Source organism: Aethalodelphis obliquidens, unplaced genomic scaffold (assembly GCF_003676395.1).
Source record: "Aethalodelphis obliquidens isolate GAN/ISIS:26980383/991018 unplaced genomic scaffold, ASM367639v1 scaffold9, whole genome shotgun sequence".
Taxonomy (NCBI): Eukaryota; Metazoa; Chordata; class Mammalia; order Artiodactyla; family Delphinidae; genus Aethalodelphis; species Aethalodelphis obliquidens.
The window spans coordinates 37934187-38501672 of NW_020837953.1; the positions used below are offsets into that span (position 1 = coordinate 37934187).

The 567486-nt window shown below is 48.6% G+C and overlaps 8 protein-coding genes, 1 long non-coding RNA gene, 1 other non-coding gene and 3 pseudogenes across 38 annotated transcripts in view; 8 read left to right on the forward strand and 5 right to left on the reverse strand.

The window, feature by feature from the left end:
- Positions 1-51476: 51476 nt before the first annotated feature.
- On the reverse strand, positions 51477-54805 carry LOC113622116 (uncharacterized). Its single transcript, XR_003433407.1, has 3 exons — positions 53885-54805; positions 53010-53152; positions 51477-52001 (listed from the first exon to the last, which is right to left on the reverse strand). It is a non-coding gene; the product is annotated as an uncharacterized LOC113622116 (long non-coding RNA).
- Positions 54806-60988: 6183 nt separating this feature from the next.
- CAPZB (capping actin protein of muscle Z-line subunit beta) lies at positions 60989-196749 on the forward strand. Of its 6 annotated transcripts, none has more exons than XM_027109949.1 (10): positions 60989-61189; positions 122373-122462; positions 154978-155099; positions 161481-161594; positions 177597-177738; positions 178109-178225; positions 190785-190850; positions 191499-191575; positions 192957-193069; positions 195895-196749. In XM_027109949.1, the coding sequence occupies exons 1-9, from the start codon at positions 61187-61189 to the stop codon at positions 193057-193059; spliced, it is 834 nt and encodes a 277-aa protein (XP_026965750.1). In that variant the 5' UTR covers positions 60989-61186; the 3' UTR covers positions 193060-193069; positions 195895-196749. The 6 variants fall into 6 exon arrangements, with proteins under 6 accessions (XP_026965750.1, XP_026965751.1, XP_026965748.1 ...); XM_027109945.1 differs by lacking the exon at positions 60989-61189 and adding an exon at positions 62351-62455 and having other exon boundaries at positions 195895-196732; XM_027109948.1 differs by lacking the exon at positions 60989-61189 and adding an exon at positions 65275-65346 and having other exon boundaries at positions 195895-196732.
- LOC113622366 (40S ribosomal protein S24 pseudogene) lies at positions 148258-150057 on the forward strand (annotated as a pseudogene).
- A 4605-nt stretch (positions 196750-201354) lies between the features above and the next one.
- SLC66A1 (solute carrier family 66 member 1) lies at positions 201355-216804 on the reverse strand. Of its 2 annotated transcripts, XM_027109951.1 has the most exons (8): positions 216765-216804; positions 211381-211600; positions 206607-206736; positions 205861-205948; positions 204901-205043; positions 204638-204730; positions 203866-204051; positions 201355-202343 (listed from the first exon to the last, which is right to left on the reverse strand). In XM_027109951.1, exons 2-8 carry the CDS (start codon positions 211542-211544, stop codon positions 202272-202274), a joined length of 876 nt encoding a protein of 291 aa, XP_026965752.1. In that variant the 5' UTR covers positions 211545-211600; positions 216765-216804; the 3' UTR covers positions 201355-202271. The 2 variants fall into 2 exon arrangements, with proteins under 2 accessions (XP_026965752.1, XP_026965753.1); XM_027109952.1 differs by lacking the exon at positions 216765-216804 and having other exon boundaries at positions 211152-211491.
- On the forward strand, positions 212098-212169 carry TRNAK-UUU (transfer RNA lysine (anticodon UUU)). Its single transcript has one exon. It is a non-coding gene; the product is annotated as a tRNA-Lys (tRNA).
- Positions 216805-216966: 162 nt separating the features above from the next.
- On the forward strand, positions 216967-223964 carry AKR7A2 (aldo-keto reductase family 7 member A2). Its single transcript, XM_027109966.1, has 7 exons — positions 216967-217345; positions 220336-220523; positions 220700-220804; positions 221536-221632; positions 221898-221997; positions 222586-222715; positions 223535-223964. The coding sequence occupies exons 1-7, from the start codon at positions 217018-217020 to the stop codon at positions 223694-223696; spliced, it is 1110 nt and encodes a 369-aa protein (XP_026965767.1). The 5' UTR covers positions 216967-217017; the 3' UTR covers positions 223697-223964.
- An 8343-nt stretch (positions 223965-232307) lies between these two features.
- Positions 232308-246229, forward strand: LOC113621461 (aflatoxin B1 aldehyde reductase member 3-like). The gene is given in 8 exon segments (XM_027108290.1): positions 232308-232313; positions 238151-238524; positions 238526-238581; positions 241494-241681; positions 241858-241962; positions 242627-242739; positions 243009-243108; positions 245811-246229. Coding segments are annotated over 8 exon segments (1110 nt in total). The 3' UTR covers positions 245979-246229.
- A 346-nt stretch (positions 246230-246575) lies between these two features.
- MRTO4 (MRT4 homolog, ribosome maturation factor) lies at positions 246576-252327 on the reverse strand. Of its 3 annotated transcripts, none has more exons than XM_027109967.1 (8): positions 252057-252327; positions 250111-250169; positions 249116-249219; positions 248558-248639; positions 248215-248282; positions 247826-247977; positions 247376-247452; positions 246576-247269 (listed from the first exon to the last, which is right to left on the reverse strand). In XM_027109967.1, exons 1-8 carry the CDS (start codon positions 252082-252084, stop codon positions 247120-247122), a joined length of 720 nt encoding a protein of 239 aa, XP_026965768.1. In that variant the 5' UTR covers positions 252085-252327; the 3' UTR covers positions 246576-247119. The 3 variants fall into 3 exon arrangements, with proteins under 3 accessions (XP_026965768.1, XP_026965769.1, XP_026965770.1); XM_027109968.1 differs by having other exon boundaries at positions 251999-252066; XM_027109969.1 differs by lacking the exon at positions 252057-252327 and having other exon boundaries at positions 249116-249241.
- Positions 252328-252382: 55 nt separating this feature from the next.
- Positions 252383-276636, forward strand: EMC1 (ER membrane protein complex subunit 1). 12 transcript variants are annotated; one of them, XR_003433408.1, is made up of 25 exons: positions 252383-252521; positions 255051-255175; positions 255864-255929; positions 256168-256261; positions 257123-257251; positions 258232-258358; positions 258908-259057; positions 259355-259522; positions 260031-260102; positions 260464-260526; positions 261173-261295; positions 261976-262072; positions 262386-262508; positions 263137-263145; positions 264186-264385; positions 264534-264683; positions 266011-266172; positions 266511-266630; positions 269709-269846; positions 271709-271882; positions 272395-272605; positions 273512-273596; positions 273926-274020; positions 274933-275021; positions 275244-275360. XR_003433408.1 is itself a non-coding variant. In XM_027109953.1 (24 exons), exons 1-24 carry the CDS (start codon positions 252406-252408, stop codon positions 275421-275423), a joined length of 3012 nt encoding a protein of 1003 aa, XP_026965754.1. In that variant the 5' UTR covers positions 252383-252405; the 3' UTR covers positions 275424-276636. The 12 variants fall into 12 exon arrangements, 11 of the variants coding, with proteins under 11 accessions (XP_026965754.1, XP_026965757.1, XP_026965756.1 ...); XM_027109953.1 differs by lacking the exon at positions 273926-274020 and having other exon boundaries at positions 274933-275062; positions 275244-276636; XM_027109956.1 differs by lacking the exon at positions 273926-274020 and having other exon boundaries at positions 262389-262508; positions 274933-275062; positions 275244-276636.
- LOC113622504 (uncharacterized) lies at positions 269414-269531 on the reverse strand (annotated as a pseudogene).
- Positions 276637-288748: 12112 nt separating the features above from the next.
- On the forward strand, positions 288749-415771 carry UBR4 (ubiquitin protein ligase E3 component n-recognin 4). Of its 8 annotated transcripts, none has more exons than XM_027109972.1 (107): positions 288749-288946; positions 296050-296147; positions 297385-297488; positions 298260-298389; positions 298503-298642; positions 299152-299254; positions 299372-299513; positions 299670-299794; positions 302786-302910; positions 303523-303582; positions 303683-303873; positions 307198-307297; positions 307433-307570; positions 308033-308150; positions 309026-309213; positions 310132-310291; positions 310410-310495; positions 316527-316696; positions 317959-318241; positions 318878-319013; positions 319966-320045; positions 320546-320674; positions 321406-321588; positions 321726-321848; positions 321942-322171; positions 323498-323619; positions 324614-324711; positions 326159-326316; positions 327089-327298; positions 328156-328257; positions 328578-328678; positions 328928-329126; positions 329500-329688; positions 330111-330174; positions 331704-331895; positions 332435-332505; positions 332596-332743; positions 333168-333395; positions 334058-334228; positions 335642-335824; positions 336693-336851; positions 337196-337348; positions 337810-338037; positions 338336-338493; positions 339429-339600; positions 339847-340048; positions 340891-341054; positions 341497-341713; positions 342570-342786; positions 344720-344783; positions 345445-345579; positions 346578-346752; positions 347456-347539; positions 347630-347770; positions 348958-349079; positions 349744-349855; positions 351765-351892; positions 352014-352191; positions 352655-352759; positions 354273-354428; positions 355137-355311; positions 361887-361983; positions 362864-362971; positions 363412-363528; positions 364723-364932; positions 366458-366607; positions 367852-368079; positions 368835-368913; positions 369385-369630; positions 370956-371124; positions 371649-371793; positions 372376-372461; positions 373178-373265; positions 373527-373720; positions 375340-375579; positions 375994-376132; positions 376859-376984; positions 377099-377227; positions 378006-378349; positions 380026-380116; positions 380456-380540; positions 380720-380847; positions 384224-384353; positions 384477-384634; positions 385377-385486; positions 386208-386349; positions 387035-387116; positions 387686-387859; positions 389881-390002; positions 390964-391161; positions 391830-391910; positions 393794-393881; positions 394402-394529; positions 395413-395520; positions 396044-396163; positions 396824-397014; positions 397453-397626; positions 397990-398089; positions 402084-402302; positions 403215-403328; positions 404322-404464; positions 404928-405053; positions 406144-406338; positions 408561-408785; positions 412033-412123; positions 412829-412991; positions 415379-415771. In XM_027109972.1, the coding sequence occupies exons 1-107, from the start codon at positions 288771-288773 to the stop codon at positions 415441-415443; spliced, it is 15645 nt and encodes a 5214-aa protein (XP_026965773.1). In that variant the 5' UTR covers positions 288749-288770; the 3' UTR covers positions 415444-415771. The 8 variants fall into 8 exon arrangements, with proteins under 8 accessions (XP_026965773.1, XP_026965772.1, XP_026965774.1 ...); XM_027109971.1 differs by having other exon boundaries at positions 288750-288946; positions 351762-351892; XM_027109973.1 differs by having other exon boundaries at positions 288750-288946; positions 351762-351892; positions 354291-354428.
- Positions 415772-451503: 35732 nt separating this feature from the next.
- Positions 451504-451903, reverse strand: LOC113622427 (metallothionein-1E pseudogene; annotated as a pseudogene). Its single transcript, XR_003433512.1, has one exon. The product of XR_003433512.1 is annotated as a metallothionein-1E pseudogene (transcript).
- Positions 451904-525437: 73534 nt separating this feature from the next.
- Positions 525438-567486, forward strand: part of IFFO2 (intermediate filament family orphan 2) — a 49260-nt gene continuing 7211 nt past the window's right edge. The window contains exons 1-5 of one of the 2 annotated variants that reach the window (XM_027109979.1): positions 525438-526432; positions 559405-559465; positions 560704-560799; positions 561967-562107; positions 563459-563598. In XM_027109979.1, the coding sequence (XP_026965780.1) occupies positions 525777-526432; positions 559405-559465; positions 560704-560799; positions 561967-562107; positions 563459-563598 (1094 nt within the window). In that variant the 5' untranslated portion in view covers positions 525438-525776. The remainder of the gene's footprint in view (positions 526433-559404; positions 559466-560703; positions 560800-561966; positions 562108-563458; positions 563599-567486) is intronic. The other variant, XM_027109981.1, reaches the window with a different exon arrangement.

Consider the following 567486-nt stretch of genomic DNA (forward strand, 5'->3'; position numbering starts at 1 on the left):
TGTTTCTTTTATTCTCCTAATGGCAATCTGGACTGAGCCTTCTTACTCACTCTAACAGATAAGGAAACCATGTCCATGGAGGACATGGAATTTCAATGCAGGTCTCTCTGACTCCAAAACTGTGATCTTCCCAGGACATCACAGTGACTGTGGTTCTGCCACTGCCAACCCTTGTTCCTCCCTCCCCACCCTCAGTGAGAGGGACACTGTAACACTGGAGGTGACCTACCTCCCTTGTTTCAAAGGAAGAAGATAAGCTAACTCGAGGCTGAAGTTTTCTCTGAAATTTTATGACTCTGATCTTTTGAACCATGAATAAATAATTTTTACTTTTAATATGGTTAAACATAAGATCCTCTTAACCAGTGAATAAATATATGTTGAACACCTAGTTTATAGAAGATGCTGCGACAGAATGTTGGAGGATTTGGAAACGTATAAAATATAGGCAAATCGTATAAAATCACTTTCACGGTTAAGATTAATTTGAATTCAGACATACTAAAAATTATCCGACTTTCAGTTTGAAATTTGTTACTGGTATTCACAAGAGAGGTCAGGGCGGGATTTGCCAGTAGGGGACTCACTCACCTGGAGGTATTAAAATCTTGAAAATGGATGAATTTCTCAAAGAAGATGGAATTACAAGGGCTAAAAATAAAGACCAGGATAGAGCCTTAAATTATACCAATTTTGGGGAGCTGCAGAGGAAGTTAAGGCAATGACGCCCTAGGGATGAAAGAGGAAGAAGAGACAAAGAAAGAGAAGATGAATAAGAATAAATAATAAGTTTAGAAAGAGCACACACAGAGCTGCAAGAGGGCGAGGTGCCCAGGGCTTCATAGAGGGCAAGATGAATGGGAATTTTTTTAAAACCACAGAGTACAAATATCAAGAGGGCAATGATTTTCTGCAAATGTCACATCTTGAGCCAGTGGTGAGAACAGAAACCAGAGAGCAGAGAGTCCGAGACAAATCGAGAAAGCTGGTTCATTGTACAGAGGAAAAGGGAAGGAAATCAGATGCATACATAGTACTCAACATTCAAAGTGGACTCTGAGGGAATTCTGAAGGTCCAGTGGTTAGGACTCAGCACTTTCACTGCCGTGGGCCCGGGTTCAATCCCTGGTTGGGGAACTAAGATCCCGCAAGCCACGCGGTATGGCTAAAAACAAACAAAAAACAAAACAAAACAAAAACCCAAAATGGGCTCTGAAAGGATTAAATGCCTAAATATGAAAGGTAAAAATATATGCTGCGAATGAACAGAACATAGGAGGATATCTTTGTGACCTAGGCAATGGAGACAAATCCTTAAGGAGAGAAATCTGTTAGTTTGGTTACATTGTAACTAAGGAATTCTGCTCAACAAATGACACTGAGAGACAGTTAACAGGCAGATGACAGACTGAAAGGAAATATTTGCAATATCTAAAGCTAATAAGAGTCTAATATTTAAAATGTACATGGTGGAGAAAGACTAATTAGGAGTTTGGAATTAACATATACACACTACTATATTTGAAATAGGTAAACGACAAAGACCTACTCTATAGCACAGGGAACCATACTCAATATCTTGTAATAACCTATAATGGAAAAGAATCTGAAAAAGAATAGGTATAGATATAGACATATAATTGAATCACTTTGCTGTACACTTGAAACTAACACAACCTTGTAAACTAACTATACTTCAATAAAAATAAATAAATAAATAAATAAAAATAAGGGGGGAGGGAGAAATGGAGAGTTGCTGCTTGACAGGTATAAAGTTTCAGTTATGAAAGAGGAATAAGTTCTAGAGATCTGCTGTACAACGTTGCACGTACAGTTAATGACATTGCATTGTGCACTTAAAATTTAAGAAGGCAAATCTCATGTTAAGTGTGCATACTACAATAATAAAAATAAATAATAAAATAAGTCTATTAACAGTCAAACAAAAAAATAAAATAAAATGTATGTGGAATACCAGCACATCAACATGGAAAAGACAAACTCTTCGTAGAGGATGCAGTGGTGTTTGCCCAGATCCCCCACTTCAGGACTGAGGCACTCTCAGACAGAGTGGTGCCTTGCCCAAGATCAAGCCCTCTTCCTAAAGGCATCTTGCATCCAGTGACCGGTCAGGAAGGAATATAAATGCCTTAGCCTCCTTGCCTCAAAGCGGGACAACTCTGAAAACCCATTTCAACTGCAGAACTCCTCATGGTTCTGTCTGAAACCTTCAGAGCAACTTCATCAGGGTGCAGCTTCTCCCTCTGCATTCTGATTCTGACGGCCCCAATTCTGATTCTCTTACTCAAAGGTTTAGTTCCTGAGAGCACCCCACCTCTAAAGTTCTTAAATGCAAATTTCAGATTCAGAATCTGTTTCACAGAGCACTCAACCTATGTCAGTTGATACTGGAAGCAAACTAAAATGGGATTTTAGAGCTGGATCACCTGCCAGTTGCCTGGCAGTTAAGACCCCGTCAACGGTGGTTTGTAGAGTACCAGGAGCCTCTGGCATGCAATTACGGGGCAATTTTAAGGATTTTCACAGGTGGTGAACTGGAGTGGGGTATGAGAGGAAGAGAATGAACTGATGGGTGCAATCCATCAGTTTAAAGACTTTGGAATTGGATGGCTATTGCTGGAAGCTACCAATGCACCTGAGAAAGACAATGAAAGGGGGAGAGTGATTCATCACCAATAAAGGGTGAAATCACCAATGTGTTCCCTACCAAACCCAGACAGATCCTGGAAGATGCTGTGGACTACTGTAAACTCCACCAAGGAGTAGCACCAATTGCAGCTGCTATGCCAGATGTGGTATCTGGGCCAGAGCTGATAAACACAGCCTCATATACATGGTACAGGGTCACTGATCTGGCAAATGCATTCTTTTCCGTCCGTCTCAGAAAGAAGGACCAGAAGCCGTTCACGTTCACATGGAACAGACAAGAGTATCTATTTACAGTCTTGTCCCAGGACTATGTCAACCGCCATTTGTCTGGAGGGACTTGGACTCCGGATCACCTCATGAATAAAAACCTATCCTTGCCCTGGGTTATTTCATAGTCTAGGGAGAAAGACAGAAGATAACAGGGAGATCAGAAAACAATCTACTCAGGGAGTGCTTGTACTAGTCAGGACTCTTGACTGCAAGGGACAGAAACCCAATTTGAACTGGCTTAAACAGTCCCAGGCTTGAATCTCATTGATCTGGCTTGGGTCATGTCCATCCCTAAACCAATCACTATGGCTCGAGAATGAAATACTCTGATTGGCTAGGCCTATTCACGTGCTCAGTCCTGGAATGAGGGGTGAGGTGGGCTTAAGATCAGCCCACTGGGCTGAAAGCAAGGAGGGGATGGTTCCCTACAGGACAACTAAGGGCAACTAAGGAATTGAGGCTGATCAGGTAAAAGAAGCAGATGTCCCTTGGAGGGCTCAAGCAGAGCAGCCATCTGCCCTGGGAGTCAAGGGAGGCTTCCTGGAGAAAGTAGACTTTTTTTTTTTTAATTGAAGTACAGTTGATGTACAATATTATATAAGTTACAGGTATACAATATAGTGATTCACAATTTTTAAAGGTTATACTCCATTTATTGTGATGCTAAAATATTGACTATTTTATAGTAGCTTATTTTATACCTAATAGTTTGTACCTCTTAATCCCCTACCCCTATATTGCTCCTCCCCCTTTCCCTCTCCCCATGGGTAACCACTAGTTTGTTCTCTATATCTGAGTCTGCTTCTGTTTTGTTATATTCACTGGCTTGTTGTATTTTTTAGATTCCACATATGTGATATCATACAGTATTTATTGGAAGTGGTCATGTGACTCAGACCCCAAGGAACAAGTAGGAGTTTGTCAGGTGGAAACGATACTCCAGGCAAAGAGACAGGCTTGTGCAAATGCACAGAACTGTGAATGGGCATCGCATGTCTAGAGAAAAAAACAGTTCTCAGTGGTAAGGGATGGGGCTGGAGAGCTACTTAGCTCACCTTAGGGAGGATCTGTCTAGAGAATGGCAGTATAGACCTATGTCCAATACATTGATATGAAGTTATTATTGTCAAATATTAATTTGATTCTCTCTAGATCAGTAAAGGGGCCTTCGTGTGAGGCAGAGTATCTAAAGTCTAGAATATTAGCTGCTGTGGGCAGAGATGTTTGACTCTTGTTCAGTGGTGTATCCATGTGCCTAGAACAGTGTCTGGCACATGGTAAGAGCTCAATAAACATTTGGGTAGTAAATGTCCGAATTTAACTTTAATAGTTCGATTAATCGTATTAGACATTCCATGAAGTCCTTGAGTAAAGGAATAAGGCTGGGAAAGCTTCATAAAGACAAGGGCAAGGAGTAGGGAAATTGATGGGGTTGAAAAGGAATAGAAATAGATAATAGTAATAATTCATTAATGTTAGCACTTACTGAGCACGTATCTATTAGAGGTTGCTTGTACTAGTCAGTAAATATCTAAATATCCTATATTCATTATATCATGTAACCCTTATAGCCACACTATGAGGCAAGTATTGTGCTCCCCACTTACACAATGAGGAAACTGAAGCTCAGAGAGGTTAAGTGAGTTGCTCAAGACCACACAGCTAGTTATGCTGATACTCAAACCCAATCTGTTTCTCTCTAGAGCCAAAGCTCTTAATAAAAATAAGTCCTTAAGAAAAATAAAGCAAGCACCTTTTACATTCCGGGTACTGTTCCAGACATCATACACTTTCTACACCACAACACATCCATGCTGGTGGCATTGTTATCACCATCATGCCTTATGTTAAAGACACAGAAATGAAGGCACAGAGAGGTGAAGTAGTTTACCTAGAGTCACATGTAAACAAGCATCACAGGCTGGATTTGAGCCCAGGCAACTACTTCCAGTATCCAGACTCAAAACTAATACCACCCTGCCACTTGGGTATGACACTGTCCTGATTCAGACGGGCATTTAGGCTGCAAATTATGATACAGTTTGTTTTGATGAAATTAAGACTTTAGAACTAACCCTGAGGGGACTTCCCTGGTGGTCCAGTGGTTAAGACTCTGCACTCCCAATGCAGGGGGCCCGGGTTTGTTCCCTGGTCAGGAAACTAGATCCTGCACACCACAGGGAAGATCCCTTGTGCTGCAGCTAAGACCTGGCATAGCCAAATAAATAAATATTAAAAAGAAAGAAAGAAAGAAAGAAATTTCTCTGAGTTTGAATGCCTGATTTCCCACTGACTGGCTGGGTGACTTTAACCTCTCTGAGCCTTAATTTCCTCACTTGTAAAATGGGAATAATAGTCATGTCCACCTTGCAACTGTAAGGATTAAGCGAGGTGATGTCTAACAAGTTCCTGGCATGGCTCCTGTCATGGCTCAAGAAATTTTAGTGCCTTATTTATCTTTTTGCTTCCTGTCTTGTCAAGGATATTGAATTTAGATCAGAGGTTTTAACTCTTTTATGCCATGGACCTCTTTAGCAGTCTAGGGAAGCTGATGCAGCCTTTCTCAGAATGATTTTTAGATACAAACAATAAAATTCATAGGATTACAAAGAAAACTAAATATAATGAAATACCATTATCAAAAATGTTTTAAATTTGAATTTGTGATATAGTAACATATGTGCTTGTTAATGCAATGAAGCATGAGACCGAGTGGCAGGCTCTATAACTACTACTAGTTCAAAGCGAAGTGGGTAAAAGACATTTGGGGATAATTTACAGCACCTGTTATGTGAAACGAAAATATCTGATTCCTACTGATGTCAGTTGCTGGTCCTGCTAAGTCTACTGGGGTTTGTTGCCTGGCTCATAATTGAAGGAAGTGTTAAACTCAAGTAAGAGGATAGTGGAAAAAAAAAAAAGTTGTACTTTTTTTTCCCACCCAAGTTCACAGACCCTTGGGTTCAAAACAGCTGGTCTAAAGGAAGGCGGTAGTGGGGAAAGTCAGGAATTGGCTGGTTTGTTTGGAAGCTCCTCATAAATGGGCCTCTTCGGTCATGCTTTTGGATGTTATTTATTTGGCCCTGTATGGACAGAAATCACACATCTCAAACTCACTGTGTCTTCCTTGCTGCTCCTCGAATGTGCTAGGCAAATGTGGCCTTAGAGGGCCTTTGCACTGACCTGACTGTACCCTCTGACAGTAATAATCTTCCCTGAAACATCAGCCTCCTCTCTCTGACTCTCACATCTCTCTCTCTCTCTTTTTCTTTTTTGGCGGGGCCACGCACCTTGCCGGGATCTTAATTCCGCAACCAGGGATCCAACCCCAGTCCCCCCACCCTCCCACCCCTCCACAGTGCAAGCTTGGAGTCCTAACCACTGGACCGCCAGGGCATTCCCTCTCACACCTAAGTCTTCAAACGTCCCCTCCTCCATGAGGCCTATCTTGATTACCCTACCTAAGTGTCTCCAGCCCTACCAAAACCCTTAGCCTGCTCTAATTTTTCTTTTGTCCTTAGCATATACCACCTATCATGTTTCATAATTTACTTCTTTATTTTATTTTCTCTTCCTCTCTCCTCCACCCACCCCCGACTAGAATATAAGCTCCGTAAAGAAAGGGATTTTTGTTTTGTTTTGTTTTGTTTTTGGCCTGGCGTGGCATGCAGGATCTTATTACTCTGACCAGGGATAGAACCCATGCCCCGTGCAGTGGAAGTGCCCAGTCTTAAGCAGTAGACCGCCAGGGAAGTCCCAAGAAAGGGATCTTTGAGAGAGTTTCCTGACTGTCCCGGGTCACGGGTTAGGACTTTGTGCTCTCACTGCCAGAGTCCAGGGTTCCATCCCTGGTGTCGGGTAATTAAGATCCGGCAAGCCAAGCAGCACAGCCAAAAAAACAAAAGGAAAGGGATCTCCGTTTTGCTCACTACATGACAAGAACAGAGGATGGCGCGTAACAGGTGCTCAATAAATTGAGTCCATCAGCAAATGAAGCCCGGTTGCGGGTTGCGGGTCGCGCTTTACAGTGAAACAGCTCAGACCTGAGAACCAGAACCGGGCTCTGATGTTGGCTGCCACTGCCAAGCTGGGCTACTCAATCTCTCTCAGCCTCGGTTTCCCCAACTGTAACACAGGAGTCAAAAGCCCTGTCTCACAAGTTTTGAGGGTCCATTGAGCCAGTCAGTAGAAGGCTGGCATTGGGCAGGTGTTTTATATACGCTAGTTCCTGGTCCCCTTTGGATCTGAAGGAGGTAACTTCCTCCTGTTGGCACTGGGTCCTGGGAACTCCCGTAAGAGGGCAGGGCTCTTGTCCCTCGCCTTCGTTGTGTTCCCAAAAAGGCTCAGAATAGAACCAAAGTCTCCTGGCTCCACTTTTGTTGTAGCCAACAGACCACACGACCACTTTTTTCCTGTCCACGACTTTTCTTTTGAGGTGGAAAGTAGTCGTTGGAATAACTCACCCAGGGGCAGGGAAAGGAAAAAACAGCAAAAATTGTTTTAAAAGGGAGTTATACAAGCATGTGCAGGAAAACCCCATTGAGGGACATAAATGCTGATTCAAATAAGGAGGAAATATGAAATTTGACAGTTTTCCAGGCCTTCCCTGGTCCTAAATTTCCTCTCTTCCATCACACTTTTTTTTTTCTCGCCCACAAAAACAGGCATTAAGAAAGATGACAGGTCAAAAAATAGACCATGGAGAACAGAGGAGGGAGTTGGAAGTCGTTGATCGGTGTGAGTATAAACGCTACTCCCTATCAACACCAGCCTATTCCCTAAGTCATGATGGGGAAAGGCAGGCTCCAGCAGAAGCTGATGTCTCCCTAGGGAAGGAGAATGAATTCTGGATCACTAACGGAGACCGTTTTCCAGGGCTGCTTTGATCTCCTGCCCGAGCCAGGGCTGGGGACCAGCAGGCTGAGACTCCAAGGAAAACCGGACTTCACAGCAGTTTCAAGCAGCTGTCTGCCCACAAGGGCGTGTGCCTGCAACTCATCCAGCCCAGCTTGTGCCCTGCTCCTGGGACCTTGTCCTTCGGCCCCCAGGAGTCCTGCCTCCCCTTTTCCTCCCACCCAAAACGCTGAGTTGGCGTCTGAAAATGAGTAAGTGTGAAGCGAGACTGCACATTGGTCTCTGCTGAGGATTTGTTTTTGCCAGACGGCTTGGTGGAGAAGATTGCGTTTCTTGGTTATTTTTAAACCGGGATTTCTGGAATTTGATTTGGAAAAACACAAAAACGAAAACTGGAAACTCAAGTCATGAGAGCCTAGTGGCTCTGGGCATCCTCTTTAGGTGGGCTTGCTACTCCCTAGAGTGGCCAGGAGCCCAAGGAGTGTGGGGCTGGCAGACAACAGAGATGCAGAGGGGTTCCAGGCAGTTCCGGAAAGCACCCCTGCTCTCCATCCCAGGTGAAGAAAATGCCACACTTACACGACACCTCACTTCTCGCCCTTGCTGCATGCCAGGCTCTGTGCTGGATGGTGATGGACAGTCTTGGTCCCTGGTCATTATGGGGGCTCGTCTTTTAGATGAAGAGATTGATGGTTGCAACATATTTATGATAGGAGCTTGATGGGGGAAGATACAAGGTTCGAGGTGGCGCTGCTAAACCTAGCCCAGAAGGATCCAGAGACTCCAACTATGAAACCTGAAGAATGAGTGGGAGTTAGCAAAGCCCAGCCAGAGAGGACTATGGGTAAGAGAGGGGTGTGGTGGGGTGGGGACAAGAAGACAGAGGCTTTGAAGACAGACAGATTGGACTTCTAGCTCTCTTCCTCCCCTGACAAGCTATGCCATTTAAGCAAATGCGCCTCTGCCTTCTCTGTACCTCATTCTCCTCATCTGTAAAACTGGGGATAATCTGAATCCTTTACTTAGAAAAGCTAACATTTACTAAGCCTGTACTGGGTGCCAGGCACTCTTCGAAGCATCTTACATATATTAACTCATGATAATTTTGAAAAAAAATAAAAATTTGACTCTCATATGGGTATGAAATGAACCCATAGCAAAGATTTTATAGAATCTGTTAAGTAATGAGGGAACCAGAAAGACGTTATGAATAGTTCAAAGGAGAAATCAAAGTACCCCGACAATTATAGTGAGATAAGGAACAATGAAATTAATTTATAAATAGTTACAAAACTGGCAAAGTTGGTCAATATCCACTAGAGAATAAATAATAAATTGCATTCCACTGGACACAACTGCATTTCTATAGACAAGAATCATTCACATTACTGCCAGTTTTCTATAACTTACAGAGCTATAAAGTAGTTCAAAGATAATGAAAGGGAGAGATAACCTTTCACTGACAGCCAGTCAGGACACCCAATATATTTCAGGGTCTTTCTGATTCATCCGTATGGTCTCCCCAAACCCCTTATGGTCGTAATAATCTCAAAAATTATTCTTGATCACAAAATAAAGCTGGTCTCATTAAATTTGTACTAATTGTTTACACAAGTGCAGTGAAAGTATTAATTTGTCATACAAGTCTGGTAAATTTGCTTTGCAAAATTGAAAGCCATACAGTTTGGGTTTTTTTTAGATTATTAGCGGTTCTTTATTTTTTTTAACATCTTTGTTGGAGTATAATTGCTTTACAATGATGTGTTAGTTTCTGCTGTATCACGAAGTGAATCAGCTATACATATACATATGTTCCCATATCTCCTCCCTCTTGCGTCTCCCTCCCACCCTCCCTATCCCACCCCTCTAGGTGGTCACAAAGCACCAAGCTGATCTCCCTGTGCTATGCGGCTGTTTCCCACTAGCTATCTATTTTACATTTGGTAGTGTATATATGTCCATGCCACTCTCTCACTTCGTCCCAGCTTACCCATCCCCCTCCCTGTGTCCTCAAGTCCATTCTCTACATCTGCATCTTTACTCCTATCCTGCCCCTAGGTTCTTCAGAACCAATTTTTTTTTTTTTTTAGATTCCATATATATGTGTTAGCATACGGTATTTGTTTTTCTCTTTCTGACTTACTTCACTCTGTATGACAGACTCTAGGTCCATCCAGCTCACTACAAATAACTCAATTTCATTTCTTTTTATGGCTGAGTAATATTCCATTGTATATATGTGCCACATCTTCTTTATCCATTCATCGATGATGGACACTTAGGTTACTTCCATGTCCTGGCTATTGTAAATAGAGCTGCAATGAACATTGTGGTACATGACTCTTTTTGAATTATGGTTCTCTCAGGGTATATGCCCAGTAGTGGGATTGCTGGGTCGTATGGTAGTTCTATTTTTTAGTTTTTTAAGGAACCTCCATACTGTTCTCCATAGGGGCTGTATCAATTTACATTCCCACCAACAGTGCAAGAGGATTCCCTTTTCTCCACACCCTCTCCAGCATTTATTGTTTGTAGATTTTTTGATGATGGCCATTCTGACCGGTGTGAGGTGATACCTCATTGTAGTTTTGATTTGCATTTCTCTAATTATTAATGATGTTGAGCATCCTTTCATGTGTTCGTTGGCGATCTGTATATCTTCTTTGGAGAAATGCCTATTTAGGTCTTTTGCCCATTTTTGGATTGGGTTGTTTGTTTTTTTGATATTGAGCTGCATGAGCTGCTTGTATATTTTGGAGATTAATCCTTTGTCAGTTGCTTCATTTGCAAATATTTTCTCCCATTCTGAGGGTTGTCTTTTCGTCTTGTTTATGGTTTCCTTTGCTGTGCAGAAGCTTTTAAGTCTCATTAGGTCCCATTTGTTTATTTTTATTTCCATTTCTCTAGGAGGTGGGTCAAAAAGGATCTTGCTGAGATTTATGTCATAGAGAGTTCTGCCTATGTTTTCCTCTAAGAGTTTTATAGTGTCTGGCCTTACATTTAGGTCTTTAATCCATTTTGAGTTTATTTTTGTGTATAGTGTTAGGGAGTGTTCTAATTTCATTCTTTTACATGTAGCTGTCCAGTTCTCCCAGCACCACTTATTGAAGAGACTCTCTTCTCCATTGTATATTCTTGCCTCCTTTATCAAAGATAAGGTGACCACATGTGTGTGGGTGACCATATGTGTGTGGGTTTATCTCTGGGCTTTCTATCCTGTTCCATTGATCTATATTTCTGTTTTTGTGCCAGTACCATACTGACTTGATTACTGTAGTTTTGTAGTATGGTCTGAAGTCCAGGAGCCTGATTCCTCCAGTTCTGTTTTTCTTTCTCAAGATTGCTTTGGCTATTTGTGGTCTTTTGTGTTTCCATACAAATTGTGAAATATTTTGTTCTAGTTCTCTGAAAAATGCCACTGGTAGTTTGATAGGGATTGCATTGAATCTGTAAATTGCTTTGGGTAATATAGTCATTTTCACAATGTTGATTCTTCCAGTCCAAGAACATGGTATATCTCTCCATCTGTTTGTATCATCTTTAATTTCTTTCATCAGTGTCTTATAGTTTTCTGTATACAGGTCTTTTGTCTCCTTACGTAGGTTTATTCCTAGGTATTTTATTCTTTTTGTTGCTGTGGTAAATGGGAGTGTTTCCTTAATTTCAGCCATACAGTTTTAAACAATTACAAATTAACTTTTGTCTGGAGATTTTTATAAGGGATCTCCACTTGGAATTTTTAAAGGCTCTATTATATGTTATTCATAGGTTAAGAAACCCAGTCCAAGAAACTTTTTTCACCAGATTTCTCTCATCTGTTGTACCTATAAATTTGGTTGAATTCCTCCTTTTGAGGCCTCCCAAATATCCCAAATATCATTCCTTAGTACCTGTAAACCAGGTGCCGGACCAGTTTTCTTGGAGCGCTCTGTAGGGATTAATTCTGTAAATACAGCCAAATTTGAAAGCAAGTCCCCTAAAACCAAGTTACCCAGCAGAGTTTATGATTAACCTCTCTACCCAAAACTTTATTCCCTTTCTTGTCCAGCCCTTGCTCTCCTCAAGATTGAGGAGTATCAAAGAAAAGGGGGGATTGAAAAGAAGCGGGACTCTGCAGGGCCCTCCCAGGTACAAAAGGCCCTCCATGTCTACTGGTTCTTGTTTGTAGAAAAAAGGCTGTAGTCTCCTAGGCCTTCCAAAGAGCAGACTCAAGCAGTTACTAATTAGAGACGTGATGGGATGCAGAAACAAAAGAAAAGCAAGAAAAATAATAATCCCTTAAACAATAGTTCAGTGATAAAACAGAGTGCCAGTTCCTCCTCAAGGGAGAGACATAACGATCTGACACATACCTTTGAGTTGTTCTGCAGAAACTAAGACCCCCCACCCAGGTGGAGGATGGTGACTAAATGCTGACCACAAGCATGTAGACCTCAGATTGATTGGAACCAGAAGGTTGATGATTAAGATTCCTGAAACATCACCCTGCTACCTCACCACCAACCAATCAGAAAAAAGTCCATGAGCTGATCACACACCCTGCAACCCTCACCCCTAATTTTTCCTTTAAAATTCCTTCCCTGAAAGTCTTCAGGGAGTTTGGTCTTTTGGGCATGAGCTGCCCATTCTCCTTGCCTGGCCCATCAATAAATGCCGTACGTTCTTTCACCACAGCACAGTGTCACTAGATTGGCTTTGCTGCCCATGGGCAAGCAGACACAAGTTCAGTTCAGTGTCAAATTTTATTCCCTAAAATGTCTTGTTATACCTGATTTGAGGAGCATCATTCTCAAATATGACACTCCTTGGTGTACAATCAATTTATCCTGGCAAGGAGGAGGGAATATTCTTATTAAAACTATGCAAATAATTCTTGCCATGAAAAGTAGGGGTACATTAAGAGTGTCTAAATTCTGCAAGGTCAGTGAATGTTTAGTTCCACTTACAAAAGCAGAATCTACTAAGTTGTTATGGGTTACAGATGGCTTAAGAAGAAAGACAAAGAGCTTCCTTGTAAATCTAGAAAATAGAACACTAAAACAACATCAACAATATTCCAAACAAATAACTACAATAAACTTTCCCTTGTCAGTCGATTCAGTCCTATGTAATTAATTCTAGTTCTGCTGACTCTTGAGGTAGTGTCTTAGGAAGCCTTCTGCTTGACTATAGCGTCCTGGAAATGCTGACTCACGCCACTGGCAGAGCCTAAAAGTTGTCTGAGCCGGGTCAGCTCAGCTTTGAGTGTCAATAGTTTGAAGTATCTGGTACAGCCCTTCTCCGTGAAGCTCTGAAACTCTCCTTTTTTGTTGAGAACACAGACTCTGGTCTGTGGCTTACAGCAGGGTCTTCAGGCAAGCCTCAGGGATATCGTAGATGGTAATGACCAAAATGGATATGGTCAATTGATTACTGATAATTTTCCAATGTGAAAGTTCTGATGAGAGTGCATAATAAGAATCACGAAACTGACAAGGAAATTTCGTTGTTTCTGGCACGTAAAACAAAGATAATCAAACATTCAGAAAAGAATAAAATTTAGGCAAACTATCTCTAAAGATAATGATTAAGCCTGTTTTCAAACAAGTCAGTCAATGTTACATCTGATTCATAAAAATGGATAAACATAATTTGTAGAGAGGAAAAAATCTTGAGAGATAACGTATAATAATCCTGAGACTTTTTTTTGTACCAGGAGTATCTGTAGATGCCTACAGGTCTCTATTCTGTAAGTCTGATGTGCATTCCACTGGTCTAGACCATGCTAGATTCAAATTAAAGAAAGAAGCCTTGGGAATTCACTGGCGGTCCAGTGGTTAGGACTTGGCGCTTTCACTGCCAGGGGCCTGGTTCGATCCCTGGTCCCTCATGCCACACGATGCCGCCAAAAAAAAAAAAAGAAAGAAAGAAAAAATAAAAGAAGGAAGCCTTACCCAAGTATTGTAGCAGAGAGTAAACATTTTAAAAAATATCTGAGCTCATGACTGATACACTATACTATTGTTGCCAATATCAGGCAAAGCACTGATAGGACTCTGATGAAAGTAGGAAAACTCAACAAAGCTATTTCACAATTGTTCTAGTTCTTAAGAGAACTGGTTCATAACAGTGCTTTCCTTGAGGGTAAGAACATACTATGGAGAGCAAAGACATTGTTCCAGGGACTTCTCATAAAGGATACAATTTTAAAATATTTGTATAAATAACATTTTTCCTAGACATATTTAACCTAGAGAAAGCTGAGCATTTCTTCTGATTTGACGGCTCTTTCCATGCAACTCTTCAAGCAAATCTAATTATTTCTAGCATCTTTTTTTATAAAGTGAAAGAACAAGGGACCTCCCTGGTGGGGCAGCAGTTAGGACTCCGAGCTCCCGATGCTGGGGGCCTGGGTTCAATCCCTGGTCAAGTAACTAGATCCCACATGCATGCCACAACTAAGAGTTTGCATGCCACAACGAAGGAGTCGGCAAGTCGCAACTAAGGAGCCCTCGAGCCCCAACTAAAACTCAACACAACCAAAATAAATAAATAAATATTTGTTTAAGAATAAATAAAGAATAAAGTGAAAGAACAAATCTTTGTGATTTTTCCAAAGATCCTATGGGAAAGCTCAAAGATCATTTTAGACGTAGCTAACATCTTGAAATTTTATTTTACTTTTTTTCGATCCAGTCTGGGAAGGCAAAAATTCAAAAAAGTTATCAGTGACGATTTGGACATTCAATTAAGAGAGGATCATGAGTGTCTATCATTGTGATAATAAAGCATTTAAAAATAAACATAGACGGTAACAAGATGGTAAAGAAGATTCGCTTTTTCGTAAGTGAGGAATCATGGTTCTTTTTTTTTTTTTTTTTCCCCTTAAATAATCGATACAATAAAATCAGAATAAATCACAGAAACTTATTAAGACATGGAAAGTTTGCTATATAGACAATTATACAGAAAGTAAAGAATAACCTTTCATAAGCAGGTGAAAGCACTTATCAGTAAAGCAAGGAAGCAAGTCTGTCAAGATTGAGCAAACTTTCCCATAATTTTAACATATTTCATAGTTTCTTTTCAGACTCAGGTGTCACAAACCAAAGCAAGTAAAATTTATTTATATATATAAATGCTCTTTTATATTCTGAATCAAACTGACACTTTACCTTAGCACAGTGTTTCTCTTTCAGTGGACCCACAAGGCCAGAACAATTTTCATATTAATGCTAAGATGATATTTATGTTAACAAGCAATGAGTACACCTTTTTTTTTTTTTTGGCTGCATTGGGTATTCGTTGCTGCATGCGGGCTTTCTCTAGTTGCGGCAAGTGGGGGCTTCTCATTGCAGTGGCTTTTCTTGTTGCAGAGCACAGGCTCTAGGTGCGTGGGCTTCAGCAGCTGCAGCACACGGACTCAGTAGTTGCAGCTCGCGGGCTCTGGAGAGCAGGCTCAGTAGTTGTGGCGCACGGGCTTAGTTGCTCCGCTGCACATGCTATCTTCCGGGACCAGGGATCAAACCCGTGTCGCCTGCACTGGCAGGTGGATTCTTAACCACTGCGCCACCAGGGAAGTCCTGAGTACATCATTTTTACCTTCAAATGAATCAATATATTACATTTTAAGATTTGTTAAAAATTTTTCCCAGCCTCAAATTCCAATATGGTAAATATTAACAGTTAAAATTTGCATAAACAAAATTTAAAAATTATATATAAAAAATAAAATCTATATATTTAAAAAAATTTCATAAACAAAAGCTGTTTGGAGTCCTCAATAAATCTGAAGAATGTAAGGAGATCAAGAGGCTCCCCCCAAAAAGCCTGAGAACACCTGCTCACATACATGTTATAGTTCTCTGTTACCGCTGCTCTTAGTGTCATCTCAACCACTCATAGAATTTTTACTTTTAACCAAAGTTTTACTTTTCACCAAAGTAACTAACTTCTATGTCAAAGATAACAATAGGGTGTGGGGTAAGTTAAGGAAAACCTGTCCGCTTTACCCAAGTATTGCAGCGGACAAGCAGAGCTTACAGTGCAACTTTCTACAGTCACAGGTATCTCTTTTACATGTTTTAAAAATGCTCATTAATGAAACCCAGAACATAACCTTTATATAGCATATATGCAGAATATATAAACTTAAAATCATGCTTAGTTAACAATGTTTCAGTGTTCTATCTTAGAAATTATTTAGGTATCAATGATTATTCATTAAATAACTCAATTTCATATCAGTGCAAGGTTTTCAGTCATCTGAAGATCTTGGATTAGCTAACATACTATAAGACATGATCGCTGTTAAAATAAGATTTGTCAGAATAATGATTCAATGCAGTTGAATACAAATTTACCTTTCTTCATTCTGTAAATGCTACACAGGAGTAACGTTAGCTGCATTGGGTCTTCATTGCTGCACATGGGCTTTCTCTAGGTGCGGCGAGCGAGGGCCACTCTTTGCTGTGGTGCACGAGCTTTTCACTGTGGTGGCTTCTCTTATTGTGGAGCATGGGCTCTAGGTGCGCGGGCTTCAGTAGATGCAGCACTCGAGTTCAGTAGTTGTGGCTTGCGGGCTCCAGAGTGCAGGCTCAGTAGTTGTGGCGCATAGGCCTAGTTTCGGCTCCGCGGCATGTGAGATCCTCCCAGACCAGGGCTCGAACCCGTGTCACCTGCATTGGCAGGTGGACTCCCAACCACTGCTCCACCAGGGAAGTCCCAAAGAAAATTTATTAAGCTAGTCTTATTTGCCAAAGATTTATCTTAATTAAGTGCATTTGAGTTTTTAAAACACTTCTGAATTTCCATAAGAATAATTTTTTTTACTTATCACACAATTTCAGTATTAGAAATTCAATTTCCTCATTTTATTCAAATTTTAAGAATATTTATAATCTTTTTTTTATCTCTGTAAGAGCTTCAGAAGAGCTCCTTTTCTTTGAGTCTTCATAATCTCATTTATTAAGACCCTCTACAGATATGAAAACTTTACACGCTTACACAACAAGAGATAAGGGCCTTTCAGTATTACACATATACAAACTTACAGAGCTTTAGATCTACAATTTTGCCAAGAATCAAGAATAAACTCAAAAATACATGAAACTGATTGGTCAAAATCTTAATTGATTTGAGCTCAAATAAACAAACAAAAAGACTAACAAGCCAGATTCTCTGCCTCTTTCTCCAGAGAATAGATTTCTATAATCATTAACCCTTTCACAGAGATCAGTAAATGTGCTGACCATAAAAATCAAAATCCCAATTGTTGCTGCCACTAAAGGGGAATAATTTATTGACTGTAAACAAACCAAAATAAAAAACAAAACACAAACTTAGTAGAAAGAATATATAGAAACAGAGACTTAGCAAAGTTAAATTTCTATTGCTAGGTGGGATCTATCTCTGAGAGCGAAGAAAAGATGTGCCTGTACTTAAACCACCCACAAGGTACTTTGGTAAAGGCAGTTTACCTGGCTCTGTCAGGTGGATCTGTTGGATATCTCAGTGGAACATTCAAGGCTTATTTTCAAAAAAGATTAAATCATGACTCTTATACAGACACAAATGAACATTGACCAAGACTTTATTTCTTTTTTAATATTTATGTATTTATTTATTTGCCTGCCATGGGTCTTAGTTGCGGCACGCAGGATCTTTTGTTGCAGCGCATGGGCTTCTCTCTTGTTGTGGCGTGGGCTCCAGAGCGGGTGGGCTCAGTAGTTGCCCTGCGGCATGTGGGATCTTAGTTCCCTGACCAGGGATCAAACCCGTGTCCCCGGCATTGGAAGGCGGATTCTTAACCACTGGACCACCAGGGAAGTCCCTGACTGAGACTTCATTGAACTCATTACACAACGAGGGAACTACTAAGAGGTTACAAGTGATTAAAAGCAAAATTCAAAGTATTACATTTATAGTCAGAAAAGGAATGCTGAAATGACTTTACAAACAGATGCAAACTGACAAAACTTGTCAATATCCTCTGGACAAAATTTCACTTCACCAGACACAATTTGCATTTCTACTAGCAATAATTATTGCATTACTATCAGTTTGCTACAACTTAGAGAGTTGTAAAATACCTCAAAGACAATGGAATGTGGCCTCCCCTGGTGGCGCAGTGGTTAAGAATCCGCCTGTCAATGCAGGGGACACGGGTTCGAGACCTGGTCCAGGAAGATCCCACATGCCGCGGAGCAACTAAGCCTGTGCACCACAACTACTGAGCCTGCGCTCTAGAGCCCGTGAGCCACAACTGCTGAGCCCATGTGCCATAACTACTGAAGCCTGCGGGCCTAGAGCCTGTGCTCTGCAACAAGAGAAGCCACCGCAATGAGAAGCCTGCACACCGCAACGAAGAGTAGCCCCCACTCGCCGCAACTAGAAAAAGCCGCGCACAGCAACAAAGACCCAATGCAGCCAAAAATAAATAATAAATTTATAAAAAAAAGATAATGGAACATGCCAAGAACGTTGATGTGTGAATTAATCCCACTAATGTTTTTTCTACTTTCTCTCTCGCTTTCTTTTCCCCCTATTTCAAAGTCTTTCACAATTTTTCTCTACATCTTTTAAGTAGGCATTTAAAAAATTTTTATTTAGTTTTGGTTGCGCTGGGTCTGCGGCGAGCAGGGGCTACCCTTCATTGTGGTGCAGGAGCTTTTCATTGTGGTGGCTTCTCTTGTTGTGGAGCACGGGCTCTAGGCGCTCAGGCTTCAGTAGTTGTGGCACGCAGGCTCAGTAGTTGTGGCGCATGGGCTTAGCTGCTCCGCGGCATGTGGGATCTTCCCGGACCAGGGCTCGAACCTGTGTCTCCTGCATTGGCAGGCGGATTCTTAACCACTGTGCCACCAGGGAAGTCCCTAAGTAGACATTATTATTATCCCTATTTTAGATAAAGAGAACTCAAGAGAGAGATTGAGCCCAAGGTCACACACCTGGTAAGAGGCTGAGCTGTTGTGAAATGTACCTAAGATTTTATTTTAATCAGGTATGGTAAGATGACAGACATGGAGACAACTGCCCTTGAAAGAAGAATGTATTCCAATTCTCAAGGGGAGTGGGGCATGACAGCTACACAGGGCTGTGTGGGAAAGCAACAGGGTCAGTAAGACAGAAATAAAAGCATCGTCAAAAGTTTTTATTGTGGGCTTCCCTGGTGGTGCAGTGGTTGAGAGTCCGCCTGCCGATGCAGGGGACACAGGTTCGTGCCCCGGTCTGGGAAGATCCCACATGCCGCAGAACGGCTGGGCCCGTGAGCCTGCGCGTCCGGAGCCTGTGCTCCGCAACGGGGGAGGCCACAACAGTGAGAGGCCTGGGTACCGCAAAAAAAAAAAAAAAAGTTTTTATTGTGATTTTCATGGGAAGGAAGGAGAGAGGCAAGGTAAATCAGGAACGGCTAGTTTGAATAATTTCAGCAGGCTCCAGGCTATGGGGTGGTCCCTAGTTACCTGGTATCCAGCCCTGGGGTGATTGACAGCTGGGGCAACATTGACTCGGCTGTGAGAGTTGATAAAGGATATAGTCAGGTGTTTGGTTTTGGATTGATTGGTTTGCATGTGAAAGGCGGGTTTTTAGGCAAGTTGTTTACTATCTCTAGGAATTAGCTAGCCCTGGGAGGGGCAGTCTCTCCGGGATTACCAAGGCCCTAAAATGTCAAAGCATCATAAAAACAAAATAAAAACATGATTAATACATGAGCCTGAAACTGAACTTCAGCAGACCGTCTCTGGAGTGTGTTTCTACCTTGCACACTCTACTGCCTTTCATACGGTTATTGTGAGTACTCAAATGGGGTGTAAAGTACACATATAATACTTAGCACATTGCCTGGCACTTAGTAAGTTCTTTATAAATCACCAGGACGATTATGCAAAGGCCAAGAAGTGGGAGAGAGAACAGGGTGTATTCAGACAACTAAGCAATTCAGCATGACTTTATTAAGGAATGCTAGGGTTTAGGGGTGTGAGGGGATACCGGGGAGAAATCTAGCTGGTGTGGTAGGAGAGGCCGGCCACGTCTTGGAGGCCTTGTTAAGGAGGATGGAGTTTACCCTGAGGGCAAGGAAGGACCACTTAAGAGTTGTAAACAGGCTCAGATTTGTTCTTTTTAGAGAACATCTTTCTGGCTGCAGTATGGAGAATGAATTTACACCAGAATGACAGTGGAGTCAGTAGTGCCCAGCAGAACTGGAGGAAGGTTTGATCTCCCCAGCAACCATTCAGCACTCCCAGATTTTCATTAGGGCCTCTGCCTTTCCCCTATTCTCAGTTCCTTTGGTGGTGGGGTGGGGTGGGGAGTGGTTCTATCTCCCCCAGGGGTGGAGAACTTGACCACCCCGGGCCCAAGTGAATCAACTGAGCCCATTCCTTGGACCACTATGATTGGGTCCATGAGAGGTCCAATAAGAGCAACTATCAGGACTTTGACTCAGACTATTGGGAAACAAACTTGTTTTTGAGTGCAGAGCTTGAATCTGAGAGGATATGAGGGCTGGAGCTGCAACCACCTTGCCACTAAAAGGAGAGAGCCTCGAGCTACAGGGGGCCATGGCCTAGAATAGAATAAGGCCAACCCAGTGGGAAACAGAAAATGAGCTCCAATGTCATCATTTGAGCCCTGAATCCAGCCATGCCTGAAGCCACTTACCTCACTGTTCACTCCATTTTTTGCCAAGCCAATTTGAGTTTGGTTTCTGGCTGATAGAATGAAAGTAAGTGAAAGCATATGGCTCATTGCCATTCATTCCCTAATACTGACTAATCAAGAAAAAAGAAAAAAAAGTGCAGTCCTACTTCCATAGACTGAATGTTTGTGTTCCCCCCAAATTCGTATATTGAAATCTAATCCCCAGTGTGATGGTATTTGGAGGGGGGGGCCTTTGGGAAATAATTAAGTCATGGGGGTAGAGCCTTCAAGAATGAGATTAGTGCCCTTATAAAAGAGACCCCAGAGAGCTTCCTTGTCCCTTCCAACATGTGAGGACAGCAAAAAGATGAGGGTATATAAACTAGGAAGCATGCTCTCACCAGATACCAAATCTACCAGCATCTTGCTCTTGGACTTCCAGCCTTCAGAACTTGGAGAAATAAATTTCTGTTGTTTATAAGTCACACTTTAGAAAGAATCCAAATGTCCATCATAAAGAAAATGGAAAAATAAATTATGGAATTTCTATACAGTCAAAGCTATTCTATACAATGGCAACTCAAATAACATATATAGCCCTGCACACAATGAAATATGACACAACCTTTTAAAAGATTGTCATAGCTCTGTATAAAGACGTGGTGACTTGTCCATGATATATGAAAGAAAAAAAAGTCACAAACAATATGTATGGTATAATCCATTTGTGTCTAAGAACTTTATGTTTTAGTACATACTAGAATATCCACCAAACTGTCAATCGTGGTCATCTCTAGACAGTCAGCTCATGGGGAAATTTACATATCCTCCTTTATATATTCTTGTAATGTTTTATTTTCCTAAGACATTTATTACTTGAATTTAAAACCTAATTAAGGTTAAATATTTTTTAAAGTAATGAAGTTACAGTCTATATATGTGTCTGCATTCTTTTAACATTATAAATGAAAAATGGCTCAAAATGTTCTAAAAACAATGACATCATTTTAATAGATAAAGGGAAGTTGTGCAAATAGCTCAGCAAATGTCTTCAGGGTCCTTCTCTCCCAATTCTGCAGACTTCAGTCAAAGGAGAAGTTTACATTTCTAAGGGGAGCATGAGAATTAGGCTCTTTGGCCTTAACAGAGCTCCAATACTAGCAGATCAAAAGCTAGAAGTTCTGTCTTCACGTTGACAACATCCAAATGTTTAGAAACATGAAGAAAATGGACTGACCTTTCCTCCTCTTGATGCAATTGTTTTGGCTTTGAGCAGGAAGTACTTTTGCATCCTATTTCAGGGTTTAATATCTGACCTAGAGATACAGCTCCTACTAACAGAAGAGGAGTTAGAGGAAATGAATGAACAATTAGTTGGGAGGGAAGAGTGAATAAAAAAGTAAAGACCCCTTGGTGGCAAGTAACAGAAAATCCTACTCAAACTGGCTTAGGCCACTTGTATCTGACAAGCCCACTAGCTTCAGGTATGGCTGGATCCAGGGGTTCAAAAGTATCAAGATTAATCTCTCTATATCTCTTTATTGTGGAACTTTATATAGGAATGGTCCTCCTACGTTGCGGCACTTTCACCAGCAGCTCCAGTATTACATCCTATTCTCTCTTAAAACCAGCCGGAGCATGATGTTCCATTTCCTTAGCAGTCCCATTGACTTGAATTGGTCTCAATTCTCTTTTGTCTGAATGGGGTCATGTTCAAAGCTGTCACTGTGACCAGAGGGGTAAAGTAGACTGACAAGTGTAGGCCTGGTCAACGTGCCCATTCCTGGAACTGGGGTGAGAGTTATGCCAATCAAGTCATGTGGACCGAGAGTGGGGGAAGGGTGGTGTCCTCAAAGGAAAATCAGAAGAGGGAGAAGGTTTCGGAAAGAACAGATATAAAATACAGGAATAGTCAAGTGGCTAGACGGGGCTTCAGCTCCATTTCAAATAGTGGCAAGTGCTATGAAGAAAATAGAGTAGGGTAATGGAGACAAGAAAAAGAAAATCTTGCCTCCTTGTTCTGCAACTAGTACACTTTCCCTGCTCTTGAGGTATTTTGGGGTTTAATAGGTCAATGCCATCAGCTTTTAGTTTTATACTCTGGAGATTCCTTGGGTGTGAAGTGAGGGAATTCGGGATCAATATTCCAGGGGTGGGGAAAGAGGTTCATTTTCACACGATAGGGGGCTCCAGGGTCCTGAGCTTCCCAGGAACTTCAGTGAAGCAGTGCCCTGGGTCAGGATTCTTTCATTTCACATCATCCCTCCAGTGCCTCTCCAGCTTCAGGCAGAGCTCACGGTGATACTGCAGCCCTCACAGAGTTGACTCGATATGATGAGGCACAGATAAGGAACAAGTCAACAGACATATAGAACATGTTTGGTGGTGAGAAACGCTATGACAAAAGATAAAGCAGGGTGAGAGAGAAAGAGGGTCACAGGGTGGTCAAGGGAGTGCTCTCTATTGAGAAGACATTTGAGCAGAGACTGAAGGACTTGAGGGATGGAGCTGAAACCTTGTACCTCAGGTTGGGACTTGAACTCATGAGGCCAGGACTCGAACCCAGCCAAAACCCTGATTGGGATTTGAACCCACGTGGCTAGGACTCGAACCCAGCCAAAATCCATAGTCTTCCAGCTGAGATCACACACCTGGTTTCAAGACTTAATGAAGCTCAGTTTCTTGATGTCTCATCACAGAAAGAATTCAGTGAGAGACAAAGTGATGGTAAGAAGTGGATTTATTTAGAGAGAAACACACTCCACAGACAGAGTGTGGGCCATCTCGGAAGGTGAGAAAGGCACCGGAGTATGGGGTTGTCAGTTTTTATAGGGGTGGGTAATTTCATAGGCTAAGGAGTGGGGGGAGTATTCCAGCTATCTCAGGGAGGGGCGGGGATTTCCAGGAAGTGGGCCACCGCCCACTTTTTGATCCTATTGTCCGTCTTGGAACTGTCATTTAGCTTGCTGATGTGTTACAGTGAGCATATACTGAGGCTCAAGGTCTAGTGGAAGTCGACTTGTCTGCCACCTTGGGCCCATTTGGTTCTAATCAGTTTATGTCATGTCCTCAGGCTACGTCATTCTTTCAAAGGTTGTGTCCTGCCCCCTTCCCTCCTGTTTCAGAGCCATGCAACTCTCTGGGGGAGCAGAGTTCTGGACGGAGGGAAGGGCAAGATCAAAGACCTTGAGGCCAGAGGATGTCGGTGTTGTTGGAAGAACAGTGCAGAGGCTGGTGTGACTGGAACAGAGTGAGTGAAGGGAAGAATGGTAGGAGGGAAGATCAGAGAGACAATGGGAGGACAGATCATGCCCTGGTAGGCCATGGTGACAACTTTAGCTTCTACCCTGAGTTAGACAGGAAGCTGTTGGACAGAGTGAGCAGAGGTGTAGCATGATCTGACTTTGGGGTTTTGGGGGGGTTTTTTGTTGTTGTTTTTTTTTGGCCATGCTGTACAGCATATGGGATCTTAGTTCCCCGACCAGGGATCAAACCCGTGCCCCCAGCAATGGAAGCACGGAGGCTTAACCACTGGACCTCCAGGGAATCCCTGAGTTTGGGTTTTAAAGAATCATCCCACCCACCAACCAACCAACCAACAGCAGAAGGAATACTCTGACAGCTGTGTGGAGAACAGACTGCAGTAAGCAAGGCTGGAAGCAGAGAGGTAGGTCAGGCATCTGTTGCAATAATGCAAGTAAGAGATAATGTTGGCCTGGACTAAGGTGGCCACGTGCTAATAGTGAAAAAAAAAGTGGCCTGGGTCTGGATGTGGGGCAAGACAATGAAGGAACCAACCAGGTGTACCTTGAGGGTCATATGACAATGATGGGGATATTTGTAATTATTCATAGGACATCCGCAGACTTTTGGCCAAAGGGCATCAAACTCCCACCTTCCTCCTATTAATACACCAAGCCCCCTCTGTTGGGACTTACTTGGAGTCTTACAGGACAGGCTATTCCTGACACCCTTACTCACACTTATAAATGGAGCTGAGAGGGCCAGATCCTTCCACCCTCTGTCCCTTAGGGATGGGCCTGTTACATAAGCTCAGCCAGTGGACTCTCCAAAGACAAAGAGAATGGAAAAGGGGTTGGGAACCCCAGATTCATCACAGAGACAGCACTTGAACATGAGTAGCATAGCCTTAGCTATGGTTTCTGCTGCCCAGCCTTCCTCAGACAAGGCTACCAGTGCACTGCACAACTCCAATGGGGCACAATTTCATGCTATCCTATCTTAGTCTAGGGCAGGGGTCAGCAAACTTTCTCTGTAAGTATTTTAGTCTTTGCGAGCCATATGATCTCTGTCATAGCTACTCAACTCTGCTGTTATAGTGCAACAAGGGCCATAGACAACATGTAAAGTGATATGCATTCTGGGTGCAGTTGTTGTTCTCTGCAGCCCTGATGGAAGAAACCAGCAATGTTGTAAGAAAGAGGTAGTTCCAATAAAACTTTATTTGTAAAAACATGTGGTAGGCTAGAATTGGCTGGTAGATCATAGCTTGCTAATTCCTGGTCTATGGGAAGAGTGTCTTCTGTTACAGGAATTGTACAAACATGACTGCCAGGCCTTTGAGGTCCCTTTATTCCTGCTGGTTTTCTAAGCTTCCTCTTGATTCTGTGAATCCCCATATCCTTTGTCTTAGTCAACTCAGGCTGCCATAACAAAATGTCACAGATTGGATGGCTTAAACACTAAGATTTATTTTCTCACCATTCTGGAGGCTGGAAAATCCAACATCAAGGTGCTATCAAGGCGGGTTCATTCTGACACCTCTCCTCTTAGTTTGTAGGTAGCCTCCATCTCACTGTGTGCTCCCATGACTTCTGTTTTGTGTGTGCTGAGTGTTAGGGGAGAGAGAGCTAGCCCCCTGGTGCCTCCTCTTATAAGGGCACTAATCCCATTGTGAGGGCCCCACCCTCATGACTCATCCTATCCTAATTACCTTCCAAAGGCCCATCTCCAAATACTACCACATCGGGGGATAGGGCTTCAACATGTGAATTTGGGAGGGGCATAAACACACAGTCCATAACAGCCTTCTAATGAATTTTGGTTTTGCTTAAGGTAGAGTCAGTTTCTGTGGCTTGCAACCAGGAAGCTTAATTGATGCAGCACTTAATTTCATTTAATTCTGTGTGGCTCTTAGGAAAGAAAACAAGAAGGGAGAGTGAGGGTAGCTCAAAGTCCCTCATTCCCACTGCTGGAGAAACAGCCTAAAGCAGATTACAACTAACAGAAGTCATTAGTGTCATCTTGATTTATGATACATCCGTGTGTTTAAGAGTTTCCTCACTACATAGTTTAAACTTCCTACCTCTTTCTTAGAAGGTTCAATCAGGCCTGCAGTGAACAATAACTGCCCCTAGAGCTAGTTCATTCATGGTCGCAGCCTTCCTCCCCACATCCTCCCCTCATCAGCTGCTTGGCTGTTAGAGCTGTGTGTTTCCTGTTTACAAAGAGATATGAAATATATTAGTTGAAGAGTCCACCCCTAGTGTTTCACTGCTTCCTTCTGCTTCACAAGATGAATTTCACTTGGCCCTGGAGTTTTATTCGACTTTGGAAGTAATGGATTTGATGATGTTTAGAAATTGATGACTATAGAAGACCATATCTGTAAGGTGCTCATTCATGTTATTCATTTGTGTTTTATTTATTTATATAATCTACCCTGTTCCCAAGAGGGTTGACTAAATGCATGCTGTGTAAAAGATTTAAAAAAAAAAAATAGGGCTTCCATGGTGGTGCAGTGGTTAAGAATCCGCCTGCCAATGCAGGGGGCATGGGTTCAAGCCCTGGTCCGGGAAGATCCCACACACCACGGAGCAACTAAGCAAGTTTACTACAACTACTGAGCCTATGCTCTAGAGCCCACGAGCTACAACTACTGAGCCCACGCACCACATCTACTGAAGCCCCCCGTGCTCTAGAGCCAGTGCTCTGCAGCAAGAGAAGCCACAGAAATGAGAAGCCTGCGCACCACAACAAAGAGCAGCCCCCGCTCGCTGCAACTAGAGAAAACTCGCACGCAGAAACGAAGACCCAATGCAGCCAAAAATAATAAATAAAATAAATAAAGTAAGCGATGAAGCTGGGACTAAGCAAAAATTAGGGGAGGGAATATATCAGATGAATTAAAAGGCAAATGAGAACACAAAGTTGCCTTAACACATAATGTCTACGGTTCTGTGCAGATCTTAGAGATGTACTACAAATCTTGTTCTGAGCTTCCTGGCTGGCAAAGCAAATGGGGAAACGCTTTGGTGTATAATTGATAATGCCTTTAAGATCGAAACAAACTAAATTGTTCAGATAATGTGGCTGGTTCTAATTTTTTACTTACATAGTAATTGGTAGTTGAATAGGTACGTTTTGTTTGGGCTCAGAAAACCAAACTTTTTTAATCCCAGGAAATGCTATATACTTTAAAAAAATTATTTATTTATTTATTTGGTCACACAGGGTCTTAGTTTTGGCTGGCCAGCTCCTTAATTGTGGCATGTGTGCTCCTTAGTTGCAGCTCACCAGCTACTTAGTTGCGGCATGCATGTGGCATCTAGTTCCCTGACCAGGCCCCCTGCATTGGAAGCTCAGAGTCTTAACCACTGTACCACCAGGGAAGTCCAATGCTATATACTTTTTTTTAAAGAAACAATTGGAATTTCATACTTTTTAAAAATTTTATTTATTTTTGGCTGCACTGGGTCTTCGTTGCTGCACACGGGCGTTCTCTAGCTGCGGCGAGTGAGGGCTACTCTTCGTTGCAGTGCGCAGGCTTTGGTGACTTGTTGCAGAGCACAGGCTCTAGGCACGTGGGCTTCAGTAGTTGCAGCACTGCATGTTCAGTAGTTGTGGCTCACTGGCTCTAGAGCACATTCTCAGTAGTTGTGGCACACAAGCTTAGCTGCTCCGCGGCTTGCGGCATCTTCCCGAGCCAGGGCTCGAACCGTGTCCCCTACGTTGGCAGGCAGATTCTTAACCACTGCGCCACCAGGAAAGCCCCCAGTGCTGTATACTTTTGATGCCCTTAAGAGAACTCAAGAAAAAAAACTTAACTTTTCATATCTGATAAATTAGATTTGCCCACTCTCACTGCAAAATAATCATTTCTTTTACAAAGAGCCTCTTTAAAACACTTAAAAGATTTAAAATTTAAATAGTAATACTGTTGCATGTTTAAGTATATGCTTACAGCTAGATTTCTAGCAGCCTTCTTGTTCATCCCTCCAGTCTAATAAGGAAAGATCATTAGCTTTTTAAAAATTGTAGTGAAAAACACATAATATAAAATGTATCTTCTTGGGACTTCCCTGGTGGTCCAGTGGTTAAGACTCCCTACTCCCAATGCAGGGGGCCTGGATTTGATCCCTGGTCAGGAAACTAGATTCCACATGCCGCAACTAAAAAAAAACAAACAGAACCCGCGTACCGCAACGAAGATCCCACGTGTTGTATCCTCTTAATCATTTTAAAGTGTATAGTTCAGTAGTGTCTAGTATATTCACATTGTTGGGCAACAAAGCTCTAGAACTTTTTAATCTTGCAAAACCAAAACTCTATACTCATTAAACGACACTCTCCATTTCCCCCACCCCACCCCCCAGTCCCTGGTAACTACCACTCTACTTTCTGTTTCTATGAATTTGACTACTCTGGGTACCTCATATAAGGAGAACCATACAGTATTTGTCTTTCTTTGACTGGCTTATTTTACTCAGCATAGTGTCCTCAAGATTCACCCTTGTTGGGACTTCCCCGGTGGCACAGTGGTTAAGAATCGGCCTGCCAATGCAGGGGGCACGGGTTCGAACCCTGATTGGGGAAGATCCCACATGCTGTGGAGCAACGAAGCCTGTGCACCACAACTACTGAAGCCTGCGTTCTAGAGCCTGTGCTCTGCAACAAGAAAAGCCATCGCAATGAGAAATGAGAAGCCCACACGCCACAATGAAGAGTAGCCCCTACTGGCCTCAACTAGAGAAAGCCCGCGAACAGCAACGAAGACCAACGCAGCCAAAAATAAATAAATTTATTTTTTAAAAAAACCACAATGTGATACAACCATACTGCTCATCTATTAAAATGGCTAAAATCCAAAACACTGATAACACCAAATTCTGGCAAGGATGTGGAACAACAGGAAGTCCCATTCATTACAGGCGGGAATTCAAAATGGTACAGCCACTTTGGAAGACAGTGTGGTAGTTTTTTTTTTTTTTTAACAAAGCTGAACATAATCTTACTGTAAGATTCAGCAATTGCATCCCCACAAATGTATTTGTATTCATCCAAAGGAGTTGAAAAATTATGTCCATGCAAAACCCAGCACATGAATATTTATAGCAGCTTTATTTATAATTGCCAAAAATTAGAAGCAGGGTTTCCCTGGTGGCGCAGCGGTTGAGAGTCCGCCTGCCGATGCAGGGGACACGGGTTCGTGCCCCGGTCCGGGAAGATCCCGCATGCCTTGGAGCGGCTGCGCCCTTGAGCCATGGCCACTGAGCCTGCGCGTCCGGAGCCTGTGCTCCGCAACGGGAGAGGCCACAACAGTGAGAGGCCCGCGTACAGACAAAAAAAAAAAAAAAATTAGAAGCAGCCAAGGTGTTCTTCAGTAGGCTGGACGGATAAACATACAGTGATACATCCAGACAATGGAATAGTATTCAGTGCTAAAAGGAAATGAGCTCTCAAGCCATGAAAAGACATGGAGGACGCTTAAAACGCATATTGCTAAATGAAAGACGCCATTCTGAAAAGGTTGATTACTGTATGATTCCAACTCTATAACATTCTGGAAAAAGCAAAACTATAGAGACAGTAAGAAGATCAGGGGTTCAGGGAGCATGGGTGTTGGAGGGGATGAATGGGCGGAGCACAGGGGATACTTAAGGCAGTAATAATATTCTATATGATACTATAATTGTGGATACATGATATTATGCATTTCTTAAAATCCAAAGAAGTGTTTAACAAAGACTGAACCCTATGTAAACTATGGATTAATAGTAATGTATCAATATTGGGTCATCAATTGTAATAAATGTTCCACACCAATGCAAGATATTAAAACTAGAGGAAATTGTTATGTGTGGTGGGGTGAAATGGGATATGTGAAAATTCTCCATACTTTCTGTCCAATTTTTCTGTCAACCTAAAACTGCTCTAAATAATAAAGTCTATGAATTTTTAAAAATGTAAATGGGGGAAATTCTCTGGTGGCGCAGTGGTTAAGAATCCACCTGCCAATACAGGGGACACGGGTTCGAGCCCTGGTCCAGGAAGATCCCACATGTCACGGAGCAACTAAACCCCTGCGCCACAACTACTGAGCCTGCGCTCTAGAGCCCCCGAGCCACAACTGCTGAAGCCCATGCGCCTAGAGCCCATGCTCTGCAATGAGAAGCCCTCACTAGCCACAACTAGAGAAAGCCCGCGCACAGCAACAAAGACCCAACTCAGCCAAAAATAAATAAATAAATTTATTTTTTTTTAAAATGTAAATGGTATTGTGGTTAAGACAATGCTATGTATCTTCCTGAGAAGATCACATTTACCAACTCTCTTAGAGTTATTTATGTTGGACCCAAGTGACTGAGGTCTGGGGAGTGGAATGTGGGTGCAAGCCATGTCAGCCATCTCCAGGCCTGGCCCTTCAAACTGTGCCAGCTCACCATCCAGTTTTTTCTTCCTTTTGCAAAGACCTTGATCAGATGATGGGAAAACAAGACTAAAGAGGGCTGCCCAACCCACACTGGATTCTGTATGAATGAGGGGGGAAAAAAAACCCACAAAAAACTGTTATTTTGTTAAGCCACTGAGAGTTTCAGGATTTATTTGTTACCGCAGCGTAACATGATATAGCCTGACCAAAACAAGTACAGACAGGCTTGTAACAAAAACAAACAACAAGAAGAATGCAGTTCCCCTACCTGACCTCTCCTCACTTTCCAGTCTTATTCCCCAGCTGCTGCTTAGCAGGTCCTTTGGGCTTTGATGGCCATGTTTCTACGTATGACTTTACTTCTAATTTTTTATGTCTCTATTTTAGACATTATCACTTAACTTCCCATTAGGGCAGATGATTTTTTGAGCATCCTTAAATCATCAGGTACCCTGACTCTCTGCTTTGCATCTTCACCAGGTGATAAATATGAAATGTGGGGGATTAAATCCACGTTCAGTTTTGATGTTATTCAGAATATGCAAATGTAGAACCCTGATGAGCCAGATAGTGTACTATCGTGTTTCCTTTCTGAACAGTTCTTATTTTATTTTTATCTGTATTTCGACTTGTCTTATATTTGGTTTCATTTGCTTAGTTTTTGTGTTGTTTTGTTTTGTTTTAGTCTATGTAGTAGGAATTCTTCCTATACTTCGATAGCAGATATTTGTCATTCTTCCTGGCTGCACAGATTTAAACCCTTCCTGCATTTGGGGAATTCCCCCTTAGGAGACTTGTGGGAAGCAGAACTTCCTTCATAGACGTGGAACATTCTAGATGCTTACTTTCCCAGCCTCTTGCAGCTTAGGGCATGGCCACTTGCCTTGGGCTCCACCCATCAGATGCACACATTTCTTTTTCTTTTTTTCTTGTTTTTTTCTTTTCTTTTCCTTTTTGGCCGCACCACACGGCATGCGGAGCTTCCCTGACCAGGGACGGAACCCATGCCCCTTACAGAGGAAGCGCTGCGTCTTAACCACTGGACCACCAGGGAAGTCCCATAATGCACGCATTTCTGACTTTGAACAGATAGCTAATGACTGGAGAAGCAGAAAATACAAGAAACCTTTTTTGGGGTAGAAGAAGTTGCAGCAGGGCAGCAGTGCAAGACAATGACGTTGTACCATCCCCAGGGACCCAGCAGTATCAGATCTGCAAGCTACAGTGCCTAGTACTTGGGGACAGTGGTGGCATCACCTTCAGTGTACCAGTTTACAGACTGCTTTAAGGAGTTTCCTGTAGTAGGGTAGCTATGATGAGTGTTCTCTAACCCTCCTGGGATTTTATGGACCACCTGATATTCTTTGAATAAATTCCCTGTCTCCATAAGTCAACTAGAGTTTGTTTCTCTTAGCTTGCAGATGGGGACGGCTATTGCTATAGCTTTCTTTCTTTCTTTTTTAAATATTTATTTATTTATTTGGTTGCACCGGGTCTTAGTTGCATCAGGCAGGCTCCTTACTTGCAGCTCACTGGCTCCTTAGTTGCGGTATGAGAACACTTGGTTGCAGCATGCATGTAGGATCTACTTCCCTGGCCAGGGATCAAACCCGGGCCCTTTGCATTGAGAACACAGAGTCTTAACCACTGCGCCCACCAGGGAAGTCCCCCGCTATAGTTTTCCACATGGTACCATGCAAGGCCGACTTCCTAGACGTATGACCCATGCAGTTCCACAGGGCCCCATTCTCAGAAGAGCCCATGCAGTTTTTCTTTCTGTTTTTTTATTTTATTTATTTATTATTTATTTATTTATTTTGGGTGTGCCGGGTCGTAGTTGCAGCATGCAGGATCTAGTTCCCCAACCAGGGAGGGAAACTGGGCCCCCTGCACTGGGAGCATGGAGTCTTACCCACTGAACCATCAGAGAAGTCCCCCACCCAGTTTTTTTAACACCCTGCTTTTACCATCTTGAAATTCTTGAAATTCTTAATAAGTTTACCAAATTACCATCAAATTACCGTCTTGAAATTCTTAATAAGTTTCAAGCCAGAGGCCTTGCCTCTTTAGTTTCATTTTGCACTGGGTCCTGTAAATGACGCAGGCAATCCTGGTTGCATGGAGTGGATGATGTGTGAATTTCCCTATTTTTCAGGAGACCTCAACCCCGGAACCCTCTGCCTTCCTATACCCATCTAACCTGAGCTGTCTGCACAGCTGTCATGCTGTCTTCCTTTTGCCATCCACTTGGGAGTTTCCCTCGCTTTTGGTCTGGGTTGGAGCCACTGTCTCCTGGATACTCGTCTTTGTCTTGTGTTTTCCTCTCATATGGGTGGAATACATCATCAATCACTTTCTGAGAAAAAGTGCATAGGAGGTAAAATTTTTGAGAGTTTCTAACCCTTCAAACCCTATTGAAAACATCCCTGGTTATCCTGAATAAACATAATCTGCAATTATGTTTGTTCTACCTCACATGTGATTGATAGATTGGCTAGGCGTAGAATTCTATCTTAACATTTTTCACTTACTGTTTTGAAGGCTTTGTTCCTTTGCTTTCTAGCTTCTATGTAATTTATTATTTAGAAGTTCAAGGCCATTCTAATTTCCAAGTCCATACATGTGGCATGTGTCTGGTTTTTCTTTTCTCAGTCTCTCTCTCTCTCTCTCTCTCTGTCTCTCTGAAAGCTTTTCGACCTCCAGGCCAATGCCCACAAGTTTCCTGGGGATGTTCCTCCAATGTCAAAATGTATTTCTTCATACTCCATAGGGTTCAAACTAGGAATAATAATTACAGAATCTCCCTCTTTCATTCAACAAACGATTTATTGAACACTCACTGAGTGCTGGACAGACTGCTAAGCCCTGGGTTTGCAATGGTCAATAGGGCAGATAGGTCTTTTGCTCTCAGTGGAGTTTGTGCTATAGTAAACAGAGAAGTATGTGTAATTAGATCAAACAATTGCATATTTTGGTACTTACTATGAAGAAAAGATAGTGTTGTGAAAGTGAGGGATGAGGGTGATCAAGGAAAGTCTCTCTGAGTTCTGAAAGATGGGAAAGAGGCAGCATGTGAAGAGCCAGGGTGGAATGTTCCAGGTAGAGGTTTCTACATACACCAAAGTTCTTGTGCCAGCCTGTCAGACTCACCTGATTAAGATTCCTATTACTTCTTTTTTTTTTTTTTTTTTTTTTTTTTTTGTGGTACGCAGGCCTCTCACTGTTGTGGCCTCTCCCGTTGCGGAGCACAGGCTCCGGACGCGCAGGCTCAGCGGCCATGGCTCTCGGGCCCAGCCACTTCGTGGCATGTGGGATCTTCCCAGACCGGGGCACAAACCCGTGTCCCCTGCATCGGCAGGTGGACTCTCAACCACTGCACCACCAGGGAAGCCCCCGTTACTTCTTGAATCTCATCTCTAACTCTCTTCCAGCCCCTCTGGCCACCTCACTGTTCCTTGAACATACTGGACACGCCCCAATCTCAGGGCCTTTGCACCGAATACTGCTTCTTCTGAGAATACTCTGCCCCCACGTGTCTGCCTGGCCTGTTCCCTCACCACCTTCAAGTCTCAAATGTCACCTGCTCGTTGAGACCATCCCTGGTTACCCTGTTGAAAATTGCAAATCCACTCCTCAGCACCTCTGATACCGTCCCTCAGCTTTATTTCTTTTCCCTTTGTCCTGATTCTCATCCAACATACTGTTTATTGTTGTGTCTTGTTCACAGTCTGTGTCCCCTCACTAAAATGTAAGCTTCCCCAGGGCAAGGATTTCTGCACATTTTGTTCCCTGCTGTATCCTCAGTGCCAAGGACAATGTCTGGCACATAGAAGGTGCTTGATAAACATGTTTCGAGCGAGTGGATGGCTCTGAGTGTGAAAAAGCTTGGTATATTTGGGCAACAGAAGTCCAGTGCATGAGACAGGGTGAGCAGACGGGGGAGGACAGGAGAGGAGATTGGAGAGGTGGGCAGAAGGCAGACACATGGGCCTGGTGGGGCATAGAAAGGTGGGTGGATTTTATCCAAAGCATAATAGAAGGCCTTCCAAGGGTTTTAAACAGAGAAGAGACATTATCCAACCCGAAATTTTTATTTATTTTTTAAAATTTTTATTTATTTTTTTTTACAGCTTTTTTTTTTTTTTGCCTTTGCCCTGAGGCTTGTGGGATCTTAGTTCCCTGACCAGGGATTGAACCCGTGCCCCCTGAAAAATTCCCTGAAAAATTTAAAGGATCATTGTAGCTGCCATGAGGGCCCGGACTTAGGATAGGGAGTAGAAATGGGGACATGAGTTAGGTGGCTACTGCAAAGTCCAAGCATGATGGCAATGCAGATGGTCAAAGTAAACAGATTCCAGATTTGATAGAAATCTGCACTCAACCCTTGTCTCAGGATCCTTGCTAAAATCCAGGTGTAAGTTTACTTTTACCTCTGTTTAGGAGATCTTCCTTTAAATTTCAAGTTTGGTTTCATGGTTAATGATCCAGTTAGACTCTAAGAGAGATCGAAAGGGGATAAATTAAATCCTGCCAGCCCTCAGAAGTTAAGACCAAGAAGTCAGAGGAATCCTTGCCCTAGTCTTCAAAGTCCTTAACATAAGATTTTCTCCCCTCTGCTTGGCCCATGGCTAATCATACTTCCTTGGTATTCCTTGAATCTGTCCTGACCTCTCCATTTCCAAGAAGCAAACCCTTCCTTGCTCTCTCCTGCTCCCAGTTCACCTGGTATGTAGATCAACCTCTGCTTACTGCTCTGCGTTGAAATTATTCACTGGTTTGCCTGTCTTCCCAACTAGACCGTGAATTCTTTGAGGGCAAGGACCTTGTCTACTCATCTTTGTGTCCTGGTCTTGTCTACAGTGAGTGGCACATAGCAGTTGCTCAGTAAAAGACTGTTGAACTTGACTGCCATCGCCACACTGACCATGACCTCAGGGCAGCTCTACTGCTAACATCCTCATTGTGAGATAAGAAGAGCTGGCTTGTCTTTATCAGCCCTGAGCCCTCAACCTGATCAGTCACAGACACTCTTTCCAGGATCTTTTCCACATTAGGCAGAGACTTCCCAGATGCAAAGGCCTCTGACAGTTCTCTCCAGCAAGTGCCGAGACTTGGCTAGCCAGGGAAAGGATTCTGAAGTTGTCTACAAACAAGGTGAAAGGATTAGCTGCTGTTAAATCAGCATGGGAGCTGTCAGTAAGGAAATAGTCTCTCTGAGACGGACCCTCCTGAAATTGATAACGTGATGCTCAGCTACTGACAGGGCAGAAGCCTGCTTATCACTGAGTCTGACTCTTCCTTCCCAGCCAGGGATCCAGTGGCGCCCATCCCACCGAGGGCTGGTGCACAACAGATGTCAGGATGCAGCCCACTTGAGATCCCAGGCAGGGAAGGGTCCTTCAGTAGTTAACAGGCATGGTCTAGTAATAGTAATGTCACAAGAAAAGTGTGGGTTCAGGCTTTCTGAATAGTGTTAAAACACTATGTAGAATGAACAGTCAGAAGTCTCCATGGGCCAAGTATTATTAGAAAAGCCTTTGTTTCAAACTTTTGTCAAGAATATTCATAAAAAGTATATTATTATCTGTTGCTTTGTAACAAATTATCCCCAAACATAGCCACTTAAAATGGCACTTACTGGGACCTCCCTGGTGGTCCAGTGGCTAAGACTCTGTGCTCCCAATGCAGGGGGCCCGGGTTTGATCCCTGGTCAGGGAACTAGATCCCTCATGTCGCAACTAAGAGTTCACACGCCACAACTAAAGATCCAGCACGCCACAATGAAGATCCCGTGTGCTGCAACTAAGACCCGATGCAGCCAAATAAATAAATATATTTTTTAAAAAACCCCAGCACTTATTATCTCATGGTTTTTCTGGGTCAGGAAATTGGAAGAGGCTCAGATGGGTGGTCCTTGCTCAGAGTCTGGTGGGGATGCAGTCAAATCTTTGACTGGGGCTGCATCATCTGAAGGCTCGACTGGGGCCGGGGGATCTGCTTCCGTGATGGCTCACTCACATGGCTGTTGGCAAGAGGCCTCAGTTCCTTATCACATGTACCCCTCCACAGAGCTGCTTGAGCACACTTATGACATGGCAGCTGTCTTCCCCCACAGCAAGCAATCCAAGAGGGAGACCAAGATGAAGCCTCCATGATTTTTATGATCTGGTCTTAAAAATTGCACACTGTCACTTCTACTTTATTCTATTTGTTAGAAGCAAGGCACTAAGTTCAGTTCATAGTCAAGGAGGGTAATTAGGGTCCACCTTCTGAAGGGAGTGTAAGAGTTGCAGACATATTTTAAACTGCCTCATCCAGTCAAGAAAAAACAAGAAGACTGAAAGTCTTGAAGCTGCTAAAATTTCTATCACATTTAGGTCAAAGGGGATTAGGCATGAAGAACAGTCCCAGACCAAAAGTGATGGCGAGTTTGTTCATTCGTCCATCCATTCATTCATCTATTCATTCCACAGCTACCCATTAACACCTACTGTGTGCAGTTGGGAATCTGGACTATATGTTATAGGGCTCATGAAGAGGCACAATTATAATTAAAGTGACAGTTGCTGACCTTTATAGAGCACTTACAGTGTGCCCTTGCTGCAGAAAACTTTAGATCTAATTATCTCATTTAATCCTCCCAATAACCCTTTGAGGTAAGTACTATTATTGTTCCCCATTTCACAAATGAGAAACTTAGACTTGGAGTGAAGTCAGGTACCATCAAGAGGTAGAAACCATGATTTGACCCAAAGGACTCCGATCCCAAAGCCCTTACACTTCTACTACTAATAGTGGTCACAAGTATTGTTCCTGCTTTAATTGTCTGTTCCTGTTATGTGACTGAGGCTGAGAGGTGGAGTGACTTGTCCAAACTTGTTTTGGCAGAGCTGGGCTGCAAAGCCAGTTCCTGAGAGTTCCAAGTCTGTGCTCTCTCTCCACTTGCATCAAACCAAGTCCTTTCTGTCCTGCTTCCAGAAACAGCTAAGATGGGAAAGGGCCCAGGGGAGCGGGGAGGGGTGTGGGAAGGGGAGAAATTATCGCCGAGGCCTGGAAGATTTTATAAGCGTGGCTTTCCCCTGGTTGGTGGAAGAACTCATCAGCATCTCTCCCAAGGCTGCTGTGGAGATGCCGTGGAATTCCTGGTGGGCCTGATGAGGTGTTGCTCTGCCCAGGCTGTCAGCCAGCTGGCCTCTCAGAGAAGCCCCTGCGGGGTGTGGACACTCCAGACCCTGAGCTGCAACAAGAAATGATGTCAGATGTGGCTGAGCATCAGGCATGTAGCTAAGGTGTCGTGTGTTGTGCACGTACACTCAGGGCATCCTCACAGCTGTAGACGAGTCTGCACTAGCTATGATTCCCATTTTACAGAGGAGGAAGCTGTGGCACAGAAAGGGTGACTTGTCTGTGTCCACACAGACATCCAGGCTTGAAGTGGGTTAACTAGGGTTCAGAGAGGGGGTGAGCCATGAATAGTTTAAGTACAGGGGCCGAGAGTGAGGGGGTCTGGAGGCACTCCTGCCTTTGTGGGCCTTTCCTTCCGTAAAAAATATTTAAAATCATATTTTAGGACTATGTTGGAATAAGGATGAATCAAATCCAGACTCAATTCGTTATATATTTATTATCATTATATTCATTTTTTTCTCTCGATTTTAAAATAAAAAATTGGGAATTCCCTGGCAGTCCGGCGGTTAGGACTCCACACTTTCACAGCCAAGGGCCTGGGTTCAATCCTGCAAGCTGCCGGCATGGCCAAATAAATAAATTTTAAAAATAAAATAAAATAAACAAAAATTAAAACGATGTGTGGGCCCCTAAAAATATCATGGACCTCATGCAATGTGCCTCTTATGTCTAATGGAGAAGTCGGCCCGGTCTGGTGTCCTGATTCCCTTGCTCACTGACCCTGTGGCCTTGGCAGAGTTACTTGACCTCTCTGTGCCTCACTTTCCCTCCCTGGAATATGGGAATAAATGGCAGAATATATTATAAACGGTGATAATGAGGATGACACGAAGTAATACATGTGAAATGCTCAGCAAAATGCCTGCCATGATTGAAAATGCCCACGCTGAAGATTGGGGACTCACCGTCCTCCATAACTGTGAGGCTCAATTCCTTATAAACAGACAAACAAATAAATCAATCCATCCTATTGGTTCTCTTTCTGTGGAGAAACCTGAATAATATAATACACTGTCATGATAAATTTTTGAATAAAATGTTTTCTCCTACAAAATAAAAATAATACTTGCATATTAAAGAAAATATTCCAAGACAACCTCTGCTAACATTTAGGTATATTTCCCTCCATATTTTCAAAACAAAATTTTAACACAGTTGAGCTCTCTATAATTTTGTTTTTTTGCTCTTAAAATTGAACATTATAACAAATTACATTTCCTCATATTATTACAAACCTTGAAAACATAGTCTTTTCTGATTTAAAATAAAAATAATACATGCTTATTGTAGAACATTTGAAAAATACAGAAGAGTGTAAAGAATAAATGAAAAGTCTCCTGTGATTCCACCACACACTAGTATGTTTTTGTAATACATTCTAGTCTGTTTTCTTTTCATGGATATAATATAATAATAGATTTATTCTACTTTTTTATATTATAATCTCATTAAATATTCTTCAAAATCTTATTTTTAGATGGCTTCACAGTTATTATATGAATATACCATGAGTTTTTTAGAATACATATCACCCCATTTTGTTTTTTTGTTTGTTTGTTTTGCGGTACGCGGGCCTCTCACTGTTGTGACCTCTCCCGTTGTGGAGCACAGGCTCCGGACGCTCAGGCTCAGCGGCCGTGGCTCACGGGCCTAGCTGCTCTGCGGCATGTGGGATCCTCCCGGACTGGGGCACGAACCCGTGTCCCCTGCATCGGCAGGCAGACTCTCAACCACTGCGCCACCAGGGAAGCCCTGTTTTTTATATCACTCTATTTTTTACATAAATTTACTTATTTTATTTATTTATTTTTGGCTGCATTGGGTCTTCGTTGCTGCGCGCAGGCTTTCTCTAGCTGCGGCGAGCAGGGGCTGCTCTTCGTTGCGGTGCGCAGGTTTCTTATTGCAGTGGCTTCTGTTGTTGTGGAGCACGGGCTCTAGGCGCGCGGGCTTCAGTAGTTGCAGCACGCGAGCTCAGTAGTTGTGGCGCATGGGCTTAGATGCTCCATGGCATGTGGGATCTTCCCTGACCAGGGCTCGAACCCGTGTCCCCTGCATTGGCAGGAGGATTCTTAACCATTGCGCCACCAGGGAAGTCCAATATATCACTCTATTTTTGAACTGTAAAATGTAATTTTAAACTGTAAGTATATAATATAAGCAGAGGCTCCATAAATCACTCCACCATTCCCCTCTGTTTGGACATTTAAGAAGACGCAGTAAATATTAAAAATACCAGATGATTTCTCCTCCCCACCAGTGTCCTGCAAAACTGGTCCATTTGTCCAATTTACCCCCAACCTCTTTCCTTCTGATCCCACACTTCATACTTGCTTAGCTACACTTGTCTTTGTGTATGGGATGAATGAATGATCATAGTGGGCAATAAACTGAATGCCTGCCGGAGGATCACAGATCTTAGACTTTATAGGCAACGAGGAATGAGCAAAGACTTTTTAATAACAGAGGGCCTTAAGCAGATCAGATTTGTTTTCCAGAAAGATCAGTCTGGTAGGAAATGAACAGTAGGTGTAGAAGGGAAATGAAAAAGGCAGGAAGTCTAGGTAAGAAGTTTTTCAATTGAGAGGTGAGAGCAGTGGAAATAGAAATGAGGAGAAAAATGAGAGAAAGACATTCCAGATAAAGAAGAGACAAGGCTTGGTAATCAAAAAGGAGGGAGGAACGTGGTAGAGAGGCCACTAATAATTGAGGATGATGAAGCCATTGAAGTAAAACCCTGCCCTTATGCCCACCGACCCCTGGAAGGGCAAGCAGGTGGAGTTCACTCCCAGGAAGTTCCCCAGCCAATCACAAACATCCTCAACATCAAGACGATGATGTAAAACATCTTTGCTATTCCTATGCTCTCTGCATTGGTACCTTCTCTCCCACTTTGCCTCCTCTTTCATCTTCTACCCCTGGCCCCCCCGCCCCCCCAGGGCCTCTGGCTCCATCGAGCCACAACCCCTTGTGGTTGAGGCTAAAGAGACTTATTTCTCTCTTACCAATATTAATAGGTTCTTGTAGATCTTTGCGGCATTATTATGATAAAAGATCTCCCTTCTCATCTCCTTCCAGGATTGAGAATGGAAAGGAGCAGAGAGAGTGCAGGGCCCAGGGAAACCTATCCTGCCACACAAGCAAGAGAGGAAACACAAAAAGGACCAGGTTAGAAATTCATGACGCCAATTTCCACTCGATGCATTGCTCTTTTGGTAGCACAGGTCTTGCCTGCCACAGTCAAGAGGGAGGTTCTGTTGGGCAGAGGGTGACGTTTTCTTGGCGGATGACGTCAATTGTGGTGACTGGAGCGATGCTTTTGAGTCTCGGTTTTTCTACCTATAACGTGGCCTGAGTATTACCAGTGTTTTTGCAACTATGCCTGAAGGTAAACTTTCTCTTCAAGATCAAGTTCTGCTTCCTGATTCAAGCAGTGGTCATCTTCTCTGCCAAGAGGCTGTGTCTGGGGTTCCTTGACCAGGTCCTCGCTTTGCCCTTATTCTTCATCAACGTGTCTTTTGGTGTGAACCCCCTTTTCTCTGGCTTCAAGTTTCCATGAGGCAGGAGGTCCATCACAGTAACATGTCAGCGGCTTTTGGTTCCTTCTCTTACTGTTGTCCACAGGAGGAGGAGTAATGATCTGATTGGCAGGTTTGGGAGAAGGAACTGGACACGCTCAGCTCAGTGCCTTCTTCCTTTCTTCTCTCTAGCAACACACATCTTCTTCTGCTCCTCCAAGCCTTAAGTCCAACAGGAGCAGGCTCTACCCCTGAGGCACAGGTCTGTGACAGTCCACTGCCATCTCAAACTGGGTGGCTAAGTCTGCCTAATTCTGAGGTGAAGCATTAGAAGGCCCCTTAGACACCAAAAGCCAACGTTTTCATTATGAGCTTTATTGGTAATAAAATTTCTTTCATCTCTACCTACTTGATTCCTGTCTTCCCTTCATTTTGTTCCAAATTCAAGCAGGAAAAAGTGGCATGTTATTTACTGGGCTTTCCCCAAACCCTAACAGTCCCAGTAGAGACACATCTAAGATGCTTATAATAAAATTAGAGAATTGGATCTCCTAATAAATAGAAATAACACACGTTCATTTTAAGTCTAACAACAGAGACGACATATAATTCATTATAAGCCTAGCAACAAAGTGATGGGATTTCCAAAAAAAAGTTGTGTTCTTCCAATCTGTAGCTAAAATATTTACATGGGGCCCTGGTGATACGCAGGCAGTGGTTTACAGAGCACAGTCTGTTCAAACCAAACAGTTGCTCTATTCCCGATTTTGGAAACTCGTCAAGGAATCAGTGTTTACTTAGACAACTTGGGCCCCAAGCAGCTCTTGTGTAGGCTGGATTCAATCCAAGGAGAAGCCATGGCTCGGGAACATTCCTCCTTCTCCCCTGACCATTAAATCACAGACCTCTCAGCTCTCCAGGGCCCTCTAGAGGGCATCCAGTCCAGCCTCTGGTCAACTGTCCAGTCCCCAGGCTGGGCTACGTAGACTAAGTTCTGGTTTAGAACTGGCCCTTTGGCGCCCAACCTAACGAGTAATCCTGTGTGTGAATGCCTTATTCACTTAACTCCCAAAGAGAGAGTATAGGCTTGAGGGCAAAGGATTTGATGTTTAATACGTAGATGACTTGAATTAGTCTGGAGCATAATGCAAGGGGTGGGCCAGCTGTGGGAAACAGACAATGGAGAACCCAGGAAGGTCAAGTCTGAGTGTCCAGGAAACAAGATCTGCTATTTCTACCCAAAGTAAGAAAACAAGCCCAACATTATCGAAGAACAACAAGCACAAGCATGAAGATCAAGAATAACGCACAGGGCTTCCCTGGTGGCGCAGTGGTTGAGAGTCCGCCTGCCGATGCAGGGGGACACGGGTTCGTGCCCCGGCCTGGGAAGATTCCACATGCCGCGGAGTGGCTGGGCCCGTGAGCCATGGCTGCTGAGCCTGCACGTCCGGAGCCTGTGCTCCGCAGCGGGAGAGGCCACAACAGTGAGAGGCCCGTGTACCGCAAAAAACAACAGCAACGACAAGAATGCACAGAAAAAGCACATGCCACTGTACCTTGGCTCTCAATAAGAGATAGTAGTTATTGTTATTACTGTTCTCACTGAGATGATTTTGAAAAATAATGAGATTAGCGTGTGGGTAGGCCCAGTGCAAATAACAGTGATGGAGTTAAAGTAGTGAATGCCATTGTTTCTGTGTGCTCCATCCTTTTCTCTATTTGGCGACTGCCTTTTCTTGATCTTACATGGTTCTCATAGAACCATCAGCCACTGCCCCTGTTGGTACAGGGGTGGACAGTGACTTAGGCGTGGCCAATCTTTTCTTCCAATGTGATTGGTCCTGGGATAGGCTGGTTACCCAAGCAGGCCAATCAGATCCTTCTATGAGATTTGGAACCTCCCCACCATGAGGCATGTTGGTGTAATAGAAAGAGCATGAGCTTTGGTGTCTGAAGGTGTGGATCCTGTCATGAAGTCAGGCAAGTTTCTCTACTTTTTTGAGCCCAAATATCTTCATCTTTGTATATGATGGAAGAAAACTGACCTCACAGGGTTGTGACGATTAACGGAGATAAAATGCACACAGTGCTTGGCACACAGTGGACATCAATAAATGGCTCCCGTTGCTAACATTCATGGTAAAAACAAGACTCTAATTAACCTTCTCCATTCACCCACCCTGCCTAATCAGTCTATGCACTCCGTGAAGCACTTTGATTTAACTGTAATTGGGAGGTCCTACCTTTTAGTCGGGAGGCATCGTCTTTAATTTTCCCTGACCCTTGAGTTCCCTGGAGTGTAGAAATGGGATGAGAGAGTAAAATCTTAGGATGGAAAAGTCATTGTCTTGTCAATCCACTGATAACAAGTGGCTGGGAAATCTTTCTCCTAGAGTTCAAGAAATGGTCTTCAGGGGCTTCCCTGGTGGCGCAGTGGTTAAGAATCCGCCTGCCAATGCAGGGGACATGGGTTCGAGCCCTGGTCCGGGAAGATCCCACATGTCACAGAGCAACTAAGCCCATGTGCCACAACTACTGAGCCTGCGCTCTAGAGCCTGCGTGACACAACTACTGAAGCCCACGTGCTACCACTCCTAAAGCACGCACACCTAGAGCCCGTGCTCTGCAACAAGAGAAGCCACTGCAATGAGAAATGAGAAGCTCGTGCACCGCAGCGAAGCGTAGCCCCCTCTTGCTGCAATTAGAGAAAGTCCACCCGCAGCAATGAAGACTCATGCAGCCAAAAATAAATTAATTAATTAATTTTAAAAAAAAGAAATGGTCTTCAGTCTAGATGCTGGAGCAGTGCTGTCTAATAGAACTTTCTGCTATGATAGGAACATTCTATATCTGTGCTGTCCATTACAATAACCACTAGCTGCAGGCGGCTATTGACCACTTGGAATATGGTCAGTGAGACTGAAGAGCTCAATTATGTATTTATTTAATTAATTTAAATTTAAATATCCACATGTGGCAATGGCTACTACATTGAACAGAGCAGCTCTAGACCAAAGCACGGCATTGGCAAACACAGATGTGGGTGAGGATAATACCCAGTGCCTTCTTGGCCAGGAACATGTGCAGGAAGAGCTACAATTTATAAGTGGCAGGGGACAGGGGGACTCCAGGATTGCAGCAGTTGGTAAAGGAAAGTCATCTCTCTAGTTAGCAATTTAAAACAATGTATTCTGAAACCTAGAGATTATCATACCAAGTGAAGTAAGTCAGAGAAAGACAAATATCACATGATATCACTTATATGTAGAATCTAAAAAAAAAAGATACAAAGGAACTTATTTACAAAACAGAAATAGACTAACAGACATAGACAACAAATTTATGATTACCAAAGGGGAAAGGAGGGGAAGGGATAAGTTAAGGATTTGGGATTAACAGACACATACTTCTATACATAAAATAAATAAACAACAAGGACCTACTATACAGCACAGGGAACTATATTCAATATCTTGTAATAACCTATAATGGAAAAGAATATAAAAAAGAATATATATGTATACATATATATATATATATATAACTGAATCACTTTGCTGTACATCTGAAACATTGAATATCAAGTATAGTTCAATGAAAAAAAAAACAATGCATGCTGGTGTATGTGCTCTATTGCAAAGCTACAGAACTTCAGAGAAGACTGTCTTAGAATATTTTTTTAATTTGTAAATTGCAAAGTAATTTAACCACATTACAGAAAGATTAGTAACCAGAGGGGGGAAAATCCCTCTAAATGCTACCCCACAGTTGTGATTATATTTATATATTTCCTTTCAGTCTTTTGCACATGCTTGTTTATACTTCACATGCTCATTTATGTAGTGGACAAACATTTAGAATTAAAACCTCCATGGATATACATTTTGTATCCTACATTTTCCATTTATCACAAGTATTTTTCTGTGTCATCATATTCTGTGTGTAATTTTCAATAACTGCAAAATATTCTACAGGTTACACCCACTCTATATAATTCATATAACCATCCACTGATTTTTGTATTTTTTAGGATGTTTCCAATTTTCTTCAGAGGGTTGGTGGGACAGGTGTCCTAAGGCACATTAACTCCCCGCCCCTGCATATTTTGTAGAGCAGGGACATGAGCTTTGAAGGCAGGCAGACCTGGGTTTAAATCCTGGGCCTCCATCACTTAGTAGCTACATGACCTCTGAGAAGATTATTCATCTCCCTGAGCCTCAACATTTTCATCTATAAAATGGGAATAATAATACCTGCCTTTCAGGTTGTTGTCTGGTATTTGTAAATTGCCTCCCACACTGCCCAGAATCTAGGAGATGCTCATGAATTATAGCACTATTATAAATATTTTTAGATTATAATTTTTTTTAGAAAGTTCAATTACTAGTAGTGTTTATAATCTAGTCAGTGTTCTGAGGACCTCTCGATTGCAAGAAATTTCCTGATTTATGCTAATGAGTCTCATGGCCCATCCCACCTGCTTGGACCAGAATCCCTGTCAACTTAGACGCTGGGATGTGGAGGGTCCCTAAGGCTTAGAGAAATGCGGGCTATGGGGAGACTCGGGGGAAGCACTGGGGGAAGCTGCAGAATGGGCTGGAGAGGTGGGCAGGAGGGGGATTCGCCTTTCACCTACTAACCAAATGCACAAGCTTCCCCTTTGGCTTTTGCTTCTCTCCAAAGCTCTTCTTTTCCCACAGCGATGGGTGACGTGCTGAAAATGGGGAACATCGAAGTGAGGGCGGAGGAGGAAATAAGAGGATTTACGAGATGTGCTTTCCTGCCAGAGCTGGCCGCCCCGGGGTGACAGGTAAGGCACTATATTTGGAATTCTGTCCCTCTCGGGACTTCTAGTCCTGCCTGAGCTACCATGAGCAAATTCCTAAGCCTCTGCGAGTTGGGCTTTCCTTGTTGATTAAATGGGGATGAGAATAATAATGTCCACACGGAACTGAGATGCTCCAATAAGAAAGAAACAATAGTGCCCAGTCCTCAAGCATGGAGCACCTGCTAAGTACCAGGTGCCAGGTGGGGCGATTCACACCCATCCCAGTCACAACAGTCCCCAAAGGCCGGTGTTGTTATTTCCACTTTACAAGGAGGAAATCAGGGCTCTGAAAGGTGAAGGCCCATGCTCACCCCAGTGCACCTCCCTGCTTTGTAAACTGTAAGGCCCTGGACGGTTGTAATCTGTTGCTATGACCCTCTAGAGGTCTTCTTAGCTCATTCCCTGGAGAGTTTTGCTAGAAAGTTCTTCTAGAGGATTGCAGAGTACATTGAAGAAACTGATTTGACATGTATATGTTGAGCGCCTACTGTGTGTTAGGCATTGTTGTGGAGACTCAGCAGTGAATGCCACGGATAAATTATTCTCCAAGAGCATACATTTTTGTGTGAGAAGGCTGATGGATTAAAAAACAAGTTAACACACCATTGTAAAGCAATTATACTCCAATAAAGATGTTAAAAAAAAAAAAAAAAACAAGTAGGGAATTCCCTGGTTGTCCAGTGGTTAGGGTCCTGCGCTTCCACTGCAGGGGGCACCGGTTCGATCCCTGGTCGGGGAACTAAGATCCCGCATGCCGCGTGTCACAGCCAAACAAACAAACAAGTGTATAATATGCCCTGTGATGATAAGTTCTGGGAAGAAAAATAAAACGGAAGGGTGATTTTATGTCCAATGGTCAGAGAAGGCTCTGTGATGACAGCTGTGTTCACCACGCAGATATTAGCATCTACAGGGTGTCATCTCCATAAGGACAGAGCCCTGGGATCTTGTCTGTCCCTGTAGCCCCAGTCCCCAGAAGAAGTCCTGGTTCCCCATAGGTGGTGAATAAATATTGATTGAATGAGTGAATAAACAAACAGCCATCATCTCAGACCTGCTGGAGAAATGTCCACGGCAGGGTAGGCGCGGGGTTTTGGATTCAGTTCCTATCAGCTGACGCTTATGGAGAACCTTCTGTGTGCCAGGCATTGTTCCAGCCTCCGTGGCGACAGAACAACCCTTTCCTTCGAAGATCTTCGCTCGAGATGATGGGGGAGCTTGCGATCTAGGAGTCTAGAAGAGAAGGAAGTGAAAAGAATAAGGGGAGAGCAAGGGGTTAAGTGCAAAGAGTAAGAGTTTCAGGGTCAGGAAGGAGTTCAGCAAGTGTATTGACTGACTTTTTTTTTTAGTGCAAAAAATAGCTAGTTCTGCTTTTCGGACTGAGGCTGGCTGAGTCAGGGGTTCAAAGAAAAGAGCATGAGGATGGGAGTGGCAGTTGTCATCTGCAGCAGATGGTAATGCCCCAGAGACAGATTTGTGGACTTGAAGATGCTTCCCTCCACCCCCTCTGGCCCAGGAATCAAGGTCAGGGGCAGACAACCAAGCTCAGTTCCCTGGGGTCCCCATCCCAGCCTCTCAACCAGGCCAGCCCTTCCCGAGAACATCACCCTTGCTCCACCCTTGGACTCTACATCAGGCTCAGCAGAGTCTCAGAGGCCAAGGGTGTGAGAAGAATCATCCCAGCGTCTGTTATGAACCATTATTTCCATTCCTTTGGCTGTGCTTTCCCCTGAGCCCCGAAGACACTAGGTCAGTGCTGCTTTCAGCCCAAACGTCTGACATGCCAGGCCTTTGTTCAGCCTCACAAAAGAAGGGGATGATTATTAAAAGAACAGACTTTGCATTCCATATTTACCCCAGATGACATTGCCTTGATCCCTAAAATAACTCCAGATCGCCCGGGTGGAACTTGCTCGTCCTTTTTCATCTTGCTATTTTGCAACTGTTTATGGAGACCATCACCATAGTGATATTATCAGAGAGGGTCAAACGAAACTCCAAACCCTTGGGCTGTTTTGGTTTTCCTTTGTACCTTGGAACATGACTTTTTCCCCCTAGAGCAGCTCTTTCATTTCTTTTAAGCACTTTTCTTGGCTCCAGGTCAGCAGCAGCGCTTTCTAACTGATTCCCATCAGTTAAAACCACAGAGGTGGTCCACGCTGAGATGAGGGATGGAAGTACTTGGGCTGAGTTTCCAAACTGGAAACCATATTTACCAGAAATCTCCTTTCTGTCAGATAAAACTTGGGTCAAAGTTTCAGAGTGTTGAAAGAGGCACTAAATAAACTAAAAGTCTAAAGAACCTTCAGTGTTTGGTCCAAGGAACACGGCTATAGAGTTCAACAAATAAACACAGCTGGCGTGGGGAGAGCCTTTAGCAAATACTTATCTTCTTGATTATTTTTTTCATAACCATCATCTTGGCCAACAGCCTTTATTGTAGCATTCTCATACACTGCTGGTGGGAGTGTGAATTTGTAGGACTTTTCTAATAGAAAACTTGGCAATGGTTAGGAGAAGCCTGGATAGTGTGCTTTTTCTGTGAAGCAAACTTCTACTTGTGGGTTCTAAGAAAATAATTAGGGATGTGAGCAGAGGAATACATATGAAGACGTTTGTTGCTAACAATGGTGGAAGAATGGAAATAACCAAAGTGTACAATACAAAGGGATTGCTTTAAAAAAATCACCATCTATCCATACGATGGATGCTAAACTAGAATTACAAATTGTGCCACAGGAGAATCTTTATTACGTGTAAAAGATTCATGATATGTTCTCAGATAGGAAAAAAATGATCCCATTTTGGTAAAACATGTATGTATATGGAAAGGAAAAAGATTAGAAGGATAGGTTCTAAAAAGATGGCAGTGATTATTCCTTGGATAATTTTCTGGTTTTGGTGTTGTATCTATAATTTTTACAATGAGCATGTATTTCCGTCGTCAGATGTTTAAAAAGCTATTTTAAAGAAGAATAAGCCACGGTGCCTTTAAAAGCACCTCTGGGGACTTCCCTGGTGCTCCGGTGGTTAAGACTCCGTACTCCCAATGCAGGGGGCCTGGGTTCCATCCCTGGTCGGGGACCTAGATCCTGCACGTGGCAATGAAGATCCCCCGCGTGCCGCAACGAAGACCCGGCACAGCCAAATAAATAAATAAATAAATATTTACATATTTAAAATCACCTCTGATGGATTTTGTGGGCAGAAACAGACTCCTATTCCAGGAGCCTCCCTACATAAAGCTCGTAAGATAGAAAGTGCTCAGTGATCTCTTATTGTGGTTGAAGATAACGAATGAATTGTATGGTACCTGGGACCGATAAATATTTAGCAACCATGGGTTTTCTGCCTATTTAGAGTTTAAGGTCAAAAATATACAAGGCTGACATAACCAGGCATAAAACACACACACAATGTAGTAAGACCGGCAAATGCATTTACAAAATACCAAGAATCGTCTGGTGCTCCGTAATAGCAGTGAGGATTGTTGGGGGCAGGGGAGGGGACCATCCATAAAATCAAAGAGCACACGATATGCCACCAATTTATTGCCTGTCTTATTTAAACCTCATGACAATTGTACGTGGTAGGTATCATACACCCATTTTACAGATGTGGAAACTAGAATATGGAGGTTCAGTCCCCTGCTCTCTCACCATTGCAGAGAGATAGAAGATGCAATTATTCAGCTAGAAGAGATGGGGAGCCCAGCTTATGACTGGAATGGTTGGGACAGGAAGGAAGGAGGAAAAGGAGAAGGAAGACCTATATACCTCTGTGGCATGGTCCCCAAAGTCTTTTACCGGACTGGTAAACATTTAGGTTGCAGGCTGGAGAAAATAATAATTTTAGCTACCCTCCTTTAAGTACCTGGGCACGATGTCAATATAAAAATGAGGATTACAGGATGTCATTGCATCCAACCTCACTGGCCTGTGGGAAGTGGTAGACGTGCTGCAGGAATATGTAGCACAAATATGCCAGGGAGCAAATTACACAGAATCCTAGAGTCTGTCATCATTATGACCATCACTCAAAACATCTAAACACCTCTTTGTTTGGGGTAATGTGAAGAAGTGAAAAAAGGACAGGCTTTTTGCATCAGACAGAACTCCATTCAAATCCCGGCTCACCTTTCTGTAGTGATGTGACCTTTGTCCATCTTCACTGGCTCTACCTTGAGGTACCTGTGGAACCTTAACACATTTATGGAAATCCTGCTTAAACATTATCATCCCAATCATTTCCTGCTATGTTGGAAGCTATCATGGGTAGCTTTTTAGACTTGTACGAGTCAGGGGGAGTGCTAGCTGCTGAAACACCTTCAGTGCTTAGCGGCTTACAGCAAAGGTTTATTTTCCCCCTAAGACACAGTCTGACTGGATGTTTTCAGTAGACTCTCCTGAATGGAATACAGGCTTCCTCCATCTTGGAGCCTCTGCATTCGGCTGGCTGATGAACAAAGAGAGAGGGAGAGTACGGCGTAGGTCCCAAGGGGCATTTGATGGTCATACCTGGAGGTGGCCCATTTCACTTCCTCCCACATTCCATTCGTCAAAGCCCCGTCACATGACCACAACCTAACTCAGGGGAGGCTAGGAAATGTAGACAGTGCTTGTGCCCAGGAAGAGGAAATGGAAAAGGTGACCCTGTAGCGTGGCAGTGCTACATACCTGTAGCCATCACGAGTAGTGTGGGGCAGAGAACAAAAGGTCATCAAGATAAAGCCTAACAGAAATGCCATGCCAGTTGTCCAGGCAATGGTGCCTGACAGAGAGATATCTTTGGTGATCAGAGTTTTCTCATATAGGTTTTAAACTGGGCCAGATCTTACAGGATCTTAGACCAAGTATGTCTGATCCTATCTGGCAGTTTTAAGCTATAAAGAAGGTAGCACAATGAATATTAGAAATGGGTCCCATCACCACTGGCATTGCTGAATCACCCTGTCCCACCATGCCCTGCACTTTTCCCCTTTGCATTTGGCTCTCAGTGTGCTTACCTTTAGACTTGGTGGTTCATTTTCTCCACTTAGTCACTTTACCTACCAGACTGAACACTTGCCACACTTCTCCACCTTTGGCCTTTGCTTTCCTTTCTGGCCAAAATATGGAGCCTTTCTGACTACAGGGGCATTGATTGCCTTAGATAAATAGGTCACCATGTCTAGCCTGGTCTGAGGCATTAACAACCTCAACAAGGTCCTCGTATGCTCTGCACTCCAATGGTTCACTTGAACAAAAAATAAAGCTGAATGAAAATAAAAACAAAAATAAACAAATGGCTATTTCTCCAAAGAAGACACACAGATGGCCAAAAAGCACATGAAAACATGCTCAACATCACCAATTAGAGAAACGTCAATCAAAACTACAATGAGGTATCACCTCACACAGGTCAGAATGGCCATGATTAAAAAACCTACAAACAGTAAATGCTGGAGAGGGTGTGGAGAAAAGGGAACCCTCCTACACTGTTGGTGGGAATGTAAATTGGTACAGCCAGTATGGAGAACAGTATGGAGGTTCCTTAAAAAACTAAAAATAGAGCTACCATATAACCCAGCAATCCCACTACTGGGCATATACCCAGAGAAAACCATAATTCAAAAAGACACATGCACCCCAATGTTCACTGCAGTACTATTTACAATAGCCAGGACATGGAAGCAACCTAAATGCCCATTGACAGACGAATGGATAAAGAAGATGTGGTACATATATACAATGGAATATTACTCAGCCAGCAAAAGAACGAAATTGGGTCATTTGTAGAGACGTGGATGGATCTAGAGACTGTCATACAGAGTGAAGTAAGTCAGAGAAAAACAAGTATCGTATATTAACACACATATGTGGAACCTAGAAAAATGGTACAGATGAACCGGTTTGCAGGGCAGAAATAGAGACACAGATGCAGAGAACAATGGGCTTCATTCATAGGGCACCATATTCCAGCTCTGTTCTAATTGCTTGTGATATGACTCATGGTCCCTGCCTCAAGGAGCCCAGAGAGCAGTAGGGGCAAATTACAAGTGAAAAGGTGTACCTAGTACAGCATTTCCACGGGAACACAAAGAAAGAAGCCCCAAACTCAGCTTTTGAGGGGACAGGCAGAAAATACTGCATGAAGGAGGAGGTGACCATTCTTCTGAGTCTGAAGGGTTAGCTTTAGATGCATTGTAGAGGTCATCCCAAGCCTAGCGGGCAGCTGGCCGGCCAGCTTAATAAATTAAATATGAATTCTCCCAAATATGCATATTAAAGCTCCAACAGCTGGCCCACATTTGAGAAGCTTTTCTCTAACTCTGAGCAAGACCTCGCGGATGGTCAGGATACAAATACTTCCAGTCCAGCAGAAGGCAGCTGTGAGTTCTCCCAGGTACCTATTAGAAAAGCAAAAACAGGACTTCTCTGGTGGCGCAGTCGTTAAGAATCCATCTGCCAATGCAAGGGACATGGATTTGAACCTTGGTCTGGGAAGATCCCACATGCCATGGAGCAACTAAGCCCGTGTGCCACAACTACTGAGCCTGCGCTCTAGAGCCTGCGAGCCACAACGACTGAAGCCCACGTGCCTAGAGCCTGTGCTCCGCAACAAGAGAATCCACCGCAATGAGAAGCCCGCGCACCGCAACGAAGAGTAGCCCCCACTCGCTGCAACTAGAGATAGCCCGTGCACAGCAACGAAGACCCAATGCAACCAAAACTAAAAATAAATTAATTAAAAAAAAAAAGCAAAAACAAAAGCCCCGAGAGGATGATGTCTAACCTCAGACAAAGCATCCCCTTGGCACTGATGATTTTGGAGTGTGTTTTTGTTTGTTTTTTGAATTTTATTTATTTTATACAGCAGGTTCTTATTAATTATCCATTTTATACATATTAGTGTATAAATGTCAATCCCAATCTCCCAATTCATCACACCACCGCCCTGCCACTTTCCCCTCTTGGTGTCCATACGTTTGTTCTCTACATACGTGTCTCTATGGGGTATGTTTAAAAGAAGTGGAGTGCTAATGGTCTGATTCTCTCCACCTTCTTGCTACGTGTTCTTTCAGGATGCTGCGGGTGGGAAAAGTTGATCTTAGTGGTCTAGCTGAGGCTGCCTCCTCTGTAAACCACACAGTGTTCTGTCTACAGAGGAAATCAGCATTTTGTGTGCCTGTACTCATTCCTGCTTAGGGTTCTAATGATGAGAAATTTCTGAGACCCAAAAGGAGCCTGTTTTGATCATTTGCATGAGCTTACCCAGAATGCATGCTTGTAGTGACCATCTGGGGTTTTTTTCTGCTCTTCAGCATCCCTTTCTCCTTCTTTTGTGAATAGTACCCTGATTCCCCTCCCCATTACGTGGGAAACAGTTCCCCTCCCCCATTACAGGGTCCCCATACCTGCGAGCTCCAGGGGTGGGGACGTGACTGAGGCCTGCTGGTAACTGAGGCCGTGAGCGTGGATGAGATTGTCTAAGGAGAAGATGCAAAGTCAGAGGAGGAGAGAACCCCATCATTTAGGGGTTGCGTAGAAGAGGATGAGTCTGCAAGGAATGGAGAAGGAGCAGTCAGAGAGGTAGGACTGAGACCAGGAGAGTCATGCAACATCATGGAAGCCTGTGAACCAAAGTGCTTTAAGGAGGAAGAAGTGACCAATAGTGTCAAGTACTCCTGGGGAGTCAAAGGAGCTGAGGATTGAAACATGTCCATGTGCTTTTCGACATGGAGGTAGGGGTGACCTGAGGGTCATTTCTGTGGAGGAGAGATGGAACAGAGGGGAAGTAGAAGTGGAGAGAGGAAATACTGACAATTCTGTAGCTGAGAAAGACAGGAGATAGGGTGGTGGGCTAGAGGGATCCATGTAGGCTTTTTCCTTCTTTCTCTTTCTTCCTTTTTTTTTTTTTTTTAACATATGAGACACTTATGCATGTTTAAAACCACAGTAATCATCTAGTTGAGAGGGAGTAATTCAACAATCTGGGGAGAGATGGGATAATTGAGGTGCTTGAAAAAAACAGAATCCCCGAGCGGGAATATTGTTTACTGCATTTCCCACATTTACCTGATGGACCATCCCTCTTCAGGCAGAGTTTAATTAGTGTTCTGCAGGGAGCACTGTGGCCCAAATTAGGTCAAGGGCCTATCCTCAAACCAAGGCCACACTTTGGCTTCAGTCAATCAGGATCCTGTCCTCAGAAGCTGGGGGTGGGCTCAACTCCGCGCAAACTAAACATCTGAGAATGAGGAAGGGTTAAGTTGTAGAAAAGACCACTAACCCGGCTGAAGATGGGGAAGATGGAATTACCAGGCGACGTATCTTCCCTCCCGGTACTCCTCCTAATGCAGATCCTTACATTGAATCCCACTAAAACTTTAGTATATGGAGGTAGAATGTTCAAGGGATATGGTCAATAAAATTAAAAAATGAAAAAAAGTAAATCAACTATACTTCAATAAAATTTTAAAAAACAGATATGGTTTAAACCCCTTGTCTGTAGAAGTCAGTGTAGTGAGGGGTCAAAAGTTGGCGAATTCTAGGGTTCTTTGCTATCTCCAGAGACACAGTGAAACATCTAAAACCACTGTTAGTAATCTGAGAAGATCCCCACCTCAGCGAGCACGTTCTGGCCTGTTAACATCAGAGGCGATTTAGGAGCTAAACAAGCCCCAGCCCCCTGGAATGACCGTGCATTTATTAAGCCAACATTTCCAGCTGTGGAGACTTAATTGAAGGAGGAAAGATAGAAACCATGTTGGGCAAATGTCTGGGTAATGCCCACTTTACGTGTCTTATATTAGCTGATGAGCATCACAAAAGATTCAGCATATGGTGGAAGGTTGATTGGAGCCTCCGAGGTCCTCAAGATTGCTTCTTCCTTCCTCGGGTGATGGTACTATTTGGTGCGGGACTTCTTCCCGCCCTGCCTCAATTCAGCAAACGCTCATGGGCACCTACTATGTGCAAGTTGCCATGCTGTGTGCTGCTATGTACTGTAGTAACATCGTCTTTTGCTGTTTACAAAGCACTTTCCTACATATGATCTCCATTTAGTGATTCTGAGAATTGAGTTTGAGTCAGAAAGACCAAAGTGAGGATGGGTTCATCCACTTATTTTTTTTTAAAGGTTTTTATTTTTATTTTTTTGGCTGAGCCATGAAGCTTGCAGGATCTTAGTTCCCTGACCAGGGATTGAACCCACGCCCTCGGCAGTGAAAGCACCGAGTCCTAACCACTGGACCGCCAGGGAATTCCCTGTCCACTTATTATCTGTGTGAACTTAGGCAAGTCATTTATCTAAGCTTCAACTTCCTCTTCTACAGAATGGTAATAATAGAATTCCTAGTGCAAAGGACTGTTGGGAAGACTCTGTGAGATAATACAAGAAAAGAGCTTAGCACAGAGTAAGCACTCAATTAAACGTTGCCATTACTTTATTATTCATTCTTGGTCCACTTATTCACACAATAATCCTATGATGCAGATGCTATTATCTTATTTCACAGACCTTCACTGAACACCTATTATGTTCCAGGAGCTGAAGACCCACAGTGACTAAAACAGCATTTAAATACAGAAAAGAAGGGACCCCAGAACTGAGTCCTCAGCAAAGGAAGCAGAGGCATCGAAGGGGACTCAGAGGAACCCTGAGTGCCAAGAGAGGTGTAACAAGGAGGAGAGCGGCCAACTGCAATAATGTCAAGAGGTCAGGGACTTACCTGGTGGTCAAGTGGCTAAGACTCCGTGCTCCCAGTGCAGGGGGCCCGGGTTCGATACCTGGTCGTCTAAGATCCTGCATGCACAATTAAAGATCCCGCATGCGGCAATGAAGATCCCACGTGCCACAAATAAGACCTGGCACAGCCAAATAAATATTAAAAAAATAATAATAGCAAGAGGTCAGCAGTAAGACAAGGCCCCAAAGTGACCACTGGCTTCTGCAACATGAAGTTTCCAAATCAACAAGTGGAGGCAGAAACTCGAGCCAGACTGATTTAAGGAGAAACTGGAGTTGATGTGGAAACAGCCACTGCAGAGAACTCACGAGGTTTTGATGCTAAGGGAAGCAAATAAATGGGGAAGGTGCCTGGAGGGAGATGTGGGATCAAAGAGCTTTTTGTTGTTAAAAACATTTTTTTAGAATATTGGGGCTTTTTTTCTTTTTTTTTTTTTTTTGTGGTATGCGGGCCTCTCACTGTTGTGGCCTCTCCCGTTGTGGAGCACAGGCTCTGGACACGCAGCCTCAGCGGCCATGGCTCACGGGCCCAGCGGCTCTGCGGCATGTGGGATCTTCCCGGACCGGGGCACGAACCCGCGTCCTCTGCATCGGCAGGCGGACTCTCAACCACTGCGCCACCAGGGAAGCCCTGGGGCATTTTTTAAAGCAGGTGGGAATGATCCAGGATAGGGGGAGAAATGAGTGACTAAGGAAGGGAATCCAAAGTAAGGAACTAGAAGTATATTCAATAGCCTGTGATGAACCATAATGGAAAAGAATGTATATGTATGTACAATGAAGTCACTTTGCTGTACAGCAGAAATTAACACAACATTGAAAACCACCTATACGTAAATAAAATAAAATTTTAAAAAAGCACAGGGAACTATATTCAGTATCTTATAATAACCTATAATGGAAAAGGATTGAAAAAAGGCATATATATACGTATAAGTGAATCACTTTGCTGTACATCTGAAACTAACACAATATTGTAAACCAACGATACTTCAATTCAAAAAAAGCAAGCAGGGAAGGCAGAAAACCTGGGCAAGATGCAGATATTTGGTAGAGGAGAGGGTTCCTGTCTGACTCTATCATGTCTGTGAAGTATGAGGCAAGCTCATCTGCTTAGAGTGAAGGATGAGAAGGGGACAAAGGAAGAAGACTGAAAAATCATCCTTGTAGGGTGTGGGGAATTGAATACAGCAGGAAAATACAGTAGGAAGGCTAGGCAGGACTGGGGATTCAGCTGAAATTCATGGACATCAACTTAAAGTGACATCTGCCAGTTTTAATTTTCCAGCAATATTCAGATATTCTGATACAGGTAAAGAGTAGGGGAAGAGCTGGGTTTAACTAGAGCTGGGCAAGCTAGAAGGAGAGAGAGGGGCAAAGGGGTTATGGGGTTTTGCAAGGAAGTGAGTATATTGATTATGACTGAGTGGGTGAGGAGGGAAGTGAGTACCAGTGGGAAAATAAATGCAAAAATCTGGCAGACTCAAAAGGTTTGCAGGTCTGGATGAGGTTGAAGAAATGCTTGTGTGTGATACTGCAGTAAAGATGTTAAAGTCAGATTTGAGATTTTGTGATTGTGTTTTCTGAGATAGTGCAATTCCTGGTGAGAATGAGTCTGCTTTAAGACCATGGGAGTGGGTATTTGGGGGCGGGGGAACTCAATGGTGGGGAAGAAATCGGTGAGACGTCAATAAGATTTCTCATGAAAGGGAACCCTCCTACACTGTTGGTGGTAATGTAAATTGGTGCAGCCATTATGGAAAAAAGTATGGAGGTGCCTTCAAAAACTAAAACTAGAATTACCACATGATCCAGCCATCCCGCTCCTGGGCATATATCCAAAGAAAACTGTGATTTGAAAAGATACATGCACCCCAATGTTCATAGCAGCACTATTCACAAAAGCCAAGACATGGAAGCAACATAAATGTCCATCGACACATGAATGGATAAAGAAGATCTGGTACACACACACAGGAGTATTATTCAGCCATCAAAAAGAACAAGGGACTTCCCAGGCAGTCCAGTGGTTAAGACTCTGCACTTCCACTGCAGGGGGCTCGGGTTCGATCCCTGGTCGGGGAACTAAGATCTCACATGCTATGTGGCGCGGCCAAAAAAAGAGAACAAAATAATGTCATTTGCAGCAGCATGGATGGACCTAGAGATTATCCTACTAAGTGAAGTAAGTCAGACAGAGGAAGACAAATGCCATATGATGTCACTTGTATGTGGAATCTAAAATATGATACAAATGAACTTATTTACAATAGAAATAGACTCACAGAGAAAACAAACTCATGGTTACCAAAAGGGAAAGGGGTGCAGAGATAAACTAGGAGTTTGGGGTTAGCAGATAAAAACTACTATATATAAAATAAACAAAAAGGTCCTACTGTATAGCACAGGGAACTACATTCAATATCTTGTAATAAACTCTAATGAAAAAGAATACCTATGTGTATAACTAAATCACTTTGATGTGTATAACTAAATCACTTTGCTGTATACCAGAAACTAACACAACATTGTAAATCACCTATACTTCAATTAAAAATAAAGAAAAAAATAAGATATCTCATGGATTATGCTTACGGATGCTCAAGTCATAAAGTAAGGTGCAGGAGGTGAGGTGGAGGTCAGTTCATGAGAAAAAGGAGGGGTGGCAGGTTGAAAAATATGATAGTATGAACTTCAAGGAGATTAGGTTTTGAAAAGAGGAAAGAAGAAACAGTACTAAAAATATTAATGGCGTTTGCCTCCTACCCACAGGCTCTCAAAGGCAGCTGTGTTTAATGCCACATGCCCCCATGTTCACAGCAACAGTTGACTGGTCAAGGGGTGGGATCTGACCTGTGGGCAGCCAAGCTGTGGGCTGGCCAGTGACCTGTCCAATGAGATGTCATCATTAAAGATGAGATAACTGGATTCTGTCTTGGGACTTGAACTATGAAACGCAAAAGAATCTGCCAGTTAATAGAATGAGCTGCTGCAGAGAATAAAGGAGGGACAAAGGTCACCAGGATGAATCCCATGCAGGCTGAAATGTTGAGGGAATAGGGCTATAAGCAAGCTGAGGATGCCAGACAGTCAAGAATGCAGCAGATGCATCAAAAGCAGCAGAAATGGGGATGTGTGAGAGAGATGGAGTAACCTGTCTCTGAGTTCTGGGTTGGCTCCTGAGCCCGCTTATTATGTGGGAACTTAATTTTTAAAGGTTTTTGAGGAGGGGAGCAACATAATCAGACCTGGGGTTATGAGTGTGGGCTCTGGTCCCAGACTGCCTGGCTTTGAAAAAAATTAGCTGTGTGATCTCAGGCAGGTTACTTAACCTCTCTGTGCCTCAGTTTCCTCATCTGTAAAATAGAAATAACAGCACTGCCCTCATAGGGGTGTAAGGAGGATTAAATGAGAAAATACAGGTAATGCATTTTGAATAGCAAGGCTTCCTTTCAATCTTATTTTCTTCAATTAAACAGTTCAAATGTCACTTCTTTCACAAAACTTTCCTTCATGCTTTTATCTCTTAGCTTCCAGGAGGGACACCACCTTCTCGTGGTCTTCCTCCCTCCTCCTAGGTCACTATTCCTTCTCAGGCTCCTTGCTGGTTCCTCTTTCTCTTCTTGACCTCTTCTCTCTACGTTGATCTCCCAAGTGAGCTCACCTAGGTGTCTCGTGCTTTTAAGTACCTCAAAATATCATTTATTAGCTGACAGTTCTCATAAATTATCACCAACTCCAAACTTTCATATCTGATTACTTGACATCTCTATTTAAAAATCTCCAAAAGACATCTCAAACATAACTTGCCCCAAACTGACTGTTACCAGCTCCTGCCCCTACAATCTTCCACAGATCGATAAATGGCAAGTCCTTCCAGTGCTGATGACGCTAAAATTCTTAGCATCATCCGACTCCTTTCTTCTTCTCATGCCCACTAAGCATCTGCGTCTCTCTGCTGTGTGACCTTGGTTTTACCTCCCTGGGCCTCTGAGGATTAAACGAGTTATTATTTGTAAAGTGCATAACAACATCCATCACATAGAAAGCCTCATATAAGTGCTTTTGAAATAAATAAAAAATGCCTTCAATACAGAAAGAGCTTCCTAACGGCCCTAGTCCCCCTACAGTCCATTCAGAACACAGCAATCTCCTGATCCTTTGAAAGGCCAGGCCAGATCCTGTCACTGCTCTGCACCTCTTTGACCTCAGCTCCTGGGGCTCTCCCCTTGCTCAGTCTGGGCCAGTGCCTCCTTGTGCCACCAACACACCAGGGACTGTCCCCATCGGATCTTTGCCCCTGTTGTTCCTTGTGCCTCCCTCTGATCAAATGTTAGTTCTCTGCTGGCCCCACTTTGCTAATCTGCCTGCCCGTTCCCTCACTCTGATTTTTCCTCCCCATCTCTATTTTTACTTAGTAGCTGGTTGTCTCCCCTCCCCGGGTTCAAACTCTGCAACAACACGGATGGTCTTGTTCATTGCTCTATCCCTAGAGCCTAGAACAGTGCTTGGTACACAGTAGATGCTCAATAAATACTTACCAAGTGAAAATTCCAAAGTGCCACGCCCTTTTCTGAATTCCCGTAATACAGGTCTGAATCATTCTTGTGGTACTTACCTGTATCGTTTTTTATGCAGTTTACAATTTTATACAGTTTACAATCTTTATACAGTTTTTCAAATAGTTTACAATCTTTATACAGTTTACAATCCCCTCACGGGTGACCCGATTTGAATCTCACAAAAGAGAGAGAGAGAGCAAACTAGGGAAGGCAGTTATTATTAGCAGGGCCTCCTGCCTTCTAGACCAAGCTTAACAAATATTTGTTGAATGAAGAGAAAAAAAAATTTCTGAGTCACTCTGTGGAATGAGGCAGCCCCACTCGGCAAATGGGAGGGTTCTCTGTAGGACATGTAAAAATACTCTTAATATCTAACATTTATTGCGCCGGTTTTTCTCATTTCTACCTGTGTGGTCCTCACAGCATTCCCGTAGCAGGTAGCTGTGAGAGCATCTTTATGTCCTGTCCTGTTCACCTCTGTTATCTTTGGTGCCTCAAACAAGGCCTGGTATGTGGTAGGTGCTCAGTGAGTGATGTGGGCCGAGGCTCCTTTTTTGGAGCTCGGGCCCAGGTGCAGCGACTTGCTCCAGGTCCCACGCGGAGCAAGTGGCAGCGCTGGGATTCCATCTCAGGTTCGCTCACTACTCTCTCTCTCCGGGATGGGCCTGCCCCGCGGGCCGCACCAGTTCCGGGTGCGCCGCAGGAGCGAGCGCGTGCACCGGGTGGGGCGGGGAGGGACTGACCCCTCCCAGCCCCAGCGCCTTCCGCATCCCCGCCCGGAGGCCGACGGGCACCGTCCCTGTGCCGCCCCGCGCTGCTGCACCCACAGGGCCGGGCGTTGGGTCTAGCAGCGGGTAGAAGGTACTCCCCCGGCCCGGACTCCTGCCCCCACCACTCAACCCAACCCCGCGCCCCGAGCCCTGTGCCGGCCCACCCATCCTGCGGCCGCCCACCCATCCTGCGGCCACCGCGCCCCGCCCCGCTCCACCCGCAGTCCCCGCCCCTCACTTCCCCGTTTCGGCGCTCCTCCCCCCGTGCCGCGCTCCATACTTGGCGATCGCTGCGGCCCTGCGTGCTCATTGGCCGAGAGCCGGCTGCGTGGGGGGCGGGCCCGGGCCGGGCCGGGGCGGGGAAGGAAGGTGGCGGCGGCCCGGCGCGGGAGGAGGGAGGTGCTGACCCGGATGTTCACTCCTGGGCACCCGGGGAAGTGGAAGCGCCGGGCCCTGCTGCGGGGGGGAGAGCCACAGACGCCGGGACCGGGACCGCCGCCGCCGCCGCCACAATGGTAAAGGCCCGACGTCCCCCTCCCCCAGGTCCGGGGGCCCCGCCGGAGCTCGCGTCCGCCTTCCCCCACCCACCCCCGGCCCGCGAAGGGTGGGTTCCCCCGGGTGGGGGAGGGGCGGGGTCCCGGAGCCCAGGTAGACACCATCCCTGCCCGCTCAGGAGGGGGCGGCCGGCCTGGGCGGCTTGGGTGGGCAGCGACCCTGCCTCCCGTTCCCAACCCCCGCCCTTGGCTCAAGCTGGGCTCCCACACTCCCCTTCTGGGGCGAGACTAGTCTCCCGCGTAGCCCAGGCTAGACCCTCCTGGACTGGTGGTCCAGGCCAGGCACCCCCTCCGGGGACCCAGGCGTAGTCCCCCTTTCTCCTCCCCATGGCCCGGGCTAGGTCCCCAGCCCCAGCCCCTACGGCCCAGGCTAGGCCGTCGTTTCTTCCTCCCAGGGTCCAGGCTAGGCCTCTGTCCCCCACCTACCCCCTTCTCCATGGCCTCAGTCCGGACCCCCGTTAGCCCCTTATCCATGGCTTCAACCTGCATTTGTTCCCCTGTTCTCCATGGCTTCAGCCTGAATCTTTTCTTCTCTTCATGGTCTTAAGTCTGGACCCCCTCCCCCTCCTCCGCCCCTGGCCCCCGCCTGGACGTCACTCCCTTCCCCCCACTCCCTGGTCCGTTTCCCAGGACTTCTCACCACTCTCGGCGTAGCCTGCGTCAGCCTCACTCTGTCCGGGGCTTTACCCTTCCTCCAGGGCCCGGCTCCCTGCCCTGCCCCTGACCCAGGTGGTCCCCTCCGCTCTACCTAGGGCGAACCTTCTTTGCCGCCCCTGGGAAGTGAGAGTAGCTCTCCAGCCCGGGTGGGGATGGGGGTCCCGAGGCTGTGCGTTCTCAAGTTGGAGCGGTGCCCCTTCTGGAAGGCCGTCTGGGAGCGAGCGAGGGCAGGGCGGGCATCTGTATGCCGGGAAGGCAGCGCGGCGCTCTGCGGGCGCTTCCCGCGGCCGCCGCCTGGGTGCCGCGGGGTGCGGTGCTGGCGGAGCGTCCTGCTGGGACCCGCGGCGCCGGGGCGTGTGCGAGAGCCGAGGGATGAGGATGGGGGAGCCGCGGGACGGGGATGAACGCACAATCGCCCTTGTGAGGCCGCTGCCGTTGGGAGGCCCCCGGGCCCCGAGGCCAACAGACGGCCCGGACACAATGTACCCCAGCAGGCGCAGCCTCCCTTTCCCCCTCAGCTGTCAGCTCGTGAGGGTTGGAACTGCTGATAATGGAGGTGCCTCGGATCAGGTGAGCCAGACTCCGAGGGAGAGCTCGCTCCACTCGTGCTGTTTGTTTTGGTAATGAAGGCAGGTACTCTGGCGGCGCTCTGACCGGCCCGAGGTTTCACCTAGGCCCCGACCAGTGAGTCCGCCCTCCCTCCACTTTGGAACCTTCTGCAGGGCAGGCCCAGCACCCAGGTTGGAAGAGCCCCAGGGCTTCTGCCTCACGTGGCCAAGGCATCTTTGAAGGGTGGACTGAGATTAAGGGTGGCCACCTGCTCCTCTGGCCCGGTGCTGGCAGGTGTTTGCATGTGGACTTTGGGCCCCAAAGAGTTTTGGGGCTCTAGGTTCCTTGTTTAAGGAAGGGATGTTGCTTCTGAACTAGGCTGACTAATTCAGAGTGGCTGAGTTTTTTCTTCATGCCTTCCTGTATGTTGATGAAAAGCGTGGCCATTGTTATTGGACTTCTCCGATAGCAGTCCCAGGCCTGGGTGGGGAAGGACTTCTCCAGGACAGTTTTGGGTGAGGACTTGGAGTGAGGTTTGCTGTCAGGACAAAAACAGGGGAGGATGGTTGGGATGGCCAGGTGGGGCTGCTCAAGGCAGCATCTCTGGCAGTGGGGGGGGGGGGGGGAGCATCTTGCCTTGGCCCTCAGTGCCTGAGTCTCCAGACCTGATGGGAAGATGCCTGTAATGACCCAGAAGGAACAGGATGATACATGAGGCTTCTCAGGAGTCCTGTATTTGGGTCTTACCTGGATAATCTGTAAGGACTGTGGAAGGGGTGGAGGAAAAAGGCTAACTTTTCTGTGGGGAGTGGGAGCGGGGCGGGGGGCTACTAGGTGCCAGACACTGTGCTCTGTGCTCCACTTACTTAATCCACACAGAACCCTTTGAGGGATGCTGTGTATTACCATTTTACAGGTGAAGAAGCTGAGGCTCAGGGCATGGAGGAACTTCCTCAAGATGTTGCTTAGTTGACGGGAGCACATCTGATAGGCTCTAAACTGCATCCTTTCCGTTGTCCCAGGCTGCTTATGTGTTCCTGGTGATGCAGGCTTATTTAACGTGAGCTCTTTGAGGGCAGCGGTTTTTGTCTTTTGTTTTGCATGTCTGTATCCCTGGGGCCTAGAACAGTACCTGGCACTGAAGGAAATAGCTTGGGGTGTGTCTTGAACTTAGCCACTTGGATTTCATACTCATTCTCTCAGTAACTCGTTCTTAGTATCCCCTAGGCTTGTAGGTAATTTCTGACTGCTTATTGTTCAGTTTATCCCCTACTTGAATATTCTGTCTAAGAAACCAGTGTAGACAGTTGGAGTAGGACAGAAGTGGTGGTGTGGGGTTGCATAATAGGTAAATGTATTAAAACCACTGTGGTTTTATTTTCAGTAGGGTTGATGGTAGAGAAACCAGCTAGATCTCAGTTATCCATCGAGGGAAACAGCAGTTTGAGAGTCTAAAGTGCGCTGGACTTTGGAGAAAACTCCGTGATTTCTGTTGGCATCAGTTACGAATGCATAAGCAAATGGAATTTACTTGCATTCTCTTAGCAGGTAATGATCTCCCACTATCTGTAAGTGCTTTATAGTTTCAAAGCACTTTTCCTTACCCAGCTCTAGCTTCTAATTTAGGAATTATTGTCCTAATTTAGAGTTATGATTCTGATGCTGGATGGTGGGGCTGTAGCATGCAGGGATGGGCCAGGCCCCCCTCATGAGTTGTCCCTCCAGCTCCCAGATGGTTTGGCCTGACAAGAGATGATAGGAGAAGCCTGTTATATTGTTACAAGGTGGAACAATACAGTTGGTGTCTTGGCTGGTCTGGTGTAGACCTCCTGGTGTAGGTCTAGACCTCCTGGTGTAGGTCTAGCTCCACTCAGACCCCACATGTATATGCAGCCTTGTTTATTTAAACCCAACTGGCTGCTCTTTGGTGGAATGCTTGAAAAAAGTAGCCAACGATCCATAGCTTGAGATTAAAGAGATGCTAAATCATGTTTGTTTTAATAAATTTATTTATTTTAGTTTTGGCTGCTTTGCGTCTTTTGATGCTGTGCACTGGCTTTTTCTCTAGTTGCAGCAAGCAGGGGCTACTCTTTGTTGGGGTGCACGAGCTTCTCATTGCGGTGGCTTCTCTTGTTGCGGAGCACGGGCTCTAGGCGCAGGGACTTCAGTAGTTGTGGCACGCGGGCTCAGTAGTTGTGGCTTGCGGGCTCTAGAGCGCAGGCTCCGTAGTTGTGGCGCACAGGCTTAGTTGCGGCGTGCGCGGCGTGTGGGATCTTCCCGGACCAGGGCTCGAACCCGTGTCCCCTGCATTGGCAGGAGGATTCTTAACCACTGGGCCACCAGGGAAGCCCTAAATCGTATGTTTGAAAGCAGATATTCCTATTTATAACTCAGAAGTCCTGTTCTTCTTTTACATTCCTTGGGGGAGGGGAGAGGACAGATGACTGACAGCACAGGGAAATGGTGGCTGCGCAGGTACTTTGAACCTTGAGACTCCTGCTTCCCAGGCTGCGAAACTCTTGGCATTAGGCAAAGACAGTGGTGTGTTAGGAGTTGCTTGAAGCTCATGGGTGTATTTATGAAGTGCCTTCTCTGTGCTGCCCTATGTGCTCAGGACAAGGAAGCCTGGTAAAAAAGGCAAACAGGTCCACGCCTTCACAGCTTATGTTGTTCGGCAGGGAGGCGTGTCACTCTTACCTACAGGTTAAGGAAGCAGAGCCTTGTTTAATGTAACTGCAAGCACACTTGGATGAGATAACGCAGGAGACTTCAGAGAAAGTTGGGGCTTGTGCCCGGCTTCAGCCCCGGCCTTGAGGAGCACGCCTGCCCTTGTTTGGCCGCCACCACTGAGGTGAATGGCACTGCATACGCGGTCTGTCCCCTGCAGACCAGAAGCTCTCCCAGCCGGGAAGGTTTGTGCCACAGAAGTCCTGCCCTTCTCACCTGGGTAGCTACCATTGATTGAGGATCTACCGTCATCCAGAAACCTGAGGTAGGACTTAGGTCCTACCCCACCCCATGATGGATGCTCGAAAGCTTGAGTGGCTGGTGTGAGGGGCGGGCCTGGGACTTGGCTCTGGGTCCCCCCGACTCCTGTCCCGGAGGCTCACTCTGTTTCTCAGAAACAGTGAGAAGTAGGGCTCACAGTACAGGCTCTTGTCCCATTTCTCCTGGAGGCAGATCCCACCAGTGAGAGTGGGGTGTGGAAGTCCAAAGGGTACAAGATCACCCACGTTAAGACCAGCGAGAGTATTGCCATTTCCAAACTAAGGCTTTTAGAGATCAACGCTCTGGTGTGAGGACGTGGAGCCTTGCCTGCTGCCACGAGCCCCGGCATCGCGTGCGAAGTTAGGACTTAGGAGCCAGACAGCCTTGGGCTAATAACAGTACCTCCTCATAAGGCTGTTAGGAGGATTAAATGAGATAATACTTGTCAAGTGCTTTGAACAGCATCTGGCACATAATCATATGTGTAGTGACTATTATTATCACCATTTACAGATGAGGTTCAAAGGGTAAGTGGATAGTCCCTTTATAGCTACTAAGTGGAGGAACTGGGTTTTCTGACTTCAGAGGTAGACCCGTTTTCTCCACTGCTTACTGCCTGCTGAAGGGATATTTGGAGTTTGCTTGGCTTTGGGCTGTGTCTTGAATGAAGAAAGTCCCTGATAGAGCCAGAGGCTCTACTCCACCACAGAAGACAAGGCTCCCTGTGCTGCTGTAGCCTGATGCTGTATCTCAGGCTCTGGGTGCCTCGTCTGTGCCCGGTGGAGCCCCTTTTGAACTGAGTCCTTGCCCTCTTCCGGGCTTGGAAGAAGAGGGACAGAGCCTGTGAGTTCCGTGAGAGCAGGGACCTTGTCTGGTTCCCACCAACCACCCAGCACCTTGCGCGGGCCGCCTGGCGCTTGGTAAGCGCCTCATAGACGCTGAATGAGGGAGTGGTGAGCACTTTTGTCTTCTGCCTGTGCCACAGAACGTGGGCTTTGGGGTTGGGCTGATCTGGCTTGGAGTCCTGTCTCTGCGACTCAGTGTGTGACCTGCAGTGAGGATCTTACTCTCCCTTGGCCTCGGTTTCTTGATGGGTAACGTGAGGATGGCATTTTATAGGGATACTGGGAGAAAGAAGTGAAAATTGTAATGTGCTTAACCCAGTGCTTGGCGCACAGCAAGTGGTAGCCAGGGTTATTGTTTGTCTTATTTTGCATACTACAGAGTAAGGACACGAAGAGAAGCCGTAATCCCTGTCCTCTAATCCGGAAGGGGAGGCGAGGCGCATCCAGAAAATGAAGTGCAGCAGGGAGGGAGGGGGGAAGGGAAAGCCTTCAGAAGGGCCACTCGTCTGCCCATCCCTGCAGGCTCGCCCGCAGGCAGCCTTGGTGGGGGCTGGGTGTGAACCCGGGGAGACCTTGCCCAGGCGGAGAGGATGGGGTGGGTGCAGGGGCCTGGAACAAGAGCAGAGGTTGGGGTGATGGTCGGCCTTGTGAGTTTGGGGCCCATCCGCAGAGTGGACGGCCAGTGGGGGCGCCTCGGTCTCAGGAGGGAGTTGTGGAGTGCCTGAGTTGCTAAGCTAAAGAGTTTGCGTTTGATCTGGGACAGTGTGGAGCCAGTTAGATATTTGACAGGGCAGGTAGAAATCTGAGGAGGCTGGCAGAGTCGTGGTATTTTAGGAAGAGTCATCTGGCGGTGGTGTGCAGCCGGGAGGGCCCTGGAGGGAGACATTCACAGGCGTTAAGCCTGCGAGGTTCTAAGGGTCCTGGCCGCCCTGGGGATGGATAGGAAGGGGTGGGTGAGAAAGATAAAGATAGGAAGGCAGAGCCAGCCGTGGTGATTTACCGCCTCTGGGCTGAGGGGGAAGCTTCTGCCCCCAGAGCTGCCCTGTTCAGGCATTTGGAGAGGATGCTTTATCATTGACCCAGCAACTATTTTTGGGCAGTTTAAATCCCAGATAGTGGTGCCTGCAAAGCCTTGATATGCTACTAATGCCTGAAGGGGGATTTCAGTCTGGTTAGCCCAGTGTCCCAGCCGCCCAGCCCTCCCGCATGGGCAGGTGGCCCCGAGTCCCGCTCAGCCTGCACGGCCTTCACGTCGCCCTCATCACGCAGGCCCGCCTGCCTCCGGAGCCCGAGCTCAGGACGCTGGGCGCCTCTGCCGCTCACGTTTGTTCCATCAGGTCATTCATTCCGTGGACGCTCACGCAGCAGCCAGACCTATGAGAACACGGGTCTTCAAGTTAAATGGAGGAGGCAAATGGCAACGGGCAGGTCTGAGATTCTGCCTGACTTGGGCATCAGTGCAGGGGCAGCAACACGTCCCTTCTCCCGGCTTCCTCCTGTTCCCGCTCCGCGGCTTTCGGACAGCTCTGGATACCAGTGAGAGAAGCCTTCGTCTGCAACTTTCTAGGGATACATTTCCAGTCTGGTAGTCCTATTTCTTCTAAGGTAGCAACCCTGGCGTTTACACCCACCTGCCCCGGGGGTTTATTGTGAGGATTGAGTGAGTTTGCATGTGGCAAGTGTAGACAGTGCCTGGTACTTCCGTTGGTGCAGCAGGAGTGATTATTTTATTAACATGGATGGTTGATAGATGGTGTTGTATTTAACCTCCCAGGCAGCCTGGATGCAAGTGGTAGTGGCCCCCAGTTCTGCTGAGACCCCGAGAGGCAGAGTCCCCGGGCCACGGCTGGCGATCTGAAGGGCTTCCAGCCCAGTGCTTTCTGGCCGCAAAGCTGTTACCACACTGCAGATTGCAAGCGGTCGTTTCCACTGGCTCAGACCCCTAACTTCTCCACCCACTGCTTAAACTGCTCCGCGAAGCTTCCTCTTCTAGCACTGAACTCAGCAGGACCTTTCTGAGTTAGAATCATGGTTATTTAGCGGGATTTGGGCTAATTGCCTCAAAAGTTTCCATGAGATTTGGGCAGAGGACTCATTACGGTTACCAAGTGAAATATCTTTAGTTTAAAATGTTAGGGTTATGTAAAGATGGTTTTGCACATACTGTTTCTGCTGGGGTCAGTGACGAGCAGCCTCCCACCAAGTGCCCTCTTCCCTTGTCAGTTGCAGCCCTGAGAGGCAGACAGACAGTTCAGGTCTGGCTTGCTCACATGTCATGCTGCTTCTTGAGGCTTCTTCATTATGAGGCTTTGACCCTGAAGGGGTATGTCGGAGTTCACACGGATGGGCTTCCTGCATGCAGTTTTATGCTCAGAAACTGAGAGGAGGAGTGCTTTGTCCACTGCACACTCCTGGTGAAAAGTGATTTAAGGTACTGTGGCCCTGAAAGACCTGCTCTTGAATTTGTCTATTGGCTTTGTTTTTTTATCAGTCCTTGGCTTCTCTGCTGAGCGCAGCTTGGTCAGTGCGTGGTCCCTGGGGCTGGATGTGGACCCAACACAGCAGTGCAGGCTGGGCCACTTCAGGTTCTTGGCTCTGTGAGAGTTTCTTTCTTTCTTTCCTTTTCTTTTTTTTTTTTTTTTGCCACACCACGCGGCATGTGGGATTTTAGTTCCCCAACCAGGGATTGAACCCACGTCCCCAGCATTAGAGCAGAGTCTTAACTACTGGACCACCAGGGAAGTTCTTCTGTGAGAGTTTCTGATGTGTACTGTCCTTGCTTTCTTCTGTTTCCTCTTCCAGACAGCTCCTGTCTCGAAATCTCTTTCAGCCATAGTGGGTATGGAGCCCTGGTTGTCCTGGGATTTGAGGCCTCTGACTTGGTCTTTTTTTTTTTTAAGCACAAACATCATTTGTTTTTACTTTTTTTATAAATGTATTTATTTATCTTTGGCTGCGTTGGGTCTTTGTTGCTGTGCGCAGGTATTCTCTAGTTGTGGCGAGCAGGGGCTACTCTTCGTTGCCGTGTGCAGGCTTGTCATTGCAGTGGCTTCTCTTGTTGTGGAGCACGGGCTCTAGGTGTGCGGGCTTCAGACAGGCTCAGTAGTTGTGGCTCGTGGGCTCTAGAGCTCAGGCTCAGTAGTTGTGGCGCATGGGCTTAGTTGCTCTGCGGCATGTGGGATCTTCCTGGACCAGGGCTTGAATCCATATCCCTTGCATTGGCAGGCGGATTCTTAACCACTGTGCCACCAGGGAAGCCCTCGGACTTGTCTTGAGGAATAGGAATTGGAGGTGCCCTGAGACGACAGTCTTCCTCCCATAGGTTATCGGGTCTCTCTCCTGGACTCTGTACAGTACCACCTCCCTTCTGCCTGTGTTCCTGCCGGATGCACAGGCACTCTCTAATTCTCTCAACCCCAGCTCTGTGAGGCCTGTTTCCTCATCATGCAAATAAGGAAACTGCAGCTCAGAAAGGTTTAGTAACTTGCCTAAGGGCCCTGGCTAGTTAGTGGCAGAGTCAGCGTTCTGATCCAGGTCCATCCGCTCATGCCTGTTGAACTCTGCTGTCCTGTTCCTCTCACTCATGGACCCACCAGGAGGCTTATTTTACAGACGAGGAAACTGAGGTCGAGAGGTTCACCTATAGGTCCAGCCACGGAGGCTGAAGAAGTGTGGGTGTAGCTTAGAAGTTCGGAGGGTTTTTTGGTTCAGGTTGTTGAAAAGGAAAGCAGCTGGAACCTTCGGTCTGTTTCTAGAAAGACACCTGCTAAACCGTAGGGATGCACCTTGGCTTTCTGGGCAGCACCGTTGTTCTTGGCATACATCCTAGTCATTGTGACAGCCCCTCATTGACGACACCATACAGGGTGCCCTGGACTTTTTCCTGTGAAGCCTGTTCCCAGCCTGGGCACCACAGACAGCATCAGGTTGCCCAGGAAGCTGAGGGGAAAGACCATACTGGCTGTTACAATAGTCATATGACCTTGAGCAGCGTGAGCTGGTTACCCTCACGATGCCTAATACGTTCTGTCTCTCGTCCTCGGAGGGAAGACAGATGCTACATCCCCTGCTCAGAGCTGTGAGTACTGTCGCCGTGTTCCACTGTTCCTGGCCCGTGGGCCAGGGCTCCATGGTGTTGGATTGATGAAGGTCTAGTAGGTCCTTACTGAAGGTAAGTGCCCTCCCCGCCACTGGGTTGAACCACATGAACTTGCTGTTTTCCTTGGTCAAAAATGGCTGAATATCAGCATTGCATGTGGTTCAGCCTAATACAGACCAAACTCTAGGGCAGGGCGATGCCGGAGTGAAGCTTTCTAGCAAATGTCCAGATCTCCTTTGGGACATGGGCCCTTGGCCACACCTGGCTTCTCAGGACATCAGTGTTGGGCTCCTAGGAGGTCTGTGTCACTTGAGGTGGGCGTAACAGGAGTGGAAGGAGCTGAGTGTGGGGTCTGCCCTGGGGTTGGGTCGGTGCTCTCCCTCTGGTCGGGCCACTCCTGGCGCTGAAGGCTGTCGGAGGGTCCGGCGGTGGCGGGACCAGGGCCTGGTGGGAACGGGGACCCTAGCTGCGCCGGCATTCACTGCAGCTCCGCCACGTGGCGGGCGCTGAGCAGTTGGCCCACAGTCACACACCTGGCCGTCCTTGGAGTTGAAGGCAGTCTTGATTCTAGAGTCCAAGGCAGTGAAGGGCAGGTTTTGGAGCCTGACCCCCTGGGTCGCGGTCCAAACCTGCAGCCTTGGAGCTTCCTTCACTCTTTGCCTCAGTTTCCTTGTCTCACAGTGAAGTGGTGGGAATAAGAGGATCTATTTCTGATGGACTTAATGAGGATTAAATGGGTTAATACATGTAAAGCCAGACACAGGAGGACATTAACTACTTTTATTAATAGTACTGTGTTATTACCAGCAACATGGACTCTTGGCATGTTATTAGAGCCGAAAGAGACTTGAAATGTGTAAACTCCCTCTGCTTTGTTTGGAAAGAGTTGGGACTTCGCATCTGTGTCCATCTCCCAGAGGAGGCGTTGCCTCTCCTAGAGCTCACTGGAAACACACCCTGTTAGTACAGGCCTTGCCGAGCACGCACCTGCCTCTCCATGAACGGGTTGCTTGAAATGGTGCTTTTGTTCTGGGTTATAATAAAAGTCACTCTTCTGGAAAATGGCTTAATTTTTTTTTCTTTCTTGGCATGAGTGGCCAACCCTGGAGTGCCAGTTACATATGGTGCCCAGCGCCTCTGAGGGGAGCAGGGCAGGGTGCTAATCAGTGAGTCTCATTCCCCCTCTCCCCCGCACCTGCCCTGGATGTTCTGATCCATTTTCTCCTTTTCTGAAGGTGACATGTTTTCCCAGGGGCTCTCAGCTGCTGCTAACCAGGGTTGCATTTGTGAACTGCTACAGACCCACCAGAGTTCACTGCCTCAGGGGTTTCATGTTTTATTTTTAAGAACATGTGTTTAATTTTAAGATATGTAGAGTGTTGGGGTTTAGGGGTATAAGAAAGAGGCAGGATACAGTGGGGGAAAAAACGATTGTTGGAAGGCAGCCTGGTGTAGTATAGTGGAGGAGACCCCTGGACCTGGCTGCTTGGGGACTGTGTGAGCTTGAACTACCTACTTCATCTCTCTGAGCCTCAACTTCCTCATCAGTGAAATGGACGTAATATCCTCCTCTTCACAGAGGATTAAATAAGAGTAACATACATGAAATGCTGTAGCTCAGGCCTCATATGATGGCGCCTCATTATCTACAGCAATCTCATCATTTGTCTTGCAAATTAGCACCATTCCATAGGGAAGAGAATTGGATTGACTAAAAATCCCTGTATTAAGGAGTACTGTAAATCTGAAATGCGGGTGTCATGACGACACTAAGGAGAGGCCCTGACCACCAGCTTCCCAGGAGCTTGCTCTCGGGCCGCTCCCTCACACAGAGCAGGGGCCTCTGCACGTTGGCTTAGAGGAGTTATCACGCAAGGGGACTTGCGTGGTGTCAGCCTCTCTATGCTGAACCTTACAAGTGCCGTCTCATGTTATCTTTCTCATTGCCCTGGTCATGCCCCCATTTTGCAGTTGTGAAAATGGAGGCCAAAGAGGTTAGAGTGAATCTTGTAGAGGATCACACTGTTAGTAAGGGGCAGGGGTGGCCTTTAAACTCGATCCTTCTGATTCCAAAAATCCAGCCCTCAGTACACACTGGAGGCTGGTCCAAGGGTGCATTTTCACGTACAGAGGAAAGTATGAGTACTTTCCTCTGAACATCTAACAAATGTTCTTTAGTACTTTTTAAATTCTTTGCCACTCAAAGCAGACTGTTAGGTGACTGCTCCTAGTTTGGCTTAGATGCCTTGGAGCCCATCTTAAGATGCGGGAGAGTAAGCATGCAGTAGTTGCAGTTCTTCGTTTACAAGGAAGCCTCGTGTCCCTCATAGAAACTTCTAACCCACGTCAGGTGTGGAATTGCTTTTGAGGCCTCGGGCACTGTTATAGTCTTTATTCCTCCCTGCACCATCTCCTCTGCTCTGTGCACATCCAGGCGGACTCTGAAATAACGTAGCTGTCAGGGAGCAAGCTAGCATTTGAACTCGGGACCAGCTCTGTGCCCTGGCTGTGTCACACTGCAGCTGGGGCCAGAAATGAGCAGTGAGGCAGTGGTTGCCGCTCTCCTAGATAACTAGTGGATAAGTGATTATTCCAACCCGAAGAGGTAAAACCATACAGAGGTACTGAACAAGGTTCCTGTCCTCAGAGGGGTTAGAGTGCCGGGCTGTGGGTGTCAGCATCTGTCCACAAGATGGACAGGGTCTCCATGTCCTTGGGTCAGGGCAGCCTCTATTACTTGTCATCTCGTTTGGCACTAGGTGATGTTCCTGGGAAATAGGTCCATTCTTCCCAATTCCTTAACTACCTTGATTACTTCATTCTTTCCTTTAAATAACCTCCTCCAGAGGCATTTATCCAACTGCTAGCTAGAATTCCCTTGTCCTTTTGCCTCCGATAAGGCTGGCTTTATAGGGCTTTTGTGTTGATGGACTATTGGTTTATTTCCTTTTTTTTTTTCATTGAAGTATAATTGACAACACTGTATTAGTTTCAAGCGTACGACATAATGATTCAACATTTGCATATGATGGACTGTGGTTTCTGAGCTTGCTAAATTCCAGATGGAGAGCACACAAAAGCATCTTGGGAATTTTCCCCCAGATCCTGCTTTTATTTTGATTCTGTGGGATCTGTTTGGTACATATTGATTGTCGAGGAAGCATTTCTTGAAACAACAGACAAGAACTGGTTGCTGTGGTCCCCAAGGATGGGCCCTCCCATCATGTGCCTAATTGGCAGAACATGGACTTATAAATATGTGGGACCTTTGTGAGCTCAGAGTGCTCTGTGAGGCTTCAGTCTTACTCCAACGTCCTTGTGTGGCATTGGATTAACCGCTACAATTCTGTGAGCTGAATTCCATTACATGCCAGAGTCTCTTAAGGAAAGGAAAAAAAAATGATTTCTAAGTCTCAGGTGATGGGCTGTGTATTGGAACAAGTACAGCCAGATTCCAAATCAGCTGAAGCATTCAGCAGGCCCTCCGAGTCAATAAGGAGAGGGTGGCGGTACATCTGTTACTACATACTTTACTTAGCACTTTACATGCATTACCCTATATTTAGTTTCCAGAATTCTCCTAAGAATGAGGTCTTATGAATTTAGGACTTTATGTAAATTTGAAGATTTTACGAAGATTGCTAATAAGTGGCAGAGCCAGGACTTGAACCCAGCTGCTCTGACGTTATAGCCTTTGCCCTTCACCTCTGCTGTGTCATGGAATTTCACCACTCACACGGGGCTTGTGGTTTGTCCGGATCCCACAGTGAATCACCAGGCAGCTGGGACTAGGGTCCTCTGTCTAACACTCTAGAATCTGGACGCCACACTCTGGAGTAGGCCATTGTCTTTTCTGCCACATAAACTCAGGCCCATTTTTATTTTGTTTTATTTTATTTTATCTTTATTTATTTATTTTTTTGCCACACTTCGAGGCTTGCGAGATCTTAGTTCCCCGACCAGGGATTGAACCCAGGTCCTCAGCAGTGAAAGCACGGAGTCCTAACCACTGGACCGCCAGGGAATTCCCTGAAAACTCATCTTTGAATGTGCTTCTCCAGTAACACATTAGAAAGACCACGCTTTCCAGCATGACCTGGTGAGGGAGCTTCATGGCGGCTGGGTTGACCAGTGCAGAAAGCCAGTACCCTGAGTTAAAGAAGAAATCTGGGTACAGGTCCAGATTCAAACCCAGGTCCTTTTGGGAGTTCCTGCAGTGTACACAGGAGACATGAATGGCAGTGACAGAATGCTGAGCAAAGTGGATGTTCAACAGTAGGTTGAAACGGCGGTGTGTCTGTTCAGTGGGATGTGATGCAGCTGTTCAGATGTGAAATAGCACAGTGTAGTGGTGTGGGAGAGGTGTGGGAGGGTGCGGAGTGGTGCGGGACGCTGCTTAGTCTCTTCTGTCCTCAGACTCTGTAAAATGTTCACGTCAGAAAACCTACCTCATGGGGTTGTTGTGAGGATTCAAAAGTGAACCATTTGTAAGCCCTTCACTGTGCTCTCTGTTCCTTGCAGTGGATATCTGTCTATATCTTTACCTGCGCGCGCGCGCGCGCACACACACACACACACACACACACACACATACGTGTGTTGTATGTATTTGTCTCCCCTCCTTTTGAGTCACTTCCTTAAGATACCTCCTCAGGAGTGGGGTTGTGGGGCTAAAGAGAACAAGTGTTTTTCTCTCCACACATTCTTCCCGTCACTTTGCTCTAACAAGTGCTGTAGCCTGTACCTCACCCGTGTCCCCCAGGGCCCTGTGATGTGACCTCACTCTCCCTGCCTGGCAAACTTCTCTTCTTCAGTCTGGCTCACTGTTCGGACCAAGTCGAGAGAGCTCCTTGCTTTCCTGCAAAAATGTCCTAAGAGAGAAACTTTGTCATTACCACAAGCAGAAAACCAATATTAATTGCCATGAGTAGAAAGTACACATTGAAATAAACTTAGGTAACTGTTGATAATAAAAGATGCTCGTCTGTGGACCACCTGAGACCATCTGGTGACCCCCTGGTGTCTGGCTCGTTCCTGTCTCTGGGCCTCAAAAGAACCTGGGGAAGGGAAGATGATGGCTGTAAGGGGTGTGTGCAGGTGCCTTGAAGAAGGGGTCTGGCTGAGGAGAGTCAAGGCAGGGACCCCAAGGGAGAGGTGTTTTGTTGGAGCCAAGATGAGAGGATGCCTTTGCCAGGAGGACAAGGGGCGGGTATAGACATGGCAGTAGAGAGAACAGCATGTGCCAGACACAGACGCCATGTTCGGGGCAACCAACAATAATTTAAACTTGTGGGAGCCAGAAGGGTGGGAGAGCGCGATGTGACTGTAGGGAGACAGGGCCGCCTCGCAAAGCAGGTCCCACGCCAGGGTGGAGGCTCGATTTCGATTTTGCCCTTGTCCGTCTCAGCACCCTCTCCATGGCCCGAGCAGACTGACAACACAGCCTTTACCCAGGCAGCCCAGCAGTTGGCTTTCTTTCCTTGGGTATTATTTGCTGTCAGTTCACTGCCCGTCCCCGTCTCCCGTACCCGCCCCCCCCCCCCCCCCCGCCTTTCTTTGTCATTATTTGCTGAGTGTCTCTTGTGTGCCATGCTCTGTGCCAGGTCCTGCGACGCTGGCCTGAAGAAAAGGCGGTCCCTGCCTCAAGCTGCTCACAGCCTAGGGGAGGAGGCGCATGGCCTTCTAGTTGGGCGTGAGCACCAGTGGCAGGGACCCGGGGAAGCTTCCTGACCTTGTTCCCTGATATAAGGGATCCCTTTGGAATCTGACGTTATTAAAAGAAAGTTTGCAGTGTTTTCTCTTTGTTATAGAAGTAATGTATTCGGGGACTCACTGCCTTGGGCCCGGGTTCGATCCCTGGTCGGTGAACTAAGGTCCCGCAAGCCGCATGGCGCGGCCAGTAAATAAATAAATGAGTAATGTGTTCATTATAGAAAAGTTGGAAAATACAGGAAAGAAGAAGAAAAAATTGCCCATAATCTTACCCTGCCAGCAGGTACTGTTTACTTTTTGGTATATTGCTTCAGCAGCTTTCTGTCTATATAGTTTAAACGTTTTTCATGTGATTGAGTTCATATTGCCTATGCTATTTTTTTTTTTTTTTTTTTTTTTTTTTTTGCGGTACGCGGGCCTCTCACTGTTGTGGCCTCTCCCGTTGTGGAGCACAGGCTCCGGACGCACAGGCTTAGCGGCCATGGCTCACGGGCCCAGCCGCTCTGCGGCAGGTGGGATCTTCCCGGACCGGGGCACAAACCCGTGTCCCCTGCATCGGCAGGCGGACTCTCAACCACTGCGCCACCGGGGAAGCCCTTGCCTATGCTATTTTTATATCCTGGTTTTTTTCACAAGGATTTTCTTGTTATAAACCCTTCAAGAACATTTTAAATGACTAATACGTCAACTGGTTGATACTGTTACTTACCATTCCCCTGAAGTTGGACAAGTAGAGGTTTCTAATTTTTCTCTGTATGTTGTACTGTTCTGAGGGTCTTTGTACAGCACTTTTTGTTCTTTTTCCTAGTCTTATTGTTATGAGGGCTCCTGTAGCTTGTATCTGGAGGTGTGAACCTGCTCTCCCTGCCTGTGTGTATACAGTCTGTTCTTGTTGCTCTGGGTTGTCATTCTGTAAAGTCACCACGAACACTGAGTTAGCAAATCCTGAACCATTATTCCTAGGGGAACATGGTAAGGTTCCTGGGATGCTCTGGTGACAACATTTTTATCATCTGATTAATACATAACCGGAAAAGACAAATACTGCATAGTATCACTTATATGTGGAATCTTTTAAAAAAAAGTCAAACTCATAGAAACAGTAGAAAATTGGTTGCCATGGGTCAGGAAATTAGGGAGAGGTTGGTAAAAGTATGTGAATTTTCAGCTCTAAGATAAATAAGATCTGAGGATCTAATGTGAAACATTAGGAAAAAAAAGACATTGTTTTATGTGTGTTTCTGCTTAAGGACACCTTACTTCATACATATTGTTGACTCATCAGCCATGGCCGACAGCTCTGTAACTCAAGTCTGAACACAGCTTGTCCAGCACGTGTTTTCTCTGTAAGTGCATCACAGCCCTCTGCTGCTTGGGACTCTGGGCAGCACTGCATTGGGGGCCGTTTTTAAACAGCAGAATCAACAGCAAGGTGAAAAGTGTGGCACTAAATAGACTGTGAGAAGGGGGCTCTGTTTACAGCTCGAGAGCTGAAACAAGAAGGCAGAGATCGCCTCATTCACCCGCAGCTGGGTCGCGCACGTCCAGCGACCCAGATTCTTCACCACTCTGCGCGTGTCTGGATGACTGTGCAAGTGCCCTGAGTATTGATCTGGGGGTTACACATACACCTTAGCAAGCGGGCAAATTTGCAGAACGGAATATGCAAATGAAGAGCATCGGCTATTCACGCCGGGTGCCCACCAAGCCTGGTTTGTGGCCCATGTTGTACGTACCTCGTGAGGTAGAGGTAGTTACAGTGAGGCTGCTTTAAAAATAAGATTTTAATAGCATTCTTCCACAAATTTTGGGGGTTTTTTTTGTAGGAGGGTGCTGTGGAGGAAAGTATAATCCCTATGAGTATTTGATACCTAGTTTTCTAGTAAGCCAGTGAGTCTTTCTCAAAATCTAAGAAGGCTTGAGTGTTTGCGAATCGCTTTTTTCCTGTCTTAAAACGTGTGTGCTCCTGTCTCTTGGAGGGGGTCCAACTACAGCTTGATGATAAGGCCCTTGGTGTCCCTGGCGATTTTAGATGAGCATCCCATTCTTAGGACCCACAGGGGTGGGACAGGCACAGCTCTGGAGAGTCCGGCTACCCTGCAGTGTTTTCCGGCTATACTTCCCAGCATCTGATGTTGGTGTGGAAACGTGTGAACCCAGATTGTCCTTTAAACCAAGGCAGCCTTGGTAATTAGCATTCTTTTGAGCTGGGAGGCTTTGAGGGGAGCTCTTGGCCCCCCTGCCCTGGAATTTCAAAAGAAGCGTGCAGCAAAAGAGAAAGGAGAGTCACTGAGGCAAGGAAATGGGTTAAACACTGACAGCTGGCTCAAGTATAGGGAACAGAGGGAGGTCACCTTGACAGTAGTCTTGGAGTGGGGACTACTTAGGACTCAGGACGTTTACTCTCCCTGAATGGGCTCATGTGTGACGTTTGGACCTTAGCGTGTTTGGGGTGGGAAGACTGTAGTGTAGGCTGGGTCAGCTTGGCGGGGGTGGGAGCGGGGAGCGAGGCACTTTGATGTCCTGAGCTGCAGGGCACTCAGTCCCTGTGCAAGAGCTGAGTCACCTGCGGGGACCAAGGCGGCGGAACTCCACACCTCTGTTGTTCCCCTGGCTTCCTCCATTCTCCCTTCTTTCGTTTCATCCTTTCCTTTTACTCTTTCTTGCTTTAGCCTGCTGCCAGAGTGAGCCCAGGATGGTGTAGGACATGTTCCCCTACTTGGCCATCTACCAGCACAGTTTATTATTATTTATTTAATGTTTTTCTTTAAATTGTCTTGAGCCTAACACCTCAGTCTACCCTAAGTAGAAAACATCTGTAAAATCACACGTTTGATGTGGTAGTTATATTTTTTCTATGCATATTAAAAATAGGTAACCACTAGGGCTTCCCTGGTGGCGCAGTGGTTAAGAATCAGCCTGCCAGTGCCCGGGACACAGGTTCGAGCCCTGGTCCAGGAAGATCCCACATGCCACGGAGCAACTAAGCCCGTGCGCCACAATTACTGAGCCTGCGGTCTAGAGGCTGTGAGCCACAACTACTGAGCCCGCGCGCCTAGAGCCCGGCTCCGCAACAAAGTGAATCCACTGCAATGAGAAGCCCACACACCGCAACAAAGAGTAGCCCCTGCTCACCGCAACTAGAGAAAGCCCGCGTGTGACAATGAAGGCCCGAACGCAGCCATAAATAAATACATTTTAAAAAAATAGGTAACCACTAAATTGCATTCGTCCATATCCCTTCTAACACCTCTCTCAAACCCTGGTGATCTGCATACCACACTCTGGAAAATGCTGGAGGGGCAGAAAGAGCAGTCGCTCCAGGAGTCTGGAACCCTGAATGCAGGCCACATCTTGGCCCCTGACTTGCTGTGTGATGTTGAACTATTCCCCTCCTGCCTCCTGGCCTCATTTTCCTCATATTGGGCTGATGAATATCGGCTCTCTCCATGCTGAAGAGTAGTTGCAGGATGCTGTTCAATGGTACCTCCGTGGTTCCTGGCTTCTCCGACAGCAGCTCAGGACTCTGACCTGGACATGTGATTCATTTGTCTGAAGAAATAGAGACTTAAAATTTTGGAGCTCAGGAACATTTTGTCTTCAAACATGCTTCTTACTTACATTTGGGTTTCAGCTCTCACTGCTTGTTAGCCAAGGAAGCAGCTTGATAGTGTAAGGGTTTTGGAGCCCGGCAGCATCGTGACTCTCTCCATCCTTCTGGCTCCTTCTCTCTGATGTGAGAATGGGAGACCCTCCTGGCAGGGCTCTTGTGCTGCAGAGGAGGCCAGGCGCACAGATCCAGGTGGTGTCTGATGTGGGTTCCCTCCCCAGCCTCAGCCTGCATGGGTGTAGAAGTTAGTGTTGCCTCTGTCCCAAGAACAGAGTTGTTCTTGGACAGAGATGTAAAGCTTGGCTTCTGGAGCCAGGCCGCCTGGGTTTAAATTCTCACTCCTCCACTTTCAGCTACATAGCTTGGGGCTTCATTTAACTCTCTGGGACTGGTTCCTCATCACAGAGCCTATTTGAGGAAAATAGTTAAATAAAGCAGGTAAAATGCCCGCTGTCGTACCTGGCACGCAGTGAGGGCTCCATCCGTGTTGTTGATTCATCATAATGAATGAGGTGCTATATGCCACGTGAGTAGTAGCATCTGGGATATAGTAAGTGCTCAGTAAATGGTAGCTATTGTTTTTCTAACATGTGACAGGAGGCCCCGGAGTGCTGGCTTCGGGGCCTAGAGGACAGGGCTGGTCTTCTACCTGCAGCTCTGATTGGATCAGACTTTTCATCCTCCCCACCCCCACCCCCTTTAAGCCTTTCATGCCTGGAACCCACCCACAGGAACCCGCCATTGGACCACACTGGCCCAGCTGAGCCTGTGCACGAAGCCCTCCTCTGCGTTTGGCTTTGAAAGAATTGTAACTCAGTTTTGGAAAAGGCAATACAGTCACAACTTTCAGAAGTGAAAATACGTGCATAAAACTGTGTGTAATGACAAATCTCCCTCCTGTCCTTGTCCTCATTTGCCCAGTCTCCTCCAGCTTGCCCCTCCCTCCCTAAACCCTTAAGCCCTGGGTAACCACTGTTAATATTTCTAGGGTCTCTCTTTGTTTTATTTATTAAGGCATTATTTACATATACTGAAACTCACCAGTTTTGAAGAGGACAGTTTAATGAGTTTGGGTAATAATCCTGTAACCTCTACCACAGTCAAGTTGTAGAATAGTTCCCTCACCCCAAATACTTTTCTCGTGCCCCTTTGTACTCCCTCCCCTCTTCCCTCACCCACTTCCCTAGGCAACCACTGGTCTGTTTTGTCACTGTGGTTCTGCCTTTTCTGTAATTTCATAGAAATAGAATCACAGTACATAGATTTTTGTGCTTGAGTGATTTCACTTAGCATGGTTTTTTTTGGAGATTCATCCATGTTGTTGCATGTATTGCTATTTTGTTCCTTTTTAGTGCCGTATGGGACTCTGTAGTATTCCATGGCATGGGCATACCACAGTTTGTCCATTCACCAGTTGATGGACATTTGGGGTTGCTTCCAGATTTTGGATGTTACGAATAATTTTGCTACAGATCTTCACTGGTGAGTTTTTGTGTAGACATTTTCTTTTCTGCCCTCATTTCTTTAGATATAACAAACAAATACAAATAAATTCTGTTTCTCCCCCCCCTTCTTTACATAAAGGGTGAAATATTATAAAAACGCTTCTGGCACCCTGTGTTTTTTGAAAGGGCCTCAACATCATATGAGAAGATCATAGCCAGTCTCTAATTTGGGCTTGTGTCCTAGCATCCTAGGAACTAAGGGTGCCAGGTGGTCTTCCTGGCTCCTGGAGGGAGTGCCAGCCTTCTGGGACCTCGGAGAAGGTGATGGAGGTGGGCATGGCTGCAGAGAGGTTTGCTCTCTGGGTCTTGTTCCATCTAATAGGACTTCTGGCTCTGTGGATCATCAAGGAGGGCAAGTGTGAGGCTGTGCTGGGCCTAGATGGGGTCACGTGAGTATTTTGGCATCAGAATTGTAAAGGAAATTAGCTTATGCACCACCAATCACATCCTGTTGCAAAACCACAGATTCTTAGCAGAGGTGAATACCTGCCCTTTTACGGCCCTTCTGTGTGAGTGAGGCTGGGTGGGTGGGTTGCTGACCTGTTTTGAAGAACGTTCAGTTTACTGACGTGGAGGACAATGGTGCAGATTCTGTGTTTGCTCAGAGCACATTTTGTTAAAGGTCATACTTTTACCTGTCCCCAGTCCCCATTGCCTTCTAGACCCCAATATCCCTCTGCCCCCCAAGGATATACTGTTTTGAACTTTTCAAGGGAAATTAGGCTTGATAGAATATGCAGATTTGGATTAAAAAAGGAAGGCTAAGGAAGGCTATTGAGGTCTTTACCCTCTTTTCTTTTGGTAGTGCTGTTAGCAGACAGTAGGATTTAGGAAATCACATCCACCGTTTAAGTAAATAAAGGATACATCACTTAAGGGTGTCTTCTCCTGGGGCTGTACTGTCCACTAGAACTTGCCGTGATGCTGGAAATGCCCTCTATCTGTGTGCTGTCCTGTAATTACTAGCCACATGTGTCTCTTGAGCCCTTGAAATATGTGTAGTGTGATTGAGGAACTGAATATTTAGTTTTACTTGAGTAGCTTAAACGTCAGTAATCACATGTGGCTACTGTATTGGACAGTGTGGGTCCAGATGAATGTTGACTCCCATTGAGAATTTTTCTTTAATTAGAAAAATTATTCTAGGGACTTCCCTGGTGGTCGGTCCAGTGGTTAAAACTCTGAGCTTCCACTGCAGGGGGCACGGGTTCAGTCCCTGGTCTGGGAACTGACATCCCACATGCTGCACTGTGCGGCCAAAGAAAAAGAAAGAAAAAAAATTATTCCAGATAGAAACCATAGGGAATAAATACCCTTACACTGGACCTGTTGTAAGTGATTTTTAAGCAGATGAGGTGAGTATGTTCTTTCATATGGGGTATTACTTATATAGCATGTTTACTGGGTGCCCACTGTTTATAAGGCCCATGGTAAGTGCTCTATTGGATAATCAGAAGTTGTCGAAGTTACTTACCCTCCTTGGGTAAGTAAGGTGTCCTCATCTGTAATGAGAGTATTGGACAACATGGGCTTTTTGAAGTCCTTTCTTGTGCAGTCATTTTTATGGTCTTGTCTTTAATAGCAATAGCATTTATTTATTGAACACCCCTGTGTTCCAGGAATCGTATCCAGGACACTAAGTAAATGCATTATCTCATTTAAATGTAATGATTTAATCTTCATTTGGTCCCAGTGAAACTAGGTGTTATCCTAGTTTCATAGATGAGGACATTGAGGCTTGGTGAGGTTCAGTAGTTTATCTGTCGTTACGTTGCCAGTTAACTGTACAGTTCAGATTCCCACTCGGGTCTGCCTCATTCTGAGCTCATTTTCAGTTAAATCTTTGTTTATGCAATGGCTGTTTTAAAAAGAGATCTGTTTCGTTAAACATTTACAGTTCTTGTTTTAAGTAATAATTGAATCAGTTTTTTTTTTTTAAATAGACTTTACAGTTATGCTTAAGTCGGGGGTTTAGGAGTGAGGTGAGCAGGTGGCGTGGGTGGAGGCCAGCTCACCTGGCAAGACTCGTGTTCCCCTCCACGCATATCCATGAAGGGCCTGCTTTGAACACGCTTCTGCTGGAATGCCCTCTGGATGCCTAGGCTGGGCAAAGCTCGGCTCCTGCCGGGAGCTGCAGGCAGTGGCGGTGGCCTGGGAGAGGGGGGAAGAGGTAGAGCTTGGACCTGAAACATTCTCTTGCTCCCAAGTGCCACCAAGCAAGGGAGGCCCACAGAAGGGCTCATGGGTTTGGAGCCTGACGTCGACTCTGCCTACCACCTGCTTTACTGGCTGGGCGACCTTGTGCAAATCACTCCACCTCTCTGAGGCTGGGTGGCTTCACTCCCACATCCACCAGCAGTACTTCTGGAGACTCCCATGAGCCACACACCGTTCTGGGTGCTGGGAGCCCAGCAGCGAGTAAGAGAAGCTGTGCCTTCGTGACGCTTCATTCTGATTGTTCCTTTTCCCATCCTTGATATAGGGACGGGGACCTGCCTCATGGCATTGTTTGGAAGAGTAATGAGATACCGATTAACCCAGCTTCCGGTGCCCTTCCCCAGAGCTAGCTGGGTTGGTTCCTCAAGGCTAGTACCCTGTGTCAGTTAGTGCATCTTTGGCTGGAGTCCTTGGCTGCCCAGTTGGGCTGCTCTCGTAGCTGTTCCGAAGGGGCTGGATGCTCCAGCTCAGCAGAAGGGCAAATGGTGCGGCGGAAGCACCTAGCACGGTGCCCAGCCGTGGCGATCTCCGGTACGAGGTGTTTCTTTCTCCAACCCCTTTTTTCCCTTTTTCTGGATAAAGAAATTCTACCATGTGGGAACTGTGTAGTAGGGGCTGAGAAGCTGAGCGAGGAGTGGTAGGAAGTTTAAAAAAGAGGTCAGTCAAAGCAGATCTCCCATTCTCTCTTATTTCCTTAGTGTTTTTCTGACTACAAAAGCAATGCTTATTCTATTTGAATGAACAACGTAGAAATGTGTAACTTGCAAAGTGAAAGCACTCCTTAATTCCACCCCCAGAGATATTGCTAAGAGTTTGATATACATATTTGTCTAGATATTTTCTACACATGTGCTTATACTGTAAAAAAAAAAAAAAAGTTCCATCTCTATAGACGGATATTCAGTCTGCCTCTTTCACAGAGTGACTTCCTGTCCTTCAGATCCTGTTTTCTGGGCACAAGGAATCAGGGTACTTTGCTGAATAAAATCAGCCTTGTCCTGAGGCCAGAAAAGGGAAGTAAACATCCTCTAAGCAGCTGGCCTGGAGAAGTGGGTCCTGGTTGAAGATGAAGGAGGCCTTTGGAAGGGCAGGCAGAAGTGAGGGGAAATCCAGCAGGGACAGAACTTTCCCCCCATCACACCCTCCTACAAAGAATCGCTCGTGTTTGACTTTGCATCCTGACTTTCCTGACCCGGCGAAGGCTTTCTGCAAACTGTTTGAATTTATAGCATAGAAGTACCATCATGATAGTGGGTGGAGAACCTGCCTGCATCTTTCAGAATTGGGCTTAAATATGGTGAAACCTTCATTAGGTGTTTTTTTCTATCAGCTATTTCACATCCTTTTAGAAGGATTTCTTTACTTTTTTGGATTATAAAATTCTAAAGGTTGGCTTTTAGACCGAGCAGCTCGTTTGCCCACGTGCGTGGAAATGTTTCTTTATATTAAAGAGTGGGTGGTGGTATAGAATAAAGATAAATGCTATGAGTGTCTAAAGTTATTAAAACTTCTTTTAATTATAAAACTATTAGATTGAACCATATGAAATTGCCATTTTTGTAGGCCAGAAGTGGGTGACCATTGGCCATTTCATATGGTTCAACCTAATAAGCTTCATTGGGGGAAGTTTGGATCATAGAAGGAAAAATCACTTGTAACGGTTTTTAAAAAAATTTTTTATAAGTCCTTTCTTTTGCATAAACGTGATTTTTGACTAGTTATAGTCATAGGCTACATATTTTTTTTTATCTTCCTTTTTCAAAATATGACCAAACACTGAGATACCACCGCACACCTGTTAGAATGACCAAAATCCAGAACACTGATACTACGAAATGCTGACGAGGACGTGAGCAACAGGAGCTCGCATTCGCTGCCGGTGGGGATGCCAAACGGTGCAACCGCTTAGAAGACAGCTTGATGGTGTCTTACGAAGTAAACCTACGGTTAACTAAGCATGTAATCCAGCATTTGTGCCCCTTGGTATTTACCCAAAGGAGTTGAAAACTTAGGTCCACACAAAAATCTTGCACACGGATGTTTATAAAGCAGCTTTACACTCCAAGACTGCATGTCCAAAACTACAACTCTGTACGTCCGAAAACTCTACACTGCCAAAACTTGGAAGCAACCAGGATGTCCTTGACCAGGTTGAATGGATAAACAAACTGTGGTCCATGTAGACAATGGAATATTATTTAGCACTGGAAAGAAATGAGTTACCAAGCCATGAAAAGACATGGAGGAACCTTCAATGCATATCACTAAGTGAAAGCAGCCAGTCTGAAAAGGCTACATACTGTGTGATTCCAACTATATGACATTCTGGAAAAGACAAAACAATGGAGGAAGTAAAAAAGATCAGTGGTTGCCAAAGTTTAGGGGAGAAGGAGAGAGAGGAATAGGCAGAGCACAGAGGATTTTTAGGACAGTGAAACTAATCTGTATGATACTCTGTAGGGTGGATGCATGTCACTGTACATTTGTCCAAACCCATGGACTGTAACCAAGAATGAACTTGGAACCAGGTAATGTAAACTGTGGGCTTTGGGTGATTGATAATGGTGTTGTCCGTGTAGGTTCATCAGTTATAACCCGGGTGCCACTCAGAGTGGTGGGGGGTGTTGATTAATGGGGGAGGTTATGCCCGAGTCAGAGGAGAGCTACATGGGAACTCTACCTTTTGCTAAATTTTGCTGTGAACCTAAAACATCTATAATAAGTCTATTAAAAAAATTAATATTTCTTTTGCCTTTTTCCACATTACTAGGAAGTCTTCATAACCATGATTCCTTAGTGGCTGCCCAGTACTCCTTAGAGAAGAGAAGGTAGAGACAGCAGTAACTTCCCTGATACTCCACCTTCAGGTCACTTCCAGGGTTTTGCATTATAAACAGCGTTACAGTGACTGTGGTCCTTGATGCAGTTTTCTTTGTCTTTGGATTCTTTTGTAGGATGGACTCCCAGGAGTAACATTATCGTGTCACCGTATGAACGCTTTCACAGCTCTTGATAAATACAGCCAAATTGTTTTCCAGAAAGTGTCATGCCAAGTCATAAGGCCACCAGCAGTACGACTGTCATTTTATTGCTTCCTTGTCAACCTTGGGTGTTTTTCTCCCTTGATTTTTAATTTAATAAGTAATAAATAGTAGCTTATTTTTCATTTGTAGGTTAACAAGTTTGAATGTTTTTGTCCACATACGTGCTTGCTAGTTGCATTCAATGTTGTTTCTCCCCACCTTCGAGCCTTATGTGTGTATATGCTTGACCCAAGTTAGGGAGTTATCAGTAAGTAGTACTGTAAGAACAGAGCTCCCCAAGTGTATAGGGTGGATTACACAGCCGCCCCCTGAGCCATTGTTTGGGGAGTAAGAGGTGCCTAATTAGTGTGGATCAAGGCTGGAAGCAAGCGCTGTGGGCCTTGTCTGCAGTCTCTGGGGCCCAGTGGTGGTTTCTGTGCTGCCTTCCACCTTTGGCTGTTTCGTGAACCCAGCTGAAATTTGATCACGTTACAGTATGTCTGAAGGGCCTTATTAGCCGTAAACCTCAGGAAATTCGAAATTAAAGAGTCCATTAATCCCAAGGCCCCTCCCTTTGTAAACGGCTCTAATTCCCCTTTGGTCTGCTTTATTTTCCTGCTGTGCTTTAGTTCAAACAAGACTTGGATAGAATGACAGCCTATTTGCTGGAACTTCCTGCCTTTCTGGGGTTAAATGTAACCCTTCAAGGCCTCCCCTCTCGCCTCTCCCCCACCCATTGAGCTAATCTCTGAGTAATAGTCTGGAATGCTGGTCATTATTCCATTTCCTGGATGAAAATCCTCGAGTGCCTTAAGGTGTCTATAATGACCCTTAATGGGGCCCCTTACCATCCTGTGACCTGGAGGGACAGAGATGACCTGTGCAGTGGCACCTCTTGCTGAAGTCGTGGTCGAGATTAAGCATCCCTGTTTCTTCTCCCTTTAAAATGCTAGCGGTCTTGTGCTGGGCTTTGGATTCCTGTGGCCTGAACAAGAATCATAGAGCAGTCAGACCGCTGCGTTCTCCCTTCCCAGGTAGACCACAGGGGCAGCTCACGTGAAGTACAGTCTGTTTGAGGATGCCGCATGGTCAGATGGGCTGATACTGAAAGACAGGCTGGGCCTGGGAGTTGTGGTGTACCTTTCTGTACAGCGCAGTTGTGCCTGGATGGGAGCAGCTCTGCATTCCTCCTAAGGCAGTGTATTTGTGAATTAAGGGTACCTACATGTAAGGGAACTCAAGACTGGGATTTTGAGGCTGGTGGTGCTGGAAAGATGTTCCTGTATGCCAGCCTCTGTGAAACTAGAGATCTGTTGCGCGCGTGCGCGCCTGCGTGTGTGTGTGTGTGTGTGTGTGTGTGTGTGTGTGTGTGTGTACGTACTAGCTTCTTACAGAATATCTGATCCTGCCTTGGATTTGCAGCGGACTCTCTTCTGAGAAGTTTTATTAGCATTCAAAAATTATTTTTGTATTTCTTTCATCTACTTCTCAAAGCTCTCACTTCTCTCTCTAACTCGTTCGTTTCACCGTATCTGTTGCTCTTTTGAAAATTATGAACGTTGCATGTAAGAACCCTATAAAATGCTGGAAAATAGGTCTTTATTTTTCTTGCATAAATAACTGGCTCTGATATCGTGACCTCTTCATAGCTTGGAAACGAAGTGTCTGGTAGTCCCTATGGTGCTAGACTTGGCCGTGGCTGTGGACCTCTGCGTCTGCCAGCCCTTTGGGAAGGATTTAAGATGAGCAGCACATTCGGGCCTTGGGGCTGATGTCTTCTCTCTCTGTAGCTCCTCGGCGACTTTTGGATTGCAAGTCCAAAGGGCCATCGTGGCAAGTATATGATATCAGTGAACTGACCTGGCTGAAGAGACCCAGTAAGTGGCAGGGCCGTGACAGACAGACATAGCATGGATGTCCTGCTTGTCCTAAACCACCAGTGTGTTACAGGATAAATTAAACTGTGTGAAAAACTAATGGGCCCAAGCTATAACGTGAGGATCAGGGAGGGATTCCTGCTCATCTGGGCCTCTCATCAGGTGGGCGTGCAGAGGCCCTCTTGAATTGGCTTCTTTTTTAATTTTTTTCTCGGTTTTGCATTTTTCTTATAACTGCAGGTTTGTACCTGTTGACTACCCTTGTCTCATTCCACCTTCCGTCACCCCCGCCTCTGGTAGCCACAAATCTGATCTCTTTTTCCATGAGTGAGATTGTTTTTGAAGTATAGCTGACCTACAACACTCTTGTTAGTTCCTGGTGCACAAAACAGTGAATTGATATTTCTGTAAATTTCAAAATGATCACCATGATAGTGATAAGTCCAGTTGTCATCTGTCACCATACTATATTGACTATATTCTCCACGCTGTTCCATTTCCTACCTCTGACTCTTTTTTCTTTTTTACTATAGGATTTTTAAAAATTGAAGTATAGTTAATTTACATTGTTGCATTAGTTTCAGTGACTCATTTATTTTGTAGCTGAAAGTTTGCACCTCTTAATCTCCCTCACCTCTGTTTCTCCTCCTCCCACCCCACATTGGCCTCTTTTAGAAAATAAAGTTTATTTATTGAGTTAAAAAATAGAAATGGGGAGAGACTGTCATCAGACTCTTGCATGCTCTTGGTTGGCAGTGTTGGTGTTCAGTGCTCTCCTGACACGCTCCACTTGCTTGGTCTGCAGTTTGGCTTCCTCTTTGCAGGACGGTTCCTTGAATTGAATTCACAGTTTGAACTCATCTTCTCAGGCCCTCCTCCTTCTCTTTACCAGGAGTCTATCCCTGCTAACACCCGGGAGCCTGGGGAGCTCTAAGCTGCGATGGGGCGCTCACAGCCGTCACTTAGAAGAGCCGGGCTTCACTCAAAGGTGGTTTGCCTGGGCCTTCCAGCCTCAAAGCTCTGCTACTTGAATGCGTACTTTCAAGTCATCTGGAGAAAACTGGGACACGTTTCTAAAATGCATTCTCGAAGCTTTTGGCTCTTATGGTAAAGAACGAAAGTTTGCAGTCCGACAGCCTGGATTTCCCGGCCCCCCTGCAGTGTGGCCTGGGCCAGGTTCCCTCCAGTCACTGAGCCTTCCTGGTGGGTTGGGATGATCGTGTGAGCCTCGCAGGGTTCTAAGGATCGAAGGAAGGTGGTGTGTAGATGTGTAACATGTAGAAGACAATTAATAGTAGTTGTTAGTAATCGTGTGTAACTTTCCAAGGTAAAAGCAGTAGGAAACCCCTTCCAAATGTCATTTGCTTGGAAAAGCAAATGTCTATTTTCTGTGGAAAAGAGTTTTTAAAGACCAGAGTGTAGCTATTTTAGGGTGAAACAGGCGGCCTTACAGGACAGACTTGCTCTTTGGAGGGTCCGTCGTAGCGGCTGGTACCTCGTTCCTTGTGGCCCCCACGGGCTGCCGCCTCCTCGCAGGTGTGGGTGAGATGGAGCTGCGCTGCTGGCCTTGCCTGTCCTTTGTGTGGCTTCCCCCATCCCTCGGTTATTTCTAAGCTTTTATCCAGGACCTCCTATGAGAGGGCCGGGCCCTGGGGAGCAGGTGCCGTTGACACAAGGTGCCCGCCCTCCAGGAGCCCCCGTCTCTGCAGGAGACAGAGCTGTGATCCCGGAATGCGTGAGAGGCAGCGCCCGGCGTGGTGGCCAGCAGCGCAGTGCTCGAGCTGGCTGCCTGGGTGTGAGTCCCGCGTGTCCTTTGTTCCTCACTCTCCTCATCTGTAAAAGGGGAGTAGGGTTGTTGTTTGGGGGGTGAGCGAATACATTTCTAGGGCTTCTTTCACTGCCTGGTCCCCAAGAGGGACTTGGGAATTGTTTGCTGTAAGCGTCATGAGAGGCAGCGTTCACCGGCAGGGTGAGCAAGACCAAGGCCCCGCTTTCTTAGCAGGAGGATGGACGGTCATGAGGACTGTGAAGAAACAGAGCAGGGCATGTGCTAGGACCTCGGAGGAGGGGCGGGCCGGGAGGGCAGGGAAGGCCCCATCCCTGGGCAGCTGAGTGGGGGCTGCTGAGCGGGAGCCAGCCACGAGGGCATCTGAGGAGGGGCAGCTGGGGTCAGGGCAGTGGGTGGAGGAGAAGGGTCAGCTAGTGAGCAGAGCACCAGGTCGGGTTGCCAGGTCAGCAGGGCTGGATCACACAGGGCCTCGTGCACTAGGCTTTCTTTTAGTGGTAACAAGGAGCCACGGGGTTTTAAGCAGGAGAACACTGTGGTCTTACTTATGTTAAAATAGGTTATTCTGACTGCCGTGCAGGTAAAGGATGATGAGAGGCCAGGGTAGACGCAGAGGGAGAGCAGTTAGGATGTCCAGTGAGAGAGAGGGTGGTGTAGTGGAGGCGGACAGCATTGGGGTTTGCTTGGAATCATAGGACTTGCAGGTGGACATTGATTCCAATTAGGAGGTGCCTGGGGTTTGTCTGGGTTGAGGGACGGACACCTGCGGGTACCGTCGCCATGAGGCCTCCCGAGTTGCACATGCAGACTCCACATGCAGTGTTCTTCCCGCGCCTCCCCGCTGCGTCCACGTGGTGGAAGGCCCGCCAGGACCCGGAGTCAGCTTGCAGCCCCTCCCCTTCTCGGTGCTCAAGCAGATAGCAGAGTCATTGATTTCTCCCACGAATATTTATTCACTGCCCGTGAGTTAAACGCTGTGCCGGGCCCAGGTGATACAGAGGTGGCTGAGAAGGACAGCCCCCTCGTTCTCCTGAGCCTGTAGCCTGGTGGGGGAGATGGACGCCAGCCAGATAGTGGCCGTGCCCAGAGGGAGGCACACTGCTGTGGGACAGAGGGACGGGCCAGGAGGGCCAGGCTTGAGCTGAGGGAATAGCAGCGGGCAGAAGGAACAGCACGTGCAAAAGCCCCGAGGCAGGAAGGAGCGTAGTGAGTGTGAGGGCTCAAAACGAGAACGAAGAGATGGGCGGGTCTGTCTTTATCTTGGGAGCCCTTGAAGGGTGTAAGCAGTGAGGGGTGAGTTTGAGTTTGAGTCTGGAAAAGCTTTCTCTGAACCAGGTGTGGAGAAGGGAGGGGGCTGGCACAGGTGTGGGTCCGTCAGGGGACGACAGGTAGAGCAGGTGAGACCTGATGTTGGCTTGGGTGGGGGTGGGGTGGGCTTGGTATTGGGGATGGAGAGAAATAATAGTAAAAGAATAATTATAGTAAATAATAAGTTAAAATGCATCCTGTTATTACTGACACATAGTGAAATGCTCAGTAAATGTTAGCTGTTATTTATATGATAATTACAGGTTTTGGTAGAGGAAAACCCTGAGGTTCGCTTTACATAAATCGGGGCTGAGGCACTTTTGGGTCATCCACAGAAGTGGAGGCAACAGTAATTGGATGACTGAGCGAGCATCACTCGCTAGTATTTCCAAACTGTCCTGTGCAAGAAGTGCTCACTTGTAGCCGCAGCCTTGTCACTGAGCAGCTGTGTGACACTGGGAGCGCTGACACCACCAGAGCCTCTGCCCCCTTTTCTGTAAGCGGGGCTGGTGTTACCTACCTTACAGCTTTGTTTGAGGGTCCAGGAACTTAGCTGGGAGTGCTCTGCAGGCTCTTCGGTGCTATGCACATGCGGGGTGGGATATTATTTTGCCTGGTATCATGTGGTCCTCTCCATCCTTCTACCACGTATTAGTTGGGAGTTGGAAAAAAAGGCTTTTATAGTTACCATTCATAGGTTTGTTCACTTCCGCTCTTCAAGGCTTCTTGTGTGCCATCTGGGTCAGGAGGTTCTTTTCCTCTCACCCGTGGTCTTCGTTTCCCTGTTCCTTTCCTGTTTGTGCCTCTGCCCCCACCACTCTCCTTCCTTGATCCCTCCCCTGCCAAGAACCAGCGCCCAGAACCCGTGGTGGGTTCTTCTTGGGAACTCGTGCTGACTCTGTGGGCATTTCTGAGCAGTTCACCTGCTGAGGTTGATGCGCTCTTGGATGAAAGTGTTGTTAAGGTCTTCGAGTAAAATGGGAACAGCTGGTCATGATGAGAGGCACAGTGACAGTTCCTCCACATGGCTGATTTGCTGTGTATCGGTTTGCACTGCAGTGTGACACCTATAGGACAGTGATAACTTTTACAAGCTTTATAATTCAGCAGTCTCTCCGTGGCAGCAGGAATGAGTCATGTAGCAGCAAAGATAATTCTTGCAAATAATAAATATCCCTTACTATTATTCCAAAGACAGGCATTTGGTGGTGGTGTCGGTGGGGTTTTTCATAACCTCTTGTGGACTGCTGACTGGTCTTTTCCAAAACAAACATGGCAAGTGTCTGCATTTTAGGTACTTTCCCTCCCTGGCCCCTTTATCCTTCAGATGTGCAAGATTTCCCAACACAAGCCTACATATCAGCTGATACTGCAAAAGTGTAAAAGGATAGTCTTTAAGGGTTTTTGCTTCCAAGGGGTCTTGGGCCAGCTTCCCTGTTGTTGGATTCAGTGTTCTTGTTTGTGAAATGACAGGGTGAACTTTGAGCATCTCCAAGTGCTCTCCCTCCTCCTGCTTCAAGGTGGATGATCCTGTCGGGTGGCCTTTGCTCTTAGACCGTAGAAACACTCCAGAAGTATATAGTCAGTAACGTTGACTTTTTGTGTGTCAGACAAACCCTAAGGGTCGATATAATGAACTTAAAAAAAATTTTTTAAGAAGAAAAATTCTTCTGCCACATGTGGTCAGCCCTGGTAGGAGGTCTGTTGGGGAGATTGGGGGAAGGACTAGAATGTTCATCGGTTTGGTTTCCTAAAGCAGGCCCCCCCCCCCCCCCCCCCCCCCCCCCCCCCCCCCCCCCCCCCCCCCACCAACGGGTCAGGAAGCAGCAGCAGAGCGTGGTCGTGCTGTGGCCTGGCTTACTATCAGCCTCTGAGGGCGCCTCTTGGGAAGTGCTCCATTGTACAGTTTTGCAAATGGGCACATGTTCCCAGACCGTAATCCACAGTGATGTCGTCACTGTTACCCATCTGAGCCTCCTGAGGTTGAGCTTCTTGTCCTGATTGGGAGACCTGGGTAGGGCCAGTGTCCGTGGGCCAGGTGCATATTAAAAGACCACCACAGGACTTCCCTGGTCCAGTGGTTAAGACTCTGTGCTTCCACTGCAGGGGATGCGGGTTCGATCCCTGGTTGGGGAACTAAGTTCCCACAAGCTGCACAGTGTGGCCAAAAAAAAAAAAAATCACCACACCCCTCTGACCTGGAGTGTACCAAAATGGCAACCAAGTCTTCCTTCCTGAATTCAGTGCTGAAAAATAGACTGCTCCTAGGTACGGCTTTAAGAAGCGAGGGCCAAAGCTCGCTCCCAAGACCATTAGCATCAACCTGTCCGTGAACTTGGACTGAGTTAAGGACAGCTGGAGGATAATGGAACCAGGGGGATTAGGTTTCGAGTGTGAACAAAGATACTGAGAACCGCATTGTAATCATTTCAACATGAGGTGTGCACTCTCTTCCCTGGACCCTAAGGAGTCTGAAATCGTTGAAAAGAAAGGGAGCAGCCCAGAGAAGAGGGTGGTGATGAGAAGCCCCAAGATTGTGGTAGCCTGTCCGTCTCCACCTGGAACTTGCCCTGGAAGGGGTGTGGGCCCTGAAGGTGGGCAAACATGACCTGAATCTTGGTCAGCCTCTTCCAGGCACCATAGCTCTGGGCAAGCTCCTGAACCTCATTTTCTTCCCTTCATCCACCAGGGAGTTAGGAAAAGTTGACTCGAGGTTTGTTACATGCCTAGTGGGGCGGCCATCAAGAAGTGGTAGCTGTTCTTATTGTGAATAACGTTTTGGGCCCCCTGGAAAGGATGTAATGCTATTATGCCGGGTTCTGTGCCAGGAGTTCTACCTGTGCTCTGATTTCATCCGAACAAGTCTCTGAGGTTGGGAGTGGTCCTCCCATTTCACAAGTTAAGAAACTTGTGCACTGGTGGGGTGGGTGGTTAAGTAACCATGTGAGGGTTTCATTAGACTTGCTGGCACTGATTACTGACAATCCCTAGTGCCGGCACACTGAGTATCTTTTTTTTTTTTTTTTTTTTTTTTGCGGTACACGGGCCTCTCACTGTTGTGGCCTCTCCCGTTGCGGAGCACAGGCTCCGGACACGCAGGCTCAGCGGCCATGGCTCACGGGCCCAGCCGCTCCACGGCATGTGGGATCTTCCCGGACCGGGGCACGAACCCGCGTCCCCTGCATCGGCAGGCGGACCCCCAACCACTGTGCCACCAAGGAAGCCCCCCTTCTTTTTTTTTTAAAGAACATATAAATGATAATAGTTATGGTCTCCTTCTGATTTTGTAAATTGTAGGAAATTAGAAAAATAGCAAAGTACAAAATAAAATCACTTTAATCCCATTACTTAGACAAAACATTTGTTATTTTGGAGTATTTCTCTCTGGTCTTTTATTATAATTTAATTTTTTGGAGGGTATATACATGGTTACTACTATGTCTGTATTATATTGTGAGTGGCAGTATTGCATGTACTCAGACACATGGCTTCTGGAGCCATGCCCTACCACTTACTAGCTTTGTGACCTTTCACAAGTTCCTTGACCTCTCTGTTCCTCAGTCCTCTCATCTATGAGATAGGATTAATAACAGAAGCTGTCTTATAGGCATGTTTGTGAGAACTGAATGAGTTAACACATGTAAATAAAGCACTTAGAACGGGGTGCCACCCACAGAAAACCCTTGGGCAGTGTAACTCGTAATCACCATTTTTGTAGATCATCACCTTTTTCTTTTTAAGCCTGATTTTAGCTGTATCGTAACATCACATTGTGTAGATATGTCACAGTTAACATTGAAGACGTGCTTATTCCTTCGTTCTCTTGGGCGTGTGGGAAAAATGGCCCCAAGACAAGGTCCGATTTCCTAGCGTCTTCAGTGTGAGATGCAGTGGGGCCGTTTTGAAATCCTCTCCCTGTGTCCACAGATCCAGGGCCAGACTTGGAGTCACCTCTTGTCACACCAGTGCATTTCTTTTTATTGGCTGTCGTCAGAATTTTCAAGCACCTAGACCCCACTTTGTTCTTTTACCCCGGGTTCCGGCCTTGGGACGTGCGGCCTTCCAGTCCCACTTGGTGATACACAGGTGCACTTCGTGCCTGTCAGCTTTACGTGCCTGTCAGCTTTACGTGCCTGTCAGCTTTACGGCCACTCGAGGGTCGGGGCTTGTGGCCGCGGAGCTGCTGGGACTTCATCTGCAAATGAAAACCACCTGGCCAGCTGCTTGGGCCAGACGGAAGCCAGATGGAGAAGTCAGGAGGGACACCGGGCCGGGGCCTGGAGCAGCGTCCTGTGTCCTGTCATCCTTCCGCTGTCCCGGCCTCTCCAGCTGCAGATGGTGGCTTGTAACCGTCATCTCCTCCAGAGCCCAGATGATTCCAGGATACGGGGCTCTCCCATCCGGGCCCTGGCCAGCCCAGAAGATGTGACCCAGAACCTAGAAAAGTGTCAGATCTGATGAAAGAAGAGGAGCAACAGGTGGCTGAGTGGCCATGAGGGTGGAAACTTTCACTGTTGTGGTGAAGGGAGACGGCAGGGAAAGTAAACAGCAGAGTTACTGGAATCCACACGGCACACAGGTAGGAGAGATTTTTGATGTGAGCAAGGCCAAACTGGCAGACCCTGAAAACAATCGTCCCACGCCCCCGCCCTCACCCGCCCCCATGTGTTGGCTGACAACAGCTGTTGCAGACTAGGGAGTAAAGTTGGTCAGGCCACCAGGCAGCTCCTAATGTGAATCATTTGCAGTTGAATGAAGGATAGAAAGCATAGGTTAGAGAAGGTGAGACACTTTGCATCTTTCTTTGGTCCACATTGTCACAACTGCCCCAGGTTTTGTTCTGTTTTGTTTTTGTTTTCTGTGGTATGCAGGCCTCTCACCACCGCGGCCGCTTCCGTTGCGGAGCACAGGCTCCGGACACGCAGGCTCAGCGGCCATGGCTCACGGGCCCAGCCGCTCCGCGGCATGTGGGATCTTCCCGGACCGGGGCACGAACCCGTGTCCCCTGCATCGATCGGCAGGCGGACTCTCAACCGCTGTGCCACCAAGGAAGCCCTGCCCCAGGTTTTGATTTGTGGTTCAGAGAGGAAAAGTTTAGGAGTTTTTACCTCTGGGCTTTGTGGATTAATGAGGTTGCTGGAGTGGGAACTAATTATTTCAGTCTCTAAATGCTCTTCAAAATAGTGGGCATATTTCTGCATAAATGTGAGTGATTTCTTAGGTTAGATTCCTAAGAGGGTATGAATAGTATAAAAGCTTTGCATACATCGTCGCCAGTTAACTTTCTAAGAGAATCGTCCTCTCCTGCAACCTTTCAGGCATCCCAGTTGCTTTTCTAGTCTGTAGTCCTTGTGCCTTTTATGTAATGAATGATCTTCCACTCACCTCTTGCAGACGGCTTATTGTCATATTACTCATTTTTAACTTTGGCCCATTTCTTTTCACCTTTGAGGACTTCCAGGGAGTGACATCCTGTCGGGGGCGGCTTTAAAGTTTCTGTTGAATGAGAGTAGTGTTCTCAGTTTTCCTGCACAGCGGCATCCTGAGCTCCGTGAGGCATTTGGGCCAGTGCTCTGTCTCCCCGGCCACTTGTCTTTGAGGCGAGCGTGGCAGCTCAGCCTGAGCCTTGTGCATGGCTTTTCAGGACCGTGCTTTTCTGCGTTCTAGGTACACTGGAACTGACCTCCCTCCTGCCCCGTCCCCCGCCCCCCCATTATCTGCTGAGCCTCTCCATGTAGGCTGTCTGTCCAGTGATTCTGAGAGGCTGCCGGCTTCCTCTCTTCCTACCACATGGTCTTGCCATGTGCTCTTGAGAGAAGCAGGGAACAGAGCCGCGGGCGGAGGTGCGGCAGCCAGCACTGCCAGCTCCTCCAGAACTGGCGCTGTGTGTGGTGTTTGGGTTTTTTTTTTCCAACTGCTTTGTAGAGGTGTGACTTAACATATCATAAAACTCCCTGTTTTTAAGTATGTGTTTCAATTTTGTGATTTTTTTTTTTAGTAAATTTAGGGTTGTGGCGCCGTCCCCACCATCTAGTTTGACAACACCTTTATCGCCCCAAAAAGATCCCTCCCACCCATGTGCGGTTACTCCCGGTTCCCACCCCTGCAACCACAAATCTTTCTTTCTGGACATTTCATACATACGGCGTCACATGGATTTTTTTTTTAATTGTTTTATTTATTTATCTTTGGCTGCGTTAGATCTTCGCTGCGGTGCACGGGCTTCTCATTGCGGTGGCTTCTCTTGTTGTAGAGCACAGGCTGTAGGCACACGGGCTTCAGTAATTGTGGCTCGCGGGCTCTAGAGCGCAGGCTCAGTAGTTGTAGCGCACGGGCTTAGGTGCTCCGCGGCATGTGGGATCTTCCCGGACCAGGGCTTGAACCCGTGTCCCCTCTATTGGCAGGCGGATTCTTAACCACTGCGCCACCAGGGAAGAAGCCCTGGATTGTTGTTTTTTGGTGGTGGTTTTTTTTTTAAGGAAATTATTTGATTGTAAAAATAATGCTTGTTGGAAAACATCTGGAAGAGCAGAAGCCAAATTATCATTAGTAGTTACCTTTGGGGAGTAATTACCTCTAGGTGGTGGGATTATAGGAGGACTTTTTATTTTCTGTAATGCTTGAATTTTTTACAGCAAGCCAGTATTATATTTACAGTCGGGAAAAGGTGTATATTTCATTTGTGGACAGTGCCAAAAAGTATAAAGAGGATGAAAAAATAAGAGTCACTGAAAATTCCCCCTCTCCTGGATAAAACCACTTTTACTTTTTTGTGTTTTTCTTTTTCAGTCTTCTCTGAGCATATTTTTAAAATATAGCTTTCATATTTAAAATTTTGCATCCTGATTTTTCTCATTGGCATCACAGAAGTCTTTTCCCCACCTAACTTAAAACACCTTTGCAAACTTCCTGTTAGTGATTTTAAGTGGTTCGTCTTTTTTTTTGGCTGCTTTGCATGGCGTGCAGGATCTTAGTTCACTGACCAGGGATGGAACCTGTGCTCCCTGCACTGCAAGTGCGGAGTCTTAACCACTTAACCACTGGACAGCCAGGGAAGTCCCTTTTAAGTGGTTCATCTTAATGGTTGTACCATAATTTACTTACACTGGGCATTAAGGTTGTTTTCACTTTTTGCTGCTATAAAAAGTGCTGAAATGAATGTCTTTGTAAAAGCTTTGTGTAAGACCTCTGCAGAATTCTGGGCCAGGGGGTTTGTACCTGAAGAAAAAATTTTTTCTCCCAGTTTGGAACTGTTTTTGCAAAATCGCTTTCTAGAATTCTTCTCTGAATTTCTACTCCTTGAAATGACTTACTTTGACCCCAGGATTTCCTGGAGATGGCTCCTTTATGTCAGGTTGCAGTACAGGGCGGAAATGGCAGGAAGATAAGTGAAGAGCCAAACCAGGGCTCCTGAAGATGGCGGTGCCCTTAGGAGCCAGGACGTCCTTTATCTCAACAAAATCTTGCAGTCTGGACAGTGTTTAGGCATGCTGTGTTTTCTGTAAATAGTCCTTTTCTGTTGATCCTTGGTTTTCAGCGAATGTTTTGGTTGTTTTAAGAGGGTCCAAAGAGATTTTTGATCAGATTCAAGCCAGAGTTGCCGAGGGGTGGGGAGGTGGCAGAAGGGATCGGAATTCCCTGGCGGTCCAGTGGTTAGGACTCTGCACTTTCACTGCAAGGGCCCAGCTTCAATCCCTGGGAACTAAGATCCAAAAAAACAAAACAACAACAACAAAAAACCCAGAAGGGGCAGCCTCTGGGGACACACAACTAAAGGAGGGGGAGGTCGAGGCCAGTATACATTCCCCACGCCCTATCCCCCCCCCACACCCCACCCCCTTGCTCGCAGAGGTTCTTCAGAATCTGAACAGAGGTTTTAAACCTGGGATGTTTGGGGCATGAGAGGGACCTGTGAATCCACCAGATATCTTATTCAAACTTCTGTATGTATGTGCATTTCTCTGGGGAGAGGGTCTGTGACTTTCATCACCTTCCCTCTGGCCTCACAGAGGGTAAGAAGCATGAACTGCCTTGGAGGTTTGGTGTCTTCCTTAACAGGGAACACCGTGTCTGGTGCACACCCAACGCTGTGGGCACCACACATCCACTGTGTGGTCTTGGTCAGGTGACCTAGCCTCTCTGCGCTTCAGTTTCCTCATTTGTGAAGTGCTGGGCACATAGGAGGCACTCATATTCCCATCAAAATTATTACTTGAATTTTTGGCTCACGAAGGTTTTAAAGGCAGCCATGGACCAGAAATTGACCTGGGTAACCTTCTTTTTTTCTTTTTTTTTTTTTTTTAATATGTATTTATTTGGTTGCACTGGGTCTTAGTTGCGGCAGGCGGGCTCCTTAGTTGCGGCAGACGGGTTCCTTAGTTGCAGCATGAGAACTCTTAGTTGCGGCATGCATATGGGATGTAGTTCCCTGACCAGGGAACGAACCTGGACCCCCTGCATTGGGAGAGCGTAGTCTTATCCACTGCGCCACCATGGAAGTCCCAACCTGTGGGTAACCTTCTGTCTCTCACAGCTGGGCCCAGAGTTGGGCGATGGTGTCTGTGGTTCTGTTATAACAGTATCTTGTTTATTTTAAAATAAGGAATGGATTTTTAAAAATCCTTTGATAAAAGTAAGACATGCTCATTGTATAGGAGGGTATAATTATTATTTTTAAGTGTTTGGGAGGGGGAAGATATGAAATCAAAGCACTGCTAGATGGCTGCGTGTTCACCCATCTGAACACCGATGGGGTGGGTGAATGCAAATGACGAAGCCTTCTTTTAGTGCAGTTGGTGTAGAGTTAGTTACCCCAGCACGAAGGAGCTGTATTTTTATGGCAGCCAAACTAAAGCCAGAAGCAATGGAACTTTCCTGAAAACAAACCAGAGTTGAAGATTCTGGAGTGTCTGGTGGCATCTTTACAGGAAACCTGTGAAAACACAGCTTTCCAAGTTGAAGGGGTCGTGGTGATTTTTGAGGACCCTTTGGTGTTTTTGGTCCTTGAAGCACCTGTTCTGTTGCAAAGCTTCATCTAGGGTTTCCTTTTGCTCCTCCTTTAGGAGGGCTTCCCTGGACCAAGTGCAAGCAAGAGGCAGTTGCCTAATGTCTGGCAACCATTAGACTCAAACAGGCCTTGAAGTCTGCAAGAGCCTGGCTTAGATGGCACCTGGGACTTCACGCAAGGGAGTGGTGCCCGATTTAAATTTTTAAAAAACTTTTTATTATGGACAATTTCAAGCATATAATATAATGAACCCCATTTACCTCTTGCCATGGCCAGTCTTGTTTTATCTATACCCACCCACTGTACCCTCTCCCAACTTAAATTAGTTTGAATCAGATCGTCTGGCTTTATTGTAATGAGCAGTCTGGGCCTCTCCATTCTGAGAACAGAATTCTCCTACACACTGTACCAAGGTCTCATCGACCAGAGTGATCACTGACTTTTGTTTTTTGAAAATTGTCAGTTTGTATACTTTTCAGCCCTTTTTATGATTAAAAAAGTAATGCATGCCCATTACAATTGGAAATCACAGACAAAGCTTAAAGGTATATGAAGCCCTCTGTAATTCCACCATCTGGAGACACCCATAGTGATGATTCTGAAGGGGCCCTTTGGATGCCTCAGGGCTGCGGCCGTCTGTACCTTCTGCTCTGGCCACCCCCCGCCCAGAATCATCATCGTTGCCTCTGCCTCTTTGGAGCCTGGGGAGGGTCTGATGTGGTCCTCTGCCGTTTGAGTGAGTTGGTGACACACTCGCTGCCAGTTGTACAGAAGGGTTGAGCACGCCCATCACCACCCTCCATCAGTGGCTCGTTCTTTATATCCGTGGTTGGTGCTCAGGGGATGAAGTTAAAGGGATGTGCTGTACCCCACTCCCACTGGGCCGACAGAGCCTTCTGTTTCTGCCTTGAAACCCTTCTCTCCCTGAGCTGGGCGGGTAACAAAGCTGAGTCCCAGAGAGAAATGTAGCGCTCCCAAGTATACCTCCTGCACTCACTCCACTTCCAAGGAAAGTCCTCAAGCAGATTAACTCCTGGTATGCTGAGGCCACCCATGTGCCACGTGTCCCCACCCTCTGAAGGCAGTGAAGGGGTAGACCCCAGGCTTAGCACAAGTGCACAGCCAAGAAAATGCACAACAAACTAACTGGGATTCACTCTTTCAGAGTTTTCAGCCCTGAGTATCATTATGTGTATTTTCTAATTTCATTATTCTTTGAAAGCATGGTTTTAATGTAATAGTCTGTCTTAAGGATGAACTAGAGTAAGTGAGTAGAGTTGGATGCAGTGATAGCTATCCAGACACTAATTCTGAGTCACTCTGCTTGGGGGACCTCAGCTTGGGTGTCTGCAGACCTTTCCTCCTTACCTTGTTCACTGGGGTACAATCCACACGTCCCAGCAGCGTGGCTTCGCATCCAGTGGTTGCCATCCAGAGCAGTCGGCCTTAGGCTAGACCGAGATTTACCCTTTCACTGTGAGGAAAGGTTGGACTGAGCTACCAGGGTTGCATTTCAGGAGAAATGCTTAACCTGTGTAAGAGCAAATTGTTGTTCCATCACCGTTCCCAGCATCATTTCTAACAGATATTCATTACGAATGAATCTTGTATTAAAGTGTTTTCTGAATGATTATACCTTGAAGTGCCTTCTGAGCAGTTTACTGGGTGTGATAGTAACGTGTGTGTGTGTTTTACCTCAGCTGTTGGAACGTTTGGTAGCCACCCCTGCCTGGTTGTGCTCCGGCCCTGTCCTGCTTTCTCATGCCTGGGCAAAGGGTGTAACGGCAGCCGGAGAAACTGCCGAAGTACTAGATGTTAGGACCTTGATTCCATCAAAAACAAAACAAAAACAAAAAACCCAACAAACCCCAGGGGCTGAATCTCACAGGAATAAGATTTAAGATGAGTGGCGTGCGGTAAAACACTCAGCGAGTCAGTGGAATCAACCCCAGGGACACCCGATGGTGAGGGGTCCCAGAACTGTGTCACATGCAGGGCACAGGCAGACCCAGGAGTGTGTGGCCAGGTGAGGAAGGGTGTGATGATTTGCTTCAGGGGTTTGAGGGGATGTTGCTTGGCCAAGAACTTGTACATCTTTGGATGGCCCTAGAGGACAGAAGGATGGACAGCGGGTGCGTTGCAGATGTTCATCCAGTGCCGTGTGGAAACAGGCTGCCTTGGAACGTGGGGAGTTTTCCCCCTCTGGTGACGATCAAGCAGAGGCTAAGAGACCCAGTCCTTTAGGGATTTCCTAAGGGGGTCACTAACACTCTGAAATAATGGATTCTTTTAGAACAAAAGACCTTTAACTCAAAGACTTTACTAGTTGATACCGTCTTTTCCCATGTTAATGCGAATGTGCACGGTTACGTTCTACAGGGAGGAGGTGGTGGTTAAGACTTGTATTTCTGTAACGTAGAACATTTACGTGAAGCGGGTGGTTTCGTACTTTATCTCGCCTTTCCACTGTGGGAGCTTTGCGAATACTTCCAAGGGGCATGTTGTTTCCTGTCTCTCTGATGGGCTCGCCTCTCATCCAGCGTGTGCCACCACGCTCCATACCTCCTTGGACTTCTGTGGTCTTGGGTGGAACCCACTGGTTTTTACATCCTGCAAGAAAGAATCCTGGCCGATGAGGAAATCTGTTTTCCATCACTGATTGGAAATGGATTCCTACCCCTGCCCCCTTGCTCTGGATTTAATCTTCCTATGAGAATCGGCTAAGCCATTTCCCCCCATCACAGGACATCCCAGCACTGACCAGCGGCCTGCCGTTGGTTGCAAGGGAAGCCAGAAGGAGGGTGGGCAGCCCTTGCTGGTGACCTTGAAGGCTGCTCAGGGCCTGTCAGCCTCTGGTGGGGACCTGTCTGTGTACTGACTTCTTTGAACAGCTCAGCGTGTCTGAGAGCTGAGATCCTATCCTGGGCTCTCCCCGGCCCCCTTGCTCCTGTGCTGAGGCTCACTAGGGAAGCCGCACAGGGAAACGGAAGAGGTAGGGCAGATCTGGTCTGGGTTCTGGTTCCGCGTGTTAAGCTTGGACGGGGCCCCGGATTCTGCAGAGGGCGCGGGAAGCCTCTGGGATCATCTCCCAGAGCACCTCAGTGCTGAGACCTTGGGAAAACCTCCTCTTTCACTCAGCATGCTCTGGGTTTCCATAAGTTTCCTTCCTGATTGAATTTTCTCATTAAAACCCGCATTCCCTAAGCTGTCGGGCAGCAGTACACTTTTGAGATGGAGGAAGAGTGGCCGGCTCTCTTGTTTCTTTTCTTTTCTCCCCCACCTTTCCTGAGGTCTCACTGAAGCACTCTCAGCGGCACATACGTAAAGTGTGCACAATTTGATCGTTTCTAGTTGTTTTATGATAACATGTAACATCTGCCTCCCTGCACTCCCCTTCCTCCTGCGTCTGGTCCTGCACTCCCTAGCTTTCCAGGCTCTTAAGAAGCAGCGATCCAGCTGGCAGAGCTGGAACAAGTGTTTCCATAAGCATTCCCACGATCCTTGAAGTGAGGAGCGTGACCTCGGAACCATGTGCCGGGTCCCCTCCCCTGATGGAGGAGGAGGTGGGAGGTAAGAACAATACTTGGATGGATGGATCCCTGTCTGGGGCACAGCCGGAAAGCTGAGCATTCGTAGGCCATCCAACCACTGGCGTTCTCCTGGGATTCAAGGGTTAGAGGGGAAAGTGAATTGATTTCTACCTTCACGTGAGAGGCAGGAGCCAACAAAACAGTCCCCTTTGCTTTTGTAAAAAGCTCTGCAACGGTGCCTCCCATTCGTTTTGGTCACAGAACTTATGAGCTAAGTATAAGAAAATTGGCAAAGTACAGCAAAGATGTTTTCTCTTTGTGTCATGAAGCTCTCCCGTTGCTGAGTTGAGGCTTACTTTGCTGAGGTCCCTGGTAAACAGTTTATTCGGTTTCCCTGGGCTGGTGGGAACACGGGGAGAATGCCTTCCTAGCTTTGGAAACCTAGGAGGGTGTCTTGCTGTGACAGGATCGGGGACGAGTTTCACTGCCCATTGTGTTTTGTTTCTAAATCGCTTTTCCAGTTGCAGATTCTCCATTTCATATCAGGCCTTTCAGACTGTGCAGAAGGGGTGTGAGCGTCTTAGGCCGGCTGACTTTGCAGTCTGTATTTATTCCTGTGACCCAGAGACAGGAAGTAATTGACGTTACCATTTATTTCCTTTATTGGAAATCAGCAAGCATCCCACTCAAAAACTTATTTAGGAAAGTATGTCTCCTGGGGCTCAGTGGCGTGCTGTGCCGTTCTGACTGCAGTTTTCCTCTGTAGGTGAGGAATGTCCGAGCTGGAGGTGATTAGGGTAATAACATCCCAGCCCTTGAGCCGTTCAGCACCTTGTCCTCAGATTTCTCCCCATCCTGCCCTCAGAACACATTGAGAGGGCCTCTGGCCTGAGGCAGAGGGACATTTCTTATATTCATGGAAGACCCTATTACTCAGGGAAGGTTCCAAATTACAAGACTGCTTTTTATATTTATTTATTTATTTATTTATAGCTGCGTTGGGTGTTTGTTGCTGTGCGCAGACTTTCTCTAGTTGCGGTGAGCGGGGGCTACTCTTCGTTGCGGTGCGTGGGCTTCTCATTGTGGTGGCTTCTCTTGCCGCAGAGCACGGCCTCTAGGCACGCGGGCTCGGTAGTTGTGGCTCGCGGGCTCTAGAGTGCAGGCTCAGTGGTTGTGGCGCACGGGCTTAGTTGCTCCGTGGAATGTGGGATCTTCCCGGACCAGGGCTCGAACCTGTGTCCCCTGCATTGGCAGGCGGATTCCTAACCACTGCGCCACCAGGGAAGTCCCAAGATTGCTTTTAATGAAAGCAGTCAGTCAGTGGATTTCTGTATCTGGATGAGGTTACAGTTTTGTCTCCTATGGAACAGAAAAACACTATTCTGAGAAATTGAGTGTCCAGATTCATAAAGAATTATCATGTAAGCCATCCTTGAACTTTGGCTCTGTAGACGTGCATGTGGAAGTAGACTCAGCGCAAATCACCGAGCCTGGTCTAGCCCTCCTTTGATCAAACCACCAACCCGTCAGGCTCTGTGGGCCCAAGAACTCGCTGGTGCCGTGCCTGGATGCACACAGCCCAGCCCTGTTTTCTAGAGTTTGGCAGAAGGCCAGAGAAGCCTTTATTTTGAAATTTTAGGTTATATCCTTCTACCTTTTTCCCCTTCCTCTTCTCTGTTGACTTAACTTGTAAAATGTATGCAGTGACTATGTCCCAGGTATGTGTTAAGTGTTCTATGAGCATGAACCCCACTTGATCTTTAAAATAACGCTATGAAGCATGTGCTGTTTAATTACCCTTTTTTTTTGTTTTGTTTTGTTTTGTTTTTTGCGGTATGCGGGCCTCTCACTGTTGTGGCCTCTCCCGTCGCGAGCACAGGCTCCGGACGTGCAGACTCAGCGGCCATGGCTCACGGGCCCAGCCGCTCCACGGCATGTGGGATCTTCCCGGACCGGGGCACGAACCCGTGTCCCCTGCATTGGCAGGCGGACTCTCAACCACTGCGCCACCAGGGAAGCCCTAATTACCCTTGTTTTACAGATGGGGAGACCTGAGGCTCGGAAGAGGTTAGTCACTTGTCCAGGGTCACACTGCTAGAACCTGGCAGAGTCAGGATTTGAATGCAGACCTCTCTCTCAAACCTGTACTGTTAACTAGAGAGCTGTCCCTCCCTTGCTGCTCAGCTATGCAAAAGTGTATGTTAAGTTCCTCTTCTTTTGGAGCCTCGAAAACAAAGAGGTGGCTTCTGTGCTCCTTAGGATGAGAAGGGAGCATGGCGGCAGCAGGTGGCCTGGCTGCCGGCAGTACGGAGTAGGCTTTGGGGTCAGCCCGCCTTTGAAGCCCAGCCCCACTGCCATTACCTGTGGAACCTCACGGTGTTGCAGTTTCCGCATCTGAGAATAACACTAGGACTTACCTCCTGGGATGTAAGATGAAGTGAGACAGTGGCATATAAAGCACTTAGAGCAGTGTTTTAATCCGTTTTAGCTATTGTTTTTATTAATGCCTTCTGAGCCCTTAAGTCCGAGCCTGCCATGGAGTAACCGCCCAGCGACAGGCGTTGTTGGCAGTGGTTGTAGTGTTGCTGGCAGGGCCTGCTTTGGATGGTAGAGGGAAAGGTGGTCCTCGTAGTGCTGTGCAGTGTTTGAGCTTAGTCTCTGGTTTTCAGAAAGATATCTTGGGAGTGGAACTTGTTGCTTCCCTTTCTTTAATTACTTTTGCTCACTGAAGGGCTTTAAGCTCCTTACTCAGCCACCAGCTTTCTTGAGACGCAGCACTCAACGTTTAGTTAAGGATGGAAGGAAAGAAGGTTTTGAGCTTGTGAAAAATGTCTTGTTGGCAAGATGTTCTCTAAGGAAACTTGTCTGTTGAGAGAGGAATGGTGTTTTCACTCATAAAGATCGGTTTCCTCTGACTCAAAAGAGCGAAAAAGGAGCGGCCGTGCCCAGTTTGATTTTTCAGGCTCTTGTTCCATGGCTACCCACTTGCATGCCTTCAGGTGATGTTAACCACAGAAGTGGGGGGAGGGGTGTGTGTGTGTGTGTGTGTATATGTGTGTGTGTGTGTGTGTGTGTTAATGCCATGTGGGAATGTTAGAGTCCTGTGCCCTCTGAAACTAAACTCTGTGGAAGAGGATGGTGATAGTACCTATTGTTTAATTGAGCACTTAATATGTTTCAGAAAGTCTACTAGTTTCTTCACACATACTTTATGATATTGTCCTGAAAACAACGCTGCAAGATAGGTATTATTGTTAGTTTCATTTAACAGATGAGGGAAATGAGGCTCTGGAAAGTGAAGGACTTTTCCAGACCTCCATTGCTAGGAGGTGGCAGTGAAGGATTTAAACCCTTGTCTGTCTGACTTCCAAGGTCCTTTTTGCCACTCACAGCCCAGCAAGGGGGTCTGTCTTAGGTCTTAGATATCGAGGCCGGAAGGACCTTGCTTTTAGGCATCTCCCTGCCTGGTGGGTCCTGACACCTGGAAGTTTTGTAACAGGTCTTAGGTTAAATTTACAAATTAATCACAGACTGGTAAAATGTTGCCTTGTCCTTCACTGTCACCAAAGGCTATGAAGTCTTTGGGGATGTATTTGGAGGTCCCAGAGGGCCCAGCATTATTGCGGGAACTCCCTTGTACTGTGATGTGCTGTGCCCGTGGTTGATAGTGTAGAGTGTGACCCTGTAAGAAGGAGCTGCCCTTGAGCTGGGTAGGGCAGGCAGGGATTTGGGGGGGTTTCCACGTTGATTCGCACTGGCATCTGATATAAGAGCTCAGGAACCCAGGGAAGAAATGGGCCAGCTGTTTTGGTTGACGCGTAAACACTGTGTTCGTCTTTTCCTCAAACCTCCCTTTGGATATAAGTTAAAAGGCAGGGGCTTCCCTGGTGGCGCAGTGGTTGAGAGTCCGCCTGCCGATGCAGGGGACACGGGTTCGTGCCCCGGTTCGGGAAGATCCCACATGCTACGGAGACTAGGCCTGTGAGCCATGGCCGCTGACCCTGCGCGTCCAGAGCCTGTGCTCCGCAACGGGAGAGGCCACAACAGTGAGAGGCCCGCGTACCGCAAAAAAAAAAAAAAAAAAGAAGAAAAAAAGAAAGAAAGGCAGCACTGCCCTCTTGCAGATGAAATACTTAGGTTGACGGAGGCTTTGTCTCCTCCAAATCCCTTAAATCTTGCTGCTTTCCCATCATGACTTGTCCATTTGTGCTGTTTGCAGTTTGGACCCAGGCTCTCCCCCACACCTCTGGAAGCCATGTGCATCGTGTTATTGGCGGAAACCCGTGGCCAAATGTTACGGATTTCATCCAGGCCATCTTATAACTCAGCTTGGGGGAAGGTTTACGTGAATTGGCTGCTTCTGCTCTGAGAAAGGGAGGATACTTTTCTCAGCCTTCGTCAATGAACATGTGGATGATGTTTTTTCCAAAAAAAAAAAATTCTTTAACTCTTCTTTGGAGTATAGGGACACTCTGCTTTAATCATCTTTGACTTTGGTGAAAGGCTTCTTGAATTTCTTGTGCCATTGAGGTAGAAGTGGCATGCACGACATCCACTGAAGACGTCTCAGGATCTCCCCTACTTCTGTGTACAAAGTGGAGGGATTAGTCTCTTTTTACATGAAGCCAGCCAGGGTCCTGCAGAGGCAGCAGCTATAGACATCTGTGAAACATCGATGATCAGACAATAGGTAATGGCACCTTGCAGATCTTCTGAAGGGGTCCAGGAAACCATCAACCAGAGAAACTCTCTGAAAAAGCCTCTACCGTTTTTGAGAAATCCACCTGTCAGTCATAGTGTTTGTGAGAATAGAGTCTGTGACGCAGGGGGACAGGAGATTTCAGAATTTGGTAGGAGGTAGAACTGTCCATAATTTGCCCAACCTGGAAGAAGAGACTTCCTGCCCCTGTCTGATTTTGTGAGTTGGCAAGTTGTTCTCCAAGTCATTTGAAATTAATTTTCTTTTAGTTTGGGTTGGTTAACATTCTCTAGAGATTGTTTGGTCACAGGAAGCAAAACATGTTTTGTTCCGTGTCCTTCTCTGTTATTCAGTGCCCAGGATCTAGGACAAGTCACTTCACCTTCTGAGCCTTGGTTTATTTATCTGTAAAGCTGGGATAATAGTGCCCATCTCAAGGAGCTGTTGGGATGCTTGCCCAAAAGCCACACGTGCAGTGTCTGGTCCACAGTCGGCCCAGAAAGTAAGCTAGAGAAAAGAAGATGTTATTAAGAAAATCGTAAGGAGAAGAAAATACACTTACAGTACAAAATATGTATTTATTGAAAAAAATCTGTGTATAAGTGGACTCACACAGTTCAAACCCATATCGTTCACGGGTCAACTGTGTAAGTATTCTTAATGATGCCATTGTTAATCCTAATATACAGTTTTATTTTAAATTGTATTTTTTAAAAAAGTAAATCCAGTCCCATTCTTCACTTTTGACTTACAGTTAAACTGTAAGCAGATGGAAAGCGCCAAACTGTATAATAAATAGATTTGTTTTCTGGTCCTGGCTCATGTTTAGTTGTATGGTAAGTTTTAATTAGTTATGGATAAGTCTGGGCCTCAGTTTTCCTCATTAAAGAAAAAAAAAAGAGGACTTCCCTGGTGGCGCAGTGGTTAAGAATCCACCTGCCAATGCAGGGGACACGGGTTTGAGCCCTGGTCCGGGAAGATCCCACATGCCGCGGAGCAACTAAGCCCACGAGCCGCAACTACTGAGCCCACACGCTGCAACTACTGAAGCCCGTATGCCTAGAGCCCGCGCACGGCAACAAAGAGTAGCCCCCACTCGCTGCAACTAGAGAAAGCTCTCACGCAGCAACGAAGACCCAATGCAGCCAAAATAAATAAACAAACAAAATTTTTTTTAAAAGTTGCCAATTAGATGGTTTCTAAGATCCCCTTCAGCTTAACATTTCTGTGATTCTGTTTTAAAATCTGGAGAGGTAGAGGGGAGCACACCCAAGGTAAAATGCTCCAGTTCACCCAGCTGGCCTGTTAGCAGAGCCAGGAAGAGTACGTGAGAAATCTGGCAGACGGAGATCCATCCGGAGCCGTGGGTGTGTCCGCTGTCATCTCACCTGGGGTGTTTCCCCGGGTAGACTCATCACCGCTGCTTTGTATGGCAGAGTCATAAAGAGCAGGCGGCGCTTGCCTTCAGATTGGTGCTGATTGGGAACCGAGTTTCCATGCATAGAACGAGTCATCAAGCTTTCTGAGGTACTGGCGGGGCTCGATAGAGGTGGAGGATGCCGGAGGGAAGGGGCATCTCTCTGCTCCCAGGGCAGGTAGAAGACCCCAAAATACACTGCTCACCTTGCTCCGAGCAGTGACTGCTTGAGCGGTTAGAATGTGCTTGCACCGTTGTGCCTCCTTCAGGACCCCGGTTGGCTCACTCCTCGTTGAGAGTTTTCGCCGTTCCACCAAACTCACCAGGTAAACTTTGTCCCTGCAGAGAAGCCATTCCCGGTTCTGCAGTTACAGATTTGGGGAATGTAAACATTGAATCAGTTATCTGAAACCGTTTTTCTTCCTCAGCCCGTAGCAGAGATAGAGCTCCACCTCCTGAGTGATTCATTTTGGATCCTCCACTCCCTGAAGGGACGTGTAAGGGAAAAATCAGCGGATGGCTGTTGTAGTGTTTGACACGGAGCCTGAATGTAGGTTGCTAAGTTTTGCTCCAGAATAAATATATCTTGGAAATTCTCATTGCTTGATGGGGAGTCAAGGTAATTTTTGGGGTCTCTGCTAGGACTGTCCCATTTGTACGTTTCTGATGGCCTCAGCTGGGCTTGGGAACACCGGTAACTAGGGAGAAGGCGAAATGGCGGGAATATTTCCTGGTGCCATTCCGGACTGGAGAGATGGGTCAGAGGACTTTGGAAAGAAGGCCAAACAAGGAGAGGATAGTACAGAACAGAAAAACAGCGGGCAGAGGATCTTTTGTGGGTGAATATGGACTTTGGGCAGCTCTTACTACTGTTTTCTGCCCAGGAGTTCTGTCCCTTCTCCCACTCTGGTTGTAGGGGAGCCGTGCACTCCTCGTAAACAGGGCGCGGTTGCTGTGAGTGGGGGAGAGTTGTGGCGTCTGCTCTCCTTTGCTGGTGCTTTAATGACTTGGAAACTGAAATAACACTCCGCCAGCCTTTCTAGAGACTCCTGGCAGCCTAAATGGAAAACTTGTGTAAAATGAGCAAAAAATCAGGGAGGAAAGGACCCTTGAGCACCCAAAAACTATTATGTTAAAGTGCTAGCAGATACGCCATGTGCTTCACATCCTGGGAGAGTTCCCAGCGCTTGTAGAGGACGCACTGTGGGGATGCCCTCGAGGGTCAGAAGCTGCGCCACACATGTCACCTCATTCCCAGCGGCCCCGCAGGGTGGAGCATTGTTAGGCCCATGTTTTAAGGTTTGAAAAACTGAAGCTGCAGGGGATTAAGTGATGACTTGCTTACTTCCACCCTGCAGGTTAAGTGGACGAATAGGAACTTTTATTATTGGATCACGTCTGTGCCTTTACAGGCTTAGACTTCTTTGAGAAAAGGACGAAAGCTGTGGGCCCTTAACCTTGAAACACACACACACACACACACACACACACACACACACACACACCCTACACTGTCAAGGTGCTCACAAACTGTGGGACTATGACTCTGGACCCCAATTTATGAATCTGTGATTTATTCCTTCTCTCAAAGTTGGAGTTTTTCCCGTGTTCTTTTGTTTCTTTTTGTTTTTAACAAATAGGCTTCTAATTTCCTAACCCATAGCAGATTAGATGAGGGAGTGTAGCTGATGGCCCGTCCAAGAGGTAGAAAAATTTAAAACACAGACACAGGGCCATGTTCCAGGAATGGGCACTCCTAACGGTGTCCTTGGCCAGTGAAAAGTGGTATGACTGTGTTCATTGCATTGTCCTCTGTGTAAAAACATGGACCTTATAATACATTTAAGAGGGAGTTCCATCTTTTAGGATTAATAGAAAGTTGGTACATTTGTGCCTCAGTATATCCACGGGGGATTGGTTCCAGGACCCTCTGCAGAGACCAAAATCCAAGGACACTCAAGTCCCTTATATAAAATGTCATAGAACAATGATTACAGTCGGCCCTCTGTATCCGAGGGTTTCGCATCCCTGGAGACAGAGGGCCAGCTGTGCTTTGCTTATCTGGAAGAGGTCACTGGGAGGAGTGCCCCGTGCCTCTGTGATAATGGGATAGCTCTAAATATAGAGTAGGAGGGTGCAGTCCTTCTTTCTTGCATCTTTTTCTGGCTGTCTTCTTCCCTGGGTCACGAGCTCCTGGAGGGCAGGGACCACATCTCAGTAGTTCAGCTCTGTGTGCCCAGTGCCTCCATGTCACCCAGCAGTTGACTGAATCAAGTGGAAAGATGGCATGGGTGTAGTAGCAACCTCTCATCATGATACAGGATCAAGTGCTGATTCTGCCACTGACTGTGTGACCCTGCGCAACTTTCTCTGAACCTCATTAGCTGTCTGTAAAATGATGGGGCAGGGCTTAGATAAACTTGAAAAGTATATCTGGACCTAAATTTCTGTGATCTGGCAGATTTTTTTTTTTTGACCCAGAATTTTATTGTGTCAACAACCTGGTTTTCTTTTCTTTCTTTCTTTCTTTCTTTTTTTTTTTTTTTTTTTTTTGGCCATGCCATGCAGCTTGCAGGATCTTAGTTCCCCGACCAGGGATTGAACCAGGGCCCGTGGCGGTGAAAACGCTGAGTCCTAACCACTGGACAGCCAGGGAACTCCCCTGGCAGAATTTTTGTTTTAAAGCAGAGACTCGTAAAGTGATTGTTTTCACAGTGCTCAAAACCACATTAACCCAAGGCACTGAATTAATTCACCTTGAAATGGTTAATTTTATGTTGAAGATGACCTTGGCCCAGCTGTGATGATATACAGTGGACCCCAAAAGGTAAAAGGAGGCTTGATCTGCCAACTGGGCTTTCACTGTGGTTTTGATTAACTTGGTATAGGGTTTTGGATTTTCCCATGGGAAGGAAAGTCATCCCAAGGGAATGCTTGTGTTTGTGTTTGGTGAGCCATCAGCCTCCATGTGCTGCTGTCATCGCTGTGTCCCTTCCAGAAGATTCAACCAGAGGGCACTCAGTCAGTGGAAGAAGCACTTACCTTTTTATTCATCCAAACTATGCAGTTTTGCAGAGCGACCTACAGATGAGTGGTTGGCTGGGCTGGCCTGTGAATCTTCCCCACGTGGCCCCCAGGACAAGCTTTTCCTGAGCCACGTGGCAGAAAACAGATTCAACTATTAAACAGAGTTGCTTGTTGGGTCCCAGATTATACAAGACAAACCATGGTTAGATTAGACTCCAGAAATTTGTGATAAATCAGCCTGGGCTCCAGTGAAGTTTACCTTTGTGTTGTCTGTGAAGTATTTTCTAAGCCTCTTGGGAATGTAAACGAGTGAAGGTCTTGATGAATTTAAGAACAAACTGTGAAGGCCTCGAAGCTTTGGTTGGTTGTTTATGTATAGACAGATGCTATGATCTGGGGACTTCCCTGGTGGCTAAGTATCTGCCTGCCAATGCAGAGGACACGGGTTCGAGCCCTGGTCCGGGAAGATCCCACATGCTGCGGAGCAGCTAAGCCCGTGCGCCACAACTACTGAGCCTGCGCTCTAGAGCCCGTGCTCCTAGAGCCCGTGCTCTGCAACAAGAGAAGCCACCGCAATGAGAAGCCCGCGCACCGCAGCAAAGAGTAGCCCCGGCTCGCCACAACTAGAGAAAGCCCGCGCACAGCAACGAAGACCCAACACAGCCAAAAATATAAATAAATAAATTTTTTTTAAAAAAGTACTGATCTGCCTCAGCCAGTCACTAGAGCAGGCCACGTAGGACTTATGCTCGGGAAGCCAAGCGGTTTGAGTTACTGCTTGTCCTTGAAATTACAAACATACACACACCAGCGAGGCTGTAGCATCATCTTCTAGCAGGTGGTCCCCACTGGAAAACTTAGTCATCTCAGACTTCTCGTTTCTAGTAGGTACCCTTGGCTTGTCTGTCCCGCCTCTTAGAGTCTTTGACCCTCCCGTCCTCTCCAGCCCTACAGCCAGGGCCCTGGGTGCTTTGGAGGCCCCTCTTCTGACCCTCTTGCCCCCAGTCCCGTCTCTGGTCAGACTGCGTCCCCACAGTCACCAGAGGCATCCTTCTGTATCTGTTACTATTGCATCTAACAAAGTCACTCCAAAACCTAGTGACTTAAAATAACAGTAATCCTCACATTATGCACCTCCAGTGGTTTTGGGGGCCAGAAACTCAGGAGAGCCTTGGCTGGGTGGTTCTGGCCTGGGGTCCCGTACTGTTGCAGTCAGACAGCTGACGCTGGAGCAGGGGGCTGGCCGGGCGGCTCACTTGAGAGTCACAGGGTCTCTTCACGTGGCTTTTCTACCTGGGCTCCGTAGCTCTTCCTTACAGCAAGGCCGCCTCAGGGCAATTGTTGCGCTGTTTACATGGCCGCTTGGGGCTTCAGGCGTGGGTGTTCACCAAGCAAGGTGGAAGATGATGCTCTTTTCTGGCTCAGAAGTGACAGAGGTGAATCCTGCTATTCTGTGTTGATACAAGCAGTCACAAAACTCCCCATTCCAAGGGGAGGGGACGCGGACTCCACCTCTCAGTGGAGGAATGACAGTCACATTATAACGGGGCGAGGGGGTGAGAGCTTGCTAAGGCCATTTTTTGGGAACTGTGATCCGCTTCACCTTCTACGACACGACAGTATTCCTCTCAGTCCTCTGTGGGAAAATCTTCCGGGGCTCCTAATCCCTTCTGGAGAAGCACGTTTTAAAGGCCACACAAGCTGTACCTATAAAGTCGACAAACGCAAGACGGCTGGGAGCACCGAGGTTTTGTCCCCAGGCCTTGGAGCTCCGCGGAGCCCGGAGCCTGCTGAGGACGCCACTGCCCTCGGAGGGAGGGTTTGGCTGTAACCTAGCCTTGCTGTGGGCCCTGGACCAGGGCCACACCCCACTGCGTTGCCTTCCTCCAAGCGGCGCCTCGGCTCTCCTGGCCTCTCCTTGTCTCACTGTGCTTGCTGCCTCCGTGTCTGCCCGGGGCACCCCTGCTTAGCCCGTGATAACCGGTGCGTGTACCCCCTCTTCTGAGGCATCTTTTGCAGTTCCCTGTACCACTCATATGGACCTTTGTGAAACGTTTTTCATTTTTGTGGATTGGTGTGTTTATTGTATTAAGCTTTTTTGAGTTTATTGCAGGTTGGGACATGTCCTGTTCTCTGCATCCCCACCTGGGGACTGAATAGCTGTTGTTAGGTGATGATTTCCAAATTAGTCTCTGCCTTTTTAGTTCATTGAGTAGGCCAAGTTTCACAGTTCTGCAAATTGCTGGCAACACTACCCAGTGTCTGAAAATTCCTTAGTAGATTTTTTAAGCTGTAGTGTTTTATTTGATTTCTTATGCTGAAAAATTGTTCTAGTCTGTATTAACAGTTGTTTTACTTGTTGTGATTTTTAAGCAGTTTGTGTGTTTCTTCCAGTCATGTGAAAAAGGAGCAGAAAGTGAAACATTCCCCAGCTCAGTTTATATTCTGAAAAAACACAACCAAAAATCTAAACCGACACCTTGAAGCCTCACCAGCTTAAAGCAGGGGAGCTGTCCCCTCCGTATTCTGACATCCTAACGAGGACTTATCTTCTGTCTTTTTCTGTATAGATTTTGACTACACCATAAGTTCCTGGAGACAGGGACTTTGTTATGTTAACCATTCAGCGTCAAAAACAGTGCTTGTTTCCTAGGAAACCCTCAAATAATTATTGAATGACTAATTGAATGGGCAGAGCATTATGGAGAGTGAAGTGAAATGGTCATTCTTTTCTTCCCCTAAATTTTATTTATTTATTTGGCTTCATTGGGTCTTAGTTGTGGCAGGTGGGGTCTTTCGTTGCAGTACCCGGGCTCTTCGTTGCAGTGTGCGGGCTTCTCTCTGATTGTGGCGTGCGAGCTCCAGAGCGCATGGGTTCAGTAGTTGCAGCATGCGAGCTCTCTAGTTGAGGCACGCGAGCTCAGTAGTTGTGGCGCGACGGCTTAGTTGCCCCGCGGCATGTGGGATCTTAGTTCCCCGACCAGGGATTGAACCCTTGTCCCCTACATTGGGAGGTGGATTCTTAACCACTGGACCACCAGGGAAGTACCTCATTCTTTTTACTATTTACCTTTCAACCTGGAAAACGCCACCCATGGAAGGTGGAACTGGGAAAGCTCGTTTTATGAGGGAAGTGTCTAGGATCAGTTAGGGTTTCAAAGGAGCCATCACGTGGAGAGCCCTTGGTCATGGGGTGGCAGTATACAAAATAATGGAAAGCCGGGAAATCCTAGGAATATAATTGATACATGAAGAAGTGCACATCAGTGTATTGTGAGCTATGCCTCATCTCTGCAGCTTCTATGTCCCATTGCTCTAGACATCACACTTGCCTCATATGATCATATGCCTCACATGATAGGCTCTTTTGTGGATGGTTCCTTGAGGGTCAGGACTAGGTTTCATTCACTGGGCCTGATTCAGGGCCTGGCCAGTGGCCGGCACTCAAGGCTTGGTTGTTGAATTGAAACCTAGTTGTTGGCCTGCAGGGGGCTGTTGAAGGGCATGGTGGGTGTGGTGGGTGCGTCTTCGCTTAGACTGGGATACAGTGCACAGCCCACTAGAAGGACTCTTAGAGGCCCTCTCCCCAAATCCCAGACCATGAGGTTAAGTGAGCAGACTAGCTTGCACAGACATCCAGTGACAGGGCAAACTTTGGACTCTGAGCTCCTAATTCCCAGTTTCTGTCCTTGTTTGCTCTTGTTTGTATTTTTTTCTATTACCTTTAAAAAATATTAAGTACAGTGAAACAGAGAGCTCAGAAATAAACCCATGCATATATGATCAATTAATTTATGACAGAGGAGGCAAGAATATACAATGGGGAAAGGACAGTCTCCTCAATAAATGGTGTTGGGAAAATTGGACAGCTACATGCAAAAGAATGAAACTGGACCCCAGTCTTACACAATACACAAATATCAACTCAAAAATATTTAGATCCTTGATAACTATAAAGGAACATATTAACATATATGTAAGTTTAAGCAACATGATATTATGAACATCCTTGAATCCATTATTCTGTGCAAGACTTAGATGAATAGCAACTTTCGTCTTCCCCTAGTGGCTTCTTGCCTTATAACTATTCTTCTCACTCTTCTGAATTTTGTATTTAACATTCTCTTGTCTTAGCTAATAAGAAAGAAAGCCTTGCTATATTGGTTTAAAATACAGACATACACGCACACTGTGCGTGTGTGTGTGTGTGTATCTAAATAACAGTTCAGGATTGCTGGGTTTTGAGCATCCTAGGTAGTCCCCTTGGACTTGCTTCCCCTCCCCCACCATCATTCTATTTCTGGGGCCACTCATGTTGTACGTAGCTGTGGACCATCCATGTTTTCTTCATTCTCTTGTGCTATTTCCCATTTGGGACCCTCAGGATTTGGGATGACCCCACCCCCCCACCCCCCAAGCCAAGGGCTCCGGTTAACTCTAATTTTAACTTTTTACAAGCTGTCATTAAGCTTTCCCATGTTGCGTGGCTTATGGGAAGCTTTTAGTCATTTTCTAATTTAATGCTAGTTAGACATCCTTAGCCTTAGAAATTTGTAGTGAGTATTTCCTATTAAGATTGTTGGGATTAATGCAAAATACAGGTTAGACCATTTTGCAGTAGTATTTTAGTGCTTTCAACTCAATCCAGTCAGAGGACTGTCCAGAAGGAAGCCTTCATGCTACCGGCACCCTTGGAGGGTGTGGCCGTGGTCAGCGTATTGGGGTTGGGGGCATGTGAACAGGCTCCTTGGAAGGGTTAAAATAGTGTCTTTTCATGTTGATCTTCTCTGGTCACGTTACGACTTTTCTTTTCCTAGATAATACACTACTCAGTTTCTAGTTAATCCCTTCTGAACATCCCACTGTGTTCTGGATTAAAGATTCAGCGTAGAATTACTTTACTGCTGGTGGGAATGGAAGATGGGACTGCCATCATGTATGCCTCCATATCGTTTTCCATGGTGGCTACACCAATTTACCTTCCCACCAAAAGTGTAGGCGAGTCCCTTTTTCTCTACATCTTCACCAACATTTCTTGTTTCTGATCTTTTTGGTGATGGCCATTCTGACATGTGTGGGGTGTTGTATCATTGTGGTTTTGATTTTCGTTTCTCTGATGGTTGGTGGTGTTGAGCATCTTTTCATGTGCCTGTTGGCTATCTGTGTATCTTCTTGGGGGACTGTCTCTTTTTTTTTTTTTTTTTGATATTGAGTTGTAAAGCTAATTATATATTTTGAATATTAAAAAATGATTCAGTGTAGCTAGGCTTATATCTAAAATTTTTTTCTAGTTCTCAGGAGTATTGTTAATATCCAGTTGAGACAGTTTCCAAAGACCAGCCGTTTTTAGGGTTACAGGTAGTCTGTGAGTTAGAATTGTATGTAAAATGTTCTGTGCCGTTTTCTGGGGCCTTAGCTTTGACCAGAGTTTGGGAGTCTGTAGTCCCCAAAACAATCCTTTTAAACCAAGGTTTCTCCAACTTGGCTCTACTGACATTTGGGGCCAGGTTGTTGGGGTCTGTCCTGTACATCGCAGATGTTTTGAAGCATCCCTGACACCTACCCATTAGATGCCAGTAGCTGTCTTTCCAGACAGTGATGACAACCGAAAACGTCCTCATACATTCCACATGTTCCTGCGGGTTGGTGGGGAGGGCGAAATCAATCCCAGTTGAGAAACACTAATTCACACCTTTGAAAAAAAGAAAAATGACTTGATTTTTTTTAAAGCAGTTTTAGGTTCAAAGCAAAATTGAGCAGAAGGTACAGAGATTTCCCATATACTCTGTGCCCCCCACACATGCATATCAGCTCCCACTATCAGCATCCCCTACGAGAGTTACAATTGATGAACCTACATTGACATGTCATAATCACTCAAAATCCATAGTTTTCATTAGGGTTCACTCTTGGTGTTGTATATTCTATGGGTCTGGACAAATTTAAAATGACACATACCCACCATTATATATAGTATTACATAGTGTAGTTTCACTGCCCTGAAAATCCTCTGTGCTGTGCCTACTGTCATCCCTCTCTCCCTTCCATCCCCTGACAACCACTGATTTTGTTACTGTCTCTATAGTTTTGTCTTTTCCAGAATGTCATATAGCTGGATTCATATAGAGTATGTAGCCTTTTCACATTGGCTTCTCTCACTTAGTGGTAGACATTTAAGTTTCCTCCACATCTTTTCATGGTTTGATAACATTCCCTTGTCTGGATGCACCACTGTTTCTTTATCCATTCACCTACTGAAGGCATCTTGACTGTTTCCAAGTTTTGGCAGTTATGAATAAAGCTGCCATAAGCTGTTGTGGGTAGGTTTTTGTGTGGACATTAGTTTTCCTCCTTCCTTCCTCCCTCCCTCCCTCCCTCCCTCCCATCCTTCTTTCCTCTGCACCAGGTCTTAATTGCGGCATGCGAACTCTTAGTTACGGCATGTGGGATCTAGGCACGTGGAATCTAGTTCCCTGACCAGGGATCGAACCCAGACGCCCTGTATTGGGAGCGTGGAGTCTTAGCCACTGGCCACCAGGGAAGTTCCCGGACGTTAGTTTTCAACTACTCTGGGTAAACACCAAGGAGCGTGATTGCTGGATTGTGTGGTAGGAGTATGCTTCGTTTTGTAAGAAACTGCCTACCCGTCTTTGGAAGCGGCCGTGCCGTTTTGCGTCCCACCAGAGTTACTGTCGCACCACCTGCCTTTCAGCTTTTGGCGATAACAATTCTGGATTTCATTCATTCTAATAGATGTGTAATGGCACCTCGTTTTAATTTGTATTTCTCTCGTGGTGTAATGTTGAGTGTCTTTTCATGTGTTTATTTGCCATCTGTATATCTTCTTTGGTGAGATGTCTGTTAAGGTCTTTGGCCCATTAGTTTACACCTTTTAAGTAGTTTGACTTGAATCATTTAGGGTTTTCTCTTCTTGCACGGCTAAGGGAGCACATAGCTGTTTATGGAGTTTGAATACCTAGCTCCAGATGAGAGCAACAGGAAAGATTTCTGGGTTGGGTCGAGTGGGGCAAATGTTATAAAATACTTACATTTTAAAAATTGAAACACGTGTTTGCACACATACACAGAAAACACTCCCAGTCCAATGTGTACTACTGCGTATTAAACAATTCACAGTTATTAGTCAGATCGTTCCAACAACCCTGTGAAGTAGATACTATTCCCATTTTATGGATTATTGACCTTAAAAATAAAACAGCCAGTTATTTTACCAGTAAAATGGATTTATTCAGGAATTGCAGAGAATTGCAATTCAGGGATGGAATAGCAAAGACTATAGGCAAGTTCAGAAAACAAAGGAGAGGAACATTATAGAGAAAAATGAAGTTGGGGTGGGGGGGTTGCTTAGAAGGAATGTCCATCAGAGGAAGGCGAGAGTTCAGGGTGGTGATGGCTTCCCATTGCCTGGGCTCGCTGCTGGATAAGGAGAAATCTTTCCTCCGGCTGGCAATACAAGGTCCCTCTCTTCCTGTTGGGGTGTGTAATTGATGCCTAGTGCTGGTGCTCGAGAGCTCCCCCTTCTGGCCTCCTGACTCCATTTTAAATGTGGTTTCCTTTATTCAGTTTCACAGGATAAATAGAGGTTCCTGGAGGTTAAGAAATTTGCCCAAGGTCCTAAGTTAATGAATGGCAGAACAGAGCACTGAATATAAGTCTCTCTAGTGTTAAATCAGTTTATCTGTGTTCTTGACCCTAGAAGTGATGTTAAAATGTCTTCCCATGTCAGCTGGCCACACCCATGTCTCCGTGGCCTTGGCTGGCATAGAAGGCACGGCACAAGTAGGGAATACCTGGTTGCTAGAATGTTTCACTAAGGAAAACAAGTGCTCTAAGGTTTCTGGAGTGTGTGTGTGTTTCTTTGCAGGGTATAGCCAGTTTGTTGTGTGTCCCAGAATAAACTGTCACTGATAACCATCTTGAGCAGGGGACAGGTTTTTTGTTTTTGTTTTCTTTTCCAAAAACAGCCTGCTGTATATGCCACATCGATTACCTGGGAGTGAAACTGCTTCCAGTTAACTTATGTGTTATGTGTTACGTCTCTGGTGTATACAAAGTGGGTCCTTGCGTCCCACAGCCTGTTTGTGGTTGAGTACCTTGAAGTGCAGATGGTTGGATTCAAAGGTTATATTTCATTACCGCCAAATGTGGCATTTCCAGGATTACCTTGTATACTTTATAAAGATTCTTAAGCGTGTTGATGTAGGGCTTTCAGAAATCCTAAGATTGGTCTGAGCAGAGCAGATTCAGGATACAAAATCAGGTAGTGCCTCTGGTTAGTTGTGTTGGGGGCTCCATGCGCCTTACTTGCACTTCTTAGTGTTGCGTCCAGTGGTCTTCATCATTTTACTGGGCCCACCTTTCCCACCTTATTTCTGGTTGCTCCTCTCGAGCCTCTGGCCTTCCTTCTGTGTTACAGCCCACTGTGCACTGAATCAGTACTCTGCACCCTACCAGACGCTCTACCGGTCTCACCCCCGCTCAGTTCCTTCCTTCCTCTCTCCATTACTTATTGCATGTTTACGGTGACTGGCACGTGGTGGCTCTCAGTAAATATCTGCAGCATGAATATCAAATGAAGAGATTATCCTGAGAACGAGGGCAGTCTTTATCCTCCCGCGCCCCTGCGGCAGCACCGACCCCGATTTACACACTTGTTGGTCACTTTCCCAGCGAGCGCGAGCTCTCAACTGTAGATGTTTCAGGTCTTGGTCTGTTTTGCCGGGGCCTGGCACCTGGGAAGATGGGCCCAGCCTCAGTAGAATGACTGAAGCACTTAAATGTTTGTGCGCATCTTGCCGCTTGTTCTTTGCCTGGCTTTGTCCCTGGCTTGGAGCTCATCAGGGAACCTGGTCAGGTGACATTTCCTGACATTCATGTCCAGGTTACAGCAAAGAACAGTGCCTAACCTGCTGCTCGAGCCTGATCACTGCAGGACCAGTTGGGAGTTAATACGTTTGCCGGTCTGGAGAGCTGCTGAAGGAAGTTGATGAGGCTTTGAGACGTGGACTGAGCAAGGCAGCTTTCCAGACTCTCCAGCCCACTTCCACATGCTGAACTGTTTTTTGGATGCCTCCACTTGAGACAGACACTGCCATCCAGGAGGGACTGGCTAGTCTCCCGCCAGGAGCTGTGCCAGAGGGCCCACTGCAGACCTCTTCGGTCTCAGGGTACCTGGGCAAGCTGCAGCTGCCAGAATGCTTTTGAAAGGGGGGTTTTGGTGTTTCTACTGGCAAAGTGACCCAGACACTCCTGTTTCTCCTTTGACAGAGTGATCAGCAGCTGGACTGTGCCTTGGACTTGATGAGGCGCCTGCCTCCACAGCAGATCGAGAAAAACCTCAGCGACCTGATAGACCTGGTATGTGCCTTGTTCGTATGGTTTTCTTTGGGGCTGGGGCTCGTACTAGATTGCTTTTGTGTACCCTTTTCCACACACAATTCAGATCACACAAGAAACCTCCTCTGTCTCCAACTAGACACCACCACTGGGTTATGAGATTCCTCCAGAGAGGAGATGGCTTTCCTATGATTGTCATTCTTTCAGTGCCACCTATGTCAATCGAGCCCAAGACAGGAGCTCTAAAGTGGATACTGCCTGTCCCTTTCCCCCAGCTGCCTTCTTTTCACTCTTAGAAGCTTACCTTTAGGCCTAGGGAAGAAGAGGCCCCACAAATCCAGCAGGTGTTCAGCAGTGCCTGGTTCCAGGCTTTACTAGTCTCTTTGCCATTGTGGAAGTTTCTCCAGCCAAAGCAGTACAAAAATCTAGCCTCTCAAATGCTTTGGTGGCTTCACTTCTATTTTGAAATGGCATAAAACACAAAAATGGGCTTTTAAAGAGCTCATCACATCTACTTTTTAAAATATTTATTTGTTTATTCATGCATATGTATGGAATGATAGGTCTCAAAATGATGCCAGAGATTAACTGGCACCATAATATTACTTGAAAATGTTCAGAGTATTCAAAAACACCTATAAAGCTATGGTAAATAATGAAAAGAAGTAAAATAAAATCAGGCCCCAAGAGCCAGCCTAGTTAGTAGATCATTTGGCCAGTGAGTTCTGGCTCCGGGTCAGAACCTGAGCCCTCCCAGGTCGTCCTCTGTTCTTTTCACTGTGTTCCCCATCTTCTTGGATGTCATTATCAATTGCCAACCATTGCTCATCAACTAGATGTCTTTTAAAATAGTAGCTTGAAAACTTGTTCATATGCTGTAGTGATACATTTAGTTCCGTTGGATGCATTCAGAACAGTTTTACTAGGGGAAAATGTTACTGCAGGAGACTCATGTCATTCACAGATAAGATTCTCCGCAGCAGTCTGCAAGGTTCGTTGTGCAACTATTTGTGTGTTTATAGAGACACAGACTCCCAATGAGAGGCAGCTCTTTGAACAGAGTCGAGCCTGTGGATGGAGTTGTCAGCTTGCTTGCTTTTCCATGTAATAATTCAGGCAATGAGGTGGAGGAGGTTTCTCAAGGTACATAGCCCTGATGAGAAAGCCAGCTACAGGTGCTTGTGATGGAAGCACCAAAGCTACCTGCCCAGCCGTTTTAGATGACTGTTAAAGAACAGAATGCTGAACTGTGATGCGAGCAACCCACCATATGCTCCGAATGGTGTGTGTGGGGGGGGGGGATGCCACACCCAGAGCCCCAGGGCAGTGGGGGAGGGCGATGTAGATGGCTGAAGTGGCCTTGATGTAAAGAAGAGGTCTGGCTGGCAGGCGCTTTGCTCCTGTCACTTCTTGCCCTGTGGGGTCTGATGCTCTGTGGCTTGTTCTCAGATTTTTCTGGGGGTGCTGTACGTACATTTGGAGCTTTATGTGAAAGATCCTGATTTTTAAACATTGGCTCAAACATTGGATGGTCGTGTGAAATGTGAGTCAGAGAAACGGTCTCTGTTGGGAAATGATGGAGTATAAAGTTGGATGGGTAGGAGGTATCCTTGGAAGTCGGCAGGAGGGCTTGGATTTGATGTGGAATTGCTGCCGTCAGCCCACATCCTGCACTCTGGACACGGTGTGTTGTGCTAAGCGTTTTCCTCGCGTGGCCTCATTTAACTCTCAGCAATCCTGTCAGGTAGCACCGCAAGACGCAGCCTGGGAAGTGCGGTGTGGCTTGTTTTTCTTGGTTGGAGAGTTTTGGTTGAGCAAATGCGGAAGTGGGTGGGCAGAAGCCGTGGGTAGGATCAGGTCCCTAACCTGGTCAGCTGCAGAGGCTGATGCTGCGTTTCCACTGAGCATGACAGTGTGCCCGGCTGCGTTTAAATTTAGTTTGCCAATTCAGTTATTACTGTATTTTAGAAATAGACCAAGAATAGAAGTAAGAGATGAGCAAATTCTTCTCAGTAGACTCTTCTTGGTGTTTCACAGGCTATTTTGTTCTTATGGCAACTGAAGTGTTTTCCTATAGCCGTGTCGCTTCTCTGTGACTCGCTCGTCACTGTTGCAGAGATGTGTGTGTAGCTACTTCTGTGGAAACCTGGTCAGCTGGTATACCAATTGCTGTCTATACCAATTTTACTTGGGCTCAGCAGGGAAATTACAGCATTGATGGTGAATGAAAGAGCCGTGTCAAGAGCCGTCCTTCACCTTGGCCAGATAATACTGGGTGAGAGAATCGTCCTGAGGGTTTAGTTTGCAGGAGGACACTTGGACCCAGGTTGACATCCCACACTGTATCTGTTCCTGATGTGCGATGTGTAGTATGTGACGTCCCAGAGATGACTGTCAGAGTGCGCTGTTTTCCCACGTGTAACATTGTCATCCGTAGAATGTGGCTGGAGAGGGGGTGGAGGCAGATGTAGGTTGTGGGGTCGGCAGCTGCCGTTTGTTGAACACCTGCTGTGTTCTCTGGACTGAGCTGGACGCTGCTGTTGTGTTATTTCTCATTTCATCTAGTTTTCACAGTACCCCTCTAAGGCACATAAGACCGCTGCACCTTTATTGGATGATGTAGACTCTGAGGGAGAAGCAGGGTGGTACTCTGGCCAACCAAGCAGCACCGGGAATCCTCCTGCCGGGATAACTGCTGGGTACCTTTAGGTCGAATCACTTAACACTCAGAGCAGCAGATTAAATATGGTGTATCTCCCTCATCTGTCTGTCTTTCCTGTTTGGGGGGAAAATGTTAAATAGTTTAATTCATTTCTAATCTGAAATATTTTAAACATAGATGTATTATGGAAAATAATTTAAAGTTCACATAATTAAAAGAAAACCAGAGACTTGAAAGACGTTCCCTACTTTGAGCCGGGCCACTCAGACTGCGCAGTTCGCTCTGGTCCGCTGCTTCCTGGAGAGCCTGGAAGGCACCGACTTGCCCTCGCCAGGTTGTGCAGGACCCGCCTTGAGCCCCATCTACCTCCAAAGGCTGAGCAAGAGGCCATGATGGATTCCCATCATCCAGGATGGGCCGGGGAGTTGGTATTCTCATTAATTTTTTAATTTGAAGTATGATGAGTTTCGAAATGGAAGTGGAGCCTGACTTTTCACTGAATTAGGGTCTGGTAAGGCATGGCCTCGTTAAAGCTATATTGACATGCTTCAAAAGCCGTTTGAGGCCCCTGCTATGCACTGTAATGCATGAGGAGCATTTGGGTTGGTTTTGTAGTCCTGGAAATTACTCCTTTGAATGTTTTTCTTTCATCACTGCTATTTTTCTTCCATTTTCCCTGGGAATGACTGGTTTTCGTTTTGTTCTGTTTTTTTGCTGTTGTTTCTTTTCAACTGGATTTGCAAAATTCTTTCTTTCCTGTAAGAGTCCATTCGTGCTGAGTGTACTGCTGTGGCTCTGAAGTTCACTTGTAGTTTTAGTTCCTTCCCAAAGCTGTAATTTTAGAAAACTCGCCCTGTCACGGGTCTCCTAGAAGCAGTGCATCCGGGCCTTTGTTCCGTGTAATCTGGGATCAGTCAGACGTTTTCAGAGCGGCTAACGCCCTGGCCCCGGTGCACAGCACTGCAGTCACTCCTCCCGTGCTCACCTGCCGCAAGTAATGACGGGGAGGTGGAGGTTGTATTCTAAGACTGACGAGAATGTCCGGATTTGCCAGCAAACCCCATGAAGGGAACGGCCTCGCTTGGATGTCGGCGCCAGAGAAAATGTGGGGAACTTACCCGGTCCACCAGTGGTCCAATTACAAGAGAAATGTGGCGTATGCTTGGCAGCTAGGCCGAGGCAGCCCGATTTATCAGGCCAGATCGGTTTTCTTTTCTCTTCTTTCCACTGTCAGAGCTTTTGCTGCTTGGAATTATGATGCCTGCTCTGATTGGTGGGAAATGACCTTCCTTTGCAAGATGGCCAAAACATCATTTTATTACATATTAATCCCATTGTGCTAGAGTGAAGCCAGCCGAAATGCGTTGTTAAGCTGTTTCAGAAATACCCACAGGTCCATGTGGGCCAAGAATCATATGACATTAAGATGCTCCCTCGGCTTCCTAAACTTTGACCTTCTATGGCTTTACTCTGCACACTGGCAGCAAGAGCCAGAACTTCTCCACTGGGGTGTATTTTGAGCCCTGAGCTGAGGAAGGAGTTTGTTTCTGGAAATTGGCACCCAGCAGGCCGCCGTCCTTTGCCTTTTTAAGAGCAAACCAAAAATAGACCTAAATCTGTTTAACCAAGTGGAAGAGTCTTTGCTTGCAAATGTTGGTCACTTTTTTTTTTTTTTTTTTTACTATCTTAACCTGAGTTTTGGCAACTCAGGTTAAGTTTTTTTGTTTGTTTGTTTAATTTTGGCTGTGTTGGGTCTTCGTTTCTGTGCGAAGGCTTTCTCCAGTTGCGGCAAGCAGGGGCCACTCTTCATCGCGGTGTGCGGGCCTCTCACTGTCATGGCCTCTCTTGTTGTGGAGCACAGGCTCCAGAGTGCAGGCTCAGTAGTTGTGGCTCACGGGCTTAGTTGCTCTGCGGCACGTGGGATCCTCCCAGACCAGGGCTCAAACCCGTGTCCCCTGCATTGGCAGGCAGATTCTCAACCACTGCGCCACCAGGGAAGCCCTCGGTCACTTCATTTTTTAATTCCTTCTCGCTACTTTGCTTATAGCCACCCGAAGATCCAGCTCTTGGGTGTCCCCCAACGAGAGGGAAAGCACCCAGGCCATCCCGCCAGGCCTGTGGGTTAGAGGTGGAAGAGCCATTCTGATGCTCTGACCAGGGAGTTGAGAACTTGATCGGTTTTCATTTCAGCATAGTTCTTTTTAGCAAGCAGAATTGCCCTCCAGAAATAGAAAGGGCAGCCTCAGCAGTGCCTGTGCTTTGAACAGCTCACAGAAGCTGTCCGCCTGTAGGTACTGCAAGGTCCGCAGGGAGATTACCACTTGACAGACTAGAAGGCTGGCGTGCACGGGGCGCACCTAGACGTGGGGGATCCTGAACCAGTGAGTGGAGACCTCCAGCTGGTGCTGCCAAGACCTGCTCTCCGTGCGGGAATTAGCCTGTGGAGCCAGGCTCACACTCCTTTGTGACTGAAATTGAGGCTGATGTTATTATTTAATAGTCATTAATATCATTGATTATCTGTCTCATCTCTGCTAAGCATTGTTAGTTTCCAGTCCCTAATAGCTGAACCTAGGAAATCTGGAACTGATTTTCCCAGTGATAGCTGTGTGGGGTAAAACTCACAACTCAAACTCAGCTCTGTCCCCAGAGGTTGAAGATGTGCCGGGCCCGGGGACCTTAAGGCCAGATGTGATCTGGTTCATCTGTGGTCAAGAGGGACCAGGCCCGTATTTTCTTCTTGCCTGGCTTCCCAGTTACCGTCACTGTTTAAAATAGTCTCGTACCAGCATGTTTTCCTCCTTTGTTTCAAAGACAGCATTTAAAATGTCTTCTTTCTGAAGAGATCTTAGACTAAATAGGCGAAAAGTGAGTGGATTCAGTCAACACTTACTGAGCACCTCCTATGAATCCGACACGGTGCTCGACCCGGGAAGAAGTGCAGCCTTTCTTCCTCGTCTTCTCTTCCACGGGGAAAAAAAATGCTGGGATCCTAGAGCTTGATCCGTGATAAAAATGACCTTGGCCGGATCCTCTCAGCCCTTGGGTCTGGACCAGCTAATCAGCTCTGAGGACAACTGTCAGGAGTTGCAGAACTGAGTTATTCTTCCTACAAGCATTTAACATCTCCCTGTGCCAGACACCATTCTAGGTGCCGGGGGTACGAGATGAAAGGCCTGGCTCCACAGAGCTGATGTTTAATGCGGAGTTCAGGCAAGATTTTCTGGAAGGCGGGAGGCTTGGCCACGCCAGCTTTGCACGCTGTATCTCCCTCACAGATCACAGCAGGCACGATTATTTGTCTTCACTTCTGCATAGAAGTAGTCTCGGCTCTCCGGTGAGTTTCGCCCTCCCTTCTGCCTCCTTGCTGGCCACCTTCCGCCTGGCCTCTTACTGTTTCTCAGATTCTTTTCCCAAAGCATTCCTGACAAAGTGTTCCTGACAAGAGCAAACACTTATCTTTGGAGTTTTGAGGGCAAAGCCAAAAGTGGCTGCCTCCAGCAGAGAATTTTATGTTTTGTCTTTTTAAAAAAGAATTGCACCCCAGTTCATAACATGCCCACATGCAAGACATTTTAACATAAAAAGAACACTTTCTTCACCGAAGCCTTGAGTCCAGTTGGCGCTCCAGGAAGTAGGGCACTCCATCCCAATGCCCTGGTGCTCTGGGGCCTTGTTGGAGATGCTCAGCCGGGCTTTGTGACCGGGCCTGCCCACAGTGTTTCGTTTCCCTGCTGTCGGCCCCTGGGAGCCGAGGGGAGAGGGGCTCCCGACCCTGGTGCCAGGGCTCAGTAGGCCCGCCAGGCCCAGGCGAGTACCTGGGCAAGTTGCCTGTGGGTTTCTGTTGGAGGTGGGAGCACTTGGCTTCCACTCTTGCATCTGTGGTGGGGTCTACAGGGAACTGTTCTCCCCCAGGCCAGATGTTGTCTCTGGAGCAGGCGCAGGGGAATGGATGGAATAGTCGGTAATTATGCAGGGACCCCTGAAAACAGTCTGTCGCACTGATGTTTCTGAGCTCGTTCTGAGCTTTCCTACAGGCAACTGTGCTGCAGTTTCGGTTTTACAGGGCGGAAAAAGCATTCCAGCCAAAGGCCCCCAGCAGTATTTTAATGAACTCCATCCCTTGGAAAGCTGTGGTGAGCCTTTTCATGCAAGCGTTTGCTCTTTGAATGGCCCGCAGCTGCAGGGACTAAAGCAAGGCCGAGGGGGAAAGCAGACGCCGGCCCTCCGCCCCCACCCAGGGCGTCTCTGCGGAGGGAGGGGGCCCTTCACGACCCCAGCCTGTTGCTGAGGCGAGGACTCTGCCACCTGAGGGTGATTATGTCAAGGTGCAGCTAGGCAGCCCTTCTAAACTAGGACTAAATGTCATGATTTGCTTAGAAAGAGGAAATGGGGCTTCCTGGGGGGCCCTCACCTGACCCCCGCCCCATAGGTATGGCCGGAAGTTATTTGAAATTCTGATGAGTTCTGTTATATGCAGAATAATAGACCCTCATTTGATCCAGTTAAGGAGGACGTGAATTGCCTCCTGAACATGCAGTCCAGACCTGTTAAAACTTGAAACAGAATGAATAAAGGAGAAGAGTACAGGGTCATTTGCTTTCTTGTGTGTGTGTGTTCCTCAGGGAGCAGGGGCGGCTTTGCTCCCGGAGACTCTCCTGAGCATTCTAGAACAGTCGCAGCAGATTTCCCACTATGGCCGCGGGCTTGAAATTCTCCAGAGCTAGGTAATTGGAAAGTTAGTTGTCTCCTATCCCCTTTAATGTCAGCCACCCAGTGGTATGCTTTTGTTATTTTTCATAGGATATTATAGAGTTCAAAATAAAAATTATTTTTTGTTGGGTCTCAGATTTAGAATTTGCTTCTCCCCTCTTTTCATTCTTCATAAAATCTTTTTCAGTGGATGACATAGGAAAATAAATTGCTTTTTGTGGAGATCCATCAGATGTCAGAAGCACTGATATATATGGTCCTCGTTATTAATACATTTCATCCATTACTTGTTTAATCTCCACGGCCACTCTGTGAAGCGAGTGGCGGGGGTGGGGTGGGTCCCCTTTTATAGATGAAACTGAGAATGCCCCAGCACCCGATGAGTCCCATACCTGCTCCGTGACCGAGAGGAGAGTCTTGTCTGTTGAATTGCTGTCTTTAAAAGTGAAAACATTACAGTATGTCATTTCTCATAGGTCCTGCTAGGGCCAGACTGTCTACTAAGGTGAAACTATAAAAGACGTTTGTGATGGGGCAAGGTAGGCACCGTGGAACTTGTTAGGTACCTCAGGAAAAAAGACGTGTAGAATCTCTCTTCTGTCTCTCCTGGTATGAAGCCCCTTCAGAGTTTGATGAGCAAAGAAACTGATGCCGATTCTGCCTGGCCTGGCTCTCGGAGCAGTTGTGCCGAGGTGACTACCTCCACCCCCAAAACACACACACACACACACACACACACACGGTGTGCACTGTGTGTGTTGGGGGGTGGCGTGCTCCTTACAAAAGCATGTTGTGCAAACCCAAGTAGTATGTCCCTATCTCTTCTTCCAGTTGATTAAGCCAGTCTAAAAATTTTAGGAAAAGCAAGTTCTTGCACTGCAGGATCTAAAGGGATGGGTCCGGAAAGTGACTGCTTTTAAATCGAATGTACCAAAGTCAGCATAAACCGGTTAGAATATATACGGTGCCAGGGGATGGGAGGGCAAAATCCCACTTGTAACAGTAGAACAACATGCCACCTAGGAATAGGCTTCCCACAAGGCAGGTCGGCCGTGCGTGAAGAGCTGCACAGGTCGGAAGTAAGGGCAGAGCGGATGCGGTCCGAGAGTTCAGAAACAGGCCCCGGGATGTAAGAACTTAGGGTGTATTACAAGTGACAGTCACCGTTCAATGCGAGAAAAGAATTGATTCTTCAGTAAAATTGCTGGGACAGCTAATAGTTTTGAAGGAAAACAAGCTGAATATCTATTGCACGGCATGTACTCATACTCCTGATGGATTAAGGAACTAATATTAAACGAACATGAAAGAATCAGAGGGAAAACGTCAATGACGTTTGATGTTGAGGTGGGGGGGAGCCTTTATAAGGCATAGAAGCTAATGCCAACGTGGTGGCTTTGAAATATGCAAATTTAGCTTAAAAGTTTAATAAAAAAAAACCTTAAAAGGCAAAGAACAAACTCTGAAAAATAGTTGTAGCCTCTGGCAAAGACCGTATCTCCTTAAATCTTCAGAAAACACCTTCTGAGGTTGTTGCTGTCATCCATCCCTACTAGGCGGAAGCAACAGCAGGGCCTTCGGCAGCTTGTCCAGGGTCACCAGGTAGTGGTGAAGGAGCCAAGCTGTGAACCCAAGCAGCCCAGGGCCCTCAGCCGCTGTGCACCGTTGCCTCCACTAATGAGAAAAGTAGGAATACTGTGGGGGGCAGAGCCAAGACGTACAGTGGGGGGGCCATGCAAAGGCCTAATCCACAAACGAAACAAGATAGGCTGGCTGGGAGAGTCTCCTTCACTGCTGACCCCTGTTTCTGCTCAGTGGATGGATTCTGTTTCCTCCTGGATGCAACTTACACTTTTCCTGACTTTCATGAAATTGGTCAGCTCACCTTGGTGTTGAGTCTCTTGAGGAACAAGGACAGCGAACAATTGAGGAAACATGGCGCATTCTAATTACCTTCTAGGAGCTTCTCCTCCAGATTGTCACGTTAAAGGTTCTGAGAAGTCCTACAGTTAGCAAAGGAAAAGGGAGAAAAGAACCCATTTTCCTTTAACTCAGCATTTCTCTAACTCACTTTCATGCAATCCACTTTGGAAAACACTGGTTTCCTGGAAAGGTTCATAACCTACACGTCAGATGACCTGGATTCTAGATCCTTTTGGGCAGTGGTCCTAAGTGTGATGTTTAAATTTTCATAACTGTTTGGTAAAGTGTCATGGAAAGAAACAGCTTTTCTTGTTGCTTTTTTCAAATAGAGAACTAATTCCTTCAATAGGAGAGAGAAAGCGCTGCGTACATTAAGCAAGTCTTATTGGAAGCCAGGAGACCTGGGTTGTGGCTTTGGGTGCCACCAGCTTGCTCTGTGACCAGCAGGTCTCTCTGGGTCTCCGGCTCCTCCTCTGTGAAGTGAGGGCCAGATGGTCTCAGGCCCAGGATCTGAGTTCTGCTGCCCAGCACTAAAAGAACATCACCATGGATACCCTGTGTCGATGTCACTACTTTCAGGGTCCCCTTTTGCTGGCAGAAGAGGCATCGATTTCTCTCGGGTCTCTGAGAACATAACCTGCCCCGAAGGGTAACTCTGGGGAGAAAGGCGAGCAGGTGGGGCCCCTGGCACCCCCCCTCCCCACCCCTCCGGTCAGGCAGAGCGAGGCGGACCCAGCTTGAATCCTTCCTCGGCCGCCTTCCAGCTTTGAGAGGCAGGTCACCTCACCTCCCAGAGTTGCCTCCAGTACACAAGATTGGCATGAGAAACCCGCGTTCCCGGGGCAGTGAGGGCTTGGGAGTGTGTATGAAGTGCTAACGTGTGCAGGAAAGACAGGTGCTTAAAAAAATGCTCACTGATGCTTTTACTACCTCCACTGGCTTCCTAGGACCTGTTGGCTTAACCCTCGGGTTCTGCCTGCCTAGGGGCTGTGCCCTGATGTTCCAAGCAGCCTTCCTGGCTGTTTTCACAGGTGGACACAGCCCCAGCTTTGACTTGCGTGGGGGTGGGGTGTTATGACCCAGCTTACGATTGTAAGGACTTGATTGGTTTCACCTGGAGGGGAGGCGGTGCCGAGGCCCTCCATTGTAGGTGGGCTTGAACACCCACCGCTCCCTCACCCGCCACCTCTCCTGAGTTCTCAAGTTGGGATCCCCGCACGGGAAGCTGGGAAATGCCGTTGCCCACGTCCCCAGAGCCGTTGGAAGGGGCCAGAGTCAGACTGTGGCTGACGGGCTTCGTGACTAGTAATAAGGCCTGTCCTTCCACAGAGGCGGGGGTAATCTGAGAGCACACTTCTTGGTCTGCCCTGGCGGGGCGTGGGTCTCTTCCACTCCCCTTGCTCATTGATTGGGCGGCCACTCTTCTCACTGCTCCAGGTACTTGGATGGTCTTACGAGGTGGAGAGGGGCTTTAAGGTTGATCTCACTGTCCAAGGACAAGCCAGCTGTCATTGTCACCTGCCAGGTCATTTGACCTCATGACCTTCACTCCAGCCATCCAGGGGTGCCACCCAGGTACCCCCCTGTATATCATCCAGTACAGGCCAGCTGCGAGCTCTGAGTCCCCAGGATCCCTTTCTCTATTATCCAGTGTCGTGCTTTCTCACGCCTTCACTTGCATTCACTTTACACTTGCATCTTATCAAGACTGCTCATTTCTTGTCCCTGGCTTGAACCCCCGGGGGTCTCTAGTTTTTATCCTCCTCCTTCCCGCTGCCAGTGTAACCCCCAGGCACCCCTTTTCTCCAGCTGGAGAACCCCCAAGTCCATACCTGAGGGTCTTTCATAGGGAAGCGGCAGTGGTCCTCTATTCCATGGTTTCTGTCCCCTCTTGAGCCTCTCCTGAGTCTGCTTCTCGTGCTGGGGAAGCTGTTTTAGCATCTCACCCGCTCTTGCCTGTTCATACCCCCGGTGCGTGTGCCACCAGCCAAGGAGTGGAAGTTTGGGGCGTGGGCTGGAAGCAGAGTGCCCAGTTATTTTGCACTCTCCTTCGAAACAGATTGGTTATTTAATGGTTCCCTTCTCCCCGTCCCCCACCTCTCCCCCTTACCCCGCCATTTGCCAGGTTAAAGCAGCCTGTTTTCGTATACTTGGAGATCAAGCTTCTGTAAAATTCTTGGTTAGGTGTTTTTAGGGCAACTCTTAGTCTGAGACCGGATGGCCGACATGTCTGCTAAGGAGCAGTGGGATGTGATTCAGTTGAACGCCTTGCAGTCTGAAGCCCCAGCCAAACTCTGCTCTCATCTTCATCACGTCTTAGCTGTGTGTCCTCGGAGCCTTGACCTGCCCGTCTAGGAGGTGGGCCTGACGACCCTGACCTCGAGAACTAGAGATCGTGTGTGTGAAGCTTTAGCATAGTACCTGGCTTAGAGGGGCTGCACGGGGTTCTGAGGTCACATCAGATTTGCACGAGTGCAGTGTGGTCAGTGTGCAAATGATAATAAAAACCGTGCTGGTCTCCTGGCTTGAATTGATAACCATCAGATGCCAGAGGCTGTTCTAGATGCTTTACACATTGACCGCAAGGTTAGTCTTCTGTAGCCCCATTTTACAGAGGAAGAAACTGAGAAACTTAATGAGTCGGTCAGAGCCTCACAGCTGATTAGTAAGCAGCAGCGTCAGGGTCCGCAGGCCCATCCAGTCAGAATCCTGCCCTTCTCCTGCCTGCTGGCTCTGCCCGCAGCTCCCCTTCTTTCCCCAAGGAGAAAGAACAGCTTTCTCTTTGTCACTGCAGGTCACCAGCGGACGGCTGCCTCTGAATGCAGATATTGTCACAGTAATTAGCACCAGCAAGACGCTCTTCAGTCTTTACAATGGAGTGTAGCTTTCCCCTTCCCACATTGACAGGGCGTCCTGTTCGGGTGTCTGGTTTAAGCCGAGATCCTGACGGAGACGGAAGCGTCCACGGTAATGCTCACGTGGACCCCACCTCCAGGCAGCGGCTGCCACCACCACCCAGCGGCACCGCCGTCCCTGTTTTTTTGTTGTTGTTGGGGGATTGGAGGCGGGGGAGGCTTCCCATTGCTCGCATAAAGGAGTAAGAGCTTCAGAAAGGGTGCAGGGGTGAGGGATGATTCCGCCCTCCTCCATTTTTGGGTCAGTGGCCCTCATCAGGCCGGACACTTTTTATTCATTAGTCGGACGGTTCACGGTTGCCCCTTTGCCACATCTGTTGCTGCCTTCCTGGGCCCGTCTCACTCACAATTAAGGTTCATTAGAGACCCTGTCAATCACAACATGCACAGAACCTGCCATGAGAGGCCTCACGAAGGGGCCGTCCAGCCTGTGGCCCCCCTTTGCACATGATTACCGACCAAACTCTGGACGTGTGGTGAGCAGGAGAAGAGGTATGAATGGCACTTGTGACACTCCAGACTTTCGGGTCCTAGCGGGCCTGTTACCTTCTATGTAATTGAAACCTTCAAGCTAAGAGCAGAATTGATGTTAGAGATGGTGGTGGTAGGAGTTATGTCAGATGGAGGCTTTGGAACAAGTATTTGACAGCAGGCTACTCAGAGGAGAGATTCGAAGCCAAATAACAGAAGAGATTTAATTATCGTTAATCTCCCTGTCCCCTCTTTCTGGAATGTACAGGCACACTTAATTACTGTTGACTGGAAGCTTAAGTAACACTCTGGGTTCAGAACAGAACCCTTTAGGAGATTTGCCCCAGGCTGAAAACGATTATCCTTCACTCGAGTGGGTTTTCCTCTCTTTCTGACTGTGTGTCAAAAACAGTTGGGAGTAGGGATGTGCACCAGGCAATGTAAGCTGCTCACCTACTGCTGCCTCCCCAGCATTTTCCTCCCTGTTTCACTGAGCTTCCTGTTTCTCAGCACCGTGTGTTAGGGAAGCCACATCTCCAAGTTGTGTCACGCATTAGGGGTTGGCTTAGAGCACTTCCTGTTGATGGTGTGCTGTAATTTTGTACTATTAGCACCCAAGGGCCCTCTGGATTGGAAGCACCTGTGGGATGTAACCGTGCACGTCCGTATCTCCAGACCCTGCGCAGTGCCTGGCCATGTCTTCGATGCTAAATAAATATTAGTTAACCATCCAATAAACCCGCCCATCCCCGAACTCTGTGAGGGGAGGAGGCATATCATGCTTCCTATGCTGCGTCATCTGAGGCGGAGAGATGCAGGGAGACAAAGATGCTGTGAAGCTGAGACGTAACACGGGAGACCTCAGCCCCGTGTGCCCAGGGCCGGTGGCCCTGGCAGGTGCCAGTACTCGGAAAGGCGGTAAGTCATCTTGAGTGTTTAAGACCACGGGAGCCTGAGCTCGCGGCCTCTGGGTGTGCCCTCAGTTATCCAGGTGACCTTGAGTAGGCGACTTCAGTTCTCTGTGCCTCAGTTTCCTCGTTTATACAAGGAAGCGAATGATGACTTTACCTCATTCTCAAAGAGGGCAGCTGTGAGGACTGAGAAGCGTGGCTCAGGGGCTTGGGGTGGTGTCGGGTTGCAAGTGAGCGCTCAGTATCAGTGCTAACTGCTGTGACAATGAAAAAGAAGATGCTGGCCAGCTCTCCTTGTGGCCGTGATGACAGCAGGTAGTGAGTGGAGGAGGAGTTCAGTGACAGAGCAGCTTGAATCCTTGGCCTTGCCGTTAGAGTTCAGCTGTCCTTTTAAGGTGGAGTATGCCCCTTGCCGGAGTGCTCTGCTTCTCCCAGGGGGCCCGGCCCGTGGGTGAGTGCTTCCTGATCAGGCTCTAGGAGATGCTGCCGGCTCCCCGCCGGGAAGCGGGCAGTGAGGCGGTCTCAGGCCTCCTCAGTCTTGACGCCAGCACCTCTAGTACTTAACCTCGTGGGTCTCGACAGTGAAGGCCTTAGTAAGCAGGCGTGTGACGGCTGGGGGTCCAGGAGAGAGGCAGGCCCCAGCGGCATTGGGTGTGGCTCAGACAGTTGGAGACCAGTGGAGACCAGTGGAGTGCCCAAAGTGGTCACTTGGAAAGAGCGCTGCCCACCCCCGTCCAGCCTGTCGGCTGAAGGTGTGTTTATCCTCATGTTAGAGCAGTCCAGTGAACACTCTTGCTGCTACCCCACCCTAGATCACCGGCTGCCCCTGCCAGCCTCTGGACCTCCATGCCTATAGCCCCCCACCTGCCCCAGCTCGCTTTCTGCAGCCAGAGTAGCCATTCCACACGTGGTGCCGGTCATGACCCTCCGCGGCCCTTCACGGCTCTGCAGTGCCATCAGGGCCGAGCCCAGACAGCGGTCTGGGTTTGAGAACCCTTGAAGGGGCCCCGTCCACCCCTCCTGCCTTCCCCACGGACCCTCTGCTCCAGCCATACTGACCTGCTCTAGGGTCTCCCAGAGGCCCCGTGGCCTGTCTTGTTGGGGCTTTGTCTGTGCCGTCCCCTTTACTGGGAACACGTCTCACACCCACCCTGCTTGTCTGGCAGCCTGCCGCTTGGGCCCCACCCCCCACCCCCTCCCACCTCATCACCCGGCCACGGCGCTCTCGGCGGGAATGGCTTAATTATAGGAATCTGCCGCTGCCCACTCAGCTCTCTGAGGGCAGGGATCTCATGTCTGCTCTGTTCACCTTTGTATCCCCAGTGTGTGGCACGTGATGGACACTCAGGGAAGGCTTGTTGGAGCCCCTGCTGAGTGCTAGGGCCTGAGCCGAAGCCCTGGGGTCAGAGCGGTAAGTGCAGTGAGGTTTGTCTTCAGAGCTCGCAGGGTCATGGGGCGGGAGGGGGAGCAGATACCCAGGTGGAGCCACTACAAGGATTCCCATGAGAGGAGCATAGAGTTCTGCGGAAGCACCACCGAGGGGCACCAGGCCCACCCTTGGTGGGTGGGTTTCAGGGAAGGCTCCTCGGCGTAGGTGGAGCCTGAGACAGCCTAACGGGGCGCTAGGAAGGGAACCAGCCAGGCCGAGACTGAGCAGGGGCAGTGTGTTTCCGTCCCGATCACAGCCCGTGAACTGATGCCCAATGAGCCGTGGGCACTGGCTCAGGCCTTGTGGATTGCTTGTCAAAAAGCAGGTGATGGGCACACACTCCAGTTTTGCTGAGGATCAGCTGTTGGTTGCTCCTCAGACTTTCCAGGTGGATGAGGGAAGGGACGGAGATCAATTGACTTCAAGATTAGGGCTGGGAAATGGGCCTTTTTCTTAGGTTACTCCACGTGCCCGTCTGCCTCTGGAAAAGCCCACATCAGCCCTCCCCTGGGAAGCAGTGAGCCTGCTGGCCAAGTGCTTTATGGAGCTGCCAGTGCCACCCGCCTTTATCTTGTCTGATCTCACAGAGACCTGGGACTTTCTGAATCCGATCAGTCAGGCGTTGTGTCAAGTCCGGGCGCCTCCTTTGCAGCTCTGGTCAGTAACGGCTGCTGCCCCTGAGGGAACCCAAAGTAAACTCGTGACTTTCCGCTTTTCCTGAGCTCTTAGATTTTGGTGGTGGAGCGGGCTGCAGAGTCTATGCCTTTGTTTCTGATCCTTGTTGCCCTTACAACTTAAGATGTGGTAGCTCTTCTTGTGACTGCTGGGAATGCTCACACAGGGTGTCCTCCAAGGTAGAGTTGACTTACCTGTGCCCAGTGCTGCACTGAATGTCACCATGTCCCAGAAGAAGAGTATCAGCATGGGTGTCGGCTGTTTGGGGAAAACCATTGCTTCTGCTCCCGCCCCTTGGGAGTCCAAGTGGTCCATTTGGATGGAGCAGGGGATATCATTTTTGCATTTTATTACAGATCATTTGCCCAAGTGCAGGATATTTAAGTCCACTGGAAATACTGGTGAGAGTGCTATATAATAACGTGCAGAAATACAGTCCCTAGGTCTGGGCGGGGGGGGTGTGCCCAGGGGTGAGTTTTCCCTTGAATCATGTTTTTGCCTTAAAACTCCTTGACAGAAGAGCTTTCCTGTGTGCTGTCTGTGGGAAGCACCCTTAGGAAGGAGAAAATCCAGCCTGTCTTCTCCCACAGCCCGGTGGTCCTCTCCTGTTGCTTTAAGGGATCACCGGGACCACTGAAAGGTGGCAAGGGGACAAGACCACGTGCTTCCTTCTGGGTGAGAGTGTCAAGCAAATTGGAGCTTGTTGATTACCCCATTGCTTTCCACATTCTTTCCATTCCGGAGACCACGGGGAGATTTGCCGATGCCCCACAGGCTTTGCAAATCTTTCCCTAATTAAAGGGCCTCCCAGCTGCGTGCATAGCTCTTCTGCCTCAAATCTCTGCCCTTTGGTGTTTGTGTTTAAAATTCCATCTTTCCGAAATGTTTGCCACTCAGCAAGTCTCCTTGAAAGCCCCCACTCTTGTCTGAGGGAGGTTTTTTTCCTTTTTGGCTTTCATTCTGCCTCTGTACAATTTAAGTCCCTTTGGAGTTGCGTGCACGGATGCTCTTTGGTTATTTGTCGCTGTTAACCTCGTTGTCTGTATCTCACCACGGCACTGGGAGGTGGCAGCGGGTGCCGCTGGTAGCCATGCTGTTGTAACTTCTAGGTGGATGAGGACAAAAGAGCTTCGTCCTCCAGTGCTTCTGTTTAGTGGGAGCCGTGCTGCAAGGCCAGGGAAGTACTTTAGAAGGAATCTGACCTAGGGAAGGATCGGGATGTGTTAGCAGGAGGCTAAGCTCTCCCCAGGTGAAGAAGATACCTGGCCCTTGTCAGCTGGAGCCGGAGGCACAATTCATCAGAAATGCACAAAGACCCCTTCCTTGGCCTCGCCCTAACAGAATTCTCCAGTAGAAGGTCTGTCTAGCACCTGCCTTTCAGGAACTGTATGGCATCCTGTTGCTGGGGGCTGCTCAGAGAGCAGAGTTTTGTGAAATGCTCGGAGAGCTTCGGTGAAGAGGTCTGAAGAGTCTCTCTCTAAGTTAGATCCTGCCCTCTGGTTGATGAGAAATACGATACAAGTGAGTTGGAGAGAGACTCCACTTCCCAGGACCAGAAGAGGCAGAAAGCGTTTCCTTTCTGAGGGCCGTCAGGAAGCCCTGCGAAGGCTGGCAGGCACTGGCCCTGGAGTGGGAGTGCCCAGGTCACGCCCTTAGAGCATGTCTAGTTTGGGAGAGAGATTTAAACCCTTGAGCAGAGCGTGGCACACTCAGCCCGCTTTCCCCAGCCTTGGAAGTCGGCCAAGAACAGGGTCAGTGAGGAGCAGCTGCGGGTCCTGCCGGCTCTGGGTTGAGGCCACCCGGCAGGAGCCTCAGATCAGTGAAGGGGACACTCAAGTTGATAAAGGTCTGTGCCATGGGGAGCAGGAAATCTGGGCTTCCCTTTAGGGAATAGAACTGGGGCAGGGGCCTCTGGGTGCAGGAGAGTACTCCTGGAAGAGAGAAGGGGTGGTGGTAATTTGGCTTTTACAAATAGAGAACTTTCCTAAGAATTTTAAATTTGAACTGGAATTCGGGAGAAAAGCGCATGCAGTCACAAGCATTCTTCTTCCCCTGTCGTGGGTCATTCACGTGTGTGCACCTTGGAGACAGGCCCAGGGCTTAGTCAGTTTGAGGTCTCACCAGGTACCTTGCTCAGTAGGCATTTTGTTTTAGGAAGAACGTCACAAACTTTTGATGAGTTCATACAGCCATATCCTGGATGGTCGTAGAGATGATGAGTAAATAAACGAAGTCTTGCGCTCTGAAACTTCGTAGGATCTTAACACTGAAATGAACCTTACTGGTCATCTAGTCTAGTGGTTTTCAGACATTTTAAAAATTAGTGGAGCCCTCTTTTCAAACTAAATCTTTTTTTTAATAAAGTTTTTTTGGGGGACTGCGTTGGGTCTTCGTTGCTGCATGCGGGCTTTCTCTAGTTGTGGTGAGTGGGGGCTACTCTTTGTTGCAGTGCGTGAGCTTCTCACTGCAGTGGCTTCTCTTGTTGCAGAGCACAGGCTTTAGGCACGTGGGCTCAGTAGTTGTGGCTCGCGGGCTCTAGAGTGTAGGCTCGGTAGTTGTGGCACACGGGCTTAATTGCTCCGCGGCATGTGGGATCTTCCCGGACCTGGACTCGAACCTGTGTCCCCTGCATTGTCAGGTGGGTTCTTAACCACTGCGCCACCAGGGAAGCCTCAAATTAAATCTTACAGCAAACTTGAATGGATCATGTTGGGCCCAGACTTCCCCTCTTACTCTTTTACCACCTTGAGCCCCACCAAGTGCCTCTCCTCAGCCTTGGAGAACCATGACATCCATCTTGTTCAGTTTGGGTCCATTTTATTTTATTTTTTTTTTAAGATTTTTTTGTTGTGGACCATTTTTTTAAAATAGATCTTTATTGGAGTATAATTGCTTCACAGTACTGTTAGTTTCTGTTGCACAACAAAATGAATCAGCCATATGCATACTCATGTCCCCATATCCCCTCCCTCTTGAGCCTCCCTCCCCTCCTCCCTATCCCACCCCTCTAGGTCATTGCAAAGCACGGAGCTGATCTCCCTGTGCTATGTGGCTGCTTCCCACCAGCCAACTATTTTACATTCGGTAATGGATTTACGTCGATGCTACTCTCACTTCGCCCCAGCTTCTCCCTCCCACCCCATTTCCTCAAGTCCATTTTCTGTGTCTCCTTCTTTATTCCTGCCCTGCAACTAGGTTCATCAGTACCATTTTGTTGGGGTTTTTTTTTTTGATTCCATATATATGCGTTAGCATACGGTATTTGTTTTTCTCTTTCTGACTTACTTCACTCTGTATGACAGACTCTTGGTCCATCCACCTCACTGCAAATAACTCAATTTCGTTTCTTTTTATGGCTGAGTAAATATTCCATTGTATATATGTGCCACATCTTTATCCATTCATCTGTTGATGGACATTTATGTTGGTTCCATGTCCTGGCTATAGTAAATAGTGCTGCAGTGAACATTGTGGTACGTGTCTCTTTTTGAATTATGGTTTTCTCAAGGTATATGCCCAGTAGTGGGATTGCTGGGTCATATGGTAGTTCTATTTTTAGTTTTTTAAGGAACCTCCATACTGTTTTCCATAGTGGTTGTATCAGTTTACATTCTGCTGTGGACCATTTTTAAAGTCTTTATTGAATTCGTTACAATAATTGCTTCTGTTTTGTGTTTTGTTTTTTTGGCCCCGAGGCATGTGGGATCTTAGCTCCCCGACCAAGGATCGAACCCACGCCTCGTGCATTGGAAGGCTAAGTCTTAACCACTGGACCGCCGGGGAAGTCCCTGGTCCATTTTAGAGATGAGGAAACTGAGGACCAGGGCAGCTATGGCTCATCTGGTGATCTAGCCCCACTTCACTGAAGACCCACCTCTGGCTTCCAGGCTGGTGATGCATCCCTACCATGTGCTGCATTAATTTATTCTCACCTAGAAAGCTCTGGGTTGTAAGGATCATTAGCCAGAGAGATACAAGAGTGAAGAGAAAGATAACCCTGCCCCTGGTTCCTGATGCCCGGCGTCACTTTTTACTAACCTGAAACTTAGGTCATGTAACATATTCTTATCTGCTGGAAAACCCAATTAATTTTTTTGTATTTGCATTGAACTTACAGTTCCCTGGAATATGCCTGTGCTCTCTGCCTGGAATATTCTCTCAATTCACCTTTTTTTTTAAACAATAGAGATAAAATTGTGATTATGTAGATACAATTCACATACTATAAAATTCACCCTTTTAAAGCGTGCAGGGGCTTTTCAGCATCTTCACAGAGTTGTGTGGCTGTCAGTGTTCGGCGTTCCACGCTGCACTCCTTTGACCAGATGGGCACTCCTGCCTCTCAGTCCCGCCGGCTTCTCTGTGACCTCTTCTGCCACATACGTGCTTCAGTTTTCATAACTGAGCTCAGGTGTTAGCTCCTCAAGACATGTACCCCGGCCTCCCCTGCTCCTCTTCCCCTCCAGAGAAGCTCTGGGCAACCCCCCTCGTTTCCATAGCATCCAGTACTTCCCCGGTCCAGGGCACAGAGCATGCTGGGGCTTCCCTTGTGCCCCGCTCTCTCCTATTAGACTTTGAGGATGGGGACACTGTATTTAATCCTTCATACGTTAGGTAGGTTTTCTCTGGAGGGTTTGGGTTTTACTTCCTAATGAGCCAAAGTGGAGAAACAGAGGAGCTCTTGATCCAGGAAGACACAAGACAACGAAGGGGAGACATCCATTACTCCTGAGCGGATCTGACTGTTTCCCCAGTAGGAAGAGTTGCAGATTTTTCTTTGGCCGTGAGTGGTCGTTTTCTCTGGCTGACTTGGTGAAATTAAAACAAAACCTTGATGAGACATCCATCCACTGGAAGGAATCCAGTGTGAAACGTTGTGGCCAGCCAGCCAGGATGATTTTTGTGCTAAGGGGGGAAGAAAAGCCACCGACTTGTTCTGGGTGTCCCTCACGTTAACGTGGCACATCAGTGCTGGCCCCCACCCCCGCTCAGACTCACGTGCCACACACGTGCTTGCACGGCATGAACGGTTCCACTTGAAAGGGGCCAGCAGCATCACTGGGATTTTGGTGGACTGTTGCACCATCTGGGTTGTTTAGAAGTCTGTGGTCTTGAGAGTTTGGAGAGACTATATGGTGGAAAGACCCAGGACTGTGGCATGTGACTCAGTGGTTGCGTGGCTCTGAGCCTCGGCTGTTGCCTCACGAGGTCCTTGGCCTCCCCGGGTGGCTCTGAGGAGTCCTGGGGTGGGATTGCATGGGTTTCCTTGAATTCTGGCTCTGCCACCTGCGAACTGTGTGACCTTAGCCAAGTTATTATACTTAACCTCCCTGTGCCTCAGTGTCGTCATCTGTAAATTATGAGAACTTGGCATAAATTAGGATAACAGTAGCACCACTGCTTCGTACAGGGTTGCCACAATGATAAAATGAGGATGTGTGTTCCGTGCTTAGAAGAGTGTCTCATGCATAGCAGGCACTTTAAAAAAAAAAAAAGGTTTGCTGTTGTTAGGATAATTGCTTTAATAATACTAATAACACTAAAACGGTAATACTAAAACAGATGGACCCTCTGTCCGGCCCATGAAGTTACATTGTCTTTGCAAAAAGACCATGTGATAAACAAGTTGTTTTAATGTATTTTTCCCTGGTCTTTTTCCCAGAAAGATTTGAGGTGATTTGTAAGAATGCACCCAATGCAATAATGCTTTTAACACAGCCTGAGAAAGCAGGACCGCAGGCCATTCGGGAAGAGATCTCCACTCTGTCCACGCGTGCCTTCCTCGCATAGGGGAGGCTATAGGCCCAGCCTCAGGAGGCGCCTGCGTGGAGTGTGAGGGGCAAGGGCCGGCCCCACAGGTCCTCGCAAGGTGGTGGTCCACACCCCAGGGAAGGTGCAGGAGCTCGAGTCTGCATCTGCCTTGGGAGGCCCTTGGTCACAGTGATGCGGTGCCGCCCCAGGCCATCACCCTCTCACTCTCACCCCCACCCACCCAGCTGGTCCCTAGTCCAGCTCTCGGAGAGGCGCTGAAGAACATTGGGGGGGCGCTTCCCACTGAGACAGACATGGGCTTCAAAAGGTCAGAGCTCTACCTGAGTGGCCCTCCTTTTCCACAATTCAACCACGGTCCCACCGGCATTTAGGAAGCCCTGCCAGCCTTACGCTAGGCCCAGGGCCGTCCAGACGTCTCATCCCTGCCCTGAGGAAAGACACCCCATCCCGAATCCATGCGGCCTGGAGCCCAGTCTTATATAGAGCGGCAGGGGCGTAGCCCGTAGATGAGGGGCATCACCTTCGCTAAGGAAGCTTTGGGCATGCGTAGAAGAGGACCTTGAAGGATAACTGGGGGTCACTAGGTAGCACCAGGAGAAGGGCAGGTGATCCTGGTGGAGAGACTGTCAGGATGTCGGCTGGAGGGGTGACTGAGGGGATCGTGGGAGAGCCGCGGGGCTGCGGCGGAGGCTGGGCCCAGGCCGGGTCGGGGAGCTTCACCCCCGCGGCCGTCCAGGCCGAGGCAGTTGGCTGCCCCGTGTGCAGCAGCTCCTGAAAGCGGCCTGGTGGCTGCGCGAAGCCCTCAGGAGCCAGTGCACATGGCTTAGACCCAGTGAGTTTTCTGCCTCTGGCTTCTTAAAGGTGCTCGTGTATCGTGCCCTATCCCTCGGGGACCAGCCCTTCCTTCATTAAGAGGAGCGGGTGGCTTAGAAATACCCCAGCTTCTCTCGGCGCAGACACAGGTGATGTGGTCGCTTCTGGCCAGGGAACAGTTAATTTAATTAGGCTCCAAGCACCTGGTTCGTCCCCTTCGGGAAGCGTAGGCTTACATGTGGACAACAGGAGCCTTGTGTGTGCCCCTGGATGACCCACATGTAGTGATTTCAATTTCCCCTTTCAGTTTGTCTTCTCTTTGTCCTGCCCCCTCCTGACCCTTCTTTAGAAAAGGCTTCTGGCTTCTTACTCCAGCCTGCAAGCTTCTAGAAGGCAAAGCTTTGGGGTATGAATGGCTGAAACCCAGCCCAGGAAGTTTGCCTTTGTTTATTATTTATCTCTGGGGTGGTTTGGGGCACCTGCCTCAGAAAAGAGCGGCGGGAGGCTTATTGTTTCTTGAGAAAGCTCTTTGTTGTTAATGGCACATGAAAAATTGATTTCTAAGCAGAATAGAACATGTGTTGGTCAGAAACGCTTTCCTCATGTTGGCAGCTTCCCATGTGTTAGACCCTCAGTGATGAGACCCGGCTGGCAGTATGTGGCCCTCAGGAGCCCGTGCCGGTGGCCCGAGTCTGAGGGGCACGGCTCGCACACGTTATGGTGTTGCCAAACCGGGAGGTTGCTCCCTACACTTGTCGTGTGCATTTAACCACGTTCTCCTTCGAAGCGCATTTTGTAATTCGCAGGCTTCAAGTGAAGAAAACGGTCTGAACTTGTACTTAAAGTATACTGTTCTCAGAGTCCAGTGATAGCTTAATTAGAAGAGAGGCCGGATCTGAAACACGAGGAGGGCCGGCGGCCCTGGGGTCAGGCTGTGCTGGGTGGTGGCGCTGGCAGTGTCGCGGGTCCCTGCCCACAGCGCAGGAGTCGGAATGGGCGGGCAGGGACCGTGCAGCCCCCGAGTTCCCCCCGATTCTCTTCCTTCTCCACCCCCTCTCCTCGGAGCCCCACTGGAAGGGGGTGTGGGAGCGGAAGCTGCTCGCCTTGCCAGCCCAGCGGGGTCTGTGCTCTGGAATCGCTGGGTCAGAGTCTGGAACTCAGAGTCCAGTTCTGCCCTGCCCCCACCTTGCCACCTGTGTGAGGCGCTTCCCTGCACTTGGGTTTTCCCATCCACATGGTGGGGAGGGTGGGGTCCTGGAGGGTGAGCAAGGTCCCCTGGGCTCCCTCTCCGCTTCCTCAGGCAAACCCTCTGAGTGGGTTTACAGGATGGGGTGAGGTGTCCCCAGTGCGGGGCACGCACACTCGGAGAGGCGTTACATCAGTTCACTTGGAAACTCTGCTTCCAGGGCCCAAGGTGTTTCTGGTGACAAGTAAGGTCCTGGTAACAAAGCTTCCGCTGGGCTGGGACTTCCCTGGTGGTCCATTGGCTAAGACTTCGCGCTCCCAATGCAGGGGGCCCAGGTTCCATCCCTGGTCAGGAAACTAGATCCCACATGCCACAACTAAAGATCCCGCATGCTGCAACCAAAGATCCTGCACGCTGCAACTAAGACCCAGCACATCCAAATAAGTAAATATTTAAAACAACAACAACAGAAAAGCTGCTGCTGGGCAGTCGTGGGGAGGACTTTGTTTCCTCCACCCCGATGGGGGGGTGGGGCCGGGGGGGGGGAATCCCTCATCTCCCATAGGCTCCAGAGGCCGCCTGGGCCCACGTTCACGGATGGGTCTTCAAGTGCATCCTTCTTAAACCTGGGAGTCTGGGGAGGAGGTGGGAGGGAGGCTTTAAGAAGTTTTATGAACAACAGTGTGCTGGGGCTTGCCATCACGTTTAAAGGGGCCCACAGGCACTGCTCCACCTGGCCGAGGATTGCAGCACACAGATGCTTCTCTCTTCTACTCTCCTCGGGGTGGGGGCGGGGGGAGCCTGGGGCCGGCTCTTCGTTCCCATCACAGTGCCTCTCCTTTCCTCCACTCACGTGTCGGCCCCGTCCACCTCCTAGACCACCGAATCCCTGCAGTCCCCCTGCCATCCCCATCAGGTCCACGTCACAGCCCTCGCCACTCTCAGGATGGCTCCTCGTGCCTTGTCTGTTTCCAGCAGCTGGAGCGTGCTTTGGGAGAGCAGGGCCGTGCCCGTCCATCTCGTCTGCCACTGAATCCATGGCACCTGATGGGTGCCTGGGGGTGGGCAGTCAGGATCTACTGAGGTAGGTGTTGTAGCCCCCAGTTCTGAGGTTTAGGAAGGTTTCACTCAGCCAGGAAGTGACAGACCAAGGATTCGAACTTGTGTTTGATTTTGAGTTTGGTGTTTTCCAGAATGCCACCCTGTAGGTTGTGTTTTCTGACACAGGCATGTGTGTCACTGAAAGCACTCTCCTTATTTTCTTTTTTAATTTTTTATTAGAGAAAAGCAGGGAAGGTTTGGGGCCTTGGAAAAAATAAAGGGAAAGGGAACGGATTGTAAGCAGAGACCTCTGCTGGTCACGGGGAGGGAGCCCGGCATCCTGATGCTTTGCTGTCTGCCCGGGAGTGAGGCCAGCCAGCACTCTGCCCAGCCATGGTTTCAGCAACGTTACTCATCTGAGTGTGCGACCCAGCGAACACGGTCTGTTTTCGATTCTTATCTCTCTGGTGGCGGGCTCTCAGCCAGCGGGCAGATCAAAAGACGGAATGTGTTCGTTTGGCCATTTTTTTAAAAAACTGAGGTACAAGGGTGCATTTCTTAAAGACGAGGGCGCCGTGGATTAGATTATCCATGGAGTTGAACTGGTCTGGCTTTTGTGCTTTTTTAAGGGTTCATCTCAAGTTTCTTTTTCTGGTTGAACAATTTTTTTCAACATTAATAACTAATGGAGAAGGGGAAGAGGCAAAGTAGAACCATATGGTGGCCCAAACACAAACCTCACTTGTGGCCGGAAACTTCTGATTTGTATCTCTTTTCATGTGATCAGCTGTTGGGCTAGATAGTAGAAAAGGATTCAGTTTGAGGCAACAGTAAGAGTGAATGTAATTTTTATTTAGTTATTTTTTATAGCTTTTTAAAAAATTTATCTGGCTGTGTCGGGTCTTCGTTGCGGCGTGTGGGATCTTTAGTTGCAGCGTGCGGGACCTTTAGTTGTGGCATACGGACTCTTAGCTGCGGCATGCAGGATCTAGTTCCCCGACCAGGGATCGAACCCGGGCCCCCTGCATTGGGAATGCAGAGTCTTAGCCACTGGACCACCAGGGAAGTGGAAGTCCCTGTAATTTTTATTTTTTTAACCCAGATATACTGTATGTCACATGTCTTTTCTTAGACACTGGCTAGTAGCTGTGTGACTTGGGGCAAGTTACTTCTCTAAGGCCCTATTTTGTCACCCCCTCCCCCTTTATTTATTTGGCTGCAGCATGCGGCATGTGGGATCTTAGTTCCCTGACCAGGGATCGAACGCGTGTCCCCTGCAGTGGAAGCGCAGAGCCCTAACCACCGGACCACCAGGGAATTCCCTCGCCCTTCTTTAAAATAGGGACAGTAACCATATCTATATGCAGGGCTGTTTTGAGGATTAGAGGAGGTGGTGCAGACTCTTTTCTTCCTGGCTGCTTGAAGATCAGCCGCCATCATGCCATCACGAGCAACGCAGTAACTGTCCGGACCAGGAAGTTCATGACCACCCGACTACTTCAGCGGGAACAAATGGGCACTGACGTCCTTCGTCCTGGGAAGGCAACAGTACCTAAGACAGAAATTTGGGGAAAACTAGCCAAAATGTACAAGACCACACCAGATGTCACCTTTGTGTTTGGGCTCAGAACCCATGTTGGTGATGGCAAGACAACTGGCCTTGGCATGATTTACGATCCCTTGGGTCACGCGAAGCAGGATGAGCCCAAACACAGGCTGGCAAGACATGGCCTGTACGAGAAGACCTCAAGAAAGCAGCTAAAGGAGCGCACGAGCAGAATGAAGACGGTCCTGGGGACTGCAGAGGCCAGTTTGGTGCTGGCAAAAAGAAGTCAGCTGGAGATGGGACAGCAGAGGAGTAAGATTCTGCGGTGGGTGTGCAGATTTGTCGTGAGAGAATTAATAAAGTAAGAGCTTTTACGTGAAAAAAATAATCAAAAACTCAAGGCGGCGACGCACGTAGAGTGTACGCAGTGCAGTGCCTGGCACCCCCGCCCCCTCCTGGTGACCTTCTCTTTATTCTCGTTATCGTTAAAGGGTCACCTGAGGCAGTAGCTCGTGGCATGCTAGCCCCTCTCCTGCCTCTGCCTTCTGGGTTTTTTCCTCTCCCTGCCCTATTTCACTTTATTCCTGTTTCACCCGATCTTTCCTGTGGCCCTGTGGCCCCGTGGGCACTCGTGAGCCAGCTGGTGGTGCCGGTGGTGAAGGGCGAGGCAGTCCCTGCTCCCTGGGGTGTGGCCGCAGAGGGGCAGTGGAGAGACCGATGGAGGCGTGAACTTCACCACCAGAACAACGGCGGGAACGCTGTCTTGGCCAGTGCAACGTTGTTTAGTGTGCCATGTCACTTGGAATTAGGTTTAAATCCCCCCAACAGCTTGGATTGGTCTGACACCTTTGGTGTTATATGAACATTCCTTACAAAGGCTGTTAAGCAGGTCAGATGGGCAGTTTGGACAGAAACTGTCCAGCCCTCGGATGGTCGACACCAAGCACTTGTTCTCGCCAGAGGCCCTCCTTGGGTCCCGAGGCAGCGGAGCCTATGACACTCACATCCCGGAGTGAACTCCCGGCTTTGTTTGGACCTGTCCTTTCATTTAAATTGCTGTGCAAACTTGTGATCCATGAGACTTAACGTGATTTCTTCCACTGTTCTAAGCATTTGACATGACTAGGAGGTGGGGCGAGGTTGGGTCTGTACTGTGACCCTACATCATAGGATTGATACCCACTTCCACCAGCACGCCAGAGCACCCGCCAGTGTGTGCGTCACTGGCCCAGGTCTGGAGAACCGGCCTCTGCGGGCACCCACCGAGTCAGCGCTCAGTGAAGAACGTTAAGTCTTAAGGAAGGAGTAACCTGATAGTTGAGGCCAGTGTTAGAACAGCCGTCCCCAGAGCATTTAGGATTCAGTTGATATCATCGTCACTGCAGGAATTCCAAAGAGTGGGGGCATCTTGATAAGGAAGTTGGAGTTTGGTCTGGGCCCTGAAGGGTGGTAGGATTTAAGACTATATGGGGATCGGTTGCCAGTTTTTTTGTGTGTTTTTTTTGTTGTTGTTGTTACTTGTTGTTTTTGCGATACGCAGGCCTCTCACTGTTGTGGCCTCTCCCGTTGCGGAGCACAGGCTCCGGACGCGCAGGCTTAGCGGCCATGGCTCACGGGCCCAGCCGCTCCGCGGCACGTGGGATCTTCCCGGACCAGGGCACGAACCCATGTCCCCTGCATCGGCAGGCGGACTCTCAACCACTGTGCCACCAGGGAAGCCCAGGTTGCCAGTTTTAACAACCAATATATGTCATGTGTAAACTGGAGACATACTAAAACATTATTCATTATGTATCTGAAATACAAATTTAACTGGCCAAATGCATTGTTTTATCCAGCCACCCTAAATGGGGAGGATTTTTAAGTGGAAGAACGCGTGTGCAAACTCGTATGTCTAGAAGCACGGAGTAGGACAGTGTGGTGGGTTGAGAGGGTTCAGGCAGAAGTGCAGGGGTGGGAAGGGGGGTGGGAGCGAGACGGATTGGCGGTGGTGCCAGATCATGACTAACGCGCCCATGGCAGCTGCTCTGGTGCGAATCTGCGAGCACACTGTGTAGTCCACACCTCTCGTTCCACATGACGACAATAATGTTATTTTTACAGAGCATTTTATCTTTGATCAAAGAAACAGGAGTGGTGGAGGGAAACAATACAAGGATATGGCCCAACTTGGGAGTTTATCCAAAAGGCGAAAATTGTACCTGCTGGGGTGGAGGATCATCCAGCCGTATCACAACCAGGTGCTTTTCGTGGTGGGGCAGGTCATCCGTCATCCATGAACTCTGTGTTTTTCTGTGCACAGCCGGAGCTTTGTGAGTTACAGTTCAGATGTATGTTTTCCTTAGGTTGGTTAGAACCTGGCCGTAGATTTTGCAGGGTCCAGGCACAGGTCTTCAAGGGTGGCTGGATCTGGGTGCTCAGGTACTATCTCCACAGCCCTGCAGTGCTCAGAAACACAGGGAGGTACTCTCCCGCTGCCTGCTGCAGCCCAGGCCCTGCACCCCCAACCCAGCTGCCCTGGCAGAAAGGAGGTGAGCCGTGTATCCCTCCATCGCCCCTGGAGAAGACTCTTCCCTGCATATGCCAGGGGCTGAGGCCCTCTCGTTGCCCATGCGTGGTGGTGGAGTAGGGATCAGCCTTGCCCAACCATATGGTGTGAGGAGCTTTGTGACCAGAAGAATAGGAAAGGAGGCTGGGCAGGCAACAGGAGTGGCCATTGATGACAGCTGGTACCACGGATCGGCCCCTTGCGCCGCTGCCTTAATCTGCGTTGTCTGTGCTTCGAAGGACGTGAGTTACAAAGTGGGGAGTGGAGTCCCTTCTGGTCCTTTATGCTGGCCTTGAAAGTACCCAGATCTGCTTGGACAGGTAGGGAGGGCTGGATCCCATTTTCTAGAAAAGTGGCTGCCACATTTTTTGATTTCACAGGCCAGAGACATTTAAAAGTGAAGAGGAGGAATAGGTCATTGGTTGTGAACCTTTAGAACAAAAACAAGACCTATCGTTTCATCAAGGTACGGACACCTTAACACCAAAAAAAGGAAAAAAAAGGGCATTCTCAAAGGATGAATACGTTTAACCATATGAAGAACCTAATAGTGTCTTGATTAGAGGCTTTCTTTACCTGAATTATTTGCGCTGAAGCAGTGAGGCTCTTACAGTGGCCCAGCAGCCATCTGTGTCTGATGCAGCTCACCTGCTGTGTTTGCCGAATGAGCAGCCTCGGGCCCAGCCCAGGTCTCCATGGCTAGTTAACAGCTGAGCAGGGGCTCGAACCCAGCTCTCTCAGTTCTCAGTCTCGCACTGCGCTGTGCTCCTTGGGGTCGTATAGTAACACGGACGCCAGGACTTTCACGAAAACTCCCGCTCTCTCTGTCTGCTGCTGTGGAACCACATCACAGGTCATATTCCTGGTTGCAGCCACAGTGAAATTGTCATTGGTATCCATCAAAGTTTAGTTCTTGACTATACACTCTTCAGGTGAAGATCCTTGCTACACACCAATTTATTAATTTAAAAATAAAGCCAAGGGCTTCCCTGGTGGCGCAGTGGTTGAGAGTCCACCTGCCAATGCAGGGGACACGGGTTCGTGCCCCGGTCCGGGAGGATCCCGCATGCCGCGGAGCGGCTGGGCCCGTGAGCCAGGGCCGCTGAGCCTGTGCGTCCCGAGCCTGTGCTCCGCAACGGGAGAGGCCACAACAGTGAGAGGCCCGCGTACTGCAAAAAAATAAAAGCCGATTGGCATTTAGGAGGCTCCGTATTGTAAAACTCCTCCCTTCCTCCTTCCCACATACGTCAAGCACTTGCTCTGTGTCAGGCACTGCCCTGGGCACTGAGGATTCAGCGGTGAACAGGATCAAAGCCCTCGCCCTGGTAAAACCTACATTCTAGGGAGAGAGACATGACCACAAATGAATTTAAAAAATCATTTCAGTTAGTATAAGTGCTGGGAAGAAATTAGTGAAATACTTTCGGTCCATGAATTAGCCTCTTGGATAGGAGTGAAGTCAAGCCTGTTTATACCAAATCCCATTATCTTGTAAGCTTCTTCTGTTGGGGGACTTAGCCACCCGCAGCAGGACTGGCGGGAAAGGGTCAGCATGGCTCTGGGCAGAACTGGATCTCAGTGGTGCATTTTCATCCAGTGCCTGGGGCAGTACAGCAAATTCAGGTGCAGTCTAGGCTGGGGCTGCTGTCTAGGCCGGAGCTGCTGTTCAGACCGGGGATGCCGTCCAGGCTGGAGCTGCAGGCTGAGAATGACAGGCAGCAGTGGTGTTGGGGACCGAGGGGGAGCAGGGGCATCAGTGCGTCGGTTCCTGATGTGCACGCGTTGCCCTGTGCTGGACGCTACGCTGGGTACTGATTGCATCATCATCACATGCAATCCGCAACCGGGTTAGTTTTTCTTATCCCCACTCTACAGGTGAGGAAATGCAACTTGGTAGAGAAGTAAAGTGACTTGCCCCAGGCCAGGAGGCCAGTGAGTCGTAGAGTCAAGAAGTCTAACTTCAGAGCGTGTTTGCTTGGTCTTTACGTAATACTCCAGGATAAATTAGGCCAGTAGTGTCAGGGCCCCAGCCAGTTAGAATGGGGTTCTAGGCAAAAGTCAGGGCCCAACAAGTAAGGCAAGGAATCAGCCCGACAGAATAGTGATGCCAGGGAAAGGCTGTAAAGTGATAGGCGGGCACAGAGGTGCCCAGGGCCCTTGCACTTGGCCAACGACAGGAAAGCAAGGCCACCTCAAATCCCAGCTGCCTTGGGTGGAAGCTGTTACAATCTTCCTTGCCTTGATCTGGCCTTTTTTTTCCAGGTGAAGGGCGCCATAGCTGAGCAGGGGCTGGGTGGGAGGGGGTCGTTTCCCAGCAGACCGTGCCTTTGGCCTGTGCTCTTCTTCCTCTTAGCTGTCCGCTAAACCAGAGTTCCGGTCAGAGCGGGAGACACCTCTCTCTACTGCTTTCTTCTTGTGTGGGCCTTGGGCAACCTCACGACTCCGGGCCTCAATTCTCTAATCTGTAAAACGTGGATAATAACTACTTCACAGGATGAGTGTGAGCTTCCAATAGTTTCCATCTGTAAAGGGCCCAGCGTAGTGCATGACGCGTGGCAGACGCTTGGTATTCTCAGCACCAGGACTAACTGAACACAGCCCCATTTTTGTTTGTATGTCTTTCTGCTTGGGGAGGTGGGTACACAGATGGGTGTTGCATCCAGGAGGAGTTCTGAAATAAGCACGTTGTCGACAGGGGTTAATGATGTGTGTGTCTCGTGTCGGGCGGCTGGCTGCCCGGTGCTGCTCGGTGTATGAGAAATGGCTCTGAGTCACCAGGCAGGGTCACCATCTCACAGGTGTGCCAGACAGCGCCTTCCAGGCTGAGTCCGGAGGCACTGCCCCATCAGCAGAGATGCCTCGAGAAGCCCACGGAGGCTGGTGGTCTCCGAGGTGACCGTGTCCCCATCCGTGCCTCTCTGGTGGTGGCGGGGGCCTTCCGGGGGAGCACGGGAACTGCTGTGACTGGCCACCCCTCTGCTGAGCTGCTCTTCGGGTGTCTTTGCCACATGATTTAACTTTTCCATTTGGAAGGGTTATTGGTGCAGTTGGCAGCCACTCGTCGGGTAAACGATACGGTGGGGCCTCCGTAAACCCGGGCCCATGAAATGAATAAGTCAGCACATTGAAAATATAGCATGGAAGTGACTCAAGCCTGAAGGAATCCATTTTGGAGAGCGCTGCCCTCCCTTCCTGGAATATTTCGGTGGAAATTGATGTTTGAGTTGGGAGGAGGAGGCCAGAGGCCTGGTTCCTAGCAGGGCTCTGTGTCCGATTCAGCAGCATTTGCCCTGAGATTCAGCCCTGCCCGCCCCCCACGCGAGGGCCCCCCTCCTCAGTGAGGGGCCCAGGAGGGTGAGCCTGAGCACAGCAGCTGGAGCTCGGCACTGTGGGAAGCTGGTGGGAAGCTACCTTTGCAGCAGGTAGGGTTGACTCCGTAAGCCAGCCTGGTAACGCTTGGCTGGGGTCCTGGAAAGTACTGGAAACTCCACCCAGCAAGGGAGCCTGTGGGAGCTCTCGGCACGGACTGGCTCTTCTTCTCAGAGCTCTCTGGACTCCTGTGTGTTTCAAGTGTTTACCTTCTTCTCGGGGCTTCAGCTTATGCTTTGCCCACCAGAGACCAATACCAAGCACGTTTGTACGTTACTAGACCACCCTGGCGACCAGGTAATTAAAGCTGCACGCAGTTTGGAAGGAAGGCTGTATTGGAAATCACGCTCCACTGTAATTCAAGAACAGGTTTCTTTATAGAGGGACACAGTTGGTGTCAGACACATGTGGAAAAGAAAAGAACAGGCCCATAATTCTGGCAGGCTACCAAGGGCCAGATGTTAAATATGCTGACCACGGTATGGCTACAGATGCCGTTCGCCAACCTGGGTTTGATGTGTTATTTTAACCTCTGTTCTGACTTTTCCTCTCTCCCTGCCAGGTCCCCAGTCTATGTGAAGATCTCCTGTCTTCGGTTGACCAGCCACTGAAAATCGCCAGAGACAAGGTGGTGGGAAAGGATTACCTTTTATGTGACTACAACAGAGATGGGGACTCCTATAGGTGAGCTCCTGCCCCACGAATGCAGCAGGCGTGCCGCGCCTGCCACAGCTGCTCACCACTGCTGCAGCAGCTCGAGGACTACTGAGCTTTGACATCTGACAGCCCATCAGCCTTCTTTCTGCTTGTGCTTCTGCTAGGCTTTCCTCCTTCCCTCCCTCCGTCCCTCCCTCCCTTCTATCCATCATTCCATCCAGTTGACCGGAAGATGTCTGTGGAGTACCCCCACTGGGCATTGGAGATGCAGCAGTGAACAAGAAGCCCCTGCCCTGGTGGGGCTTACAGTCTAATAGGAGGGGGATGTTGGTAAAAAAACAAAAAAAAAAAACAGGGACTTCCCTGGTGGCGCAGTGGTTGAGAGTCCACCTGCCAGTGCAGGGGACGTGGGTTCAAGCCCTGGTCCGGGAAGATCCCACATGCTGCAGGGCAACTAAACCTGTGCACCACAACTACTGAGCCTGTGCTCTAGAGCCTGTACTCTAGAGCCTGCATGCCACAAGTACTGAAGCCCGCGTGCCTAGAGACTGTGCTCCACGATAAAGAGAAGCCACTGCAGTGAGAGGCCCACGCACCACAACGAAGAGTAGCCCCCAGCCGCCGCAACTAGAGAAAGCCCGCACGCAGCAACAAAGACCCAACACAGCCAAAGATTAATTAATTAATTTTTAAAAAAAAAAGAAAAGAAAGAACCCCCAGCAAGCTGCTTCATTAAAATTGCATCAAATCCTGCAAAGGAGAAGGTCCAGGATGTGCCCATGACAGAAATCCCGAGCCCAGGGAGGGCATGTGAATGAATCTCGTCAGACAGATGTGCAGCTGTCCTCTCTCTCTCCATCACCCTGTCCAGGGCTGCGAATAGCTAAGTCGACTTGCGTCCCTGCCCTGGGTGATCCGTGGTCTAGAACAGGAGACACACCCAGGAGCTGATTACTGTGTGACGTGATTCCTGCAGCCAGGGCCAAGCTTACTGCATAGAGAAGGTAGCATAGAGAAGGCCGAGGTTGATTCCAGGAAGACTTCCTGGAGGAGATGTTGTCCGAGCTAGGTTTTTAAGGGTGCCTAGGAGTTCTTAATATTAAAAAAGACTGGGAATCCCTACACGCATACAGTATTCCTGTGGTGGGTGGCTGCAGTCAGTACCTTGGAGAATGGTGGAGGAATGCCATAGGCTATAGGCTTTTTTTAGAAGCCGCAGAACCTGGGCTGGGTCTTAACGCTTTGGCCTCATGCTCTTTTGGGGGAGGGGTTGGGGCCTGAAAAATGAAAGTAGGAGAAATTCGCTGGAGGTAGCCGACATGGGCTCCAAACCAGCACTGCCCCCTTGAGCAGACGGGAACTTTGACAAATTACTTATTGTCTCTGGAGTCTAGTTCTCTCATGTATCAAGTGGAGGGTGATAGTGTTCATTCTTCTAACAGGTTGCTCAGTGACATGTTTCTGTGAGCAGGCACTCGTGTGTCAGACACTGAGTCACTCTTCTGTGGAGCTTGTGTCCTAGTGAGGAATCCAGAGAGTAAGCAGCTGCATAAACAGTATATATTGTTGAAGAGCAAATAAAGAAAATAATGGAAGACCAGGGGCGGGAGAGGCGGAGGGGTAAACAGGGAAGGCTCTGGCGTTGGTGGTCAAGTGTGAAATGAGACTTAAGGATGAGAAGGTTCAGTCCCGCGCAGGTCTGGGAGAAGAGTGTCCCCTTTAAAGGCCCTGGGTGGGGTGAGCTGTCAGGGTTGAGCCTGGCAGGGAGGCCCGAGTGGGAGACAGCAGTGAAGGGGGTGGGCAGGGGTAGGAGGTGAGGCCAGAGGCCTTGAAGGCCAGGGCCATAGGGCTTGGCTCGGGGCACTTGGGGGTTGAAAGAAATAACACATGTGAAGGGCTGAACAGCACCGAACTTGGGGGAAATTACAAAGAATTCATACTATTTAAACAAGACTAGACGACTATCATGTGATCACGTCCCTTTCCTAGTTTCAGATGGAGGTCAGGTAAAGAATGTATTTTGGTCTAACCTAGACTGGAGACTAGAGTTGGAGATGGGGAGAGGTAGTCGGGTTTGAGGTACGTTTTAAAAGTAGAGCCAAAAAAAAAAAAGTAGAGCCAGCGGGCTTCCCTGGTGGCGCAGTGGTTGAGAGTCAGCCTGCCGATGCAGGGGACACAGGTTCGTGCCCCGGTCCGGGAAGATCCCACATGCCGCGGGGCGGCTGGGCCCGTGAGCCATGGCTGCTGAGCCTGTGCTCTGCAATGGGAGAGGCCACAACAGTGAGAGGCCCGCGTACCGCAAAAAAAAAAAAAAGTAGAGCCAGCAGTGTTTGCAGATGCGGGGGTGGGGCAGATGAGCAGCTGGAAGGTGGGGTCACTGACTCTCCAGGTGAGGAAGGCTCTGGGAGGGACTGATTTGGAGGCATTTTAAACTTCAGATGCCCATCGGGTGGACGTGGAGAGTCGGCTAGGCTGTGGGTAGTCTTGAGTTCCCGGAGGTCTGTGTGGAGATGGAGGTGCAGAGGTGGGCGTCCAGCTCCCAGGTGGTGAGACAAGCCCTGAGGCAGATCAGGCTCAGCCTTGGAACGCCAGCCGCCGTCCGGGTTGTGGGCATAGGGCCAGGTCTAGTTCACCAAGGGAGAGGTCCCTCAGGGTGCTAAGTGGGCTGACAAGCCAGGGAGCCCATGGCCAAAGGATGAGCAGCTTCACCAGGCATGGGGTTCGGGGGACACACCCTGGAAGAGGGGGGCCTGGAGCTGAGTCTTGCTTCTTCAACATCGTCGTCTTATTTTTGTTCCACCTGAAAATTTGGGCTTGCTGTGTGAGGCAGCTGTTGCCCAGCAGCCTGTGGAAGGCTGGAATCATTTCCAGTCCATGCCCAGGCCAGGCTTTCCCAGGATGTGGTACCTCCAGGTCGCCCTGCTGGCTCCCACCTGCATTCCTGGGGCTCCGTAGGGGGCCTGGGGATCTTCAGCTGAAGAGGAGTCCCGGGTGTCAGGGCACAGGGCTTTCCTTTTTTTTCTCTTCTCGGTATAAAACTTCAAGGTCTTCTGAGTTTCTCCACACATTTCTGTCCTGTGTCTGATCGTTTGCTTAAATAAGATCCTTATGGTGTGACGGTTTGCCAGCAGCACTGTTTGAAACCTGTTAGCTGAAACAAAAAGCATTCTCTGAGGGAAATGAAAGGCCTGACTTTTGAAATCTAAGCGTTCCTGTCCATCTGTCTTTTTTCAAATGGCCTCCATTTAAGCTCTTAAAATGTGTTCTGAGTGCCCCTTCCACTCAGGATATTCTGGGTAATGTTATGATCTTTCCCCCAGCTGCAATTACCCCGGCTCCAGGACTAACGGCTTGAAACGCTGTCATCTGTGAGCAGGGAGAGATGTGTCTTGAAAATTCCAGACCCCCAGTCTTCAAGAGAGATCGGCTCTTATGTCTAATCAGGTCGCCTTTAAATGAAAGCCAGTAGGGGTGGGACTTCCAGGCCCCCAGGACAGCAATGGCCGTGTAACCGTGGAAACGGAAGTCAGAGACCTCAGAGTGTGCTGAGGAGAGTCTTGGGGTCTTGAGGAGCCGCAGGGCAGGTGGGGAGTTTAGATTCTCCCGCTCAGATTCCTGTGCACTCCCCTCGGTGAGTGGAGGTGAGGTACCAAGCGTAGTTTACAAATAAACAGTGGTGGTGACAGCACTCTGCAACCTCATCTTTGTCTCTGGATCTGGTAAGAGGTCTTCATTGATTTTTTTTTTTCTTTTTCTTTCTTTTTTTTTTTTTAAATGCTTAGGTGTCCCTCAGCAGAGAAAGCAGAAAGTTGCCCCATCTCTGTTGGTTTGGAGGAGCACCTGCAGGGGTGCCGCGTGTCCTTTCCTCCCCACCCCGCGCCAGAAGGCTTCTGCCCATGAGCTGTGTGTTGGGTGCCGGGGTGCTGTTGGTTTGGAGGAGCACCTGCAGGGGTGCCATGTGTCCTTTCCTCCCCACCCCGCGCCAGAAGGCTTCCGCCCACCAGCTGTGTGTTGGGTGCCGGGGTGTGAGGGCAGACTGCACACGCTTCTGCCTGGAGCGCTCTCGTTGTCAAGGGCGGGGATGTGACCGCTGCAGGAACCGACATCTCTGTGGGAGTGAGGGGACAGGCGGGGGCAGTGGTTACTTCTGCTTTGTGTCGGGTGTGAGATCATTCACTCATTCCTCTGCCTTTTTTTTTTCTCATGAGCATGTGGTTGAGCACCAGGCAGTGTTCCAGGTGCTGAGCAAACAGTGGAGAGCAAGACAGACACAACTCTTTCCCTCTGGGAGCTAAGGTTCTAAAGTTGACCGTCTAAATGAATTCAAGTTCAGTAAAATTTAAAATTCGGTTCCTCAGTCACACAAGTACTCCGGAGCCACGTGAAGCTAGCGGCTACCGTTTGGGACAGCGCAGATACAGAACATTTCTGTTGTCGGGGAAAGTTCTGTCGGGCAGCACTGTTGTGAGGGGTGAACACAGCGATGATGGACGTGTCAGCCCTGCCCAGGGAGGGAGAGGCCTCGGGGAGCGTGAGAGGGTGCCCGGCGTCGGCTTCTCGCCTGCTTTTCGAGCCAGGTGGGGTCCTGGCTTGTCCAACAGCCCTTTGTTTGCTGTGGCCTGTGCGCAACACAGTGTGACCACAAGAGCTGGCTGCTGGACACGGGGCAGTGGGGCGCGTTTCAGCCCATTGCTGCACAGTCTCTCCCGACACTGGTGAGTGAGGTCAGGGGCTGGTGCGGAAAGAAGGGTTTCCAAGCACCTCCTGCTTTGAGGTGGCCTGAGCAGCTGCTGCATGAGGCCCTTTTGGGACACCAAGCACAGCAACTCTTCCCCCGCTTACGTTTGTGGACCAGCAGCCAAGAAAGCTGGGACCCCTGCCTGAGGGTGGCTGGGAGAAGAGGTCACCCAGCTGACTTGACATGGTCTGCTAAGGTAGGTGCCAGGCATCAGTTACCACGAAGAAAGATGTTTGTGCACAGAACTAGTTAAAACTGGGCTTCGGGACGCAGTGAGGCGTTTCTTCCCTTACCAACAATCCTAAATCAGAAGGTTCTTTTCAGTCCTCAGTGATGTGAAGTGGTGTCGTCGGGGGGGGAGACGGGAGAGGCAGCGGGGTTTCTTACCGTGGACGTGTCAAGGTGTTTGTGCCCCAGAATGTGAAGGACTTTGCCCGAATTCCATGTTGTCCTCTCCTCCTTTCTTTTACCCTCTCACCTTGGTTTTTTTTGTTTGGCTGCATTGGGTCTTTGTTGCTGCGCGCGGGCTCTCTCTAGTAGCAGCGAGCGGGGGCTACTCTTTGTTGCGTTGTGCGGGCTTCTCATTGCGGCGGCTTCTCTTGTTCCAGAGCACGGACTCTAGGCACATGGACTCAGTAGTCGTGGCACGCGGGCTCAGTAGTCGTGGCACGCGGGCTCAGTAGTTGTGGCGAGCGGGCTTAGTTGCTCTGCGACATGTGGGATCTTCCCGGACCAGGGCTCGAAACCGTGTCCCCTGCATTGGCAGGCGGATTCTTAACCACTGAGCCACCAGGCAGGGCCCCACCCCCACCCCTCACCTTTTTAATTCTCTTTCTTTGAACCCCCAGCTCTGTGAACTCCACCTGCGGGAATTAATGAGTGGCTATTTCCCTTATAACCCCCCTTCCAGCACTCTCTGTGATTAAATGCTTTCCTGATGTGGCAAAACACATTTTAAAAAATGCAGCAAGACTTTGCACTGGAAAAAGTGAGGCTGGTTCTCATTACTTCACAGTCTTCGTTGTGTGCACGGCCCTTGGAGGCTGGAAGGCCGTCCTCTGTTCACAGGGAGAACTCTGTCCCTCAGGTTTTCTTACGTGTGGTCAGCCTTTCCCCATGGGGCTGGCTGTCTTGTTGCTTCCATAACTGACAGCTCTCTTCTTAATCCTTAATCATGTAAGAAGATTTTTGAGGAGTAGGAGTTTCTCCAGAGCTGCCAGCAGGCCAGGGAGGAGAGAGGGGCCTTTATTGATCAAAACAGTGGTGAGAACAAAGGAAAATTTTTAAAAGTGTGAGAAAGAAGTCCCATTTGTTGAGCACTTACTATATGCCCGTCTCTAATTTAGGCACTTGATGTGTCAATATTTTTCTCCTGTGCTCCTCAAAGCAGCCCTGTGGGTAAATAGTAGCCTCAGTTTGCACATAAGGAAAGGGAGGCTCAGAGAAGTCAAGACACCTGTTGGAAATGCACAGCTGGTGAGAGTTGGAGCCTGGGGTTCATACCCAGGTCAGATGGAATCTGAGCCGTTGCTCTGCAAACCTTGAGAAAGCCGTGTCTATGCCCAGGGCCTGTGGATAATGGCTTTTCCTCTGACATTTCAGAAGCTGGGGCTTGGGCCGATGGCTCACTGGAATGATTCATGTGATCTCCTTCTCCTTCTCCCCTCCAGGTCACCGTGGAGTAACAAGTATGACCCTCCTTTGGAAGATGGGGCCATGCCTTCTGCTCGGCTGAGGAAGCTGGAGGTGGAAGCCAACAATGCCTTTGACCAGTACCGAGACCTGTGAGTTACGGACTCCCTTTGCCCCGCAGCTCTTTTGATAGGTAGTTCATAGATGAAACGCGAGGCCAAGTCGTCTCCCTTAGACCTGCCACCTGGCTGGCCTAACTAGTAGAAGTTCTGAGCTCCCGCAGCAGGGCGCTGGGCCCGAGCGTGGTCATCGGGTCAGTCGTGAGAGGCTGCTGCTACCTTGCCCGGGCAGTACTCTGCATCGTGCCTCTCAGGAACAGCCGGTGCCATTGGGACAGCACCTCCCTTGTGCAAGACTCAGTGCCAGATATTTCATATACGTCATCTTAAATCCTTAAATCCTCACAAATGTGGTCACTGTTTCAGTCCCTATTTCCCAGATGAAGAAATCAAAGTTCAGAAAGATTAAGGTGTTTGTCCAAAAGGCAAGAGGCAGAGTGAGGAATCAAACCCGGCTCCGTCTGTCTCCAAAGGCCCCTCTGGTTTTCACTGCACTGCCTGCCCTGACTCTGTTCTTACCTGGAGCTCAGGGCACCTGCTTCCAGACCAGTCACCAGGGCGGGAGGAGTCGAGGTCCTTAAACAGTGGGCCTTGGGCAGCCACCTCTGAGCCAGCATTTTGCTGACCCCCGAGTTTTGGGGGCCTCAGCCTGCACTTTGGGAAGTGTTTTCGCTGCACCTGCTTTCTGCTTCCGTCCAGTCCCTCCACACCACCAGAAGGGTGACCACTTAATTAATCCGCCTTGCAAGGGAAGGCTCCAAAGCAGGTTATCCTCTGAAGCGTTTTCTCTTAATCTGTAGAATCTCATTTCTAATTAAGTCTGTATTGAAAATGTAACAAAACTGGAATGCATGCAATGCTACCTCAGTACAGATTCAGTCATTTGGGGAGGGCGTGGCATACACTCTGCAAAGGGCCAGATAGTAAACATTTTAGGCTTTACAGGCTACACAGTCTCTATCCCTTTTTCTTTGTTCTTTCTTTTTTATGTATATTTTATCCTTTAAAAATGTAAAACCGTCTTCTTGAGGCTTGAGGTAGGTGGGAATTGGCCTTCGGTCTACAGGGTGCCCTCCCTGACCTGACCTAGGATATAGGCAAGAAAATGGAAATGAGAGAAACGAAGCATCTGAATGGCGGAAACCACTGTCTGAAAGCTGGTGTTGTTACACTTCAAGAAGGAGTGTCAGGTCTCCATCTTGCAGACAGTTGGCGTGGTTTTCCAGTTTTTAGCAGATTTGATGTAACGCATATAAAAAAGAATTTACTTTACAAGCTGGTCTGGGAGGAAAAGTGACACTTTTCAGTCTGACACACGGACAGACAAAAAGACCCACAACACACAAGCAGAAGCTCTGAGGAAACCATGAACAAATGGCCCTGAACATTTCGGTAGCTCCCGAACGGCACTGTGTGACCCAGCTTTATCTGGGGTGTCTGTCATGTGCCAGTATTGTATATACGTTATCCTTAATCCTTTCAAGAACCTCTGGGGGAGATGATTTTCCCTTTTTTATATACAGATGAGGAGATTGAGGTTCCCAGGGGCTAAATGACTCACCACAGGACACAGAGGCGAAGAGCTAGGACTTGAGTCCATATTTGCCTGAAGTTTCCACAACTTATTGATTTTCACCATTAGAGTGAATTCACTGATTAAAGGGTTCTTATGTCTAGAAATGTGCCCTGTGGTAGAATAGCTCCTCTTCCAGTGATGCTGAGAGATGTCCTCGTTGCTGTCACCTCTGGTTTATTTGTAGTTGGTCTTACCTGGCCATTTGGCAAGAAGCCTATCCAGCTGCTAAATAAGAATTCCCAAGTGGAATCAGCTTCATGGGGTCATGATAATATTGATAATAAGAGAGCAGTGGTAATAACAGCAGTTACCAGCCAGTGGCTGGGCGAGCACAGTGTTCACTGCCTCTCAGTCTCATTTGATCTTCACATCAGCCTGTGCAAGAGGATTGTCCCCATTTTACAAATGAGTTGACAGGTTTAGGGAGGTGAAGTCACTTGCCCAACTTCACACAGCCAGTAACGTATTTCGCATGTTATGGTCCAGTATGAAACCGTCCTTATCCGACTCCAGAGCCCAACAGTTATCCATCTACCTGACTGACGTTTGAGTGTTTGCTTGCCAAGCCCTGGGGCACTGGCCTTGAATATGGAGGGCCACGTCCCTGTCTGTGCGGTGCGTCCACTGTGGGAGGACGAACAATAGAGTGACGCCCGGGCCGGAAAGGAGTGGTCTGGGCAGAGGGCTGCCTGTGCCAGCGGCTCCAAGGATCAGCACGAGGCTGGTTCTGATTTCTTAGAGGCTAAACATTTGGGCTGTGATTTCCCGAATACAGCAATGCAGACGTGTTGGTGCCCTGTGCTGCCGTTTGGGCCCAGGCCCGGGGAAGAGGCTGGTGTCGTCTCTGACTCCTTTCTCCCTCCTGTCTCGCTGGTTCACGTGTATAATGACATGTGGTCAGTCTTAGACGTGTGCCTTCTGTGGGGTCTTGACTGGCCTAACATCGTGAGCCTTTCCCCATCACCATTAAAAAGTCTTCACTGTGATCCCCCAATCCTTACAGCAACTCTGTAGGGTAAGTGGGAGTTACCTCATTTAACAGACGATGAAACCGATGCTCAGAGAAGTCCTCCAGTGGTTAATCCGCTAGGAAACGGCAGGAGCTGGGCTCGTACCCTCGGTCTGACTCTCTGCGCCGCCTCCTGAGAAGGCTTCCCTGCCTGGGCGAGCGTCCACTTTGAAGGTGGCGTTAAGCCTTAATGACCCGTATTTCTCTGGGGCTGTGCATGGGCCTGCACTCTCCTGTAAAGGTGAGCGGGGCTGCGGGGGCTTGGGGAGGGGGTGAAAGGACAGCTTCCTCCACCCAGTGGCGGATCTAACAGGACAAGCCAGCCCCGGAGGTTCTGGGATGGTCTGTGGAGGTGGAATCCTGGCCCAGAGAATGCCATCTGTCCCCAGCAGCATCAGTGTGCTTTTCCGTGGGGGAGGAGAGAGTACAAGGCCTGCGGGTGGCGCCCACAGAGGAGGGCAGGAGGCCCTTCATGCCCTTGTATGTGAGGGGAGGCCCGGTTCTCGCTGTCTCAGCAACCTCAGGCCACCGGGCTGGCTAGAGCTGTCATTGGGCAACCAGAGTCAGCAGTTTCAAAGCACCCTGAGTTATCAGTGTCCTGAGGACGCCCTCTCCTGAGGCCTTACGTGAGGACGAATGCAAGTCTCCTTTTTCTTTCTTTCCTTCCTTTCCCTTCCTCCTTCCCTGCCCCCTCTCTCCCAGTACCTTGCTCACCTCTGGAAGTCCCCGTCGTCAGAGTGCCCTGTGACTTGTTAGTGGCCATGTCAGTGACCTGGGCAGGGCCAGAGCCTGAGCTCTTCCCCCTGTGGTTCTGGAGCAGATGGAGATGAGCGAGGGGCTCGGAGGCCTTGAGCAGCACAGGCCAGTGGTCGCTCCAGGTTTTCTAGGGACCTGGACCAGATCGTTCCAAGGGAGGCAGGGGCAGTAGGTCATGCCTTCCTCTTTATGCTTCATCCCTGCCCCTCCGCAGTCTAGACCTCTTCCTGCAGGAAGGAAGACTCCTTTGCTGTCACCCAGTGAAGGAAGCCACAGCGCTCCTCCGTGGATTCTTCCACCTGCCTGCCTTTCACGTGGACACGTGGACGCAGGCAGCAGTTCCTCTGAGGGGAGGCTCCCCGACACTGCCTCACGTCTGCTGGCTCTGGTTGCCGAGTTGCTGCCTGAGCAGCCGGCAGGATGGCCCATGTCCTGGGCTTGCCGAGGGGTGCCGGAGCCTCGGGCAGACCCAGCCCTGCCAGAAGGAAGAGAGGGTGATCGGAAGGACGCCGCCAGGAGAGGACGGGCACACCATCGCTCCCAGGAGGGCTGGATGCGGACGGCTGCCGCTCCAGGGTGCCCTGCTCCAAAGTGGGGCTTGGCCTGTGCCCCCCGGGGGCTGAGCAGGCCCATCCCCTGTACTAGGCCCGACTTTAACTCCTCCTGACCCCCCGGTGTTTGTGAATGCTGGGGCCCTGCTGGATTGCAGAGTTACGACCGAGTTTGGCTTGTGCTCCGGCCTCTCGACCAGTCCCCACCTCAAGTGACTGAAAGCTGCCAGACTCTGGCCCTCGGGCTTAGAATTAGAACGCCCTTGTTGCGGGAGCAGCTGTGCTGTAAGGAGCCTTCGGGGGCTCCTTGTTCCGCGACTCCTGGCAGGAAGGACCCTCGCCCTACGCTGGGAAGGCCGCGCTGAGCTCGGCTCACAGAGATTTGTTGGCTTCTGAAGGGCTGCAGGTTTGACAGAAGAAAAATGGGGAAGTCCCTGGCAGTCCAGTGGTTAGGTCTCTGCGCTCTCACTGCTGAGGGCCAGGCTTCAACCCCCTGGTTGGGGAACTAAAATCTCACAAGCTGTGTGGCACAGGGAAAAAAGGAAAAGAAACAAACAAAGAGGCCTAAGGTGCTCTTTCCTGCCACGTCCTGCTCCGGCGTGGACCTCTCCCCCTCCCCAGCTGTTGGCTGTGCCTTAAGACTGAACCTGCGGCCACGGTAGTGAAGACGGCTTCCTGGCTCCGCTTCCTCCTGTGCTGGTCCTGGCCCGTCAGCCTTTTTCTTCCTCCTGATGTTCTCCTTAACACGATGAGTGGAAGGAGACCTCGGGGAGCGTGGAGCCAGCTGAGATGCGATCCAGGCCGGGCGAAGGGGGCTTCTCTCTGCCGTGAGAGAGAAAAGCTTCTTCCCCAGCACCCCGAGGGAAAGCCTTGGCTTCTGTCCTCGGGCTCTGGACTTTGATCCCTGGGGCTGTAAAGGTTTTGACTTTGTAGGGAATTGGGATGTGGAACTGGTGTGGTCCGAGTGAGGGGCCAGGCCAGGGACACACTGACGAACAGGCCCTCTGGCTTGCAGCTCCGGTGGGGATGTGGCCCCCCTCTCTCCTGCCTGTGCACAGCATTTCTCCATATAGCTTAAAAGTGCCAGCAGTTTGGAGCACAACTCCTTTCCCAAGGTGGGCAAGTGGCGCGTAGGGGCCCAGGGAGGTGAGCTGTGTGTTCTGCATGATTCCTTTGAAGCCCCCCAGTTCTGGCTTCCCCCCTGCTCCTCCCAGGTCCCTGCCACGTTCTCACCATCCCACCCTCCCGTCCCTCCCACATTTACTGATTTCCTTCTTTGCCGTCACCAGTGACAGAAAGGGATTGTGGTGGTAACTTTTCCCCAAGAGAATAACTGTTAAGCAACCATTGATAGCACGGCTCTGATCTTAGATTTAAAATAGTCCATTTGCCGAAAATGCTCAGGAGATGACAGGCAGGTTTTGCTGGAGTGCTGGCGCTGGGGGAAGTCCTGATCAACTCTCCAGTCATCTGGAACGTCATCACTTCTCTCCCCGCAAGCCCTCCCACCTTGGTCACCGACATCCAGGCTACTCTCATTCTCTGCCAAGCCCCAGGATGGTTTCCTGGCTCTAATTCATGGGCTGGCTCAGTTAGCCCCTGGGGAAGAGGGAGAGGTCGCAGAAAGGGCCTCCTCTCGGGTGGCTGGCTCACAGGGTCACTGCTGTCTTGGCAGAGTTGTCTCTGCCTTCTCAGGCCTTAAGCCTGGGGTAGCTCGTCGGTCACAGAACCTCATCACGTGACCTAAGTGAGCCATCTTTCTTGGGAGAGACTTAGTAGAGGGTCAGCACTTGCAGCTGCCAGAGAAACATCTTATTTGTGGTGTGAGCCACCAGTTGGCTGCCACGAACCCCACGATCAGTGCTTTGCGTTTTCAGGTTCCCAGAGAAGATGGGAAACCTTCCCCACTCTGGCTTTCACCCTGGGTCCTCTGTCGGCCCAGGTTCTGTTGAGACCAGATGTTCTGACCGAAGGGGCTGGCAACTGCTTTCTTTCAGAGATGATTGCTCCCATCTGTGCCAGGCATCTTGCCCCGCGCTCTGCGGTCCTTGGCTCTTGGCTTGCAGCAGATAATACCTTCAAACATGCGGTTGCAATTTATTGGCCTTATAAGTTAATTTTAGTGGGTGTGCAATTGATTGAAATCAAAGCTTAACGAAGGCCAGAGTCTAGGGGGTGGGGGAGCGGGGCGGGAAGGCATTTTGTGTTCTTCCTTTGCTTCGGGTCTGAGATAATCTTCAAAAGCCTTAATTAGGTTTCCTAATCAGCCCTTCTTGTCTGGAAGACGTTTACAGAGTGAAACAAGGCTGGCGTCCCTGTGGCAGCCCCAGAGCCTGCGAGCCTCTCTGGCAGCGGCCGGGCGCTGGCAGATGGGCCTTCCCGCGGCTCCCCGCCTCCTCTCCCCCGCTGGGACCGGGTCACAGTTGTGGCTGCTTCCGCTCCTTCCTTCCCTTCTCTGCGCCTCTGTCACGTGACGTTTGAGCGACACCAGCCCAGCGAAGGCAGGGCATCCGTGTTCCTGTGCGGAGAAAGTTTGTTGCCTTGGTTTCTTGGGTCCTTGAAACTCCATGTTCCCAGCTGCCGTCTCAGACCTCTCACCCTGGGCTCCCCGGGGCTGCCCCTTCCTGGGATGTGAGCATTGGGCCTGGAGAGTTCCAGTGTTTCAGTCCTGATGGGAATCGTAGGTGGCAGCGGGAGGCTTTCTGATGAAATGGAGGTAGCAGAAGTATGGGAAGCAGCTAACTGGTGGTCGGTGGGGACACCTGGCAGCAGGCACAGACACCTCCCAGCAGAAGTCACTGTGTCCGCGTCAGGCTGCAGAGTGGGGGAGGGCCTGGGCTTTGAAAGAGACCTGGCCTTGATTCGCTGGTCTGCCCGTACTCACTGACTTGGGGCGAGTGGTCCGCTTTCTGGCCTCTGTTTCCTTATCTGTCAGCAAGGTGCCACTGCCCATCTTGGGGGGTGGGGGGGGTGAGGGCAGTCAGTGAGGCGCTGTTCCCAAGGCTCACCTTGCACTCATGGTGTCCACTCACACCTTCGAGTGTGACAGAATTATCCTCGCCTTGCAGCAGTGACCTGTGTGGCTGTGTTTTTATTGTGGCTGGGAGGTGGTTTTGGTGCAGACATGGCGAGGCAGCAGGCCGCGTTAGGAGGCTTCGGGTCCTGGTGGGGCTTTGCCATAGACCGCAGCAAGACCTTGAGTAAATCTGTTTCAGAAATGGAGTGAAGTAGCTCCCTTCTGCGGTGACGGGAGAGAGTACTTAGGATGGAGCCACAGATACTTCCCGAGAGCCTGCCGTGCTCTGAGCACTGCAGGTGCCATGGGGGTGGGTCAGGCAGGCCCCTTGGGCCCAGCAGGGGTGAGGAGGTACACAGGGGAAGAAGTGAACAAACGAACGAAGGACTCGCACCCTTTGGTAAGTGCTGAGAAGGACCAAAAACTGGGCGCTGCATCTATAGCAGTGGCCGGGGAGGGGCCGTGGGGTGACTGGAGCGGGCGTCCCTGTCGCAGAGGAGCATCACCAGAGCAGGCCTGGCTGGCATCTGGGACCTTGGATCTGGGAGGTTTTGTTCCATTCCCTGATAGGAGCAGTCATGACGTGGAAACTGTCGCGCAAACGCTATGGTTTGTGCAGAACTGCAGCCTCCGTGCTGGAGCCTGGAGCTGCGGTGTGTGCCAGGCAGAGGAGCTCAGCAGTAAGAGCCCTGGGCACCGAGGCTCGGGGTGGGTTGGGGGGGGGCTCCCCGGGGACAGCACTTCACACGCCGTCCCGGCCCGTCGTCGCTGGGGAATTAGGCGCACCTCGTGTGACTCCGCGGGGCGGGGTGGGGGCAGCCTTGGAAGCCTGGACCCGGTTCCCTCCCTCGGCGGCTGTGCCCTGTCTCCTTGGAATAACTCCCGGCTGCGAGCACGACTCTTCTGAGTCCTGTGAGTCCTCCTAGCAAATCGTGGAAGCTCGGGTGGTCGTGGGGAGCCATGCTCAGCCGTGTGACCTGGTGGGGAGGGGCTCACTGGTGTGGCCAGGGCACAGGGGCCATGCGGAGAGGTGCACGGGCCCTCGTCCGGCACAGGCCTGGGGTGTAGTCCTCAGCACCCGGGGCAGGGTCTGGAGGGTCCCGGGATGCGTGGGACAGCTCTGGCTGTGCATCCTGAGAGATCCCTCCAGAAGTTGTTTGGGGGCTGGGGTGCGAGACCCTGACTCGGACTCCTCTTACTCTGGCTGCTCGGTCCTCCTGACTCGGACTCCTCTTACTCTGGCTGCTCGGTCCTCACCGCTCCCCCGCTAGTCTGGCTGAGCGACACCTGTGGGTTGAGGTTACCCTGTGTTTCCCACCACCAGAAACAGCCAGGCCCAGTTACCTTTGGTCTCCAGAGTCAGAACCCAGCCGGGAGATGGGTGGAAGCACTGAGCAGAGTAAGCGTGAGGTGATGGAATCGTTCAGGAAAGTTCTGGGGCGGGTGAGACCTGGACCATCGGGACTGGCCATCAGCCTGGCTGCCTGCCCCTTCACACAGGTCTGGGTGGCCCCCGCCACGTGAACCTTTTCCCCCTTGCCCAGAGGTGGAGGGCCTCTCCCGGGTCTGAAGGTCTCCCGAGGGACCCTGCCACAGTGCCGCTTGCTACACATCCTGTGCCCCAGGGGCCGCGTGGTAAAGGTGGGGAAGTCATGCCTGGCTCTCAGCTTGTCGGCAGCATAATGAGTGTTTGGGTTTCCACCTACATTATTTGTATCTTCCATGCATTTGGAGGGCCTCTGGGAACCCACCCTGCCTGCTGTGGGCCTCCGGCTGCCAGTCGGGCCGGTGTGAGAGTGCTGGAGGCAGCTAAGGGGGAAGCCAAGGTCGCCTCAGCTGCGCTGTTTTGATGGAGTGGGAGACGCGTGGAGAGACGCCCTGTCTGCTTTGGGGTGAGTTGGGTCGAGTCGCTTCCTGCTCTCGTGGTGTAAGTTTCAGCTGCTCTGAGCCCTGCTCTGAAGCAGGGGCGTTTCCTGCGGTTCCCAGAGCCCGTGCACGCAGGGTCCAGACAGGCCACTCGTTGCCCCCCAGCCTGGAGGCCAGTGATGGTGCGTCCACGTGGGTCCCCTTCGCCAGGCTCCTGAGGCCGTGCCCAGGGCCTGCTTGCCTTGGCACGCGCTGTCTGCTTTTCATCTGCTGGAAGAAAGTTAAATGGAAAACAGGAGCATGCAGAAGACAAGCTCATTTACAAACATGATCCCCGACTCAGCATCAAGGACTCTGGTTCCTCCAGGATTCCTGGGTTCTGTCACCGCACGGCAGCCAGTCACGCTTCGGGTTATGTGGCTGCACGTGTTGGGGTGAAGCGAGGACCGGCTTCCTCCGGTGGCGGTGCTCCCTGGTGCTGCCGGGCACCCTGTGCTGCCAGGGAAGCTGCTTCGTGCGAGTGTCGAGGGTGGGTGGTCTTCCAGCCGTTCAGCCAGCAGGCCTCTGCTGCCACCTTGAAGTGGAGGGCCCTCCTTCCAGAACTCCCAGTGCAGGGTTCTCGGTGTTGCTCAGACTCCTGGCCACTTGGTGTACCCCTTCCTTCCTTCCCTGACTTTCTCCTGCACTTGAGGCAGCATTGTTTACAGCAGCGTGTGCGTGTGCGTGTGCGCGTGTGTGTGTGTGTGTGTGTGTGTGAGAGAGAGAGAGAGAGAGAGAGAGAGAGAATTTACCTAAGTCCAGCCCCACAGGCTAAACCAGGGCCATGAGAACAGGACGTGGCTCTGGGGCAGCCAGCTCCCCAGTTCTCAGCTGTGTGACTTGGGTGCATTCCTTTCGCTCTCTGGGTTTCCACCATCTTAACTGTAGAATAATGTATGCAAAGCCCCTGACACAGAATGGGTTCTCAAAAACGGCAGCTCTTGGGTGATGGTGATGGCAACTCCAGAAGGCCTTGACCGTCCACATCCTCCCGGGTGGGCAGTGTGTTCACGGGTAGCCCGGAGAGGCAGAGGACGCTCACGGGTGGCATGCAGTGCGGACGGTGTGGTCAGGTGCCAGGCCAGCTCGGCGGCCCCTGCAGCAGAACCATTGTTTCCAGAGAGGCCTTCATTATTCCTCTTTAAGTAAAAAAATAAAAACCTCGTAAAGCGAGGCTGTAAAGCGCCGCAGCCACGGTCCAGATGTGCACGTCTGAGTGCAACTGGCATTGAAGTCGCGCCTGCCTAAGCCGATCGGCATGTTTGCTATGGGGACTGTTGCACCTGTGTGTGCTGGAAGGAGTGTCTGCAGAATACCTGTCCCGTGTCCGTGGGCAGATTCTGGGACGCGTTCCAAAAACCATGGTGGAAACGGCTGTCACTGGAGGTGTGTAAGCAAAGTTTTGGTCAACTTAAGATGTTGGGAGTCTGCACTGTGGCGCTCAGAGTCTGCCTCACACCGGCCCTCATGCGGCCACCTGATCCTGGAGTGTCAGAGCTGGGAGAGACCCCAGTGAACCTCGGGTCCAATGTTTTCATCTTGCAAATGAGAAAACCACATTGGTGCCGCACAAATATCCGTTGCCTTCCTCTTGGCTTTGTTTAATGAAGCCGACTGCAGAAGCTCACACTCCAGCACCTAAGGGTGTGGTCTTGTGCTGGCCCCCCACCCCCCACCGACTTGTCTGGGTTTGGGGGTGACTGCCTGTCCTCCGAATCGCAGGTGTCATCGCGCTGCCAGAGATCCACGTCCGCTCCGGCCTCCTGCCCAGTCCCGGGAAGGCTGCCCAGCCCACTTCCAGCTAAAGGAGCACGTCTGGATGAACCCTGCTCCCAGCAGATCTGTGCTGGCTGTGGTTCTTTTGTGGGGGTCATGGCATGTGACTCATTACCTGTTGGGGCCTCTGTATCAGAGCCACAAGTCCAGCTATTCTCCCAGGAGGCGATTTGATGGGAAAGAGGGAGGGCCAGCCTCCAAGCCGATTCCAGTCCCGGCTTCCCTGTTACATGCGCAGCCCCACGTTGGCCAAGCCTGGTTACAGCCCAGATTCCTGAAACAAGTTTCCATCCTGGTCTCCACGCACACCTCAGCCTCAAACACTCCATAAAGCTTTAGGAGCCCAACTAGGTTTTGGGTTTTGTTTTTTTTTTTTCCTTTTGTGAAGTAGGTCATTTTGAGTATGAAGTATTATGTTTTCCCTTTTGTCTCCTCCTCCCCAGCAGTCCTGAGGTTGGAGAGTTATGGTCATAGAATCTGTATGCATGACGCTGACTTTGGTCAAGTGGAGGAGTGCATTTCAGGGGGAAACGACATAGCTCTCTGGGAAAAAGAGAGTCACTGACACCCCAGGCTTTTCGCTGATCCAGGTTCAGGGTCTAACTCGCCCAGGCGCTTCAGTGTGATTGGCTGTGTGGGGCAATAGCCAGCCCACCTGAGGGGCTTGCCTGTGGCTCCTGGCTTATCCAGCGCAGTGCCCTGGTGACCTGGTCTTTTGAAGTTGATGAAACCTGGTTGTGGTCAACATGCTGTTTTTCAGATGGTGGGACTTAACGGAGCCAATCCAGGTGCCCCCATCTCCTTAATGCCAGCTGTCTGAATTCTCTGCAGTTCCATTTGCCTTAAAAAAATATTAATCTGCTGGGAAGCTCTTGAAAGCCACCAACCGTGGAGCCGATGGCGCTTGGTTGAAAGAGTTCACTCTTGGGTGGACGTCAGAGCAGCGTTTTCCTCTCGTTCCCGGGTTGGTCTGGGTCGGTCTATCGGTTCCCCTACTGATGCTCCTGGAACTCTGAAAGGCCCCACTGTTGCCTGGTTCGACTTTCCAAGCCGGCTTCTCTGCAGCGTCCCCACAGACTGTCCCTGTGTCCCTGTGGCTAACAGGTCATTCACCGTCCTCACCGTGTGTGTGGATTTCAGCCCTCACTCCCTGAAGGTACCAGGGCTAATAAAAGCCCAGGGGTTTCGTCTTTGGGCGTCCACGTTTTAAAGATGTTCCCCGAGCTGCCCCCTTGACAGACCTCTGGGCCTCCCCTTTTGTGCCCAGCGCGGCTGGGCCATGGCAGTGGTCCTGGGACCGTCCTCCCTCCCTGCCCTGTGGAGGAGGGGCAGAGCACAGGCTGGCCGGGTGAACCCCTCAGCCGCCTGCTTGCAGCGCCAGGGCACTCTTGATGCCTCGCTCATGCTGCCGTGCGCAGCCCGAGAGCGAGTCGCCAGGGATGGCAGAGCCCCCTTATTGAAATAGAATGTTAGCATTTAAACAATGTTAATACTATTTGACTCATTAAATATACGAAGGCCAGCTAAAGTGCTTCCGCGCGCTGTCGGTTCTGGCGGGCGGCTCCTCAGGTGGCTTTCTGTGGTTTCAGACAACATTTTAGCACATTCTTAAAATACCCACAAAAGCCTTTATGTAAAAACTCATAAATGTGAACCACATAAAAATTACTTTTTTTCCCGTTTCATGTCATTATGATCAAAGTACAGTAGGTAAGAATAAATTTCCAAAAACTTGTTGAGGTCCCTCTTTAATTAACGCTTCACGTGCAGAGCAGGGCCATAAACCGTGGGACGGGGTCTGTCAGTGCCCCGTGGCCACTCTGCCACAGAGGCTGGCCTTCTGGGCGATTCTGAGCCGGCCCTTTCTCATCACGCGTCCTCCAGTCCCTTTGTCCTGGAACATCGGGTTGAGACTCGCAGCCGTGCGCGTCCCCAGAGGCCCCTTTAGGTGAATGGAATGTGGGTCCGCTCTGGCGCTGCTGCCCTCGTCTCTTTACTGAAGGTCCGATCGCCTGTAAGTTAGGGGAGTACCCAACGGGACACTCCCAGCTATGAAACCAATTACGGAGCTCACGTGGCTCCGTGGAAGGGTGCTCGTGATCCCGGCCAAGTGAGGAGAGCCGAGCCCAGCCCCGTCCCCTTGCTGTGCCTACAGTTACATAAAAGTAAGCGTCTGGACAGAGACCGGAGGGGAATTTGGAAAAATGAGATTTATGGGATAAGCTGATTTATGGTGTTGTGGGCTAAATTGTAAACTTCCTTTTTTTAAAATAATGTTCTTCTAATAATTTTTTTAATTTGGGGGAAGAATAGTAACCCACGTGAGCATCAGAGTCGAGCTTGCATTTTTACCTCCTTTGTCTCCAACATTTTGTAACGTTGGACCTGGTCAGTGTGGCCCACAAGGGAAGCTGAGGATGCCAGGGAGGAGCTGCCCGGAGCGGAGCCGGGCCGTGAGGTGGGACTTTGGAGTGGAAATGGCCAGTTCCGCCCCGCAAAACGGTAATGCTGTTGTTTTATTCTTCTGGAAGAAAACAGAAATCTAAGGGAGGGGACTGAGAGGGCTCAACCACAGGCCCCCTGGTGCTTTTGAACTGGTTGCCAGGTGGTGTCGAGGAGGGTTGTCAAGCCACCAGGCCCTCTGCTGGTTCCCTCCCAGGGCAGCCTGACCTGCCCTCCCCCGAGTCCCAGCACAGAGACAAGAACAACACTCTGGGCTGGAAGGCGCCTGAGGCGGGGGGCCTCGGGCTTCGAGGGGCAGAAGGATGAACACGCCCTCTGGGCTTCGCGCCTTCGCTCCAGGAAAGAAGGAATTAGCGGCCCACTTCTGCCAGCACAAGAAAAGCCACATTTTTAAAAGTTGTTTTTTCCCTTTTGATGTGGGGCTGCTCTCCCGACAAGCAGGCGGAAAGGGAAAACCATGCGATGGAACCCAGCCATCTGTCACCGAAAGGACGGGTGTTGGCGGGTCTGCCCTGGGCTGCCCTTCCCGCCCGCCATAGTGCAGCTCTGCTTCCCGGGGAATTCGGGGAGGGGGCACCAAAACCCCGGAGCCCATGCCGCCCGCTCACCTGAGTGAGGGGTCTGGTCCCAAGGTGACCACGTTCCAGGGTGGCCCGGCGTGTGACCAGCTCCCTGCAGGGCTGGGCCAGGTCAGGGCGGCCCTGTGGAGGGAAGTTGGGGGCGCCTCAGGCTCTACGCCAGAACACTTACCTACTTGGGGTCTGGGGAGAGATCTAGAACAAGGGAAAGCGCCTTCCCGAGTGGGGTCCCCGAGTGCCCAGCGTTGGCCAGGTTCCCGGAGTTGCCCTGGGCTGGCACTGAGCTCGGGCCCGCAGGTGTGTCTCTCCATTCTCCCGTGCTTTCCCCTCACGGTTCTACGCTCTGCTGCCCTGGTCGGAAGCCAGAGTCCTCAATCCCTCGATCTTTCCTTTCCCTCAGTCCCTCAACCTCAGTCCCTCAATCTTTTGACCAACATCTAGCCCCGGGGCTGGCACCTGATACAGCCTCCTGCCGTCACCTGCCTTCTGGGGCCGACTGGCCAGGGGAGACAGCTGTGCATTTCACTTGACAGCTCAATCGCAATGGGTAGCGCGGGATGGAGCAGTCGCGACAGTCTCCCTGAGGAATGCTGGCGGGGAGGGCGCGAGGGGAACAGACCGAGGTGTGGGCCCTCATGCGCCACGCCCAGTGGGCCTGCGGTGGGTCAGAGCCAGAGACAAAGCAGCCGCGGGGCCCTGCAGCTCGCCAGCATGAAGAGGGACTACCTCTTCCGTCTGTCTCTCGGTTACACTCTGGTGTATATCACATACTGGCCTTTGTACGAAAACTTTTTAGTTTGAAAGAGTTTGATTTACAGCAAAATTATCCAAAAAAGAGTACAAAGAATTCTTGGAATACCCATCGCTTACATTCTCTAAATATTAGCATTTACCATGTATATTTTTTATCATGTAACAGCGTTATCGAGGTGTAATTCATATACATGTTTATTTCTATTACTTGTTTTTGTTATGAAAATAATAATCTTTGGTTAGGTATCTACTTTCCTGTATTGTTTTTGTCTTTCAACAGTCCTAGAAAGTAGATACCGTCCCTGTTTGTTTGGTTTTTTTTAATATTTATTTATTTGGCTGTGCCGGGTCTTGAGTTGCGGCGTGTGGGATCTTTTAGTCGTGGCATGCGGGATCTAGTTCCCTGACCAGGGATCAAACCCGGGCCCCCCGCGTTGGGAACGTGGAGCCTTAACCTTAGCTGGACTGCCAGGGAAGTCCCAATACTGTCCCTGCTTTATAAAGAAACTAAGGCCCAGTTCGCAGAGCCGGTAGCTGGTAGCTCTTGATAAGTAGTCATCAGGTGGATAAGCGTGTGACGTAACTGGTGACTGGCGGGGTGGGCATGGGGACATGTGCCTGCCTGACTCCCCAGCCCGTGCGTCTCGGTGCCTGCCTGCTGCTCACATCCGAGGCCGCAGCCCCGAGCCTCCTGGAGAGTCCTGGAGTGCACCTTCCGCACCACTGATGCAGGGTTAAATGGGGTCAAAGAGGCCACAGACTTTCTGGTAAAGAGTGTGCTATTAGCCACCAGAGACTCCATCGTTCCAGAGTCGTAGTTGGTCGTCAGCAGAATTTGAGGTGCTGCCATGTCAGCTGGTGGTCCGCCTTTGCTTTCTGAGCTCCTCGGACCTGTACGGACAGCCGCTGCCTTGGTGCCCTTGAATTTGGGATCCTTGCCTGATTTCCTTTGCTCCTCTGGCCTTTTCTTTTCCTCCTGCATTTGATCTGAATTAGGAATTTTTCAGTATTGCCTCAGACTTGCGGAGGAAGCTCGGTCCCAACCTTAGCCCTTCGTTTCAGGCTATACAGTTGCAGCAGGTCGCTCTGAAAAACCCACAGAAACCCCAGCGTGTGCAGGCCCTGGAGCGTTCCGGGGGGAACAGAGCTCTGTCTGCTCTCAGTGGGACAAGTCTGGACTGTTGTTGCTCTGTTTTTCCTGTTTTTCGCCTGTAAAGTAGCCATCCCAAAAGATAGGAGTATCACACGGTAATGATTACTCAATGGGAATGACCCCCATTGGGGGTCTGTTACATGTCACACACGTTTCTTCTTCTGGAAGGAATGTGAAGCCCAGAGAAGTGGAGTCAGTTTGCCAAAGGCCACAAAGCTAGAGGAAGGGCAGCTCAGCCTCAGATTCATCTTTTGGACTCCTAATTCCGTGTTCTTTCTGTGAGCCCCCCACCCGAAAGGATGCTGCATCCCCTCCCCTGACCAACGAATGAGCAGGACACATGCAAGAACCAACCCTGGAACCACCGTAGGGAGGGTCGTTAATCCCAGAGAGACATTTAGATGAATCTTTGCCAAATGACCACCCCTGGGACCTGGGGTGATGATCTGTAATTTGACGGGCTTAACATCTCATGGACACGTGGGCCTGTTTCCTGCAGGTATTTTGAAGGCGGCGTCTCGTCTGTCTACCTCTGGGATCTGGATCATGGTTTTGCTGGAGTGATCCTCATAAAGAAGGCTGGAGATGGATCAAAGAAGATCAAAGGCTGCTGGGACTCCATCCACGTGGTGGAAGTGCAGGTACAGCTCCCACCCCCACCCCCCGCCTGCAGCTGGCAGCCCAAACGGTGCGGCCTGTTCCCTAGCAGGTGCTTCTTGATGGGGATATGTTGTGATGTATAAACCCCTGCTGATTCCTAAAAGTGCCCATAGCCATGTGGATAAAGATAGGTCAGGATCGCAGTAGTCATTGATGAAAAAGATCCCCAAAGAACTTGGATACAGTGACCGCAGATTCGGCCCCTTTAAAAACCATTTGGGATTCTATAAGGTCATGTCATGGTGACGTGTTAGGAAGGGACGTGTTAGAATGACCTGAATTCAGGGGCCATTCGGGCTCTCCTCAGCTCAGGGTTGTGCCCAAGGCTCTGATCTCTGTCTCTTCCTACAGGAGAAGTCCAGCGGTCGCACCGCCCATTACAAGCTGACCTCCACGGTGATGCTGTGGCTGCAGACCAACAAATCCGGCTCTGGCACCATGAACCTCGGCGGCAGCCTTACTAGACAGGTAGAGTGGTCAGTGCCCCCGGCTGCAGCCCCAGGGCTGGCCGTGTGTGGAGATGAGTGAGCAGCTGCCCCACAGAGGGTCCTGGGGCAGCCCCTGCACCTGACGTGATCTCCCCACAGGCCTGTCCGTGTTTCCCGACATTCAGTCACGGGAGGTTTTACTTGGGATCAAGGTGTTTATGTTAAGATGCTCCCATGATGTTTAGGGCATTACCGCTGGTAACATTTTAGAATGGGTTACTTTCTCAGTTGTGGCTTAGATGATGTATTAGGGCTCTTGGTTGGAGATGACGGAGTAAAACTCTCACTGACTTAAGTGAAAATGGAAATGGGTCAGCTCACCTAAGTGTGACGTTCCGACATCGTTCAGCCCGCCCGGGTCTAAGACACGAATGATGTGGGCAGGACTCTGGATCTCCATGTGGGGGCTCCTGGCAGCCTCTGGCCATCCTAGGGGAGAGCCTCTCTCGCAGAGCAGGTCTGCCATGTGACCCCAGGAACGTCTCACTGGCGGGTCGGGTTACTTGTCCCGGACAGAATCACTTCCTGACGCTAGGGTCATGTGACTACCCATGGTCGAGGAGACGAACAGGGGTGTGGGTGTTGATTTCCTAGAGTGAAATCAGGCAGCTTCCTCACAGTCGAGAGGGGGCTGGGTGTGGGCAGCCGGCAGCCACTGGACAATGGAGAGGTGCTTTCTGCAGCGAGAACGGATGGCCGTGATCTGTGGATGGGGGTGGGCAGTGAGGAGTGACGGCAGCCAGGGGGTCAGCCTAGGGGCTTGGCAGCAGGCTGCTGGGGGATAGTAGCCAGGGTCCCCAAAAGAAGAGAAAGGACTGAAAAAGAAGCTACAGGCATCCAGAAGAGGGAGAGCCTGTTAAGCCTCCAGGCGGGTTTACCGGCCTCCCCAGGCAGGTGTCCTGTGGTACACACCTGCTCTCTGCTCAGCTCTGGCCCCCGCAGCAGTGCTCCAGGGATGCAGGGGTGCAACGGAATGATAGTCACTGGCATCCTCTACTATGCACCCCAGCAGGGCACTTTTCAAAACTCAGAATATTCGTTCACCTCATACAGAAAAAATGGGTATGTCTGCTCAAAGCAGTCCAAAGACTGCTTGAGTCACAGGGTCTTGACGTGGGAAGAGTTCAGAGGTCATCTCCCAACCTGACAGGACAGTTTGTGCCGCTCTGCTCGGGTGGGACCAGGGAGCTCGCTGCCTTGGGGGATAGCCCGTTCCTTTTACATCAGTCTCCATAAAAAGAGGCATCCAGCATGGGCCGCGCGCTGCTCTGCAGGCACCGCACAGGCGTGCAGGCTACACGGCCCCCCACTGGCTCCGCACCCCACCTCTTTTCCCACGAGCTGTTGACGGTCCAGGGATTTCCCCTTCTGTTCTTGTGCAGTCGATCTTTCTTAAAATGAGGTTTTACATGTGAACTCACGTTTTGGTTTTTGTCCATTCTGCCAGGGACAGATAATGTCGAATCTCGGTTTTGGTCATCCAGGTGTTAGCTGTTCCTTCCGGCTTTCTTCCTTGCACATTAACTAAGATGACTCTGTCTTCGTATTAGTTCAAGGCCAAGTTTGGAGCCCTCCAGCCTGGCTACCAAAGACTTCCATAGCGGGGAGGCATCAGTCTGATAACCGTCTTTCTAGGGCACTGGTCTTCCGGGTGAGCTTGTCCAGCTCTGATTCACCGCCTAAGCAGGGCTTCGCATTTCCAGATAGATGCCATTTGAGCCACCTGTGGTTGAACACCGCCTGCCGTTTCCCAGCCGGCTCCCTGCCCTGCAGGACCAGGTGACTGCAGGCTTGGCCACGGCGTCTCTCTCCTCGCCCTCAGGGCTCAGCGTGTCTCTGCACTTCAGGCTCCTCTGATGTGGCGAGAAGCATTGCTTTGCTCTGTTTCCCACCTCTCTGGTCCTGAACGGCCCGGCCAGGCAGGAGGGCTCTCTTGAGAGCCTCTGCTCTGCAGCTGGAGGGAACCTTCCTGCCCACAGTCTAGTCCAGGAGGGACCAGCGTCAGCACCGAGGAAGAGCTTGTCAGAAATGCAGAGAGCTTGGGGCCCTACCGAGACCCACCAAATCAGGATCTAAAGTTCACAAAATTCTCCAGGTAATTTATGTGCACATTAAAACTTAAAAAGAAAAAAAAAAAAAAAAAAAAAAAACTTGACGAGTGCTACTCTTTGGGGTTTTGTACCTAATTCCATCTTGGGGGGCGACTCCCCATGCCACCAGCAAGCAGAACTCCAGACACCAGCAGGGTGTCCTACAGTTCACCTACGAGCCTGACACTCTACCCGGAGATAGCATCAGATCCCACAGGTTCAGGGCTCAGTCCCACAAGACTGAGACACACCTTCCAATGCTAGTGGCAAGTCCAGGTTGTACCCTGTGCTTCTGACCTACTGGCTACAAATCAGAGGTTCCCATGACCCCCTACTTGGGTTCGATTAATTTGCTAGAGCTGCTCACAGAACTCAGGAAACCCATTTACTCATTAGATTGCAGATTTATTCCAAGGGATATTTAAAGGTTATGAATCAACAGCCAGATGAAGAGATCCACGGGGCGAGCTCTCAAACAAAGGAGCTTCATTCTCACGGGGTTTTGGGGCCCCTGGAAGCACTTTGGTTCCCCAGCCTGGAAGCTGATTCCCGTCTTTTGTGGGGTTTTGTGGAGACTTCATTACATAGGCGTGATGATTAACTCACTAGCAGTTGGTGATTGATTCAGCCCCCAGCCCTTCTCCCCTGCCTGGAAATAGAGATAGGACTAAAAGTTCCACCCCTCTATTTATGGTTGGTTCCCCTGGCAACCAGCCCCCATGCTTCGGTACTTTCCAAAAGTCACCTCATTAACGTAAACCCAGTTGTGGTGGAAAGGGGCTTGTTACGAGTGACAAGGCACCCATTTCACCTTTATGGCCCTGAAGCGATTGATTTCAGGAACTGAGGACAAGAGACCAAGTATAACAAAAGATGCTCCCATTGCTCTTATCGCCCAGGAAATTCCAAGGGTTTGGGAGCTGTGAGCCCGGAACCATGGATAAAGAGCAGATGTACGTGAGAAATGTATTTTGGTCATCCGAATGACCAAACTGTGTATTTCTTATAAATCACAGTATCACAGCTGCTGTGTACCTTTCTCTTGCCCATCTTTGGCTTAGGTGTCGTGAGCAGCCCATCTTCAAGGTGTCCCTTCCAGGTGTGTGAGGTGAGCTGGGAGCTTGGACTGGAAGGTGCCGCCTCCCCTGGAGCAGACTTGTCTTCACTTCTGCTTCACGTGCTGCTTGAAGCTTCTGAGCAGGTTGAAGACCCTCGTTTAAGAGTCCTGTTTAGGACTTTTAACAGCCCCACCCCAAGGGAAGGCCTTAACCCTGTGCTGGTGCAGGGCAGTGGTGTCTTCGTGTGACAGGAAGAGGAAGCACAGACAGGCGGCTTGGCCTGAGTCTCCTGTGAGACTTGGCCTCAGAGAAGCCGGTGCTGGCTGCAGTGCAGCATCCCTCAGCAGGGCCTCAGGAGGGAGCCTTCCTTGGCAGAGGTGACCGTTGCCATCCTCATCCTGGGAGTGCCTGACTTCATGAGGGTTCCTTTTAATATCAAAATGGCTTTTTCAGTAAGATAATAATTACACTTTTCATAACCATTAATTTTTTAAAATGTGGCAGGAAGGATAAATTCAGTAGCTCTTTTAAGTGCAGTCACAGAAGCATCTCCATGCACTTGAACAGTAGAAGCGCAAGGCAGGTGCCTGGGCCACGTGTCGGAGCCTCACACTCTCCGTGCAGAACCTGCACCACCTCTGCCGTGTCACGGGGCCTGGAGCCGCAGAGGATCTCGGGGGTCCCCTTCTCTGGCCTCTGGGCAGAGCTGTCCCCACACCGTCCCAGAGGCTAGTGCTCACTGGGCAGAGACCATCCTTTTGCATGGAAATGGGCCCTCGTCTTCCAGGAACCGCTGACCAGGGAGGGGCTGCCGGACCCCAGGCAGCTGGCTCCCTCGCAGCCATCCTCCCCGACACCCTGCCACCTGGGGAGTGGTGGAAAGTCCTAAACCCGTATCCGGAAACTGTTTTCTGCATCACTTACCGCTCCGAACTGTTTATAATTCCACCCGGTTTACAGTGACCTGGACAAATATTTAATCCTCAGCCTTCCTAATAGTTTAGATCAGAGCTGCCAGCCCACGGCCAGGGTCTGGGCTTGCTGTGAGCAGCGCCCGCTGCCAAGCCAAACGCAGGCCTGCGGAGCGGCCGTCCTCAGCGCAGCGCGCGGGCCGCGGGCCTGTGGGATCGCCTGTGCTCTTGGGCTTTCATGAGGAAATTGATGCTTCTGTCATCATCCTCGCGGCCGGTCGCATAACTCATCTGAGGTGCATTAAATCTGGGGCCGGTTTCCAAAGTAAGTAACTGCAAAAGGAGGGGCAGGGAAGCAATGAGGGTGGCAAATCTAAGTTAATGATGTGTAGCTTCTGCGCATACAGGGGAAATGAGGGTTGCGGGTTTAGCTGTTTGTCCCAGATGAGCCTTGGGAAAACATCTCTGGTTCTCTTGGATGGGAGGCGAAGGGGTTCCAGGAAAGCTTAGCAGATCAGGGATCCAGAGTGAACACGTGTGGTAATGTGGGCTGTCTCTGTTGATCGGGTTGTCAACAGCATAGTGATCACTCCCATTTAGCAGGTGAGCAAACTGAGGTTCAGGCTATTAAGTAATTTGCTGTGGTGACTTACCTAAGTAGCAGGCAGAGCTCGGTTGTGAACCCAGATTTGTCTGCCTAGAAGAAAAGAAAGCTGCATTCTGCCGCACTGCATTTTTTTGGTCTTAATCTGTCCCGTATCTGTAGGCCTGGCATTTAAGAGATGCTCAGTAAGCATTTGCACAGAAATGCGTTGAGCAGTCAGGACGCTGCCCTGCGGGCGCCCAGGAGCATTCCCTTGGCAGCCCCTCGAGCAGCGTGGGCAGCGGCAGTGGGCCAGTGGCCCCAGAGACAGGCCCTGTGGCGAGTGGGGCCAGAACCACGGAGTCCAGTGGAGGCGCCAGGCCTCCCTGGAGTGTGCTCAGCAGCGCCACATTTTGGGTGCCTCTTGCAGGAACCCAAGTGACCACATGAGACGCCTTCACCACCAGAGGTAGTGCGGAGGGTTTTAAGATTTTTTAAGTAGTCAACTGATCTGATCAGATTTGTGACTTCAAAGGATGGCCCCAGCGGTGGCTGCAGTGACCAGCCCGTGGCCGGGTGGTCAGTGAAGGAGCCTCAAGGCAGGAAATAACGAGGAAGGGCAGAGGCAGGAGGAGTAGAGGAGGGACGGGTTGGAGACGTCTTGGGGTGACCCCAGGGTGTGAGCGCTGGGCTCAGGTGGGTCTCCCTCGCTCGAGTTCCTCCAGTAAGCGGTACTTGCTGTGACCCAGGCGTAATGGCAGCTCCACACTCACTTGCACACTCACACCTTCCCACGTGTGTCAGGAGGGAAGGGGCCATCTCATCAGGCCTGCAGTGCCAGGCCCCGACCCTGGCAGCCATCCTAGCCAGCGGTCAGGAGCGCCCAGCCAGGCTGAGGGCTCCCAGCTCTCCCGTTTCCATCCAGCTCATACCGGCCACCCCACAGCTGCATAGGCCGGGGCCACCCCTCCCTGGCACGATGCCCAGGGCTCCCCCACTTTCCTGCTTCCTGTGCCTGTCCTGGGAAGGGCCATGGCTTGGGCTTGGCGGAATTTCCCTCCAGGAGTCCCTTTCCCTGGCTCCCCAGGCTTTGCCTCCATCTTCCCCTCTCTCAAGGCCCCCTCACCGCCTTTTTTTTTTGGCTGTATTGGGTCTTCGTTGCTGCACGTGGGCTTTCTCTAGGTGCGGCGAGCGGGGCTACTCTTCGTTGCGGTGCACGGGCTTCTCATTGCGGTGGCTTCTCTTGTTGCGGAGCACGGGCTCTAGGCACGCGGGCTTCAGTAGCTGTGGCTCGCGGGCTCTAGAGCGCAGGCTCAGTAGTTGTGGCGCATGGGCTTCATTGCTCCGCAGCATGTGGGATCTTCCTGGACCAGGGATCGAGCCCGTGTCCCCTGCATTGGCAGGTGGATTCTTAACCACTGCACCACCAGGGAAGCCCCTCTCACTGACTTTCTTACCGCTCTTGGTAAATGTACTGGAGCTACATTTCACACCTCATTGTGACCTGGGCTGTGGAGATGCCCCAGGGGCTCAGACCAAGGCGCCCTCACCCATCTCCTCCACTCCAGCCTTTTGTCCCCCCCCCCCCCCCCCCCCGCCAAAAGACGTCTCTTAGGGACGTCCCTGGAAAGCAAGCAGAGAAAGTGTTCTGGCAGATCCCTGCAGCTGTGGGAGGCAAGGTGAGTGCCGTCTTCGCAGAGGCTCATCACGGCCAATCCTTGAGGGCAGGAGGGCGGCAGCTGCCACCTGGGCCCCGGTGGGAAGGCTGCTTTCCGCAGGCCAAGTACCAACACGCTGAAAAGGAAGTTGCACTGAGAGGTCACTTCTGTGTGACAGCTGGAGGCGTGGGAAAGAGGCAAGACTGCGAATCTCGGGAAGGAGATCCAAGGTTTCCAGTCTGGGGCCGGGCGCTGCAGATGTTCACTTGACATTTTTTTCCGACTCTAAATATTTAGAAGCAGAGGTGGAATGTCCTGTGGAGCTGGGATGTGAGGGCGGACACTCAGAAGGCGAGCTCTCCCCCCGGCTCAGCACCGGGCTCCCTGTGATGTATCTTCGAGCAGTGAGACTCCAGCTGAGGCACCTGCCCGCGTGTTAATGCAGGGAAATCCTCTTTGACTCGCGCTTGGCAGTCAGGCAGGACGGCATGTTGCAGGGGGAAGAGCCCATGGCCTTCCCTCCAGATGTGGGGAACAGAGGGGTCCGGGCCAACTCGGGGTGGCTCAGGGAGGACTTTCTCACCCGGGGAGGCCCAGCTCCAGGTGCTCCCTTGTTCCCTGAGGTTCCTGGGTTCAGGGGTGGAGAGGCTTGAGTGGCGTGACTTCTAGGGATGCTTTGGTGTACGTCCGGTGACCTGGGGCGGAATGACCCAGCCTGTTCGAGAGAGAAAGCTGGTGTGAGGCTGCCTCCCTGTGCCCATCCCCCGCTAGGAAGGTCGGGCAGGCGAGGAACGAGGAACAGAGCAGACATCCGAAAAAGGGAAGGGTTGGGGGAAGGCAGGCGCGTGAGGCAGGGATGAAACTGCTCGGAATTTCTGAGCCCTGGACTGCGGTTTGTCCTTGAGTTTTCCGGTAAAGAACGTGGGTGAAGTTGAGAAAATGGAGCAGTCTCCTGGAAGAAAACAGGTTTTGGAATCCTCCAGACCTTGGTTCAGATCCTAGCCCAGTATCTTTCCAGCTGTGCGACCTGGACGAACCACTTCCCTTCTCTGAAATTCAGCACTTTCACCATCGAGCTTAATAATGCCCATTTGGAAAGATGGTTGTACAGCAGAAATAAAACAACATTTTGACACATGGGTTATGCCCAATGAATAATAGCTGTTAACTGCTACTACCACCTGTCACGCAAGCAGAGACTTTTCCATCTTCTAGAATGTATACAGTTTTAGGCTCGGTTAAATTTTTCCTAAACTGGGCAAACCGAACCTTCCTTGAGAGGCTGTCTGACCACTGTCTTCTGGCTTGACAGCGTGTTACATCCTGGCCTCACAGCTGCGCTCTGACCCGGAGCCCAGCCCAGTTACTAGGAGGAGCCAGGCCGGGGAGAGTCCCGGGAGCGGAGCTGCCATTCAGCAGGCGTTGTTCTGGGCCTGGTGCACGTATTAGGTTCTCCGGTGCAGTGCAGAGGCCAGGAAGGCCCTCGCCCCCCAGGGCTCCAGAGCAGCAGCCGTTAGACGGGGCTGGGTTCCTGCAGGTCCCCACCCTCCAGGCTCTGCTCACTGCAAAGTGCCGCACGGCACTGCTCACGTTTTCCCTTTTGAGGAAAATGGCCTGCTTTCTACACACTCACCCGTGTCCTCCACGTCGCCGGGCCACGGAGAGGAGCGGAGGTGCTTGATGGGGACAGGCGGGCTGCGCTCTAACTCCAGACTCTGTTGGAACCACCGTGTGGAACATCTGTGCGACCACAGCACATGAAAACGTTCTCCTCTGGCATCCCCTCTATAAGGATGTAATAGTATCTGCGGTGCAAAAATAGTTCTACTTTTGGCAGACCAGCTTTGCCAGCGAGCTGACCCTGACCAGGTGTGAAGGGAGTCGGCAGGGTGCGGGCAGGGGGGCCGTGGAGGCATGTCTGTGTGCCGGGCCTCTGCCCCGACCCCGGCCCACCCTCTTCCTTCCCTGCCCCTGGCCCTGCTGGGCGTTTGCCTTGGGCTCAGATTCCCTGCCTCAAGCTTCGTGGCCCCTTGTGTCCTCCCTGGTAGTCGGTCTGCTCCTGGGGGAGGCTCACCCGCCCTGGCCCCCATGCCCAGACCTCCTTTATCTTTGAGCGCCCAGCATTTCCAGCCTTTTCCTTTGTTGGAGGATGGCTCTTGATTCTGAAGCAGAGATGATACCCCAGAGATCTGATATCTGATGTGACTTTGCTTCCCTGATGGCCCTGAGCCCTTTGCCGCCAGTTCTGGCCTCAACTTTGCGTGGTTGGTGCGCATTTAAAATGGGGCCCTCACGGAGCTTCAGAGCCTCACTGCTTCCCTGGGGTTGCCAGGAGTCTGCCGTCTGCGTGGACTGGGGAGGCAGAGAGGCCAGTTTGTGGAAGGACATAATTCATTTGTGTCAGACCCCCCCCCAGGCCTCTCCTTGCCCGGAAGAGCAGCCCTGAGCTGCCGTCTGGCCGGGCACAGAAACCTCTTCCACGTGGAAGGAGAGGACACTCAGTGCCAGCGTGTCGGTGTCCAAAAATGCCTTTTAAGAATGGGTAGGCAGGGCTTCCCTGGTGGCGCAGTGGCTGAGAGTCCGCCTGCCGATGCAGGGGACACGGGTTCGTGCCCCGGTCCGGGAAGATCCCACATGCCACGGAGCGACTAGGCCTGTGAGCCGTGGCCGCTGAGCCTGCATGTCCGGAGCCTGTGCTCCGCAACGGGAAAGGCCACAGCAGTGAGAGGTCCGCGTACCAAAAAAAAAGAATGGGTAGGCAAGCGCCGTCCTTGCTCAGGGCGGAGCGCGGTCCCAGCCCCTGTGCAACGTGCGCACGCTCCAGTCGTCGTGGCCGCAGGGTTTTGCTCAGGGCCCAGCATGTCCCACAAACGCCACGGCGCTGCCCAGGGTGGGGTGCTCATCCACCTGGAACGGTGGGGTGTGACTTCACTTTGAAGTTGGTGGGCACGCTCACCTCCTGTTTTGTGTCAACCCCTGAGCGAGACTCCCCAGGATCACTGGCCAGAGTGCCCGGGGTGGCTCAGGGCCCCGTGTTGGGGGCAGAGCAGCCGATCGTTTTAGCATCTCACTCAGTCTCTCCTGTTTGGCCAGCCCTCAGCCAAACGGTCTTGCCAGAACCAGGCGTCTTCACTCTCAGACTTAGTCTCCTGACTTTGAAAGGGCCTTGCAAGGCTGTGGGTTCCAGACCATCTCTCTACTCCAGATCCCCCTCTTGTAGCATCTTGACAAATGGCCACCCCGTTTCTCCCCAGACACCTGCAGGGACCCAGGGCTCATTGCTCTGTGAGCAGATGCAGATATAATAACAGAGAGCTCCGTCACCCCTTGGCAATGACATGGATTGCCGGACATGCCCCTGCTGGACAGCCTGGTCCTCAGAGCATGGCCAGGACCTCCCGAGTCTTTCCCCTCCCGGCCTGAGATATCCAAATTCTTTCCCATTTCTTGGGGTCAGGGTGTTCAGACCTTTTAAGCAGAAGGACTCCAGTTCGCCCACGACTCTCTGAAAACCCAGACTGCATCCAGCCCTGTGGACGTGGCTGGGCTGGGACGGAACGGGGGGCCCTCCCTCAGCAAGTGACGCAGCCTCGCCCCTGCAGCTTCGTTGCGTGATGGGGGGCGCGCCGCCCCTGAGCTGGGCTCCAGTAATATAGTTTCCTTTTGGTCCCGTCACATTCTTGTCAAGCTTGAAATCACCTAAAACCCACAAGTCTCTTCACTGGGCTTGTTCCTCATTTTGTTCTCGGTGAGATTAGTGTTTGAGCCAAAGCAGGTGGTTTGCGTTTGCCCTGGTGAAGGTAGTCAGCGCGCTGGGGCTGGAGGAGCAGAGCTGCGGGGTCAGGCGGGGCTGTCACCTGGGCAGAGCACCTGACACCTTTAAGCTTTGGCTTCCTGGGCTTTAAAGTGGTTCTTAGGAGGACCAGGTGGAGTGAGGTCGCTGCCGCCAGGGAGTGCTGTGCTCTGCAGCTGACCTGTGTCTCGGGGTCTCCTCACCTCCACCCTTGATGCTGGCAATAGGATCCCATGAACCCTCTGCGCTGTGCCTTTCTTTAAGTCCTGGACAAACAGGTAGACCAGGGCCAGGTAGAGAATCGTGCGAGATGCCCTGGAGGCCACCCTGGGAACATGAGCGGGCTGTCGTCCAGCCTCGGCCACAGGATCTTGGATGGGAACCTGCCACAGTGATGTGATCTTAGAGGAGCCCTCTGTTCTTCAGCCCAGCGTCCCCATCTCAGTAGGAAATTGGAGAGGCTCGCAGCAGATCATGTTCCTAGCGAGCCCGTGCTGGCTCCTGGAGTATCTGATGTGAAAGTGCGCCAGCAGATGATTTTTTTTAACGGTCCCGTCAGAAATTGTTGTCTGGATCAGTGTCAAGCCAGTGTTTAATCTCCAACTCCACCCTTCCTTCTGTTATGGAAGTGGGGTCAGCCTCTGCCCTCCGCCAGTGTTCTGGCACCTCTGAAGTGTGCCGTAACTTCTCAGGGATGTCTCTGTCACAGAATCGGATTTTTCTGACCCTGAAACTTAATCATTTAAAGCGACTTGGTTCTCTCCTCCCATCTGCGGCTTTGTCTCCCTCCTAACTGGGTCTTTTCTACCTTTCCCAGCCTGGAAGTCACTCTCCCTAATGGGTAAGAGAAGTAAAAGCAGGTGAGACTGGGCAGAGGCCTTCAGCCTCCGAACAGACGCACCCCAAGCATCTGCCCCGTTCTTCCGGTGCTGAACGTAGTTAACCTTCCACCTTTGCCCTGCTGTTTTCACTGGTCTGAATTCACTTTGAGCTCTCGCCTTCCTGATCCAGTTCCTGTCTTCTCATGCTGTTTCTTGGTTGCCTATTTCAGCTTCCAGATTTTTTTGTATTTTTTTAAACTTTGTATTTTATATTGGAGTATAGCTGATGAACAGCGTTGTGATAGTTCCAGGTGCACAGCAAAGCGACTCAGCCATACGTATACATGTATCCATCCTCCCCCAGACTGCCTCAGCTTCCAGATTTTATTTCAGTAACGGTGGTGAGGGACTTCCCTGGTAGTCCAGTGGTAAAGAATCCGCTTTACAATGCAGGGGACGCGGGTTCAATCCCCGGTCAGGGAACTAAGATCCCACATGCCGTGGGGCAACTAAGCCCGCACGCTGCAACTACTGAGCTCACGCACCTCAACTAGAGAGCCTGCGTGCCGCTAACTACAGAGCCCACCCACCCTGGAGCCTGCTCACCACAACTAGAGAGAAGCCCGCATGCTGCAACGAAGAGCCCCCATGCCGCAACTGAGACCCGATGCAGCCAAAAATAAATTAATGAATTAATAATAAATACATCTTTCTAAATAAATAAATAACAGTGGTGACCGTAGCTACACTTCCACTCGGTTTAAACAGCGTTTATGCACTTAGCACTCTGCTAGGCACCTGTGAAGTGTAAAACAGGTACATACATCTGCCCTTAAGGAATGTATAATCTTGTGAGGGAAGTAAGCCTTAAACATAGGGTGGAAGTTGGGGGAGAGCTCCGCGTGCATCATGACTCAGCGCTCGTGTCAGGGTCATCAGTGCCTTCTCCCCTCCCTGCCCCCTTTCCTTTTAATACTCAGAGTACTGATCACTGGGCCGGAACTGGCTCACTGGGTCCCACCTCCTCTTAAACCCCCTCTGTTGTAACCAGGGATGCAGATTGAGATTCTCTTGTTCAAGTTCCACATGGTCACTCGGCCGGCCCTGCAGCCTCACACAGTAGAAGGAATGTAGGCTTGGAAGTAAGCATGGCTTTGACCCAGGCTCTGCTGTCACTCCCTGTGTGACCTTGGGCAGGTCACCCCATCTGTCTGAGCCTCGGAGTCTCCTGACACCCGGGTTGCCGGTCCCTCCCTCCGTAGCTGCCACACAGGCACGGCAGCGGCATGGCACTTTGGGGGCTCATCTGCGACATCAGGCCCCAAGCTGAGCCTGTGCCTGGCAGGGGTGGTCACCTGCGCCCTCCCTGCTGTGGGCTGTGGAGGTGGAGGTGGGGTGTGCTCCACAAGGGCGGAGCGAGACTCTCCCCTGGAAGCGGGGCCTCGGGGCTTCTGCGGGCCGGACTGTCTACGACCTGAAACTTGGGTTGCTTTGTGCTGGGGCTCCCTCACTGGAAAAGTGGCCTTCAACCCCCGCCAGCCGGCCCCGGGCCTGCCAGCAGGGAGAACAGGCCCTGGGCCCTCACCCGGCTCTCTGACCTAGAGGAACATTCTGTCTCTTTGCAGATGGAGAAGGATGAAACCGTGAGCGACTGCTCCCCGCACATAGCCAACATCGGGCGCCTGGTCGAGGTGAGTGGGCCTCCTGCTGCCGCGGTTCGCCTCCCCGCATGGGACGTTCGCCCCTGGAGCCCGGCTGCCGGCCTCCCTTGCTGCTCCCTCGCAGCTCCACAGCAGCCAGCAGCGCATTTCTCATGTTTTGCCCTGGGCTCGTGTTTCCTGAGCCTTCTGATTGGGACGCAAGCAGGGCCCAGCTCCAGAGGCACCCCCTCTACTGTCCCCCAAACACATGCACCCTGAAGACTCAGCTCGGGAGGCCCTAAGTCCTGTCTCCCCCCGTCCAGTGGGTGCGAGCGGAGACCTGAGCTCAGACGGGAAGCAGATCCCGGGAACACCAGTGGGCTCTGGAGGGGGACTTGAGCTACACCTCAGCTCCCCCTTCCCCACGCCACCTGGAAGAAGGGGGTGCTCTCCAGCTGCACGGGGTTGTTCACAGAGCTGGGGGGAGGGCTGGCGGGTGGTTGAGTGGGGTGGGCCAGCTCCCAGTGAGGGTCAGCCTGGGACACCGGGACTTGGTACTGGCGTCCTGGGCGCCAGGATGGGGAGGCGCTCAGGGCACACGCTCACGTGCCTCCACCCTGCGGTCACAGCGGGGACTGCAGGGGCGCGGGCGGGAGGAGGGAGGGCATTCCCGTCAGTCTCACCGGTCTCCTTTTCCAGGACATGGAAAATAAAATCAGAAGTACGCTGAATGAGATCTACTTTGGAAAAACAAAGGACATCGTTAATGGGCTAAGGTAATGTACCCCAAAGCACGAGCTTTGGAACCAAAAAGATGTGGATTTGAATCCTAGGTCACTGCTTAAGAGCTCTATGGCCTTGGGCCTCTGTTTCCTCCTTTGTAAACCAGGGCTGAGGTATCTATCCTCCTTATAGGGTTGTTAATGCAGGTTTTGCAAGGGTAGAGCCCGGCATACAGAGTGTGTACTCAGGATAGATGTGGGAATCAGAGTAGACTTGCACCATTTCTGTTTCCTGGGGCCCATTCACCTTAACAGCATCGGTGCCCTTGTCCCTGGAGTCACCTCTCGGTCCCTCAGGCTGAGTCCCACCTAAAGAATCTGCCCGGCCCCTTTGGCTCCTGGGCCTGAGGATACCTCCAGATCAGACCCTAAGACGCAGGAGGGCATGACACCACCAGCCTCTGGTTGGCTGGTTTCCAGGGCAGCAGAGAGTCCCACAGAAATAGCCCCCCGACCTGCTGCTTTCTGGAGAGGGACCCGCCACCCTGGGGTCCTCTCAGGGCTGTTGGCTGCCCCTCCCCACACGTCTTGTGCCCTCGGTTCTTCAGCGTCGGCCCCAGTGAAGGTCAAAGGGGGCTCAGGGGCTCGCTGGGTCCTCAAGGTCATGGTGGGCAGGGTAGGAGGCCAGAGCCCCTTTAGGGGGGCGGGTAGTGGAGGCCGCTGTGGAGCGAGACTGGCCTTGGAGTCGGGAGGCCGGGATCTCATGCAGCCTCTGTCAGCCAGAGCCGTGTGACCTTCGACCAGGGATGACTCCCAGTGGCCCTCCGGCCGTCCAGGAGCAGGGCTGCCGAAGGGAGGGGGTGGGATGGAGGCCGGTGTGCGGCCCTACACCACCACGCGGGTCCAGGGGCTAATGCTCTGCCCGTGGTTTCCTGTAATCCCCCACTGTGGACAGGAAGCAGCTCTGGTTTGTGAATCTGTCCAGGAGACAGATGTTTTAGTCTTTCACTCATAGGGTTTTAAAAGATGGGGCCCACTTTGGACTCATCATCTTTCTGATTTCCTCCCTGCCTGTGGGGAACGTGTTCTGGCCCCCAGTGGGTTTTATTCCACCCCCAGAGCATTGCTGTCCTCTGGCTGTTGAGCCTGGGGCCCCTGAGCCAGCCACACAGCCGCCTGGCCTGCAGGGTCCCCGGGCGTTGGCTGACAAATCGGAGAAGGCCGCGGAGAGCCTGCGGGGTGGTGGCCTGAGCCCCTGAAAGCCGCGACCGCCGCCCGCAGGAGCCCCGCGGCAGAGCCTCCCCACCACAGCCCCGAGCGGCAGCGGCCTCTCTCTGCCTGTGTGTGCCCAGCACGTCCTCTCAGCTGTCGCCCCTTGTGCTCCTGGGTCCCGTCCTCCCCTGCCGCTGCACTCACCTCTGCACACTCTCTGTAGATCTGTTGACGTTATCCCCGACAACCCCAAGTTCCTGCAGCTGCAGAGGGAGCTTTCCCAAGTGCTGACGCAGCGCCAGATCCACATCCAGCCTGATAATTAAGCCGCTCCAGGTACCCTGCCTGAGAGGCCTGAGCGCCGCCCCACTAAACAGGACTCACCAGCCGCCGGGCCCCGCCGGACCCTTAAACACCACTAACCCCGTGTTCGCCCGGCTGGGAGCAGCCCCCTTAACGAGCACACTCACCCCGCCCCGCGTTACACGGACCTGAATCACGTGTGCGGTGTGTGTGCTTTGCACTCTGGGCGGGGCCGCGTGTGAGGGCGGGCCGTCTGGGCTTCTGCCCCTGAGCAGGCCGGGCATCGCCGGGCATCACCGTCGCCTCTCCAGCAGGAGCCGCTCGCCTGCGCCGCTCCCAGTGGCCTCCCGCTTGGCCGGTGGCTTTGGCGGCCTCTCTGCTGTGTGTGCAGCCGGGGCTTCGCCAGCTGTCCACCAAGGATCCCAGAAGCCAGATGAGCCCCTTCTCTGTGGGAGATTGACTGGGGCTAGCCGACCTAAAAGGGGGCGGTGTATCGCCCTGAGTCTGAGGATGGAACACAGAGTGCGGCTGTAACCCCCGGGCCGGGCCTGGTACCCCCAAGACGGGGTGCCGCTGGAGCCGCCGGGACCGGCATAACCCTCTGCCCCTGGCGAGCTGCAGCTGTCCTCCTAAATGCCTTACGCCGATGGAGGGACAGCAGTCTGGCTGTAGACGATGGCCAAGGACCATGACTTGAGCTAGTGACAGATACAGATGTGTGAAAGCAGTCAGCATCCCCGAAGAGGAGCAGGGAAACTGGTTTTAATAAGAGGCGTTTGGAAACCCAGCTGGGCAGGGCTGTAGGGCCTGGGCTTAGGGGCTTCTTCCCAGGCCCAGGGGCTGGACTCGGAGACCCTGACCCGGAAGAGGCCCAGTGGGGGGGACAGAGGTGGGCCGCCTGTGCAACCAGGCGGAGCGGCTCTTCTGCAGCCGTGGGACCGCAGCACAGTCTGGTGTGTGTGTGTACCGGCATCAGGCCTGGGGCGTCTGTCAGCCTCCAGCCTCATGCTCGGACCGTTACACTCCCATCAGAGCATTAAGAAAGCCCCTTTTAAGGCGTTCCATATGGTGCAGTTTCCTCTCCAGCCCCTCAGCTTTTAGGGTGGGTCTAGAATCTTCTGGATCCCTCACCTCGGCTAGTCCTGTGGCCACCCACTGGAGGCTTTCTGACATAGCTCCCCTGCAGCAGTGGGCAGCCTGGCACCTTCTGTCCAGGACAGGCCCTCCTTCCCACCTCCAGGCATTGGTTCCGAGCTGCTTGGCAGTGACCTTCCCGAGCTCCTTTCCCTAAACGAGGGTCCTGCTCCTTGCACCTCCAGCCGTTCCAAGCCTGACCTCCTGTTCCTTACCTGGTTCTAACTCTGGAAATTTCTCCTTTGGGGGGTAGCGGGGGGCTGGGTGCAGCCCAGGCCTGGCGTGCCCCTTCCCAGAAGAGCCAGCACCCAGTCAGGCCGGGGTGCCGTAGGAGCCATTACTCCGCCCACCGCATCCTCCCGCTGGGCAAGTTAGCCTCCCACTGGGAGCTTTCCAGAAGCCCGTGGTGGGCTGGCTGAGGTTTGCAGGCCGAGGGCCACCAGGGCCGGTGCCTGACCCTTCCTTTGGCCGTCGCAGAGCAGAGCAGAGCAGAGCAAACACTCAGAAAAGTGTATTCAGCGGCATCAACCAAAAATGTCAGCGTTTCTCGTGGGAATTTTTGTAGCTGCGCATAGACTCTTTTAAAGCCTCGTCTCTGCCTCCTCCTTCACCATCTCGAGGGCGCTTCCCATGACGTTTCCAGGACTCGGTAGCCAGCATTCCGCGTGGGAGGCTCCCGGGTCCTGCTTCACTGCATTGCACCCGTATTCGGTGGGGGGGGGTTATTTTGGGGTCTCTCCTTCCCATTCTGTTTCACGGCCAGTGCGTGTCAAGCGTGACATTCCCGTGGCTCCACAGCATTCCTGCAAGGTAGCCTTCCACTCTTTCTTTCCACTGCTTTGAAACTGTTAGGAAGTTTATAAATAGTTTAGTAAGTTCCTGGTTAACCCACACATGGAGGAAATCTGACAAAGTGATCATTAAGGTCATTGCCAGGAGCATTTCTCTGAGCCTCAGTTTGCTCATCTGTAAATTGGGAGTAATGCTCAGACCCCCTCCAGAATGCTTGTGAGAGTGAAGTGTGCCTGAGAAGCACTCTGTAAACTGTACAACCTCTACAAAGGTTAGCTGTCGTTCGCTCAGTCTAACCTGTGCGCAAGTGCACTCCCGTGAACATTTCCCCACAAATTCAGGATTTGACAGCAGCGACCCAGGGCCACTTACCTGTCCCCTCCTGCCTCTTGAAGTTCAGGCTGAGGGATTTTCTTGGCCAAGTTAACAGCTGATGGTGCCTTGCAGCCGAAGCCTAAAAGTGCCTGCCCGCAGGTGCTGCCCAGGCAGTGGGCTCAGACGTCCGAGGTGCCGGTTCCTAATGCTCGCCGGGTGGCCAGCCCTGCACCCCGTGCTTTGTAACGGGGTCCTTATCTCTCGGCCTCTGGCCTGAGTCCACAGCTGGGCTGAAGCACAGACGGTCTCTGCTGTGGCGTGCTTGGAGGCCCACTTCTAATTCAGGCTGACATTGGGATCTGTGCCCCAGAGTCCAGGTCATGCCCAGCCTGGTGCAGAGGTGGTCCGTGGCCTCCCCCGCGGGGCCGGCCTCGGGCTCTGGGCCCCTCTGCCCCCTCCGCACAGCTTGCAGCTCGCACTCCCAGAGGATGGGGAAGGGGGCACCCAGCCCAGTGACCCGGCCCCTCGCCCTGGACGCACCGGCAGGGCGCCCTCGGCCCCTCGCCGCTGCACTCTTCCTGTTCAGCCTGCTAATGACAATTCTTCTCCCCGGACAGGTCTGTGCAGACTTTTGCAGACAAATCAAAACAAGAAGCTCTTAAGAACGACCTGGTGGAGGCTTTGAAGAGAAAGCAGCAGTGTTAAGCCTCTTCTTCCCAACTAACCGGACACGCTGCCGTGCGCTCACTAGATTCCTTTCTTAGAAACTCGTTTTCTGCTCCCTCCCTCGTCCCTTCCCTCCCCCCCGCCCAGGTCACACAACAACTTGCATCACCACTGCACAGCGCCATCTCTCCCTGAGAATAAACCCTATAAAAACCCTTCTTGTCTCTGAGGCCTACTTCCCACCACATTTTGCTATCAAAACTCAGTATTTCCATAGAAACCATGTTTTCTGTTTGCCCCGGCCCCCCCGTCTCTCCACCACCACCCATTTATAGGCATAAAATACACTGTCTGTCTGCCTCCCTTCCCTCCCACCCTTTTGTTACATTGGTGTAAAAAATGTAAAACAAAAAAATTTTATGAAATAACTGTGGTGTGTGAAAGATAGAAGAAAAACTGGAAATCTGATTCCACGTGTGTTTGGGAGTTGCTTGGGGTTGGGGGTTGGCGGGGACAGGGGACAGCTCTGGGAGAAAGGAGAGGTGGCCCTCAGCGTCGTCCCGCACGCCTGGCCCCTGTCCCGCGGAGACCACACGGTGGGGGGCGGGGACCTGCGGACCGTCCTGCTCTTCTGGCCAGGTGCTTTTCTGTCAATTTTTATGGAATGCAAAAGGAGTTTTTGTTTTATTTTGTTTTTTTGTAAAGCTTAAAAAAAAATCTACATCTTATACTTGAGCTTCCATACTTAAAAAAAAAAAAAGGAAAAAAAGAACAAAAAAATAAATAAAAAGAAACTGGGATGCAGTTAGCACTGGCCTTGTGTTCTTTCTTGCCTGCCTTGCTGTCCAAGCATGTGTGAGCTCGGCTGGGAGGGCTGACCCCAGTGGGGGCGTGGGGCCCACGTGGTGAGCGAGCAGGGGGTCCTTGCAGATCTCCAGCGGCTTCTCTGGGCCCCCGCTCCGCGCAGACCCTGCCCCACCTGTCCTGAACAGCTGGGGCCATCCCATCATCAGATGTGATGGGATGGGGGCTCTCCCCCACCTCCCCTTTCATTTCAGCAAACACCTGCTCTGCGCAGGCATGTCCACACTCGTCCCACGCCATCTTCACAGCCCTGGGTGACGTGGGCAAACAGGTTGGGGTTAACGTGCCCAAGGTCCCTCTGAGCTGTAGTCCGTGCTCTCCCGGCTGACACCAGGGCAGCTTGGCAGGGCAGTAGGGCCCACACCCCGGCGAAGCCCCTCTGGTTTGAGGTCCTGGGTCCCTGACACGCCTGTCCCCGAATCCTTGGGCCCAGCTCCTCTCTGCATGGTCTGATGAGAAAGTTCCCAGATGGGGCACATCTTTACTGAGTGCAGAGTACCACTGAGATAGAGACGGGGAACAGGAGAGACACCTGCGTGCAGTTCCTTTCAAGGACCTTCAGGTGGAGAAGATGAGGGAGGCGGACAGGTGAAGGCCGGAGCTCTGTCAGTGGACCCAGAGCCCTTCTCCAATGGAAATGACATCCTCGTGGTAGAGTGCTTGGCACAGATAAATGAGTTCATGTTTATCAGGTGTTCGATCACGTGACCAAAATAACAATTGGAAGCCAGAAATTGTGACTGTGATGTATGCCAGGCCTGATCTTCCATCACTGCTGTCTTTTGCTGCTAAGTCAGGCCAGTGAGCTTAGGGACACTGGGCCCTGAGACCGGGTTTCCTCAGTGAGGGGCAGCCGGACCCAAGTGGCAGAAGAGGAGTGTGTGCCCCTGGCTCGGGGCCACCTCCCAGCTCGTCCTTTCCCTGCTCTGTGGGACCCTACCCGCCCGAGGGGTGGCGCAGGCCTTGTGGACCTGTTCACGGCCCCTCTTGCTTCTCTGGTGCCACCCCCTCCCCGCAGCCTCGGTGCAGTGTGGCCACGGCTTTCCCTCATCCCCACCGGGTGACCCACAATAGGCCAGTTACGATGCTCTCTCTTGAGAGACTGATGCTGAAACAGTGCCATTTCATTCCCACCAGGAATGATTCCCGGAGCTGTAGTGCCTGTCCTGTCCTTCCAGACACCGATGGCTCACCTCTTAACCTTCCCTCCTGTGAGCCCACAGCCGGCCAAGAGCCTCTGCTGCTTGCTTAGCAAGTGGGCTTCTGCTCCTGGGAACCAGTGAGCCCTAAAGAGGCTGGAAGAAAAAGGGCACCTGTGTCCAGCATCTGCTGAGCCAGTCACTGGGCCTGGGGGCGGCCTTTGCTCTGAAGCCTCAGAACAAGCAGAGGCAGACAGCCTGCTCCCACTGGGCTATGCGGCCTGGAACTAAGATCACACATGCCATGAGTGGCAAAAAAAAAAAAAAATCCCAGGTTCGCTAAGTAACCAAGGGGACCCTGGGCTGGGAGGGCCTGGGGCCGGGCACTGAGGATGGGTCTGTGGGCTAGTCCTTCTTTGTAGATGCCACCTGCCTGCCCCCCACCTTGAGGTTTGGGGTGCCCCAGGCATTTTCATAGACGGCATCTCATTCAATAGCTAACACGTAGACAAATACCATATGCTATCACTCATATGTGGAATCTAACTTTTAAAAAGATGCAAATGAACTTACTTACAAAACAGACAAAGATATCGAAAACAAACTTAACAGTTACCAAAGGGGAGGAATATATCAGGAGCTTGGGGTGAACATACACATACTACTATACATAAGACAGATAACCAACAAGGACCTACTGTATAACACAGGGAACTCTATTCAGTGTTCTGTGATGATCTATATGAGAAAAGAATCTAAAAAAAGAATGTACATGCATAACAATCACTTTGCTGTACCCCTGAAACTAACACAACATTGTAAACCAACTATACTCCAATAAAATTAAAATTAAAAAAAAAAATAGCTAAGGGACTTCCCTGGTGGCACAGTGGTTAGGAATCCGCCTGCCAATGCAGGGGACACGGGTTCAAGCCCTGGTCCAGGAAGATCCCACGTGCCGCGGAGCAACTAAGCCTGTGCGCCACAACTACTGAGCCTGTGCTCTAGAGCCCGCGAGTCACAACTGCTGAGCCCACGTGCCACAACTACTGAAGCCCACACACCCAGAGCCCGTGCTCTTCAACAAGAGAGGCCACCACAATGAGAAGCCCACGCACCACAACGAAGAACAGCCCCCGTTCACCGCAACTAGAGAAAAGCCCACGTGCAGCAACAAAGACCCAACACAGCCAAATAAATAAATTAACTAAAAAATAAAAAAAAATTAAAATAGCTGACATGTAAAGCCGCCAAGGCAGGGATCTTTGGGGGTGGCTGGCCCAGCCTCCTGCTCCCCGTGTGGGTCCCGAGGGAGAAATCCTCCTGGACCAGTTACCAGGGCAACTGGTAAGTACAGAGCCTGGGCCTGAAACCAAAATGCTAGGTCCACACTTCAGGCGGGAGGAAGGTTCTCATCCCTTCAGGCCACACCTAGAGGTGAAGGCCCTACCAACGCTTGCCTGCAGCCAGGGGAGAAAGGCAGTCCACCCAGGACCTTGCACCTCAGGGACCCCACCAGCCGGTAAGCATGGCCCAGTCCGGACAGTGGAATTGACTGATGGTCACACTGGCCCTTCCGCTCTTTGGGAGGAACACGGGGAAGGTCCCAGTACGGTGGACACGCTGATGAGCCTTCACCCGGCACGACAGGCTTGCACCTGTCCCGTTTACCCACTGCCACGACGTCCTCCATCAGGCAGGGCGTGCCAGTGTCTCCCCCATCGGACTGGGGCTTTCATGAGGAGGAAGGAACCACAGCTCTCGGCAAACTGGGTGGCGCCTGCCAGCAAGAGCCATCACCCCATCACCCCCACCAGGGCAGGGGCTGTGACAGCTCATTCTTTCTTCCCCACCCAGCTCGAGCCCAGGCCCACACCTGGGTTCACACTGCCAAGCTGAGCCCCCAGGTCCTCAGGCCGGGAGGGCACCAGATCCTGGCTGCAAAGGGCACTGAGCCAGCTGGGGCGGGCGTGGGCCCTGGGGGTGGGAGGCACCATTCAGAACAGTGGGGAGGGGGCCTGAGCACAGCAGGGTTGCGCCGCCCCCGAGGACAAGGGTGAGGCTGGACGGCACCCGGCCTGAAGCCCTGGACCCCCCGCCCAGGGCGGAGGCAGGGATGGGACTCCGAGGGCCGGGTGTGGGATGGCCCCCGCAGCTGAGGGACCTCATGTGGATAGAACAGCTGCCACTCGTAGCTGGGGGACCTTGGGGAAGCTGCTTAGTTCCTCAGAGCCTGTTTTCCCATCTGTCATGTGGCTGTGATGACTGCGCCTGCGCCACCTACCGCAGTGGGGGTTGTGGGGACTGAGCGAGGGTACAGCCCAGCCTCGCCCCGCACACAGCAAGTGCTCAGTAAACAGCTGCAGGCCAGGCGACACCCAGGGTTCTGCAGGCCCGCCCAGGACAGGGCTGAGGCGCTGCACCCCACTCGCCCCACTGCCCAACCGAACCTCAGACGCGCCCCCCTCCCTGGCCTCCCCAGACTCCCATTCCCTCCTCCTCTTCCCCCAACCAAACCAGGTCACCTGCTGTGAGCGCTGGTGGCTGGCCCTGCCCCCACCATCCTGTCCTCACTCCAGCCCCACCTTGGCAGCAGCCCTGACTCCCATCTCCAGGCCTTCGCACACACCCTTCCCTCTCTCTCAAGATTCCGCTCCCGGGCCACTCCTCCACGAAGCCTTCCCAGGTTGAGTCGCCTCATTCCTATGGCACTTTGTACCTTCTGGTTACAGTCCTTCCCTCTAGGGCCCGGCACCCATCTCCCCTCCTTGAGGGCAGGGACCAGAGCTGGTTCACCCCCATCCCAGACGCCCAGCACAGCGTGGGCCAGGGTGGAGAGGAGAGCTGCGCTTGGCACCAAACCGGGGCAGGCGTCCCCTCGCGGCCGAGGCTACAGCCCTGTGGCCGGGCTCCTTCCTTTCCCCACGGTTGGAAGAGGAAGATTCTAACAGAGAGGCTCACGCTGAGCCCCAGCTCCTCCCTACCAGCCTTAGCCGCACCTGGCACCACCCACCCTGATGGCTCCTGGGACCGGCTGTGTGGGGGAGCGGGGCGGGGGGCGGGGAGGTGAGACAGCAGGCCAGCAGGGAGGGGAGCTGGCCCCTCCGTCCTCAGGCATGCATGGGGTTGTGGCCAAGAAGAAAGTGGACTCAGGTTGGGGTCTGGGAGGCAAACTAAAGTTGGGGCACAGGAACTAGAGCTCGGGGCTAAGCCCTGCCGTCCTCTCCACCCTTCCCGCCTGCAACACTGGCACCTTCCCCATTTATCTTCTGACTGTCCTTCTGCCATGTCACCTCTTCCAGGAAGGTCTCCCTGATTTCCAGGGAGATCTGGTTGTCCTTCTCCTCCAACTAAAAATGATCAAAGCTAACCTTCAATGAGCTCCTTCTGCACGCCAGACTTCAGGGCTAACATCCATAAGCACACCATTTTATTTAATCCCTAGAAGGACATATAAAGTGGTAATACTGTCATCCCATTGCACAGATGAGGTAACCGTGGCACAGAGAAGTTGAGATGCAGAACCAAAGTCTGAACCTTAACTATTCCGCTTCTTGCTGAGCACCGTGGAGCAGGGATCCTGTTGGAGGAGTGTCTTTCTCACTGCTGTGTCCCCACCACCAGGTGTGGAGCCTGTCACAGAGAAGCAGGTTGAAGAAACTGGAGGCCCAAGAAGCTGGGCAGGGGCGGGCCAGCAGACACAGTCCCCTCTGGCCTGGCTCTCCCACATCCTGACCCCTTAGGCCCCCACCTGGGGCCTGTAGGTGGGACCCCGATCGCCATCCATCACTGTGCCCCAGAGCAGCGCAGAGCCCGGCACCGGGAAAGGAGCACCAGGACGGGCCTCACGGGGAGTACCGTTCACTAGGCCATCTGCAGTCGACGGTACAGTCCAGGGTGCACCAGGCTGAGCTGGGCTCCTCCCCAGGCGGTTGGGTGGAGGAAGCAGGCAGAATGAGGTAGGTGAGCTGAGGGGCAGCTGCACTGTCTTCTGAGAGGCGAGGTCTCGGCTGCAGGCCCTCCCTTCAGGCTCCAGGGACAGTTGCCTCAGACCCTGGCGGTGAATCCCAAGGCAGGGTGGGCTGGCCCTGGGGGCTGACCTGCTCCTGGAAGAGTCCGTCAGTCAGGGCTTCCAGAAGGGTCAGCTCACGAGGTTTCGGAGGTGTTGGGGGTAGGCGGTCAGGCCGGGAGTTCTAGGCACCCCCAGCTTCCTCCACGGCCCAGCCCAGGGTCAGCAGCACCGTCACTGCCCATACTTCTCCCTTCCTGAGTGTGGCATCTGCAGGTCCCTGTCACCCTGGGCTTGGCCTGGGTCTGGGTCCTGCTCAGCTGGGGAGGAGTGGCTGGCGCTCTGATGAGGTGGCGGCATCCCTGTATATCAGGAACTGTATGGAGATCCGAAGGAGTCAACGTCAAGGCCAAATGGAGCACAGCCTGCATTGGACCTGCCCCAGGGTGGCCTGTGGTCCCATCCAGAACTGCTGCCCTCTTCCCTCCCTGCAACTCGGCCAGGTGGGCAGGGTCAGCCATGGCCTCCTGGCCTCTGCTCTTGCTGCCTTCCCACCCCTCAACCGGCCAAACCCCATTTATCTGCCAAGTCCAGCGCTTGGGTCATCCTCTCCAGGCAGCCTCCCGTGACCCCAGCCCCAGGATCTTGCCCTCCTCTCACCCTACAGCATCCTGGGGGTTTCAGCAAGTGGCAGGGGCCATTTTGGGGCACTAGAGCTTAACCTTCTTCATCTCTCATTGCACCCACCAGGAACTCCGCAAACGTCGAAGCAAGGGCCCCGTTTACCTCCTCCCAAAGGAGATGCAAATAATGCCCTGCTCAGCCATCCAGCAAACAAACATTTACTGAGCACTCACTGTGTGTGGGGTCCGCTGCTGGGTATTTCCAGACACCTTAGCTTATGTAATTGCCCCATGACCTTGGTGAGACAGCAAGATGAAGACATGGAAGCACAGAGAGGCTAACGGTTTGCTCTGTGTCACACAGGACACCAGGGAGCCAGGACTTGAACTCAAGTTTTTCCATCTCTAATTCACGTGTGTGTGTCTCCACATTGCAGCTTTCCTTCCTCCTGCCTGGATGGGCTGATTTATGCCCTGTTCCCCAGACCCTCTGCACAAGCTGTGCCAGGATCATCCCTCCCTCTCCTGTGCCTAACTTCTCCTTCAGGGCACAGTTTCAATGGCACTAGTGGAGGCCTCTGCTGAGCCTCTAAACCAGGACAGACAGGCCCCTGGTCACACACTCTTGCAGTTTTTCTGTGTGCTACTCAGTAGCACCACAATGAAGTAATTATTTATGATTACGCATATCCTGTCTGCCTCCCCACTGAACTGTGAGCTTCTTGAAGGAAGGACCATTCTGTTCTTACTCACAAATAGATCCGGTACCTGGAGGGGTGCCCAGCACATGGGAGGTTTGGCTCTTGGATGTACGGATGGATGGATGGATGGGTGGATGGATGGATGGGTGGATGGGTGGATGGGTGGATGGAAGGACGGATGGATGGATGGATGGATAGAAGAATGGATGGATGGATGGATGGATGGATGGATGGATGGATGGATGGAAGGATGGAAGGATGGATGGAAGGATGGATGGATGGATGGGTGGATGGATGGATAGATGGATGGATGGATGGATGATGGATGGACTGGATGGATGGATGGATGGATGGATAGAAGGATGGATGGATGGATGGATGGATGAAGAATGGATGGATGAAGAATGGATGGATGGATGGAGAGATGGATGGATGGATGGATGGAAGGAAGGATGGATGGATGGATGGATGGATGGATGGATGGATGGAAGGAAGGATGGATGGATGGATGGATGCTGAAGCCACGTGCAGGCGGAGGCTGCTGTGGCCCCCCCGACCCCACCCACCCTCACACCCTGAAGGATACGATGGTGTCGAGCAGCAGGACGCCCAGGCTGCCCACGAGCCAGGGCAGGTGGTGCAGCACATAGCTGCCCTCGCTCTGGCCCACTTCGGGGTTTTTGAGCAGCACACTTAGCCCGTACAGCGTGTTCCCCAGCATCACCAAGGCGAACAGCGAGTAGGAGATCCCCTGGGTCGACTTCCGCAGGAACTGGAAGCGAGGGGTGTAGGGTCAGAGACCTCAAACGGGCCTCTTGTCTCTCTGGACTGTAACTGTCCATGTGTCCGTCTGCCCTGTCACAACACACATGCTCCGAGCAGACTGCACACGGTGTGACCAGTGTCGACACGGGCCTGCTGCCCAGATCAGCCCTTTCCAGGGCCTGACTCCTCATCCCCGTTCCAACGTCATCTCCCAGGCCACCCTGCCCAGGTCGCAAGAGACTAGGGCTGCCCCACCCTGCTCGCCCCAAGGTGCCTGCTCCCCAGCCCTACTCTGACTCACTGCCCAGCAAGGCTCCCCCATCTCTGGTTCCCCACCTTCTCCTCTGCTCTCAGCCCCTCGCTCTCACCTGACCTCCGACCTCCCCGGGACACATGCAGGTCACATGTACCCCTGGATGGCAGGCATCTCATGCCCATTTCCAGAGGCAGAAACTGAGGCTTGGAGAAGTGGATTCAGTCACCCAAGCCAACAGTGAGTGTGGACCAGACCTGCTGCTACTCCCTAACCCAGGGGCCCGAGCTGCCAGCCGGCTCCTCTTCCCGTGGCCCCAGTGCCCCTGCCCATGGCTCACATTGGTGCGGATCTGAGGCAGCCGGGAGAGCAGGTACAGCATGCTGGACACGGAGCCGATTACGAAGCCAATGATTTCCTGCTGCGTGAAGGGCTGAGAGGGCAGAGTGGAGTGCTCAGTGCTCAGCAGGGGCTGGGGTGCAGCCTGAGAGCCCCAACTCCCTCCTCGAGGGCAATTCCCCTGACCTCGTGGTCATGCAGGGGCGGGCCCTCGGGGTGAGCCAGACCCCCACCCTGCTCTACTCTCGCGTGCCCACACCTCACCTTATTGCCCGGCTCCACAGACAAGAGCGTCCGCCCCCGGAAGACCTCCCTGGGGGCAGCCACCAAGCCAGCGCTGCTCAGCAGTGGGGCGGTACACGCCACCCCCAAGATGAACAACAGCACAGAATTGATGGGGGCAGACCCTGGACATGAGGCAGGAGGGAAGCTGAGATTAGGGATCTGAGTGGCAGCAGACAGACTGGGCTTTGAGTCCTGGCCTTGTCCCTCAGTGGCTGTGTGACCTTGGGCAAGTGACCTAACCTCTCTGAGCTTTTATTCCTCATCTGTAGAATGGGTATAATGAGAGTACCCTTCTCCTAAGGTTGTAAAGGTAAACTGATGAGGGCAGTGGGGGCAGGAAGGGAATTATGGAGCATGGAAATGCTGAGACAGCCCCACCCCCAGGTGCCTGGATCATTTCTTGTACAGCCCTGGATCCGCCCCTTCTGAATCCTGTGTGCCGTGTCCTTGTTTCCTCAGCTCCAAGCCCAGGGCCCGGCACTGAGGAGCAGCTGAAGCCATGTTTGCTGAATGAGAGAACTTAAGTGAAGAGACTCCCTGTGGTCCTGCCCGGATGTGCTCACTGCCCTCTATCTTGGCTCATCAGGTGATCAGGGCCCCAGCTTTCAGATAAGGCCCCGAGGAAGCCCTTTTTTTTTTTTTTGCGGCACGCGGGCCTCTCACTGCTGTGGCCTCTCCCGTTGCGGAGCACAGGCTCCGGACGCGTAGGCTCAGCGGCCATGGCTCACGGACCCAGCCGCTCCGTGGCATGTGGGATCTTCCCGGACCGGGGCACGAACCCGTGTCCCCTGCATCGGCAGGCGGACTCTCAACCACTGCGCCACCAGGGAAGCCCCCGAGGAAGCCTTTTTGAGGTTTGGTTTATCACCAGCAATGGGAAACCTTCCTCCTCCCAAGCTTCCAGGCCTCCTGGCTGCCCTCAGGGATCCCCGTACTCACACAGAGAGGGGCGTTTCTTAAACTTGTAATGAAAGTACAGCGACAGCATCAGCACGTCGGCTAAGACGTAATACACGGCTGTGTAGGTCTGCAAGAGAAGAGGGAGCCCAGGGCGCTGGCTGCAGTCCCCGGCTCGGGGACCACACCCCAGCACCCGGGCAGCTCTGCCCCATCCCAGCTGGGTGACCCTGAGCAAGTTGCTTCACCTCCTGGAGCTTCTGTTTGCTCATCTGGAAGGGAGGGGATCACAGTTCCCACCTGGCAGAGCTAGAAAGCAGGTAGGCAAGGGCCTGGCAGGTGCCCGCCTGGGCAGACAGAGGAAACGGTGGCTAGCATGACCAGGCAGGACAAAATGGGACTCAGAGGTTAAGTGGAGGCTACCATTTGGCCTGATACAGGGGCGATTTACAGCCCCCCTTGGGAAGACAATAGAGTCCTGATTTTGAGTCCCAGTTCCACCCAGCCACAGAAGAATGATAGCACCTGGGCCTCCCAAGGGAAAACCTTCCTCCTCCAGGGCCCCATGCCCTGAAAGCTCAGTCAGGATCTCAGCACCTCAGAGGTCAAAGACCCCAGCCATCCTGTGGTTTGATGTGCTCATTTTGTAGATGGGGGAACCGAGGCCCACAGCCCACTGTCACACTGTGCGGCAGGCAGAGGGCTCTCTCTATAGCATGGGGCCCTCGCAAGATGGAAGCCTCTGCAGACTGTCCCTGGCAGCCCACCCAGCCCGGGGACCAGCCCACCTGCAGGGGCAGCTGGTCAGCAAGGAAGGAGCCAATGAGATTGCAGGAGTCTCCGCCGATCCAGCCCAGGAGGAACCACAGGGACAGGGCCTGGTCCATGTTGCCCATCTTGCAGGCCTTGATGTACTGGCTGTGGCGGAGGAGGGAGACGTGTGCTCAGGGGCCGACGGCTGTGATACCGCGTGGAGGGTAAACATGGGAAGAGCCAACACGGAATAGCGGGGCCGGGGCGGCGTCTGCACAGGGGGTCGCCTGGGAGCTGATCCTTCCCGCAGCTGGGATCCTCATGGGCCTTTCTTTGCCCTTTGGGGATTCTTACCAGGGGATCCCTTCCAAGCCAGGAGCTCTATGGGACATGCATCTTTCCAGAGAGGGCCACTGCATGATAGATTCTCCTCCACAGCAGTCTCTCGGTGGGGACCTGGGGCCTTTACAGGGCCCTGATGTTTTGCGTCAGACCCTGAGAACCACTTCACAGGGACCCCGGGTTCTCTCTTCTATGGAGGAGCGGGAGGGGGGTTGGTGTTTGGAAGGAAGGCGGATGGTGGTTGCCCTACAGCCGAGGCCTGGGCGATGCCCTATCTCCAGGGGAGATGGATGATAATACGGGCCTGTTATCTTCAAAGGGCAACAGAGAAGCCTCGGGCTGTGGCTCCCAGAGCTCTGATTACAACGCCATGGGGTCAAGTCTCGATGGGCCTCTTTGGGGATGGAAAAGTCAGGGAAGCAGGATTCACACTCAGACCCTGAGGTTCCAGGCTTGCTCTGAGTCGTTCCACAACGGCCATCTGCTGCTTACATTTCTCTTTAATCATCTGCATGTATTTAAATTAGTAAAAGGTAACTAAATAGCACCTCACCCCACCTTCCACCCAAGACAGAAGCTAGGAAAGCTAGGCCTGGCCCTGGCTCTTCACGGTCATCCTTCCACCTCCATCTCCTGCTGACCCCGCCCCCAGCTCTTTAGGTCTCCCACCCAAGCCTGTGTTCCTTGTTTCCAACTCCCTCCTCCGACAGGGGACACTCCGACCCCCACCACCTCTTCACCGGGACTGCCTTCTCTTCCTCCAAACTCTGCCTCAGCAGATGGCTCACCCAGTCCCTCCTCTGTATCTTTCAGGAAATATCAGTTCCTCCTCAGGGCCTTCCTAGAAGGGAGCTCTGCCAGCATTGGTCAGTTCCTCCTGGACTCAAGCTTCCTGAGGGAAGGGACAGTGCCCAGCATGGGCCTGGCCTGGAGAGGCCCTTCAGGTTTACCCCGTGGCCCTGCCCTTCCAGGATACTGTGACTTGAAGGGTCTCCATAAATTTCAGGGAAAGTGATTTTGTCACACTCAGGAAAGGCCGAGTCCTAAGGAGAAGCAGGAAGGTGGCTGCCCTCCCTGCCATCACCTGGGGCTCCTCCCAGACCTCGACACCCCCTCCCTGGTTAATCAGCCAGGCTCCGGCAGGGCTGGCACTATGCCCTGGTGGAAAGGGGAGGCCTCAGCCAGCTGCACCAGCTCCTCGTGCTTCTGGGGGAGCTCTCACCCCAAGGTGGGGAGTCTCTCTCCCTTGGCCTCCACCCATCACCCAAACCTGTCTGCTTTGCCTGCTAAGGGCCACCCATCCAATCCCCCAGACATCATTGCTTGCTGGATGCCTTACACAGCCTCCCTGCCTCCAGTCTCTCCCCCGTCCCTCCAGTTCTCCTTCCCTAACAGAAGGTCTACAAAGGCAAGGATGGGGTCGGTTTTGCTTACTTCTGCCACACCTAGTATGGCAGCTGGGACAAGGTGAGTCAGCAAAAATGTCAAGCCCTAGGCAGCATGTTGGGACAACTTGATGAGGGAAGGGTAGTCTTTTTTTTTTTTTTTTTTGGCCGCTGCATGGCTTGTGGGATCTTAGTTCCCCAACCAGGGCAACCTGGGCCCTCAGCAGTGACAGCACAGAGTCCTAACCATAGGACTGCCAGGGAATTCCCAATGGTAGTCTTTTTAACACATGGTACTGGGACAACCGGGTACCACATGCAAAAGAACGAGGTTGGATCCCTACCTCACACCGTATACAAAATACAACCCAAGCTGAGTCAAAGCTCTACATGTGAGAGCTAATTTGTGATACTGTGATTTACAATAAGAAATATATATATTTGGTCTTCTTCCCTGTTCCCTGCACAGAGCTCTCCTAAGAATGTCCTAAGGGGTGAGAGAGAGAGAAAGAGAGAAAAAAAGGTGTCTTTTGTAATGTTAATAAGGTGACTTTTGGAAAGCCCTTAGGTCACCTGACGATAAGGACTCACTGCCAGGGGAACCAACAGTAAGATTAGAAGGTTGGGACATTTGGTGTCAGGGGCCCCTGTCCCACCCCCCTCACCCACCTCAGGGGAGGAGAGAGGCTCGAGATTGAGCCCAATCGCTAATGGCCAATGACTGTGCAATAAAGCCTCCATAAACATCATTCCTCTGAGTTCTGGGAGCTGCTCTAGCAAACTAATCAAACCTGAGGAGGGGTCGGAGGAATCTCCATCTACAGCTGGAGGCCAGAAGCACAAATGACAACCTGGACCTGTGACTGGTCTCAGAAGCGGGGAGGAGGGAGCACTCCTGTGGGACTTGTAGGACTGGGCCCCAAACCTGTGGGATCTGAGGCTGTCTCAGGTGTAGACAGTGTAAGAATTGAGTTGATTGCTTGATGGTGTGGCAAGAAAACACATCAGAATTGGTGTCAGACTTGGATGAATCTATATAAAACTCTTAGAAGATAAGGGTGAATCTTTGTTACCTGGATTAAGCTATCCTTTCTAGACATGATAGCAAAAGCACAAGTAACAAAAGAAAAAAACACGTAAATTGGACATCATCAAGGGACTTCCCTGGCGGTCCAGTGGTTAAGACTCCGAGCTCCCATGCAGGGGGCTCAGGTTCGATCCCTGCTTGGGGAACTAAGATCCCACATGCTGCACGGAGCGGCCAAAAAAAAAAAACTTGGACATCAACAAATTTTTGAATTTTTGTGCTTCAAGTGACACCGTCGAGAAAGTGAAAAGACAACCCACTGAGCGGGAGAAAATATTGGCAAAATATACCTAGAATATATAAAGAACTCTTATAACTCAACAGCAAAAAGACAAATAATCCAATTGAAAAATGGGCAAAGAACCTAAACAGACCTTTTTCCAAAGAGAATATAATTTGGCCAATAAGCACGTGGAAAGCTACTTAATATCACCAGCCAACAAGGAAATACAAATGAGAACTATGAGATACCACTTCACACTCACTAGGATGGTATAATAAAAAAGACAGAAAATAACAAGTGTTGATGGGGATTTAGAGAAATTGAAACCTTCACGCGCTGCTGGTGGGAATATAAAATGGTCCAACCGCTTTGGAAAACAGTCTGGCAGTTCCTCAAAAGATTAAACACAGAGTTACCTTGTGACCCGGCAATTCCACCCCTTAGGTATATACCCAAGAGAAGTAAACACACATGTCCCCACTAAAACTTGTACATGAACATACATAGCAGCCTTAATCACACTGGCCAAAAGGTAGAAACCACCCAAATGTCCATCAATGAACGAATGAATAAACAAAAGGTATACACATACAACGAAAACTACTATTCGGATGTAAAAAAAGAACGAAGTATTGACACTAGCTACGTGTGACGTGGATGAACCTTGAAGATGTTATGCTAAGTGAAAGAAGCCAGTCACAGAAGGCCACATACTGTATGATCCATTGATATGAAATGTCCAAAACAGGCAAATCTACAGACAGAAAGCAGATTGGTGGTTGGGGCCGGGAGATTTAGAGGGAAACGAGGAATGACTCATTTCTTTCTGGGTTTCTTTCTAGGGTGACAAAAATGTTCTAAAACTGATTGCGCCAATGCTTACACAACTCTGTGCATATACTAAAACCTTGGACTTGTACATTTAAATGGGCTAACTCAATGGTATATGAATTATCACTCAATTAAACTGTTATCTTTCTCCCTCAGGAGAAACAGCATAAGATTTCCTAACAGTGGAGAATGCCCTCACATTACAGGGCCCTGGATGACCTCTTTGACCTCACCTCTCCTCTTCGGCGCCCCCTCTGCCCAGCCATGGGACTGAGCGTATGGTGTGTAAAGGCCATCCTCATAGCAACCCTGTGAGGTAGGGAACAACATTCCCATTTTACAGATGAGAAAACTGAGGCGCAGAGCAGTGAAGGGACTTGCCCAGGTCACAGTGTGTCCACGTTCCCTAATCACAGCAGTGGCCCTGCTGTTTTGTAATCACTGCTTGTCCTCCACCAGACTGTCACAGAACAAAGGCCAAGTTGATGCACCCCAGCCCTCCCACTCCTCCGCCTCCTCTCTGACTAGCTGTGCAATTCACAGCAAGTTAGTTAACCTCTCTGGGTTTCTATTTCCTCGTAAAGAAGCGATACAGATTGTATCTATTTCACAGGGTGGTTATGAGGATTAAATAGGGTAAAGACATGTCAAGTGCTTAGAAATGAGCTAGGTACACAGTGGGCACTCACTGAACAGGTGTTATTATTATTACCTGTGTGTCAGCATGGTCCAGCACAAGGCGGGGCCTAGAGTGAGGTTCGCTGTAGGGCCCTCCAGGGCGGGCTGGAAGTCAGTCAGTGGGGGTGGGAGAGGGAGCACACTTGGCCTTGAGTCTGGAGAGGCCCAACGCCAGCCAGCGAGCCCCTCTTCGGTGCAGCCCCAGGAGCACTTGCCCCACCCGTGCAACCCAGCCCTGGCCCCACCACCCTGATGCTACTCACGGGAGGGTGGACGCAGCAAAGCAGAGAATGGAGATCAAGCCCAGGCCCACGCTGGCCTTGTCCCAGACATCCCAGGCACACTCGCCAAACACGTCCCATATCCACTGGCTGGAGCCATTGGGGCAGCTGGAGAAGTTGCTGGAGCCCAGCTTCCTCCAGACCATGGCTTCGGAGGGAGGGAGGGAGGGAGGGAGCCGGTGTGCTGAGGCAGGCGACAGCTCTACAGGGAACAAGACAGGGGCCTTCAGCCTTGGGAGGTCTGGGTCCTAGTCATGGTCCCGCCACTTTGAGCCCATTCCAGCCTTATCACCCAGCATGGACTGAGCCCCTGAACCAGAGAACACGATCAGTACAGAGATCAAAGTAACCACATATGCAGGGAGGGCACTGGATGTGTGGTCAGAGACAGGTGCATTCGAATCCCCACTCTGCCTGTTAACGCCTCGACTTTGGGCAAGTGACTCAGCCTTGCTGTGCCTCAGTGTCCTCATCTGCAAGATGGGGCGATAACAGTGCCTCCCCCATACAGCTGTGAGGGTTCAATGAGTCCATAGATCTAGTGTAGAGAACTGAGCCCTCAAACAATGCCACCTTTGTTCCAACTCCTGAACATTTCGATTGTTTCCAATCTCTTCTTGCAAATCACGCTGTGAGGGTCTGCTGAGACCAGGCCCACTAAGTACACCCGCTCATTTAAACTACGGCTGTCCTGGGAATCCCCTGGTGGTCCAGTGGTTATGACTCAGCACTTTTACTGCTGGGGCCTGGGTTCAATCCCTGGTCAGGGAACTAAGATCTCACAAGCTGCACCACTCGGCCAAAAAAAAAAAAAAAAGTACGGCTGTGCCCTAGTACATTGGTCAGATGAGGCAAGTGGTGAAGAAGGAGCAGGTGAGTTGCACACATGGCTGGGATTCAAGCTTGGCGTGCTCAAGCCGCATTCTCCCGGCAGCTCGCGTGTGTAGGACGCCTGCTGGCAAAGAGTCCGGAGCCACCTCCCCATTCTTACCCGACAAAGCCAGGAGCTGGCTGGTTGCGGGGCAGGCAGCGAAGTCCCCAGCTGGTGTCCTAGAGCAGTCACAGCCTGTGTGACAGTCCCAGAGGAGGAAGAGGAAGTGGGGTTGCTGGGCAGAATCATCACAGCCCCTGAGAGCTGAGCACTTTACCAGCTCTGTGCTAAGCACCTTACGTAGGCCTTTCTGCATTTTGCTGCACATCAACTCTATGAAGTGGGGGCTACTGATATGTCTGCGTGGACCCGGGGAGGTGACTTGCCAGGGCCACCCAAGCAGGAAGCACTCAGAGCCACCATGCTTCTGCCCCTGGGAACGGCAGCACCTTCCTGTGGTCTGCAGGGCTGCCCAGGGTCTCACGCAGCCAGAAGACAGGCTTCCCCTTTTCTCACTGCGCTCAGAGGGGCTTTCCTCACCTGGGATGAGGCTCTCTCCAGCCACCTTCAGTTTCTGCTTGTGTCAAAAGACCCAGGATCCTCGTAAAGCAATGCCCCACAGACAATGCCATAGACCAAACGTTCATGTCCCTCCTGTCCTGTTGAAATCTAACCCCCGATGTGATGGTATTTTTGAGGTGGGGCCTTTGGGGAGTATTTAGGTCATGAAGGCAGAGCCCTCATGAATGGGATTAGTGCCCTTATAGAAAAGACCCCAGAGAGCTCCCTCGCCCCTTCTGCCAGGTGAGGACATATCGAGAAGACAGCCATCTATGAACTAGGAAGTGGACCCTCAGCAGACGTTGAATCTACTAGCACCCTGAACTTGGACTTCCCAGCCTCCAGAACTGTGAGAAATCAGTTTGTTTCTAAGCCATCCAGACAAATGGTATTTTGTTACATTGGCCCGAATGGGCTGAGACACCCTGGCTGGACCCTTGGAACTGCTGAGGCCACAGCGACCTGGGAGCGTCAGGCAGGGAAAGGAAGCGAATCAGCTCCTTTTCTTAGGAAGCTCTAGGCTCTCAGCTCTAACGTGACTCAACAGCGAGCCCCAGAGCTGGGGGCAAGGGCACCCCAGGTCACTGCCTGCCTGGTTCACTGCAGTCCCTCCGGGGCCCTGCAAAGGGGGGCTGAAGGTCTCTTCCAGTACCTTGGTGACCACCCCCCCTTGACCTTCAGCACAGCTGATGTTGGAGCCATTTATCTGCCGTCCTGCCACCAGCAGCTGCAAGGCCACCCCAGGTTACCACGCAGTCCAGGTAGGAGCTGGGTTTTTGTGGTGCCTCAGGCATTTCAAATCAAGTCCTTTTGTTCCCCAGCCACCCCTCCGGTGGACCGCTTCCCCAAGCCTCCTCTTGTAGACCCTCAACACACCACGGCAGGTCATCACAGTAGTATATTCCATCCTCATTAACTTCTCTGTGAGGGGAACACTGTCCTCATTCTACAGATAAGGGTGAGTGGCCTTGTGCAAGTAACAGTCTGAGCCTGTGTATAAAACGAGGACAGGGGCTTCCCTGGTGGCGCAGTGGTTGAGAGTCCGCCTGCCGGTGCAGGGGACACGGGTTCGCGCCCCGGTCCGGTAGGATCCCACATGCTGCGGAGCGGCTGGGCCCATGAGCCATGGCCACTGAGCCTGCGCGTCCGGAGCCTGTGCTCCGCAACGGGAGAGGCCACAACAGTGAGAGGCCCGCGTACAGCCAAAAAAAAAAAAAAAAAAAAAAACCGAGGATAATGACGCTCACTCCTTGGGGTTGTTGTATAGATAAAATGCACATAAAGCTCTTAGCCCAGGGCCTGACACAATGGTAGTGACTAAGAATGAGAGACCAGTATCTCAAGCACCCTGAGGTCACTCTCACTTCCTCTCTTCACCAGCCTAGGGAAGAAAGAAAGTGGACACACGCCCAGTGAAGGAGGGATGGGTGTCTTGGGGGATGTACCATGGCTCATAGGGCCCAGGGCCCAGGGCCCTGGGTGGGTGGTCCCCTGTCCATGCACGGGGTCCATGTGCAGCTCGGGGCTCAGGATACTTTGAAACACACCTGAGCCCCGAACAGAAGACACTTTCCTCTGAGGGCCACTGTACACAGAGCCTGTCACCCGTGGGTTCTGACCCAAGTAGGAAGCCAGCCTGGGCCCAGGCCTGGCTCCTGAGACCAGGCCCACCTCCTAGTCCAACAGCACTGAGCAAATGGATGGCCAGGGTTGCAACAAAGGTTGACCAGGTCTGTAGGTGTGACAAGAACCACAACAGGGGTGCCTTGTGGTTTTTGTTTTTTTTAATCGAAGTATACAGTTGATTCAGGGGTGCCTTGTTATCATGGAGGGCACATGTTTGAAATTCAGGATCAGTGTGTCAGAGCTGGGGATCAAGGACCTTGGGTTTAAGAAGCTCCCCCAGCGTATTCTGACCACATGTATTCTGTGCACATGACCACACTTTAAGAAAGGCGGAGGGGGCTTCCCTGGTGGCGCAGTGGTTGAAAGTCCACCTGCCGATGCAGGGGACACGGGTTCGTGCCCCGGTCCGGGAAGATCCCACATGCCGCAGAACGGCTGGGCCCGTGAGCCATGGCCGCTGGGCCTGCGCGTCCGGAGCCTGTGCTCCGCAGCGGGAGAGGCCACAACAGTGAGAGGCCCGCGTACCGCAAAAAAAAAAGAAAGGCGGAGGGACTTCCCTGGTGGTCCAGTGGCTAAGACTCCACACTCCCAATGCAAGGGGCCCGGGTTCGATCCCTGATCAGGGAACTAGATCCTGCATGCCACAACTTAGAGCCCACATGCCGCAAATAAAGATCCCACATGCCGCAACGAAGACCTGGTGCAGCCAAATAAATAAATATTAAAAAAGAAAAGAAAAGAAAGGCAGCCCTGGAAATGGCATCCACTGCCACGGCCATGTAACTCGTCCAGATCCCAAGCTGAGTCACATCCCAAGATGCTCCCCACTGAAGCTGCCCAAGTGGCCACCTTTATCTACCAGGTAAGTCCGAATGCCTTGAGACTGAGCCACAGGGTACTCCAAGAACTGCCCTCCCCCCATCTCCTGTCCCTCCCTCTAGGCCTTCAGACAGTCATTCCCAGGTCTCCTGACTTCTGTCCACGCCATCTCTTCCCCTAGGTTGGGCCTTTTCATCCTAGACGGCATAGTAAAGAGAAACTAAGACCCAGTTCTAAATTGCCGTCTCAGTTTAGAGGGTCCTCACAGGAGCTGGCGGGAGAACACCTGTCCCCTCTTCCCTTCCCTCCTCCACAAACCCGAAGAATGTTCATCACACTCCTCAGCCACTGCTGCCCTTTAAGCCCACTCCTGTCCCTTCACCCTAGTTGTAAACTTATTCTTAGGCCCCGGACACACCAGGTGCACAGTAAAGGTTCAAAAAACAGCAAGACAGACACGGAGAGGGGGGAGAGGGAGAGAGAAAGGAAGGAAAAGAAGGTAGGAAGGGAGAGAGAGAGAGAGAGAAACAAAGAAAGGAAGGGAGAATGGGAGACCTAATTGTGAGCTTGGATGGCCTAGGGTTGAGGAGAAAGCACTCTGGAACTGACCTGCCTAATGCCTACTAGTAATGAATTCTTGGTCAAGTGCCTGAGCCTCAGAGTTCCACCCTGTAAAACGAGGGAATGATGCAAGTATCCACCTGCTAGGCTAACGGCAGAGTTAAATGAGAGAATCCAGGCTGAGGGATTAGAATGGTGCTGGCACAGGTTAAACCCTCAGTAGAATAACCGGGAATGGCTATTATTCTGTTCTGTCTAGAGCTCTCTCCCCTCCCCCCACAGGGTTCCTGGCAAACAGCAGGCTTCAGGAAGCCTTGAAAAGACAAGACTGCGTCAGTCCTCATACTTCCAAACACAGACTCCCCATGTACACACTTGGAAACCTGTCCTAGGCATGGAGTGGGAGGGGACAATCTGGGCTCCCTGCAGAATTGGGGAGCACCTGAGGGGAGAAGCATCCCGCCTTGGGGCTACCACCCACTCCAGCCCTCCAGGTCCTCGGTCACAACTCCCTCCTAGTGACTCAGCCGAGCACCGGCCGCCTGTTTGGCGGGGATAATAACAGGGCAGCCGCTGGGGTCGGCGCTTATTCGCCGCGAAGCCCCCCTCTGGCCCGCCCTGGGGAAAACAAAGTCGTCAGAAACGCAGGGGCCCGTCGGCCGGGAACAAGAGGTGAAAAAGGAACCCAGACCCCAGGCCCTAGGTCAGAGCGGCCCGAGGGGTCATGCTGGTCGCCCTTGAGGAGGGGGCCCTGGGCCCCCGCCGAGGGCCTCCCAATCCCAGCCCAGAGCCTCGCTCCAAGATCTCGCGCCCCGAGGTGGGGGCAGTAGCCCCAGGACCATCCAGGGGCTGGAGGAGGGTGTTGGAAAGATGTAGCAGGGAAGGCCCAGAGTCCCGAACCGCAGCCCCAGCCCCAAATTCGGCTTACCAAGTCTAGAGCCTCCCCGCCGCCCGGCTTCTGGGTTCTCCAGCTCCTGCCTTCATCAGCTGACCAGAAACCCCGCCCCGCCCCGCCCCGCCCCGCCCCGGAGCTGCGCGGCTCCGCCTCTTGCGCCGCGCACTTGGCGGAAGGTCCCGCGAGTCGTGGCGAGCGAGCGTATCTTGCGTGAGGGGGCGCCGCGCTTCTGCCCATCGGCAGGGAGGCGGGGCCCGAGGCGCCCCAGCGCGCAGGCGCCGACCTCATGCTGAGCAGCTTGTCTCGCGCCGTGGCCCGCGCCGCCGTCCGCTGCGCTCGTACCCCCCGGCCACCCGAGGCTCGCACCGCCGCCACCGCAGCCGCCATGTCCCGGGGCCCGCGGGCCACCTCAGGCTCCCCTGTCCGGCCCGCCACCGTGCTGGGCACCATGGAGATGGGGCGCCGCATGGACGCGCCCGCCAGCGCCGCGGCAGTGCGCGCCTTTCTGGAGCGCGGCCACACTGAGCTGGACACGGCCTTCATGTACAGCGACGGCCAGTCCGAGAGCATCCTGGGCGGCCTGGGGCTCGGGCTGGGCGGCGGCGACTGCAAAGGTAACTTCTGGCACCCGCGCACCGACCGCCTGTCCTCTCCCTGCACCGTGCAGTGCAGACCCGTCCCGCAGGACGCTGACCCGACCCCAGCCACGCGCCCGCCGCGGTCAGGGCCGACAGCTTCGCCCCGCCCCTGGGGCGGCCACCTCCCCTGGCCATCCCGCAGCTCTGTGAACACCCCGCGCCTCAAGTCCCTTGCACATCCAGCCCCGACAGCTGAACAGCGTTTTCTCCTGACCACCTTCCCCTCCGCTTCTTCGTCTGGGGATTGCAACTCGGTAACCCCCGAGCCTGATCTAGTCCTTGGCTTCCTACCCCAGTTGCTTTCTTAGTGCACCTCTCTGCGGCACTGGTCTCCAGAGTTATGCTGTACCCCCCTCCAACCCTGCCAGGTGCCCATAACCGGTCCCCAGGCGCTCTGCCTATGCCCCTCTCCCCATTGTCCTCAACGCCCATGCGCTCCCCGAGAGCCCTTTTCTCATCCAGGTCTTTCATCAGTCCCCAGACTTTGTCCTGTTCAGTTGGCAGTACTCCTGGCTCTCTCAGGGAGAGCTGTAGCATTGCCATAGACCGGGCTGGGGGAGCAGGGGTGGTGGGTTAAAGAGTGGGGAGGCGTGAGAGAGAGGGTGAGGCTTTTCTGTCCACTCCTGTAGCCCTATGCCAGCTTCTTATGGAGCTATAGGAGGGAAAGTGTCTCTAACCCACCAGCAGGGAGCTCAGAGTCTAGTGGGGAAGATTGAAGCAAATAATTGCAGAGGAGCATAGAACAGGAAGCACTTTTAGGGAAGGCATGATGGGGCCAGGCAGAGGCCCTAGGGAAGGCTCAGAGAACACTGAGGCTGGGCCTTCAAGGAACAATAGTAGTTTGCTGGGCAGAGCATGAGTCAAAGTGTTATGAGAGGCTGAGGGCATAGCTGTGCCAAGACTGGTGTGTGGATGGCCAGGAGGCAGGTGTGCTTGAGTGGAGGATGTGTGTGTGGAGGGACGGTCCCTCATCAGCTTGATGCCACTGGAAGTGCCTAGGAGGGTGCCTGGCACATGGTGGGACCCAGTGAAGTCAGCTGATACTATTACTGCCACACTCTGCCTCCTCTTTTCCATCCTGAGACTCTTTCTTCCCAGCCCTTGTGTCAGGGGCGTCCTCCTCTGGGTCCTCCTTAGATTCATAGCTTGGTGGATCTGGAGGAACAGACTTGGGAATGTGCATCTCAGACCCACACTCTCTAGTTCACCCGGGTGCCTCTCGTGACTAAGGAAGATTTTATTCCTGAATTGGTTTCTCCCCCTCCAGTCCTTCCCTGCTTCCTTCTTTGAGGCCAGGCACTCACAGAGTCAAAGTCCTCAGGTCAGACCCGAGGCAAGGTTCACACCAAGAATGCAGGGGGATTGAGAAATGTGGGGAATGGAAAAAATCTGGATGAGAAGCTGAGAGACTTGGTCTCTCCAACATCCGAGTGGTCTGATGACTCCCTCCCCTCTGGATTACTGAGTTGCGTTTGCCAGATATGGAAAGTGCAGGATCCAGAGAGCCAGCGTTCTTTTTTTTTAATATATAAATTTATTTATTTGTTTATTTTTGGCTGTGTTGGGTCTTCATTGCTGTGCGCGGGCTTTCTCTAGTTGCAGAGAGCGGGGGCTAATCTTCGTTGCAGTGCGCGGGCTTCTCATTGTGGTGGCTTCTCTTGTTGCGGAGCGCGAGCTCTAGGCACACAGGCTTCAGTAGTTGTGGTGGGCTCAGTAGTTGTGGCTCGCGGGCTCTAGAGCTCAGGCTTAGTTGTTGTGGCGCACGGGCTTAGTCACTCTGCAGCATGTGGGATCTTCCCCGGCCAGGGCTCAAACCTGTGTCCCTTTGATTGGCAGGCAGATTCTTAACCACTGCGCCACCAGGGAATCCCCCAGAGAGCCAGCATTCTTTATAGCACTTCCAAGCTGCTTGCATGGCAGAACACTCTCTTGTTCTCATGGGGAGTGTGTCTCTACAGTGGGTATGCGGATGTGCACGCTTCCAGGAGTGTGGAAGGAGAGGGGGGAAACTGTCACTGCCTTCTGCTCATTTTGCCTTCTACCTCTCTCTCAAATGGATCTGCCAGTGGTTATGTTCAGCAGCTGCATCTCTTTCCTGAATTCCTGCAGCAGCCTCTTTACTTGTCCCCCTGTCTTCAGGCCTGCACCCTCGACGTCTCTCTCTATATGGCAACCAGAGCGAACACAGCTGACCAGTTCACTCATAAAACCTTTGAATGATGGTATTTGAGAAAACCCGTTGGGATTAGGTCTGGACCCCCTTCTCTTGTCTCACATACCACTGCTCCCTGCCTGGAGTTTATAACTCAGAGTTGCACGTATGGCCTTCACGTATGGTGCTTTCTTGCCTTTGTGACTTTGTCCAAGTTCCCGTCCTTCGGAATGTGCTTCCCACCCTTCCTTGTTGGCTGGGACTCTTCTTTTTTTTTTTTTGGCCGTGCTGTGCAGCATGCTGGATCTTAGTTCCCCGAACAGGGATTGAACCCATGCCCCCTGCAGTGGAAGTGCAGAGTCTTAACCACTGGACCACCAGGGAAGTCCCAGGATGCTTTTTTGGAGACTCAACTTGTGGGGTCAGGAAGCCCTCCCTGGAATTCCCAGGTTGGCCACATACGTCTCCTCTGGGCTCTACTGCACTTACATATTGTAACATCACCTTCTAGCTTGTGACCTCCTTGAGGGCAGAAATTGAGTGTTTAGTTCACCTCTGTGCGCTTGGCCTCTACTACAAGGCTTGACACAGCTAGCAGTTTGGTGACTAATATAGCAGCAGTGAACATTGGGAACTCACACATGAGACATTATTGAATCCTCATGCTCTCCCTGTGAAGACAATTCCATTGTTATCATCCCCATTTTATAGATTAGAGAATTGAAACTCAGAGAACTTAAGTAATTTAGCCAGGGTCACATGGCTAGTAAGTGGTTACAATAAGTTTCTTAACCATTACATTCTTCCCACAAAGTGAAAATCGCTACCAAGGCCAATCCCTGGGAAGGGAAGTCACTGAAGCCTGATAGCCTCCGGTCCCAGCTGGAGACGTCACTGAAGCGGCTGCAGTGTCCGCACGTTGACCTCTTCTATCTACATGCACCGGACCACGGCACCCCTGTGGAAGAGACACTGCGTGCCTGCCACCAGCTGCACCAGGAGGTGAGAGCGGCCCCCCAGCTCCTCTGCTTGGCCTGTCGTTGCCCAGGAGAGTGGAGGCTCCAGGGCTGTCCCAGAGCAGAGCTGGGGACAGACTCCACTCCCAGGGTCCCCAGCCAGTCTCTCCTTCCTGCTGTTCTGGGCTGCAGTGGGTTCTGACCTTGGCCTCTCCCCCGCAGGGCAAGTTTGTGGAGCTTGGCCTCTCCAACTATGCCGCCTGGGAAGTGGCCGAGATCTGTACCCTGTGCAAGAGCAACAACTGGATCCTGCCCACCGTGTACCAGGTGAGGCCAGGGCTGCAGAGGCCTCTGTCTCCTGGGTGCCTGCTGATCCCGGGTCCTCGTGGCCCCTCCCACTCCCCCCCCAATGTCCCCCCCCACCCCATGCCCTCTGCATAGCAGCCACCCCCCTGCCTCCCCTGCTCACAGCCTGTAGATGGCTCCCGGGTACCCTCAGCCCAGCCATTAGGCACCTGCTCTCTCCGACCCAGGTTCCCCTTCCTGCCTGCTTCTCCCTCTGCAGTCAGCCTGGAACACTCCTACCTGCTTCTCGTGGGAACGAGTGCCCAGGTCTCGCTTCGATGCCTCTTCCTCTGGAAGCCTTTCCCAACAGCCCATCAGGGCCTCCCATCTCCAAACCCTATCTTCATACATTGAGCAAGTATTTGGGAGAACCTGCTATGATCACCGAACCCACCTTTATGTGATCACCTGACCTCTGTCTTTGTTTTTAACTTGACTCTAACGTCTCTTGGAAGCAGAGACCTTGCTAGATACGCTGGTGTTTGGGAACTCAGTGTCCAGCATACAACCGGCGCCTACAGATATGTGGCGAATGACATATCCCGTCCACTGTCCCTTCCTGGGGCCCAGCACCATCTCCCCTTCACCCAGCCACCACTGGTGATGTTGGAAATCATTGCTTAAGTCCTGGGCAGGTTTTGACTGAAGGTTTTTGAAGAAGACTGGGGTCCCCTGACCCGTGCACCCTCTCCAGCTGCCCCTTCTGCCCACAGGGCATGTACAACGCCACTACCCGGCAGGTGGAGACAGAGCTCTTCCCCTGCATCAGGCACTTCGGACTGAGGTTCTACGCCTACAACCCTTTGGCTGGTATGGGCTATGGGCTGCTGTGGGGACGGGCTCCCCTCCCAGGTCCCGGGGGGCATTTCTGGTCCTGTTTCTCCCTATTCCTGACCCGGGGGCTACCCGGCCCCAGACCCGGGGGCTACCCGGCCCCTGGGAAGCAGAGAAGGGTTTGACAGGAGGCTGGGCTGGGTCCTCCATCCCTCCGGGGTCCCCCACCATCACCCCCACTTCCGGTCCAGAGCAGCCTCTGGGAGCAGTGCCAGGGGATCTGATTACAGCCTTCCCTCAGGGGGCCTGCTGACCGGCAAGTACAAGTATGAGGACAAGGACAGGAAGCAACCTGTGGGCCGCTTCTTTGGGACCAATTGGGCAGAGATCTACAGGAATCGGTGAGCTGGGGATGGGCTGCATCAGGGTGGGAGGAGTGGGAGGGGGTCCCGTTTATCTGAAATGGAGGAGTTCTAGGCTGCTTTCCTGGGTCTCCAAGCCGCCCCTTGCTGCCTGGACCTACCTCTTTTGATTCCTAGAGGAATTATGAAGCCCTCTATAGGGTTTCTTCTTGTTTTCTTGGGACCTCCGTGAGGAATGAGGATCCCTGGACCTTATGCCAGGTCTTCCAATGCATCACTCCGCCCCGAGGAGTGCTCGTCACCTGCAGATGGGGAAGGAGAGGGCCCTGGATGGAGGCTTAGCAGTCCTGGGGCCGAGCCACACCCCTGTACTTGCTGCCTGTTTCCCTAGGTAAAGTAAGGGCAGGCTTTGAGTCCTCAGGGGTAAAGATGTCATTGAGGTCTCTGGTGAGGGACCCAGCATCCTGGGTGTTTCAATAAAGCAGGAGACCCATTGCTAGAGGGGATACCAGCCCCTCCATGCTGCAGGGTTGGGGTGAGCGCAGCTGTCCTGTTTGACTCTTTGGCGGTGGCCCCCAGTGTGACCCCATGGTCCTGACCCCTGTGCTACCCTCCCCACCTGCTCAGCTTCTGGAAGGAACACCACTTCAAGGCCATTGCCCTGGTGGAGAAGGCCCTGCAGGCTGCGTATGGCCCCAGTGCCCCCAGCATGACCTCGGCCGCCCTCCGGTGGATGTACCACCATTCACAGCTCCAGGTAACCCCTCGTTGCTGGAAGCCCCACTTCTTCTCCCTTCGGGAAGCCAGCATTACCTTCAGGTGATTTCTAAGTAGTTTTTCCCTCTGAAATTTCTCTTTGTTCCAGTTTTCATGGCAGCCTTCCTGTTGTTCTGAGTAGCTGTCCAAGTGCCAGGTCCTATAATGAGGGCTCTCCTAACATGGATTGAATTATTACCTAGGCCTGATGAAGTGTGATTATTCCAGTTTTACTGATAAGCAAACTGGGGTTCATACAGCTGTGAAAGGGATAGAAAATTATCACAGATTTGACTGTAAAACCCCCTGGTCTGGCTCCTCTGGGGGGAGGTGGGGTTTCCCTCTGTCCTTGGTGTCCCCTGTCTTCCTGGCTAAAATTTTTCCCCAGCATCAGCCTTACATAGTTGCATCGTCTCTGACATGTATATAGTAGGTTTTCAATAAGTGGGAGCTCAATGCTTTGCATAATTTCTCATTCCCATAGCCACGCTGAAAATTGAGAAGATTTGAGTCTCAGGGGGGTTAAATAGCTAAACCTAGTTTACACAGCTGCTGAGTGGCAGAACTGGGCTCTGAACTTCGGTCTGAGTGAGGATGAGCAGTGTGGCAGCAGGAGGAAAGAAGACAGGGTTTGGGGTCACATAGTTACAGTTGTTGAAGGTACCTTAAGTGCTTTCTAGAACTATGTAGAGTATAAAGTTAAAAAATCAGGTCCCAAGTTTTGGCGGGGGCAAGGCTGTGGGTGGAGTGGGGGGAGCGTGTGTGACTGGGGTCACTGTGGTGCGCTAGTGTGTTGACGTCTGGCCGTCTCCCCTTGCAGGGTGCCCACGGGGACGCGGTCATCCTGGGCATGTCCAGCCTGGAGCAGCTGGAACAGAACTTGGTGGCCACTGAAGAAGGGCCCCTAGAGCCAGCCATCGTGCAGGCCTTTGATCAGGCCTGGCACCTGGTTGCCCATGAATGTCCCAGCTACTTCCGCTAGGCCCCAACACAGCTCAAGCTGCCCAAGGTTTCTTCCTTTTCTGTCACCTCTTCTACTCTCTCCCCCTGGCCGGTCTTTGCCTTAAGCTGATTTAGCATGGTCTTTCTCCATTGTCTGGATCCATGCATTATTTTTCTAGATCCCTGCCTCACTCCCAGTTGCCTTCACAATGTGTAAAGGCTGGGGCTGAGCCCCATTCATGCATTTCCCGTCTGAATAAAGCAGGCACTTGACCTGGCTGTAGCCCAGGCCCGGAGTGAACCCCACAGATTTGTCTCCTCAACTGCTTATGACTTGTTTCCACCCTGCCTGGGGGCTTCCTGCCAAAGGGGTAGAACCATGAGCTGGAGTCGTCTAAAGGCAGAGGCAGTGGGAGGGTCTTCCCAGCCTCCTGCCTTGAACCCAGCCTAACCCCTCAACAGCCAGGCTGCAGGTGGCCCTCACGCTTCTACACGCGACAGAAGAAAAGAGGGTCATATGCCCTGAGGTAGATTTTCTCTCATTCAGAATTACCTCATTAAATACTTAGAAATGGAATAATTTGGGCAAAAACCTACCGTTAGCGTCACCATGAAGAAGAATAAAACCTTCCAGGATGCTGTGGGACATTTTAACACACACTCATTTCAGCAGCGGCTTTACTCTTAGCTAAAGCCTCCTTTCTTCTGGTCTTCCACAGATTCTCAGCTCTGCTGCTGGGCCTCCTTTTGGTGGGAGTGGGCGTGGGCAGCCAGGACCCCCATTTCCCTCAGCAAATCCCTACCCCAAGTAAGGGCACCCAAGTCTGGAGAAGAAATGAAATCCCAGGTCCAGTGATTGCTGTTTGAACATTCCCAGGACAGAAAAATCACACCCTGGGCGAGAGGTAGGGTGTGGGCCAGGCAGCAGCAGTAGGCAGCATTTGGACCAGTCTCTTCAAGTGATGAAAGGGGCTCAACCTGGAAATGCAGACAACCACCAATCAAAGACTGTTCAAAGGAAAGTCCTACTTGCCTTCTAGAAGGAGACACCTTTCAGATGAAGTTTTATTATTTGGAGTGAAGACACCCTCCTTTGTCTTCACCCATAATAAAATGGATGCTTCCCCAAGTGGGGTAATATCAGTTATTACCCCACTCATGTTAATAATAGTTATTGTACAACAAGCCACCCCAAAATTGAGTTGCTGAAGATGACAAAATCTGAAATTGACCTAATAAGATTCAGTTCAAGCCCTATCAAAACCCCAGCTGGATTTTTTTTTTTTTTTACAGAAATTGGCAAAATTTTTTAAAAATTCATATGGAAATTCAAGGGATACAGAATAGCCAAAACAAATTTAAACAAGAACAAAGTCCTCCAATTCCTGATTTCAAAGCTTACTACAAAGCTACAGAATAAAAGCAGTATGGGACTGGCACAAGGGTAGACATATAGATCGATGGAACAGAATTGAGAGTCCAGGGCTTCCCTGGTGGCGCAGTGGTTAAGAATCTGCCTGCTAATGCAGGGGACACGGGTTCAAGCCCTGGTCTGGGAGGATCCCACATGCCGCAGAGCAACTGGGCCCGTGAGCCACAACTACTGAGCCTGTGCGTCTGGAACCTGTGCTCCGCAACAAGAGAGGCCACGATAGTGAGAGGCCCGCGCACCGCGATGAAGAGTGGCCCCAGCTTGCCATAACTAGAGAAAGCCCTCGCACAGAAACGAAGACCCAACACAGCAAAAATAAATTAATTAATAAACTCCTACCCCCAACATCTTCTTAAAAAAAAAATAAAAATAAATTTAAAAAAAAAAAAAAAGAATTGAGAGTCGAGAAGTAAGTCCATAATAGCTAAAAAATAGAGACAGCCCAAATGTCCATCAGCTGATGAATGGATAAATAAAAAGTGGTATATCCATACCATGGACTATTATTTGGCGATAGAAATGAAGTAATGAAACATCTACAATGTGGATGAACCTTGAAGATGTTATCCCAAGTGAAAGATGACAGTTCCAAAAGGCCTCATATTGTGTAATCTGATTTGCGTGAAATGTCTGAAATAGGCAAATCTATTAGAGACAGAAAGTAGATTAGTGGTTGCCTAAGGCTGAGGGGGGGGTTGGGAGGAAATGGAGATTAACTGATAATGAGTACAGGTTTCTTTGGGGGGTGATGAAAATGCTCTAAAGTTGATTGTGGTGGTTGTACAATGCTGAATACACTAAGAAAAAAAAAAACATTGAATTGTACACTTTAAATGGGTGTATAGGGACTTCCCTGGTGGTGCAGTGGTTAAGAAATCACCTGCCCATGCAGGGGACACAGGCTTGATCCCTGATTCAGGAAGATCCCACATGCCGTGGAGCAGTTAAGCCCATGTGCCACAACTACTGAGCCTGCACTCTAGAGCCCGTGAGCCACAACTGCTGAGCCCACGTGCCACAACTACTGAAGCCTGCGCGCCTAGAGTCTGTGCTCCACAACAGGAGAAGCCACCACAATGAGAAGCCCGTGCACCACAACGAAGAGTAGCCCCTGCTCGCCGCAACTAGAGAAACCCCGTGCGCAAAAACGAAGACCCAACGCAGCCAAAAATAAAAATAAATAAATAAAATAAGTTGGTGTATAATAATGTGGATTATGTCTCAATAAAGCTGTTTTTTAAAAAAAAAAAAACCACATACACAGTCATTTAGCTCAGAAGTCTGCTGTATGGGAGGGCTCAGTGGGGAATACTCATCTGTTCCCCTGTGTCTGAGAAGTGCCATTACAGCTGGAGGCTAAAATCACCTGCAGGCTAATTCACATGTCTTAACAATTAATGCTGATTGTCAGCTGTTGCCATCACTTACATGTGACCCCTCCATGTGGCCTGGGCTTCCCCACAGCATGTGCTGCTGGCTTCCAAGGGCAGGCATCCCTCTTGCCTCATGGAGGAGTGTCTGAGTTATGTTGTAAAAAGAGGGTGTGAGAGAAACAGATGGTCATCTTTGGAAGATAAACTCTTTCTCAGGGAGCAATGGTCCTATGTGGTCAAGTCAAGAAGATGAGCCACTTGACTGGTCAGGAGACCTTTAGTCCCGAGTGTCTCCATCAGGGATGCGTCATCTGCTAGGTCATTTCCCATCTGTTAGATCCTTTTGGGGAGGGTATCTCATACATATTTGATGGTCACTTGAATTCAGCCATTTCGTTACTAAAGAGCTTTTTCTTTTTTCTTTTTTAATATTATTTATTTATTTATTTTGGTTGCACTGGGTCTTAGTTGCAGCACGCATGATCTTTAGTTGTGGCATGTGGACTTCCTAGTTGTGGCATACAGACTTAGTTGCAGCATGAATGCAAGATCTAGTTCCCCAACCAGAGATCGAACCCAGGCTCCCTGCATTGGGAGCATGAAGTCTTACCCACTGGGCCACCAGGGAAGTCCCTACTAAAGAATTTTCAAAAGACAAAGGAACGGAGTTGGATCTGGAAAGTGACAAACATACTTAACCAACCTCAAAAACTAGAGGCTTGTGTACCATATAGAAGACCAGAAAAATGAGTTGGTATAGATTTTGTATACTCGAATCAATGTGACAGAAAGGGGACTCCTGAAGTTAAAGGCTCGAGGGAGGGCATCTGGCTGACCTATGTGCTTCCTCTGCATTCTGGCCTGCTTGTTACTAGGGGTTGTGATGGTTAATTCACCAGTGTCAAATTTGCATTCTGAATACATTTTAGAAGCAGTAAGGAAGGTCGGAATGTCAAGATCCTTAATTGCTTATGAGAAAATACATTTCTCCTTCATATGTTTTTATTTTTTAATTTTTTTAACACTCCTTCTGCCTCAGCACTCTTCTAGGTATAATAAAACAACCCTGACTTTCCCAACTTTCACACAAGCAGCTTTTTGAAAATCTTTATTGCTTCCCAAGAATCTTTCCAATTCCATATTGGAGAGACTTGTACTTAATAACAAATGCTCTTACTAGGGACATTAATAGTAATAGTAAATACCAGTTGTTAAAGAATTTTCTTGTGGTTGTTATCAAAGTGGAAAATGGCATTGTAGGAGTAGAGAATGATCAATGAATATACGAGTAAGTCAATATTCTGTAGTCTCATGATAATATAAGGAAAACTTAATTCCACTGTGGTCTGTATCAGAGGTCAGCAATCTTTTCTGTAAAGGGCCAGGTAGTAAGTATTTTATATTTTGTGGGTGTCAGTCCATTTGGGCTGCTAAAACAAAATACAACAGATTGAGTAGCTTATAAACAGTAGACATTTCTCAGTTTTGGAGGCTAGAAGTGTAAGATGAAGGCATCAGCAGATTTGGTGTCTGGTGAGAACCTGCTTTCTGGTTCATAGGCAGCCATCTTCTTGCTGTGTTCTCATTTGGCAGAAGGGGTAAGGGAGCTCTGTGGGGTTTCTTTTATAAGGGCACTAATCCCACTCATGAGGGCTCCACCCTTATAACCTAAGAATTTCCCAAAGGCCCCACCTCCTGATACCATCACACTGGTGATTAGATCAACATGTGAATTTGTATAGTGACTATTATAAGTGCCACCCAACCAGTTAGTGGATTAGCCCTAAACTAACCCACAAACATTCAGTCCATATCAGCAGGCCATATGTTCTCTGTTGCAGTGATTCAACTCTGCCTTTGTAGTGAGGAAGCAGCCACAGGTGATAAGTAAATAGATATGGCTTTTTTCCAAATTTCCAATAAAACTTTATTTGTGAAAACTGGCAGTGAGTCAGATTTGGCCATGGGCAATAGTTTGCAGACTCCTGGTCTATACTGTATGAATTGAATTACATAGTGATAGAGAGCTTCTAACAGTGAAATTGTAAGCCAGTTGCTCTCAAAATGTGGTCTCAGGGCCAGCAGCATCAGCATCAGCATCGTTGGGGAACTTGTTAGAAATGCAAATTACTGTGCCTCATGCTTGACCTACTAAATCAGAAACTCTAGTGGGTGGGGCCCTGCAATTTGTTTTAAGCAGCCCTTCAGGTAATTCTAATGCACACTTGTTTGAGAACCACTGTTGGTTTTTAATTTAATAAGATTATTTTTAACAAACACTGTGATGCACGAAGATTTGTAAGTATATATGTGGCCATTGCAAAAACATGTTTATCTTCATTGTTGAACTTTATAACTGAATTTAAAATACCATTCACAGTAGTGTCACCTTCAACAAAAAGAACTTCCAAAAGCTTTACTTTGATTCCATGAATTGGGTGGAAAATTTTTAATTATTATTGGAATTGACTGATTTTCTATTTGAAGTATCTGACACTGATACAAAACTGGCATTATTTTCTATTTGTGAAGTATTTCTATTCTTGATACCACACATCAGCAGCTGCTGCTTTACTCCTCTGACATGCATAAGAAACCGTAGAATGAAAAATGAGCGAATTTAATTGAGAAGAATAATTATATAATCTAGATCAAAAGTTATACGTGAGGACTTCCCTGTTGGCACAGTGGTTAAGAATCCGCCTGCCAATACAGAGGACACAGGTTCGAGCCCTGGTCTGGGAAGATCCCACATGCCACGGAGCAACTAAGCCCGTGAGCCACAACTACTGAGCCCGCACGCCACAACTACTGAAGCCCACGCGCCTAGAGCCCATGCTCCGCAGCAAGAGAAGCAAGCCACCGCAATGAGAAGCCCGCGCACCACAACGAAGGGTAGCCCCCACTCGCTGCAACTAGAGAAAGCCCACGCACAGCAACGAAGACCCAACGCAGACAAAAAAAAAAAAGTTATACATGATAAGAAAATGGACTTCCTACATTGTACAAGATAAATCATCATCTTTCACAACTAAAGATCCCTCATGCCGCAACTAAAGATCCCGCATGCCGCAATGAAGATCCACGTGCCGCAACTAAGACCCAGCGCAGCCAAATAAATATTTTTTCCAAAAAGATAAATCATCATCTTCTGACACAATTTTCTACTTTAAAAATTAGCAGTTATTTTGAGATGCTCATGCCACTTGTCTTAGTCTGTTTGGGCTGCTATAACAAAATAACATAGACTGGGTGGCTTAAAAAACATTTATTTCTTACAGTTTTGGAGGCTGGAAGGTCCCAGATGGAGGTGCCAGCATATTCGGAGTCTGTGAGGGCCTCTTCCTGGTTGGACAGCCTCTTTTTGCTGTGTCCTCACATGGCTAAGGAAGAGATCTCTAGTCTCTTCCCCTTCTTCTGAGGACACTAATTCCATCACGGGGGTGCCACTCTCACACCTGATCTAAACCTAGTCACTTCCCCTAGGCCCCACCTCCCAACACCATCACTTTAGGGTTAGGGTTTCAACATATGAATTTGGGGGGGATACAGACATTTAGTCTGTAACACCAGTTCAGGTTTGTGTTTTCTGCTTTTCATGTGGCCGGTGGTGGTGTTACATTCTCCATGGTAGATGGTAACTGTTAACGGATATACTACAAGCAAATCATATGTTTATTATCAACTTTCTTGAGAAATGGAAATCTAGTATTTAATATTTGATTAGCTAGGCATCTGGCCTTTCCGAACTGACAATTGCTTTGGCTCTGATCCTTTGGCTAACCCTGTTAGAATAATAGCTGTTCTGTGCTGATGCGCAAAGCCTGAGAAAAAAGCCTAGGTTTATGCCGAGGTTGAGGGAAAAAAGGATTCTCCCTAGAGGTTCCCCTCATGTAAAGTTATATTGCTATGGCTTGTTGTTAAAGGGATTGGTACTATGGCCTGAAACTGAACTTAATATGAGAGCTTTTGAGTATTTTGTCTGGCATACAGTGGTGATTCCCTTACTGAACTGCCTTGTTGATTAGTGCGTTTAGAATTATTTCCGCAAGGTGCAAATGCTTTGATGTGCTGGTTAGAAGCATTCATGATCCCTATGGAATTGCCTCCATAAATTCAGCAGAAAGCGTTAAGGGGGATTGCCTATATTCCAAAGTCTTTACAAGTCAAAGAATTGTAACAGTACAACATAGAGGAGAGAAAAAAGTACCCTCCTCATTCAAGGATTGCTACAATGCTGTCTCTCCGTTTAATAGCCTTATCTCTGAAAAGAGACAGTTGTGCTTGGCAAATCATTGTGGACAAATGGGGTTTAAGTAAAAAGTGGCCACTCTTGCTCCATCAGCAGTGAACATCGGTGATTGAATTGTTGCCACTACTGGCACTTGGTATGTGACCCTGGATTTTGCTGAAGTCTTCTTTTCTTTCACCTGGCAGTGTATGCAGTACACATTCTCTTCCTTTCACCGGGTTATTTAAAATTCACCTGTATTATTTCATTAATTGGGCAAAAAAACACTTGTACAATAATATATGCTAATAGATGTCCAAACATCCCATTACAATAATGAAATTAAGCAGTATATTCTGATAGTGACCCCCTCATTGCATGCTATCCAAACACAGCTGGATAAAAATGAACAGGTCTCGAATGAGGACAAATCCAAGCCATATCCTTTAAGTAATCTTTATGTGGGGCTATTTAAGTAGCTTCCAAAGGCATTTCACAGATTGTATAAGACAAATTATTACCTCATGGCCCCCAAACATGAAGGATAAAGCCTAACATTGCGATACCTGAGGACAGCACATTCTAACCTGGAAATTCTATTAAATCTTCTGTATCAAGGTATCAGATAAACATCTGAATGTGAAAGGAGCCTCCTAAAGTAAGAAAGCTTTGAAAGTGTTCTAGATGGCAGCAACTCAAGCTCTTCTTTTTATCCCATTCAAACCCCAAAGAATTATAGGTATTTATAATAATCACATCACTGCTTAGAGGCTTTGGCATTTAGACACTGCTGGTATTTGTTGTCCCCTGAACTTTGAACTTGATCCTTCTGGTGCACAGTGCACACCCTTTGAGCTAATCTATTACTAGAGGCTAATAAAGAAATTGTCTTGTTTAAAAGGAAGCTCTGGGGACTTCCCTGGTGGCGCAGTGGTTAAGAATCCACCTGCCAATACAGGGGACATGGGTTCAACCCCTGGTCCAGGAAGATCCCACGTGCTGCGGAGCAACTAAGTCCGTGTGCCACAGCTACTGAGCCTACGCTCTAGAGCCCACGAGCCTCAACTACTGAGCCCACGTGCCACAACTACTGAAGCCCATGTGCCTAGAGCCTGTGCTCCGCAACAAAGAGAAGCCACGGCAATGAGAAGCCCGTGCATCACAACGAAGAGTAGCCCCTGCTCTCAGCAACTAGAGAAAGACCGCGGGCAGCGACGAAGACCCAACGCAGCCCAGAATAAATAAATAAATCTATTTAAAAAAAAAAAAAAAAAAAAGGAAGCTCTACCCGCTGTATAAAATAAATAAATAAAAGGAAGCTCTAATTCTCCAATTCAACGTTCTCATCCTTAATAATAAGTTCTTTCTGAATCAAAACCATGTAAGTTGGGTCATGTCCAAAAAAGAATTATTGTGATGTACTAGAAGATCCAGTCAAGGACAAAGCCTGGTCCTTAGGTATTTTCATGAATAAGCAGTTGTCCACCCTATAGAGACAGAGAATATCTCAACTTCTGCTTTACCCAGATGAATGGCGCTATGGATCCTTAGGTACAAGACTTGTCCAGTGATAAGGAAGCATGATTCAGACAGTGGAGGAATGTAGCCTCCAACCATGATGGTAAACTAATTGGTTTTTTAAGTTATTTTCATTTTACCTATTCTCATGGGGAATGTATCTCATTGTGGTTTTAATTTGTGTTTAGGAATAATGTAAATCTTTAACAACAAGGTTTATCGAGGTATAACTTACATACAATAAAAGTCACCAATTTTAAGTGTGTAGTTGGTCCCTTATGCTACTTTGTAGTCAATTACATCCCTCAAACTCTGCTCCTAGAAACCACTACTCTGCTTTCTGTCACTATTAATTTGCCTTTTCTAGAATTTTATAAAAGTGGAATCATGCAATACATTGTCTTTTGTGTCTGGATTCTTTCACTTAGCATGATTTTTTTTTTTCCCTGCCACGTGGCATGTGGGATCTTAGTTCCCCGACCAGGGATCAAACCTGTGCCCCCTGCAGTGGAAGTGTGGAGTCCTAACCACTGGACCGCCAGGGAAGTCCCATAGCATGATATTTCTGAGATTCATCCATGTTGTTGTGTATACCAGTAGTTCATTCCTTTTTATTGCTGATTATATCATATTCCATTGTATGGGTATACCACAAGTTAATTGGTTGTTTCCGGTTTCGGGCTCTTGTGAATGTGCTTACATAAACATTTGTGTGTAAGTATTTGAACGTATGATTTTATTTTTCTTTGGTACACATCTAGAAGTGGGAGTGCTAAATCATATGAAAAGTGTATTTGTAACTTTATTTTTTAACATGCCAAAATGACCTCTGCTTACAGGAAGATGAAATAGACATACTTTTCCTTATTCCTCCTACTAAGTACAAATAAAAACCCTGGACACCATGCATAACACAAACATGAGAAGACTCTGAAAGGCAGAAAGGAGAACCCAGACTAGCTAGGGACCTCAGTACCCAAGGAATGACAGAGGTGAGTTTCCTAAGTTTTCTTTTTCCTTATATATCCCAAACTCAGAGCTGACAAAGCCAACAACCTGGAAATGCTGACTGACATAGACAGAAAAAGCCCCAACAAAAGCCTGCTTTCTCTAGCCAAAGAACTAGGAAAGGGGCATCCTGGCAAGACAGAAAAGTGTACTCCAGCCAAACGTCATAGAATAAAAACTCTGGCCTCCCTTACTATCACTCATGCCAGCAAATACTGAGAAAAGAAGGAAGTGGTGCAACAATTTTTCAAGTGCTGAAAGAAAAGAATCATCAACCCAGAATCCTATACCCAGCAAATATGTCCTTCTGGAATGAAGGGGGAATCAAGACATTCTCAGATGAAGAAAAACTACAACTTTGTTGTCAGCAGATCCACACTAAGTGAATAGCTAAAGGAAGTTCTCTAAACAAACAAACAAACAAATAGAAAATGATGAAAGAGGGAATCTTGGAGCATCAGGAAGGAAGAAAAAACATGGTAGCAGAATACAGGTAAATAAAATAGGTCTTCCTTCCCTTAAGTTTTCGAAATTACATTTGATGGTTGAAGCAAAAATTATAACACTGATGTGGTTCTAAATGCATGTAGGAGAAATATTTAAGACTATTATAAACAGAGGAGAGTGAAGGAATGGAAAGGGAGTTAAGGTTTCTACACTTAAACTTGTAAAATGATGCCACCAGTTGATTGTTGCTCTAGAGCAATCTTAAAGAGCAATACAGGTACTTCCCTGGTGGCGCAGATGTTAAGAATCCATCTGCCAATGCAGGGGACATGGGTTTGATCCCTGGTCCGGGAAGATCCCACATGCCATGAAGCAACTAAGCCCGTGTACCACAACTACTGGGCCCGAGTTCCACAACTACTAAGCCTGTGTGCCTAGAGCCTGCGAGCCACAACTACTGAAGCCCACATGCCTAGAGCCCATGCTCTGCAACAGGAGAAGCCACCACAGTGAGGAGCCTGTGCATCACAACGAAGAGTAGCCCCCGCTCGCCGCAACTAGAGAAAGCCCGCGCGCAGCAACAAAGACCCAACACAGCCAAAAATAAATAAATTAATTAAATAAATTTATATTTAAAAAATCTATACAAAGAGAAATACTCAAAAACACTGTAATTAAATCAGAATATAATTCTTTAAAAAATGTTCAGTTAACCTACAGGAAAGCATAAAAAAAAAAAAAGAAACAAAAAACTGAGACTAAGGAATTCCCTGGTGGTCCAGTGATTAAGACTCCATGCTTCCACTGCAGGGTGCCTGGGTTCGATCCTGGTCGGGGAACTAAAGCCATGTGGTGTGGCGGGAAAAAAAATAAAGAGAATAAAACAAAACCAAAAATAAAATGTCAGACTTAAGCCCTAACTTGTAAATAATTACATTAATGGTAAATGGCCTAAATATATCATTTCAAAGACAGAGCTTAGTAGAGTGGGTTTTAAAAAATGACCTTACGGGCTTCCCTGGTGGCGCAGTGGTTGAGAGTCCGCCTGCCGATGCAGGGGACACGGATTCGTTCCCCGGTCCGGGAAGATCCCACATGCCGCGGAGCGGCTGGGCCCGTGATCCATGGCCGCTGAGCCTGCGCATCTGGAGCCTGTGCTCTGCAACGGGAGAGGCCACAACAGTGAGAGGCCCACATACCGAAAAAAAAAAAAAGACCTTACTACATGCTTTCTACAGAAACTCACTTAAAATATAATGATATAGGCAGGCTGAAAGTGAAAGGATGGTGAAAGTTATATCATGCAAACATTAATCAAGAGCAAGCCAACATGGCTATATAGGTATCTAAGAAAGTAGACTTCAGAACAAAGAAAACTATCAGAGACACAGAAGGACATTATATAATGATGAAAAGAGTCAACCCATCAAGGAATAGCAATCCTAAATGTTTAAACACCAAAGAGAGCTGCCAAAATATGTGAAGAAAAAATTGATAGACATGAAAATAGAAAGAGATAAATCCACAATTATAATTGGAGGGGACCTCCCTGGTGGTCCAGCGGGTAAGACTCTGCGCTCCCATTGCATGGGGCCCGGGTTCAATCCCTGGTCAGGGAACTAGATCCCACATGCTGCAACTAAAAAAAAGATCCCATGTGCCACAACTAAAGATCCCATGTGCCACAACTAAGACCCGGTGGAGCCAAAATAAATAAATATTTTTTTAAAAAATTTGTAATTGGAGGGCTTCCCTGGTGGCGCAGTGGTTGGGAGTCTGCCTGCCGATGCAGGGGACACGGGTTCGTGCCCCGGTCTGGGAAGTCCCACATGCCGCGGAGCGGCTGGGCCTGTGAGCCGTGGCTGCTGAGCCTGCGCGTCCGGAGCCTGTGCTCCGCAGCGGGAGAGGCCACAGCAGTGGGGGCCCGCGTACCGCAAAAAAAAAAAAAAAAAAAATTGTAATTGGAGAATTCAACACCCGTCTCTTAACAACAGGTAGAACAACTACCAGAAAATCAGCAAGGTTATAGAAGAACTCAAAGGAGTCATCAACCAGCAGATCTAATCAACATTTATAGGACACTCCACCTAAGAAAAATAGTATCTTGCAAGATGTTGCTACTGAGGGAAACTGGGAAAAGGGAACAAGGTATCTCTTTATATTATTTGTTACAATGGTATATGAATCTAAAATTTTCTCAAAAATTAAAAAGTTTAATTAAAAAAAGGAATACCTGGGCTTCCCTGGTGGCGCAGTGGTTGAGAGTCCGCCTGCCGTTGCAGGGGACACGGGTTTGTGCCCCGGTCCGGGAAGATCCTACATGCCGCAGAGCGGCTGGGCCCGTGAGCCATGGCTGCTGAGCCTGCGCATCTGGAGCCTGTGCTCCACAACGGGAGAGGCCACAACAGTGAGAGGCCCGCGTACCGCAAAAAAAAAAAAAAAGGCATACTTGTACTTTTCTTCTCATTTAAACGTACAGCTGACCCTGAACAACGTGGAGGTTAGGGGTGCTGACCCTCCTCACAGTCGAAAATCTGCATATAACTTGTAATCAGCCCTCTGCATATGAGGTTCCTCTGTATCCATGGTTCCCTCTTCTGCACCAGAGATTCTACATCCTCAGATTCGACAAACCTTGGATTGTGCAGTATTGTAATATTTACCATTGAAAAAAATCTACGTATAAGTGGACCTGCGTAGTTCAAACCTATGTTGTTCAAGGGCCAACTGTAGTCAGAAGGTTATACATATTAACCTTATACTCAAGAGATCTGTATTTAGGATGTACACAACATAATCTGAGACTTAAAAATTCTATCTTGATTGATTCAGGCAAAGGTCATCAACAGATGAAACCATAAGATGAAAGACCCATGGGAACTTTACAGTGGGGGGAACAGGTTGACACCACATGAACCCACTGCTTGCTCTCAGCATTATTAGGAGTGAGTCAACCATGCTGTTTGTGTCTCCCTGATGTGATGCATCAGGAAGTACACGGTACCATTGATGCAGCATTCTTACAAAAAATTTTAAAAAGGTGCGCTAGAATATAATCTAGCCTTTAGCATTACCTTCCATTTGACAGAAAGTATGAGGAACAAGTTAAATGAAACTATGACTATGCAAAAAGAATGTGGGACATGCTATAGCACAACTAATAGGTCTCTTCTATAAGCAAATGCATAAAAAGGGGTGAGACTGAAGTTTAAAATAGACTTTTGCTATATAACAACCAAATGTAATGTGTAAACCATGTTTGATCCTAATTCAAGCCAACTGAAACTTTTTTAAAAAACAGGGATATTTGAATATGGATGTGGTATTAAGTGACACAAAAGAATTGTTCATTTTTTTTAGTGTGACAATGGCATTGTAGTTATGTAAGAAATTGCCTGTTATAACACACGCACGCTGAAATATGTTGGCATAAATAGTATCTCCAGCACAACATTGAATAAAAGGGGTAAGAGCAGATATCATTGACTGGTTACCAATCTTAGCGGGAAAGTTTTTTCACTATTAAATATAATGTCAGCTATATGTTTTTTGTATATGCCCTTTATCAGTTTGGGGAAACTCCCTTTTCTTCTTAGTTTTTTTCTTTTTTTTCCCCCTTCTTTCTTCATGAATAAGTATTGAATTTTGTTAAATGCTTTTTTTGCATCAATTGCGATGATGATATGGGTTTTCTTTTTTGGTCAGCATAGTAAACTATATTGATTGATTTTCAAATATAAAGCCCACTGTATTCATGGGATGAAATTCACTGAGAAGTGATGTATTATCCTTTTTATATATCACTGTATTCGCTTGGTCAAAGGTTTTTATATGTAGGTTCATGAAGATTAATGGGGTTTTTGCTGAGTCATACAGTAATTGTATTTTTAACTTTATAAAAACTCAGTTATCTGTTTAAAAGTTATCTGTATTGTCTGTCTCAGATAATTGTTTCAGGTGGAAAGTATTCTTTGAGTTTCCATTTTGAATGTGTTTGGACTAAAACAATAAACTACTGATGTCTGCAGTAAAAATAATAATAATACTTTCCACCTGAAACTCACTTATCTGACAAAGTCTTTTATATTCATCCTCGCGTTTACCATTTCCAGCACTCTTCACTTTTTGTGTGTGTAAATCCAACTTTTCTTCCGTCTAAAGAATTTTTTTAAATATCTGCTATAGTGAAAGCCGGCTACTATGAATTCTCCCCAACCTTTGTCTGAACGAAGTCTTTGCTTTCCTTTTTGAAAGGTGTTTTCGCTTGGGTATAGGATTCGAGGCTGACAGCTCTTTTCTTTCAATACTTAAATACTGACGCGGGCTGGAGCCTTTGGCAAGTCCTGACGGGAAGACCACAGAGCCGACTTCTGGGGCCGGCAAGGTGGCGGGACACCCCTGAGGGCACCACCCCTGGGCCAAGACATCATTTTAGGACCTTTAGCCCTTAGGAAAGCCCCCTCTGGAAGAACACGTGGACCCCAGGACAGCTCAGGAGCCAAGCCGAGGGAGGTGGGGAGCCGCAGGCGTGAGAGGCGGGGGCGCCGCGCAGCCTTTCGCCATACTTCCCTTGCCCCGCCCCTCCGCGCGATCCGCCCCCAACGCCGGTGGGCGGGGCCCGACCCCCTCCTTAAAGCGGTGGCCCACCTCGGGCGGGGGCTAGTGCTACGTTCGGCTGCGTTCCAGCGGGCTATCGCAGGCCCCCCCCGCCGCCGCAGTGTCCCAGCTGCTGTTGCCCCCGCAGGCAGCCTCTGGCCCCCCGGGCCGCCCAGGCACCGTGCTGGGCGCCATGGAGATGGAGCGGCCGTGCCCCTCTTCCGGGAGCGCGGCCACACCGATATGGACACGGCCCTAGCGTACGTCCGAGAGCATCCTGGGCGGCCTGGGGCTCCGGCTGGGCGGTGGCGACTGCAGAGGTAATTCCTGGCACCCAGACTCCGTCCCCCTTACCTCCCCCGAGCCATGCACCGGCCGAGGTCAGGACCGATAGCTTCGCCCTCCTGCCGGGGCGCCGACCTCCACTGGCCACCCCGCAGCTCTGTGAACACCCCGCTCCTCAGGCCCCGTGCACATCTAGCCCCGGACAGCCGGACAGTGCTTTGTCTTGACTCTTTTCCTCTCCTTTTCCCTCCCCTCAGCAACGTCCCAACCCTGGTCTATCCTGGAACGACTTGGCTAGCCCCTCTCGGGGGGACTGAAAACGGAGTCTGGCGCTGTGCAGCCCCTGCCTCCTTCCCCTTCGCCGCAGGTGCCGGGTGCGGTCCTGATCTGCAGGAATCCTGCCCTTATGGCCCTGGCACTTCCTGGCATAGTCCCAGATCAGGCTTCGGAACCGGCGGGTATCTGCTTCCTCGTTGCTCTGGGCTGTAGACTGCTGCGTGGAGCTCGGGGTGCGCCATTCAGTTGGCAGTGCCTCCCGCTTCACCAGGGTGGCCGCGCCTGGGAACCGCAGGAGCTATAGGCAGTAGCTGGGATGGGAGAGTGGGGGTAGTATGGTGTCTAACTGCCCTCTCTGTGCCAGCCTCCGTCCAAGGCCATAGAAGGGAAATTGACACTAACCCACTCCAGGGAACTCAGAGTCTAGAGATGGGAGGGGACACTGAAGAACACTAGGAAAACGGAACGTCAGACCTTGAAGAACTGCTAGTTTTCCAGGGGGAGTAAGAGGAGAAAGGGCATTCCCGGCTGCGCGGGTGGGCAGTGAGTGTGCAAAGGCAATGAGATTTGGCAGTGCTGAGGGTTTTGGAACAGGCAGACCTAGCTAAGTGGAGGGTTTGTGTATGGGGGTAGGGGGACATCTGTCATCAGTCTGATGCCATCTGAAATGTTTATAACGTGCCTCACAGGGACATAGTGAGGGCTCAGCAATGTTAGCTGTTACTGTTAGTAGTAGAAGTAGTAGTGTTATCATTAGCACCATGTACCATCTTTTACTTTGAGGTCCTCAGAGTGAAATGATTCACAGCACAGATCTGAAACAAAACAAGAATACGCATGCATCTCATATGCTATCTAGATCACCTGACTGCCTCTCTGTGACAACTCTGGTCTTCTTTTTTTTTTTTAATTTAAATTTTTATTGAAGTCTAGTTGATTTACAATGTTGTGTTAGTTTCAGGTGTACAGCAGTGATTTAGTTATATATGTATAACTAAATATGTATATACATATTCTTTTTCAGGTTCCTTTCCATTATAGGTTATTACAAGATATTGAGTATAGTTCCCTGTGCTATACAGTAGGTCCTTGCTGGTTATCTATTTTATATATATTAGTGTGTATATGTTAATCTGAAACTCCTAATTTATCCCAACCCCTTCCCCCTTTGGTAACCATAAGTTTGTTTTCGGTCTGTGAGTCTATTTCTGTTTTTTTTTTTTTTTTTTTGCGGTACGCGGGCCTCTCGCTGTTGTGGCCTCTTCCGTTGCGGAGCACAGGCTCCGGACGCGCAGGCTCAGCGGCCATGGCTCACGGCCCCAGCCGCTCCGCGGCATGTGCGATCTTCCCGGACCGGGGCACGAACCCGTGTCCCCTGCATCGGCAGGTGGACTCTCAACCACTGTGCCACCAGGGAAGCCCCGGGCTTTCTCTAGTTGCGGAGAGCGGGGGCTACTCTTCGTCGTGGTGCGCGGGTTTCTCATTGCAGTGGCTTCTCTTGTTGCAGAGCTCAGGCTCTAGGTGCGCAGGCTTCAGTAGTTGTGGCATGTGGGTTCAGTAGTTGTGGCACGTGGGCTCAGCAGTTGTGGCTCACGGGCTCTAGAGCACAGGCTCAGTAGTTGTGGCACACGGGCTTAGTTGCTCCACAGCATGTGGGATCTTCCCAGACCGGGGCTTGAACCCGTGTCCCCTGCATTGGCAGGTGGCTTCTTAACCACTGCTCCACCAGGGAAGCCCCCACCTGGGATTCTTAATGGGGGTGGGGAGAAAAGTATTTGATTAACTCACTCCTGACTCACACAGGCGGCACACCACCAGCCTTTTCTCAATGGGCTATTTCTCTGATGGAAATATCTTGCCTTTCCTTCCCTGGGGCCCCAGTTGAGGCCTCTTGCTCTCTTTCCTGAATTCCTGCCGCAGCCTCGCCATTTGCCCTGTTTCCAGACCTGTCCCTGAGGTTTTTGTGTGTGCTTCATTCAGAGTCATCTTTCAAAACTGCAAAGCTGACAACTTAGCTCTCTGGCTGAAAAGTGTTCAGTCTCCTGTGGCCCCCTGAAGTCAGATTCGAAGGGGTGCACTCAGGGCCCTTTGTATCCATCTGGTCTGTGGCCCCTTCTCTTGCCTTGTGTGCCCCGTGGACCTGGTGTTCTAGATCCATGGGGTCGCAGGCATGGCTCCTCACACGCCACGTTCTTGCCTCTGGGCGGCCTCTGACTGGCCCTGGAGATTCAGATTCTAAGAAAGCCTTCCCTGAACTCCCAGGACTCCTCTCCCACCTTGTGCTTATCCCGGCCTCACTTACTCTATAGTGGCCCCTTAGACTGTGCGCCCTTGACGGCAGGCATCCACTGCTGGCCTTCCTCATCCAGCCCTTAGCGCCAGGCGTGGCACACCCAGTTGTCTGGTAAATAGTCATCGTAATAACATTAGCAGCTCATAATGAGCAAATCTATCAAAGTTCTGATCAGTCCTTGGGGCCTCCTGACAAGATATCACTCAATTTACAGTTGAGGGGATTGAGGCTCAGAGAGTTTAAATAACTTGGTTAGGGTCACAGAGCTCGAACTGGCAGAGTTGGGGTGTGAACCCAGGTCTGTCTCTTAACCATTACACTAGATCCTCTCCAGCGTTTGGTAAACTGACTTGGACTTCCATTTCTCTCCTCCCAAAGTGAAAATCACCACCAAGGCCAATCCAGTGGGTGAAAAGTCTCTGAAACCTGACAGCCTCTGGTCCCAGCTGGAGACGTCACTGAAGTGGATGCAGTGCCCCCGAGTAGACCTCTTTTACCTGCACCTGCCGGACCACGGCACCCCCATGGAAGAGACACTGCGTGCCTGCCACCAGCTGCACCAGGAGGTGAGGGCGGCCCCCCAGCTCCTCTCCTTGACCTGTCGTTGCCCAGGAGAGTGGAGGCTCCAGGGCTGTCCCAGAGCAGAGCTGGGGACAGACCCCACTCCCAGGGTCCCCAGCCAGTCTCTCCTTCCTGCTGTTCTGGGCTGCAGTGGGTTCTGACCTTGGCCTCTCCCCCGCAGGGCAAGTTTGTGGAGCTTGGCCTCTCCAACTATGCTGCCTGGGAAGTGGCCGAGATCTGTACCCTGTGCAAGAGCAACAACTGGATCCTGCCCACTGTGTACCAGGTGAGGCCGGGGCTGCAGAGGCCTCTGTCTCCTGGGTGCCTGCTGATCCCGGGTCCCCGTGGCCCCTCCCACTCCCCCCCAATGTCCCCCCCTCCCCATGCCCTCTGCATAGCAGCCACCCCCCTGCCTCCCCTGCTCACAGCCTGCAGATGGCTCCCGGGTACCCTCAGCCTGGCAAACAGGCGCCTGCTCTCTCCGGCTCTGGCTCCCCTTCCTGCCTGCTTCTCGCTCTGCAGTCAGCCTGGAACACTCCTCCCTGCTCTCCCTGGAAGGAGTGCCCAGGTCTCACTTAGATGCCTCTTCCTCTGGAAGCCTTTCCTGACAGCCCAGAGGAGCCTGAGATCTCAGGTCCTCCTTTTCTCCTCCTCATTCATTCAGCCAATGTTTGTGCACCTACTTGCTGCCAGGCAGTGGTCACAGAACTTACTAGTGTGTTACGATTGTCTCTTTCATTGAATGTTTGCTAACACTCTAGCTCACTATTAAATCTCTGAGCGCAGCCGCTTTGTCCTTTGGCTTGTGGATGGAAATCCAGTATCCAGGCCATAGGTGGTGCTCAGAAATGTTGGCTGAAGGGATGAATTTTCCTTGGGCATGAGCCCTCTCCACCAGCGCCACTAAGTATCTGCCTGATTGTTAAGGTCTGAACTGAGGTTCTCCACAGGAAAATTTGGGGTCCCATGCGCCCTCTCCAGCTGGCCCTTCTGCCTGCAGGGCATGTACAACGCCACCACCCAGCAAGTGGAGACAGAGCTCTTCCCCTGCCTCAGGACTGAGGTTCTATGCCTAAAACCCTTTGGCTGGTATGGGGTGTGGGCTGCTGTGGGGACGGGCTCACCCCGGGTGAACGGGTCTTCCTGGCCGTGTTTCTGCTTGTTCCTGACCCTGGGGATGCCTGGTCCCAGACCTGGGAAGCAGGGAGGGGTTTGACAGGAGGCTGGGCTGGGTCCTCCATCCCTCCTGGGTCCCCCACCATCACCCCCACTTCCAGTCCAGAGCAGCCTCTGGGAGCAGTGCCAGGGGATCTGATTACAGCCTTCCCGCAGGGGGCCTGCTGACCGGCAAGTACAAGGATGGGGACAAGGATGGGTAACAACCTGTGGGTCGTTTCTTTGGGACCAATTGGGCAGAGATCTACAGGAATCGGTGAGCTGGGCATGGGCTGCGTCAGGGTGGGAGGTGGCGTGGGTCCCCTTAGTCTGCAATGGGGAGTCCCTGGGGCTGCTTTCTTGGTGGCCAGGACCTCCCTCTGTTCTCAGACCTTTGCCCCTAGATCCCAACCAGCTTTACTGAGAAATTTACCGCTAAAATTCCGCCAGTGTCTCTGGGGAGTGATTGGGGGCCTGGATTGGGAATGCGTAGAGCTCTGGACCTTCCACCAGGTCTGTGAGGCTATGTCTTTTCCCTGGGAAGAGCCTACTCCCTGCCCACAGAGGGAGAAGAAACCTTGGATTGGAACTTGGGATTCCTGGGGCTTGATGCTGGCCTGTCACCTGGGGCAACTGAGTCTAAGTTTTGTAAACTCTTGGCAGTAACACTGATATCAACGTCTAAAGTTATAGTTGAACATCTGTTGGGACTAGCCTTCTTCCCTTCCTTTTTTTCATTTTTGCAAGTTTGAAAAAGTTATCAAAGTAATACATGCCCACAGTTAGAAGCAAGCCCTCTTCAAGTCGCACTCCTCCAAGGTGATGCTTTTTAATTCCTAGTTTTCCTTCCCTCTGGCATTTACTGTGAGATCTCTGATGCATACACTTTACTGCTATTCCTTAATTTATCAAATTTAGACATTATCTGTGGACTGCTGGAAAGTTCCTTTCAAGATTTATAGAAGCTGAGTCTCCAAGGCTTCAATGCTAGTTTTGTTGAAATGGCCCAGGACTTTTTAAAATTAATTAGTTAATTTATTTTTGACTGCGGTGGGTCTTCGTTGCTGCACGTGGGCTTTCTCTAGTTGCGGCGAGTGGGGGCTACTCTTTGTCGCGGTGCACAGGCTTATCATTGCGGTGGCTTCTCTTGCTGCGGAGCACTGGCTCTAGGTGCACAGGCTCAGTAGTTGTGGCTCACGGGCTCAGTAGTTGTGGCACGTGGGCTCAGTAGTTGTGGCTCACAGGCCCTAGAGCGCAGGCTCAGTAGTTGTGGCACACGGGCTTAGTTGCTCCGCAGCATGAGGGATCTTCCTGGACCAGGGATCGAACCTGTGTCCCCTGCATTGGCAGGCAGATTCTTAACCACTGCACCACCAGGGAAGCCCCCTGCCAGGGTTTCTGATTGTCTGGCCAGGTTTAGGAGCCATGGCTCTAAGCAGTGTCTCTCAAGGAGCTTGTCACACCACCAGCGCTCAGGCCTCACCCCTGGAGGCCCTTGGTTGATAGTTTTCACCTTCTCTGCTCTACTTAGTTGACAGAGCACTGCAGGTCCATCATCTCCTTTACATTTTGCACTCACCACATGGGGCTGGCTCGGGGTGTTTCCTCACTGAGCAGATAAGTGAAGGCAGGTGACTGAGCCAAGGCCAGAGCTGGGACTGGAGCCAGGACTTGTCCTGTCTGTGACCCGGGGCACAAAGGTGTGGTGCTGTGGACACTCCTGGTTCCCAATCTGGGGAGTTGTGTCGTTCGCATCCGGTGAGCATGTTCAGTGCAAGGGTCCTTGCCCACTGCATCCCCGCTGCTCCTACCACTGGGTTGAAATCACCCCGGTGAGGGGCCCAGAAATCCACATGCATTCTGCTGCTCAGGGAAACAAAACCTCCATTTGATGGTCCCTCAGTGCCTCAGGGACCAGTGACCTGCAGGAATCCCAGCGTCCTGACCCGTGCCACCCTCTCCACTCACCCAGCTTCTGGAAGCACTACTTCGAGGCTGTTGCCTTGGTGGGGAAGGCCTGCAGGCTGCGTACGGCCCCAGTGCCCCCAGCACGACCTCAGCCGCCCTCTGGTGGAGGTACCACCACTCCCAGCTCCAGGTAGGAAGGAGGAAGTGAGAGAGGGCTGCGTGATTATTTCATGATTTCTGGATTACTCCTTTTCCTTTTCTGAAATGTCTCCATGGCCCAGGTCTTTTGGGTGGTATTCCTGTTCTTAGAGAAGTTTATTAAGTGTCACAATACAAACACTACTGGCCCTAGTAAGTATAATTATCCCAACTTTACGTATGAGTAAACTGGCTCAGAGGCCACTTCACCTAACTGTGGGTACATGAGATAGGGCAGAAGCTATGTGTGATGCTGAAACCTACATTTTTTCAGCATTAGCATTTATCTGTCTCTGGCTGCCTGCTCTGCAGAGGCCAACTCCATGTCCCTGGCAGGGCTGCCCTCTCCCTGCCATCCCACTTTCCCAACAACTTCCTCCAACTTGGGCATCACATACTAATGGTGCCTCTTTCTTGAGCCCCTGTTAAGTGCTAGGCCTGAAGCAAACTTTATGAAATTGTAGGGAATTCCCTGGCGGTCCAGTGGTTAGGACTCTGTGTTTCCACTGCAGGAGGCATGGATTCAATCCCTGGTTGGGGAACCAAGATCCAGCATGCTGCAAGGCACGGCCAAAAAAAAAACCTCCCACAACCACCCTGCAAAGTTAAGGAAGCCTGAAGCTTAGGGAGGTCACATGACTAGCCCAAGCCCTCCAAGCTGCTGAGCAGCAGAGGGGAACTCGGGTCTGCCTGCGTGCGTCTAGGGAAGCAGGGCCGTAGAGCTGTTCGAAGGCAATGTAAGTTCGTGCGGAATAATATAGGGTATAGACTTCGGATTGCAGGTCTTGGCAGGGGCAGGGTGGGAGTGGGTGTGTGTGACTGGAGTCACTGTGGCGCGCTAGTGTGTTGATGTCTGGCCGTCTCCCCTTGCAGGGCGTTCAGGGGGACGCAGTCATCCTGGGCATGTCCAGCTTGGAGCAGCTAGAACAGAACTTGGTGGCCGCTGAGGGAGAGCCCCTGGAGCTGGCCGTCATGCAGGCCTTTGATCAGGCCTGGCACCTGTCTGCCCATGAATGTCCGAACTACCTCCACCAGGCCTAGTCCTGACTTGGGGTGGCAGAGGACACACTCCATCTATCACCTTTTATTCTCTCAACCAGTCAGTTCTGACTTTAAGCTGCTTTATGTAGCTAGTTCTTTCCTCACAGTCCCAGTTCACAAACTGTTTGTTTGTCTCCTATGTTCTTCTTAATACTCCCAGTTGCCTTCATCATGTAAAAAGCCCAGGGCCTCAGGCATTTCCTGTCTGAGTAAAGAGGCACTAACCTGGCTGGAGCCAGGCCCACAGTGAATCTGGTGAATCTGTTTCCTCTGCAGCCTGCAGGCTGTTTCTCGTCCTCCCACAGGCTTGGTGAGAAGGGGGCAGGAGTAGGGATTAGTTTTCAAAGGGCAGAGGCGGTGGGAGGGTCTCCCAGCCTCCTGCCCTGAACCTAGTGTGACCTCTCAACATCGGGGCTGCAGGTGGCCCTCATGCTTCTACACGTGACAGAAAAAAAGAGGGCCATACACCCTGAGGTAGATTTTCTCCCGTTCAGAATTACCTCATTAAATACTTATAAACAGAACAATCTGGGCAAAAACCTACCACCTGAAGCCACCACCCAGAAGACTAAAACCTCCCAGGATGCAGTGGAATGTTTTTTACATTCATTCAGTTTCAGCAGCGGCTTTATTTTTGCTTTAGCCAACGCCTCCTGTCTCCTGGTCATCCACAAGTTTCTCGGCCCTGGTTTTGGGGGTTGCGGGTGGGAAAGAGAATAGAGAGTAGAGGTAGGAGGGCGGCAGGCAGGGTGCCTGTTTTCCTCAAACAAATCCCAGTTTCAAGCCAGGGGCGCCGAGGGCCAGAGGAAAGGAGAAGGCGCTTCCTCTTGTGCTCCCAGGGCCGCCCGGCCAGTGGTCACACAGGAGCCAGTGCTGGAAACTGGCTTGAGGTGAACTAAGAATCCTGGGGGTCCAAACCAAAGCCCAAACCCAAGGGTTTTTTCCTAGAAAAGTCCCTTTTGGAGGAGACACCCTGCTGCCAAAGTTTCATTATTTATAGGATAGCCTGTCCCTGTCACCCTCCCTTGTGTGCATCCACAGCAAAACACACGGCAGCTCCCCCGAGAGGGCTGCGGCAGTCTCACGCCGTCCAGTCCAGACAAGACTGGAGCAGGCCCGGAGGTCCCGTCCCAAGTGCACGTCAGCTGTCATCGTCTTCCTCTGATTCTACTTCCGACTCGGGCGCGCTCTCTGGCAAGTCATCTCCCATCTGCTGGAACCTTCCGGACTCCGCGTCCCACACGTACTTGATGGTCACCTTGAATTCGGCCATTTCATACCTGAAAAGCTTCTGCCAGAGGCAAAGGGACCCAAAGGTCAGGAGGAGCGAGTGGGGTCAGAGGAGTCTGCGACCCCTCCCACCGCAGCTGCGGACGCCCGGGGCGGAGGGAACTCACCAGGACACGGGCCTGCTCCGGGGTCAGCACATCGCCCTCCTTGCACACCTCGTAGTCGGACAGCAGGGTCACCACACCTACAGAGAAGGGGGCCCCCAGGCAGTTACTCTGGCACAGAGGCCTATGCAGGGCCAGAGGAACCGGGCCGGCCCCCTGCCCCCAGGCTTCCAGCAGCACCGGGGCAGGGGTTCATCAGTGAGCATTCAGCCGCCCAGGAGGGTTTTTGGGGGGCAGTGACTCCTTCCTTCCTTGCCCTGTAACTGCTGTATTCTAGCTGTAACTTACTGTCCACATTCACCCCAGCTGTCAGGCGGGCGCTGTTAGTCCTGTTTTCACATGAGAAAATGGAGGCCGGTAGAAATTGGGGGTGAGGGGGGAGTTGTCTGGCTTGGAAACCTGTGCTCTCGGCCGCTCGGCTGTGACCTTTCAGCTCTGGGGACGCCCCTGTACCTTTCTTGAGGGCCGTGGGCAGGCCCAGCTGCCTCAGCTGTGGCTCCATGGAGTGCGGGAACTGCTCCAGGGGCCCCGGGTCCAGGCTCACGGTGAAAGTGGCTTTGTTCCCAGCTCGGGCGTAGTCCATCTCCGTGTATTTCGTGAACCACCTGAGGGGAAGGAGAAGTGGCAGGAGGGTAGGTTTCCGCCTGGGCCTCACCTCACTGCCCTTCCTCCTCGGCTCAGCCTGGAGATCCGAGCCCGGGAGAACAGAGACTCCGTAACGGGATTCCAGGAACCAGGAACCAGGTTTTACTCAGTGCCTCTACTGTACAAAGTCCTGGGCTATTCCCTCCCCGGAGACCTCGCCAACCTTTCCCTTCCCACCGCTCCTCCAGAGCACTTACTCGTTCACTTCCTCCTTAGTGCGATTGGTGAAAAGGAGACCAACTTCACCCCTCAACTTCTTGCTGACCTACAGAACCAAAGTGGGGTGGGGTCAGTCACATTAGAGCAGCGGTTCTCAACTGGGGACCATTTTGCCGGCCCTGCCCCCTCATCTGGCAACACGTGGAGACATTTTTGGTCACAGCTGGAGGGGGGCAGCACTACTCTCTGGGTCTGGAGGTTAAAGGAGAACCGAGCTTTAAGCCCACCCCAGGCCGCCAGATGGCTGCAGTGTGCATCATGTGACAGCAGCGGAGAAGGCAGCCCGGCCTCGGCACCTCCCTGTGAGGGCCAGAGACTCACCTGATGCAGATTGTCTTTGTACTCGTCAGATGGGCTTCGACCCAGGGCCACCATCATCACTTTGTTTTTGCCAAAGAACATCCTACAGAGAAAAAGAGGGGTCTGTGAAGGAAGCGCCCCACCCTGCCCTCACTTCAGTGCAAACCAGCTTCAGTCCCCGGAGCCCGAGCCAAGGCCCAGGCTGTTTTGTAGCAGAAGGTGTGGCCAGAGGCTCCACTCTCCCACGCAGCCCTGCTCACTTTGCCGCCAGCCCAGGGTCCCTCTCATTATTTTCCTGCACAGACCCTGAAACTCACATTCTGTCTCAGCCCACTGTGAGTGCGTCTGGATATGTGGAAGGGGCCTGTTTAATGGTCTGAACCAGAACGGGTGGGATGTTCCTTAAGGGACCAGACCCCAGGGTTCAGGGACAGTTAAAAAGGCCCTTCAGCGGGGATGGGGGCGTGGCACTTTGTCCTTATTCAGGCGCCACCTGTGACGGAGGTCCCTAACCGCCCCTGCGCTTTGCAAGCAGCCTGGCCCCTCCGCACTCGGGCCCTTCTCCCACTGCCCGCTCACCGGCTGTGCTTCCAGGCACTGCGGACGTCCTTCAGCTTGCTGTTCCTCATGTTGGCCACGGAGAAGACGAAGAGGTACTTGTATGTGTCCACACATTTCCGAAGCTGCAGGACAATTCATGGGGCTCTGGAGTCCAAGGGGCAGCAGGGGTTGGGCAGTACTCTGGCCTCAGGTGGGAAAGAGACTGCTCCAGGTCTCTTACAACTGAGGATGTTTAGAGCCTCTAACCTGGTTGTTTCCTCCTTGCCTCTGCTACTGAAGCCAGGATACTAAGTACAGGGGCTGCCCTGACGCAAAGCAGTCGTGATGGCAAAGTGCGGGGGAGGCTGAGCCACGGGTCAAAAGCCCACCGTCTCCCCAGGTTTCCGACTTACGGTGGCCACCGCTGCAACTGACCACTTCTCTTTGTCCAGTAATTGCTGACGATCTAGAAACCTAGCTACACTAGGAAGTCTCCTGCTTTATGGAAACATGTAAAGTCTTGTCATTTAGTCATAAGGGGAGGCGGCTCATCAGCCCTGCGGCGCCCACGTTGTTGGCTGCAGCCACGATGAAGTGGTCTCAAGGAAAATGGCATCTTCGTGCTGGAGGAAACTCCGCTCTCACCCAGCCTGCAGCCTGATGCAGTGCAGACACTGGCTTGGTGCATTTACCCACACCTGGTAACTCCCTGGCTTTTTTTTACATCGGGCAGACTAACAAATCTCTGCAAGCTTCAGTTACCAGACCGCAAAACAGCGATAACTTCCCCTCGCATCTACCTCACGGGGGTGCTTCACATGTGAAACAGCGCCGTGCAGGGCAGAGTAAGGGCTCAATCAAGCTGGAAACCATCACTGTGGGAATTTTTATTGGTGCTGCTGCTGGAGGAGAAAGGGCTGGATCAGCACCTTTTTTTTTTCCCCCAAACAGTATGTTTCCCTGACAAACAGCCCTACACACACATTTATAAACCAAATACAAGCTCTGGAAAAATAAAAAGAACATGTTCTTACCTCTTCTATCAAGTTCTGTTTCAGTTCTAAGCCTTTCTTGGCGGTTTTGGTGAGGGAGACTAATACAAAGAAGAAAAGGGGGAGATGATGAGAGGCAAATCTGGATGTCCCGGAGACTCTTTCTTCCCCCCTTTGGTAGCCCAGCTGGACCAAGCCAATCTGAGAAAAGGTAGCAAGGCTTTTGTGGACACCACTTCTGGCATGCAAGGCTACTCCCAGGGTCCCCAGAGTGCCTGCTCGCTACTGTTCCCGAGCCTGAAGGTCCCTTCCCATCTTTCCTGTTACTCAGACAAACTAGGTATTCCTTAGCTCCCCTGAGGTGAAGCGAAAACTCCCTACTGAAGTGTGGAGGCTCTGGGGGCCCTGCCAGTGGCTGAGCTAGCTGCTGGCTGAGGCGCGTCCCTGTGCTGCTGTGGTACACAGAGACCATCTGTGGCTGCTCTGGGCTGGGGACTGTATCTCCTCTGCTACACCCTGTCTTGCAGTTTGGACCCATGGATGCAGCAACGCGTCTTTGGGGAAGGACAAACACCTCTTCTCCAACAACAGCTGGGGCCCAATTTGCCCCTTAACCAGAAGGGTTTGACATTTGCCAGATCTGACCAGGGCTCCCTCCACAGAACCCAATCATTCCACAAACGCTTAACAGAGCATCAAATGCAAAGCCCTGGGTCCTAGGAGGAGGCCGCTTCTTATTCATCCTGCCTGGCACTCAGTCAGTCCCTCTTCACGAAGCACACATCTAGAAAGGTAATCACGCCATTCAGAGGCAAGTGCAGCACAGGAGGGCAAACAAAATACAGTTGTCCATTTTCCAATATTTCCACTGCTACAACTGTGGACCTAGCCAACACCATGCTCTCTTGGATTACTGCTAGTCTCGCTGCTTCCACCCCTGCACACTGCCCCCACCTTCCCTGTCTATTCTCAACAAAGCAATTAGGGTGATCTTTTTAAAAGTAAAGTTGAACCCCATCATTCCTCTGCTCGAGCTCTCTCCTCCCGTTTCACCTGCGTGTGAAAGCCAGTTCCTTGCAAAGGTCTTTCAAGCCCCGCACACTCTGCCCAATTCCCTCTCCCTCCTTTTTGCTCACTCTGCCCTGGCCACGCTGGCCTCTTGCCCCAGAACATGTCAAACATGCTCCCGCTTCAGGGCCTTTGCCCTTCGTGTTCCCTCTCCTGGGAACACCACCCTTCCAGGTAACTCTATGGGTTGCTTATTTACTTTCAAGTTCCTGCTCATTTGTCATCTCAACAGAGACCTTCTCTGGCCACACTGCACAAAAGAACATCAACTTCTCTTTCTCTCTTACTCCACGGGACTTAACACTATCTGAATTTACTGATTCGATTTTCGGTACCTTGGGAGGATATACTTCCCATAACTAAAATATTAAGCTTGATGAGGGCTCTAGGCCTTCCTTGTTGTAACTGCTGTATCCTTCGACGCCTAGAGAGTGCCAGGTCCCTCTCTAATTTGTTGAGTGAATGTGCTAGAGAGCCGGAGTGAGAGAGACTCACCATAGTAGAGGCAGTCAGGAATACTCTCCTAGGAGGTATCCTACGAACTGCCAACTGAGAAAGAGCCAGCCGTACAAAGACCGGGGCACAAGCATGCCAGACAGAAGCAACTTCAAGTACATACTTAGGGATAAACCTGGGTCGAGGGGAAGGCGGTAGGGTGGGGGGAGCGCGGAGAGCTAAGACAGATGGGCTGAGGTAGGAAAAGGTGGGCCAAGGCGAGATCGGGCGCGGCCTGGGTGTTCAGAGGCTGTTCCCTGACCAGCCGGCCTTGGACAAACTCTGGAGGCCTGGCAAAGCAGTCTCCGCTCCCTGACCCGACCCGGCTCCAGCCCCCACCCCCGTGCTTCCCCCGCGAAGCCCCTACCGCAGGTGACAGCCAGCCCGCGCATTCCTCACCGGGTCCCAAGACCCCCTTTGCCCACCTTTCTTGTCGCGCTTGGATTTGGGCATCGCGCTGCAGCCACGTGCGGCGGAAGACTGTGCCGCCTATTAGGACCTCGGCGGCGCTGGGGCCTCTGGGACGGCCCTCGGGGGCTGCCCTTGCGCGTGCCTGACCCAATCTGCGCTGAGGCCCGCCTCTCCCTACCCCGCCGCCGCCTGCGCTCTCCCTCGAGTCTCCAGAGCGACTTCCTGCGCGGGCGGGGGATCCCAGAGTCCTGGGCGCCCCACCGAGAGCTCCGCGTGCGGTTCCCAACTCTATGGTTCCGCGGAGGCGGAGCCTGAGGCCCGGTGCATGCCGGGCCGGCGGCGGACCGAGCCCGGGCTCCCATCATGGCGGCGGCGGCGGCGGCGGCGGTGGCGGCGGTGGCTTCCGGAATTTGGCTCTGGGCTGCCCTGCTCATTCCTGCGGCCGCGGTCTACGAAGACCAAGTGGGCAAGTTTGATTGGTGCGTACGTGGGGGACCTATTCGGGAAATATTTTCCCAGTACTTGTCTTCTGTCTAAAAGGATGGGGGTTGGTTACCATGCAGCACGGCCGGCTGCATAACGTGCGGGGCCCAGGGGAAAATGAAATGTGAGACCCCTTGTTCAAAAGTTAAGAGTTTTAAGGTGGCGACAGCAGAGCATTAAACCGAGAGTAGGAGGCCCTTCTGAGCCAGTCCCTGTGCGGCTGTACAGGTCGCAAGCCCGTAAAGCGGGCTCTGCCAATCCGGGCATGCCTGAGGTTCTGGTCAGAGGTCACTCTTCTCCTCCATCAGGCCCCATTTCTGTGACTGTCAGGTTTCTTATCTACTGGGTGTCAGACGTCAACAGCCCTCAGTGAACGCCGTCTTTCCCCACCCCTCTAGCCCAACCCTTACATGGGCTCAGAACAGGACCACCCAAGACTCACATCAGCCTTGAGGTGCCCTCACTCACTGGCTCACTCACTCTTCTTTCATTCACTCACTTTCATTCATTCACTTACTCTTCATTCAGTCTCTCATTCAATCACTCATTCACACATTCAGTCGCTCATTCACTCATTCATTCACTCATTCATTCACTCACCCACCCCTTCCTTAAGGCCATGGAGTTGGCTCACTTTTGCTTGAATGTCACTTTGCCACTTAAGCATTGTGCGGTCTTGGGAAAATGACTTAACCACTCTGTGCCTTGGTTTCTTTATCTGTAAAATGGGTTTACTAGTAGTCCATTACCTCTTTCAGTAGTTGTAAGGATGAATAAGACAATTCTTTTAAATTACTCAACACAGTGCCTGGCTCCCTGAGTACAACCAGTTTGTTACCAATAATTACTATTAAGGGAACACTTTATCCTTCCGAGCCCAGCTCCTCGCTGAAGTATTTTCTGTATCAGACAAATTAATTCGCATGTTTGTTGAGTGCCTGTTGTGGGTCAACAATCATTCTAGGTGCTGTGGACACAGAGATGGAAAGGAGCTCAGTGTAGGGGGGCAGATATATAAGTTATGTGATATAAGACAGTGTGACAAATGCAACATGAGTCACATTTTTAATGATGTGGGCAGATGCTCACAATATAATATGTACAGCTGACTCTTGAACAACGCAGGGGCTGAGGGTGCTGACCTTCCCTGCGGTCAAAAATTGAGCATAACCTATGGTAAGCCCTCTGTATCTGCAGTTCCACATCCGCAGATTCAACCAACTGCAGACCGTGTAGTTCTGTAGTATTTACTGTAGAAAACAACCAGTGTATAAGTGGACTTGCGTAGTTCAAACCTGTGTTATACAAGGATTAACTGTATATATTACATATGTACAGCATGTGATTCCAATTTAGCAGAATCCTAGGTATATGCAATTTATAAATTGAAAAGTAAACAGAAGGAAATACACCAAAATGTTGAAAAGTTTATGGTTGAAGAAAAAAAGTTCATGGATGGTGGTATTTTAGGCATTTTTTGTTTTCTTTTTTATACCTTTATGTTTTCTACAAGAAGCAGGCATTACTTTTGTAGTCCAGATAAAAGATAGCAGCATTTTAAAAAAAAGCATGGGGTTTAGACTAAGAAGTTCTTAATTTTGCATTCTAGTTCTGATAGTAATTTGTTGACCTCAACGGACTTTTACTCACCTGTAAAATGAGAGTGATAATATTTGTCCTATGTACTTCGTAAAGTGTTTAGTGACTACAGTGAGATTAAAGTATGTGGAAATACAGATAGAAACTGTCAATTGTCATGTAAACCTGTTTCTCTATACTAGTGTAGTTTCTTCTTTTTTTAAAAAAATTAGACCAAACAACATAACAAGGGAAATTCAGTGTAAATGTCAGGTGTTTAATTTGCTAGAGGTTGTAATTCATGAACAGCAATATGCAACACACCTCCTCTGTACTTGGTAGTATACCTCAGGAAGCTAAGTACTTTCACTTTATGCTTAGATAAGAGTGTTGAAAGTGATGGGGTATGTTCCAAGGAAAGTATGAGTAATGAGTCAGATGGATCCTGAACATAGCGAGGGCTAGAACAGGCTGCAGAGAACAAAGGCTTGACCCTGATCTATCAAGTTTTGTAAGAATATTTGCATAATTTTTCTCCAAAGGTCAATGAAAATAGAAGGAAAAGTTGGATTGTATGGTCTTCTCTCATGTGTAATGTGAGTGTCTAGTCTCACTATTAATGGGTACAGAGAGGATTGCAGTTTTGTTCTAGGGGGATTTAGGCCAGGTGCTCTTTTGGGTGTTCCTTATCTTGAGATAAACAAGTGCTTGCATTTAGAAGGAAGACTGTTGTATTTCTCATCGATTAGGGTGCATTCTCTCGTCTTCTTCCCATTGCCTAGAAATCTTGCTTTTGGTCAGATCTCTTCGTTAACAAACACTTCTCATGCAACCTGAGATAGTTATGATGGTGATACCCTCATGTATTTGTGCAGTTGTCTTTTTCCAGAGCGTTTTGTGCAGTGATGGTTTTGGCCCCTTCCATTTCCCTGTACTCTTTCCTTTAGGAGACAGCAGTATGTCGGGAAACTCAAGTTTGCCTCCTTGGAATTTTCCCCTGGATCCAAGAAGTTGGTTGTGGCCACAGAGAAGAATGTGATTGCAGCATTGAATTCTCGAACTGGGGAGATCTGTGAGTGAACTGTGTAGAGGGGTAGCTGGGGATGGCATGGCTGCCTGTAGTGGATCCAGGATGCCCTGTGGCTTGTGAAGGCCACGTGGCTGATTCCCCACTTGGGGACAAGTTGGCCAAAGGTTGCATCTCTTACTGGATCCTGATCATTTTATTTTGTTCTTTTTGTTTTTTTGGTCTTGTCAGTTTTGAATATTTAATGTATTCCTATAACTGGCCTTTGAGTTTATTTCCTCAGCCCAAGTCCTGACTGTTCTTAAATAAGATATTGCTGCAAAAAACACATTATTCTATGTCACACTAAAGTTTTGGATGTGCCCCTCCCCCCCAGTTATTTATATTGCTTTTATGGATGTTTGTTGGCATTAAAATCATGGAAATGTAATTTACAGTCACTACTTTTCTTGTGAGTCGTATGGATTTTGTGAATTTTGTCATTATCCGTTTATATGTTTGATGGGGTGCTGGTGGGGATGGGAAGTGCGGAGACGTCAGATTGGGACAATAGTCGCTCCCCTCATTAACCAGTGAGTGGGAGTGGGTCATTGCCGGTTAGCTGTAATCCTTCCCTCCCTTGAAGTAAAATTGGGCACTTCTGTGCAAACGAAGGCCTCTTCGGTCCTCTCTTGCCTCGCTTCTTGGATGCCTTGCTGTGGTTCATAGTAACATCGACTCTCCTGTCTCTCAGTGTGGCGCCATGTTGACAAGGGCACAGCGGAAGGGGCAGTGGATGCCATGCTGCTCTGTGGGCAGGGTAGGTAGAGTCCTGCTTTGTCCCTATGATGGCGTCGGCTCCCTCTCCTCTTTGCTTGGTTCCTTCCTTTGTTCAGGGTCTGGTAGCAAATGGAGTAGGGGTGTTCCCAACAGGAAAGGACAGGCCGTTTCTGTTTGCACTTATACGTTAGAGGTGAGGCCACTGCTCACAGACCCTAGGAGGCTACAGACAGAGCATCAATTTGGGAGATGATCTCACGTGGTTTTTTCTCTTCCAGATGCAATCACTGTGTCCAATGGAGGCCGAATCATGCGCTCCTGGGAGACTAACATCGGGGGCCTGAACTGGGAGATTACCTTAGACAGTGGCAGGTAGAGGGGAAGAAGCTGAATTTCATCTTGGTTTGGTTAAAGGCTTTGCTGGGACACAGATCTGCACAGATGGCAACTCTGGGCCTTCTGGCTTTTTTCCCAGGGGAAGAAACCACTGAAGAGCCAGAGAGCATCAAACACCCAGTTTTTGATGTTCTTGAGGTTATGGGACACATGTGCTTACTCAGCCAGCATTTATTGAGCACCTGTCAGATGCAGAGCTCTGTGCTGGGTGCTGTGTTCATTCTCGTGTTGACTGCTTTTCCTAATCTTACCATGACACAAGAGCTTTGCAATGTTCTAGATATAAGGATGTGATATAACACATCTAGTGCTTTAATTTTATGTTGAAGAACAGTTGGAGCTATTGTTACATCTTTGCTAAAGTTGTTTAAATTATAGGGTTTACTTGCATTAGCTTATACATCTTTTGGTAGTAATTCATTTGGTAAGTACTTGGGGAGCCCCCAGGCAGTGGGAACCCACTTGTGAATGTGAGATAGTTTCCATCATCAAGGAACTCATCACCAGTTGGGTGAGGCGGGCGTGCAGCCCACTAATGACAGAACTGTCTGATGGCTGCCGCGGGAGAGGGTAGGCCTGGTTGCTGTGAGGTCCCAGGGGAAGGAGGGAACGACCCTTAGGAGATTCACAGGGGTTTCAGGGAAACAGTACAGCCAAGTGGCTGAAAGTACAGTCTCTCAAGTCAGCTAGTGGAGAGCAGAGCCAAGATTAGGATCCAGATGCATTTGACCCCAAAACCTGTTTCATTACCTACCGAGCTATGGTGGTTGTGTTCCGGATTGTCCAGCCTGAGGCCCAGGAGGTTCTGGGCAGCGCTCACCCCGGCCCTGTGCTCAGTTTCCAGGCACTTGGGCTGGTAGGCCTGCAGGAGTCAGTGAGGTACATTGCCGTCCTGAAGAAGACCACTCTCGCCCTCCATCACCTCTCCAGTGGGCACCTAAAGTGGGTGGAACATCTCCCGGAAAGGTAAGGCTGCCTTCTCCCCAGGTGACGGCTACCTCCTGCTCTCTAAAAGCCCGCCTTTCTCCTTGGGGCTTGAAGCGTTTGCTTTGACTCAGGCTTACCTTAAGTTGGCATCCTGTGTAGCGTGTTGGGCTCACTAGCTCTAGGCCTGAATTCCAAGGCTGTGGCTGCCTCTGGAGTTTCCTTTGCAGTGAGGAGAAAACTCTCCATCTGGGCATGAGAGCCAGTCAAGCAAGGGGAGTGGCTCCTTCGCTCACTCACTTTGGCAGGGACCCAAAACTCAAATTCCTATGGGGGGGCTTCCCTGGTGGCACATTGGTTAAGAATGTGCCTGCCAATGCAGGGGACACGGGTTCGTTCCCTGCTCCGGGAAGATCCCACATGCCGCAGAGCAGCTAAGCCCGTGCGCCACAACTGCTGAGCCTGCGCTCTAGAGCCCATGAGCCACAACTACTGAAGCGCACGCGCCTAGAGCCCATGCTGTACAAGAGAAGCCCACCACAATGAGAAGCCTGTGCACCACAACAAAGAGTAACCCCCGCTCACCGCAGCTAGAGAAAGCCTAGTGCAGCAATGAAGACCCAATGCAGCCAAAAAAAAAAAAAAAATTTACTGTGGGGCCAGGTGTATAGCAATCATGAGCAAAGCAGGCCCTGTGGGGATTATGGGGAGCTGCAGTGTGCCTGGCCTACCTCGAGGGGGCAGCCTTACTCAGCTGATTGGTGCCCTGTAGGAACGTAAGTAGGCCTAGTGCTACTATGTTTCACCTTTTAAGAAAAAACTAGAAATCTTGTTCTTACATGTTAAATCTCAGGTCTAAATGTTGACAATGAATTCAAATTAAAAAATAAAAGCTGTGAGCCAAACAAAACCTATTTGGGACTGTTTGTGACATCCTGGTGGCCTGGTTTCGGAAGACCCCTGAGGATACCCCTGTCCTGTGGCTAAAGCTGTTTCTCCCTGCTTTTCCTTCCCTCTCCCAGTGACAGCATCCATTACCAGATGGTGTATTCCTACGGCTCTGGGGTCGTGTGGGCCCTCGGAGTTGTTCCCTTCAGCCATGTGAACATTGTCAAGTTTAACGTGGAAGATGGAGAGATTGTTCAGCAGGTCTGGTCTGGCTCGAGGAGCCTCGTGAATTGTGGAGGGGAATAGAGTCCTTCTTTGCCCTGGGGACCAGGGAACTCGGCTGGGCGGATGCAAAAGCCATTCATGGTCCCTGACTCTGGCCACTTGGAGGCTGCATTCTGCTCATCAAGCATTTATTTAAAGCCCTCACATTTGCACATGGTGCTATCCTGGGTGGCTAAAAAAATCGTGTATATCTATTCATTGCCTGCAAGTATCTTATAAGATAATACTGTAGGGTAATATAGGAAGCCATGTATGGCAACTATAGCAGAGAAATGCTTATCTGAAATGTCAAGTATTAAAAAGGATCTGGTATATTTTTCAAATGACCAGAAAGCCAATCCTGATTGTGTCCAGCTTCGGAGCTCTTGGGAGGCTGGGTGGGATGGGGGGGACTCCTTCGGAACCCACCAGGAAGAACCTCTGAGCTTAGGCCCCCCAGTGGGATCCAGTGCTGACGTAGCTTATGAGCTGAGAGGGAAATGTGAAAATCCCCATGAGCCTCCTGTTCTGATGTCTCTCCTGCAGGTCAGGGTGTCGACTCCCTGGCTGCAGAGTCTCACCAGAGCCTGCGGTGTGGTGGATGAGGCTGTCTTGGTATGCCCTGACCCGAGCTCACGGTCCCTCCAGACCTTGGCCCTGGAGACGGAGTGGGAGTTGAGGCAGATCCCGCTGCAGGTGAGAGGATGCGTCCCCTGGTGCGAGGCATTGCTTTTGCTGCTTAGAAGAGCCTTTCTCCCAGTGTCACTGCTCACTTCCTGAGGCTTGGCAGCCCTTGGGAGCTCAGGCCTCTGGCTGAACTGGTATGAGAGGAAATGGGCCACTCTCCTCTTTGGAGAACCTGAATGGGAGCTTCCGGAGCCACATGCCGTGGCCCTGTTACCCTCGCTGGCAAAGTGGGGCAGAGGCTACCAGCCTGGGATAATCAGTGACTTGTCTGCTCTGGCCCTTATCCTTTTTCTTCTTGTCTCCCAGTCTCTTGACCTAGAATTTGCAAGTGAATTCCAACCCCGGGTCCTCCCTACACAGCCCAACCCAGTGGATCCTACTCGGCCCCAGTTCTTCCTGCAGCTGTCTCCAAGCCACTATGCGCTGCTGCACTACCACCACGGCGTCCTGAGTCTGCTCAAGAACTTCCCACAGGTAACGGGAGGCAGCGTGGTTCGCTAGGATTCAGGGGGATCTAGCTGAGATATGGGTGCTAGAAATCCCTGCCTTTGAATCTGGAGATATTTGCTCAAGCAGGAAGACATCTTTCCATGAGTGGTTTGAGAGGGGTTAGCCTTAGAGCAGAAGTGGAATTTTTTCTTTTTTTTTTCCTGAGAATTACAGAAGATTATTAGAGTAGAACTGGCACCTTCCTAAGTCCACAGGAGAGTGGGCACGTTAATCAGAGCTTCCCTATAGATACTAAGAGCAGCGTGGGATGCAGGATTCACCAGTGCCTGTGTTGGAGGTTGGCGAGAGGGCTGTGTTCAGCTGTGGCTTCAACGGGGCCTCCCCCTGCTCTCAAATGCCCAGGCCATTATGCTCCAAAGTTGGGAGCATTTTCAACTCCAAGGCCAAGGGTCCTTCCTGTGGAGGTGACTTAGAGAAGGCTGCTGGCTAGGACAGGCCCTATTTAGGAGTTGACACCTTGCTTTATCCCCAGACTGCCCTAGTGAGCTTTGCCACCACCGGGGAGAAGACGGTGGCTGCAGTCATGACCTGTCGGAATGAGGCGGTGAGTATTGGGGATAACAGCACGTGGGGTTTTCCTTCCTTATCTTTGCTAGGAGCCCTGAGAACCAAAAGTCTGGGCATATTCACCTAGTCAGTTTGAACCCGGGGGCAGGAGGCTGTTGAACAATAATATCTCACCTCATCTGTAGGGCTTTCTGTACACCTTCTTTGTCCCCAGGAATGGGACGACCTCATGTTCATCTGGGACTGTTCAGGGTTGTGTAGGCTTTGTGAGCAGAAATGGGAAATGGGATTTGCCTTTTTCCAAGGGCTGAGAAGACATAGAAGTGAAAGCTTCATTTTGGTGACGAGGAAGTGACCCTTTGGCTGAATTTTCTCCTTTTTCCTTCTCTTTTCCCTAGCAGAAGCCTAGCAGTTCTGAAGATGGGTCAACGGGGAGCTTTTCGGAGAAGTCTGGTCCACAGGTAGGGTGTGGCGTTGGGCAGCGTGCCAGACCAGAGACGCAGGAGGCCCCCAGTGAAGCTGGGGGAGCAGCCAGGGCTGTGAGCAGGTCTCCTGAGTTCTCAGCCTCCAGTGGGCTTTGCTGAGTTCAGCAAATTAAACCATGTTTCTCTTGATCTTTTTTAGTTGGGAGATTAGAGAGTAGAACCCCTAGAATCTGTTCTTAACTACTTTCTCCTCTGGGCCTCCGTCTCTCCATGTCTTGTGGGGTCTGGCTGGTGGAGTTGAGTGGTAGTCTGAGCAGTTGCACTGAAGCAGAGTGTGGGACCCTGGCCAGAGTCTCCAGTTTCTGCTGTGGTTTCCATCTCCTAAGTGTTTCCCAAGGGGGTTGTGATTTCCCTGCCTACAGTCTTACTAACTCTTTGGGAAGTCTCCGCTACACTGTACTGGCTTCCTTCTGGAGCAAGTATGTATAGCGGTTACAATTTTTAAAATTTACTCAGACACCTTATTTCTGCCTTAGGACTTAGCTTTTCTATTTTATGTCCCTTTGCATATGTTTCCTCTTCTGGCCTGGGTCCTTCTCCAGGGTATTTGCTCCCCCCGCCCAGATTCTTGGACTTCCTTTGGGGGGATCCCCGTAGTTGACCCTTGCTGTCTGTACCCTAGGACTCGCTGGCTTGCTTCAACCAGACCTACACCATTAACCTCTACTTAATGGAGACAGGTCGGCGGCTGCTCGACACCACGATCACCTTTAGCCTGGAACAGAACGGCACTCGGCCCGAGCGCGTGAGTCGGGGCTTGTGGGCTTCTCAGCCTGGGGCTTTCTTTCGTTGGGGTCACTTCACAGCCATGGGTCCCAGAGTAGGATTCTCTGGACGTGGGCTCTAGCTCTACCTGAGCCACTGACTGTGAATAACAGTAAAAGCAGGTACCATGTAAGCCAAGTCGTCGGTGCGCCGGGCTCCGCGCTACGCGCTGCTTGATTGAACCCTCTCAGCAGCCATGTGGTTCTTACCGCGCTCATTTTATAAGCGAGGAAACGGCCTCGTGAGATTCAGGACCCCATCCCGAGTCGCTGCCCGACATTGCCTCTGTGCACGTTCAGTGGTGTTCCTCAGCCTCTCTGGGCTGTGGCTTCTTTGCCTCTAAAACGGAAAGTCTAATCCGGGCCTCCTGCTCGCTTTGTGGGGTGTTATCGGTGCAAGATGAATGATGTGGTGGCCGAGAAGCGCTCAGGTTCCTTCATGGAGGGGGCTCAGCTAGCGCCTAGCACGGTTGCTGTGTCAGCCCCTAAGAATATGTGATATCTAATTGGAGTCCAGGTTAAAGCTGTATTGTTTGGACATCCAGCAATGCCGTGACCTAGACTTCGGACAACTCCTCATGCTTTGAATCTTGGGGTCTGGTGCTCTGAGAGGCATCTGGATTCTTGCTGACTACGGTGGACTTGACTGTTTGGTTTATAGATGTACATCCAGGTCTTCCTGAAGAAGGACGACTCCGTGGGCTACCGGGCCTTGGTACAGACGGAGGATCACCTGCTACTTTTCCTGCAGCAGCTGGGTGAGTGGACCTCATCAACCCATTTTTTTTTAGGCTTGCCCATGAGTTCCATTCAGACTCTTTATTTGGGGCTGTGGACAGGCTTCTGAGAAAGATTCAAGTGGAGTGTATCCTGAATATTTTTTTCCAGAGCCATATGTTACCTGCCTTTGAAAAATTCCTTAGCATTCTTGGGAGACAGAACTTCCCTCACTTGACCTCCTGCCATTTCTCTTTTTGGCACAAGAGGTGTGGTGGTCCCTGAGTCACCGAGAAGAGTCCCTTTGGGGGACGAGGGAGGTGGGCCTGACTTTTGTAACCTTGGTTTCTGCAGCAGGGAGGGTGGTGTTGTGGAGCCGCGAGGAGTCCCTGGCAGAGGTGGTGTGCCTGCAGATGGTGGACCTCCCCCTGACGGGGGCGCAGGCCGAGCTGGAAGGGGAATTTGGCAAGAAGGCAGGTATGAACTGAGGGGGCTGGGAGGCAGAGCTGCCGGTGCGGGTGCTCTGGGACTGGGCTTGGTAGTTGTACCACAGGGGAGGCTGTCTCACGTGTCCCTGGCTTCCTGGATGCACCTGTTCTGCCAGTCTGTTCTGAACTAGCTCTGTGACCAGTTTCTGGTGTGTTTGTGGCCCTATGGTTTATGTAACCATTCTTCTATCGGAAAGGAGTGACCTGTGACTCCCTCTAGGGAAAGATCCTGATGAAAAAGAATCTTAGCTTAGTGTAGTAATAGCTACCCTTGTGTGGGTACCTAAGATCTGCCAGGCACCATGGCTGGCACTATATACCCATTGTCCCCAAAGCAACAGTTACACCTTTCCAGAGAGCATGACCGGGCTAGTCAGTTACTGTGGTGATAGGCCAGTGCCCTCTGAGACCAGCCATGGTCCCAGCACCCAGGATGAACTCGGTTCACTCTCCTCTGATTGAGTCCCGTCCCCTCCTCCCTCCATCCGTTCGTCTAGCTAGCCAGGTGATGTTTACTGAGGGCCTGCTCTGGGCCAGGCACCCTGCTAGGCACTGCAGATTTTCTTAAACCGAGGATTAATTTGACTTTACTATTTATTTCCGCTGCCTGGATCCAGCCATTCAAGGTAAAACCTGCTTCCTGCTGCCTTTTTGCTCATTGCCTGCCCACATGGCTAGCTTTTGGTATTATTTATTTTCCCTGACTTGCATGAATGAGGTATATACCATGTGTGTGTGGACTGCTATGTCTGTGACTCGTCCTGTTTGCCTCTCACTTCCCTTCTTGAGCTGAGGTTAATGGAAAAGCGGATAAGCAAAGACACCGCTCCTTTTCAGTGAGCACTTACCCTGTACCCCACCCCTTGGGAAATCCTGTGTGTACATCATGTTGTCTAATCTTGGCAACAGCCCTGTGGATTACTTGCCATTTTACCGATGAGGAGCCAGAGGCTAAAAGGTTAAGTACATTTCTCCAGGTCATCCAGGTGGTAAGAAGTGGAGCTGGGATTTTAATCCAGGTCTGCCAGACTCCAGGGGCCATGCTTTTTACCATGCTACCTTGCTCTGGGGACCAGTCTAGTCTCTGGAGGAGACTTGAGGGTGGTAGCCTCATGGATGGAGGAAGGGGTGGAGTGAAAGAGAGCCCTGGGAATGGGTTGAAAATAGGTTAGATGGGTGCAGACTAAACCGTTGACAGCGTAGGCCTAAAGCAGCGAGAAATGGAAGTGCCTGTCCGTGACACAACACACCCCTGCACCCTGGTACCCCCGCACCCCGCCCTCTTCCGGCTTTGTCATGGCGCCCGGAAGCCTCCCTCTGGCCGTTCTGGATGTGGGGTTGTGGTGGAGTCATTCACAGCATGGCTGCATCCTGCATGGCTGATCCCTGCCGTCTTAGTCTCCTATTCCAAGATTTCAGGCAGTTGAAGTGCTGAGAGCCAGGTGAGTAGGTTTTTGGAGTTCCTGCACGGCTGTGTCTAAGTGTGAGACTGTTGGCGTCAGCCACAGGACTGCCCCTTGGGCTTGTGGCCTGGGGTGTGGATGACTCGAGTGCTCCACAAGAGAGGGAGAGAGCCCTCCTTAGGAAGAGGAGGTGCCCCCTCGCTGGAAACACCTAGTCTGATGGGGAGTGAGCCTCAGCTGCGTTACCTTTTCCTTGACACCAGACGGCTTATTGGGCATGTTCCTGAAACGCCTCTCGTCCCAGCTCATCCTGCTACAGGCATGGACCTCCCACCTCTGGAAAATGTTTTACGATGCTCGGAAGCCCCGGAGTCAGATTAAGAATGAGATCAACATTGACACCCTGGCCAGGGATGAATTCAACCTGCAGAAGATGATGGTGATGGTGACGGCCTCAGGCAAGGTGAGAGGGGCTTAATCCAAACCTCCTGAGGTTCTGGGATGGGGAACAAAAAGCCTTTGGAAGGGGATCGCGCCGGTTCTAGTTTTTAAGGATAGAACTAGTTTTGGGGTTTGCCTTTCCGGTAGTGAGCCAGGTATTTATTTTGCAGCTTTTTGGCATTGAGAGCAGCTCTGGCACCATTCTGTGGAAACAGTATCTCCCCAGCGTCAAGCCAGACTCCTCCTTTAAACTGATGGTCCAGAGGACTACTGCCCATTTCCCCCACCCCCCGCAGTGCACCCTCCTGGTGAAGGACAAGGTGAGGCCGCTACCTCTCATCTGAGCCAACGTGGGTGTGGTTTTTGGTGTTTTGTAACTTAAGTTCCTCCTAGGCTTTTGGAATTCTCTGAGAGTTAAAGGCAGGGAGTCAGGGCTTAGAGCTCTGTTTCTTCCAGTTTTTTGCCTGAGTGGAGGACCGTCCGGGGCCCATGTGGAAGTGACTGTAGGGTAGGTGTGACATCACTAGGTCCCTAGTAAGCCAGCTCCACTTCTTCCCAGGCACGGGCGGCTGTTGGTACCTGAATGGCTGTTTGCTCTTCTCCAGGTGTTGGAGGGCAGGACACAAAACTGTTTATGTCTCTGACTCCCGGGAGCAGGTGGCTTTTTGTAGATTCATTCTGCCATCATCAGAAAGGGGACTTGGGGGGAGGGTGGGATGAATTGGGAGATTGGGACTGACATATATACACTGTTGATACTATGTATAAAATAGATAACTAATGAGAACCTACTGTACAGCACGGGGAACTCTGCTCAGTGCTCTGTGGTGACCTAAATGGGGAGGAATCCAAAAAAGGGGATATATGTATACGTATAGCCGACTCACTTTGCCGTACAGTAGAAACTAACACAACATTGTAAAGCAACTATACTCCAATAAAAGTTAAAAAAGAAAAAAAAGAGAGGGGACTTGGTAGATAGTCTCTGGAATGGCTGCCATGGGGCTACTGAGTTGGTCCTTGACTTTTTTGTTTATTCCTCAGTATGACTCGTTCTTGCTTAGCTTTGGGGCTAGAGGCAGTTAAACTTTTTTTTTTTTTAAATTAATTTTTTTGGCTGTATTGGGTCTTCGTTGCTGCACACGGGCTTTCTCCAGTTGCGGCAAGCGGGGGCTACTCTTCGTTGTGGTGCGCGGGCTTCTCACTGCAGTGGCTTCTCTTGTCATAGGGCACGGGCTCTAGGCACACAGGCTTCAGTAGTTATGACACACGGGCTCTAGAGCACAGGCTCAGTAGTGTGGCACACGGGCTTTGTTGCTCCGTGGCGTGTGGAATCTTCCCAGACCAGGGCTCGAACTCGTGTCCCCTGCATCGGCAGGCTGATTCTTTTTTTTTTTTTTTTTTTTTCAGGCTGATTCTTAACCACTGCGCCACCAGGGAAGTCCCAGAGGCTGTTAAACTTTTACCCTTTTGACACATCAGCCTTCAGACACTTTCACCTTTAGCCAAGACTTTATTTTCCACAAGGAGGGCAAAGACTAGGGAATCTGCCATAGCTGAGCTCAAGTCCCAGCGTTCCAGGTTTACCCCTAGGATTTGCATTCTTTTCATGTTGCTGGAGGCTGACCGTTCGCTTGCCTATTTCAGGAGACGGGAATGAGTTCGCTCTATGTCTTCAATCCCATTTTTGGGAAGTGGAGTCAGGTGGCCCCCCCAGTGCTGAAGCGCCCCATCTTGCAATCTTTGCTCCTCCCCATCATGGATCAAGACTATGCCAAGGTGCTGCTGTTGATAGATGATGAGTACAAGGTATGCCGTCTGCAGACTGGCTGCAGAACTGCCCAGCCAATCAGTGTGGGAGCAGGGTGCTCAGACAGCGGCTCGAGGGCCCCCGATGGGAGCCGTCTGCCGTCAGCACTCATCTGGGCTTGAAGTGTGTCTCTAAGCGACTCGATTGCTCTTTCTGCCCTTGTGAAAGCTCGGACTCTTAACTCAACTTAAGCCCTGATTGAGTTTAATAGACTTTAATTCTTTAAAGATTTGCTGTTTTTTTTCTTAAGGCCCTCTTTGACAGGAAACAGTAATGAGTCTGGAGAAACTGTGCTTAGAGATTCCTTTTCCCTTAACCCTTTTCTGGGGTTTTCAAGGTCACAGCTTTCCCGGCCACTCGGAATGTCCTGCGACAGCTCCATGAGCTCGCCCCTTCCATCTTCTTCTATTTGGTGGACGCGGAACAGGGACGGCTGTGTGGCTATCGACTTCGAAAGGTAGGAGGGGGCATCCTGGCACGCCCCTTTGCGGGAGGGGTGTAGGTGTTTCCTCGTTATTTGGCTAAGGAGTGAATTATGCTATTCATTGTGTTGTAAACTTAGAGAGCATAATCCTGATGTCAGAGGCAGTCATTTTCATCTATTCCATGGCAGGCGCGGTTCTAGCTGCCATGGAAGGAGCAGTGCACAACAGTCTCTGCCCCTGTGGAGCTTTCATTCCTCATTCCTCTTCTATAGCAGGGAGAAGGGGCGTTTTCTCCATTCCTAGAAAGGCGGGAGGTAGGAATGGTGATTGAACAATAGTACTTTCTGTATGAAGATGGTGTTATTGATCCACTCTTTTTCTTTTTCTTTCATTTTTCTTTATTTTAATTTTTGGCTGTGTTCGGTCTTCGTTGCTGTGTGCGGGCTTTCCCAAGTTGAGGCGAGCAGCGGCTACTCTTTGTTGCGGTGCGCGGACTTCTCACTGCGGTGGCTTCTCTCGTTGCGGAGCATAGGCTCTAGGTGGCGTGGGCTTCAGTAGTTGTGGCACGTGGGCTCAGTAGTTGTGGCACGTGGGCTCTAGAGCGCAGGCTCAGTAGTTGTGGCGCACGGGCTTAGTTGCTCCATGGCATGTGGGATCTTCCCGGACCAGGGCTTGAACCCGTGTCCCCTGCATTGGCAGGCGGATTCTTAACCACTGTGCCACCAGGGAAGTCCCTATTGATCCACTCTTGATTGAACGTGCGCTTTGAATTTTATTTCTAGAAATGGGATCGACTTACTCCGATCCTGACACACTTGAGTCCAGTGCTTGCAAACAGTGTTTCACACTGGCTCTGAAGTCCAGCTCTGAGCTTCACAAGGGCTGGCCTTGGCTCCGATAGCAGGGCTGTGTAGAGGGGTAATTTGTGGCGTACTCCCCAGAGGGCCCGCCCATCCTGTCTGTAAGGCCTTTGGAGGGACACCACAGCACAGAGGTTAAGAGCTTGGACCTGGCTGCTTGTGCAGGAAACCTAGTTTTATTTATCACTTACTCATTTTGTGTCCTTGGGTAGATGCCTTCTCTCTGATCCTGTTTTCTCGTCTGTAAAACAAAATGGTAATAGTACTATATCAGAGGGTTGTTGTGAGGAGTTGGAGAGTTAATACGTGTAAGTAACGTAAAGCAGTGCCTGCTGCACAGTAAATGCCGTCCAAGTTTTACCTGCTGCTGCTTAAAAAATGCAGCGTTCTTCCCTGACATTCTGTAACGGCTAATCTTTAGCGTAAATAGCATAGTCTGTCCAGAAAACGTGCTCTTTACCCCGTGGGTGAAAAAATACCATCCTTCTGAGTTGATGAAAAGGGGACCTTGAAAGAGACAGTTCTTTGTGGATAGAAAGACATGACCTGGAGTGTGGGTGTCATCGTAAAGATGGTGGGGGGACGGCAAAGGAGGTGGAGCTCACATGGGAAATCAGCCATGTGAGGGGTGGTCTTCCAGTCTCTGACCTCCAGTGGACTCACCGGTGACCTTGTTCTCTGGGAAGGTTTTAGTGAATTCTTATGTTTTCACAGGTGTCCTTGGTAATGGAGCCTTATATGTTCTCAATAAAAATTTGTATTATTTCAAAAACATTTAAATTTCAAAAATTTTACACATGAATACATTCTCATAGTATAAGATTAAACTGATACAGAGGTACAGGAGCAAGATGTGAATGGGCCCTTTCAGAGCCATTGCCAGCTGCCTCCCTGGATGGAATGCCTTTCAGTGGTCTGCACGCCTTCCCCTGTCCTGTCTCTTGCCTCTGTGTCTGTAGTGCTGGATAAACAGCTTCCAGACCACACAGACATGCGCTTTATATTCTTTCTTACCTGAAATGGAATTGACCTATATTTAACTAATAGGAAATCTGCTCTTTTCACTTTATGTGTCTTCTGCCTCATTATATTGTTAAATCCATATCTTATTAAAATATAATACTGAGAAAAGCACAAAATCCCGAGGTTACTACTCAGTGGCCCTTCACAGAAGGAACACACTTGTGTACACGGCAGTCACATCAGGAAGCAGTTTAGCACCAGCGCCCTGGGAAGCCCTTGTGCCCCTTTCCAGTCACTACTCCCCCCCTCACCCCCCAGGGCTCTGTGTAATTCCACAGTGTGGATGTATGATAATGCATTTAACCACACAGTTTTATTGGTTTCTTTTGACTGTAAAGAACGTTTCCTGTAATATTTTGAGATCCCCGCCAGCTTAGTAATTCACTGCTGGCTCAGTGTACAGGGAACTTAGATTTTAGTAATAAGTGGTAAATTTTCTTTGCATTATTCTTACTCAGATAAACAATGGGATACTATTAAATATTCCTCTTCTTTCTCACTGGCTTTAGTATCTTTCTGTTTTTTGACAAGAAGTAGGGTTTATTGGTGACGTGAGTGAGGAGGGGCAGCTCCAAGGCTCCCGTGAGTGCGGGGCCCGCCATGCGTACAGGGCGCTACAGATTAGGGGTGTATTTGACTGCACAGTCATCCGGGAGGAGCTGCTTTTCAGCCACCAAGTCTTCGAATTCATCTCTATTACACTTAGTAAAGACACGCTTCTTGGAGATGTGGATCTTCTGGCAGCCAGGGAACTTGAACTTGGCTCCATGTCGGGCCTCAGTCACATGCTCCTTGTTCTGCAGCTTGGTGCAGATGGATATGATGACCTGGCTGGCCACTGGGCCCTGGGGCTTTCCAAAGGCACCTCGCAGGGCTGTCTGGAGCCTAGACTGGGGACAGCATGAGGTCAGACATGAATGTCCACTGGAGAGGACCGTCTCCCAGGTCCCCTCGGGCAGCCCAGACAAGCACCTGGTGCCTCCACTGCCCAGGAGGCTGCTCTTTGCAGCCAAAGCACACTGGGCTTTACTAGTTTTCTTACTTGAACTGAGAGTTCCAAACTTCTTCCCAAACTAGATCCGTATTGCTGCTTCTCTGGGAGCCCTGATCCCTGTTCCCTCCCGCACAGAGGCCCCAGCTGAACTGCAGGACGTGTCTAGCCACAGCTCTCGCGGGTCTAAGGGTACCTTCCTGATGACCAGTGCTGGCTTTTTTGCCCCACCCCAGGATCTCACCACTGAGCTGAGCTGGGAGCTAACCATTCCCCCGGAGGTGCAGCGCATCGTCCAGGTGAAGGGGAAGCGCAGCAGTGAGCACGTTCACTCGCAGGGCCGAGTGATGGGGGACCGAAGCGTGCTCTACAAGGTACGGCCAGCCGTCTGGCGTAGCGCACAGCAGCACGGGGTGTGATTCTGGCTCTGGGATTTGGTGGCTGTGGGTCCTTGAGTGAGTCATTTAATCCCTTTGAGCCTTAATTTACTGTCTGTGAAATGGGCATGATATGCCCTTCTCCTGGGATTGTCGTGATGATCATGTGAGGCACTCGCGCTTCGCATAGGGCCAGGCATGCATGGCCACTACCCAGTAGATGTTAGCTGTTATTTTTAGCGGTAGTGCAGATAGACCTTTCTGGGGTTAAACCTTAGTCGATCCATCAGAAACTCCATCTCTGTGATCCAACACTCTAGTTAGTGGTGAGGGCAGGGAGACGGAGAGGTGACTAGTCGGTTGCAGAGCTATCCTATGAGGGAATGTAATCACTGTGGTGACGAACATGAATTACAGCCTCTGGCAGAGGAGAGACTATGAGTTGGAGGAGGAGGCGTAGTAGAACAGGGCAACACGACCAAGGAACTCAACAGGGCAGCTGCTTCACTAAGCGTGAGGCAGAGCGCAAGCCTCCAGTTGGACGGTCCAGGTTCAGACTTGCTGTTCATCGTGGGTAACTTGCTGGGGCTTCTTGAACTTCCCTTTTTTTTAAATTTGGCCACGCCACGCAGCTTGCGGGATCTTAGTTCCCTGACCAGGGATTGAACCTGCGCCCTCGGCAGTGAAAGCGCGGAGTCTTAACCAGTGGACCACCAGGGAATTCCCAGGAGTAGGGCTTTTTGGATTCATATTTGTTGTGGAGATTTTTTGCCTGCTTTGCTGAGACTAGACTATAGAGGGCCGAGGAGGGGAGCAGGCAGACAGGCCACTGTGATAATCCAGGTGAGGTGATGGTGGCTTCAGCTGGGTTGGTTGGAGGAGGAGAGATGGGATCAGATTCTGGATACTTTTGAAGGTAGAACCCATAGGATATGCTGATGGATGGGGTGTTGGTGTCTGTGTTAGAGAGAAAGGAGTGAAAGACGACTCAGAGGTCCCAGGTATAAGACACTGACACTCGGGAGGCCTTGTGGGGAGCAGGTTTTATCAGGGGTAGAACAGGAGTTCAGTTTGGGGCATGTCAAGTTTGAGATGAGACACCTAAGAAGTGATACTGATATGGTGGTCCGTTAGTCAAGTCTGGAGTTCAGGGAGAGGTCTGACTTGGATATGTAAACTCAGGCGATGCCAGCACCTGTAGATGGTGTGAAAGCCACGAGATTGGGTGAGATCACCATGAGAGTGAGTGTAGACAGAAACGTCCAGAGACTGGGGAGTGGAGGAGGGACCCACAGAGGGGGCTGAGAACGAGTGGCTGAGACAGGTAGAAGGAAAACCAGGGCACGATGTCCTGGATGCCAGGTAGAGAAGGTGTCTCAAGAAGGGAGTGATCACCTGTGTCACCTGGTACTAGTTGCTCAAGTCAGATGAGAACTGAGACCCAGCCATTGGTGTGGTGGTAGGAGGGCACTGGTGGAGAGTCATCGTGTTGCTGGACACATGTCCTTCCATCACCGAGTGGGTCGGCCCGGGTTGTATCTTGAGTTACCGTTGCTTGCCTGTGACTTGAGCAAGTTGCTTAACTACTTCAAGACATTTCATCTGTGAAACGTGGATAGTGACAGCTATTTGCAGGGTTGTTTACGGGATTCAATGAAATGATGGAGGCAAAGTCCCTGGCATGGCCCCCGGCCTCCAGCAGACACTGAATGAGTGCAGCGATGAGGCCCTCTAAACAGAAAGCTCTTCCCACCAGAAAACCCTCTTCCTCTGTCAGCCGGAGAGCTGTGGGCCTGCCTCCCCGCCGCTCAGGATACGCCGCTGTGGTCCTGAAGGAGCTTTCCTCTTCGTCTCCCCAGAGCCTGAACCCCAACCTGCTGGCCGTGGTGACAGAGAGCACAGATGTTCACCACGAGCGCACCTTCATCGGCACCTTCCTTGTGGACGGCGTCACCGGGCGCATCATCCACTCCTCCGTGCAGAGGAAGGCCAAGGGCCCCGTCCACATCGTGCACTCGGAGAACTGGGTGGTGGTAAGGCGTGGCGCGTGAACTCAGGGCACCCCCAGGGGCCTGACGTAGCGTAAGAGTATGTGGCTGGTCTCCCTGCAGCATAAATCCTTTCCTTGCCTATTGTTCCAGAAACCAGTTGCTACTTTGTGTTTTCATAGAATTCAAAACTCCTGGCTGGCAGCAGTACAACCTTGAACTAGTTACTTAAGCTTTCTGTGTTGTAATATATATAAAATAGGGGTAACAACAGTCACCTCTATTTGAGTTTAGAACAATGCCTGACGTGTAGTAAGCGCTCAGATGTTAACTATTATTCTTCTGACTTCTAAGAATCTTGAGAATTCCTTTGTCTTGTGGTGAACTTGGATAGTCTAGGTACAGCTACCCTGAAAGGTTAGTAAACTTGGTAGCTGGAAGGAAGCTAGGGTGCTGGTTGTTTCTTTCCTTCCTGGACGTGCCTTTGCATGTACATTCCCCTTTCCAGCTGAACCAGCAGCTGAGCCCCAAGCAGCCCCCTCCTCTTCTCTCCGCAGTACCAGTACTGGAACACCAAGGCCCGGCGCAACGAGTTCACCGCGCTGGAGCTCTATGAGGGCACCGAGCAGTACAACGCCACGGCCTTCAGCTCCCTGGACCGCCCGCAGCTGCCCCAGGTCCTCCAGCAGTCCTACATCTTCCCCTCCGCCATCAGCGCCATGGAGGCCACCATCACCGAGAGGGGCATCACCAGCCGACACCTGCTCAGTGAGTGACCGGGTCCCTTCAGACAGCCGCACGGAAGGACGGGGCCGGGATCAGTGAGGAGGGCTAGGGAGAAAGTTCCCTAGTCTGGCTTTGCCGTCCATAAAAGAGCTGACACATCCCTCCTCGTCCTTGTTTCTGACGAACCACTTTCATGTCTCTGTTCTGTTTTCACCTCGTTTGGAAAGTTGAGCCCTGATACCATACCCAACAGGTAGCCTGTGCAGATGGGCTGCAGAAACTGGCAAGGTGTAGGGTCTCATCTTCATGTAGTTCAAGTTCAGGACTCAACTAGACAGGTCTCTCTGTCTAGTTGATTTTACCAAAGACGTTTGGGACTCTCAGATTTGACAGGCACTTGGTATTATTATTTTACCCTCAAATATGAGGAAGACAGACTGCTTGGTAATTTCCCGAGTTTAATTCCCACCATTCCTGAAACCGCTGGGATCTCATGTTGCCCAGTCCTCCTGCTGCCCTCCCCCCACCCCCATCCCCCACCAGCGTCACTGCTTCAGCCAACCGTAGGCTCCTGTTTGGCTCACAGTGAGGAGACCTGCTTAGCTGGGGCCGGTATTGCTGGAGGAAAGGAGGAGGATGAAGAGATCCAAGTGGGCTTCCATGCTCTTCTCTGCCATCATTACCCAGTTCTTGAGTCTAGCTCTTTATTTTCTGATGGCTCAGGATGATATGTGAAAAAACTAGTATCTTCAAAAGTGGGAACCTTCATTCAGACCCAGGTGTATTGGATTATTGTTTTTGGCCATTTAAGGGAGCCTCAGTGACCCATTTTTTTGGTTTTAAACTCTATTTCAGTTTCTGTGATAAGGACATTTTTGTAAGTATCCCTAATTGGGGATCAGGTCAGTGTGAACACTCACTTCTGTTGACTTGTTTCTGTGTATGTAGTTGGGCTGCCTTCCGGAGCAATTCTTTCCCTTCCTAAGGCCTTGCTGGATCCCCGCCGGCCCGAGATCCCAACAGAACAGAGCAGGTGAGACCCTTGTGGGTAGTGCTGAAGGCTGTGACCTTAAGGAACTTAGCATCTTAATTACATTTGGTCCTTGGTCTGCTGTGCACTGTCCTGCTCCGCTGGGGATGTGGCAGTGAACACATCTGCCCTCATGGAGCTTGCATTCCGGTGGGGGCGACGAGGTGGATAATAAATAAGATAAACAAGTGAAATAATTCTGTATTAGGGTGCTTGTAAATAGCAAGGAGAAAAAAACTAAGAAGGGGTGGGGTCTAGGAAGGGTGTGGAGGGGTGCAACTTGAGAGGGTGGCCTGGGAAAGCCCCTCAGAAAAGGTGACTTTTGAGAAAAGACTTGAAGGAGGCGAGAAGCTGGCCTTGTGGATGTCGAAGGAGAATGTTCTAGGCAGAGGGAACAGCTGTCACAAGTGCCCTGAGATCATGCCTGGTAAGTTATAGGGAGGGCTGGAGGCCACTGTGGCTGGAGCAGCCAATGGTGGGGACACTGGAAATGAGGTGAGGGTGGTGCTGGGGCCTGGGTCACATGGGAAGCCAATTGCTGTTGGTGTTAGTTTTCTTTTCTTTCTTTTTTTTCTTTTTTTGGCTGCATTGGGTCTTTGTTGCTGTGCGTGAGCTTTCTCTAGTTGCGGCGAGTGGGGGTTACTCTTCATTACGGTGCGTGGGCTTCTCTTGTTGCGGAGCACAGGCTCTAAGCGCGCGGGCTCTAGAGCGCAGGCTTAGCAGTTGTGGCGCACGGGCTTAGTTGCTCCGCGGCATGTGGGATCTTCCCGGACCAGGGCTTGAACCGTGTCCCCTGCATTGGCAGGCGGGTTCTTAACCACTGCGCCACCAGGGAAGTCCTAATTTTCATTTTTGTGTTTCCAGCCATCATCTCTGCATATTTTCTTGCCTCCATCCCGAACTCTCTTCCCTGAGGGGTGTGAGGAGCTGTGGGCAGGGTGAGGAGGCAGTAGATGTGTCTTTGCACGCAGCGAAGGGAAGACGGTTTGGAGCGGGCGGAGGTTAAAGCTGGTGGACTGAGGCACTCTGGAGTGAAGAGCAGGAACTGGCCTAGTGGCTTGATGTTTTGGTTTTAAAATGGCCCTTTCTTCCTCTAATGTGAAGTACTGGTCGTCTGTGGTTTCGTTTTTTTAGATTCAGAACAAGGTAGGAATCCAGATCTGTCTTACTCTCCATACAGCTTTCTTTGTTGCAGCCCTTCCTAACATTCCCTGATGCACATAGACCTTGGAAGAAGATATGTGGCTGATACGTGGCCTGGAAACCTCCCAGGGCTCAGGGCAGCCAGGAGATCCCCTTACAGCAGTTTTGAATGCCGGTCCTGGTTGATGTTTTGCAGAGAGGAGAACCTGATCCCGTATTCTCCAGACGTACAGATCCACGCAGAGCGGTTCATCAACTATAACCAGACAGTTTCTCGAATGCGAGGTATCTATACAGCTCCCTCGGGCCTGGAGTCCACTTGTTTGGTGAGTAGAGCCCCAGCTCAGCCTGTGCCACCTTGTCCACAGGCACCCTGTGCGACACCTGTTGTTTCTTTCACCCTTGGGAAAACAGCTGAGGAGTCTGTTTCCTTTGTGACCAGAGTTTGTGGTTGTGGTGGATCACTGGTGCCTTTCTTACGGATTTCTCATTCCCTCTGCCTTCCAGGTTGTGGCCTACGGTTTGGACATTTACCAAACTCGAGTCTACCCATCCAAACAGTTTGATGTCCTGAAGGACGACTATGACTATGTGCTAATCAGCAGCGTCCTCTTTGGTCTGGTCTTTGCCACTATGATCACTAAGAGACTGGCACAGGTGAAACTCCTGAATCGTGCCTGGCGGTAAAGACCTGAGACCCACTGCCGGAGAGCAGAGAGCCAAGGGGAGTGAGGGGCAGACAAGACGCTGCAGCTGCAGTTTGACAGGTCAGAGGAGGATGTGTGTTGGACACTCATCTCAGTTAAGAGCTCTTTGGAAGAAGATGGGCTCTCGTGGAGACTCCTTTTGGGATACGTCTGATGCGGAGTCATTGGTGGTGGATGGAGGCTGAACTCACTCTCTGAGCCGAGATCTCAAAGCATCTTGCTGGACTTTCCCACGGAGTCCCAAGGCCATCGCCGTTTCCCTTCTGTGCCCATCCATGAATGTTGTGTTTTTTTAAGACCTCCAACAGATTTTTCTCTTTTGTGAGGCCTGTTTAAATTGATGTTCGTTTGCCTTCTGTTTCCCGGGTGTATCTGGAAGGCCTTCTGATTGTTCCCCTGCTCCTTGCTTCAAAGTCGGAAGGGAACTCTTATTGACAACTCCACCTTATAGGTGCATTTGCTGTTTTACACTGGGGAGAAAGAGGAGCCATCCTTAGCTGAAGTTTGAGGACTGATGCAGCCTCTCATGGCTTCTCTCCAAAGTAACTTTGGGTCGAGGAGTCTATGTGTGTGTCGAAACTTGCCTCTCGTTGCATGCTCCCATTCATCCATGGGCCACCCAGTCTTAGGTTCAGTTTATTGAAAGCCAGGTGCACGACACTGCCTTGGTTTGTTGGTCATCGTCATCCGAGCTTTTCGCCTCAGATGTGTCAGAGCCGAGGCCTTTTCAATCTACTGAACTGTCTGAACCTTGAAGAGATTTCAAGGGAGGAAGGCAAATCTGCCTGTTTCACAGTCCCTCATAATCTCTCCTTTCGCCCACAAGCTGGTCTAGTCATCTTAGAACCTAGATAGAGAAAGTTGTTCTTTTTTAAGAACCTCATTATTTTTAGTTATAAATTGTGTGGATTACTATACTTCTCTTAAAATGAGCAGATTTTAAATCTTATCTTTAAAAAAGGAAGAGAGAAAAGGGTAGGGGTAGGAAACTGGCATCTTGTGGGTAGCATTGTTGATTGGCTGGGCTGTTGTCTCTGCTACAAACTAAAGATGTCCTAAAAATTTTCCCTTGTTCATGGATTTGGGGAATGATGGCGTTTTTCTTTACTGTGAAGAATGAAATGTACAGAGAGCCCTGTTGGGAGAGAGATGCGTTTGTTTAAGTGTTTGAATAAAGTGAATGACGAACGACATTGTTCAAGTCCTTTTTTGTGGCTTTGGAACATCATATTGAGGCTACTTCTGCATTGGAGGGGGACAGAAAGCTGTGCAGAAATGGAGTGAGTGCAGTATTTTAATTGGGAAACATGCCAATTTAATCATATAAGAGTTGTGTTATTTAAAAAACAAAATTTTTTCTTTCTGTGGTCATATGCTGATGGTAGAGAAGGAAGAGAAGTGAGAATAATTTTACTTTAAAATAAAACTGTGAAATTGATTTTAATGAATGAACATCTGAGTATCTCCAGAAAAAAATAGGCATCTATTCATCCTGACTCAAGGCATACATATTTTGTTTAAAGTGATCTGAGAGATGGGAATAAGTACAACTTAAAAAAATTCTGCCCTGGTTTTGAGAAAGCCTGGCTGGAATTTCGCCTGTCCTAAATAAGTGTGTGCGGGCTGCGTCATTAACTATTGCTTTGCTGCCTGCTCTGCTTACACGGCCCAATACGTCTGCTCGATTCTAGTTTACATTTACCCATGTACGTGCCAGAATCTGAAAGGACAACCTGATGGGGGGGAAGTTATCTGCCTTTTCATAAAATTCCCTCTATTTCAGCTTTAATCATAACTATTTTACTGAAAGTTACCTCAAAGCAGGCAGTTAACATAGCTAATGCTAACGACATGGTCAAATCTGAGTCTTCTAAGTTCTCAACCTTCCTTAATCTCAAAGCAGCACTTGCTTCTGACCAGCTATGCTCAGCCTCTACCCATGGCCTTTGAAACTGCTTCCTCTCAGATCTCTGATGTGTTTTCTTTCCTTCTTTTTTTGGCCTTTTTTTTTTTCTTTTTCTTGGCCGTGCCGCCTGCAGTGGAAGCGAGAAGTCCTAACCCCTGGACTGCCAGGAATTCCTGTCTGATGTGTTTTCTTGTCCTCCTCTTTTGCTGTGTGTATCCCTAGAGCCATGTGTTTTCCCCTGCCTTCATAAAATAGGTTAATTTGGGCGCCCCCTGGAGTGTTTCACTTAGAGAAGTAAGTTCTTCAGTAATTTTTATGTCATTTTTTTATTAGTTTGGTCAGCATACAAGATCTTTTGGTGTAAAATTTTGCCACTGAATAGTATTTAATGATTCTTAGTCCCTGTTGGGAATAATGTGGAATGCTCTGTGGCTATTGCTATAATTTCTCCTTAGCGTTTGACTCCGGACGGTAATCAGTGATTTAAATCCAGAATTGCGGTTAGCATGTCCGGGATCAGTAAGGGCCTTTTTAAATTTTGATAATTTTTTTGGAAGAGGGGTTTCAAAAATAGTGTGTTATGCCCCACTGATCCTCTTAAAATTATTACCTGTTGATTTAACACCACTTTAAAAGTGGTGATACCTGCTCCCCTTCTCCCAGCAAAGAAATTCGGTGAGCAGGCTAATGTGCAGTTAATACAGTTAACTGCACATTAGCCTGCTCACCGAATTCTTTTCTTCAAGCTTCTCTCAAGTCAATCCCTAGATGAAGCCAGACCAGCAGAGAACTAGCTGTGCATCTAGGTTGAACTTGAGGGGACAGTATTTTGTCATAGCCTATCCTTAGGAATGGACTTTAGAACTTGATGCTGCATTTATTCTGTTAAGGACATTGTTTATCATATTATGTAGAGCACCAAATAGAAATTTCCCTCTTGTCTTGGTATCAGGAATAGTTTATCTCTTAAGTCACTTTAAAAAATCATCTTTTCCTTGACTTTAAATAGAACATGTAGGGCTTCCCTGGTGGCGCAGTGGTTGAGAGTCCACCTGCCGATGCAGGGGACACGGGTTCGTGCCCCGGTCCAGGAAGATCCCACATGCCACGGAGCGGCTGGGCCCACGAGCCATGGCCGCTGAGCCTGCGCGTCCGGAGCCTGTGCTCCACAACGGGAGAGGCCACAACAGTGAGAGGCCCGCGTACCGAAAAGAAAAAGAACATGTACATTATTAAAAAAAAAAAGTTAAAATTCAAAAATTAATATGGACTAGTTCTAATATTGATTACCCATAAGGGCACTGATAGTCCAAGTTTAATGTTCTTGTATACATACTCTCTCTTTTTTTTTTTTAATTTTTATTTTTTGGTCGTGCCACATGGCTTGCGGGATCTTAGTTCTCTGACCAGGGATAGAAACCAGGCCATGGCAGTGAAAGCCCAGAGTCCTAACCATTGGACTTCCAGGGAATTCCCTATACATACTCTTTCCTATTTTTTTTTTACATACTCTTTCTTAATGGCATCATGCTATTTAATTCTGCTACTTGTTTTTTCAACTGATGCATCTTAAACATCATGTATTTGTAGAGATTCCCTAAATCCTTTCTGGAACAAAGTATGACAGAAAAAAATACTCAAGTCCTAACATATGTATTAGAGACTTCAATGCAAGTCACCTAACCTCTCTGAGTGTGTTTTACCATTTGTGTGAGGGCATAGATTACATGGTCTGTAAGGTCTTTCAGCTCGGAAATTTCAGATTTGTAATTTCACTTCCTTTATAAATTGCCTTTTCTGGTAAGAGTGTATTACATAAACTACAATTATCAGGATTATCCCAAGACTTATTTACAGATTTCTGTTCATTTAAAATTTTGTTTTAAAGTCATGAATCTATCTTTCTCTATATTCTTTACTTGGAATGCTTTCTTCCCTTCTCAAAATCTGGTTTGTCTGAAATCTAAACTCCATAAAGCCTTCCCTGTTGATTTTGGCTACCAAGGACCTCCGAGTTTCCTGGCTACTAACCACACAATTTCCTGAATGATGTATCCTAGCATTTTATTATTTCAGTCATTTTGTGTCTCCCAAGGATTGTCAGACTGTTTTCTCAATTCTCCACAATCTTAAACATGAAGCTGCTGCTTGACAAATAGTTCCCCAAATGGTTATACCTTCTTCACAGAAGCCTTAGGACATCTGTCCCTAGTTCCTTAAGTTTCTACAGTGCCTTTGGTGACTTAGTAAGGAATTTTTATATTGACTGAAATGCCAAGAGATAGTCCTACCCACCTTTCCCTGGTGTGCCTGGAGCTCTGACAAACCCTGCTTTGCTGCTTAAAAGAAATGCTCATAAGATCAATATGGGAAATGAGCTTCGTGGTACCGTAATTTCCATTTTAAAAAAGGAAAGGTATCTTTTTGGTATTATATTTATATGTACTTATATAAACAAACAAAAAAAACTTTGATTACTCAGACTCAAAGTCCAAATAGGTTTTGGAAAACACTATTCTTTATAACAACTGCCTTAACATTCAAAAATTGACAATTATTCCATAAGTAAAGCAAGGTAGGCAACATTGTGCACTTTTATTTTTGTAAAATGTAAACTGAGAAGTACCATCTACCTTTCAATAATGGAGATACTGGTACTTTGTATGCATGAACTGCTTCCATTTTTGCTGCTAAATTCTTTATTTTAAAAGATTATAGAAGTTAAAAAAAATTAAACAATGCCAAAGAAATTAAGGCGAGTCTCCCCTTCAAAACCTTCCCCAACCCTCTATTTCCCGGAGGTAAGCACTGAACAGTTTGTTTTGCATCTCTCCAGACCACATGATGTTCTGCAACTTGATTTTATCATGCCACATGTCATGGAGAGCATTCCATACTAGGAATATAGATCTCCCACACCCTTTTTTTAGTGGCCACAGGGTTGAAATTCTTTTTTTAAATTTTTATTGGAGTATAGTTGATTTACAATGTCATGTTAGTATCAGGGGTACAGCAAAGTGAATCAGTTATACATATATATATATATCCACTCTTTTTTAGATTCTTTTCCCATATAGGCCATTACAGAGTACTGAGTAGAGTTCCCTGTGTTATACAGTAGGTCCTTATCAGTCATTTATTTTACATATATTAGTGTATATATGTCAATCCCAATCTCCCAGTTTATCCCTCCCCACCCCCACCCCCTTACTTCCTGGTAACTGTAAGTTTGTTTTCTACATCTGTGTCTCTATTTCTGTTTTGTAAATAAGTTCACTTGTACCTTTTCTTTTAGATTCCACATATAAATGATATCATATGATATTTGTCTTTCTCTGACTTACTTCACTCAGTATGACAATCTCTAGGTCCATCCATGTTGCTGCAAATGGCATTATTTTGTTCTTTTTTATGGCTGGGTAATATTCCATTGTATATATGTGCCATATCTTCTTTATCCATTCCTCTGTTGATGGACATTTAGGTTGCTTCCATGTCCTGGCTATTGTAAATAGTGCTGCAATGAACATTGTGGTGCGTGTATATTTTCGAATTATGGTTTTCTCCGGATGTATGCCCAGGAGTGGGATTGCTGGATCATATGGTAGCTCTATTTTTAGTTTTTAAGGAACCTCCATACTGTTCTCCATACTGGCTGTACCAATTTACATTCCCACCAACAGTATAGGAGGGTTCCCTTTTCTCCACACCCTCTCCAGCATTTATTGTTTGTAGTTTTTTGATGATGGCCATTCTGACAAGTGTGAGGTGATACCTCATTGTATTTTTGTGTGTGTGTGTGTGTGTGTGTGGTATGCGGGCCTCTCACTGTTGTGGCCTCTCCCGTTGCGGAGCACAGGCTCCGGATGTGCAGGCTCAGCGGCCCCACGGCTCACGGGAGCGTGGGATCTTCCTGGACCGGGGCACGAACCCGTGTCCCCTGCATCGGCAGGCGGACTCCCAACCACTGTGCCACCAGGGAAGCCCCTCATTGTATTTTTGATTTGCATTTCTCTAATAATTAGTGATGTTGAGCATCTTTTCATGTGCTTTTTGGCCATCCATACGTCTTCTTTGGAGAAATGTCTATTTAGATCTTTAGCCCATTGTTTTGTTTGTTTGTTTGTTTGCCCATTGTTTTTTTTTTTTTTGTTTCTTTGTTTTTGGTTGTGCTTGCCCCGTGGCTTGCCAGATCTTAGTTCCCCAACTAGGGATTGAACCCGCAACCTTAGCAGTGAAAGCATGGAGCCCTAACCACTGAACTGCCAGGGAATTCTGTTCTGCCCATTTTTTGATTGGGTTGTTTGTTTTTCTGATATTGAGCTGCATGAGCTGTTTGTATATTTTGGAGATTAATCCCTTGTCGGTTGCTTCGTTTCCAAATATTTTCTCCCATTCTGAGGGCTGTCTTTTCATTTTGTTTGTTTTCCTTTGCTGTGCAAAACCTTTTAAGTTTAATTAGGTCCCATTTGTTTATTTTGTTTTAATTTTCATTACTCTAGGAGGTGTATTGAAAAACATCTTGCTGTGATTTCTGTCACAGCGTTCTGCCTATGTTTTCCTCTAAGAGTTTTATAGCATCCAGCCTTATATTTAGGTCTTTAATCCATTTTATTTTTGTGTATGGTGTTAGGGAGTGTTCTAATTTCATTCGTTTACCTGTAGCTGTCCAGTTTTCATAGCACCACTTACTGAAGAGACTGTCTTTTCTCTGAAATTCTTAAGTGTTATTCCATTAGGGATTTATTTTTTTAATAAATTTATTTTATTTATTTATTTTTTTGGCTGCTTTGGGTCTTTGTTGCTGTGCACGGGCTTTCTCTAGTTGCTGTGAGCAGGGGATACTCTTTGTTGTGGTGCGCGGGCTTCTGATTGTGGTGGCTTCTCTTCTTGCGGAGCACGGGCTCTAGGCATGCAGGCTTCAGTAGTTGTGGCGCACGGGTTCAGCAGTTGTGGCTCATGGGCTCTAGCGTGCAGGCTCAGTAGTTGTGGCGCACGGGCTTCGTTGCTTCACGGCATGTGGGATCTTCCCGGATCAGGGCTCGAACCCGTGTCTCCTGAATTGGCAGGCGGATTCTTAACTACTGCGCCACCAGTCCCACCATTAGGGACTTTTATGAGATCAGTTGAATACTCTTTCAGTTAAGTCTCTCTTGTATTATTTAGACCATCCTTCCAGTAAGGGTTTATAATAACATACAGAATGTGTACACCCACCTCCTCATTTTTTAAGGAGTTTGGGTGTGATGTCAGTTGAGACTGACCTTCAACCAAGAAGCCATTTTCCCACCAGTCCTGAGACTTATCTAAATTTCTGATCGCTGATACTGGGAATGTGCCTATTCCGGGAGAGACTGAGCTCATTTAGGAAGGTGTCTTTATAAAATAACCACAGAGGGCTTCCCTGGTGGCGCAGTGGTTGGGAGTCCGCCTGATGATGCAGGGGACGTGGGTTCGTGCCCCGGTCCGGGAAGATCCCACGTGCCGCGGAGCGGCTGGGCCCGTGAGCCATGGCCGCTGAGCCTGCGTGTCTGGAGGCTGTGCTCCGCAACGGAAGAGGTCGCAACAGTGAGAAGCCCGCCTACAGCAAAAAAATAAATTAATTAAATAAAATAACCACAGACTCATATTGAAGCATACGTTTTTTTTTTTTTTTTTTTTTTTTGGCCATGCTGCGCGGCTTGTGGGATCTCAGTTCCCCAACCAGGGACTGAACCTGTGGCCCCTGCAATGGAAGCGTGGAGTCCTAACCACTGGACCACCAGGGAATTCCCTGAAGCATACTGTTGACTATAACACGCAATCCGAAAGAATGAAAGTTAAGAAAGCAAAAATACACATCCAAGGCACACTCATATAAGTCCATCATACTTCTTTATAGTTTTGGTGATATTGTACATCCCATGTGCTGTGATAAGATAACCTAGACTAGAAGACTGATGACCAGAATGCCAGCTTATTGATGACAGTGAAGACTGTAAATGCAAAGAGGAATAGACTACTTATGTCTGCTAGTTGAAATATATAGTCTCTCCTATGAAAAAGCCTGGAAAATAAGTCAAAGTGCTATTATAAGTTTGCTTGGTTATTATGGACTTAGAATAGGGGGGTGTGATATCCTATGCATGGTTTTTATCATAGATATATATCTGCAAGAGAGACCAGAATATTCACTTCCGCTGATCAGGACAGCCCTTCCTCATGCCCCAATAGTGCTAATACATAGAGTATAACCATTGGATTCCACTCTTCCTAGACTTTATGTACACTATTTTCTTTCTGTTAAGTGCCTGCCATATGTCATTATACTCATGATATACTAACCATGTTTTCCTAATCACAAAGTATTTACAATATTTTTAACTATTTATTTTGATACAGTTTCAGACTTAGAGAAAGATTACAAGAAGAGTACTAAGAATTCTGATACCCTTCACTCGGATTCCTCAGATGTTAACATTTTCCACCTATTTGCTTTATCCTCCCATCTCTCAATGTAGCTTTGCAATAGAGTACATAAACCAGCATGCATTGTTTTTTTAAAATTGAAGTATAGTTAATTTACAATGTTTCAGATGTACAGCAAAGTGACTCAGTTATTTTTATACCTGTATATATATACATATATATATACTTTTTCAGATTCTTTTCCATTATAGTTTTACGAGATACTGAATATAGTTCCCTGTGCTATATAGTAAATCTTTGTTTATCTATTTTATCCACCACATTGATCTTTAAACCATACAGTTCAGCTACGGCTGCTTAATTTTCTTTCATTATATTTCCTGTAACGTGACTGTATCATTTCTTGCTTTCTTTTAAAATTTTAGTTCCTTGCCCAGCCACTTGGGCTTAGAAGAGAATTAGTATTTTAAGTCCCTCAGGTAATAATTTATAAAAGTTACCATTTTTTAGTTTCTATCTTATTTTCTGGGCCAAAGTATTAGAAGCTTATGTTTCATCTAGAAGTCTTTTTTACTCCCCTACTTATCCTGTTTCTTTCGTTATCTAAATTTAGAATGTGGATGCCATTCCAAATCTTTTTAAAATATTTATTTATTATTATTATTTTTAAAATTTATTTATCTATTTGGTTGTGCCGGGTCTTAGTTGCGACCACGGGCTTCTTAGTTGCGGCATGCATGCGGAATCTAGTTCCCTGACCAGGGATCGAACCCAGGCCCCCTGAATCAGGAGCGTGGAGTCTTAACCACTGCCCCGCCAGGGAAGTCCCCATTCTAAATCTTTGTAGCAATACAAGAACAAACCTCCAATACTGAAATTAATATGGTATTTATAATGGAAGGTCATTGCCCTAGAATGCATTCTTCAAATCTATAAGCCAGAAATATTTAAAATATACCAAAAAAAAAATGTTTAGGTACAGGTGCAAATCTCCCTGTGATAGTCTGCATTTGCCTTTTTTACTCTTTCGTACAGCTGCAGCAGATGGAGGGGGATGGAGGAGAGCAGGGTCATTTGATCTTTTATTATTTTCTGAAACCTCTCCAAGAGAACCTTTGCAGATTAATTTTGTCCTTTGAGTAAAATAAAATTAATGTCCTAAGAGCCACTATAAAATGCCTGGTCTCCAGCCTTCTCCTTAGGGTTCTGTTTCTGTATCTTGTAATATGACGATAGTTACTGTGTTACGGAAAGGTTTTTTTCCTTTTCATCTTTCATCCTTTTTATGTTTAAGGAAACTGCTGTTTTATTAACCCGATATAAGACACTAAAGGAAAATCTCTACTGTTACCACTGAAGCCATGTTTTCCTCCAAGACTGGCCTTGACTTGACTGAATTTTATTTCTAATGTAAAATAGCTCTTTTCTTATGAAGAGTCCAGATTGAACACCAGGTACCAATTTATTTATCAGCATCACACCGGGAATAAAAGGCGCTCCTCCAAACCATGGGGGAGAATTTCAGGGCTTTCAGGATTTTCAAAACGTCTTCACAGTTCTTGTGAACACTTTTTTTTTTTTGCGGTACGCGGGCCCCTCACTGCCGCGGCCTCTCCCGCTGCGGAGCACAGGCTCCGGACGCGCAGGCTCAGCAGCCATGGCTCACAGGCCCAGCCGCTCCGCGGCACGTGGGATCCTCCTAGACCAGGGCACGAACCCGCGTCCCCTGCATCAGCAGGCGGACCCTCAACCACTGCGCCACCAGGGAAGCCCCTTGTGAACATTTTCTGATTTGGGTGCACTGTGAGCCACAGGGCCTGGAGCTCAAAGTCATCCTCCGAGAACTCACAAACAAGAGGGTCCTGAAGGCATGCATACCTTTCTTTAAGTCAAACTGCTTTTCCCTCTTAGATCTGGAACCCAGATCATTTTTTATCGGCAAAAATATAGACATTATCCTGTGGACAAATGTTCACATTCTTTCCGTTCAGAGTAATGATTGTAAACTTGATCAAAGAACTCGGGAGGAGAATGGATACATAGAGCAAGCAATTAGAGTTTTTGTTTTTCATTTCATTCAAGTTGATGTAGTACATCATTATACTGCATAGTAAGAGCATTGTTGTAAAGAATATTAAATAAGTAGCACTCAGCAAAACAAGACAATAAGGGAAGGCTAGGATGTGGAGTTTCGGAGAGTTAATATTTCCTAAATTGAAGTTAGAGAAGTCCAGGAAATTGATAATTCTTAGGACAGTCTTATAGGAATGTGTGCCTTTAAGGAGTTTTTTAAAAAAATTCTTTTCCATTATGTTTTGTTACAGGATATTGAATATAGTTCCCTGTGCTATACAGACCTTGTTGTTCATCCATTCTATATATAATAGTTTGCATCTGCTAATTCCATCCCTCCCCCATACACCCTCTCCCTTGGCAACCACAAATCTGTTCTCTATGTCTGTGAGTCTGTTTCTACTTTGTGGATAAGTTCATTTACGTAATATTTTAGATTCCACATATAAGTGATATCATATGGTATTTGGCTTTCTTTCTGACTTCCTTCACTTAGTATGATAATTTCTCGGTCCATCCATGTTGCTGCAAATGGCATTATTTCATTCTTTTTTATGGCTGAGTAGTATTCCATTGTATAAAGAAGTTTTATTATTATTATTTTCAATTTTATTTATTTATTTATTTTTGGTTGTGTTGGGTCTTCGTTGCTGCATGCTGGCTTTCTCTAGTTGCGTTGAGCGGGGCCTACTCTTTGTTGCGGTGCGCGGGCTTCTTATTGTGGTGGCTTCTCTTGTTGTGGAGCATGGGCTCTAGGTGCGTGGGCTTCAGTAGCTATGGCTCGCAGGCTCAGTAGTTGCGGCTCACAGGCTCTAGAGTGCAGGCTCAGTAGTTGTGGCGCACGGGCTTAGTTGCTCCGCGGCATGTGGGATCTTCCTGGACCAGGGCTCGAACCCATGTCCCATGCATTGGCAGGTGGATTCTTAACCACTGCGCCTCCAAGGAAGTTCCTATAAAGAAGTTTTTAACAAAGAATTAGAAAATATAAAGAACCAAACAGAATTGAAGAATACAATAACTGAAATGAAAAATACACTGGAAGGAGTCAATAGTAGACTAAATGAGGCAGAAGAACAGATCAGTGAGCTGGAAGACAGAGTAGTGGAAATCACTGCTGCCGAAGAGAAAAATGAAAAAAGACTGAAAAGAAATGATGACAGTTTAAGAGACCTCTGGGACAACACCAAGTGTGCTAATGTTTGCATTATAGGGGTCCCAGGAGGAGAAGAGAGAGAGAAAGGGCCTGAGAAAATATTTGAAGAGATAATAGCTGAAAAGGTCCCTAACCTGGGAAAGGAAACAGTCACCCAAGTCCAGAAGTGCAGAGAGTCCCATACAGGATTAACCCACAGAGGAACACACCAAGACACACTGTAACCAAAATGGCAAAAATTAAAGATAAAGAGAGAATATTAAAAGAAACAAATAACATACAAGGGAACTCCCATAAGGCTATCAGCTGATTTTTCAGCAGAAACTCTGCAGGCCAGAAGGGAGTGGCACAATACTTAAAAGTAATGAAGGAGAAAAACCTGTGACTACTAAGCATACTCTACCCAGCAAGGTTCTCATTCAGATGTTTTTTTTCAGGATTTTATTTTATTTTCTCCAGGTCTTACTGAGATATAGACCCACAGCACTGGCTAAATGTAAGGCGTACAGCATAACGATTTGACTTAAAATCGTCATAAAGGGATTATCACAGTAAGTTTAGTGGACATCCATTATCTCATATAGATACAAAATGAAAGAAAAAATGTTTTTCCTTGTGATGAGAACTCTTAGGATGTATTCTCTTAAGAACTTTCACATATAACATACAGCAGTGTTAACTATGTTTATCATTCTGAACTGATTCGGATTTGATGGAGAATCAAAAGCTTTACAGACAAGCAAAAGCTAAAAGAATTCAGCACCATCACATCAGACCAGCTTTACAAAAAACGCTAAAGGAACTTCTCTAGGCGGAAAAGAAAAGCCCACAACCAGAAACAAGAAAATTACCGGATGAAAAGTTTACATTCTTTCTTTGCTAGTAGAAAAAGGGGGGAATGGAACGTTACCTGGCAAATAGCAAAGAGCGATGCAAACACGAGCTGGTAACATTGCTAATGATGGTAATCAAAACATAAAACGAGGGCTTCCTTGGTGGCGCAGTGGTTGAGAGTCCGCCTGCCGATGCAGGGGACACAGGTTCGTGCCCCGGTCCGGGAAGATCCCACTTGCCACGGAGCGGTTGGGCCCGTGAGCCATGGCCGCTGAGCCTGCGCGTCCGGAGCCTGTGCTCCGCAACGGGAGAGGCCACAACAGTGAGAGGCCCGCGTACAGAAAAAAACAAACAAACAAAAAACATAAAAGGGATTTCAGCGCGAAGAAAGGACTAGCGATTACACTAATAGCGAGAGGCGGTGTGAGAAGGAGAAAGAGTTTTGCAAACTGAAGCGCTATACTGTAACTGTTGGGAGTGGGCGGGGGGTCATCAGGGAAGTGAAGCAGGTGACCGTGATTAGGCTTGACGGCCTTTTCCCGTCCTTAGCTTTCTTGAGCCGGGGCCATTATATTCGCCGATGCAGGTGTACTTCCCTGCCTTGGTCTAGTCAACTGAAAACAAGTCCCAAACTCACCTCTCCGGAGCGCCCGAAAGCCACAGACCTCCCATTTCCGGGAACGACTTCCAGCCCGCTGGCGCGGAGATTAACGCTCCCGCCCTTACCCGAAGGACTACGTCCTGCGCAGGCGCAACTCCTCGTCCCCGTCCCCACGCCGCGCCACGCTCCCCCTGCGAGAGCAGAGGGAGGCTGTCCTCGCGCGTCGCGTATTTTGGCTGGCGACTGCGTCGCGCAGTCTGACGCGCCTATTGCGTCACTTCCGCCCCCTCCCGGGAGGAGGCGCTGGGCCGGTGGCAAGCCCCCGGAGGGAGCTGCACTAGTACGACGGAAGATGGCGACGAGCGGCGGCGAAGAGGCGGCGGCTGCGGCGCCGACGCCCGGGGCCCCGGCAACGGAGGCAGACACGACCCCGGGCTGGGAGGTGGCGGTGCGGCCCCTGCTATCCGCGTCCTATTCCGCCTTCGAGATGAAGGAGTTGCCGCAGCTGGTGGCCTCAGTCATCGAGAGGTACCGGGCGGCGTCCCCGGTGGGGCGGGAACCGGGAGGGGGAGGGGAGGTCGTGCCAGAGGATCTGGACCCTCTGCCCGGCTACCTCCTGAGGCTCTGAGACCGCGGCCCTGGCCCCGGCTTCGGGGCTCCCTGGCCCTGGGAGAGGAAAGCTTGTCTGGTGTTCTTCCGCCAACCCGGGTAAATCCTGTGCCTCAATTTCCCTCGCGAGCAAAACTTTTGAGGACGCCCTCTCGGGAGGGCGTGGCCGGGTTGGTTTCGTAGTAATTTTGAGATGCATCGACCTCGTAGGGGAATGTTCCCAGGGCTGCCCCCTGTGTTAAGGTCAAAGCGCTGATGAGTTTGCATTTCTCGTCAGCGCTCTTCCCCCTAGCCTGGGCCGTAGCGGAGCCCAGGGTTTAAATTGAAGAGCTACCACATAATTTAATAACGGTCTCCCTGGTGCTGTAATTACTTGGGGGCACGTGCTGTTTCTGTGACTGAAGCCACTAGTTATCATTGATGACTTTGTTTTCAGGTTACACTTACGGTATATTGCTACCGTAACGGTCTTTGATTAAAAACATTGCAGTGTTATTCTGAGAGGTCATTTTCCCACTGAAACCGTATACTCGCCCTGTCTCTCAATAAAATATCTTTAGACTCTTACCAACGGGACTGTTTATTGGTTTGCTGTTACATGAATTTTTCTTTCTGAGATTCTTAGATTGTGAGAGTCCTGTACATACAAGGCCAGTGATATCACAGTGCCTGTCTTTTCCTGTCTTACCTTCCTCAGAGCAGTCTTTCATTAGTTTAATGGTAGACCTACTTTTAAAGCTAGTCTCATTTTCATTTTTCTAGCCAAACCTGACTTCAGCAACTTTCTGCAATTGCTAACTGGGTCATTTTAGCTTCATGCCAACAAGAGTATACCTACATGTTATCCAGAAGATTAGAAATTGCTACTTATTACTCAAGGGAGGCCCATGGTTTGACACATTGTCTATTATAGTGTTTATTGTTAGGTTTGTGATACTTTGGGTGAGGTTTAAAAAAACAATAAGATAATGGTTTGGTTTGGTAAGTTCACAGTTAACTTTACAGATGGATTTTCCTATCTTATTATTAAGCCAAGAAGTTTCGGAAGATGTAAACAAATATCAAAGATACTGCTCTCAAATTATGTAGTCTCTTTATAACTGTTTTAAACATTTGGATTAGTGGTATTTTTCCCGAATTACACTTGTCGTGTTCCACTTTTTAGAACATTTGCTTTTATGTTTTTATGGACGTGAGCTGAGTAGGTAATAAAGTCATTTGTTGACACCCTGGCCCATACATCCAGTATTATGGGCCCACGCCTTTTAAACTGTAATAGTTAAGCAACTCCCTCCAACCTGTAGAAGGAGCCAAAACCAAATGTGTCAAGGTACGTTTGAATTTTGCCAAATAAGTGATAGTGGCCCCTCTTGCACTCTGTATAGCTAAGATAATCAAGGGTTGCCTGCATTTATAGACACTAATAAGACCTCTTTTCATGGTTTGGAAAAGAAATCCAAACTGATGGCTGTTTAGTAACACACATTTTTATTGGAAGGCAAGATCCTTGAAGTCTCTGTTCTGGTTTTTGTGGCTCAGTCAACTTTGGAAAGCCTGTTATGTGTCCTCTTCAGGCTCTCTGAGAGCAATATGATCTGAAGGTTGTGCTTATTGTCTGAGAGGTCATTTTCCCACAGAAACAGTTTTTTCTCTCTCTCCCTCCCTCCCTCTCTCAATAAAATATTTTCAGACTCTTGCAAATGGGACTGTTTATTGGTTTGCTGTTACATGGTTCTGTAATTTCCAGAAGAAATATCTGGCTTACAAGTTCTTTACAGTTAGAACAACTAAACATATCAAGTGTTCAGTTTGGTGTAGAGCAGAGGTCAGCACATTTTTTCTGTAAAGGATCAGAGTAAATTTAACCTGCAGGCCATACGGTGTGTACACTCGTCATCTCTGCCATTGTATGGCGAAAGCAGCCGTACACATTACATAAATAAATGGGTGTGGCTGTGTTCCAGAATCTTATTTATGGGCACAAATGTGAATTTCGTATGATACTTATATGTCACAAAATGTTCTTTTGATTTTTTTTCTTTCCAGCCATAAAAACACATGTAAAAACCATTCTTAAATATGGGCTGTACAGAGATAGGTGACTGGCTGGATTTGACCTGCAGGCCAACCCCTGGTTGAGAGCACAAAAATTAATACCCTGCTATCAATATTCTGTTTCTCAAAAGTTTTATTTGCTTTTCCAAAAAAAAAAAAGGTGTCAGAATTGTGGAATTATTTCTTGAACATCAAGTTATGGCCACTGAGTATAGAACCAGGTCAGAGCCAGCACTGTACAGATGCTGTGGCGCGCTTCACTTTGCAGGTAATCAAAGGTTTAGGTGCCTAGGCTGCTACTTTACCTCTGTGGTTGCCTCTCCCAGACAGTCCCGTGTTTCTTTCTGTGGTTATGCCTTCCATGTTTTTCTTCTTTCCCTCCAGGGACCTTCTATTTTTCTGTTGCAGTCTGCTACTCTTTTTTTTTTTTTTTTTTTTTTTTAACTTTTTTTTTTTTTTTTTTTTGCGGTGTGCGGGCCTCTCACTGTTGTGGCCTCTCCCGTTGCAGAGCACAGGCTCTGGACGCGCAGGCTCAGTGGCCATGGCTCACGGGCCTAGCCGCTCCGCGGCATGTGGGATCTTCCCAGACCGGGGCACGAACCCGTGTCCCCTGCATCAGCAGGCGGACTCTCAACCACTGCGCCACCAGGGAAGCCCTTTTTTTCTTTTTGATGTCCTGGCTCCATCATGTCAGCTCTTACTTCCTATCTGGTGGCCTGCTCATCCATTGAATTCCTCCCTTTTTTTGACCTTTGGGGACGATGACACATGCCCTGAGAGACTTCTCCGCCATTCTACTTTCTGTCTCTATTCTTTCATACTACTTTCTGCCTCTATTCTTTCATACTTTTATAGTTGGAATTGACCTTTGGGTTTGAAGAAAAGGTAGAAGAAATAATTCCTAGATCCAGACCCTGTTTTTTTTTTTTTGGCTGCACCACAAGGCTTGCAGGATCTTAGTTCCCCAACCAGGGATTGAACCCGGGCTCTTGGCAGAGTACTAACCACTGGACTGCCGGGAATTCCCTGGACCCTGTTTGTTAAGTTTGACTTTGTAACCAAACTGAAACGAGGGAGTAGCATGGATAAATTGGGAAGCATACTCTCAAAAGTGTCATTAGATTTTTTTTTTTTTTTTTTTTTTTTCTGTATGCGGGCCTCTCACTGTTGTGACCTCTCCCGTTGCGGAGCACAGGCTCCGGACGCGCAGGCTCAGCGGCCATGGCTCATGGGCCCAGCCACTCCGCGGCATGTGGGATCTTCCTGGACGGGCACGAACCCGCGTCCCCTGCATCGGCAGGCGGACTCTCAACCACTGCGCCACCAGGGAAGCTCCTGTCATTAGATTTTTAAAGGAGAAAGATATCTGAGTTTACTTAAAGGGGACTTCATCTTCAGTTCTACTGCTTATTGATAGCATGTCTTTTAGCAGTAAAGATTGAAAATCTTTTAAACATCATTACTTTTCTAGACCAGAAATGAAGCTAGAACTAGCTTAACGGAGCACATGCCATATGTGGGCTTAATTGCTTAAAGTGTAATTGCTGAATGTAGCCTTATATACTACCCAATACAGAATTCCTTTTTTTTTTTTTTAATATTTCTTTATTATTTGGTTGTGCGGGTCTTAGTTGTGGCACGGTGCACCGGATCTTTTTAGTTGCCACATGCAGGATCTAGTTCCCCGACCAGGGATCTAACCCGGGCCCCCTGCATTGGGAGCGCAGAGTCTTACCACTGGACCACCAGAATTCCTTTCTTAACTCTGTGCAGGATAAGTTGGTGAGAATGGTTCTCATTGAATAATTTGACTGAGTCTTTGTAGATTAAAAAAAAAGAAAAAAAGCCCTTTTCCCCTGAGCCAGTCCTTCCTAGGCTGTCCAGCCTTTCTTAGTGATAAGCCTCCTTGAGTCCCTGCCTCCCAGCTATTTGATAAAATTTAGGCTGAGGAGGCCTACTTGGGAAGGCAGAAGCTGTTACAACATCCCCATTAGATAATGCAGTCATTTTCTAAAAATCTCTTAAGGGAGAAAGGGCTGCACTAGTGCCATCATCAGCCGAGTTCGTGATTGACCTACAGAAAGAAAGCCAGCCACCAAATGATAAGTGTATATAGTTAGTTGTGAGATCAGGTAATGTTTCCATGTCTCAGTATTACATTCCCTGCAGGTTTGTGGAAAGTGTGAGGGATGTATGTGAAAACTTTCAGTTCTTTGGTTAACATGTATTAAGTACTCTGTGACACACAGCAGATGGTCAGTAAACACATATTTTTTAAATGAATATAACTCATTAATGTATTCGTTATGCTTGTTTCATGATTCTAAGTATCTTGAAACAAGCATAATAGATTCTATACTTGGGAGTTTATGATTCTGTTGAGGGGAAAGGGCTTTGTGGAGTTTCCACAGTTTACAACAAAGATATAAATAGTAATCTAAGAGGGAGAAGGAAGGTGAATCCTTAGTCTTTTATTTTGCTACATCTGATTTTTCACCTCTTCCTAGAAAAACCCAGATATTTCCAGACCCTGGCCAGTTCTTTTTTACTTACATGTCAAATTGGACTTCTCTGACCAAATTGGACTTCTGCTTAGCTGCTGTTTCCCTTTATGCTCTGCATTGCATTTATTTTGTATGGAATAAAACCACTTCAGATTCCTTGTCTTTTCAGTAGTGTTTGAGGCTCTGTGATACTTTCGTTGCAGTTTGTAAGGCGAAGTAGACGTTTGAGGAAAATAGCTTGACTGCCTAGAGGAGAGATATTTTTACCTTGAAATCTCCTTATTTTTCTTCCTGTCATATTTGCCTTCAATTTCTGCATTTTTCCCCTTCGTACCTAACGTCTTGCCCTTTCTTCCATTTTTCCATTTCTTTGCCTCCTTTGGTGACTTGGTGTGCGTCAGGTTCCTGGGAAACGAGGGTGGGTTAAGGAATTGTGGCGGCACATCTTCATCAGGGTACTCAAACACAGTTGTTTCTTTAGAATCAAGAGATAACAACATTGTCCTTTGGGGCACATGTCCACCTGCCTACTCTCCCCTTCAAGTCTCTTTTTTTTTTTTTTTTTTTTTAAAGAAGGCACTCCGATATATTTTCTTTCTCTTTTCTTTTTCTTATTTTGGCCGCAACATGCGGAATGCAGGGTCCCAGTTCCCCAACCAGGGATCTCACCCTCGCCCCCTGCATTGGAAGGGTGGAGTCTTAACCACTGGACCACCCGGGAAGTGCCCCACCTTTAAGTCTTTTTAAAACTAATTTCCCTAGGTTTATCCTTACTTGTCCTAAGCAAATCGTAAGTTGAGCCTCAAGACTGCTCCATTTTTTTCTATTGCCAATGTCCATCTTTCCCCAAAGTGCATTCTTTGTTCTTGATTGGAATAAGGCAGTTGTGTATTTCTAGGGCAGGAAGTAGGGTTTGTTAAATCATAATAGGGCAGCTTTGAACCAGGTAATTAAATATGTTTACTCCTATATTTTGGATATATTTTATTATCTGAATGGGAATGAAAGCAGCAGAATAAGTTCGTTCTTTGGATAGGCAGTCTTCCTCTTAGTTTTGGTAAACCTGTTCAGTTGCAAAACGTGGGGGTAAGCAGCTCTGAAACTTTGAAATAAAGCAGAGAAGGTAAATACTTAGTAAAATGGATCAAATTACAGGGTGGGGAAACCTTAGAACAATGAATGCATAAGTGTAAGGATGGGAGTGAAGGAACAGCTGTTCGTAGGAGGTGGAAGCAGGGGGTTGGGGAGTTCTCTGCTGAATGTGATATGACCCTCACCTGTGTGATGGCCCCTGAAGCTTTGAGTGTTGCTTGATGTTTTAAGGTTTTTGTTTCCTTCTTTTTGTCCATCTGACAACTAGGGAGAAATGATCCTTGATGGGCAGGGAGGTTCTTGCACATCATAGGTGCTCCATAAATATTTTTTCTTGGTGAAGGAGATATTCCAAGATAAGGAACTGATCTTTGATAAACACCCGTTTTTCCTTGATAAACCTCCAAATAGCAAAGTGTTTGCAGTGCCAGACTCTTAAGTGTTGTTTGAGGTGATTCATCACTCACGATGGCACCTTCCAAATGTTGAGTCTTTTTGGCTCCTGTGTTGATTTGGCAAGTGGATAGAGTCCTGACTCTGTTTACGTTTCCCTTCCTAGGCTGATAGTTCTTGCTGGAGAATTAACTTACTGAGGAAACTGTTTAGCCACATTGCTCTCCTCTTTCCATTTAATAAGACATTTTAGTGTTTTCTTTGCCTTCTTGTTCCGTGGGTTGCAATTAGCATCTGATTTGATAAAGAGAATGACATAAATGTATCCAGCTTTTAGACGTAGTTGGGCTCCAGATTTTCACTGAAGAGGCCATTTTCTCAGGTAAAGATAAGGGATGTGGTTAGTAATCACTTTGTTGTGATCTAGCTGTATCCTATGGGTGTGGGGAGGGGGATGGAGGACTCTGGTACCTAAAGAATTTTGGATTTTATCACCCATCAGATGATTTCTTCCCTTGAGTTGTTGATTCTTTTTAAGTTACTGCATCATGGACTGGCCTTGTTTGGTCTTCAGAATGTGTTACTATAGTCTGTATTCCCACTAACAGTATTTTGAGTGCCCTGCTTTACCCCTCCTTTGGCCAGCTCATGGCATTATTAGCTTTGTCTTTGCCAGTCAGTAATACAGGACAAGATGGTATCCTGTTGTGTTTTTACTTGTATTCCTTTAATTCTAAGTGAGTTTGAAAGTGTTTCCTGTTCATTAGCCTTTGCCACTTACTAAGCCTGATACCTTGAACAAGGTACTTAGTTTAAACTCTCTAAGCTTCACTTTCTCAACTTGGATATAGGGATGGTAACAGTGCCTACCAAGTAGGATTGCTACAAGGATTAAGTCAGGTAATGCCTGTAAAGGGGTAGGGTATCTGGCATATAGTAAGCACTAAGTAAATGTTGGCTGAATTATTTTCTTTGCAGTGAATCAGAAATCCTGCACCACGAGAAGCAGTATGAGCCATTCTACTCATCTTTTGTTGCACTTTCCACACACTATATCACAACAGTTTGTAGCCTCAGTAAGTATTCTGTTCTTGTCATTCCCTTTTAAGGGCTCATGAATAGGGAAATTGTGTGTCCTCTTGTTACGGTGTCTGAACAAGTTGTTAATGAAGTCTGTATTTTAGTTGTAACCTGTTCACTCAAGAGCAGAGACAACTGTCAGTATGAAAAGGCTCTGGAAGTTCCTTTACTGAGGCCAACCACAAGAGATTTAAAAACTATTTGGTTTGGACATCTATTTCATAACCATTAAGTTAACCTTCCTTGCCTTTTTAATCAAAAGCATTTTATTGATTTTACACATGTAGTTATTAGTGTGCTAATTTTGGGGGGCAGGGGGGGTGGGATTGGGGGGTTAGGTGGATACTGACCTGGGGTTAGCAGCCACTAACCAAGGCTCTATTCCTTATTTGATTTTGGTGAGAAGTTAAATTCTCCTTTTGTGTTCTCTGGTGTGTGACTGGATTTTAACTTCAGTTTTCCATCTTTTAAACTTTTCTACCCCCAAGTGTGACCAAGCCCTTACTTTCCACTATTTCTGAAATTTTGCATTTTCACTTTTTTTTTCCAATCCTAACTCATATAGTTCTGAAGAATTTGAATTATTTTACTTAAATAGTTTGCTAAGCAAGCAAAGTGAAAGGAAGTTACAGGGTTGCTGAGTAGTCTTTCGGTGTCTAGTGCTGTTTATTATAGGCATTGGCTACCACTGTAAGAATCACTTTTAGATTGGAGAAACTTTGAGTAGGAAGCCCGTTGCAAAAAGGGAAAGGAGAGGTAGTGTAGTCTACTGGGTAAGAGCATGAACTTTAGAGCCAGACTTCCTGGATTTAACTCCAGCTGCGTGACTTTGGTCAAGTCATTTAACCTGTCTATGGTTTAATTTCCTTATCTGTTAAAAAAAAAAAAAAGAAGGGAAGGGGGGTAACAATATTATCTACCCCATAGAATTGGTTTAGGGATTAAGTGGGTTAATATATTTGAAGTGCTTGGTACTTACTGTGATGTATTTCCTATTATAATTATCTTAATTTCTAGTAAATGTAAGATAAATTGATCTAGAAGCAGTTGATGCTTATCAATGCCAAAATGCCTTTGTTTGCCTGTAGGGTTGTTGGTTCTGAATAATTATTCTCGTAGAACGATATTGGGAATGTTGGACATACGGAGCTCAATGCTTATTTGGTTTATTGACTGTGAGGCTGAAGTGAGTTATAGCAGTCTGAAGTTAAGTAAAATTTATTCCTTTCTCAGTTCCGCGGAACCAACTTCAGTCTGTGGCAGCAGCCTGTAAAGTCCTGATTGAGTTTTCTCTCCTGCGTCTGGAGAATCCAGATGAGGCTTGCGCTGTGTCCCAGGTAAGAGTGATGGGCCCATTTCTGGCCCTTATTTTGTGGTAGGCTTGTGACTGACAAGTGGAATGATGGAGAAGGGATGGCATAGAGCAGGGGTTGGTAAACTTTTTCTGTAATAGACCACATAGTAGATAATTTGCCGACCATCCAGTCCCCGTTGCAGCTGATCTCTGCCTTTGTAGCGTGAAAGCAGCCACAGACAATACGTAAATGGATGAGCATAGCTGTGGTCCAGTCAACTTTATTTACAAAAATAGGCAGTGGGCTGAGCTGGGGCTGTGGTTTACCACCCCCTGGTATAGAGGACTGCAGAGGCTTTTTCAAGGATTGCAAAGATATGCCTGTGGGGGCCAGGCAAGTGACATAAAGTGAGTCAAGTATGCTGGTTGAGAAGGGTGCATGACCCAGATATAAAGGGGCCACTCACTGTTTGGCTCCAGCTGACTGTTGCCCTACAGGAATGGCAGCAGAGTTGCTCTGTCTTGTAAATTATTGAGAGAGACAGGAAATCTGGATTTGTATGTTAAATCTTCCATGTTTTAAAAAGTTGGCCACAACTTCAAATTAAAACAACAACAACAACAACACTGAGAACAGTAAGACAAACCTGCAAGCACATATGGTCTGAGGACCATCAGGTTGTGATCTCTGCTTTATTGTTTTTCCTAACTTGCAGTTCTTGGTATGAACCTAAATTTGGCCCCTTGCCAGCTAGAAGTCCCTAAAGAATAGACTCTTCTAAAAGGCATATTTGAATTTTTTTTTTTTTCCCAGAAACACTTGATTCTCCTCATCAAGGGCCTGTGCACTGGCTGTAGCCGATTAGACAGAACTGAAATTATCACATTTACAGCAATGATGAAATCGGCCAAGCTGCCACAAACAGTGAAGACACTGTCAGATGGTGAGTGTTCCTTCACCAGACTTGGTTTCTTGGCCAGTCCTCTGGCCAGCTATTTCCTCTTTTGCCTTCTAGTGGCACTCCCCTCATCCCTCTCTTGCTTTTATATTTTGTAGTGGAAGATCAGAAAGAGCTGGCTGCACCAGTAAGCCCAGAGCTGAAGCAGAAGGAGGTCCAGATGAATTTTTTGAACCAGCTGACGTCAGTTTTTAACCCTAGAACTGTAGCATCATCACCCGTAGGTCCACAGACTCCGGTGAGTTACTTCAGCCAAATGGCCTCATCCTGTGGGGTTTGTTAAGATGATAATACTAGGAAAAATAGCTAACAAATGTATTTTACATATGTGATATAAAATGATGTACCTGCCTTTGGTACAAAGCTGAAGAATACAAACCAAAAATAAGTAACACCCCAATTCCTTCTGTTCACAGTTATTACTACTTTGAGGACCATTTTTCCAACATTTCTCAATGCAAGTAGACAAAGAGCATGTACTCCTTTCTGTAAAAGGCATCACTCTATACTAGTTACAGAATATATATATTTTAAAGCTATATATTTTCCCCCTCCTCTTGGAAAAATGACTTGTATTTTCCCCAGCGTTAGAGAGGACTTTCCACCTCATTAACTGGGGGGTCTGAAGAGTATCTGTGGAGCAGCTGTTTAGTTTGGATGGTTGGTTCTATTCTGAACTTGAGGAGGACAGCAATCAACAGATGATAGTATCTTGATGGGCCTTTCACATCCTTTGTTTCCCTTCAGGCGGAAGGAGAAAATGATGAGCAGTCATCCACAGATCAAGCCTCTGCTATCAAAACCAAGAATGTGTTCATAGCTCAGAATGTGGCTAGTCTTCAGGAGCTTGGTGAGACTCTTAATTGTCATCAGAAAGGTGGTTTCTCTGCTTTCAGAAATTCCTTAAGTGGAAGAAAATCAAGCAGCAGAGGCCTGTTTGTAAGGTTGAGCTTTTTCATTAATTCAGGTGGCTCAGAGAAGCTACTGCGTGTGTGTTTAAACCTGCCCTATTTCCTACGCTACATCAATCGGTTTCAAGATGCAGTGTTGGCCAATTCCTTCTTCATCATGCCTGCAACAGTAGCAGATGCCACTGCTGTTCGTAATGGGTAAGGTGCCCCAGGGTGCATATGCTTTGCGTTTTAATGCTGCTCTCAAGAGAGAAACTGGTTAATTTTTATGGCATGCCGACTTTCTTTAACTATCAGATTATAGAAGCAAGTGACTCAAAGAGATACTTTTGTTAATCTTCTCTTGTATTCCAGTTTTCATTCACTGGTGATTGATGTAACCATGGCATTGGATACCCTTTCTCTACCTGTGTTGGAACCTCTCAATCCTTCTCGTCTGCAAGATGTGACAGTCCTCAGCCTAAGTTGTTTGTATGCAGGTGAGAAGTTGTTATATCTGATCTCATTTTCTCAGCCAAGGACAGTTACACTTTCTGGAAACCATGAGATCCTTCTGAGTACTCTCTCCCCCTTTACTTAGACCCTTCCCCCAAGGATCATCTAAATATCTCATCTAGATGAAATGAGGTCTCAATAGGAATCTTGTCAATTCGCTTATTCAACTGCTGCCATTGTGTTATGTGGATATTTGATTTCATAGTGTGCGCACGTTAAGTGTCTGCTGTTTGAAAGCAAAATTCCAAGTGCTTTTGGGATATTGAGATGAGCAGTATGTAATCCCTGCCCTCAAGGAGCCTCTACTCGAGCAATGGAAGATAGATAGGACCACAGAGTGTAATATAAAACAGGAGATGATAAAGGTGATAAGAGAAGTATAGAATATTATGGGCACACAGAGAAGGGAGAATTGAGTCTTGCTATGGGAGCAGATTTGAGGAAGGATTCATAGAACAGGTGGTATCTGTTTACATTGATAAATGCAACGACTGTTATTCTTCATGCTGCCGCAAAATCTCCTCCCTTCCTGTTGATTATGCTGCCTTGGAAGTGGGGCCTGACAACTGGTGTTTACTCTCTTTTAAGTTATTGTTACAGTGGCTTTTTAACCCAAATTACTGATCCTTGGTTTTAAATACCATAGACCTGGTATGTCTTGGGAGACATAACAATTTTCGACGTTTACTGGGTTCTGTGAGTGAGGATATGAACAGCCTTGGAAACCTGACCTTGGGAGCACCAAGAAATTGCTGAGGTTAATCATCTCCCTACATTCTTTGAATGACTTTATTATAAACATCTGTGTGTAAACAGGAATATAAAGATAAACGCACTTTCAATTGGGGAAGGGAGTATTCACAAAGGAGTTCTGTTGATGTATCTTGCAGGGCAGGTTGGATTTCAGTTTGGCTATCCCTAGGCAGAGGCAAAAGCAGGACCAAGAGTATCCTGGAATTTGGGGGAACAGTGTGTGTGTGTGTGTGTGTGTGTGTGTGTGTGTGTGTGTGTGTGTGAATTTGGGGGAACATTGTGTGTGTGTGTGTGTGTGTGTGTGTGTGTGTGTGTGATTAGTGGGTGTTGGACAGCTGGAAAGAAAGTACAGCCCAATCACAGAGGGCTTAGAAATGCAGTCTAAGTCGTTTGGACCATATCCTGTAGACAGTAGAGACCATTAAAGATTTTGAAGTGTGCTATGATCTGAGCTATACTTTAGGAGCACATTGAAGCAGTAGTACCAGGCTGGAAGTTTGTGGTCATTTGGGCAAGACAGGTGAAGGGCCTGAGCGAGAGCAGCGGCAGTGGGAATGGAAAGCTAAGGCAGCGTGTGAGCAGGTGCTCTCTCCAAGCCCACTTCCAGTGTTTATTCCTAGTTCTCTATCTTTGATTTTTGCATTTTTAAATTTGAGGTTTATTAATTTCAATTTTCAGGGAATTTCTTGAATATCACATGGATCTCAGTGTACTTAGTTGATCAGGATTAAAGAGTCCTTAAAAATTCTTAATTGTGGGCTTCCCTGGTGGCGCAGTGGTTGAGAGTCTACCTGCCGATGCAGGGGACGTGGGTTCGTGCCCCGGTCCGGGAAGATCCCACATGCTGTGGAGCGGCTGAGCCTGCGTGTCCGGAGCCTGTGCTCCGCAACGGGAGAGGCCACAACAGTGAGAGGCCTGTGTAACGCAAAAAAAAAAAAAAAAAAAAAAAAAATCCTAGTTGTTAAGGGACTTCCCTGGCGGTCCAGCGGTTAGGACTCTGCACTCTCACTGCTGAGGGCACCTGTTCAATCCCTGGTCGGGGATCCGGCCTCAAAATTCTTAGTTGTTTAAAGAGCCCAGATTTGAATTGTTATTGAAATTTGGTCACTTGGAATTTGATTTAAAGAAAGGAATTTGGCCTTGATGTCTTTGAGAAATACTAAGTGTGGGATTGTTTTTTTTCCATCATCTTAAAAATTTTAAAAATATTTTAAAATTAATAATTTCATTTTTAAAGCAGTTTTAAGTTTGCAGAAAAATTGAGCAGTTTGTACAGAGTTCCCATATACTCTCTCTCCATTATATACAGTTTCCCTTATTGTTAACAATTGCATTAATAGGATACATTTGTTGTAATTGATGAACTAATATTGATACATTATTATTAACTGAAGTCCATAGTTTACTATGTTAGGGTTCCTTTTTTGTGTTGTACACTTCTCTGGGTTTTGACAAATGCATAATGTCATGTAACCATCATCGTTGTGTCATAAAAATATTTTCACTGCCCTCCAAATTCCCTGTGTTCCACCTAGTGGTCCTTCTCCCCTGCCCTTAATGCCAGTCCCTAGAATCCACTGATCTTTTACTGTCTCCACAGTTATCTTTTCCAGAATGTCATAGTTAGAATCAACTATGTAGTATGTAGCCTTTTCAGACAGGCTTCTTTTGCTTGCAGGGGGCGGGGGGTTTCAGGACCCCCCCCTGGATACGAAAATCCACAGATGCTCGAAGTCCCTTGTATAAAATGGTGTAGTACAGTCAGCCTCAGCATCTGCAGATTCGGCATCCACCGATTCCACTAGCTGCATCTCCAGATGCGGAACTGGGGATGTGGAGGGCCAGCTGCATGCATTTAAGGGTCCTCTATGTCTTTTTGTGGCTTGGAAGCTCATCTCTTTACTGATGAGTAATATTCCTTGTATCGATATACCACAGCTTGTTCACTGATTCACCTATCAAAGGACATCTTAATTGCTTCCATTTGTTGGCAGTTATGACTAAAGCTACAGTAAATATTTGTGTACAGGTTTTTGTGTGGATGGAAGTTTTCAGCTCATTTGGGTAAATACCTAGGAGTGCGATTGTTGGATTGTATGGTAACACTGTGTTTAGTCTTGCCCTTATGGAATTTACTTTCAGTAATCAAATCATGGAATTGCTTGTAGGTGGGCTGTGTTTTTGTGTTTCACTTTCTTGGAATGTGTGTATCTCTTTTTCAGGTGTGAGTGTGGCGACTTGCATGGCCATCCTTCACGTGGGTAGTGCCCAGCAAGTGCGGACAGGGTCCACGAGCTCCAAAGAAGACGACTATGAGAGTGATGCAGCTACAATTGTCCAAAAATGTGTAAGCTATGCCTCTGGGGACACGGAACCTTGATTATTCAAATAAGGGAATATGGCCAGTTCCACTGTCTTTCTTTTTAGAGGGAAGGGCGTGGAGTGCTCTCCATACCCCTTCCTCTTGGGTAGTAGGTCTGAGAGGTAGGCCTTTAGCTTGTTTATTTGGCAGATTGGTTGGCTCTGCAGGAAACACTGCAACCTTGTGGTGGCAGTGGACTTTGTGGAAGATGAGTCATTCAATCAGCAAATATATATGAGGGCTTACTGTGCTGTGTCAGTGTACTTGCAGTGGAGGCATATGATAGACACAAGACAGTTTCAGATAGTGATACGTGGATTGGATGAACAAATGTGATAGAAAGTGATCTGATGTGGTGCTGGGTGTGTTGCTTTAGATTGGGTGGAGGGGACGCCTCTGAGAAGGTGACATGTGAGCTGAATGAAAAGATGGAGTCAACATCTTATGAAGGTCAAGGAAGGTGTGATGGAATTCTGTCATTGGAAGTGGCTTGAGGATATTGGTGTCTTCAAGCTAAATTGCTTTGGGTAGGATTTAGCATTTGTAATGAACTGTGTCACCTTGCTCAGATTTTTGTGTATGTTTGATATTGGACAGCTTGAAATCTATGACATGATTGGACAAGCGATCAGCAGTTCCCGCCGGGCTGGTGGTGAGGTAAGAAGTCTCTGCTACATTCCTGTCTTATATCTAGTCTGTAAGGTACGTAGCCTGTAAGATCTCTGTTTATATATATTTTTTGTGCCTTTTTCAATAGCACTATCAGAACTTCCAATTGCTGGGTGCCTGGTGTTTGTTAAACAGCCTTTTCCTCATATTGAACCTCAGTCCTACTGCCTTGGCTGATAAGGGGAAAGAGAAAGATCCGCTGGCTGCTCTCCGGGTCAGAGACATCCTTTCTCGTACAAAGGAGGGAGTGGGCTCTCCAAAGCTGGGGCCTGGAAAAGGGTATGTGTCCCCTTGACTGCCGCTCAGGTTTTGTTTTCTTGCCATTTTATATTGATGGGGAGCTAGTGTTAACTCCTCTCATCTCCACAGCAATAGAAAAATTTGCCTCCATCCAATTGAATGTAACTACTAAGAGGATGATCATAGTTTACTGTCTCTACATCATAGCTGTATGATTTTGGGTAAATCACTCATTCTCTCCAATCTTGTTTCCTTCTCTATAAGAGGGAGAAAACATCTGTGTAATACATATTTTAGGACTTCTGTGAGGTTCAAATCAGAAAAAAAATGCTTCTATTTTGTAAAATGGGCTTGTTTGACTTGGGGTTGGTTACTCACTTGTGTGTTTAACCTGTAAAGTGAGGATTCTGTCAGGTCCTCCTGGCTTGCTTCCTGAAACATTTAGTACTGTTTTGATGAAATCTGGACAGAAGCCCTTGCTTGCCAGGAAAGAAGTTAGAGATGTGACTTCTGTGTTGTTCAAGGTTTTATTTTCTAAGCCTAGGCATTTCTTCTTCTTTTTTTTTTTTTTTTTTGCGGTACACGGGGCTCTCACTGTTGTGGCCTCTCCCGTTGCGGAGCACAGGCTCCGGATGCGCAGGCTCAGCGGCCATGGCTCACGGGCCCAGCCGCTCCGCGGCATGTGGGATCTTCCCGAACCGGGGCACAAACCTGTGTCCCCTGCATCGGTAGGCGGACTCTCAACCACTGCGCCACCAGGGAAGCCCTGAGCCTAGGCATTTCTGGATTTTATTTATTTTTTTCAGTCCCTACCATATACCACTAGGCTCTATCCAGCCATTGAGGATAGAGCACTAATCAAAGCAATCTACTTGCCTTTATAGAGTTTATTTTCTAACTGGAGCAACAGTGAACAAACATACTAGTAAGTTCATAATAGATTATCATATATGAGTGTTGTGAAGAAAAATAAGCCAGAACAAGGAGTTAGGGAGTGTCAGGGGCTAGTATTTTAGTTAGCACGGTCAGGAAAGGGCTCTGAGAACAAGGTGTAGAAGTGAAGTGACAGATGAGCCATGCAACTATTTGGGGTAGAATTGTTCAGGTTTTGAGGTGGAAGTATGACTGGCATTTTTAAGGCTCAGCAAGGTCAGTAGGTCTAGAATAGAGAAATCGAGGGAGAGTGGTAGAAAATTCTCTCAGAGAGGTAGTCAGGGCCAGATCACCTAGGGCCAAGTGTAATCTGTAGGTGTTAGAGGGTTTGTGATGGGGGGAGTGACGTGATATGAATTATTAGTGACCGGAGAACCCAGCTGTCCTATGGAGAATACACTGCGGGATCGTAAGACGAGGAGAGAGAACAGTTAGGAGGCTCAAGCCTTACTCCGCACGAGCGATGAGGGGACTCGGAGTGGGTGGTAGTAAAGGCAGGGAGAAAAGGTCATATTGGGATGTTTTGAAGGTACAGCTGACAGGATTTGCTGGTGGCTTGGAGGTTGAGTGTGAAAAATACGACATCAGAATTTTGTGGCATGAGTACCTGGGTTGTGTAATTTACTGAGATAGGGCACACCAGTTTATGAGTAGATTGGATGGCAGGAAGTCAAAGAACTGAACTTAATCTGGGCCATGCTGCTTTTGAGAGGACTGGCAGATCTTTCTGTGAGATGTTGAGTAAGCACTTGTGTATGTGAGTCTGGAGTTCAAGGAGGAAGTCGCATTCTGGACCTCATTCAGCAAATTATTCACTACTTTCTCTATTCCAGGCTCTGTGTTAGTTCTGGAATACTGTGATGAATAAAAAAAAAATAGACACATTCCGAAGAGACAAGAAGTTATTCATGCAAATACATGTCACATTGTATCTAGAGAGTATTATAATAGGGGCTTTTGACCTGGTTAGAGAAATCAAGGCAGGCTTCCCTGAGGAAGTGTTACTGAGCTGAAATCTGAAATAGACATTAGGATGGTAGGAAGTAGACACTAAGCAAAATAGGGAGGTAATTATGTTTCAGGGAGAACAGTAGTTTGTGATATTTGAGCATCTGCATGCTTGGTATTGTAAAGGGAAATGGGAGAATGCCAAAAGGTATATCCTCAGAAGTAGCAGAAACATTTGAAAAATGGCTGTAGTGTCTCGAGACTTAAAAGAATGCAAATACATTGTGTAGGTTGCAAACCATAAGAAAGGAAAAAAATTGCCTGAAATTCTGCCACCCAAATTGGTAAACGTTCTTCCAGACATTTTTCTGTGCTCACATGTTAAACGTACATGTTTATGAAAATAGGATCACTGTTACAAAATATCGTAGACGTGTTTGCAGTCTACGATACGATTATAGATACGATTATAGATTCTATGTTTATAATGACTGATGGTATTCTACCGTATAAATACACCATAGTTAACTAATTAACTTATTGAACACTTATTTAGTGTGCTCCAAATTTCTTGTTTTGATAAACTGTGCTTTGATTAAACCTTCTAAAACATAAATCTTTGTGAACTTGTTCAGTTATCCCCTTGGGGTAGATTTCTAGAAGTGTAATTCTTAGGACAAAGGATATACTTACTTAAAAATTTGAAATGTTTTGCTAAACTGCTCTGATATACATTCCTAGCTGTTGTGCGTGCAAATGCCTCTTCCCCAGGTCCTGTTTGACAGTGGGAGTCATTAATCTTCATGTTTGCTAATCTGAGGAGAAAGATATTACTGTATAGCTCTTATTTGTATTTCGTTGGTTACTAGTGTGATTGTGATCATTTTCACACTGTCTATATCCTTTGCCCCAGTTTTCTCTTTGGTATTTGTCCTTTCTTATTGATTTACATGAGCTCATTGTATATTAGATATACTAACCCTTTGTCGTGTGGTCGTTTGGAGAGAAAGAGAAAGTTTTACTCAGATTTAATGTAAACCTTTGTTTTTATTCTCTTTGGTTTGTGTCCAGATATTTTGTAAAAGTTGCTGATTTTTAACCTTTTCTTCTCAAAAGAATGACTTTTTAAAGATTCAACCAACATTTAAATATTAGTGTCTTCACATGACCCAATAGCTTTGAATTGATAGTTTAAATTCCAAAATTTCATGGATTTGGAAGAATTTCTTCTAGTCCTGAAGTTCTTCAACTGAATGAAGCCTGTGGATCCTTAGGCAGTGTGTAGATGGGCTTCAGGGAGGTTGTGAGCTTCTGAAATTATATGCAAATTTTATGTGTTTTTGCAATATTTTTTTCCCCCTGGAGAAAGGTCCATAGATTCTGAAGTGGGTGTAGGACCTCAAAATGGCAAGATCTGTGGTTTCTGAAATTGTAATTTGTTGTGAGTTGTTAACGTTTGTGTTTCCTTTTTGCTTTGTGTAGGCATCAGGGATTTGGGGTGCTCTCAGTAATATTGGCAAACCATGCCGTCAAGCTGTTGACTTCTCTCTTTCAAGACCTGCAAGTGGAGGCTCTGCACAAGGTGAGGACTTGTCTTCAGAACCAGCATATTGACTGTTGGCTCCCCTTCTGGCTAAGCTCGCTTGAGCCATCAGATCAGGTGGTCATTTCCTGCCAAGTCCTGACCTTAATTCTCTTTTCATGTCGTTACCTTCAGGGTTGGGAGGCAGATGGTCCCCCTGCTGTCCTGAGCATTATGGCCCAGAGTACCTCCATACAGAGGATTCAACGGCTGATAGACTCTGTCCCACTGACAAACCTGCTGTTGACATTACTCTCAACTTCCTACAGAAAGGTGGGTGGGGTCATGCCATTGATAATTTGGAAGATCTTCTCATATAACCTCCTCAAAATGAATGAGACTGACTGTGTGCCATGATCTTCATAAAGTCATAATTTGTGGTAATGGTTTTGAAGATGAGAAAAACTCTTAAATGGTTTCAAACATTTGAACTAGTTATTGTCAGCACTGTGGTCCATATGGCTACTTGGTGATTTGTGACAGTGGGCGTGCTGAAGCAAAAACATGGAGGACACTATGGAAACGTTCCTTTTTCAGTTCTGGTCCAGATCTCTGGTTTTGGAGTGCTTCTATAGGATAAGGCTATGAGAGTCCTGGAGGTAGCTATTAGGAGAAATACTTCTTGGATTTAGAGAAAAGAAGACACGGAGAAGACCTTTCATGTGGCAAATGGGACGAGGTAGGATGGCTTCATTTTTGTGATCATCAATTACAGAAACCTCGCTATTTTCCTAGGCATGTGTCCTGCAGCGTCAGAGGAAGGGCTCTATGAGCAGCGATGCCAGCGCCTCTACTGACTCAAACACCTACTACGAGGATGATTTCAGCAGCACGGAGGAGGACAGCAGCCAAGGTAGACGCCCCTCTTTGCTGTCTCCCAGGGGATAAGCTATAGGGTGCAGCAGCAAGTGTCCCTAGGAGCTTCCTGTAGCTTCCTAGTCACTGTGCTTTCACCTGCCCGGCATGGATCTTGACTGCATGTGCACTGAAAGGCGACATGTTATTCAAGAGTAAGCGGAGCTGTTGAAGATGAGTGATTAAAACTGCCGTCAGCAAAGCCCAGATTGCTTTTCGTTGCTTTCCTTCCGCAATCAGAATACATCTCAGTTGTTCATATTTCTTTTTGTGCTGACTCATTTTGGGAACTCTGCTCTGAGCTTTCCCAGTGAAACTCAAAAGGAAGGCTGTATGTGAGGTGTTGGGTTTGGCTGACGTCATAGATGTGTGGCTTGGGGAAACAGAGAGAAAGAAATGCCAGACTGCTGTGGTGAACAACAGGGCAACACCAACATTCCCTCCTGCCTTGGTTTGGAGAGGGACTGAATAAGATAAATATCTCAGATTCTTTCTAACCAGGTTTGTGGGAGCAGTGTACAGAATTGCCAAAGGTACGATTCTTATCTGGGAGCTTACAGTTGGTAGACAAGTAAAACTCTGCTACTGAGAATGTTTGGCTTGCCGGTGAAATAAAATGAGGTGGTTTCTCTTCCTCCATTGGGTTCCTTTAAAAAAAATACTGGTTTTATTGAGGTATAATTTACATACAATAAAATACTCCCATTTTGCATATACATTTAGATGAGTTTTGACAAGTTTATGCAGCAGTGTAACTACCACCATGATCTACAAACCTTGTGTTCCTTTTGACTCAGGCACTTTTACGAAGCAGATGTACTAAAAATTTTTTAAAAACGTGTTGTTTTTGTTACATTTCTCTTTCCCTGTTAGATGATGACAGTGAGCCTATTCTGGGGCAGTGGTTTGAAGAGACCATCTCCCCCAGTAAAGAGAAAGTGGCACCTCCGCCTCCTCCCCCACCCCCTCCGCTGGAGAGCTCACCTCGAGTTAAAAGCCCCAGTAAGCAGGCCTCTGGTGAGAAGGGCAACATTTTGGCTAGTCGCAAAGATCCTGAGTTGGTAAGAGTGGATTTCTGAGGTTAAGGGGGGAGGGAGAAATGGGGAGAAGGGGTGTGAAAAGCAGATCATTTGAACAAAAACATTTTGTAGGTTGGATAACTAATGTTTAAAGATATTTTTACTTAGGACATAAATGTATTGATTATATTTGATTAAATAACTCTTATGCTCTTGGTGTTGTTTCTCTTATTGAGGGTTAGTAACATAGCCTTTGGAGTTAGATAGAATCTACCCCTTACTGGCTTTATGGGTTTGGGCAAGAAACTGAATTTCTCCAAGCCTCAGTTTTGTCTCCTGTTGTATGGGAGTGATTGTACCTCTTCTAAGAGTGTTGTGAAGAATTAAAGAGCCCTTAGCCTAGGTCTGGTACATCGTGACTGCTAACTATTTGTTCAACTGGTATTTATTAATGATGTACTGTGTGTCAGCAGCCCCTCTTCTGAAGCTCTGTCAGTAAATAAGGCATATTACAGTCTTTGCTTTCATACAACTTAGTCTAGTCAAGGACGTGGATAGAAATTTCATTTTAATAGAGAAATAAAGAACTGGGAATTCCAAGCATGTATAATGACAATATAGGCTTCAGAATTGAATATATCAATAATATCTTAGAGCTGGACAAATACAGGACCTTAGAAGAATGAAATAAAAGAGTTAATCTCTTTGGAAATCCTGTCATGCAATATTACCTGAAGTCTATTGTATTAAATTGGCATACCCTTTTCTGTAACTAGTAGAATCACATGGGAGAGACTATTATAACTTGGTCCCACTGTAGGTGATTTAAAATCTGATTTTTTAATTCATTGTGTTTATTGCATGAGACCTATGGGCATATTTTATTTTCTGTTTGTATTCAGGATTTGTAGGAGCTCTGGGCTTATGAACCTGCAATGAGCTTTTCTGTGTTCTTTTTAGTTCTTAGGTCTGGCTTCCAACATTTTGAACTTCATCACCTCTTCCATGCTGAACTCTCGGAATAATTTTATCCGAAACTATCTGAGTGTATCTCTTTCAGAAAACCATATGGCCACCCTGGCCAGTATCATTAAGGAGGTGGACAAAGATGGACTCAAGGGTCAGTAGACAGGATATGTGCCTGGTGGATTTTTTCCTAGTGGTGTTTGACTGTTGGCAGCATGGTGCGATGCAGCAGTTAGATGCTTGAATAATTGGTTTTTCCATTTGTCTTCAAGGCGCATCAGATGAAGAGTTTGCTGCCGCTCTCTATCACTTCAACCACTCTCTGGTAACTTCTGACCTTCAGTCACCTAACCTGCAGGTTTGTGTGCGCTACAACTGTTTAGGCCAAGAGCTCTCTACATCTGTACTCAGTAGGCTGCACTTGTTTCTATTGCTAAGGAAAAGTTTATCATGGGATCCCCTCCCTGCAAAGAGTGTTGAGAGACTATCCTAGTATATCCCTCTGCCTTAATTAGGATGATTTTGAGAAAAAAAAAAATGTGTCCTTTATCCCTGAGTCACTTAGTAAGCTTAAAGAAAAGGAAAAACAACAAAAACAACTCCTGATGACTATGCTAGTACAAAAGTAAATAGACAACAGAGCATTTTATAAAAAAAAAAAAAGAATGGCCAACAAACATAGGAAATGTTCAGCATCGTTAGTAATCTAAGAAAGGTAAATTAAAACACGTGTCTTAAAGGATCAACCAAATTACAGGAGATGGATGCTCTCATATACGCTCTTACTTGCAAACCCACCACCAAAATAAAGTCTAGGATCTTGATTGTGGTTGTCTAAACATTGTGGCTTTCTTTCCTCACTGAAGTAGTGGATATCTGGAATCCTAAATCTTAAATTCCTCATTTCATTAGTTTCATATATGTATTTGTTTTTGCATTTAAGGAATACTTTAAAATTGACTGTTTTTAGCAATGACATCATGTTCTGTGTAATTTTTTTCACTTAATATTGTTTAGTACTTTATTGCCAGAATTCATCTTTACTGTTGCATATTTCGTAGTTTTTGTTTTGACTGCTATATGATATTCCATCGTGTTTGTGACTATACCAATTTATTCATCTCCCTTCCGCTCCTGCTGATGGACATTTGGGTTGTGTCAGTCAGGTTTTATTGCTATGATCTTTCTTGTATGTGTCCCCTGTACGTACCCTGTTACAAGTGAGTCTCTTGGGAATATAAGTTGGAGTAGAATTGACAGGTTGTGGAGTATGTGACCTTAAGCAGATAATGCCAAACTGCTCTCTGTAGAAGCTGCACCACGTCTTACTCTCACCAGTAGTGCGTCAGGGATACGTGGATTCATATTCTCTCCCAACATTTGGCGACGTCATAGTCTGATGATAACGTGGTCAAAGTTAGTGGTTCTCAATCTTTAGTGTATATAAGGATTCCTGGGGAATTTTTTAAAACTGCAGATTGCTAGATACTGTGACCACTCACCCTCCCGCCCCCCGCATCAACCCCAGTAGAATTTAATTTGGTAAATCTCCAATAATTTGCCCTAAGATTGTTTTGAAAATTTTTTTGTCACTCTTAAGATTATTTCAGTGGATTCTCAGAATCAAAACACAATTCAGGGGCTTGCACTTGCCGCCAAAGGGACAAAATCCAGGAACCTGTTTCAAGAGGTTAAAATTGATTCTCACAATCCCAAACTATTTGAGAAATTCTTAAACATTTCTTTTGTTGTTTAAAAAGATAATTATAGGGCTTCCCTGGTGGCGCAGTGGTTGAGAGTCCGCCTGCCAATGCAGGGGACATGGGTTGGTGCCCCGGTCTGGGAAGATCCCACATGCCGCGGAGCGGCTGTGCCCGTGAGCCATGGCCACTGGGCCTGCGCGTCCGGAGCCTGTGCTCCGCAACGGGAGAGGCCACAACAGTGAGAGGCCCGCGTACTGCTAAAGAAAAAAAAAAAGATAATTATAAAATCTATTTATACTTACCTACTGTTACATGAAAAAATTTTTTTTGGCAGGAAAGGGAATATATAGAGTAGAAAAGTTGTTGACCTGTCTAAGGTGAAGAGAAGGAAATGTTTCAGTTAGTATATTGCCTGCAGCACCTTCTCAGACTATAGGGTCAGGGCGTCCTGCCAAAATTATCAGCTGCTTGCCCAGATTTGAGCAAGGAGGGAGGTTTCAAAGTTCATAGATGTGGCCTTTTCTTGTCTAAACTTGTCCAAATAATGGGGAAGAAATATTTTTCTCTAGAGAACAGGATTCTTAAGACTCCTGTAATGATATTACCCTCTTTAGCATTTAAAAATAATTACAGACCTTGTGTGGACATGCAACCTGGCTGCCTATAGCTACTGACTCTGCAGAGGAAATCCTCAGATATCCTTTTTCAGTCCATTTCCAAACATGGAACTTTAAATTGTTCCCCCACATTTCATAGCTATGAAGGATAGTCAGTGCAATCTATCTGCTGTTGAGTTCCCCTACCTTGGATATTGTTTCTTTGGAGTAATGTGCAAAGCTGCCTTAGCCAAGGTGCCTGACTTAGGTTGCAAGACACAGACAGTGCAATAAAATATATTTGACAGTAAAATGTATTTTGTTACTATTATTACTTAATATTATATTTAACATTGTATATAACATTGCAATAACTTAATAATACTATTACTGTGGTGATCCAGGTTCATAAATAAGTATTCATTGACACTTAACTATATGCCGGGTACTGTTATAGGGACTGAAGAAATAAAGATGACTTGAGTTAGCATGGGATCATGAGAAAGGGGAGATAGGGTGTGGATAAAGGACCTATTGTAGAGATCATGGGAAATTATTTGAATGAGGTGAAGGACAAGGAAAGGAAGGAATTCAAGATATTGCCTAAATTTAAAACCCTTGAAACCCAAATGAGACTAGAAGGATGCTGTTGTCTTTAATAGAAATAGGGAGGTCAAGAAGGAGAGTTGGTTTGGGGGTAGATGGAGTGATACTGAATACTCAGTGGTTCATTCTTCTAGGTTTAAGTCAACTCAGAGATTGTATTTACTCATGAGTCACATTTATTTATTTTTTCAGGTTTCTTTAAAAAAATTTTTTTTTAAATTGAAGTATAGTTGATTTACAGTGTTGTGTTAATTACTGCTGTACAGCAGAGTGATTCAGTTATACACATATATACATTCTTTTTTTTATATTCTTTTCCATTATGGTTTATCGTAAGATTGAATATAGTTCTCTGTACTATAGAGTAGGACCTTGTTGTTTACCCATTCTATATATAAAAGGTTACATCTGCTAACCCCAGCCTCCCACTTCATCCCTCCCCCAACCTCCTCCCCCTTGGCAGCCACCACTCTGTTCTCTATGTCCGTGATTCTGTTTCTGTTTCATAGATAGGTTCATTTGTGTCATATTTTAGATTCCACATATAAGTGATATCATATGGTATGTGGTGGTCTCTTTTTGACTTACTTCACATAGTATGATAATCTCTAGTTGCATCCATGTTGCTGCAAATGGCATTATTTCATTCATTTTTATGGCTGAGTAGTATTCCATTGTATATGTGTAGCACAGCTTCTTTATCCATTCATCTGTCGGTGGACATTTAAGTTGTTTCCATCTCTTGGCTACTGTGAATAGTGCTGCTGTGAACGTAGGGGTGCATGTATCTTTTTGAATTATAGTTTTGTCTGGATATATGCCCAGGAGTAGGATCATATGGTAATTCTATTTTTAGTTTTCCGGGGAACCTCCATACTGTTTTCTACAGTGGCTGCACCAACTTAAATTCTCAAGGGTCACTTGTTTAGTTCACATTTTCTCAGAATGATCCTTTGGGTTCTTCAGGTACATGAGGCACAATTTGCCATTTTTCTCTCTGTTTATAAAAACAAACAGGTCAGTGTCAGCTCTTCAACATGACTTTTAGTCCCATTTAGTAGGCTAGCCATAGAGTCATCGTGCGGTCAAGAAAACTGTATACCTGAGTGTGAGGCGCTCCTTTAAAGAAGGAGTAAGCTGAAGGCAATTAGCAGAGGCATCATCTATGTGATTATATTGTTTCCTTTGTCAGTATGTTGAATTTTATAGCCCTTTCAATCAAATGAGAAAAACAGTTTATATATTATCAGTGTTTTTAGTTTAAATAGTCACCATTACTACTATTGAAGAAAATATCATTAAATACGATGACATTTTGAGGTGCCAGTGGGATGAAGATGTCTAGAAAATAGTTGGAAATGTGAGTCTGAAATTTAGGAGTTAAGAAATTAACATTGATAATGCAGCTTTGGGGATTATCCATTAAGAGGCCATTGTTGAAGTGATGAGATACAATGAGATGGATTGGGGATAGCAAGAGCGACGAAGGCTGAGGCTGAAACCTCAGGAATGCCAGCATTGAGGAGGGGAGGAAAGGTAGCCGGAGGGTGGCAAGGAATGGGTCAGGCCAGGGTTTTGCTGTGCTGTGGCTCAGTTTCACTACTTCAGAAGTCAGTTCTTCCTTAGCGCTAATAAGAGTTTGAGTGGTAGGGAAAAATAGGTTCCAGAGGAATGTTAGCTCGTTTCTTAAGGTTCTGAGGCCTAAATAAACTGACCTAAAGACACAAATAACTGACATGAAACAAAAACTCACTTAAAAAAGTGTGTAAATAACTTTATAAGGAATATACATTAATCATAATCCTTCCACGAAATTCATGATTTTAATTTTTCCATGTTTCCTTCTAGTCCCTGTCTGTATAGTGGCATAGTTTTACAGTTATTATCAGAACATTGATATGTCCCTTGGTTTCTGCTTTTTCAAATTTTACTATCATATATGTAATGTAATATATATAGAGTATGTTATTTTGTTTACCTTGGTCTTTACAGTTGCCACCATTATGGCTGCATGTCCCTTGATTTGATTTTTTTATTATTATAGTAATGCTCCAGTTAACACTTCTGACATAGCTCAGGCATGTTTATTTTTTTTTTTTGAATTGTTTTCTTGAGTCAGGAATTGAGAAGTTAGTCATTATGGCTGTGTTGAGCATAGTGATGAAGAATGTAGGTTTTAGAGATAAACCTTGCTTCGTCACTTGGTAATCTTGTGGCTTTGGTCATGTTCTTAAGCCACTCTGAGCTCTGTTTTCCATATCAGTGAAGTGGCGCACACCCCTGACGTTGTAGCTCTGAGCATTTAGTGTGACGGTCTCTGTACAACAGTTAGCCTATGGTAACCCCCCATTACCTGGGAACTACTCACGATATCTGTGACTTTTTGAATGCCTTCGAGGAATAGGGTCCTCTAGGATTTTTTTTTTAAAAATACATTTATTTATTTTTTAATTTTTGTCTGCATTGGGTCTTCCTTGCTGCGTGCGGGCTTTCTCTGATTGCGGTGAGCGGGGGCTACTCTTTGTTGCGGTGAGCGGGCTTCTCATTGCGGTGCCTTCTCTTGTTGCGGAGCACAGGCTCTAGTCACGTGGGCTTCAGTAGTTGGGGCTCGTGGGCTCTAGAGCGCAGGCTCAGTAGTTGTGGCGCATGGGCTTAGTTGCTCCGCGGTATGTGAGAGCTTCCTGGACCAGGGCTCAAACCCGTGTCCCCTGCCTTGGCAGGCAGATTCTTAACCACTGCACCACCAGGGAAGTCCCTCGCTGGGATGTTTTATAAGAATATAATTTAATTTGGCAGACTTCAAAATTTATCCTGTATCCTGAGGTAACCGTGATTTGTGTTTTCTGAAGCCAAGTGAGAAAGCAGGCTTTTGTCTGGTTTTCCATTGGCATCCTGCTCAGCTTGTGTGTGTATTTGAGGAGATAAGTTGCAGCTTAGGTAACTAAGCTGAAAGTAAAGCTCATTTGAAAGACATGCCACAACTGGAGGCAAAGACAACCCTGATTAATTCTAGATGCCTTGATATCTTAGAGGCAAAATTTCTCTGCTAATACTATTAATAGACGTTGTTGGACTTATAAGTTGTTGGAAATCCCCCTTTGGATTGTTGTTTGTGGCATGTAACTGATTATAAAAGAAAAATGTTAGCTATTGCAGTTGTTGAAGTTTTCTTTCAAAGGCACAGTATCCATTGGAAACTTATCATGATTCTGCTGTCTCCATGCACGTCTTCTTTTTGGGAACCCCATTTCTGACACTAATTAACTATAGTTGTTAATGGGGTTAGATTAGTAATTTTTCCTTTATATTTTCCTCATGTGTGAATGACCTTTTGCAAACTGCTTCTGAATTTGAATTTCTGTGTCTTCCTTTCTTTAAAGTATTCCTTTCAGTGTTAAAAAGTAACATTAGAGAGCATTAGTAACCTGTTGACTTCATCCCCTGCCTTTTTCCCTAATGGTCTCTTGTATGTCTTTCATGTTAGAATACACTGTTGCAGCAGCTGGGAGTGGCTCCTTTTTCTGAGGGCCCTTGGCCCTCGTACATTCATCCTCAAAGCCTGTCTGTGCTTTCACGCCTCCTGCTCATCTGGCAACATAAAGCCGGTGCTCAAGGTGACCCTGACGTCCCTGAATGCCTTAAAGTTTGGGACAGGTAAGGTAGCTTAAATAGAAGCCCCACGGAGAAGGCTGCTTTTTAAAATTTGTTTGACTTATTTGTAGTTCATCTGTGGCTCTGGGATGGTACTCTGATGATAAATTTAAAGTGGCAAGGGTGGAGGAGTGTGTTTCCGATGGGATTTGAGAGGAGTTGTGCTGTTTAAGAAACAGAAGTATATAAACTACAGTCTGGAAATAGAATCTTCCTTTAGCACATGGGGGATTTGGGTGCAATTATGAGATAGAACCTGAATCCTGAACGTAACCAATTTTATCCTGACCTGGATTTTTTGGAAAGAGAGGGGACAGGGAAGCCAACTCTGTCTTTGGTTATTTTGCTTTCAACGTGAAACCACTTAGAGTGACTTGCAGTCTTTTTTGGACAACTTTTAAAGAATTTTTTTACTTGGGGGAAGCTCACATTAATCATCTAAATCCTCTTTAGATGGACCTATATTTGCCATTTTTGTTTACATGGTTGGGAGTCTTCAAAGCAGTTTGTTTTCCTAAACGGCTTTGTTTTCCTCTTCACCCTTCTAGGATCAAATAGCTCTAATGCTGGATTTGAGAAATTGTAAACCCCCTTGAATGCCAGATATGCACTATATTTTTCCTGGTGGAATCTTGCAAAAAGGCCGGAGGGTGGGGGCCTGGGGGAGATGGGGAGCGAAACCCTTATTAAAATACAAATCTCTTTCCTAATAGCCAAAGGCAGTGGAAATAGTTGGCTACATTCATTCCTTTTTTGCATAAAAGCTTTTCTCACAAATTCTCTGAATAGTACAGTTTTTTCATTGCTTTTTAAGTGCATGGAGTTAATTTTGACTGTTATCATGCAGTGATTTTTAACCTGTAGTATAAATTCTCAAAACGAGAATTAAACTATAGAATCAAATCATAGGGAAAAAGTAACTGAATTGCTTCTATCTGCCCGGATTTCTTAATTTAAAAAAAAAAGCTGCTTTTTGGAGAACTTGTAATTCTTTTCAGAATTGTCAGGAAAGGCAGCGTGGGGGTTACCACCACTGTGGCCGCGGTTAATGTTGCCGAAGGGTCTTGAAAATGTGTTCGTGGCCAAATCTGGCTTTTTTGTAGCCAAGATTTAGTTTTTATCTTCTCATTACATGTAGCTTCTTGTCTTCCTTAATTCGTCATCTTAATTTAAGAAGTTGGACTCTTCCGGCATTGGACATTGTCACTCTTGGGGGATGTTCTGACTTTTCCTTACCAGACATGTTCTCCTTTCCTCTGTGGTAGGTTTTTGTCAACAATGAAGCAGAATGCCTTGCAAGGGGTGGTGCCCGGTGAGACGGAGGATTTGAATGTAGAACACCTGCAGCTGCTTCTCCTCATTTTCCACAACTTCTCTGAGAAAGGCCGGCGGGACATATTGACCCTTTTTGTGCAGATCATCCAGGAGTTGAGTGCCAACATGGATGCCCAGACGCGCTCTGTGCCTCTCATCCTGGCTCGCCTGCTTTTGATCTTTGATTATCTGCTCCATCAGTACTCTAAAGCCCCTGTGTATCTGTTTGAGCAGGTACAGATGAACACGTTCTTCTTTGCTTTACAGCTGTTAGTGAGAGCGTAGTTATTCTCAGGTTACCATGCTCCAAACCAAAATGACCTTACTTTAGGGTTTAGGTGTTCATTGCGGTGTGTTTGATTAGCCTTAGGTGACCCCTGGGACTTGTGTCTTTGCACCCACAGTATATGTTTAGCCAGAAACGATAAATGTAGATTATTTGATTTGATGCATTTGTTAAAATTGGCTCATAGGCTCTGTTCACAGGTGTCCTTCTTTGAACTACTCCACTTTACCTGTGTCGAGCACAGTGCCATGTGTGTCGGGCCTCAGTTAGTATTTACTAGCGGTTGAATGATGGTCGAGCAGTAAATTTTATGGGTTAGTAAACTCCTTTGTTGCAGGGATCCAAAATGAGGATGGAAGGGCCACTTAAGAATTCAGCGTTTCTTCAGATGTTTCATTGAGCACTATTCCCTTTATACTCCAGCAAAAAGATGTTTCCCAAAAGAAGTCACAGTAAAATCTAAAATTTTGTTTTGGTTTATAAGTTTCCCAAACTTTGCTGTACCGATCTAATGTCAAGCCTGGAGTGAGAAGCAGAATGATGACTGTGTATCTTTCTTAATTTGAGCATTTGTGTTTTAAAAGGTGCAACATAACCTGCTTAGTCCGCCTTTTGGGTGGGTGAATGGATCCCAGGACAGCAACAGCCGCCGGGCGACCACTCCTCTCTATCATGGGTTCAAAGAAGTAGAAGAAAACTGGTCTAAGCATTTTTCATCAGGTCAGAAAGAAGATTGTCAATAAAAAACTGACTTGCTGATTTTCATTGGAGGGGTTGAATTTGGAGCTTGGGGCATCCTTGAGGATCTTTGGTCATCGGTTTAGTCTCCTTCCTGTGGGTGGCAGATACCTAGAGATTCAACACTCTTGCGGAAACAGACTCTCTCATATCCTGCATCTATTTAAAAGCAAAAAACATTGAGACATGAGAATTAGGAATCCTCTGGCCATAGAGTGCAGTATATGTATTCCTGCCACACTGGGTGATTGAATTAATTTTCCCTTAGGGACATGGTTCTAACCCACAGGCTAATTTCTTTGGGTCAGGGTCTTCAGACAGTGGGAGCTGTGACATTCTCTCCAGTGTTTCTCACGTAGCAGTGGTCCATACTTTTCAGAAGGTGCCTCTTGTGTTCATTTTAGCATGTGTTCGCTTTCATCTGAGGATTGTTAGATGTAAAGTGTATTTGGTGGAAACGTTTATCAAGCTCTAGTATGAATTTATTATCATTGGAATCTCTTAGTAGTTAGTCCCTTTGATATTGGGGAAACAGCATTTAAGTTTAAGGCAGTCAGTCTAATGATACAAGTTTGATACAATCATCAAGTTTGTTGATTAACTTGATGATTATAGAGCAGAAGTTCACTCCCAGAGCAGAAGTTTTCAACTGGGGATGATTGTGCTCCCCATCCCCAAAGGGGCCCTGGGGCCATGTCTGGAGACATTTGGTTGTCACAACTGGGAGGGTGCTACTGGCAATCAATGGATAGAAGGCAGGATGGTGCTAAACATAGGACAGTTTCCCACAGCAGAGAATGATCTGGCCCAGAATGTCAATGTGTAGTGCCAAGGTTGGGAAACCCTGGTCCAAAGTGTTTTCTTAGTTTTTATGTTTCATATTTGTTAGACTTGAGAATGAAACCATTCTTTCAGTAAGCACATTGCTTTTCAGATACTGTCCCGCAACCCAGATTCTACTGTGTCCTGTCGCCAGAAGCCTCAGAGGATGATTTGAACCGACTTGATTCTGTGGTACCAGGAATTTAAAAATCCCATTTTACATGTTGGTTAGGTGTTCTCCACCAAAATGAGTCTATCAGGGGAAAGGGAATGACTTAACTTTTTGTAATGAGGGAATTTGGTCTGTATTAGGATTTGAGTTTATTCTAAAAGGAAAGTGTTGTTTTGAGATTTATTCACTGGGCTCCAGTTTGGCGGTAGGGGATGTCCTTCCTGGCGGTTGACACCTCTGATATATTATTCCTGAAGACTATCTCTGTTAGCATTTTCACATGCAGCTATTTTAATGGACAAAATAGTTGCCTCATTCTAAAGCCTGCACTTGTGTGCTCACAATAATCCATAAACTGAGTTGGTCCCTAAGTGGGAATCATGCTGCAATGAGAAATTAATAACTATATTTGGAGTGAGCTATTTTGTCAATCCTGAGTTTAAGTGGTAGTGTATGGGTAGTAGGAAAAAGATACTTCAAAAAATAAGAAAAAACGATTGTCTTTTTTTCTTGAAATTAGGCATGTGATGTTCTTTACTCCAAGCTTGTCAAGTATGATGAGCTCTACATTGCACTGACATCCCTGCTGGCGGCTGGATCCCAGCTTGATACAGTCAGGAGAAAGGAAAACAAGAATGTAACAGCCCTGGTAAGACCGTGGAAACCTGGGCTAATTAAGAAGAGTTTGGGATATGTTTGATGATTGGGTAGCAGTCTACCAGAAATTTCCTTCTGGCATCTAGCAGTTTATTGGATATATGTTTGCAAAACTGACTAGATACTTCATTATTTCTGTCTAGTTTGGGTGGTTATGTTCACCTTAGAGATAATTTTTTGTCATTTTTGCATTTTTTTGCTAACACTTAGAAGAATGTGACTTTGAGAGTAAGCGTCTCCTAAGTTCTGTATCTCCTGTGAATGCTGGTTGTTGTATGATATTGAAAGCCTCACACTTGAGCTTTTCCTGTGGTCCTGTGAATGTGTCTCGTGCCTGTAGAGCTCATAACAGCAGTTAAGGCCACAGAAAGGGCCAGCTGATTGCGGGCGTGCTGAGGAGAATGTCTTGCTCTCTTTCAGTTACTTGGTGAATTACTGGGGAGCCAAAGTTGTCTCAGAATTGCTTTCTTGGCCTGTGAAATGTGCAGAATATGGAACAAGTTTTATATAGATATAAAATGTGCGTTTTACCATTTTCTGCTTTGGGTGTATTCTCTAGAAAGACCTGGTGAGCAGACTTGAGAGCCAAATCTCAGTTGAAGGTTGGGACTCCACCCAGTTCTGCTTTGAAAATTGAATTTGGAACAATTCTTACAGTTAGGGAGCTGTTGAGGCAATACCAAAAGCTTCTCCCTCTGTGACTGCTCTTTTTGCTTCTTTCAGGAGGCCTGTGCCCTTCAATATTACTTCCTGATACTCTGGAGGATTCTAGGGATTTTGCCACCATCAAAGACTTACATGAACCAGCTGGCCGTGAACTCACCAGAGATGAGTGAATGTGACATCCTACACACTCTGCGGTGGTCTTCCCGCCTCCGGATCAGCTCCTATGTCAACTGGATAAAGGTACCACAAGGCTTGCTGCTATGGAGTATTCAAAGCCAACATACTCTAATTCTAGGAACTTTTAAATTTAAGGCTAATGAAAGCCTTAGACACTGTCTGTATTGATCTCCTGAACACTTTTTTCTTGCTGTAAATAGGACCACCTTATCAAACAGGGAATGAAGGCTGAACATGCTGGTTCTCTCCTAGAACTGGCATCAAGCAAGTGCAGCTCAGTGAAATACGACGTTGAAATTGTAGAGGAATACTTTGCTCGACAGGTATGGAAGTTGGGGGTCCATAATGATAGAACTTGACTTATGCCACAGTTTTTTTTTTGCTACAACTAATTAATATCTTGTGTATCTTTAAAGATCTCGTCCTTCTGTAGCATCGACTGTACCACCATCTTGCAGCTCCATGAAGTTCCCAGTCTGCAGTCCATCTACACCCTCGATGCTGCTATCTCGAAGGTCCAGGTCTCTCTGGATGAACATTTTTCTAAGATGGCTGCCGAGACCGATCCTCATAAGTCATCTGAGATCACCAAGAACCTGCTTCCAGCCACACTGCAGCTCATTGACACCTACGCATCATTCACTAGGTGTGATGGGCTGCCTGCCCAGAGATGTCGGGGATGGGGGAATGCAGATGCTTGGGTGGTTTACTTTCATCTTTAAATATTTTCTAGCATTTTTTTGTAGGGTGCAAAGAAAGATAATGTAATTTTTCCAAACACTATCATTTCTGTTATTTACTAAGATGAAGCTCTTTAAATTTCATGGTATGTAGGTAGAGAAAAAATTTTCTTAATGAGTTAGAGAGTATTTTTAAAAAATATTCATTTATTTATTTGGTTGCGCCGGGTCTTAGTTGCGGCAGGTGGGCTCCTTAGTTGTGGCGTGCGAACTCTTAGTTGCAGCATGCATGTGGGGTCTAGTTCCCTGACCAGGATCGAACCCGGGCCCCCTGCATTGGGAGCACAGAGTCTTAACTACTGCACTACCAGGGAAATCCCCTAGAGAGTATTTTGAAACCCAGCCCTTTCTGTAATAAAGATTGCAAATTACACACCCTGTAGACTTGCTTTGTTTATTCTGCATGATGTTTAAATATTTTAGAATTCATTTATAAAAATCGGGAATTTATTCACAAGTCAAGATTTCTGGTTTTTCTTCCTTTGGAAGAACTGGCAAAACTGGGCGTGTCTTCCCACCTGACAGTGACAAACTGCAGCTAAGGACTGGCTGCTTCTCGTTAGCCATTCTCACTGGGCCCCTTTAAGCTCATTTACTTTATCTGGTCCCTGTAGGATTTCACTGTTCAGTTCCTGTTTTATGGGGCGTTGATGGTGAAAGGGACTTAGATCGTTGTAAAACTTAACTAATGTCTTAGTGTGAATGCTTTGCAGTAGACAGAGGACTATTGCTTGAGGCAAAATTTTTGAACGAATATGAGCAATAAACTTGAATGACAAGTGAGAGTGTTTGCTACATGTCAAGTACTTTTCTAGGTGTTGGGGGTACAGTGGTAGCAAAGCTGACCGAGTCACTGCCCTCTGAGAGTGTCTAGGCTCTAATCTGGCCCATCAGGCTAAGACTTTCTAAACTGAGCTGTTAATACATGTTCCTGGCAAATAAGTTTAGGAAGTGCTTTTTTTAAAAAAGAAAAAATAATACTTCTCAGAGCCTTTAATACATACATTGCCAGTCTTCTGAGGCCAGGAAGAGTGTGGTAGATATGTCCTGGAAATTGAGTTTTGTAAGCATTTCAGAGGATGGCATATTCTTTGGGAAACAATTACCCATTGTAATTCTTAGGAGACCCAACTGAGATAAAGGTTTTTCGATTTGTCTAGGGTTAGTTTTTCCTAACCAAAATGGCACTAGATTCCTTCAGCTTTGACATAACCCCCTATTTTTTTCTCCAGAGCCTATTTGCTGCAGAACTTTAATGAGGAGGGATCCACTGAAAAACCTTCCCAGGAGAAATTGCATGGCTTTGCTGCTGTTTTGGCTATTGGCTCTAGTAGGTGCAAGGCGAACACTCTGGGTAAGTGAATGTGCTTTTGAATAAGACTGTTAACACTAGTATGACTAGTAGTGCTATTTTTCTCCCTTTGTACCTGTCTACTGCATTTATCATTTATTGGAATCTTTCTGAGTGTCAAGCATTGACATAGGTTTATCTGTTTTGATCTTCACAGTAACCTCATTAGGTAAGTTTTGTTATTATCCCCCATTACTCATTAGGAAATTGAGGCTTAGAGAAGTTATTTGCCCAAATCCTACATCTTGCAAGTGGCAGAGCTGGGATCCAAACCAAGATAACTTGATTCCAAGGCATTAGGCTATTTCGCTGTTGGCAAAGACCTTTGTTCTTTTCATTTATAGAGATTAGGAAAACTAGCAAGCTACCGCTTAGTGCTTGGGAGAACTTCTTCCTTGTGTTCGGAATGATCTAATCGAAATTTAGGTTGGGGAATCAAAAGGACTTGAGCAGGATTGGAGTTAAGTGCAATAGTTACCCTTTAAAATTTACAGGCATTTGTGTATTCCTGAATTTCAAGCTTCAGGGACCGTTTTAATGTTCAGATATTCTCACTTTTAGAAATTTAATTCCATTACTTCTTTGAATACTGTTCTTAATGTGCATTAATGATCCCTGCCCTCAAGATTTGTGTTAAGTAGAAAAGAGATCAAAGTGATACCTATTCATAGAAGGTCTAGATGTTTAATAGTGACTTGTAGTGACTTGCTCTCACTTTGCATCTTTTATTCAGTTGTCTTCTTTACTTGCAAGGTTAGAAAGTGAATACAATGGGAAATGAAAACCTTACAGTTGAGATTGTTAGCTGTTAAGCAATTAGCAAGTTCTTGGACATAGTGCTGCTACTGAAATAAATATCCATCTAAGCTATCTTAGTAATTATTTTGACAGCCCGGGCTGTGGTGTGTTTCTCTCTGCATTTGGGCTTGGCTTTTAAAATGCTGCGCGTCATTCTTTCTCTCTTACGATGACTCCTTGTCCTTTCTGTCTCCTCCAGGTCCAACACTGGTTCAGAATTTACCATCTTCGGTGCAGGCTGTGTGTGAATCCTGGAACAACATCAACACCAATGAGTTTCCAAACATTGGATCCTGGGTGAGCGTCTGTCTGTTCCCAGGAGTAGAAATTAGGAGCACTGTTCTGTTCTGTGTTCTCTTCTTACTCTTTAGGCTTAAACTAGCTACCAAGAGATCTTAATATGCTGCAGTAGTACTTGCTATGGCTGAATCAATAATCAAGGCCTTGAATTACTCAAATGGTACTCATATGATCATTTTGCTAAGAATAAGAAGTCTGTTACTGGGTTATAGAATAACTGCTTTATTACAGTGGACCCTTGAACAATACAGGGTTGAACAGCATGGGTCCACTTACACATGATTTTTTTCACTAAATATGGACTGCAGTACTAAATGATCTGTGGTTGGTTGAATCTGTGGCTGTGGAACTGCACATATGGGGGGCTGACTATAAAGTTGTAAATGGATTTTTGACTGCACAGTCAGCACCCCTAACCCCTGTGGTACTTAAGGGTCAACTACTAGGAGCCTCAGTTTCTTCATCTGCTAAATACTGGGATGTAAAGATTAAGGATATTAAATGTAAAGTGCTTAGCACATTATCTCTGACATGAGTTCTCAGTAAATGTTAACCGTTTCTTTTCCTTTTTAGGTTATATGTCAAGAGCCTGCTCCTTTTGTCATACATAATTTTATGGGGTAGCTTTTAAGTTCTCTAGGCTTTTGGAAGGCTGTTGAGTCCTCTGTTAGTTTCCTTGATCTTTCTGTGTGCTCTACTCAGATTACCTCTATTAACAGATTATTGCGTTATTACAGTTCTTTGGAAAAGCCAAGTGTTATAATCTAGTTATCCCTGCTTTGTAATCGTGACCTCTGTTTACATCACCCAGAGCTATAGTGCAAGGATAATTAAGATATTTGTAATGTGGACCCAGATGCATTGTAAAATCCAGATCTTTCTCAGTTACTAGAGGCAAACAAACATAGTTTTAATGTTAAATATAATACATTCTAATTATTTGAAAAGTGGTATTGGGTATCTTAACTATGTACTAACTAAATTTTAGCTTAACTTTTTTTTTTTTTTTTTGCGGTTCGCGGGCCTCCCACTGTTGTGGCCTCTCCCGGAGCACAGGCTCCGGACGTGCAGGCTCAGCGGCCATGGCTCACGGGCCCAGCTGCTCCACGGCATGTGGGATCTTCCCGGACCGGGGCACGAACCCGTGTCCCCTGCATCTGCAGGCGGACTCTCAACCACTGCGCCACTACGGAAGCCCTTAGCTTAACTTTAACTTTTAAATTTTAACTCGACTTTGTGCTAATTAAAATTCGTTAACTGTTTCCTTTACTCCACCCCACTTTCCTTCCCAGGATGAATAAGAGTGTATACTGAATAGAGTCATTGTCTGTAAATCTCAATGGGGTCTTCGGTTATGTCATCATGGTTTATTTTTTCTCACGTAAGAGTTTGGTCCTGGGAGATAGATGGTCTATCTGTTGATGTCTGCTTTGCCTCCTTTCAGCGCAATGCCTTTGCCAATGACACCATCCCTTCTGAGAGTTACATCAGTGCTGTGCAGGCCGCTCACCTGGGGACTCTTTGTGGCCAGAGTCTGCCCCTGGCTGCTTCGCTGAAGCACACCCTCCTCTCACTGGTCAGGTTGACTGGAGATCTTATAGTGTGAGTACCTTTTACGTAGCCCTAAGTGCTCTCCACTCCTGTATTCTGTCACAGCTAAGGGAAGACAATGAGAATTTTAATAACTGCATAATAATACTTTTTTTGCCTGCTATAGCAGAGAGAGCCTGTTGCCTTAGAGTATGAACGTTTACCTAGAATGATTTTTGGCTTAGATGTGAAGGGCAGCCGAGTACCTCCCCCCTCCTTCTGTGTAGTATGTTTCAGAAAAGGCATGCTGGTTTTAAACCATATTGTGATTTGGAGGTACTCTGGGTTTAAGTTTCAAGGTGACAATGATGTATTTGAAGTCGTGCTTCTCCAGATTCGTTGCGGAAGTTAGATGCTGCCATCGTGGAGACTAAGGGCAGGCCAGTGGAGGGACTATTTTGTTTTCCTGTACATAGGTCACGGGTAAAGTCCTATATCTCATTGCCTTAAAAGTGATCCAGAGTCCTGGGAATTCTTCTAGAAAGGTTGTCTGGGAGGGTTACTAGTTTAGGTTTCAGTTAATTTTCTTTTCTAAATATTATAAAATACATCTTATAGTATTAATTTAACATCTTAATAAGTGAACTTTTCATATGGAAATGATTTTAACTTCTGATATGATAATGAGAAAGGAGACCATGAAGTTGCATGATTATACCTATGTAAAAAACAACTATCAAAGGAAAAAAGCCCTTCTCACTAAATGAGTAGATTGCCCTCTCCTCCCCTCGCAGCTTTTGAGAGGAGTATATTCACTAATTTGGTTCTGTTTTCTTTGCTGAAGTTGGTCCGATGAGATGAACCCGCCACAGGTAATTCGGACCCTGCTTCCCCTTCTTCTGGAGTCGAGCACTGAGAGTGTCGCTGAGATCAGTAGCAACTCTCTGGAGCGCATCTTGGGCCCTGCAGAGTCTGATGAGTTCTTGGCTCGCGTTTATGAGAAACTAATCACTGGCTGTTACAACATTCTGGCTAATCATGCAGATCCCAATAGGTGAGCCTGATTGGGGAGAAGCCTCCGGTTCCTGTGACCTCCTGCTACCATCAATGAAATGTACCAACACTAGCTTCTTTATGTTGTTAATTAATAGATTATGATTGTGCTTTTTAACAGAAAGTTCTATACTTGTGTGCGTTTTGTGTTCTTGTGGACACGCATGAAAGGTTACTTGGAATCTTCTTTTGTAATTAATTCTTAGGAATAAACGTGCTGTACTAGATGTGATGAAGTGTACAAAGGAGCATGATAAAATTTCTAATATTTTTGTAACCATGCTTCTGAGATAGGTGTTCTGTGGAATTAGGCGGTCTCATAGCATTGTTTGACCTTGATAGTATAGGCCATGTTGATGTAGGAGAGTCTTACGGAACAGGTGAATAAGTTACAGTTTTATCCCACTGAGAACTGTACAGATAAAGGGTTCCAGGTATTGGGATTTCCTGCCTTTTTGTTGTTGGGGAATCCAGGTTTTCATCAGGGGCTGCCTTTTCTTTTTCTCTCCCTCCCCACTTCTCTTTCGTCCCCCCTCCCCCCTTCAGTGTTTCCCTCCCTTCCTTCCTCTTTCTAACAGTTTGAAATAACAGCAGTGATTCTTGGAACTCTTAGCCATCGACTACATCAGTTATCTCAGATTTTAGGAATTTTTAAATTTTATTTCAGTTTAATTCCTCAAAAATTTATTGAGCACCTACTGTATGCCAGGGTTTATGCTAAGCTTTGACAAAACAGAATTGAATATTGCCCTCAAAAGGTGTAGCCGTAAACAGACTTTGGATTTTTAAAGGTCAGGATTAGCAGGACATTGAAACAGCCCTTGTTTCTGGTAGTTAATTTTTCTTTTGGATTTTCAGTGGACTGGATGAATCCATCTTAGAAGAATGTCTCCAATATTTGGAAAAGCAACTGGAAAGCAGTCAGGCTCGTAAAGCTATGGAGGAATTTTTCTCTGACAGGTGAGCTATATTTTGTTCTCCTCAGTGAACATTTTTGAATGTCTCCTGGAAGTAGGGACCTGTCTTTGTTGACTTGGGTGTTCTTTCTCAGGGAAGTCAAAAGCCTGCTTAGGTGTTTGTACCTCTGGGAGGACTTCAGTTAACTGCTGACTCCTTGAGGTTATTGGTGGAGGGGGTTGATTTCATGAACACCTGGCATTGTTGACTCACAAATGACCAGTTCCCCTAGAGGGGATGAGATTGTGAAGAAATAGAAACGGATGCCTAATTTTATGTGAAGCTTAATGTGATTCTTCCATTTTTACCCTCTTGACTTTCAGTGGAGAACTTGTGCAGGTCATGATGGCAACAGCCAATGAGAACCTCTCTGCTAAATTCTGTAACCGAGTTTTGAAATTCTTCACCAAACTCTTCCAGCTGAGTGAGTGACAGCTTTTAGTAATCTTCTTAAGGGAACTTTGATGTCCAGCTAATGACTGTGCCTATCTTCTGTCCAAGTATAACTATGGCATGAAAATGCTAACATGTGGAGAGAATCCCTCAGAGATAGTTTGGAAGGAAGTCGAAAACTTCCTTGGAGCCTTTCCCCCTTTCCAGGCTCACAGTCTGCGCCTTCCTTCCTTTCCCCCTGCCCTCCTTCACTGACCTTCGCCTCTCGGTCTGTCTCCAGCTGAGAAGAGCCCTAACCCGAGCCTTCTGCATCTCTGTGGTTCCCTGGCACAGCTGGCTTGCGTGGAGCCTGTGCGTCTCCAGGCCTGGCTCACCCGCATGACTGCATCGCCCCCCAAAGATTCCGATCAGCTGGATGTGATCCAGGAGAACAGGCAGCTTCTACAGTTGTTGACCACGTACATTGTTCGGGAAAACAGGTAGGGCACCTGCATTTATTTCACGTGTTCTAACGGCCCCAGAAGTAAGGTGAGATCATGCCACTGTCTTTCTTTCAGGAATCAGTTGTGAACATTTTCAGTGATTTCATAGCTCCCTCTCAGTAGACTCAAGGAATCTAGTGGCTCTTCTTGATTTTTCCCATGGAAAAACTTTTGCAGTGACTTGGCACGTCAGTTGTAACGGGGATGAATGTTTTGTGCTTTAGTAGCCCAAGTCCACAACTGGGCTTACTGTGTATGGTCATGCATTTAATGTTTAAATTTAAACTCCTTAATTAACTCTTATAAATTTAGAAGTGTACAGTCAGATTCCTGTTGATTACTTACCAACTTCCTGTTTCTTTTCTATCAGCCAAGTCGGGGAAGGTGTGTGTGCTGTGCTGTTGGGCACCCTGATCCCCATGGCAACAGAGATGCTGGCCAATGGTGATGGGACTGGTTTCCCTGAACTCATGGTTGTGATGGCTACCCTGGCCAGTGCAGGTCAAGGTGCTGGCCATCTTCAGCTTCATAATGCTGCTGTGGACTGGCTGAGTAGATGGTAAGAGGGTGAAATTGGAGGAATGCATCTGTATGTTACAACATTGCTCTTAGAGAAAAGGGGGATAATTAATTACAGGCTATTTTCTGTAGCTCAGAGTGAGTATAAAAGAAATTTGAATCTCTGCTTTTTTATTGGGGATTGAGGGAGTAGCCAGTAACTGTTCAGTTTAGATTTAATCTTCATTATTTTATTAGTAGGATTTTCTGTTCATTATTCCTGGGAGAAGTCTTGGGGAAAGTGTACCACCTGCCACTGATAGGAACAGAGCCCCCAACTTCTGATTACCCACATAATTTTCTAAGAATGCCTTTGGTTCACAGTGTCCACAAATTGATGTGAGATATGTGAAGATGCTTCCCTTCTTTGATTCCTTAGATGATTTTGTGTGTCCCCCCCTCCTTTTTTTTCCTTTGGGACAGCAAGAAATACCTGTCACAGAAGAATGTGGTCGAAAAACTGAATGCCAATGTAATGCATGGAAAGGTAAGACAAGTGAGGAGTGACGGCAGTCAGGGAGTGGTGATTCTTATCTTTGTGGCCAGGTAGAAGTCTCCTTCCTGTTGGTTTCTGTCCCTGGCTAGCCTACAGAGGATAAGGCCTATAATCTCAAAGGCCTGGAAGTGTGTAATTGCTAACTGCATGCCCTTAGGCCTCTTCTCGGTGGCAAGAAGTGATAGGAAGGAAATATTCTGGTAAGCAGACATCCAACAGAGTCCTTCTTAAAACAGTGAATTCCTGCTATTTTTAGGTATTGGCATGCTCTGGAAAATTGTCCCCTGCTCCTGCATTGGAACTGTGTGCTCTGAGTGTTATACGGAGTTACGGTCTCCCTCCTCAGCTCCAGTCCAGATGCTAGAATTGTTTACTTTACCTGAAAGTTCAGGTCACTGTGCTGAGAAAAAGGGTGGAAACTGGCAGAAATCTTGCATTCAGGCATTTTCTTCCCCCACCCAACCCATGAACTTGACATAGTGGCTAAGAGCAGATAACTGGCCTCTGACCCACCACAGCACCATTCATCTCTCCCTGCTTTCTTGCTGATATTTATCCTTTCCACACTGAACTGTTAAGAGTGCAGAGTGAAGGAACTTAGAAATCTGAGGCTTTGATGCCAGACTTTTGGGTTTTTTTAGGCAAGCACGAACTATCTGCAGTGATATGCTGGAAAAATTTTCCCTTGATCTCTGAAGCTATTCCTCCCCTACTGCATTAATTAAAAACCCAGTAATTTAAATATCTTCCACTAATGGTTAAAAAAAATGGTAACAGCAGGAAAAAAGCCAATGAGAGCTTATTCATACTTTTAATATAGCTTTTTTTCTTTTTTCTTGAGGTGTAATTGACATAGAATATTATATTAGTTTCAGATGTACAACATAATGATTTGATATTTGTTTTTATTGCAGAATGATCACAGTAAGTCTAGTTAATACATCACCATACGTAGTTAACAAAATTTGTTTTTTCTTGCAATGAGGACTTTTAAGACCTACTCTCTTCATAACTTTCAGATATGCATACAATAGTATTTATTAACTCTAGTCACTATGTTGGACATTACATCCCCATGACTGACTTATTTTATAACTGGAAGTTTGTACCTTTTGACCCCCATCACCCATTTCGCCCACCCTCCTACCCACTGCCTCTGGCACCACCAGTCTGTTCTTTGTATCAGTCTGTTTTTTTCTTGAATGATTTTTGTCTCCATTTTAACTTTTTTTTCTTGATTTCCATCGTACTTCATTTTATAAAATTTTTTAAAGAGTTGTCTTTGTGCTTAAGAAAGAATGAATCACACTGATTCAGTACAGTTTATTGACCAACTACATGTAGTCATAGTGCTACGAGCTGAGGAAATAGATAATTAAAACATGTTGTTTTTCTTCTCTGCTTTTATACTATTCCTTTGATATTGAGCTTTATTGGAAAAAGCTTGAGAAAACACAGTTTACATAATAACCGAATATGGAGAACTGAGGTTTCCGTGGTGTGGTGGTCTTCTCTTACAGCATGTGGTAGTCCTGGAGTGTACCTGCCATGTTATGTCTTACTTGGCTGATGTCACCAATGCCTTGAGCCAGAGTAACGGTCAAGGCCCAAGTCACCTCTCAGTGGATGGGGAAGAGCGGGCCATTGAAGTGGACTCAGACTGGGTGGAGGAGCTGGCAGTGGAAGAGGAAGACTCCCAGGCTGAGGATTCAGTAAGTAAAGTAACCACCATGGTCATGGCTGATCAGCACTTGCAGAGCTCACACTAACAGTCCTTTGGCCCTCCCTCTAGCCCCTGGGAGCTTCAGAACTCTTCCCAGCCCTTGTTGCTTTCTCACAGCTTACATGACTAATGCCAGACTGACTTTCCAGGCCTGCAGAGCAAGCTGTCGGGCTCTAATCTCCTAGGGGAAGGACTGTTTAATAAACAGATGCCTTCCTCCATCTAGAGGCGCTTGTCATACAGTTCCTTGGTTTTTGCATCCAAAATGGAGTTTCAAAGATGAGTCTTCATGGGGATGGTGTGAGCTTCCTTGTAGAGAAAGCATAAGATTTATTTTTTTCTTAGCCACAAAACCTTAAGGTCTCACCTGAAATTGCAGCATATTTATAGCCTGCAAGCTATCTCCAGTTGGAGTAGGTTTCTACTGGTCATTTATGAGTCAGTGGTTTACTCTCCGTAGGGTGTGTTTTTATGGGTCCCTGTGTAGAAGGATATATTTCTGATTAAAACTATTCATTATCTTTGAAGGATGAAGATTCTCTTTGCAATAAATTGTGCACTTTTACCATCACTCAGAAAGAATTCATGAACCAGCATTGGTAAGAGTAGTTTTTCGTTTCAGGTGAGGGTTTGCTGGGCCTTGATTGTTGGGACTTCTGGGCTCATTGACTGGTTCTCATTCTTCGTAGGTACCACTGTCACACCTGCAAAATGGTTGATGGGGTGGGTGTGTGTACAGTATGTGCCAAGGTGTGCCACAAGGATCATGAGATTTCCTATGCCAAGTATGGATCCTTCTTCTGTGACTGTGGAGCCAAGGAAGATGGCAGCTGTCTGGTGAGAGATTGGAACATTCTCTCGGCTATAAAGGGTGACTTGTGACACAAATGCTTAAGCCAAACTGGGAAATTCCCATATCACCTTCATGGTGGCCTGGGTCTAGGACTAAGTTCTGGTTGTCATTGATTAGCTATATAGTCATGGCCTATGCACTTCACTTAGAATATTAGAACTTGCAATGTCCTTAGAGATCTTGCAGTTTTTTCAAAGACCCCCTCCACAATTTCAAGACCTATTGCTCTGAGTGGGTAAAGTACCAGACATTAGGTGAATACAATGAAGATCAGAATTCAGGCTTTTGGATAATCTTTAAATGGTTAGCCAGTGTCTCCTTTGGGTCAGATTTTCCTTCAACATCTTAGGCAGTATTTCATCTATGCTTGTGGCAAGACTTGGGGCCTCTGACGTTTTCTGTCCCTAGGCTCTAGTGAAGCGAACTCCCAGCAGCGGCATGAGCTCCACCATGAAGGAGTCAGCATTTCAGAGTGAACCCAGAGTTTCAGAGAGTCTCGTGCGCCACACCAGCACCTCCCCGGCTGACAAGGCCAAAGTCACCATCAGTGACGGAAAGGTTGCTGATGAAGAGAAGCCCAAGAAGAGCAGCCTGTGCCGCACAGTGGAGGGCTGCCGGGAGGAGCTGCAGAACCAGGTGGGCTCCGGTGGCGTCCAGCACGGGGGCCAGAGCACAGAGCCTGGCCAGCTGGTCCATGAGCGATCAGTGCACCAGGCTCTCCTTACGACTCCACTAGTGGGCGTGGGGTTGTTTTCTCCTCTCTCTAAATTTACTGATTTCCAGTGGAATATGAATAGTGTGTGTTGTCAGTCACTACTTCATAAGGAAGAATTTATGACTGAGGAGTGTTTGGGAATTTTGTGGGAGGGTAAATTTTAGTTGTGTAACACTCTAGAACACACTTTCTTGGTCAGGCTTTCTCATCTGAAGCACAGAATACAGAAAATGATTTGAGCGATTATTTTCTCAGTTTTCACTAGAGGCATTCTAGATGCATTGGGGAGAAGTTAACTAATTATACGTGGTGGGTGCGTTCAAGCACCTATCCAAGTAGGATATCGACGTGGGATCCCGGGTTTAGGAAGATTGCTCTAGGTTAGTAGCACAATAGCGTATTGACTGGAATCAAATCCAGTGTTATTGGAGAGAGTGAGATGAGGGCTGGAATATCAAACTGAAGTGAGGAAAGTGGGTTCTGGATTCTGTGGGTAGTTACTAGCAAGATTGTGGTGATGAGTATGACCCATTATTTTTCTGTCTCTTTTTTTTTTTCACTTGTGTATTTGGATTTTTCTCAGGCCAATTTCTCCTTCGCTCCTCTCGTGTTAGACATGCTCAATTTCCTCATGGATGCCATTCAGACCAACTTTCAGCAGGCTTCAGCTGTGGGGAGCAGCAGCCGGGCTCAGCAGGCCCTCCGGGAGCTGCACACAGTGGACAAGGTGGTTGAGATGACAGACCAGCTGATGGTGAGTGTGTCAGGGTCTGGGAGTTAGGTGCATGTGGGAACCAGCACGTTGACTGAGATGCCAAAGTGTGCTAGACATTCGGAGGAATATATTCAGAACTTAGAATTTAAGATACCGTGACATCCAGTGTGAAAATCAGCATGTGAGGTGTGTCTTCCAGAGAAGGGAATCCAGAGGTCATTCGGACAAACCCAGTGAGTAAGTTTCCTTTTCAGTTCACATAAGCATGTGAACCCCTGGATGTGAGGAACGACGTTTGGGGGGAATTACAATGGTTAGAAATTTCTTCTGTATGTAAAATAGAATATCTCCTTATTGTATCTTCTCCCCTAAGGTTCACCTTGTTTACAAAAATAATGCTTGTCCTCTTCGGCTTAGAGCCATAGATTACCTTTAGGTCATCTTCCTTTAATTCTTCCTATGACTTGGGTTGTAAGTTGTAAGTCATTATCCACTTTACACCTGCTGCTTAGCACTGACTGTAGGACCCCTGGCGTGGTCTGCCTGGAGTCTTCAGCAGCTGTGTAAAGTAGTAGGAAGTAAAGTGTCGGCATTTCCGGAAGGGAAATGTGAAAATGAGTGAGGTTACACAAATAGATCTCACAAGGTGACTGCTTTTAAGGGAAACATAATCACTTGGTAATACACACACATATATTCTGGTATTTTATTAAACATCAGTCACAGTTGGGAATTCCCTGGTGGCCCAGTGGTTAGGACTTGGCGCTTTCACTGCTGTGGCCTGGGTTCAATCCCTGGGCAGGGAACTAAGATCCTGCAAGCCATGTGGCGCAGCCAAAAAAAAAAAAAGGCGTTTAACATTTTTAAAAAGTGAATACTTTGTATTAATTTAGCTTCATGCAACATTCACTGCATTGTTCTTATTGGACTGACAATAATTTTGATGAATTTACCTAGCTGTCTATGGATTAGAGATTGGAATCCATTGCTTTAATTAATTAATTTTTGGCTGCGTTGTGTTGTCGTTGCTGTGCTCGGGCTTTCTCTGGTTGCAGCAAGCGGGGACTACTCTTTGTTGTGGTGCGCGGGCTTCTCATTCTCGTGGCTTCTCTTGTTGCGGAGCTCGGGCTCTAGGCGCACGGGCTTCAGTGGTTGTGGCGTGCGGGCTTCAGTAGCTGTGGCTCGTGGGCTCTAGAGCGCAGGCTCAGTAGTTGCAGCGCATGGGCTTAGTTGCTCCGAGGCATGTGGGATCTTCCTGGACCAGGGATCAAACCTGTGTCCCCTGCATGGCAGGCGGATTCTTAACCACTGCGCCACCAGGGAAGCCCAGTCCCGTTGCTTTTGAATAACTAAATTGTGCAGTGTCTCAGTCACGTGAATAGCATGTGTATGAATCCACTTGATCTTTTTTGCCTTATTACTGCCTTCTCTCTCTGCTTCCCTCTTTGCCAGGTTCCCACATTAGGTTCCCAGGAAGGTGCCTTTGAGAATGTTCGGATGAATTACAGCGGAGACCAGGGCCAGACTATTCGACAGCTAATCAGCGCCCATGTGCTCAGGAGGGTGGCTATGTGTGTGCTCTCCTCCCCTCATGGGCGCCGCCAGCATTTGGCTGTCAGCCATGAGAAAGGCAAGGTGGGTCTTCCAATTCCTTCCCTTTCATTTGAGGTCATGTTTGTCTTAGGTGCTGAGCAAAACAAATAGATGACTATACTCAGATTGGCCCTCAGGGAAAATGTCTATTGGGTTCCAGCAAAGCTTCAGGGACAGAGCTCAACAAACTTCTACTTGAACCCTGAGTTACTTTATTAGACTTAGGACCAGTGTGACTAGAACAGAGAGTCTAAATAATTAATTCCCACTCTATTGTGGGAACCCCTAGGCGAAGGTAACGACTGGTGGTTTCCTAGGACACCGTGGCTCCCAGTCTTTCCCATTTTGGCCACTCTGAGGACACAAGTGGGGAGAGAAGAGTCTTCATAGGAAGGCTCAGTGATCCTTATTTAGTTCTTTCCTGCCCTCCCAGCCCTCTAAGAGCACAAGGAAGTTTATCGTGTTTTATAGAACCAGGAGAGGTTGGAGGAGAGTATCCTAACTCACACTTTTCTATATTCTGACTTCTTCATTATCAGTAAAGTTGTTGTAATCACACCTTAAGTGAAAAACAAACTAGAGATTAAAATAGCTCTAAAATCCTTTCAAAAACATTCTCGGTGAAAATGAGAAGGGACAGTAGTATATGGGAATTGTTTAAATATTTTATGAACTGATTATACAAAGAGAAGTTGGTTTCTTTTGTCATCTCTAGAAGGAGGAGATGAAAGGCATTCCATTCTTTTAACCAGGGGATGTATGACTGGTATTGGTCTTGGAGTTTCCTAAGAGACTTGCCCACCAAAAAAGCCTCCAAATCAGTAGCTCTAGTGAAGGAACGTTTTTTTATTGCTCTGTGTTCTCTGAGAGGATGTGGGTTAAGAATAAATTGGTAATTATTCCTTTGCAGATCACTGTCCTGCAGCTCTCAGCTCTCCTGAAGCAAGCAGATTCCAGCAAAAGGAAGCTGACTCTGACCCGCCTGGCTTCTGCCCCAGTCCCCTTTACTGTGCTGAGCCTCACGGGGAATCCGTGCAAGGAGGACTACCTTGCTGTTTGTGGGCTGAAGGTAACAATCCTGATCCAGGTTTGGTTCTGTTAAGCTATGGACCCCAGGCACCTTCTCTCCCCTGTTTTCAGCACCACTTTCTCTTATTCATTGTTGAGATCAGAACTTAAAAGCCATTGGGAACACAAAAGAAATCTCTGAATTTCTTCCAGATCTTCCAGATTTCTTTTGTATTGGAAATAATCTTTGTGTGTTCTTGACACTTGAACATGTTACTAGACAGTCTGAGTACTGTCTGGAGGCAGGGAATATTAGGGAAGAAAAGGCAGCATTAGAACTCTGAAATTAATTAGGCTACTTTCCAAATCAGTTTTTAACCATTCTGTTCCTTCAACCATGTCCAGGACTGCCACGTGCTGACCTTCAGTAGCTCAGGCTCTGTGTCGGATCATTTGGTTTTGCACCCCCAGTTGGCAACAGGGAACTTCATCATCAAAGCCGTGTGGTTACCTGGTTCACAGACTGAGCTAGCGATCGTCACTGCAGATTTTGTCAAGGTATAGTTACAGCCCTTTGATGATCTCATCCTAGGATGGTTTTGCTTTTAAATCCAGAATGCCTGATCTCCGTTATATGTGCTAGCGTCTCTTAGAAATTAAAAACGAAAAATCCTAACATTTTGTTGCTTTTTGTTATGTTGTTGAGCAGGACCTATCTGTGTGCAGGTAGCAGAAAATTGATTCTGGTTCAACATCCACTGTGTCCAATTCACAGCTGTTAATTACTGTACTTGGTATAGAATTTGTTGATGTGTATCTCTCCTCTGCTCATTCCTAAGAGACAGTGGAAAGATACTTGATCATCTTGTGCTCATTGTCTAGCACTTATAGGTGCTTGCTGAGTGGAGATTGAGTGCTCATTCCTCACTGATTGCAGCTCTGTGGGTTCACCAGGATAGTTTGGGCATGGGACTGAAATGGATCTCCCTTATTTGATCTTTCTTCCCTCCATTCTGCAGATTTATGACCTGTCCGTTGATGCCTTGAGTCCAACCTTCTACTTTCTCCTGCCCAGCTCAAAGATAAGAGATGTTACCTTCCTCTTCAACGAAGAGGGAAAGAACATCATTGTTATAATGTCTTCGGCTGGGTACATCTATACCCAGCTCATGGAAGAGGCCAGCAGTGCCCAGCAGGGACCCTTCTATGTCACTAATGTGCTGGAAATAAACCACGAGGACCTGAAGGTTAGAGCACATGGCACTGTTCCCTTCTATGCCAGGTTTAATCAGCCTAGCAAGGCTTCTGTTGTTCGTTTCTCTTTTTTCTTCTAACTTTTTATCTAATAGCAAAAACTTTAGTCCTTTAGGACTAAACTTGAAGTTCCTGTATTCTCTTGGTATTTTTACGGTTTCCTGCGGGGATCTCATACTTTAAGAATGAGACCCCATAATCATGGTGTAAAATGAATGAGCAGCCAGAGCAGAAGCTGGTGCCCAGGTAGCATGAGAAGTTAATGCGGATGTTGTGTCTCTGTTGTGACAGGACAGTAACAGCCAGGTGGCAGGTGGCGGTGTGTCTGTCTACTACTCGCACGTGTTGCAGATGCTGTTCTTCAGTTACTGTCAGGGCAGGTCGTTCGCAGCCACCATCAGTAGGACGACGCTGGAGGTGTTGCAGCTCTTCTCCATCAGCATCAAGAGGTGGGGATGAGCACTTAAAGGTGAACTGCCACAGCACCCATGTTCAGCAGGAGAGCTCCGCCCCTCGCAAGGGCTCGCCCTTCCCTGCTTGGTGTCTTTAAATCAAGCGGTGTCCAGTGTTGGTAGGTTGGGCGGCCTGCATGGTTTGTCTCCCACCGTGGAGACCCCAAGCTGTAACAGGTAGTTTGGGGAGCCACTGTCACTCAAAAGGAAAAGCTAGGGTCAGGATAGCAAATGTGACTTTAATTTGATTACTGAGTTTTGAGAAGAGAATGTAAGTTTCTCCTAGACACTCGTGCTGCTAAGATGCCCTTTAAGTTTCCCTCCTGCGGGGTTGATCAGTAAATAGAACATGGTGTCAGCAGATGGGGCGAGCTTGGAGCTTGGGGAGGTGGAGGCTGCCATCAGACTTCTAGGTGACAGGGGTGTGTGAGGTAGTGAGTGTTTTATTTAAGGAGGAGGCAGCAAAGTTTTAGGGTCTCTTCTCCTCTTTCTTATCTGCCACTGAAAAGCACTTTCTCTCTGGCCTGTATTTTGTGAATTACCCGGTTTGAGATGAAATAAAATGGATACCATTCATACGTAGCTTGATGTGCTTGGAAATTCTTAAAAGGACAATGGGTCATCAGTCTCTGGCAGCTCCGTGGCCCTATGCAGTTGACAGCCTTATGCACATAGGGCCACCTATTCCCTCAGACCGTAGAACCCAGCAGCTGACTGAGATCCTAAACCAGGACTCCTGCTGGGGGCGCACATTGGGGTGTATGAGAGTATTTATGTGGCTTAGAATAAGACTGAGACTTGGGTAATTTGAGTCCTTGGGTGGGTATATTGCTCTGAGAGTCCAGTGGTTCGTGAGGATGGCCTTTAGGTCAAGAAAAGAACTGTTAGATGGTGATTGACACCCTAACTGTGGCCACTTTTGTTGTCTGTAGTTCCAATGGTGGCAGTAAGACGTCTCCTGCCCTTTGCCAGTGGTCTGAGGTGATGAACCACCCTGGCTTGGTGTGTTGTGTCCAGCAAACTACAGGAGTGCCCCTGGTAGTTATGGTGAAACCAGACACTTTCCTCATCCAGGAGATTAAGACTCTTCCTGCCAAAGCAAAGGTCAGTGCCCCGTTCTCCCATCACTTGAATAGACTGTGAACCTGCTCTCTTTTTATATTTGTACGTCATGTCACTTTGCCAGCTCTTTCAGTGGAGGCCTATAGAAGAATTTTCTCCTAGACGCCTTTTCTTTGGCAGCCTCAGCACCCCCTCAGTTGACCACGAATCCAGTTGCTTCTCTGCCTCTTTCTGTAGGTTCTGATCTGTAGGTGCGGGAACCACCACTCCTCTGTCCCCTCCTCCTAGATCCAGGACATGGTCGCCATCAGGCACACAGCCTGCAATGAGCAGCAGCGGACAACGATGATCTTGCTGTGTGAGGATGGCAGCCTGCGCATCTACATGGCCAACGTGGAGAACACCTCCTACTGGCTTCAGCCCTCCCTGCAGCCCAGCAGTGTCATCAGCATAATGAAACCTGTTCGAAAGCGCAAAACAGCTACCATCAGTAAGGCCCCTCCTCAGAAGACGGGTGGGGTCGGGGACTTAGAGTAGACCGTTGTAGATAGCCGTGAAGAAACAGGGACTGTCCTGCTTGTGCGGCTCATAAAGGTAGAGACTGTGCTAGCTAGTTTCTCAGAAGCAGAGTCAAGGTTCCGGAGGCCACTCAGCATTCTGTGCACGGCAAGCACCTGTTGGCTGTCCACTTCAGGCAGCAGTTCCTAGGTGCCCACGAAAGAATTCTCTCTTGGACCTGGTTTGAGATGGTTTTCTCTGGGTTTAAGAAAAATGGCTTCCCTGAGGTGGTGTGCAGGGTGAAACTGATTGAGGAGTAGATCCTTTGGCTGGTTCATTCTCGCCGACTGGTGTAGAAGCCGTCATAGGTGTCTGAGCTGGAAGTCTTTGCTCCTGAGTGATGGAGGAGGACTCTTCAGGGAGTGGAAGCTTGAGTTTAGGAGTGAGTGACTCGGGTTGAGCAAAGATCTTTACAGGGTTCACCCCACTATCTGGAATTTGTTCTAGAGTCTGTGTTTGAGATAATCATGCAGCTCATCTTCTTATAAAGGAATAGTTTCCTTTGTTTATTTTAAATAAACCAGCTCTGAGAGAGCTTGTTGTTATTAAGTGTAGCCAATACTGACATCAGATTTCTTCGCCCCGCTAGGTTGTGTTGTGGTTGGGGGTGATGACTGTTGGACAGCTGACCGCGTGTAGGCATCATACTGATGCAAACCTTATAATCCCGAGTTGGCCTAGAAAGATTAGGGAGTACGTGTGAGCTTAGGAGCACAGAGGTGGTGGGGATCGCACTAATGTTGCTCCGTGGCAATCTGATGCTGTTCTCCACAGCAACTCGCACATCTAGCCAAGTGACCTTCCCCATTGACTTCTTTGAACACAACCAGCAGCTGACAGATGTGGAGTTCGGTGGTAATGACCTCCTGCAGGTCTACAACGCACAACAGATAAAGCACCGGCTGAATTCCACTGGCATGTATGTGGCCAACACCAAGGTGAGGACTGACTGCACCGTGCTGGGTTCATTCGCTGGGTAGAAGGACTCGAGGACACATTTAGAAGGTTTGAGGACACATCTTCTCTTAGAATGCAAGACTCACAGTCATTAACCCTTGATTCTAGTTTCATGGGCCCTAGAATTAATGAATATTCTCACTTCCATGCCAAAGGGCTCCTATTCCCATGTTGTCAGTAGGGTTACTGGGCACAGGGCAGCAGGAGGTGGTTAATGCTGGGGAGAAAGAAGCCTGAAACTGAAGAGTCTACTCCCTGCTTCTGTTTTCCCATCCTTGGAAGAAAAGAAGTCAGTGCTGAGGAGTTAAAGAGGATAAAGGTCTTTTGTAGGATCACACATTGTGTCACTGTCACAGGAAGGATCGAAAGTTTGTCCTTAAGAACTTGCAGTAATTGTATGATATGTGCCTCTTCTCCCTCCAGCCTGGTGGCTTCACCATTGAGATCAGTAACAACAACAGCACTATGGTGATGACAGGCATGCGGATCCAGATTGGGACCCAGGCAATTGAACGGGCCCCATCATATATTGAGATCTTTGGCAGAACCATGCAGCTTAACCTGAGTCGCTCACGCTGGTTTGACTTCCCCTTCACCAGAGAAGAAGCCCTGCAGGCCGATAAGAAGCTGAACCTCTTCAGTGAGTCCCCAGCCCCTGGCATAGACTGTATCCTTCTCGTTATGAATTCTGACTGGGTGGCCACTTCTCTGTGGCTTTCCAGTATTCTAGGAACCCTCTGCTCTACTGATAGCTCTGTGGTCTCTGCCATCATGCAACTTTGAGCTTCGTTTGAGATATAAAGGAAACAAGATTACAGGAAAGGGATATACTCGAGAATGGGAGGGGTAAAGACAGGGTAAAACTCTGCTTCAGGGCTCACTTCTGTAGGGTTGGGTAGCCTTGCAGATGGGGCTGCCTGCGTGTGTAGGCAGCAAGATTAGCATGTGAAATTGCAAGGCTTTCTTAAGGCGCAGATGCAGGCCTCAGGGCACATGTCACTGAGAGATGGTTAGCAATGCCTTTAAACCCTCAGAGTACACATCCCTGAGCCTTTCATAGGACGGGCAACGTTCCCTACCATTTACTGGCCACCTGTCTGATACTTTTCCTTCCAGAAACAGTTGCTCTTGGTATTCATTCATGATGATGATCTGTGCTTTGAACAAAAGGAGTGTTTAGAGATCCCTGGGGGTGGAGTTGGGAGACACGGTAACCTAATAGCACCAGAGGATCCCTACACTGGTGTTTGGGGACTCTTCTTCTGAGTGGGAGACTTCATGGGCTTTTGGTCCATGGAACTGTTTCTACACGTATTCAGCACCTATACAAGATGAAAGTGCTACTGAAGTCTCAGGAGATAAAGTTCCTCTATGCCTGTGAAATCGATGAGGCTTGGAACTTTGTCCAAACTAGTCTGGTCTTTGCTTTGTAGGTGGTGGTGGTGGTAACCCTTCAGAGAATGTGCTTCCTAAAAGCTTTCTCTTGCTTACTGCAGTTGGGGCCTCGGTGGATCCAGCAGGTGTCACCATGATCGATGCTGTAAAAGTCTATGGCAAGACTAAGGAGCAGTTTGGCTGGCCTGATGAGCCCCCGGAAGAATTCCCTTCTGCCTCCGTCAGCAACATCTGTCCTTCAAACCTGAGCCAGAGCAATGGCACTGGAGACAGTGATTCAGCTGCCCCTACCACCACGAGTGGAACTGTCCTGGAGAGGTACCAGCACTGACAGGGGCTGAATTCAGTTCTCACCAGTTCTCACTCTCCCAGCAGAACCTGTGTCTCGAGAGAGTGAGCCTCTAAGTGTCCCAAGTCTGGCCTGTGATTTTTTCAGGATTTCACTCAGTGTCTCCTTAGTGTGCCGACAAGGCCTGGAGGCGGCTCAGAGCCATCTGACTCCCAGGACTCTGCCTGGACCCTTCTGTCCCTTCCCTTCTCTTAATAAGCTCAGGTACCCTTTGGAGTAGCCAGAGGCTGCTGACCAGAAGAGGCTTAAGCCAGTATTATAGATTAGGATCTAGTCTTGCTGAAGTTATAGGGAAAAATCTTCCCTTTCATTCCGATTTCATCGTCTTCTCATCTTCCTCTGCAGCAGCTATTTCATGTGGTAATAACACTGCTGGCAAGAGGCTGTCCCAGGCATCTTGTGGCAGAGTTCAGAGCCTCCTGAGGCTCCCCCCAGTGGCCTTCTTAAGCATTGCGCTTGGCTTCTTTGCGCTAGGGAGCTGCTGGTTTGCCGTGGCAGATGCGGGATGTAAGACGTTTAGTTCTTACATTGTAAGTCGTAGGAATAGCCTGGCTTGGAATCACGGCCTCCTGCCAGCAGCCTCCCCACCCAACCCCTTTTCTCTCTCTTTCTTCCGCCCCCCACCCTATTCTTATATTGTTTGCTTAGGATGTATTTCCAGGTTTCTCTGAGCTTCACATTTTTTTCCTTTTTTTTCTTTTGCTTCTCCCCCAAGTTCTGAAACTGAGTCCCTAACCAAGCTGGACCGGTTAGTATGCCCTCTTTCTTTTCTCTGCACGAGCGAGTGTGTGTCAGAGAGTGGTGTAACCGATGGCGTGGCTTTGCGTTGATTCCGCTTCTGTGGAAAAGTCCTCCTGCTTCTTTCTGTTCTGGTCATTGCATGGCTGCAGAGCTGTCCCGTGTCAAAGTGGAGAATGCGGAGGGTTGTGCGTGCGTGCTTGGTGTCGGCCGCTTCAGACTCTTGGCGTCCCCTTCCTTACCCCATCCCTCTCTGCTCCCTCTCTACAGTGGATGAGAAGCGGGGAGGGGGCGCCGGGACAGTGCAAAAGTTCTACTGTCTGAAAAGCCACCAGAGAGCTTGTTCTGTCCACCGTGGTTTTATGTCCCAGGTCTCTCTTTCCTGGCTCTTTACTGCCTTCCTCTGCCCCTTGACCTTTTCTCTCCAGCTGCCTTCTCCACACTTTCCCCTCTCTGTCCAGAGCTTCAGCCCTCAGGATGTTGGTCTTTTCACTGTGCTGCATTAAACCCACAGGAGTGAGCCCTTGGGAGCGTGTCACTTGGTACCCTTCAGTGGTTGGGTTTCCTGTCCTTCCCTTAGAGAAAATGGCCCAGTTTCCTAAAGGTGCTTTATAGTACCCTTTGAACGTTGGCAATTGGCGTGCACCTGAAAATACAGTTTGTTCTCTTCTCCGTACTTGGGGAACTCATACGAAGTGCCTTTGTGCATTTACTTGGAGGTGTAAGTAAAATATAACCCCAGCTCTCCCAGTATAAGAAGATGGTTTTAACCTTTCCCTTTGTGTGTCCCCTCTGCCTACTGATCTATGGGGCACCTGAGCTTCGGGTCCCATTGCATCAAGACTGTTAAGCCCTTCTCAGGGATCCCTGCCACAGGCAGCAGGAGGAAGCACATTTATCCGCTTTGAGGAAGAAAAGCCCTGTCTTTGAGTTACGGATTATGAACATGGCCTCAGGTTGATCTCCGAGCAGGAGCCAGGTTTCTTCTGGCCTGTAATACAAGGAAACGATATGCATGGTGCCTGTGGCAGGTCTTATTGTGCTTTGATTTTGTGTTTGGCATTCATTAGCTGTCCCCAAGGTCCTCACGACTGTAGTCTGCAGGCTAAAGCACCAGGCAGAGAGAAGGGTTGTTGCACTCACACCACTTTTCTGTCTCCCTAGGCTGGTTGTGAGTTCTTTAGAAGCCCTGGAAAGCTGCTTTGCTGTTGGCCCAATCATCGAGAAGGTAAGTTACTTTTTTTTTTTTTTTTTTGCGGTACGCGGGCCTCTCATTGCTGTGGCCTCTCCCGTTGCGGAGCACAGGCTCCGGACGCGCAGGCTCAGCGGCCATGGCTCACGGGCCCAGCCGCTCCGCGGCATGTGGGATCTTCCTGGACCGGGGCACGAACCCGTGTCCCTAGCATCGGCAGGCGGACTCTCAACCACTGCGCCACCAGGGAAGCCCCAAGTTACTTTTTTAAAGCACATGGGAGCTTTCTGAAGAGGCAGGAAGTCAGTGGAGTCATCAGAGGCCTCGAAGCCTTGCAGCTAAAGAACATTCATAGCATAATCTTGATTTGCAAAGATGCTCCAGAGGAGTCTTCAGCTTAAGGCCTTATGTCCTGCTTTTGGGGGACCCATAGTGAGAGTGTTTTGTACAATAGGATGAATAGTCAATGTTCTGATTAAAGAACATTGTTCTGGGAGTCATGACCTTGGACTCTCTTTACCTGTATTGTGGGAGGATTGTAATTTCTGAAATTCTTTGTTTTGCTCCTTGCGGTCCGTGGAGCCTAACCTAGTCCTGGTGGCCGAGAAGGGAGGAAGGCGTGGGGGGCAGCATGTGGGCAGTTTATCCTGCATGGATTTGGTGGGGTTAGTGACAACCCTGCTGTCTTCTGCATCAGGAGAGAAACAAGAATGCAGCTCAGGAGCTGGCCACTCTGCTGCTGTCCCTGCCAGCGCCTGCCAGTGTCCAGCAGCAGTCCAAGAGCCTTCTGGCCAGCCTGCACACCAGCCGCTCAGCCTATCACAGCCACAAGGTAATCAGGGGTGCCTTCTGTCGAAGCGTAAGTTGTGGTACTGACAGGGAATCAAGCAAGTTGGCTTTTTGGATGTAAAGCAAAGGCGTAGCAAAGTAAGGCGGGGAGAGGAGAGCGTTGAGATTAGACCCACACATCCTAAAGTTTCTCCTGAGAAATTAATAACTATCACTCAAAATGAGGACAAGCCAGTAATGGGCCACTGGTTTGCATTCATTTTGTTCTGTTATCTAATTGGATCAGGAAGATTTAAGGAAGGGAGGGGAGGGGTGCTTGAGGAGGGGTGGCTGCTCACTGGAAGAGTGGGGCGGGAAGTCACTCAGGAGGTCAGGGCTCCTGGTGTTTCCACTCCTGCAGCTGTGCCACAGCCCTCAGTGAGGTGTACTTGCTTGTGATGAATTTGGTAAGTGGTTGTTGGAGAGACTGAGGGGGAAATCTGGGGAGAGAGGGTCTCACCTATAAAAGTAAGTAGCGACTGAAGGCAGTAAGTTAGGCCAGTTTCTAAAAATGGGAGAGACTGTTGACAGTTCAGATCCGTGAGGAGGAAGCCGCCAGCCCAGATGCCTTGGTGCCTCCGACCCAGAGAGCTGAGAAGTGCGAGCTAACCTGCTGAACCTGTCAAGGAAAGGCGGTTTTGGAAACATAGCTTTGGTATGAACCTGCGAAGAAATGACTTCCATAGGGAGGAGATCCGGGATGTTGTATGTAGCTCTGGAGAATTGGCTGGTATTTCTAGTTTTCCTATCATACTTCGGTACTGATTTCATGGCTTTTGATTTTTTTTTTTTTTTTTAAGCGTCTTTACTGTTTTATTATATGAAGAAGTTGAACTGTGTTGGGCTGCTTTGAAGGTTTGTTCCAGGTAGTCAGTGGTAACTAACCTGTTCTCTTGAGAGGAGGTAGCCAGCCTGATGGTCTGTCGGTTCCCCTCTCCTCTGTGCTTTAGCGCCCAGGCCTTCCTTGCTTTTGGTTCATCCTCTGTGATTCTTTTGTTGTAGGATCAGGCCTTGCTGAGCAAAGCTGTGCAGTGTCTCAACACATCCAGCAAAGAAGGCAAGGATTTGGACCCTGAGGTCTTCCAGAGGCTGGTGATCACAGCTCGCTCCATTGCCATCATGCGCCCTAATAACCTTGTCCACTTTACGGAGTCAAAGCTGCCCCAGATGGAAACAGGTGAACTTGGCCTGTATGGCCGTGGTCCTGAAATCTGCTTGCTACACCACCTTCTTTACTCTCTCATCTTCTTCTTGTTCTCACTGGCTTCTGACTGACATCATGCTCTGAGACAGGGATTTTACTCTCTTGTCTTTATATCTTGAAGGGCTTTTGACATTAAAATTGTATCGTTCTAAGTAAATACTGTTTCCAGTACTTACTCCTTGGATTGCTCTTGAGTTTATTTAGTGCTCTGGACATCAGATATAATCTGTCTCCGAATTTACTACTTCTTTAAGATCTTCAGGGTAAAGTTAAGCTTGTGCCCTGGTTGCTTGAAAGTAATAGGATCATGTCTTTTGCTTTCGTGCTGTATTTCGTGCCAGTATTTTATTAATATCTGTAGCCTTTCTCAGTGCTTGATTCTATTTCCTCCGCTCTCCTCACGTTGGCTGGGTACCAAACCTGCTTTGCTTTCATCAAATAGAGCTTATTGATGCCTTTACAGTTCTGTTATTTACATATTTCCATATGCTGTCATCATCCTGTTCCTCCTCTAATACTATAACTCACGAATCATTCTAGAAAATTGCAGATGTTCCCCTAGCTTTTAGAAGTTGAACAGTTGCACCTGAGATCTCTGAATCTGCTGTAAGCTCCTGAATGCTCCCCTTCTACTTAATTCTAACATACAATGTTTTCTGTGATATTCCTTTCCCAGACTGTTTTTTTCCTAGATGTGCCTGCTGGAGTCTAGGGATAGTTGGCATATTGACTGGGGCCCCACTTGAAACTCCCTCCCCAGGCAAGCTTCCTTGACCTGAGTTAACCTTAAAACAAATTAAATTCCATCTTAGATTTACCATCGTTAATAATTTTTTTTTCTCCTGCTTAGAAGGAGCGGATGAGGGGAGAGAACCTCAGAAACAGTTGGAGGGAGACTGCTGTAGTTTCATCACCCAGCTGGTGAACCACTTCTGGAAACTCCATGCATCCAAACCCAAGAATGCCTTCTTGGCACCTGCCTGCCTGCCAGGTATCATGTTAAAAGGGATACTTGATAGTGAAGCCTGATGTAAGTTTTTTCTTGGAACAGATTGAACTCTTCACCTTTAGCCTTCATCATCTGTCTCTTCCAGAGTGGATATTTAGTGAATATTTAGGAAACAGAAGCCTGTGAGATCAGTGTTCCTGATAGAGGAATTTAGTAGTGTAGCAGAGAAGTAGGACTTTCTTGTATCTCTCATGTCGGATTGAATACTTCACATAAAGAAGTGTGTGTGTGCGTGTGTCCTTAGTGGTGTTTATAATTGTTTTTAAAAAAGTCTTTGAGGGGACTACCCTGGTGGCGCAGTAGTTAAGAATCCGCCTGCTAGTGCAGGGGGCATGGGTTTGATCCCTGGTCCGGGAAGATCCCACATGCCACGGAGCAACTAAGCCCGTGCGCCACAACTACTGAGCCTGTGCTCTAGAGCCCATGAGCCACAACTACTGAGCCCGTGTGCCTCAACTACTGAAGCCCGCGCACCTAGAGAGCATGCTTCGCAACAAGAGAAGCCACCGCAATGAGAAGCCCACTCGCCGCAACTAGAGAAAGCCCGCATGCAGCAACAAGGACCCAGTGCAGCCATAAACAAACAAATAAATAAGTGAATTTATTTACTTAAAACAAAACCCAAAAAACATCATACTAGAGAATTATTTTATTTCTAAGCTACTGCTGCCTTTGGTATCTAACTTTTCACAGTAAGGTTTTTAGGTGGAAGAGTAATAAGGTTCTGAATAGCAATCTAGAAAAGTAGAAGGACCCCTATTACTCATTTGTGTTTGGACATTGCTTGGGCAGTAAACCCAAAAGGCCTGTTAGGGTCATCTTTATCACCTAAGGTTTGGAGATAGTAGGGAACATTCAGACTCTGCTCAGCTCTTCACATTTCTCTGTCCTGTCTCTTGATATCCATAGAGAGTAGACACCTATTTATTTCTGTGGTGCAGGATATTTGGAAAGGCTTTTGGAGACAGTTTGGGAGATTTAGGAGACTATTAATAAAACAAATCACAAACAATGCCTACAGTCTACATTCTACGTGTGTGTGTTGTTTTGCTGTGTGTGCTTGTCTTTTTCTTGTTAGCTTGACCTTTACGTGGGCATAAGAATTTGTACTTTTGTCTTTGACTGTCAAGTAGTTAGAAGTTTTTTCACCATCTATTTCTCCCCTTTAGGCCTAACTCATATTGAAGCTACCGTTAATGCTCTGGTAGACATTATCCATGGCTACTGTACCTGTGAGCTGGACTGTATTAATACAGCATCCAAGATATACATGCAGATGCTACTGTGTCCTGTACGTATCATTACAACCCCAGATAATCCTTATCTGGGAATGTCTGGAAAAAATTTTTTTTATAAGTTTGCTAATTAATGAAATAAAACAGACTTAAAGGAGAGTGTAATGGGAATTAAGAATTTTACATATCAGTAAAACCTTTAACATCTTACTCATTCCATGGAAAGAAAGGTTTGAAAAGGGAATGGACTTGGTTTGTTTTATTCAGTGCTGAGTCCCCAGGGAATATGCTGATGGTTGCTTCATAGTTAATGCTAAGTAAGTATTAATTAAATGAGTACCTGAAGGAACATCATCAAGATCTATTTCCAGTGACTCTGGCATAGAAGCTAGTGTTGGAAGTACTGATTTTATAACAGAGCTAAGTGAGCCTGATCATCTGATGAAAAGCCAAAATCAATTTGTAGACAGCCAAAGGGACTTCAGGGCCAAATGACCTGCCAGTCTATTACCAGGAACTAAGATACAAGAATGTAGCATATGGGGCTTCTCTATGCTAGGTCAGGGAAATGGGCTTAACTGCTGACCTGATTCAGCAGGTTGCAGGTGAGAGCAGGCAGATCTTCCACATGCATGTGATTGTCCAAGAAAGGAAAGTGTTCATAGGCAGTTTCACGAATAATATTAAAACCTAAGAATGATGGTTTCCTTTCAACTTCAGGATCCTGCTGTGAGCTTCTCTTGTAAACAAGCTCTAATTCGAGTCCTAAGGCCGAGGAACAAGCGGAGACATGTGACGTTGCCCTCCTCCCCTCGAAGCAACACTCCAATGGGTAATGTGAGGTCTGGGTTTAGGCTTGTGCAAGTGTGGCGGGGGGAGAAGGGAAATAAAGCACTAGGACGTGCTGCTCATGTTGACCAAGGCCCTGGAGACTTCTGGTTATGTATCCATTGTTTTATGCCACCTTGTTCCATGAAGAATTGAAGGTGGTGTATAAAAAACGCATAGTGAGTAGAATAAAAAGAAGGAACATCAAGGCCAGAGGAAAATAAAGGTACAGTAGTAAAATCAAGCCAAGAACATAAAACCTACATCACAAAGTCCTACCTGGTTGTTAAGTGAAGATCTTATTTTTGGCTGAAAGCTTCCCAAAAGCCAGAGTGAAAATAAAATGAGAACAGTTCAAAAATCACAGTGACTAAAGAAAAAACCCACCATTTTTCAGGAAATGAAAAATTTCCCCGCATGAAAGCTCTTACATTAAGGGTCCATCTTGTTGCCTAATGGGTAGTATCTTCAGGGGACTTACCTACAATAAGATTGACAGTAAATTTCACAAGAGATTTCCCTCTTGATACACTTGGATACAAGTCAAGGACATAGCATTTAACATTTTAGGAAAAGCAGTTCTACCAATTGTCTAGATCTTAGCAGTAGTATATTGTGTATATTGTGTAACTCTGGTTACTTGGTTTAGCTCAAAAGTTAAACTTCCAGTGAAAGTCACATATATAGTTTAAAATTTTATTTTAGTCACGTGATAAAGAGTAAAAAGAAATATTTGAAATTAACTTACTGATAATTCCAATATATCAAAAATATCATTTCAACACATAATTAATATAAAAAATTATTAGTAAAATATTTTCCATTCTTAAAAATTTTTTTTGTACTGTCTTAAAAATCTAGTGCGGGGCGGTGGGTGGGAGGGAGGTCCAAGAAGGAGGGGATGTAGGTATACATACAGCTGATTCACTTCATTGTATAGCAGAAACTAACAACATTGTAAAGCAATTATACTCCAATAATAAAAAAAATCTAGTGCATACTATATACGCTAACATCACATCTCCATGTGGACTAGCCACATTGTAACTAGTGGCTGTGGCTACTGTGTGGTCCGGTGCAGGTTTAGAGGAGCGCATGCAGCTTCACGACCTTCAGACAACCTTCCTTGAGTATCATTCATCTTAAGCTTTTGATGAGTCAGGCAACAGTTTGTGCATCTTTTCTCTGTGGAGAAGCTAGAGTCCGGATAGCTTATGTTTCCAGTTAAGGTCATGTCCACATACTTTTTCAGCCCATTGAGTGGAAGGCAAGGTCTCCATCCTTTTCTGATAATTCGGAGTCTAACCTGGGCTTCTCCCTTTTTAGAAGGCTTTTCCCCTTCATACAGAAGCTGGTCCGGGTAGGACCTGTAGTGCTGTGCTGAAAGAACCAGCTTTTATTCGATGGTTTCGCATCACAATTGGTTCTTCTCTTAACGATTATGTAGTGTGAAAATCTCACTGACCCAGTTGTTTTGGGGGAAAAAAAGTAAGATAACACTCCAAGCTGCCATGACAGATAATAGAGAAACATCTCAATTGTATTATTTTCCCTGTCTTGTCCGGGTCTCTTGAGGGTTGGCACAAGTTCATGGGACCTGCTGGTCTTAGATTTTTCTGCTTTATGGAATCCAAGCGTTTTTGTTTTTGTTTTCCTTCATCAGCTGGAAAAGACTTCTCCTAAGTGGAGCAGGCTGTCACTGCCAGCCCCACCTTCCCAGATCCTGCTAGGTCCAGGAAGCAGGAGAACAAGGCCAGGCACGGCTCCCTGGAATTTATCTCTAAAGCACAGGGCACTAGCTGGTAGCTTGCTTGTCTTGGTTTTTGTTTGCTATGTAATAGCTTATCTTACCACACGCCGAGGGAGGAAAGAGCAAGCACCTTCAGGTGACTGGGGTTTCTTTGACTCAGGAGACAAGGATGATGATGACGATGATGACGCAGATGAGAAAATGCAGTCGTCAGGGATCCCGAATGGTGGTCACATCCGTCAGGAAAGCCAGGAACAGAGTGAGGTGGACCATGGAGATTTTGAGATGGTGGTGAGTCTCTGGCAGCAGGAGAGGGGAGGAGGAGCCTCAGAACTCTCCTCTAGCTCTTATTCAGTGGACTTCCACAAGCTGCCGTTTACCACGGGACACTGACAGAGCTTTCTCTCTGCAGTCTGAGTCGATGGTCCTGGAGACAGCTGAAAATGTCAACAATGGCAACCCCTCTCCCCTGGAGGCCCTGCTGGCAGGCGCAGAGGGCTTCCCCCCCATGCTGGACATCCCGCCTGATGCAGATGACGAGACCATGGTTGAACTAGCCATTGCCCTGAGCCTGCAGCAGGACCAGCAAGGTAGAAGGCAATGCCAGGAACACAGTGGCCCGTTGGCCTTGCACAGGAAAGAGGGTTTGGCAGTTACTGATATCCAGCTGACTTAGCTCGTCCCCAGATTTGGGGAGAGGTTGATCTGGGTGAGAGCTGTTCAGAGATACAGGTGGAGAGTGAGAGGGATCACGGTGGGATTTTTAGTCTGGGAGCCAATCTCATAGTTTCTGTTACTTTGGTCTTTTGGATTGTTTCCTCCCAAATCTGTTAGATTCCTCCAGCCTGTGTCCTGCCTGAGCTGAAGGAAGGCTTCCACCATCTCTGTAACTAAATTTGGTGGGTGGACAGCAATGGCTGTTGAGTAACTTCCTCTAGGCCAAAGGGGGTCACACGCTGGTGAGTTTAGACTCCTGAGGGCAGCAGGTGGCCAAGCGGCGCTGTGGATGGGGTCTGGAGGGGATGCTGTGCTCACTCTCCACTTGTTTCCCAGGCAGCAGCAGCAGTGCCCTGGGCCTGCAGAGCCTGGGGCTGTCCGGCCAGGCACCCAGCTCTTCCTCTCTGGACGCAGGAACCCTCTCTGACACCACAGCATCAGGTAACTGTCCACAGCAAGGAGCGCGGCTCAGGGCCCCAGGACCCTCAGGCCTCGTTTCCAACGCTGTGAGAGTGTAATGGGCAGCTGCTTTGACAGGCCATCCTGGACTTCCTGCTTGTGCCTTTGCTTTAGAAATGCGGGTGTGGAAGGCATAGTGATGCAGCTTGGCAAAGGCATTCATGGCTCTGCTTCCCTACACTTTGCATGCTGCCTGGCTTCAGCTAATTCCCCAAGGAAAGGCCAAGAGAACAGCTTGCAGGTTGATCGGCTTTAGAGCTTAAATCACAGCTTTCAGGGTTCTTCACCAGAGTTCTAACATTTTAGACAGTTTCAAAAGGGAGACAAGAAATGGAGCTCAAACCTTTTAACTTTTTTCTCTTCATCTGCAAATAAAAGTGAACCTACAAGAAGCTGAGTTACACTTCAGGTCAGCGTGGGATCTGAGCTTGGTGGGTAGGGTTTTTATGGACAATTCAAATGCATAGGAAATCTTCAGACCTCATTTTGTGTGTACTTTCAATCACTTTTCCTAATCTGATAAAAAAAAAATATGTCCTGAGCGGAGAGTTGGACCAAATAGAGGAGGATGGAACATCTGAACAATCTACTGGAAAATCAGCCCCTGAGTAATTTAAGGGTTGATTGAGAGTTTTCAGACTGATGTGTCCCTCTATTTGTTTCTTTTTTTTTTTCTTTGTTTTTTTGTTTTGGGCGTTTTATCTTGGATAGATAAGAAAGGGAGAAACTGGCTGTCCCCTCTCGCCTGCTGTCATGGCTTGTTGCTTTCCTTAGGTCTCTTTAGTTGCTGTCATTTCAGGCTTGGGGGTCACTGTTGTGCTGTGCCAGTTATGTTCCTACTGTGCTCTGTGGCTGTCTTGGCTTTTCTCCCCCATGTATCTCATCCAGCATTTTCCTCCTGTCTCAGCTCAGCCCTGATCCTGGATGCTGTGGCTGTCTCTGGGGAATTTCCTTGCTTCGTTATTAGCATCTGATGAGGATGATTAGGAAGTTTGAAATTTCCGAATGAGCTCCCCTCTGGACCATCTGATTAAAAAAACAGACAGGGTTGATTTGAGAGCTCATGATAAGTGATTTCCTAGCATAAGCATAAATTGCAAAACAAATCTCATGAAAATTCAGAATCTATGCTTTTGAATGGTAATGGCTATTTTCCAATCTCAGCAGGTGTCAGTAACACCTAGACTATGGTGACCGTGAAGCATTTTAGCTAGAAAACTGAGTGTCCACGTCACAGATTCTTCTTGAATCTCTGCACTGTTTTACTTGCACTGTGATGTAACAGCGAAGGAAATGCCCAGTGAACTGGGTTTTCACTTCTGTCTAAGTACTGTTTGCAATGCACCATGTATAGTGTTTGTTCCTGTTAGTGATTAACCAGCAAAGCAAATCCTTCCCTTTTTTCTTTGACAACAGGATGTATAAACTGCATTGTGTCTTCTGCACTATGTAGTTTGATGCTTTTGCCCCGAAGAGGGGTTTTTACCTGTAACAGCTCTCGTTACTCTCTCAGCTCCAGCCTCAGACGACGAGGGCAGCACAGCAGCAACTGATGGTTCCACCCTTCGGACCTCCCCTGCTGACCACGGTGGTAGTGTGGGCTCGGAGAGCGGGGGAAGTGCAGTGGACTCGGTGGCTGGCGAGCACAGTGGTAATGTGGCTGGAGGTCCTGATATCCTTGGGCAGAGAGGGTGGGGACAAAATAGAAATCCCTGCCTGGGCCCTAGGATTGGTTTCAGCAAGGGGAAGTTTAATTATCTGTTAGTGGAAGAAAGAAATGACATACATAATCCCAAATCATGATTGATTGAAAACAATTATGGTATGACTTTGAAATCAGTCCTACGGTGGTTTTTGCTGCTTCTGTTGGGGAAGAGATTTTGGGCAGTCCCATTGTTAATGATCTGGTATATTAATATAGCAGGCCATCTGTACTAACTGGTGGGGGTTGGGATTCTAGAATGAGGAAGCATGACAAGCCATTTTGGTTTGATCTCAAAAATCAGTCTCTGCTTAAAAATTGGATATGAAAATTTTTTGTGGAAGAGATATAGAGTAGCTGATAATTTTGAGATTCCCAAATCAGTATATGTTTCTTCTGGAGTATGAGATGGAAATTTATCCACAGTTGAGATTAATTGTTCTTGTGGGTGGATCTTCTGTTCTTTGGGTACCCAGAAGAGTCATTTAGTCATTTAGTCCTGTGGGACCGAAATCGTGAATTCAATCCTTATTGACCTTCACACAGAAGAAAAAAATTTTCTAAAGCTACCAGTCAGGTAATTGCTGACTTCAGAATGCACTGGATTCCACTGTGCTTTGGGAGTTGATTTGCACTTTTTAAACCATTTCCCTCTAGTATCTGGCCGGAGCAGTGCTTATGGTGATGCCACAGCAGAGGGGCATCCGGCTGGACCAGGAAGTGTCAGTTCAAGCACTGGCGCCATCAGCACCACCACCGGACATCAGGAAGGAGATGGCTCCGAGGGAGAAGGAGAAGGGGAAGGGGAAGGAGATGTCCACGCTAGCAACAGGTCAGGAGCTGGCCACTTGCACTCAAGAGGCTTTCCTAGGGGAGAATGTTTCAGGAATAGGATGATGGATCAGTTGCAGGAGGTGGAGTGGTGATAACAGTTTATTTCTTTTGAAATGTAAAGGTAATAGACTCGTGAAACAGTGTAAAAACCTTAAGAAGTGTTCTAGGTCTGTCTTCTGGTCCTAATTAGAATTTCATCAAATCAATTGCAGAGAGAATAGAAAGTGGTTCTTCGCGTAGGGCCCCCCTATATCCCTTAGTAAAGGGATTGTCGTAAAAACACGTATCCTCCTCAGTCAAATCTTTCTTGTTTCATCATTACCCATACACTCATTTTGTAGCATTCTCTTTATAAGTGACACTGTTCTGGGCTCAAAAGTGATAGTGATTAAGTAAATACTAGAAAGAACTGCTTGTTCAGCATGTTTATTAGGTAATAGAGAGATCAAACAGCAAATACAAGTTTATGACTAGAAATACCAGTGGTGGGGCATTTGGCATATTGAAAGTAATCCATAAAGTCCTAATCCAGGCCCCTGAAGAAATTCTGGTGGTGTTTGGTACTGGATTGGTGGAGGAATGTTAATGTTAAACCACGAGGTGACTAGAGAAATAGAAGAGGAGGAAGGAAAGAAACCTAAGAATATACTCGTGATACAATGTTTGTTAAATTTGGTGAGGCCCATAGTTATTGCATTAGTGCAGAAATCAGTATTTTGAACTGAATGATTTCTATCAGAAAAAGAGGTAACTGAACAGTCAGGGATCGGAGACATTTTGGGAGAGCATCAGTGAGTGTTTCCTCTATTCCCTGTGTCTTTCCACTTAAACTCTTGCAGCATCCCTTTGGGGAAGATGACCACTGGCTCAGTTAACTGATGATATTTTGATGGGATTTGTTTCTTAACTGCTTAACCTAAAAGGCATTTTCTACTTAATCTTTTTTTTTCCTCTTCATGTGATTTCTAGGTTAATTCCATGTGTTCAGATAATGTGATCTTTGTGATTTTTGGTTCTTTGAAGTTTATTTTTCAAAATATTTTTAATCCAGTCTATCTTTGCTTTTTAATTGGAACAGTTAAGTTCGTTTATAACTAATGTTAATTACTGATATAGTTGAATTTATTTTGTGCTTCTTATTTGTTCTGCTTGTTTCTGTGTTTCTTTTTCTTTGTAGCCCTCTTGTGGGTTGATTTGCTCTTTTCTCATTCCCCCCTGCCCCAACTTTGCAAGTTTGGAGGTCGTTCACTCTGTTTCCAGTCTTTTAGTAGTTATACTAATCACTTCAACATGCATACTTAACCAAAACTAAAGTTAACTAAGAGCTATGTCTTCTTTCTGAATGAGTACCTTAGAATACTTTGCTCATTCTTATCAATTTAAGCAATTATATTTGTGTTTTCAGAAAAGTCTTTTTAAAGCTTTCAAGATATTATTGCTCTTTTATATAATTTACGTAGTCAGCGTCTGTTTAGATTTGCTCACATGTTTACCACTTTCTATGCCCATGTTTTCTTTGTGCATCTCAGACCTTCCATCTAGGATCATTTCCTTCCTGAAGGATGTCATTTAGATTTTCCTTTAGGGGAGGTCCCCTGGTTTCAAAATCTCAGGTTTTGTTAGTCTGGAAATGTCTTTATTTAACTTACATTTTGTGGATGTATTTTTGATGGGTATACAATTTTGTGTTGATGGTTTTATCCTCCCAGAATTGAAAATGGTATCCATTGTTATTGCCAATGAGATGTCACCTGCTGTTACAATTATTGCTTCTTTGAAAACAATGTCTTTACTGCTGCTTTTAAGGTCTTTATCTTGTCACTGTTATTTGTAGTTTTACTAGGATAGGTTTAGGATGGATTTCTTTACATTTGTTCTGCTTGAATGTTTGGGTTAGTGTCTTTTATTAATTCTAGAAACTTCTCATTCATTAATCTCATTCATATATCTTGTTCATTAATCTCATTGGGCATTGCTTCTGCCTCATTTTCTGTTATTTCTCTTTCTGGGACTTCAGTAGATGTTAGACCATCATATTCTCTTCATGTATCTTAATATCTCTTTTCTTTCTTTTTTAAATTCCTCTGCTTAGTTATTTATAGTTTCCTAAGATTTATTTGAGTGACATCAGAAAACATCAAATACATAGTTATAGGTTTGGAAGATATATAACACTTCTACACTGAAAACTATAAAAGCTAATTGAGAGGAATGAAAGAAGATCTAAATAGATGAAGGGATATACCATGTTATGGATTGAAAGACTCATTATTATAAAGATAACAATTGTCTTAACAGTGATACAGGTTCAGTATAATCCCAGTCACAAATCTTAGCTGGCTTTATATATGTGTCAAAACTGACAAGCTGATCCTGACATTTATTTGGAAGAGCAAGGGACTAAGATTAGCTAAGGCAATATAGAAGAAAACCCACAAAATTAGAGGACCACACAACTGTAGCTTATAAAGCTGTGCTCAGTAAGACAGTGGGATATTGGTGCAAGGATAGACAAAATAGATTAACGAAACAGACTAGGGTTCAGAAACAGATTCACACATACATAGTCACCTGATTCATGACACGGATGAGACTTCTGTACAGTGGAAGAAAGATGATCTTTTCAATCAGTGGCAATAGGTTGGTTGGAAATTAATATGGAATAAAATGAGTCTTGACCTGATCATACACAAAAATCAGTTGCTATGGATTTAAACACAAAAGGTAACACCGTACTGATTTTAGAAGACAAAATATCTTCATAACTTAGGGTGGGCAAAGATTTCTTAAATAGGACACAAAAAGTGTTAACCAAAAGGAAAAAGATACATAGATTAGACTATATTTCAGCAGCTGATTCTTTCTTTCCTCCTTTTGTCTCAGCGTCAGGATTTGAGTCAGCTAATTTTTTTTGCAGACTCCTGGATGGGGAAAAAGTGGTACGGGGGGAAGTGGTATATTTGTTTACTTTTAAACTCAGGGTGTAGCCTTCTGTGTTTTTTTATGAGATTCTCTTAGAAGACCCTCCTCACTTGGGGCAGATTCTAGGCGTCTTTTCCTAGTCCAGACGCCTTGTAAGGTCCTAGCACCCTGATGTACAAGTTGCCTTTAGAGCATCATAGCCTCAAGTTTTCGGATGCCCTGAAATCAGTCTCAGGGCTCTGCTAACCCCTCTGGATTTCTGTCTTCACTCATTTCCTGGCCTAATAATTTCTTGATTGCTGGTGAGCTCATTATTGCTTTTATTTTGACCTTGTATTCTGTGATCTTTCTAAATTCACTTAAATTCTAATTATCGGTTTTGATAATTAGATTAATCCTAATTATGGGTTTGGTAATTAGATTAATTCTTACCACAGGTTCTGCATGAACAATCTTGTCTCTTGTAAATAATGACATTCAACTTTCTTCCCTTCAATCTTTACACTTTTTAACTGTTTTCTCTTGCCTTATTGTATTGGGTAGGAGAGAAGTAGTGATGGTGGAAATCCTTACCTCATTCCCAGACACAGGAGGAAAGGTTTCCTATTTTACCATGAAGTGTGATGTTAACTAGAAGGTTTTCTAGGATATTCTTTTTATTTATTTATTTATTTAATTTTATTTTGTGTGTGTGTGTGTGGTACGCGGGCCTCTCACTGTTGTGACCTCTCCCGTTGCGGAGCACAGGCTCTGGACGCGCAGGCTCAGCGGCCATGGCTCACGGGCCCAGCCGCTCCGCGGCATGTGGGATCTTCCCGGACCGGGGCACGGACCCATGTCCCCTGCATCGGCAGGCGGACTCTCAACCACTGCACCACCAGGGAAGCCCTCCTAGGATATTCTTTATCAAATTAAGTTCTGTTAGTAGTTTGCTGGGAGATATTTTATCTTGGGTTGGTTTCTGAAGCTTTCCAGTTGCTTTTGTGGCGCTTAGTTGATTATATGTTTTTCTCCTTTATTCTGTTTAAGGTTGTAAATTACAGTAATTGATATTTTCCATTATCAAACCAACCTTCTGGGGACACCTGATCGTGATGTCTTACCCTTTGCATCACTGGGTTTGATTTGCTGATATTTTATTTAGGCCTGTAATTTTTCTTCTTTGAAGTGTTTTTGTCAGGTATAGGTGTTCATGTTATTCTGGCCTCATAAAGTAAGTGAGGACATGTTTCCCATTTCTCTGTTCTCTACAAGAGTTTGTGTAAGATTGGTTTTATTTCGTCTGAATTCTTGGAAAAATTTAGCTGTGAAGTCACCTGGGTCTCTAAGGGAAGACTTTCAACTATAGATTCATTCTTTAAATGACACAGAATTATTACTGTTTCTTCACGTGTCAATTTTGGTATGTTGTGCTTTTCAAGGAATTCATTCATTTTACTGGCATAAAGTTGTTCATAATATACCTTATCATCCTTTTAATGTCTTTAGGATTTGTAGTGGTATACCTTTTTTCATTTCTAGTATGGGTAACAAATATTTTTCCCCAAAAAAGTCAGTCTTGCTAGAAGTTATCAACTTTATTTACAAAGAACCAACATTTGGCTTTGCTTTTCTCTGTTGTATGCCTACTTTCTGTTTCATTTCCACTCTTGATTATTTACTTTCTCTTCTTACTAACTTTTTTGTTTTAGTATCTTAATTTTTGGCGGGGGGGGGATAATTTTCTGGGTTTTTTATAGCGTTGTAAGATGGAAGGTTAAATCATTGATTTTAAACCTTTCTTTTTCAATACATATTTGAAGCTATATATTTCTCTCTAAAATTCCCTTTAACATTGCTTTGGCTGGAGCTCACATATTTTTATACGTTGTATTTTCATTGCTGTTCAGTTCAAAATGTTTTCTAAATTCTTTTGTAATTTAGTCTTTGGCCCATGGGCTATTTAGAAATATGTTGCCAAATTTCCAAACATTTGGGGATTTTCTAATTATTTTTCTATTATTGATTGACAGTTTAATTTACTGTGGTTGGGGAACATACTATGTGATTTCGATCCTTTGAAATTTCTTGAGACTCATTATTTCGAAAATGTTGTTATATCTTTTTAGGATTTTCATTTGTTTTTAGCTGGAGGGTCAATTTAGGTAACCTAGCCATATTGCTAATGAAATTCTCTAAAGTTGTTTTAAGTTAACTGTATTTTTCAGGAATAAGTTAAAGAATTGTTAAGTAACTTATTGTTTTAAATAATAGAATAACTGAATTGGTTTTACTTTGTCACGAGGAGGGAATTGTAACTTTGGTACACTATTTAATTTTTTTGTTAAGTGGCAAGAGTACTAGTGTCTTAAGAGTTTGAAAAGTCAGTAATCTGGCATGATCTTGGTCCAGATCCAGACTCTACTCATTATGTTGGCTCTTTCCTTTCTGTATATATTCACATGCACGTTCTCCAAATCTGAGGATTTTAATCCATCTCAGAACTTGTTATGTTTTATCCTAAAAGTATTAAGCTGCTGCTGTCATCTCACCTTTCATCACTTGTACCTTATCTGTTCCTGAGCAATTTTATTCATTTGTAGTCCTCACACAGCTGGTCTAATTATTGAAGATGCATGCCTGGGCTTTTGTGTATTACTGTATTCTGAAGGTTGTTTAGCTCATTCCTTCAAGTTCTTTTTAGAACAATTGTCATTTATTATTCAAGACGCTATTTTCATTCAGACTTTTATTATACTGAAAATATTCTGGATACCTGCTAGGATATGGAATGCATGAAAATCACACTTAAAAAATATGAAGGCATGTGGTTTCTTACACACGTAAAGTAAAATGAAGCAAAATGGTTTATTAATTTTGAGAGTGAATCCATGAATTGATTTAGCAAATGCACTGTTAATCTGTGTAAGATTGTGTTAGGTGAGACTGCCAACCCACTTGTTGACAAGACCCTAATTAATTTTCATATTGGTCCTCTTGAATCAGCATATTCACTAGAGATCCAGAAACACACATTTGTTATACTACAGAAGCCCAGCTGTATATCTGCAGATGAAGAAGGCTAGGTAGTGGCCAACTGCATATATGGGAGAACTCACGGTTCTAGTATTGATGCTGAGGTTGAATTTTATACTAGGAAAAATGATGACTAAGCTGTGAGAGGGCAAAGCAGTGACTGGCCTTCCTAAGGACTTGGGAAGCAAGAAAAAAGGGCTAGGTCACTATACAATTGGATGATGTAAAATTTGTAGACGGGAGAATTCCAGAAAATAATGCCTGGAGGCAGAATAGGGCCATGTGTTGGGAAAAGCCATAGAGCTTACTGTTGAAGGTTTGGTTTGAATAGTGAGAACAGCTAGGACCTGGTTGCTTGAGAAATATCTTAACTTTCCTGTAGTAAGTTTTCAGTACCATCAGTTGTATCTTGGAATAGTTTTGCTCCACTTTAACAGAGTGAGATTTTTCCTTCTATGTTGCTGGTACACCAGAGGCATGTCTTAACAGGTTTTTTTTTTGTTTTTTTTTAATTCTAGGATTGTTCCTAAGAAGTAGCTTCCTTATTTACGTCAGTGGCAGGAGGAAAGAACTATATTCAGCTGGTTAGTGTTTGTGTATTAGCTCATGTTTCATGTATTTTCCCTGGTCTTTTAGGCTGCACATGGTCCGTCTGATGCTGTTGGAGAGACTACTGCAAACTTTGCCCCAGTTACGAAGTGTTGGAGGTGTCCGGGCCATTCCATACATGCAGGTATCCCTCAGTTCACTTGGGTCTGTCACATCAGAGTTGGACCATCCTTAAGCATTCTCACAGCTCTCCTTCTGAGGCTCTGTAAGACTTGGTTTGGTATTAGCTCATAGAATAATGGATGTAATTTTGAATTGCAAGTTATAGCCCTTCATTTTATAGATGAGAAGGCCGAGGATCAGAGAATGAAATTAAAAATTTTCTACAGCCATCCAGCTAGTTATTGACAGAGCCAGGAACAAAAGTCTGCTCCAGAGATTCTTAGTGTCTAGTAACTCTTTTTTTTTTTTTTTTTTGTGGTACGCGGGCCTCTCACTGTTGTGGCCTCTCCTGTTGCGGAGCACAGGCTCCGGGCATGCAGGCTCAGCGGCCATGGCTCACGGGCCCAGCCGCTCCGCGGCACGTGGGATCTTCCCGGACCAGGGCACGAACCTATGTCCCCTGCATTGGCAGGCGGACTCTCAACCACTGCACCACCAGGAAAGCCCTAGTAACTCTTTATTAATATTAGTAGTAGAGTGTCGTCTGATAGCTGTTCTCCCACTAGCTGCCTTCGTCTTAGGCAAAATTGTTCTTTAATTAGAATACCATAGTGCCATTTCTTAAGCCACTTTGGTTGGATATAGTATAGTGTAGGCTAGTCAATTAGTTTTGCAGAACATTTTCTGTGATGACAAGGGTAGCATATGCCATAATTTGACTCTTCTGACTCTGGACACTTCAACTTTGGTTACCTTAGGACTTAGAGAACCTTTTCATGGATTATTGTTATGATTGACAGGGCAGTCAGGAAGACTGGGATTTCTTCTGAAACACCTTGTGTTTAGAATTGTTGTTCTTTAGGGAATTGGCTTTCATGTTTTATCTCTCTGTTGACGTCCAGGTCATTCTGATGCTTACTACAGATCTGGATGGAGAAGATGAGAAAGACAAGGGGGCCCTGGACAACCTGCTCTCCCAGCTTATTGCTGAACTGGGCATGGATAAGAAGGTGAAATTTGAGAGTCATACTGTGTGAGAGGCAGGGATTGGCTGAGATCAGTTTTCAGTTTTTCATTCCTCTCTTAGAGGAACCTCACCTAGTTTCAAGGGGTGACCCTCCACTGGGGGCTCCAGTTGTGTTGATTCATCAGAAACGTTTTTAGTGCCTGCTTTGGCCCTGGCATACTTTTGGCTCTGGCTATAAATGAGGAACAAGACCAAGTCCCTGCCCTCATAGACCTTTTGTAGCTCCACAGGGTGAAAACAACGAACTGGTTGTTTGTATCTTAACATGGCTTCCTAGGTGTATCAGACTCTAGATCATCCACATATAGACCACAGGTACATTGGAGCTTGTTTTGTCTCTGAGTCCAAGTGAGGCAATCTTGTTGAGAGGACGCCTCAAGGTTAAAGTAAGTGTGGTCTTCTGGGCTCCGCCTCTGTCCCCAGGACGTCTCCAAGAAGAACGAACGCAGTGCCCTGAATGAGGTCCACCTGGTGGTGATGAGACTCCTGAGTGTCTTCATGTCCAGGACCAAATCCGGATCCAAGTCTTCCATATGCGAGGTATCTTGCTTTGGGCTAATGGGTGTGGGGAAAGGAAAGAGGATTGTCTGGTTGGCACTCGGACAGTGGGCAGAGGCCTCTGTTAGAGCCAGGCCATTGTCGCTTGAGAGCAGTAACATTCTAAGCTGCCACTGCTCAGGGGCAGAGCATCTACCTTTCTCGGGGTCCCTTCCAAGCTCTGATCTTTTCCAACAATCCCTCCACTGGGGGCGGTTAAAGCGTTTGGAAGTTCCATTATTGAAAAGCAGGAGACTGTTCTGCAAGGCGCAGAGTGGCTAAGAGGATTCCCCTCCTGTATGTTGCTATAAGGTATGGTAATAGAGCAGAGAGAAAGCAGTGGTGTGTGGTGGAAAGGAGATTAACACAAAGCAGAGAAGGTAGAAATGGGGCTGAACTGCATCCAATCTTAATGAGCTTCTGAGCTGTGTGGGTGGCTGGGGCTTGCCAGGCTCTCCTAATGGTTTTATTTACAGTAGCTTTTCTCCCGCTTTTCTGTTCATGTGATCACTCACCCCATCTCCTTTGGAAGCTGGTTCTATGGAAAGAGCCCCTACTAGGAGGGTGGGGCTGTAAAGAAGTGCCTATAGTGGAAAGTTTTCTCTCTTTTTAACATAAATGGGCTTCTTTTCTAGCTGCCCAAGGAGAAAGAGAAAACTCTTCCCTGCAGGTGGAAGGGTTATCTAATCCTGGCCTCCTTGGCCTCTGGCACATATGTGTAGGGAGATTAGATTTGGGAACTGGTGTTCCTTTGTTTTCTCTTACCATGCTGCTCTTCAGAAGAGTGGGGGAAATGTTTGAGTTAGTCGGGAAACGTTTTTTTTGTTTTGTTTTGTTTTGTTTTGTTTCTGCGGTATGCGGGCCTCTCACTTTTGTGGCCTCTCCCGTTGTGGAGCACGGGCTCCGGACACGCAGGCTCAGCGGCCATGGCTCACGGGCCCAGCCGCTCCGTGGCACGTGGGATCCTCCCGGACCGGGGCACAAACCCATGTCCCCTGTATCGGCAGGCGGACTCTCAACCAATGCGCCACCAGGGAAGCCCCTAGTCGGGAAACTTTTAACTCAAGAGACTGACTCCCTCAGTTCCATGACAGCTTCTCCTAAGGCTGTTGTGAGTGCGTTTCCTACCCCCAACACTCAGCTGAATGCCACACTGTTCTGCAGGCCATTCTTAGCTTCTCCCTGGTTTTTCCCCAGTCATCTTCCCTCATCTCCAGTGCCACAGCAGCAGCCCTGCTGAGCTCTGGCGCTGTGGACTACTGCCTGCACGTGCTCAAGTCCCTGCTGGAGTACTGGAAGAGCCAGCAGAACGATGAGGAACCCGTGGCTACCAGCCAGCTGCTGAAACCACATACTACGTCATCCCCACCCGACATGAGCCCATTCTTCCTCCGCCAGTATGTGAAGGTGAGGTCCTTCCCCGGGCAGTGAACCACTCCTGTCCCTCATCTAGGGCACTGTCCTCTTCAGTCTCAGTGAGTAGCGCTGAAGGAGCCGAGGATGTCACATACTCCCCCTGCTGTTACAGGATGCCCTAGTTTAGAAGATGGGTTTTCTGGTCAGGTGAGTCTGGGAACATGTCCCTCAGGAACAAGTGTTCCCACTTACCAGCCATGAAGCTTGGAGAAGTTCTATCTAACCTTAGTAAGCCTCAGTTGGCACACCTGGAAAATGAGCATACACGTAGTATCTGCTTTATAGAGTTGTTGTGAGCATTGGATGAGGTGATGTTTGTAAAGCGCAGTGCCTAGCACATAGCAGTGCTCAATAAATGTTAATTATTATTACCATTTCTGTTCCATTGGAGGAGTCCACGTAGTGGAGCAAGACGGCCCGGGGTAGCTGTGCTGCTTATTGCATACTCAGGACTGCTTCGAATAGTATGGGAGTATAACAGGGCACAAATTGTGAATCTGGTCATGTCCTTCTCTTTGTATAACCTTCTAGTGGTTTTCCATAACTTTTCAGCCAAAAAGTTCTTTGCCGATCCAGCTATCTACCTAACTCTCTACTTCATCAACTGTAACACCCCTGCATGCAGCCCTGCTAATCTGTGTGTCTCTCCCAGCGTACATGCTGTCCCTTCAGAAATTTTTTCCTCTCCTTCTGCATCCCTTCCTTCCCCTGTCCAGTTAACTCCTAGCCCTTCTTCAAGACCCAGCTCAAGTATTGGATCTTTTCCCAGAACACACTTTTCTGCTGTCTGAGCGAGATGGCCTTTCCCTGGGTCCCAGAGCACCCTGTGCACACATGTGGAGTCTTCCCCTCCAGACTATCAGCAAAGACCATATTTTATTTCTCTTCACACGCCCAGTGCTTGACATAGATCTGATAAACAGCTGGTGATTGAATATGTGGGACACATGCCCCCAGACTCTCACAGTGTCTTCCTGGGGACCACACAGGTTGTAGGATAGCTGTTGTTTCCGTTGTCCTCAATCTCTCGGTACCCCTGCCTCTGTGTGTGGGCCCAGGATCTCGACTGAGTTTAGTGATCTTTGACACCCCCTTGGTTACACGAATGTTTCTTGTTGTCATGGAAAGCTTTGGTTCTAGGGAATGGAATACATCTCATAGAAAGTCAGAAATCCTTCTCCATTACTGTTTTTTCAATTTTTTCCTATTCTAATTTTTGTGTAAGCAGAGTAAAATCAATCCAGTGTCAAAAACCAGAGTGAAATGTTAGAACTTTAAAGAGCAGTGAGATCTGCCTCCACAATAAGCTTTGCATGTAATGAAATTGCCCCCGGGAGCCTGGGGTCTTCCTGGGTTTGTAAACTGAACTATCCGTCGGTGAAGGCTCCAGCTTTGAAAGGTGCCATTTACCATCTCCAGTGTGAGGTTCTCCTAGTGAGCAATAGACCAGCCTTTTTCCTAACTGCGGTCGGGAAATTGTCAATCACAGGTTCTTATACAAATGTTCTTCTCCCAGGGCCATGCTGCTGATGTGTTTGAGGCCTACACTCAGCTTCTCACAGAGATGGTACTGAGGCTGCCATACCAGATCAAAAAGATCGCTGACACCAATTCTCGAATCCCACCTCCTGTCTTTGATCATTCGTGGTTTTACTTTCTCTCAGAGGTGAGTGAAGGTCCCAGTCGAGGAGAGGACACGTCGGCTGTGACTGCCTTTGTGGCTCCCTTGCATCCTAAGCATCATGTGGTATTTCCCCCAGCAGAGTCCCTCCCACCATTTAGGTCTTGCCCCTCCAGAGTGTACTATGTGGTGAAACTGTGGAAGATGTGTGTCAGAGCAAGCCATCCACTTTAGTGTTTGGTTCTCTACACTTACCTTCGCCCACATGTGGTGATAATGGACAAGTTTAATAGTTTGGACTCTGCCTGGAAAACAGAAAGTATACTAGTTAAATGAACTGAGAGATTTTAATATAGAGAATTGGTTAAGCAGCCACTGAAGAACCGCAAAGATAAAAAGGGAACGTTGTGGTAACACAGGGGTAGTAGCCGCAAGCAGCAGCAGCAGCAGCCCCCCGAGTGCAGAGGAGAGCCCGGCGGAGCTGAGGAGGGGCTGCTGCTGCTCGCACCTCAGGAGCCCGGAAGGGGTGTGATGTGGTGGAGTCTGGAAGCTCTAAAAGAAGCCGGTGAACAGGACCGCCCGGACCTGGTTTGTCCTTGACTGTTGAAGAGATGCTGGAGGCCGCTAGGGTGAAGGGCTGCTCCTAGGACGGCAGGCAGGTGGGAAGGAGCAAGTCCCTTCTCTCCCTCCTGCCTTTTGGTGTCCCTCCAGTGCTCCCCACTGGCAGAACCTAAGAGGGGACCAGCCGGCAAGAAACAGCGCAGTTAGCTTTAGTTCTGGACTGGACGTCACAGAGCAGGGTGTGGTGGGGTGGCTTTGGAGCCGAGAGGAAATGGCTGAATAACCTGCACAGCAAGCATGAGATTAACTCTGGGAAGAATAATGTTAGCAAACCCCAAACAGCCATTTCAAGTCATGTAGATGTAACGGCGCAGCTTCTTCCCCACCTCTTTTACCTGAAAGAGAGATTCTGAATGTTATTTTTCTTCACGCGTTCATTCTGGGTGGGCTGGAGTGCAGACCAGCCTCCTATAGATTCCTAGGTACTCCACGAGCAGTGGCAGGCATGTTGCTCCTTTTCCCTTTCTGACGTTTTCCTTTCTGTGCCTGTCTTTCTGCTGGTCCTTGTAAGGAATACTAAAGCTCACCAGGGCCTAGCTTGACAGCAAGGAAGTAGCTTGGTCTGTGTTACCAGGTTTTAGTAACAGCTCATGAAAACCCGAGGCGCTGTGGCTGGTACAGATACAGTTCCAGAGTCATTGACTCTTTGTGTCGTTTCTCCTCTCAAGTACCTGATGATCCAGCAAACTCCATTTGTGCGCCGGCAAGTCCGCAAACTTCTGCTCTTCATCTGTGGGTCAAAGGAGAAATACCGCCAGCTCCGGGATTTGCACACCCTCGACTCCCATGTGCGCGGGATCAAGAAGCTGCTGGAGGAGCAGGGGATCTTCCTCCGGGCAAGTGTGGTTACAGCCAGCTCTGGCTCCGCCCTGCAGTATGACACGCTCATCAGCCTGGTACGGCCGGTGTTGGGTGGTGTGGTAGGGCAGGGGAGGCTGTGGACGAGGCTCAGCCAAGTGGGTAATAGGATGGAGCAGCACACACAGGGCTTTCCGGTATTTTGAGAACATCGTGGCCAGGGTTGCGAGCAGGGTAGATCCATGATACCCACCTGGGTGCTATACCACATGCACTTGGCTTCAGGGTCTGCGATTGCCCCTCCCTGGTCCCGCCCCCACCTGGCAGTGGTTCCTCTGTTGTGAGGAGGGGTGGCTTGGGCTTTTTACCAGTGTCATTTGCTCATGTCGTGGGCAGGATCAACCCGGGATTTGTGCACCTCTCATTTTTGTCCCTGAATACTAAAGAAATGATGTATTATCGCCTAAGATCAGTTGTTTGACTTTGGGGAGTAAATTGAATATATTGCATAGGAACATCTAGGAAGAACATCTTCAGTGTTAAAGACTCCTAATCCAGTGTTCTTACTATTATGCTTTTAGCAAGAAAAAAATAAACTGGATTGTAGTGTCTTACGTCATGACCTACCTTTCCTGCTGCATTATTGAGTGGTCTGAAGAATCCCTGAAAACAAAAGGGCTTTGTGTGGTGGGACGTTGAATGTAGGAGGCTCAGTGTTTGGGCCTTGGCCCCAGGTTCACCGGGGCACCGATCAACCTTGCACAGAGGGCGAGGGTTTGTAGTCCAAAGCTGAGGTGATGACCCCTCAAGACAGCGGGTGTGGGTCGTTTCTGGTGATTGGTTTCCATTTCAGATGGAGCACCTGAAAGCCTGTGCAGAGATTGCTGCCCAGCGAACCATCAACTGGCAGAAATTCTGCATCAAAGATGACTGTAAGCAGTGCTTCTCCTTTTGGTTGCTGTTACTCATTCATTCCTTCAAGAACTGTTCATCGAAGCCCACTATATGCCAAGCGTTAAACTGGGTTCTAGAGATACAGCCATGAGCAAGATAGACAGAACTCTGCCCAGCAAACAAGACAAGTAAAAACTTACAAGATTGCTAAGCGTCCATAGACAAAATGTGGGGTGCGGTATTGTTGCATATTGTTGTGGTCAGCTAAGGAGGAGAATCATCTTCTTCACAGGAGTGGGGGCTGGGAGCCAGCCTCTGTGTAGTTGTTGCAGTACTTGTCAGATATTTCCAAAGAGGGTGTAAATTCTTCTGGGAACTTCCAGCAGAGGACCTGGACAAAGGAGGTGGTGGGAGTAGGGCAGCCCTGGCGTCTGGAGCAGGTGCTCCCGTTCTTGTGTGTGAGTCTCGCAGTTGTGTCAGAGCTGAGCCCCTGTCTCCTCTGCCTGCAGCTGTCCTGTACTTCCTCCTCCAAGTCAGCTTCTTGGTGGATGAGGGCGTGTCTCCGGTGCTGCTGCAGCTGCTCTCCTGTGCTCTGTGTGGCAGCAAAGTCCTCGCTGCACTGGCGGCCTCGGCAGGGCCCTCCAGTGCTTCCTCCTCCTCAGCCCCTGTGGCCACTGGTTCTGGACAAGCCACAACACAGTCAAAGTCGTCCACAAAGAAGAGTAAGAAAGAAGAAAAGGAAAAGGAGAAAGAGGGTAAGGGTCACCTTCTTGTCTCAGTGACCAGGGTGATGTGTTCTTATCTCTCTGAGAGCACATCGTTCATTCTCTTCTTCTTTTTTTTTTAATTAATTTTTATTGGCATATAGTTGCTTTACAACGTTGTGTTAGTTTCTTGCTGTATTGCAAAGTGAATCAGTCATACGTATATATATATACCCTCTTTTTTTAGATTTCCTTCCCACTTAGTTCACCACTGAGCACTGAGTAGAGTTCCCTGTGCTATACAGTAGGTTCTCATTAGTTATCTGTTTTACACATAGTAGTGTATGCATGTCAGTCCCAGTCTCCCAGTTCATTGCATTCCCCCCTTCCCCCCTTGGTAACCATAAGTTTGTCATTCTCTTCTTCTGAAAGGTTTTTCATCCTGATTTACAGGGACCTAAAACCCAAATGCCCTCTAGTGTCATTTTCAGTTATGTTGAAGGTGACACCTTAAAGAGTGTGACTTCCGTACCTAGTGTCTGTAACGGGAAATGTCAAAGTGCACCATACATTTTTACTAGGCCCAAGTTTCTTTTAATATGAAATAATAACACTTGCTTCGTGGAGAGATTGTCGGTGTTAAATGAAACTATGCTTATAAATGTGCCTTGTAAACTGGTAAATGCTCTACAAATGGACACTGTAGTGAGCTTTAGCTGATTCCTTGCCATCAGAAAGGCAAAAGCGTTTTTCTGCGTTCCTGATTTTCATGGTCCTTGGAGGCCTGAGACAGGTGATGGGTGGAGAGCAGTTGAGGTTCACATTCCCCAATGAATTATTCAGATCTCTCTGTGCCAGTCTGTGGTAATGTTGACTGTTGTAGGTAGCAAACTTCTGAAAGGAAATTCCTTCTCCAATGTGACTATCTTTGTCGGTGCCAGGCTTGTAGAGGTACTTTTTTTGGTAGGATTATTATATCTGGGGCTGACTTTTTGTCTCTCAGTAAGCAACTGAAAGTTTTTTTTTTTTTTTCCCCTGCGGTACGCGGGCCTCTCACTGTTGTGGCCTCTCCTGTTGCGGAGCACAGGCTCCGGACGCGCAGGCCCAGCAGCCATGGTTCACGGGCCCAGCCGCTCCGCAGCACACGGGATCCTCCTGGACCGGGGCACGAACCCGCGTCCCCTGCATCGGCAGGCGGACTCCCAACCACTGTGCCACCAGGGAAGCCCCTGAAAGTTGTTTTCAAATCATAACCATTTTGGTGAAACTTTAAAACATGGACAGAATTCCCTCTCTTTCCACCTGAGCACTGGCTGTAGGACCCTAGACCACTTATTCCTACTTTTCAGCCCTTCAGTCCTGCTTTGATCTTGCAGGTGAGAGCTCAGGAAGCCAGGAGGATCAGCTGTGCACAGCTCTGGTGAACCAGCTGAACAAATTTGCAGATAAGGAGACCTTGGTCCAGTTTCTGCGTTGCTTCCTCTTAGAGTCCAATTCTTCCTCGGTGCGCTGGCAGGCCCACTGCCTGACGCTGCATATCTACAGGTAGGGTCCGGGGCTTAGTTTTAGCAGACTGTGTGGGTCTGGGACCAGAGTGGGTGATGTATCAGCAGTTCTGTCTTGGCTCTATGTTCCATACTCAAGGTCGTCCGTACTATAAGTATTTACACCAATCTGAATCCTCTTGACTATTACAGATTTCTTCATTGAGTTATCTGCTTTTTGGCTATTAAACTGATGTCAGAAGCAAGAGATGATCTGTTTTCCACTAAGGAGGCTATGTTTACAAGTTTGTAAAATGACCAGGCTTGACTCTTTAGGGTAACAAAGCTCAGTTTCTGCCATTGAGAGATGTCAGATGGTGGGAATAAATCACCTCCTGAAGACAGGAAAGGATCATGCTACATCTGTTAAGGTTGATTGTCAAAAGAACAGTAGAGCCATTCAAACTTAACCCATAGTTGTGGGGAAATAGATACATCTCCAAAACGGTACCTGGGCCTTGTTGATAAATAAAGGAACCTCAGGGTTTTCTGCTGCTTATAATATGAGCTGTCATTTATCTACAGAAACTCTAGCAAATCTCAACAGGAGCTCCTGCTAGATCTGATGTGGTCTATATGGCCAGAACTCCCAGCCTACGGTCGTAAGGCTGCCCAATTTGTGGACCTACTAGGATATTTCTCCTTGAAAACCCCACAAACAGAGAAGAAGGTAACAGATGATTGACGGTTGGAGAGGCTAACTTGGCCACATTTTAACCTTTTTTATCTTGAGTTAAGAACGTTATGATCAACCCACATGGGAGTACATATATGAAATCTCTTTTAAATATATATTAAGCACTCCCAGTATGTATGCCACCTAGATAATATACACTAGCAAATAAGTATAGTCTGAATTTGGCTTAGCCAATAGAAGTAGATAAAGTGGGGAAGAAAATGCAACTCATTAAAGTTGCTTGGGAAAGAAAGTGCTCCTCTGGGTTTCCTGGCAGTCCTGATCACATATCCAACGTGTTTTTGCAATTAGATAACCATTTCATGGCTTCTCCATAATAATAAAATTTCTCTCCCTCCACAAGGTATAGAAAGAGGGGCTGTCACTAAGATCGTGGAAACTACTAAAGAAGATAGAATCCTTTAAATGACTAGGAGTTAGGCTCAGCTTTGTTTGATTCTGAATGAGGGCTGCTACTTCTAGGGAGGTATCAGCTAGAAAGCAGAGGAAAAGTCTTTGCCAGTAAGACTTTCCCTTGGGCTTTGATTCTGGTCCTATATTGACTTCTGTTTTCAGTTGAAAGAATATTCACAGAAGGCTGTGGAGATTCTTCGTACTCAGAACCACATTCTTACCAACCATCCCAACTCCAACATTTACAAGTGAGTTTTGTTCTGCTTTCTTCCTATTTGAAGCTCGGTCAACAGTCCAGTTGCTATTTCCACATTGATTGGCTCTTACTTATGAATCAATACGCTCCTGTCTAGTTGGTCTTTGAATCCCTCCCTTGTAGTTGGGGCCTTGTGCATAGAAGGTGCTCAAAATGTAACTGCTGAATTAGGGTTTGGTAAGCAATGATTTAAGAAGGTCTCTAGTTTTCAGGGGTCTAAGTGTAAATCACATAAGGCAAGTTTACAGAAATGGCTGCATTAAAAAAAAAAAAAAACTTTGGAAGACACTGTTGGCTAAACGGTCAGTTTATTATTTCCCTGGTTTATTAGTGACTGTTCTTTTTTTTTCTCCAAACTTTATTGGGGTATAATTTACATACAACAAAATTTACACATTACAAGTGTACAATTCAGTGATTTTTTAGTAAATTTAATTGTGACTCTTCTTTGAGTCAGATTTTAATGTAACATTTAGGATTCCTGTGACCTCAGAACAGCTCAGAAATAGGGAACGTCTAAGGTCACTCCGTTGAAATTCCCTTCCTGTGACTTAACTCTGTTGGGATGTCTCACATTTCCTTGTGTTCTCACTAGAGTGGAGCTTGCCTTGGGGAATATGGAGCCATGGTTTTCTCATGGCTTCTTTGTGAAGCTCCATGCTTCCTAAAATGAAAATCTCCTTATGCTAAGACTGCTTTCTTCCTTAGCACCTTGTCTGGCCTAGTGGAGTTTGATGGCTATTACCTGGAGAGTGATCCCTGCCTTGTGTGTAATAATCCAGAAGTGCCGTTTTGTGTAAGTGACATCTTTAACATGGACAGTCCCGAGGCTTACAGGGCCAGTGGGTTTCTTGTTTTTAGAGGTTGATTATTACTGCATAGGCATCCCTCTCCCAGTGGTTGGTTGCAGTTGTATTAATCCTTACCTGCCCTGCTACCTTAAATAGAAACTTCATCCATGGATGAAGAGTGGGTTACACTGATGAGTTTTGAAGAGGACAGGATGAGCCGTTAGCCTTGAACTAACACACTGTTTTGTGTTTACTTTTGCATTTAGTATATCAAGCTGTCTTCCATTAAAGTGGACACAAGGTACACCACCACCCAGCAGGTTGTGAAGCTCATTGGCAGCCACACCATCAGCAAAGTGACAGTGAAAATTGGGGACCTGAAACGGACCAAGATGGTGCGGACTATCAACCTCTATTACAACAACCGAACTGTGCAGGCCATCGTGGAGCTGAAAAACAAGTACGGGCTTTTCAGACTTGGGGAGGGGCAGCAGGCTTATGAGGCTCAATACCAGTTGTTGCCTTTGATTGCTGGAATCAGGTAAAGCAGCACATTCCTGGAGGCCTAGTATGTCCTCTTGCCTCCTTAGGTCATGGCTGAAGGACACAGGTGAAACACCAGTTCTTAAGGATGCTGACGAAAACTATTTTGAAATTATGTCCCATGGAGCCCTCAGGGTCTAAGACCTTCAACAGCCTGAAGGGAAGCTGAGTGAGGGGGACTCTAGGCTTCTCATACCCATGTTAACTAGAGCGGTTCTATTTTTAGATAGACGATTCTATAGGGGAAGTAGTTGTTTCTTGGATTAAGACACTGTTCTCTTGTTCACAGAGCAGGTAGTATTTCTCAAGGAGGTTCTCTAGTTTGAAGTCCTTCCATTTCTGCATGGTGCATTCCCTCTACGTATACTGATGTTGGATCTTTCTAGCTTATCTGTCCCAACATCTGAATCTCAAGGCATGTTGTATATGGGCCAAAGAAGACACTAGCATGGGTTATATAGTGTCAGCTTTTACAGAGACAGACCACTTGTTGTTGAAGACTCAGGCATTTATGTTAGGCAGAGAATATAAGTAGTTGCTATTTGAATGTTTAGACCTACAGGGAGTGCTGCTCTGTGCATAGAATGGAAGTGTTGGTATTACTCTAAAAGTAGCATAAAGCTAGCGTGTACCACATGAACAAATGGCCACAGGAGCTCTGCTTAAAGGAAGTTTTCTCTTTGTCGTTTGAAAAGCATAGTTAACGTTGATGATCTGCAAGTAGAAGCTGCTCATTGGGATGACCCAGTTCCCTCTGGAGAAGGTGGATTTGATTCTTTGTTGTGTAGAGTCAGCGTAGCTGCTGGTAAAGACCTCAGACTCTGGAATGAGACTGTGGGTTCACATCCCTTGTAGAATTTACGTAGCCTCAGTTTCCTTAACTGTAAAATGTATAAAAGTTTCCTTAACTGTAAAAATTACACACTTTCAAGGTGTTATTTTAAGGATTAAATGTGTTAGTATATGTGAAGTGCTGAGAACAGAGCCTGACGCATAGTAAGTGCTCAGTAAATATTAGCTCTAATCGTATTCATATAATTACCTCTAAATTATCCCATGCCTTTACTCTTTCTGACTCTACTTGGCAGTTAGTCCGGATCCTGGTATGTCCCTCTGCCTCTCTAAAGCAACCTGAGTGTTATCCTTCCAAGGTAGTTGTCTTGATAGGAACTCATGGCAGTCGTCATCACGGTACCTCTTGGGATTCCAGGCTTCAGCGTGGCATGCTCTTGGAGTAATATCTTCCCTTGATGTGCATTCCCTTGTTTTTCTGGAGTATCAAAAATTATCATATATAATGTCTTAAAGCACCTGTATGTTCTCCCCCCCCTTTTTTTTTTTAAGAGAGAAAGAATAGAGGAAACATTTTTTAAATTAAGTTGCTTTTATTTGCCAGATTTCCTTTCCTTAGACTTAATTGCCTTAGAAGAATAGGTAGGGACAGTCTTCTCTTCGTCTCATCGGACTGTCACTGCTGAGGGTCTTGTGAGAGGCTCTTAGGCCATCTGCCCCTCTGTCTGACACTGTCTCTCCTAGGCCGGCTCGCTGGCACAAAGCCAAGAAGGTTCAGCTGACCCCCGGGCAGACAGAGGTGAAGATCGATCTGCCTTTGCCAATAGTGGCTTCCAACCTGATGATTGAGTTTGCAGACTTCTATGAAAACTATCAGGCCTCCACGGAGACCCTGCAGTGCCCACGCTGTAGTGCCTCAGTTCCTGCCAACCCAGGGGTCTGCGGCAACTGTGGAGAGAATGTCTACCAGTGTCACAAATGCAGGTAAGTGAGTGGTTGTCACCCAGGCCAGGCACATTCCTTGTATTTTTCTGTAAGAGTCTCCTTGTGCTCAATTTCATTGTGTGGTGCCCTCATAATAACTACAGGATCATGGGTATGTAGAGTGCAGAGTTCAAGGGTGGAAAACGGGAGGGAAGGGGAAGAGTGGGGTGTGTGTGGGCGTGCGCATGCATGTGAATTCACGAGACCATCCAGTGGTGGGTGGTGCTGGGGTCCCTAGGTTTGGTTCTGGGTCTCCCTTTCTTGTTACCTGGTTGCTTAAGTCATCCTCGCCTATTTGCTGCTGCCCCTCCGAGAGTCCCTGCAATAGTTTGCAGTGTATAGACGTGGCACGGTCCATCTCCTCTCCCTACAAATCCTCTGCTGCCCCCTGACCCAATCACTATGGTTTTTCAGATCCATCAACTATGATGAAAAGGACCCCTTTCTGTGCAATGCCTGTGGCTTCTGTAAATACGCTCGCTTCGACTTCATGCTCTATGCCAAGCCTTGCTGTGCAGTGGATCCCATTGAGAATGAAGAAGACCGGAAGAAGGTAAGGCCGCCTCCGTCCGAGACTCAGCAGGGCTTTGATCTGAGCTGTGGACTGAGCTGATGTGGGGAGTGTGCTTTTCCTTCTAGCTGAAGTTTTCTCAACTCAGCACTGTTTTCAGGGCTCAGCTTTTGAGTGGCAACAAATAAGACAGATATATTGGAACACATGGTTTGTGTAGGATTTTGGAGACATGTTAATGAAACTAGAATATCTCAAGCGACAAATGACAAGATTTGGAAAGGCAGGTAGAAGTGGGGTGACTTGCCCTGCATTTGTTCCACAGGCTGCTTCAAATTGCAGCTGCTGGCCTTCCCTCATTGTTGGCTTGTCCAGGGGCTAGTTCTCTGCCAGCCTGATGTGGTGGGACTGGATATGGGAGGACAGGGAAGAGGGGGGAACTGTCAGGATAGTCACTAGCAGCAGCAGCCTGGCAAAGCAAAAGAACACCTGGCTGTGGAGTCAGAAGGTTGAAAGTTCCAGTTCCACCTGTGCTTTTTAGTACTGTGTGACCTGGCATAAGTCACTGCTCTCAGCATTGTTTATTTATACGTATATCGTATACGTTGTGTATTATTAAAAATAACATACCCTCCCCACAGGATTATTGTGAAGAATAGAAATAACGTATGAAACACAGTACCTGACCTAGAGGTCCCTGACCGATCACTCAGGGAAAACCTTCATGCTGACGAGCCTTCACGCACGCCCCTGTCTCTTCCTGTCTAGGCTGTTTCCAACATCAACACACTTCTGGACAAAGCAGATCGAGTGTATCACCAGCTGATGGGACATCGGCCACAGCTGGAGAACCTGCTCTGCAAAGTGAACGAGGCAGCTCCTGAAAAGCCGCAGGTAGTCCAAAGCTGGAGGGACATTTGGAGAGGGTTCTGGGTCAGAAGCAGAAGACTAGCCCCTGGGTGAGGCCATCTCATGGTGGAAGGCTGACAGCTTCCCTCTTGGTTGCAGGATGACTCGGGGACGGCTGGGGGCATCAGTTCCACCTCAGCCAGTGTGAACCGGTACATCCTGCAGTTGGCACAGGAGTACTGTGGAGACTGCAAGAACTCTTTCGATGAACTCTCCAAAATCATCCAGGTAGAGAAATGGGAGCAGCTGGACAGTGTGCTTTGTCGTGTGTTATCGATGTCGTTTCCAAAGCAGTTCTTTGCTCTCCCCCAGCAGCTCAGCTCCGGGGGTGCCCTTGCCCAGCCGCATAGCTTCTCTCCCACAGCGGTTTTGGGTGCTCGGTAGAGAGCTGAGTTCATTCCGGAAAACAGAATAACGGAGATTATTATAGATGTGTTTTTCTTGACCATTCACAGCCCATCTTTTAGTAGAGGGGTTAACTGGTTTTAAAAAAATAAGGTGCCAAGGTTTTGTTCCTGTTTTTTCTGATAGACGTGTTTGCAGGCTTGAAGGGTAGGGCACACCAACTCCAGTCAACCAGGGTGGGCCATACGGTGGATGGCATGTTACAGACCCCACCCCCATGGGAGGGAAGGCTAGCCGCAGACAAGAGGAGCCAGGGTCCTTGTCCCTTAAGTTGCTGGTGTGCCATCTTTGCTACACGTGCCTACGTTCCTGACTTTGTTCTTTATGAGACAGTGTTACGTGGGAGTTAAGGGCGTGGGCCTGTGATCAGAGGCTGAGTTCTAACTCTGCCACTTACTTTGGTCAAGCCAACCCCTCTAAGCTTGTTTCCTCCTCTATAAAATGGGGATAAAGTATCTAACTGGTAAGGTTATCAAGAGGGCTAAATTAGATAATGCATGTAAAGTGTTTTTTCAAACCAAAGCTGATTTCTAGTTAACTTCCTCTTTTTCTTTATTTTAATTGCTGATTTCTTTCTCCTTTGTCTTTTTTTTTTCCTTAGAAAGTTTTTGCTTCACGCAAAGAGTTGCTGGAATACGACCTTCAGCAGAGGGAAGCAGCCACCAAATCATCTCGGACCTCCGTGCAGCCCACCTTCACTGCCAGCCAGTACCGCGCCTTGTCCGTCCTGGGCTGTGGCCACACATCCTCCACCAAGTGCTACGGCTGCGCCTCGGCCGTCACAGAGCACTGTATCACCCTGCTCCGGGCCCTGGCCACCAACCCCGCCCTGAGGCACATCCTTGTCTCCCAGGGCCTCATCAGGGAGCTCTTTGATTATAATCTTCGCAGAGGCTCTGCGGCCATGCGGGAGGAGGTCCGCCAGCTCATGTGCCTCCTGACCCGGTCAGAGCTTGCGCCGTGGTGATGGGGGCCGGTCATGCCTGCTCGTGCTTTGGTGGGGGCGGCAGCGGTGCTGGGAGCACCAGAGGGTGCACGGAACCGTGCTTCTCCCTGCCAAACAGCTTCGCTAGCTTATAATAGAGAAAAAAAATGGGAAGAGGTCCTGGGTATAGCTGAACAAACTTGGGGAGCATTTGAAGCCCGGGTTTCTGTGTAGGTAGTATGTTTGGCTTGTACTTGGTTGGTACCAGTGGGGTTTGCTGAGGAAGCAGTTTCTGAGTTTTGGTGAGGGAGGAGAAGGGTGCAGCGGGGCACTTGGACTCAAGACTCACACAGAGGAAGGCAGTTGGAGCAGTGGAGCCTAGGGATTAAGAGCTTGGATCTGGATCAGAAAGACCCAGTATCGGATATTTTGTACTACGTGCCTTGGACACATTTCTTAACTTCTCTGAGCCTAAGGTTTCCTTATCTGAGAAATACTGACAGTGGCAAATATCTTAAAGGCTTGTGGTGAGGATAGACTAACATAATTCATGCAAGTAATAACTCATATTTGTGGAGTACTTAGTCTGTGCCCATACAGTACCCACAGCTGGATTTGGATTATTTACTGAGTATGTTGCATAAGTTCTGGAACATGTTAGCTGGTTGGTAAGTATTACTTGCTGTATTACTTATTCACTCATCTAACCAATATTTATTGAGCATCTGCTGAATGCTAGGCACCGTTCTAAACTCTGAGGATACAGTGGTAGATGAAACAAAGTCCCCGCACTCATGTAGCTTACGTTCTAGAGGGGAGAAGGGCAGTAAACAGGTAATTACACGGTACAGTGTCAGGAGATTAGATGTGAAGAGTGGTACAGCTGGGATGGCAACTCTGATTGTGGGTGGGGTTGCTGCGGAGGATAAAGTGGTCAAGGACGACCTCTGAGGGGTGATACTTGAGCAGAGCCCTGCGTGAGGTGAGGGGGCAAGTCATGCAGATACTGAAGGCGCGGGCAGCACACAGAGGAAATAGCAAGTGTCAGGAGGAGAGGCAGGGGTGTGCCCGGGGTGTGAGGGGCGGGGGAGCCCTTGTGCATGGAGTGAAGGATACCAGTTGGGGAACAAAGGGGAGGGGATTTAGTGAGAGATCGCCAGGGCCCTGATCCTGCAGGGTCTCGTAGGCCATTATAAGAACTTGGATTTTATTCAAGACACGTTGGGAAGCAAGAAAGGGATGTGACACAATTCGTGGGGTTTTTTTATTATTAAAATATACATTATTACAAAGGGACACAGATGGGAAATGTGGATGCCTTGTGGGAAATGAAGTGAGGGCAGTTGGCGAAGATGAGGAAAGAGTTGTGGCCAAGGCTGAGGGTGGACATCTAGATTCTGGAGACTGACACACCAGGCAGTGTCTGGGGGCTGTGCAGCCTGGGATGTGGGCTGGGGAGAAAATCCCCCGTGTGTCAGTGCTGCTCTGTTCTCAGTCGGCGTCTCCTCCCAGGAAAGGCGGCTGGGGCGTGCCCTTTTTTTTACACAGCAGGGTTTTGTGGGGCTAGTGTGTCTTCTTGCCCCTGGGAAGGCTGGGTAGCCCTAGACATTGATTTCCTTTTCTCTGGGCTCCTTCAAGTGCAAAGGAGGGACACAGCCAATGGTGAATAACAGGACTCCTTTCTCTGCTTCCCTAGGGACAATCCAGAGGCCACCCAGCAAATGAACGACCTGATTATTGGCAAAGTCTCCACAGCCCTGAAGGGCCACTGGGCCAATCCTGATCTGGTGAGCAGGCTGGCCGTCTCCTCACTCTCTGCCTTCATTCCCTCGGCTTCCTCCCCGCCGGTCTCGTTTGCAGAGACGAGAGGGAGGGAGGGAGCGGCACATTTGCAGAGCTCATGTCCCACAAAGATTTTCCCAGGTCAGAGTCAACCTCAGAGAGAAGAGAAATGAGTGGTTGGCCCTGTGGAGGGTCTCCATCTCTCCACTGTCCCTCTGATGGTCCACCTGTGACCAGACGTTCTAATGCTGAGTCCCTGGATCTGAGCATGGACGTGAGCCCTAGTCCTGGGATTGACCCTGCAGACCCTCCTCTACTCATGTCTGTTCCTGTTGGCCTTCTAGGCAAGTAGCCTTCAGTATGAAATGCTGTTGCTGACAGACTCTATCTCGAAGGAGGACAGCTGCTGGGAGCTCCGCTTACGCTGTGGTGAGTTTGGGGGGACGTCTGGTTAGCAGCTTGCCAGAGAAAGGAGAGGAGGCTTCAGGGCGCAGTCCTAGGCGCAGGGCGGGAGAGGGCAGGGGAAGCTGTGCTTGGGCAGCCTTGCCACGGCAGGCGTGATGTGTTCTATGATCACATGTGACTCTGCCTTTCCTTCCTCTGCCCAGCACTCAGCCTTTTCCTCATGGCCGTGAACATTAAGACTCCCGTGGTTGTTGAGAACATTACCCTCATGTGCCTGCGGATCTTGCAGAAGCTGATTAAACCACCTGCTCCCACCAGCAAGAAGAACAAGGTACGGGGCCAAGAGGGAGGGCGGGGTGCAGGCCCTGGCCAGCACCTGACCTGCCTCTAAAGGCCTCTGCTCACCTGAACTCGCTCTCCCTGGGCGGTACCGATGCTTCCTTTGCGGCAGTTCAGCGGAGATGGGTTGGGGTTTTTGAGAAGGAATGTTTCTCAGAGGGAACTCAAGAGAAAAACAAACACAGAAATACAAACGCGTAGAACAAAGTGGTTAGCCGTGGAGGACTGCCTCTTTCTCCGGTCCCGTCAGATGACTCGCAGCTCCCAGAGGACACAGTGTTCTTTCCTACCCCTGTGCCTTTGTACGTGCAGTTTTGCGCAGTGGTGGAAGTCCTGGGCTCTGAGGCAGACCTCTTGATTTCAAATCCCAGCTCTTCCATTCACTAGCACTGTGACTTGGGCATGTTATTTAACTTAGGTTGCTTGGTTACCCCATCTATAAAATGGGAATACAGCTTCCACCTGAAGTGTTGGGAAGAGTAAATGACTTAATGCAGGTCAAGTGCTCAGAGCAGTGTCTGGCCCATGTTAATCCTTAATAACTGTTACTTGTGGCTGTATGGTGTCTCCTCTGCCTGGAATGCTCGCCTTCATTTTGTCAGCTGCTCCTTCAATTAACCAGTTCTCTGCTAGGCTGGCTATGAGCTCCTCGAATCCAGGGATTGTCTTACTAAGATGTTTTTATGTCCAGTGCATAGCGTGGTGTCTAGCATTATAATAGCCACTCAGCAAATCATTGTTAAGTGAATGAATAAAGCCAAGTTTTTAATCCTAAAATGGCCTAGCCACAGATGAACTTGCTTACACCAGTCGGGCTGTAATTCTTTCCCTTGGCCGTGCCTGAGACCGTCAGTGCCTCTTATCCATCTTTGTAGTCCTTGGGCCATTCTCCTTCCTGCTCCATCCTGATGGAATCCCTTGGTGGGAAATGAAGTCTTCATTGTAGGATTCTGAGTAGTAAGCAGTAGGGAGGAAGCTGGGCAATGAACAGTTTACTCTGTTTCCCTTCCCTGGTCTGCCCGGACAGTCCTCAGACCCCGCTTCCTTCCCTTTGATGAAGGTTTACTTCGCCTCAGAGCTAAGTCTCAGCAAATAAAAATTGGTTGTTGATTGAAAAGAGGAACCTCATCCCCACGTAACTGTCATTTTTCCCACGGTGTGAGGTAAAAGATTTCCACAGGGTTCTTACTCTCTGAGCACTGAAGCCTCACATTTTGCTTAGTTTTAGCCTAAAGAGAGCAGCAGTTCTCAAAGTTTGGCTCATAGATCCCTGGGTGTTCCCAAGACTCCCAGGGAATCTGTGAGGTCAACATTGCTTTCATCATTACCCTAAGACGTGATTTGCCCTCTTCACTGTTTCGTGGCATTTGTGCTGATGGTGCCAAGTCAGTGATGGTGAGGCCACTGGAGGCTTAGCACGAAGAGGCTGTGGGCCCAGCTCCACTCAGAGCCGTGCTCTTCCCTGCCGTGCACTTTCCCTCTAGAGTGTCCTTGATGAAGCCTCGCAGGTTAATTTTAGTAAATCTTGACTCCTGAGTGCTAATCTTTTATTTTAAATGATTTAAAAAATTTTATTTATTTAATTTATTTATTTATGGCTGTGTTGGGTCTTCGTTGCTGCGTGCAGGCTTCCTCTAGTTGTGGTGAGCGGGGCCTACTCTTCGTTGCGGTGCACGGGCTTCTCGTTGCGGTAGCTTCTCTTGTTGCGGAGCACAGGCTCTAGTCACGTGGGCTTCGGTAGTTGTGGCTCGCGGGCTCTAGAGTGCAGGCTCAGTAGTTGTGGCGCCCGGGCTTCATTGCTCCGCGGCATGTGGGATCTTCCCGGACCAGGGCTCGAACCCATGTCCCCTGCGTTGTCAGGCGGATTCTTAACCACTGCACCACCAGGGAAGGCCAGCTAATCTTTTTAATATTCAGCAAGACGATGTGCGAGGCCCAGAGACAGTGCCCTGGCGCACTGTAGCGCAGCGGCTGTCCTGGGGAAAAGCACTTGTGTGACTGTGCTGCAGGCTGAACGAGTTGCTCTTTTCATGGAACCCTGTTTGTGCTTGAAAGGAGGGCTGATGGGCAAATTGTGGTTGTTCAGAATTGGGTGTTTGGTAGACGTTTTCTTATGAAGTGAATAAAGTGAGCTTATCACTTAAAGAGGAATTGACGTAACTTGGTGAACCAGTATTTTCCAAACGACCAGTACATGTTACCGAATCATGTGAGAGTAAACGATGAATTTTAGTGGAATGGAATACGAAACATTTATTGATTGGTTTCAGATTCCTCATTCTAGCCAGTCTTTACGAACCTATAATTTGTTAAATTTTGGTTTAGTATTAAAGAAAAAATCCACAATTAATTGAAAAACCTATTACAATATTCTTTTTTCCAACTAAATATCTGTGTGAGTAGTACTTCACCTCAAACAACATATCACAACAGTTTGAACTCAGAAGCAGGTATAAGAATCCAGCTGTCTTATTAAGGCAGTCTTTAAACAGTTTCAAAAATATAAAGCAGTGCAACTCTTTTCTCTAGATTATTTTTGTTTTGGAAAATATAAAAAATGTTATTTAGGTTGCCAGGTAATGGATTTATTCTTACTTTTAAATGAATTCATAAATATTTTAAGAATTGCTGAACCTTAATTTTTAATAGGTACATATTGATGGAGAGAGCTACACACACAAGAACTCTTTGGAGTCAGTAATTTTTTTTTTTTTTTTCGGTACGCGGGCCTCCCACTGCTGTGGCCTCTCCCGTTGGCGCAGCACAGGCTCCCAATGCGCAGGCTCAGCGGCCATGGCTCACAAGCCCAGCCACTCCACAGCATGTGGGACCCTCCGGGGCCGGGGCACGAACCCGTGTCTCCTGCATCGGCAGGCGGACTCTCAACCACTGCGCTACCAGGGAAGCCCTGGAGTCAGTAATTTTTAAGAGTAATGGGATCCTGAGGTCAAAAAGTTTGAGAACCCAGAGTCCTGGGGCTCTGCTGTGTAGGCTCCTTGGGATTAGTTATGGCTCTTTAAATTCTGGAGACTGCTTAGTGACCCCTTGAAGATTTATGTTTGGGAAACTACAAATCAGCCTTGGGATAGGAATTAGTATATGTGGCTATAAGACTGTCTGCAGGAAGCCAGTTACACCTTATCCTGCACAGTCAAAGTCAGTGACCCTAAGCTCAGCACGGAGTTGCTACTGCTAAATTAGATCAAAATGCTTTAAAGGAACATATGGGGGCATAAAAGACATGACTATTGATCCTTCAACATTCTTGCCTTTGCATATGTCCCCTTGGGGTGCCAGTGCTATTGTATTGCAGCTGTGGCTCAGATGTGCCCTCAGGCTCTCTCACCTTGTCCGCTTTCCTCCTGCAGGATGTTCCTGTCGAGGCCCTTACCACAGTTAAGCCATACTGCAATGAGATCCATGCCCAGGCTCAGCTCTGGCTCAAGAGAGACCCCAAGGCATCCTATGAAGCCTGGAAGAAGTGTCTTCCTATCAGAGGTGTGTCTGTCTCTTCAAGACTTGAGAAATCGGTCATTCCTACCCCATCCCAGCAGCCCCACAATCCCCCCCTTTCTGTCCCTTTCTTCTCCTTACCTCTCCCTGCACCCCTTTGCCTGCCAGGGATCGATGGCAACGGGAAGTCCCCCAGCAAATCAGAGCTCCACCATCTCTATTTGACTGAGAAGTACGTGTGGCGGTGGAAGCAGTTCCTGAGTCGTCGGGGGAAGAGGACCTCCCCCTTGGATCTCAAGCTGGGCCACAACAACTGGCTGCGGCAAGTGAGTGAGCGTCCCCTGCGCCCCTCGCCCTGCTGCGCTGGCCTCAGATCCCGAGCAGGGTGTTTCTGCTCCTCCCCACTTGTCTGCTCTGCTTTCTCTTCTTTCTCTTTGTTATTATTGCTTCCTTTCACATAGGTAGAGGTTCTCGGTTGCCGCCGCCAGCGTGGTGGACTGGCCGAAACAGAACTCTTTCCGCCTTCTCATCAAGCTCGTGATCTCTGGTCTCCTCCCTGACCACTGAATGGACCTGAGCCTCAGTGCCTGTACTCCCCTTTCTCCTTCCACCTTTCATATCTTCTGCTGTCCTCTTCCTCTTTCCAGCTAATGTTCTTAAAGATTAAAGTAATTATATTTTAGAGAATTCATTTGTCCATTGGTTCATAACATAAATAACTGGTTTACATTAAATGTTAAGTGTTCACCGTGTAGCTGTCCCCAAAATAGAATTATAGATGTCTTTGCTAAGGAGAATTCCTGCTTGTCTTTTTTCCTACTTCAGTCATCTTGGGTACATTCTCCAAAGTAGTTGATAGAGAAAATCTCCATGAAGAAGGTGGCTCTTAGGCAGCCTCTTTACCAGCCTGCAGCAGTCTGATCTTGTGTTAGCTGGTGATTTTTACCTTTAACCTTTCCTAGAGAGGTACTCAGAGGACTTCCTCTGGATGGGTGGCAGTTGACTGTGCCCTGTGGGGCCTGATGAGAGGCTGTTAGTTGAGCCGGGGCTTCTGTCCATACCCCACAGGTGCTTTTTACTCCCGCGACGCAGGCTGCACGGCAGGCAGCCTGTACCATAGTGGAAGCTCTGGCCACCATTCCCAGCCGCAAGCAGCAGGTCCTCGACCTCCTCACCAGGTACTGTTTGAGAGTGGGATGGGCAGGGTGGTTGGACTTCATCTCGAGCCCTTCCCACTTTCCCAGGGGAATCCATAGATCAGGGTGACTGGAGGCGCACCTGTGCTCTGTAACTGTCTCATTCCTTGTAGAAGATCACAGAAACAAAAAAGTTCTAAAAAGCTGAATTGTAGTGATAGTGCAATTGTAGTGGTAGTAGCAGTGGTGGTGGTGGTAATAGAGCAGCAGAATTTCAGCAGCTAGTATTTTTTGAGATCTTATGAGCTTATAAGTGCTTGGCATGCACTGTCTCATTTAATCCTTATCTGGGCTTAAAGTGGTTAATTAACTTACCTACTGGAAGGCAAGATTTGAATCCAGGCAGTCTAATCCCAAAGCCCACATTATTGGCCACTAAACTCTGGGAAACTTACCTTGTGAGTGACTCAGTCACAGCCATACTCGTGCTGCCCCAATAACCGCCATTCATATTTTGGTGCTTTATTGTTCCAAACGTGTATAGTTTGTTGCACTGCATTCCCTGTTGTGTGCTCTTGAGCTTTCCCCAAGTGTGGGGAGTTCCCGAGTGGGGAGTTTGGGGTTTTCTCGCCCCACCCCCTTCCTTCCATGGAAGAGGGAGTGAAGGACAGCAGAGGCATGAAAGATGGAAGAAGCAAAGAGGAGCTGTCAGGACTGTTGCAGCTGTTTGAGTTCTTTCTCAGTGCCTGTCTCTCCATGGCAGTTACCTGGACGAGTTGAGCGTAGCCGGGGAGTGTGCCGCCGAGTACCTGGCGCTCTACCAGAAGCTCATCACTTCAGCTCACTGGAAAGTCTACCTGGCAGCTCGAGGAGTCCTGCCCTACGTGGGCAACCTCATCACCAAGGTACCTCCGTCTCACCCAGCCCAGCAGAGCCCCTTTCCCTAGCTCTGCTTTCGTTGTCCTCTTTCTCTGCGTGAACTTTGTGGTGTTCTTTTATACCAAGAAGAAACATTTGTTGAAAATGCAGGCATACCTTGCCTTATTGCACTTTGCAGGCGACTGCGGATTTTTGATAAATTGAAGGTTTGTGGCAATGCTGCATCATAAGACTATCGGCGCCATTTTTCCAACAACATTAGTTTTTAATTAAGGTATAGACATTGTTTTCTTAGACATAAGCTATTGTACACTTACTAGATTACGGTCAAGTGTAGACGTGAGTTTTATATTCATGGGAAAAAACAAACAAATTTGTGTGACTCGCTTTATTGCAGGGGTCTGCAACTGACCCTGCAGTATTTCTGAGATCTGCGTGTGGTTACTTCTGTGACTTCACTGTGTTCATCATGAGGTTATGCAGTCTGTTGGGGTCACTTGGACTGTTCTCCATTTTTAAGCAGTCCCTTAACGTCATTGCAACTGTCCTTGGCTTCTTGGAAAGGAGTTCTGCAAAGTTCTGCAAATGCTCTCTCAGCTTGAGAGAGCATTAGAATAAAAACATGGTGCTGCCAGTTCCTGGACCAGTGGTGGGGTGGACCAGTGTCGTTGGCAGTGCTGTCACACTAACTGTGCTTATTGTCCTGTTTAGGAAATAGCCCGCTTGTTGGCCCTGGAGGAGGCCACCCTGAGCACTGATCTGCAGCAGGGCTATGCCCTCAAGAGTCTCACAGGTAGAGAGAGCCTCCCAGCCCTTCCTTTAGGGCACCCTGGGTATAGTTTGGGGACTGACCTTTAGTTCCTTGGTTGCTGTGGTTGACTCTCTTCTCTCTCATGTTGACCACACTGCACTTTTGAGGTCTGCGTTTTTCTCCTCAGGGATGGCTTTACGTCCTTTTTTTTTTTTTTTTTTGCGGTACGTGGGCCTCTCACTGTTGCGGCCTCTCCTGTTGCGGAGCACAGGCTCCGGACGCGCAGGCTCAGCGGCCATGGCTCACGGGCCCAGCCGCTCCGCGGCACGTGGGATCTTCCCGGACCGGGGCACGAACCCGTGTCCCCTGCGTCGGCAGGCAGACTCTCAACCACTGCGCCACCAGGGAAGCCCTCTCCTCAGGGATGGCTTTATGTCTTTGAGCATCTGTTGGCTATTGACCAGTTCACATCATTGAGCATGCCCCATGCCAAGCACAAAGATAGTGTTTCCCTGCTTTTGAGTTGCCCGTCATCTTTTGAGGATGAATTAAGCCTTCTTTGCTTAATTCTCATTCAGAACTCTTGTAGCAACTTTTTCCTGTCCCCACAGGCCTTCTTTCCTCCTTCGTGGAGGTGGAATCCATCAAAAGGCACTTTAAAAGTCGCTTGGTGGGTACTGTGCTGAATGGATACCTGTGCTTGCGGAAGCTGGTGGTGCAGAGGACCAAGCTGATTGACGAGACCCAGGACATGCTGCTGGAGATGCTGGAGGACATGACCACAGGTAGCACCACCCAGCAGCCTGCAGCCCGAGATTCCCATGTCCCTTCTGGCTCCACTTAGGTACACTGATCTGATTTCCCCAACTTCCTCAGAGCCAGAGCAAGGGCAGCAAACATCTCACATTCAAGGAAAGAAGGAGAAGAAATTTCTCTTGAGACTATTGGTTCTTGGGGTTATAAAATTCCATTGCTGGCCTCAGTCATTTGGGACTTATTTTATACTGGCTGCGCCATGTAGCTTGTGGGATCTTAGTTCCCCGACCAGGGATCGAACCCGTGCCCCCCTGCAGTGGAAGCACAGAGTCCTAACCACTGGACTGCCAGGGAGTTCCCAGTTTTGACTTTTTATATTGAGCTCATAGTGTGGGAAGAGGTCAAAAGTTCTCATGTTGGTGTCTTTCACTGGTGCTGGAAGATTCTCAGCCATCATCTCTTCAGTTGCCTCTGCTCTCTTCTTTCTCCTTGTCCTTGTGGAGCTCCACTCTCTGTCATCCCTGTGTCTTCCTCTCTCTTTCGTAGTGTCCATCTCATTGTATCTTTGTGTTGATTTTGGATAATGTCTTCCATCCTGTACCGTGTCATTCAGTTCATTAATTTTTTCTTCACTCTGTTATCTTTTTAATCTACCCATTGAATTCTTGCAGTTCTGTGTAGACTTTATAGTCTCTAGTTTTTTACTGACATTTCCTCCTCTTTTTATAATCTTTCAGCAAAGCAAACTTATTTCTGTGTCTGATGATTCTAAAATTTGAAGTATTTATTGATCTAATTCTGTTGTTTGTTTTTTTGGCTCTTGCTTATGGTGCCTTAAATCTTTTTGCATTTTGTGGTTTTTTTGACTGTGAGCTCGTGTTTTGAGGGTTTATCTGTGGAAATTCTTCAGGACCCGAGTCAAAGGAGGGTTTTTCCAGAGAAGATTTGTAACCGCTTCTGTGAGGCATCTCAGGGTACAGCCATCCCAGGGCCGCCTTCAGCAAAGTTCTGACCTTAGATTTTTCAGACCTCCTAGGTAGTGTGAGCCACAGACGCCCGTGAGGGACAGCTTGCTGTGAGTTCTTGGGGATTCTTCTCCCCCCTCTACTCAGTGCCGCATTTTGAGGGAAGACAATGTCCTTGCATTGATTTGCTTGGGGGAAAGGGAGAGTTCTTTTTAGTTGACCCTTACACCAAGGATGTAGCTCTTTTGGGGTACCAGCTTTACATGTATGTGTATACGGGGTGGTTCCTGCCAGATTCTCCACCTTGGCAGATTTGTGGCTGTGTATCCAGCTCTCAGATCCTGGCAGGTTATTGAAATGAAAGCTCATGGCAAAAATTCGCCTCAGTGCTTTGCTAACCTCCCTGGGTTCCCAATTTTTCTTAATTTTGGGGCTGTGGCTTTCTTTGCTAGTGGGGCAGTTCACTGATACCTTTTTATTCAATATTTTAAATTGTTTTTAAGTGGAGGAGTGGAAAGTAGGTCAGGGGACATAGTCTGCTGTATTGCCAGACACGGAGGTCCTTCTGGTGCCATTTTCAGCTGTCTTGCGGAGCTGGTTTGTGACCTTGGCAACTGGACCCTTTTCAAGAGCGTTATTACAGCACTTGCATATATGACTTGAAGTTTATCTCTTTCATTGATAGAGGGCGATCTACTTAACCTTTTAGAATGAAACTGAAAACTATAACTTCCTTTTGATTTGACTGGAATGCAGTTAAGATCATTATTTGACATTTTTGGGTACCTATTTTGGGCAAGAGGATGCAAGGTTATAATTCCCAGAGGGAGCAAGACGTGTACACAACTAACTGTGCTGCTCTGTGTTGACTTGGGTATTAAGGCTTTCAAATGGAATGTGGTCTGAGTATGAGAATCAGTCAGCTTCAGGTTTCCAGTTGAAATACTGATATTGCCACATAGGACATTGAAAGACTTGCTAGGCAGAAAGAATCTGTCAGTGACGGAACTTCATTTAAAGTCTCATCTTAGTTTCCGTGTGTGAAGCTCTTTCCTAACTGACTTGGCCACACTGATTTCTGGTAGGTACAGAATCGGAAACCAAGGCGTTCATGGCCGTGTGCATTGAGACAGCCAAGCGCTACAACCTGGATGACTACCGGACTCCTGTCTTCATCTTTGAGAGGCTCTGCAGCATCATCTATCCTGTAAGCATGAGCAGTGGTGCTTCCCGTGGCTCTCGGGGTGTCAGCATGAGCCATTTCTCCATGAAGCCTCTTGCTGATTCATTATAGTCATGGGTAATCTTACCAACGGTGGCCTGTTCAGGCAGTGTTTTAGGAAGCACCGCATGTAAAACAGAAGCAACCTCATAATATTCCCGTTCCACATGGTGGGAAATCTAAAGACCTTCCTTGGTCTCATTTCCTAGATTCAAAGTCAAAATCAATCTTTCTTTTTGAGCTAGGTCTAACCTCCCATTGCCCAAATCCTGGTATTAATCCAATATGCTGTGAAAGAAGCAACGCTGAGCTAGGGCGTAAGGAAATTTTCACCCTCTTCCTTCTTTCCCTGCCCATGTTTTGTGCACGCTTGGATGCCGGTGTATTTGTTTCCGTAGCCCGAACTATATAGAAGCATGGTATGATCCAAAGATCCCCTCCTGTTATTGAGGAAGAATGAAGAACACTGGCATCGTCAGTTAATGATGAGAGATCAGTGGGGTTGGGCGTGCCTGAATATTGTATAATATAGAGAAGACCCTTTCCTTGACTGGAGGGTCACCAGGGACAAAGTCGTCTGGCCCCAGATTGGTTGGCATCGCATGAGACGAGCAGGAGGAGAGCCCTCTCTGCCCTCGTGTCAGTGATCCAGCTTTCATGGGTCACTCCTCGTCTGCTTATTTTGTTAGGCTTTCCCTTCTAATCTCCCCTTAAGTTTCAGAGGACGTGCTTGATATTTAAGGCTATTTGAATTATATTTGGATTTTTGAATCACCTCTGAGCTTCTTATCCTTTATGTCTTTAAATGTGTAAGGGGCTGGATGAGTTTCGTGTGTTTTCCTCAGGGTGTCCGTGAGCAAGGTAGCATGGTCTAAATCAAAAAGGTCTCTGCCATCCCTCTGTACGTATACTTATGCCATCCCTTCTGCTTCCTTCTCTTCTTTAGGAGGAGAATGAAGTCACTGAGTTCTTTGTGACCCTGGAGAAGGATCCCCAACAAGAAGACTTCTTACAGGGCAGGATGCCTGGGAACCCGTACAGCAGCAATGAGCCAGGCATTGGGCCACTCATGAGGGATATAAAGAACAAGATTTGCCAGGACTGTGACTTGGTGGCTCTCCTGGAGGATGATAGTGGAATGGAGGTAACAAGCATAGGACACCACTGTCATGGTTATGGTTCCTTTCCCTCAGGAGCCGATTAACACTGGGCCTCTGTAAATGCGGGCCAAGGATCTCCACCTACCTACCCCACCTGGTGTTCAGGGTAATTACCTGTAAAGGGCTCTGCCCACTGCCTGGCACGTGGGAAGCAAATGGTTGGTGACTGTTGCTTGTCATGGCGCAGGCCTTTGTTGTTCTTGTTGCTGTGGCAGAGGCTTTCCAGGGATTCCAAGTTAATTAAGCTCCCTAAATACTGGCACTTTAGCCCCTGTGCAGATTTCTGGCCCTGTATCTGGTACCTTCTGGCAGACAACACTAGGGTCTGGCGTTATCGTATACATGGTGAAAAGCTTGTTGGTGAAATAGAGAAAATTGTCTTCTTTGGTGCTGAGCTGAAATGGATTCAGGATAGGAGAAGGTCCTCAGCAGTTTTTTAACCTGGAGTCCATGGTTTGGGTTAAAGCTGTTTGTAACCCCTGAACTTGTGCACAAAATTCTGCGTGTTGCGCACACATGTGCATTTCTTAGAGAGAGAGAGTTGATAGGTCCCTGATGCACAGACGTTATGCCATAAAGCGCCCTTTGATCTTGAAATTTACTTGCCTTACAATTATTTCCAAATAACAGCATCATTTTCTTTTCTGTCTAGCTTCTAGTGAACAATAAAATCATTAGTTTGGACCTTCCTGTGGCCGAGGTTTACAAGAAGGTCTGGTGTACCACGAATGAGGTATGTGCTTGTTTTCTTGCTTGGAGGTGTGGTTTGACTTGCAGGCTTGTACTAGGAAGAGCCGTTGTTCATCGTCACTTGCCCAGGTGGTAGCAGCATGTAAGGACCTTTACTTCCCCTGTGGGTGTTGGTGTGGAGAAAACCGGTCACCTTGTCCTCCTTGTGAGGCAGCTTACTGGTGAGGGGAGAGGAGTTTCAGGAGGGGTGAGCGTTTCCTGGCCGTGCAGCCGGCCCGGGCAAAGTCTGAGGAAGCCCGGTGATGGGGAGGGCTTGCTGTCAAGAGTGGACACCTCTTGACTGAGATTAATCTCAACTATTATGGGCTTGCTCACTTTTCAGAACATTTTCCAGTACTGTGTCGAGGAGCATAGTTTTTATTTTACTAGTTGGGAAATTGAGACTCAAAAGGCAGTTGTTCTGAAGGAGTGGAAAAGGGAAATGAAGGAAGCATGGCGCTGTGGTCCTTTTGGTCACCTCAGTACCATTTGTCCGCTTATAAAAGTCAGATATTCCACTTCCCCCACTGACATTTTAGCATCAAAACAACCATACAGATTTAATCCCTGATGCACCTAAAAAATTCAGAACAAGCTTCTCTGGGCGCCCTTGTAAATGGTGGTATGGAACCCAAAGAATATACATCGTCAGCCTCCCCTTCTGAGCCAGGAGGCAAGAAGTTGGGAATCATTTGTCCCTCCCATTAATGTGCTTAATCCACCAAGGGGTTCTTCTGGCGAAGTCCGGAGTTTGTGGCACCTTTTTATCCGGGCCTTCATCAGCTTCCCTTTTTACTTTATCCCCCATTTCCCTGATAAGCAGCCCATCTCTTCAGCTACAGACAAGGGTCTGTTTTCTGTGTCTCTCTCTTTCTGTCCATGGTCTATGGCTCTTAGTTCCCACTGGGGAACTAAGGGAACTAAGGCTGTCCCCTCTCTTAGTTCCCACTGGGCCTTCACAGCTGGAAATGCTCTGGGACCTGGCCTGACAGGTTCTCTCCCTCCAGCGTTTCGTCTCCTGAAGCTGAGCATGGCTTAGAGGCAGGCAGCTTGAATTAGTATGGTACCTGCTCTCCCACTTAATTTGCTAGAATGTAACTTCAAGCCTCCGTTCCTCACCTCCAAAATGAGGATAATACTACCTGTGCTAGAGTGCCTCAGCTGGTACCTGGTGGAGAGTGAAGTCTCATCCTCCAGTTTAGGAAAGTTGCTGGAATCTTCTAATTTACAAGACTTATTTCTAGTCATTCTCTCAGGTTGTAGGTTTAGCTTGAGGAAATTTGAATGAATCCTCTTCTTGCTGTGGGGTTATATGAAGACCTCAGGATCTCCCTAGGCAGAGATTGGTGTATTCTGTTTTCTTGCCTTTGATTCCTGAGACTTGAATCGCAGCCCTTTGATCTAATTGACTTCCCTCGTCCTGATCCTTTGAGTAGTGGTCCCTATTGATTAGAAAGAATTTATACTCCTGAAGGAGGCACAGGCTTGGAAACAGAACTGGGCTTATAGCTGGATAACTTTGAACAAGCTGCGTGACCTCGTATAGAAGGGTAATATAAAGTGCCTAATTAGCAAAGGGCTTAGCGCAGAGTAAAAACAATAAATACTAGTTGTTATAGTTATTACATAGTTTCAATGAAATTAAGTGACGTAGTGTCTGTAAAATGCTTCACACAACTCCTGGCCTGTAGTAGACCTTAAATAAAATGAGCTTTCTTTCCACTAAGTGAATTGTAGTGCATCTGGATTCTAGATTTTGTGGTTAAGACCCTGCAGAGAAATAGAAGTTGTCCACACCGCCGAAGCATTAAGCAAGACCAGGTGGCGAGTCCTTTGCATTTTTCTGGGCCTGTTCACAAGCACATTTCTCCAACTCTGTCTGCTCAGGGAGAGCCCATGAGGATTGTCTACCGGATGCGGGGGCTGCTGGGCGACGCCACCGAGGAGTTTATCGAGTCCCTGGACTCCACCACGGGTACGGCCCTTCCCACAGACGCCGCCGCACGTTCGGTTTGAGGACTGGGAGCTCTGAGCAGCAGTTAACGACCTGGGACTTGGGGGCAGTCTGGGCAGATGCTCTCTTGCAATTCTGTTCAGAATTGAGGGGGGATTACTCCTCTGGCTGAGGAAAAACACGGTTATCAGTGGCCCCGTTCAGATACCGCTGGGGCCGTGGTGGGGCGCTGGGGGAAGTGCAGCGAGCAACAAACGAGTGTTCAGGGCCCCTTATTTAGGGTTTTTGTTTTTGTTTTTTTCGTTAGTGGTTGTAATGCGTGTATTTTCACATATTTGAGTAAACAATTTTAAGTGACTTAAACTTTAAAAAAAGTTACTAAGAGTGAGACAGTGAAGTTTGATATCCAATACTGACCCCTTTTATTGGCTACGTTCTTTAGTGGAGATACGGAAAAGGGAAGTAGCCACCGGCCTGGAAGAGGGCTGTGCTTTATTCGTGGCTTCACCTCCATTTTTACTTGGCTTCCCTTTTCTTCCAGACGAAGAAGAAGATGAAGAAGAAGTGTATAAGATGGCTGGTGTGATGGCCCAGTGTGAGGGCCTGGAATGCATGCTTAACAGACTGGCAGGGATCAAAGACTTCAAGCAGGGACGCCACCTTCTAACAGTGAGTTGGAGGCAGCGAAGTGGGAGAGGCCCCCGTGGACAGAAGCTTGTGACCCCTGCCATTTAACCCTAGGGGGCAGCATGGTGCCATGGACCAGTGCAAGCCAGTGAAGGACCTGACAGCTTCCTTGGCCCTCTCTGCACTTTAGGCTCCCTCCCCCACTCCCCTCTTCCCTGCCGACTCCTCCCGAAAAACCAGCATGATAGCAAGCCTCCTGCTATATTTCTTTAGTCACCTGTGGAACCAGTGTCTAATTGTCTTACCCCAAAAAGCTGCACTTGTGTCAATTATTATTATTACTGCTTTTTAAAATGGATTCTGTAAGTAACCCTTTAATTTTTTGTAGGATTTTGTTTGGTTATTCATCCAGCTATCTCACTAGGGAAGAGTAGAGGATTCTAAAGGCATCATACATATTACACTATTGTTTTCACCTCCAGGGAACATGAGAACGTACATTATTGCACCCATGTTTTCAGTGAGCCACATGGTTCTGAGCTCCACGGGCCATGAGCTTTGGGATCTTTCTGTTTACTGGTATTAGTTCAGAGTCTGAGTTAGTACTGGCATTTCCCCAAGACAACAGAGCATCACCTATTCCACGAGGAATTAGTGTCCTTGCCATAGTTTTAGAGACGGCAGAGATATATATATACCCAGCCCACGGGAGCTACTGCTGGAGAACACTGCTGTTGAGACGCAAGCCTGACAGGAGAGCCCAGCCACCGTATCGTGTCTCCTTAAGGAAACTTCGCTGTCCTCTGTATTTCAGGGGGAGTATCTGCTGATTGTACACGACCCCTCTTGGACATTTCTTTCCTGCTTGTCCCCATGTCTTCACTCTCAGATGGTCTCATGGGTTTTGACTGGCTTTTCTTGTCAGGTGCTGCTGAAATTATTCAGTTACTGCGTGAAGGTGAAAGTCAACCGGCAACAGCTGGTCAAGCTGGAAATGAACACTTTGAATGTCATGCTAGGGACTCTCAACCTGGTAAAGAGCGTGGGCTGCAAAAGGCAAAGCATGAGCCTCGGTGGGGGAAGTCCTGGGTGGGGGAAAGACATCTCACTTCTGGGCTCAAGTGAAGTGGATTTGTGGCCTTTTCAAGCCCTTTCTGTCTAACTGATGGGCACAGAGGCTTGAATTATTCAGGCTGTTCCTTATCCTCCTGCTGGCTCACCCTGTGCTGCTGCCATGACACCCAAGAGTGTCCTTGTTTCTTTCCTGAATTCAGATGAGAAGCAAGAGGAAGTTAGTCCCTACACCAGTGCAGACTGCACCCCAGTGGGAAAGTAGTGCCACTCACCTCAGGGCAACCAGAAAGAAACCGAAACGTCGTTTTCACTGTCCTCAGAAACCCACACACTGCATGTCTCTCCATGCATGTACACGTACACACACACGCACAGAATTTCCGGAATGTAATGCCACAAAGAACATCCTTGAGGAGCAGATCCCATGAGCAGTGAGTGGTTATGGTCTGTCCCTAGAGTGACTGGGCCTCCTTCTCCTGCAGGCCCTGGTAGCTGAGCAAGAAAGCAAGGACAGTGGTGGTGCAGCTGTGGCCGAGCAGGTGCTTAGCATTATGGAGATCATTCTGGATGAGTCCAATGCTGAGCCCCTGAGTGAGGACAAGGTGAGTGGAGCCCGGTTTGTCCACCCGCAGACATCGTCTCATTGCCAGCCATTGGCTGGTTTGTGTCTAGCTGTGTCAACCAAGAATGACTGAACCTGCCCAGCTCACGGTGACATCATTACGTTAAAGCCTGAAATCTGGATTCAGAGGAAACAAAGCTGACTATTCCAGTTGATAGACAAGGGCCTTAGTCCAACCCCTCAATTCACAGTTGAGGAAGCTCCAAGCCCAGAGAGATGAAGTGAGCCGTTCAATATCATATAGTCGGTGACTGTACAGTTGAAGGCCTAGAACTCAGGTCTGCAGCTCCCAGTTCAGTTTCTCTCCACTTAGCCCACCCACACATTCCTCTGTTCTTGTTGGTGCTGATGGTTTGGCTAGAGATGCGACCCAATGAATACCCGGCAGCCGGCATTCTCTCGGGGGGGGGCAAGATGGGCTTGGTATATTTTGACCACCTGAGACTGTTAACAGAGCCACCGCGGAAAGTTAGAAACTAATTTATGAGGTAGAACTCCCACTGCTGATTACTCCCCAGGAAGTGCTGAGACACTGTTCTTCTAGGGCTACTTCTGATGGCTCTGATGGAAATGGATGACCATTAAGGGCCCCAAAGTCCCAACCTTATTAGCGGGCCTCCCATCCTCTCTCTTACTGCAGGGCAACCTCCTCCTGACGGGTGACAAAGATCAACTCGTGATGCTCTTGGACCAGATCAACAGCACCTTTGTTCGCTCCAACCCCAGCGTGCTCCAGGGCCTGCTTCGCATCATCCCATACCTGTCCTTCGGGGAGGTGGAGAAAATGCAGATCTTGGTGGAGCGGTTCAAACCATACTGCAGCTTTGATAAGTATGTTGCTTAGATTTCAGACAGCTAAACGAGAGTCTCTGTGAAAACCCTGAACTAGTTCTGTGAGACTAAGGAAGAATCACATGAGTTTCTATTAGATTTTTGTGTGCTAGTCTGGCCTTTAAGGGGCTTGGTCTAACTGGGGAGGCAAAAAGTAAAATACATTGTGTTAAAGTAGCACCTGGCGAGGCAGAGAAGAAGTGGTTGGTGACATGGGAAGGAGATATGACAAGCTGGAGGGAGTCATGTGTGCAAAAGCATTAAAATGCAAGACGGGGTTGGGAGATAGGGGGGCGTGGCAGGAGCCGGATGAGAAGGGTGTGCTCAGGAGTTTAGACTTGATCCTATATGCCACTGAAGCTTGTCAACCAAGAAAAGGACGTGATCAGCTTTTGTTCCTCCTTTCACACGCTCGGGGTCTTTGCTCTTTCCTCCTAGGTATGACGAAGATCACAGTGGCGATGATAAAGTCTTCCTGGACTGCTTCTGTAAAATCGCAGCTGGCATCAAGAACAACAGCAATGGGCATCAGCTAAAGGATCTGATTCTCCAGAAGGGAATCACCCAGAATGCACTTGACTATATGAAAAAGCACATTCCCAGTGCCAAGAAGTAAGCGGCACCGCTGTCAGAGGGGCTGCTTTCCTTCCCCTCTTCCTGGTTCCTTTTCTCCTTCATCGTCTTGGCATCCCTCTGCCTTCCTTGGGGTCTCCCTCCCTTCTGGAAGCTGTCAAGGTGACTCTGCAGCCCTTGGGGCTGTGGGAGAGGATGGCAGTTTGTTGGCTTCTGTTTCGAGGGAACAGAAACTTCTATCTGGTTTCACTTCAATCTGGTTTCTCAGCTGAGTTGGGTGGTCCTTTGTGATTCTTTATGGTACGCTTGTAGGGTCACATCTAAACAAGCCAGAATCAACAGCCGGTTTCTAGGTGGCCTTTGCTTCTCTGGCCTGCTCATAAGCCTCTCTCTGCTTTGCAGTTTGGATGCGGACATCTGGAAAAAGTTTTTGTCTCGCCCAGCCCTGCCGTTTATCTTGAGACTTCTTCGGGGGTTGGCCATCCAGCACCCTGCCACCCAGGTGAGTAACTAGCATGCAACGCGGGCCTCATTCTGGAGCAGGACACGTCGTGGGAGGGAACCACACCCTCTCTCCTCATCTGCCACGACTGAGTGAAGGTAACCACCTTGATTAGCCTTGAGATGGGAGTTGCCCTAATATGTAGGACTCCCAGATTAGAAGGACTCTCAGAAGTCATCTGGTTCATCTCTCTGTGTGCAGACAGGACCAAGTTCATTTGTGATTTCCTCATTCAACTCATTCTTATGTGGGGCTTCTTTATCTCACGGCTTAGCTGAGCAGCAGTTGTGAGGGTGTGGCTGGCCAGAGGGTAAAAAGAGTTTCGATTTCTGGCTGTAGTCCCTGGGACATTTGTAATGCCATCACTACTATTTTCTGCTCTGCCCCAGGCAGCCAAAAACTTGGTTCTCAGGGAGGCCCAACCCTGTCCGCCGGATTGCTCCTTCCTGATAGTCACTGGGCTGAGCTATCTGTTACTCTCACAAACCCTAATTGGCCCAGACAGGTGGCCAGTCTGAATTTGTTTTTTTTTAATTAAACTTTTTATTTTGAGATTATTGTAGATTTACACGCAGTTGTTAAGAAATAATACAGAGACGTCGTGCGTACCCATTACTTAGTTTCTTTCAGTGGGAACGCCTTGCAAAACTATAGGAAATTTATCACAGCCAGGATATTGACATCCATGCAATCAAGATTCGGGACCGTTTCCTTGCCGCAGGGATCCCTCTTCTTGTCCTATTTGTTTGTTTGTTTGTTTGTTTATTTATTTAGGCTGTGTTGGGTCTTTGTTGCAAGGGCTTTCTCTAGTTGCAGTGAGCGGGGGGCTACTCTTTGTTGCGGTGCGCGGGCTTCTCATTGCAGTGGTTTCTCTTGTTGCGGACCACAGGCTCTAGGCGTACAGGCTTCAGTAGTTGCGGTGCGTGAGCTCAGTAGTTGTGGCTCGTGGCCTCTAGAGCGCAGGCTCAGTAGTTGTGGCATACAGGCTTAGTTGCTCCGCGGCATGTGGGATCTTCCCAGACCAGGGCTTGAACCCGTGTCCCCTGCGTTGGCAGGCGGATCCTTAACCACTGCGCCACCAGGGAAGTCCCTATCCTTTTATAGCCGCATCCACCTGCCCTGGCAACCACTGATCTTCTCCATCTCTGTAATTTTGTCCTGTCAAGAATGTTGTATACTAAATGGAATCATAAAGCATGTAACCTTTGGGGATTGTCTTTGTTCACTCGGCATAATATTTTGGCGGTTTGTCCTGGTTGTTGTATATATTAGTCGTTTGTTCCTTCTTACTGCTGAGTAGTGTCCATAGCGGGGGTGCACCATGACCCGTTTAACCATCACCCATTAAAGGGTGTCTGGGTTGTTGCCATTTTGAGGCTGCTATGAATAAAGTGGCTGTGAATGTTCACGTGCAGGTATTTGTGTGAATAAGTTTCCATTTCTTTGGGGTAAATGCCCAAGACTGCAGTTACTGGCTTGTGTAGTAGTTGCATTATTTTGTTTTACAAGAAGCTGCCAAACTGTTTTCTAGAGGCTGCACCGCTTCACATTCCCATCGTCAGGGTGCGAGCGGTCCGCTTTATCCGCATCCTCGCCAGCATTTGGTGGTGCGTCAGCCGTGCTGATAGACGTAGAGTGATGGTTTCAGAGTGGTTTTAATTTGTTTTCTCTGATGGATAATGACACTCACTGCACATCTTTTCATGTCTTTCATCTGTCTGTCTGCTTCAGTGAAATGTATGTCCATATTTTTTGCCCATTTTCTAGTAGTAGTGTTTGTGTTTTCAGTGTTGAGTTTTGAGAGTCCTCAGGGCTGCATTTTTTGGTGGTTGTTTAGAGCTGTCTATCTTGAGTATAGTTCCACATTCTCATTCAGTGATCTGTTCTGATAACTCACTCCAAAAATGTGGTTAATTGGCTACAGTAAAGGTTCTTCCATATGTCTCACTCAAATAACTACAGTACTCAACTTTTGTTCAGTTCAGTGGAAATAGTCATAATTATTACACCTTACGGATAATTCTTCCTACGTAAGAGTTTTTCACTTATTTTTTTTCCCCCTATCCTTGTAACATCTTTATTTTGAATGTGGGTAAGTCAAGGGACGGAATTGTCATTTGGCCAGTGGCAACACATTGACCTGAGAACTCAGGTCAGTGGATTCCAAGCTTATTCTTAGTTACTAAATTGAATTCTTTTTTAAAAACAAGGCTTCGTCTAGTTAGATACTTGGCATTCATACTTCTGACCATTCACTTCTCTTTTAGCACGTATTTATGTAGTGCCTGTCGTGTACCTGTGCTGCGCTAGGTTGAGGCAACGTTGGCAGATGAGACAGTCACAGCTCCCTCTGGGAGCTTACCGTCTGGTGGAAGATAGAGCCGAGGACATAGTGATAACAGAGCTGGGGGTAAATGCAGTGTGGAAGGGGTCAAAGGGAAGGGGATTTCTAAGAGGAGAATAGGGCGCCCGCAGAGGTTCAGAGGTGAGAGGGCTTAAAGCATTCCAGGAATTGAAAGCAGTTGCATTGGAGGTGACACGTGGCAAGAGCCGGCACTGGAGATGTAAGCGTGGGTCCACATCACACGCCCCACGGAGAAGAGTGTGGATTGTCTCCTGAGGGTAGTGCGCCTGGCCGTACCCTAGAGGATGAATTGGATGGAGGTGACAAGGGAGGTGGGAAGAACAGTTGGCAGGCTTTTATTGTGATCTAGGTGAGAGGCCATGGCGGCTGAACTCCAGTTAGTGAGGTGGACAGTGAATGGATTCGACAGAGATCTGGGAGGTGGAATAAATGGGACTTGGAGATGGATTGCACGTCGGCAGTGAAGAAGCTGGGTGAATCAAGAACTCCGTTCCGTATCTGGACTGAGTGACAGGAGTGGTGATGCCGTTGAAAGAGATGGGGAACTAGGAGGTTTGGGAGTGAGTGAGGGGGAGGAGAGTCTGTGACGTTAGATTATTAGTGTGTGCTCTGTCCTCCTAACTAGAGTGTAAGCCTCAGGTGGGGAGGGGCTTCATGTGTGTGCACACACGTGCACACAGTACACAGCCCGAATGTTAGGTCTAGGGGACCCGTGGAGTATTCAGTAGGCAGTTGAACTACGAGTTCAGCATTGAGGAGCATGAGACAAGAGACAGCCTGTCATTTCGCTGAGGTATGAAGTGGACGCGTACCTGCTGGGAAAATAGATCTATGAGCTAGTGAGTGACCTGAGCTGAGTGCTGAGCTTTCACATGGCAAGTTGGCTTTGTTGTTTTCGATTTATTGTCAACTGTGTGCTAACTGGCATCAGCTCACCAGTGATGGGGTGGAGCGGATTTCGCAGTGAGCTCCCCTGGAGAGCTTTTGCGGATTTCCCCTGCCTTCAGTGTTGTGACGTTCTCCCACCCCTGTGGATAGTGTGGTGCTGTCGTGTAGCAGCTGCCAGCATTTTTAAGCACAGGAGGTTTTTGTTTACATCTATTTCTTTCTAAGTTTTTTCTTATCCCCACTCCCACGTGTAGTTGTACATCTGGAATCCCTAGGTCGAGAAAACTGCTGTGCTCCTGGGTTTGGTGGATGCGGATGAAGAGCTCAGCACAGCCCCTGTGAACATCAAGGGCCTTCTTTGCTTGGTGTGGTTGCTGAGTTCACCACTGAGGCCTCATCAGGGGCTGCTTCTCCAGGGACTCTTATCTGAGCCCCTCTCACTTTCACCGTGCTGAGCACTTTATGTATGGCATCTGATTTAATCCTCATGGCGGCCCTGGCCTGCCCCCATTTTATAGACAGGCTTATGGAGACTGAAGAGCGTGGTGACTAGTCAGAGGTTGGTGGCAGAGCCTAACCTCCTCCATTTGTCCGAATCTCTTGAAGTGTAAAATCAGAGAATCTGATTGAAACCAAGCAGATGACATGAGATTGTGCACATTTTTTAAACCTTTAAGCTCCTGAGAAGAACACTTGTTTACATAATTGGAGGCCTTCATCTCTTTGGTCCCTTCTTGACAGGTTCTGATCGGAACCGACTCCATTACAAACCTGCATAAACTGGAGCAGGTGTCCAGCGATGAGGGCATTGGGACCCTGGCAGAGAACCTGCTGGAGGCGCTGCGGGAACACCCTGACGTAAACAAGAAGATAGACGCAGCCCGCAGGGAGACCCGGGCCGAGAAGAAGCGCATGGCCATGGCCATGAGGCAGAAGGCTCTGGGCACGCTGGGCATGACGGTACAGCCACGCCCGGGTCCCCGCATTCTTGCCTACCCTGTGGCACAGTCATTTGTGCTCTGGGGTTTCAGAGCTGGGGTTGGGGATGGTGAAGGTGAACGCTGTGGGCAGGGGGTCGGTGTACTGGGCACGGCGCTAGATGCTTCACCTTCTTTCATCTTCCCGACAACCCTTAGATGTGTGACTATCATTGTTCTCTACGGATGAGGCTCAGAGGTTAAATGACTTAACAAGTTCGCAGAAGCATTAAAAATGGTGATAATCATTGTTTGTCAAGGATTTACTATATGCCAGGCACTGTGCTTAGGCAGCCTCCTTGTAAGATTGTATTTAAGCCCTCATGTGCTTTTCTGAGAGGTTGATTTTATACCCATTTTTCAGATGAACTAATTGAAGCTAAGAGGTGAAGTAAATCAGCAAGGCACATAACTAACAAGTGGCTGACAGGCGTTTGAACCTGGGTCTGTTCGACAAGAAGGGCTCTGTGCTCTTCTGTCCTACCTTGGAGGAGGCAGAGGTCCTGTGAGGGCCTTCTCCAGACCAGCGAACTTGAGTGTCGGCAGTTTTAAAACTCCCATGGGAACAGTAAATGACTCATGCTGCAGCGGCCCTTGTCAGCTGAGAGTCGGTCTTGCTGGCGCAAAGAAAGGGGGCTTCTTTGTTGGCAAGTGGCAACTTGCCAGGGCTCTCGCTGGATGGTTTCCTCTGCTTCAGTGGTTCCTGTAGGAAGAGAATAGCAGGAGAATCTGGGTCTTTACCCTCATTAGAAGCCAACTAAAGAGATTTACTTTCAGTGCAGCAGTCCTTTTCATGTATGTGGAAGGTCAACCCTGTGCCTGCGTGTCCCCAAGCTGCAGTGGGAGGGTGCGTGGAAATTCCTGTCTGACGTGCCACCTGGGGTTCCCCTTACAGACCAATGAGAAGGGCCAGGTCGTGACCAAGACGGCGCTCCTGAAGCAGATGGAGGAGCTGATAGAGGAGCCGGGCCTCACATGCTGCATCTGCAGGGAGGGGTACAAGTTCCAGGTGCGGTCAGTCCCAAGCCCCGGTGGCCTCCCTCGCCTGAGGCCTTTTTGTTCTTAGGCCAGAGTCAAGGCTCGTATCTTAGGGCCAGCTGTCCTCTCTAAAGGTGGGAAGGCAGACTGATCTGAACGGTAGTGTTCATCGTCATCAACAGCTACCACTCACTGGGTCCCTTCTGTGTGCCAGGCCCTGTGCCCAGAGCCTTTATGTAAACTGGGTAATTTTATCTTTAAACCTGTAAAAAGCCCTAATTTATGGATGAGAAAACAAAGTTCATGTAGCAGAGCCAGAGTTCTAGCCCAGGCTTTTCTGACTTCAGACCTGGGGCTTTTAAAAACACATCATGCTGCTTCCATATTCAGATAACCTGGGGAGAAGGTCAGGACCTTGGCTTTCTGGGCTCCACCTAACTCGATTTAACATCCAAAGGAGCACAACAGCAAGTGACCAGTTTGCTCCCCTAAAGGCCTAAAAGTCATCCCTCTTCCTCTCCAGCTTGAATTTATTACTTAGCACCCAAGCCTGTCGAAGGGGCACTACTCTGGGCCACGAGCCCTGTAAGTCCTGCTGTGACACAGACTCCTTGGAGCTTTCTGGTCAGTTTTGAAAAACAAGTGACTTAACAAGAAGGCACTTTATTCTTCATTTTCAGATAAAAGAAGCAAAAAGGAAGGGACCGTTCAGGCTCGCATTTCTGCCCTTCTGTCTCGCAGCATCCACTTTATTTCAGTTGCTCCCCACAACCCTCATTTCACTGGGGCTCTGCCCAGCCAAGTGCTTAACCAGGAGACTGAGGGGCTCACCATCACCCCCTTTCCTGAATGCATCCCTTCCTAGGACTTCCTAGGACTGAGGGGCTCACCATCACCCCCTTTCCTGAATGCATCCCTTCCTAGGATCGTAGACCCTCGGGGCCCCTCTGCTCTGCTTCACCTCCTTTCACAGCCTGCCTTGGAGTTTCACCTCTCCTCCTTTTTATGTTATCTATCTTTGCAGCCCACCAAGGTCCTGGGCATTTATACCTTCACCAAGCGGGTAGCCTTAGAGGAGATGGAGAACAAGCCCCGGAAACAGCAGGGCTACAGCACCGTGTCCCACTTCAACATCGTGCACTACGATTGCCACCTGGCTGCCGTCAGGTGGGCCTGGCTCTTGCGGAGTGGCTCCTTCACTAGGCCTCCCCTTGCATGTGCTTCAGTACTAGCCCTGTGTGACTTCAGGGGAGCGGGCAGCTCGCCAGAGGCCCTGGACTGGGAGGGGGTGGGACTGCCATCCCTGAGGCTTTAATTCTCTTCCTTAGGCTCTGCAAAGTATGGTGTCCTACCTTCAGCCATACAGGCCCAAGTGCCATTCCTGCCATATAATCTGGAAAAGATACTTGGCTTTTGGGCCAAGGCTGGTGAGAGCAGCCTTGCTTACTAGAGGCGGTGAAGCTGGCATTTACCATCGTGGTTACAAACGGCTGCTCCTCTCTGTAGAGTCAGGCACACGGGCCAGCACTTCCTTAGTGTCAGCAAACCCTCCTCCACCCCTACACGCCCAGGTGCCTGGTTGCCAGATTAATTCCAGCAGTCACTTGTCCCTGCTCTCCTCCCAATCCAGGCTGGCTCGAGGCCGGGAAGAGTGGGAAAGTGCCGCCCTTCAGAACGCCAACACTAAGTGCAACGGTCTCCTTCCCGTCTGGGGGCCCCATGTCCCTGAGTCAGCTTTTGCCACCTGTCTGGCAAGGTGAGTGTGGAGCATCTTGCATGGTAGAAAAGAGAGGATTCCCAGGAGATGGGGGAAGATCAGCTGTCAGCCCCGGCCCCGGGGAAGCCATCTCCTGTCACCTTCATCAGGAATCTGTGTCTGTCCTTGCTTCCTGACAGGGGAGCCCATCCGGAAGAGAGGGGACTCTGCTGGGAGAAGCCAGCACCCTCAGCGTCTGGGGCCCCAGGTGGAATCTCTGGTTATCTGCTACCTCTCCTCCTTTGCTGATCTTAGGACACAAAACACAGGACCCCTGACTTGGTCCTTGAGGCCAAAATTTCTCAGAGTTCACTTTTTTTTCTCTGAGGTTTAAATAATGAAAATAGCTTGATGGCGTGGGGAACATCGGGCTCCTTTCAAAGCCTCCCTTGTCCTAAGATCCAGAGTAGAGTAGCGAAACCTTCTGTGAGGTCCTCATCTCTTGCAGATGCCTTGTGCAGTGGTGCCCCACTCCAAGTCCTATTGTAAAGCTCGGGGATGAAAAGATACTTACCATAAACCAGGCACTTGGCAGTAATAATGATGAAAGTCATGTTGGGCAGCATGTCGAACTGCTTACCGAGTGTTGTTGTTATACACGTTCTGCAGATGAAGAGACTGAGGCACAGACTTACTCGGGCAGAGTCCAGGTGGTTGGTGATGTACACTGACATAGGAAGACCTTTTATTTGGAGGTTGAGGAGATGATTCTTATGGATGGATCACCTTGTCAGTCAGAATGAATAAGTTCTACATTTCTTCTCCCAAAATGCACTTCCAGATGTGGTCACAATATGTCCTATGACATTAGTCCATCAAGAAATGCACCCCCTGCTCCCCCCCTGCCCCGCCCCCAGACCGGCACGTTCTCCTCAAAGCTTGGAGAGCATCGCGTTCAGTCACAGCAGAAACAAAAGTGTGCTCTGCTCTTGTCTTCCCCCGAGCCCAGCCCTTGTCCTTGACTCCCCCTTTCATTCTCGATCCGTCTGTGTAACCTTCACAGCCATCAGGCCGAGGGGGGCTCTGCCTTCCCAGCTGGGTCTTCACCAGGGAGCTTGCCTCCACTTCACCACCTGTTCTCTTCTCCCAGGCACAATACTTACCTCCAGGAGTGCACGGGCCAGCGGGAGCCCACGTACCAGCTCAACATCCACGACACCAAGCTGCTGTTCCTGCGCTTCGCCATGGAGCAGTCCTTCAGCGCGGACACTGGAGGGGGCGGCCGGGAGAGCAACATCCACCTGATCCCGTACATCATCCACACCGTGCTTTACGTCCTGAACACGTCAGTACCGCGCGCCTCGGGTTCCTCTGCCCGACAAGCTCTCCCGCCTTTTCTGTAGCCGTTCTAGTTAGCTCTAGAACGAATGTCTGGCTCCAGGCAGCCTTTACCGAAGTAGGAGTGTTCATCTGCGCCTCTTTGGAATCACACTCTTTGGAATAAAGAGTACGGTGGCTTCCTTTTCCAAAACTGTCTCATCTACCAGCATGGGCAGCCAAGGGCTGCCTCCTTGGACTGACCTTCAGCCCAGAGGGGAGCAGGAAGTGGGAGAGGCCAGATCATCGAAGCTTCTACTTCAGTGTAGCTGCTACTTGCAAGACTATTCCCTTGGATGGGGGGGGCCATGGGTCAGGGCTGCACACAGTCACTGTCAAAGGCACACAGACTGTTCCAGGTGAGCGTTTCACAGCTGGAGGATGTGGCAGGACCAAGGGCCTGGACTTGCTATCCCTGTCTCTTCTTCAGTGAGTGAGGCTTCTGGCAGCTGTGAGCGGGGAGGTGTTGTTGAAGATTATTTGGGAAAGTCAGCTGAGAAGGAAGGTAGCCCAGAAAAAAAACAGGCCTGTGCTTCAGGCCTGAGCAGTGCTGATCGCTGGTGTCCGTGGGGCCTTTGACAGAGCCGTTGCCTCTTTTTGGCAGCAGTGGGGTGGAGGGGGCCGCCCCAGTCTCCGGGGAGCAAAGCAGACCCAGAGAGGCCGCATGATTTGTCTAGCAGAACAGAGCTGGTGGCTTCCGATGTCACTGTGTCTCTGAAATGCCAGACGCTCGTAACTCATGCTTAGTTTCCTTAGTTGGGGAGGGAGCGGGCTGTGTCCTGATGGTCTCGGTCAGTTAGAGGCCAAGCTGGAAGCTGCACGAAGAGGCACTGTTTCCCGCCACAGCCTGCTTCCCTCGCTGGTTCACGCTGGTGTGAGCTTGGTCACGGTGGGCGTGGGGGGGGGGGGGGGGGCTGGTTGAGCAGGGATTGCTGCCTTTGGTGGGACGTTTGTATATGAAGGCGAGTATGTCACACACAGCGTGAGCCAGCGCAGAGTGGAGCGGGTCGTGCGATGGCACAAAGCTTCTGATTTCCAATTCTGGACACTCCAGTCTGGTGTAGCCGCCTGTTCCATCTGTGTTCATCCATGGAGCAGAAGGGTGCCCGGTGTCCCTGTACCATCCCCCCTGCTTTCCCACAGTCCAGTGCCTGGCAGTGCCATGTGCAGACCTGGTAACTTTGATTCAGCTGCTACTAGTGTTGTGTTTTTACTTCCAGGGAACTAGGATGGGGCATCAAGCACTCTTGGCCTGAGAGCACCATCCAGGCCGTAAGGAGAGAGTGTAGCCAGAAATACGTGATAGGAAGTGGTCTCAGTGCCCGTCTAGTGACCTGTCGAAGCTTCATTGCAGGTGGAGAGTCCACGCTGGGAGAGCTCTGGAGCCAGATTGCCTGGGTCAGAGCCCAGTTCCTTCACTCCCCACTGTGTGGCTTTGGGCAGAATATTTACTCTCTCTGTGCTGTAGTTTCCCCTTCTGTAACGTTGGGAGAGTACCCGTCTCATCGGGTTATCGTGAGGATTAAATGAGATAATCCATGGAAAGCTCTTAGAACGGGCTTGGCGTTAAAGTTGATGATTACCATTGTTGCTGCAGTTCAGGCAAAAGCGAGAACGAGAAGCAGTGCTCGCCGGGAGGAATCTGTTCTAATGGAGGAGAGAGGACACAGACACATGAAAGAACACACCACGATAGCCTAGGAAGGGCACCGGCTGCAAATGCCGTGTGAACAGTTAGCTGTACCGAGACTCGTGGAGTCGGGGAGTGTGGGCTGTGGGCTCAGAGACTCTGGGTTTGCTGACTGGTTTGGTGACTTTGGTTGTGTCACTTCACTCCCCGGGCCTTCAGATACCCTGGTAAAGAGGGTACCGGCTGTCACCTTCCAGAGTTGTCAGGACATGTGGATGGCGGAGTGTTTGTGAATGTGCCGGACATGCGCAATTGGAATTGTGCGGAGCTGGGCTGGGGGGTGGGGGGCGAGGAAGATGCCCCCGAGAAGGACTGGGGCGGGGCTGGGGGTGCCCCGCTTGGAGAGGAGGCGGGGGGGGCGGTGGAGGACGGGTGGGGGGTTCCCGTGAGCCGAGCGCTCAGGAAACGTAAAAGAAGACGGGAGATTGAGCAAGCCTCCTCCCCTCTTGCTGCTCGTGCCCTGCTTCTGCCCTGGTTTCATGGTGCTCCTTTTGTTCCAGAACCCGAGCAACTTCCCGAGAGGAGAAGAACCTCCAGGGCTTTCTGGAGCAGCCCAAGGAGAAGTGGGTGGAGAGTGCCTTTGAAGTGGACGGGCCCCACTACTTCACTGTCCTGGCCCTCCACGTCCTGCCCCCTGAGAAGTGGCGAGCCATACGCGTGGAAATCCTGCGGCGGCTGCTGGTGACCTCTCAGGCCCGGGCAGTGGCTCCGGGGGGAGCTAGCAGGTCAGTGCTCGCTTCGGGAGGGGCCTGCTGCAGGGGGCCGTCTCCTGGGCCGCCCGTCGCCCGGACTCTGTAGCCGCTGTGGGTAAAAACTGCCCGCGGCGCGCAGGTGCTGAGTTGGAGGCGCCTCGCTTGACTCGGCAATGGAGCCTGAGCCTTCCCGGCCGGTCACACCAAGAGTCGAGGCCTGACGCCGCTGGGTGCCTGCCCCTCTGGGTCAGCTGTTCAGGCACTAGAAGTGTGGGGCCAGGCTTAGCCCTGGGAAGTGTCCTCAGAGAGGAAGCCAGCCAGGCACAGGGTGAGACTTCTCAGGAGAAGGGTTAGGGTCGGCAGGCAGTTGAGACAGGTAGCCAGGTGTCCGAATCTTGCTGGTCTGCGCATAAACTAGCAAAGCTTCCTGGGGGCTGTGCTCGGGGATGTTCTTTTCTGGTATTAAAAGCTCCTCATCTCCCTCCTTGGTCACATTCCTATCCCGTCTGCTCCCACGTTCCATGAGCCTTCTTTCTTTCTCTGCTGTTGGTGTGGACACCTCCCTAAGAAGGAAGGCATTTCAGGAAGGAAGTGGTCTTTGTTTTCATGACCCCGTGCTGTGATTTGGGTCAGCTGGGAGGTGTCTTGAGGCAAACAACTGCAGACAACAACAGCAAGAAGCCCTTTGCGACGAGTGCACAGATTGCGCCACCCTGAGGGGACTCCTTGGCGCTACTCTTGGCCCGTCGTGGCCCCGAGCAGCCTGCCCTCCCTGGGCTACAGAGTAGGCTAAGAGTTGTCAGCTTGCTTCTGCCCTTGAGGGAAACCTGCTTCATTCTGGGAAGGTCTGTCCTGTGTCTGCTTTCGCTAGGATCCGAGGGGACATTTCCAACGGGGGTGCAGGGAGGAGCTTTTAGGCCCCTGATGATGACAGACCAAGTGGAAGCAGCCTTGGCCTGAATTTGCACACCTGGTGTCTCCACCTCCATCAGCTCTGATTTATCAAGTCGCTAGTGGTAGGCACCTTGTGGCCCGGGGAGACCAGGTTGGAGCTCTGCTGTTGGGTCCAGCCAGTGCCAGCCTCTGTGTAGAGCAGGAGGGGGCCGGTCTTGTTAGATTCCTACCTAGCCCCTGCCCCTATTCCAAACATAGCACTTTCCAGTGTTAAGCAAGAGTCTAAAGCATTAATAGTTAACTAGCTGCTGGGAGTCAAAAGTTAGATCTGGAAGATACTAAGCTGTTGATAAGCCAGGCTCGGCCTGTATCCATAGCACGCAAAGTAGCTATTCACTGGGCACAGGCTCTTGGTGACAGGTGTGAAATCTGAACCCACAGGAGCTGTGTTGCTTTCAATTAGGAGACTGGAATTCATTACTGTCCCAGGCAGTTAAGGAAAAGCTGATTTGGTCACGGCTTAATTAGGAAATCCAGTGTGAGCTGCACTCATGAGTTGCCATTTCCTCTGTAGCAGTTTAGTCACCTTTACTAATTAACCTGAAATAATTAAGTTGGGCAGGGCCACTCCAGATTCGTGCCACCAATGCGAAAGAGCTGCAAGAAGGAGCGGCCCTGGCGGGGTGTCAGGGTGTGAGCAGGGTGCCCTGGAAGCAGGGTGGCAGAGTGCTGGCCATCAGCACGGTGTGGGACACCCTGCAAGGAGGGACATTTAGAGGGTGACCTCCTGGTGGTTGGGGCAGTGCCACTGGCAGCAGATTTTGTCCTCAGCCCATTATGGGGTGGTGGGGGGCAGCAGCAGGTACACAAAAATCTAGGAGTCCGCACAAGAGAAGTTGCTCTCTTCTGCGGGTTTTACGTTCAGGAAAAAAGATTCTTCTGCCAGGAACTTGCAAGTATTTAAGCCTGGGACTTTACTAGGCTTCCGTCAGAGCCTTTTCTGTTTCCTTGTCTGCCAGCGCACAGAGTTGCAGAGAAAGAATTCTCATCATCGTCCACAGGCCCACCTCGCAGTAGTTTTCCCTTTCGGCTGCAGCATCCTCATGCGTGGCGGTCGGGGAGGAGGTGGGCGCTTTGGAGATGTTGGGGGGAGGGAGGGTACAGGTAGCATACCTTAGCGAACAGAATTGTCTCATTTTATTATTTTACTTTACTTTGGTTAATAACTTAAACATTGACTGAGTGTAGGTGTGGTTGGCCTGTCTCATGCTAGGTAGTCCCTTCAGTTGAGGCCCATACAGTGTAGTTTTAGCTTCTAGATGAATAACATCTATGCTTGTCTGATGTTTATGATTCTAGCGTATATAAACACATGGTGCGTGCATGCACACACATTTTAATCCTAAGTTCTGGTGCCTTTGGTGTGGGCTCTGTTCCAGGGTGTAGAGTCTCCACGACAAGGGTTTATCTAGCCTTTACTTACTACAGATATGAAGGCAGTTTGCAGACAAAACCTCTCCTAGATCTTGGGCTGTAGAAACCAAGTCCTGGCACCGGCACTTCACTCACTGTGCAGAGTGGGTGCTGGTCGTTCTGTACTTCATGGTGGCTCTACCTGCAGTAATCATTCCTCAGACCAGGAGCGTCTGCTGAGAAGGCGGTGGACGCTGTTGGCAGTGACGGCCCTCCGTGTTCCAAGGGCTTGGCTGCTCTCTAATCCCAGACAGCGTCACTGGATTAAGTAGCAGCGATGCTGGTTAGAAACGAAGGGGTGCGGTGAGCTCTGGGATTAGCCCGGGATTTCGGAGGTGTTGGGCCGGCTGTGGCTCGCATCCGAGACGTCACTGCTGTCCGACGCCAGGTGTCCACCAGCTTGCTGGTTTTAACATGGCACGCGGTTGGCAGATTACTGTGTGAGACTGCTTTAGGTGTGCTGGCTGCTGGTAAAAACTCTCCAAGTGGGAATGTGAAGACTGAAGTAGAACCTTGTTTCCTCCTGCATTTATTAGGTCCCGTCAAGTCCGAGAGCGCGTGTGGGGGCTAAACACAGGGCAACACGGGACTCTGTGGCGACTCTTTAAGGCAGTAGCCTTTTGGCTGCCGTGTTGCAACTTACGTCTCCCTCTTTCCCATTTTCCCTGGCTTAGCAGAGTCGCTACTAAAGATGACTCTGTCACGCAGCGTCTTGTGGTGAATAAACCTCTGGGTCCCAGGGCTTCAGAAGCTCTGACCCGTGGCCGTGTTCCTCTGAGAAGAGGGCAAGTGGCTGGAGCTGAGTGATGCTCAGTGCCCGTGACTCTTCCCCTGCTCCCAGAATGCTTGGCTCTGTCCTTGGGAGTATCCTCCCGGGGTCTTCACGGACATGGGATTTGGTTTTATTTTCCAGGCTGACAGACAAGGCGGTGAAGGACTACTCTGCTTATCGCTCTTCCCTTCTCTTTTGGGCCCTCGTTGATCTCATTTATAACATGTTTAAGGTAAGGAGGCTGCTGGGAGCGTGGCCGGGTTTGGCAGGGGCGTAGACGTCTGTGCTTGTGGCTCTGACCCTGCCTCGGCAGCCGGCTCCTCCACCAGCCTCCCCCGAGAAACAGGCCGACCCGCCGTGGGGAGGGGTTTACCCTCTAGCTCCGACCCCTGCGTGTGTAGATTGCATTTGTAGCCATGACTGCTCCTGTGACCCGGTCTCAGGCTGCTGCAGACCCTCTTCTACAGGCCGCTCTCCCCCCGCTCCGCCCCGCTCCACCCCGAGTCACTCTCTGTTTGCTCTCGTCCCCTCTGTTTGGATCAACTCCGTTGCCCTGTGTGAGTGTAACTTAATTCCAGCCCACTTTATAATAGGGACGCTCCTCTCAGCCTTGAGAGAATCAGAGGGTTTGGGGTGGTTCCTTTCATCATCTAAATGAAACAGCTGAATTAAAGCATGTTGACGAGTCCCTCTTCTTGGGGAAATGCTTGATGGTGGAGGGGATGGGGAGGAAAGAACGCATCGCCTCTCGAAGCTTGTAGGTTCATGTGACGTGTGCTTAGGAGAGGGGCTGTGAGAGGAATGAAGTGAAATTTTGTTGTTCCTGGAAGCAGAACACATCCTCCAGGGAAAAGTTGGATGTGTATGGGAGGGCCCTCTTCTTCCCTGCCTGACCTGAGCGACCCGCCCGGCCTGTGTGTCCTGTTGCTTCTCGTAGAAGGTGCCGACCAGCAACACGGAGGGTGGCTGGTCCTGCTCTCTGGCAGAGTACATCCGCCACAACGACATGCCCATCCACGAAGCTGCCGACAAGGCCCTGAAGGCCTTCCAGGAGGAGTTCATGCCAGTGGAGACCTTCTCAGAGTTCCTCGACGCCGCTGGTCAGTGTCAAGGTTTTTCATCTTTCACAGATCTTAGTGGGGCTGGCCATCGCTTTCATCTTCACACACAGGAAAAAACAGGCGAGAACCAGCCTGTGGGCCACCACCGAGGGGTCTGGGAGAGATGTGTACATACCAGGTCCCTGGTAACAAGATGCGGCCGTGACATGTGGCTCACTTCACCCCAGGTGCTGTGTTCTCATGCACGCACTTTCCCAGTCTGCGGGGCAGCCCTGTGTGAGGCGGAGCTGTGGTTATCCCCATTTACAGATGGGGTAACTGAGGCTTTGAAGATTAAACAAATTCCCAGTGGGGCATAGCTGGAAAATCACTGGAGCCCCTTTTGGTTTCCTGGCTTCTTATGACAGTTCAGAGAACTAACATGGAACTTACCTGTCTTCCTCCTGCCTTTCGGGGACTGAGACATCTTATGTCACAGCTGCCCCCGGGGAGGTGTGGAAGATTTCAACTCTGATTCTTAAGATAAATAGTAAATATCAAAAGAGAGCAAAGAACGTCTCTGCTAGTAGGTGCTTTGAAGTGCTGTCGCATGAGACATCCTCAGACAGTTCCTCATCCCCCAGCTGGTAAAAATGAAGTCATTGTGTTATACAACAAATTTGTCATCCTAATTGCAAACACATTAAAATTTGTTTGGATTTCATAACCAAGCATCAGGTGACAGCAGGGGGAGGTGACTTGGGCCAGTGCTGGGAAATCAACCCAGAATTAAAAGTCCCGTGCCCTCTGAGGGTGTGGACACTGCAGTCCAGCCCCCCATCACCACCGTCCTTTCCAAGGTAGGCTCCCAGAGCCAAAGCAGGGGGAGCCGCACCTGCCTGACTCTTCTGTGAGCTTGTTTCCTTTTCCCTGACGGCAATTTTGTCAAGTGTGAAGAGCAAGAAAAAATCTCCCCAGATCCCCCTATCAAGAGAAGGTCGCCACTAGCATTTTCTAGTCTGTCCTCTGGGCACTGAACCCTCAAACGTTCGGAGTGATGCTCAGTGTGAATTCCTCTTTCTGCCCGGATGGAGCTTCCCCAAAGCTCCAGGCCTTTCTTCCAGTTTGGCCGTTTTTTGCGGTGGCCTCAGTGGAAGCCATACTGGACGGGCCTTTGCTGGTCTGGTGCCTCCCCCGTTACCTGTCGGTCAGAGGTTGCCACCGCTCACCACAGTTCCTTTGTTAACTTCACTAGATGCTCCCATGGGTGTCTTTTCAGCCTAGACATTTTATCTTGGCTACACTCCTTGCTTTCTTCAAGAGGTGGCCCCAACTGAGAGCAGGTAGCCTGTGTGTCTGTGTCCTCAGGGCCCAGTGCCTTACCTGTCACCCAGGGGTCTGGTGAATGTCTACAAAGACTGTCAATATGAATGTCAAAGTTCGAGGAAGAGGAGGAAGAGGCAGGCAGGGGAAGGAAGGTATTCATCTCTGTTCAGGGCTTTGCATCAGCCCTGGAGCAGGGAAGAGCGGGGGCAGGTCAGGCGGGAGGCCTCTGCCGCCTTCCACTCGAGCGCAGGCGTTTACGGCATGGCTTTATTGCTTTGTTCAAACTGGTAGGAAATTTCAGAACATCCGACACACCCTACTCAAATGCAGGGACAAAAACACCTTCCAAACCAGCAAGAGCTGATGGGCGCCAGTCGTCCTGCATTAGCCCAGACTTCAGTTTGAGTGTTGCCCCACCTCGGGGTTAACGACCCCGCATTGGTCAAGTGAGAGCCCTGCTTGTGAGGGAGGGATGGGCCGCAGGGGACCTGATGCTGATTGAGCGAGCACCTTCTGTGCCCTGGGCACTTTCACATAACTGGCCTCATCTAATCCCCAGGGTGATGTGACGAGGACTTGTCACTGTCCCCATTTGGCAGTGGAGGAAACGGAGCTCCTGAGCTCTGGCAGCTTGCCCCAGGCCCTGGACTAGGGGTTGGGTTCTTTCACCCTACCCTGTTCCTCCCAGCCCTCGAGGGCAGTGGAGTTAGCCTTTGTTTGGCCCCAGGTCCCTCTGAGAATCTGCTGAAGGCTGTAGACACTCTCTCCAGAGGACCCCCCCGCCCCCCCTCCATTGCGCACTGAGTTTCAGTGGACTTACAGGCCCCTGCAGGGTCCATGGACCCGGGTTTAGCACCTCCGCCCTGGGGAGATCGTGAGCTGGCCGCTGCCACTTTAAACGCCTTTAATCCTGCCGCAGCGCCAGGTGTCGGAGCCCAGCTCCTCTCCCAGGAGAGAGTGTTTGCTCGGTGACTGTCTCTGCGGTCATCGCCGGTCTCCCATGAGCAGCTGTGTCCGAGCTTGTGGGAGCACAGTGTGTTTCCCGCGTGGACGCAGCCTCCGTGACTCAGGGGCTGGGGGCTGCAAGGGCCGCTGCTAAGCAGTCTCTGCCTGTTCTCCAGGTCTCTTAACAGAAATCACTGATCCGGAGAGCTTCCTGAAGGACCTGTTGGACTCAGTCCCCTGAGCACCACACGAAACGGCAGTCGACAGAGATGGAAGCTAGCCTGCCTCTGTGTTCTCCCCTCCTGTGTGTGATTTCCGCCACGGGTTGCTGCATCGTTGCTCCATCATTGCTCCTCCCTCCTCCCTCCCTCACTTTTCTTGGAGTGGCTTGGGGATTTTAGGCTTCCTGTTTTATCTCGTGTGTGTGGTGCACTAGCTATGAAGTTGTCTGTAACCCGAGCCGTCGAAGGACCTGTACATATCTAGGAGCCACGAGTTGTCCTGGCCAACTGAATACTTGAGTGTGCACATCTTGAGAAATAAACAAATGACTTAATACACATTGGAAAGGAAGGTGTTGCCTGTGCTTGAACCCCTCCTTAGTGACACTGGCCAAACACTTCTCCTTGACTGCACAGCCCTGTCTGGCGTCAGCAGGGAGGCCTGCGTGTATCACATTCGCCGTCTCTTGGCGCCAAATGGAGCCTGTCTGTTCTCGGCCAGCAAGTTGGGGCACCGCATTTGACGGCTATGATCTTTCCTGAAACAAACGCCTTGGCTTCTCTTAAGTTTTGGCCTTAAGAGCTGGAGCCCAAAGACATGTGACTTTCTAGTCCTCTGCCAAAGGCCGGCTCAGCGCAGTCTTTCTACAGCAGAGGCATTTGACGGTCCCCTGTTAACTTCAAATGGGAAATCCTTTGGCGACTTCTCTTCAGTGTTGCCATGTTGGGAGAGGGCCTGGGGCAGACTTTAAGTGGCTGCCCTTTACTGAGCGCCTTCTCTGAACCAGCATCGATTGCTCAAGGCCACCCAGCCTGTAGCTGCCAGAGCTGAGGTTTGCGCCTCCGAAGTCGTGTCCTGAACCACTGTGGCAGCTGCCTCTGGGGGCCTTGAGACCTGCTTCCCCACGTTCATGGGCAGCAGCCCTCTTAGCGAGGCAGCAGGACTCCCACGAGCCTCTCCCCAGATTGTAGGGCAAGGTTCATCCAGACATGGCCTCGCGGGGAAGAAGAGCTCGGTAGTGGCTGTCTCCTTCACTTCCCTGTGAGCCACTCCGCCACCTGCTTTCCCGAGTGACAGTGTCCCCTGTCTTGACGTCCAGTTTATGTGGCTCACTCCTCAGGCCAGACCATTTGGGACAGAAGGGGCCTCTAGGTCCCTTCAGAAGACTCCCAGAGCCAGGACTTAGTGTGTCTTCCCCGGAGCCCCTGACCGGGCAGACACAAGCAGGAGTGAGTGTCGTGCTTGGGCTTTAGCCAGAGAAACAAGGGCAATTTGTTGCAAGAGCCCAGCTGGAGGGACTTCCCTGGCAGTCCAGTGGTTAAGGCTTCGCCTTCCAGTGCAGGGGGTGCAGGTTCGATCCTTGGTCGGGGAGCTAAGATCCCACATGCCTCGCAGCCAAAAAACAAAAGATAAAACAGAAGCAATATTGTAACAAATTCAATAAAGACTTTAAAAATGGTCCACATTTTTTTTTGCGGTACGCGGGCCTCTCGCTGTTGTGCCCTCTCCCGTTGCGGAGCACAGGCTCCGGACGCACAGGCTCAGCGGCCATGGCTCACAGGCCCAGCCGCTCCACGGCATGTGGGATGCTCCCGGACTGGGGCACGAAACCATGTCCCCTGCATCGGCAGGTGGACTCTCAACCACTGCGCCACCAGGGAAGCCCACATCAAAAAAATCTTAAAAAAAAACCCCAAAAAACCCCAGCTAGAGGCAGGCAGGCCCTGGCAGACGAGAACATGCATGTGCCAAGTGCATAGGAGTGCACGGTGGTGTGGGTGGGCGACGGGGCTTTCTGAGCGACGGACGGGCTCGAGGGAGGGGGCAGCGGCCTCTAAGGGCATCAGGCGCTCACTCCTTTGTTCAGATCCCAGCTCCACCACCCTGGGTGTCTCCACAGTCTCCTCATCTGTAAAATGGGAATGTCGGTATCTACGGGGTCAGGTGGTTGCCACGTTTACGCGAGTTTACTTGGTTGCCATGTAGTAAGGAAATGGCCGCTCTTACTACTGATGAATTCATTTGCAGTCTGCAGAATCCTGGCTTTTTCTTTAACGAAGCTCCACGTCTCAGGTGAGGTCCAGATATGTCCAGCTTTGAAGGTGGATGACGGACCTTGGTCTCAGGCACACTTGCTTCTCACACTGAGCACAGCAAGTTCATTCCCTCTCGTAGGTCCATCATCTCCCGTTTTCTGGTCGTCTCCCAGGAGACATCCCAGGTCCACGTTACCATGTGGAGTTGCTGTGACGTAACCTCCTAGCAGGGAATAGATTGGAACAGCTTCATCTGGGACAGCAAAGGCAGCGGGGGGAGTAGGGGAGCGTGCGGGGTAAACAGGTGGGACTAGCCCTGCCTGCCGGGTGGCGGGCACTGATGGAGGCTGAGCCACGCTCATGGCAACGCCTTGGGGCCTCACGCTTTGACCGAGGGCCTTCGGAAGCTTAACCACGGCTTGGTTCCTTGGGCCTGCAAGGCTGAGGTCTCCAAGGCTCATGACAAGGTGTTCACTTCTTTTTCTCTGCCCTTCATAGTTTGGTTTCTTGCGAAGTCCTCAGAATTTTGGCCTCAGCCCAGTCACATCAAGTCTCTTGTTTTCACGGCCACAGCTTTTCCTGGTATGTACCCCTGGTGCTTCCCCGTGCCTGCTGCAGTTGCAGGCAGGTTGCCGACACGGTGGCCGTACAGGTCTGTGACAGGCCCCAGAGCGGTGTCCTCGGCAGAGCTTGGGCAGGAGTGGAAGCTGGTCCAGGGCAAGAACTCGGCCTCCCCCAGCCTGCGTCCCCTGACAGCACCAACGGACATCGGGCAGAAAAACAGTTAGTCCCTTCCTGTCCCGAACCATTTTCTGGGCTAATTGCTTCTTGGGTCCTTGTCTTTCTCAACAGGCAGCCCCACTGGGGGGGTTCAGATGGTTCCAGACTGGCCACACCTGATGATGTCCTTCCCCGCACACCTGCCCTCCTCTGCCCACCAGGCTGCTCAGCTCGGGGGTGGGGTGGGGCCTGGGAGCCAGGGCTCCAGGGAAAGGGCTTGGGGTCAGATTTGGGTTCAGAGCTGGCTGTGCAGCCTCAGTTACCTCTCCGAGCCTCAGTTTCTCCACGTGTGAGATGAGCACACCTCATCGGGGGTTAGCCAAGGGAGCGCTTATGCAGCCCGCGGCTCAGAGGAGGCTCTGGAAACATAAATTGTTGGGGTTATGAACGAGGCAGCCCAAGAAGGGCTTTCACAGGCCTGGGTGGGGTTCCATCCACGGCAGGGCTCCTACAGTGACAAGAGCTGTTTGAAGGTAGTGAGTCTTCTATCACTGGAGTTACCCAGGCAGAGGCTGGGTCTTAACCACAGACGTGCCACATGGAGGTGGTGGGGGGCAGGGGATGATGATATCAAAAGTCACTTCCAACTCTAAGGCCGGGGCAGCGGGTGGGAAGTCCAGGGGCTTTGGAGTCAGACAGTCCTGGGTTCTGCTTCTGCCTTCTCTACGCCTGGCAGACCCTGCAGGCCTCAGTAGGTCCCCTGTAAAGGCTGTGAGCAGTGCTGCCTCACAGGATAAACGTGACCATGTTTGCAAAGCGCCCAGTTCAGCGTAGGTGCCAAACACTTGTGGGTCCTGAGAAGCGTCCCACTGATGTGGGAACGAGGCTTCCGAGGGGCCTTTCATGGAGTCCTGCTGAGAGCCCCCACCCTGCCCCCCGCCCTTGACTCTGGTTGTCCCCCAGCCGGTGGGGCAGGGCTGCAGCGAGAGTGGCTCATGGGCTTCTCAGAGTCTGAAGGGAACCTGGGGGAGGCAGCAGACCAGAGGAGAAGCACCCACCTCGGGGTCCCCTCCCACAGCTCTGGAGGGGCCTTCTCCCAGAGAAAGGGGAGATGCTGAGGCAGCGTGAACCTGATGGGCAGGTCGGGCCTGGCCCCCGCCTTGCTCCCCTCCGTGCTGCGCTGTGCTGCCCCCGGCCTGGCTTGGGAGAGGACAGGATGCACCCACGTGCATGGGGGTTTCCATCTCATTAACTCCTGGAAGGGTGGAGGGTGGACGGAGATCTGTCCAGTGAGCCACTCGGGGGGGAAACCAAGGCCGGGGAGGGACAGGGACTTGCACAGGCTCCTGGGTATCAGCACCGTGGGGCATGCAGCTTCACTGAGAAGCTGGTGGACATGCCATTCAGAGGAGGCCCCAGATGTTTCCCCACATGGCCCTAACCAGCCGACATGGGCCTCGCTCCGCGGAAAGTGCTCACGGGGTGTTTTGAGCCTCACAGCCGCCCTATGAGGTTGGCACTAGAATCCTCCCCATTTTCCAGGTGATGAAACCGAAGCCGCCCTGTCAGAAGTGGCTGAACAGGGATCTGAGTCCAAGTCCACCTGAGGCCATAGTCCACAGCTGTCATCTCTTTGCCACCTCGTCTCTGTGCTTATCCCAGCTGGACGCTCTCTTGGAAACATCTGGACTTGAGTGGCCGGCCTGTGGGGAGCAAACAGGAAAAGCTCCCTAGTGCCCCAGAGACTGACTTGGCTGAAAGAGGCAAACTGGTTCAGGGAGGGTGTCCGGGGTGAGACACATCTGGCTGCTTTCGCACCACCTGAGAGCCAGGATAGTTTGTACATTTTTAAAGCGTTGGAAGAAAAGCACAGAATATGCAACAGAGACCGTACGTGGCTCACAGAGCCCGAAATGTGACTCTCCGGCTCTTTGCAGAAAATGTTCACTGAGTCCTGCTTTGGAAGAGGGATCCACAGTGGGTTACGGTGAAGAGAGACGCAGACTGGGGGCCCCCGTCGCCCCCCGTCAGCCGTTCGAAGTCCCTAAACTTCCCCATGCCATCCTGTGCCTGTAGTCACACTGCCACGTGTAGATTTACAGCAAAACCCCACAGGCTGACCCCCTGCTTGCCCTCGGTACCACCTGCTGAAGACAGTGCTGGAGGTGAAACAAACGCTGTGACCAGTGACTAGGGTGCTGGTGTCGCCGTGGGACGTGGAGGGGCTGAGAGGCTCGTGGCTGTGAGTGACAGAGGTCCGATGCGAACCGGCCTGAGTGGTTAAGGGGACCTACCGTCTCACCCAACAGCAAATCCAGAGGGGGACCCAGGAGTAGCTGATCCGGGGTCTCCGAGCGAGCACATCTTGGGCCTTGTCTGTCGACTCTGCTCCCAGGCGGCGACCCTCCAGGTCCCACAGGGCTACTGCCCCCAGGGGTCCCTGTATCGCTTCCCGCCTGGCCTGACCACACCGGAGAAAGATGGGGCCTGCCTATCCCTGCATCAGAGCCTCGGGAAACCTCTCCCGGAATTCCCCAGGGGTTCCCCCTCACGTCTCATGGGCCGAAGATGGGTCCCTGACCCATCTCTGTGCCAGTCCCTGTCAGGAGACAAGACAGCCCAGCTTGGCTCAGACAAAAGTGTCCCTCCCTGGGGCTGGACAGGGCAGGGACATGAATGCTCCCGGGTCCCCCCGAGCCAGAGGCAGGGGCGGGAGTGCTGTGCAGTGGGCAGCGACAGTGTCCAGCACCCCTCCCTCACTCCATCTGGTCCACACAGTCCACCTTCCTCCAGACACCCGGCCTGCCTGTGCCCCACGGCCGCTCCCACCCCCGCCGGCCCCCAACAAGTTCTCACATTGATCCTGTTTCTTGATCCCTGGCTCTGGTTTCAAAGTCTGGGCAGGCTGCAGGGAGGCTGGGAAAGCAAGGGCTTGCACAGCCTTCGTGGGGATTGAGGCGGGGCGCCCACGACTTACAGGTGGGTTCAGATGAATCAGAGGCCAAAAACAAGGACAGCTGTTTTCCCCCAGGTGGTGGGCCTGGGAAATGGGGGAGTTTGCGTCACAGGGAAGCTTTGGTGTCCGTTGACCTGGGGTCTTGTCCCAGCCCTGCCAGTCACCAACCCCCTTGGGCAGATTGCTTAATCGCTCGGAGCTACTCATCCCAACAGCAGAGTTGAGCAAGATTACGACCACTAGGCCCCCGGCACAGTGCTGTCACGACCACACGGCTGTTATCAGGAGCCGCTGGGAGCCTGGCACAGGGCAGCGTTCGCAGACACATCCACGGAGGCCTCTCTGTGCCCAAGCTCAGGGCCGGGCCTCCAGGGGAGGCCAGAGGGACACCTCAGGGATGAAGGGAGAGGGTTGAGGCCCGGTGGACTGAGGCACAGGACAGCCGGGACCCTCAGGGAGGGAGAAACCACCTCTGGATGGGGGGGCGTGTGCTGGCGTCGGGGGAGGACTTCTTGGAGGAAGTGGCGTTTGAGACAGGGGTTCCTAAGTGGAGGGAGCAGAATCTCCAGAGGGGCCGGGACAGCTGTGGGGGAGGGTATGTGGAGGGAGGCCAGCCCCTGAGGGTCTGGGCATGTCTCACAGCCAGTGTAGGTGCTGCCCTGGGAAAGGCCTGGTGCCAGGTGAGTGGGCGGTGGACCCGGGAGGGGCTGCAGGTGTAGGGCGCAGCTGGGGTGCTGGGCGGCGGGGGAGGTGCAGGACTGGGAGGAAGGTGGCCTGGCCGCAGTGGACAGGACATGGGTCCGCGTGACCCAGGGCATGTCCCAGGCCCTGCTGGCCTGTCTCTAGCTTGAGGGGGTTGGACAAGACCAGGTCTTCGCCTGGTGCTCCTGGAAGCCCCCCAGAGACTTAGCCTTCCATTTCTCCACCCACTCGGCTGCTCATTTCCCATTTCACAGATGGGAATACTGAGGCCCGGGTTGGGCGTGATAGAGGGACCTCGCAGGGCAGGACTCCGCGAGTGGTTTCCAGAGGCTGACGGATGCCTTTTTCTTTAGTTGTCTTTGTATTCCAGAAGATCTCCACCCCCACCTTTTCCCCACAACAGTGGCGTTTTGAAGAGCCCAGGTAGGAGGTCTTTTAGAATGTTCCACAGCAGGATTTGTCTGTTTCACTGAAATGTCATTTAACTGGTTCTTCTACCTGCTCCTGTCCCATAACCAGAAGTCAGGTCAAGGGCTTGATGAGGGTCTCATTACAACCTCCCATCAAGAGAAGCCTGGGCTGGGGACTTTGCCAACCCCTCCCTTCCGAGTGCCTGACTATTTGTGATGCCGTTTGACTGACTGCTGGCCACTCGAAGCCTCCGTTCCCTCCTTTGCCTGGTGCCCTCTGAGCACCTCCTCTGTGCCAGGCCTGGGGGACGGGGACAAGTACTGGTCACGTCCCTCTTCAGCCTGCCATGAAAGAAGGCTGTCGGTCCCGAGCCGAGGAGTGGACAGGAGGATGGAGGCCGTGACAGAGGGGACTTGAGCTGGTGGGCAGAGTGGCTGAACCATGGGGTGGGGGGCCGGGGTCAGGGAGGCTTCCTGGAGGGGCCCCCTGGGCTGAGTCCCAACAACCAGTGAAACGTAGACTGGGGGCGGGGGAGGGGGGGTGGGGCAGGGGAAGAAAGTTCCAGGCAGGACAGCAGAGAGGAAGGTGTGAGGGCCAGAAGCAGCAGGCCTCTGGGGGATCACAGGTGTGAGAGGGACTCAGGCTCGGCCCTCAGGAGGGCCGTGTGGCCCAAAGCCGGTGGCCAGGCGCCCTGTGACATGGGTGCCTCTGGACATGCCTGGCCACCCCTTCCCGAGGTGGGTGTGAGGCCACCGCCCAGGGTGGTAACAGCCTAGCTGGCTCCCTCCACCCTTCCATCCTGTCTCCACTGTGACATCTCTATCTAGAGTGCCTGCCAACCCTGCCTTCGTAAAACATGTCAAAGTGGCCCTCCTTCCCCTCCCCCAGCTCAGCCCCTGCTCTGGCTGGTCCTCAGGAAAGACTCGCTGGCAGAACCTGAGCGTTTCCAGGCTCCCGGTGTTTTGGCAAACGTAAACTTGGGCCTGGAAATGGCCCCTCGGGTTCACAGACAGGTCTCAGAAGGATGGGAGGGCTGGGAGCTGTGACAACGAGCATCGATACCTCCCACCCTGCCTTCCTTTGGAGTCAGGGGAGCCCTGCCCTCCCCGCCCCACCGCCAGGACGGCTGCCCCATCACTCTCTGTAGAGCCGGTCCCCTGGCCAGAAGGCGGTGATATCATCTCTTCTTGGGCAAGCTCTGTCTGCCAGGGTGGGGCCCCCACCAGGTAGAGGCTGGCACGTGTCTGGGCACCTGAGCCCAGGCAGGCTGGGGGGACAGGGAGGCAGCCACACAGCCAAGATCCTCAATTCTTGTCTCTTGGGATTTTCCCAGCCTGCCCTGGGGCAGGCTGCGATCCTCTTCTGATGGCCTGGGGCCTGGTCTCCGTGAGGCAGGAATTCTCGTCTGTGACTCTGCATCCACCGATGGAGGAAGCAGAGAATTCTCTGTGTGCATGTTCCTACGTGCCAGGGTGGGACTGGGGGCTGGGGCAGCTGCCCCCAAAAGGCAATGGGGCTGTGTAGCCTGTGAGGAAACAGCTGCACCCACACTGGCCTCTGTCCCTCCAACAAGCCAAGCCCTTTCCAACCCTAGGGCCTTTGCTCATGAAGAACGCTCTTTCCTCAGATTCTCATAGCCTCTTTCGGGGTACTTGAGTCACATGTCACCTCCTCAAAGGGGTCTTTCCCAGCATCTGTCCAATATCGTCCCCATCTCTCTCTATCCTGCTGCCCATTTTATTGTCTTTGTAGCACCTGTCACGCTCTGAAGTTGCTGTATTTATCCACCTGGTTGTGTGTTCACAGCTGGCCCCCTGACTGCTCATTTCTTGATCACAGCCCTCTCTGGCTTGGGTGGAATCATCTCTGTAAGCATCAGCTCCTTGGCACCACAAGATTCCCAGAGGCAGGAGTGCAATCGTGTTCTGCCTGTGCCCCTGGCATTGAACTAGGGAAACTGGAGGACGTCGCCACCAGCAGGCCTGCAGTTAGTCTGCCCTTTCAAGGATGAGCACCTTAGGGAACCTGAGGCAGCCCTCAACTCATTTCTGTCCCCAGCCCCATCTGCTGGACCTGGGCTTACTCCTACCTGTTCACAGGTCGCAGGGACCAGGTGTTCGTTGTGCCTCAGTACGCCCAGTGCCCTGAGCCCAGTGGGGCTACGCAGTCCGGGTGCTGCATGAGCTTAATAGGAGAGGGAGGGAAGGAAGCCAGGGATGGCCGTGCTAAGGGCTCCTAGGCTCCCCTGGGTCAGTGGTTTTCACACCTTATTATTTTCCAGCCAAACTCTAAATGGACCACGCCACCCCGCCCCCAACCATCCCCCACCCCCACCCCCACCCCCGCCACAGGGGAAGAGAAGTCCAAGGTCCAGCTCTGGGGACATTGTCTCAGTGGGAGCTGGTGGCCCACCTGCTTGGTATGTCCACCCCTCCCCCAAGGGCGCTGCGGCTCCACGGAGAACAGAATAGAGACCACTGGTCAGAAACAATGGTCTCACTTTACAGACGGGGAAGCTGAGGCAGCATCGTGAGCTGGGGGCCAGCCGGCCAACGTCACCCAATGACCTTTCCACTTCCGGTGGGCTCGCCGTGCCTTGGTAATGTGCGCCCCCCGACCAGCACTAGAAGGCATCTGTGCCTGACCCATCCTTCACCAGGGCCACCGAGGGCTCACAGGGCCAAGGTCCTGTCTCCGATGGCCCCTTTTCTGGCTGTGACCTTCTCCACCCCCTGGGGGAGAGGGGTGGCCCCCCAGTATGCATCGGGAGGGTAAGGGGGTTCCTTCAGTTTGCTGGGGTGCGTGGAGGCCCCACCTGGCGGGCACTCATCTCCTCGCCTTACCAGGTGTCACGTAGCCCCGGCCGTGGCCATGTGGAGACTCAGGCCCCCTTCTGTGGAATTTGGGGCACAAAGGCTGTTCCCACCGTGGGAAGTGGCATCCTTGGCTGACCAGGGAAGAAGTTCTGTGCTGAGCTCAGCTTGGGGCTGACTCACGCAGGGACCTCTCCCAGGGACCCGGAGGAGTCGCCTGGCCTGCCTGGGGCTCCCACGAGGCTGCCCGGTGGCTCAGGGCCCTGGACATGTGCCGGCTAATGAGTGTGCCTCCCGCCTGCCTGGCCAGCCCGTCTGCGACAAGGCTGAGCAGAGCCACAAGTGCCCGGCGGGGAGCCGCCCTCACTCGCGGGTGGGTCTTGGCCCTGGGCCTGCTGACACCAGGGTTTTGTCCTGCGCCAGTGCTGGGCCGGCCCGTTGAGGGGACCATCCATCCTGGGCGCCCATAGGAGTCACTGGGGACAAGGCAAACGAGGGCTAACCCCGAACAACACAGATCACCCCTTAGTTTGTTGGTCCCAGCAAAGGGAGTGGGTGGCTGGGCTTCTAGGAAGAGAGGGTGTGGATACAACCTGCACTGTGGCTGGTGCCGCAGCCGCCCATGATGTCTGCCCCAGATTGTAGCTCCGAGAAGCAGGGACAGGACTGCCCAGCCCTGTTGCATGCAACTGTAGCTACGTACCTGGGGTTCTCAGGAGAGGCCCGCGGGGGAGATGTGGGCCCTTCTGAGCCAAGCCATCGCTCGAAGAGGAGAGTGGAGAGGTGGGGAGTGCCAGAGGGGGAGGAGCAAAGGATCAGGCCTGGGTCAGCCTGGCCTGAGCGCAGTTCTGGCTCTGACACTCACTGGTTGTCTGATGCGGACTTTGTTCACGCCCCTTCCCCAGTCTGAGCCTCAGTTCACTGACTGTAAAATGGGTTTACTGATCTTTATCTCGTAGGGCTCTGATGAAGACTCAGCAGATTTGCTAAGGGCTTTGTGAACTGTAAAGTGCTGAAAAAATGGTGAGCTGTTTTTATTATCTGCCATAGGCAGCCGGATCACTCCCAGTTCCTGAATTCACCCCTGGGGAGACCCAAGGTCCCTTCTGAAGCCATGAGCTGGCAGGAGCAGAGGAGCTGGCGCACAGCCCAGCAGAAGGGCTACAGGTGGGGTCCCTGTCCTCCCTCCCCCAGGAGAAGCAGCCCTGGCTGAGGCTAAGAACCTCCTCAATTCCCTTGAGTTGGGAAAATTCACTTGGGAGATAAAGCGGGCTCCTTCTCGGGACTGTTTGGAGAACGCAGTGATCTTAGGGTCTGCATCAGACAGACTTGGGTTTGAATCTGGGCTTTGCAACTTACTAGCTCTGGGAAGGAGAGTGTTCACAGGGGTAACAGTGGCCCAGAGGACAATCAGAGCCTGAGCAAGGGGACAAGGATACCCCATGGGAGGGTGATCTGGTATGGGTATCAGAACCCAAAGGGGTGAGAAGGTCATCCACGAGGGGGGAGCCGGCCACAGCGGGTGTCAGAGCCCCAGCAGGGTATGGAGGGTGGCCAGAGCCCAAGAGGGGTGAGGAGGGCATCCCTGTGTGGGGGGATGGCAGTGGTGGGAGACTGTTAACCTGTGCGGGGATTCATCAACTTGGTAAATATAGTAAGGACCAAGGAAACACAGATTTTCACATCCAAGAAGGGAGTTTACAGATATGGAAAGGGAGAGACCGAAAATGAATCCTGCGGCGTTGGATTGGAAATTGAGGTATCAGTGTGTACTCATGGTTTTCAATATGAGAGAGATATAGAAATATAGATGTAAGTGTGTAAATACCGTATAGTGTATGTGTGTGTGTAAATAAATGTGCTTCCTGTCTCTGCCCCCGGCTCTGTCTACAGAGAGGGCGTGGGAGTAGCAGCTCTCCCCAATAAGAACGAGCCCATTTAGCACCCAGATGTTGGCTTCTGTATACCACCCTCCACTAAAGGAACTGGGGTTCCTTAGAGACATGGCTGATTCTAGGGCTGAGGCGGGGAAAGTACAAGATGAAGCTGGAATGGCTTGTTGTGCCAGAAATTAAGGAAATACTCAAAGAATGGTGGACACGTGCCAAGATGCCCCAGGAACCACTTGAAGGGGCAACCACTGGCCAACTCTGGGGCAATTTGAGAATTAATGGTAAACAATGATAGTCGTGGATTATAAACTGCTGAATACGATAGGAAACCACGAGTCCATCCTGCTATAAATAAATAAGTGAATAAATGGACAGTTTGGTGAGGAATGGGATAGTTACCTAGTCTCAGAGTATCTCCTTCTTAATTACAAAGGGCGAAAGAGTCACTTGACAGTGGAGAAACCTGGCAGACACCACCTTAATCAAGTGACCCCAGCTGACATGATGGAACAAATTCAAAGGTAAGTAGGTGCCACCTGGGAGAGTCCTGCCACAAACGAACCCAGCCGTGAGGAAACAGTAGCCAAACCCAAATGCTACAAAATAACCGACCCGACATCGTGAAAGGTGTCAAGGCCGTGAAAGGAAGGGTGGGTAACGCTGGTCCAGAACGAGGAGACCTGACAACTTAGGCCTGTGAACTGGGTGCTTTGGCTATAAAAGGCATTGCTGGGACAGTTGGGCGACCGGCACGGGGCCTGGGGAGCAGAAGGTAGCCGTGTTTCGATGCTAACTTCCTGACTGGATGGTTTTGCTGCGGTTGTGTAGGGAAGTGTCCTTGTAGAAGGTAAACACCAAAGAATCTGGGGTAATGGGGCATCAGGTCAGCAGCTTACTTTCCAAAGGAGCCAGGAAAAAAGTTCTTACTATTATACGTGCAAATTTTCTACCAGTTTGCAATTGTTTCAGAGCTTAAAAACTATTAGTATAAAAGCAGATGAGCAAAATAAACAGAAACAAGAAAAGAATTCCTAACATGAGACCATCTGAATGCAGCCCATAGGCAAATCCTGACATAATATGTGCTCATCCAATGTCCGTAATTCTGCTGATGACTGTTGAGTGTCCTGCATCTCCTGGCCTTGTCTTTTCTTTCTGCCCATCTCTGTCATTTCCCTCCCTGCTCAAACGCTGCTTCCTCCAGGAAGTCCTCCATGAAAATATCATTCACAATTGCTGGTAGCATAGGGAGTACGGGAGGGGGTTGCCCTGGGTGAAACCCCATCCTCAAGCTCTCCTCCTGCCCTAACTTTCCAGCATCCTCTGATCTGGGTGTCTGCTCCTCTCCTCAGAGCAGGTGTCTTCCCAGAAACCACTGGACCAAGGTCAAGGCCATTCTGTCACTCCGGTCCCAGAATTACAGCGAATCTGGTTCACTGAGTCCATTCGCCTGCCTCTTGGCAGGGCCGTTCTTAAACTGGCTTGGCGAAAGCAGGCCTTATCTTCTTTCTATGTTTCCAAGGAACACGATTTCAAAAGCACACACATCACGCAGCCCTCTCAGGCTGGGCCGCCTTGCTCGCTTGGTCGCACGGTTGTTCATCAGCTGTGCATCTCTGGCCGGACTTGCGGAGCACTCGCTCTGCGGCAGGCACTGAGCTGGATGCTTTATCCACATTCGCTGGTCAAATGCTCGCACAGCACGATGTGCACAACAGCTGCGGTCACACGTCCCTCTCACAGACGAGGACACGGAGGCGCGGAGAGGCTGAGCCCCTCGCTGGCGGTGCTTTCTCCCTGGACAGCTGGTTGTCTGGCTCCGGGCTGGCAGCTCTACCTATGTCTGCTCGTTTCATCCCCACAGCTCCCTGTGACATCCAAACGACTCTCTTCGTTTTTAGGGAGCCTGAAGCCCATACAGTTTGGGGGGCAGGAACTCTGAGAAAAAGAAGACAAAACTATCTTACTTTTGCAAATCGCTGAACACACACGAGCAAGTGAACCCGTTGCTGAGGCCCCTCCCGGAGCCTTGGGGGCATCTTGGAAGCTTAAGCTCCCTTGGCTTCCGGGTGAATCGGCCTGTGCTCAGAGAGGTGGGGTGACTCGTCCTGGGTCCCTCAGCTCACGAGGAAGATTTGACCTGAGTTCCTGGGAAAACTGCCCTCTTCTTGTCCTCACTTTCTCAATCTTGCCACATTGTCAAGGTGAGCTGGGCCGGGTGGTGTGGTGGTCTGTCTGGATTTGGGGTGGGGCAGTTAGAAATCCCAGGCTTGGACCTTCAGAATCACCTTGGGAGCTTGTCAAGAATACATGTTCCTAGGCCCGCAGCCCCCCAGATACAGCTTTAGTGGGTCTGAGGCAGGGCCTTGGAATCTGTATTTTAATAGGTCCCCCAATGAGGCTGATGCAGTCACCCCCTTTGAGGACACACTGCCCCGGGACAACTCTTCTGCCCCTGTCACCTCTGTGTCTGGCTCTCTGCCAGCGTAGGCCTGGCACTGTGGCTGAGGTCTGTGTTAATACACCATGGGCTGAGCAGGCCTCATTTCTCAGGTATGCAATTAGCAGCCCCAAGAACAATACCCTGTTTTAATCATTACGGCTCCAAGCCCGTGTGGTAATTTGCTGCTTCTTTTATTGCAATAGCAAGCTCTGGCTTGGGAACAGGGGGCAGAGCTCTGTGCTTTCATCCCAGCCTTTCCAAACACCTGCACAGGGGGCCTGTGGGAGAGCAGGAGAGACACCTAACACCTGGACAATCCAGGAAGGCTTCCTGGAGGGAGTGGCTGTGGGCTGTCCACCAGCAGGACCCAGAAAGGGGCTGGAATTTGGCCCAGGGCTGGGGATATAATGATAGACACATGGGGTGGACACCATCCATGCCCTCGTGGTCTCACAGTCTGTTAGACACGAAAAAGTAGAGAAACCGCTGCATCCAGAGGGGCAAATTGTTGTGGTCCAAAGGTGCCCCAGCCCAGCTGCGGTGGGGGCAGGGTTCAGAGCAGGCTTCCTGGGAGGAGATGACGTCTCCGCTGAGCCATGAGGGTGAGTAGAGGTGGGCCAGGTGAAGCGGGTGGGGGTGGGATGTGTGGACGAGTTTTCTGGCCAGAAGGAAGAGCATGTGCGAAGACCAGTGAGGCTGGAGGCGTAAACGGGGCCTCGTCAGCCAGGCTGAAGGGTCGGACCCCCGTCTGAAGTCATGTGTTGCAGATGATTATTTTTTCCAAAGGCAGCCGTAACACTCTCTCCCATCTCGCTTGCTCTTCTTTCAACATGACCTTGACATTCCTCCCATCCAGTGCTGGGGTCTATGTCCCCTTCCTTTGACCCTGGGTGGAACTTTCTGGGTATATGGTGGGGCTTTGTGTATGACACTCTGTGACCTCCAGAGTTAGGTCACAAAAATGCTTTTCCATCGTGCTCTCTCGGGATATTTCCTCTTTGAACCTGGCTGCCATGCTCTGAGAAAGCCCTCTCTTGGAGAGACCACGTGTAAGTGGTCCAGGCAACAGCCCTGCTGAGGTCCCGCTGACAGCCAGCATCATCCACCAGGCATGTGAGCAAACACGTCTCCAGATGACTCCAGCCCCAGCCAGCCTTCGAGTTTTCCCAGCCGAGGCCCCAAACATCATGGACTCAAGGCATCCCCGAGAGGCCCTGTCTGTTCTTGACCTACAGACTCAGCATAATAAAGTGGTGGTTTTATGCCACTAAGTTTTGGGTAGTTTGGCGAAGATGGTGAACTGCCAATGGAGGCAACTTGGTGGAGGGACGCTCTGGAAAGTTCACTGGGTCTGCAGCGTGGAGAGTGGGTGGGGAGGGCCGAGGCTGGAGACACGGGGGGGGGGGGCCTGTTAGTGAAATAAACAAAATTTGAAACTCCAACACCAAGACCATGTTTGCCCAACCCCGATCAGTGTGGGAACTCCGGCCACACCGTGCCACATGGCCGTTCAGCCTCCGCCCGCACACTCAGGCCTCACCAGGCTGCCCTGTCTTTTGTCCCTCAGCTCCGAGTGTCACAGTGTTCTTTCTCGGGTCAAATCGACATCGGAGCCCCTGAAGCATCCCTGTGTTGACATTGTTCTGTCCTCAGAATTCCCAAGCAATCCTTCTCTCCCATTCTCTCCTTCAAGGATTTGGTGATGGTGACCATCTATTCTTCTGCAGAATTAGCAGCTGTAGTTGTGTCGGCTGCTCCTCTCATGGTTTGAGTTGCAGACCTGGGTTTGAGTGGAGACTGCATCACATCCAGCTGAGGGGCGAGGGCTCACTTCCCCAAGTCTCAAGGTTCTCTTCAAGGGCATGGCTAGCAATAGTGTCTGCCTCCTATCGCTGTATGGAGGGTGACGTGAGCTAATAAGGCATTGAGGGCAGGCCAGGGGCTCAGTCAATGTCAGCTCATACAGTGGGACCTAACACTTACTGCCTCTTGTGGCTGCCGTCAAAAGCAATTGAGCCAAAGGGAAGGAAAAAGCTTTACACCCTGTGAATTGCCAGGGAGGGAGGGGGGCATGGCTGTCACTCTTTTATTATTATTTTGAAACAACTCAGCATTGATCTAACCTGCTCCTGGGGACCAGGGGACGTGAGGGGGTGAGAGCCATCCTTCAGAGAACATGGGGCGGGCACTGTCCTCTGTAGTCAAAGGCGGTTCTGTTCATGGCTATCAACCTCTCTCCCCCAGCCTGGCTCCTGGCTGAGTCGCCCACGGTGGGTGAAGGCTCTGACTGTGCCATCCCCATGCCTACCATTTCCTCGTGAGGGTGAGGTCATGGTCAGCAGCAGGTGCTTTCTGAAAGGGCTGAGGGTACTGAGGGGCTGGGGCTATCGTGGGAATGGGGTTCACAAACCCCTAGTCTCGCCTTTGTATACCAGGACCCTGGGGTTGCCACCTCACCGTGTCCAGGGTTCCCTGGACGTTACCCGGACAGTTCAACCAACCTGGATCATGTGCTGGGAGTGGTGCTGGGCTCATGTTGACTCAGGTGGCTTGGGCTGCCAGGGATGGAGGGGACAATGGGGCTCCTGGAGCCCCCATGGGGAAAGGTAGGGACTGGAGGCTGAGGGTCCTGGCCCCTCCTCCACTTCAACCACAGCATGTCCAGTTGGATCTGGTTCATATATTGGAGTTCCACATAAGACTTTGAAAAAACGTTTAAAAAAACAAAACAAGACTAAGTCAAGATTTTAAAACTTTTACTCTAGTCCACTGAGCCTAGAGAGGGGAATGGATTGCCCAGGTCACATGACCAGGCAGTAGCAGAAATGGAACCAGAACCTGATGGAGTAGAGATTTGCTCTCTGCCTCCCCAGGCAACCATCTCCCCTTTACCATTTCCCATTCTGGGCAGGGGATGCAAGACTAGAGCATGTGATTCACACTAAGCCAATCAGTGCGTTCCATTTCTCTGGCCACAGGGATTGGCTCAGGAGTGAACATGTGACCAAAGCAGGACCAATCAGAGTGAATCTCAGGATTTGGGGCTGGGAATGCTGGGATTGAGATGCTTTCTCCTTCCTACTCAGGGTGATGAGAAGGAGTCCCCTTCCGCCAGGACTGAGCCAGTCACGAGAGGAGCCAGCTCTGCCGCAGGAAAGGGGAGGATGCACAAAAAGTGGGCCCTTGGTGATTTTTAGACCAGTTGTATCCGGCGTCACCTGCTGCCAGACTCTTGGGCCTCTTCATTGTTTGGGCCAGTTTGAATCAGATCTTCAAGTTCAGCTACACAACACTGCAACTGAAAGCATCTTCCTGTGCACGTGTCTGTTCCCAGGCCTGGGATATTGCCATGACCACCGGGTGCGTGCAAGGTCATGGTCCTTTGACCTCTGAGCCCCTCCTCCAGGTTGCTGTCATACCCCACTCTCTGAAGATGCTGGTAGCGGAACCCGGACAGGCATCCACGAGCTCCTGGCTCGGCCCTTGGAACCGGTGGGGCTACCTTTCTCACCGAGGCCCCCCCTCCGCGCCCCCCGCCATCCACAAGCCCCAGGCACTTCAGACCCTGAATCATCCACCTTCAGAGGCCTCTGCACCAGAGCTATGAGGAAGACGCCTTCTCAGCCGAATTCCCCTCTCAGCCTCTGACTGGGAGCGGCACAAGGAAAGCTCAGAAGGGGCTGCCTCCTAGCTGGTCATGACCCAGCTGTGCCCCAGGTGTTTGGATGTGACCCAGGGGCTCTTCTCCACTTGAGGGCAACAGCAACAATCTATTACATGCCTACTGTGTTCCAGGTGCTCTGCCAGGAGCTTTCAGGGCAGTCCTTTGCTAAATCCTCACCACCTCCTGAGGAGGGCAGCAGTGTGGACCTGGAGTTCAGCATAGGGACTCTGGAGCCAGGTGGCCCGGGTTTGAATCCTAGCAACACTACATACTAGCTGTGTGACCTTGGGCAAGTTACTTAACCTCTCTGTGCCTCAACTCTCCTATAAAATTGGGATACTGCATGTTAGACCCTTGAATGAGAAGTCAATACACATAAAGGGCTTAGAACAAAAATGCCTGGCCCATGGTATGTGCTATATAATGTTAGCTATTATTGTTATTATTCCCATTTTACAGATGGCAAAACTGAGGCTCAGAGAGGAAGAATAACTTGCCCAGAGCACACAGCTGAGTAAGCCAGGTCTGTGTCATTCCAGAATCAATGACCCATTTTATTGCCACTTGAAGTAACTCCCTAAATGTATTACTTGAATGGTTTTCTGCAACTGGGACCCGCCAGGGCCTTGTGCTTCCACAGGGGGCAAATGTATAAAGAATGTATACGGAGTCTAGCCTGGCCTTTACTCCAGTCACATAATTTTAGAGGAAACCCTAGCGATTATCTATATCTGAGGTTCCAATATGGTAGCCACTAACCATGGGGCCGTTGAGCGCTGGGTATGTAGTTGGTCTAAGTGCTCTGAGTGTAAAATGCACCCTGGATTTTGAAGCTTAGCACAAAGAATGTAAAATCGCCTTAATTGTTTTTTTTTCACCGTGCCTTGCGGCATGTGGGATCTTAGTTCCCTGACCAGGGATCAAACCCGTGCCTCCTGCGGTGGAAGTGTGGAGTCTTAACCACTGGGCCACCAAGGAAGTCCCTCCTGATACTCTTTATATTGACTACATGTTGGAGATATTTTGGCTATATTAGGGTAAATAACATAGTATTGAAACTAATTTCACCTGTTCATTTTTACTTTTTTATGTGGCTGCTAGAACATTTATGACTCACATTATATTTCTATTGGACCGTGCTGATCTAGGCTATTATTCCATTTTACAGATGAGGAAAATGAGGCCCAGAGGTGTGATTTGCTTTAGGGTTTTTGTTGGCAGAGCTGAGCCTCCACAGCTCCACTCCAGGGCTCATCCTAGGAATGCCAGTTGCTTCAGGAGGTGAGAGGTGAGCTGGGCTGCACAAGGAGACTTTGGTCACAAAGATCTTTTCTGCTTGCCACCGTGGCTCTGTTCTTTCCCCCACCAATTGTGCCCTTTCCCACCTGCACCCCCTCCATACTCACAACCTGCCACAGCCCTCTGCCCAGACCACAATGTCGAAGAATTGCCCAATCCAGGGATTTCTGAGAACCCCGTGATCCACCCTGTCTGCCTGCAGGAAACATTGGCTGAAATATTCTAGACAGAAAACCCACCTCTGCTTTCAAAGACCTCCTGGCATGGAGGCTCTATCATCATACTTCTCACTTTGCTCACTGTGGACTCCAGCATTCTCTCTTTGAAGTCTTCCTGGTGTCTAAACCACACCCCTCATGCTGCCTCCTTCCCCTGGGGCTGTCTCCTGGGGGTTTTCTCAAGGACTGGCTGGGGGTGGAGGTTATGGAAGACCAGGCTGGAACATCTGGATGGGATGAGCTCTTGGAAGAGGGAGCCACTGCTCGCTCCCTCTCTCTCTCTCTCTCTCTAAGCGTCCTAGAGATAAAACAGCGGTGAGCTCACCCTGTGGTCTCCAAAGCCCTCACATTCGGGAGCCCAAAGCGCACTGTCACCTCATCCCTTCCCAGGAAGAAAAAAGCCACTTTCTAGTAGCATGATGGAGACAGCTGTGTGGGGCGCTGGCTTTCGAACATTTTGATCACAACTCACCGTAAGGAATATATTTTTCATCACCACTTTGCATACAACACACACACACACCTGAAACAAAAGTTTTATGAAACCAGCCTTCCCTTACTATATGCACTATTTTTAAAAAACTCTTTTCCACCTTATTCTATTAAAAAATGCTGTTCAGGAACCACTAAATCGATTTCACACTCCACAAGTGGGTAACAACCTGCTGATTGAAGTGAACAAGAACTCAGGCTCTGGAGATGGTTTTGTCTGTGCCTTGTTTCTATTTGTAAAGGGAACATGGTGACCCTGAATTTGCAGGGCTGCTGTGAGGGCTGAGAATAAAGGAGGGAAGGCAGCTGGCATAGAGTAGGGGCACAAGAAGCAGGGTTCTGTTGTTTTTGCTGCACTGATGTACTCATTCGGGGAGGTTAGGGAAGGTGGGGCCATCGGCTCTGGGCTATGGTTTGGGAATGCCAAGGATGGGTGTGTTTCTCCACTGACAGAATCTCACCTATCTCATCACTAGATAGGCATTCCTTCAGAATGACTTCAGGTAGGACTAAATCGCCCTGCCCAGCTTGGTTCCTTTTCTGTGTAAGTGCACCGTGCTACAGGTGTGACTCGGGTCCCCAGTACTTTAGAAAAATGAGTTTGTCAGACGCTCCCAGCCCTAAGGGACAAGAGGGAAGGAAAACTGGGTCAAGGAATGTGTCTGGAATGTGTGGATTTAGAAGTTGGTGGGACACCTGGAAGGTCTTTCTGGACACCTGGACATAATCCCTGGCCTGTGCCTCACCCGACCCCACCCTGCCCCACCAGCCCCAATCTCCCAACGAGAAGAGACACTCTGGGGTGTGGGTCTGGCTTCACCACCCACAAGCTGAGTGGTCTCGGGTAAGTCTCCTCACTTCTCTGAGCCCCAGTTTCCTCATCTGCAATACTGTGGTTGTACTCCCGACCTCACTGGTGAGATTTCCATGAAATAGTGCCTATAAAATAAGTCACACCACTGCTGGCACACAGTAGGACCCAATGCATCTTCGTTTCCTCTTTCCAACCCATCTTCCCTCCCTACATACTTCCTAAAAGCCAACTCCAGGGAAAAGATCTGCCTCATTAGGCAGTGAGCTCCCCGTCACTGGAAGTATTCCCCCTCCCCCCAAAAAGGCTGGAGAACCAAGAGAGTCATTGTAGAAAAGATTGGGACAATCCTGGTTTGGGGCACTGAGTAGGTGCTTTATACATGTCTGTTGAATAAATAATTGTGATTCCTGTATTGGGAAGGAGGTTGTTCTAGAACACTGCTGAAACTTGGCTACATATCAGAATCCCTAGGGAATTTAAAACACACGCATGCCTGGATTTTACCCCCATGGATTCTGAAGTGCAGTTTGGGCATTCATATTTTTAAAAGATCATCATTTTCCAGGTGATCCCATGTGCAGCTACGTTTGAGAACTGGGACACCAAGTTTCCTTCTAAGTCCAAGATGATAAGTATGTGTTATAAGGTCATTTACACTTTAGTATAATAAATTTAGTATAATAATAAATACTAAATTTAGTGTAGTATGTTGTTCCCGCAGGGTACAAGTTATCTTGTACACTATGTGATATATATAGTAAATGGTTTAAAAAATGTGATATCAGAGTTCAGCTGGATTTTCTTTATAAGAAGCAGAAAGTATTCAGATGCGTCAGCTAAGTCTTAATGCTGAGGGCTAATGGTCCATTGGCATCCATGTTAAGTGGGCAAGTGGGTTCGCTGAGCACACCCTGGATGCAGAAACTTCTGGGACTACAGAATTAAAACAGGAAGCTCCAGTTTGATGGGAGAGGCCTAGCCCCTGACTCAGGGAGTTCCAGTCTGATGGGGGAGGCACAGCCCTTGCCGCCAGGAGGCTCTTAGAAATAGCCTTCTTTGCTCTCAACTTCATCCAGTGTTTTCCAGTTTATAAAGTATTCTTCTATCTAGCGTCCTCAGTAAGTGATTGGTCTAATGAGGGGACAATCCTTCCACCCTTGGGGAACTTTCTGTAGAATTCCTCTCTCCAGTATTCCCAGGCTGATGGAAGACACGACTACTGAGTGTCCTTAGGGGGTCCTTGTTCTGATGCCTCCGAGAGTCCCCACCCTCTGGTGTCTGGGCAGGGGACAAGGGTGCCTCGTCGCTGTGCCCTGGGAACCCACTGGGGCTACTGTGAGAGTCGGCAGCTCCGCGGTGCCTTTAGCATGCCCAGTTGTAATCATCTCCTTCCCTAAAACAAGAGCTCCTAATGGGCAGGGACTCTGCATTAGTTTCTCTGGATCCCCAGAAGGTTTGCTGACTGATGGATGGACCAACTCAATGAATGAATGAATGAATGAATTAGGGCAGCCGGGGGGTTGCATTCGGACTCTCATCATGGTAGTGACCCTGCTCCTTTGCCTGGACAGCCTAGAAGCCCTCCTGCCCCCTCCTTAGTCCCTGAGTTTCCAGAGAGGATTGCACACACCTGTGCAGGGTGGATTGCTCCATCAGCTTTGTAAAAATATGCCAGAGACCTGGTGGAGTCCTGAGGCCCCTAGGAAAGGGTCCCACCTCTGCCAACAGGGATGCCATGCACTTCTCAGTGGGAATCACGTGGAACCCAAGAATGGGAGGGGTGATGGGGTGGCTTCTTTCTTCATGGGGGGGCCCACGCCTCTCCTCTCCTCTCCTCTGTACAGAAAACTGCACCTAGAAAGAGATAAAAGGGAAATGCATCCAAATAAAATAGCAATTGTCTTGGGAAGGGCTGGGGGTGGAGGTAACATGATCACTTCTCTGTAGTTTCCAAAATTCCCAGGCACGACCTTGATAATGAAGCAAACCTGCATAATTTCATAGTCCTGTGCAAAATCTCCCCTGGTTGTCCCCACATGGCCCTGCCCATCCCCCTCGGGCTTAGTTTAATTTCTTGAGATTCACTGGAATTTGCTCCAGGCACTGCCAGTGAACTGCCCATGGCTGCCCTATTCCCTGGTTGGTCTGAACCCTTCCGGGGGTGGGGGTAGGGGGTCCATTGCTTTCCCTGGTTGCTGGCACAGGATCTATGCCACAGGGGTTACCTAATAAATGTTACTATCTGACTGCTACTCCCAAGGAGGGCTTCAACGATTCCAGTTTGCTCAGATCCTGGTGAAAGGAAAAGAGGGCAAAAGTTTCCCACCCACTCTCATCTTGCAAATTCTCTCACCACCAAAATGGCTTTGGGCTTGTGTCTCCACTTGGGCCCCGAGATCTTTCTCTACTTCATTAATCCATTCATTCTTTCATTCACCCATATATTCAACATCAGACCACGCTCATCAGATCTATGGTGGATGGTCTAGTGTCACCGTGACCGTCTCTTGTCTGGCCTTGTTCACTGGTTTTCCTTTCTTGCCTCCTTAGACTGTTCTCTCCCAGAAAGATTCAGGGCACACCTCCTCCTCTGTGCCAGGTCCCATTCAAGGCCCAGAGGCCAAATATTAAATCAAGAAGGCTCTGGCTTGCATCATCTGGTCAGGAAGAGAGATGGGCAAATGGATAATCCAGGTAAAATGTGTTAAGGAAAAGAATGAGCAGGGAGGAATGGCCCGCCAGGGTCTTCCAGGGTGCCCAGGAGGATTGGCCGGGGAAGGGAGGGAGGAAAGCCAGTGTGGGCCAGGGGACATCAGGGCTGGTGGGCTGGTTCTTGGGCTACCACAACCACTGGGGTCGTTCTTCCCTCTTCCCCTCACCTCCTCCCGGAAGCACTGTACCATGTCAGCAGGTGGGGGCAAAGTGAGAAGGGGAATTCTCAGCAGCCCACATGGGTGAAAGTTTGCTGTGTCCTAAAACTTGGCGCTAAAGTCAGATGTGTGGGATTTTCTGTGAGTCCCAACCATCCTGGCCTTATTGTAATCTCTCTTGTCCCGGCTTTTTCGGGGTGGGGGGAGTTGATGTGATTATCCACGGTGTTGCTTTGGGCAGGACTTCAGCATTCCAGAGAAACAGACCCCTTTGCCCTTCTCCATCCCCCTCTCCTCCTGCCCCTAGGTTAAGGGAGCTGGTCCAGTGGGACAAAACACGTTAGCTGTCTGCAGAAGCTGCTGATGGAAATCCTCCACTGTCAGGTGACCTGCTTCCCAGAAGGATTTGTTTGTCTTTCAAAGAAGAAACAAATAGAAACTGATTCTTACACCCTATGGCGAGCTCCCGTTCCCAGAAGGCACTGGCCGGGTGTTCTGTGCAGAATCGTGATGTTGAGCTCTGGGGAGGGGTCTAGAAACCCTAGCAGATGTGACCTGGGTTAGGACAAAGTAGAAAGAAGTCGCAGTGCAGTAGGGAGGGGGCTGGGATTATGGCTAAGCCTCTTGGCCCCTGGTGACTACCTGTTGGCAAAATCTAATGTTTAGCCTGGTTTGGGCTCACAGTTGGAAGGACTTGGGGTTTGCCAGAGACCCCAGGAGTCCTGATCCGGGCTATAATGAGGATACCCCATCTTGAGCAGGTCTTTGGGGAAACGAGGTAGCAGGATGCCCAGTAGGCCCCTACCCTGGGACGCCCCTCATGCCAGGCCTGGGGCCCAAAAAGTTCTTGGCCTAGGACTGAGCTGCCCTGGAGATATCTGGGCTTGTGGCGGGGTTTTGCCAGAGAGGTCTGAAAACATGATCGCCTGTGTGATTTTCGGGGCCCAGTGCAAAGTGAAAACGTGGGCCCCTGTCCCAAGGTAATTAAGAACTTCAGGATGACTAACACAGGACATGATACCAAGCACGGGCCCTTCTGAGCACATGGCCCTGTGCACAGTTCCCACGCCCCCAAAACCCACTGTATTCTTTTCTTAGGGCTGCTGGAACAAAGTCCCACGAACCAGGTGGCTTTCAGTAAGACACGTGTTGTCTCCCAGGTCTGGAGGCTAGAAGTGTTGGCAGGGTTGTTTCCTTCTGGGGATCTCGGGGAGAATCTGTCCCAGGCCTCGTCCCCAGCTTCTGGGGTCTCGCCGGCAGTCTGTGTCTTCCCTTGGCTGTACAGCCTCACCCTGATCTCCGTCTTCACATGTTGTCCTCTCCTGTGTGCCTCCGTATGTCTTTTGTCTGAGTGTGCCAGTTTCTGGGTCCAAATTTCCTCTTTTTAGAAGGCCACCAGGGACTTCCCTAGTGGCACAGTGGTTGGAACCTGCCTGACAATGCAGGGGACATGGGTTCAAGCCCTGGTCCGGGAAGATCCCACATGCCGCGGAGCAACTAAGCCCGTGCACCAGAACTACTGAGCCTGCGCTCTAGAGCCTGTGAGCCACAACTACTGAGCCCACATGCTGCAACTACTGAAGCCCGCGCACTGCAACTACTGAAGCTCGCGCTCCTAGAACCCGTGCTCTGCAACAAGGGAAGCCACTGCAGTGAGAAGCCCGCGCACTGCAACAAAGAGCAGCCCCCGCTCACCGCCTGCATGGTGAGAAAGCCTGCACGTGGCAACGAAGACCCAATGTAGCCAAAAATAAATAAATTAAATAAATAAATTAAAAAAAAAAGAAGGCCACCAGTTGTGTTGGATTGGGGCCCACCCTCATGACCCCGTCTTAACTTGCTTACCTCTGTAAACACCCTGTTTCCAAAGGTCATATTCTGAGACACTGGGGGTTAGTACTTTGGCGTCTCTTTTTTTGGAAGACACAATTCAAACCATAACGCTGGCCATGCTGGAAGGTCGCCTCTGGTTCAGCTCGGCTGGCGGATATTAACTGACTTGTCTGTGCCCGGCTCCCTCCTGGGGCAGGTGAAGCTGCCCTGGACGAACTTCCTGTCCCCATGGAACCTCCTGGCAGGAGACAAAGTGGCCCCCAGGACCTGGTGGCCGGCAGGCCTCTGCCCTGTCTTTAAGGGCCCTGGGTTCCCCGTGTGACTCTCTTGGGAGCACAGACCCTGTCTACCTCCCAGCTCTGTCTGTGTAACCCAGTGTAACCCAGTCACCACCTGACTGCTGCCAGCTCTGCTGCTGTGGTCCCTGCCCTGCATTAGTGTCCTCACTGCATCCTGTAAGGGGAATCTGCAAAGCAGCCATTGCCTGAGAGTGACAACTGATGTGTCCCTTTGTCCAAAAGGACAGTGTCCTGTGCTACCACTCACTAACCATTAACCTCGAGTTCCCCCTCCTGTTTCCCAATCTCAGTTTCTTCACCTTAAAATCGGGTCACCAGGACCCACCTCGTGGTTCTGTTGTGAGCTCTGGAGATTGTGTGTGTCGGAAGCTCCCAACAGAGCCTGGAGCGCTGGGGAACACATAAGAGACAGCAGCTTGGAACCCCGTTCTCTGATATTTTGGGGGGAAAGCCAAAATCTTCCTCGGAGGACCAGAGGGCTTGCAAATGCCCCACTTCGGGAAGGGGGCTGACACGTTTGGGGGGTGACAGGTTGCAGGGTCGGGAGGATGAACCTGAAGGGCAGGCAGTGTCCTTGGAGTGGACTGGGTTCGCCTATGTGATTTTCGGGGCCCAGTGCAAAGTGAAAACGTGGGCCCCCGTCCCAAAGTAATTAAGAACTTCAGGATGAAGTTCAATGTAGTACTTCAATGAAGTTCAGTGTACCTGACGTACACTTGGGGCTCTTGCTTTTGGCTCAAACCAGAGATGGTGTCATCCATTCTTTCTGAATGATCATTAATTACCTCTGAGAAAAATGCCAGCTCTAAGGTTTGAGGCTTTTCCCTCCTATCTCTTTTCTTTCTCTTAATGAGTGTGATGGGATCAGCAGAGCCCTGTGAGAGGGAAGCTCTTCCCTTTTTAGGGCAAGGCATCTCCCCGTCGTTGACTCATCCACCCCACTTTCTGGCCCCCAAGCGTGCACCTTGACTGTTCAAATCATCCCAGGCACCGCCCCTCCCTGGAAGGCTGGCCCCCACCTTCGTGTTTGCAGGACTGAGTCATCAGTGAAGTCACCCCTTGGCTGGGTTCTCAGACAAGTACCTTCTTGCCTGGGATGCTCTGTTCCCACTGGCTCCCCGGCTGCACCCTGGTTCCACCCCGGATGGTGCACGGGCTGTGGGCCTGGACCCTGGGCTGGTGGTCGGTAGGTGGAGCTGGGCCCCAGGCCCATCAGGCCCCGCTGGCTTTCATCTGGCCCTTAACCCAACTGCTGTCAGCTGAAGGCTGCCTCTGGGCCCGGCCCCAGCGTGGGCACTGGGATCTGAAGATGAGAAGACCCTGTGCCTGCGGGGCCGGGAGGAATGTGCAGATAGAGATTTCCACTCATTGAACTATTTGTGCCAGACTCTGTCGGTACCCTGAGGGGGCAACACCCGACTGCCCTGGAGGTCGGGGATGGTGATTCTGGAAATGAGTCTTGAAGGCTGTATCGGAGGCTGCCAGAAAATGGGAGGGGACACATCAGAGGGAACAGCATCAATCAGAGGGAACGGCATGTGCAAAGGTCCAGAGACACGTCTGGGGGAGCCAAAGCAGTTTGTGTGATGGAAGAGATGAAGGGGGAGGTGGCAGGACCTGGACAGTCGTGGGCTCTCTGTCATACCAACGAGCTCAAACCAGGACATCGGGGACCACAGAAGGGTCTGAAGCATGGGAGTAACATGACCAGGGTCAGGTTTTAGGCAGTGATGCCGGTAGCAAGGTGGGAAGGATGGACAGAGGGTGGAGACGGGTGGCGGGAAGCCCAGTTGGCAGCTGGCATGATAGGCTAGGGTAGGTAGAGAGTTCTGCACCAGGATGGGGCAGGGGACAGAGAGGAGGGTCGGGTTCCTGGGAACTCAGGGCCCCTGGTCCCTGGAAGCAGCGTTGCCTTTTGCAGGTGGTGGTGCCCTTTCCTCATTTCTGGCCTCGGTGCCCCTTCTTCATGACATCTTCCTGTAGGTTGGCCAGTCGGCACGGCTCCCCTTACATCACGTGACGTAAAGCACGTTCAGGTCCACCCTCTTGTCTGCGTCTCCCACCTGCCCTCCTGTGCATTGAGGGGAGTGTGGGGCACCCCCGAGATGGACGCAGGCTCTGGCAAGCAGAGGCTGAGAGGTTCCCCAGAACCCCTGCTCCTAAGAGGTGGTGGACCCTACAACAGGTCTCTGTACTCCTAGCCCTGGGCTCTCCCCCTTCGCTGAAGCAACCCCCTCCCTTGGGTACCTACTGTCTGCACAGTGGGATACAGGCTTCTGAGTCAGATGGCACAGGTGCAGGTCTGGGGTTTCCTACTCCCGGACTGTGTGACCCTGGACAAGTAACTTGACTGCTCTGTGCTTTAGGTCCCTTACCTGTAAAGTGGGGATATTCTCACTGGGCGTATGTGAGACTGAAATGAGGTCACGAGGCCTGTGCATGGTCGATACATGAAACGATGTGTTATCATTGTGGTCGAAGCCCCCGGCCACCCCGCCTTTGCCGGCCTACAAATATTGGAGCATCTTAGGATGTGCGGAGGACGCCCCTCTCCTGACCTCCAGGGGCATGTCTGCCAGGGCTTCAAACACCCACCTGGAAAGTGAGGAACTGTCCCTCCAGGAGTTTCTAAATAACGGCCACCCTCACGCAGGACAAACGTCTGGTGACTGGCCGGGCCGGTGTCGCCTGCCTGAAGACACATCCGAATGCTCAGCGGCTACAGGCTGCTGTATCGCCTGCACCCGGCTCCTGGCAAATGGGCTCCCTGTTCAGTCTGACTGCGTCTGCTCTCAAAATCAGCCTTGGGGTCAAAGCAAGTGCCAGTCTGTGCTTCCATTTCTCTGCTCCCCCAGCCGTCACTGCAGAGAAGTAGGATAAATACGTAATAAAATCATCAGCAAGAAACGTTTCTCCGTGTCTGCTCTAGGAGGGGTGCCTGGTAGCCATGCACTAAGATTTATCCCTTCATTAGCCTTTTCGTCTCTTTTAATAAACTGCATGAGGGTTTGGAGGCAGCAACTCATCTGCCCTCAATAAATATACCAAAGAGATCATTAGGCCCATACAGTGCAATGCAACGCAGCCACGAAAGTGACATCCTCCACCTGTATTCAGCAGTGTGGGGCCAGATCCACATTATTTTGTTAAATGAAAAAGCCGGTTATTAAACAGTAATGTAAGAACATAATCCGATTTTGGCAAAATATACCTAATACGCATGCCCAGAAGGAGTCTAGACACAAGCACACTAAAATGTTGGCAGTGGTTATTCTGAAAAGAGAGTTTAAGGTGATTTCCATTTTCTTATCTGTATGTTTGTGACTTATCTAGAATTGGGTTTTTTGCGCAGCCCATGAGCTGAGAATGACATCTACATTTTTACAGAGAATTAGGAACAAACAAACAAAAATCAGAAGACTATGCTGTAGAGAGCATATGTGAGCCACAGAACCTAAACTATTTAGGGCCCTTTACAGAAAAAATTCACCAGCCTTTGGTCTAGAAAAAAAAAAAAAAATTAACATGAGCATGTATTACTGCTATAAAAGTAAAAGCAGCAAGTTTTCCTTTTGGGGAGGTAATAAATTTCCACTTAACAAAAAAATGCATCTAGAATAATTTCTTTCTATTCGATAACACACCTATGGGCTGGGCACCACCCTAGACTCATCCCTCCCTCCTGCTTCACTCCTTCTCTCCCTCCTTCCTTCCCTCGCCTGCTCCCTTTCATCTCCCAACTTTTCTTGAGCACCTTCTATGTCCCAGAGGCTCACAATCCAGGGGGAAGACAGACCCAGGATTGAGTCACCACGACACTTTGGCCTGATGCCACAGTGTACCTGCGGGCCTTCCCGGGCAAGCGATCACGGGCTGGGGGCTGGGAGCACTGGCTTTGCCTGGGATGGCCAAGGTGCCCCAAGGAGGACTTCACTTGGGGTCTCCTACGATCTCCCAGGACCCAGGACAGGCCCTCAGAAAGGTGATTCAAAACACCAGGCCACCTTGGCCAGAGTCCCCCGGATCAAGGTGACCAGGGGTGGTTTGGGGACCAAGAAGGGTCTTGTTTGAGGATTTCAAGAGTCAAAAGTCAACATGTGGAAAACAGAAGTGGAATCTTGAGGTGGCAGGAGACCTGCCTGGCCAAAGGGCAGAGGAAATGGGGCTTGGAAAGGCTTTTGGGGGCAGCAGAAAGTTGTGATGGGGGTGGTGGGGGGACGCCCTTGGGGAGCAGGCAGCGGATGCCAGGCGAGGAGTTGGGCTTTGTCCTGGAGTGATGGGGAGCCCCCCAGCGGTCTGTGGAGTGAGGACAGATGTGGGCAGCCTCACGTGGGCCAGGTGGTATGGGGCGGGGCCGGAGGCAGGGAGGCCAGGAGGCTGTCGCAATCACGACCCACTCCCCACCCGGCCGGCTTCCTGCAGCCGTGTCCAGAAGGTCCACACCTCCCTCCTTCCCACTCTCCCATCAACTCCGTCAAACCAGTAGAAGGATTGGGAAATGACTGTGGGGCAGGGGTGGGAAGTGCCCAGGGACACCCCTTCCTTCCTCTTAGCTTCTGATCTAACGTTCAGCACATCCTTCTAGCCTTAGTCACACTCGAGATGATTGTGCCCGTCCTTGGCACCAGGGGAAGTGAGGCAGGGGGCCAAGCTAGCTGGGGGCTCTCACCGCACACTGCCCACCTGCTGCTCCCTTTCCTGGTTCTGGGATTTAGGGAATACGCCAAACGAGCAGGCCGGGCCCGGCCTCACCGCACGGGGATTTCTGAACACCTCTTAGCTAGATGTGGTACTAGGCTCAGGCCAGGCAGACCACGGTTGGAACCCCAGCTCTGCCTCTCTGTGTGACCCTGGGCAAGTCACTCCCCCTCTCTGGACCTCAGTTGCCTTATCCTTAAAAATTACTCACCATATAAGAACCAAAGGCTGTAACACCCACAAATTACAGAGTAGGTTTGCAATCAACATTCCTTCCCTCCTTTGCAGGCTTATAAGGAAACTAGGTGAAGCCTAGGCTCTGCCCTCGGGGGGTTGTTACCTGTGGAGCCAGGACAAAGCATACGGAGACAATTAGACACAATAATGGAGCTGAATAACATCATAAGATGTTGCCCTGCCCTAGCACACGCGGCGGTTTGTACCTCGGACCTCTGTGGCTCTTTTGCGGCGTTGCTCACACAGGGCTCCTGTTCAGTTCCTTGAACACACCAGGTCCTGCCACAGGGCCTTTGCATAGGTGGTTTTCTCCACCTGCAACGCTCTCCTTGCTATCTACCTCTGCCCCCTCCCCCACCGAGATCAAGGAACTCTCTAGGCAAGATTAAATTTTAATACACTTTAATTAAAAAAGAAATGACAGCCACCTGGCACTTGGATGGGCAGGAAGAGGAGGAAGAGTGCCAGTCTGATGTCCCCGCTGTCTCAGCTCTGAGGAGGCACCTTGCTTCCCGGGAGGGCTGGCCTCTCCTGGAAAAGGTTGATGGCTCCCTTCCCCGTGTGCCTGAAGAACTCGGAACTCTCGTGAAGCCTCGTCACATTGCTTTGCAATGACTGGGTCACATGCCTTTCTGCCCCACTGGACTGGGTGCCGTCTCCATGGCAGCTCATCTTCCCAGTCAATCTTGCCCAGGAGGCTGGCAGTCTGTAGCACACAGATGTTAACCCAAATGTGAATTATGGGTCAGAGCATCGCTCCTGGTTCCCACAGTGCTTAACTAACTCCACAACAAATTTCTGGTCTCCTGGTTTTTTTTTTCACAGCTTTACTGAGGTATAATTTGCATTCCATACATGTCACCCATTTTAAGCATACAGTTCAATGAATTTCGGTAAATATATACACTTGTGCATCCACGCCCACAAGCAAGGTTTAACATACTTCTGGCACTGCCAGCATTCCCTCGTATCTCTTTGCAGTCCATCTCCAGCCCCAGGTAACCAGTGATGTGATTTCGGTCACTGTAATTTTGCTTTTCATAGCATTTCATATCAAGGAAATCAGATAGTGTGTGGTCTGCTGTCTGGCTTTCTTTGCTTACTATAACGTTTTTGAGGTTCATCCACATTGTAGCACATATCAGTGTGTTTTTTTCCTTTTAATTAGTGAATGGTATTCCATAATATGGATGTATACATTCTCCTGTTGGAGGACGTTTAGGTTGGATCCATTTCTTTGGATTTAATGAATAATACTGCTGTGATCACTGGCATACAAATATTTGTGTGGACGTCTGTTTTCAATTTGCTTAGGTAGATATTTAGGGCTACAATTACTAGATCATGAGATAAAATGCTTTCTAGGAAGCCCGTCAAGGAGTGTGTCTAAGTGGCTGTACCATTATGCATTCCCACCAGCAATGCACAAGGTACCAGTTTCCCTATATCCTCACCATCATCCCCAAAGTTTCCTGTGTTCCTCTGTACGTTCCATTATAGTTTTCATCTCAAAATTTGATTTGGGTCTTTTAAAATTGACACCTAACACTATATTATTAGTTGCAAGTGTACAATATAACCTGGTATAGTCAGGTGTTTTGGTTTGTTTTTAATCTTACCCATTCTAATGGGTGCATAGTGGTACAATGTTGAATAGAAGTGGTGAGAGCAGACGTCCTTGTTTTGTTCCTGGTTTGAGGTAGCGAGCATTGTCTTTCACCATCAAACGTGATGCTAGCTGTGGGTTTTTCACAGATGCTCTTTATTACATCGAGGAAGTTCCCTTCTATTCTAGTTTGCTGGGAGTTTTTATTGTGAATAAATGCTGACAAATGCTTTTCCTGCATCTACTGAGGTGATTATATGATTTTTCTCCTTTGATAATATGGTGTAATATATTTACTGATGCTTAGATGTTATGCTAAACTTGCATTCTGAGATGAACCTCAAACAACCATGATGTATTATCCTCTGTATATATTGCTGGGTTTGATTTGTTAATACTTTAAAAATATTTTTGTATCCATGTTCATGAGAAGTATGTATCTATAGGATTTTTTTTTCTTGTGATTTCTTTGTCTGGCTTTGCTGTCAGGATAATACTAGCCTCATGAAATGAATTGGGAAATGCTTCTTGTATTTTCTGAGTTTCTGCAGAATTGGTAGTATTTCTCCCTTACGTATTTGATTAGGATTCACCAGTGAAAGTCATCTGGGCCTGGCCTTTTCTTTGTGGGAAGGTTTTTAATTACCAACTCAAACTTTTAACTTCATAAAGGTATATTAAGATCTTCTCTTTCTCCTTGAGTCAGTTTTGGCAATTTTTATCTTTTGAGAAATTTGTCCATTTCCTTTACGTTTTCAAATTTCTTGGCATAAAGTTCATAATATTCTCTTGCTGTCCTTTTTCTTCTCTTGTTTATATTTATTCCGTAACAGATTTACTGAGCCATAATTAACATACAATAAACTACATATTTTAGGGGGTATAATTTTATACATTTTGACATATATATACACTAATGAAACCTTTACCACATCAAGGTGAGAACAAATCCACCACCCCAAAAGTTTCCTGTGTCCCTTTGTATATGGCATTATAGTTTTCATCTCGTAAAATTTGACTTGAGTCTTTTTGAATTTTGAGGTATAATTGAGATATAACATTATATTAGTTTCAGGTATACAAGGTAATGATTCAATATTATGTATACTGCAAATTGATCATCACAAGTCTAGTTAATATCCATCACCGTGCATAGTTACCATTTTTTTTCTTGTGATGACAGCATTTAAAATTTAACCTATTAACAAATTTGAAACATGCAGTACAGTATCACTATAGTCATCCTGCTGTGCATCTTTTTTAGATCCTCCAGTTTATACCGGAAATTTTAGTTTCATTGATTTTCTTAATTGTTCCTATTTTATTAATTTCTGCTCTTCCCTTTATTACTTCCTTCCTTGTACTTAATTTGGGTTTAATTTCTTCTCCTTTTCTAGCTTCTTAGGGTGGAAACTTAGATAATTAATTTTTATACCTTTTTTTTCCCTAATATAAGCATTTAAAGATATGTTTCCCTCTAAGCACTGCTTTAATTAAACCCTGCACATTTTGATACGTTTTGAAATTTTTCCTTCAGGTCCAGACATTTTTCTAATTTCCTTTGTGATGTCTGTTTTTGAGTTATTTAGAAGCATGTTGTTTAACTTCTAGGTATTTGATGGGGGAGGGTTCCCACATTTCTTTCTACTTTAATTCTTTTTTGTTTAAGGAGTATACGCTGTACGATTTCAATCCTTTTAAACATGCTGAGACTTATTTTTGGCCCAATACTTGGTATATTCTGGTGAAGGCTCCATGTATACTTTAAAAGAATGTATATTCTGCTTTTGTTAGGTGGAGTCTTATAAAGGTCAATTAGGTAAATTCTCTTGATAGTGTTATTCAAATGTTCTGTATCCTTCCTGATTTTCTGACTACTTTTTCTACCAGTTACTGAGAGGAGTATTAAAATCTTCATGTATTTTAGGCCATTTTTATCATAGACATATACATTTATAATTGTTATATCCTTATGCCATATTGACCCTGTAGTCATTATGAAGTGTTCTTCTTTGACTACAGTAATAATCTTTATCTTAAAGCCTATTTTGTTTGTTATTAATACGACCAGTCCAGCCCTCTCATGGTTTTGTTTGCATGGTATATCCTTTCCTATCCTTTCACTTTCTTGTACACAGCACATAGTTGGATCTTGCTTTTTAATCCAGTCTAGGACACCTCTGCCTTTTGAAGGGAGGTTTAGTTCATTCATATTTAATGTATTACCGAGGTGGTTAGAGTTGGTCTGCAATTTTGCTCTTTGTTTTCTACTTGTTTCACCTCTTGTTGTGCCTGTTCCTTATATATTGCCTTCTTTGTGTTAAACAAATCTTTTTTTTAATTGAAGTATAATTGATTTGAAATGTTGTGTTAATTTCTGTTGTATAGCAAAGTGATTCAGTTATACATATATATACATTCTTTTTTCATATTCTTTTCCGTTACGGTTTATCACAGGATATTGAATATAGTTCCCTGTGCTATACAGTAGGACTTTGTTTATCCATTCTGTATATAACAGTTTACATCTGCTAACTCCAGCCTCCCACTCCATCCCTCCCTCCCACACCCCCCTCCCCCTTGGCAACCACAAGTCTGTTCTCTATGTCTGTGAGTCTGTTTCTGTTTTGTAGATAAGTTCATTTGTGTCATATTTTAGATTCCACATATAAGTGATATCATATGGTATTTGTCCTTCTCTTTCTGACTTACTTCACTTAGTATGATAATCTCTAGGTCCATCTATGTTGCTGCAAATGGCATTACTTCACTCTTTTTTATTGCTGAGTAGTATTCCAATTCCACCTTGTATATATGTACCACATCTTCTTTATCCATTCATCTGTTGATGGACAATTAGGTTGTTTCTATGTCTTGGCTATTGTGAATAGTGCTGCTATGAACATACGGGTGCATGTATCTTTTTGAATTATAGTTTTGTCTGGTTATATGCCCAGGAGTGGGATTGCTGCATCATATGGTAGCTCTATTTTTAGTTTTTTGAGGACCCTCCATACTATTTTCCATAGTGGCTGCACCAACTTATATTCCCACCAACAGTGTAGGAGGGTTCCCTTTCTCCACACCCTCTCCAGAATTTGTTATTTGTAGACTTTTTAATGTTGGCCATTCTGACTGGTGTGAGGTGGTACCTCATTATAGTTTTGATTTGCATTTCTCTAATAATTAACAATGTTGAGCATCTTTTCATGTGTCCATTGGCCATATGTATGTCTTCTTTGGAGAAATGTCTATTAGGTCTTCTGCCCATTTTTCGATTGGGTTGTTTGTTTTTTTGTTGTTGAGTTGTATGTGCTGTTTGCATATTTTGGAAATTAAGCCCTTGTCAGTGTCATTGTTTGCAAATATTTTCTCCCATTCCATAGGTTGTTTTTTTGTTTTGTTTATGGTTACCTTTGCTGTGCAAAAGCTTGAAAGTTTGATTAGGCCCCATTTGTTTATTTTTGTTTTTATTTCTAGTGTAGACTGACCTAAGGAAACATTGGTACGATTTATGTCAGAGAATGTTTTGCCTATGATCTCTTCTAGGAGTTTCATGGTGTCATGTCTTATGTTTAAGTCTTTAAGCCATTTTGAGTTTATTTTTGTGTATGGTGTGAGGGTTTGTTCTAACTTCACTGATTTACATGTGGCTGTCCAACTTTCCCAACACCACTTGCTGAAGAGACTGTCTTTTTCCCATTGTATATTCTTGCCTCCTTTGTTGAGGATTAATTGACCATAGGTGTGTTGGTTTATTTCTGGGCTCTCTATTCTATTCCATTGATCCATATGTCTGTTTTTGTGCCAATACCATGCTGTTTTGATTTCTGGAGCTTTGTAGAATTGTCTGAAGTCTGGGAGGGTTATGCCTCCTGCTTTGTTCTTTTTCCTCAGGATTGCTTTGGCAATTCTGAGTCTTTTATGGTTCCATATAAATTTTAGGATTATTTGTTCTAGTTCTGTGAAAAATGTCATGGGTAATTTGGGAGATATTGCATTAAATCTATAGATTGCTTTGGGTAGTATGGCCGTTTTAACAATATATAAATATTTTTTAAAATAGATTTTTTTAAGCCAACCACTTTTATTATCATTCTTGTATTTTATAGGACAAAAAAAAAAAAAAGAGGAATGTAGCAAACGTGTCAGGTTGTATAAAAAAAAAATGCAGGTTTGTGCACGTTGCTCTATTTACACCTGGGAGCAGGCTCTTCCCTCCTTCAGGCGCAGCAGCTGCCCTCGTCTGAGGCCCCTTTGCAGACACAGCCCTGGGCACACTTGGCATAGCTCACAGGGCAGCAGGAGCAGCAGCTCTTTTTGCAGGAGGTGCATTTGCACTCTTTGCATTTGGAGGAGCTGGCACACGTGCAGGATCCACCTGTGGCACAGGAGCAGTTGGGATCCATGGCGAGAGGAAGCAGAGGCTGGGGTCCAGAGACTGTAGCACAAAAGATGGCAAGGACATTGAGGGGGCATGCTTAAATAGATCTTTACTGGAGTATAATTGCTTCACAGTACTTTGTTAGTTTCTGCTGTACACCAAAGCGAATCAGCCATATGCCTACACATGTCCCCATATCCCCTCCCTCTTGAGCCTCCCTCCCACCCTCCCTATCCCAACCCTCTAGGTCAATGCAAAGCACTGAGCTGATCTCCCTGTGCTATGCTGCTGCTTCCCACTAGTTAACTATTTTCCATTCAGTAGTGTACGTATGTAGATGCTACTCTCACTTCACCCCAGCTTCACCCTCCCACCCCGTGTCCTCAAGTCCATTCTCTATGTCTCGCTCTTTATTCCTGCCCTGTAACTAGGTTCATCAGTACCATTTTTTTTTTTCATTTTAACAGTATTACTTCTTCCAATCCAAGAGCATGGGATATCTTTCCGTTTCTTTGAATCATCTTCAATTTCCTTTATTAATGTTTTATAGTTCTCAGCATATCAGTCTTTCACCTCCTTGGTCAGGTTTATTCCTAAGTATTTTATTGTTTTGTGTGTGCAATTTTAAAGGTATTTTTTTTTTACATTCCTTTTCTGATATTTCATTGTTAGTGTTAAGAAATGCAACCAATATTTCTATATGTTAATCTTGTATCCTGCTACCTTGATGAATTTGTTTATCAATTCTAGTAGTTTTTGTGTGGAGTCTTTAGGGTTTTTCTTTTTTTTTTTTAATTTACATTTTCTTTATTTTTATTTTGGTTGCGTTGGGTCTTTGTTGCTGCACGTGGGTTTTCTCTAGTTGCAGCGAGCGGGGGCTACTCTTTGTTGCTTCTCATTGCAGTGGCTTCTCTTGTTGTGGAGCACGGGCTCTAGGTGCATGAGCTTCAGTAGTTGTGGCATGCAGGCTCAGTTGTTGTGGTTCGTGGGATCCAGAGCGCAGGCTCAGTAGCTGTTGTGCACGGGCTTAGTTGCTCCATAGCATGTGGGATCTTCCCAGAACAGGGATCGAACCAGTGTCCCTTGCATTGGCAGGTGGATTCTTAACCACTGCACCACCAGGGAAGTCCCAGGGTTTTTCTATACATAGCATCATGTCATCTGCATACAATGACAATTTTACCTCTTCCCTTTCAATTTGGATACCTTTTATTTCATTTTCTTGTCTAATTGCTGTGGCTAAGACTTCTAATACTATGTTGAATAGAAGTGGTGAGAGTGGGCATCCTTGTCTTGTTCTGGATTTGAGCAAGAAAGCTTTCAGCTTTTCACCGTTGAGTTTTAAATTGGTTTTAGGTTTGTCATAAATATCTTTTACTATGTTGAGATATGTTCCCTCTGTACCCACTAACAAATCTTTTAAAACGCATGATTTTAATTCTATTTTTTTGATATTTTTGTAGGTTTTTAATGATTTCTCTAGGCATTGCAAAATACACTTTTACCTTATCACAATCTAATACAAATGAATAATGACTAACTTTCACCAAATTTGCAGTATTGTAGTTCAATTACCCACCTTTCTTTGTGCTATTGTTATCACATATATTACACCTATATGTGTTACAAACCTAGATACACAGTGTAATAATTTTTGCTTTAAACAGTCATATATATTTTAAAGAAATTAATAAAACAAAAGAAAAAAATATATCACACAGTTACCAATTTCAGTGCTCTTAATTCCAGCATGTGTATTTGGATTACTGCAGGTATCATTTCCCTTTAGTTAAAAGTTTTTATTCAGTTTTCCTTTAGTTTTTATTGTAATGCAGATCTTCTAGCAACAAATTTGCTCAGTGTTTATTTATTTGTAGATGTCTTTATTTCACTCTTATTTTGAAGGATAATTTTACTACATAGAGAATTCTTTGTTGACAAGATTTTTCCTCAGCACTTTGAATATGTCATTCCAATGTTTTCTGGCCTCCGTTATTTCTGGTGAGAACTCAGCTGCTTATTATATCGTTGTTCCTCAATATGTGATGTGTCTTTTTTCTCTTGCTGCTTTCAAGATTTTATCTTTGTCTTTGAGCAGTGTGACTATGATGTATCTCGGTGTGATTCTGTGTGTTTATCCTTCTTGTTGAGTTTCTTGGATCTTTTAGCCAATGTTTTCACCAAATTTGGGAAGATTTTGGCCATTATACTTCAAATATTTTTCTCCCCACTTATCTCTTTTCTCTCTTGGGGCTATAATGAAACATATGTTGCAGTGCTTGATATTGTCCTGAAGATTTCTGAGATTCTGTTGATGTTTCCTCAGTCTTTTCCCTCAAACTGTGTTTTTCAGTTTGGAGACTACTGATTTATCTTCAAGTTCATTGTTTCTTTCTTCTGTTATCTCACATTTGATATTGAGCCCATCTGGTGGATTTAAACGTGGTTTTTTTTCCAGTTATTATACTTTTTAGCTCTAGAATTTCTATTTGATTTTAAACTAGTTTTTAGTTCTCTGTTGAGAGTTTCTATTTATTCACTCTCACTTAGTGTATTTTCCTTTATTCTTTGAATACACAGTCTTGCAATTCTTTGAACATATTTATAATATATTTTTTTAGCTTTTAAAAAATCTATATTCAACATCTGGGCCCACTTAGAGTCAATTCCTAGTGACTGCTTTTCTTTTTTTCCCTCGATATGGGTCACCTTTCCTGTTTCTTTGCCTGTAGAGTAATTTTTGGTTGAAAACCTGACATTGTAGATAATACATTGTGGCAACAACTCTAGATTATTTTGTTTTTCTGAGGTTGTTGATTTTTCTGTTTTAGTAGGTAATTAACTTGCCTGGACCTGAGCTGCAAACTCTGTCTCTCCCACAGCATGAAGCTACTGATCTTTCTGCTCATTTTAATTTTTTTTTTCTATTTTAGCTTGGCTCCCTAGGGCTCTCCCCTGTTTCTGAATAGTTCAGGGTCAACCAATGAGTGGGCATAGGTTATGCTCAGGCACCTCAAGCCAGTAAGGATTTAACCCTTTGCAACCTGAACTCTGGGTGGGTTGAGCAGCTCATTCAAAGGTTCCAGTTTCAGGCATGCTAAGAAGAAGAGGGAGAAAGTTTTTAAGTGTCCCAGGGTTTCCATTTTCTCTGGGTTCTCTGGGTTCTCCTACATTTATGCTTAGTTTAGCATTCAGCTGAAGACGTGTGAAGAATTTGTTGTCTTCACCCTTCTGTGGTATATTAGCCAGGGTTTGCCAGAGAAACAGAACAGTGGGATATATAGATATAAATATAAAGAGGAGATTATTATTTTTTTAAACACCTGTATTAGAGTATAATTGCTTTATAATGGTGTGTTAGTTTCTGCTTTATAACAAAGTGAATCAGCTATACATATATGCCCATATCAAGAGGAGATTTATTATAGGAATTGGCTCACCCAAGTATGAGGCTGAGAAGTCCCATAGTCTGCCATCTGCTAGCTGGAGAACCAGGGAAGCCAGTGTAATTTCAGCCCAAGTTCAAAGGCCTGAGAATCAGAGGGCCAATGGTTTAAGTCCTGGTCTGTGTCCGAAGGCCTAAGAACAAGGGATGCTGATGTCTAAGGGCAGGAGAAGATGGATGTCCCAGCTCAAGCACAGAGAGCAAATTCACCCTTCCTCTGCCTTTTTGTTCTATTCAGGCCCTCAGTGGATTAGATGATGCCCACCTGCATTGTTGAGGGTTATCTTCTTTACTTAGTCTACAGATTCAAATGCTGCTAATCTCTTCCAGAAACACCCTCATAGACACAACCAGAAATAATGTTTTACTAGCTTTTTTGGCATCCCTCAGCCCAGTCAAGTTGAAATATAAATTAATCATCACATATGGCTCTCTCATGTTCAATATCTCCCTGTTAAATATGCCACCTTTGAACCATGTCCACCATCTTTGGCCAGTGAAGCTGTGGGTTTTTGCTGCCCTTGCTGGAGAGATCTGACACCCCCAGGCATAAAGGCCAAGAATTCAGTCTCTGCCCTCTGCAGCAGTTTTTCATGAATAAAGATTTTTCAAGTTGTAACCTGCGTTTGGTCATTTTCCAGTGCTCTGTTAGAATAATTTTGTCTAGTTTTATACTTGTTTTTTGTGGAAGAAAATTGCTATGTTCTCATGAGGACAGTACTGGAAATCTTTCCCTTTGTAATTTTTCAGGATTGTATTTTATTATCCATCTACATAAGTTTACCATAAACATTTAGAAAATAAGATAGCTTTCTCAAATCACTCATAATCTATTGCCAGAGATAATAATTGATAACATTATAGATACATCCTTTTATATCTTTTCAAACATATACATTTTGGGCTTCCCTGGTGGCGCAGGGGTTAAGAATCCACCTGCCAATGCAGGGGACACGGGTTCGAGCCCTGGTCCGCGAAGATCCCACATGCTGCGGAGCAACTAAGCCCGTGCGCTACAGCTACTGAGCCTGAGCTCTAGAGCCCGCAAGCCACAACTACTGAAGCCTGCATGCCTAGAGCCCATGCTCCACAACAAGAGAAGCCACCACAATGAGAAGCCTGCACACCACAAGGAAGAGTAGCCCCCGCTCACCGCAACTAGAGAAAGTCCACGTGCAGCAACAAAGACCCAATGCAGCCAAAAATAATTAATTAATTAATTAATTAATTTTTTAAAAAGAAAGAGCCTTTCTCTTTAAAAAAATATATATGTATTTTAAAATGGGCTAATTCGATATATACTTTTTATTGCGGTAAAATACACATAACACAAAGTTTGCCATTTCAACCGTTTTGAAGCATACAGCTCTGGGGCATTAAGTACATTCACATTTTGGGGCAGCCATCACCACCACCCACCTCTAGAAATTTTTCATCTTCCCCAACTGAAACTGTGTACCCAGGGAGTTCCCTGGGGGCCCAGTGGTTAGGACTTGGCACTTTCGCTGCTGTGGCCTGGGTTTGATCCCTGGTCAGGGAACTAAGATCCTGCAAGCTGCTGGCACAGCCAAAAAACAACAAAACAAAACAAAACAAAACGACTGTGAACCCATTAAACCACAACTCTCCATTTCTTCCTCCCTCAGCCTCAGGCAAACACCGTTCTACAGTACTTTCTGACTCTCTGAATTTGACTACTCTTAAGTACCTCATATATGTAGGATCATACAGTATTTATCCTTTTTAAAAAAAGTTTTTTAAATTTTTGGCTGTGTTGGGTCTTCGTTGCTACACGCAGGCTACTCTTCATTGTGGTGCTTGGGCTTCTCACTGCAGTGGCTTCTCTTGTTGCAGAGCATGGGCTCTAGGAGCATGGGCTTCAGTAGTTGTGGCACACGGGCTCAGTAGTTGTGGCACACAGGCTTAGTTGCTCCGCGGCATGTGGGATCTTCCTGGACCAGGGATCGAACCCGTGTCCCCCTGTATTGGAAGGCAGATTCTTATCCACTGTGCCACCAGGGGAGCCCAGTATTTGTCCTTTTGTCACTGGCTTCTCTCACTTAGCGTGATGTCCTCAGTGTTCATCCATATGGTAGCATGTGTCAGAATATCCATCCTGTTTAGGCTGAATAATAATATTCCATTCTACGTATATATCACATTTTGTTTATCCATTCATCTTGGGGTTGCTTCCACCTTTTGGCTATTGCGAATAATGCTGCTATTACGTATATCTGTGCCATTTCTTTTGGGTATATACCCAGAGAGGAATTGCTGGATCACATGATCATTCTGTTTAATTTTTTTGAGGAGTTGCTGTAATGTTTTCCACAGCAGCTGCATCAGCAATGTGCAAGAGTTCCAATTTCTCTATATCCTCACCAACACTTGTTATCTTTTGTTTTTGTTTTTCATAATAGCTATCCTAATGAGTGTGCAGTGGTATCTCATTATAGTTTTGACTGGCATTTCCCTTATGATGAGTGATGTTGAGCATTCTTCATGTGCTTATTGGCCACTTGTATATCTTCTTTGGAGAAATGTCTATTCAAGTCCTTTGTCCATTTTAAAATCAGGTTGATTTTTTTGTGGGTGCTGTTGAGTTGTAGGAGTTTATTTAAAATTGAGGTAACATTAATAAGTTTTAGTTGTACAACATAATGATTCAATATTTGTATACATTATGAAGATCACCACAAGTCTAGTTAACATCTGTCACCTTATATAGTAACAACATTTTTTTTTCTCATGATGAGAGCTTTTTACCCTCTTAGCAATTTTCAAATATGCAATTCAATGTTGTTAACTAAGGTCACCATGCTGTACATCACATCCCCATGACGTTTTAATTTTATAACCGGAAGTTTGTACCTTTTAACACATCTCACTCATTTATCCCACTCTCTAGCCCCGCCTTTGGCAACCACCAATCTGTTCTATCAACGAGTTTCTTTTTTTGTTTTTGTTTTGGAGTCCACATATAAGTGATATCGTATGGTATTTCTCTTTCTCTGACTTATTTTATGTAGCATAATGCCCTTGAGTTCCAACCATGTTGTTGCCAATGACAAGATTTCATTCTTTTTTATGGCCGAGTAATATTCCACTGTGTGTGTGTGTGTGTGTGTGTGTGTGTGTGTGTATAAAACACTTTTTTACATTATTCATCCATTGATGGACACTTAGGTTGTTTCCATATCTTGGCTATTGTGAATAATGCTACAATAAACATAGAGGTGTATATGTCTTTTCCAGTTACTGTTTTAATTTTCTTAAGATAAATACACAGTAGTGGAATTGCTGGATCATTTGATCGTTCTATTTTTAATATTTTGAGGACGCTCCATACTGTTCTCCATAGTGGCTCCACCAATTTACATTCCCACCAACAGTGCTCGAGGGTTCCCTTTTCTCCACATCCTCACTGACACTTGTTATTTCCTGTCTTTTTGATAATTGCTATTCTAACAGGTGTGAGGTAATATCATTGTGGTTTTGATTTGAATTTCCCTGATGATTAGTGATGTTGATGTACCTATTGGTCATCTGTATGAGTCTTTGGGAAAATATTCAGTTCCTCCTCCCATTTTTAAACTGGATTGTTTGCTTTTTTGCTGTTGAGTTGCATGAGTTGTTTATATATTTTAGATATTAACCTCTTATCAGATATATGCTTTATAAATATTTTCTCCCATTCAGTAGGTTACTTTTTCATTTGTTGATAATTTCCTTTGAGAGGCTTTTATTTTGGCTTTTGTTGCTTTTGTTTTTGGTGTCAGATTAAAAAAGTCATCATCAAGACCTACGTCACTGAGCTTTCTGAGGAGTTCTTTGTATATTCCGTATATTAATCCCTTATTAGATATAGAATTGGCAAATATTTTCTTCCATTCTATGTATTGTCTTTTCACTCTGTTAATAGAGTCCTCTGATGCATGAAAGCTTTTAATTTTGATGAAGTCCAACTTATCTATTTTTCCTTTTGTTGCCTGTGCTTTTGGTTTCATATCCAAGAAATCATTGCCAAATCCAACGTCATGATGGCTTTCCCCTATATTTTCTTCTAAGAGTCTTATAGTTTGAGTTCTGACATTTAGGTCTTTGATCTATTTTCAGTTAATTTTTGTATATAGGGTAAGGTAAGGGTCCAATGTAGTCAATCAATCAGTCAATCAATTATTTTGCATGTGGATATCCAGTTTTCCCAATACCATTTGCTGAACAGACCGTACTTAATTTATTGGATGGTCTTGGCACCCTTGTTGAAAATTATTTGCCCATATATGCAAGAATTTATTTCTGGGCTCTCTGTTGGTCTATATGCCTGTCTTTATGCCAGTATCATACTATTTTGATTACTGTAGCTTTATAGTAAATTTTGAAATCAGGAACTGTGAGACCTCCAACTTTGTGCTTCTTTTTCAAGGTTGATTTGGCTATTCAGAATCCCTTAAGATTTCATGTGAACTTTAGGATATATTTTTCTGTTTCTGCAAAAAAATGTTGTTTGGATTTTGATAGGAATTGCATTGAATCTGTAGACGATATAAACGTTTTTTAAACTATCTTTTTTCCATGAAGTGCTATGAATATATGAACAAAACATCAGGGGTATCTTTTATGTTCACAATCTACTTCAAAAACATCATTTTAAGGGCTGCATAGTATTCTACCATGTGGATATATTCTAATTTATTTAATCACATTTTATTGTTTGGTATTTAGACTGTTTCCCATTTTTGATATTATAAAGAGTATATGATAACTATCTTTGTACCATTATCTTTTCACAGGCGGCCTTTTCCTGGGGGGCGGTCATCACTGAGTTTTAACTATAGAGAGAACATTGGCATGAGAAATGATTTTCTTGGAACCCCTCCATTTTACAGATGAAAAACCAAAGGCTTCCAAAGCATCAGTGCTGTGGCTGGGTTTGAATTCTGGCTCCACCACTGATGAGCTAGACGAGTTCAGGCAACTACTTTAACCTCCCCTCACGGATAAAATGGGAGGAACAACAACAACAAAAAACACAGTGGGGGGCTTCCCTGGTGGCGCAGTGGTTGAGAGTCCGCCTGCCGATGCAGGGGACATGGGTTCGTGCCCCGGTCCGGGAAAATCCCACATGCCGCGGAGCGGCTGGGCCCGTGAGCCATGGCCGTTGGGCCTGCGCGTCCGGAGCCTGTGCTCCGCAACGGGAGAGGCCACAACAGTGAGAGGCCCGCGTACCATAAAAAAAACCAACAACGACAAAGTGGGGGAAGTAACAATACTCAGCTTATGTGGCAAATGAGTTAGCTCAGAGACCAGTATAAATTAGACATTCAGTAAATACTTCTCCCTCTCTTTCTTCTTAGCATGCCTGAAATTAGAACCCAGGATCTTTCTTTTTTTTTAAAAAAATATTTTGTTGCAGTGTTGTTGTTGTCTTTTAATAAATTTATTTATTTTATTTTTGGCTGCCTTGAGTCTTCGTTGCTGCACGCAGGCTTTCTCTAGTTGCAGTGTGTGGGCTTCTCATTGCGGTGGCTTCTCTTGTTGCAGAGCATGGGCTCTAGGTGCACAGGCTTCAGTAGTTGTGGCTCGCGGGTTCTAGAGCGCAGGCTCAGTAGTTGTGGCGCATGGTCTTAGTTGCTCTGCGGCATGTGGGATCTTCCCGGACCAGGGCGCAAACCCGTGTCCCCTACATGGGCAGGCAGGTTCTTAACCACTGTGCCACCAGTGAAGCCCAAACCCAGCATCTTTCTTAATCTAATCTTTCTATTACTGCAGCAGAGACCTGAAATACTTTCTAATCCCATAGTCTCACTTGAAAGGAAGGGAAAAACCCTTTCTGCTCCTAAACCACAATTCTTATTACTTTCATTAACTAACTAATATCTATATAAATTATATAACCTTTTATGTGTTATATGTATTTCTATTAATCTCTTATGTAATATAAAATTATAGTTTATATTCATTATTTACCAGGCACTGTTCTAAGCACTTTATGAATGTTAATTCATTTCATACTTCCTAGCAGGGAAAGTGGAAATCAGCTTGGACTGAGAAAGTGCAAATCTGGCCAGCCACTTATCAGTCTGGAATAACAGACCTGGGTAAAGCCAGCTGCAGGGGAACCAGGAAACCATTCTCCTACAGCAATAGACACTGCAGTTGTAACAGGGCTGCCGATAAGGGATTTCTGAATACAACATTCCACATCTATCTTAATTTTGTAGTTTCCAAGGAAACAGGACTCTGGGTCAATGTTGCAGCGCAGACCTGATGTCAATCCCTTTAAACACAGCCCTGCTTTTCTGTGAGGCTATCGAAACACTGCTTCATTTAAATTCCACCCGAACGCCATCCCACTCCAAAGTTCTACAGTAACCTTATCTTTTCCTCTGTTTGGTTCCTTTGCTGTGTGTCCTCCCTCACTGCAGTGGGTTGATAAATCTGACTTTGTCAGATTAAAGGCCTGTTCTGGGTCTTAGCTTGATTGGTTTGGGACACAACTTTTAGGCCTCAACTCCAAGAATGCCCACGAGAAACCTGGGTTGCATGTCACCCCAGTCCAGGGCTTCCCAAACTTGAGCTTGTATCAGAATCACCCGGAGAACTTGGTAAAGCACAGATTGCCGGCTCCCACCTCCCAGGGTGTCTGATTCAGTAGGTCCAGGTGGGAACCCTAGAAGTTGCATTTCTAGCAAATTGCCAGGTGATGCTGACGCTGCTGATTCCAAGGGCCCACACTTTGGAAACGTTGCCCTAACTAACCCGCATCGTCTTCACGTAATAGTATCGTAAGGATCAAGTGACAAGTGTATGAAGAACTCAATTCAGGATTTGGGATATAGTAAGTGCTCGATAAATGTAAGCTATTCCTGCAATTTTTTTTGTTGTTGTTATGTGTATTTTTTAAATTGAAGTAAGTTAATTTACAATGTTGTGTTAGTTTCACGTGTACAGCAAAGTGACTCAGTTATACATATATATACATTCATATATTCTTTTTCAGACTCTTTTCTCTTATAGGTTATTACAAAATATTGAGTATAAGACTCTGTGCTATACAGTAGGTCCTTGTTGATTATCTATTTATTCCTGCTATTTTTAAATGAACTACTCATTCTCAAATAATCCACTCACCCACCCATTCTTCCTCTGAGAGCTCACAGTCTGGGGGCAGATAGACAACCAATTAATTACAACACAAGGCAGAATGAAATAAGCTCCTCGTGTAGATGTTAAAAGCATAACTTCAGAGTCATGTTGTGAATATGTCATTGTGTGTATTTCCCCCCACTGAGTATATTTATCCTGACCATTTCACCATGTCATTATTAGAAAACCTTCCAAACCAGAAATATTAACTTAAGCTTATGATGAATTTCTGTTTAACCATTCTATTGTTGGACGTTTATTTTCTTCCAAATGTTGCTAATATAAATAACTCTCCTATGAAGATCTTTGTATCTAAGCTGTTTGTCAGAATCACAGATGACTTTCAGAAAGAGGCCTAAAATGAGGAAATAGTTGGGGCAAAGGGCATGAATTTTTCTGGATGTATTTTTTTTTGTTTTTGTTTTTGTTTTTTTGCGGTACGCAGGCCTCTCACTGTTGTGGCCTCTCCCGTTGCGGAGCACAGGCTCCGGACGCGCAGGCTCAGCGGCCATGGCTCACGGGCCCAGCCGCTCCGCGGCATGTGGGATCTTCCCGGACCGGGGCACGAACCCGTGTCCCCTGCATCGGCAGGCGGACTCTCAACCACTGCGCCACCAGGGAAGCCCTAAGGGCATGAATTTTTAAAAATCTCCCACTAGCTATCGTCAAATTTCTTTCCATCTTGGAATTGAAAGGTTGCTGGTTAAAGCTTCTAGATGGCAACATCTGTGCTCCTTTCATAAGAGTTCCATGATTCTAAAGCACCAGGCAAAGATTACGGGGGTCCCAGCAACAGATATATACGGTGAACAGTATACGTTCACCGTCAACCTTTGCCTTTCACTGCTTTTTGCTGAGACTAAATGAGTGTGTTGGCCTGGATTCTCCCAGCATCTTCTACCACTTTCTTCCTTGGTTAGAGGGCAGTCTTGGGCCAGTGTTTGCAGTGACATGAGGGCCTTATTTCAGCTTCCTTTACCCAGTCTCTAATGGTGCATGAATTGTTTTATGGGCTTTCAGTGAAGTGTGAAAGGATGGGAGGGAAACCATTTCCTGGTGACCTTTATTTAACCCAAGGCTTGGCTGAAACTGGAATAAACTGAGGCAGGTGATAATAGAGCATGAAATGGCTAAATCTATGGTCAGCCTTCATATAAAGTAAATTGCTCTTCAAAGGGAGTAGCACCTTCACCACCATCCCCAAGGACCACCAGCCTTACCTGTGAATAGAGCATCCTTGTGGGCACTTGGCGCCGCCTGTTCAGTCCTGCCCTTGCTTCTAAGGAATCATGTCAACCCCATGGGAGAAACCTCCAGATACCCCCAGTCCACATTTGCTCTTTCCACTCTTGAGAGCTGCGCCGGGGTCTGAGCTCTTTGCATACCTCGTCTCAATACTCACACCTATTGGTAGCCCATTTCACAGCTGAGAAAACTGAGGCTCGGAGCAGCGTGAAAACTTGCCCGAAGGAGAAAGCAGAGAGCTGGAGTTGGAAGTCAGGTTGCCTGTGTCCTGAGGCTGGACTGGCTGCCCCATGTCAGTCCTGGAGAGTTATCTGTGGACCACGTACCTTGCCCAGAGCCTTTTCCCACTGCCCATTGCTTACATCACGTTTAGAGCCCTTGTCCGTGCATCTGTCTTGTTTTATTATTATCATCTCCTAATCTGGATGCCTGACTTGCTGTTCTCTGGGTAACCCTACCTCAGCACAGGGCGGGCATGGCATGGGTACCCAGAGGTGCTTGGGGATGTCCTTCCTTTTCCTTCCTTCCTCCATCCCTCTATTCCCAGAAGGAATGATTTTGGTCAAGAAAATATATCCAGGAGGGGGAAATGTCTTCATTTCCACTTTTGTAGTTCAACTTTTTGTTTTAATTAATTAATTTGGGACTTCCCCCTGATGGTCCAGTGGTTAAGACTCAATAATTCCACTGCAGGGGACGCAGGTTTGATCCCTGGTCGGGGAACTAAGGTCCCACATGCCATGCAATGTGGCCAAAAAAAAAAATTAATTTGAAGTATAATTTATCTACAATGTCATGTTAGTTTCAGGTGTACAGCAAAGGGATTCAGTTATACATATATATGCATATATATATATATTTTTTCAGGTTCTTTTCTCTTATAGGTTACTACAAAATATTGAGTGTAGTTCTCTCAACTTTTTTTTAGAGAGAGACTCAACTTATCTAAATCATCCTTCCCCTAAACCCACTATGATCTTAAAGAAAGCAATAACGATTCTAGGTAGTTCAATGTCTAATATTCATAAATGTTGACTGAACAATTTCAGCTCCCACAGGAGACACCAGGAGATCCACATAGCAGGCACCATTCCCCCCCTGCCCTTCTTGTTCCCTTCCTTAGGTATTTACTGTGTGGCCTCCCTGTGCTAGGTATTGGCTGCAGACACAGTGGTGAAGTAGATGGCCCTGGCTCTCTTGGCCATCCCCCTGGGTCAGGATGCAGACGCTCATGGTCAAGGATGGCCCAATCGGAGGTCTCTGTTCAGCATTTTCTCTTTTTCCAGCTTTATATAGTTATACTTGACAACTAAAATTGTAAGATAGTTGAAGTGTACATCATGATGATTTAATATACATGCCCATTGTGAAAGGATCTCCCCCATCTAGTTAATTAACACATCCATCACTATATATATATAAAATTTTTTTTGTGAGAACATTTAAGTTCTACTCTCAGCAAATTTCAATTATATAATACAGTCTTATCAATTATAGTCACAATGCTACACCTTAGATCCTCAGGCCTTATTCACCTTAGAGCTGAAAGTTTGTACCATTTTAGCAACCTTTCTTTCTTTCTTTTTTTTTTTTGCGGTACACGGGCTCTCACTGTTGTGGCCTCTCCCGTTGCGGAGCACAGGCTCCGGACGCGCAGGCCCAGCGGCCATGGCTCACGGGCCCAGCCGCTCCGCGGCATGTGGGATCTTCCCGGACCGGGGCACGAACCCATGTCCCCTGCATCGGCAGGCGGACTCTCAACCACTGCATCACCAGGGAAGCTCCTAGCAACCTTTCTTTACTTCCCTCACCTCCCGGCCCCTGGCAACCACTTTTCTATTCTCTGTTTGTATGAGTTGGAGTTTTGTTTCGTTTTTTTTTTAGGATTCCACATATAAGTGATACCATGCAGTATCTGTCTTTCTCTCTCTGACTTAGTTTCACTTAGCATAAAGCCCTCAAGGTCCATCCATGTTGTCACAAATGACGGGATTTCCTTCTTCCACATGGCTGAATAATATTCCATGGTAATATATATACCACATCTTTACCTATTCATCTGATGATAGACACTTGTGTTGTTTCCATATCTTGGCTGTTACGAATAATGCTGCAATGAACAAGGGGCTGCAGATATCTCTTTGAAATCTTGTTTACAGTTCCTTTGAATTTATACCCAGAAGTGGAATTGCTGGATCTTATGGTAGCTCTATTTTTAATGTTTTGAGAAACCTCCATACTGTTTTCCATAGTGGCTGCACCTGTTTACATTCCCACCAACAGTACAAAAGGGTTCCCTTTCCTCCATATCCTGGCCAATACTTGTTATCTCTTATCTTTTGTTGTTGTTTTTAAAAAATATTTATTTATTTATTTGGCTGCACTGGGTCTTAGTTGCACCATGCGGGATCTAGTTCCCTGACCAGGGATCGAACCCAGGCCCCCTGCCTTGGGACCTCAGAGTCTTAACCATTGGAGTCCCTCTCGTCTTTCGATAATAGCCATTCTGACAGGTGTGAAGTGATACCTCATTGTGGGTTTGATTTGCATTTCCCTGATGATGTCATGCTGAACACATTTTGGTGTACATGTTGGCCATTTGTATGCCTTCTTTGGAAAAATGTCTACTCAGGGCCTCTGCCCATTTAAAAAAATTATTTTATTGAAGTAAGGTTGATTTACAATGTTGTGTTAATTTCTGTTGTATAGCAAAGTGATTTAGTTATACACGCACATATATATATATACATTCTTTTTCATATTCTTTTCCATTATGGTTTATCACAGGATATTGAATATAGTTCTCTATGCTACACAGTAGGACCTTGTTGTTTATCCATTCTATACATAATAGTTTGTATCTGCTAAACTCCCAGTCCAACCCTTCCCCATCCCCCTCTCCCCCTTGGCAACCACAAGTCTGTTCTCTATGTCTATGAGTCTACTTCTGTTTTGTGGATAAGTTCATTTGTGTCATATTTTAGATTCCACATATAAGTGATGTCATACTGTATTTGTCTCTCTCTGTCTTACTTCACTTAGTATGATAATCTGTAGGTCCATCCAAGTTGCTGAAAATTCTGCCCAGTTTTTAATCAGATTGTATTTTTTTTTTTGCTATTGCGTTGCATCAGTTCTTTATATATTTTAAATGTAATCCCTTATCAGATACATGATTTGCAAATATTTCCTTCTGTTCCATAGGTTGCCTTTTCATTTTGTTGATGGTTTCCTTTGCTGTGCAGAAGCTTTTTATTCTGATGTAGTCTCACTTGTTTATTTTTGCTTTTGTGGCCTTTGTTTTTGGTGTCAAATCCAAAAAATCATTCCCATGACTGACATCAAGGAGCTTACCCGCCATGTTTACTTGTAGGCAATGTATTCTCTCTTTTTAAAAAATTTTTATACTAATTATTATTATTATTTTATATTTATTTATTTTTGGCTGCTTTGGGTCTTCGTTGCTGCACGCAGGCTTTCTCTAGTTGTGGCGAGCGGGGGCTGCTGTTCGGTGTGGGGTGCAGCCTTCTTGTTGCCCAGGCTTCTCTTGTTGCAGAGCACAGGCTCTAGACATGCAGGTTTCGGTCGTTATGGCTCACGGGCTTAGCTGCTCCACGACATGTGGGATCTTCCCGGACCAGGGATTGAACCCGTGTCCCCTGCATTGGCAGGCGGATTCTTAACCACTGGGCCACCAGGGAAGTCCTGGCAACGTGTTTTCTATAAGACAAATATTACAGAGATCCAGGACCTGAATTTTCTTCTGCTCTCAGAATGAAATGGCAGGAACCGTGGCCAATGTGTGATTTATTCCTTGGCAGCCCCCCAAGGATCCCCCTGCCCCTCTCCAGCGAGCACCTGCTGGCCCCGTGCAGGCTGTGTCCTGTGGAAGGCCGGTGCTGACTTTAGCTAGGCTCACACTGGCCTCCCATGGAAAACTGCTGTTCTGTGCATTGGGCTGATGTTTTCTATCACTAAAATTGAACCGTGATAGTGCTTTTTCAAATCATAGAAAAATAATATGAATATTTTTGGTCTAAGTGTTTCCATACCTACTGCCTTTGGTCCACACCATCATTGAGTAGGTGATGGTGTCTGAGTTTGCCCCGAATTAAGCTTCATCCACTGATATTTCATAACGTCTCTGCAAAGTCACTTGAACCCTTTTGGGAAGTGCTGGCCTGGAGCATCCCAGCCAGAAGCTGCCCTCGGGGGCTGCAGGCTTGGTGCTGGTTCCCACGCTTCCTGTGTCTTTGGCCCCGTTAGGTGCATACTCTCCCCACCCTCACCCCTGTGCTCCAGGCATGCTGACCTTCTCCAAGGCCTGGGACAAACCTCAGTTCTGCAGCTCTGCGGGACCTCTGCTCCCAGCTTCTCTCTGCCTGGGGGTTGCCTGATCATATTTTCCATCTCCCACTCCATCATCACTCTTTCTGGAGGTCTCCCCTGTCCCACCCCTGCACACCCCAGACTGGGTCACCGTATAGCTCAGTTCTCATCATGGCTGTATTTTAATATGCATTTGTGGGATTATTTGATTCTTGTCTGTCTTCTCCACCAGAATGTGAATCTTCCAAGAGCAGAGAGTGGGAACCGTGTGTGTGTGTGTGTGTGTGTGTGTGTGTGTGTGTGTGTGTAAGAGAGAATACATGTATTTGTGCACACATGTGTGTTACCTTACTGTAATTTCCACGGTCCTCACTATAGTGTTTGCACATGTCAAGCACTCAGTAAATATGTGTTGAGTGGATGAGTGTGTGGTGCTGTGTATTTCTTTAGAATCCTTCCAGTAATAGTGACTTCATTTTGTCATCAGAGAAACCGAGGTCCAGAGATGTGACTTGCATTGGGCAAGTTCCTGCAGCCAGAAAGGGGCCGAGCTGGGACTTGAAGTCAGGCCTCTGACTCAGCCCAGTGTCCTTTCTACTACTCTCGGCTGCTAACTTCCCTCGAGGTTTGGAGAGTTAAACACAAGCAGAGCGTTCAGAGGAGATTTACCGCAAGGCAGAGTGTTTACTAGAGATGACCTCAACTCCGTGGCAGTGAAAGGGCAGAAAAGAGCTGAAAAGAAAATACCTTTCCAATGAATGAGCTGGGCCGGCCGGGCCCCAGCTGACTCATGAAAAAGGTTTCACTATATAAGGATTTCACTGCTCCCCCCAGCCCCCCGCCCTGGGTGTGCCTTTTGCCCTGAGTCCAGGTCTGGGAGGGGGCAGGTTGTCGGACTCCCAGCTTGAAGCCCCAGCTCTGCCAGCCGTGCTTCCAGGGGCCCTTCCCTCCCCTGCTAGAGTGTGTTTTCTCCTCCGTCTGGAACCTGTCTCTCCAGCCTTGTGTATAAACAGGCTTGTGTTAATAGCACCCACCTAAGTTTCGGTGGGTCTGGCTGCCAACTGCTCCTCGGGCATCTGGCCCCCGGAAAACCTTACTGGTTGGGTCTGGGAGTCCGAGGGTAGGTACCTCCTGGGTCTCCAGTGCTCACGAAACCTCGCTACATTCATCGCCAGCCCCTGTTCATTTGTCCTTTCTTTTGTTTGTCCCCCTCACCCCTCCATGTCTTTGTCCTTGAAGTCACTAAGGGGGCCTGACCTCAGTGGCCAGTGCCATCTGTAGGAATATGGAGATTCATGCCAAGAGCTGTTTTCCAAAGCTCCCCTGCTCCCCACTGGGTCCATGGTCCTGTGTTTCTGCAGAAGGTGAGCAAAGGCTGCTCTTACCACTCCGCTCACACCTTGGTCCTTACAGACAGCACTCCTGCCCCCTGCCTGGGAACCTCCTCACAGGGGACGTACACGGTGCCGCTGCCTGATCCCATGCTCCCTCCTCTTCGAAATGACATTTCTGACCACAAGCCATCCATACAGATCAATGCCCCTGCCCCGCCTGCTCTCACTGGCCAACCCAACAGACATTCCTGAGCTGTGTGTTGATTCTCGGCAGTGAGGACCGTGACCATCCCCCACCACTTCCGTGCACGCCTGATACTTCTCATGATCACCTGGGAATTATCACCCACCCATTTTAGAGATGGAGAAGCTGAGGCTCAGAACGGTGAGACATCTGCCCAAATCTCACCACCGAGAGGGATGGGGACGGCATGGGAGTGGGCCTCTCACATCCCACTCTCCTGTGTTCATCAACTGGGCATGATGCCGTCCTCTGACCTGCCTGCTGCAGAGACACACATCCAGGATCAGACAGAGAGCAACCTGCAAGGAGAGCCTTAGGCATACAGGAGGGAGATCCCAGGAATTTCCGGCACCTGCCAGCAACTGACGGAAATAGTTGGGGGGTGACATCACACATCGGCAGCGTATTGATTGCCATGATAGGCAGGTGTTTGTGTTCTGTCAGAAGTGGATAATGATTAAGCCGAAGGCTGAGGGTTAGAACGGGGAAGGAAGTGTGGATTTTGACCCCAGGCCACAAGCTCTCAGAGGTGGGGGAGAGGACAGGTGGGAGCTGGAGCAGTGAACCAGCCAGCCCCCCACTCAGCCAGTGTCCCCGCCCTGCTCCGCTGGACCAGGAACACGCTGTGTCACTGGCATCAGGTAAACAGAGCTGGGTTCCATCCCACTGCTGCCACTTCCTGGCTGTGGGCCTTGGGCAAGTCCCTTCCTCTGCCTGAGTCTTGTATTCTCATCTGTAAAATGAGCCTGTCAACCCCCTACTTCATAAGGGGGTTGGGAAGATCACAGGAGATAAGCCAGGTAAAGGGCTCTGCATGGGGTGGATACTCGATAAATGTAGATTTCCCATCTCTTTCCACCACATGGAACACCAGCGCTAGATGAACCCTAGGTTTGAACCCCACCTCTATCACTTCCTGGCTATTCAGCCTGGAGAAAGCAATTTCCCCTCCCTGAACCCCACTCCGTCTGCAGGCATGGGGATGATGAGGGCTACACAGTGGGGTTTGGAGCAAGGGTCCAATATTATAATGATAGCTGACGTTAACCAAGCTCTTAGCAAAGTGCCAGGGGTCTGGATTGGGGTCTGAGGTTCTGCACTTCCAACAAGCTCTGGGTGGTACTGATGCTGCTGGCCCAGGGACCACACTGTGAGTAGAGGTGACAGATGAAAGTCAATGGGATCATGGGACGGGGGAGAGGGAGTGGGTGAAGCGCGGGCACCTGCTGGGAGACTTTTTAGTGGGCTGTTGCCTCCAGGACGCCACTGTTTTGAGAACAACTCAAGATGATCAGGTAATTAACTAAATATGTTATTGCTGGGAGGTGGGGAATCAGTTCTTGGCCCCTGGGTGCCCTAGTGCAGGGAGGAGACTGACAAGTACCTGTTATAACCCAAACCGTAAGAACTCTGGTTGCCCAAGCACGGGCCCCCAGGGGTTCCGGGACAGAACCCTCATCCAGGCTAGGGGTCAGGCAGGCTGACTGCAGGTGAGGGCCCTCAAGCTGGGTGTCCAAGATGGGGAGGACTCAGCCAGGTGGAGGAGGGGGAGGGCAGTGTCCGGGGGAACAGAGTGCCCAGACTTGGGGGACAGGGAGAGCTGGGGTCACAGCTCCGTCATTGACACTCTGTGTCACTGTCATGCTGTGTGACCTCATCAAGGGACGTCCCCTCTCTGGGCCTCAGCTTCCTCTTGTCCGGTGGAGGTGATGCTTCCTATCTCTAGCGCTTTGGGGAGGGAGAAGGTAAGAAGAGGCAGTATTGGGCCATGTCTGGCTTCCAGCAGCTGGTCAACCACTGTGACATCCTTTACCTGTTAACACAGAAATACACCATCTGAGCATAGGGGTCCTGATCTCCCAGGGGCCTCCTTGGGTGGGGAGCCCCTGCCCTTTTGTGCTCCATGCGGCTCCCCCCATCCCAACAATCAGGCTCTCAGGCGAGGACGGGGAGAGTGCCAGTGTCCCAGGGAGAATGGTTTTGTCAGAGCCTCAGACCTTAAACCCCTCATCACTGCCTGGCAAGAAACCAGAGACCTGGCTGAGATAACAGGGCTGTTATCGTGGTAAACAGACCCCTCCTGGAATAGAGGGGAGAATAGAACAGCCTCTGTTTGTCCTCCCCTGGCTTGTCACCCAGTAGCATCCGACCTCCCAGATGGCTCGACTCAGCTGCAGTGACCCAGGGCTGACCTGACTTCAGAGCTGCCCCTCCGTGCCCACCCTCCTCCAGCCCACTTCTCACCCCCATCCCAACTGGCTTGTCTATGTGTTTCCTTCTGCCTCTCAAGTTTATCTATTTCCCCAGAAGCACAGCACAGTGTGGTAGAAAAGGGCTTGGGAATTGGCATCGGATCTGGGCTGGAATCTCGGGGATCCAGTTCTTTGGGTGGGTTGCTTATGCCTAAGGTGACCAAATGTCCCAGTTTGCCTGGGACTGAGGGGCTCCTGAGACATGGGACTTTCAGTTGTAAAACAGGGAGGGTTCCAGGAAAATTGGAGTCGGTCAGCCTTTTTACCTCTCTGAGCCTCAGTTTGCTCCATTTGCTTGTAACACGAGGATAATTATCTCCGTTGGGATTAAACGGGATAATGAGAGGAAGCTTGTAGCACATGGCGAGTTGTCAATGATGGCTTCAGTGACTTCTCTGCCTGGAGGAAATCACAGGGCTTCGACCTTGAATTTCTCACCTCCCTTATTCCCATGACCTTTTCAAATTGACACAGAAGCAGATCTGGGGTAGGGTCTGATTTAAGAAATCATTAAACCTGTATGTAGTGGTTCTGCTCAAAATGCCTTTTGATGGACAAGGCTAAAGCAATGCACGCAGGCGGCTTAGTAAAGAAGTAAAGGGAGACAGACTGGAAACCAGCATGCCAGGCCCACTTTGAATCTGCGATTAACTTGTGTGACCTTTCACAAATCACTTTGCCTCTCTGGGCCTCAGTTTTCCTATCTACAAAATAGAGGGTTGGACTGCTTGGTCTCTGAATGCAGCCACCAGCTCTAACGCTCTAGGATTCTGTGGCATAGATGCTCATTACCCTGCACACTGTAATGGAGGAGGTATTGAGGATGGGGCAGTTAGGTTGGTGCCTGTAAAAGGCTGAGGAGGAAGTGAAATGGTACTCCTTCCCGGGTGGGACCTAAACCCAGCTGCATTTCAGATTGGGACTTGAACCCATAATCCCTGATATAGGAGGGGACTCAAACCCACTGTCTTTTAATTGAAACCACTCACTTGGTGCCAAGAGTTACTGAAGCTCAGGTTCTTTTGTCTCAGCACAGAAAGAATTCAGTGTGAGGTAAAGCGATAGGTAAAGAGTAAGTTTATTAGCACAGGATGCTTGTGAGAGATTCAAGCGGGCAGGCAAGGGAGCTCAGCCCCCAGAACAAAGAGGGATACATTTTTACAATCAAAGAAAAAGTAGAGGGTTTCCCTAGTGGCGCAGTGGTTAAGAATCCGCCTGCCAATGCAGGGGACACGGGTTCGAGCCCTGGTCCGGGAAGATCCCACATGCCACGGAGCAACTAAACCCGTGCGCCACAACTACTGAGCCCATGTGCCACAACTACTGAAGCCCACGTGCCTAGAGCCCGTGCTCCGCAACAAGAGAAAACACCACAATGAGAAGCCCGCACACCGCAAGGAAGACCCAACACAGCCAAAAATAAATAAATAAGTTTATTTAGAAAAAAAAAAGTGGAGAGGGGAGAAGATATGTTCTAACCGGGACTGCCATGGCGCCATGTAAATCACATGTATATTAGCAGAAGGGCGGTGACATATACTAAATTTGGTAATTCATCTCAGGTTTTGGTATAATGTCCCCTTTCGCCTAGAGTTTTCCCCTTTCACCTATTATTTCTGTCTAGGCTACATGCAGAAATGCTACTCTTCAAGGACCATTAACTTCCTGACTTCATGGAACAAGATTCACACCCCATATCTATTGTCTCGTGTTTTAACCATCAGGGTTTGTGGCTTGAGTGTGCCTGGTGCTTGGATGCACCTGGTCTTCCTTCAAGATAGAGTAGATTGTTGCTAGGTTTCCGTAATTTTTCCTTGAGCGGTCATTAGCTTACAGCAGTCTCCCAGACTCCCTCAAAATTCCACCTCTGTCTTTAGTTCCCTAGTGAGACTCCTACACTAACTAATTGTCCTACTCTATCCCTATCATTAGGAACCAAGATTTTGGCACCTTCTTAAGCACCAACTAAAATTTGGAAAATAGTGCAGTGGAAAGTGACTAAAACACCTTATAGATAGAGCAGTTGGTTGATGTCTGCAAAGCAGGCTGGGCAAGGTCTCATAACGCCAGGCCACTGGATGTTTGTTTACTCCCTCCTCTGTTTAACTGTTCATTTATTTCTTCCTTCCTTCCTCCCTTTGTTCACTCATTCTTTCACTGAGTGATTCACATAGCGATTTTTTTTTAACACCTTTATTGGAGTATAATTGCTTTACAATGGTGTGTTAGTTTCTGCTTTATAACAAAGTGAATCAGTTATACATATACATATGTCCCCATATCTCTTCCCTCTTGCGTCTCCCTCCACATAGTGATTGATAGCCTGGATTCTGAAGCCGATTTAGCTGGGTTCAAATCCCAGCTCTGTTAATTATTATGTGACCTCAGCAAGTTCCTGGACTCCTCCGTGCCTCTGTCTCCTCATCTGTAAAATGGACACAACAGAAGTACCCACCTCGTGGGGTGGTTTTCATGTTAAATTTCTTAAACTAGCACCTAGCATTGACAAAGTGCAACATACATGTTTGCTATTACTGTTTATTCTTTCACCATTTGCTAAGAGATAATTCTGAGGCAGGCGTTGGGCTGGGCAACCACCAGGGATTCAGATCTGGAGGACAATCCCCAACCTTGAGGAGGTCACAAAGAGATAAACCGGCAATTATGAAGTCATGTGGTTAGTGTTGCCGTGTTGTGTAGGTTAGCACAGGGCACTATGGGAACAAAGAGGAGAGGCATCCAGCCTGGGTGGGACGGGCTCAAGAGCCAGTGTGTGCCCAGGAAGTCTTCCTGGCAGAAATGTCACCTGATCTGGGTCTTCAGATACAGGTACATATTAGCCAGGAGGTGAAGAGGGTAGGGTGATGGGAACCCCTGGCAGAGGAAACGGCTTGTGCAAAGGCTTGGAGGGGAGAATATGGATGTTTAGGGAACAGATGTGGTTTGCTGTGGCTTGCTGGGGTGTGGGTAGGTGGTCGAAGAAGCCAGAAGAGCAGCAAAGCCTTAACTACGCTGAACATTCCAGGACTGCTAAAAAGTTAATATTTTATCAGCTAGGCCAGTGTCCCCAAATTTTAGGATCGTGCTCCAGATAAACACACACACAAAAATCTCCACTATATGGAGATTTACTTATGAATAAATTGTATACATGTACTGCCACACACATATATCGTGTACATTATAAGACACACAAAAATACAAGCATTTAATTGGATTGTTTGTTTTTTTGCTATTGAATTGTATGAGTTCTTTATATATTTTGGATATCAGCCTCTTATCAGATATATGATTTGCAGATATTTTCTCCCATTTGGTAGATGGCCTTTTCATTTTGTGGACGGTTTCATCTGCTAAGCAAAAGCTTTTTAGTTTGACGTAGCCCCACTTGTCTATTTTTGCTTTTGTGGCCTTTGCTTTTGGTGCCAAATCATCACCAAGACCAACGTCAGAAAAGCTTACTGCCTATGTTTTCTTCTAGGGGTTTTATGGCTTTAGGTCTTACGTTCAATTCTTTCTTTTTGTCTTGTGAGTAATTGTTTAGTATAATTGAATGATTATAATATTTTGGAAAGAATTGCCTGCAAAGATCACTTTTTAAGGTACCTAATTAAAAAAAAATCTAAGGCAACCATGAAACTCATGTAATAAAACTCATAAAGTTAAAACCAGAACTTCAAATCATTCACCCTACGTTTGGGTCTTTAATATACTTTGAGTTAATTTTTGTGTAAGACAGTGGCCCTGTTTCTTTCTTTTGCATGTGGCTGTCCAGCTTCCTCAACAGAAATACAAAGAATACATATAAATACAAATCCTGGTACTTTCTCTCCCTTGCACCAACGGCTGCTCTTGTGTATCTCCTGAAATGCATCTCCCTTACCCCACTTTGAAGCTCACTACTCTACCCTACGGGATGCATCAAAAGATGGCACATGGAAGAGAGTGGATGTTTACATTTAAAAGGCCATTTTGACATTGATACATGCTGGAATCCCTGAAGTCATTAAAATGAAGATAAAGTTGTATATTACTAAAATTGAAACGTGCTACTATATTAAGCTAATATATTGCAGGGTGACAATTGCAGGGTGCAGGCTCTTTAATGCTAAAACTGGGACTGTCCCGAGCAAACCGGATTACCCTCGGAGCATGCCTAGAACAATCCTATCTTGTAAAGAATATAAATGAACGTTCAGAAAAGAGCTGGAAGGCTGTTCATCCAAAGTATTAACAGTGGGTGGTAGTGGTGGGTTGATGGGAAATTACAATTAGCCTTTACTTCTTCTTTTTTTTTTTTTTTTTTAATTTTTTTTGCTGTACGCGGGCCTCTCACTGCTGTGGCCTCTCCCGTTGCGGAGCACAGGCTCCGGACGCGCAGGCTCAGCAGCCACGGCCCACGGGCCCAGCCGCTCCGCGGCACGTGGGATCCCCCCGGACGGGGGCACGAACCCGTGTCCCCTGCATCGGCAGGCGGACTCTCAACCACTGCGCCACCAGGGAAGCCCTACTTCTTTTTATTAAGTAATGTATTTTGGTTTTTGCTTACCTGTATTAGATAATTTCTGTGAATTATTATATTTATAATAGAAAATATTATATTTTCTGTGAATTATTATGTGAATTTTAAAACGTGAAACACATGAAAGTTAAGACTGCTTTAGCAAGCAGGGCATAGCACAGAGGGAGGTAGAATAAGGCAGAAGGCCTGGGGCAAGTTAGAGACAGAGAATAAGGTGAGAAGTGAGAAGGGGCTTGGACTTGGCAGTGGTGATGAGGAAGGGAAGAAAAGAGGGTTCAAGTGATTAATGAGAGAAAAAGACTCAGTAGGACTCTGTGACTACTAAACTGTGGGGACTGAAAGAAAGGCAGGAGTTTCGACTACCTGCAAGTTTCTGAGTGGTACCATTGACTAAGATGGATAATTCAGGAGAAATAGAAGTTTTGAGATGAAGGGATGAAGATGGGAGCTCTAGGGGGCTGGTATTACACTGTTGGCTTGATTTTGGACATACTGATGTGTCTATGGGACACCCAGGAGGAAGTGTAAGAGTGGAATTTATCACAGGAGCTCAGGGAACTAGCTATTTACTGGCCAGTTTCTTGACTCGAGTCACTCTTACCAGCACCCTCCCTTTGAAAAGTCATCCAGACCTTCAACAACATGCTCTACCGGCCTAGAAGTCCCTTCTGACTCATGACCTGGTTTGAAAGGAGTTAGGTTTTAAGACGCACTGCGGTAATCCACTGCTATCACTTATAAGCGGCCAAAGATAACTCATTTGCATTATGTGGAAAGTTTCTCGTCTCTATCTTTTAGCAAAAAAAAACCCAAAAACAAAACAAAAAAAAACAAACAAAACTTGTGTACCCCTTTATCTTCTTTTTTCCCCTCCAGCATCAGTGCAGTGATTGCATCTCTTTTAAATGTATTGAGACTTACTGTATGGCCCAGTATTTGGTGTATCTTGGTGTGCCCTTGAAGATAATGTGTACTCCGCTGTTGGGTGGAGTGTTGTACAAATGTCCATTAGGTCAAGCTGGTTGACAGCGTTGCTCAAGTCTTCTATATCCTTGCTGACTTTCTGTCTGCTTGTTGCATCAGTGATGAGGGTGTTGAAATTTCCAGCTCTCGTTGTGGAGTTTTCTTTCTCCTTTCAGTTTTTGTTTCATGTATTTTCGAACCTCTGTTATTAGGTACATATATATTTAGGAGTAATATATCCTCTTGATTCATTGATCAATTTCTCATTCATTAATATCTCTCTTAATCTCTGGTAAAATCCCTTGTACTGGAGGCCTACTTTGTCTGAGTTTAGACAATTTACATTTAATGTAATTATCGATATAGTTGAGTTTAAATCTACTGTCCTGCTATGTGCTTTCTATTTGTCCCATCTCTTCTTTGTTCCTTTGTTTCCCCTTGCTTGGCTTCTTTTGGATTATATATATTTTTATAATCTCATTTTTTTTTTTTTTTTTTTTGGCTGCTCAGCTTGTGGGATCTCAGTTCCCTGACCAGGGATTGAACCTGGGCCATGGCAGTGAAAGCCCAGAATCCTAACCACTAGGCCACCAGGGAAAACCCTATTTTCTATTTTAATGCTTGCTTTAGGGTTAATTATATGCATCTTTAACGTATCACATAATATTTGCATACTTTACGTATTTATTAGTCAGGGTTCAACCAGAGAAACAGAACCACTGGGAATGATATATAATAAGGGATTTATTATAGGAATTTGACATTATGCAATTATATGGAGCTGGCTAAACAGTCTCTAAAATGTTATTTTCTTTGTGTCTGGTTCTGGTATATTACTGGCAGTGAAGGGAGAGAAGTTTGGGAAGGGGAGATGGATTCAAAGTGGGGGAAGCGTGGGGGAGAACAGGAACAAACCAGCACCCACATGTCATCTCTCACTCCTTCCAAGATGCCATCTTCAGTGATGTGACTGACCTAGGCGAGAAACTCATCGTGAAGCTGAAACACCTGGGCCAGGGATCAGAGAAACTGCCGGATGATCCAGCAGGGGCCGGAGGGGCTGTGGGCTCAGCTGCTGCCTCATGATGACAAGGTGACCTAGCCGTTAAGTGACAGTGTATACGAGCTGCACCTGGTGTCCCTATGCCAACTTTTTGAGTAACAAAACAAAACAAAACAGAAAGCAAGTGGCTACCGCTTTACTGTACCTTTTGCAGATGTTGTATAAAATGTCTCTAGTGACCTATGCTAACTTGGAACTATACAGGGAAAGATATTCTGGGAAATATAGTTCCAGCTTAGCTGAGTGGGCACAATATAAATCCACTTTAACAGAGAGTGTAAGAAACTTTATAACAGTATATTTCCATTGCCCATTCTGTCCTTTGTGTGTTAGTGTTACCACACGTTTCGCTTTTACATATATTGTAAACAGTAATACAGTAATAAAAACAGTAATATTACTCTTGCTTATCTTTTAAAGAAATCAACAAATGAGGGAAGAAAGGACCTTCCTATTTTCTCACATGTTTATCATCTCTGGTGCTCTTTATTCCTTTGTTTAGTTCAAATTTCCATCCAGTATAATTTCCTGTCCCCCAAAGAACTTCCTTTACTATTTCTTGTAGTGCAGGTCTGATGGTGATAAATTCTCTCAACTTCTGTTCTTCTTTTCTGAAGAAGTTTTTATTTCTCTTTCATTGTTTAAAGGGTATTGTTGCTGGCCATAGAATTTTAGTTTGACAGTTTTTTGTTTTTCCTTTCAGTGCTTTAGAGAGGTTCCATTGTCTCCTGCTTGCATAGTTTCTGATGAGAATTCTTATCAGTTTTTCTCTGTATGTGACATGTCTTTTTCCTCTGTTTACTTTTAAGGTTGTCTTATCACTGGTTTTCAGCAATTTGATTATGACGTATCTTGGCGTGGGGTTTTTATGTTTATCCTGATTGGGTTTTGTGGAGATTCTTGAATCTGTGGGTTTATAGTTTTTCTCAAATTTAGAAAATTTCCAGCCATTATTTCTTCAAATATATTTTATGTTTCTTCCTTCCTTCCTTCCTTTCCTTCTTTCTTTCTTACTTTCTTTCTTTCTTACTTTCTTTCTTCCTCTCTCTCTCTCCTCTCCTTCTTGGACTTCAACTACACATCTGTTAGACCATTTGATGTCGTATCACAGATGTCTAAGCTCTGTTCATTTTTTCCCATCTTTTTTTGTCCCTGTGCTTCAGTTTAGGTACATTATATTGCTATATCGACCTTTTTGGGTTAATTATCTTTTCTTCTGCAGTGTCTAATCTGCAGTAAATCTCATTCAGACACTTTTCATTTTAGATAGTATATTTTTCATCTCTAGATGTTCTACTTGATTCTTTTTTATATCTTCCATTTCTCTACTCATTATGATTATATTTTTCTTTAAATACTTGTAGTTATAATAACACTTTAACATCTTTGTACCTAGTTCCATCATCTCTGTCATTCCTGGGTCCATTTTTATTGATTGACTTCTCTTCTGGTTAGGGGTCACAGTTTCCTGCTTTGGGGCATATCTAGCGGTTTCTGACTGGATGCTGGACATTATGGATGTTATATAGTTGAGTGTCTCAATTTTGTCGTCTTAAAGAATGTTGGGCTCTGTTGTAACATGCAGCTTGGTTTCTTGCACACCATCTTTATCCCTTTGAAGCCTGTTTTCAGACTTTGCTATGTCTGGTCTGGGCTAGCCTTCACTCTAGGGATCGCTCAGCCTACGGCTAAGACACGACTTCTACAAAGTTTCCACTGAATGTTTGAGGTTCTTACGGAGTTTTCACTACTCTGGCTGGTTGCAACTCAAACGTCTCCTGACTTGTGTGAGTTCTGGGAATTGTTCTGCTTGAAGCTTTAATTTTTTAGTTTTGCCCTGTCTCAGGGAATTTTACCCTCGTACTCAGAAACAACTCCAGAAGGTCCCATGCGGATTTATGGAGCTCATTTTCTGCACAATTTCCTCCTTTCTGGAACTTTGCCATACAACTCTAGCTGTGTCCCTGGACGCCAGTCTCCAGATGCTCCGTTCAGCAAGATTCCTATACTCTGCTTGGGATCCCTCTCCTTGGACCATGGTCTGGAATGTGACTCCAGGTAGAAAACCAGGACAGTCAGCACTCCCACCCCACCCCCGACCCCTTCATATGTTTCTCTTCTCTTAGTGATCACATCCTGTCATGCTTGTATTTCGTTGTATTTTGAAATACAGTTGTTTCATGTATTTTGTCCAGTTTTCTAGTTGTTTAGGGTAGGGTGGGAAGGTAAGTCTAATCCTTGTTATTGCATCGCAAGCAGAAGCAGAAGTCAGGAACCGATATAAAGAAAATCTCTCTAATGGCTCAGTTTATTTTTTTGTTTTTGTTTTTATTTCTTTTTTGCAGTACGCGGGCCTCTCACTGTTGTGGCCTCTCCCGCTGCGGAGCACAGGCTCCGGATGCGCAGGCTCAGCGGCCATGGCTCGCGGGCCCAGCCGCTCCGCGGCATGTGGGATCTTCCCGGACCGGGGCACGAACCCGTGTCCCCTGCATCGGCAGGCGGACTCTCAACCTCTGCGCCACCAGGGAAGCCCTCTAATGGCTCAGTTTAAATGTTACCCCTCTCTCATGAAGGCTTTCTTAATTTGTGTCTCTTCTGTGTTTATTGCCATCACACTCTGCCTTGACTTATAATTACCTACATATGTGACTGTCTCAGTGGATTATGAGGGCCTCAAAGGTGGGCACAGAGTCTTTGTGTCTTAGTAACTTCTCTGACCCTAGCATGTGATGGGCCCTTGGGAAGCGAGGCAGGATTACCTTGTGTAGCTTGACAGTGAACTGAAGTGACCCCGATGAGGCAATGGGCATCCCAGTCTGAAACCCAGGAAGGCCGGCTCCCTCCCCTGTGTGATCACCACTAGGTGTACTCCCAGGTATCATCAGGGTGCACAATTCTCCCTTATTAGGCAGGGGATTGAGGGATTGGTGAAAAGAATCCAAGCCTGCCCAGACTTGCCAAACACATCATCCTGACCTTAGAGCTCACAAAGCCTCAGATCCTGACACAACAGAGGGGCTTGACCACGGGTGCTCTGACAGAGTGCTGATTCCCCAGAGTGAGGCTAGGCCCATCCCCAAGGGGCAGGTCCCTGGGCCGAGTGTCCAGGACCTCAGGGGGCTGCTGTTCTTACCCACATTCCCTGGGAGTGGAGCGAGGATGGGAAGTGGAGATGTCTGTGTCCCAGCCCTGCTTCTGTGACCGTGATCAGCTCAGTTCCCCCACCTGCATGATGAAGCCTCAGACAGGAGGAACTTTTCCTGCTCTAAAGAGCTGGGTTTGGGCAGCTAATGGGCTGATCGTCCCGGAAGTCTCTGGTTCCCCGAGGTGGTGACTCTAGGCTTTTAATAATTGATGATTCTGGGACACTGGCTTTCTGTGGCTCTGTGATTAGAACAATTGGTAGCTCTCGAACAATCCACGTTGCTGTGACTCTACCCTTCTGTGGTGTCGATTCTATGACCCTCTGTCGTGCAGCTCTGCAGCCCTGGAGCGTCCTTCCATGACACTCTGTCGTGCAGCTCTGCAGCCCTGGCGCGTCCACGGCATTGACCTTCATCGGCAGCCACGGCCTTGGTGTGCTAGGACCCAGCTGTCTGTCTGTTCGAGGACTTAAACCTGCTCCTCGTTCATTGTTCCCAGAGTCAATAACTCCGGGTGATTCACTTAGAGGAGCCAGAGAGAAACAGAGGTGCAGGGAATGCCAGCCCGGCTGCGCTTGGATTGAAAGGGCTGAATTGTCTGCCTGCCTGAGAGAGGCTTTGTGGTTGGCTGTCTGGTGAGGGCCTTGCAGGGCCGGGCAACCCCACACCATGCCCATACCAGAGAGAGGTCTGCCCTCCCAGCCCATTATCTGGCATTCGGCTTCCCCAACGGTGAGCCTGTGTCCCAGCAGGAGGGGTGAGAAGGAGGGCAGGTGGGGGCCCACTGCTGATTCCTGGGGCTACCTGAGCCTGGGCTTGTGCCTGTCTGGCCAACCCTGGGTGAGACCCCTGTTTCTCTGCCTGGTTTCCAGCCTGACCCCATCTGGGGGCCTCTGTGCAGCTCGCAGAAGTCCTCCGGGCCTGATTATCTGTCTGAGACCTCTGAGTACGTCCCATGGAATGTCTGTTTCCATTTCATTTCCCTTTAAACGGGGATCTGGTTGCTGCTCCCCAACTTGTTGGCCTGTGGATTAGAGGCAAACCCTTGGCAGTCCTATAATCTCATCCCTGACCTGTGGCTGCCTTAAGGTCAGTTTCTAATACACAGGGACAGACCGGAGGAGAAGGGACGAGGGATTTGAAGTGACCCCCACTCTGCCACCTGTTCCTGGGTGACACCTCATGTCCCCTCTCTGTGCTGCAGCCTCTTTTTTTTTTTTTAAGTTTTCTCCCAGGAGCTGTCAAGGACAGCAGAGCACATCCTCTCCCAGTGAGAGCAGAAAGAATCTGCTCTTTATTTTATGTTTTTAAATATTTATTTATTTGGCTGTGCCGGGTCTTAGTTGCGGCATGCGGGATCTTCCTTGCAGCATGTGGGATCTAGTTCCCTGACCAAAGATCGAACCCAGGTCCCCTGCGTTGCGAGCGCGGAGTCTTAACCAATAAACCACCAGGGAAGTCCCGCTGCAGCCTCTTTAACCTGTAACATGGAAGCGTGGTGCCGCCCTCATGGTGGCCGTGGTTCTCACCACGTGAGCGTGTGTGTGCCAAGTGCTCCGGGGACTGAGGATTGGTTACTGTTGTGCAAACAACAGGGTTGGTTCTCCAGGAGCCCGTGTGAGCCCGCTTCCGGCACCACACACGCCACACAGGAGTCTCCGGCCTCCAGGGAGAACGTTTGGCGGGTCCTGCCTCTCCTGGAGGGGGTCACACACGCACGTGGACACAGGAAAGGTTGATGTCCAGGAGATCACTGCCACTGCTGAGCTGGCCCCCTGGCCTAGGCCATCCCCCGGCGATTCAGCGCTCCCAGGAGAATGCTGTCACCACACCGCACGTGGCGCCGGTCACGTGGAAGAGGAGGAAGCCACGTTCTCCTCTGCGCAGTTCCCCCCCCCCCCCCGCCCCCCCGCGGCCACTGCCGCGGCAGCCGCTGCAGCTCCAACTCCTCCCAATAAGCAGGGCCACCGAAGCTCCGCCCCGTCAATTACATCCCATCCAACTCAGTTTTGTCATTTTTCTAACCGAGGAGGATCGGTCAGAAAGAAATCCCTCATTCAGGGATTTGAAGGCGAGGGATTGAGATGTTTCCCCTGATGACAGAGTTCTGGCTGTAGGGGTGTTGCTGGTCTGGGGGTGTTGACGAAAATAATCAATAAACAACGTATAAATAGGAAAAGAGTTTTATTTGAGCCAAACTGAGGACTATGGCCTGGGAGACAGCCTCTCGGGTAACTCTGAGGACCTGCTCTGGAGAAGCATGGTTTTCAGCACAGTTTTGTGTCAGAATAAAGAACATCAAACAAGTCAGGGATACATTCCTTCAAGCTTTCAGAAAAACCCAGATCAGCACGTACACAGTGAGCCAGTACCGTCCTGGCACCTGGGAAGGAGGTCTTACCATTGAAGAAGTACCAGCATTGGCACCCCAGGAAGGGAGGCATTTAATCTTTATTTTTAACATGGACATTCTTTCTTTTTTTTTTAATTGAGGTATAGTTGATTTCCGACGTTGTGTTAATTTCTGCTATACAGCAAAGTGATTCAGTTATATATATATATATATATAAAACTCCCCCTTGGCAACCACAAGTCTGTTCTCTAAAATGGACATTCTTTGCTTCTGGTCATGTGCCCTTTTCTTTAATAATTAAAGCAGATACACAGTGCTTATTTGATAGGCCACAAACAGGCTGTGTTAGCTAGCATGAAATTCAGGTTAACTCATGTATAAGCCAGAATGACTTTCCATACCTCAGTATGTGAACATGTCTTTTATCAAGGGTGTATCTATAAAGATGCCCTCTAGTTTTCCGGCTACAAAGCTCCCATGTTTGCGGTTCCTGAGAGCCAGGTCAGTGGCAAAGCCAGCAGGGATGAGCAGGGCTCCAGGTGGCCGTGTGGCCGAGCCTGCGAGCCGGTTTTTCCATTCCACCAGTGACCTGGGGCCACCCTGGTGGCCTGGTCATGCCCTCGCTTGTTGGCCTGCAGGGTCCCGCAGGAAAGGGCGCGCTTTCGTGCAGCTGCCATTCTTGTTGAGCCCTCTTTTGACCTCTAGGGTCAAATAGCCGCTGTTCGTTGCTGAAAATGGTTCTCTTTTTACATGTTTTCTTGTGGGTGCACGCGTGCACGCATACACACACCGTGTCTCCCTTTCTGTCTCTGAAATTGATGAACAGGTTGAAGGCCAGTTCTTCCGGGTCATCACAGAACTCCCTGTTGCGCTGGTGTTCTTGGCCGTCTTGCAGGTTACCTTGGCAACGTGTACATTGCTTTTTTGGCTTTCATTGTACAGCCAGTACTATAAATTTTCTGTTTTGAGTTTTGTAACTTTGTGGCATTTTAGATAATGTGGTTGTACTTTGTTGTGTAGAGTAAAAGGACTGTGTTGAGTATACCTAGGATTAGAGTGCAAAAGTAAAATAAAATAATAATGCCATTTGTAGCGACATGAATGAACCCAGAGGTTCTCATACTAAGTGAAGTAAGTCAGATGGAGAAAGACAAATGGTATGATACCAGTTATACGTGGACTCTAAAAAAAAATGAACTTATTTACAAAACAGAAACGGACTCACAGACTTTGAAAACAAACATATGGTTACCAAAGGGGAAGGGAGGGGATAAATTAGGAGTTTGGGATTAACAGATACACACTGCTCCATATAAAATAGATAAACAACAAGGACCTACTGGGAACTCTACTCAGTATTCTGTAATAACCTGTATGGGCAAAGAATCTGAAAAAGAATGGATATATGTATATGTAAAACTGAATCACTTTGCTGTACACCTGAAACTAACACAACATTGTAAATCAACTATACCCCCAAATAAAATACAAATTAAATTAAAAAAAATAGAATAAAATAAGGAAAGTAATGGTGATTTGCCTGCTAGGGTTGCTGTGAGGCCTGAGTGTAATCAGGTGTAGCCCTGAGTGAGCAGCTCTGTAGATGGCAGCTCTAGGGTTGAGGTGAAGGTCGTAGGAATCAGGTGACCTGTTTGAATCTCAGTTTAGACACTCGTTGGCCAAGGGGCCTCGGGCAAACCTTTTCTGCCTCAATGTCCTCTTCTGTCAAATGGGACTAATAGGGACCTTGTGAGGATTAAATTTTTTAAAATGTGGGTCGTGTAGCACAAAGGCCTGGCACATGGTTGACCTCAGTTAATGGAGCCAATAGTGTTACTAAATATTCCTCGTGATATCTGAGGACCCAGCATGCCTGGACTTCATTCATGAACTTGCCAGGGAAACACATGGCCCTGGGAGGTGTGCAAGATGGCCTTGGGGAAAGACTCTGGCCACAGACCAGATAGGGCTGTATGTTGGAGCTTGGGATATCTTTATATGGAAGGAGGCCTAGTGTCCTGCACCCCTTGCCCAGTTGGCTCCACCGGAATTTCTAGATTCCTAAGTCATTCGTGAAGGAGGCCACGCTCCTTGTCCCTGGAGTTTCCTGGGAAGGGTTTGGTCTCTGTTTGGTGCCTTGTTATGGGGTTTCCATGGGGCTGCCGGAGCTTGGCAACTGTGTTGACCTTGGCTGCAACACCCCTGGTACCAAAGCTGGTTCACCTTGAAGTGTGAGGAGGAGAGAGAAGGAGGCTGCTGCAGGCTCTGGGCCAAGGATGGAAAAGCCTGTAATGAATCAGCTTTGCTGCGCTCGGGATGAGCAAGAGGAGAGACCCGTCCAGGACCCTGTGCTTCTGAGCGCTTCGCCTTCCTGACTCTGAGGCCAGCTTTCTGTTCCTTCTCTGTTCCAGTTCCAAGGTCTAGGCCTCCCAAAGGCTCTGAGAGTGAATGTGGGCCCGGTACCCAGGCTCCAAAAGCATGCAGTCATTCCCTTATTCGTTCATTCAAGATTTCACTGAAATTCGTCTATTACATGCCAGGCCCTGCACTGGCGTTTAGGGAAACGGTTGTGGACTTGCCCTCAAGCAGCCTACGGTCTAGAGGAGCTGGTAAAAAACAACAGAAACAGCAGTGTTATGAAAACTTTTTTTGTGTATTTGTGGCATAGACCCTTTTAAGAATATGATGGAAGTGAAGAAACTTCCCTCCAGAAAATGTAATAAGCACATGCATATGAAACTTTACCTACAGTTTTAGGATGTTTATGGGTTCGCCTGACACCCATTCGAGAACCCAGATCAAGAGTTTCTGAATCATAATGGGAAACTAGCTGAGAGAGCCAAGCAGGATGCTGTTGCAGTGCAAAGCTAAGGGACATTTCTTAGTCTAGGAATACAGGAAAGACTTCCTGAAGGAATCACAATTATTCATTCAACAAGCATTTATTGAGCACTGACAAAATGCCATCCATTCATGATATACCACTGAATAAGAGGAGCAGGGTTCCTGCTCTTCTGGAGATCACGGTCTAGTGGGGAGAGACAAAGATAAACACAGAATGTCTGGAGGTGATGGGGGGCCTGCTTTAGGGAAAGTGCCGCGAGAGGGAACGGTTCATGGAAAGACTCTAAGGGTTTCATTGTGACGTTAGTGGGAAACCATTTTTCCCTTTAAGTTTAAAATTTAAAATCTGCATAAATGGAAGCGTATGCACATGTCTTTTTATGGCTGCTTTTTCTCATCCAACGAACCTTGATAGATGTTAAATTAACTTAGCTAATTTGTTTTCAATGCTATATAGAATTATATGGGCACATGTATATCATATTTTATTTATCCATTCTCATATCGATAGACATTAGGTTGCATTCTGTTTTTTACTATCACAACTGATTCTGAAATGGGGGATGAATGGGTTTGTGCATTTCCAACATTATAACAAGTTGCCAGATGGTTCCCTAAAGTTGGCATCCGAATTTATATTTCCACTAGCAGAGTCTGAAAGTTCCCATTTCCTTATATCCTTGCCAGCAGTTGATACTGTCAGCCTTTCAAAAATTTGACAATGTTTTTGGTGTAAAAAAACATTGGTGTAAAAACATGTGGTGTAACTCATTTTAATTTGCATTTCCATGACTACTAGTGAGGTTTACATGTAACTTTGTATTTATTGGCTCTTAGAGTTTCTTGTGAATTGTCTGTTCATATCCCTTGCCCATTTTTCAACATGGCTGTCTTTCCCTTTTTTTTTTTTTTAAACATCCTTACTGGAGTATAATTGCTTTACAATGTTGTGTTAGTTTCTGCTGTATAACAACGTGTATCAGCTATACGTATACATATATCCCCATATCGCCTCCCTGATTTACTAATCTATCATCTTTCATAAATGTTGCAAATGTCTTCTCCCATGCTGCTTCCTGGAGGTTTTTTTTTTGCGGTACACGGGCCTCTCACTGTTGTGGCCTCTCCCGTTGCAGAGCACAGGCTCCGGACGCTCAGGTCCAGTGGCCATGGCTCACGGGCCCAGCCATTCCGCGGCATGTGGGATCTTCCCGGACCAGGGCATGAACCCATGTCCCCTGTATCGGCAGGTGGACTCTCAACCACTGCACCACCAGGGAAGCCCCCAGAGGGTTTTAAGAAGAGGAGTGAAGTGATCTGATTTACATTTTTTAAATTTCGCTTCCTATGGTGTGAAGAATAGGTCAGGGTGATAGCCATGAGTGGATGCAGTGAAACCAGTTAAGAGGTCATTATAATAGTGGCCCAGGGATGGATAATGGTGGCCTGGACCAGGGTGATAGAAGAGGAAATGGAGAAAAGTGGACAGTTGCAGAGTATGTTTTGGAGGTAGAGCTGACAGAACTTGGTGATAGATTGGATGTGGGGAGAGAAGAAAGGGTAGGAATCAGGATGACTATTAGGTTGTTGGCTGAGCAACTGGGTGGATGGTGGGGCCATTAACTGTGATGGAGAATGGCAGGTGAAGAAACAGGTTTAGGCTGAGAGTGGGGGAGTAAACATTTCTGTTTTCAACACGTTAATCGTGAGACAGCCTGTAGATATCCAAGTGGTGAAATCATGTAGGTAGTTGGATCTATGAGTCTGTCTTCAACGTGTTAATCTTGAGACAGCCTGTAGATATCCAAGCGGTGAAATCAAGCAGGTAGTTCGATCTATGAGTCTGCGGTTCAGGGGAAACAGCCAGGGTTAGAGATAAACATTTGGGAGTCAGCAACACGTGGATGGAATTTAAAGTCACGAGAGTGGATAAGATGGAAACAAGGGATCCCCGATGAACCTCAGCATAGCCAACATTTGGAGGTTGAACAGAGGTGGAGAATCAATAAAGCAGACTTCCCCTAGACCATACACTCCATGGGGCAGGGTTTTGTTCTGTTGACTGCCTAGGACCTAGCATAGGGCTGAGCAAGTAGTAGGCTCTTAGTAAAGATTTGCTGAAGGAACGCATGAAAGAATAAAGGAATGAATGAAGATATTGAGAAGGAGTGGTCAGTGAGGTAGGAGGAGTAGAATAAGGTATCATGGAAGCCGAGAGAAAGGTTTCGAGAATGTGGGAATGGTCAATTGTGTGGAATGTCAAAAAGTTGCATAAAAGATAGATGGAGAAGTGACCACTGGATTTGGCAACACAGAGGTCATCGGTGACCTTGATAAGAGTATCTGAGACTTGAAAGATGAGAAGTTTGCCAGGTCCTATGAGGCAGGGGGCAGAGTGGGGGTGAGGAGTGAGAGAGAGAAGATTTTTCCAAGCAGTGGGAAATGCAGGGATGTGAAAATGCAGGAAGACAAGTGGGCTGGCTCATGTTACTGCAAGTTATTCCAGCTGATAGGAGGGTGAAACTGGCCCCAAGAGAAGAGGTTGGGAGTATGGGAAAGCTGAGCTTAGGAGGGGGTTGAGGGCAGCCCAGAGGTTTTAGAACACGATCGCTTGAGCTGGGGTTAACCCTAACCCTAACCCTAACCCTAGCCCTAACCGATCGTCCAGGTGTTATTCAAGATTCCAGGGTCAGAATTCTGATTCAAACTGGTTTAAGCAAAAAGGAATTATTTTTTTCCAGGGATAGATCCTGACTTCAGATACATGACTTGGCCTCTCTCCTGGTTCTCCTTTTCTCTGTGTTGGCCTCCTTGTCAGGCAGGCTGTTCTCTCGCAGGGGGGTTGGGCGTGGGCGGGCAGGATGGTGGCCTGCAAGTCTAGGCTTCCATCCTACTCCCTCTGCAATCCCAGGGACAACGCTGGGCTCATTGCCAATCTTTCAATCAAATGGAGTCTCATTGGCACTGACTGGTGGTCATGTGTCATTCCTGAGCCAGTCACTGTGGTCAAAGAGAGAGCGCTCTTCTCTGATTGGCCAGACCTGGTCATATGCCCATCCCTATAGCTGGGGGTGAAGATGAGTCTACCCAAGGCAATTTTCCTTCGGAAAGTCAAGGTGCCAACAGGAGAATGGGGTGAGGAGTATGATGCTGGACAAGCAAACCTAGAATTCAATGGTTACCCAGCATAGAAGTCTGTTGTTTTGCAGAATGTTAGAATATTTTAAAAAAGGAAGTACTTTTAGAGATTCCCTAATCCAGTGCTGTCCAAAAGAAGTAGAATGTAAGCCACAGATGCAACTTTAAGTTTTCTAGTGCCCACATTAAAAATGAAAAAGAGAAACAGGTGAAATTAATTGTCATAGTATATTTTGTTTAACCCATTAGATCTAAAATATTATCATTTCAGTATATAATCAATATAAAAAGTGTTAATGAGATACTTTGTATTCTTTTTTTAGAGTAAGTCTTCAAAATCTGTATTTTATACTTACAGCACATCTTAGCCCAAATGTTAAAATTTCTCCAGAAATACTTCATCTGTGTTTAAATTTTATCAAATTTACAATGGAATTGGAACTTTAGCCAACTCTAGCTGTGAGCCTCACCAGAGACATTATTTATAATTCAGCCATTTAAGATACACCTGCAGGCTTCCCTGGTGGTGCAGTGGTTGAGAGTCCGCCTGCCGATGCAGGGGACACATGTTCGTGCCCCGGTCCAGGAGGATCCCACATGCCGCGGAGCGGCTGGGCCCGTGAGCCATGGCCGCTGAGCCTGCGCATCCGGAGCCTGTGCTCTGCAACGGGAGAGGCCACAACAGTGAGAGGCCCGCGTACCGCAAAAAAAATAAATAAATAAATAAATAAATAAAATCTCAAATTCATTTCCTCAGTCTCACTAGCCTCATTTCAAGTAAGCGGCTACTGTACTGGATAGCGCAGCCCTAATCCAGTAAGTTCACTTGATGGAGAGGGAAGGAAGGTCCAGGGAGAAGAGTAGTCTGGCCAAGGGCACTGGGCTGAGTGGGGGCAGGACCAAGGTCTCCTGACTCTGTCGGGACTGTTCTGCTCCACTTCGACAAATGCCCTGTTTTGAGCAGGTCACTGAACACCAATCCCAGAGCAGCAATTTTGGTAGTGGAGCTGGAGACAGAAGCCTTTTCTTACTCCCCACTTCTCAGCAGTGAGAGTCCCAGCCGGCAGAAGGCAGAGCCTCTGGTAGTAAGAGTCCAAATGCTTGCTCAGATTGTAAACTTCTTAGTGTCCCTTTATCTTATATTCATCTTGTCTGTGGTCATCTCCACCACCGGATGATAAACGTCTGTAGAATGACTGCATAAATTACTGAGCACCCACTGTGTTCTAAGCACTGCAACCAGCCTTAGGGACACCGAGATGATGCTGGCCCAGCTCCTGCCCTCAAGGAGCTCACCGTCTCGCCCAGGGAGGACAGAGCGGTAAACACATCATTTAGGGTGCCCACAGGGTGGTGTGGGCAGTGCTTGTGGGAGTAGACACATCATGTGCCTCATGTATGGAGACATCAGCAAACAGCCTCCGGGCTGTTTGAGTCCTTGGGAAAATTTGTTGGGAGTCCACACCTGGTACCACTGGGTGTTGGGCCTCAGCCCGTGGGTGTGGAGGTGTTTGGGTACCAGCCCAAAGTCTAGGAAGGGTTGTTTTGGTTGTTGGTGTTTGGAACTGAGAGGGCTATTGTTAGGTGATGTCTCAGCTTGTTGGTGAGTGGTGTTGGCTTGGGACCATAGGTTGGGTATTACCATCAATTAACATCACTTCGTTGATGAGGACATCGCTTCATCTCTTCACTGAGCACCCACAGCAGCATCTTTCTCTCTCTCTCTCTCTCACACACACACACACACACACGCACACGCACATGCACACGCACACGAACGGCTACACAATTTAATTTGCAGATCCCAGTGCACAACGAAAATGCAGGGTCTCTTGTTCAAAAATTACAAATTTCAAGATGGCATCATTGGGCTTCCCTGGTGGCGCAGTGGTTGAGAGTCCGCCTGCCGATGCAGGGGACACAGGTTCGTGCCCTGGTCCGGGAAGATCCCACATGCCGCAGAGCGGCTGGGCCCGTGAGCCGTGGCCGCTGAGCCTGCGCATCCGGAGCCTGTGCTCTGCAGCGGGAGAGGCGACAGCAGTGAGAGGCCCGCGTACTGCAAAAAAAAAAAAAAAAAGGTGGCATAACTGAAGCAGATCATTAACCAAGTGTAGGTCCCTTGCGCGCCCCGGGCCTGTGTGACTGCACAGGTCATGAGGCCGGGCAGCCAACCCTCTCCCCACGCAAACACACAAGGTCCCTGCTGTTGGCATTAGACTCATGCCTTCCCTTCTCACCCTCTGTGAACGAGGTGAAAAGTGTGTCAACTAGTGCCAAGTTTCGAGATTTGTTAACTCATGTCATCTGTCGACATCCAGATGTAGACAGTGACTGTCCTGCCCACTTTACAGATGAGGAAGTAGAGATGCAGAGGCGGGCCTGGCCCTGGAACCCAGAACTTAGCTGAGGCCGGGGCTTGGGCTCGTGCCCCGGTACCGCCACCTCTCCTCCTAAGAGGAATAAGCCGCCTCATTCTTGGAGCCCTTCCTGATATTTTTCTAATATTCTTTTCCTCTGAAGAAAATGGGGAACCTGGTAGAATAACGGAATCACCAAATTCCTCTAGCCATGTGGGGTCACTCTTCCCTTCAATGAGTCCCCACCATGGGGACCCGTGGTGTCCCCACCTGGCCCGAATCGCCAAGGGTTCGCAGGGGGCTGTGTTTCTCTGAGTCATTTCCTGCAGCTGTCCTTGTCTCTCCAACCCCATGTGGACTCAGAAGTAGCCCGTCTTCCTTTAACTTCTCAAGGTGCCACTCACCTGAGCAGTACAGGCTTTTACTGAGATTTGGGGTCACAGAGAGAATTGCATCACAGAACAGCAAACAGTTGGAAGGTACCATTAGATGCTCATCCTCTTAGCCATCTCTGGGCCCCCATTGCCTCCCAGGGCTCCTTCCTGAGTGAGGTTTCCCTCAAGTACCTCCTTACTTCTCCTGTTTTCCTCCCTGGTTCCTAGGCTACCTCTCTTAGCTCTTTCTTGTATGCCCATCCATCCATCCATCCGTCCATTCATTCCTCACCAAGCATCTAGTATTATCAGGTACTGTGTTTGGTGCTAAGATACAAGGGAGAAATGGTGGACAAGTCTCTACCCTCATGGGCTCCCAGTCTGGTGGGAAGATGGACCTGAGATATTGGAGACAAACACACAGATTAACTTCTACATTTTAGTTGTGACAGGTGCCATGAAGGCAAAGGTGGAAAATAAGAACAAGATGGGGCAGAGCCATTTTAGACTGCATGGCATTTAAGCTAAGACCTGAAAGATGAGCGGGGGCCAGCAATGGAAGAAGAATGTCCCTGATAGAGGGAGCAACATGGGCAGGGACCCTGAGGTATGGAGGAGCTGGGGGATCTGTGTGGAGTAGAAGAGGACCCAGGGTGTCTGGACGGTAGTGAGCAAGGGGGAGAGCAGACGAGATGAAGTTAGAGGCGGGGTCTGATGGTGCGGGACTCTGCAGCCATGGAAAAACGCTAGGATGTAATTCCCGGTCCAGTAGGAAGCTATAGGAGCCTTTTGAGCGTGGGAGTGATGGGATCTGAATTACATTTGAAGAAAGATTAATCTGGCTGTTGGGTGGAGAATGAACAGGATTGAAAGGACAAGAGTGGAAGTGGGGGACAATTGCAGACAATTTCAGGGTCCATGTGATGGATGAGGATGGCTGGGTCTGGAATGGTGGTGATGACACCAGAAGAGACAGACAGATTTGACGTTTATTTTGGAGGCAGACCAGTACTCCGTGCATAGTGTTTGGAGATGGAAGATGATTCCTACATTTCTGGGACCTCCCCTCTCATCTACAGCCCCACTGGCACTCCTTATCCAGCCTTCAGATATGTGACCCCAGCCACCCAGGGCACCGAGCACAAAACTGTGTTTCTGGGTATTTGAGGTGGGGAGAAAGGCTGGTGGACTCCTTGGAGGGTGTTAAAGACCTAGTCAAGTATCAGATGGTGGAGGTTGAACAGAAGGACCATTGATAACCCTATTTTTCTTCCTGATTATTAAAGTAACACACAAAAAATTTTAAAGATTGATGATGATGTCGTAGGTGGGCAAGGAGCAGGTACCTTACTTATCATTAGTGGGAAAATCAACAGGTAAATCTTATTTTTTGGAACATACTTTGGGGTTATCTATTTAAATTTAAAATGTGCGTGACCACAGACTTCCTTAGAACCTCCTCTAGAGAAATGAGTATGTACCTGCATGCATACAGGCTTGGATGAGGATTTTCACTGTATCAGTGTTTGTATAGCAGAAACTGTAAACATTCTAAGTATCCATCAATTACGGATAGGCAGACAAACTGTGGTCCATCCATGTAGATCCCATGCAGCAGTTAAAATAATGGAGGTAGATCTCCTTATTACCAACATGAAAAGATCTTCTAGGTCTGCGGGTAAGTGAAAAAAAACAACAAGTTTCATATCAGTACAGTACATACATTATAATATCAGATACGTAAAAAAAGAAAAAACCCTAAAGAATGCTGTCCATTTCTAAATGTACGCACACATCTATGCAAAATGCATAGGAAAAAGACTCAAAGGAATGACATTGAACTCATAACAGTGGTCACTGGTGGGAGAGGATGGACACTAGGGCAGGTGGTGGTTAAAGATGATGCTGCCCTTATGTGTTTTGTTTGAATATTTCACCCCGAATCTATTTTCATGCATTACTGGTGTAATTAAAAAGTTAAAGCTAAAACTAATATATAGTCATTGCAAAGCCTCTGAAAATAACAGCTATGCAAATGAAGGGGAAAATACATATATTAAACACATCCCAAAGGTAACCATTATTAAGATCTTACTACACAGGCTTCTGAATCTTTTCTGTATTTTCCTATGTTTCAAAAATAAAAAAAACAGTATATTAAATATACTGTTTTATGACCTGCTTTTTAAATACTATATTGTGTCTCTCTATGTCAATAAATATTCTCTCAAGTTTTTTTTTTTACTTTTTATATATTTTACTTATTTACTTATACTGAAGTATAGCTGATTTACATTATTGTGTTAGTTTCAGGTGTAGAGAAAAGTGATGCAGTTATACATATGTGTGTGTGTGTATATATATATATATATATATATATATATTTCAGATTCTTTTCCTGTATAGGTTATTACAGATTATTGAGTATAGTTCCCTGTGTTATACAGTAGGTCCTTGTTGGTTATCTATTTTATATATAGTAGTGTGTATATGTTGGTCCCAATCTCCTAATTTATTCCTCACCTCCCTTTCCCCTTTGGTAACCATGAGTTTGTTTTCTATGTCTGTGGGTCTGTTTTTGTTTTGTATAAAAGTTCATTTGTATCATTTTTTTTTAGATTCCACATATAAGTGATATCATATGATATTTGTTTTTTTTAATGGGTGCATTTAACGTTCTATGCTGCTTACATTTACCATCATGCACTCGAATCCCCTGTGGTTGACACATAGCTCATTTATATGTTTTCTTTATCATCTACAACCTTGTAAGTGCATCTTTATACAGCTGTCCAGTTGTTTACTTAGGATCATTCTATTTGGAAACTATGTGGGATGAAGCTATTTTAAAGCCTTTGATACGCAATGCCCAGTCGCCTTCCATAAATGGGAACCCACTGCAGACTGCAAAGGCAGTATGTTCCAGACAGGTCCTCTTTGCCCCAAGGCTTTTCAAGAGCAGTTTCTTATCCAGAGAGAATCAGTGGCGTTTCTCTCCTAGGAGACCTTCAGAGAAAGAAGCGTTATGTCTGGTCCGGGTTGGTCTTCAGAGGTAGAGCTGTCCAGATAACCTTCTGAAGTCCCTTCCACAACTGATCTGAGGTTCCAATAACAAGAAGACAAACCATGCAGGCGGCAGCAAGGTTAACTTTGACATCTGGCTGTGAGGGCTAAAGCCCCTGGGAGGATCCTCAGAGACTCTGCCATCTGAGAGCCTGTCAGGAGTCACGTTCCCTTGAGGCCCACAAAGACCGGGCTCCAGTATGGGTTTGCTGCACTTTCCAAAGGTAACCACCTCAAAAGTTGTGTATACCTCCCCAAATAAGATGCTGGGCATTTTTAAGAGGCAAGGGGGAAGTCATGTGATAGAAGGGTTCTATGGTGAGCCCCAAAGGTGACCAGTAAGCTCTGAGTTTTCCCGAGGGCTAGAGCAGCCTTGACCCATGAGTTATGGTGTCTGTGCCTGGCTCTCAGGGCAGGCTTGAGGAGGGCTCCTCCAGCAAATCCTTGACTCTCCACCCTTTACAAAACCTCTCCATCCACCTTTCTTCAGGCCAGTGCACACAGCACATCGATGGAAATAGCCATCACCAAACGACCCAAACGTGGCATGAGGAGCAACCACCACCCCTGCAACCCCAACTGCTTCTCCTCTACTGGTCCCTGCTTGGTTTTCTGTAAATACTAAGTGTATTAAAAAATACAATGTGGGAATTCCCTGGTGGTCCAGTGGTTAGGAATCGGCGCTTTCACTTCTGTGGCCCGGGTTCAGTCCCTGGACAGGGAGCCAGGATCCGGTAAGCCGTGCCGCGCCACCGGAAAGAAATACAATGAAATCATAGTGTCGTTATTGACCTTTTCACCCTCCCATTCGATCACTCTAAGCAGCAAAGATCTTTCAAATATATTCCTTCTCCCCTATTCCCATGGCCATCGTCCTGTGCCAAACCCTCATCACTGCAATAAGAGTGAATGCTTATATAGACCTTATCATGGGCTAGGCATTGTCTTAAGCATTTTAACATTCGTGATTTCACTTAATGCTCACAAGACTCCACAGAGGCAAAGCCTCATGGCCGGTCTCCCCTCTCCAGTTTCCCTCTTTGGAGTTCACACCGTCCTCATGGTTGCCAGGGAGTATGGGTGCCCATGAGTGGTAGTTTCAAAAATAAACAAATGGGACATAAGGAGACTTCAAAGCTTTTGCACAGCAAAGGAAACTATAAACAAGACGAAAAGACAACCCTCAGAATGGGAGAAAATATTTGCAAACGAATCAACAGACAAAGGATTAATCTCTAAAACAGCTCGTGCAGCTCAATATCAAAAAAACAAACAACACAATCAAAAAATGGGCAGAAGACCTAAATAGACATTTCTCCAAAGAAGACATAGCGATGGCCAAGAGGCACGTGAAAAGCTGCTCAACATCACTAATTATTAGAGAAATGCAAATCAAAGCTACAATGAGGTATCACCTCACACCAGTCAGAATGGCCATCATCAGAAAATCTACAAACAACAAATGCTGGAGAGGGTGTGGAGAAAAGGGAACCCTCTTGCACTGTTGGTGGGAATGTAAATTGATACAGCCACTATGGAGAACAGTATGGAGGTTCCTTAAAAATCTAAAAATAGAATTACCATACGACCCAGCAATCCCACTCCTGGACATATACCCAGAGAAAACCATAATTCAAAAAGACACATGCACCCCAATGTTCATTGAAGCACTATTTACAATAGCCAGGACATGGAAGCAACCTAAATGCCCATTGACAGATGAATGGATAAAGAAGATGTGGTATATATATATACAATGGAATATTACTCAGCGACAAAAAGGAATGAAACTGGGTCATTTGTAGAGACATGGACGGACCTAGAGACCATCATACAGAGTGAAGTAAGTCAGAAAAAGAAAAACAAATATCATATAATAACGCATATATGTGGAATCTAGAAAAATGGTACAGCTGAATCAGTTTGCAAGACAGAGATAGAGACACAGATGTAGAGAACAAACGTATGGACACCAAGGGGGAAAGTGTGTGTGTGGGGTGAACTGGAAGATTGGGATTGACATATATACACTAATATGTATAAAATAGATAACTAACAAGAACCTGCTGTATAGCACAGGGAACTCTACTTCACGTCTCTGTACATTAGACACTAACACAACATTGTAAAACAACTATACCACAATAAAAGAAAAAAACTTTTGCTGTTTTTTTTTTTTGGCTGTGCCACTCGGCATGCGGGATCTCAGTTCCCTGACCAGGGACTGAACCCTGGCCCTCAGCAGTGGAAGCGTGGACCCCTAACCACTGGACCGCCAGGGAATTCCCTACATTTCCTTTTTTAAATTAAGACATTTCATCCATGTAAAACATATAAGTGAAATAATAATACATTCATATACGCACCATCCTACTTAGGAGAGCTGACATTATTAATTCCTGAAGCTTCTCCATGTCTCTCCTTGAGCTCTGCATGTCCCTTCCATCTGGAGGCAATAACCTGAATTTTGTATTTATCATTTCTTTGTCCTTTTCTTTACAGTTTTCTCACAGACGGATGCAGTCCTGAACAATATACTGTCTAGTTTCGCATGTCTCTGAACTTTGGAGAAATGGAAATGGGCTGTCTGAGTTTTCCGACAGCACGTTTGTTTTCGATCTACATTTTGTTTCTGATATTCACCCATATTGTTGAGTAGTGCTGTTGTGCATGCATTTTCGCTGCCGTAATGCACTCTACTGTGTGAATAAACCAAAGATCACCGATCCATTCTCCTCTTGATGGACATAGGGCTGCTGCAATCAATATTTATTGCATCCCCTGATGCACATGTATAAGAGTTTCCAGGTGAGGCACACGGAATAGAAATGCTGGGTTGGAAGATATGTGCATGTGAACTTGACCAGACAATGCCAAGCTGCTTTCCAAAGTGGCCGTATGAACTAATAACACTCCCACAAATGGTGTACAGAGCTTTCATTGTTCCATAACCCTGACAACACTTGGTGTTGTCCGACTTTAACACAGGTGCCAACCTGGTAGGTGTAAATTGGCATATTACGGAGGTTTTAGGTTTGCATTTCCCTGATTCCTAATGAGACTAAATGTTTATTGGCAATACTTGTTTCCTTGTCTGTGCAACGTTTGGTAAAGTTTCTAGTCTTTTTCTGCTGTGTCATCTTTTTCTTATTGATTCTTTAGGAGCTTTTTATATATTCCAATCCTAATCTTTTGTAAATTATATGCCTTTCAAGTAGCGTTTCCCAATCTGTGGTTTATCTTTTCACTTTCTAAATGGTGTGTTTTGGTGAACAGAAATTCTTATTCTTAACATAGTGGAATTTATTGATGCTTTCCTGTGTGGTCTGTGCTTTTTGTGTCTTTTTAAGGAAATCCTTCCTTCCCCTGAGGACATAGTTTCCTGTATCTTCTTCTAAAAGTTTTGCCTTGCACGTTTAGGTCTTTAGCCAACTGGAATTGATTTTATATAAATAAGGATGTAATTCCAGGTTTTTTTCCATATGGATAAGCAACTGTTCTAGCTCTACTTATTGAATAGTTCATCTTCTGTGTTATTTTTAAAACCACCTCTTCTCTAGATCACATTTCCATTATCCTTGAGTCTGTTTCTGGACTCTCTAGTCTGATCCAGTGGCCTGTGTGTCTATCTCTGAGCCAAAACCACACTACTCCAATTACTAATGCTTTAAAATGTCTTAATGATCACTTTATATTGTATGTATTGATACCTGGTAGGCCAAGCCCTACTCCTTGTAATTCTTCAGGAATGTCTTGGCTCCTTTTGGCCATTTGTCCTTCCTTATAAATTACAGAAAGAGATTGTCATACGGCATGAGCACCTGGTTGGGATTTTATTTGGAACTGCACTGAATGGTAAATTGATTTCTGCAGATATTATATTTTATATAGTTAACATTGGTTTATATTTACCTGCATGGTTGTCCTTTCTTTCATTGTTCTATCTTGCAGTTTTGACCTTACACCTGGAATCGTTTTCCTTTGACCTGAGGTACATTTTTTAAAGTTCCCTTGGTGAAAGTTTTTTAAAATTTTTCATTGGAGTATGGTTGATTTACAATGTTGTGTTAGTTTCAGGTGTACAGCAAAGTGAATCAGTTATACATACATATCTCTCCATTCCTTTGCAGATTCTTTTCCCATATAGGTTATTACTGAATATTGAGTAGATTTCCCTGTGCTATACAGTAGGTCTTTATTAGTTATCTATTTTATATATAGTAGTGTGTATATGTCAATCCCAATCTCCTAATTTATCACTTCCCCCCACGTTTATCACTTCCCCCCATGTTTCCCCTTTGGTAACCATAAGTTTGATTTTGAGATCTGTGAGTCTGTTTCTGTTTTGTAAAGAGTTCATTTGTACCATTTTTTAAATTAGATTCCACATATAAGTGATATCATATGATATTTGTCTTTCTCTGTTTGACTTACTCTTGGTGAAAGTTTATTGGTGGTCAAGACACCCAGTATTGGTTTGTTTGAAAATTTTGTCCTTGCTCTTGAAAGATAGTTTTGCTGGGTACACAATCTTAGTGACAATTATTTTTACTATGGGACAATTATTTGGTCCTTTGAAAATGGTATTCCACTGTCTTCCAGCCATAGTTGTTAACATTGAAAAGTTAGCTGCCCTTGAATCCTTGTTTCTTGGTTAATCGTCTATTGTTGCCCTCTCTGACTATATTTTCTCTTTGACCATTCTCTTCTCCAGGTGCGTTATGTTATACATACATGTGAAGTTAAGCTTTGATCTTACTTGAGATTTACTGTGCTTCTTGAATATGATTCATGTATTTCATCAATTCTGAAAAATTCTTACTGTTATCTTTTCAATCATTGCTTCTTTCCCATTGTATTAGTGTTCTCTGGCTGCTGTAACAACTTACCACAAACTTGGTGGCTTAAAACAACAGAAATTTATTCTTTCACAGTTCTGGAGGCCAAAAGTCCTAAATCAGTATGATTGAGCTGATATCAGGGTGTCAGCAGGGCCATGCTTCCTCTGGAGGCTGTAAGAGGGGATACCTTCCTTGTCTCCTCCAGGCTCTGGTGGCTGCTAACCCTCCTTGGCTTGCGGCATCATCACTCCTGTCTTCAAGGGCAGCATCTTCATATCTATCTCTGTTTTGTCTTCATGTAGACTTCTCTGTGTGTTGTCAAATCTCCCTCTACCTCCCTCTTATAAGGATACAGGTAATTGCATTTAGGGGCCTTGGATAATCTACCTTAATCTCCCCATCCTTGGCTCTTAACTTAATCACATCTGCAAAGACCTTTTTTTTTTTTTCCATATATGGTAACATTCACAAGTTCCAGGTGTTAGGACATGGATATCTTTTGGGGGGCCATTTTTCAGCCTACTTCACTGAACTCCATTGAGATGTATGTTACACCCTCCCTCTCTGTCCTCCATGTCTTTAGAGTTTTTATCCTGTAGTTTATAATTTTATCTCTCTGTGCTACATTCTAGATAGTTTCTTCAAATATATCTTCAGTTTCCCAAGTTACCTTTTCAGCCCTAAATAATCTGCTATTTAATCCAGCTATTGATTTTTATTTTTTTAACTAATTAATTTATTTTTGGCTGTGTTGGGTCTTTGTTGCTGCATGTGGGCTTTCCGTAGTTGCAGCGAGTGGGGGCTACTCTTCATTGTGGTGTGTGGGCTTCTCATTGAAGTGGTTTCTCTTGCTGTGGAGCACGGGCTCTAGGTGCATGGGCTTCAGTAGTTGTGGCACAGGGGCCCAGTAATTGTGGCTTGTGGGCTCTAGAGTGCAGGCTCGGTAGTTGTGGCGCATGGTCTTAGTTGCTCCACGGCATATGGGATCTTCCCAGACCGGGGATCAAGCCTGTGTCCCCTGCATTGGCAGGTGGATTCTTAACCACTGCGCCACCAGGGAAGTCCCAGCCATTGATTTTTAAATTTCATTTCATGTATTTTTCATTCTTAGAAGTTCTATTGGGTTCTTTTTCAAAACTCCATGGTCATTTTTATAATCTCTTGCTCCATGTTCAGTTTGACTATTGTTTGAATTGATTCAATTCTTTAAATTGAATGTGGCTAGAGAAAAATATGTAACCCTTTTGAGAAATTGTGCTGTGAAAATGATCAGAGAAACGGGCCAGTTGCTGGAGGAGATGTAGGGTCAAAAAAAAAAAAAAGGTTGAGAAATTACTTCAAGGTAAGAAAGAGATTTGTATGGTGATGAGAACGACCCAGCAGACAGGGGCCGGCTGATGGGGCAATGTCCTTGTATAGGGGAGAATAGACAGGTCCAGTGCACAGAGGGAGTAAAGGGGCTCGGGTACGAGCTGGAGAGTTCACTTGATGGTCACAGTGGGAATGCAGAGCAGAGTCACATAGGTTGGAATGAAGTGATGGATGGATGTGGGCCATCTCTTCTGGTTGCTTCTGCTTCCTCAGTACATAGGAAGGAATGTCATTAAGCTGAGAAGGAGGATGGGGAAGAGATGCCTGAGCTTTGAGAGAGGGAAGGTGTGAAATGCTCATCTAGGAGAGCATGAGAGTTGAATCGGTTGGGAAGTGGAATGGGATGGGCTGGCAGCCACAAAATACCCCATGGAGAGTAGTGGGCTGAATTTGATGAGACTGATCACCAAGGTTGTATTTTTCTAAAGCACAAATTTGACTATGTCCATCCCCAGCTTAAAACCCTTATTCACTCCCCCTGCTCTAAACTCCTTTGTATGGCAAGGTCCTCCATGACGGCAGGTTTACCAGATCCCAATTATGCCCTTTACACCCAACAGCCCAGAGCACCTTGCATTTCTCCCAAACAGCTTTTGCACTTCTCTGCCACGGCTCTTGCTTTTTCCACTGCTTGGAATGCCCTTCCTGCCTATGCCCTCCTATGGGGAGTCTGTCCACAACGTCTGCTTCCCTCTACTTCCTGCCCCTCACCCCACAATCCGGTGTACAGACTTTTCTCATCTGTTACAGCTCCTATAAAACTTCACTGGCTCTCAGTCATTTATGGTTCTGCTTCATCTGCTCCATCAAGGGCACAGACAATGTCCTGTCCTTTCTGAGTCCCTGGTGTCCCGCACCAAGCAGGAGTTAAGACAGTGTCTGCTAAGAGGATTGACCGAGGGCTTCTAGAGGAGAGCTGGGTCAGGCCAGCAGGGGTGGTACCCAGAGTGCCATTAGTGGAATCACTGGACTGTGGAGAAGAAATCGGAACAGTGGCCAGGAAACCGAGCCAAGGCCTGAGGTCAGGAGAAAGTAGGCCACACTCTCAAGTGGAGGGCTGAGAGGGAGACGGATGGAGAGGCTGCGGGAGTGAGGGGGAAGGGGGGGTGCGGGGGCCGAGCCGCATGGTCCAGGACGCACGTCTTTGAACACTGAACACCTGGCAGAGTGACTCTGCTGTCACCTGGTCCTCATGCTGGGGAGGGGCACAGGCTGCTGCAAAGTCCTTTTCTCTCTGGGGATCATAGACTTCTAAAGGTAGGAGAGATGTGAGGAGTCCCCCAGCCCCTTCATTTTCAAAGAACCAAACATTCCACTCCCAACAAGCTCCAAAGGAGCCTGTAGGGAATAGGGTCAAATGTGGATCTGCAGGTGGCCTGCAGTGAGGCCAAGGGTGGAGCTTAAGGGTCAGGCTGCCTGTTCCCCCAACAAGCTGTGGTGCTGTGGGCTAGCTGCTCTGCCTCTCTGAGCCTCAGTCCTCTCATCTGTAAAAGGGGGATGACGAAGAAGACACATAACGCAATTTTAAAATAGGCAAAGGATTTGAATAGACATACGTCCAAAGAAGATGGACAAGTGGCCAATAAACACATGAAAAACTAAGTTTTCCTTAGTCCTTAGGAAAATGCAAACCACAACCACAGTGAGATACAACTCACACCCATTGGGCAATAACAAGTGTCGACAAGGGTGTGCAGAGTTGAAACCTGGGTGTGTTGCTGGTGGGAATGTGAAATGGAGCAGTTGCTTTGGAAAAGCAATTTCTCAAAATAGTAAACATAGAGTTAGCATATGACCCAACGATTCCACCCTTAGTTATCTGCTTAAGAAAAATGAGAACATACATCCACCCCAAAACTTTTGTGCGAATATTCATAGCAGTATTATTCATAATGGCCCCAAATGGAAGCAATTCAAATGTCCTTCATCGGGTGGATGTGGAAGCAAAATGTGGTATTTCCATTCCACAGAATACTATTTGAGAATAAAAGAAGATTGAAATATTGAAACATCTACAATACGGATGAACCTCAAAAACATGCTAAATGAAAGATGCTGGCCTCAAACGATACGTTGTATGATTCCATGTAGAGTGAAATGTCCAGAACAGACAAATCTATAAAGACATAAAATAGATTCCTGAATGCCTAGGGCTGGTGGGAGGCTGCTTTGGGGGAAGTGGGGAATGACTGTAAATGGCCAATGTTCTAACGTTAGATTGTGGTGATGGTAGCCCAACTCTGAAAATATAATAAAATACATTGAATTGCACCCTTCAAATGGGTGAATCTTGTGGTATGTAAATTACATCTCAGTAAAGCTATTTAAAAAGAGGAGGGAAACAGTGATGTCTGTTCTGCAAGGTTGTTGTGGGGATCGAGTGAGAAACCGTGCATATGGTACCCGTGTGCCTGGAGCATAGCAGGTGCTTGTAGCAGATGCAGTGGGTGCCCCCACAGACCCACATCCTCACTACTCCACAGCGCTCTGACCCCACTTCCGGCCACTGCCCCTCCAGGTCTTCACCTGGGGGCTTTCTCATGCCGCATCTGTAGTAGGAGTGAAGTGCTGGGGAATTTACAGCTCCCTGCCCCCAAGATACACTAGATGATAGAGAGGAGCTGGTGCATAGAGACCCCAGATTTCTCAGCTGGGATTCTGCACCGGCTCCAGAATTCCCCATTGGGATTGAGCTCTAGCTGCCTACTACTACCTCCCCATTTCCTGCTCATTTCCCCACTCTCCTACTGGCATTTCCTGGGATCACCTCCCCAGTAAACTACGTGTTTAGGTACATGAATCCTTGTATTGGGTCAGCTTTTAGGGGTGCCCTGTCCAAGGCAGTGCTTCCAAGCACTGTGATTATGGTCCCACTGAGGCTGATCCAGTCTCCTGACCAGACTGGCCCATCTCCATCTGCTGCCAGTGTGCTGTACAGCCCTGGGCTCTCTACTCTACTCCACTTTGAGGAGGGAGGACTTGCCCTGGAAGGAGCTGAGGCCCAGGGAAGGAAAGCGAGGGACCCAAGGATAACTAGGTGGATTGAAGATTATTTGGTGCCTGGCACTACGTGCAAACACTGCACATGTATTATTTAATCCTCACAGCAGCTCCTCGTTGCGTTTGACTGAGTTGAAAACTGAGGCTCAGAGAGGTGAAGTGACTTGCACAAAGTCACACATTGTTTAAGTTGTGATATTTGAATTTGAACCCAGGGCCTGAGCTCTTGGCCATGGTACTACCTTGCCTTTCTTGGAGCCCTGCTAAGCAGCTGACCCACCTGCTTTCCATTTAGACTTACGGGGACTCTGGTTTAGGGGAGGTTTTGGTTTGCTCTGCCTGCTGCCGCATGGGCCCTGAGCCCAGCTGTAAGAACACCATTCAGATGTGTCTTTGGTTGGCTGGGTTTTCTTTTTTTTACAGATTTATGGTGGGGGGAGCCCACTCTCAAGAGAGAGCCCGGGTACTGGACGGGGAGCAAGGACACTGGTGTGGCCTTCTTTGAGGTCCCAGTGACTCATGAGCAAGGCAAGTGTCAATCTGTTTCCTGGCCCATAAACCCAGTTTATGGAGTACACTCTTCGGATTTGCAAGGGGCTGGAAGGGCTGTTGTGGGGATAGCTCTCAGGGTGGCCCTGGGGAGTCTGGGGCCTGCAGCCCTGGATTTTGGGTCAGGGACTGCTGTGAGAAAGCAGACTTGTACCTGGAAAGCCTGGGTGCCACCCCTGGGGCCAGTTTGCTTTGATCAGCTGGGAGCACGGATGGGAGAGGAACTGAGGAGGAGGAAGGTGGAGGGAACTCACTTTTACTGAGCACCTAACCCCAATCTGCTCTATCGGGCACAGGACAGTCACGGAGACAGACGCCGGTACCCGCTCTTGCAGAACCCGCATCACTTGGAGGGCAAGGAAACAAAGAAACTGACAGTCACAACCTCAGTGCAGTAATAACAGCAGACGATGATAAGTCTCCCTGTAGGTAGGGGCTTCCCAGGCTTTATCTCATCCAATCCTCACACCGATACCAAGCGCAACCTGCTGTCATTGCCCCCGTTTTACAGGCGAAGCAGCTGAGGCAGAGCAAGGCTCATTCAGTTGTGCAATGACACAGAACTAGAGCTGAGAAGAGCCAGATTTGACCCCAAGTTGTCTGGCTCCAGAGTCTGCAGGCTAAGCTTCCCCTTCTACTGCCTCACCAGGGGCAGGGGGCATGCGGGAGCCCAAGGGAGGGAAAGGTCTCCTCTGTTGGGGTGGGAGTGGGGTACGCAGCGGTCTCCGTACTGATGCCTGGTTGTGGCTTTGAAGGGTGGGTAGGAGTTAGGTGAAGAATGGACAGGAAGAGTGTTCTGTAGGAAGGATTAGCCTGTGTATAGGCAGGGAGGCTTGAGCTAGCATGATGGGTGTGGTGAATTACAAGTGGTTCAGTACTGCTGGAGCATAAAGCAGAAGCAGGGGAGAGGTGAGGTGAGGTCATAGACCAGAAGCAAGGCGTGGAAGACCTGTCTTGTTCTGCTAAATCATTAGGACTTTGTATAAGACACAGTCCCTGCCCTCCAGGGCCTTTCCTGAACTTGCGGAGATGAGCCACAACATCAGGAAATGATGAATAATCCACCACCATGCAGGTACCAGTGTGGGGAGGGCAGAGGAGGGAGGTCTGCCCTGGGTCCAGGAGGGATGGGCCGTGGGGGAGACTTCCTAGAGGAGAGACCATTTTGCTGGGTTTAATAACCGGAAGAAGAGGTGTCGGAACAAAGGTGCAGAGGCTGGAAAGAAAGTACCATGTTTATCTGGGGGACATGAAGAAGATGAAGGGGTGGAAGAAAGATCAGCAAAGCATATGTGATGTTCAGCCCTGCCCACCAAATGCCCATTTGGAGTCTGACCTGGGCTCAAATTCCGACTTGCTGCTGACTGGCTGTGTGACCTTGGGCAAGTCACTAAACCTCTCTGAGCCTCAGTCACCTTCTCACTTGTAAACTGGATGGAAACGAATGATGAGGGATTGATTCACTCTGGTACCATCACCAAGATCTTGGCCATGTCAGCTAACCATCTTCACCAGGGGTCAGAAAACTTTTTCTCTAAAGTATCAAATAATAAATATTTTAAACATTGTGGGCTATTTGGTCTCTGTTGCAACTACTTAACTCTGCCAGTGTAGCGTGATAACAGCCATAGATAAAACATAAATCAATAAACATGGGTGTGTGCCAATTAAACTTTGTTTCTGGACCCTGAAATTTGAACTTCATATATTTGTCACGTGTCACAAAATATTATTCTTTTTTTTTATTCTCCATTCCCTTCCCCAGCTATTTAAAAATGTAAAAACAGGGCTTCCCTGGTGGTGCAGTGGTTGGGAATCCACCTGCCAATGCAGGGGACGTGGGTTCGAGCCTTGGTCCAGGAAGATCCCACATGCTGCAGAGCAACTAAACCTGTGCACCACAACTACTGAGCCTGCGTGCCACAACTACTGAAGCCTGTGCACCTAGAGCCCGTGTTCTGGAACAAGAGAAGCCACTGCAATGAGAAGCCTGTGCACCGCACTGAAGAGTAGCCCCCGCTCGCCGAAACTAGAGAAAGCCCACGTGCAGCAATGAAGACCCAATGCAGCCAAAAATAAATAAATAAATAAATATGTAAAAACAATTTTTAGCTCATGAACCATACAAAAACAGGCAGTGGGACAGATTTGGCATGCCGGTCACATTTGCGGACCCCTGACCCAGACTATTATTTCTTTAGTACTTTCTTTAGATTCACTTTGTTCTACTTAAATAAATTCATTTGAAAAGGAAACTTTACATCACACCAACACCACTTAACATGAATAGAAAGTGACCATGAAAATAACATCAAAAAGCAAACTAATGTAATTAAATTTTCACATGATCCAGCCCAAGGGTCCAAGCCTGGGGCCTGTCCTGTGTATATTAAAGAGACATAGAGAGGTATTAGGGACAAATAGAACAAGACAGACTTTCTCCTGGTCAAATTCAGGAAAAAAATATGGAAAAGGAATGAACAAGAGGGTATCTCATTATATAAGTCGGTGTTTAACGCTGCATCTTGTACGGCCTAACATCCTCTTGTGGGAGGTGACATTGATGTAATCCCAGAATTGCCAGTACAGTGCCCGGCTGTGGTACTCTAGACCGCTCATGGAGGCATGGTGTCCTGAGTTCTAACTGGGGTCTTTTACTATCAGGGGAGGAAAAACGCTGTCTCTGATCTGCCTGTGGGGCGTGACTCAACCTCTATAAGTGTTTTGAAATAATCACCTAATGACAAGTTGATGGCCAGTGCAGGGAGTTATTATTGTTAATAAAACACTAATCACAATAATGGCGATGAATTCAGGCTGATGAGAGGTTAGTGCCCAAAGGTCTCCGAGCATTGAAAAGCATCACTAAAATCATAATTAAAATTGCAGCAAGGGTGAGTCAAGGTCATGAAAGCAACTTAGGCCCAGTGGAAAAGGCAACAGAGAAAGACTCGGGATCCCACCTGCCCCTCCAGGCGGAGGCCCACAATGGGGCTGCAGAAGGCTCATGAAGATGAGATACTCAGGCTGTTGGGATTTGTGAGGCCCCAAATGAGATGATGACTTTTGATGTGGGGCCTCTCACTGGGGGTTCCTGGACCTCAGTGGCCTCATCTGAGAAATGCAGATAATAATACTTTACATGCAGGAGAAAGGGGGCTGGACCAGATGAGCCCTTGCGGTCGTGTTCCTGTGCTGCCAGTTCTTTCCTGATGTGAGACTCAAATCCTGGTGCTCTGGTCATTTCATGGGCCAGGTGCTCTCCACCTGGGAGAAAATATTTAACTCAGGGGTTGCAAACTTGCTACCTGGGGGCCAAATCTGGCCCTTAGATGTGTTTTCTCTCACTGGTGAAGTTAAAATTTAAAAAACAGCATAATATTACATATTATGAAGTAATAAAAACAGACAGAAACATACACAGTATGTAATTATATAGCTCAGTGAACTGTCACATAGCAAACAGCTGTGTAACCACCAGCCAGGCCAAGAAAGAGAGCATGGCATGGTGGGCCCCCGGGACCCCCTCGTGTCTCCTCCAATCACTTGACACCATTTAAACATTTTTTTAGTTTGACCATGCGATATCTTTTTTTCTGACACCAAATTATGTGGGTTCTTTTTCACACCAATTTTTCAACATCAACTAAGTGTCCAACAATTCAGTTCAGTTTTGACACTAACTACTTGGAATTAGCACAGACCCCACAAGTTAAGGGCTCAATCTCACAAGACTGCACCCCACTTCAGACACCAATCACAAGTCCTGGGGGCCACCTGTACTTCTCACCAACTGGCTATAAATCCAGGGGTAGCCATAGCCCCCTCCCTAGGTTTGATATTCACTAGAACAGCTCACAGAACTCAGGAAACACTTTACTTACTTTTACTGGTTGTTATGAAGGACACAATTCAGGGACAGCCAAGTGGAAGAGGTGCACAGGTCAAGGTTATGGGCATAGGGTGATGAGCATGGAGCTTCCTTGCCCCCTCAGGGGTGCTACCTTCCAGCAACTCAATGCGTTCACCAACTCAGAAGCTCTCTGAACCTGCTGTTTAGGGTTTTTTATGGAGTTTCATTATCTCGGCGTGATTTATTAAGTCATTGGCCATTGGTGATTGAACTCAATTTCCAGCCCCTCTTTCTTTGGGGAGGAGGAGCTGAAGATCCCAACCCTCTAATCTTTCTGGCCACCAGCACCCATCCTGAAACTATCTAGGGCTCCCCCTCCATGAGTCATCTCATTACTATACAAAAGGCAGTAAATTACAGGGTTTTAGAAGCTCCTGGTTTAGGAACCAGGAACTGTGGATAAAGAACAAATATTTATTTTTTATTATACCACAGACAGTCTTCAAGCAGGAGCAGGTAGGCTCTCTACTTTGCCACAGACCCCACCAACCCTTATGGTCTTGTACTGCCCAATTCACAGATTTGTGTTGCCTGCTCAGCCTCTGTAGGTATTTGGAGTGATGATCCCTGCTTAACAGATGCTCTCTGTCTTAACAATAATAGAAACAGTAGTTGTCATCATCCTCACCATCCTCATTATCTAATAATAATAAAGTAGCTAACAATTGTTGGGTATTTATAATATTCCAGGGACTACTGAGCACATCAGATGCAGTATCTTGTTTAATCTTTACAGAAATCTTTCCAAGTAAACTCTTCAACTCTCCATTTTTTCAGATAAGGAAACAAAGGATGAGAGAATTTGAGTGCATTTCCCAAGGTAACACAGCAAATAGGGAAGCTGATTGAGCCTGGACGTTGAAGTGGGATGGGGTCATGTGGGGAGTGGGACCAGGTCTAATTCTTGGGGAACAGTTTTGTGTTGTGGGAATGGCACGGGTTTGGGGGTCAGATAAGCCTGGGTTTCAACCTTCAGGCCACCACCCTGGACAAGTTATGCAGTCTTCCAGGCCTCAGGCTCCCTATCTATAACTTGGGCACAAAGACAGCCACCTCACACAGTCACTGTTAGGACTGAGTGAACTAAGTGCTTGGTAGAAACTCCATAAATGATTCTTCACCGCAACCAGCCTAAGCAGAGGGGTTGCTGGAAACCGGGGATCCCCATGGATCCATCCCATCTCTGCCTCCTTCAAGACTAAATTCAAGGCCACCTCCTCCAGGAAGCCTCCCCAGGTTCCCAGCAGCCCCATTGTCCTTGTCTTTACTTTCAAATTCCCCAGGACTGTGGTTTATGGGACAACATCCCATCCCACACCTGCTGCCCCTCCCAACCTGGTGTTTGCATTTTCTCCCCTGAATGGCTTTGACCTCCCGGAGCACTCTGGACCTTGTCATTCATCACTTTTGACCCTCTGTGGGTGTCACTGGTGGGCCTGCCTGGTCCCCTCCCTGGGCAGTGGAGGCTCCTTGAGGGCAGGGGTCCGGGAGAGAGTAGACAGTGGGGTCTTGAAGACCCTCTCTCACCCCATGCCTGCTCTGGGGCTCAGCAGAGGGCATGCCTGTAGGTGGTGGACTTTGGTGGGTCTCTTGTCCCTTCTTGGCAAGGAAATGTATGGGGATGACGTTGCTTTTGCCATAGAATATACTGGGGGTTACACACCTCTCTCATTTCAGCCCCCCCGAGTTTTTTTCAGATTATATTAAATTTTTTTATTTTAGTAAACTATACATAACATAAAATTTACCATTTGAGCCATTTTAAGTGTACAGTTCAGCGGTATTTAAGTACATTTACAATATTGTGCAACTATGATCACTATCCATTTCCAGAAATTTTTCATCATCCCAAACCGAAACCCTGTACCCATTAAATAATAACTCCTCCGACCCCTCTCTCTAGCCCCTCCTGACCACTCTTCCATTTTCTGTCTCTATGAATTTGCCTATTCTAGATACCTCACATAAGTGGAATCATGCAATGTTTATCCTTTTTTGTCTGGCTTATTTCACTTGGCCTAATGTTTTCTAGGTTCACCCATGTGATAACATGTGTCAGAATTTCCCTTCTTTTTATGACTGAGTAATATCCCATTGAATGTCTTTACTACATTTTGTTTATTCATTCATCTGTAGATGGACACTTGGGCTGTTTCCACCTTTTGGCTATGGTGAATAACGCTGCTCTGAGCATTGATGTACAGTATGTGTTTTAGTCCCTGCTTTCAATTCCTGGGTATATATTCCTAGGAACGGAACTGCTGGTAATTCTATGTTTAACTCCTTGAGAAACAACTAAACTGTTTTCCATCATGTCTGCACCATTTTACACTCCACCAGTGGTGCATGAGGGTTCCAATTTCTCTACATCCTGGTCAACACTTGTTATTTCCACCCCCTCCCCCCCTTTTTTTTGATGATAGCCATCCTCGTGGGGATGAAGTGTTATATCATGTGGTAACACTATAATTTTAAGGATAGCTCTTATAGCGCCATTTTATAGTGTGGGAAACTAAGGCTTGGAGAAGTTAAATAACTTCAGGTCACATACTTGTGCTATAGGGAAGAATCTTTGTATTCTATTACAAGTTAATCACTAAAGGGATGTTACCTATAAGCTTAAATTATACATAATGGCCCCTCTCTGAGAACCCTGCCTCCCAGGTAATGACGTTAAGCTCAAATACCTTTGTTTAGCTCACAGGAAACATCCTGACCAGGCCTACCTGTGAATGACTCCAGAGGCTGACTGGAGCCAGGAAATGTTTGACTTTACTCCCTCCCCTTTTAGTATAAAAGAAGCCTGAATTCTAGCTCAGGCAAGATGGTTCTTTGGGACAGGAGTCCACCACCTTCTTGGTCTGCTGGCTTTCCGAATAAAGTCGCTCTTCCTGGCCCCAACAACTTGTGTCTTGATTTATCGTCCTGTCATGCGGTAAGCAGTACCAGCTTGGACTTGGTAACACTTGGACCTGGGATTTGAACTGGGGGGTTACAAAGCTCACTGTCTTCCCACTATCCCCACCACCCGACTTGAATTCCTTGAGAGTAGGGATTGTGCCTTCCTGTTCCTTTGTGGACACCAAGAAGGCAGGGAATTCTATCATAGAACCACTGAATTTTGGGGGAATTGAAAGGTCCTGGGAGATTGCTATTCCAACCCCTCACTCTTCAGCTGGGAAGGCTGAGGCCCAGAGAGGGGCGATTCACACTTGAGTGAGTGGCATGACAGAAAAAGGTGTCACAAGCCCTGGGCCTTGACCCTGTGTCCTACTGGCTCCCCCAGAGGCATCTCTCTAGCTGCTCGCCACCCTCTTATCTGACCCATGGCATGGCTGGGCACAGGGAGGCGGGTCTGGACTCCAGGTCAGGTGACCAATGTCTGGGTCACAGGGGATGAGCTGTGCCTCCCCAAAGCCTCCTCCAAAACAGACGTCAATCCTGCCTGTGGGCCAGGTGGTTTGAACCTCCCCGACAGGTAGGCGTGGTGGCTAACCTTGAATGGGACCACCAGAGGAGGGCGGGGATCTGGAGGCTCCTGACAACTGGCCAGACTAGCTCTTCCCCCCAAATGACCCCAGTCGTTGTCTCCAAAGGAGGCCAGAAGGTCCCGAGGATGGATTCCAGCCCAATGGCAGAGGCTTGCCTCGGCGGCATGGGAGGTGGGGACCGTCTGACTTTGGGAAACCAGGGGATAAAGGGAGGGGTCTGTCCATCCACCGTATCAGGGGTGTACAAGTCAAAGGGACAGACTGTGGGGTTAGAGAAAGAATATGGGTTTTGGCTTTTTATGGCCCGAGTTGCAATACTGTCTGGACCACAAATTAGCTGTGTGACGTTTGCAAGTCATTTGAGCTTCCTGGGCCTTGATTTCCTCATCTGTAAAATGGGGATGTGAGGATGTGCTCATAGCATCACATGAGGATTAAATGATTGCCTGTGTGAATAAAGCTGAGGGAAGTAAGTGCCTGATCTTTAACAACTGCTTGGCAAGGTGAGCTATAATTAATCGCCATTTTCTGCCTGATCTTCAGCTGCTCGGATTGGGCTGGGAGAAGAGTTAAATGTTAGAGTTATGCCCGAGGTGACCTTTCCTCCCAGTTTAGGCTCTCCTGGGAGAGGTTCTTCCCCTTCCCTCCAAAGCCCCTCTGACCCCTGATTCTCCATCTCTCACTGTTACCTGTGACACCATCACCTTCCTCTTTGCAAAAGGTCGGCAGATGGAAACCAGTGGTGTTCCTGCTCCTGCCGGGGATGTTTTCATTTCAAGAGGTCCTTTAAAACCCTTAACAGCAAGGATCAGGCTCTGATGACTTCAGAAGTCTTTGCAGTGCAAAATAATATTAATAACAATAATGGCCGCTTATGAACCACCTACCATGTGAATCCCTTATGTGCTTTCCCTTATTTAATTGTGCCAACAAAAGCATGAGGTTGGGACTTTTATTGTCACCCCACTTTATAGATGAAGAAAGTAAGGCACAGAGAACTTAAGTAAGTTGTCCCATGTCACACAGTAAGTGGCAGAGAAGGGGCGCAAACTCAGGCAGCCTGACTTCAGAGCCCACTACAGCCTCTATTTTTTTTTTTTTTTTTTTTTTTTTTTTTTTTTTTTTTGCTGTAGTAGGCCTCTCACTGTTGTGGCCCTCTCCCGTTGCAGAGCACAGGCTCCCGACGCGCAGGCTCAGCAGCCATGGCTCACGGGCCCAGCCGCTCCGCGGCACGTGGGATCTTCCCGGACCGGGGCACGAACCCGCGTCCCCTGCATCGGCAGGCGGACTCTCAACCACTGCGCCACCAGGGAAGCCCTACAGCCTCTATTTAACCGAGCACTCAGTGTGCACCAGGCGTGTTTTCAAGATGCTTTATACACATGATTGTCTCTACTTCCTCTGTCTGGCAATATGTTGGATTTCTCTTTTAACCCTCACACCAGCCCTGTGATGTTGGTATTATTGCCTCTGATTTAAAGGTGGGAAAACGGAGGCCTGGAGAGAGAATTGCTTTCTGTTGCCTCTCCTGCTGTTGCAATATTACTTATAAAACAAGTTTAGAATCAGAAGCTGCTTTGTCCTGAACACCCCTCCCAGCCAGGAATGGTGGGAGTGTCAGAAGTGGGAGAGAAGGCATTGGCTTTAGAGCCAGAGGTTAGGATCCCATCTCCACTATTGCTAGCTTCACAGCTCTGGGAAAGTCCCAGAGCCTTGTAGAGGCTGGATATTTTCGTGAGTACAACGGCAGAAGTTATGCCCGCCTCAAGGGCCATTGTGAGCCCAAAATGAGATAAGATGCTCAGAACAGAAGGCACATGGTAGGTGCTAACCAAATTGTTTTATTGCCCCTAAAGCTACATCTTTTGCTCCGTGTCCTCATAACACTTTGCTTGGTGCCTCTCTTGGTCCCACTTACTAGAGGTGAACTAGTGTCTAGTTATTCCGGGACCTGGGGCTGGAACCTTCTTGATGTCAAAGGCCACATCCCACGCATCTTTAGATCTTCCACCTGGCCCAGTGCCTTTTATGTTATGCAATAACTTTTTTTTCAAAGGAAAATACCTTTTCTATTTTTCTCCTTTTAAAAGTAATAAGTGCTCATTTTAAAATGGGGAAAGAGGGCTTCCCTGATGGCGCAGTGGTTGGGAGTCCGCCTGCCAATGCACGGGACATGGGTTCGTGCCCCGGTCTGGGAGGATCCCACGTGCCGCGGAGCGGCTGGGCCCGTGAGCCGTGGCCGTTGAGCCTGCGCGTCCAGAGCCTGTGCTCTGCAAGCAGGGGAGGCCACAACAGTGAGAGGCCCACATAACGAAAAAAAAAAAAAATGGGGAAAGAATTTGGCTTTGTCAAATGATGTGAGGCTTAAATGAGGTGATGGTGGTGTCGTCCTTACCATTGTGGCTTGTAACTGTTATTATATATGTTATATATATATGTTATTATTATTCAGAAAACACAGAAAGGTAGGTAAAAGAACAAAAACCATCAGCTGACCTTTTGCATGTCCTTACAGATTTTTTTCCTGTGTCTATACACGTAGACAAACCCACAGACATAAGATGAATACTTAAAAAGTGGGGTTTTATAGCTTTTTCGTTTTCTAATTGAAGTATAGTTGATGTACAATATTACACAAGTTACAGGTGTACAACATAGCGATTCACAATTTTTAAAGGTTACAGTTACTACAAAATACTGGCTGTATTCCCTAGCTGTAGCTTACTTATTTTATACAGAATAGTTTATACCTGTTACTCCCCTACACCTGTCTTGTCCCTCCCCGCTTCCCTCTCCCCCACTGGCAGCCACTAGTTTGTTTTCTGTGTCTGTGAGTCTGTTTATTTTTTGTTATATTCACTAGTTTGTTTTATTTTTTAGATTCCACATATAAGCGATACGGTTTTACAGTCTGCTTTTTCACTTCAGTGATAACTGGAGGAGCTCTCTCTAAGCCAATAAAGATAAGTGGGTATTATCCTTAGGATCGCTTGAGTATGACTTCTTATGGACGTGCCATGACATACGTAGTCAATCCCCAGTTGCTGGACACCGAGGTGTTGCCTATCATCTGAGTTGGGCTGGAAGGTGCAGGGCAGGTGTAGACCGAGGAAGCCTCTGGCTGGCTGAGGTCTCTGCAGTTACGAAATAGCCATCGGGGAAGTCGCCAAGAAGGCTGATGTGTTGACTTCTGTGGCAAATAATTTCAAACTTGCGTTAAGGACAATTAGGGAGCTGGTCCTGTTACCAGAGTCTGGGATGAGTTCAGACGTATTCCTCCTTTTCATAGCACTGGAAGTGGCAGGCCTACTGGGAAGAAGGGCTTTGACTCACTCCTTGCTGACAGCCGTCTCCTGGGAGGTGGGAGGTGTCCCCACTGCTGGGATGTCTGTTTCAGCAGAAATAGGACCACGAGGTCACAGAGGACCTGCCTACCTTCCTCTGAGGGATTTCCCTGACAAGTGAAAGTCTGTTTGCAAACCAGAAATCAGAGGTAAGGTACGTGGGGATTTACCTAGCTCACCTCCTAATGGAAGCAAAGCAAGCCAGTAGAGAAGCAGAAGCGTCCCCACGGGGTAAGGACTCCCCTGTCAGGCCTGCCTTGTGGTTTCTGGAACTCCCAGGGCCTCCCTGGCAACAATCCACACATCCTGGTCCCGCATGAAGCTGCAGGGCCCTCTCTCACCCTGAGGTTGGTGTGGATTTTGCTGTATCCAAGCAGGACCTGGCTTAAGGTTTCGGACCTTGGATCTCCAGGCCTTGGAACCGGGCAAAGAATCTAGCTTCTCCTCTCCAAGCTTCAGTTTCTCCATCTGTAAAAGGGGAATGAGGTCCTTCCGTCAAATTGACGAGGTTTGGTTAGAGTGAGATGATCCATGTGTAGCACTTATACGATGCCTGGCACACAAGCTACATCTGCTGGAACTGATCTGAGCAGGACAACGTGAGGAATAAGTGAAATGCCACATGTGAAGCAGAGCGAAGACTTTCAGTACCTGTTGGTTCTTGAGGTCAGGGGCCCATCTCTTTGGACAGAGATGGACATGTCGCATCACGCAGCTGAGCCCTTTGTAGAGCTTTCCGACGAGGAGAAGAATGAGGCCTGAGAGGTCATCTCCTCTGAGAGAGGGCTGTGGGCTTTAGAGTGACCTCAGAGAGCCATCCCCCTCTGCCAGGCTCCCTCCCAGGAACTTAATAGCATTTCACTTAGCCCCTACCATAACCCTATAGGGCAGAGGTTTCATTCCTATTTTATAGATGGGGAAACTGAGGCGCAGAGAGGTCCTGTATCACACATCCAGTAAGGAGTCATCTTGTTAAGCTCTGGGCTCGAAATGGATTAGGGCACATCAAAGAGAGGGGCCGTGCATCCTTGGGGCTGGTCTTCTGGCTACACTGGCAGAGGGTGAGTGGCCTGGGACTGGGGCGACAGGATATTGCTTCTTCTTCCCAAGGAGCTCCGGGTCAGATAGATGGTGTCCTTCCCTCCCGCAAGGAGCCCTCCCTTCTTGAGATGAGGGAGACAAGGAATTGGTGGGAATGCTGCAGACAGATGAATCTACAACGGGGAAGAGCAAGAGGCCCCTAGCTATCCTGGTTTTGGGGGTGCAGAGTGGTTCTAGGGGTAAGTGCTACCCTTCACCCTAATCCTAACCCTAACCCTTAAAATAAAAAAGGACTGACTATGCTAAATATTTTTTCTAATGGAAGTATAGTTGATTTACAATATTGTGTTCGTTTCAGGTGTACAGCAATGTGATTTTTTAATGTATTTTTTCAGACTATTTTCCATTATAGGTTATTACAAGTTATTGAATAGAGTTCCCTGTGTTATTCAGTGAATCCTACTTGTTTATCTCTGACTGCACTAAATATTAGCTGGGATTTGGAGCAATCAGAACTCTCATACGCTGCTGAGGGGGGTGTACGTTTACAGAGCCAACCTGGAAAAGTGTTTGGCAGGATCTACTAACTCTAAACATACACATATCCCGCGACACAGCAAGCCCGTCGCTTGATTTCCACCCAAGAAGAACAAGTGTTATGTCCACCTAAAGACAGAGATGAGAAGGCTCACAGCAGCTGTACTCCAAATAGCCCCAAACTAGAAACCACCCAAATGTCCAACCGTGGTAGAATGGACAAATACATTGTGACATGTTCATAGCATGTATTATTACCCAGCAAAGAAGAAGAAGACAATGCTGCCACACTCAACGACATGGATGGATCTCTTACAGAGAAGATTGAGCAAAAGAAGTAAAAAAACTTACTGTCTGATTCTGTGTACATGAGGCTAGAAAGGAATCCATGGTGAGAAGAGTCAGAACCGGATAACCTTTGGGAGGTGTCTCTGAATGGGGTCACCAGGGAGCCTTCTGTGTGTGGGAAATGAGCTGGGTGTGGAGTACCCTGGGGTGTGCATACACAGAAATTCGTTGAGCCATGCACAGAATATTTGCTGAACGTACATTATCCCTTAATGCAAAGTCAAAACAAGACAGCAAATGAAGAAGGAGACTGCTACCAAAACCAAGATCTGGAGGATAAGTAAGTGCTAGCTAGTGAGAAGGGGACCAGTGTCCCTGGAGGCGGAGCCAGCACGTGCAAAGGCCCAGAGGCAGGGTTGCATGGTGTTGCTTCTCATCGTGGCTCTGGGCTCATCTGATGAAGCCCCTGCCCCTCGCTTCTCTGTGCCCCTTTCTACTCACTCGAAGGCCGTCACTGTGGAACAGGGTGGCAGAACTCACTTCAGCGGCTCACTTCTCAGATCAATATCTGACTGTTCCATCTTCGGGTTGTTGAGGAAGAGGCTGGAGCTGGAGCAGGACGGATGGGACTTGGAGTTAAAAGTTGGGTTCAAAGCTCAACTGTGCCATTAACTGTGTGTTTTGGGGTAGGCCCTTCACCCCCTAAGCCTCAGGCTCCCCATCTGTAAGACGGATCTTTAACAGGTAGGGTTTCAGTGACAGAGTCAGGGTAGAGAAGATGTTTAACAGATGCCAGTCATGTGGAAATGAAGGAATAAGGCCTGAAAGCAAGGGCCTCCCCAAATTTGTGGCTCCCCCTAAAATGATCCTGCATGACCCTGCTTAGGCTTCTGCAACCCTCAGCCTTGACTTCCTGCCTTGCGGAGCTCAGACCACTCCCTAGAACGGTGCCTGGCAGGGTGCTGAGGAATGTTGACTCATGACAGCTGGTGCTTGATACACGTCAGGTGCTGCTTTCAGCTCTGTGGACTTGTCTCACCCTCAGGGTAACCCCATGAACTACTACCATCCCATTTTACAGAGGGAGAAACTGAGGCATAGAGCAGTTGAGTAACTTGCCCACAGTCACACAGTGAATTGATTGAGCCTGGACCTGCATCCCCTGCTCGTAACCACACTGCCATACAGCCCAGCTGGCCTTCATGAGAGAGGCCTGCGGAGGCCTGGAGAAGGTGCTGGAAGCAACCAGGGCTCCCCCAAGGCTGCTGACCAAGATCAGGGTTGTCCAGGCAGCCAGGAGACTCTGGTGCCCTGACATCAGTGAAACCCACACCCTTTACGAGGAAGGCAAACCCACCCAGAATAATTGTTGAGCCAACAGGCAGCTTAAGCTGTAAGCCTGCAGATGTCCAGGAGGGATGAGGCTGGGCAACATGCTGCCGAAGTCGCCCTTTCTGCCAGAGGCTTTTTTTTTGACTGTTTTTATTGTCATTGTTGTTTTTAGGGAGGTGAGATGGGCCATCTCGAGAATTTCCCTGTGCCTTGTAAGGGATTAATTTTCACCTGTAGCATCATGTGGGACTAATAACCACTCCCTTTCCTCTGTGCCGTCATGTTTTATTGCTTTCTTTCATTTCACCATGAAGAAACCTGATGGGAGTATTCTAGAAACTGCAGCCTGGAGTTGGGAATGGGGGACTCAGGGGGAGGGCAGTTCATTCTCCCTGGCAGTAGGACTGTGCTCAGATGCCAGAGAGGGCCACTGGGTGTGGGATCATGGGAGACGCTTATTTTTTCCCCTGCTTCTTAAGACATTTATGGGCTTTTCACACTGGCATAAGCAAAAAGAATGAAAAAAAATTATGGTGATAATAGCTAATATTTATTGAGCATTTACTTCATGCTGACTTTATATGCATTAACTCGTTTAACCCTTACAACCCCCCTCCGGGGTAACTACTCTTATTAGTCCTATTTCCAGATGAGGAACTGATATGCAGAAAAGTAAAGTAAATAAGGTAATGAAAAATTCAAACTACCAAAATTTTAAAAGAGATTGGCAATAGAAAGCAAGGCCCTACCAATGCCATAATGTGGATGAACTTCAAAAACATGATGCTTAGTGAAAGAAGCCAGACACGAGGGATCACATATTGTATGATTCCATTTATAGGGAATGTCCACAAAAGGCAAATCTAAAGAGACAGAAAGTAGATTAGTGGTTGCCCAGGGCAGGAGGTGGAAACAAGGAGTAACAGTAAATGGCGTGAGTGAGAGATCATACTGGGAGAGGTGACATATTCTAAAACTGATTTATAGTGATAGCTGTGCAACTTGGTTAATGCACTAAAAACCGTTGAAGTGGGTGGATTGTATGATATGTAAAAAAATGCCTCAATAAAGTTGTCAAACCAAGAAATGTAATTAAAATGTGAAAATCTAACCCTTATTGAACACCTCTTAGGCACTTTACAGGAATTTTTTCCAGTGCCAACAGCTCATTCAGTTGTTTACCTAAACTCATCTTTGTTGAGCACCTATTATGTGCCAGGCACCATGCCAGAACATGGGGGTACAGTAGTGAACTGGACCTGGTTCTTGTTCAAGATCCCTGCCCTGCTGGAAATCACGGTCTAGCAGGTGTTGGGGGGTAGGGCGGGGGTGGGGTGGAGGTGACAATGAAAAAGCCAGCAATGGCAAGAGAGTGTATCTGGGGCTGTCATGTTGTAGGCATGGTGCTGGTATAGCCCAGAGGAAGCAACCCCATTCAGACCTGGCAGGTGCTGGGAGGACAGGGAGGCTGGGACCTGAAGGATGAGGGGGTAGTTAGCTGGTGAAATGGCAGAGGGCTAGAGTAGGGAAAATGAAAGTTGTTTGACTATTCTTTCTTTCTTTTCTTTCTTTCTTTCTTTCTTTTTCTTTCTCTCTTTCTCTCTTTCTCTTTCTTTCTCTCTCTTTCCCTTTCTTTCTTTCTTTCCTTTCTTTCTTTCTTTCTTTTGTTCATTCATTCAGTAACTGTTTATTGACAGCCTGCCAGGGGCCTGGCACTTTGACAGGGCAGGTGGCAGAGGCAGAGGGTATAAGGACCTTGTGGGTGAAGTCATACCCATTTCACTGATGGGCCTCAGAGAGGTCAAGTGACTTGCCAGTTTACACAGCTGGAGCAGAGATACAAACCTAAGCCAACTTTTGTTCAAAAGCCCATCTCTGGAAGAAGAGGCCAGGCAGGTCAGACACACTGCTGTGAATCTGAGGGCCACGGGTAGGTATCCTGCTAAGAAAACCCATCCTTGATCAGCAAGTGGAGGCTGGCATCCTTCCTGGGGCTATTCCTTTGTCTGTTGGAACAACTCCTCCCTCCACCTGGTGAGGACCCATCTGTAGCCCCTTTGGATTATTGATGGGGGAGGTGAGGGTACCCAGGGCTGAAGGGAAGGGACCACTGATTTCACTGTCTGGCTTGGGGTGGTACTGAGCATTGGAGAGGGAGTGGGGGCCAGAATTCTGGACCAGGCTTTGCCACTAATTATCTGGGGCTAGTTCCCACCCCTCTCTGGGCCTCAATTCTCTTGTCTCTAAAATGGGAGCATTGGGCTTGCTGCACTCGAAGCTCTGTCTGGCTGACATTGATGACCATGACTTCTGGCTATAGAAGTCTCAGGAACTATATGGGCTGGAAGAAGAGTGACCAACTCATCCCGGTTTGCCTGGAACTTTCTGGGTTTTAGCATTGAAAGCCCCACATCCAGGAAAACTCCTCGATCCTGGGCACATGGGGACAGTTGGTCGCTCTAGCTGCAAGGGCATTAGGCTGGCCTCCCCTCTCATCTTGCCCACAAAGAGCAAGATACATAGCATCTCGCTTTTGCACCTATGTGGCCACAGAACTACTTTCTAGCCATTTTGTTTGCACAAATCATGCTTCTAGAAAAGCCCTTCAAGTCCAGGTACCACTGCGTCCATTTCCTTTGGATCTCCTGGCCTCGCGCAGCCGTCTCTTCCTGGTCAGGCTTCCCTCCGCTGCACTTCGGCCCCCGTCTCAGGATGGTCCGTTGGGTTGTCTGTCTCCATTAGCTCCCCCAGGGCTCCCGGAGCTCTTGCATTGCCCACGGCTGTTTCTCTAGTGTTAGGGCAGGGTCTGTGCTAAAGCAGGAGCTCAAAAAACAATCTTGGAACGTCTGCATCTCTCCAGGCCCAGGACAGGGCTGGGTGCCTCCCACCCCACCCCGCCCCGCCCCTCCAGGAGGGCTTCACACTCCAATTCCAGGGCAACGCTGTTGTCAGGGCAGATCCTTCAGAGAAAAGACAGCAGGGAACCACTCCCCAGGTGTGGCTTCTTAACCCTTTCTGTGGGTTGAGGCCCCTTAGGCATCTGGTGAAGCCTGTGGATCCACCTCATAATAAAGGTTTAAAAATTGCATTCGGACAACAGTGAAAACAATTTTACTAAAATACAACTATCAAAGTACTAAAAAAATTTGTGATATAGTAACGTGTTAATACATTAAGTAAGATTTAGTGGTGAGTCGAATACGATCTTAATTTCAGAGCGTGGTAGCTTAAGTGATACTTTGAGATATATAGAAACTGAAGGTGATGTGAAAATACCTGTGATTTCTATTAGTGACAAAATCACAGGGACTTCTACCTGTTGCCTGCATTCATGATCAAGGGAGATGCTGAATGCCATTTAGGGATTAATGAAAATAAATATATAATTTTTGTCCATGGCATGGACCTCTCAGAATTCTATCCTCATCCCCCCCCAGGGCCCGTGAACTCCTGTTTTAAGGCAAAGGGTTTTGATTCTTTAGGTGAAACAAGAAAATCACCAAGAGAGGAGAGAACAAAGAGTGAAGAGCAGTGACCACATTGGGTTGGGTTCAAAAGAGAAATGTTTCAAGACAGGTGAGTTTCAGCTCTGAGTGTTGGAAAGGTGAGCCTATTTTCAGAAGGGAGCAAGGAACTGGGGGTTGAGGGAAGGAAACTGGGGAGGGTTTGCTCCTGTGACTAAACAGCCGACTAACATCACAGCCACGACCTCACCCCAGAGTATGCCTGTGTCTCCTTTGTGTCTCTTCTGTCACTGAGAACACCAAGCCATTGTCCCTGTGAGACAGGGTACCTGCCCGCAAGCTTACACACAAAGAAATGGAACAAACACAAAAATTAATAACAAGACAAAAATTAAATTGCAATTCAAAAAATGCAGCCTGAAGAATGTGGAACATGCCACATATCTGGTTATGTGCACACGGTGCAAGCCGCAGGTGTTCAAAGGTACGGGTTACCTCCCCTCTGAGGTTTTTTTTTTTTTAGACATCTTTATTGGAGTATAATTGCTTTACAATGGTGTGTTAGTTTCTGCTTTATAACAAAGTGAATCAGTTATACATATACATATGTTCCCATATCTCTTCCCTCTTGCATCTCCCTCACTCCCACCCTCCCTATCCCACCCCTCTAGGTGGTCACAAACCACCGAGCTGATCTCCCTGTGCTATGCGGCTGCTTCCCACTAGCTATCTATTTTACATTTGGTAGTGTATGTATGTCCATGCCGCTCTCTCATTTTGTCACAGTTTACCCTTCCTCCTCCCCACATCCTCAAGTCCATGCTCTAGTAGGTCTGTGTCTTTATTCCCGTCTTACCCCTAGGTTCTTCATGACTTTTTTTTTTCTTAGATTCCATATATATGTGTTAGCATACGGTATTTGTTTTTCTCTTTCTGACTTACTTCACGCTGTATGACTGACTCTAGGTCCATCTACCTCACTACAAATAGCTCAATTTCGTTTCTTTTTATGGCTGAGTAATATTCCATTGTATATATGTGCCACATCTTCTTTATCCATTCATCCGATGATGGACACTTAGGTTGCTTCCATGTCCTGGCTATTGTAAACAGAGCTGCAATAAACATTTTGGTACATGACTCTTTTTGAATTATGGTTTTCTCAGGGTATATGCCCAGTAGTGGGATTGCTGGGTCATATGGTAGCTCTATTTTTAGTTTTTTAAGGAACCTCCATACTGTTCTCCATAGTGGCTGTACCAATTTACATTCCCACCAGCAGTGCAAGAGTGTTCCCTTTTCTCCACACCCTCTCCAGCATTTATTGTTTCTAGATTTTTTGATGATGGCCCTCTGAGGTTTGTGGTGAGGATCCAACGGGGAAATGGACAAGAGGCCAGCAGCATCTGTAGGCGGGTTAGAGCATGTGTTTGGGATGGATCGCTGTTCCTCTGGTCTCAGCGACCTCTGTAAAATCGGGATAACAACTATGGCACCTGACATATACTTAGCACTCAATAATGGGAACTACTATTAGCGTTCAAAAAATTACCAAAGATGTTTGCAAACTGGTTTAAGAGACACCAGGAGACTGGAGAACTTCGTCTTTACGGTGGTAAATATGAAAACAGATTTGAATGAATGAGTGAATGAATGAATGAATGCGTCCTCTGGTGGGCTCCGCCTTCTATACCTGTTCTGCCCTCAAGCTGCCCCCCAAGCAGTTCGATGGCCCGCTCTGGGGTCAGCTGCATCTCAGCATATGAGTGTGCGGTGGTGGGGAGGTGGTCATTCAGGGCGGGGGCGCGGCAGCAGCCCAGGCTGAGCTTGCGGGTGTCACATTCCGGGAGGGTCTTCGCTCAGTCTCCCCACTCCTGTCCCCACCATCCGTGCGGCACATCTTTGGACCCGAGGATAGGCGGGCTTGGCATTGCCCAGGCCAGTCTCGGGACGACGAGGCCCGCAGTTAGAGGCGGGGGCAAGCGGTAGAGGAGCGCTCCCGGGTCCACCGCGTGGGGGACCTGCCGCTGGAAACGCTGCCTTATCTTGGGAAGGTCGAACTAGGCCGCCCCAGGCTGGAGTGGGGGTGGGGTGCGGATACACCTTCGGAGGCTCTGGTCCCCCGGCTCTTCCAGGCCGAGGTCTCCCTCACCTCGTGGTAATCTGGGGCCGGGGAGTTGGGGTGGGGTGGAAGAGAAGCGGGGTCTCCTTGACAGAGGACGTGGGGGAGGGGACTTCCTAAAGGGGGAAACGAGCGCTGCCGTGGCTGCTTGTCCCTTTAAGAGGCCGGGCTGGCTCTGCGGCGGTTCCACCTAACCGCGTGCCTGGTGCAGCTCTGCGGTCTGTGTCCCCGGGCAAAGAATCCGAGCCCGGCTGGAGGGCTGGACCCGGCGCAGGGGAGGGAGTGGTCCAGCCCGGAGCTGGGCGGAGCCAAAGCTGCAGACAGCAAGTCCACCGAGCCGAGAAAACGGTGGAGCCCGGGAATGGGAGGAGCCACGGGGCCGTAGGCGGGGCCCGGCGCTGCGGGCCTCGGGGACCCTGCCTCCAGCTTTGGGAGCGCCGCAGAGGAGGGCGGGGTGGGCGGGGCGAGCTTGGGAGCGGGGCCTGTGTCTGCAGTGGGCGGGGCCCGCCGCAGAGGGGCAGTGCAGGCTGAGAGTCTTCTGCGCGCTAATACCGCGGAGCCTCCACAGCGTCTCTGACAGCCCCGGCGCCGGTACCAGCGATCCTCGATACCTCGCGCAAGCCGCCGCGGCCTCCACCACGACCGAAGTCCAGTCCCTCGCCTCGGCGCCCACATCCGGGGGCGGTCCGGCTCGCTGTCTCTGCGGAGGCCGCATCTGGCGCGCATCTGGAACCGACCGGCAGGTCGCGCTGGATCCTGCGCCCTCCCTGGCCCGGCCGCGCCGGGATCCCTGCCCGGAGCTGGAGCCGCACTTGGAGCCGCGGGCTCGGGTCCCTGAGCCGCGTAGCCGGCGCATGGTGAACTCGCTGATATTCGGGGAGATGGCCTTGGCCTCCGGCTGCCCACCGAGCGGCTCCGGGGGGACCTGCCCTGGCGCGGGTGCCGGCGGCGGGGCCGGGCCAGGGCCATCGCCGGTGACGGCGGCGCTGCGGGACGACCTGGGCTCCAACATCCACCTACTGAAGGGGCTCAACGTGCGCTTCCGCTGCTTCCTGGCCAAAGTGCACGAGCTGGAGCGGCGCAACCGGCTGCTGGAGAAGCAGCTGGAGCAGCAGCAGAGCGAGCGCGAGCGGAGGCTGCGCTACAAGACCTTCTCCCGCGAGCAGGCCGTGCAGACCGGGCCCGAACTGCTGCAGCCACCCGCGCCCGGCGGCGGGCACGGCAGCGGCGCGGCGGCCGGAGCCAACGCCAACGCCGCGGCTCTGGGCGGCCTGCCCCCCGGCGGCGGCTCGCAGCCTCAGCACTACGGCCGCCTGCCCGGGACCATCTGGAGCTACACGCAGGTGCGGCGCACGGGCGGCGGCGGCGTGGAGACCGTGCAGGGCCCTGGCGTGTCGTGGGTGCACCCCGACGGCGTGGGCGTGCAGATCGACACCATCACGCCCGAGATCCGCGCGCTCTACAACGTGCTGGCCAAGGTGAAGCGCGAGCGCGACGAGTACAAGCGGAGGTGAGTGGGGCCCCGCTCCTGCCCCCGCACTCCCGGCCGGGGGGGTCTTCCCTGTCTCCGCGGCCAAGGAATGTGTGCGTTCGGGAGGGGCCGGGGGCGGCAGCTGGTCCTGGCAGGTGGGCTGGAAGCTGTATTTGCAGAACGCCCTACACACGCTTGGAAAACTCAGTTATCTAGTTCCAAGAATGGGAGCGGGTGCTAACTATGGTGGGGGACACCTCCGCTCCGTCACTGGACCAGGCACATTGTTTTCTAGGTGACATAGTGACCATTGGTGTTTTCCGTGATCTCATCTAATCCTCATGGCAACGCAAAGTGTGGGGCATTCTTATCCTCATTTTGTAGATGAGAGAACCGAGGCACAGAGATGCAAGTGCCTTGCCTAAGATGGCTTGGCTAATAGGTGGTGAAGCCAGGATGTGAACTACTACCTGGCTAGTCTGTCTTCCAGCTTAGGTATTTTCCCAAGGATGTAGGAGGTGGGCTCTCCTCTGTCAATGGATGAAAAGAAATAACTCTTAAGTAATCCACTGGCTTCTTGTTCCTTGAATTAAAAAGTCATGTGTTTAAGAATGGTCGGATCTGTCCACTGAGGCCAGGGTCTGCTGTCTTGCTCCAGCTCTGTAAGGTCCAGCTGGCTGGGCTGGATAACCAGACCTACATCAGACTGGCCATGAGCTTTTAGAAACAGCTACCTTCACCTCTCTTCTCCCCACCCCCAATTCTCATGGTTTTTTGGACCCCAACAAACTCAGCCCTAAAGGCCCACAGAAGGAGATAACCTTAGGCTGGAAGACTGGGCACCGAATGGACCCAGACCACTGTCTCTGCTGGACTATGGCACAGACTGCCTGCTGAACTGGCTGGCACCTTCCTGCCCAGCCCAGATTCCCTAGCTGGGAAACTGACATTGCTTCCTGCCTGCAGCCTGGCTGACAGTATTGTCAAATCGGCCTTCTGATAAGAGTAGAGGGGTCTGTCCGTAGCATCTCAGGCCTGGATAGGGGCAGGGCCCTCTGCCGTCCCAGGCATGGGCAGCTCTGCCTTGGGAGCTGTGGCTCTGAACTTCAGGGCTTGGAGGATGCACTGAGAAGCTTCTTTCCTCCATTCCTCGAGTCCTAGTGCTCACATGAGCACAGAGAGCTGGGCATGGGTCTCCTTCCTTTTCCTCTACTGGCAGGCTGGCCACTGGGCGGGATTCAAGTTCCAGCTCCATTAGCTGCCTGTGAGAACCACTGGCTGAACCACGTGGTCACGGAACCACTCGGAAGCCTGTTTACTTATCAGAGAAATGGGAATAATAAAATCCATCCACAGTTGCCCAAGGGGTAGGTAGGCTGGTGGTGCTTTTTGGAAGGTATACAGTAATCAACTTGACATTATTAAAGATGATCGGCTCTGTCAAGCTGTCAGGGAGCAGTTGCCTGGAGTCTCAGGTCTCTCATGCAGGGCCTGGCTTCCTGGGGGTAGGTCTTGGACCTTGCGGGGAGCAAGCTACTCTTCTGGGCTGGTTGTTTCTCCTGAGGACTTGAGAATGGCCTGGCGCCTCGCCATGCAGAGGCCACCTCTCTGCCCCTGGTGGGCAGCTTCCTCGGGGTGGGGCAGAGAAACAGGCGCTTGGTCTTGATGGTGAAACTTGGAGGGATGGGCCCTTCTGTCTGCCACTGTTGATTGTGTCGTCATGCCCCAGGCTTGCGCTGTGTTTGTTTTATTGTGTGTGTGCTTTGGGGATCTGGCTACTAAGGAGATGAAAAAACTGTGCCCAGTCTTAGAGGGAGATGGGTCGGCATTGAGCAATGCCCTGTTCAAGTTGCACCCAGGGTGTGGGGTGTGATGTCAGCTTCTGGCACTGGCCTGGAGTGACATGGGCGCTGCTGAGACAGGTGGAGTGTGGGTGTCTCTCTTCCCGCCCTTCTGGGGTGAGTGTGTACCTTCTCTTTCCCCATCTTTTTTCTCTTTTTTGTGAACTGGGGAGATGCATCTTTTCTGAAGTTGATTCAGGGCTCAAGTTGGATTTTTTCAAAGCAAGTTTACTCCCGTCTTTGAGCCTCAGTTTCCCTATCTGTAAAAGCGAGAGGAGGGTGGTCTAGAACTGTCCCTGAAGCCCCAGGCTGCCTCAGAGATACCTTAGGCAGTTCCTTGAATATTAAATAAAAGTTAATATTTTAAAAATGTTAAAATGGTCATAAAAGTGTGCTCAGTCACTTTTAAGTTCTTACTGTTAACTCATGGAAGTCTACTTAACATTGATTTGTTAGTACTTGGCCTCAAGTTAGAGCCTTCCCCTGCCTTCTCTTTGTCAGAAGAGTACTCTGAGATTACAAAGCAAACTGCTTAAAGCTGGTCCCGTTTGTAGCTACTAATCTGTGTGAGTCAGGATTTTCTTAATACTCTGTAGCCAAAACCAGAGATAGAATTAAAGCGAAGGTGGACCTGTCATCCATAATCCCAGTTCTAAATGTTAATGGATCAAAATAGCCTCATCAACCTCATGGATTGAATTTAGAATAGGTAACTGTTATATCATTGAGCCTACAATATAAATTTATACAAGTAACATTCTGTTTTTACTTGTTTCTGTATTTGGGTTTATCATAAGAATTTTCTTTTGGGAAGAGGGCAGGCGTATGATCAACCTTTTGAAAAGCTTAAGAACCACTGGGTTAGATGATCTCAGAGGGTCTTCCCAGCCTTGACAATATGTAAATCTGAGTTTGAACTCCCTGCGCACTTCTGATCTCCTGTTCATAAGAGAATGAGACCAAGGTGTTTACCTGGGCTCTTGGCCACTGAAGGCTTCAGATCGTTCCAGGATGTCTAGCATGGAGCCCCAAGCAGTGGCCAACAGAAGGAGCCTGTGCCGGGAAAGGAAAGGTTCCAGGGTTTCCTCTGGTCCACCTGGAGGAACTCGCAGCCTTGGAGATGTTCATTCTGCGTCTCCAAAGGGCAACTTGGGTTGTGTAGCTCAGTGTTCCCCAAGCTGGGGACTTTTGGGGTTCCACCTCCATGAACTGTGGCCATATTCATGTACCACCATCCATATTATTTCTTATGTAAAATATTTTATATAGCCTTATGGGGTATAATTTACACATCATAAAATTCTCCCATCTTACGTGTACAATTCAATGATTTTTAGCCAGTCCACTGAGTTGTGCAACTATCAGCACGATCCAGTTCTAGAACCCTTGCAACACTTCTGCCCTTTTGCAGTGAATCCCTGTTCCCACCCCAGACCAGGCACCACTGATATGCTTCCTATTTCTATAGATTTGCCTTTCCTGGGCATTTCATATAAATGGAGTCATACAGTATGTAGTCTTTTGTGTCTGGCTTCTTTCACTTAGATGATGCTTGTGCAGTCCGTCCATGCTATAGCTTATATCAGCAGTACATTCCTTTATAATGCTGAATGATATTCCACTGTATGGGTAGACTACATTTTGGATATCCATTCACATACATAGTCAATAAAATGTAAATTTAACAAGTCACCTGTGTGCTACGTCACATCATCTTGTGTGCTGTCAGTGCTACAGGATCCGTGCTTTGGAAATACCAACCCAAACCAGAGCCCCTGGCCTGGGGGTGACTGGGCCCTGGCCCCGATCACTCCTGCTTTGGTTTCCTTTTGGTCCAATCAGCTCTGAGCTCTTTACCATGAGGGAAATGTGGTCACTGAAACTGTAGCCAACAAGGTTGTCAAGCATTGATTTGAAAACCAAAACAAACATCTCTACCCTGTCACCATGCAGTGCTACCAAAATACCCTGCTCTGAGTTTGCAAGCTGGGGGGCCTTTCCCTGGGAGATTCCTGCTGAAACTAGATAAACTTTAGACAGGCAGAGAGTTTTCTAAATGGTCATCCTAGAGACCCAGACTCCAGGTCTGGCTCTACCATTAGGCGCTGTGTGACTTCAGGCCAATTCCTGCCCTCTCTGAGCCTTAGGTCCCCTACCTATACACAACAGGTTTCCTTTAGGTGATCCCTGCCAGCTCGCTCTACATTTCGGTCTGTGATTTGGAGGGGCCCAGTTCAGGGCTGCTCTTTCTGCCTCCTGAGATGACAGTGTGGCCTTTCTCTGTTCCGGGCCTCCCCCTCTCCTGCCTCAGGCCCCGTGTGGTTTGGAACCAGCTGGTTTTGTTGCCTCCCCTTGCGAGTTGCTGAGTGTCTGTGCCCCTGACTCCAGTCAGCCTGAAAGTCTTGGTTTAGTTTTCCCTGGAGATTTGTTTGAGAGCCAGGATGACCACAGTGATCATTTAGCCTAGTGGTTTGCAAGTGGACTCTTTGGAGCCCTGGAGTCTAGAAGAGGGTGATTCTGGGGACAGTCGGGGGGGCTGACCACCTAGGATTCGGCCAACATCAAACACAGCAGCTCCACTTTCATGATTCTCAGATTAATATTCTGAGGGAGATTCGATTGGAAACCAGGGTTTTACAGTTTAGAAGAAAAGAAAGCAAGAAATCGCTGATCCAGCTAAATACTTTCATTTTAGAGTTGGGGAAACTGAGGCCCAGAGGGAGCTGACCCACAAAGCCGAGCCAGGCAGAACTTCTGTCTGCCGTTGAGAGCTTTCTCCCCCGCCCTGAGGGGATGCCCGCATCATTTGCCTTCCACTGGGGCTTGGTAGAATTCTCTCCACCTTTTTATGTGTCTGCCTTTAAGCATTTTTTAAAAAGCCACTTTCAGGGATAGGCGGGACTTTTGTCACAGCTATTTCTGATCATGAGCCGGAAGCGGCTGGGCCCGAATGGAGGGCTCCAAAAAGGGCTGGTGGGTGAGCCAGCTGGAGCGTCCCTTGCCTTTTCCCGTCATGTGCTGGGAGGCCCTTGAGCAGGTGGGTGCTGGCCCCTAAGTGCCCCAAAGCCACAAGACTGCCCCGGAAAGCTGGTCAGAGGGCTCCGTTCCCTGCCACTTCCATTGTTTCCGAAGCTGCTGATACGGATTCTTTATTTCCGATTTTCCTGGGAGGCAGGCTGGGATGGTGGAAAAAGGGATTGGATCCCGGTTCTGCCACTCTCTGTGGGACTATGGGCAATTGCTTGGCCTCTCTGAGCTGCCTGAGACACTGCTTTCTGTAAAAGAGGGAGAATAACTCCCCTAGGGGTCAGAAAGGAGTAAATAAGCTCATGTGTTAAGGCACATGAAGCTCCCGGGACGTCCCCCATCCCAGAGCCCTCCCCCCCGCCCCTGCAATATCTGTTCCCTTCATTTACAAGGATTTCTCAGCACAGCGCTGGACTGACACATCCGTTTCAGGACCCATCGTCGCTCTCTGTCCTGTGGAAGGCGCCAGAGATGGTGCTGGGGGCAGAGGGAGAAAGGGCTACTTCTTTGTCCAGCATCTAAGGAGGCTGTTCTTCCTACTCTTAGTGGTTGATTTGTGCCTCCGGGAATCTCTGGCCACCCTCTGCCCTTTCTCCCAACCTCCTTTAAAAGAAACACGCCCCCCCGCCCCCAACCCCAACCCCGCCTTCATTTAGCTCCTCAGTATTCCAAGTCTCTTGGGTTAGGCTGGCAGACTCTTTGGGAACAGATTTGGGAGGGCTTTTCAGAGCCTCATGCTAGAAGGAGGGGAATGAGGTCCCAGAAAAGAAAAGGAAACAGGAAGCAGGAAGCAGGGATACAGCTGACACTGAAGATTCCTTCTCCCAGGAATTTGAGGCGGGGCTTTTGCCTTGGCCACCGGATACAGGCCCCTGGGCCCCACCAGCTTACATACACACACACACAGACACACACGCACACGCACGCACACACGCACGCACGCACGCACAAGCGCGCTCTCAGGCTCTCTCTCCAAGCCCGTGGCTGCATCCCCACACGTGTCGGTATTTGAAAGACATAGAAGGGTAGACCCAGAACTTGCACACATCCTTTGCTGCTAAGAGATGCATGGACTTCCAAGGGAATTGATTTGAACCATGCCATGTGTCAGTGATACCGGAGGCTGCGGACTTTGCATGTGGAGTCCTGGCTTTCGATCACGTTGATGAGATTCAACCGGGTTGGTGCTCCGTTTATTTCCCAGGTCATAGATGGCAGGAGGCCCACAGCAGGGAAGGAGGCAGTCCTATTGTAACCTCAGGGTCAGGATATGTTGCTCTCCCCTGACTTTCTTGCATCGGGCATTCCTGAGCACCCACTGCCTCCCCATCACAGGACCGTACACCCTGAATTGTAATTGCCTGGGATGTATCTGCCCCCTCCACTGACTGTAAGCTCTGTGGGGACCGGCTCCGGGTCTGTCTTTTTCGCCTTGTACACAGAGAACCCATCCAGGGCCTGGGCAGAGTCCATGCTGAGCAAGTATGTGTGCAGTGAGGGGTGCTCTGTGCCCGGCTGCTGCGTGCTGGTAGGCCCCAGTGAAGCTGGGTTGACACAATAACTGACACGCATGGACTCTACATCCGGCGGACTCACAGCGTGTGGAGGGCAGGGTCTGGACCTGGAGTCAGGAGACACGCGCTCCAGTCCTGACACATCAGTTCAACAAGTTTGAATGAATACCTGTCTCCTGGTGCCACGTGCTGGGCCACCAGTGCAGGAGTTAAAAGCTGAACGAGCTTGGGCTATCACTTTGCCTCTCTGAGCCTCAGTTTCCTCATCTGGAAAAGGGGGATGCTGAGATCTGTGTCCCAACATTGTGAGAGCAGTAAATGGGCTCACAGAGCTACAGTACGTTGTAGGTGGTGAAGTTCCAAGAGTTATGCAGCCAGATTTCACAGGGCAGAAGCGGGGAGCAGTGCTGGCTTTGTGAGTTGGGCAGAAGTCAAGAACGGGGCTTGAACCTGGGGAGAGGATAGTCCATGATCTTGCTGGCAGCATCTGGGGGTTGTGAAGCCTCTTGGCAGGACTGGTGCTTAGAAGATTCCAGGCCAGGTGGGAGGCTGGTGAATACTTCTGATGCTGCCGCCTGCCTGCCAGGGCAGTGCCCTCCCAACCCCAGTGGGCACCCATGCTTGGCTTCCTGGGCAGGATGTAGTTTCTTGCTCTAGTTCTTGGTACAAGAGTAGTTGTCACCCAATACTAAATCTGGCAAATGCCTCAGGTTCCCTTGAGGGCCTGTGGCCTGGCTGAGCCCCCTGGGGTGTAGCAGGGGCCAGTTAGAGCCCTGTGGAGTCCAGGTCGTGGTCCTGGCTTGCCTGGGGTGTTGCCCACCTGGGCGTGAGGACACTGGGAAGATGGGCTCGCCCAGTGCCCTAGGAACAGTGTTGTCTCTATAACTCTATTGGAGTGATCTGCATTCTGTGCATGCCGTTTAATCTCTTGCACCTTGATGTGTTGCTCTGTAAAGTGGGGATAAGTTTTCTTATGCGTTCTGCTCCCCAGTGTTGTTATAAGAATCAGTTGAGGGGCTTCCCTGGTGGTGCAGTGGTTGAGAATCCGCCTGCCAGTGCAGGGGACACGGGTTCGATCCCTGGTCCGGGAAGATCCCACATGCCGCGGAGCAACTAAGCCCGTGCACCACAACTACTGAGCCTGTGCTCTAGAGCCTGTGAGCCACAACTACTGAGCCTGCTTGCCAAAACTACTGAAGCCCTGCGAGCCTAGAGCCCGTGCTCCACAACAAGAGAAGCCACCGTGATAACAAGCCTGCGCGCCGTAACTAGGGAAAGCCCGTGCACAGCAACAAAGAAAGACCCAACACAGCCAAAAATAAATAATAAAATAAAATTAATTAATTAAAAAATAATAATAAAATAAATCATAGTGAGTTCATAGCCACCATTAATTGAGTACCTACTACGTGCTAAGCTCTGTGATGAATTCTTTAAATAAGTGAGATTTAATTATTAGAGCAATTCCAAGAGGTAGGATTGATTCTGTTCATTTTACAGATGAGAGTTTCAGAAGGGTGAAGAACTCTGCCCCAGATCTCCCAACGAGTCCAGCCTGGGTCTCCAGACCCCAAGTTCAGTGCTCTGCCTGGCAGAGACGCAGGCTGGCTTCGTCTCATGCGGCCTGGAGGCTGGTGATGCTGGCACAGGGTGGAGGAAGCAGACGAGAGGCAGGCTGAGGTGTGGGTCTCCCCGGCACCTGTCACAATATTGCCGGGGCGGGTGGCGGAACAGGAGGTGGCCACCATGCAGGGAAGACTTCCTGCTGTGACTTTAGAGTACTTCTGGTGAAGCCAATGAATCACTGGCAACGCAGGCAGATGAGCCTCCTGGGCTGCCATAGAGGGCAGGCCAGCCCCCCTGATCTCTGAGGATTGAGCTCTGGGGAGGGGGAGTTCCTGGGTTGGCAAATCTAGGCTGGGAGACCTGGGGGTGAGGGTGGGGGAAGGGATGGCGAGCTAGGAACACTAATCGTTACCTGTCAGGCACTTTCCATGTGATCTGATTTAAACCTTGTGACAACCCTGCACGATGGAAACCGAGGCTCAGAGAGGAAAATTAACTTGCCCCAAGTCACACAGCAAAGCCAGGACTGGATGTGGGTCTCAGACTCTAAGTTTCAATGCTCCTTTTCACGCCCAGCTCCTGAGCACTCCCAGGGCAGTGGTCAGGGGCTCTCACTGCCTGATGACGAGCAGGAGAGAGCAGTGGACATTCTGGTGGCCAGAGGGAAGCTGGGCTCAGGTCTGACTTTTGCTTTCGGTTGGTGCTGTGAACTTTGCCGGGGTATAGGGAACTTGTTACAGTCATTCTGTGCCTCTTGTTGGGGAAGATGAGGTTGCTGGGTGTGGGTGTCTGAGAAACCAAGGTTCTGTTCTCTGGACAGTGGCTGGGCACCCACCGTGTGCCAGGCCCCATGCTGGGCACCGGCGTGAAGCAGACACAGCCCCTGCCCTCAGGAGCTCGGTGTCTGGGGACACAGACAAATGGGACAATGTCACGTGACAAGTACCTGCCCAAATAGTGCATATGCATACTAGAGGCACAATAAATAGTAATTAATTTTAAAAATATTTATATACCATGTACCCTTTGCCAGGCTCCATTCAAAGCAGTTTACAAATATTTAATTTATATGACCTCATAACAACTCTATGAGTTGAATACTATCATTAGCCCATTTTAGAGATGCTGAAACTGAGCCATAGAGACATTGAGGGAAGCCAGGCCGAGACAGGAAGTGGGGAGCCAAGATTCGAACCCAGGAAGTCAGGCTCCAGATCCAACCTTTTATCCTGTGTGGTACCCGGGAAGGGGCATGTGCATTGCAAGCAGCTTTCCTGCTCTGAGCCTCAGTTTTCCCTTCTGTGTAATGGGGGTAATAAATCTGGCCTCATGAGGCCGTTTGGAAGATTAAACGAAGTGATGCCTGTGGAAGCATCTTATAAACTGTTGAGTGCTGTACCCATGGTGACTAAGTGATCGGAAGCCCTGGGCCACACCCACGCTGCTGTTTCTTCTCCAACTTATCATGCAACCTGGGGCTACTTGAAGTTCCATGAAAGGTCTTGTCCTCCCCTTGCCTTTATATCACATCTCCCCTAGATCCCAAGTCAAAGGACAAAAACCTTTGGAACTAAACAGCTCGGAGCAGAGCGTTTGTGTGGAACTTGGAAGCTGGGAAGAGAGGAATCCAAGAGTGTTTCCACTGCTTATCAGCTCTGTGACCTTGAGAGAGTCGTTGCTTCCTTACCTGCAACATGGGCATGGATAGGCATATTGCATGGGTGGCATGAGAAAGGGACTGAGGTGACGGCCCTCAGACACTGGCAGCTGCTGTGATGATTTTTAAATTAATTTTTATTGGAGTATAGTGGCTTTACAATGTTGTGTTAGTTGCTACTGTACAGCAGAGTGAATCAGCTATATGTATACATATATATCCTCTCTTTTTTGGATTTCCTTCCCATTTAGGTCACCACAGAGCCTTGAGTAGAGTTCCCTGAGCTATACAGTAGGTTCTCATTAGTTATCTATTTTATACGTAGTAGTGTATATATGTGCCATGATGATTCTTCAGTGAGGCTGGGGGTCCTGGGGAGAGAAGCAAGGGGGCACTCCGGTGGCACTGGGGCCCTGGCCTGGGCTGTGCTGGGTCGGGGCCGTCTCCAGGGCGGCTCTGAGATGCTTGCTCAGCGCTCTCTGGCCTGCGTGCTCTGACTGCAGGATGTGCAGGTGCACACAGCCCCCTGCTCATCTGCTGCGCGACGGAGAGACGCCCCCACAGTGGAGACACTGCCTTCCACCCTCTTAATTGGCATTTTTATTACTTGGGTTATTTAAGGAGTTTCTTGGCTCGCTGCCACCTGTTTGCCGTCTAGGGGGAGGGGAAGAGCTGGGTCTAAGTGGACCTTGTGAAATTCCCCAGCAGACAGGCCTCTCTCTGGGCAGAGTCGGTACATCTTCCCGGGGCCCACTGGCGCCCCCGTTTTGTCCCCGCCTGCTGTGGTTAATGGGCAGAAGGCCATCCGGGGGCAGGGTGTGGGTGGAGACTGAGACTGGAATAGATGTGGGGAAAGCTTGTTGCAAAGTCAGAACACTGGACCAGAGAGAGAGCCTTGGAGCACTAGGCGGGACCCTGGTGGGACCCTGTAGTGCCTGAAATCCAGGGATTCTGGAAGACAGCTGAGCCAGCTTAGGGCCAGTCAAGGAAGGCTTCCTGGAGGAGATATCAGCTGAGTTGTGTTTTGAAGGTCCAGTAAGAGTGGAAGAGAAGGGGGAAGGGTGCTGCCGGTAGAGAAAACAGCTTGTGCAAAGACCTGTAGCTGAGATTGCCATGCTGGTGCACAGCCCAGGCCCGGGCTGGAGTCAGGACACAGCCAGAACCTGGCCTGCCTGCTCTTTCTTCTCCACCGTTCTGGCCTGCCTCCCTCCTCATGGCCTTCTTGGCTCTCTTTGCTCTGTTTTGCTGTCTCTCCTCCTCTCTCCTTTCCCTCTTTCCCTTCTTTCTTGTTTTGGTCTCTGTTCCCTATGGCTGGAGGCAGGGGAGGGCTGTGAGGGGTCTCTGTCCTCCACCCCCGCCAATGCCAGGCCTTGGTGGGGGGCTTTTTGTTTGCTGCTGGGCGTTGTGAGCCCGTGCGTGAGCCCATGGGTGTGCGCGTGTGTCTGTGAGTATGGGGCCGAGAGCCTCTTTCTACCCGCTGTGGACTTGGAGGACCTGGGGTCAGGACCCCACCTCTGTCCAAGGCAGACCCCTTGTACTATGGGCCTGGGGTCTTGACATCAGTTTGGGTGACAGGGGAGGTTGCCTGGTGAAAGGGATAGCTGCCAGGTTAGAGGTCAAAGCCGTCATGGGGGCCTCAGCCTCCCCCGCCCCTATCAAGGTCTAGGCCTGTGATTAGACACCGGTTGGGGAGTGAGCTGGGGAGGCTAGGCTGCTCACCTTACCTCTCCCGCCTGACTGCCCCACCTGCCCCTTCTCCCTCACACCTGTGCCTTCTTCATACCCTCTGGTGGGCCCAGAGGGTTTGAGGCTCTCTCTGAGGTCATTTAATCTATCCCCCTGCTTCTAGGAGACGTCGTTCCCCTGTCATCCCAGATGACTAAATGTGCCTGGTGTCTTTTGAAGAAGACCTTCTGAGAGTCCGTCCCTCAGTGTTTTATCTTTTTCTCTCTACCCCCACCCACATACCCATGACCATTTTACAGATGAGAAAACTGAGGCCCAGAGAAGGAGAGCAGCTCCCTTGAGGTCACACAGCACAGTAGGGGCTAGAACCCAGGTCCCCTAAACAGGGTTCCTTTGAAACCCTTGGGCTAAGGGATCCTTCTGGAGGCTGCTGGTCCTTTAAGGAGGGCTTTGGAAAACTTGCAGAGGCCAGAGAACGTAGAGTGAAGAGGCCTCAGAGCCTGTCAAAGTGGAGCCCACACAGACCGATCCGTGCCCCTTGACCAGACATCCGGGTCCTCAGCGCTGCCGATGAGGCTCTCTTGGCCTACAAAAGAGACACCTGAGGTCACCTTGGGTTTGTCTCCTCGTAACCAGAGGCAGTTTCCTGAGATAGGCCTGGCGTTGGCATCTTGGGGTGTTGACTGAGTGGCCGACTGACCTACTGTCCCTGTCTGCCAGCCGTGTGCTCAGCTGTGCATTTCTCTGTGCCTTGGTTTCCTCTTGTATAAAATGGGATGACGAGACCCACAGGGTTGTTGATGAGCCTGGCCCACTGAGGGCCATTCCCATCCCCTTTTCTCTGGGGTGAGCCCTGGAGTTGGAGGTCTGAGAACTTTGCCCACAGTGAGGAGTTGGGTGAACCACAAAGGCTGATCCCCCAGTCTTTAAAAAGACCATGTTTCTTGAGTCCCCAGCCTGGGGCTGGGCCCTAACAAATAGTATGTTTGGATCTGTACACAGTTTTCTATGGAAAGTCTTGATATTACATTGCAACTGGTTTGACACTTGCCTTTAAAGAAAGTGTTGATGTTTAAAACATCAGGACTTACTCAAGTTGGGAAAACTGGGGTCAGAGCTCACCAGGCTACTGACAGAGCCACGATTAACCTGATGCTGAGTTCAGGGAAGCCCCAACGTGTAGGTTGTTCCTTTCTGGGCCTTAAGGCATAATACATCCATGGGGCAATTAAAAAGAAATTATTTGTTCACTCTTCCTCGGCTGCATTGTCAGCCTGCGATCGGGGCCTTCACTTGGGTGGGAGCTCTGATCCTGGAGTGAGATCGCCTGGGTTCCCATCACCACCCCAGGGATGGGTGTAAAATGGGGATGACATCTGTAAAATGTCTGTAAAATGGGGATGACAGCCTTAGCTCACGGGTAGTAAAGAGGGTTCAGTGCGATGGTGCACGCCGAGGGCTAAGTGGGGTGCCGGCCCCTGAGTTGTTATTGCTCTGTCCCTTCTGTCCCAGCCTGGCCCTCACCAGCCCCCAAGGCCCCACACAGTGAGAACTGCCTCTTCCCTCCCCGTTCCAGCTGCAGAGTGGCCTTTGTGTTCAGAGCACTTCCTTTCCCCAGCAGAGCTGCCTGCTTGGCTGGCAAGGAGGAGGTCACATCCCCTGTCCTCCCCAGCAGACTGTCAGCGCAGGATCACTGGTAGGGCAAGACCTAGCATTCGAGGCTGTGGCCAGCACAGTGTGTCACCTGCAGCCTGTGGCTTCCAGTGGCCTTGCTGGAGAGCGGTCTTGAATGGGGAGTCTGTCTGTGTCCCTGCCTCCCTGGGGAGGGGTCCCCTGAGTCCCAGCATCCTTGTGCGGATACAGAGGCAGCCTTGGGACCCATCCCTGGCCTGAGGTCTCACTGTGAGGCCGGGGCAGAGCTGGGATTTGAACCTGAATCTGGTGGACTCTTCCAGAATAATTCCGGCCACACTCCCAGGCTCAGTCTTTCAGGTTGAGGAATGGGCTGCACGTTCCTGGCCCTGGCCCTTGGGCTGAGATACAGGAGTTCAAGTCCTATCTTACACCTCAGGGATCACCGGGGCAGCTCTTATTCCTGAAGGCCATGGGAATATGGCTCCCGGGTTCTTGTCCAGCCCACTGACTATCGCTGCAAGGCTTTGTGGGTGAAGCACCCTCTCCCAGACCTTGGCAGAGAGGTGACGGACGTTGAAGGCTGTCCTGGCATTGTTTTTCCAGAGTTGATGTCAAGGCAGCTGGTTTAGGGTTTCGCCTCTGAGACAAAGGCTGTTTTGTAGCTTCTGTTGGGTTTTAAGTCCAGGCATGTCACCCTCCCAAGGTGGGAAATGAGGTGGAAGGGATTGCAGAGAGACTCTGGGAGGCTTCACTCACCCTCACCTCCTCCAGGAAGGAAGCCAGGATCTCATAACCCCATTATACTCCTCTAGCCGTTCCCCGAGCACATCCCATGTGCCTGTTGCTGTTCAAAACTTCACGGATGTTTTGAACTGCACAAGACTCTTGAACCTCGCAAGACTCTTGAAGGGTAGCTGTGGTTAATGCCCACTGTACAGATGAGGACACAGTCTCGGCAGGTGAAATGACTTGTTACTTGTCATGGCCAGAAAGTGGCAGAGCTGGCATGTGAACTTGGGTCTTAAAAGATCGTCACTGGGGTTCCATTACTGTCCAGTCTCATTTCAAACCCAGCTTTGGGAGGGTGCTTCAGGAGGTTGAGGCGCCCCAGGGAAAGGCTGGAGCAGATAGCTGATGGGATCCATAGCTTCCCTTCTCAGGATGTTGGGTCACGGTGCTTGGAGCATGTGTTGCATATTTAAGAATGTGTGTGTGGGTGTGAGCACAAGTTAGAGAAGGGGGCTGGACGCTGGAAGGTCTGTAGTCGTGGAAAGGTGATTCCAGGGAGCCCTTGAGGGCAAGTGTAAGGAATCATCCCAGGGGACACCTAGGACCTTCTGCTTTTCTTTTTCAGGAATTACTCCGCTTGATCATTCATTCATCCATCCATCCATCCATCCATCCATCTATTCACTCATTCACCCATCCATCCACCCATCCATCCCTCATTTTTAGGGTGCTTGTGCTTGGCCCTATGCTTGGGCCCTGGGGATGATGCTGCGTGGACTGGAAAGGCAGACTCCTATCCCTAGGCAGCTTGCCAAATGACTGTGAAATCAGACTTGCAAGAGTCCTTAGAGATGTTTGATTTCTCCCCCAGCACACACTTTTCAGAGGAGTAGTGACTTGCTAAAGGTTACACAGCAAGTTGGTGGAAAACCTAGGACTCACAGCCAGGTCTGTGGGTCCCAGCCCCGTGTCCTTGCATCTCTGCTGTGCTGACAGACGGCTCCACTCCTGGCTGGCAGCCCTCTCACCTGGCCCTTCCTTCCTTGGCTATTTTGATGTGTTCTCGGGCTTTTCTGGAGTCCTCTGCAGCCTCTCTCCTGAGAGACATCCAGAGATCCTGGTTGGACCAGCGTACAGGCCCCAGGCTGGAGCTGGGCCTGGCTGTGCTGTACCCTGAGATGACACCGTTGTCCACTTGGAATGTCAGGTTGGCTGGGCACCCGAGTGCAGAGACTCTGAGGCCCTGCTTTGCTTGTGGACTCCAGCTTGCTGTCCCCAGAGGGTCTCCAGGGGTCATCTGTTCCTCCCTTGCCTTGAGGGTAGGACCTCTGCAAATCCCACTTAAAGGTTTTATTGCCTGGGAAGGACATTCCAGGGCCTTCTAGCATCCTTGTAGGCTTTCCCATTGGGAAATGCTTCCTGGTCTCTAGCCATAATCCCATACGCTGCATTTCCCCTTGCTTAGCCTTCCATTGAGTAGGGAAATGGGTGGGCACTGGCTGGTGAAGACCCTTCCTGAGTTCTCCAGGCAGCATCCGTCCCCCACTGAATCTCAGAAGCTTACCTTCTTCCTGCCTGAAGTTCCTCTTGACTCATGCATGCTCTCATTGGGACATGCTTTTTGTGTAGAAAGGATCTGGCTGCTCCCTCTAGGATTCCACAAGTTCCTGGGGGAGCTGGGGGCGGGGCACGGGGAGGAGGTAAATGTCTTCTCCTGGAGTCATGGAGCCCTCTGAGCCGGAAGTGGCCCTGGAGCCCAGGGATCGCCCTGGCCCCACCTTTCCTGATGGGGAAACTGAGGCCCAGAGAGGTTGAGCAAGCATGTCTGCAGCCATTCAGACAGCCTTCACAGGGCAGTGCTGTTTCTGGGGTTTGGGTCGGGGAGTGGGTTTTCCAGCCTGCTAAAGGTAGCTGGTGGCCTTCAGACCTGGCAGTCCCTGCCCCAGATGGGTGTCCTGGAAGCGAGGCAGCTGGCTTCACTGTGCTCCGCGGCCAGGAACCAGTACCCACCCCGCTCACTCTCTGGGTTGGCAGATTCCTGGCGGGCCAGGCCTCCCCTCAGAGCCGGGCAGTGGCACCTCCTCCACTCCCACATGCTCCGTGGTTCCCTCTCACCCCACTGCCTCGCTGACTCCCTTTTGGCCCCTGGGAGGCCTCTTACCTCCAAGGGTGGAGGGCAGGAGGCCTGAGTGTTACGACAGTAAGTAAGTTGCCAGGGGGATGCTAGCTCCCGTGCTGGGGCAGGAAGGGGTTAAGCAGCTCTGTGTGCTGGGGCAGGAGTCCCAGCTGGTGTCCTGGCCCCTCAGGCCAACCAGGCCATCTGGCTTGGCAGACGTCACACCGAGTTTCATCTCTCCCAAGGCAAAGTCACCAGGAGGAAGCCGCCTGCTCCCTTTGTGGGCCTGCTGGGGTGGGCGTGGACCAGCCGTCTGTCCCTAGGAGGCCAGGCAGGTTGGGAAAGGGCCCACCACTGGCAGGCTGCCCAGGGCGGTGGCTGGTGGAGGGAGAGTCTGAGCTCCCAGGGATGGTCAGGGCTTCCTTGTGCAGATGGGTCCCGGGACGGGCTGGAACGCAGGCAGAGCGGGACTTGCATCCGGGCCCTGCTAGCTGCTCCTCCCTGGGGCTTCAGCCCCCAAGCTCATCCATTCGTCCAGTGCATAAATACCAGTTGAGGGCCTGCATGTGCTGGGTACTCGGTATCCAAGTCTACCAGACAGCGCCCCAGTCCCAGCGTGGGGGAGAGGGACGCAGAGAATGAAGCCTCTGAGGGGCAAAGTGGCATATCTCAGCCGAGCCCAGGACCCAGGACCCTGGACCCTGGACCCACCCCCTGGCCCCAGCAGCTGGAAGTGGGATCTGCTCACTAAGGTGAGCAAAGTGCCATGAGATGCTTGGTACTCATGATCTTGTATAATCTTCACAACTCAGGGAGGTAGGTACTGTTATCCCATTTTACAGATGAGGAAGCTGAGACTCAGAGAGGTAAAGTCGCTTTTGCCAGGTCACCAGCTGGGGCATGGCCATGGCTGAGTCTCTCTCTCTGACTTACAAATCTTTTGAGATAAAGAGGCAGCAGTGGGGCTGTGGGAGTGGCCTCACCCCTTCCCCCAGGCTTCTCCTTCTCATCCCTCTGTCTTGGACCATCTCGTTTTTGGCTCTTGCTGAGTCCAGGCCAGGGGTTGTGTGGCTGGAGGACCAAGTCTCAGGGGGAGAGAGGCCCCGATTGGCTTTGAGTTGAAAAGGGAATCTGTGCTGGTCCCTTGGCGGGGCTGGGATTGGTGATCGTCTGCCTCCTCCCCCTGGGCTGGGCACCTGGCAGGATCCAGGCAGCTTGGGGACCTTTAGTGTCTGCAGGAAGCCCTGCCCATCCGAGGGTCCTCGGGGCTGGGCCAGGCCTAGGAGAACCTCACTTCGGCAACCCCTCTGTCGGGGCCTAGTGGGGCCCAGGGTAGGGCCTCTGGGCTTCGCTCTTACAGTTTGGAGGTGATGCCACTTGGGGTCTATTCTGACCCCCAGGAGACTGAGGTACATGCTCCCTGACCTTCTCCATCATGACGCCACCTGGCACAGAGAAAAGGAGCCTAGGCTTTGGGGTCAGAGAGACCCGTGTTCTACTGCAGCATCTGCTGCTGCATATGGAGAGCAGAGGCAGGCGAGTCTGGTGGTTATGAGTTTGGGCTCTGGAGCCAGACTGCCTGGCTTTAAGTCCTGGCTCCACCACTTCTGAGCTCTGTGACCTTGCGCACGTTGCTTCACTTCCCTGGGCCTCAGTTTCCTCATCTGTAAAATGGGCATAATAATAGCACCTACCTCATAAGGCTGTTGTGAGGATTAAATGAGTTGATAGTGCCTATCACATCCTAACATTTCATATTGTTAACTATTATGATTAGGGAACCTGGACAAGTTGCCTTACCTCTGTGAGCCTCAGTTTCCCCATTGGCAGAATGGGGGTGAGGAAACTAGAGGCTCCAATAAGGTGCTCTGCCAGGGGTGTTACTGTCGCAGAAGGTTCTCTGAGAGTCTGCTATTTTTGACCTCTCTCTCCTCTAGAGGTGTACCCCAGCCCTGTGGATGGATGGGAGGAGCGCTGTGTGTGTGTGTGTGTGTGTGTGTGTGTGTGTGTGTGTGAAGTGCCCTTCCCACTGGTTCACATCACGTTGAATGTCAGGGCTGCATGGTGGCAGGAGGCTGGTATTAAGTCATGAGTCCATCCCCTTGAGCTGTGTGTAGTCACTAATCCCGCTTGGTGCGGTGACCGCATTCTAATTACCTGTCCGGGCTGTGCCTGCAGCCTTCCCAGCCAGTTATGACACTGATGGCGCTCCACATGCAGGTGGTGGCGCCATGACCCATCCCTTGTTGCACCAGCTGCACATGTAATTGGTTCCTGGGGTCCTTGTCACTCTTCCCTCCTTCCTTCCTGGTGACTGCTCAGGGCTGTCCTCCTCCCTCAGCAGCAGCATGGCAGGACACATACAGGCTCTGGGTTGCAGTCCCTGCTCTGCCGCTGCCTGGCTGTGTGACCTTGGGCACGTCACTTCACCCCTCTGCGCTTCGGGCTTCTCATTTACAAATGGCCTGGGCTTCTGAGCATCCCCTTCTGAGGTCCTGAGGGCTCATGTTCTGTGATTTTTTTTCCCCCCATTACGCCTGGAGCCTGATGTACTTGCCAATCCTCATTTAATCCAAGAGGGGGGTCATTCTCCCCCATTTCACAGGTGAGGAGACTGAGGCACAGACAGGTGTCCTGGGGAGGTTTAAACCCAGGATGAGGTGTGTGCCAACCCTTGCCTGGTGGGGTCTGCTTGGTTGCCGACCCCTCATTGGTCCAGGCGTGCTTAGCTCGGAGTGAGTGACATGGCTGTGATGGGGAGATGGCGTCGAGCTGCAGACCCGCAGTGTCGTGCATTTACCTGCAGGACGGCACGGTCACTTGAAATAAACAACAGAGAGATCCAAAGTGCACATTAGGTTTCCAAAATAGCCTTGGGAGTTGCTGTTTTTCCTCAAAGCTATAAACATATCCTTGGGTGGGGCTCCCCCAGCCTCCTGGGCACAGAGCCCCTGGGCCTCCAGCTTCTTGGCCTGGTGTCCAGACCCCCTCCTGGCTTCTGGATTTGAACAAGAGATGGAGTCCCAGAGGCTGAGAGCTGCTGACACCAGGGATGGGGGTTGGGTGGAGGGTCCCTGGGGGCTCGGCCAGGCCTGGGCAGAGAGGCTGAGTCCTGGGGATGGAGAGCTGTGAGCACTAACCTGCCCATCGGGGGCCCCATGGGAGGCAGGCGCGGGTGTCAAGGTGAGGGAAGGAGATTGTTGGAGGAGATTAGAAGAGCTGGCAGGGACTGTGGAGGTTGTCTGGGAAACTGAGGCTGACGGGGAGGGGCGGGGTGGGCAGGGAGGTCATGTTCAAGGCCACACAGTGAGTTGGTGCTACACTGACTCCAGATAGGGTCTCCTAAGGAAGGCCCTGGAGGGGATATTCCATGGGCCCTTTATCCAGCGAACATTTATTTAGTTTCTACTGTGTACCAGGATCTATACTGCACTCTGGAGTTGCAGCTGGGAGCCAGAGATGGGTCTCATCTTACAAGGGCTGAGTTAAGTAGAGGAAACGAACAGGTGAACAGATAACCTCAGTAGCAAATGACCAGTGCCTTTGGAGTACAGAAGAGGGGCGTTTGACCCTGACTGAGGAGCCAGGGAAGGCTTCCTGGAGGAGGGGGTATACAAACTGAGGCCTGAAGTTGGCATAAGCTTCAGAAAAAGCTTCAGAGAAAGAAATGACAAAGTGGCATGTAGAGGGAGCCTTCCAGGCAGAGTATACAGCACAGGCAAAGGCTTGGAGGTGTGATGCAGCTTGTCCGGCCGGGCTGGAGGTGCCCTAGGGGACGCTGTTTTATCTTGCCCCACCCTAGCACGTGGCCACTTGCTCCGGGGCTCATCACACACCAGGTGGGAATGTCTGCCCTTTTGGAAGAGAGGTGACGGGGCCCATTTCTCATATAAGCCTGATCGCACAGCCCTTGCTCCTTGGAGAAGGCAGAGTGCCACCCAATGAGGAAGGACAGTATTTATGGTGGGGTCTTCCTCCACCCATGGGAGAGGCAGCCTTTTGACTAATGGGGAAACTGAGGCACAAAACAATGTTGCTGCTGAGCTGGAGTCAGGACCCAGGGACCCTGCTTTTCCTTGGCTCGCTGGGCGGCTGCTGAGCCCCACGAGAGTACAGCTTTGTCACATCCAGAGCTTTTGAGGTTCACAGAAGCCTCTTCCATGTCCATACCCTTGAGACAGCAACCCACTCCATGGAGGTAACTAGACAAATATGCAGATATGTATGTACTAAGGTCCTCTTACAGTGTTGATTAGATTGCCAGGACTTGGGAATGACACTGCAGGACCCGTTAGATCAGTGGTGCCACGGCCACCCGCTGTATCACCTGCTGGGAAGGGTGCTTGCTGTGTGTTGTTAAGTGGGAAAAGCACACTTGAAAATCGCACATGGTCTGATCCCACTTTCACTCTTAAAAGATCTCACACGAGAACAAAAAAATCTCATAAGAAAGCATTGGGAAGGATGTGCAGCCAGTGTTAATGGCGATTCTCTCAGGGATGGAGGACTGGGTGGGTTTTTCCATTCTTTTTTTGTTTGTTTGGCTTACCTGATTTTTTTTTTTCTGTTTCTTGTGTAATCGTAAAATACTCAGGCAATTTAAAATAAGGGGAAAACGAATGGGTATTTTTGTCTTAATGGCTTTGGTTTTTTTGACTAGGAGATACATTACATGATTCGAAATTTAAATGATACGGAAGAAATTTGGATGCCTGCTACAACAGGGATGAACCTTGGGGACATTATGCTAAGTGCGATAAGCCGGTCACAAAAAGACGAGTACTGTATGATTTCACTTATAGGAGGAGCCCAGAGCAGTCAGATTTCTGGAGACAGAAAGTATATAGAATGGTGGTTTCCAGGGGCTGGCTGGGAGGGGGAATGGGAAGTTACTGTTTAACGGGGACAGAGTTTCAGCTTTGCAAGATGAAGAGTTCTGGAGTTGGGTGGGGTTTCCATAACAGTGTAAACGTACTTAATGCCACTGAACTGTACACTTAAAAATGGTTAAAATGACACATTTTATATTATGAGAATTTTCCTACAATTTAGAAAATGGTACAGAAGGGGACAGAGTGATGAGTCTCCCTCCCACCCTGTCCCCAGCCACAAGGCTCTCCCTCTGGAGGCAACCACTGTTTTCAGTGTCATGGTGGAGACTGCTTGCTTTCCTCCCTCCTGCCCTGGGTACCTTGGGCAGGGGCAACTCGGATGAGGCCCCTTCACTGATGAGCAGAGCAAAGATGCCTTCCACTCCAAGAGCCTGGGATGAGCACCCCCTCCCATCCCCACTTCCAGGGCACGAGGCAGCGGTGCCCAGAGCTTCTAGCCCTGTTGGGTTGGGGGATTGAGGACCGGAGGCTGGGAGGTGGGGCAGAGGTCCTGCCTGGGGAAAGCCCCGGCACTCGCTGTCCCTCTCGCAGTGGGAGGAGAGTGTTCTTAATTCAGTCCTGTGCTTCTAAGTGGGCACTTGGGAAATGTTTGTTGAATCTGACGTGGGAGAAAGAAGATAGAATCTAAGCCAACAGCCAGAGGGGTTGGGCTGCGGTGGACGCTGAGGCTGCTGGGCTGGGCATCCCAGAAACACCCCACACTCACTTACTGGGGCGTCCTCGGTGCTGGGTCTCATGCCAGCGCTGGAATGTGGCGCTGGATTGGACACGATGGGGGAGAGACATCCTCCTGAGGTGAGACAAGCCTCCAAAGACTTGTTTGACGGCCCCATGTGTCACCAGGCGTTGAGAGCAGGGAGTCTGGTTTGGTACCCGGGGATGCTGCCTGGTGCCTGGGGCCCTGACCGTCCACTCAGCAGAGCTGCCCCCCCAAGCTGAGCTGCCCATCCTCCATGGCAGGAGAGACAACATAAAGACCACGTTCCGTGGCTAACCGGTGTCCATCTACTGAGCGTTCCTAGGAGCTGAGCTCTGTGCTAAGCGCATAGCGGATGCTGACTCATTTAATATACCAGCCCCACAAGGCAGGTGCTTCCACTGGCCCCCACCTTAAAGATGGGAATCAGGAGCACAGGAGGTTCAGTGCTTTGCCGCAGCCACGTAGGGGTGGGACGGGTGGCAGGGCTGTGGGCAGGTGTGTCTTGGCCAGTGGAGGTGGAACGCTAGGGCGTTTCTCCACCTGGGTTCTGGGGCCCAGGAAGTGAGTAAACAGGCAAAGCAAATGCCTGGCTAAGCGGCTCTCTTCCAAGTCAGTGACTGTGATCCAGGGGTACACATCGGTGCTGACCCTGGCAGGGTAATTTGGGGGTGTTTCCTGAGCAGCGTACTGGGAGGCATGGTAGGCAGTGGGGTTTATGGAACCGATGAGATGCTCTGACTACTGCGAGGCTGCTCAGACATGGGAGTCAGATGGACCTGGGCCTGGAGCAAGTCATTTCACCTGGGCCTCAGTTTTCTCACCCGTAAAGAGGGAAGGATAACGCCTGGTTCACAGAGCTATGGTCGGAGTAAAGTGACTAGACTAGCACAAAATAAGCAGTTTACAGTGAAAACAAGTCCTCCCTTTCTCCAGGAGAGCAGAGTGATGAGAGAGGCAGAGAAGTGAATATTTAACAGCACCTGAATGCCATGAGGAAGGCATGCGCTGGGGCTGGAAATACTAGGATGGGTGTAGTGACTCATCCTGGGGAAGTCCTGAAGGGCTTCCTGGAGGAGGTGATGAAGGTGTCGCAAGCCTAGAAGAGGTTGGAAATGGTGCCCCAGAAACTTCACGGTGGCCTGCACTTTGGGACACAGATTCCTCCTCACCATGAGATACTCATTGAGCCACTTTCCTTCTCGGAGCGGCCTGCTTGGTGGGGGACAGTGCCCACTTGGGTGTGGTTTCTAGACAGACGCACTGGAAGGACAGCAACCTAACCCTCCCCCCTCCCCACCCAGAGTTCTGGGTTACCGGCATCCACGGAGCTGCCGGGTCTCCAAAGGGGCTTTCAATAAATGACCCCAAGGTGGGAGTGATACTATGCACCTGGGCAGGTATGGACACTGGGTAACTGGAACGGAAGACTGGTGTAAACAGCTGGAACCTCGGATTGGCATTGGGACAGGCGACCAGGGGCACCTGTCGGCCGGGAGAATGGCCTTCAATGCCTTGTGCCTGCTGGGGTGGCCCCATGAGAACAGCTGGGCTCTGGCTGGAGGGACCCCTCCTGCCTCAGTCTCATCTGCTGTCATGGCAGCCCTTGTCAGGACAGACTTCAAAGCCTGAGCACGTGCCCATTCATTCTTGGGGCACGTGTGGGGGCATGGCGGGCGGAAGCAGGACACTTGCTGGGTTTTGCTGGCAGTGGAATCGGTGGTGTCAGCATCTGGCTTCGTGGCCACCCCCAGCCCCCTGTGCCCCTGGTCCCCCAGCCAGGTGATGGTGGCATCTAGATCTTTCCCCTCATCATCATCAACATGATGGTTGTGGCAGCATAGAGGCTGTGGGGTCAGCCAGTCCTGGGTTCAGGTCTGGCCCTGTCACTTGCAGTGTGGTCCAGGACCATTCTCCCAGTGTCTCTGACCATCTGCCTTGGGGAGGTCACGGGGGTGAGAATGATGTCACTGACTGCACCTGTCATACACGAGTCCACTGACTCTTTGCAAAAAACCCCTGTGAGATGGGTGGTCTTACCGAGGCTCAGAGAGGGTTGGCAGCTTCCACCAGGTCACAGAGCTGCAAGATGTACAGCTGGGGTTTGACCCCAGGACCTTGAGGCTCCAGAGCCCCTGCCCATCCCTCCACTACACACACTGGTTGGAACCCAAAGGCTGGTGTCCCAGCTGGCTTTGGCACTCTGTGGTTTATCAGATAGCTTTGCCGTCAGCATGGGGTGTTAATCAAAGTGTTTGTCCAGTTTGACACCATTGCATTAAGAATGGGAAAGTGATGCTAGAGGAGGGGAAGGGACTTGCCCGAGGTCGCACAGCAAGTTAGGGGCAGAGACAGGACCAGATACAGGGCTGCCTGCCCAGCGCAGGCTGCCTCGTTGCCTGAAGGGGTGTGGGTCTGGGGAATGCGGTCCAGGGACAGGCTTGCCAGTCTGTCCCTCCCTCCTCTCTCAAGGCCTGGTGGCTCCCTGCAGAGAGCCCCAGAGGCCAGCCAGCTGCCCTGTAAGGGGTACCCGTGGTCACTGAAACGGGTAGGGAGCGTGAGGATTACTCCACGCAGCTCAGCACCGCTGTCCATTGGCCAGACTTGCAATCACCAGCTTGCTGGGAAAATTCATTCGCCACCTCTCTCAGTTGCTTCTAGATCCCCAGAGGGTCAGGGCAGGATGGAGAAGTGTCCCTGCTTAGGTGGTCCAGGCCTTACGCACCCACCTGTCCCTGCCTCCCCCAGACAGGCGTAGGCAGGGCAATGCCAGTGATGAGAATGGCCATCCAGCAAGGGCACCTGTGTACCTTTGCTCGAGCTCGTTTAATGTCCGTGAGGCCTACAAGGTAGGATTGCTACCCCCGGTTCACAGAGGAGGAAATTGAGGTTTCTAGCTAGTGGTAAGCAGGCCTTCCAGGGACCACACAGTGGCAGACGGCTTTCTCAGTTTGCTGCCCTTCTCAGTGGGGCTGGTAGAGACTCCCGTAGCCTTTGATTCTGTCAGGCCCGAGCAGCTCGTGGCAAGTGCTGCAGAACCAGTCATGGAATGAGTGAGTGGACAAACGTTCAATCAGTGCATGCTGCCATCCCACCCCCTGCTTGCTGGTCACTGGTGATGAGGGCAGCGGCCAGCGGCCTGATGCTGTTACCCAGGGTATCTCTGGATGGCGGTGACGTCCCTGAGGCTGTCCCCTCTTTCGGGCTCCAAGGAAGGGCCACATCCAGGGTCTGCACATCATATCCAGAGGGACTCTTAGAGATCATATTACAGATGGGGAGACTGAGGCCCACGTGGAGAAGGGTCTTGCTGGGGTCGTGCAGTGAATTAGCAACAGAGCCAGGACTTGAACCAGGATCTCCTGCCCCCTCGCCCAGAACCCTCTTCCCCACTGGGTACTTCCCCATGGACCCTAGACCCCCACCCACCCCGAGTATCCTTGCACAGACCTCTCCGCTGGGATCCCTGGAGGCGCCTGGTGTTTCAGGTTGAGAGCAAGTCCGTGTGCCTGCGCGCGCGCGCGCGTGTGTGTGTGTGTGTGCGCGCGCGGTGGCAGCATGCTGGGAGAGGTGCCCACCTGATATGGTGGCTGCTCAGCCCGGCCCATCACCAGCTCCCAGCCTGTGCTCTGGCCTGCCCGGGCTGTTACTGCCCGCCTGTAATGGAATCAGCTGGCCTGGTTAAGTGTTCACATTAAATTAATACCTCCTCTGCAGAGACAATCAGCTGACATTTAATTTGTGTTTCCTTCCGAGCAGCAGAGTACAGCTGGGCAGCTGGGCCTTGGATCGGCACGTCTGGGAGGAGTCCCTTCCCCGGATGAGGGGCTGGGTGCCCGTGGGAGCACCAGAGTCCACAGGGAGGGGGCCGGGAGGTACCCGTGAGGGCGGGGCTTGGGGGGATGGAGGGCCTCTCGGCTCACAGGCTGGGCGGCCCGGCCCTCTTTTTACTGGAGAGAGAAGATACAGCAAAGCAGATGAGAGGAGGCAGTCAGGAGATGAGGCTCCACGTGTTTCAGCATTGGGCTGCCCGGAAGGAGGATCTCCCTCAGAGAAAAGTGGGTTCTCACCGTGTATCCCTGGCTCCACCCCACTCCCACCGCCCTTTTGCTCATCTGTATTTTTTTTTTCTGCCACAAACATGAATTGTTTGTGATTTTCAACAAGGGTGGTGGCGTGGAATGAGGAAGTTGACCCAGTTGTGATTTTTAAGCTCTCTAGGGGGGCTCAGCAGAAGCTAAGGGGTGGGGGCCCGCCACGTGCCCACTCTGATCTGTTACCCATCGGTTTCTGCAAAACTGCATTTGAAGAAGGGTCCCCCTGGTCTGCCTCATCCTCCAGCTCAGATGTAAGTCTAGAGAAGGACCTGCCAGTCAGGACCCCAGCTCAGCCCCAGCTCTGCAGCGAGGGTGGCTCAAGGCACATCCACGCGGGGAGGGGAAAGGCACCTCTGCACCTGTGGGTGGGCTCGCACAAAAGCCAGGGGCAGCGCAGAGCCCTGGGGACAGGTGCGCGGAGTGGCTCCGGCACACCCCCGGCACACCCCCGGCAGCCTGCAGCCGGCTGTGCTGCTGTGGGGTGAGCTCCCCGTGCCCGGGTGAAAATTGCCCTCCGCCCATCTGCCCTCCACCAGAGGCAAGGCCCATGCTTGGCTCAGAATGAAGTTTTCCACTGACAGCTCTGGCCTAGCCTCACCTGAGTTTGCTTTCCATCACCTGAGTGGGTCGGCCTGGGCGTGCCGGCGGCTGACCTTCCTTGGAAGTGTGCGGACCATCCCTGTGAGGGCCTCCCAGCTCTCTGTGGTCTGGCCACTGGAGCCAGCTGTGGGAGCATCAGTTGTCTGCTCTGTGCCAGAGGTGGGACTGGGTGTTTTCACCCACACCACCCCACTTCATGTAGTTCTCACAACCCACCCTCGAAAGGGGTGGTGTGCTTCCCATCTCACAGATGAGGCAACTGAGGCCCAGAGAGGGTAATTAATTGACTTTCTCAGTCACACAGGGAAGCGGCAGGGGCAGTATTCGAACCCAGTTTCTTGCTGCCCAGGAGTCTCTAGGACTTTCTTTTCAGAAGCCCCAGGGCTATCCCAGGAGCCTAAGTTGTTTTCCTGGGGCTGCACCCACTTTCCTCTGGAGCTAGAGCCCCGGAGCCTCTTTCTGTGAGTGCACAGGAAGTGCAAAATCTGTGAGTCAGTCCCGCTGCCAGTGACTTCAGCTTGGCTTTCCGCCCCTCAGTAGGCCAGGCTTTGTGGCCCCTTTCCGGTGGGTCTGTGTGTCATCCTGAGCTGATGGGGGAGGGGAGACACTGGCCCTGAGTGTCAGCTGGGGGTGGGGACTGGCATTGAAGCTGCCAGTCCCCTCCCCCCAGTGGCTTGCTGAGACTTCCCGTCCATCACGTGGTCCAGCGGTGGTTCCTCAGGAATGCGGGGAGACCACATCTGGCTGAGGCGGGGCAGCTACCTCCCCCTCCTGGCCACCTCTCACACATGTGCTCCTTCTGCTAAGATGGTGGCTGAGCCCCGCCGAGATCTCAGCAGCGGTGTAGGGCTGGGGAGTCATTTCCTCTCCCCGCTCGTTGCCCTGACATCCCTGCTTTCCCATCCCGGGCCTGGAGCTGTGGGAAGTGGGAGAGGGAAGCTTTCTCCTTCTCCCTGCCCACTTCCTGCCCTGGCCCACCCTCCCTCTGGCCTGGCCTCTCCCAGGGGAAGCTCAGGAGCCAGTGGACGGAGCAGCCGAGTCCCCAAGCTGGGACTGTGCAGATTGAGGATGTCCAAGGGGCCCTGGCTGGGGAGGGGCAAGCAGTGGAGCTGAGGAGTGATGGCGGCTGGGATCATTCATTCATTCAACAAATCCATTCAATAACTCTTTGACTTCTTACCAAGTGTGGGTGGGTTTAGGTGCAGGGAGAACAGCAGTGAGCACAGAAATGATAATTATAACCAGTTCTCCGGCTGGGGGAGTGGGCAGACCCCCAGCTTTAGACCCGACTCCTCCGATGACTTGTATAGTGGCAGCCCTCCTGTGCCCCTTTTCCCACCTAGAACAGGTGTCTCCCCCATGATTCCTCTGTGCTCCAACAGGCCAGGGCACCTGGCCTGGGCACCAGGGTGCTACCTGTACCCACATTCACATTCCCGATTTGTGGGCTCCCCAGTCTGAGCCCCTGCTTGTCCTTTGCATTGGCACAGAGGCCCCCCTCATCCAGCACTGCCGTGTTGTGGATCACAACACTGCCGTGTTGTGGATCACACCCAGTGGGGTTGGACATCCAGCACTGCCGTGTTGTGGATCACACCCAGTGGGGTTGGACACTGGTAAGCAGGGGGATTGGAGTGACTGAGTCCAGGGGCAGGAGGCTGGGCTGGGGCTGGGAGATGGGCCCTGGGGTCCAGTCCAGCCAGAACCAGCCCGTGACTGGGGGCCAGTCACATGACCGTCAGAGAGTGTGGGAACAGAGTGGCTTTTCTGGAGCGAGCCTGGGGTATGCTGGGCTCACACTGTGTCTCATTGACAGATGGAGAGATAGAGGCTCTGAGTGGGGGAGGCAGAGCTGGGGTTCAGACTCGTGTCCTTCCACCTCGCTCCTCATGAGCGCCGCTTGGGCTGGGGGAGGGGAGGGCACTCTGCTGTCCACTCCCTGGGCGACCTGCACCTCAGTTTCCTTATCTGTACACTCAGAGGCGTGGCCTAGGGGAACCCTGGTCCCCTTTTCAGCCTCGGCTTCTGGAGCTTCTCTGAGTCTCTCGTTTCTGTAAAATAGAAACAACCCCCCCTTGCTGGCTGTGTGATTTGGGGGGAGGTGCTTCGTGCTTTTGGACTTTAGCTTCTTCATCAACGACATGGAGAAAATAATAACCCGACTTAGAGGTTACTGTGAAACGAAAATGAGGCTCTGCCTGTGAAGCCCCTGAGGACGGTGCCAGGCACATCGTAAGCACTCAGTCTGTGTGAGCTGCCCCATCACATCATCATCATCCTGAGCGTCAAGCAGCGTCAGTATCACCACCGCCATCATCCATCCCACCTGCTTCAGAGGCTGGCGTGAGCGTCCACAGCCTGAGAGCGTTTTGAGGAGCTGGCATGCCTACAAGGCTGTTGTTGAAGGGTGTCTGCAGATGCGGGGAGAGTGAGAGGATGCTGGGGGCGAGAGAAGGTCCCTGTGATGTGGTCGGGGCAGGAGCTAGATCTGGGGCCTGAGCACTCTCTGGAGGTGGAGAAGATGGAGGGTGGTCCATCGCGGTCCCTGGCGTCGTGGGCCGGCTCTTTGGGTGAGAGCCATGCTTGATGACATGCCACAGCCAGGCCGCCTGGGAAAGATGGCCTCCTGAGGTCTGCTGCCTCAAGCCTGAGCTCAAGGAGGGAGGACAATGGAGGTGGCTGCAGAGGCTCCGGGAAGAGATGACATTTGAGACAAGCCTGGGAGAATGGATAGATTTCAGAAGGCTGAAGAGGAGGGAGGGAAAGGGGAATCGAGTTACCTCTGATTCTCTGTTTCCTCATCTGCAAAATGGGGACCATCCTTAGGGGAGGATTAAGTAATATTTTATCTTTTTTTATTATTAATTAATTAATTTATTTTTGGCTGCGTTGGGTCTTCGTTGCTGCGCACAGGCTTTCTCTAGTTGCGGCGAGCAGGGGCTACCCTTCGTTGCGGTGCGCGGGCTTCTCAATGCAGTGGCTTCCGTTTGTTGCGGAGCACCGGCTCTAGGTGCGTGGACTTCAGTAGTTGTGGCACACGGGTTCAGTAGTTGTGGTGCACGGGCTTTAGAGCGCAGCCTCAGTAGTTGTGGCACGTGGGCTCAGTAGTTGTGGCTCGCGGGCTCTAGAGCGCAGGCTCAGTAGTTGTGGCGCACGGGCTTAGTTGCTCCGCGACATGTGGGATCTTCCCGGACCAGCAAACGAACCCATGTCCCCTGCATTGGCAGGCAGATTCTTAACCACTGCGCCACCAGGGAAGTCCCTTATCTTTTATACGTATATGAAGGCCCAACATGGTGTACACCACCAAGAAGGTGACCAATAAATGTCCCTCTCTCCAATCCCTTCGAGAGAAAAGAATCTGGGGACTTCCCTGGTGGCGCCCACCACCAGGGAAGCCCTCACACCACAATGAGGAGTAGCCCCCACTCGCCACAACTAGAGAAAGCCCATGTGCAGCAGCAAAGACCTAATGCAGCCAAAAATTAAAAAATAATAAAAATAAATTTAAAAAGAAAGAGAAAAGAATTTGGAAGTTTTATGAGCTGGTGGGTCAGGGCGGGCAGGGGTGGATCTAAGTGATTCAGGCTGTCTTGGCCTTGGCTAGAGTTTTCTGTGTGCACTGGGCCTTCATTTTCCCACCTGTAAAATGGGGAGGAGGTTTCTCTGCAGCTTCACAGCTCACTGTGTGAGCTCCTGTGCTCAGCCGTGGGCCACACATGAAAGTCAGGAGGGCAAAGGCTTAAATGACATGACGCCCACCAGCCCCTGACCCATAGTAGGTGTGTCCCCTCTTGGTGGCAGCTGGCTACTCCCTGGCCTTCCTGCTGGCCCGTCTTTGCTTATGTTGGTCCTGCTGCCTGAAACTTCCATCCTGCTGAAACCTTACTCCTGTGGGCAGATCCAGGTCAGGAGAGGGGGCTGTGCCTGGGAAGCAGGTTTTGGGATGTCAGAGCCCACAACTTGGTTGACCAGTTTTTGGTTAAGCTGCATGCTCCCTCTCTCTGGGCTGAGTTGCAGTAAATGCAGGGCATCTGGGGTGCCTTAAGAAATATCACTCAACCATCCTTTCACCCCGGTCAGCCAGAGCAGCTGAAGGGCAAAGCTTTTCTGCACTGTCAACATTGAAGCCGGCAAAGCCAAGCTTTCCCGCTGCGGCCGGGAGGGGAGGTCAGCGTAGGCAGCAGGTTTGGTCTGTCAAGCCAGCTGCTGTCAGCACACAGGGGTCCTTCTTGCGTCTGCTGGGGGCAGGTGCACCGGCTGCCCACCTATCCAGCTCTGGTAATAAAAGGCCCATGAAGTCATTTGTGCAAGCTCAACTGGGGTGCAGCTTAGGCGAGGGGGCCACCGAAGTGCCTTCTGCAGGGGAGCTCATTAGAAATGAGCCCCACACCAGACCTGCTGGATCCGGGTCTGCACGTGAACAAGCTCCCTGGGTGATTCCCATGCATATCACAGTTGGAAACTGGATGCTTTAGAGCATGAGCTTGGCTTGAGTCCCATCCTTGCTTACTAGCTGTGTGACCCTGGACAAGTTACCTCACCTCTCTGAACCTCAGCTCTCTCATCTACAAAATGGGTTTGGGGAAAATTTCTTTACCCGAGAGTGTTAATAATTCTCATGAAAGCCGATGAGATGTGTACAAGGCACTGAGCCCAGTGCGTGGGACTCGGACTGTGCTTGCCAATCAGTGGCTGCTGCTACTACAGCTAATGTGTCTGGAGATCCAAAGACGTGGCTTAAGTTCTCGCTCTGAGTTGACTTGAGACAAGTTGCTTTCCTCTGCTGGGCCTCATTTTTCCCGTCTGTTCAATGGGTCTGTTGACCCCTGCCCCACCTTCCTCACAAGAAGTTTGCTTAAAGGAAAAGGGAGGAGGGGCTGGGCCTTATCCCCAAAAGCCTGTCTTGGAAATGAGTGTGTGTGGAGGAGAGATGTCCCTGGGTGCCCGCATCTTCAACCCTCACTGCCCACTCCTCTGCTGCCCCTGGTGTTGCTGCAAGATGCAGTAGTGAGGCTGGCCTCAGGAGCCAGGCTGCAGGCAGTGCCACACCAGGCTCTCCCTTGTCCCTGCTCTGCTCAGCGGCTTTGGAATTGAGCCCCCTGCCCCCCTCAGGGCAGCGTGGCCAGTAGAGATGATTCAGCTTGGGACCTGTGTTCTGGGCCTTGGCCTCCCTTGAGGGGAGCCCCAGATATGCCCCATGCTGCTGGGCGAGGTGAGGGCAGCCTTGAACTTCTCCCCACCTGGGATTCCTGTTCCCCACACTGGGCCTGGGGCTGGACTCAGTTTTCCTATTTGTACAACGAGGGTGTTCAGTGAGATGATCCCACCTGGGTTAGACCCTTAGATTCTCTTGCTGCCCCTCCTTAGCTTCCTCTGTGTTCCTCATCCTTGCCAGGACCCCTATCCCAGCCCCACTGCCCACTGGGTTCTGAACTCTGCAGCCCACAGAAGATCTAGGCCTGGCCACCACCACTGGGGGCTGGTAAAGACCGAGGGGAACGGGGGATGGGGGGTGAGTGGCGAGTGTGTCCTCTGGGAGCCCTGGCCGGGGCCGTCGTGTCTCATGTGGGAAAGAGGAGGAATTTTCCTCTGTGTGTGCAAACAGTATCCGTTTTCTCTTGTTTCCAAAAGCTGGTGACGTAACCCACTCTTCAGCCATCCCTCCCCTCTGGCCTATTTTTAGCTGGCCCCGACAGCATCCTAAAAGGCTTCCAGACCTGCCTGCTCTGAGGCCATGTAGGGAGGCAGCCGTAGGGTGAAGAAAGAGAGAAACTCCTGGTCGTTCTGTCCCAGGATGGGGGTGGGGGGAGAAGGACCTGCCCCTCTGGGGAAGGAGGGGCATCTGGGTGGGGAGTGGGTTAGGGCTCTGATGGGTCCTGGGTCTACAGGAAGCCTGGCACGGTTACAAGCACTCAATCTGGAGTCTCCAGCCTGGGTTTGAGTCCTGGCCCCACCTGTCCTCACCCTGACCTTGGGTACCTGACTCTTCCTTGCTTCACCTGTAACGTGGGGATCATGGTGGCACCTAGGCTAGAGGGTTGTTTTGAGGATTGAATTACATCACGCAGAAGGGTGCCTGGTACAAAGTAGGCACTCAGTTAAGGTGGGCTGGTATTGTTGTGGTAACTCTATTATCATCCCGTCCTGCCTTCGGTTAATGCTGGGGGTACACTCAGAGCCCCCATGTGCCTTCTCCCCTTTGTCCTTTCCTGTTCAACTTCAGCCCACATCTATACAAACGAGATGACGTGTGTAACACCCCTGGAATAGAGCCTGGCACTTAATAAGCATTAAATAAGGGAGAGTTATATTTATTTTTTGTTTTAATGTAATGAAACAGACCTGGGTTTGAAGTCCAGCCCCACCCCCTAACTAGCTGTGTGTCTTTGGGCAAGGTGTTTAACCTCTCTGAGCCTCAGTTTCCTCATCTGTAAGATAGGGATGATAACAGCTAGGTAGGAGATGTCTTTGTTGGTTAGGGTAGGTTGTAGGACAAATTGACTCCGAGATTGCGATGGTTGGCACAATCAGATTTGTTTCTTGTGGTTGCAAAGGAGAGCCTGAAAGTGCTGCTGGCTGCAGCCTTGCCCCTGAGCGCAGCTTCAGTACCATGTCTTACAGGAATGGAAGGAGCAGTAGCATTTGTACAGTGCTTTACAGTTTGTGTGGGGGGCTGGCGGTCCCTCCTGCCGTCATCTCCCAGTGGTGCTGTGCTCATGCCCGGAGCCTGGCACCCGTCACCACCACCTGGTATCATGGGTCACCTGGCTGTCCCACACATCTAGCTCCCTAGACTGGGAGCTCCCAAGGGGCAGGCAAGGATAGAGTCGCTGCTGCACCTTCCTTGCCCAGCCCGGGGACGGGCCCAGGGTGGGTGCTGGCATTGTGTCTGAGGCTGGACTGGCCTGGGGAGGCCGCCCTCTGACCACCTGTCCCTCTTGTCTCTTGCAGATGGGAGGAGGAGCTCGCCAAGCGCATGAACCTACAGACCATGGTGGACACGCTGCAGGAGGTGAGAGGTCCCGACCAGGAGAGGCTCACAGGAGAACCACGTGGCCAAGGGGCAAAGCCGGGGGCGGTTCCCAGCACAGCCTCTGTGCTCTGCTACCTCCTGCTGCCTCAGTCTCTCCTCGATGGAGCCGGAGGCCTCTCCCGCCTCCCCTCCTTGGGGCTGGGAAGGCACCAGCACAAGAGTTGCAGAAAAGCTTGGGCACGGGAATCCTGGTGCTGCCCCTGGCGTGCAGGAACAGACTCGGGGCTGAGTGCCCTGCAGAGGGCGGGTGGCCACATCATCAGGTGGGCTCCCAGCCCTGGCAGGTGCTCAGCAGCGGGCATGAGGACATTCTTCTGCTCTTCTGGCTCGGTGGCTCTGTGTTCCGGGTGGGCCTGCTTCTCACTCGCCTGCTGTGTACGCTGGGCAACAAACTTTACCTTCTCGGCCTCTGTTTTCCTCTCGGCCAAATGGGCACAAGAATGGCAACCCCATGAGAAGGCATGGAAGGCTCTTTAACTGCCTTCTGATACCTAAAGTATTGATCCTCTGAATAAATAAATAATAACCAAAAAAAAAAGAAAGAAGAAAGAAAGAAAATAAACACTGATCTTCTAAGGAAGTTAGAGACAGATTAAAATAATGTCAATATGCAGAAGGAGAAGGATGAGCGTCCCCCCAGCCCACTTTCTTTCATAAGAAAAGTACTTTTTGCTTTACACACATAACATGCTCATGGTCAAATACCTGGAAAATTCAGAAAAGCACAGAGAAGAAAATAAAACTCACCTCCAGTTCTCCCTGCTCCACTGTGGATAGATTGGCGTGTGACCTTCTGGTCTTTTCTGTGCGGACACACACAAGCCCGAGGGGCACATGCTCGGTTAGGGTGGCACGTGTGACGTTGCCATTCTGGAGATCGGAGATGGTCAGATGTTTTGGCATTTTCACGTGAATCGACCTACTACTGGGATCCCTTTTACATCCACTTTTTCTCTTAACGTCTGCCATGGATTTTTCCATACAATAAATAATCCTTGGAGAAGTGTTTTAGGCTGAGCGATGCCCTGGGCTGAGTGAGGGCTGAGCGGGGACCCAGGCTGGGATGAGGTCCTTGGCACCCCTTCCTTCCCTGGCACAAAGGCACCCGGCTTGGTTGGATGTCAGGTGTCCGGGGCTCTGGACCCAGGTGTCCATCCCCTCCCCTCCAACAGGGAGACCAGCCCCCCTAAAACCTCCCCCATCTTCATCCCCCGTAGGCAGCGCAGGAAGCAGAAGCCATCCAGGAGGAGATGAATGAGAAGATTGAGCGTCTCAAGGCCGAGCTGGTGGTGTTTAAGGGGCTCATGAGTGACGTAAGTGCCACCGACCACCACCCCCAGGCATCATGACTTCCCCCCACAGCCATCATGCAAAACGCTTCATTCACTCCGAGGCTCCAGAGCTCGGCTTCTAGTTAGAATCCTGGCTGGCTGCGTTTGACCCGTGAGGATGACGGATGCATCGGAGACCAGGCCCCCCTCCCTGTCCCCTCCCCACTTCTGCTTCCCTTGGTCTGAGTAGAGATGCATTAATCCGCTGCTTTAACCCATCCCGCCCTCCCTGGGGCTCTTCTGATGGTCTGTGTGTGTTTGCTTCATCTCCTGCCAGCTCACCACGGTGAGGGCGGGTGGTGGCCATGGGCCTCTGTGTCTGGGCGCAGTGGCGGCCAATGGCAGGTTGAAGGAGACCCCGGGTCTGATCTGCGCCGGCCTGAGAGGCTCCCCGGGCCAGCGGCCTTCAGCAGGGTTTGCTTTGTAAAGTCGGGACAGGCCAGTGTGCACATCCTTGGGACGATCGGAGCCCCTCTGAGTAACCGTGGGCAGGGGCAGCTGGTGGCAGCAAGGGCCTTCTTCCTACTGGGGACCTGGTTTCCTGCCACCTTCAAGCAGCGGCTAGTATGTAGAGAGAGTCTCCACAAGGGAGAAGGAGCCCAGTCCAGGTGACTCAGCCTGGAGCAGTTCTGGTCCCGAGAGGCGTGGAGCTGGGGTGGCTGGAAGAGGCCATGTGGCTTCCCCTCACCGGGGTCCGGTGGACCCCCCATCCTAGGCAGCCCCAACCATCAGCCGTGGGAGGAATCTCTGTGTGGGGTACAGGTGGAGCAGGCCCGGTGGGAAAGCAGGGGGGTCTTTCAGCAGTGGGACTTGTCTTTCTTTTTTCTCTGCTCTGACAAAATAAACACTGACGCTGTATCTGCTGAGAGGATGCCTTCCAGCCCTTAGGGTGACCAGCAAACACACTGTCCACTCGGCGCCGAAGCCCTAGGCTCCCACAGTCCCTCCGCCCCCTGCCCTGAACCCGAGCAGCTGGCCCGACCCTTCAAGTCCAGAAAAGGCTCAAGGACCCCCTCGGACCGCGGGGCCTCCCGCCCGACACCTGGGGGTCTCCCCACCCCTCTGTCCAGTCGGAGCCTGGGAGTGCCTCCCCACCCCCATGCTTGCTCCATCCCTCGCTCACGTAACCCCCTGCTGTCCTCCCTGCAGCCCATGACAGACCTGGACACAAAGATCCAAGAAAAGGCCATGAAGGTGGACATGGACATCTGCCGCCGAATCGATATCACGGCCAAGCTGTGCGATGTCGCACAGCAGCGGAACTCGGAAGACGTGTCCAAGATCTTCCAGGTGACTAGGGCTGCCCTGCTCACCAGCTGCCACTCCCAGCCGCCCACCGCCCTCCGCCCCTGCCTGGCCGCCCACCCCCCGTTTTCCTCGCACCCTGCCCACGCCCCTTCCCCCCGAGGTAGCGTTTGCCCAGCCCTCTGGCCTCCCCAGGAAGACGTAGAATCAGGGACGCATAGACTCATAGGCACGTCTGACTCCATCATCAAGGCTGACCGCTTCATCCTATGGCTGAGGACGCCGCTCCCCCGGGTGGGTGGTGGGCGTGACAGGCTCCAGGACGGACATGGCAGAGCTGGGAGTAGGACTCAGGCCTCTGGACCCTCCAGGGCTCAGTCCATCCGTCCACCCTGCGTCCACTGCCCTGCTTCCTGCCTCTTCCTCTGGGAGCCGGAGCTGGCTACAAATGCCATGGTCGGGGAGCCCTGGCCAGGCTATGGGAGCACTGGGTGAGCTGGCCTGAGCCCTGGTCCACGAGCCTCAGAATTCAGAAGAGGAGCTGTTGACTGTTGACTCTTTCAGTCCCACGTTGAGACTCACTCCGTACCGTCCCCCCCACCCCGCCTCCAGCCGGCAAGGGACTGGGTGTGTCCCAAGCGAAGGCGATGGGTTAGCACTGGCAAATGTCCTCCAGGGAGGGCTTGGGGGCCGGTGCAGCTGCCCAAGGGGCGTGCGTCATTCTCTGAAGGCTGCTGCTTGAGTTTTGGGTTGTGGTTTGGCTTTTGCTTGAGCCCAGGGCAGTATGGCGTGTTGTCGCTTTAAGTATGTGACTCTGGATGTAGTGGGGTGAGGTCTGGGCTTCCCTGGGGCCCGTTGTCCACCTCGTGCCTTCTTGTTGCCCCTTTGTGGGGAAGCAAGGGACCATTTCAGCCTTCGTCTGGTTTGTCGTGTCTTGTCTGCTTGGAGTGGAGGGAGCCTGTTGAACCTGGGGCTGCCTGCCTGTCAACTTTGCATGTGAACAGGAGGGCTCTGGGAAGCGCGGAGCCATCTGCGCCTCTGTAAGGGGTTCTCCGTCTCTCTGGCTGCCTCTGAGACATACCAGGCGACTCTGGCCTGCTCTTCACCCCAAATGATGGGGCTGCCTCTCTGGTGAAGGGGTGAGCTGAGCTAGCCCAACCGCCAGGCCTCCCAGGGCAGGGAAGGGTCCAGGCCATCTGCCCCTCCGTCCTGCATGTCTCCCCACCTCACGCTTCCTGCGAGTGCCGCCTGCTTCTTAGAGGACCCGGCATCAAGCAGTGGCTGCACCAGCCATGCTCCATCCATCCTATGGGACGCCGGCTCCCTTCCCAGTCCACCCCGCCCTCCATCCCAGCAGAGCCTCCCAGTGACCTTGATCTTTTCCTTTCCGGGTCAGGTGGTCCCCAAAAAGAAAGAGCGTAAGGTGGCTTCGGATGATGACATCTCTGAGCAGGATGGGGAGGTGAACCGGTTCTCAGATGACGAGGTCGGCTCCATGAACATCACAGACGAGATGAAACGCATGTTTAACCAGCTGTGAGTATCCCTGCTGCCTGGGGCCTCCTCTCCGTTTCCCCAGGTTGGGCAGGGCAGGGGTGGCAAACCGGAAGTAGCCTGCAGATGTTTTCTTTGGCCAGCACGTGCTCTGAAAGAATTTGGATTCGGAGTTTCACGTTTTCAGAAAGTGTCAAATTGGTAATGGTGGTCCTATTTGTGGGCAGTTCTTTTTTTCTTTTGTATTGAGATAATATGACGGACGTGTAACATTCTGTTAGTTTCAGATATGCAACATCATGTTTTGGTATTTGTATATGTTGTAAAATACTCACCACAATAAGTCTAGTTAACATCCATCACCATACAGAGTTACAATTTTGTTTTCCCTTGGGATGAGCTGCTGCCCGGGTTAGTGGCAGAGTTGGGCTGGGTATGGTCAGTGGTGGGCTGGAGCTGGTTTGTACCAGCTTGTAGAAGCTGATTGTATGCATGTCTGCCCACTCCAGGTTTAGCGATGGCATATTAGTAGCTTAACATTTGCCACGATGGGAAATGGTCAGGGGCTACCAGTCTGGGCAGCCCTCTCCCACCCCTGTGGACAGCTGACTTACTAGAACCTGGCTGCGTACAGTCATCCGGGGCAGGGATGCATTGTAGCCTTGGTGTACCCAGTGCTATACTTGCAATCCTGATCCATCTTTGGCTCTAATCCGTAGAGTATCCCGGTGTGGGCTTGGGGAGGGTAGGGGTGCAGCTGTGGGCATTGGCTGACTCACCTAAGGGCCTTGAGTCAGAGAGCAGGCTGGGACTGGGTCTCTGGCGTCCACCTTTCCCCCTGCCCCACTGGCCTGCTCTTGCCTGCTCTCTCCCCTGAGCCCCGGGAACTCAGCTCTTGCCCAGGACTGGAGTCCTCCCTCCCCACCCCTACCTCCCCCACCCCTTGCGTCTGAGTCTCAGGGCCCAGCACACTTTCTGGCCTGATGTCCGTTCTCTGGAGTCCTGAGCTTCCAGCCGCGGGGCTGGCTGGATTCGAGTGCTTGCCTCTGATGAGCCATCACCGACCTTCCAGGCCCCTCCAGGAGGGCCCCTCCGCTCAGCAGGCGCTCCTGCCATCGTACTTATTTCCAAAGCCAGGGGCACAGGCCTCTCCTAATGCTTCCTGCAATGCTGGAGGCTGGCCTAGCATGGTAGAGTCCCAAGATCACTCTGCCCAGCCCCTTCATTGCACAGATGAGGCTCAGAGAGGGCCGGGCAAGTCAGGACAGAGCCGGGCCCCTGACTCCCGGTCCAGCACTGTCTTCGTGCTCGGAAGAGATTTCCTCTTCTGTTTCCTTGCCACACCTTCCCCACCCTGGTGACTTGTCAGGAAGACGGGAATCGGACCTGGGTGGGATGGGTTTGCCCAGCACTTACCTATACTTACTGGTCCCTTGAAACAACATGGAGATGGGGCTGTGTTTGGGGCTTTGCTGTTTTGAGGGTGACAAGGAGATTCCTAGACCCTCGATTCATCTTTCACCATCTCCCCCCACACCCAGTTCTCATAGTCTCATCTTTCGCTGATGAGAGGGGCTTTGGAAGAGAACCCTTGGTCGGGTCTAGGTTTTCTGAACGTTGCTGTGGGCATTTCTGAGTGTAGGGCAGGGCTGTATGCCCCAGAGACCCAGGCTGGGTTCATTTGGTTGAATTAAAGGGCTGCTTTGAAGAAAGTGTTGTCCCTGGTTTTCATAAAGTCACCAGGAATCCATAGACTGCCCAGGAAGTGGCGTGAGCTAAAAAGCGGTGCTCCCAGGTGTATGAAAGAGCTTTCTTTCCAATGCTGCTAAAATGGGCACCTGAGCGTTGACAGGTCTGAACGGGGTTCAGTATCCAATTAGGTTGATCTGGTTGTAAAGTTGCCTAGTTCAAAAAAAAAACGGCCAACCTCTGATCACCCCTCCACCCTTGTAGTTCTAGCCAATGCCACGCAGAAGGCACCAGGGCAGGGCCCTGGCCCCCTCCCGCTGACATCTCCACGGGCTGCGGGCTGAGACCCAAGCTAGAGCCCCCACTGCCCCGGGCCGGCTCCTCTGAACTCCTTGAATAATGAATGCACCCGTGTCAGGGCTGTTTTGTTTTGATCAAAATCAGTTGCTTGGGCTTCAGGCCCAGGAGAAGGGGAGAAATTTGCTACTTTCTCTGCACTGTGGCCGGCCTTCCTGCTCAGCCCCGCCCTCCAGATCTGGGGGGAGGGGGGCGCCTCTTCCCAGCCCTTTCTCTTGTGCAGGCGGCTTCCTATCCTTTCTAGTTCCCCATTACTCAGCTGGGGTTTCCTTCTTGTCCCAGCTGCTGGGAAGGAAGTGAGGTCAGCAGTCTAGTATGTGAGGTGGCGATGGGTCGACGACGCTCGACCCAGGGGCTCGCCCCGAGCTGTCTTGCTGTGGGGGGCGGGGTGTGGGCAGCGCCTCACCCTGCAGCCCTGCCCCAGCTCTGGTCCTTGGCTGCAGGGAGCCACCTGCAGGCTCCCGCAGGAACTGCTTCTTGGTGGGGAACCTGGCTCCCGGGGGTGCTCTTGGGCTCTGCCCGGTGGCTCCAGCCTGGTCCATTGTCAGCAGGTTGGGAGCAGTGCCCTGTAGGATCCAGACAGTAGTTGAAGGAGTGAGCGTAGGCAGTGGGGAGAGCCCTGGGATGGGAATCAGGACTTGGGACCCACATCTTCCTCTGCAGCTGATTCACCAGGTCAAGCAATTTAACTCCTGCAGGCCTCAGCCTTCCCATCTGGATAATGGGCATATTGGGCTGAATGATTTTTACAGTCCCCTCCAGTTGGGGTAACCAGTACACCTCCAGAACCCCTTCAGTCCCAGGCACACCTGTATGGTCCATCACCCTACTTCCAGTTCTAGTGAATAGGGAAGGCCAGAAATCGCTCAGGCTTTGCATTCAAGTCTGATTTCCAGCATGTATTTTTCTAGAAGTCCACCTAATCCCTCTGAGCCTCAATTTCCTTCCCTGTAAAATGGGACTAACAATCATGCTCACCTCACAGGATTGTTGTGAGGATGGAATGAATTGCATTTTAATACATGCATGGTGGCCTGTCCCGTGCCCAGCACATAATAGGTGCTTGGTGATGTTTTGATGGGCAGGAAGAAGCCGTAGGAAACAGAAAGATCTGGCTTTCAGCCCTAGGTTCCTTTTTTTTGTTTAATTTTTTATCAGAGTATAGTTGATTTACAATGTTGTGTTAGTTTCAGGTACACAGTAAAGTGAATCTGTTATACATATATCCACTCTTTTAGATTCTTTTCCCATGTAGGCCATTGTGAAGTATTGAATAGAGTTCCCTGTGCTATACAGTAGGTTCTTATTAATTATCTATTTTATATATAGTAGTGTGTATATGTCAATCCCAATCTTCCAATTTATCTCTCCCTCCCTTACCCCCGGTAACCATAGTTTGTTTTCTACATCTGTGACTCTATTTCTGTTTTGTAGATAAGTCCATTTGTACCCTTTTTATAGATTCCACATATAAGCAATACCATATTATATTTGTCTTTCTCTGACTTACTTCACTCAGTAGGACAATCTCTAGGTCCATCCATGTTGCTACAAATGGCATTATTTTGTTCTTTTTTATCAGCCCTAGTTTCTGGTACAGCCTAGCTTAGTGTGGCTTTGGACAAGGGAATTATTCTTTCTGAGCTGCAGTTTCCTCCTCTGTAAAATGAGAATAATAATAATACCCACCTTTTCAAGTTGCAGAAAAGGTTATATGAATCACCTCAGGCAGAGCAGGGGCTCCAGGAATGAGTTATTAAATGAAAGGAAAACAGTCACAAGATTGGACTTGGGAGGAAAATATCTTTAGTCTCCATTAATGAAAGCCTGGCATCTTTAGGAATATACATTTTAAATTGTATAAATAATATGTAAATACACTCT

Coding starts and splice junctions, on each gene's coding strand:
- CAPZB (XM_027109947.1), top strand. CDS start 62,258: ATGAGGATGGGGGAGCCGCGGGACGGGGATGAACGCACAATCGCCCTT. Junction 62,456..122,372: donor ATGGAGGTGCCTCGGATCAG/GTGAGCCAGACT, acceptor CTCCTTTGACAG/AGTGATCAGCAGCTGGACTG. Junction 155,100..161,480: donor AGAGATGGGGACTCCTATAG/GTGAGCTCCTGC, acceptor TCTCCCCTCCAG/GTCACCGTGGAGTAACAAGT.
- EMC1 (XM_027109953.1), top strand. CDS start 252,406: ATGGCGGCGGCGGCGGCGGCGGCGGTGGCGGCGGTGGCTTCCGGAATT. Junction 260,103..260,463: donor TGACCTGTCGGAATGAGGCG/GTGAGTATTGGG, acceptor TCTTTTCCCTAG/CAGAAGCCTAGCAGTTCTGA. Junction 266,631..269,708: donor GTGGCTATCGACTTCGAAAG/GTAGGAGGGGGC, acceptor GCCCCACCCCAG/GATCTCACCACTGAGCTGAG.
- MRTO4 (XM_027109967.1), bottom strand. CDS start 252,084: ATGCCCAAATCCAAGCGCGACAAGAAAG. Junction 249,220..250,110: donor AACAGAACTTGATAGAAGAG/GTAAGAACATGT, acceptor ATTGTCCTGCAG/CTTCGGAAATGTGTGGACAC. Junction 247,978..248,214: donor ACTAAGGAGGAAGTGAACGA/GTAAGTGCTCTG, acceptor CCTTCCCCTCAG/GTGGTTCACGAAATACACGG.
- AKR7A2 (XM_027109966.1), top strand. CDS start 217,018: ATGCTGAGCAGCTTGTCTCGCGCCGTGGCCCGCGCCGCCGTCCGCTGC. Junction 221,998..222,585: donor GCAGAGATCTACAGGAATCG/GTGAGCTGGGGA, acceptor CCACCTGCTCAG/CTTCTGGAAGGAACACCACT. Junction 222,716..223,534: donor ACCACCATTCACAGCTCCAG/GTAACCCCTCGT, acceptor CTCCCCTTGCAG/GGTGCCCACGGGGACGCGGT.
- UBR4 (XM_027109971.1), top strand. CDS start 288,771: ATGGCGACGAGCGGCGGCGAAGAGGCGGCGGCTGCGGCGCCGACGCCC. Junction 299,255..299,371: donor GGCTAGTCTTCAGGAGCTTG/GTGAGACTCTTA, acceptor TCATTAATTCAG/GTGGCTCAGAGAAGCTACTG. Junction 408,786..412,032: donor GCTCCGGGGGGAGCTAGCAG/GTCAGTGCTCGC, acceptor TTTATTTTCCAG/GCTGACAGACAAGGCGGTGA.
- SLC66A1 (XM_027109951.1), bottom strand. CDS start 211,544: ATGGTCTGGAGGAAGCTGGGCTCCAGCAACTTCTCCAGCTGCCCCAAT. Junction 206,737..211,380: donor TTTGCTGCGTCCACCCTCCC/GTGAGTAGCATC, acceptor CCTCCGCCACAG/CCAGTACATCAAGGCCTGCA. Junction 202,344..203,865: donor TCCTGCTGCTCGACACCATC/GTATCCTTCAGG, acceptor TGACTCCTTCGG/ATCTCCATACAGTTCCTGAT.